Raw genomic sequence first — 403878 nt, 5'->3', positions numbered from 1 at the left:
ATTTTGGTGCTTTGGTGCTTCACAACACTTATGTGCAAATCTATAGCAAATATTCATTTAGTTTATTTATATATACATCAATATCTTAAAAGGTAAGAATTGTTATTACTTGTTGTTTTTTTTCTCATTATAAATTGACAATGAACCGCCCCTTTGGGTGGTTACCATGTCCTCCTTTTGGTTGTTTCCTTCATCATTCGCTCAACATGATCACCGTTTAGTTATTTTTTTTTAGTACACATCACTCCATAACGGTCGTTTCCCTTGACAATGTCTATCCTTTTTTTCTTTAAATATTTTATTAATAAATATTGAACCTCAGCTTCCTAACACGTCGTTTTAAGGACCTTGTTTTCAATAATCATGCTGGGAGATTTGTCTTAATTTTTTTGTTATTTCTTGCATTTTTCCTGTGCTGGACAAAGTCTTCAATGGTTTAGTACTAAAATAGAGGGGCGAATAAACGAAAAAGTTGGGTTATGTACTAATTTATATTTTGGTACTCTCAATATTATTTTAAATTTTATTTTATTGTTTTAATTTAGCAAAAGAATTAAATGATTTTTTTCTTTATACATTTTAATGTGCGACAAAGGGACGGGAAAAGTATTGCTTTTTAGGATCACTGAATTAATTTTTTTTAATAATTTTTATTTTTAAATATTTTTTTATTAATTTATCAGGGGAGAGAGAGAATAAGAGAAGGAGAGATAAATCAACAATTCATCATCACTGAGGTTCAAAGGTACTTGTGACTACTATGTAATGTGTATAAATATATATGTATGCAATATTACTTTACTCATAAATTATATAAAATAACTGTTTACTTTAACCATCTCTTTGTTATGTCACTTTCGTCTCTTTCTCACCTTCCAACCATTTTTTTCTTTCTTCTTTTTAATCAATAGCATCGTTCACATTGCTCTAACATTTTACTAAAAAGATTTGCTTCACATTTGACAGCTAAGAAAAACTTTGAATTTAGTACTAATGACGTTTCGAGTATTGGTTTAGATCTTCAGGTAAAAAACTACAATTTTTTTCAAAATTATTATAAAATTTAGTCAATCTTCTAAAGTCAGGTCTGAAAAAATCTTAACATAAAATTTTGAAAGGATTTTTTTTACATGACGTGTAATAAATTGTTACCTCAACATTTCCCGGCTGACCTAAAAAGCGTATACGATTTTATATTAAAGAAAGAATACTCTTCTTTTTTAAATCTTGGTCAGGCGTTTATGATTCTAAATCAAAGAAAAAAGTAATATATTCCGTCTTAAATTTATTGAAAAATAAGTTAATTTTAAAATAATGTAATTTTTATGTTTTTAAATTTTTAAATTTTCAACTAAACAATTGATAAAAATTGACAGAACATCGTCCAGTCGGGTAAATGTCAAGTGAAAATCGTGTAATAGTAAATAATTTATTACACGGCGTATATAAATGAGAAATCTCAATTCATTACTATTCAGTAAAAACAAGTAAAATATCTCTTATTTTGACAGAATTGTGACAGCTGTCATTAAGTGCTGTCATTTTTTAGAAGCAAATCTCTTAGTTTTAAACTATTGAAATCAACTACCCCTTCAATTCAACATTAAACACATTTTTTTATTATTTATATGCATTAATGACCCATTCAATGTTACCACCGTCTTTTCAATATTTTTCCTAATGCTTTGCGTCTGTCTTTTCATTTTTTTTTTACTTTAAAAATACAACGAAAAAAATACATTATATCACATTTGGTGTGCAGTGCATTTTATAAATGTTTTTTTTTATTATTATTTTTACTTTAATTGTTTTGTGTCCTCTTTGACAGTGACATTTGGAAACTTTTGACATGTCTTCTAGTCTCCAACTGTCAGATTCTTCCCCTTTAGTTAGGCTTTTCTTCTTATTCTTCTTTTAAAATTCCTTTTTTGAATGTTAATTGTTTTTTACAACTAGAATGTGCTTTCAGAGTGCAAGTTTCCATAATTGCAAATTACATTCATATCGATTTTTTTATTAATTTATAATATTTAATAAGGAGTGTTAAACAATATTTACTGTGTCGTGCATAACATTCATATTAACATTCATAATTATCAGTTGTGAGTTCGTTAGATTTTTTATGTTAAATTTAATTTAAATTAGGAATTTAATAAAGAAGATTTTTGCTATATAATAAAGTAGTAATCAGTAAGTCATCAGCCTGAATGTATTGCTCTTACATTAAATACTTGATATTTTATTAGAATATTTAATAAAGAAAAAATGCAGATTAAGAAGAAATAGATCTAAATTGAAGAATTAAATAAAATAAATAATAAAAATTGAAAAAATAGAAGATTTTTGTGAATTTTTGAAGTATATTTTTTTACAAACGTCGTATTAGTGCGATATTTTACTTATAAAATATTAAAAATTGTGCATTCACGTGTGCCAAATTGTGATTTTGGTGCAAGTTTAGTAATATTTTAAAATGCAGAAAATGCGTGATTTCCTTTGCAAATTATAGATAAAATATGTAATGGCCCAAAGTGGGGTTAGGTTTCTGTTAATCTGTTGGATATTCAAAAAAAATAACTAATTCTAAACTAGTTTGTGATATAATTAATAATTTATTTCTTTTAAATCTTATTCAAACGTTAACAGAATTTTATTACATAATATTTCTCTTATTGAAAATATGTCAATTGTGACAGGAGTTTGACGTTTAACGTAGTTTTGACATTTAAAAATTGACTTTTATCATTTTATTTAAAACAAAATTATACAAACTTCAAACACTTTGGGCTATTAAAATATTTTATCTAATCCAACCTATATTGAGTTTTCTTTTTGTTTCAACACCACGTAAGACTTTGCACCAACAATGTTTCTTTTTCAATTGACCTACAAACTTTTTCTTATACAAAGGAGCGTATATTTGCGGAGAAAAAGTACATTTTTTTTAAACTTTAAATGATTTTGTAGAATATTTTTATTAAGGAACATTTTAACTAGCTTGAACGAACACAAATCTATGAAAAAATCTACTAAAGTGAGGTTATGAATTTCAAGAAATAAAAGCTTTACGACGTTTCTTGAAATTTTCTTTATTTAAATTTGATTTTAAAGCAAATGACACTTACAATCTTGAAAATAAAATCTCCGGATTTAAAAATATCCGTTAACTCGAAAATTCCAAGATTTTCTTGATCGCAGAATAAGACCCAATATATCAATACTTCCTCAATATAAAATTCAAACATTTCCAGAGAATTCAAATTTATTTTATTTAAAGAAAATCAGACAAACATTCCCTTGTGTTTCCGTGCCCAAAAATGTCTCTTTGTACCTTCAATAAATCCCCTAAACTTTGCATGAGGAATTTTCATGGTTTCTTGCCCCAGAGGGATGAATTAAAATGTCAAGTATTGAGAGAGGAAAATTCCATATAGACACCAGAAGATGTCTTTCAATGAATATTTTTCATCGTGTTGAGGGGAAAATGAAGAAGATAAAAAAAGGAAAATTGATACGAAAAATTTGCAATTCTCATAAGTTCCGAGGGGAGTGAAGTAGAAGTTTTTTTTTACTTGGGGAAAGACCCTCCTCTTTTGGACGCAGGACGTGTGGTCTTGTGTCTCGTGTATGTTGAAAACTTTCACGCTAAGGGAGAAAAGTTCATTTCCAAATAGCATGCCAGACACGACCTAAGGGGTCGGTAGAATAAAGAATATTTAACTTCCATTCGGAGTTTCTTTTAATACTCCACCCAATTTATCTTCCCACGAAAGGAGATCATGCAAATTTAACGAGTGTCTTTAGCAAAAATGGCAAAAATACTAAAAAGATACTCTTAATTATTCATCCCGCCCCACCCCCTCCGGGCTCATCAATGTTGCATTGACCGTGATAAGAGGGGTCCACGCAATTTTGGGGTCACGCGCGCGCGAAAGCTCCAAGGATCTGTGTGTGCACGAAGTTTATTTTCTTGATTTTCATTGCCAAGAAAATTCCTCTTTAATTATTCAACATTTTTTGTGTGTCCTAAAAATCTTCCCATGGCCCTTTCTGGTTGTTAACTGTAAACAAAAGCACGGAGGAATTAATTATTCACTTTAATTTGCTCGGGAGGATGTTCAATAGGAGAATTTACAGCCACCACTGTGGGTGGCGATGTTTCATTGAATTTTATATCCTGCAGGCAACGAATTTGTTTATTTTGCACACAGAAATAGAGAGGAAGAGCTTTTTAGAGATCTCTTCCATAAAGAAAATATCCGTCTCTCCATGTACAGGGGAAAACGGAGTTTTTTTTTTGCATTCAAAAGTACATTCAGAAAAAATGCAACAAGAATAATTTAATAAATTTTCCTTGTTCTACATAATCCACGGGAATTTTGAGAATTTTTTATTCATTAGAGTTAATGATGAGGGAATAAATAAAGAAGAAAATGGATTTGAATAATGTAAAGGACAATTTCAATTTAATGGACAATTTATCATTTATAAGCTTTTAAAAAGTACTTTTTAATAAGGAAAAAATGAGAAAAATCTTACAAAATGCAATATATTTTAGAATTTTTCATCAATGTTTAGATTCAAATAGAATCTTCTTAACTTGATGGGTAAAAATTAGAATTTTCAGTAAAGGTAATATAGAATTTAGAATCATTAATCCAGGCGTGCTTCCGGATTTGGCCAGAATTTATCTAAATTTAAAATTATTTTAAAAATTCCAATTTTAACTGAAAATTATTAAAATTTCGTACAGGAAGTTTTAAAACTCTTCTTTAACCAGAATTTATTCGACTTTTTTATGTATTTAATGTCAAAATAAAAAGTCCCTCAAGGACATTTCCCTCGGTAATGATAGAATTTTCCTCAGTTAATCAAAATATTTATTTTTTGATAATAAAAAAAATATTTGTAACAGTTTTTTTTGGCATTTTAATGTCCTGAGGAAGATAACACCAAAAGCAAAACGTCGATGGAAAAAATTGCATTTGTACGATCTTCTTATGTTCGTACTAATTAAGTAGGTAACTTTTTATAAGTTTTTAATGTTCAGAGAATAAAACAGATTAAAAGAATATTCAGAGTATATCACGAATACTAAAAATGGGCCTAATTCAGCGACCAAGAAACCCTTGAAATCTTTGAATTTTGTACTGAAATTTCAAGATTTCAAGCGAATTTCAAGGGTTTCTTGATTGCTGAATAAGGCCCAATATTTACAAAACATTACAAAAAATTTATAATATTCAAGAAATATTTCAAAATATTCTTTTTATTTAGAAAATAATTCGAATATTCGTAATAATGTCACAGACTACTCTGAATATTCCGAATATTCTGAAAATTTAGAGAATATCCCAAATATTTCAAATATGCAGATAATTTTCCAAATATTCCGTAAATATTATCAATTTGTAAAGGACGACCGTAGGCGAAATGTATTTTTTATTAAAAGGCGGATTTTCGGTCTCACACTCGCCTAATTAATTTTTTTTCCGGCCAACGTTTCGGACTATTTAAGTCCTTCCTTGTACCAATGAGAGAAGATAAGGCGAGTTGTGTTGTGGATGTAGTGATTTTTTGTTATTTCTTGGCGTGGTTAATTTTGTCTATTACTTGCCCTGAGGAAGGACTTAAATAGTTCGAAACGTTGGCCGGAAAAAAAATTAATTAGCCGAGTGTGAGACCGAAAATCCGCCTTTTAATAAAAAAAAAAAAGTAAATATTATCGGCCTTGACTTCAATGAGTTAATTAAACTTTTTTTCCCCAAAAATTTTCACTCCTTTTATTTGTGATTGTTTTTTATTTATCGATTTGATAAAAAGTATTTGCCACAAACCCACGTGTACCCTAAAGATTCCTTTAATTCCCGTATCTTGTCGGCAATGAGAAATCAATCAATAAATTGCGATTTTTCCAATCTTCGTCAATAATACAAACTTTCCCCTTCTCCGATATACCTTTTCCCAGGGAACTATTCCTTATATAAATCCCAATATGGGGATTTATTGTTCTCTACAAACCACACAGAGATTACATTGAAAATGAATCTCTGCTGCACTTTGCTGACTGAGTGATACAATCTTGTACACAAAAGAAAATCTCTCTCTTTTTTGCCACTCTGAATAATGCAATGTGGCTTTTTTTCCTTCTTCTTCTTCTGAGAAGAAGAAAAAAAAAGAAGAAAAGCTTTTGGGATATTTTGCATTCATCTTGAATGAGATCTCCGAATGCCACCCACATGCTCACCACACCAAGTGAAATCTTTCTTCCCAGTTTGCGTCTTATTCCGTATCCTTTTGTGGGGATATATTGTATTAAAAAATTTCATTTGGTGGTATAATTTTTCTCATGCAATTTTATGTGGAAAATTTAAGATAAATCTCGACAATTTGATGTATTTTACAGAGCGTAGGACGTTAATATTTAATGGAGATTTTTTAGTTTAAAAATTTGATAAAGGAGTTTATTCGTTTCCTTTACAAAAAAAGTTTTCATTATAAAAAAAAAGAAATTTCCAAAGAAAAAATTTATTTTTTCACTGAGAATAGCTGAAAACAGTTTTCAAAAATTGGTAAAAATTGCAGACAATGACGTCACAATTGTATTTTTTTTATCCTTTTGAATGCATCGAGCATTCATGCAAATGCTTCGTTGATGATCGAGCATTTTAAAAGACGAGTTTTTACTTGATTAATTGATTTAAATTTAAAAAGTTACATTTCGAACTACATACATAAGTCCCTTTTTCAGGGCATTAAATGAATGAATTTTGAAAGCACTAATCACACCATGATTCGCCTTCTTTTGCTTTGATTGCTTACAAATTGCATACCAAAGAAAGCAAAAGAAAATGAAATAGGAATTTATTTATTAACGTGTTTTAAATTCATTCATTTTATGGCCTGAAGAAGGTACTTTTCTATTCCGAAACGTCAATTTTTCAATATAAAAACAATTCTAGATCATCAATGAAGCATTAGCACGAATGCTTCAAGCGTTTAAAATTTTGGAAGTTATCATACCTAAGCTCTAAGCACTTAATGCTTAAGATTTCACATGTGAATGAACGAGAATAACAGCATTTTTGTCTCTCTTGCACTCACATAAAGTTTAAAATGCTCAAGCACTTGGAGCTTAAGTATGATAGTCCCATAAGAAATACAATTGTGACGTCATTGTTTGCATTTTCCCAGAAAAAATTTTTTTTGGCAATTTCTTATTCTTCTCTGATTCTGATAAACTTCTTTTTTTTATAATAAAGAAAAAAATACAATTTGTGTAAAAAATGATTTGAAAACAAAAGAAAAGCGATTTATAGTTGGTAAAATACGGTAAATCAATTTCTCTCACGTCCCGCAATGTCTGCATTTTGCTATGGTTCACTGTGAGACAACCTGGGGGAGGATTTTGTGGTGAATTTTTCAGTAGATTGAGCATTTCATTGGAATTCCACGAAGCTTTCCCAATGGGAGCTTTATAGAAAGCTCTCTTCTGCACGTGGTGGTACCCAGAAGGAGCCAGACAATTAGGATATTTTTATGTTTCTTTAATATCTAAAATCTTTTTCTCCTTAATTTTATTATCTGTAAATTTTCTTTATTTAATTGTTACGTGCGAATAATCTTCTTTGTGCAAAAATACATTAATAAATAGCTTTTTTTTATTCATTTAATTATGTGTTTGACTAAAATTTGTGCTCGTTTTTTTTTTCATAGGGGAGATTTTTCAGCATGAGCTCATTTTTGTAGATTTTCTTTTCTTTTTATAAGGAAAAAAATCAAAGAAAATTTTCAAAGTTTATTGCCCTTTGAATGGGGAGAAAAAAGGAGGAACTCCACATCTCGTGGGAAGGTCCTTTTAGGTAAATCAATGGAGGGAAATTATTAGAATACATTGGAAAGAGAATATAACCCATAAAATGCTCTTCTTGTGACATAGTATCGTTGGCTCCAGATATTTTTGACGACAATCTTTCCAAGAATAATAAAATTATGAACAATTTTTCTTCAGTCCTGCAATGTTTACGTCTCCATTCTTGTGATTCATGTTCAATTTTATTATTCAGCAGCCCAGAGAATTGGGAGGAAAAATGAAAATGGGACGGGGAAAATGCTGAAAATCGTCTAAAATATCATTCGATACCATATCAGAAAATCCCACAAAATATCAATAAAATTCAATTTAAAAGAAATTCAATTAAAATTCAAATCAATTTACAAAAATGAGCACAGCCTCCGCCAAAAATATCTCCCATTTTACTAATAAATTTTTGTATTGTAGTAAATATTTAAAAGTGCATCTAATATTTTAGTTTTCTCTCTTTATTTATATGTTTTTTGCATGGAGACTATTCCCTCCATCACAAAAAAAAACTACCCTTAATATAAATTTAATTTTTTTCTCATCAAAAACTCAATTTTCCACCCTCTTTTGGCGCATCCGCCTATCCCTAGAAGGTGATAAAATATATATATTTTTAAATGCAAACACTTCCTCCTCTACACCTTTTTAACACCTACATTTCACATTGAGAATAAATGCTACATAGAGAAATTTAAATGCTCCCTCTGGGACATTCCCAGCCGAGTGATTTCTTTGTCTTTCACACGCTACCACAACAACCTACAGAAGTATTTCACCCACAAAAAGACCACCCAAAACCCCCCATTGAAGGGAAATTCTTCAAGAGAATTCCTCGAGGAATTCCACACAGGGTGGACATATGAGAGCTCAAATGGATGTAATGCGTACAGTTGGTGTCAAAAGTCTTCTATCATTATGCAAAAGTTTTGTTGAAAAATTTAAAAAAAAAATAGTAAATTTGCCACTTTGCCTAATTTCAGGGGCACACGGAGTAAAATTTTTCGTGAATTTTTGTCTTCTGAAATTTTCAGATTATCCTAAATCACAACCATTTGATTAGATTTTCAGTCCAAAATATTGCTGAATATTTAAATTAAAAAGAAATCAAGATAAATTCAAGAATCAAGGCTACTGTGTATATTTTTTTCGTCGAAATCAGTAGTATATCAGTTACATTTTAACGAAGGAAAAACATTGAAAATTTTTACTGAACTGTTTTGAAGGATTTTCTATCAAAATCTGCTCTATGTTAGCCATGTTTTAATGAAGAAAATCAATAGAAACTTTTATCTAGGCTATTTTTGATAATTTTTCGTCGAAATCAGCTGTACATCAGTGATCTTCCAATGAAAATAAAACATTTCAAATTTTACTTTAAGATGTTTTTGATTATTTTATTTTATGAATTCTCTTATTTTTCTCAAAATAAAAATGAAATTTGAATCTAAACCGTTTTTGACAATTCGTCGAAATCAGTACGATATCAGTGATCGGAATCGGAAATATTCCGATACAGAAGAGCACAGAAACAAAAAAAAATGATAAAAATTTCGTCGAAATCAACACTATATCAGTAAAAATTCGATGAAGAAAAACAAATATGAATTTTTAATCTGGACTGTTTTTAGAAAATAATGTCAAAAATATCTAAATGATATTCTGAAAAATGAAAAGCGTTAAAACGAAAAAACGGTATTACAAAATGGCAGCCATTTTGAATAATAAATATTGACTTTTAAGCAGTTTTCTACAGTTTTCACGCAGATATCTGGCACAAAATCTAAATCTGTCTAATCTGTCTTTTTCCCCACATTCTTAATTTTCCCAACTCTAATTCACCACTTTAAGTGCGCGCCAAATTCAAATATTATTTTATTTTATAAGTTTCTCGAACATTCTTATTATTATTATTTTACTTATTTTTTCGTTAAGACGTTATTTTCGACGTCCATTGAGGTCTTCATTTATTAATGTAATTTTTGTGAGTAAAAATTGCGTGAGATTTATGCACGAAATATATTCTTTTTTCTGCTTATATTTCTTAAGACATTTCGGGGATATTTACGATCTTCCTCAGGCCTCTGACACGTTGAACGTAAAAAAATATAAAATAGAGAAAAGGAAGTAATGAGGAAATAAAGTTATATTCAGTACTGATACTTCAGCAAATTCAATCAAATAGTATTGTTTAGTGCACATAAACTAATAACTATATGTCCCTAAACTCCTTTCCACCACTGTATCGGTACACATTGTTGCTGTGCGTACAGTGTCCACCTTTAATTCGCAGACATGAGACGCAATTGAAGTAAATTCATTGAATGTAATTCCCCGAGTTTTTCCCGCTAAATTGGCATCAGGCACGAGAAATAATTTCTCGTGAGCATCTCATAATGAGGTTTTATGTGTCTGAAAAAGGAAGTTTTGTAAACATATCCTCCCATTCTCACTGTATTCAATATTGATATTAATGAGAATAGATAGTACACCACCAACACACCGAGGTCAAAGTGTTTTAACCTTTTTTTCTGCGTCACGTGAAATGCGTGCCAATGATCAGTGAATGGTGGATGGCATAATATACCTCGTAGCCGTCTCTTCAGTATAATAAATTTCTATTTTGACGAGAGCAATGGGATACTCCTTGTCCTTCCCGCCCATCTTGGAGAAGGTATTGAGGAGAAATTATTGGAATTGATATCTCGCAATTTGTGACATTTTATTGCGGCGGAGGGAAAAGTATTAAAAAAAAATATTATGAAATACAACACCGCGGAGAATTTCGATATTGGATACATTTTTAATTCTATTAATGTTTTTTTTTCTTCTTTCTTTCAATGTTTAATGCCAAATCCTCATGTGTACTGTTTCATTTTTCTTTCGGCGCTTTTCCACTCAATCAACTCTCTGAAGCTTTTATGTGATATGTGGGGTGTACTCCTTGACTCACAGTTTTTATGGCATTTGCAGAGATGATTGATATTCAGGGGATTCCAATTGAGAATGTAATGGAATGTGTAAAGAATTGCGTAAGCGTAAGTTTCATTCACTTATTAATTGTTTTTTTTTTATTTATTATTCGTTTACTGCATTGAATATTCTTATATTTTTTTAACATAAAATAGATAAAGATAAAAAAATATATTTTTCAGTTTATAAGAAATGAAATTTGAGGTTATGTAATGACTTTTCATGAGAATGAACTTTTTCCGGGAGCGTAAGCTGACTTTCTGTTTCCTGTAAAGTCTAGCGACGCTCCCGAAATGTCTTTCATCTCCTGAGAGAGTCCTTACATGATTCTCTTTGGAGAATTGATTTTTGAAATTTGAGGTTAGGTCTTTAACGCAATTACGCAGTGAATTTTGGTTTACGTCCCTTTGTCATTCAATTCGGAGAAAAGTTTCTTTTAGAAGAATACTTCTTGACAATTTTTTTATAGATAAAGTTAAACAAAATAATAATGATTAATTATTTGTAACGTAAGGAATCTAACCTCACACTTAAGTAAAAGAAGAACTCTCAAAAAATTGAAACAAAAAATACCAAGAAAACAACGTCTTTCGATTTCTATCAAACATAGCACATTGCACATACTTAAAACGCAATCTATCTTACGTTTACTTCTACTTATTTTACTCAGCTTACGCTTTACTCTGTCTTTACGCAGTTTTACATTTTTGCGTGAGTCTCCATTATAATTTATTCAAAATGTTCTTTTTCAATGTTTTTCCGGTAAAAAGAAGAGCTCCATTGTATACTCAACGCAATTTATATTCGTTTGTTTGATTACAAACACTGCCCGCGTATAAAATATTGCCCCAAGTCATTTAATTTCTTCTCAATGCAAATTTTAATCAGCATTGTTCTAAATTAAACAATATATTCGCCCCACCCACATACAGTGAACTTTTGACTTGTATGTAACCCCCTTCAAAATATATTTCTCATTTATTTTCCAATTAAACTTTTAGATTTACCAGTTGATTGAAAATTTATCAACATTTTCCTGTGAGAAAAAGACGGGGGAAAGTGGGAAATTTTCTTCCTTCCTTTTTCCATATTTTCGCAAAATATAAATTCACATTGCCTCCCCCCAAACTTGTGGGGTTGCAAAAGGTCCTCGACCGGCAAGTGTCAGAGTTGGTGGAGAGAGTGAAGGAGAAGGGGCTGGAACTCCTTTTGCCCATGCGAAAGGCGCAGTAAAAATCCAACCCTTCATGTCCGTCAATAAAGTGAGAAATTTTCACTCTGTTATTCCCTCCTTTCCCGCCCCCAGCCCTCCATTCAACCCGTCTTATCAACATCCTCTACTGAATTGATCAACTTGTGTGATGCCTGACCATTTATACTCCCAACACCCACACCCATATTGCTCTATGACCAACCCCTTATGGCCCATTTTGCTTCATTCATTCGTTGTACAAATACAAGGTGCCCCCTGTGTCAGTGCAATTGACCTTTCCACCCTCAATGCCTCTGACGAGATGCTTTCTGATCGGAACCATTTATCTCTAAAGACAATTTTCATTCGCCTTCCGAGCATGGAAATTCTCCTTTCATTCAACCTTTCATATCTCCAATGAAATGGAAGGCTATTCAACAATTTTGCATTGTCTGCTGCTCTTTGGTCTTTTTTAGATAAAGAAAACTAACATTTTGATATGATTTAAAATAGATGTTAAAGTTTTATTAAAGCGAAAGTTTGTTCGAAATTCGACAGGAAACTCACATGAAAGCGTAAGAGGATACGTAAAGTAACTAAGTTTCTGTAAGCGTAAGAAATGATTTTTTTTAAAATTATAAATGTTTGTTCTTCAAATAAGATTTATACCAAGATCCCACACTATTAATTCTTTGCCGAAATCAGCTCTATGAGTAAAATTAGCTACAAAGATAAGCCTTAGTTTTTTTTTTAATCCAAGCTTATATCTTAATAAATGCTCCATCAGGTTTTTAAACTAAAATTAAATGTTCTGAACTATGGCTGAAGTTTTTTTTATTGAAGGCCTAAATTTTAATGCCAAATTAAAGTTTCTTAAACAAAGCTTAAGTTTTCTTGAACCTGGTTTTAAGTCAGATTTAAGTTTTTTTGAATAGGCTTTAGTTTATTTGATTCATGCCTATTTTTTTAGGCCAAACCTATTTTTTTGATTGTCAGAATTAAATTTTCTTAAACCATTCTTCAGTTTTTAATCTAGAATTAAGTTTTTGAGCTATGGCTGAAGCTTTTTAATGAACACTTAATGAATTTAAGTTTTTTTTTAAAATAAGGGTTAAGTTTTCTTAAACCAGGCTTCAAGTTTTAAGCCAGATTTTCGAATAGGCTTTAGTTTTAGAGTCGAGCTTAACTTTTTAAGCCAAACTTATTTTTTTGTGTCAGAATTTAGTTTTATTTAACCGTAAGTTAAAGTTTGCATTAACCAGACTTCAATTTTCTTAAACCATTCTACAGTTTTTAATCTAGAATTAAGTTTTTGTGCTATGGCTTTAGTTTCTTAAGTCATAACAAACTTTTAGACCAAATCTAATTTTCTTAAATTTGGCTTAAATTTTGATTAATCATAAGCTAATGTTTTCTTAAACCGAACTTTAGGGTTAAGCCAGATTTATGTTTTTTTTGCTTAGCTTCAGTTTCTTTTCTTAAAATTTCTTTAAACTGAACTTAAGTATGCTTTTTAAGTCCGATTGAATCATTTCAAAACCAATTCAATCTGAACTAACCTTCAAAACATGATTGAAAAAAAAAACTAAAGCTCGTCCTAAAAAATTAAAGATTTTGGTTTAAAATATTACAGTCTGGTTTAAGGAAACTTTAACCGAACTTAAAAGAGATTTTCAACATATATTTCCGGGCTTTAAAGCCATCTATAAACAAAATACAAAAGACACGCAATTAAATGTCGAATAATTCGTGGAATTTTGCATTTTCCGTTGCGAAAAGTTGATGTGAAAGAGGAATTTAGCTTGATGAAACATTTCGTCTCATTTTAATAATTCAACTTTAATTTGAAGCTACCACACTGTCACATTTTGACCATGACCCGATTGTGACCCACTTCTTGACCACCACTGTGTGAGGTCTTTGCCTTCTGCAGCTACACAATCACCCCAATGTCTGCATAAGGCTTAGCCCAATCGAATTTCCCACCAGTTTATTGATCAATTGTCTCGTGGCTTTTCAACGCAATTATCCCGTCCTAGTCTTTATTGATGGGCCTCTAATGTGGGGGTTGCATTTACGATAAGGATTGCCGTGAGAATCATCCGACAAATCTCATCTGCCGCCTCCGCAACTTCCCCACCATTTATTGGAGGTACTCACAGCGGTCATATACGGCTGGTCAGGAGACGAGGGGGGGGGGGTGGGATTGATGATTAACGTCCATTGCGGCGGATGTATTCGTGTGGTGTGATTTACTCAAATCTGAGCATCAATAAAATTTATATTTGCCAATTTTGCCTCATCCAAAGTGTCTCCATCATTCTGTTGAACCCTTTTCATGTGCACAACAACCCCGCGCTCTAAGGGACGCCCAAAAGGGTGGTTTGGGGGATCCTTCGAGCAGTAAAATCACCCCAATATGTTGCCCGAATCGTACACATAATAATGCATAAAAATGAAGGCGGGGGCTCGTTGTAAATCAATTGGAGAAAATATTTTTGGCCAGAATTGTGTGTAAATTTATGCAACAAGCCGCGGCACATTAAGCTCCAAAATAGGGACATTATGGGCCGGATGGATGGGTGGTTCATTGTCTGCAACAATCAACAATGGCACAGAGGATTCTTTTCACGATATGGTTTTTGGGTCAGCGAAATACGCTTCATGAGCATATTTGTATAAAATATAGGGGAAACTGGGGCTATTTCTTACTCACTAAAAATAAATTCAGTAAGAATGCTCGAATTGGGAAGTTAGGAAATAATTCAGCGACCAAGAAATTCTTGAAATTGATCAAATTTTTGTAGAAATTCTGACAATTTTAAGGACTCTTATGTCGCTTAATATGTAGTACAACCTAAAAGGCTTCTTTAATATCCTTTAATAGCGGACCTTCTTCAGTGGTCTTGGTTGTCGTTTCTTGGGGATTATCCTCCTTTCTCAAAAATTAGTTTTTGGTGTAATTTTACTAATTTTTTTTTTTACAAAACTTCCTATTTAAATAATTGAAAAATAAATCCTTTCTGTATTTGAAATTATTTTGACAAAAATTAAACTCTAGCTCTTTTCTAGAGCCCTCTAGCTCGCTTTTCCAAGGAAATTCTTCAATTAAACTCTGTTCATTTAGTTGTGGAATTTTCCTTAATCAACATGAAATTAGCAGCATACTAACCCAGATATATCTAAGAATCTTATTTTTTCGAAGTTTGACTTCAAAATCGTCTAGAAATGTGAATTCTAAATCAAAATTCTTGAAATTTTGCTTAAGAAGTTCTTAAACTTGTTAATCGAATGCATTTAAATTTTTCAAAAGGCAATTTTTTCTCATTTTTTTTGCTCTTAATAACACTAAAACCAAATTTTATTTTATCGTAAATTTATTATTTTTTCCCTCAAAATTACCTTCAGTTTATTGAGAAAAAAATGCGCGAAAGCTCAACTTTTTTTTTCTTATATTACTTTGCTCAATTTCCCTTTTCAATCACCCACCTTTGAAATAAAATATTTATTGAGTGGAGCATTTAAGCGGGAAAATAAAACGACAAATAAGAGCTTCCTCAAGGCAAAAAAAACTAAACCTTGTGGGTATAAAAAACCATGAATTTTCCATCAAGTTGCAAATAAAGTGTTGTACTTTAAATGGATTTGAGAACTTGGTTAGAGGGAATTTTACGATACAATAATACCATCTCCTCGTATGTTTCAACGGTTTCAACGTATATTTTTGTTAGCAAATAAACGCTCCTCGCGTCTGCATTTGATGCATTGTAAACACTGAAAGTTTATAGCAAAGTTTATATCACAAAATTGGTGCAAAGTGGTGCAAAAAAGTGCAAAAAGAACAATTTGTGATAATAAAAAAAATATTGGTCAGTGTGAGACTATTATAAATTTTAATTTGGTGCTGGTTTTTTTGGAAAAAATTGAGATTATGACATAGAGATGTCATGATGATGACAGTGACATCTGTCACATTGCGCGTTGTCAGATGAAAAGTTCTGTCACATTTGGTGACAGTTGCAAGTTCATTTTGCATAAAATAAGGCCGGGGAACTTTTCTCGTTTGCTTAAAGTTTTTTTTTTATCAACTCGATTCTATGTTTTCATTGTTATTTTCAAAGACATAACCTTCATTTTATTTAATTAAAATAAAGAAAAATAAGGAAGGTAAACATCAACAGAGTCTTATGTTTTGCCCTAGCGTAAGTCATAACAATTGATTTGTCTCTCATTGCAGTATTATTTCTGTTTTATAATTCATTATTTTAATTAATAAATAAATAAATAAAAGCACATTTAACTTTGCTTATGTCAAACAAGTGTCATGGATGGGGAGAAGTGTCAAAAGTGAAATTCTGAAGCAAATGAAAATTAATTAACATTTTTCACAATTACTTTTAGAGTGTTTTTTTTTGTTCATTCATTTCGTCTCTTTTTTTCCTCTCCCATTCATAAGGCCTATTAGAACTCTTTTTTTGTTATTTTTTTCACTTATTTAGATAAGCCATATTGTTTTCATTTTGTATATAAAAATTTATTACAAGTTATTATTTTTTTTTAGAAAAATAGGCCAAAAAAATATATTATCTATTCTATGAGAAATTGTTCGCAAGCATTTGTACCTTGTTATTTTTTCCATTTTCTTTTCTTTTTAAGGTAACAAGAAAATATATATATTAGGCCGATTTATAGTATAACAATTTATGGATTTCATAGTTAGATCTTTTAACGGTTTTTTGTCTTGTTTAATTTCATTTTTAATTTATGTCTTTATGCCATGTTTTATTGATGAATTTTCATTTGCTTCACAATCCCACCCCCACACCAAGGGAAATGGATAATTCAAAAAGAAAAACAAAATATGTAAAAATTCATTTAAATAAAAATTTATGTAAAACAAAGTAAATGTATGTTGTCAGTTTTTTCAATGAAGTGTAGTGTTTAAAACAATTTGGAAAAATTCTTAAAAATTCCTATAAAAATAGTTATTTACATTTGATGTTCAGTTTCTTCAAAATGTGACTTTTTTTTTACTCATTTTTATTGTCATTGACAATGTTTATATTTTTAATTTAATTTTGTGTTTCTTCCCTTGCCGGATATATTTGAAAAAAAAATTAAACTTTGCAAAGGAACAAAATAAGGTTTCTCTGCTATTTATTATTCTTAATTAAACTGTTTTGAAAAGAATAATATTTAGGGAATTCACGTGACGTTGTAAGTGAAGGGCGTAAGAAGTAAAACGACGGCGTAAGCGTAAGAGAATTTTTTATGGAAATTTAAACTATTGAATAATTAATCATTTGGTTAATTAATAAATTACTTACGTAATCATTGAATTTATAATTAATTAACTGATTAACCAATTAAAAAAGTCAATAAACGATTTTTGAGGTTATGTGATACAAAGTCAATTTTACTTTCATTAATTTTGTAGAACACAGATAGAAACTAAAGAAAGAAAAAAGAATACAAAGGTCTAAATAATCTCATCATAGGGATTATGTGAAATTTCAAACCTCAAACAGTTAGGTTAGGTAAAATTTATGAAAAATTTTAATTGAAAATTTGAGGTTATGTGTAAAAGTTGTAAAAGAACTCGTAAGCAGTAGAATGAAGCATGAGAAAGTTTACAAAATTTCTACCAAAATAGGTTAGAAACGAAACCAAGCCGAAGTATTTTTGTTACGTACCATAACCTCAAATTCAGTTTTAACACCAAAATTATAAGTTAGGTTAGAATTTTTCGCATTTTACGCCAACACCGTTTTCCTTCTGACGCATTTTCCCTTTATATTTTAATGAAAATTCCGTAATATTTTGTTTTATTGATAAAACTCAAAAAAAGTTATGCTCGGTTTGAGGTTTTGCAGACAATTTAATATTTGTAAATTTGTTAATTATTTACGCCAATGCCAATGTCAATTGTGAAAGGTAAATGATCGTTTTTTTCTCCTTCTCACATTTGAAAGTATGAGAAGAAATAGTCTCATGATAGAAATGATGATTTAATTTAATTCAAATGGAGATTTTTTTTTGAAATCTTTTTGCGTATTTCTAGTTTTATTTTAAATTTCAGCTTCTGTGTATTTTTTTTAAGACTTTCATTTTGTAAAATTACTTTGTATAGAAGATTTCTTTTCAATATACCACAACCAATTAAAGTCTGCATGATCAAATATCGAGAAGTCAATTTTGAGGATATATAATCATTTATTTATTGGATAGAAAAAGTTAAGATGTTTTTTTTTATAAAAGAAAAGAAATAAATTAATAAAAAAAGAGCTAAAAGTAAGAAAATTAAATTTTCTTTTCACTAAAATATTGTTTTTTTTTCTAAATATATTAATAAATAGCTTAGAGATGAATGAAATATTGAAATATGTGTTAAGAATTTCTTTTTCAATATCATTTTCCATCTCTTTTCTGTTAATTTTTTTTATCATCATCCTTTTTTATCATTATATAATTAATTTTAAAAGTTCTTTTCACATTTTTTTTGTTTTTTAATAAATCGCAAAAATTTGTTAATTTATAGATAAGTTCATACTTTTTTTTCTTGTTTTTCTCATATATAAATAGTAAAGTAATAATAATTTAATAAATTTTCTTTATACTTATCTACAGATAGCTGCCATATCCATGAGAATAGGTTTTTCTTTCATTACTGGTTATACATAACGTATTAATAAGTAATTGATAGGTGATTCTATTTTCACTATCTCGTCAGGAAGTTTTAGTGTCGGTTTAAGTTTTTTTTTTCATTTTTTTAGAGTGTCGTGTAAATGTTTTTCTTTCACATTATTTAAAAAATATAAAATAAAATTTAAAAAAAAATAGAAAATTGTGTATCGTGGAGGACAAAAACATTTTCAAGCAAGGGGAGTTGTGTTAGCTCTTTTTTTCGAATGTTTTTGAAATTTATCTTTTTTTTTTAATTTTGAATTTTTTTCTCAATCTCCTACACGAGATGGTAATCATTAAAATGATTTTTTTTGTATAAATGTGTGTGCAATTAAAACAAAAAAAACAAAAAAAACAGGGATTCTGTATGTTAGAAGGTGTGGTGTAAATTGTGAATGATTTATTGATATTTAGGTTTCATTTTTTTTTGGTTGGAAATTGTATATGTATGATTTTTTTCTGATCTAAATACACCCATTTTTTCATCTTATTTACTTCACCTTTTTTTTTAAAGTGTATTTAACCTTAATGTTGGTTTTCATTTTTAGGATTTACGTTAACATCAGAAGTCTCAGTTCCGTCCTAGCGCCCTCTTGCCCACCGTAGCAGGGCGTCCGCTAACACATCCAGGTGAGCTTTCGTCTGAAAAAAAAAGAAAATTTATTATATAGGGTAAGGTTGCCTAATATGAGATCCCTACGGAAGTTTTCCCCTTTCATTATCATATGAAGGGGTGTTTAATCTTCGGATTATTCGTTGAGATTCGGGTTATTTGTTAATATTCAAATAATTCGTTAAGATTCAGTTTATTCGTTAAGATTTAAATTATACGTCAATAAGATTCAATTTTTTTTTCAAAATTTCAACTATTCCCCAAGAAATTTCTCATTATTTGTCAAGATTCTGATTATTCGTTAAGATTCAGTTTATTCGTTAAGATTCAGATTATTCGTTAAGATTCAAATTGTTCGTTAAGATTTAGATTATACGTCAAGGAGATTCGGATTATTATCAAAATTTCAACTATTCTTCAAGAAATTTCTGATTATTCGTCAAGATTCTGATTATTCGTTAAGATTCAGATTATTCGTGAAGATTTAGATTATACGTCAAGAAGATTCAAATTATTTTCAAAATTTCAACTATTCCCCAAGAAATTTCTCATTATTTGTCAAGATTCTGATTATTCATTAAGATTCAGTTTATTCTTCGAAAAGATTCAGACTATTTGCTAAGATTCAGATTATTCATCAAGGAAATTCGGATCATTCAAAAAAATCTGACTTTTCTCTTACACTTTACCCTAAAAGGGTTAATTGACTTCAAAAATTCCATTGAATTTTAACAACTTTTGCGATGTTTTATTTAGAATTCTCTCTGAATGATCAATCAATTAGAGTTTGAAAGTTTGTTTTTGCTCTTTCCGTGGGAATCTTTCGTGTCTTGTTGCAATTGAATTTCAAATACCTCATATGCAAACTTTTATTTTAAATTGAGTTTTGAATGTCTCGAAGGAATACCTTCATTTTCATGTATATGCCAACAGGTTAAAATGCTTCCAACTCAAACACTTTATAAGTTTAAATTTTATAAGTTAATCAACCTATTTGCGCATTTATGCTTCACAATAATTTTAATCTTTTTTTTTTTTTAAACAATTTCCAGAACATTTTAAGGCGTATTTATGTGTTTATAAATAGCAGCAAAAATGCAAATTTTACCCACACCGCGCAAATGCTAAATTTTGAATTCACATGAGAGTTTAACGTTGAATTAAATCAAAAGATGCAAATTAATGTTCTGCAAAAATGCAATCACTAATTTTCTAATTAAAAACTCCCTTTCACACTCTCATTTAGGGGTGGTACAGAATATCGCACGTATACACGCCTAGATTGTTAATTTTAAATTACAATCTCCTCACCCATGGACGTCATTCCACACAAGCATTAAATGTAAATTCATATTAAAAGTTTGCTCTTTGCGAAAGAACTAATTTACAAAAAAAAAACTACAGCCTGCAATTTTCCTAAAAGGGTAATTTCAGTGCACTACTGTGTATTATGTAGGTAGGAGTTAACCCTTTTGTGACTGAAGGATTTTAGGTGAACTTAGAATTTGAATGTTTTATAAAGATTTATGTATTCTTAGGGAATTATTGAATTTATAAATTAGAAAATCATTAGTCAATGGTCCTTACGACATATATTATTGTTTAACAAACATTTTTGAGTCTCAATTAGGCATTTTTTGCGTCTCATTTAGACATTTTTTGCGTCAACTTTAGACATTTTTTGAGGGCTGTAGAGAAATTTTTGAGTCTCAATTAGTGGGTCAGGAAAGGGTTAAAAGGGTCCTTTTATTAATTCTGTAAAATAAACCCCAAGTAATTATAATGTCTTTAATCTTTTAAATTAAAATCCAGTATTCCTAAAAAGTTTTAAATATGATTTTTAATTGGGGACAAATTTAATTTTAAAAAAAAATTGCTCATAGGAAGGTCCTTGTTTGGAGTATTTGAACCTTCTCTTGCAAATATCTGTTCTAAGATAATCAGACTAAGACTTAAAAGCAAGCCTCTTTAATAAAAAAAAACTTCCATCTCTTACCATTTAGCTTTCAAGGTATAATAACGTATTGTGGCGCCCTGAATAGGGGGCGCCACAGGGCTTTGGTCAACTCCTCTAGTAACCTCAACCCTCGTAGTCCTCAAACTAAACTATAGAGCACTTTAAGCTTGCAGCCATACCCGCACAAGGCTGAGCTCCGTCTGACTCTCTCATCTAATTACTCTCTCAGTGCTCTCCTACATTCTCTTGTGGATTCTCATATTCTCTTGCCTAGTTGAGGGTTTGTAACCTAGAGGCAGAAGCCGTTGCCAAGGGTGGGCAGCCATTACAGTTACTGCCAATCTAAGGGTACTCACTCTATGAGCAGGTTAATATTCGCTGGATAGTGAGTCGGGCGCTACAGTATAAATATCTTTTTATTTCCTATAATTTCAGAATTATTTAAGTTTCTTATAGTTTTTAAGATCAGCGCACGTCTCTTTAATGAGTATTAAACTAAAGCTTTAAAAAACAAATACTAAAAAGCTCAATTTATTTCCGTTTCTATCCTTTAATAGTTAAAACTGCAATGCCTTTGATTGCAAACATGATGATGCAATACGTTCTAGAAGTGTTGAAGAAGTAAAATATTAAATGAGAAATAAAATGAAAATGAGTTTAAGGAAAGTTTGTGGGAGAATTTTATTTCATCTTCAGTGTCTCTCATAATGTAATTTTCCTACCATGATGCTGTGAGGATTGAGCAGAGAAACTTTCTAAACCACTTCCCGCAAAATTCACGCCCGTCAACAAACTTTCTTCTTTTGCCACAGGTCAAAGCCGACAGGGTGGATGTTTACACGTATAAATACCATCTTCGATGGTGTGTTGTTGTACAATTAGTGGTTGTAATAAACATTAATTTACCTTCCTGAAATGACTCCGGTGTACGACAAAATGTCAAAGGCACACAAGAAGTCAATTTCAAATGAAATTGTGTCGCTCAATCTTCATGCATTAAATAAGAGACAGAACTTGCATCCGTTTGTTTGCTAACAAAAGAGGTGTGCTGTGTGCACCTGAAACGATTTATCTGTCACAGAGAGGAAAACCTACACGGAAATTACCTGTAATATTGCGAGAGCTTTAATGCTTCCATTTAGATAATTTTTCCATTTTCTATCTGACTTATTGATAAAGGAAATTAATTTAAAAGGAAAGAGGGAAATGTGTCATTGACAAACAATATGAATTTGTAGTCGAGATAATTTATTATTTTGTAGCAGAATTACATTTTATTTTTAAACAAGAAGAATTTTGTCATTTTGATGCAAATTTTAATATTTTCAATATGATTTTAGAGCAATTTTATAATAAAAAACGAATTTTCATTTAAAGAGAAAATTAAATCAAAAATTGAAAATGAATTTTCAGAAATCAAATTACATATATTAATTGTAAAAGGAGTCTATTCATTTTATTTAATTTCAGAACACTACTAGAAAATTTTTCAAATAATAGAATAAAAGTTACCAATGCGTAGAATCAAGAAAGTTCCAATACGATTTTCAATTTCCCACTAAGTCTTCTTTAAAAATTCATATAAAATTTGTTTTAAAAAAAAATTATAAGCCCCACGCCTTTAATGAAAATCAATTGTAACTTTGAGTGATTGAAGCAAATGTTTCAATGCTTCATTGATGCTATTCTGGCTGTTATTTAATGTCAAATAAATTTCTCTCTATTACGTTTTTTAAATTACTGTTAAATGTAAAATAAAATTACATGAAGCATAAGCTTTATTAGATTAGCAAAGAGGGGATACGATATATGTAGGTTCAATTAGATGATTGGTAGATTTATATCCAAGGAGTATATTTTAAATCTGCGCATTAAGCGGAATTAATTTTTATTCTTCAGTCATGAAGCAAATGTGCCAATGCTCTGATGTTTCTCTGACTTTAGTGTAAAAAAAAAACTTTTAAATAATTTCATATTTTTTAAAATTATGTAAAAAATAAATCAAAAATTATTCCATGAAGCATAAGCTTCATAAGCAAGAAGACCTACAATTAGGTTAGCACAGCCAATACGAGATTATTACCAATTTCATTTTAGTTCATTTTTACTTTTCATGCACGAAGCAAAGGGAGCAAATGCATCAGTGCTCCATTGATAATACTCTTGTTTATTTTCATTAGCAAAAAATGTTATTGTTTTGTTTTTTTTTTAGAAGCTCTGTATTCAATTTCATAAATTTAAAATGAAAAAGTACTTATTAGTTGGTATACCACAATCGTGGCATACCAAGTATTATCAATTGAGGAATGAGCATATGCTTTACACACTGAAAAAACGAAATTAAGTAGGGGAGACCGGGGTTAAAAAAGTCACTTAAGGGTTTAGAAAAAGCTCAAAATATCATATTTCCCAAATAGATAAAGCAAAATGTATAGCTCATTTCTTTAGGAAATTTACTGCCCTACAACTCTTTCTCAGATCATTTTCTTCTATCTAGCCAGGAAATATGATATTTTAGGCTTTTTCCAAACCCTTAAGTGACTTAATTAGCCCCGCCCTCCCCTAAAGAATAAACTTTTTTAAAAAATCAGAACAATTTTTTTCCGAGCATTTAATGATTCTTTACGAAATTATTACTTGTCTGTGGAACTTTCTTATGCCTCCAATTAAAAATGAATAAACTCCTTTTCTCAAATTCCAATCAAAATTCACAAAGTTCTTTATTTAAAATGCATTTAAAAAGCTTTTTTTTTCTATTATTTCCAAATTGACCTTCCTCAATTTAAATTCTTGTGAGGTAGGGCGACTTTTAAAACTAAAAATTCTAATTATATTCCCTTCTGCAAAAAAAAAAAAAGAATTTCCACAAGTTAATTGTCTTCCATGGAACACGCCTATCGCTTTAGCTCAATTAAAGTTCATTTTAGTGGAGAAAGGTTAAATGAAGAAAATTCTTTTTTTCACTGCACCGAGCAATTGCTCTGTGACCCTGATTTCTTTTTAAAAACATTATAATGCGTTAATATTTTCTCTTTTGGCTCCCCGTTGTGGTGGGGAATATACTTCTGCACCACAAACTCTTCTTGCATGGAGATGCCATGTATCAAATAAAAAGTACCCCCCTCAGGCTTAATTTGCAGTAGCTTCGCATTGTGCTGGACATGAGGGATAAAAGGCACGAAAAGAGGAAAAATAACACATTTTAATTAGTGAAAGTGTCAAGAAAAGTGAAAGCAGCAGAAGCACAATTAAGGAATTTCTTGTGATACCGGACACGCGGATTTTGCAAAGTTTCACGCTCACCCACGTTGTTGCTGCTGCTGTTCTTTTTTTTTTCTTGTCTTCAGGCATGCGAGATGAATTAAAATATCCCCCAAAGAGGGGTGAGAGTTGTTAGAGGATAAAAAAAAACAACACAAAAAAGAATCAAGAAGAAGGTATATTTCAGAGGCAATGTGACGAGAGGAAAATGCTAAACAGTGAGGCAATATTTCATAGAAAATGGAATAAATATTGTGTGTAATACAATATTAACGCGAAAGGCTTTGCTCACCCGCCAGCAAATTAACGTTTCTCGTGCAAACGAGCGAGGAATTGGATATAATAAGATAGAAACGGATATCCTCGTCGTCCGCTCTCAATATTTCTTATAACGTCTGCCATGCTGAGGATGAGGAGAATTATGAGATGCTCCCTCATCACGGTGTATGTGTGCGTCTTTTTGCGCCACATTGAGTTTTTGGTTAACCCTTTAGAGGCCACCGTGAGTCATACACTGCTGGTGCAAATATGACGTATTTTTTGAAACGGTAATGAAACATTTCCGCGAATGTTTCATACATTTAAAGAGACACAATTGCAATTATGACGTAATTAATGGAAATCTTTCGCTTTTCTTGGGTTTATTTATTTTTTATTTTTCCAATTTTTATGAATTTAATTGTTTTCCCAAGTTGAAAATACATCAAATTCACGCAAAAGAAACCAAAAAATACATTCTGACTGAGATAAGTCATCTGAAAGCATCCAAAGAACAAATATCATGATAAAAAAGAGCGCATGTTTTAATGTTTCACGTGAACGGGAAAGGGTTAAAAGAAACCTAAAGAAGATAATATAAAATCGAAACGTCGTTTAAATGCAACAATAAATGTACAATTTGTCTTGTTAAATCTTTTTTTTAACGTCTTCAAAATTAAAAATTTAAATATCTAAATGGATTTTAGCTGCGCCCCTGATTAGTCCAGAAACCCTTCAAAGGCCTCATCAAATTAACCTGAACAGTGAACACCTTGCTGAAGCCTATCAATGAATTAGAACAAACTTATAATTCTTCTTCTTATTAATTGACCTTTCAACAAGAGTTTTGGCACCTGTAATTGGTGGAGTCTCAATGCAAAGTTGCTTTGAATAGAAAAAGTCGGAAAATAGAAAACTCACCGTTTTGTAAAACATACAGGCTTGTCGGTCTTCATCTTCACCTTCTGGACAGTCGATGAAACCATCACATAGAACATGATCGTCTATACATCGATACCGGCCTTGCCTGTCCGGCGTTGGACACGCAAACCTCTCCATCCCATCCATCGCAGGCGGGCATTCTGAAAATAATTAAAGAAAAAAAATCAAATTTAATTTAAAAAATTCTTCTTTGAAAAAGAAATAAAACTTTAAAAAAGTAAACTTTTCTTTTTAACTGCAAACCCTCTATGGCATCTCACAGTTCACACGTATACGGAGTTATCGAAAATAAATTAGGAAGTTCCCTATCTAGGAGTTATACAGGGTGCTTCCCTTACGGGGGAAATAAAGAGAAATCAATAATTAACGGAAGAGCGAAGAGAGCGAGAGAAGTTTCCAATCAAAGATCTGTGGAAAAGGTCGTTGCTATCAACAACTAAGGGTGGTGGTTGTAGCCTTGTTTTAATCTCTTCACCCGAGAAATTGCACAGAATTTCCCTTCGTACCACGTTGCGCATTGAGTTGGGAAATCGATCTGCAAATTTTCTCCCCCAAAACATGATTAAATGGCAATGTGGGGGAAAGAATTTAATTGAAATTTATGTTTTTGTGATTTACAAATGGATTTATGGTGCGGAAGTGTCTCCGGTTGACTCCGCCGTACTGTTTGGGTGTTTTAGAAGTTTCTTTTGTGGAAAAAAAAAACGACCTGAGTTAACCCCTCAAATAGTTTCTTAAAAAAATATTTTAAAAAATAAGTAATTTTCTAGCATAAAATGTGTCTTGGATAATAGATCTGTGCTATTTGTTTTTAAATTTAAAAATATAAAGAAAAAAACGCTAAAGAATAATATTAATTTTTTATTTATTTTGCAGTAAAAGTCATCTATGAAATGTCTTTCAAATAACTTTGCATTAAAATTTTGAAATAAATTCAGAACAAAGTATAAAATAACGTACAAAAGATCCGCTTTACCCCATTCTCCTCTATCCATGATTTGATGAATTTTAACAACGCCATGAGTAAAGTTATAAAATAGTATTCTATAGGTTTCACATCAGCTATTATTATTATTATTATTGAAATTCACAAAACTTTATTTTACTGTTTTATTCACATCATAACATTTTGTAAAAGCCCTCATGTATTTTGGGGTGGTATTGTTGAGAACTCAAATTCATTCGGAGACCTTATTTGGCAAATTTTTCATGGCGGCACTTTGAAAAAAGTTTATTTATACATTGTTTATGTAATTTTTTAAAATTAAAATAACAAAAATTATAATAATTTGAAGTATATTGATAATTAAAAAAAAGTAAATAAAATTATTCAAAAATGAAACTAAAAACTGCAATGAATCATTTTGCCCCACAATTTTTAACATTTTTCACCCCCGTCGCTAGGAATAAGTTTTTCAGCTTTGGTCTCTCCGTATCACATAATGTTTTCACCATTATTTTTGACTAAACTAAACCATATCTCTAGTTGGGAGGACGTGCTTTTGTTTGGGTGAATTATTCATGAGATTTCATAATGAAAATGTTGAAAAGCTTACCTCGAAAACCTCAAGAGGAAATGCCACGTTTGAATTGAAAAGCATTATGTTTGGGATACAAACTATATAGAGCAAAATGGGAAAGGGGGGTGAGGATTTTGACAGTGTTCTATACAAAAAGGCGACACATTTAAATAATTTATTCTCAATCCTTTTATCGGAAGAAAATTCAATGGAAGTGGTATTTTCAAAAACGAATTTGTGGGGAATTTTCGTGCCTCAGATGGAGCATACACGACACTATGCAAAGCATTTAATCTAATTGACGCAACATATAACCTACTGACTACACATAGCACACCAGTTGAGCTTGTGTGACCCGGTAAGTGATCAGAAATATCGATTTTGTTATAATAAATGTCGGAATTTTAAGTTTTATCGGGTAATTTTTTAGAATGTTTAATAATTTATTTAAAAATATTCATTTTCCTTTTTTTTAATATTTTTTTTAAGTTTAATATTTTAGGCAATTTTAAGGCTAAAATATTTAAAGATTCCTTTAGAATATTTAGGAATTATTTATTTATTTAAAGGTCTGAATGAAAATTAGTTTATGGTTTTTTTTTTAGAGTTTTCTCAGTCAAAACACAGTCATTTTGGTTTTTTAGGCGGATCAATATTTTCGAAAACTTCACATGAACATCTTTTGCTAAAAACCGAAAAACTCAAAACCGAAAAAAAATCCAAAAACGTATTTAGGTCCTTTAGATTTGAATTTAGTTTTTTTTGGATTTAATTTAGCTTGAATTTACTACTTTTCGGTTTGAAGTTATTCCGTTTTAGGCTTCCTTAATCTGGGTTTGTTTTGGGACTGAATACGAAATATATATCGGCTTGAATTTAGTCTTTTTTGTGTTGAATTCACTACTTTTTGGCTTGAGTTTAGAACTCTTCGGCTTGAGTTTACTACATTTCGGTTTGATTTAAATGTTTTAATGCTTTTATTTAACGTTTGCAGGCTTAGATTTATATGTGAATTTTCTTGCCTAATCATCTGAATATTATCGAATAATCCGAATAATTTCGTCCAGATAAGCACCCCTTCGTTCCATTCTTCTTGGAAAAATTATCAAATTTTTTAAATTTTATTTTATTTTAATTTATTTTAATTAATTTTTTCAAAATGATAATCTTTCGGGTTAGTGGATCACTCCAATTGTCGTAAAAGGGTTAAATGTGTGTGAAACATTTGCAGTAACTAATGTTTCTTCTAATAGAATCGTTTAAAGAAAGAGTCTTAGAACTTTTTACGCGAAATTTCTAAAATTTTGATTCAGAATTGACTTTTCTAGACCATTTTAAAGTCAAACTTCGTGAAAATTTCAAAAATTTCATTAACTAACGCTCGGAAAAATTTAAAAGGATTTACTTTAAGGCTTCCCTTATAGCTCATTCATGTGAAAACATAAAGCATATTATTCTTATGAATCTTTTTCTTTACAAATTTTTACTGTATATTAAAAAAATAAATTAAAAAAAAAACAAATTAACTGGAAAAGAATCTTAATACAAGAATGTAATTTTTTGCAAACACCTTTTTAGGAGATTGGTGAAAGACAAAAATATCTATGTTGCGGGTGGGATATACATGTATATGTATAAATTTTATAATAGATAAGAGAAAATCTAAAGTAGGATCCAAAGAGCACGAGAGAGAATAATTTTAAATAAATTTCCTATTTATCCTGACTTAAGTACTCTCTCCGAGAGTTCTTTGGGTAATTTATGCATCCCCTTCTGGATCTCTGACAAGATACATAAACATTTTTCGGAATCTATGTAAGAATCTCTTGATAATCATAATTTCTCTTGCGATGCCCCAAATTTATACATAATAATACCCCACGCTATGTATGTGTATATTACTTTGGATGTTTCGTCTCTTATTCTCGCTTTAGGAGCTTCAGGCATTGCGCCTACACATAATACACACACACACTACATACACCGATACATAAATACAACATAACATATATAATAAATAATATGAAGAAAAGCTCCTTCGTTGTTCAATATGGATGCCTTTTCAGTGTTGCTCAAGAAAATTATAATATTGAAAAGGACGTCCATGGGTTAGAGTGCGGGAGGGGAGAGGGCCACGAATACATTATCATTTCTTTCCTTCAATGATTCTCCATCCAAATACCTATACATTTTTTTTTTACTTCTTCTCTAAAAGATATTTTTATCATCTTGGCTTCTTATTCGATTTTCGTATATTTCATATCCCAAGGTGAAATAACATTGCCTAATTTTAGGCTCCTTCTTCCACAACGATGGGGGGTGAGATTAAAAAAAAATAGATGTGACATCCCCTTCCCCCCGCCAGCGAGAAAATGCCATATTGATTGATAGTTTTTTCCACATTTGGAATTTATTTATGGAGTGGACAATGCAAGAATGATTGCTGGGAAATGTAGTTGTGTGTAATTGGTATAAATTCATTCCATGACGTTTCTTCCCTGACGACATAGACTGGCTAATGCCATGATGCCTCCCCCTCCCTCACAATAGCAGCGGTGTGGTGGTATGAGGAGACGAGACTTTGGACAAATATTAAATATTCAAATTATTCGTGAACCCCGCAGCTAATGCAGAGAACCCCGCGCGATGTTATTAGACATATGAGGGGGTTTGTTGAATTTATTTAAATTTTATGCATTGAAATAAAATGCCACTGCTATTTTGATAAATATATAAGCAATATAATGATAAGCAGCAGATTAATATTTAATGTTTCAAAGGACAAAGTTCAAACGAAGGGAAAAAACAAAAATTCTTCTAGTCTGATCCAAGAAAAGAAAAACATTTTATTGAGAAAAATTTCCAAAGCGTCTCAATCATATTCTGCGATGTAGTTAGAAATGGAAAATTAATTTTAATTACTATTTTTAAAAGCCATCATTAAATATATGTCTAAATCATACTCAAATGACTACTTGAACAGAGGCGTAGCCCGGAAGAATTTTTGGGTGCTTAAACCCCCTGAAGAATTAGGAAAATACAAACCTTAAAAATAATTTTTCATCAAAAAACTCGTTAAACAATTAAGATTAAAACATTTCTAACGTTATAGAAAAGCATTTTTAAAAAATGTCAAATGTCAAACGTTAGAAATGTGAAAATTTAATATTAATATGTTAAACGTTAAAAAATACTCGAATTGCCTTCTATGAAAAAAATTTAACACTGAAAAGAAAAGTCAAATATTTAAAATAAATCGTTAAAAATTAAAAAAAATTAAACCTCAAATGTCAAACATTCGAAAAAAATGTCAAAGTTTGAAAAGAAAAATCAAAGATTAGAAAAATCATTAAACACTGTAAAATAAAGAAAGGAAACATAAAACATTTATAAAGTACGTCGCATACAGTAGAAAATTGGAGATAAAGTTAGAGATGTTTTAAGATTAGGAACTAATCATCGAACGTTAGAAAATGAAAGTCAGGAATTAGAAAAGAATTGTCGAATCTTAGAAAATAATCAACAAAAATTAGAATGGAAACATAAAACGTTAGAAAAACGTCAAAAGTTGAAAAAAATATTTAAGCTATAAAATAACATCAAACGTTAGAAGGCAAATGTCAAAGGTTTGTACAGGAATGATAAAAAGTTTTTTTCTTTTAAATGTTTAATTCAATAAAGAGACATTGAAAATTTCACATAATACTTCAGATTTCATCCATAGATTTTATGTTTCCACAACCTCTGAAACATACTTTTTGTGAATAATTAAACCTTATTTAAAAATTAAAAAAATAGGTTATGAGACATTTTAAAATTATTCAAAATGTATTTGTGCCAATTTTCATGAATCTAGTTTAAACAAATAAGCTTATTGTGCTAAGAATGCCGAATAATTGTTTTGTTTTGCATGCGTGAAACATTCACGCTGATGTTTCATCATTAAATTTTGGGAATGTATTTTTAAAAGCAAACTACAAAAAGTTTTAATCTGAATCTTAAATCTTTCAAAAAATACTTTGTTTTTAAAAATTAGTAATGATACATTCGCGTGAAAATTTCCAATGTTTCAATTAATATGGATTTTTTTTTAATATTCGGAATATTACGAGGATTTTTAGAGCGTATTCAAAAAAAAATCGTTAAAACACTAAATTTTAATCTCTTCACAATTCAACGGAAAATTCACATTTTCTCATGGTTTAAGCAGCAGAAGAAAATTCTCGGCATCATAATAACCTCTTCGACAATGCACAATCGCATGATTATCGTTTTGAAATCAATGGAAAGTTATCAATATGACATATCCATGTAAATGCTTTAATTTTAATGGTTTTTCGCGTTTAAAAATAGCACAAATTTTGCTATTTTGAACCCTCTCAAATGGGCTACGTCAACGGAATCTCCACTTATAAATGCCTTCGCAATGCGCGCGAAGAGAAAATCGATTTTCCAACCCAAACACGCCTCATGTTCAACCAAGCCGAGGCCCACATTCAATTATTATAAGTTACAATATTGCTTTTTTTTTACTTCTTTGTACTGTTGCGTGCCCGAAAGGGGTATCTTTATGGGGTGGATTTGAGGGGTGGGGGTGGGTGGTTGGTTAAAAGAGAAGTCGTCACACACACCAAAATTATTTAGTGCTGCTTGTGTCTCTATTTTGGCGTAAACACGATGAAAAGGGAACTTATCGACACGCAAGGGTCATACCTGAAAACACTCTCGTGATTCCAAAAAGAGACTTTCCGCCAAAAAAGAAAGTTCTCAATGAAAAATTCAATTGAGCCAAAAGGGGTCGAAGGGTGGGTGTTTTCGTGAATTGCCCGCGTGCATTATGCGCGTGTTTTGCCATTGAGGAGGCGTTGTCTGGCCTTTTGGGTATGAAAGAATATTCCAGAGGGGATCTTCAGAATTTTTGTTCTTTTCTTGGGGGTGGCGTAAACATGCGGGGAAGGTTCTTCACGCACCTGTTGCCTCCGCATAGGTCATCATACCCCCCGAACAAAAGCCAAGTCAATTTATGGAAACCCTTACTACTACATTTTAATACTCGCAGGTACAAACTGGGGAGATAAATTAGATTTTAACGTGAGAAAAGGGTTAGGGTTGATCCTATAAAAGCAAAAAGGGGCTGTGACTTTCACAGTATAGAAGATCTACTGAATTTTTAATTTTCACCACCCATTAATCCATGGTGGGATTAAAAAGGAATCCCTGAACTTCCTTTTCTCCCAAAAACCAACAGGGTCCATTTCCCGGTGAAAAATTCAATCCCTGACTCAATCTGAGCTCGTTTGGGAATTAAGGGATTCAGCATTATTCTAATTTTCTACAAATAAACTTTCTTTACCTCCCAAACTGATTTATTAGCTCAATAATTTTCGCTATAAAAAGAGTTAATCAAACACCTTTCTTTGGCATGGAAAAAAGAAGGAATTATTGCATTTTGGAATGAGATTTCTTCCTTCTTCCTCTCTCCATTCTCTGTCTGTATTCTATCTCTATCTATATATGTATTTTCCTTCATTCTCTTGATTATCATCAAACCACAGAAAAGTTTTTCACGACAATTCAGCAAGAAGGAAGGGAGTCTATGGTAGCTAAAGCAAACACAAACAATGAAGATGGTCTAAATCACGGCAATAATTTGAGAGAGAAAAATGAGACACTTTAAACATTGTTTAAAATCTGATATACCCCCAACTTTGATACACTTTGTGGATTCTTTTTTTGTAGCCTTCGGACTGTTTACATTCCCCCACAACCCAGACTGTGGCTCTAGAGTTCCACAACAAGAAGGCAAAATTTAGTTTTGAGAATGTTTTTGCAACACACTGTGGAGGATTTTGTATTTTATTTATCTAAATGTAATTGAGATTTTCTTTCCCACATCGTTGGCAGCTTAAGCTTTTCCTTGATATATAATAAAAGGTGAAATAAAGCTTTAATGCCTCAATGCCGCTGAACTTTGCTGACTTTCTGATTTGAATTAGGGAAATTTTAAAGAGTTTTTTTTTAGCCTATAACGTTTTAAGTTTGACGTTTCATTTTTTTTAAGTTTAATATTAATTCTAAACAGAAATAAGACAAAATGACATTTCGGCTATTTGCAATGCTTGACGTTTCGTTTTTATATAGATTTTGACATAAAGACGTTTGACGTTTAATTTTTCGTTCCTAACTCTTGAAGTTTGTTATCTAGCATTTCATATTTTTTCTTTTTGATATTTTTAACGCATGATGTTTCATTTAGTTTTAAACTTTTGTACAAAAAATACTTTAAAGACTTGATATTTTTTTACTAACGTTTTTTTTTAACTTTTGACATTTCTTATGTTTGACGTTTCATCTTAATTTTTTTAAGCTTTCTTTGATGTTTGACGTTACTTCTAAACCTTAGAATAAGAATAAGAAATAAGAATAACAAAATAATTAATTTTATCACGTAAAGTTTCTTTTTTAGGGTTGACATTTTTTTTACTAAAGCTTGACGTACATGTTTTCTAACTCTTGACATTTCTAACGGCATTTCATCTTTATTTTTTGACATTTCTATAACTTTTGAAGTTAATTTTTAACCGACAATTTTTTTAAAGCTAAACGTTTCCTTCTAACGTTGACATTAAAATGTAATAAATAGATTCCTGATTGAAGCATCATTGCAACAATATGATAGCAGAAACATCATTGAGTAATATGAGCATTTGTAGTTTCATTTCATTACACTTAAATAACACGATTATTTTTGTAATTTTAAAACGTTAAATCGAAATTTGTGTATTTACCCCTATTTGCTCTTGTACAGCGATATTGTTCGACATCGGGCTATTTATCAGGTCATTCCAAGCACCATCAGAAAGGAACAATACAATACTAATTCCAAATATCACCCATTTTCACATTAACTTGTTTTCCGAATTGATTTCGGTGTGGGTTTCTGAATTTCTCCATAGGTGAAATTGCAAAAAGAGAACAAAAGCTGATGGTTGACTGGAATGTACCATTGAGTGGGAGGTTTTGTAAAATATGTATCACACTTTCTGTACAAAGGGATGATTGCAAATCAATCTGGAGTCCTTTTGCATTTTACTATTCAACACCGAAATACCGAAAAAGCTTAAAAAGCTTGATTTTCTTAAAGAGTTTTCACGAGGAATTTTCCTTTGGAATTTTCTTTAATTTGAAAAGGTTCTATGAAACCTTTCATTTGAATTCGATTTCATCAAAATCGAACTGATAGAACCATAGTAATGGACAAATATTCAATGAAATTTTTAAATCAACCTTATTCCCGCTAAACGGCTTAGCCGATTTTTAACTTTCAGCCATTCATAAAAAGGTTAATTTCTCTGATTAAATAAATCGTTCTTCTGACTAAAATAACGAAAATAACTCGTTATCATGATCTCTAATAAAATTTTAATCAAAAGAATTTTCCCTTTTCTCATATAAGAAGATAGAATTTTCCCTAGCCTGTAAAAATTCTTCAGCACAGGAGCCCGTCTGCGGTGCCTGAAAGCTTCAGGACGCACCTCAAAGAAGGCGCGAAAAGGCAAGAAACTCCTCAAGCGTGTTATAATGTCAATTTTGATGATATTGGATTCAAGAGCATGAAATGGGGCGAAATTGAATATATTGTATGTTGTACATACATATGTATGTTCATGCTGTTCTTCCACCATATGAATGCGTGGGAAATTAAAAGGCTCACTGTTGAAGAGAAATCTCTTTGAGTTTTCTATTACATATCGCATTTTATATGTCAATGAAGAGCAATCAATTTTTTTTGGTGGCTTGGCACAGAAATGTGCTTCAATATTCAATTTTTTCTGGCAGCCTCAGCTGGAGCTTATTTCATTCCCTTTAGTATTTTTTCAGGGACATTTATACTTTAAATTTTTTCTTTTTTTAATTAATTGTTTGAAATAATTAGCATTAAAGTCAAAGAAGAATATTTTTATACAAACTATCATCATTGATTTTTAGGTTAGAAGCTAAGAATACCGCCATTTTTATACGTCACATTACGCCACCATCTTGTCCTAAATTTTCATCATATAACTTGCAATTATTTTCTGTGCACCAAAACTTACAATAAAACTTTCCTTTTGCTTCTCATTAAAAAGAAACTTTTTCTCTTCCATTTTCATGCAAACTTTAATATTTATATTTGAAAGAAAAAAAAAAGAAAGAAAAACGTCCACAATATATTCTCAGGGAGAAAATTGCAGAGAAAACGTGTATGTGTCGTTTCCTTCCAAGGTCCTTCTTCTCAATTTTTGCGAGTGCAAATGTATGTTAAGGAAACATCTTGACGATGTGCAAATTGAGCTCGTCTTTATGTGATTAGTATGAGAGCAATTGCTGTGGCTTTTCTGTTCCACTTTTATATAGTCGCACCATATACATACAGCACGTCTGGAGAGCCCCAGCTTTGACATCCTCCACCAACTAATGATGCATTTTATGAGGCCTCAGGGATTAATTTGGCACCGAATTAGTCCATCCACCACTGCTGAACGTTTTCTTTGAATGAATTTTTGCAACTTGAACTGTCTTTTGCGGAAATTTAAATGAGCTTTTTTCGATTTAAGGAATCTTGTTTGATTTTGCACTGATTTCGACGCGGAAAAGCCAATCTTAAGGTTAATTTGAAACTTAAATTCTTTTACGTTTGAAATGTCTGATTTCATGCTAATTTCGACGAGAAATGTCAATCTTTTGACATTTCTTTCCTAACGTTTGATGCTTATTTTCATTGATTAACAATTTTTTATTGACTTTGACATATCTGATAAATATACATGTATGTATTTTTGATTTTCTAATATTTGACGTTTTTTTTTAACGTTTCTTGATTTCTTTTAAATGTTCCAATTCTATTTGTTTTTAACCTCTAAAAACAGTTAAATTTTTTTAAATTATTTAGGGATAATTAGATACTCAAATACCCTACCTGGCTACGCCTGTGTTAACGGAAAGTTTCCGATGTAATAAGCCAAATAATTAACAACGGAGGACAAAACTGGCAGTCGTTGCCAATTTGGCTTTTTTAAATCTTTATAGAATAAAATCTAAATAACTTATTGTGATTAAGTCTGCGATTTTAATTACTGCAAGTTCGTAAAAGAAAACTCGGAAAAATATTTTTTTTTTGAAAGCAAATTGAGGACAAATTTTGAGGTTAAAATATTTAATCCTTTAAATATTAAGTCAAAACTTCTAGATCTTGATTTCTTAATTGAATACATTTTAAACAAAGTTTTAAGAAGTAAATTTAAAAAAAAAATAGAATAAAAACTAATATTCGTGATTGGTCTTTAAACACATATTTTTAGAAAACAAGAAAAATAATTTTAATATAAAATAAAATACATACTAAATATATCTATAAAATTGTAGGTATAAAAATATGTTGATTTACATGTGGGAGGTGATATTGGATAAACAAAATAATACATAAAATACGTATATTATGTATGATATGTTAGTATTTTTGGCAGATGTTGTATAATACATAATATGTACGTCCTAATGGGATAGGCTCACATGAATAAAATAGGATGAAATTATATGATTTACAAGGCAAAAGTCTCTTAAATTTCATTACATAAAAGGCAAAAGTCTTAACATTTGGCGGAGAATTGTAGATGTTAGAAATTATTATTTTTTGTCGCATCAAATTTAATTTATTACTCTGTTGTGTGTATGTTTCCTTCCATAATAATTTTCCTCATCTACCGCTCTCTCACTCTGACTAAAAATGAGCCAATGACTAAATTGCGAGAAATGCTTTTGGGTATTGCTCCAGCGAGCTATTGAAGGAGAGATGGTGTGTGTCTCGTGTGGGGGAGGCTATAGAAATAAATCCTCCAAGTTCAGTGATAAAAACTAGCATCCCCGAAGTTACGTTATAATAAAAATGGAGATGGACGGAAAAGAAGTCGCCCAGAAGTAATGACATGATTCAGTGAAAATGTCTTTTCTCTCCACCAAAACCAAGAAAACCACCACACCACGCCACCCACGCATTTCCTACAATAACAATATGAATTTGTCGATAAATGCATCGTGACAACATAAACCCATCTCTTTTCCACACACAAAACGGACTAACTCCTTACATATATACATACATATGTAATGGAGAAAGCTTTCCTTCTTCCTCTATCTCCCAGCTGAATCACTCTGACTACAGCACTTAGCAGAGACGTGGTGTGTGGAGGAGCTTTAGGGAGTCTTTTTGTGTGGCTGGGAAAACATTTTTTTATCTTTTCAATTTTTAAAATACTTTTGAGATGAATTTTTTATCATTTCCACATTTTTTTTCTCCAAATAAAACTTTCTGATACGTGAAAGCGGTGAAAGCTAATATGAAATTTAGACGTACATCAATAGTTCTGTCTATGTAAACAACGAAATTCACATGCACAGAGAAAAATACTTTCCTTATGAAGACTTGGAAGATGCGAAATGTGTGACGAAAAGTCTATCTTGTGCTATTTGTGGGTAGGCTCCATCTAATTGTGACACAGAAAAAGACAAATTTTGACTCAATTTCCTTATCGTGACTAAAGTTTTCCCATATTTAGACTCAGCTTTTGCCTTATGTAGACTCAATTTTTAACTTACCTGTACTACAAAATACCTAATATAGCCGCGAGTTTAAACTTAAGGCGACGTTAAAGAAAAGTAAGACAGCGAATATTTTAAAGGAACTTATTAGTGGAATATTAATCTATTAAAGAAAGTCTTTCTGTTTGTTTGAAAGAAAGTTTTTTAAAAAATCAAGAAAGTCTTTTAAAAAATTAGAAAACCAAGAATGACAAAGAATTAAAATTATTAATTCTAAAGTTTCCTCTTTGATCAGAAAGAATTTATAGCTGCCTGTAGCTGCCTAGAATTTCTAGTTGGCTAGCGGATGTTTTAACCTCAAAACATGAAAAGATTTTAAATAATGCAACAAGGAAAATTTTGATTTTTTATCCCGAATTTTGATCGACTTGCGACAATCTTTTATCACTATTTGCATATAAATCATTACAAAAATAATGAAATAGAAAGCAATAAAAATATGTTGAGTTTCTGATTCTTCTATTCTATCAAAAGCAACCTATTTTTCAGAATTTTTTGCATTTTTCTCTGATTTCCTGATGAATTTACTGAAAATTGTGAAAATAATTGCATAGTATTGATCTTCCAAATGCAAGCTAGCGCCATCTACTCGTTAGACCACCGAATTTTTCAAGAATTTGCTACATCTCAAATAATTTCTTTCTGGGCGAGCTAAAATATTTTTTCCAGTGTAATAATCTTTTTTTTTTTTTCATTTACAAAAAATTTCCGGTAAAGCAATGTTTTTTTTTCTTTAATTGAACGACGAAAAATTTATAAATTTCTTGGAATTATTTTTCTCAAATTTTCCACATAGACCGTATTAAATCAATTCCTTGAATGAAAAGAGCTTTCCCTTTAATTTTTTTCTCTGTGTAATATACCTATCTGTTTGGGAAATCATATCTCCTCTGTACAACATTATATATAAGACTTGTTCATTTTTTATTATGTACAAATGTTGTTTCATATGTAGCATGTTGTACGTGGTGTACACATATGTGTGTGTGTGTACCGAAGAATTGTTCCCATCTTGCTAAAAATAGCTCCGTGCCCAAATGCACACAACTACACAAATCGCATACATTTCTCAACACACCCTAAAAGCTTAAGAGATCATACACCCACTGAGAGAGAGAAAGCTTCGGATTTTGCCGCTTTCTCCCCGCACCCACCCCGTCATAAGAGACCAACACGACGCGGCATCCCGACGTGGGGCACGAAGGGTGGGTAAATCGGTTTGGAGGAGAAGACGACACAGTGCAATGTTGGCTTGGGAGGGAAGATTGAGAAACTGCACCGAAAGTAATGCAACTTTCCAAATAAATATCAAGAAATGAATTGTCCTTTTTCGGGCGACGTATCGTGCGATTCTCCATTTTCCATGGGGTTGGTGGTACAACGGGGGTGGTTTGAGAGAGTCAGTGCGTGGGATTTGTAAATGGGTTTTCCAAAAAGGGGAGCGGAATGGGGGATGATTAGTGGGTTTCTTTTCACAATTTTGTGCACTGCATTGAGATGAATTTCCACCCACGCGGAATTGTGTATTTGCGAATAACCTAAAAGAGGATCCTTTTGTTGTGGGCATGTCCATCAATGAGAAGGAATAGCTCGGAAAGAATGAAACAAATCCACAATATTGTGAAATTGCAAATTAAACAACGATAAAAAGAATGTGGGAAGATTGTGACTAAATCGAGGGGTTAACAACTTAAAATAGATCCAAGAAAAAAGTAATTAAAAGTCATAAAAATAGCTCAGAAAAGGTTGTTCTTGGTAAATGAGTACGCAATAGTTATCAATAGTTGGTAGAAGATTAAAATTAAAAATTATCATTATATTGCTAGAACAAATAATAGAAATTAACCATGTTGGTAAAGTTGGTAATTGGTTAAATGCAATAAAATTACCATCATATTGGTAATTAATAGGGTCAAGTTAAATAGGGATCATTTATCAATGTTTTTGTAGCATTTGTTGAAAATATAAGTATATTATTTACATAAAGCTAATCAGCTTCGTTGCCATTTAATTTACTAAAATTTTACCATAAAAATACCAACAAATTGCGAAATATTTTATCACGTCAAATACTAAGTAAATACCTACTACTCGAAAATTTTCCTTATTTCGACTAATAAGTTTTATTGGTGTTGAGACGATCTACAATAAATTATTGAATTTTGTTTTATTACTTTCATCCTTTAATTAAATAATCTTTACCAACATAATTTTATCAACTATACCAATTTGGCATAAAATATCAGAATAAATTCATTTTTAACCCTTAAGGACAACAAAGAAAATAAGTTTTTTCGTGTGTTTAAATAAGTTTTGTCCAACAATTTTTCTCAAACAGTGTTTATCTGGCGAATATTTTGGTTTTTAGGCAAATCATCTGAATATTTCCGAAGTAGTGAATATTTGACTTCACATGAACATCTTTTGCTAAAAACCGAACAACTTAAGATCGAAAAAAAATACAAAAAAGTATTTAGGTCCTTTTGATTTGAATTTAGCCTTTTTTTTGGGTTCAATTTACTCTTTTTAACATTAATTTACTACTTTTCAGTTTGAATTTAGTCCGTTTTTAAGACTAAATCATTTTTTTAAAAGTCTTGTTCGTCATTCTTTGTTGTTTTGGGTCTAGTCAGCTGAAAGCCAAATATTTATCGGCTTGAATTTAGGCTTTTTTGGGTTGAATTTACTACTTTTCGATTTGATTTAAGTCTTTTTATTCTTGAATTTAATATTGAATTTAACATGAATTTTTGGGATTATATTTTTTACGAAAAAATTTCAATTTTTCCTTTAACCGAATCTATTCGATTTTGATGAAAATTAAACCGTTCTATACCATTTTACTTGCTTCAAAGGAAGAGTCTTTTCTCGGTGCTTTTCAGGGATATAACCACACTTTTCCATGCCTTAAAATATTTCGAAATTGAACCTTTCTTAATTCAGGAGACTAAACTCTTATGGTGCATAAGATTCTTTTCTGAAGCCTTCTAAAAATAGTACTGAATTCAAAAAAAAAATATGTGAATTTATTTCTTAAATATGAAACATTGCTATAAAAATAATCTAATTCCCTTTTTTATTCCTAATGGTCCCGAAAGGGTTAAATGTTACTTTTAATAAAGAATTAACAAAAATTAGTAAAAATTGAAAAAGTATAAAAAATGGAAATGTTTCTTGATTATTATACGGTTTTAAGGTCGTGAAAGGGTTAAGTAAATAAATATTACAGATTTTCCTTAATTTTTCATACCTATTGATTTGTATCGAATATTGCTAATCTCTTTGACCTGTTAGTGGTTTACATGCGGTGCTCTTGCATTGATTAATGGACGATTGAATAATTAATGTTTGCAAATGTGTTCAACCCCGTTCAGCGTGTTTTTTCTACCATTCCCGTGGGGCAAAAATATGTACATATGTACCTACATATATCTACATAAATATAGAAAAATTTGTATATAGCGGTTTGTCGGTTGAATGTATATAGCGCGCGATGGAGTGATATTTTTGCCACCCAAAAATCAGACACACACTCCGCACTCTCTCTCACTTGTGTGGTGTTGTAGAGAAATTCCGTGATTTTGCTTTCATAGATCTCTCATCCAGGCGCCGTATCGTCCAGACATTCGGGGGTGGAAAATTCATTCGGTTGCCACACTATCTTTCCAAAACGCTATGCCATTTCCAACTGCTGATGCTATAGTTGTGACGTTGAATATGCTGTTGTTGTTCTTGGTCTAGTTTTCTCGTCATTCGCTCAACTTCCTGCCATTCCTCAATACCCCCAAAACTTTCCGTACACACACACACACCATCTCTTTGCCTCCTCACTCCATGCGGTGGAGGACTCTCCACATTTTCCGAAAATTTATCCACACTCTGCTTTTCACAGGGGGGATGAGGGGGGGAGTATTATAAAAGGAAGAAGAAAGTTCTAACGTGCGGAGAATGCTTCGGGGGCATACACAACACTCACATATGCAACCCCCATGGAAGAGACATCTTTGGGTGGTTTTTTTCAGTGGGTGGAGGAGTGCAAAACATACATAGCTGAGAAGCGATATATGTATGTACATATGTATAGCACTCTTGGGCGATGTTCATCCTCTCTTCTCCACCTCCCCTCCCCCTTAAAATATATATAGTATAGGGTGATTCACCGCCCACACACTCTTGAGCAATTCTCGGTGTGTTTTGGTGGACCCCAAAGAGAGAGAGAGAGGAGGTGAGAGGCTTGAAAAGTCCTGAATCATCCCAATGATGACGAATGCGGTGCAAAGTTTGTTAGGACAGCGTCTCAACACCCTCAACCCCAAACCACCCCCACGTAACGTCGTTTGGTTTGAGATGAATTTTGAATTTGACGAATGAATGGATATGCGCGCGCCTTCATCTGCGATTTTTCACCTTTTCCATTCGACAAATTTTCTGCCTTTTCATGCAATTTATCAATATTTTCCTGTCTCTCCCACTTATGCCACAATTCATCTTCGTTTTTTTTGTGTTACCTCCATTCACGGGGATTCTTTTTTCTTCTTCCTCCCGCCATGAAGGGATGAAGAAGAAAAAAAAGAGGAAATATAATGTCATTATTGCACGTGGAGAAACGATATAATATGTGACACATCACCCCCCTTTCAAAATTGTCTCCCTGGAGGGATTTATTCTTCTTCCATATCATGTGTGTGCTCTATAGCTATTTAATAGGAAAGAAAAGAAGAGAAAAGTATTGGCCATGAAGGGAGGATGGGGTCATGTTAGTGCTGTACACGATATATAGAGAAATATAGGGCTCTTGGCACTTGTATATGATTCTTTTCGGTGGAAGACACGAGAATTTCTGATGTAATGAAGAGGCGGACGCACAGAGGATAAAGGTCATTTGAGGATGTGTAAAGGAAAAAAAAAGGAGGAGGAAAGGTTCTCTATGTGATGTAAAAGAAAAAGGGGATTGCTCTGTAATTTTCTTCCCTGCGAGAGTGAGAGAGGAATTAACCATTTTCACCGTATTGAGTAAAGGATTTTCTATTTGTTGGAATGACTAAAGCTTTATTATTATTTACTTCTCTCCCTCCCTGTCTCATCCCGCAAACATTTGACTTTCTTTTATCCCGCGATTATCTTCATCAGTTGGGTGTTGCTCTCTTAACGAACTATTTCAGGATTCTTTTTGTTCGGGATTTTTTTTCTAGGAATAAGAATGAAAGCTCAGTTAATGTTTCTCCCTTTATTTCTAGGTAGCAACAAAATTGCACAGATATGTTGACCAAGCTTACGCGAATTATGTTTCTTTCAGTTCTAAAATTTCACAAAGTTGGTAAAAGTTATTAATTCATATCCTAAGAAATGTTTAGAAAACAATATCTCGAAAACAAATCAATCGATTTTCTTTAATTTAAAAAAAATGCGATATAAAGTGAATCATATGCCCAAAAATTAATTCTAAAGTCAGATTTAAATCCATTTCAAAACGATTTATAGCCGTAAACCTTATCCGATTTACTATATATCTGAACCATAATCGTAACGTACGTGGTTTAATTGGTTTAAAAATTTTTGTTAAATTCGGATTAGGATAAAGCCGAAATCGAACCTAAAATACTCAATAAATATAAAATACTTCATAATAAATAAATATGAATATAAAAAAAAAATTTGTCATTGAAAAACTCTAATTAACCCTTTCGTTACAATGTTATTATTGACATTTATTTAAAATTGATTTTATTAAGGCAATTTAGGGGTAACTGGGGTAAAATGGTGAATTTGAAAAAAAATAAAAATTAATAACTCAAGAAGCAGTGAGAGCTAATCTGTCTAATTTTGTCAGTAGTTGCACTTTATACCCCTGCCTAAACCTAGAAAGTTTCATAATAATTGATCCAATATTTTGGCTTTTATTTGAAAAACAAATTTTTCGAACCTCAAAGTTACTCTGACCACTCAACTACAAATTCAGTTTTGGCGAAATTCTCTGCAATATTTTTGATCCAAATGCATTTTTAGACAGAGTAACTATTGCTAAACACGAATCTAATCTGAATTTTCCGAAAAAATTTTCCGATTTTTTCCGTAAAACACTGATAGTAAAAAGTACCGCTTGGGGCAAAATGGTGAATTTGGTGTTTTTTTAAAATAACTTTTTAAATTTTTGAAAAAATAATTTCCCTTAATTACTATAACTATTATATACAATTTGGGATGTTTAATCACTTACTATTACCAATTTTGATAAACTAAAAAAATAAAAAAAGCAATTTCTTAAATTTAACGTTTTTTTAATTTTTTGTATTTTTTTTATTAAAAAAAAGTTTTAATTGGTACACAAATCTCTCATTCTCAATAGATATTATAGTGCCTTGCTAAAATAATTTTATTAAATTAAGATTAGCGAACAAAAAACGCAATTAACCGTTTTACCCCAGGATTTTTGGAACAGGCAAATTTGGAAGGGTTTGGAAAATGGCCTGAAAAAGCATTTTCCCATTGAGATAGAGAAAAATCGTCTGAGACAAAGTTGTAGCCCGGAAAATTTCCTATAAGATTGTTCTCATGGGAAATCTCAAATATTTCCATGGACCTCAGGAAAAATTATCTCCCAAAAATTCACCGAATTACCCCGTTTCCCCTATGCCTAATTTTTTTTCTATATTTTTGTTTAAATTCTTTTGTATTTAAAAATAAAATATTTGAGGGTTAATTATTCCAGGAGTGTCTTTCGGTAGTCCCTAACTACTTCTCGACCACAAAAAATATTCTCAATGTAAGACAGGATCAATAAAAAATAAAGAATCGAAAATATATAATTACTTCCCGAGGTTTCAATCGTCATTAAATATCTCTATTCATCCTTTTATTTTATTTATATTTTGTTACAAAGAGAATTATTAAAAATAAAACTTGTATTTATTGCATTTCTGTTAAAATCAATTTGTAGAATTGAATGTTTTCATTTTGCATATATTGCCAAAAAAGAGAGCATTCAACCCAAAATCTTCAAAGCTTTTTTTTTTTTCATTTTTTAATTCATCGGGGAATTATGTTTGCTTTCCCGCGCGCATTATTTGAAATGCATTGAAAAGAAAATGAGATAAAAGAGAAATTTATTTAAAAAAAAGTCAAAATATTTGCATGTGGAAATTCCCATTTCAATTTGATTTACAATAATTTATTGATGCATTGTGAAAGACTTTTGCCCTGGAAATCTCATTAAATTTTCAAATTCCCAATGGAATTTCATTTGTATATAATACGATATCCCTATCCAATGATAAAATCCTATTACAGGATACATATAAATAGCTTTATTCTCATTTAGAGGAGAATTTTATAAAGAGGGAAAGACACACATCAAAGAGAATAATAAATTCTCAGGATGAACAAGAACACGGAATTCGCTTGGATTGTGAATTGAACATGAACATCTCAATATTATCTCGGATGGTATGAATTTCTCCCAGGAGACCGAGGAATGTCAATAACCCCCGTAATCGATGAAGAAGGAAGAAAAAATATAAAATTCTGCAACTAAAACGAGGTACAAACAAAGTTAATTTCCCAGTTGAATTTATAGAATTTTCCATTTAATGTTTTTGAATTGCGTTTTATTTTATAACTTCTTTTGTATTTTTTAAACGTTATTTCTATTTAGGTTTTTCTTTGAGTTCAGCGTGCGATTTATATGCATGCAGCATATGCATCATTGCTTCAGAAAAAGGTGTCTATTCAAGCTTATTTGGGTAGGAGTCCTTTCGAGGATACAATTTTGTAACGCATTATATTTAAGAGAAGCAAAAAAAGAATAAGAGATCGCCAAAGAAACTTCCGATTTTCCACTGGAATCCCACAGAAAAATAACCAGTAAAGATAATACACGAAATATAAAAATACGTGCGGCCATATTAATGTTTCATCTATGAGTTTGTTCAAGTCTGTCATCAAGGAAAATTAACGCTGGAAACTTTTTTGGTATATTTTAAAAATGTTTCAAAAGTTAGACAAAATTCATCAATAAAACATTAGGGCGAATGTTTTATTCTTTTAAGGAGACAATAAATTCAATAATAACGTCAGTCTAGATGCTTTCAGAGGACTTTTTATACAGTCAGAGCCTCTTCTTTGGCCTTTTTTACGTGAATTTGATGCATTTATAAGTTGAAAAAAAAATTAAATTCATAATTAGGAAAAATAAAATGTTTCACGTTTGGGTCTGCGTATGACCCAAAAAAACGCTAAAGTGTTAAAATTTTATTTAAATAACTCCCGCTTGCAAAAAATGTTCCATTCGACATTTTATCAATTTTTCTCTCACAAATACTCCGCGCAAAAAGAATTCCTTCAAAATCAAATATATTACATAAATTTGTTACATATAATATTAGGAAGAAGAAGAAAAAAAAACAGAAATACCTACATATTCCCTGGAGGAAATCGAATATTGAGCAAACTACTCGTTTTGAAAAGTGATTTGAGAGCACGTGAAATGTAACTCAAAACTTTCCATTTTGAATAGAATTTCCTCGGGCGTGCTCATCGCAAATCTCCATCCTGAAAACTTCTCTCTGTGTGCACCTCAAGTGAACTCCACCTTATTTGAAAAGCTATTTTTACGTTAAGAAAAAAAACGGCACTTGCACCCCACAAAAAATAGCACTAAATCGATTTTCTGATCATGAATGTGAGGTATTTGGTCAACTCTTAATGGTGGGAGTGTTCTTGTTGAATTTTCTTTTCTTCTAGGGGGTGGGGTGGGTGAGTTAAGAGAGTAAAAATATAAGAAAATTAAGGAAAATGTTTTTTTTATGAACTCTTTAATGCCATAATAGTATGGAAAAACCAATTTAAAAATTTGTTATCGCGATTTTTTCTATCAATCAGGAAGAGCTTCAAGAAAACTTTCTAAATCAAAACGTCGCTTAAAAGAAAATGAGAAAAATGTGACAGTTTTGGTTACAAGTTATATTGACCACGGAATTTTCCTTCTACACCAAAAATATAACCCTGTGTTCATTTTATAAATAATTCCATATGGTTTGGAATTCTTTTTATAGCTTCATCATTTATTCGTTAGAGACATAGAAATGGGATTGCGGAAATAAAAAGTTGCTTAACATAGAAATCCTATTTTTGGGCTTATTTTGTATTCGCCAAGAGAACATTTTAGGAATTTTAGACACTTCAGAGGCATTTTAGAATTTCCAGGGAAGATTATTTTTTGAACAATAATTTCAATGAATAAAGAGAATTTTTCGATGCAGGTGGAGGATTCTTGGAAATTATTTACTAAAGTATTCTCTTTGCCCATTTTTCCTTGGATGATTCTTTGTCACTGCTTGAGGAAATACAAAACATTCGCTCTGATTTTATTATGCGCAAAAGAGGTTTAGCAATAATATTCTTCGAGGAAAATTATATTTTATTCTTGGATTTCTTTCCAAGAAATGGACATTATCGATATTCCGTTGTGTTCTCGCACGTTGACTTTGAATAAACACCTAACTGAATATCTCTTCTATTATATATAATCTTAATAAATTGTAGGTATTTATATTTTTGAGGAAAACTTGTGCGTAAGAGTGTAACGAATTAACCCATTTGTGTCAGCCTCAAGAGACTGTTAATTGATTTTGAATTTGAAAAAAAAATCAAAGAAAATCTTAGAGAACAAACTAGAAATTTTAAGACAATGCAAATATTAAGATATCTTGAAATTAGGTTAACCCTTTGAGGACCATCCGATCACACTCTGATACAAGGGTGAAACACATTTACTCGAAATGAAAGAAATTTAATTATTTTTCAGGTTAAAGTAAACGTTTTGACTGAAAATGCATGCCGATTAGAATAAGCTTAATTTTTTAATTTTCTTTGGGATTCAAGGAGAACTTCCACTTTTCATAAAAATCAGTTGAGTAGATTTTTTACAATAAGCGAAAATTATAATCAAGATCGCCTAAAAAAAGATGGCGTCGTTTTTTTTTTCAAAACAATTATTGATTTCAATGCTTTTTAAAGAAAATTTCAACTTAATGAAACTTGATGAACTTTTACCTGGATGGCACATAAGAAAAAGAAATTTCCAATAAGATTCAGTGTTTGCCATTTTTAGTCCATGAAATATTTACGATAATGTTTCATTGATGATATTTCAAAACATTCACTTTATAGTTCCGTAAGAAAGTCATTTTATTGCGAAAAATAAAACATTTACTTTACTGATTAGAGACTAAATAAATTATGAAAACAATTTTATTAAAATTGTTCACTTTGTGAAAACTTCTCGACGCAACTTTCGCATGTTTTACAGATTGCTAAAGGCAAGAAAGCCATTTGAAAATTCACTCAGCAAACAAAATACTTTTAGTTGTTCAAATCAAATATTTCATTCAGTTATTCTCTTTTTAAATAATACGATTGATATTTAAACTGAATACTTCCAAATATAAACTGCAGATGATAAAATTAAATGTTTGTTTTCTTTGCTAGTTTAACCTTTTCGCGTTCTTTAGGTCATTATGTATACTGAAACGTGTAACATTCTATTTTCTACAATTTGACTGTTTTTCCGAGTGATTATATTGCGTTAAGTTTACGTAAATGAGAAGATGTTTTGAATGAGAATTATTTATTTACAGAATCCACAGATTAAATATTTCATTATGTAAAAATCAACGAATGTTTCAATGTTGTTTCTACGTTTTATGCAACCAAATTACGGACTTAATTAAAACTGTTCATACTCTTTTCCTTACTATTAATAGAGATTTCTTAGAGTGTGTAAAAACTTTAAATCCATGAAACATTTACGCTAATGTTTCATCGATGAATTTTGACGAAACATCATTGAAACGTTTTTTTTTTTAGTAATAAATTTTCATTTAGACATTTAACCACCAATTTCTCGTGATATTTTCCATATTAAATATTCTTGTGGAGGAAAACTCTGCACGATGGCTTACAATGTATGTAAATCAATTTTGTACGAGATGCAAAACCACCATTACATCAACTAAAGCTCCCCCTTCTCCATTTCACTTACAAGATGCGGTGCTTCTGTGAAATTGTATATTCTACCACCTTTCAATGTAAGTTGAAGACAGAAATGAATTTACATTGAGTGATGCGGGGTGTGAGGAAATATACAAGAAGTCGACCCACCCCCATCTATTTAATTTCTGCTTTTAATGAATTTTATTTTTGGGTGTAATTTCGAGGTTCCCGCGGTGGCACACGGTGGAAAAGGCATTACAAGAGAGGCCCTACTGCTGGAGAAATCAATAATTTCTTGATAAAATATTGACGAGGTGCGCTCCAGTGGCAATATTAGTTTCTATAGAAAGAAAGGGAGCGCGTCAACGTTCTCATTTCCACCACCCTCCGCCCCATACGACGACGGGGGGTTTTCTCGCTTCTTCTCTTTTTTTTGTCCATAAATATCGCAACACAATACAACCACCACAACCGATATACATTCTTAGCGACTGCTACGGAGAGTTTATATCTAAAAATAATAGAAAGCTCAACAAGTATCGCTTTGAGAATAGAAAATGCTCCTCAACTCTACATACATATATGGTGTATATTAGTTGCCGTTTGTATGCGATAAAAATGTTCACCACCACCCCCTTGAGATAATGTGCTGAGCTTTGGGGTGGGGCTGTGCGGGGAGGGTGGCTATAAAGGCTGTGGCAGCTTGTCCCATGGGGAGGTTGGCCGGAGAGAGAGCCTCAATTCTCAGGAGGAAACGCGCCAACCTTACATAGTTTGACCAACATGAATTGGATGGTTTTATATGGCGCGGTGTAGTCCATTTAACTTTCTTTTATTCATTTTATTCCTTCTCCTTTTTTCTCTTCTTCAAGAGGAAACATCGCGATCTTGCGCGCCTCAATTCCCCACCATATGTATGTATTTTAGGGGTTGGGGCGAAAGGGGGGACTCTATCGACTTTTTTATATCCATAATGTTATATTTAAATCACGAAAAAAGCTCTCATTTTATGTGCTACACTTTCAATGAAAAAAAAAATAATTCCATCGAAACTTTGGGATTTGCCTGTGAAAATTCAGGCAATTTTCATAAGGAAATCAAGCTTAAAATTAATCCAATTTCCATGGAAGATTTCGTGGAATTATCACGTCTGATTATTCTCTGTAAATTGACGGTCAAAATTGTTTATTGCTCATGGTATTGATTATGCATTTCATAGCTGAAGTAATTATAATTAATTTCCATAATCTGCTTTAACATGCATTAACCGCATTTAAATACTTTGCACTAATTAAATTGGATTTAAATCGACGCTCCCGAAGATTATAAACCCTACTCCTGTGTTAAAAGATAGGAATATGGTTCATAATCTTCGGGCACGTCGAAATGAAAATTCAATTCTTTCTGAAGGTTTATGTCGGAATTAGTATACATCAGCCCAGTTTTGACGAGATAAATTTTAGATTTTCTTTTCAATTAAGGTTCTTTTCTTACATATTATTATCGAAATTAGTAGCCTATCATCAGCCATTTCGGTAAAGTTCTGATAATTTTCGATTTCTGACTCTTCTAAATTGATCTTTAAATACTTTTCGTCGTTATCAGCACTAAATCAGCATTGCAACAACATATGATTACTAAAATTTAAAAGTCATTTTTCTGTTAATTTTCAGATCCCATCTTTTGAACAGAAAATTATGCTTTTGGTCAGAAAATTCTGCTTTTGATCAGAAGAATATTCCGTTTTGGTTAGAAAAATATTCCAATTCTAAGAGGAATGTTCTATTTTGTAAGGAAAATCTGGAAAATTTGATCAGTAAAACATGACATTCGATCAGGATAATGAGCAATTGATCAGTAAAACAGGTTCATGATCTGAAGAATATTACTCTCTAGTCAGGAAAAAAACAAGCAAATTTATCAGAGAAGACTGGTCATGAAAGTAAAAAAAAAACATAATCATATAATTTGTCACTTTGATCAGAAAAAAATGTATATGCTATTGCGGTTCTGATAGATTCAGGGAGATCAGGAGTACATCAGTCAAGTTTCGATAAAGTAAGGGGGCAGATTCTGATATAAATCTTTACTTTCCTTTTCTAACATTTCGTCAGTTATAAGATTTTTGGTATTCTGGGAAGAATCTTATAAGATTTTGACATTTTATTTCTTTCTTTAATCGGATTTTTGAAAGAAAATTAGTTTTCCAGGGATCTTTAATGATCTTTCTGGCTATTTTCCTGAACAGCAAATTCTTTGTTTTTTTTTAGAACGACAATAGAACGATTTCAAAACATCTGTCAAAATGTAACAACAGCTTTTCAGTTCTTAGAAAAAAAAAGATTTTTTTCAGAATCTACCCCAAGGTAAATCTCTAATATTTTTAAGCATAAATTTTTTTTAAATCAAAATAATTTTATCATCATAATAATCTAAAAAACAAATAGCAAAAACGCATGTTTAGCTCTACAATATGCTAAATAATTTCGCAAATAAATACAGAATATTTATATTTAGAAATAGCTTAATTAGTTTGGTAACGTAAAATTGCAAATTCAATTCTGAATAAATTGGTTGGTATTCAATTAAACCGCGAGTGTTTGTAGAGTTGGAGAGATTTTCAGGGGAGGAAACAAAGCATTTCAGAATAAATTAAATTTTAAATATTGACACAAAATAGTCAGTGTCGCTTTCCAGATAACAAAAAAACATCCCAGGAAAATCTAAAATATTTAAATTGGAGACAAAAAGAAGGTGGAATAAATGGGATGGGAATTAAATTAAAATCAAAAACAATTATTTGGATTTATTTGAACAAACGAGGTGCAAAAACACTTTACAATTTAATTAACCTAAACTCTGACATTTTGTATATTAGAATTGCAAATTAATTTGAATGGTGTGTGTGTGCTTAAATAAAATTTGAATCTTGCAGCTTTACACCAAAGCACATTTCTCGCGGTTAACAATCCCATTTTGGGGAATTAAATAAATTTCATTAAACCACCTCCGCCATCGTACATTAATAAAACTCCTCTTTACATTCCTTTGAGGATGTGTTGAAAATTTTCCTTTTGAAAAGGCTCTTCCTGTGTGTGACCTTTCTTAAGATTTACTTTCTCTTGTTCTGAAAACCCATCAAACACCCCCAGCCAATAAATTTTGTATTTAAACACAAAACATGATTTGAGAATTATAATTTTTGGGTCAAACTCTGAGAAGGTTTTCTTTTTAATTCTTTTTTTTAGAACATTTCATCATTTCTTCACCCCCATGTTGAGTACTGGAGATTGATTATGTTGTATTTTTTTTAATGGCTTCATTAGCAATGATAACCTCGCGAAGATCTTTCAATGTATAAGGGATGGGTGAAAGAATTCAAACAAATAAAGAAGAAGGACCCTTCAAAAGCCGAATGATTGATGAGAGGAAATTTCTCTTAGAAATATTGTTGAATTTAGTTCGTTTTTTTTAAATTATATCCATTCACTTGTCCCCCATTCAGTGTGGAAATGTCTAAGTGCTTTGAGTAAAGATTCTGTATCGTTTTTCTTTTTCAAAAAAATGTTTAGCTCAACATTTCCCTTTCCCCCTCTTTTAAAAGAAAATTCAAAAGATCAAGCATATTGATTAGATTTCTCCCCAATTTTTAAAAGTTTTCCCCATTTGGAAAAATACGAAGAAAAAAATGCTGGAAAAATTGGAAATTTATGAGGTCAATTTGCAAAATTGGAATAGCAGAGAAGGATAATATGTTGGAGGATATTGACATTAGAGATGCAATGATAGTTTATTTAAAAAGGAAATGAAAATCAATATTCAAAATGTTATGTAAATTATCGAGTAAAATAATTTTTTTTTAAACCTCTCATACCTGAAATTGTTAATTTATTTAATTTAGCATGCAAATTGGATCGTGTTTTACTAATTGTAATATTTTAACCCTTTTATGCCATAGGATTTTATTCATATTTATGTTTTTTGGGAGGAGCTTTTAATAAAAATAATCTAGGCTAAACTAAATGGCGTAAAAGGGTTAAAAGTCAATTAAGTGTACCAAATTATGTATTATTTTACCCTTATTAAGCTCTTTAATTACCAATCCAAATATTTCCATTAGAAGCAATCGATTTTAAATTAATTTCCGTGTAATCGACTGTTTTAGTCGCTTTAGTGCTTATGCTATGCACCGTATTTTGAATTAATGCTAATGTAAGGGAGTCTGGGAGTGTGTGAGTCATGCTAAATTTTCGCAAAAACCTCCAAAACAACGTATTTTCCGTTGAAATAGAAAAGGATGAAAGTATAATCTCTTAGGATTCTTCCTCTTATTCCAGGAACGTTCTAGAAATTATTTTATACAGAATAGAACTCTTCAACTTAACTTTTCTCCACTCTATTCCCTAGCTAGACATATAACCGTGTATCTGAACATTTATCTGCATGTATAAAATGTAGAAAATAGGAAGAAGTTTATGAGAGGAAAAAAAAATGCAGAGTCCATAAATAGAACCTTCAATAAAATGTAAAAAATTCAATTTAGCAATTTGTCTGTCTTCTGCAGCACATTTTGCACCTCGGAAAATTTCCGTACACCATACACGTCTCTCCTGTCTGCAAAACTCCAGCCAATATACGTTGTATGTACAATTTTGATATAAAACAGAAGAGAAATGTCGATGTGAACATCAATAAAGTTTTCCTGCTGTGAGCAACCAAACACTTTGCATTCCACCTAAAAGTTTGAGCTCTAATTGATGGTTAAATTCTACATGAAACACGATATGGTTTTAATCAATCAATTTTGGTGTGTATAGAAGGAGTTTATTCATTTTAATGTTCTTATGATGTTATTAAAGCAAACTCTGATATTCCTTTTTTCAAAGGAAATAATTGAAATTCCATAAAAAATAAAGAAAAGAGATTTTTTTTTGAAAGAAAATCCGGAAAATTGTATATTTTCATTCACATTAAACTGTTTCTTTTTATTCTTTTTTTCTTCAAAATAATCTCTTCAATTTTTTAATTCACAAAAAAATTATTTTAAAAGCTTTATTGCGTTTGGATGAGGGAAAACCTTGAAAATCTTGGCAGGAAAATTGAATCTTTCCCTCATCCAAAAATATTGTACAAAGATTTGACGTATTAAAATGCAAATGAAATGTACATATAAGCAGAAAATCTCCGTAAATATTGCAAGATTGCATTTTGAATAAAAATTTTCTATCTTGCATGGAAATTTCATTTACTCCTACGGAATTTTCAGGAATTTTCCATTATGAGAATTTTCAGTTAAAGCTTTTACAGAATTGATTCCTTCCATTGAAATTTTGTCTTTTTCCCACTAAAAACACTCAACGTAGAAAGCAGAATTTTTTTCATTGAATGATTTGTCAAAAGAACCAAAATATTCGGCAATAAACAAATTCTTGCGATTAACGTTAGATTAATCAGAAAAAAATAATCCTTTTATCGCAAAAATATATTTTTTTAAAAGGTTTCTATAAAAAATGTTTTGAAATTAAGAAAATGTGATTAGCAATCTTTTAGTAAATAATTAGAACTTTCTATGCGCTGCAAAATACAGAAATGCAACTAATAAAAGCTCCTCGAAGCTCCCTGAATACAATTTCCATAATTTATGCAATTCCATCGTATTATTGTGCAAATATTTCCATACCTATAAAATCAGCCAATCTGTAGATTATGCAAATAACTAATTAGTTCATATTACGAGTTAATTATCAATCGATTTATTAAATAATAAAGCAACAGACTGAAAACTTTAATAATTTTATTTTAATTTACCATAAATTTAACATTTATTTTTGGCTTTGGGAGTTATTTAATAGCTCGGAGCTTTTTCCCTTGAAAAAGTTTTCAGTGAAAATCTCCCATGGTGCCAATGTTCATCCACCAATCATTTGCACTCTTCATCAAAGCTCTGACATTGAAAAATTCAATATTCTCCCCTCCGGTATATCAACAAATGGTACTCTTGAGAATTTTCCTCACTAACTTCCTGGGAACAGGAAGTGAAGGAAAAGGAAAAAAAAGAGAACTCCTCCACACAGAGCTTTCCATTAAGTTGAGGAGTTCTAAGCACGCAAAGCACTATCATCCTCCTGTTTTTTTTTAGTTTGGTTTATTTAGTGTGTGTGAAGAGTTGGGAAAAAACACAACTTTTAATATCCTTCACAACAGCCCATTAGATGAAGTTAATATATAGAAAATTTTTTTTTCATGGTGCTTTTTCATTGCAAAACATTTTGCAATTTATTTGCGAGCTTTTATTGAAAAAGTTGAGTGATGCGTAAATGAAATGTGGTAATCATATGAGGATTATAATGAAGATTAAATAATCAACTAGGAGACGAATACTTTGCAACGATGGCATTTTGTAATTAAATTGCATGGTACTGTGTGCACCAATAATGTCTCGAATTCACTAGAATTTTAATATGGTGCTAATTAATAGCATTGTATTAATGGAATAAATTACATGCATGGAATAAAATGGAAATGAGAATTATTTATAATATTTTAGCCGGAAATGCAATTTTAATTAATTTTTTTCATCATCTCTGACGGTTAAATTACCCTGAATTTAAAGAAAAAAAATATTCTAAATTCTTCTTAATTTTTAAGAATCAGAAAAAAAAATTAAGAGAGAAATTTCACCATTTTACTGCACTTTTATGTTGCTATTTTGACTTTTTTTTTGTTAATAATAAATTTTAATGCAATCAGGGGCGTTTTATGTAATATTAAATGTGTGAATATGCTGAGGATGCTGATGCCTAAATAATGCATTTAATGCTTTACTCTCTGGGTGCTTTTTGGTTCTCATGTTGCTGATGGTACTACATCGTTATAAAGGAAAAGTAGAGGCAGGCCCTAAAATGAGCAATTTTACGATGAAACCATCCCACCAGCAACATGTTGAATATAATGAAGAATCAAGATACGGAGGGGGGCAAAAGTAAATTTACTTGTTGTTATAGAATGAATCCCACCTTCCCCTCCCCTTGAAATTTACCCCACGAACAGAGGGGCACGATGTTATGTAAAATATATGTGGAGAAAATTAGCAAATATCGAAGAAAATGTGCAAGATTAGGCATTCTCGAGGGGTTCTCGTGGGGTCTTCACCATCGACAAGTTCATTTAACATAATGGCCGGGATGAGCGGGGAGGGGTGCTAAAGTAAACTCAATTTCACCCACGGGCAGAATTTTCGTACATCTACCTATTTTTTCCCTTCTCTATGAAAGGACAAAATTTTCCCCCGAAAAAAAAAAGAAAATTCCGACAAGCTGTAAAATTTCTATTTTATACAATTTTCAGCTTATCATACATTTTATTAGCACCACATTATGATGCCCCCTTCTATTACCATTCGGGTTTTTAATCAAGAACGTGCTTTGCATATTTCCTAAAGGAAAAGCTCCCTCTACATACATATAAAGCCCGAGATATTCATCAAACTTGTGGATAATTGAGGTATTGACAGTTACACGTGGGGGCGACAAAAATAACTCCAACATTGATTAATGTAAATCACTTCTTTTATATCATCGACAAAAGCACTTTTGTAATTTATTGTTGATTTTCATTTTGGAAAATTATGAGGGTATATTTTGGCTTAAAATAGCCATATAAAAGCTTTTTTCATTAGAAACGTCAAAGAGGGGAGCTCAAGTCTGGAATTTTGGAGGTTTATCCACCTTTTTTTTCAAAGTTTTTTCTAAATTAAATGCTTTAAAGAAATATTTAAATGGAGAAATATTAAAGGAAAGGAGATTATTCATTTTCAGGATCGTATGCTTCTCATGACTCGATTTGAATGAAAAAAGAAAAGATAAAGTCATGCTTAATTTGTACTTTTTATTTCTGTCTTATCCATAAAACTCGTGCACCAGAGCATTTTTTTGCGTAGATTAAAAACGAATGAGAATATTAATCAACGCACTAAAGCATATGCTTTATGCATTTAAGCCAAAAATAAGGTACAATGGGGGTAGAGCTTTTGCAATTTGTGTACAATTTTTTGTAGAATATTCCCCATTATCCTAATTCACAGTACGGCTCTAAGTTTTTAAAGCTAAATCTAAATTTCTTAAGCTGGACTCTAGCTTCTTAATGCTAGGCCTAACTTTATTAATAAGCTAGACTGTTGTTTTTAACTTTGGTTAAGTATTATACTAAACTAGATATCAGTATTTGAAGCTAGGCCTTAGTTTTATGTCAAGCTTAGGTTATTCTTAAATTCAGACTTTGAAGTCTATAAGACTAGACGGAATGCATTCAGCAAACCATTTAGTAACCTTAAAAACTTGAGAGTTTGATCTTAAGAAATTAGGGGTAGCTTAAGAGCCTTAGGTTTAGTTTTAAAAATTTCAGTCTGTCTTAAATTAGTTTTAAAAAGCCTTAGCCTAGTTTAAGCAACTTAAACCTATCTTCAAAAACTTAAGTCTACCTCCATAAACTTTCTTATTCATTCCTCTTAATTATGTTTAAAAGATTCTAAAAATCAAATTAAAAAAATATTTGTTTTCCTTAAATACCTCTTCTTACATAAATTTAAAACTACGCTCTTTGTATTAATGTCTTTAAATTAAGTCTTGGCAAAAATGAATAGACTCCTTCAAAAATAATAAGAACTTTTAACACACTGAAAATTCACCAAAACATCCTTTGAATCCCGAACTGGGTTATAAGAAAGAAAAAAAAATCTATTTTTAGCACAAACCATATCCTTGAGCAACATTGATTGGGTTGATTTGCCTCATATATAACATATATAAAAAAAAGTTTCCGGTCAGCACGAGGTAGTAGAAAAAGTGTCCTTGTGCAGCTGAACAGTCCCTCATCCCCTGGGGCAAAATCTCCCAAAAAATTCAACCATCTTACTGAGCCGTGAAAGTGGCTGGAAGGCACCATGAAGGGGAAAACATAGGGGGCCGCCTCTCTTAACATATTTCTATGTTACTGGCGTGTAGGTTATAATGTTCTCGGGTGGAAGAAGTGAAGCATTAGGCAAAATTAATTTGACATGTCCAATTATTTTGTTGCTATTTTGATGGTATAACATCGAAAATGCTCTGTGGTGGTGAAAAAAAAGTGAATTAACTGGAAATAGAATTGGATATGCGCGCGTGGTAAGAAAGTTTCGGTTGCTGCCTCGGTAATATGCTTCCATTTTCTCGGAAATGGACTCTCATTAATCTTGCTAATTATATAAGCATATGTATGTGTCACACCTTCTATAAACTACCATTTCCTCCCTCTCTCTCTTCACGCATTTATACTCGGGGTGATAACAAAATTCCCCGAAGACTCCCATTTTATGCATACTGTTGACGAATTTCTTCTGTTATTAATTCATTTTTATCCATCCGTAAATACATATTGACTTTCACCGGAACTATAGCTTGTTTATGCGAAAGATTTTGGATCAAATATTCTGATCAAAAAATTCTACGTTTAGTCTGAAGTCTGACATTTCTTTCAACGTTTGTCCTTTTTTTTCTAACGATTGAAATTACTTTTCTAACATTTAACTTGTTAGAACTTTTCACGTTTCTTTCATATCTTGACATTAATTTCAACGTCAGATGTTTTTAAGTAAAAAAAAAGCTTGAAAATGTCCTTCTCCGTTTTTTTTTTCAATATAATCATTAGTCTGGAAATAATTTATTGAAATCTCTGATAGAGTTTCCAGTTAAAATAGTCAAGATCTTCTTAGAATTTACAATCACAACTAATTAAGTAAATTAATTCTTCGAAAAAGATAACAAATTTACGTACCTAGGGCACGCTGCTTACATTGAACTTCTTCGGAGAATTTTCCCATTTTCTCATTGAGAAAACATAAGAAAATCATTACTAATTTGTCAACGAAAATTCCATGAAAGTATTGCACAATATTGCCTCTAACATGGTTTTCCCCTTTTGTGTGGAATCTATTACAAAGTATATGTTAAATGTTAATAAAAAAAGAGAAAAGAGAACGCCATAAATGGGGGGTGGAAGTGTGAATAAACGTTAAAAGGCAGCAAAAGGAGAGAATATTGAATGTATATCCATATTATTTACAATGTTCCACCTCATTACCACCCAATTAGGTGGTCGTGTAGAGTCGCGTTGAGTGTTGGAAATTCCTTCCAATTCTAATTTCCGGTTAACTGACTAATTAATATAAATATTGACAATGAATTTCCACGAAGTCATTCCCATTCACCATTATTGTTATTAAGTTAAATTTTTAGTCCTTTTTCCCCGAAGTCATTCACCATTTCTTGGACGAGACTGGTGGAAAACTTGAGGAAAAAGCTTCCGCAGAAGGTCTCCCTTTAATGTGGAGAAAATCCCACCGCTTGGAATGCTGTGTGTGGTTACCTTTTTGCGCCATCCACCACCCCCTTTTTCGCGATAAGGGTTAATTACAAAATTCCCCCGAAGTAGTTGACATGACCACTTTTAACATGAAAACAATTCACATAGCAATGTGGCATGATGAAAAAAAAAAAAGAAAATGTTGTTTCTCCGTTTTTTTATCAGCTCATAATGATGGGTATTTGATAGAGTTTTAACAAGAGGCAATTTTGCGTGAGATGGAAAAAAAACTTCTCACATGAAATTGCATAGAATGAATTTTTCATCCAATTATGAGGGATTTTTTTATTCTAAAAAAGGTTCTTTTATGTCGTTTTGAGATTTTGTTTAATGCTCCGAGATCGGATTTAGTTTTTTTTTGTGAAAGTTGATGGAAATGTTTCAGGAGTATTTGTGTTGGATTTGTAAAATATTCACAAAATATTCAAAGCAGAATATATGAATTTTCAGAAAATCTTTTAAGTCCTCTCAATCTGAATATTTTAAAGAGCTTCTGAATAGTTTTAAAATAGTCAGAAATAGTATTATGATTATCCTCAAATTATTTATAAAAATCACAAATTCTTCCGAATATTTTTCACAGCTTCTAACTAGAAGTTAAAAGTATTTACAAAAGCGTCTGAACATTCTCAAAAGCTTGTTTCAAAAACTTTCAAATATTTATATATCTTTCTGAAATTTTTCGAAGTTTTCTCTTTTTCCGAATATTCTCAAAATCTTTCAAATATATATAAAAAGTTTCAGAATACTTTTAAAAAATTTCGGAATATTTCAAAATTTTTCCGAATATTCTATTATATTCTATTTCTGAAACCTTAGAATATTTATAAATTATTCTAAATATTACTAAAGTCCGCCAAATATTCAAAACCAGAATCCTAAAATTTTTAAATATTTTCTGGAACTTGAAAAGCTTGAATATCTCCAAAGGTTTTTTTTCGGAATATTTATTAAGATTTCAGAATGCTCAGAACTTTTTCCTGATATTCTTGAAAACTGTCAAATATTCAAAAAAAATTCCGGAATTTGATAAATTATTCTTAAAAACAAAGAGGAATATTTACAAGTTTCCGAATACATGAAAATTGTTCAGAATATTCTTTAAAGTTTCTGAAAATTCAGATTTTCTTCCGACAATTCTAATAATTTAACAAATATTCAACAATAAATTCCGAAACTTTTTCAATTCTTCTGAAAAATAAATAGAAATAATTAAAAAGTTTCAGATTGATTGAAAATTATCCGAAACTCTTTTTAAATGTTTCCGAATATTCATATTTTTTCCGAAAATTCTAATAATTTAGAAAATATTCAAAATAATCTGAAAAACTATTTAAATCTTCAGAAATATTAATAAATAAATAAATAAGGAAAATAAAAAGAAAGTTTCGTAAAACAATTTAAATTTTCCGAATTTCGTTGCATTCGTGTGTTTTCGGTATTCTGCGAAAAGTAATCCCAAAACATTTTCATGTTTATCGCACTTTTTATTTATCGAGTGTTAATCGTTGTTATGTTTGTGACCATTATTGACCAATGAATCAATCATGCGCATAAAATGCATAAATCTTTTTGAATGTTTTTTTTTTTCACCATATACTATATGACATTTTATTGCAATTTCTCTCGTTCTCTGCTAGGCCCCAATAGGTGGGCAGAGAGTGATGATGATAGAAAAAAGAAACAAATAATTGGATAGAAATCATTGAAAATTCTCTTTGGGGTGTTCGTACTCACCTATTTGTGGTACATCGTACTGCCTCTGTCCACGTACACTACGCAACATGAGTTGATTTGCAATGCTATGCGGTACGGGCGGTAGATTGGGGATGCCGGATGTTGAGGTGGATCCGGAATTGCCTTGGCTCGGTGTACGTTTTTTCTGCACATCCTTCTGCCGCATATCCAGGGTGTCTGCATTGAAGAGCTCCTGTAGGGCCTTGGGGGGTACTTCGTGCCCATAGGTGGCGTCGACACTACCATATGTCGTATCCTCACTACTTCGCATCTCGGGCAGAAAGCCCAGTGGATGCATTAGGCGATGATCCAGCGGTAGGGTATTGTCGTGATGATCATGCTCCACCACCTGCTGTACCGTGTGCACAGGGACATCGCCCATGTGATCATCACGACGGTAGGAATCTCTGGCCATATGGAGGGAGTATGTGCCACTGAGGACACTCAAGCAGGTTAACGTCTGCAGTGTTTCGCGCAGCATAATGTTTTATGTTTTTTTTCTTCTTTACTTCTTGCTGAGGTGCCAAATAAGGTCTCTAAGGGGTGTGCCTAATGTGTGTTTATAGGAAGCGAGGGGGTGGGTTTGAAAGTTTCTTTTTTCTTCTTCTTCTTTTTGGGGGAGGTTTAACCTTCTATCAGAGTGGTTATCTATATATGTGATTAATATCTTTCTATCTTACATTTAGGAACCATAAAACACTATATATTCCACTTATATGTTTGAAGCTTTTACAAAAGAAAATTTTCTTTTTTATAAAACACTTGATCTTATCCCCTGTGTGTGACTAGTGTCCTTTATAGTCCTAACTGGGGATATTATATTTTCTATGTTGCTTTATGCAAAAAAATAAACACTGAAAACACAAACTTTATGCAAGATTTTATGCAATAGGCATTAAATGCTCATAGACACTTAATATTTTTTTCTTTTGCAATTTTCCGAAGAAAGCTTTTGCGCAAAATGTTGTTTTTTTAGCTCTTTAAATGTTTGTTTAGCTGATCTACTAAACTAATTTTGCATAGAGCTTTCTTTTTTTAATATATAAGTATATAATGGACACCAGAGCAATTATATAGGTATATAATATTACTGTGAATCAGTTCTTTTTTTATTTTCTCAAGTCAATTCCACTGAAGAATTCACTTTTGCATTAACATTTGCATGTGGGGAGAGCTTTAGTGTCTTTGGCATAGGCCAACTTCTTTTGCAACTTCCTCCTGGGACACGGAAGTTGTGTATAATGTCACACAAATACACACACACACACACAAAATTGCAGCCTAGAATGCAATTCAAGTTTAATGGAAGATGACGAAACACAGTCTCTTCATCCCTTTTATTCGACTTTTCTTTTGGGATCTGTTTTTTCTTTTCTTTTTCCTCCTTCGTGCTTTGTGTAGAGAAGGAAATAATTTTACTTCCTGCTAAGCTTTTTTTTTGTGGTGCAACACAATGTCCTTTTTTTGTCCCTTTACTCCTGAAACACTGTAATTTTGATTTATAATGCAACACAACGGGAGGGAGGGTAAGTCCTCTTAATTCTTCCCCCTTGACCAATCCTTATTTGAATTTGTGAGATTTTTTCTCTCAATCAGCACCACTTTTCACTAGAAAAAAAAAAGTCCTTGATGTGCTCTCTAGGCGGTTTCAGGGTTAGTTTTTTTGTTTTTTTGTTGTTATTCAGTCTCTGCTTTGACTAGGATGGCGTAGGCTTGACTATTCTGGGTACAGGAGTTCTAGTATACGAGGATGCGAATGCCTGTTGTAGGAGGTTCTAGACCCAAGGTTATGCTATCCAATTGTGGTAGAATATGAGTCAGAAGGGTACTGAATGCGGAGCTATCAGTATTCTGTGGATCATTATTAGCGGATCTACAAGTCGCCTTAGAAGCATTTAGCGGTGTCCTTTCTATCTACGTCGATATAAATCCTCTGATGACTCTCTATTTGCTTTGCTTCTTATAGCATGGACCACATACGCTTCAATTGACGTCACTCCCGAAGCCCAAGGTTTGGTGTTTACGCCCGTAACAAAAATGATTTGAAAGGGGGTTACGTACCTGGTGAGGGTTTGACTCTGTTCCCCACACAACGAAGTCGTTAAAGCCTCCTTTTTTTTCTTGGTTACAAACTTTTTAGCCGCCTTTTTTCCCGCCGCTTATCCTCAATTCAGAAAGTAGATGCTTTGTGCCAAGACATTCATTCACCTTTCAACTGACTTCCCCACTTTTTTTTTTCGTGTTCAGCCCCCTTTTTTTCACAAGATTGCTTCTTCTTCTCTCCCTCTTTTTCTCTCCTTATCACCCCTTCTTTCCTTCTTTTCTCAACCCTTATACAACGTCCAACAGGGATTGTTTCACTTCCAATATGAATGAAATTCAATTTTTGAATTTCATCAACTAACTCCCCTCTTCGTTCAACACTTCAACACTTTTTTTTTCTTTTTTTATTTTCTTGGTAAATTATTAAAAAAAAAATATTTTGTTCTCAAAAGCACTACTAAAATCCCCTGGGTTGATGAACACTGTACGTAAGAGGAGGAGGAAAAAAACGGGAGCACTATGGCGCGACGGTTAGGACAGGAGAGCTTAGGTAATAACGCGGCACCGGAAATCAAGTATACAGTCTATATATGGTCCAGTCGTGGTGCACAACTTCACTGTGAGAGTCCTCAGGGTGGGCACGATGGATTTGCAATTTAAAAATTTTGTGTTGAGAGGAATTTTTGCGGATTAGGTGGTATTCCTTGTGGAAATTGCCACACATTTAGCATCACTACGGATGGTATTAGTAACCACCCATTCAGGCCGTGTGGCCATGATGTGGCACCTCCACTTACAACTAATACTCTCTCTGTGCGGACCCAATTCGAACGACTGATGCACTCGAGTACAAGTCACATACTGTATAATAGTATCCCGATTCAGAACTCGGAAGTGTGGCGCTTGCGTCGTTTGTGTATGGGGCGGAAACACACTGAGAAATACGAACTCAGGCATACAGGACCACCAACTACCCCCAGAGCTTTCTTTTTCAACTTCTTTACCCCCCAAAACTCCAAGAGAGATGATTTTCCACCAAAGAGTTTACAACAAGTTTTCCCAAAGTCCCCGCGGGCTTTTGGCTAAGCTTGTCAGGGAAGTTTCTTTTTTTTTTCAACATTTTCCTGACGGCGGGTGGAAACATCCCGTGGATGGATCAAAGGGTGTCAACTTTGTCACATTTTCCTGATAATAAATTTATGAAAATCCAAGTCCCTGAGATTACAAGCAAACAGAGCTGAATTGTTCTTACTTAGACTTAAAAAATTAATCTAAACACGATAATCGGAAAATTCTACCTAATTGATTTACTTTTCATTGAGAATCTTAGGCTTGCTTTACAGCAAATTGTACGTATTTAAAATCATTGTTTTTTTTAATCCTAAATCTAATTTTTAATTTTTAAACTTAAAATTTTAATTTAAACCTGACCTTAGAAATTTGACAGACCAAACTAAGAAACTAGGGCTTGATTTGATAAAAAAAAAGAACTAAAGTCTTGACCTAGCATAAAAACTTAGGCTCAGCTTAAGAAACCGAAAGCCTTAATTTCTGATGACTCAGGTGTAACTAAGAGAGACAGACCCTTTTTTGTTGAAAATAAATAAATAATAATAATAAATAAATAATAATAACTTAAAAACTCAAAATTGATTAAAGAAAATCTGTGCCTGACAAGAAATTTAAGCAAGATTATTTGCGAATTTCACCCTTGTTGGGTTCCTGAGAATTTCAATTTAACGGAAATTTTTAATGGGTGGATTGCGGTCGGGTTATAGTTTGTACCCAAGCAACTCAAAGTAGTCGTAATGTACTACATTCGAAAATAAAGTAGTACATAATGTAATACATAAACTTATACGTAAAGTAGTCGTATAACATTACTTTGGGAATCATCAAGTAGTACATTTTTTGGTCGAAGCTGACAACTTTACGTAATACTTTACGACGTGAAAATTCCTGGATTTAGGCAAAATTTTTTTTGCAACATTTTGCATTTGTGAAACATTTTTGTACATTTTGTATGCTTTTTTGCCCTTCTCGTTCATATTTATTGCACTCACTCTCTCTCCAAATTACCTGGTGAAGCACATTTTGGGTGCACAAAAATGTTCTCCGTTTTCATGTCGTCCCTTCTCTTAGAAATATTCTCTAATTTTTTGCCACATATAGAAATAAAAAAATTCATGCGTATATATGCTAATAATTTTATGCAAGACTTGATCCTCGACAGGAAATAAGTCATTATATGGCAGAAGTATTGAGAACAAATAAAAATTTTGACTATTTATTAAAATTTTTAACTAAAAATAAAATTTTTTATATTTCATATTAATTCATATGTTAAGTATTTGCTTTGCGAATGCTTGTAATAGCGAATAATGTGAATTTTATTTATATGAACTTTATCAAATATTTTTAAAAAATAGTGAAAATAATTTGGGCGATCAAAAGCAGCCGCATTCACAAATTTAGTCAGTTACATCAGCATAATTTGTACGTTCCATGAGATTTTTACAACAGATGTAAAGAGTGGTGATAAAACCGACGATTTTTCCACCATTTTTGTGAATTGCATACCTTATTTTGCAAGAATTCACAAATATTGTCAATAAACAAATATTGCTAACAAGGAATTCTCTAAAAGCTTTCTATAATTATTAGTATAAAAAACGTGTGATCTTATAAGATTTTATAAGAGTTTTTTAAAACAAAAAGAAATTTAGAAAATAATATTTTAGATTTTTTATGACATCTTATCTGTTCTTTTACTTAGAAATGGGATAAGCTTAAAGATTATCCTGTAAACTTCATGGAAAACAGAAATAGTTATTGAGAAAAGTTTACCTGCGCATTGCAAATTTTATTGCCCTTAACACTTTTTAAGTCTGAGGGTCATAAAGGGTATATTTTTCAGGTACCCATAATTGAATTCCAAGAACTGAAGATATTTAAATATTATTCACTTGAATGCATATAATTTTTAAGAAATGTGAATATTCGTTAAAATAAAATATTAGTTAGATACACATTGTGTTAAAAAGTATAAATATTTTTTATCTTCAGTTGCATACATTTGAATCATAAAGATGAGGTAAGGGAAAAGCTTACGATGTTTGGGACTTGTGAACAATTTGCCGGAATGTTCATCCGGAATGAGGTTATGCAACACAATATTATAAAAATCTTAAAATATCGTAAAGTTCTTTGCGATATTCAATAATAAGATTCACTGATAATTCACAAAGATGATAAAATTATTAAATAATTTAAAAAGGTTCAAAAAACAATAAAATTTGGCAAAATTCATTGCAATATTTACGACTTCTTAAAGACTTCTTTTTGGTAGTCGTTCATTAAAATGTAATTTTAACATGTTTCTAAATAATACAGAAACTAAAATTACAGCTAAAGATGTGTGCTCCATTAAAACAAACCCTTTGAAGATATATTTACTTTATAAATAATCAGCAATTTCTTCAAATTACAAAAAATTTCAGCTGCGTGATACCGTATTTTACGACTTCTTAAAGACTTATTTTTGGTTGTCGTAGAAATGAGTCGGTTACAAAAAAATATTTTTTAATTTTCAGTTATTTTTTATTAAAGACGAAAATTCAAAATTGTTTATTCCAATGATAAATGTAGTAAATAAAATTATTATGTAGAATTAGTTTTTCTAATCGAATAATAACCGCGGAAATATTCAATATTTTGTTCAACGCATTATGACTTCTTTAAGACTTATTTTTGGTTGTCGTAGAAATGAGTCGGTTACAAAAAAATATTTTTTTAATTTTAAGTGTTTTTTATTAAACAAGAAAATTCAAAATTGTTTATTCCAATGATAAATGCAGCAAATAGTATTATCATGTAAAATTAGTTTCTGTAACTAAATAATAACCACAGGAATATTCAATATTTTGTCCAATGCATTATGACTTCTTTAAGACTTACTTTTCGTGGTCATTCTCATGTTTTTCTTTAATTGCGTTTTATTGTAATTTTAATCAATATTTTGCACTAAAATGTATCCAGGAATTGTTTATAAGTAAATTACAACGATTAAAGCATTTCAAAATGTGATTTATATTAAAAGATTAAGCAAAAATTGGATTTTATGTTCACGACTACTCACGACAACTTTACGGATCCTCATTACAAAATGTTGTCAGAACTACGACAACATTACGACTACTTTTCTTAAAAACTGCTAAGCATTCAGTTTGTGTATATTATTTTTATGTCAAATCGTAGAGTAAAAGGCGACGACCACTTATATTACTCAATTATAAACAGGGATGCAATAATAATTAAAATATTGAGAAAAGAGTTTTGACTAGTCGTGAAAACCCAAAAATACGACGTCTTAAAGTACTACATAAAGTTGTCAAAGCAGTCAGTAGTCGTGGCGTGTTGCTTGGGTAGTGTGGGTGGGCACCGTTTACGACCTTTAGCAGTTTCTCAATCACAATCTTGTCTGCGACGTTTCGAAAGTTTTATTCCTTACTATTGAGGCCTACAAGTGTGTTACAATTTTAGTTTTCTATTTTTTGAATTAATTACAATATTAAGTTTATAAATTGTTTGAAATTTAATTTGAATTGAAGATTTAAAATTAAATAAAATGGAAAATCAAAGAACTTACATATAATTGAATGTGAAAACTTTGTCAACAAAATTATAAAACTCAGCACAGTGTGGAGAAGCCAACGTTCTATAGGGCAGGAAATTTTTAATTGGAGAAGTTTTTTTTCACAAAATACATATCCGCTTGGTTTGTCAAGATTTAACCAGAATCAAAATTTGAAGTTTTTATCTCAGCCAAAAAAAGCAAAAGTAATTTTTAAAAAAAGATCACTATTTCTTGAAATTTTCATAGTTTTCTTGATCGCAGATTAGAATTCAATATCTGTTTGGGAGATTTTTTAGACAGACATTTAAGGAAGTAAAAAAAATACAGAGAAAAAGATATCATTGTAATACTACCAGCGATGTTTTGACAATATCTTTTCTAGCGTCTCATTGACTTCATCGCACAAAAACAATCCAAGAAGAGTCTCCCCGCATATAAAATTTTCCTTCTGCGCCCTTTTCGGTGCGCCCCCGGTACATGAGTGGCGCCAAAACGAATACAACCCTGTTCCTTATCCCTGTGGGTGCGCCAGACACCCACGCATTATCATGACGTAAGCGGTGAGCAAGCAGCCGACATCTATTGACTCTATGGCAAAATTTATATTCCATCCAGCCAGCAGCAGCCAGTCAGTCGCATCGGCAAAGGGGTGGACTTTTTTTTGTCAATTGAAAATCCACAACTGATATTTTGGTGCTATGTATTTGTCATTATTACCATTTTTCCTATATTGTATGCTCAACATACATACATATATAGCAAATCCACCCATGCTCAAATGTTCCACAAATTTCATTGATGCGCTCACTGAGGAAATTTATGGGCATCGTTTCCTCATCCCATCTTGGTGCGGGGGGGCTTCTTGGCCAGTTGTATTAAAAATGTTGTGTGTGGTGGATGTCTCAATGATGGGGAGCCCTCCATGAGTCACTAACTGGCAGAAAACGATATGAGTTATAAGAATAATTTTTTTTGGGCAAGATGCGATTTTTGGCCCACAGAAGGGCCTTGGCTTCTTGTTGGGCTGAGGTGAAGGACAAGGAATATTATTATATATATTTTTGCTATATGCATAAAAGCCACTTGGCGACGCTTGTGTGCCTTTTATTTCGTTGATTTCACAACGCACGTGGGTTGAATCTATCGTGCGGAAGTTCACGAATTCATCGTATTGGCAGCTAAAATATTATTTTTTTAAATTATTCTTCCCTTCAGTTAATGTATTATTATTTATAATTTTGAGGGTAAAAACGAGAGCCTTCTGCGAGAATGGATTTCACCTTCAATTACGCCCCTGAGGGAGCTCGCGCAGACACCAGGACGTGGGGGAAATCGGGGGAGGGATGACATAAACGAGTCACCGAAAGCTCTTCGCTTTGGCTTTTCCACTCACAGCATTGTGAATCAAGAGAAAAGCACGGGAGATGCTGCTGTTTGGGAGAAGAAGAAGAGAAAAAAAAACCTCGAACAAGCACTGAAATATTTACAATAAATATTTCATGAGGCAGGAAGTGAGATGAATATGTTTACATTTGGGAATACCTTTTCCTTTATACCTGTGTTCTCCACCCCCCAATCCACTCCTCCCTTTTCACTTCTCACCCCATAAACATCCTATTAGGGAAAAGTGGAAAATCTCCTGAAAAATCCATTTTCCCCGCGCGCGAAATATTTCCTTCATCCACCCCCCCCCCTCGCACAAGTACATCTCCTTCTAGGAGAATAACAAAAGAGAAACCTCTTGCTATATATTGATTTTTGCATAGATCCCTAACATGTGAGAAGAAGCTTTTCGCGGAGCTTTCACATCAAACCTCCCCGAATTGCACTTTTCCGCCTCTTTGTCCGCGAAAAAGGGTTCGTGTGAACACCTGCGTAGGAGAAATCATTGCCAGTATCATTCATTTTTCATTGAGCCACATATGTGGTTAAATAGGTGCGGATCTCTCGCATTACATTCTATTACACAGTGCCAACAAATGGTTTTTGTGGGCTCTTACCACAGGAATTGATACACCTGCCCGTGATTACAAATTGCATTGAAATTGAACAAAAATTGTTTTAAATTTGTTTACTAATAAAATTAAAGAGGGACCAAAATCTAAAGCTTTTAACGGAATTTTTGAAGAAAAAGGTTTAAGAAGATCGGGGTAAAAAAGATCAACGGAAAATTTTCAAATGCCAATTTCTCCCAACTTATAAATCGGAAAATCTGAAAAAATCAGGGTGAGAAGACCTACCAACCTCCAATAATTGATTGTAATTTGGAGGTTATCCGATCATTACTTTGGGAGCTAAAAAACAAACAAAATTTTGGGCCCATTCCCCAAATTTTTGCGTATTGAGAAAAACTCGTTTTCCGATGCTTTTCCTTTAGCAATTGTCCAATCTGATAATTTTTCTCACTAGCTGTGTAGCAGATCAAAAGGTGAGAAGTTTAGCTATCAACTACTATCTATCTCTCAGGTGGAAAATCCTTGGAAATGTCGGAAAATTCGACTGACTTTATTTACCCCGCTGGTGACTATATTTACCCGCTGAGTTTAAAAATAGTCAGAAGCGGAAGGGTTCAGTAAAAGCTTGAAAACTCATATTTCCCTGGAAGATAGAGAAAAGTGGTCTGAGATAAAGTTGTAGGTCAGAAAATTTCCTATGAAAAAGACCTATTGAGAAAATTTTCTTGCACTTTCAGTATTCTGTAGATCAAGATTTATGCAAATTGACTTTTTTTTACCCCGGTCTCCCCTATATAATCGGAATACTATGAATTAAATAGAAGAACGTGGCCTAATTCGGACATCCAAAGGTCTGCGGACACTGAGAAATAAAATGTATAAAATAAAAAAAACAATATTCTTAAAGGTACCATTTTAGCTCATTTAATGCTCTTTTTATTCCCATAACTTTAAACATTTAAAGTTTTATTGATTTTAAGTAACAGCGGAGTAAAAAAGGCCGTGAAAGGTCCGAAATGGACCACATTCCCCTATATGTACATATGTAAGTATTCAATTTCCCTAAAACCAATTTAGAGTCGTAATACTGCGAACCACCACTGTAAAATATAGGTACTAAATGAAACAAATTAAACGTTAAAAATCTTCACAATTAAATTGATTTATCTAAACTTCTTTTTCTCCTCTCAAATATATCTTTTTTTTCAGCTTGGTAAATGTATAAGGAGCTTATCCAATTACCGCCTTAAATACTCAAAGCATATTTCCTCTCGTGGAATTTTCAGAATTGGATACTCTCGTTGCTACCGGAGAAACAGCTACATACATTGTACGTCTATAGGGGATGGTTTTAAGAAGAATGTAATTGAAAACAAATCACTTTTGCTTCTATTTATCTCTCCACATTATATGGTACCTCACCGCATTGTGGAGCTTTTAGTGAACTTTTCGCTGTGTGTGGCTGAAGAGCACTTGCAGGGCAGGCGGGGGTGTACGAACGACCGGGGAAGATGGTAAAACACCATCAAGTGTTATTTTACTTAAGAAATATTCTCTTTTCTTTAATATTTATTATACTTCCCTTCTGGGGTTTTCTGTAACTACATAAAATCCGATTTATTTATGTGAAATACCACGCATTTCAGCGGGGAGAAGGGGTGACGGTCTCTCTAATAAAAAATAGTGCGAGGAAATTCTCCACGGTGGATTAAGCTATAATATGGAGAAAATGTTATAAATTTGCACATTTCAACACAATGTGGTTAGACAGGGAGTGAGGGAGAGAAAATAGAGGAGCTTTTCAGGAAGTACATACATACAGAGGAAAACAAAAAGAAAAAAAAACTTTTCTACGGAAGAAATGTCGTTCGATGGGACATAAATTCCACAGCTGAAGACAGTGATTGTCCTCCATGGATGATTTTCCGAAAATTCTTCCTGAGGCTAATGGAATGAGATTGTGTGTATATATTTTTGGGTGATGAACGTTCCTTCAAATTAGTTGGTGTACCACATACATGGGTACATCAACCACATATGTAATTTAAGGGAATTTACACCTAATATCCAAGCTCCTAAAAATGTTTTTTTTTTAAACTTTGTGTAGCTTTTGAATGTTTGAATTTTAAGGCATCAAACTGTCAGTTTATCCATATAAAATACAGTAAGAAAAAATGTTAAAAATATTTTTAAAAAAATCTTCAAAAAATTTACCTTAAACTTAGCAAATTATTTCAAACGTTAGAAATGAAATGTCAAACCGTTAAAAGTAATAATACTTACAATTAGACGTAAGAAAACAATCATAAATCGTTAGAGGTCAAAAGGTGAAAAGGTCTCCGTCCGGTGAGCGCCAGAAATAGAGATTTTTCAGCAAGAAAATCCCAATATAAGCCCCAAAGCTGTTGAGATTTTCTTGCTGAAAAATCTCTTTTTCTGGCGCTCGGACGGAAACTTTTTCTCCTTTTGACCTCTAAAGTTCTTGAATAAACTTCAAGAGCTACAAAGAACGTCAAACGTTAGAAAATTAATTTAAAATGTTAGAATTCTACAAAGAATTCGCCGAAATCTACTAATCTGAGCACCTATTCATAAATCCCAATATATGTCATTCATTTTAATTTATTTTAAAGATTTTGAGTTCCCTTTACATAAATAAAAAAAAAATGTCTTTCAAATCACCCCCGTAGACTTCTTAGTTACGACCCTGTCTAACACTAAGCTAGGAATTTTTAATTATAGAACTACAACTACGGCCTTTTATACCAAAACTAATTGAATTAGAAGAATTAAACTCTTTATCATCTAATAAAACTAATAATTAAAATTACAACAAACAGACAAATTGTTATTTTGTGGTATACCAACTATTATAACCGGGTGGACGTATAATAAGTCGTATATTATATGGTATACGCGCATCCCTCCACACCGTGATATTCATGCCCATCCCCCGGCCTGTGAGTTGTGTGTTGAAAATGGAGAAAAAGTAAATGTCTCGGGTATTACATAAATATTTGCTACATAGGATCCTCCTCATTTTACTAAAAAGAGACCAAAGAGAACGAGCAAGAAGCAAACATACGTTTCCACACGGCCGGGGGAAGATAGAATCGATTTTTCATTCTCCAGAGGCATAGCACCTTACCTATTTTTTTTTCCGTGGCCATTCTTCTATTCCCAGATCCCCATCATTATTGTTCTGTCCTCACACTGTGCAAAAATTTTCTTATCAACCCCCACAGTGAGAGAGAGCTCTTCTTGGTACTTAAATGGAAATCAAGTGAATATCAGATGAATTTCCATTTGGGATAAAGAAAAATGAAAGGAAAACAATTAAATTTTAATTTTGTCAAACCTCCCCATCATCAATGGAATTCAACCCATGTTGATGGAGTGGGGGTAACACAAAATTCACGATTTTGTACCATAAATAATTCATGAAATTCCGTTTCTTTTCAACCAACCACCCCCTCCTCTTCCTTCCTTTTACCCCCCACTGAGAAGGGTTGGGGATGGCATTCTATATCCATTGAAAATACAATCTCGCCTCTCAGTGACACAGCTATTTTACCTGTCTGCCGATGGACAACAGGCGAGCTATGCTGTAATGGCATAAAGCACCCAAGCATGAGTGGAATTTGGTATGCATCGTCTGCGATAGAGCACGAAATGTGCGATATGGCTCAAAACATACTCACACAATATTTTCATCGTAAAATATTTACATACATTTACGGTAAAAATGCTTGCTTGTCCATTAATGTTCAGATGAGATATGAAATAGCACCATGTTTCATATTGCAAAAATAAAATGCAGCAGATTCTTCCACAACATCCCACCATGCAGGCGGACGTTGCATATACAAGTACTTGTGTAGGTAGTTGTGCTATATACGTAGGTAGTATACTAGTAGGTAGATATTATGTATATTCCTACGATTTTTTATACAACTTTGCAAGCCTTTATTAGGCAAAAGAAACGTTAAGCCGTAGGAAAACTAGCCAAAATAGATTTAACCATTAAAATAAACGTCAAACGTTAGAAAACAAACGTCGCAGAAAAGTTTCGTTAACCATTAGATACAAAATGTCAAACTTTAGTATAAACGTCAAATACATGAAAAATAAACTTAAGTATTAGAAAAGAAACGTCTAATATAAAAAATGGAACTCAAGAAAAAAAACTTTAGCAAAATAAACATTTAACGTTAAAATAAACGTCAAGCGTTAGCAAACATAACGTCAGTCATTAGAAATGTAATTTAAACGTCAGATTTGCACTTACAAAAGCTGCTAATTCAAATGCATTAGTCGTTTATGTATTGTAGTAATATTTGTAATTTAATTAAATTATGACTCCGAAAGTCATTCCATTTAATTCATTTCAACGTCCTTCAAATTAAAAAAATATACATATATTTCTAAAATTAACCCCTAGAAGAGATTTATAGCTATATTATATCCCTCAATAGCTTGGAAATCTGTACATACCTAATTTTCTTCGCCTGGCGTGTATTTTTGATGAAATAACAGACCCTAAAATGCATAAACTCCTTTCTCCAAATTAATTAATTTTAAATACTAAACTTCATTTAATTTGCTAATTTTATAACTCGAATTATATACTTTATTACATAGAAAATGTATAGTGAGTCGTATCTTTGGAATTGAGTTGAAAATGAAGATTTGGTTAACTGAAACGGCCTAGCAAAAAAATAGAATAAATACATCCAGAATACTAAATTGAGGTAAATTAGGTAAAAGAGACGAATTCATTGAGTTTTCTATTCGGAGAAAAACTTTAGCGGCTCATCTTGAACTTCATGTGATGAATTCCGAATTGGTGGTTAACCCTTTTGCGTCTATATGAAACAAGAGGTGTTAGTCTGAATGAAAATATTTGAATCTTTGAAAACATTGAAATAATTTGTAAAAAGAAATCAAACTAATCGATAAATAAATATTAGTTTTTAGAACACGACACAGATTAAGGAAAGCCTGAAAGTATTAAATTCAAGTCAAAGAAAAAAATTATTTGGATCTTAGTTCTTAAAATGCTAAAACAGTGGAAAAAATAATTTTAAAAAAACTTTATTTTATCTTAAAAAGTACTAAATTCTAGTCTAAAAAGTACTAATTTTAAGAGGAAAAACGTTATTCAGTTTAGCAAGGGATAAAGGAAATATTCTCATAATGCGGAAAAAAATCAAAATATTTGGCAGGTAAACAAACCTTGACATGAAACATTTCTTTTTAATAAGATATTGACTCTGTCTAATTGGGACTCAAGTGATATTTAATTCAGACTCAAATACCTTATTAAGACTCAAAAATAATTTTTTTAGACACAAAATTTTCCTAATTTTGACGACGAAATGCCAAAAGTAGCCGCGAGATTTTCTTTAACCTTAATTCAAAATTAAACTTTTTTTTTTTAAATCAAGCTTACTTTGCCTTCTAAATCCGATCTGTCTTTTTTTGGCGCCAAATCGTTCCTTTTTCCCCACATTCTTTATTTTCACCACCTCGAGTTCACCACTCCGAGTGCGCGCCAAATTCAAATATTACTTTATGTCCCATTGGCCCTTAAGAACATACAAAATCTGCGTATATTCTCAGAGGACATTTCTCCAGTCAAAACGTCTTCCTTGGCATTAATTTAATTCATTAAAATTCATAAAAATTAAATTTTTCGCAATTTTGCTGATTGTATGATCCATTGAACGTGAAAGGGTTAATTTAGCACAACACGCGGTGGGCGATTTGGAGTAGGAGCAACGGAAGGGGTTTCATTGAGAATTTCCGTATCCCCCAACCCCTTTTTCTGCGCCACCAAATCAGTGGAGGTTGACCTTTTTTATTGCCACACCACCCCCCCATTTCGACTCCCATCCACACGGGGTGACCCCAATTGACGCAATTTTTGCGTATCAATACCCACCATCAGCTTTTGGGGGCGGTGATGGTGGTGGTATTGATGCGTGAGAGGGCTGTGATTCATTGAGTGAATGTTCACCCACTCTCCGCGTGATTCCACACTCATCGCGACTCTGTTGCAGGCATTTGCTTTCGCATTTTAAATATTAAAGTCAATCATAACGCGTCCAGTTATAAGAGTTGGTGTCCCACAACGTGTAGAAGTTTGTTTATGCGTTGTAGTGCGATTTGTGAGCAGAATTAGTAGGCAAAGTTGATTTTTTTTTGTGAAATTCAGCAATTTGATGGATAAGAATGGTCATATCTCTGGTTCTATAAGACCTACAGAAATTTATTGACCAGTTTTGGAAAGGTCTTGAAATAAACTATAATCTGACATATATTTCGATACATTTCAAGGTGACCTCTAGAACACAAAATGGCGGCTATTTGTTTTACTGAAACAGTTTTTGGCATTTTTTGCCCTAAAAGAATGGTTTTACAGGGTTCTAATGTTCTAGAAAGTTGTAGGGAATTGCAAAACCTTTAATTTGATACCAAGTTCAGAAAAATCGGACAAGCCGTTCAAGAGATATGGCTATTAGAACTTTTCAAATTCAAGAATTTTTCAAATGGCTATATCTTCTAAACGGCGACATAGATTTTCTTCATTTTTGGACTGGTGCAAGATTATTAGTCCTGCTACAACATATCAAAATTTAAAAGATTTGCCTAATGGGGATTCGGAGATATTGCCCCTTAAAGTTAGGCAATTTTTGTTTTTGATTTTAGCGCCTCTTGCGGATGTTTTTGGAACTTGAAATGTTCTAGACAGTTGTAGGGCTTCTTGAAACCTTTCATTTGATACCAAGATGGTCAAAATCGGTCAAGCCGTTCTCGAGTTATATCGAAAAAACACTTTTTGCTTTGGGCCGCCATATTTGCTAAACCGCTTGACCGATTTTCAAGTATGAATTATCGATAAAAATGTCTCACTGAGCTCTACAACATACTAAAATTTCAGATCTCTAGCTGTAAGGGAAGTTGTTGATGGTAGTTCAAAATGGCGGACGGCGGCCATTTTGAATTTTGAAAATGCGAAAAAATGAAATTTTACACCCACATTTCTATAGAAAACTTCAAACCGGAAGTCTCTATCTTCTACCATTCTCGAGTTATAAGACAAAGTATGGACCACCGGCAGGCCGGCAGGCCGGCAGGCCGGCCGGCAGGCCGGCCGGATCAAAAATTTTCCACCACCAGTTTTGGAATGTAGGTTGTCTGAAACGTGCTCATACCAAGTTTGAGCCCGATCTGAGGTGGTCGGAAAATCCGACGATTACAATACTTGGTGTTGGCCACGAAGTGGAACACCAACTAATAAGTCACTGGGATCACCCGAATTGTAACGTATATACAACAGGTGGATAAGCATTTTATATTCTTATTTATTTATTTATGCATATTGGATTGGGGCTGGGTGGGGGGTGGAGGTGGGTGCGCCCAGTACATTTTGGATGTGTAAGCACATTTCTCACATGGCCCAACCACCTCAGAAAACTCCATTTGGGGGGTGGTGATATAGCCCTGTCATTATGAGGGAGGTTACGGATACAGAGCGCTTATGAATGAACCAAGCTCTTTCCTCTCTACACACACGCACGCACACCCATTTCCAACTTTTCCTTCCGCACACATATATGGAATTTCCCATCCAATTCACCCCCCGTTCATCCCCCTGTGTGCGCGGGTGGTATACGCAATGCCATATAAACTGTGAGGCAAAGTGCGTAAAGGGAGAGCACGGCGTTGGGGTTTTCGCCCGGGGCCGTGCGCATGGTGTGAGACGAAGAAAGTGTTGGTGTCGACGACGTCGTTGAAATAGTGGTTGAAGGTGAGGCTAAAAATAGATTTGGCCAACTTTTCATGGTGGTGCGCATTTTCACCATTTTCAGAGGGGGTGGTGGGTCGGGGAAAAAACAACGCACCAAGAGGCGCTATCGCTACACACAATCTTCTAGGGGGGGAAGGGCGGGGGGTGGGAGGTTTCTCTTAAGCAAAAACGAAGAAGAAAATACGAAGAGAGCGGGAATTTTCTTGAGTTTTTGATTTCTTGTGCCGATCTCAACATAACCATATTTACCCCCTCAATCTCCCCAATGATTGGCAATCTCGTTCGTGCAGAAAGCTCTCTGCCAATTTGTCCTCCTCATCCTATGTATCCCATACACTCTCTCTATACATAGTATATTACCTATGCTTCTTCCCCACAGTAATATGAGAAAGTACATAGGAGTTGGAAAGGCGGTGAGGGTTATTACATAAATATTTCAAATGTGGATAGAATAGACACACGGATGTTGCAGAAGAAGAAGAAGAGGAGACTGTAGTAATGAAATTTCCCTTGGATGTCCTCCATAGAGAAGGATCATTCATGGTCCTCATAATTTTAAATTTGAAGGATATTCAAGCACGTGCGTTCCTCTGTCTCTCTAAACTCTGGTTTAAATTGCATTAAGCAGCAATGTGGTTTTACTATTGATAAGTTTTTAAGCTTTTAAGCTTCTTAGTCTATCACCTATTCAACTTTAACTTACACCAAAGCTGCGCCTTTAAATAGGTCTTAATTAACGAAGCATCGAAAGGATCAAAGAAGGAAGGATCAAACTTAAAGAATCTTAAGAAATCTTAAGTCTGTCTGTCTAGTAAATTTCACCCCAAGTCCGACTTAGTTCCTTAAGCTGGGCTACACATTTCTTGAATTATTGTTTTAAATTGTCCAGCGAGATCTAAGTTTAAGATACTAAACCTGATGTAATTTTAAAACTCTTAAAGATCTCTAAAAGTTTAAACTCGGCTTAAAAAAAATTAGGCCCTGATTGAAAAAAATTGAACCTTGCATAAAAATCTTAAGCTTGTTAGACCTAGATAATTTTTTCAATCGGAGCCTAATTCTTTTTAGCTGTGATTCTTTCGATTTTTAATTAGCCTCTAATTTCTTAAGGAAAGCTTAAAATTTTAAGCCCTAATTTAAACTTTTAGAGACTTTTAGAGTTTTAAGATTATATCAGGTTTAGTACCTTAATTGACAGTCTGACCTTAAAATCTCAAAATCTAACCTTAAAAAACTTAATAGTTAGTTGGGAAGCTTAGAAATCTAACATTTTCTGTTTAGACTTAGGCCTTAATGTTAGAAATTAAAGATTAGGGGGCTGTTTGTCAATTTTATAGCAATTAAGGGCTGATCTTTACATCTTTTTGATAGTCTAAACCCTCAAAATACTTTTCTTTTGACTTATACAATATTTGGACGCCATTTTTATCTACAAATAATAAAAGGACGCTATTGATTTTTTTCAAGATGGAAGATAAAAGTTTTAAAGGAAAATCTATCCACCCATTTCTTTAACAGTCATTGCATAACGAAACTCCTTAAGAAGACGGAAAAAGGAAAAAAAAACTTGAACAGGGTAAATAGAGGGGCTGGAAGCTAAAGAAATAATACTTACATGTATGTGAAAACTTTTCCTCACGTGTAGAAGTCAAACTAATTTACCAAAGCAATTCAGCTTCTTTCCGTCCAACAATTGTGAGTTTTCCGAGTTTTCCTGACCTAGACACAAACCAAAGAGCCACTCTTGGGGGAATTTGATGAGTACATTATTAATTTAGTGTGACAACACATTGATAGATGGCAGATCACTCCCTCTGTGCCAACTAAGCAATTTTCTGCACATTTGCCAAAGAGAGATTGAGAAGCTGCGATTGCCACAGATGGTCCACTTGGGAGGCTTCCATCCATTTCGTCCCTTGACACCATAATACTTGGAAAACTACAAGCAGCTGCGGACAAATTGTGGCGAAAAAAATGATAAATAAGTATATAAATAATGTATAATGATTGCTATTTACGAATTTACTTCCTTAGTCTCGAAGGTATTATTGACTTGTCCAATATTATTTTTGGTTTGACTCAGTTTTTTTTTAAACTCTTCGTAATCTTTGAGAAAACAGCTCTAAATGTTCAGGTTCTAGATGGTCCTAGCCGTCCTAGCCTGTAGTAAATTCTAGCTTCTTTGTTTTCTTACCCTATTTTAAGACTTTTCAAGGTACCCTACGTTCCGGTACACCCAGAAAGCCCCTTATTATTAGCGTTGATTTTGCTTTTTCTGCTACCTAAAGGAAAAAGTAGTTTTCCAAATGTCTCCAAAGCATAAGTCAGAGAAACAAAATTAAGGTTAGGTCTGCTCCTAAATGCTATAAAATTGACAAACAGCGCTCATTGTGGTGAGTTTTAAAAGCTCCGTATTTTATAGATATCTATAATAACTATAAAATGCTGAACTTTTGAGAATCTCCAGTATTTGGATTATCCCTTTAATGTAATTATTTTAATTATCTACCTAAAACTCCTCCATTGCGTATGAGTTTCACTTAAAAATTAAATGAAACCTCCATTGGGCAATTAAATGATTAAATTTTCGTAGAATCTCACGTGCTATCTGATGAAGGTGGAGGCCATCGTGGGGGTGGTGGATGCATGGCAAATGAGCACGAAAAGCACATTCATACTGTTACCCACCCCCCTCATATATAAATGGCTTCTGTGCCAGCCAGTTGACCAATCGACATAAGCCAGCTTGCACCTGCGAGAAGCTTCTCAAAAATTGCCAACGATCGCTATCACGTGGAGCAATGAATTTTATTGCTATTCGTGAACTGATTCTCAAATTTCACATTTTCTTCCATCCCTCTAAATGGGAATTTAGCGCCTTGGGGAATTTTTATTTTTTCTTCATGAAAATTCCTTCATTTTCCGCTGTAAAAAGGATAATTTGGATGTCTAATGAAAGGAGTTTATTCATTTTTGTGCTCTTGAGCATTGTTTTTCGTGATTTTTACGCAATTTTGAGCAATTTCCATCAAATTTAACCGACATTGACATTTTGTATTGTTGGTTAGTTGACTGGTTTGGAATAATATGGAAATCTCTTGTATGTTATGTTCTCCACACAGGAAGTATTTATTTTGAAATGAGTGGGTTTCGTGTTGATTTTCCAGAATACGTGATTCGGAAATGCATGAATTATACTGCCGGTAAGGAATATGAAGAGGTGAATGCCATTGATTTATGTACGTTACGTCCTAAATATTTGCAAATTATTCCTAATAGATGCTTCTACAGTAAACATATAGTTCAATTGAGATTATTTATTTAGGCATTGAGCCTCCATCCCATTGATGATTGACAATTTTTTCATATTGACAAAAGACTTGGCGGTGTTTGAGTTGAATTAATAACGAAGATTTTAGAGAAATGTTGAAAGATTTAGCCGATTCAGCAGATAGTTTGAAGAAAGGAGTCTATTCACTTTAAAGGTTCTATTTTACCTCATAATCAGTTGGAGGAAAATCTGAATGAATTTTCTAAAATAAAATACATCGAAACCACGCCTCCAATCCAACTTTAAAAAAAATCAATTTTTTCGCAAATAAATAACATTTCTGCTTCTTATTTTTTTTTCATTTTTATTTCATTCAGTACATCCTCCATAAATTATCATGCGGAATACCATTTGAACAGTTTACAAAGCAACCTCCTCGAAGGCTCAAAGCTCTTTCTGGATTTTTATTAGGTCACACCGAAATGGCAATTTTCTTTGCGCTACAGATTTTCTTATTCCGCCTCCCTCTCCCTCAAACCCACCACCCACATACATTTTTAAGGAAGAACTCTCTTTCGAAAAAAAATGATTGTGGCGTCAAATGCTTTTGCCCATTTAATTTTTAATCTCATCCTAGAAATGGAATATTCATCTCTTTGGAAGTTTTCTCTAAAAATGATGTAATCAGTCGAGCAAAATAAATTTGAAAATTTACTTTGATATTACTTTTGAGGCTGTTTTTTTATTAGTAATAATTGTATGTTATGTGGGATGTACCCAAGTAGCACAGAATTTTCATAATGGGAGTAATTTTAACAATGTGGGGATACTTTTAACGGCAAATTTGTTAAATTTAAAATAGACCCGTTGTTTTTAAAATATTCTAATGCTTGAAGGAAGGGGAAAGTGCTCTCGAAACGTTATGCGTTTGAAAATAAAACAAGAAGAAACTAAACAGGGTCTACTTCCCTATAACTTTTATCCCAAAAAAATTCGGAAGATCAAATCAAGCTTTAATTAGTCCCTAAAAAAAGGCTTAGAATAGCTATAAAATTTTCCTTTGAATAACCTTTGAATATCATAGCGTGGTACAAGTTTTTTTCCCAAGATAACCAATTTATGGAATACTCCACGACTTGTCAAATTCATTTGAATAGCATTAAAAAAAAGTTATCCATGCTAAAGCTCGTTTTTTCTTTTATCTTCGCAAAATCGTATAGGGGAGAGCGGGGTTAAAAAAGTCACTTAAGGGTTTAGAACAAGCTCAAAATATCATATTTCCCATACAGATAAAGCGAGATGTATAGCTCAATTTTTTAGGATATTTCTTGCCCTACAACTCTTTCTCAGATCATTTTGTTCTATCTAGCTAGGAAATATGATATTTTGGGCTATTTGCAAACCCTTAAGTGACTTTATTAGCCCCGCTCTCCCCTACTGAAAACTTTTTTTTTTAATTTTTTTAATGGGTCATCATATAAATTTAAAAAATTTGACTAGTCGTGACGAGGTCATAAAATATTACAAAAAGTAGTCATTTCGTGGTTCTTGTGGTTTCTGAATTTTTTTTAACGTTAGAATTGAATTATTTTTATAGAAAATATCCTTAGTTTATAATCTTATTATCTTTTTTTTAAATTGTTATGTTTACGAGAATATTAATAAAATTATTTTAACCTAATTTTTATTACAAAACCTTATTCAAAATTAAGAATTTTCAAAGAAAAATCAAAAATGTATCAAGAAAGTAAGTGTTCTATGTCTAGTTGGGTATATTTGACAAGCCATATTTTACTTTATTTATTACACGTCGCGTAAAAAAAATTTTAGGGGTATAAGAAGGGTTCTCAATCTGTTAAAGAAATCATTGCAATTTTCCGAGAATTAATAAAATCATATCACAAATTAAAAAAAAATCTTGATAAACAATGATAATTTCTACTTTACTGTCAGTTATTTCATATGCTCTGATTTATATGATGATAAATGAATTTAATTATATGTGAAATTGCATTTAAAGCTCTGACAGTTTATGTGAAAAGTTAAACAATTTCCAGGGAATTTTCACTTTTTTTTGCAATTCTGAGAATTTTTCAATGGAGCACACCTGAAGGATACGATGGTGTTGCAAAATCCATAGGTGAAGAGCAGAATTTCATAATAATTAAATGCTTTTACACAGGACTCCTCCACCACACACACACCCTTCTCGTCCAAACCATTTTCTTGTACCTGTCATCATCAATTTTAATTATCGCACCTTAGTCCGCCTTACGATGTTCATCTGTATTGGAACCATGTCCACATAAATTGTCTTCAATTCACACCACAAAGTGCGCAAAATGAGATATCCATGGGATGTAACGAGGATGGTTAATAACACCATGTTGTGTGTGCGGTGCAATAAATTGGTTAATGAATTAACATCACGCAAAAATCCAAAAAGGAAAATAATCCAACACAAGAATTTCCACGAAAGTTGTAACAACCATCGAAGGATTCTTTCATAAAAATTTAATTTTTTTTTCATTTCAAATAGAGGAAAATATTCAGTGGAAAAGCTTCGTGACACATTGATCGCGCATTATTTCCAATTAAGCTTATGCTGTGTTCAGAGAGTTTATTTTTCAAAATGTATTACATGCGGGGCATAATATAAATGTAAATTAATGGTAGACGATACGAAAATGTTTTATTGCTGTCATGAACCCTTTTTTGATTGTCCCCACACACAAATCCTCTTCCCCACCAAGCACCTACGCAGCAATGGAAATGCCAAGGAACCTAACTATGTGGGAACTATTGATATGGTAGGAAAGGAATGATTTTGATATTCAAATTCAATATCCACAACAGACATTCCTCAATGCAAATGTAGACAAAATATTTATTTTTTTGAATCAGATATGAAAATATTTCGTATTTGTGTAGACTGAATTACTTTATTACTTTATTATTATCGATCCTTAAAGGGTTAAGGGCTAAATCTTCTTAGATTCAACATTCGTACTCTTTCTACATCTAATTTTATCTCATTTTTTTTTAGTAAATTAGTGAAATTAATAAATTTAATAACTAATAATAATAAAATGTTTATTCATTACATATATACAAAATCTTTTAAGAGTTCAGAGATCTGTTTTCAGCTTACAAAATATAGAAAAAAAAGAAAAATTAATAAACAAAATTTATTACAATATATGAAGAGAAAATATTGAAAAAACTCTTAAATTAATAAATTTAGTAATCTATTGACGTGTGAAAATGAGTAATCCTATTCACCCCAAATTCTTTATTTAGTGCCATGAAATCAAAAAAGCTAAAAAAAAAGAAAAAATATTTTTTTTAAATAAAATGTTTTTACTAATCTCTTTTCTTGAATAAAAAGAGCGCTGAATTGCAGTAGAATTATATTTTTAGAACTTCCGTATATTTCAGAATAACAAAGTTTTGTGCGTCAACCAATTTAAGGTTAAATCACAGCATTTTTTAAAATTAAAAAAATGTGAGAAAATTTTTTTTGAAAAAAATTCTAATATTCTCTAACTAACTCTATGTAGTCTAATGTTCCTTTCGGTGGTATGATTTCAAAATTTAAAAACATTTTGTGGTCAAAATTTACGATCAATGATTTTCCCTAATTGCTGATTCTATTTACCTCAGTGATCCCCGTATTTGACATTTCTTTTCTAACGTTGGGCGATTATTCGCGTTTGATATTGATCAAGCTTTAAATGTTTTTTTTTACGTTTGACGTAAATTTCAAAGGTCAAAGTTGTTTCAAATGATGGATATTTTTATTCTAACTTCTGACGTTTCCTTTTTAGTGTTTAACGTAACTCTTGTAATATTTCTGACACTGTTTTCTTTACAAAGTTTGACGTTTCTATTCTAACATTTGACACAACCATTTCATAAATTTGACATTTCTCTTTTTAAAATTTCTTTTTTTTATGTTGTTATTAACCTTAAAATAATTTATTTTGATCTCCGAAGTAAATACTTGAAATGTCTAAATTTTTAGGGGGATTTAAAGACCCAAAACACCCACGCTGACTACGCCTAGAAATTCATACTGTATCCCTTAGATCCTTAAAGGGTTAGTTTATCTAAAATCGAATGCCAAATCTTTCCAGGTTTTGCAAAAAAATATTTTTTCTTCTAGTAAAACTTCTCAATTTGTTTTAATTTGAAGGGGAAAAAATAGCCCACACGTTGATATTTAAATCATGCTCATCTTATTTGTGGAATCATCATCTTTCCATCCTTTGTCTCTCACTTGTCTCGCATTCATTTCCTAGAAAGGTACACTAATTCTGTATTCACACATTACCTGAAATTGTGTTTATCAAAAGATCCGGCATGCACGATGAAATGTGTGGGTGTTTTGTATGGAGATTTTGATGATTTTGAAAGATTTTCACATGAAAATTGCTTCGTTACTGAGAGGAGCTGCTACATCAGACCCTCCCACGAAGGGACATATCCCCGTATTGATGAGAAAATTTGCAATCTTTCCGCAAAAGGTGTGTGTGTTTGTAATGTGAAAGCGCACAAGATGGTAATGAGTGGTATGCTCGGGTGCACATAATTATGCTTTTATAGGATAAGAAAAGGAGGATATTTCAAATTAAATTCTGCGTATTTTGGTATGAATATGTACAATATATAAATCCCGCAACATGATGACGTGTATGAATTGTATATATGAATGTTTCTCCTTTTCACATTCATAATCATTAAAGATATAAATAATATAAATCTCTCCGATGTGATTCTGAAATTTGGGTCATGATTGTGACACCCACACACTTTTTGCAGTTACCCCGCAAACCCCCTCCCCTCCCTCCCCTCCCTCGCAACTCTTGTGGAAAGTTTTGGGTGGGAAAGAAAGTGGAGGAGACAAAAAAAAACGCCATGAGGATTACAATTCTGCCGGATACTCGACTTTCTTCGATTTTCTCTCACTCCCCCCGTCTTCCCCTATTCACCCTATGCTACATACATACATATGTAAGTGCTAAGATATTTATACAAAAGAAGAATAAGAGGAGAAGGAAAAAACTGTCACTGAAAATTATTTATCCAAATATGAGAGATTTTCTGTCGATGAAGGACCAAAAATGCCATGAGGCCTGACGTCACGACGCACGAATGAGAATATATGTGAAAACTATTTGCACACACTCCCCTAATTTATGGAAATTAAGAAAGGGCATGGGGATGGCTTTTAGATGCTATCTTCCCATGCTTTACACAGAACACATTTTCATTTCCCTCCTCGCGCCCTTAGAAAGCACAAATTTCCCCCACAAACTACGCGCAGTACTGTCTCACAACCAAAAACTTGGTCCACTGAGAAATTATTTACATACATACACTGTCCCTGGTGGGAGTGGGGGGTGGGCAAGGGAGTAGAAAATCCTACACATGCTGTAGAAAAATCGTAATCCAAAAATGTAATATACTAAATTTAGTTAACAATTTGCATTTTAGGAGCATTAGAAGGATGTTTTATTGCCTTATAGGGTAGCAGAATAAATTTAAAGGGGACCTTGTGACTTTTGAGAAGCAAGGAAAGCTGGGACACACAATGCTGACTTTAGCAGATAAATATATATTTTTTAAGTAAATATATATCCTCTTTCAGGCAGTAATGAGGAGTTTGAGAAGCGCATACTAAAAAGCTCTCAAACTCTCTGTCTCTTATAAAGCACCCACATCATGCTGCAAAAGAAAAAGAAGAAGAAGCACCAAAAGACATCGCATATTTCCCCCGCACTTGTGGAACCATCTCTCTTTGCATTTTGTGATGCTCGTGGGCGGAACAATTGTATTTGCCATAAATTCACTCAATTGCCACATATTGTATATAGCACGAGCTATGTAAAATTTTTCACCACACATTGCGCGCGAGAAAAGAGAGAAGAGAGTACCCCTCCCTTGTGCCTGCCAACCCCCCCTTTTGATATGGTAGAGAAGACACTGACAGAAATTCTTTGGCGATTGAATTGGGCGAAAGGTCAGAGGTCATGGTGGGCATATAAATTCAAAGTCATTTCACGACACATCTCCCAAATGTCCCCAAAATCACTTCATGTGTGTCCTCAAAATCAAGTGTCGCGCTAAATTGGTAAAACCTACATACTTATCTTTTTTTTTCTTCAGTCATTCAAGGGATGATAAAAAGCTTTTGAGAAGCTTTTCTCCTTAAACCAATATTTCGGGGGAAAAAAATAAATTTGTTTTTTTTTTCAAGCGTGGCATTAATGTTATGAATTTTTAAAAGATTTTTTTTAATATTTAATTAATTTTATCCCTTTGTGTGTCATTTTAAAATTTGAATATCGGTCAAGGCGTTTAGTAAAACAAGCTGTTTGAATTTTTCATTAAAAATCTGTTAATAATCTAAGTAGTTTCTACTTATTCGATTTTGTAAAAATTGAATTGAAATAAAATCTTCCAAAAAAAAATTTTAACTTTACAGATCATGGTATGTTCAAAAAATGACCGCCAGGGGCGCTTCTTGAGGGTATTTTTGACAGTTTTTTGACATTTTTGAGCGTTTCTCTTCATTTAAACAACTTTAAATAATTTAGGTGATGATTTACTACAAACCAGATACTTTGTAAAGTCACAGGCTTAACTCCCTAAGGACCATAAAGAATCCAGCGAGTGGAATGACGTAAAAAAATTTTTTGAGAGTTTCTTTGACCACAAATTTAGCAATAAAGTCGATTTTAAATTTTTTTAAAATTTTTTATCCTTCCTGATTCTAGGAAGGACTTAGGGGTGATTTAATGGTGTCCTTTAAATTTAAAATTCTGTTTAAAGACGTTTTGCTCATCCGATTTTGGGGGAAATTAAGGTAAATTCCAAAGTGAATGGATTTAATCTCCACACTACTTTCTATCTAGAAGATGTACCACATCAATTTAGGGGGTAAAGGTGAGAGGTGACGGCGTTGGGGATGAGACAGGGCGAATAAGAGAGAATTTTCACATGCAAATATTTGCAGAGGGTCTCAAAAGGTGATGACAAAACCCCTTTTCTTAACCTTTCTGATTTTCCAATTAATATTTTCGTCTCCTACAACGTCGGACGTGTTTAGTTAGGTACACAGATTGAAGGGAGAAGATGACAAAAAAAATCCTTTTGGACAAATAGACCATATCGAAGATGCCCTACTTGAGGAATTTCTTTCTTTTCCCAATCAATGCCTGTCCACGTGACTTTCTACGGGAATTACGTTGAATTATTCATTCGACTGGAAGAGCTAAAAGGGTCATCTTGGTGGACTATATTAGATGACCTTTCAAGTCTCTCTCTTACGCAATAGTTAATGGATCATCTCTCATTGTTTCACATCACTTCTTTCATTATCCTCCATCATCCCCCTCCACAATTCCTTCCCCGCGCGAGGAAAAAACAGCTTAAATTGTATCTTAAAATATTGTGACAACAAAGAGTTAAGCGCACCCATTATCGCTCCCAAAAACCCTATTTTATTAACCAAAAATAATTACAAAACAACCGAAAGCCCATCATGAGTTCAATAATCTCACGCCCAAAAACATCTCCGCACCTTTTGGAGCTTTCATATTTAGGTGGCGGCTCTTTCATGGTGACGTCCAGAGCTCTATGCAAGAAGAGCTTGTCTTTCTGACGTAAGCACCATTTATTAAAGGTTGCGAGGGAGGGTTAGGGGGGTATGGAGGATGGTTTTAGACACAATTTAGGAATTTGATTACATTTTGGGATCGGAAGGTATACGTGGCTCATAATTGTCTTTTGACGTATCTTGTAGAGCTTTTTTTTTCTGCAAGACTCTCAAAGGCAGGGAACCACTACAAAGAAATTCAATGAAAATAGAGGAGACTAGGGAGGTATAAGTCACAGAAAGAGATTTGAAAAATCTTCAATAAACTTTTTTCAGTTAGATTTGCGTTTAAAGAAATATTGCAAAGATTTTCATGCAGGATGGGAAAAGTATTAAATTTTATTTAAAAAAATAAATTATTCACTAGACTCTCTTCACCCCAGTCTTCCCTAAAAAGCTACACATTAACGAAGATGTCATTTAACCTGTTTTCGGAGGTTTTTGCACTGTAATTAATAGTTTAAAAAAAAAGTTATATAAAAAAATATTTTTTATACCTCCATTGTGAGTTTGATTAATTAAAATTAATTGTGCAGTAAAACAATGATATAGTCATTAAAAGTTTGAATGCATATTTTTTTTTAGTGAGCAACCTTTAAAAGTTTTTTGATTATGCATTTGTAAAAAGATTGAATTTTTTAAAAGAACAAAATGGGATGTATTTGGAATAAAGAAAATTCCTATTCTTTTCTTGCAATTTGATTTAGTACAAAAAGTATTGCAAAATTTTGACAGTTCGTTTCTGTTTTTATTTTGTGTTATAAAAGAAAAAAAATACTTTTCCAGAATTACCCTAGAAATCATAACAATTTTAGGAAAATTGATTTTTTTTCTCCAAAAAATCGTAAGAGAACGATTCAAAAAACTTTTTAGTTAAAAGAAAAGGAAAGATTTTTAGTACAGATTTGGTTAGAAGTTTTTCATTTAATATTCTTGTTCTCACCTTTGAATGAGAATTGTAAAAATAATATTAATATAAATTCACTGAGCCCCCTCTGGGTCGAAGGACTCCAATTTGGCAAAGTATTTGAACAACCAAATTCACTTTTTAACTAATTAATTAACAAAAATAGCACAAATTTTCCTTCCCACAATATTTTAGTGATAGATTTTTATTTGCTTCAAAAAAGTTTCAACACTGAAAACAAGAAAAATAAGGGTTTACAAATAAATGAAACTTATGAAATTCTCAATATAAAAAAAAAATACAAAAAAAAATTTTCCTTCCCGATCTTGCAGGAACAGTCCTGACCTGAGAAAGGACTTCAATAGCCCAAAACGTTTGCTTTAAATTAAAAAAAATAACCAAGCGTTCGACCGAAAATCCATTTTTTTCAAAATATTTCCTGAAAAGATTTTTAACAGAATCGACCCCAATGTTATTCTAAATAAGAAATCTTTTGACTGTCTTTGGATATTTGTTTTGTTTAATCTTTTTGAATTTTCCACGTGCTTTGGTGTGAGTCACTCAATAATATCAATGTAAACCTCAAACTGAATAAACTCCTTTGCTCAAAAGCTCTGTAAATTAATAATAAAACATTCTTTTTAACATAGGGAAAATTATACCTAAAGTTTTTCTTAGCAATTTTCTCTCATTTTTTTTTAAGAAAATTTCCTTCCCACAGTTAAATTTCTTTTTTTTTCCATTTTTTTTCATGAAAATTGAAGAGAATTTTCTTTAAGACATGTCTTGTGATTTTCTGTCTCCACATACACTGTTGCTCCATCCACCTGCTCTTCTCATCCATGATGTGACCTCCTGCCCCCCCTCCGATGTATTGTAGTAGGTGCTCAATTGTTGCAGAACATCGGTTAAATTGGAAGAACACTTTAGGTATATACTGAATAGGTTTTCCCCATGAGCAAGCAGAGAGCTATATCTTGTGACATGGCGCATGTGGGCGAGCCCCATAATTTGTTCTAACTACATTTTCCAAGAAAAGCCAAAACCAAATGTTCCATCATTTGAACGAAAGAGTTTGTCTCGCACACACACCTACCAAGGTGCAATGGATGAGTCCCATTGATTAATCATTTGAGGGGGGTTAGATGGCGTATTTGGGTGGTTGAATTAGATTTCCCAACTACATACAATCATCCAATGCCCCGTTTGCACCTTTTACGATCACGAGAGGTACATAGTACATACATACATAGTACATGCATACATAGGTAGGTAGGTATGCCTTTTATTGGGACAATAAAAATTTTGATTATATTTGCACGGACGGCACGAAAAGTCGTGTGCGGAGGTTGGGGGTCATTTAAAACACCGAATCGCCCATTGGGTCATAAAAATGTATCGAATTTTGCGATAAATTCACATTTGGAGTACGCCCTGCCTTCGAGAAATGCCCACAAACCATCGCCCACGGCGCGATTTCAAATGACTGCCAATTCTTTTTATTGAATGCCCCCCCATCTGACCTCCACCCTCTCCCTCCACAACATACTGAAGATTACATTGAAGGGCTATTTTTGCCCTCTTACGTGAATGAGATTCTAACTCCCCAAAAATTCAGCAAAGGGGTACATAAACAAATTTACCGTGTGTGGGAGGCAATCACCGAATGCGCGGGAAAAACCCCGCATAAGACATCAAGTGGCCTCGAAGGGTGACCCATTTTGTAGCGAAAACGACGCAAATTTCTGCAAGGTTTTGCGTTAGGAGGTTAAATATGTTAAAAAGGGAACAAGAAAAGGAACAATGAAGGGCAAATTGTATCCACCAGCTAAAGAATGATGAGATTGACGGAAAATGTTATGAAATTGTTGTTTTATCTGAGATTAGAAGATGTTTAATTTAATTTAAATAAAGTAAAATCCACAGGTTGGCTCTACCAAGTACGCTCAAATTGAAATATAATTTAAATGTATCCATGAAATGGTAGGGGAGAGCGGGGCTAATAAAGTCACTTAAGGGTTTGAAAAAGGCTTAAAATATCATATTTCCTATCTAGATAGAACAAAATGATCTTAGAAAGAGTTGTAGGGCAAGAAATATCCTAAAGAATTGGACTATACATTTCGCTTTATCTGTTTGGGAAATATGATATTTTGAGCTTTTTCTAAACCCTTAAGTGACTTTTTTAACCCCGCTCTCCCCTACGGAAAATAAAAAAAGCGATACCCTTTAAAGATTTTAGTTAACACTTGGAGGATCGAGGTTTCTAACCTCAAAAGTTTGACCTTCATTTTCTCTTAAAAGAAAAAGTTTCTCCAAGTTCTCTTTCGACGATCTTGAAGTAATGGAACTTCCCTTTACACAGATGTCGAATTTATCACGAAATATTAAATAGATTTCAATTCTGTGGCAATTGAATAAAGTCGAATTGGCCACTTTAGCCAGCAAAATCCTCCAAGGGTTAATCATCATGTTTAAAAGTCTTTTAGGCTAGGTCTAAGTTTCTTTGGTTTAGTCTAAGCTTTTAAATTTGAGTTTAAGTTTTTGAAAACTAAACCTAAGTCATTAAGAATTGACCTATGTTCCTTAACAGAGGGTGAAATTCATTAGTCAGAAAGACTTAAGATTTTGTAAAAACGATTAAGTTTTATTGAGATACCTACTTTAAGTGTTCTAGAGAGTGTCTTAAGTTTTCATAGGATTTTTTTAAAGATTCTTAAGGAAAACTAAAGATTTCTTTAAAAAAAATCGATCAAAATACATATTTTTGATAATTTTTAAGAATTTCGATGCCTGAAGCCGAAGAGAAAAAAAACATAGAAAAATATGCATTTAACCTGATTTAGCTTGACAGAAGAAATCTTATAAGTTTCGCTGAAGAAAACTTAAAAAATCTTAAATTTTTCTTATGAAAGTCAAAGTTTTTGCTTAAGGAATCTTAAGAAATCTTATGAAAACTTAAATAATCTTAAGTCATTCTTAAGAAATCTTAAGTCTGTCTGATTAGTGAATTTCACCCAAAATAAGTTCCTTAAGTTAAGCTTAAGATTTCTTAGCTTGGCCTAAGTTTTTTTAACGCTAGACCCTAGAACTTTTAAACTTTACTTCAATTTTTTTTAAAGGTAGACTTTAGTTTTTTTACCTGCAAAACCTATAAAAATGAAAGTTTACTTAACAACGTTAATTCGGCTTTGAAAGAAAAAGAATTAGTTAGATTTTGTACTTACATACTGAATTTCACTAAAAGTTAACCGCTTTGCGTAAAACAGACAGCTATACCCTATGTTCCTCCCTAAAGAGAACACTTAAAGTAGGTATCTCAATAAAACTTAATCGTTTTTACAAAATCTTAAGTCTTTCTGACTAATGAATTTCACCCACTCTTGATCTTTATTTTTGCAAAAACATCTCAACAAGTTTGAACTTTTGTACCTTCCCTGATTGGGTTCTTGGGAAATCCTTGACAATCCTAACGTAGCGGGGTATTTTGAAGTGAGCAATTTTTCCATTGCAGAAGTCACGAACTTCTTCAACTGTCAATGACTCATATCCTTGATGAAGTCTGATGTAGGCACAGACTTCTTCCCCTAGACGTTCATCTGGAACGCCGATTATTTGAACTTCGGAAATTTGTGGAACTGTAGCGAGGAGATTTTCAATTTCCTGCGGATAAATGTTTTCTCCTCCTCTGATGATTAATTCCTTTAGTCTGCCCACAATTTGACCGTATCCATTGGGATGAAGAACAAAATTGTCTCCTGTCCTAAACCATCCATCTGTTCTGTGTGAACCGTCGTCTATTAGGTTATTGCCCCAGTAGCCGACCATGTTGGAGTATCCACGAATACAGAGTTCACCTGCAACACCAAACGGTACGATATTTCCACTCTTGTCAATCACTTTCACTTCAATATGATCCTGAATTCGTCCAACTCTTTCGTAAGTTTGATCATCTTCATCTTCTGGCCTTGTGTTGAAGGTTATTCCTGTCTCCGTCATACCATAGGCGATCTTTATAAAAGTAAATCAGAAGGAAAAAGATTATTAGACTCTAGATAGGTTAGAACTGTATGATACCTGCTAATGGCAAAGCAGCTAACATACTCCTGTTTGTTATAGGCGTTATATCGCCTGATTTTATCATCATGTTTACATACCTTAACTTTCTTGAAGCCTATCTCCTTCTTCATATCCTTAAGTAACTGCACAGGACATGTAGCTCCAGCAGATACAGCAATATCTGGTTTAATCTTTAACTTCATTTTCTTCTGCTTATTGATCATATCAACGTACATAGCAGGTGTACCATTAACTACGTTGCAGGCTTCATTTTGAATAGCATACAAGGACTTTTCGGAGTTGTACGCAATGGAAGGAATAACAATAGTTGCATTTGCAGATAGTACACCCACTATTACACCCAATGCTCCAGTAATATGAAAGAATGGCATTTGATTGCATACAATTGTACTTTCAAGCTCCAAAGTTGCAACGCCTATGGCATTATTGACGAAGCCGTAGTGATTTAGTAGAGCAGCCTTAGGTTTCCCCGTTGTCCCCGATGTGAACTGAATGTTGCAACCACTATCGGGACTAATTTTAGTTTGCTGATCTTCAATATTGAGCACTTCGGAGGTCGTTGGCAGAGCCAGTATATCACCCAATCGAAACGTCCCGTCGTAGTTTTTTTCAGAATCAATAAGAATTGTCGTTAAGTCTGGTAGTTTGCTGCTCTGAATTCTTCCGGACTTAGTTGAAGTGAGTTCAGGGATTATTTCTAGGAGTTTTTCATGATAGGACTTCCCACGGAAGCTATCTGCTGCAACTAGAGCCTTAACTCCAACACTTCGGAGACAGAATTCCAATTCTGTTGCCTCGTAGGCTGGATTGAGCGTAACAAGGATGAGTCCAGCTCTTGCAGCAGCATATAAGACCACGGGCCAGGCTATAATTTGCGGTGCCCATATACCAATTCTATCACCTCTTTGCAATCCCAGACGCTGAAGTCCAGCTGCTAAGTGATCAGCTTCTAGCTGAAGTTGATTAAACGTTAACCGCCTGTTCTCCTCAATGGCCACAATTGCTTCACGATCACCATTCTTGTTTGCAAGATGCGTCAATTGCTGACCAATTGTTCGGTAAACCAGAGGTTCTTTCCCAACTTTGTGAAAGTAACTTAATCCATTTTCACTGTAATTCCGTCCTTTGGTTGAACTACTAACTAATGATTTAGGAATATTTGAGAATAACTTCACTAACCGCACTGAACATTTCAGAATCTGCATTTTCACAATTAAACTTCCAAAGTTGGAGGCAATACACTTCAATTTATACCCAAAATGTTGTTGGGAAAATCGTAAAAATTTTACGAATGAGTAGTTAAATTTTCAAGGCTAATTTTTTGATAGATGAGGATGGTTTAAATTGGACTTTAAGTATTTTTCTCTACTTTACTCTTACAAAGAAAAAAAAAGTTCAAAGAAAGAATATAAAAGAAAATATTTAAAAAATTAATATAAAGGAAACTTAAAGAAATTATATTTGTTGCTGAAAAACATCAAACGGTCACATTTAGGTCATGTTCTCGTACAAAACAAAATAAAACTTTCAAATAGTTTAATTAAAAGTGTAAGTGAGCATAAGAAAAAGTTTTATTAAAGTTTGTAAAAAAAAAAGTAAATGATCGACAAAACGATACACGCGTAATGAAAATCCACATAAAAATGCTTCTTAAATTATCTTGAAAAATGCCAAAAAAACGTTTCTTTTTATTAATTATTTGTTTGTGTTTACACAATTTAAGATAAAATAATAAAAAAAAATATTTTCTTTATTGAAAAACAAACCATTCAAAGGGACAATTCAAACACTAAAACTATTACGATTTTAACACTTGGAGGACCAAACTGGTAGTTGCGTGCCAAATTGACTTTTTTAAATCCATTTAATTACTTTAAGTTTGTCGAAAGAAAATTTGGAGAAACGTTTTCTTTGTTAGAGAAAATTAAGGTCAAAGTTGAAGGTTAGATTTTTTGGTCCTAGAAGCGTTAAGCGGGAAAAAATTGTTTTTCATTGATGAAGATCAAAGGTAATTTTTTTTTGCATAAAGCTAATTTTCTCTCTGCAGGACTAAACCTGGTGTTACCCTAATAGGTCTACCCTATAATTTAAGCAAAAGACACAAAGAAATTGACAAAAATAGGCAATAAGAAAAAAGAATTGAAAAAAGTAAACATCCTTAGAGTATTTTTGCACGGATGGTGCGGGCATGATATTATGCTTTGTCTATGAAACGAATTTTTGAATTGTACATATTTTTTAAGTAGATACAAATATACTGGTGACGTCATCCGCCACATCACTCACAGACCAAACCGTCAGAACAACCGCAGCAGTGTTCTTCTCCGCACAGCAGTGGAGATCCAACAAGTCTTTTCGATTTTGTATTGTATAATTATAGAACAACCGCCCTCCCCCTTCTGCCCATCGCCCGCCCCCACTTGCGTCACATTAGAAATGGATTGTGCTGGCATGGAAGGCAAATTGATAGGAAAAGTCACTCTGAAAATTTTACTTCGTGACTTTTGCCTTTTCCTCCTCTTTTATTTCTGGATCACACTTCCGAACAGAGAATTTCCCGCGTTTTTTTTTTTTCGTTGTAATTCGCATGTGAGCTCAATGGAAGTATCTAACCATCCCCCCTGAGGGTTACTAACAATGACTCCGCACAACTTCCTCTCCCTGACACTTACATTAATTAATGCCCGTAGGATGAATACGCGGAATTGTCCGCGCGGTAGCAATTTTTGCTCTAAAACAATTTGCATATTGTTCCCAAGTTTTATTGGACATGGATGGCCGTTTTTGTACGTTATCTCCCTCCGCAAAGTACCGGACCATGAAAAAGCCATAGAGAGCAATGCGAAAGGTCATCGCGATGCACCAAAAAACGATACATGTGGGTGGAAAATCATAAATAAAAGTAAACTTTTACACATTCCAATTTTCATTTTGTGCAAAATAATCAAGTTGAAAGTTCAGCATACATTTTATAATGAAATAATGCTTCAGAGCTTTAGATAAAAAATAACATTCCAACGTATAGCAGAATCGCAATGTACAGTGGAGTCCTGCAGTGTAGCCTAATTGTGGGTGTAAAATGGTCGTAAAGTGAATTTTTCTTCATTTTTTTGAAGAATGAATTATTCGTTTCATAAGAAGAATATTCTCTCTAAAAATATTCTATTCTCTAATATTTTATTCTTTAAGAATAGAATATTTATTATTGTCAAGAGAATATTCTATTTTCAAATAAGCATGATTCTTTTTTGTTTAAAGGAGTAGAATTGTCAGTTTTTAGCAAATTTATTCATGTAAGAGAATATATTCCTTTCTCAACTGAACAAATATTTGAATCAGAAGAATATTCTGTTATATTCTGTTCGAATAAATAAAAAAAATCCCTATTCTATTAAAAATATTCTTCATAGTTTAGAAGATTATTTTATTTTAAATTGAACGTTCCATTTATTCAGAATAAATAATGTATTCTATTGTCCCAAGAATAGGAAAAATATTACAGAATATTATAGTAGAAAGGTATTTATAAACTCCTTAATATTGTGTTCAGAGAGTTATTTTTCAGGAGAATTTTCTATTATTGTGCTAATGAAGTATTCCTCGTTGTTTTGAAGAATATTGAAATTTTACCAAAAAATATTCCATTTTAAACAGATTATTTAATTTTTCTGAAGAGAATATTTCATTTTGGTTAGAAAAAAGAAGAAAAATGTATTGTTTCCATCAATTTATTACATTTAATTACCAACAATAAAAACGAATAAAGAATTTAAAGTTTTTCTTAATAATTCAATTTCCTTTTAAATGCAAAAAAGTTTCAAATGATATTATTATTATAATTTTTCATAAGACTACCCATGATTATGAGAACACTGAATCACCTTATTTTCTCCTGGACAAATCCTTCGTTATACGGAACATTTGCCCAAATCATTGAGGGCTGTACAGCGAGACCCATCTGTAGTTATAAATTGATTTTTCCGTGCGAGAAAGAGAAAAGTTTCCAATTGAAAGGACTTCACTCATTAAAAAGTTTTTGATAATAATTTATAGTGTATGAGGAATAAACTACAGCTAAGACTTCAACTGAACTTCATTCACAATAGTTCTTAGCACATGCTGTGAAAATTTCATTAACTTTTAATGAAATTGAAGCTCAATAAATTTAATTTCATTAATCGTCAAAGAAAATATGGAATGAGAAGGAATAAATTTGAGTTGAATTAAGAGGGAGTTATCTGAATGAAAATTTTCGAATTGTCCGAAAACATTGAAATTCTTGACAGATTAACATTTCTTGGTCTTGAAGAGGGATCAGATCAAGAACAAAAAATCAGAAAAGTACTAAATTCAAGTCTAAAATGTACTGAATTCAAGCCCAAAAGATTATTCAGTGTTTAGTCATAAAAATTCTCAAATAAACGTGAAAAGTACTAAATTCAAACATTATGAGTACTAAATTCTACCCCAACTGCACTAAATCCAAGCCTAAAGAGTACTAAATTCTATCCGAATTGTATTAAAATCAGACCTAAAAAGTTATTAAGTTTTTGGTCTTTAAGGGGTTCAGATTAAGAACAAAGAACTAGAAAAGTACTAAATTCAATTCTAAAATGTACAAAAATTGAGGGAATTAAGGCATAAAAAGTTATTCGATTTTTAGTCAGAAAGATGGTCAGATTAATGACCAAAAAACATAAAAAGTACCAAATTCAAGCCTAAAGAGTACTAAATTTATATTCAAACTGTACTAAATTTAAGTCTAAAAAAGTTATTCGGTTTTCAATCATAAAAAGGTTCAGATTAAGGGCTAGAAGCGTAGGAAGTACAAAATTTAAACCTAAAATTTAGTAAATGTACTAAATTCAAACCGAATACCATTTTTTTCGGTTTTTAGTAAAGGACAAGGAAAATGATGTCCCAAGCACAAAAAAATTAAATGAAAAGTAATGGAAAAAAAATTATAAAGCACTTTAGCATGGTATGCGCGTCAGAATGATGTGTTAAGGCGAATTGGAAAGCCTTTGATATATGTATTAATAGATGTACGCGGCAAGTATATTTTAATTTTAGCCAAAATCTCAACAAAATTTTCGCCTCATCCACCGAATGGGAAACTTCGCTGTGTTAGTCACCCAAGTTGGTCCCCACTGACCCAAACTATGCTTCTTCGGCTTTCTCTTTAATATTTTCTCCTTAACAGTTCGCAAAATATTTCATATTTCTGTGAAATTTTTCAGTTATTAAAATGCATAAAGTTCTTTTAGTGTTTTAAGCGTTTTAAGTGGGCACAAAGGGCAAAAGAAAAGCCAAGTAGAGTGTGAGAGGAAAGTGTTTGGTGAAAGTTGGAGAGAGGAGAATTTTTCTTGATCTCTATTGGAATTTCTAAAAATACCGCGCGCGATCTTCTGGGGAATTCACCTTGACACAGAATCAGCGCCAAAATGCCAACTTCTGGACCAATTACGGTAGGTATGAGATTATGTAAGATTGCGTGCCCATTTATCGTGCACTTTGACGGGGATTTTCTGTGAAACTTGGTGCAATGCCTTGAACTGATGCCAATACGCGTGGGTCTCTCCCCATTCTTCTCTTATTCTACGCAGAAACAAGGCTCCATTAAGCGACAGGGCTCAGCAAAACGCCGCAAATCATCCCTTGGTGGTTCACAGCAGCAAACACCGAAAGAGGTCCCGTGGGACCTCTTCGATCGGCTCCTAATACCCCTGATTAGCTGCCATGCGGTCGCCATTATCCTTTCAACAATTCTCAATGTCCTACGCATTTCGCAAGTCTCAACATTCGCTTTGTTTATTTGGTTCGCCCTCTCAACAACTGGAGCAGTTATGTTCTACCATTTACTAAAGGTCAGTACAAACAATTCCCTAAACGCCCTGAACGCAACGTATTTTAATGTAAATATTTTATTACGGCATACCCACCTACTTAAGGGAGGAACAAGCTAATTGTAGACGTTCATTCACCTCAATTTTGGTGATGGAAAATTAAATGATAAATGTTATGCTTTCTTAGATGAGACGCTTTGTCTCAAAGAATATCCCAACTAGCAAAGAATTGTTGTGAGGAGGTTATACAATTCTTGCATAATTTCGTTACGTAAAATGCAATAATGTACATAACAAAAAGATTGTTTGAGTGTCATAAATTTCCTTGAAGCTAAAGTAATTTAGATTTCACTTTAGAAGACGAAAAAAACTTAACAAATATATTTTAAAATATTGTAAGAAAGATAAATTAGAAATAAAATATCGAACGTTAGAAAAGCAATGTCAAATTTTACAAAATGAAACGTCAAATTATAGAAGAAAACCGTCAAACACTTAAGAAAGAACGTCATACATTACAAAAATTGTTTACAATTAAAAAACGAATATTAATTAAAAGAAATTAAAAGGGTTAAAAAATACATCAAACGTTAAAAACGTTAAAAAATTTTAAAGCTCCAAAAGGCACGTCAATCGTTAGAAAAAACACATCGAAGGTTAGAAAAAGAAAAATAAAACGTTAGAATAAATATTCGAAACTATAGCAAAATGTCTAACATTAGAATAAACGTCAAATACTAAAAAGCATGAAACATAAAGAGTCGGAAATAGATCATATGTAGAAGATTAAAAAAAAAAACGAAAACGTTAGAAAATATTCCTCACACCTTCAAATAAAGGTAAAAAGTAATTTAAAAAAAAAGATAAAACATTAAAATTGGAATAATCCTCAAATCCTAAAGACATGGTCTGGTCATAGAGTGCTCATTGGGCCATATACCTACCTTTTGCATTATGAACTGTACGCAACCATAACGTAGCTTGAGAAGTAATGCGATCGTTGCTAATTAAATGAAATCGTTAGCATTTAATTTTCCCGTTTAACACCCAAAAACAATAACCTCGAGACATTTCTAAGCAGAATTCAGTGCGCTTTTGCCCGCAGGCTAAAATAAACTAACGAACAATGGCTGCGGTGCGCCAGGTGAGACATAGCGGAAATCTTACACCATAAATTCCCACCTACAAGCGCCATGAGACACCTTATTAATGGCTTCCAAGAACAACGCTTTTGCCACAAAATGCAACATCACAGATTACATTTTGTTTATCCATTCTCTTCGCACCCCCATACACTAAATGATACACACTCTACAACATAATAAATGTTTAGGATTAACCTCGGCTGCGCATCTAACCACGTTAGAAGGGGTGAATTTTTGGTGGTTCTTTCTTAAATTTTCTGTCCTAAAAATCCTTCAGTAAAAAAGGGCTTTAGTAGAATATTTTAGTTATTTTTAACTGATGTTTTGAGTTAAATTGACAAAATTATTCAGAGATGATTAAAACGCCAGTTTAAATAGTCAAAAAAGCAAAAGTTTTTATTAAAAGGATACTGTAGCAGATTAACCCTTTCAGGTCCGCAATCAATTTAGTGAACTTAATTATTTTTAGCTGATTGAACTAAAAATAATTTTTGTGGGTTTCTTTGAGCTCAAATGAGACATTTTGGGAAAAAGTCCTAATTCAAAAATTTTCGATTTTTCGAATTTTAAAGACAGTATAGTCTTGTACTAATTTGGACTCAATATTCAAAATTGAGCCTTTGAGTCAGCGTATGACCCAATGGATCTGAAGGGGTTAAAACAGTCGATTTAATACAAGTCTATCAGTCACAATTGTCAAATATCCTTCACCAATTGAATTATTCAAAATGGCTCTGAACAGACGGATGTGAATTTTAGTTAATGTCTTCCCGAGGAGTATTTTTGACACTTGTTGGAGGATTATTTTTTGACACTTGGCGGAGTGTTTTTTGATACTTGACGGAGTTTACGCCCGGGGAAAATCCTTCACCCCACATAAGCTCAACGCACATTTTGTGACAAAAAAATACAGAATTGTGCAAATTTTCGCCTGAAAAATGCATTAAGAGCATAAGGGAAGCCCTCTGGAGTCACTGCAATGCATTTTCCCATATTTCTCACTTTTTTGCACAAAAAATTAGCTTTGAGGTTATGTTGGCGCGAAAAATCTTCCCCCAAGTGTCAAAAAATGCTCCACGTAAAGACGTCAATCAAAATCCGCATAAATTGATGACAGATATTTTAAAATTATGACTGTTAAAAAAACAGAAGCCTTTTTAACAGTGTTCCTGGATCGATTTTGACCAATTGGCTATCATTGGAAAGGTAATTTTTTCATCTTTCCAAATCTGCCCAATCTTTTTTTTTATTTCGAAGAATTTGAAGTAATTGAACTTCCCTACTTGGCCATTATATACAGCAAAATCCTCCAAGTGTTAATAAGATGCTCTGCACATAACCAAACTTTCTTTAACCCAGATTTCAGCATCACGCCATATCGTTATAAAGAGTAAGATTTATCCTTTACAATATATCTCTTCCTGTGAACTTCATCAAGCCTCCCTGTGGTGCAATTTGTTAGGGGAATTTATAAAAATGACATCACCATTTTCTCAACACGCACCTGCTGAAAGCCTAGAATTTGTTTAAATTTTCTTGTAGTATAAATCAGAGAGGAAAAAAAATATGGCGCGGGTGGTTACATAATACGCGGGTTATCTCGTTGAAACCAGAAAAATGAGGTCTGAAATAACTCACAATTTTCGAAATATCTGACAGAAAATATCCTTTCGCGCCATTGCACCGCTATTTGTCCCCAATATGTCCTACCCACGCCGCTGTGTGTGGCCTTTATGCTGTGTGGGGGTGCTGATTGTATAGACGAGAAATTATGGGTGTGAAATTGTTGCTTCTCATGACGGTGTTCATTGACACCAAAAGTGCAAAATTGGCAATAATATAGCTTGAATTTCACCACCAAAGTTCATCCTATATGTATTTTTTAATTGATGCACCGCACAATGTGGTGAGAATGCGATTGGATTACAACACATAGCCCCACACCCACCTGGCGCCTCCACTGCGTGTGAAAAGTTTTTCAATCAATTTTTTTGTTTGTTAATTAGTATATTGCAGCGTGAATGCTCATCTACCTACAATGACCTTCATTATAATGAAGAAATTTTCCGGGAATCTTAAACTTTTCAAAAAGAATAGCAAATGAGATTTCAATATGGAGGCGTAAAGGGCAGAGGTGAGTATCGCAGCATAAAATGTAAAAAGAAAAAATCCTAGATCAGTGGAATACGCGCAATAGATGAATCCCATTTGCGTGAGTGAGAAAATGTCCCCAGCAGACAAATCACAAACTATTTTAGTCATCACCCCCACAAATCTACCGCGGGAAGTGTGGGAAAAATATGAATGTGGAGACACCCTCCTGGGCGGGGGGTGGAGAATCAGCAGCCTGTCTCACTGATAAAGGGATGATTTGTGACATTTTTCTCCCACTTCTTGGCTACATGTAAACATGTTTACGTTGAATTTTCGAAATTATGGCAGGAACGTTGCGTCCAAACCCATCCGCATTTTGTTATGAGTACTACACCATCCATTCAGTATTGTAGTTAATGGAAATTAAGGGTTACATTCGTGAATGCAACTAAAACTATTTTATTCACGTGCAGAAGTCTCTGAATATAATCAAAATGGCCGCCATATGACCGCCATCTTGATCACAAAACTCTCTTCATACAAAATCTCGTCTTTTGCCCGTAATTCTAATGAAAAGTCAATTTGTTCTTGTTCATTTGATGCATAAATCACTCTCAATATTTAACATTTTGATTTATTAATCACTCAACTAAATAATCCGTAAATGAGCTTGAGCACCACGAAAGCCCCCTCATGCAGCTCATTGGGTTTTCCTTTGCAAAATAAACTGAATTCCTTAAGCTCTTCTCATGCTTCATTCCATTTAATTTCCTCTCGACTCTCTCGTGCCCACTCTGAAGCAACAGATTTTCTCACATCCATACATGCCGGCTCTTCACCATCAATTGTGTGATGTTCCAATTGAAATTTAAAGGTTGAATTGATGATGCATAATTAAAAGCTCAATGAAGAACTTTTACCACCAAAAACTCCTCAATTTGTTGGCAAACTCGGCTGAATTTTGAGGAAAAGTCAACATGTAAAAGCTTTTACACGTGCGAGCGAATTTCTTAAACTTCCCCACACAGCCACTAATCTTCCCAAAGATTTACTCAATTGCCACGTTAATTGCTGATGAAAGCTTAAAATGTCTTCATGGATGAATTTGTATTACTCACTCAGCACTCTGAGCCATGTTGTGGAAAATAATAAAAAGTATTAAATTGAATTTGGCGCGTATCCGGTACGGTTCATAAAGATGGTGAATTCGAATGGTGAAAAAGAGAATGTGGGGAAATTAAACATTTTGACGGAAAAAATGACAGACCGAATAATTATTATTATTTTTTCTGTAATAAAGTGGAAGTTTAAGGAAATAAATAAGACAATTTCATGAACAAGTAATAACATTTAAATGTGTAAATTTTTGAATAATTAAATTTAGATTGAAAGACGTTCAAAAAAAAAGTTAAAGTTTAAAAAAAAATTACAGAAGTTACGTTAAATGTTAAAAACAAAGTCAAATTTGCCAGACTAAATGTCAAACTCTACAAGAGAAAACTTAAACGTTTGAATAAAAGTTACGTCCGGCCCAGCAATTATAAAAAGAAGAAGAAGAAAAAGAAACATTAACGTCAATCTTTTCTTTTAAAGGAAACAGAAATGTCAAATTTCACAAACGAAACGTCAAACATGAAAATACATTAAACGTTAAAATTAACGTCAATCGTTCTTTTGAAAGGAAACAGAATAGACAAATTTCACAAAAGAAACGTTAAAATCTAGAAGAAAAAACGTAAAGCATTTATTAGAATAAACGACAATCTTTTCAGCTAGAGGAAAAGAATTTTAAGCATAAGAAAATATTCAATTTTACGACGTCTAAATAGAAGAAAATAAACGTCAAACATTAAAAAAAAGAAACGTCAAAATTTGAAAAATTAAATCAAACAAGATATTATTTGCGAATGGCTCGACCGATTTTAATCAAATTAGGCTCAAATTAAACGTTTCAAGAAGCCTCATAATCGTCTAGGATTATTTTAACCTCCAAAAGTGACCACAACAGGCGCTAAAATGCTTTAAATGCTTTCCCTCAATTTATTTTTGTAGAAAATTTTCACTGAGTTTTCTTCCTTGGAAAACTCATTAAATACTTTCCATATCCATTAGCAGATTTGGGTGAAATATAAAATGCAAAGTTGAACGATAAGAATGATTTTCTTACAAAAATATTGATTTTCTCACCATGGGACGAGGGAATTATGTATGTATTATGTAAGAAAATCATTGGACCTGCTTCATAAACTTATTTAATATGACTTTCGCGATTTTCCACTCAATCCACAAAATGCTTCGCCAACAGCGAGAAGTTCCTCCACCAAGCCACTCTCACAGCCACTAAAATCCCACTCGTGCTCAGAATTTTATCATTCGCATATCTCGGAATAAAATGTTATAGTTTGGAACTAAACTCTCCCTTCCCCGCAGAATGTGGGGAGTTATCGAGAGCTCTTCTACTCCATTCTCCCCACAGAGGAGCTACTCCTCAACAATTCTGTGTGTATGTGCGTCATGTTCTCGCCTTTGGTGGAATAATATTCAAAAAAAAGCGAAAATTTCATCCACTCTTTGCGCGCCATCCTCCATGAGCCACCAAAGGGGGTTGAGCGCGCTAAGAAGCGAGTGAAGGAGGAGCGAGGAAAAAAAGAAGAAGCGTCTATTATAGTCTTTAGGAGATAAAACATTATTGTAGAAAATTCTCGGGGAGAAAGCGACGCAGAGAAGTTTGGCTAAAAATAGAACCTCCGGCTGTGGCTGGGCCACATGAGGAGCGGAAGGAGCCATGATGCGCAAGGTGCGACCGAAGGTGAGCGGAGGGGCTTTTTGTGAATGGCAAAAGTAGAAAATGGAAAAATTGGTTCTTCCTGCGTACTTTTGGGGTCTCTCTGGGGGGTGTGGGGGCGTTGCGACGCGGGGGTCTGCACCCAGTGACGATGGTGACAATAACCTGATGGATGGATGAGCGTCTAAATTGGAGTGGCGAATGATGACATTGTGCATGGGGAGCATTTTTTCGCATTACCTTCACGTCTTTTGAACGTGACAATTTCAATTTTTCTCCTCTCTCTCTCTCTCTCTGTGCTGGAAAACTCTATGCCAATCCACCCCCACAATTCCCTCCTTCCACCCTTCCACTCCCCTCATGACCACCCTGCATGGCACATCATCAAATCAAAACTCCTCAACACAGAGTAACTTTTTTTTTACCCTCATGCACTTGACCACCCCTTGAGGGAAAGCCACAAGAGGACCATGATGTTGACGGATTTACATTTATGGAGAACAGAAAACCCACTCATAATAGCACCCAAATGTCCAAGAGGAGTCCTTTTTTTTCCTTCTCCAATATTCCCTCCTCATCATCCCCAAAGTCCCCACCCAACCCAAGAGGAAAAGTCACCAATTCCAATTCACAAACTATGTAAAATTTTTCCAGAACGAAGAAAAGTTCTTGAGCGAGAGAACAAACAAATTGCAGAAATGGAAAATCTGTTTGCCTTATCAAAGCATATGTGCTTACAGTGCAAGAAGTATATAGCAAAAGGGAGAAAAATTAGGGGCACACGTGTGCCACGTATATGGAAAAGCCTCGCGCGACGAAAACAGACGCAGTCGCGGCAAAAATAAAGAATTATTTATATTCTCAGGAAAGGAAGTAAATATTTTTGTAATCTGATATCAATAAAATGAAGATATTCCATATTCTTGATTAGTTCCGGAAGTTTCTTGATCACACATTGAAGCTATAAGGAATTCAAAAAAGTTTTCCTCTACAAAGGAGTTTAGTCACTGCTATGGGAAAATTTCACTTTCGAGTGAAAAATTGGAACACAATCAATCAATTTCTTCTGTTTCCTAAAAATACTGAACCGATTGAAATTAAACATTCAGAAATTCTTGACTAAGGACTTATTTAAGAATGGACAAGGGATTTTTAGGTTAGGATTTTTTTTGAAGATTGCTCAATAGCTCAATGAAAATTAAACCGATTCGAAGAAAATAAATTTCAGAATCTTCTTTGTTCTCCAAAACTGATTTCTACAAAATTTCATCCAAAACGGTTCAGTAGATTTTCTGCAATAAATAAAAACATGTCAAGGTCGCTTGAAAAAAAAATGGCGTCATTTTTCAAAACATAAATATTGATTTCAATGGGTGAAATTCACTAATCAGACAGTTTTAAATTTTCTTGAGAATTCTTATGAAAACTTAAGATTTCTTAAGAAAAATTAAAAAAAAAAAACTTTAAAAAAAGTTAAGAAAACTTAAGATTTCTTAAGTCAGGCTGAATTAGTTTTTGATGATTTTTAAAAATTTCGATATCTCAAGACGATCACAATTTTCTATTTCTTTACTATTTCTATTTCTTTCTAATTCTTTACCGTTTAATCAAAATTTCCGTATTTACAAAAAAGTTATATTTATAATGTATTTAAATCGAATGGTGCAGAATAAAGATGTTTCCGAATTTATCTGAGGCTTTACGCTATTTTTGTCTATTTCTCCTATACTATTTTGCTCATATGTTTAACTGAAGAAAAAAAATTACAAAAAAGTCTTGTTTGCCATTAATTTTTCATTTTTTAGCTCTAATAAAAAATTAATTTCCATAAAAGATTAAATACAGGGGTGGATCGGGTCGGGTGGATCTGATAAAAATCTTTCCTTTTCTTTTCTTACTATTCGTCAGTTAAAAGATTTTTGGTATTCCGAAAAAAAATCTTATAGGATTTTTACATTTTGTTAAAAAAAATTACTTTTCCAGGCTTCTTCAGAGATCTTTCTGACTATTCTCCTGAACAACAAATTCTTTGTTCTTCTTTTCTAGAACAACCATATAACGATTTAAAAACACTCATCTGTCAAAATCTTACAGCAACTTTTCAGTTGTTAGAAAAGAAAAGAAAATATTTAATCAGAATCTACCCCACAATATTAATCTTTTCTCTTTATTTTTTCCTAATTCATCTTCCATTTTTGTAAAAGTAAAATGGTCAAATTATGCATAAAGCCATAGACAAAAATGTTTATTAAATATTAAAAGAAAGACAAACGTGGAATATTCCTTTGAGATCCCGTCTGTCTGGAAAATTTGAATTTTAAAATTATTAAAAAAAAAGGTAGATATTCAATTTCTCTTTAATCACGACCTTCACCTTTGCCCTGTGATGATCTTTTAGGGATAATTATGTGAGAGAGCCTGTGTGAGAAAGTAAGTGTTGGAAGCTGATTTCTAAGAAAAGAATTTTCATGGAAATTTACACAAAAGAAGAAAAAAACACCGAAAAGCTAAATCAAGCCCGCGAGGATGGATAAATAAAAAGGGGGTGGATGAGGGTGGTATAGGTTTATCCATGTCAGCAAATGTACTAAAATTTTCTTCATTCAATTCGACTTTAACAAACTCCCTCGATGTTTTGAGACAATTTTAACATACAGACAATTCTATTTCTTCTGGGAATTTAGCATTTCTCTCTTCTTCTTCTTCATTGGGGGTGGTATTGATTGCAGGAGGTTGAATGTTTTTTTTGAAGGGTATGTGTGAGAAAAACGCACAGAGATGGTGAGGAGAAAATTCGGAAAATTCCTAATGCAACGATAAAGCCCCCAAATGTTCCCCATTCATACTTTGGGGCAACAAGTGGCCGGTATTGATTCACTGTTGAGGACTTTGTGAGGGAGATTGATACAAAAATTTCGCTTATTTATGGACTCGCGCACGAAAATCTCATATCTTTTGCGACAATAAACAACAATAAATATGCCGTATCGAATTATATGTTGTTTTTCAATAAAGCATCCACCCCCCACACATATCTCACAGCCCTCCAATATATGTACATTTATCTCTCATTTACGCCATTGTATTACCTACATATATAGTGTGGTGGAAAAATTGAGAAATATATTCTCACAGCCAAGGAGTTTATTCATTTTGCATTCATAGCCCGTTGTTGACAAGTTGAAGCCCTTTTTCTCCTCAACCAAGATGGATGACTTGAATATTTGAAAAAGTAATAATAAAATAGGAGTGTGGGGGAGTTGTACGTATTCAGTCGCGCGACGATAAGAAGAAATAAACAATAAAACATGAATTGATAAGTGTCGTGACGTCAATAGCGCCTTTTTTTTTCTTTCACTTTCTTCATGCCTTTCTCACTTTCCCTCCATACACAAACGACATTACCACCCAAATTCCCTTCAAGCACAGAGAAAAGAACGACTTCAAGTATGGCAAAATGCGGCCTCAATAGCTGAGCCTCTCTCTACCACCCCCTCCGCCCCTCCCCACCCGCTCTCGTTCCATTGAGCAAAAGTGGAATTTTGATTCATTCACACGCACTTGAGTAAAAGAAGAAAAAATACCTACTTGAGTGAAGGCGGATCTTATTTCCAAAATGGGGGTGAGGAAAATGAGAAAAAGGAAGAAAAAAAAGTAGCAAAGTTGGATGGAAATTGTGGACATTTTGATTTTTTTTATCTTTGTTGATAGATCAATTGAAGTATTATGTATTAAGGAATGAAAAAAGATGGAGGTAATATTCAAATTCGATTGGAATGTTATGGCGTCAATTTGCTGATTTCCAGGAATTCAAAGTATTTTAAAAATTAACGTTTTTCTAACGAATTTTAAAGTAATTTCAAATGGCAAAATTAACTGAATACTTTAACATTGTTTAACATAATTTTATTTACAGTCAGGTATTGGTTAACGTCGCATGGGATATACTCTTTCCACTCATTATTATTAATGGGTGAGAAGAGTACATCCTATGCGACGTTAACTAATACCTGACTGTAAAATTAAAATCTTTCACTATCAAAAAACGGTCAAATTATTTAGCCAAAATGGCCGCCACAATTTTTATCGAAAATTAGTCATAACTCGGAAACGGATTAACCAATTTTTATGAAATTGAACTCAAATGAAAGGTCTTTAAAAACCCTACAATTCCCTAAAAGGTTGGAAATTCCAAATGTAACAACTAGGGGGCCTTAAAACAAAAACTTTTTATTAGTTTTCAATGAATATTGGTAAATGGGACAAAAAAAATTTTGTCAGCAGTTACATTTCGCATCCCAACTAAGCCTTTAAGCCAAGTTAGGCTTTTCTTTATGGACTTTAGATGAATCTTTGACTCTTGAAGGATTTAACTGGCCACCGTGGCCATTTTGAATTTTGAAATCTTCAAAAACAAAAGCTGTTTAACTTGTCCTTAAAAATTCTATATCTATATGGTGTGAGGAAGTTTAATTACATCAAATTCGTCGCAAGAAAACTTGAAAAAGCATTTTCTTTTTGAAAGAAAATTGAAGTCAAAGTTTGAGGTTAGAAATATCGGATCCTCCAAGGATAGCTAAGGACTATTGGTATGTTAATTTTTTTGCACAGCGAACGATGAATCTCTTTTCTCACAACAAACCTCGATCCCTTAACTTTACATAAAAGACTACATCGCCGACGCCATTCCAACACCTTTATCTTCCTTTCCTGCTGGTGGAACCACAAAGAATCGCGCGCGTATTGTGGTGTGATAAAGGCGCACCGTCATGTCAGTTGATTTACTATCGGTGAATTTGATTGTGGAATTGCTCAGTTGCGACTTCATTCCAACAAGTGACTCATGAGGATTTCTTTTCCAAATTCACTCCACTGCTCCCTCCCTCCCATCACCCCCACTTTGTGACTCAATTGACTTTTTTTCCCAGGCACTTCTCGCTTTTGCTCTCTTCAACCCCCGACACATACTCCCTCACACCCCAAGGAGTTACGTACAATATCATTTTCAAGTGTTGCACCCCCGCGAAGCCGTGTTTTCCAGCACATACACCCCACTAAAGATTTAGTACAGCGCACCGCTGGAGGATGAAATAGTAACGTACTTTAGAAAGGTTCTTTAAGCTATTTTTTTCTCGCGACACAAAATGTATAATGTTGCAATAAATTTAAAGGTGAAATATTCAATGAGGAATCATTAATAATGTAACGCATAGATGGAGGGTAGAATTCACTACTCAGTCGGGCTTAAAAATTTAAGTCGTTTTTTAAGTCGGTCTTGGTTTTCAGTCAGTTGTTTAAATCGGTCTTAAAATTTGAAAGTCAGTTAACATTTTACAAATTTTGATGTTTGGAGATTGTCAGATGCACTTTTTGGAACTTAAAAAATTGAAAAGTGTAATCAGCAAGTACGCTTTCAATTTTTTAAGTTCCAACAAGTGCATCTGACAATCATTTATTGAAAAATATGCAATTTGTTAATCTGACTTAAAAATTTAAAGACCAACTTACAAATTTTTAGATCAATTTACAAATTTTAAGACCAATTTACAAATTTTAGGACTGACTTAAAATTTTAAAGTCAAACTTTAAAAAAAAACTAACTTAAACCTTAAGACCGACTTAAAAACCGACTCAAATTTTTAAGTCCACTTTTAGGACTTTCAGACGCCATTTTGAATTTTTGAAGGATCGCAGAGAAAAGTTTAAAACTTAGAGTCTAAATACTCCCAACAATATACTCAACTTTCACTGAAATCAATAATCAGGTCTGAAAGGGTTAACGTTTTTATTAGCTATTATTTTAGTAAAAGCCAAGTATTGGATCGTATTCTACGAATAAGAAATTCTTAAAATTGTTGAAATTTCAGTATAAATTATTGAAGTTTCAAAGATTTCTTGGACGCAAAATATGAACCATTATCTACTTTAGCTTTAACGGCTTTTTTTCTTTTTCTTTTCCACCTCCTTCCACTTTGTTTCTTTCTCAAATTATTTACATACGAGGTAAATTGTCGCTTCGCTCCAATTTACCTCGCCCCGCTTCGCGGGGATTTGTTGCGCTTCGCGCAAATTTTAGAGGAAAATAAATTGTGATGGTTTGATTGAGGCCACTTATAAATCCCGTAGAAAAATTTCGGAAAGAGAAGAAATCAATTTCATACAATACTTTAGGCGCCAAATTCAAAAATTTGCAAAAACTGCATGAAATCTCTATGGGGGCTACCTGAAGGGGGGCTTTGGGGGGAAAATGAATACGGCCATCTGAAACCGCCTGTTATATGGGGCCTCTGTACCAAATTTCATCGCGATCGGACAAACGGTGTGGATTTGTATAAAAAAGTCGGAACGACGATTACCAACAAACAGGCCTTTCTTTATTATATAGATATACTTTTATTACCTTCATCTCTAGCTGGAATTTTCACACACCTAATTATGGGGAAACTTTACTTATTCTAATTTTAAATATAAATTCTATATGGATTATAAACTGCATGTCTTGACCTTTTTATTTAAGATTCTCTCTTAAAAAAATTGCCACGTACGGAGGCGAAATGTGCGAAAAATTAACCATTTTAACGGCAAAGACTGAATTTTACTTTAGGAGGAAGGATAATTAAGGTCGTATTGAGGTGTAAAAGGGGAAATTTTTATCTCAAACTGACCATATTCGTCTCAAGGCGATTGTCTTGCTGAAGGAGAGAGGTTTATTTTTTTTTTTCATTTTTATAGAGCTCTAAAAAGCTTCCCACCCACACAGTGTGAGATGGCAAAAATTGCCACACGGCCAATCATCATTGCACATCTTGCGGATAATTAGGAAGACATTTTCAGGGGATATTTTTCTCAATTTTTTTCTTCTACTTTGTATTGTTTTTGAAGGTATCTGCTTCCGGAAAGGGAGTCCTGGTGACGGGATGTGAATCACCATTAGTTTGGCACCTGGCACGTCATCTGGATGAGATGGGATTTACGGTTTTTGCGGGCTTTACGCATCTTGCTGACTCGGAAGAGGCAGCAATTCTCAAGGAAGAATGTTCAGGACGAATGAAAGTTCTCCAATTGGATGTAACATCCGAGACACAGGTTGGGAGCTTTTTGTGAGCTTTCAGCGCTTTTGCGTCCTTTGAAGCTTTCATATCTTTTTTGTACTTTTCTGCCACAGATGCTGGAAGCTTCACTACATATAAGTGAGAATCTACCAGATGGAGCTAGGGGCCTCTGGGCGGTGATCCATTGTGCAGCTTGGGTGGCTCTTGGGGAATTTGAATGGATCCCATTTAACGTCCTCCGGAAGGCAATAGACATCAATCTCTTGGGTAAAGTATACACAACAGACGACGATGAGGACAAAAAGAACATTCCCACGGCAAAGGAATTCCTCTCCTTAATGGAAATTATCCTGTCTTCCTCTCTGTCGTCTGATTCCCCTCCCCTAAAACTCCTTAAAATCATAATACTTCATCCCCATATTGTGGGTATCTGTATAGGAATATTTTCTATCATCTCTCTCACTTCTATCCTCACATTAGTGGACTTTTTATGGAGCTTCTAGTGCAAGGACAAAAAGGGAAAATGTAATTAATTTGTCCATTAGTATCCTTCCTTGCAAAGTCCAAACTACACATACCGCACTAAATACCTCGGCCGCCATAAAGTTCAAACAATATGACGAAAGAGCTTTAATAGCCATTTTCCCGGAAAAGGAAGAACATCATCGTTACAAAGGCTTTTTATGGAGTTTCCATTCACACAAAAAAAAAAGCTTTCCGAAAGTTATAAAGTTGGAAATATTGAGAAGCCTTTTTTTTAGAAAAATATGTTAATCTTTGAATTAAAAAATTATTTTAAAAAAATGCTTCTAAAAGGAGTTTATTCTTTTTATTTTTCTCATCTAAATAAATAAAGTTTTTCTGCAATTTCTAAGGAAAAGCAGATATAATTTGCATATAAAGGACAGAAAGGATTTATAAAGAGGAAGAACATTGTCCATAAACAAAATTTAACGCAAAAATTGCAATTTTCTACCCCTAAAAGAATTTGAAAGCTAATTTTCGCATTATTCCTATCAATCTTAATGTTTAATTTTATTTTTCCGAGATTCTTTTAGTGATCTTTCGAATTGAAATAGTTTTTTTTTCATGCTGAAAAATATGAAAATGATATAAATGAAAATGAATAAAGCCCTTTGTTTAAGATTTATCAAGCTCCATTAATCAATTCAAAATTCCATCAAAACCTTCCCAATTCCTTGTGATTTGACATCAAATTAATAAACACGCCACATCAACCAGACAGTGTGTGGTTGAGTAAATTGACCGGATATTAATGTTTCTAATATTACAAGGAAATTCAAGAGAACTTCTCTTTAGAAATAATTTATTCTTTGATTGTCTCAAAAACATTATTCTGAATTTAATAATCTATTCTTTAATCTTAATTGCTCAAGTGAAGAAGAATTCTAAAGAATCAATAAATTAGCTAATTAATTAAGATTGGTTACTTTTATTAGTATTTTAGTACAGCAAAAGGAGTTTATATAAACCTAAGAGCTTCTCTTTAAATATTTATTTGAGCTCATTCATATTCAGAGTTAAAATAATAAAGAAATATACGAAAAATGTTTCTTTAACCCTTTCGCGTCTTTTTGGTCGTGCTGGTGACACAAACTTAAAACATTAAATTCCCCTGAATTTTAATTACAATATTTTAATTGCTTTTTCTGTCAGAGAGAACATGCATTAAATTCACATAGAAGAGACAAAAAAACACTGATGACGTCATTCTTTGTATTTTCTGCCAAAAATTTACCGGCTGAAGTCAATTTCTAAATGTTTTAATATCTAAAAAATTTCGAACAGTCTCCAATTTGTTTCATCAAATAAAACGCGTTTTCTCATTTAGAATTTATGGACCTAAGTATTCAGATTTTTTTTTCAAAAATTCGTAATTTGAAATAAATTCGTTAAAAAACCGATTTTGCAAAATCTATGCTTAGGGACTAGAGGATTGCATCTACCGCAGACTTACATTGCCAAATCATGCGAATTGTCAGGAAAGGGTTAACGTATTTACTTTTTCATATAGGAACGGCTCGTCTAACGCAGATTATGTTGCCGTTGGTGAGACGAGCCAACGGACGTCTGGTTTTCCTATCTTCTGCCCTGGCACGAATCCCATCCCCTGTGCGGGGGATTCAGAGTGCCACACAGGCTGGGATTGAGGGTCTGGCCATTTGCCTACGCGAAGAGCTCCGTCCACGTGGGGTGGATGTATCCGTTGTGGCTGCCGGGGAGTACGTAACCGGGACATCGTGGCTCAATGACAAATTGCTGATGGAACAGGTAAGTTTGGGTACATCAAAATGCATCAAATGGGGGAGGGAGAGTTAAACGAAGGATTGCGCATACAGTGGTTGTTAAAATGAAAATTAATGGGGTTTTCCTGCGCCACATCAAATTCGGACGTTGCAAATTGAGTGCCGCAGACTGGAATAAATGTCAAGGGCAGCAACACCTGACAAAAACAGGTACAATGCCATTTATATACATAGCACGGGGTGACATCATTAATCCTCTACACCACACCCCATTAACAAAAAAATAACGACGCGAACAACCCCCTAAAGAGCTGATTTGAAATGACTAACACCTTGTTGGAGGAATTTGTAACTCAATGTTGGTGATGAAATCCATTTTCATGCCGCGTGGGGGTGGCACAGGAGATTTGTCTTAATTGTAATCCTGTTACCAGTGAAAAGCTCCACGGCTTCTCCCCCTACCCAATTTGAGAGCTGTTCCACCTCCCTCCCAGCCCAAATTAAACAATGAAAGAACGGCGTGGAAAATTAAGTAAAAGCGGCAAAATGTTTTTCACAAATGGCTCTCAGTTGTGGTTAACTTCTTATTTAACTTCCGCCAAGAGTTTCTCAGGCAACAGGCTGCCATGCGGCGCAAGAGAGAGAGGAAAATTAAGATGAAAAGTCATGTTTTGCCTGTGAAAATTTTCCAGGCTTATTTTATTAATTTAAAGAAGCAATATTTGATAAGGAAAATTTATTGTTTCCATAAGGCAAGACAGAATGAAAAGATAAGACCTTGGAGGAATACTGAGAAAGAAGGGAAAATGGAGATCTCGAGAGAGATTGGTGACAAAAATATCCCAGTAAACGTTTTGCCAAAAATTGATTAATCTTTGGGCAGTATTAAGGCAATTTTTGTCCACATTGAAGGCCAATTATTGACCAATCGTTGATTAATCTGATTGATTCAATTGAAAATTGAGCATTTTTGGATTCAATCACTTCCAGAATAGAGAAAAATGGGGTAAAGTTAGAAAGATTTAATAGAATAAGCAAATAAATTGAAATAATTCGATTTTTTTAAAAGGAGTTTATTCGTTTATCTATGAGTAATTTCCCACTTATTGATTTTATATCAAATTGATCAATCAATTTTTCAACCAATTTGTTCAATTGATTGAGTCAACTGATCTAACTCAATCACTTTCTCAATTATTAACTAATCCTTATTCAATCTAATTGACTCAGTCATTATTGAGCATTTGTTGTTTCTGAACTGTAATATTACAAAAAAATAAAGCCAAAAATCCTTTCTAAAATCTATTTCCTGTTGCAAAGATTGAGAAAAAATAACAAAAGATGTGCGGCAATCGTGTTATTGACCAATAATTGAACGTAAATTGCTTCATTGATCAATAATTGAGCCTAAATTGACTAGCAGATTCATGGAAAATTTAAAGAAAAATATTTTGTCAATTATTGATTAGAAATTGATTAATCTAAAATCGACTCAAAATTAATTGAACCAATATTGAGTCAATAGACGTAGAGTCAATTTTTGATCAATTACGTTTGAATGAAGATTATTCAATTCCTTGTCCACAATTGATCAATTAAATAAGTCCAAGTAATCTGGCTTAATTTTTTTCTCAATTATAGTCGTGAATTTTGATGGCTCTATTAATTGTTTACTGAGGTGCTTTATATCAAGTTCAAATATTTTTTTATAAGTTTTTCTAACAGATGCCATTTTGAAAATAAGTCGCCATTTTGGTCTAAATATTTGTATTTATACTCAGTAAACAAAATGTTCTCAACAATGAGTCAATATTAGGTCTGCATAGATGGTCAATTATTGCTCAATGTGATTGATGGTATAAGGCTTACATAGAAGATGAGCAAAACCAAGCCTAAAATTCATACAAAAATCTTACCTAACCTAAAAAATAGGCATCATCATAACAATTAAATTCCCAGTAAATGAATCATGCTGACTAAATTCATCGCATTAAGGGAGGAGGAAAAAAAAGTGATGAGAAAACCCCATCTTATACCCCTTTTCCTCGCACTGTAATCCCCAATTTGGATTTATTGGAGCGTGGAAATGTAATTGAAAGACCATTAAAACACTCATAAATACATCGAAGTTTCTGGCACTGACACAAAGGGGGGTGGGATGTGGAGGTAGACGTTTATTTGCTATAGGACCTTTTTGCGTCATCGGCCAGTGGATGATAAATAACCACCCCCCGAAAAAAAATAGCAGAGATATTACCTGCTGCGCGTATTCCAAGCTCGCACTCTGTCTTCGTCAACACACAGCCAAAGGGGCAATTCATCATGGAGAGCAAAAGGCTTAATGAGCCGCCCTCCCCACATGGGGCATGGTGTGGGATAAAAATTAATTATGTAGCAGGAATGTCTCTTAAAATTCATACCCATAAATTGGATGTCTTACCGCAACATTCAAGGACGTGGGGAAGTTGTTGGAGGCTGGGGTGAAGCCAGGGACTCTCTCTATTGTCTAGGGAAGCATGGGGAGACTGCATATGTGTAGCATATGTGGATGTGGGGGATATGGAAAGTTTATGCATTAATAATGAACTTATTTTCTCGGGGAATGTTGCCTCGGAAAGGCGTCGCAGATGTGGGCCCGACTAAGTGATGAGCAACGGAAGGTGTACGGCAAGGAGTACTTTGAGAACGCCATCAGGTCCCTTGAGAAATACACCAAAGTGGTAAGTTCTGTTTGCGATAAAATTGAGGATAGAATGTGACATACAGTGTATAAATTTTCTCCAACCACCTCTGTCTTCTTCTCATTCCACCATCATGCCTCTGCAGACAGCAGACTTTACACCGGCAATCAGATCTCTCGTCGATGCCACCATTAGGACGTTCCCGCTGCCACGCTATACGCCAGTTACTCGTGCTGAAAAAATTCAAACACTAATTGCTCAACATCTCCCCAAATCTGTCTACGATACCATCTATCGCAAGTAGTTGTGCACAGCATTTGTATTTCTGAAATAAATATGAGTTATTTGGGGTGTAGAGTTGACTTTCATTCACTAAATATACCAATCAGGTGAAAATTTCAAGAAATCACCCGTAAAGGTTATTTCAGTTAACATGATCCTATCATACTACTGCTCTAAACCCTTAATGCTGAACTGAAAATGAAAAAAAAACTGAGCAGCAAAACCAGGTTAAAAACAAATCTAAGAAACCGAAAACTAGCTTGAAAACAAAATGGCGGTCATTGCACAGCAGAAGCCGGAACTAACAAATAAGTTAGAACGTTTTTAGATCAAAGATAAGGCCAAACGAAATCAGATAATCACCGACACGAAGCTCTAAAATTAGGACCTTAAAACAGTTTCAGTTTTGTTCCAAAATAAAATTTTTCTCAGACCTTTAATTTCTTTTGACAGAAAAAGTGGTAAGAATCATATTAAAATCGTTTTTTAAGCTTGCATTTAGTTATTTTATTTTATTTTAATAGTTCTTTACAAGTCCATCATCAAAATATCCGGGAGTTTCTTTAGGCTTTTATAGGTCGTTCACTTAAATGGCGATTCCTCCAGAAACCTGACCAGCGGCGCCAGCAGCAGCGTCAGCAGCAGCCTGTCCAGCCTGTTGAGCAGCGCCAGCAACCTGTCCAGCGGCGTCAGTAGCGACCTGTCCAGCCTGTTGAGCAGCAGCAGTAGCCTGTCCAGCGGCGTCAGTAGCAACCTGTCCAGCCTGTTGAGCAGCACCGGCGAGCTGTCCAGCAGCATCGGTAACTTGCTGAGTCACTTGACCACCAGCAGATGCAAGACCATCAACGAGAGCTTGAGCAGCACTGACGACGCCTTCGGAGAGTGAGGAAACGAGTTGGCCTCCAACAGAGATCACATTTCCAGCAGCATCAGTGACGACTTGGACAACTTCTCCAGCAGCAGTTGTAACCTGAGTGAGGGTTTCTCCAGCGAGATTTACTCCAGTTTCAATGAGATTTCCAGCAGTATCGGTGACGGTTTTGGCGACTCCCTGGAATTGTTCAACAGCTCCAGTAAGGGCGCCAGTGGCTCCATCAATAACTTGACCAGCGGCATCGGTAATTCCGGTAGTAATTCCTCCAATGGTGTTAGTAATGCCTCCAAGAGCACCAGAAATAGCTCCAAAGTTGAAACCTGGTTTTCCTGCAAAGAGAATAAAGAAGAAAGTTTAGTCAGATCAGGCCTGAGCAGAGAGTCCTGATTCAAAGGATCAGAGCTTACCAAGAGCTGGTGCGAACACCAAAGCTACGGCAAAGGTTACAAGGAAGAAGCGCATCTTTACTTGGTACTTTAGCTAGAACACTGCTAAACTGATGCTGCTGAAGACTCTTTTGGGGTCTTTTATACCCCTTCTTGGGCTCTTTGGCATCATCCCCGTCATCCACCTTGTTTGTCACTTTGCGATCATCTGTTTCAACATCAAATATTTTTGAGGCGGAAAGAAAAATATTTTTTTCGTCGCTTCTTGATTCCACTTCCGATGTCGCAACTTTAGAGCAATATTAGTTTGTTCATCTGTTATTCTATTGCTTCGTTTAATTTCTGATCAAAAGGTGTTGCGCCTAATTATTGAATTTTTGCGTCATCGATAGAGCAGAAATTTGATGGGAAATTATTTCTTACACGGAAAGATCATACGATGTTGATCTTACACGTTGCTCCAATGATGTCTCCTTCCTTATTTTTGTTTTTCCGATCATGTGATCTGCTTCACAAAGGTTATGACGTTATGTTGAGTCGTCATGTATTCCAAATAAATAATAAAATACTTTTATAGAGTTTTTTCCAGAAGCATCTCGAAAAATTGTAAAAAAAAATATATACATATATTCTTGAATAAATAAACATTTTTTTATTATGTATTTTTGATTATTTTTTATGATCTTCCTTAATTTTTTTTCGGTCATTATGATCATGTGATATTCGTCCTGAAATTTTCTTTTGCAAGAGTTTGTTTGACCGACAATTTTTTTTAAAGAATTTTCCGTATTTTGGCTTAAAAAAAACGTTTTTCCAGTAAATAAAAGGATAAGGGGACATTAGTGGAATTTTTTGATGTTTTTTGTTTGTTTCAAATAACCTGATTTATATATTTATCAGATTTTCTTTTCTTAGAAAATCCAAGGAAAATGTTTTTTTTTTCAATGTTTCTTTTTGTAGTTCATACTTAACATGAAAGGGTTAAAAAGACTAATTAAAGATTAATTCTTTTAGACTTTTTTTACATCCTTTGAGATTGTGGGAATCATCACAATTATTCTCCTTCAAAGAAACAACAAGACGTTCAAAAGGAAAAGCGGGTCGTTTTGCCGCCTTGAACAGGCCAAATATAGGACATTCTCTTAATATACAGTACAGAATCACTCGTAGATCCTTAATGTCCTATCAAAATGCAAAAGACGCGCCCATTGGGACACAAAGTCTTGAGCATTTTGTGCAATGTTTGCATGTAATTCTCTTCTCTTATGCTATGTGTGTGAACGATGATGCTTGGGGGTTTCCCAGCATCCCACTCCATCGTAAACTTCGGTATTCAACCTACTTTTTGCCGTTGCAACTGCGCAAGTCTGTCTGAAGCCTTATGTACAAAATAATATGCTTTCTCTCTCTCTTTTTGAGAAAATTGTGCTATCACTGTGAGGGATGTTCGGCATTCATCCTAAATCCCTCATATATAGGGCTTCTAATAACCCCCCGTATTAAGGATCTATAGCTGTGAGGGAGGGGTGGAGAAGGTGAAATGCTTTTCTCTATTCAAAAGATTCAAAAGAAAGGAAAAAAATATATTGAGAAATTTTCCTTTTGAAGGAAATTCTTTTTTGATTTTCCCATTGTGTCGTGGATAGTTAGCGCAAATTCCCAACGCACCCCCGCCCTTTTTATGTATTCTCTACTCACAACATATTCGGGGCATCCTCGGAACTATGTCGTCGCCGGAGTTCAATGAACTGCACGTTGCATAATCTTTGACGTCATCACAGAGTACATCAGTGCTATTTATATATAGAAAAGCTTTTCCTCCCCCCAAAACATCCACACCCAAAAAGCTTTTAAATTCGCATTAAGTGCAAAATATATGTTTTTGAGTTCTTTTCTTATGACTTTGAGGAAAGGCTCAGAAACTTTGGAAGAATTTTGACGAGAGACATTAAGTGTTCTACATTTCATTGATTTTCTCTTAACAAAAACTCCTTCATATTCAAGATTCTCCTTATTAAAGCTCAATCAAAATGCTGAAGTTTGCCAAAGTCTTTCGAGGATTCTTCAAAATTCATCATCTTATGGTTCTTCCCGTCTTGTTCTCCTTAAGTGGGAGGTTGAAGAGGAGTTGTGGCTTGATTTGATAACTCAGATCCTTTTCGTAAATTGTTGGTATTCGCCATTTAGAAAATTGCCTAAAATAAAATTAAATAGATCCCACGAGGGAGCTTTTCTTACTCCCAAAACATTCATATTCCAACATGAAGCTACTTTTAGGATGATATGAAGCCTCTTTGGGAACTTTTTTCCTTAAAATTCTTGAAATTTTTGTGCTTCTCTGCTATGAATGATAAATAAGGTTCAAGAAACATAAGATATTTTTAGAATTAAAGTTGATTTGATGAATTTAATTAATTGAATTAATCCACATTATGCCAAGGATTTTTTTGTTGTTGAAATTTTTACAAAATTGGATTTTAAAATTGCATAGAAAAGTAAATTCTCAACTAAAATTCTTGAAAAATTTGAGATTAATGAAAATAAAATCTTTTTTATGCACTCAAAGTCATAAAAGAAAATTTTCCGAGTACATATACAAAAAACATTAACATTACAACATAACATTACAAAGCAAAAATCCCTTAATAGTCACAAAATTTAATTTTGTGATTTTCTGAAAAAAAAAATTAAAATAAATAAAAAAAGATTATTTTAACTGATATGGAGTTGAAATAGTTTTTTTCGGGAACAACGATTTTAAAAGAAATGACGCAACATCGCACAATAACTGAAAAATATGTACGTATACACCGAAAGGAGATTACGCACCAAGTATAGAAAAAAATGAAGAATTAAAAATATCTTTAAACCTATTTTTGTGGGTAAATTCATAATCCTTTCAAGTCACGCAAAGTGAAACATTTTATTTAGTACTCGAATTTCTGTACTAAAATTCTTTTTTTTTTTTTAATTTAGAAATATGTTCGTTAAGATTACGTACAAGATATCAAAGAAAATGTTTCGACTTAAAAAATATTCTCTCACAACTTCCACAGAATTAATATCATGAAGATCGAGTTTTTCAATGTTTCATGCACTCGTGAAAAGTTTCCTATTATTTTGGACATTTATTAATTTGCAAGGGGTGTTTATCTGGCGAATCTTCCGATATTTTTGGCGAATAATGCAAAGATTTCAAGATTTTCACTCAGATAATCACCCAATTTTAATTTGTTTTATCTATTCTTTCTCTTGCTAATTATCCTTAATTTACAAAAAAAAATCATTTTTTAAATTAGTAAATTCCACAAACTATTAATTACATGTTCCATAGTTTGTGCATAACCTCCTTTTACGACTCCGCGTCTTCACGATCACACCCTCACACACGCATTTGTTCATCAGACATTTATTTTTTTCTCATTAAGATTCTCAAGTAAATATTAATGAAGATGTTTGCATGTAAACGTGTAGATTAGAGAGTTTATAAAAACCCTTGAACACCCATACTGTGGGCTTTTCTTTGCGGGGTAATAGTGGAGCAAAATCCTCGAAAAATTAACATTTTAGCCATTTTATTTATTTAATAGTTTTTCATTTAAAATAGAAAAAATTCTTATAAGTATATATAGAAAAAATTCTTCGATAGAATAAAAAAGAGATTGTTTAAAATTTCGAGAATTGTTCAAAAAAAAAAAGAAATGGATATGGATTGGTGGGAAAGTGTAAGAGTGTTAACCCTTTTGCGTCTATTGGGTCATATGCTGAATAAAACGTGAAACATCTTCTTTTCATACATTTGAATGCAATAAATTTATTAAATTTAAATAATGTCCTCTAAAAAATCCTTAGACTAAATGATAATTTCGAATGTTTCAATGGTTCTCCCACATTTAGCGAGTGAACATTTTCATTTCCGTAAAATACAGCGATCTTATACTGCAATCAAGAAATGAAAGTTAAAATTGCAGCTAATTTTGAATGAATTCAATCATTTTGCCGCCATCTTGAATATTTAACTCTTGAATGATTTCTCATGTGTTTTTATGAAGAAAAAAAAAAGAAAGATAGCCACGTTAATTCTTTTAGAGATATTTTAGCTCTAAAATACGTTCTTTTTTATTTCTCTAAGTGATCAATACATTTTTTTTCAGTTTCAAATATTTGTCAATTAAATAAAATGTGATATTTTTTTTGGAACAGATAATAAGAGAAGAAAAATTTAAAAATATCATATGATATTTAATAGCAAATATTTCACTTTCCAAAACTTCATGAATTCCCCATTTTGAACAATTAATTATTTTAGAAATGCGACAATACAAGAACAGAAAAGATGTGGCTAAAAATATTTATCTGGAGCGAGATAAAGAGGGTGGATGACGAAGATGGAGGCAAATCCAAAAATGTGAATAAAACATCCCGGAAAAGACTTCAACGGTTCAGTTTAGCAGTTTCTTAGCTAAAGCATTGACTAAAAATGCGCTTCTTTCTTCTAACTTTTGCCGTAGCTTTGGTGTTCGCAATAATTCTTGGTAAATTAATAATTCTGACTCAGAATTTTTCCGAGGAGTATTTTCTAACATAAAGTCGCCCTCTCTTTCTCTTTTTTTTCGAAAAGGAAAACCAGCTTTGAATATCGGTAGCCTTACTAGTGCATTGGAAAATGTTGTTGGTGATGTTGGAGATGTCGTTGTAGAAACTGTTGATGTCACTACTGGGGCTGCTGAAGACCTCATAAATGTTGTGACAGTGACACTTGGGGACACAACTAGTCTTGTCACTGATGCTATTGGAGATGCCGGTAATCTCGTGACTGTGACTCTTGGAGATCTCACAGATGTCACAAGCTAAACTCCCTGAAATGTCGTCAAGAAGCTTGCTGATGGATTAAAAATACGACTATATAACTACTATTGATATTCTTGATGCCTGATGGTGAAGGGAATCCTAACCCTCGAAACGTTGCACTAAAATAAAACAAAGAAAAATCAAAATGCTGTATTCTGAAATGAATTTTAAAACTAAATAAACCAATATATTTCTTTGTTTAAACGAATTTTTTGACCTATTTCCCCACAGTTATTCTGTTGTTCTATGTTTTTTTTTTTTCAAGTTAAAAATAAAAGAAAATAAGTTTGCTTTTTTCTCTAAAAATGTAACGTGCCATGCTTTTTTACTTCTTTTATGTTAAATTTTCCGCAATGCTTTTTTTTCAATTTGGTTCCATTTAAAAAAAATTTTGATAAAATTATGTATTTTTTAAACCAAAATACGGAAAATTCTTTTAAAAAATTGTCGGTCAAACAAACTTTTGCTAAAAAAATTTTTAGGACGAATATCACATGATCATAATGACTAAAAGAAAATAAGGAAGATCATAAAGAAAAAAATTAAAAAATATTATTAAAAATGTTTATTTATTAAAAAAAAAATTTTTACAATTATTTGAGATGTTCCTGGGAAAAACACAACTGACTTTTAGAAAAGCATTCTATTTATTTGGAATATATATCGTCTCAACATAACGTCATAACCTTTGTGAAGCAGATCACATGATCGGAAAAACAAAAATAAGGAATGGGACATCATTGAAGCAACGTGTAAAATCAACATCGTATGATTTTTCCGTGTAAGAAATAATTTCCCATCAAATTTCTGCTCTATCGATGACGCAAAAATTCAATAATTAGGCGCAACACCTTTTGATCAGTAATTAAACGAAGCAATAGAATAACAGATGAACAAACTAATATTGCTCTAAAGTTGCGACATCGGAAGTGGGATCAAGAAGCGACGAAAAAAATATTTTTCTTTCCGCCTCAAAAATATTTGATGTTGAAATAGATGATCGCAAAGTGACAAACAAGGTGGATGACGAGGATGGTGGTACAGTCCAAGAAGGGGTATAAAAGACCCCAAAAGAGTCTTCAGCAGCATCAGTTTAGCAGTGTTCTAGCTAAAGTACCAAGTAAAGATGCGCTTCTTCCTTGTAACCTTTGCCGTAGCTTTGGTGTTCGCACCAGCTCTTGGTAAGCTGATCCTTTGAATCAGGACTCTCTGCTCAGGCCTGATCTGACTAAACTTTCTTCTTTATTCTCTTTGCAGGAAAACCAGGTTTCAACTTTGGAGCTATTTCTGGTGCTCTTGGAGGCATTACTGATACTATTGGAGGAATTACTACCGGAATTACCGATACCGCTGGTCAAGTTATTGATGGAGCCACTGGCGCCCTTACTGGAGCTGTTGAACAATTCCAGGGAGTCGCCAAAACCGTCACCGATACTGCTGGAAATCTCATTGAAACTGGAGTAAATCTCGCTGGAAACACCCTCACTCAGGTTACAACTGCTGCTGGAGAAGTTGTCCAAGTCGTCACCGATGCTGCTGGAAATGTGATCTCTGTTGGAGGCCAACTCGTTTCCTCACTCTCCGAAGGCGTCGTCAGTGCTGCTCAAGCTCTCGTTGATGGTCTTGCATCTGCTGGTGGTCAGGTGACTCAGCAAGTAACCGATGCTGCTGGACAGCTCGCCGGTGCTGCTCAACAAGCTGGACAGGTTGCTACTGACGCCGCTGGACAGGTTACTAGCGCTGCTCAACAGGCTGGACAGGTTGCTACTGACGCCGCTGGACAGGCTACTGCTGCTGCTCAACAGGCTGGACAGGTCGCTACTGACGCCGCTGGACAGGTTGCTGGCGCTGCTCAACAGGCTGGACAGGCTGCTGCTGACGCTGCTGCTGGCGCCGCTGGTCAGGTTTCTGGAGGAATCGCCATTTAAGTGAACGACGTAAAAGCCATAAAGAAACTCCCGGATATTTCGATGATGGACTTGTAAAGAACTATTAAATATAAATAAATAATTAAATGCAAATATAAAATTACGTATTTATTACTAGTAGGGGAGAGCGGGGTTAAAAAAGTCACTTAAGGTTTTAGAAATAGCTCAAAATATCATATTTCCCAAACAGATAAAGCAAAATGTATAGTCCAATTCTTTAGGATATTTCTTGCCCTACAACTCTTTCTAAGATCATTTTGTTCTATCTAGATAGGAAATATGATATTTTAAGCCTTTTCCAAACCCTTAAGTGACTTATTAGCCCCGCTCTCCCCTACCTACATATTCGCTTTTAGGAAAATTTTCTAGAATAAAACTTTTAAAAAAATTCATGAAAAAGCATTCTTGTCTCCCCAAAAAACTAATACATATTCCAACATGTATGTAGCAAGGTAGCTATAGTTTATGATATATTGCTTCTTGAGGAACTTTTTGCTTAAAAATCTATCAATTTTGTTGCTTGTACAATATGATAAGATATTTTTTTTTAATTTGTTTGTTTTTTGTTTAACGACGGCTCCTTATAACAGGCGGTTTCAGATGGCCGTATTCATTTCCCCCTCAAAGCCCCCCTTCAGGTAGCCCCCATATAAATTTCATGCATCTCGTTAAGTAGATAGTTTAAGAATTTGAGTACATATGTATTTTTCTGACATTTTAGCAGCCGAAAGAAATTCTTTTTCGGAAAAACGTAGAATTTATTTGAAGACTAAGAATAAATTTTGAGGAATTTTCAATATTCAACGGTTAAAATAAACTTCAAAATTCTTGTATTGCTTCATCAGAAAATTGAATGTAGAGAAATTCATTGAATTTTTTCAATCCCATTGAGCAAATATTTACTTTTACATACTCTATAATGAAAATGGGAAAAACATTTTCACAGCGTGCTAAAGACACACACTCTGGAGAAAATTCTCTACATGATGGTACCTCCTGTGAGGAGCTTCATGGGTGTGGCATCCCTTAGAGTCATTTCACCGTCTAGACGCTTATTTTGATAGAAGAAAAATTTTCCCCAGAAGGTATTTCTTCTTGTTGCTTTTCATCAAATTTCACAGAAGAAATCGAAGAGTATGAGGCATCCATCCAGCTTTGAAAGTGAAGAATAAACAACAAAAATAAAAACATACAAAAGAAGAATCCAAGAGAGAAGATTAGAATATAAATTAGATCTCTAAAATGCTGAGCTTTTTCTCTTTTATGAGCTTATCTACTCCCCTCATTTCCACGAAAGTCGTTATTAGTACTTTAATACTTTAATTATCCCTCCATTTGCAATAAAACGAATTGAGGGTTAATCTACGGCGGGGTCTTTTTTTTACATCTTCTGTGCAAAAAGCTCTTGTTTGCAGAACGATTTGCTTCGCGCCATTTTTGTATGCTGGAAAAAGAGACGAATTTTGGGAGTTCACAGCCGGTCAAAGCTCTGATTCTTATAATCAATACTATCAGCACATAGAAGGATGCTCTACGAACGCACTGTGTGATTATATACTGTACTACAAAATGTATGTTTTCAGCACAAAAATATTTTTCTTTTGTATTTTTGAATTTTATTTGTATTTAATTAATGAAAAAAATGCGGAATGAAATATTGAGTGAGTTTCTCACATTTTAGATTTTTCATGTGAATTTGTTTTACTTTAAAATGCGGAGAAAGAATGGACAATTCATTTTTTGAGGTTATGGAATACTTTTGAACAAAATGGCGACCTTTTTCAATTCTTTTTTATCACTTTAATAAGTTTTAGAGAAAAAACTGAGCCCTATAATGCATCAGAGGTTATAGAAAATGTGAAAATATTTCAAATTAATCAAAATCGGTTAAGCTTTACATCACTCCATTCAGAAACTATTTAAAGTATTTTTTGAACAAAAACATCTATTAAAATTAAACGTTTTAAGGTTAAGAATTCTGTCTGAAAGATTTTTTATAATTCTAAAGCTTGTCGTTGTCAGATATTGCCAGCTTATATTTTCTATAATTATACTAAAACTTTGAAAATAGTTTTCCGATAAAAAGAAGCTTTTAGGAACTTTCTAAACGATTTCTGAAATAGAAAAAACTTTGCTTTCGCTTTTTGAACGACTATTTTACGATCTAATAAGTAAGAAATGTTAAAATCTTTTAAAAACTTCCAAATTTTAAATAGAATAATAGAATAAATACATATTATACAATAGATAGAATAAATTAATAGAATGCTTCAATATATCTAAAAACTATATTATGTAACTTAAAAAGCTTCTGGTTGATTTCCCTACATTTCATTACTCAGATTATAAGAGCCAACCGAGCCAACAGAAATGAGTTAAAAGTAGTAGAAATATCTACTATTTTAAATTTTTTTTTAAGTTAAATAAAAAAAATCACAAATTATTTTAAAAAAAAAGCGAGAGAGATTATAATTTAATCCTTTCTTCATATTCCAATAACAACGATAAAAAATGTAATTAGGCTGTCTCAAAAATCTCTCAAACTTATTGGGTTCTAATTGGCCTATTGTCCCCTACAGTAAGACAAGAAATTTTAATTTCTGCACAAAGTTTATGAGCAGCTATCAATGCAAGACGTAAATTCTCACCCTTTAACCATGAATTCAGCTTTTATCTTTGCTAGACTTCAATAAAAAAAAGAACTTTCTGCTCATAAATGTTGCAGCTGTAATAATGTTGCTATTAGAGGAGAAAAGGGGGTAGGTTCATTGAAAAAACCTAGGAAAAATGTGGAATTATGCTGTGTGGGGATGAATCGTAAAATTCAACGAATAGTATTTATTATGTTGGCGTTTAAGTAAAAATTAACTCCATCTGAGCTTTCTTGTGGTTTATCAGTGCAAAAGCTCCTCTGCGTCCATTTTTTCGCTCTCCCTCTATGCCAAGAAGCTTCATTCGGCAAAATGTTTGCAAAGTGTTCTCCCTTTTTGTCTGTTATGTAGGGATATAGGGTAGGTTGATATATATATTGCATACCAACATAAAGCAGCATATAATGCGAAGAAGACTCAAATACATTTTGCTGAGTGAAAGAGACCAAATCATATGGTTCCGAGAGCATGCTATCTCACTCACATTGGTTTATATACCACGATGTGAATTACATAGCCCTGCTTTTGTATGCTTCGGTTTACGTTTTCTCTACATCACTCTTCGGTCTACTTCCAGGCGCAAAAGACGTATTCTCTCCTCGTGACGTTTTACGCATTCACTTTCGGTGTCAAAACAAAGGAAAGTTGTCAATTATTTAGTTTTGGGCACGAAAACACGCGTGTTTACGTCGTGAAAAATCAAATTGGTTTTCGCGAGTGTTTTTCCCCCGCAAATTAACGAACTTTTCCACGAAATCCGGGTGTTTACACAGCTCATTCATATCCCCCAAATGGATGCGGAAACAATTCCAGCTGTGGAGACCGATAATAGGAAGCCCTACAAGGTATTATGAAGTGAATGTTGTCCTTTTTTTTTGTTCTTTGTTACTTCCATTTTTGAATTTTCATTTATTTTTTCTTTAAAGGTTTTTAAATTGAATTTTTTGGAGGGAAAAAGAAACAAAAAAAATGTGATTAGTTTAAGGAATCTAAGGAATGAATAAACAAGATAAAAAAGCTAAAATAACATTAGTTTATTCTCTTTGTTTTAACATAGTTTGTGAGTCATATTGTGCATAAGTGAAGGAAAACGAGAACAATTCAGTTAATGAAAATGAATTTTAACCCAGATTTTCCTTTGAAATTCTTTGAATTTTTTCCAAAGTCTGACTTAAAAAATTGTCTAAAAAATTCGTTTCTCAACCAAACTTCTTGAAATTTCGTGTGAAAAGTTCTAAAAGTCTTCCTAAAACTGTTTTAAAAAATCTTTTATCATAATGAAAATGTTTAGGAGAGACCGGGGCTAATTGATCAATTCATTTTAAAAAAGAAAAGTTTTCTTTCATTTCTGTCAGTCTAAAAAAAAACTTCGTGCCTTTTACCTAAGACCACTTTGCTCTATATTGGTGAAAAATATTTTTTTTATCCTGTTTTTCTGAACTATTGCACTTCTGGTTTTTAGTGAAAATTTTGAGTGTTTCAGTCCGTAGTGGGGCTAATTAAGGCAATGAAATTTTCAGTAACTCGCAATGATTTTCTACCAGAGAAAAAAATGATTATTGTTCCCTATTTAACGTGTGAACTGTTTAATCTGATAACCGTTTACAGATAATTATTAAGAATAAGTAGTTTTTTCTTTAAATTACAATTTTAAATACGTAAAAAAGCTCCTAATCTGCGGAAAACGACGAGGCCTACATTTTGTGACCTAGGATGATTCTCAGCAGATAGCCTTTCATTTAGATCTTCAAAATTCTTCAACTTCGTCAGTAGTAAAGTAGTAAAACAAATAATTCATTACTAAAACCGTTAAAGATTTTCTTAAATCATAATTTAGTTTTTTAAGCTAGACCTAAGATAATTAAGCTATTACTAACTAAGCTTGGGTATTTTTTTAAGCTAAGTTTGTATATTTTTTTAACAAAACTTTACTTTTTTAGTGTGATTTTCTAAGGTTAAGGTTTTTTTTGTAAACTTAAGATTTTTTAAGGTTCAGGTCGTTTGAGTTAAGATTTTTTTGTTAAGGGTATTTTTTAGGATAAGCTTAAGTTCCTCAAAATCTTAACTTAAAAAAAGTTAAGCCCAGTCTGAAAACTAAGGTTTGACTTCAAAAACTTAATAAACGGACGAAGCCGATTCAACAGTGATTTTCACTCAAATTGTTGACAAATCGGAGATGCATGTCTCCATCCTCAGGCTTACAGCTCTTTCTGTTAAAGTTTTTAAATTTACATTCAATCAACTTTAAAATTAAGCTACTTATAACCAAACTCACATCAATTAAAACCGTCACATAAAAAAGCTCTTAGACGCGTTTTAATATGTAATTAAAAGCTCTCTCTGGGAAGAAGATGTCAACAACAAACTCCGACTTGTCAAGAAATTTTTTAAAGAAAATATGTTGGTAAATAAAGCATTTTTAATTACTTCTCAACTTTCAAAAGGAAAAATTACATCGCATTACCATAAAAGATCAAAGCCAAGAGTATTCACTGTGTGAGTTTCCTTCTTAAACATGCAAAAGCTTTCATATAGAGTTGGTGGATTTAATATTTGAAACATTGTCGACAATTTGAATGACATTGTGGAGTTTATTGAAAGTTCCTTAAGAAAAAAATATGATGGAGGGAACATCTTGCATTCAAGCTGTGCAAATATGCATAAGATGAAGGAACAAACTTCAATATGTGGATGGTTTTAGTTAGCTCCAATCCATGTATAAAGTTTCCCGAAAAACCCCAAAGATGAAAGTTTCATTTGAAAGTTTCAAAATATTGCATTGAAAGCTATAAATAAATGTATAAATCATAGAAAATTTCATCTATTATGTATTAAAAGTAAAACAAAATAACTTTTGGCCACGAACCAACTGTCGGACGCAGAGCTTTAGTTAAAATTTTCCAACAATAAACAACCCGCAAAAGCTCATAATTCTCTCAGCTAGCAAGAGATGCTCAAATAAATTTTTCTTTTCCTTTTTTCCGGGGGGGGGGGGGGGGGGGGGTTGAAGGAACATCCGTAACATAGTAAAAGGGTCGGGGGGAGGGCTTTTCTCCCCTCTCTCTTTCTCTGGATTTTGGGGTTACCATAAAAATGAAAATCTCATGCGAGTATCTGTTGCCTGTTCTCATAAAATTATGCTTGTGAATTTTCCGAGGGATGTTTTTCTTTTTCGCCTGTGAGGGGTGGTTTGGTAGCGATGGTAACGCAGTCTCATCAGAGCGTCAACACAGAGCCCTACAGCGAAAAAAGCTCGAGAGGAGAAGCATCGAGTGCGGAAGAATTTAATTTGATTCTCCGACGAAATGTAGGGCTTTAGGTCTCTGGGTGGCATGATTATGCTTTTGTGATAACCCCCCACGTCGTACATTCAAGAGCATGATGTTGGTGGGAAATGTTGTATCACTTTGCATCTCTCAATGTGCAAATCAGAGCAATTACCGTGATACCGGATCCACATTAGAGTTTCTATACGGGTAGAAGGACCAAATGAATGTTGTGGGAGCATATTAAGCAAATGGCTGGAGTCATTTTCCTCCCTCCCCCACATCCCCTTCCCCTGAAATGATGAGAGTTTTCTTGGGGAAAATCTATCGAATTTCATCAAAAATTTGATTCCTTGTTGTCGTCATTATTCATCTCACATTTTCCATTTTCATTGCAAAAATCAGGAAGATGTTGGGGAATGTTTTGGAAAATATTTACAAAGATCACGTGAATGCCGTGAATGATATTCGAATTGAAAAAGTTCACAGAGAAAATGAGAAAATCTCTTTAAAGGTCACATAGATGTTTCAAGTAGCAGCGGCGTCGTCAAGAAGGATGTTTGGGGGTCTAAATACCCAGAAAGTTGAGGTTGTTTCAGGCTAAAAATTACATAAAATAACTTTAAAATATGATTTTAACAACGTCAAACGGAAGAAAAGGTCAAATGATAGAAAAAAAGACGTTTTCTATTATGAAAGAAAGAATACATTAAAAAAGGAACAAAATGTCAAACGTTAGAAAGTGACGTCAAAAGCTTCAAAAGGAACGTTAAATATTAGAAAAGAAACATCAAAAGCTAAGAAATGTCAAACGTTACACAAGAATATTTTTACGTTAGAAAGTAATTGACAGTTTTCTTTTTCAGATAGAAAGCAAACATTTACGTTAGAAAAGAAACAGAAACGTCATTACGAGTCAACAAATATTAAAAAATAAACATTTTACAAAATAAACGAGAAACTATAGAAAAGCTATGCCAAATGTACGAGAAGATGATGTAAAATGTTGCAAAAAATGTCAGAATATTAAAAAAAAAAAAAAAAAAACGTCAAACGTTAGAAAAAACTTAAAAGAACAATAAAGAAATGTCAAACGTGGTAAAATAGAAATGAAAAATGTAAGAAAAAACTAGAAAGGCTGCGATAGACGTCAAATGTCATAAAAAATGACAAGCTAGTGGCGGTAAAACGTCAAACGTTAGAAAGTCAAATATTTGGAAATGTCAAACGATGGAAATGATAGAAGTTGAAAAGAAAGCTCAAGTAATAGAATGAACGTCAAATACAAGAAAATAAACGTCAAGTGTTAAGAAAATACTTAAAACAAATAATAGAAAATATATGTTTAACATTAAAAAGTAAACGTAAAATGTGTAAAAAAAACCTTTACAATTAGAAGTATTGTCAAATTATATTTAAAATAAAAAAATCCAAACAATTAAAAAAAGGTTCGACAAGCGTTAAAGAACGTCAACGTTAGAAAATAAACGTAAAACGAGAGAATTGCATAGAAAAATAATTATAAGTTGATAAAATTCAATTGAAAATAATCTTTATTTTAGCTTAGTGGTAAACTTTAACTGCTAAAGCGTTCTTTTAGCTCTGATTCTTTTTTAATAAGTTCTTAGCGAATTTTTAATTTAAAAAAAAGTTTTCCTAAAATACTCTTGAGAGAAATTATCCAAAGGCAACAGATTTTTCTGGATTTTATCGTTTAAAAAAATATGAATTTCTCACTCTTTCTTAACTTTTCTCTCTCCTTCCTTCCTTAACTTATTTATCGGTCCCTTAAAAAATATTTAATTAAAGTCCTAGGTAGATTTTGCATAAGGGCCTATTGTAATGAAATTTCCTCTAAATAGGATATTATTTTCGATCGATTTTCAAATTTGAATTGAAACCCCTTCTTTATTGTCCCCCTCAATTAAAATTTAATATCCAATTTTGGCAATATTTGCGTTGAATCTTTAAAGGTTATGACCCTCCGTTCTATAACAAATGTCTAATAAATAAAAATTGCCTATAAGGTGGCCTTATATATTTCCCCTCAAAACGAATCCACATTTAATAGCTCTGTCAAGAGAGAAATTCTTTGTAAATATTTTGAAAAGATTTTCCACTTCATGTGTGACATTTTCTTTCAAGAAGGAAATTCTTCCATACACACAAACAAGTCCTGCGGCATTCATCCCTCTGATTTTTCAAGCCCACACACCCCCTCCCCAACCCTTGTTGAACTTTAATCAGATACTTTTCGAATAATATATTTCAAAGCGACGAAAAGGGTTTTCTTCTCCTGTGGACTTGACAATAGTTTCCTTCGGACAAAGCTCAACTCTTGAAATTAAATGTCAGTCACGTTCAAACTGGGGATCATATTCAACAACTTTATTATTTGAAAAAAAAAAAAAAAGTTCTTCACGATTTCCACTTGATTCAAAAACATTCTCACTCATAGATGCCAAAAGAGCTTTCGTACTGACACACATTTTCCAAATGACTTCTCATCCCGCCATTTTTTTGTATTTTTTTTTTTTCATTGAACTTCCGCACGTCCTGCGGAAATTGATACTGGGGAGCTTCCTTTCGTTCCTTTATTTCTTTTTTTTTTTCAAATTAGACCTTTTTTTTAATAACTGACCAATTGCTTTTGTATTTCATTTGGCACGCAGGTGAAGGACGTCACGAGGAATATAAAGAAAGCCGTCGTAGCGGCTACATTGGAAGAAGTTAAAGCGAAAGCAGCGGAAAAATTTGGACAACCGGCGGATACACTCCCAACGATTCATTTAGATTCAGATGGGACAGAAATTGATGATGAGGAGTACTTTCAGACACTTGAACCCAATGCCGAATTAATTGCCGTCTTCTCCGGAGAACAATGGATGGATGTAAGTACCTTATCCACTTGAAAAAAAGAAATGAGAAAGGAATTTATTCGTTTGAATACCCTCAAAGAAAATCTTATTGAAGATTATAAAAAAAATTCAAAAGGAGTCAGAAGAAATTGAATTAGGGGGAAGATGAGAAGAAAAATTAAAATATTTGGCTACAAATGCATAAAACCACGCCCATTTTGTGCTTGAAGCATATGCATCTTCGGCGTAAAATGATTTTTGAAATTTACTTCTAAGTCTAAGTCCGGTTTAAGTTTTCTTAAACCTGGTTTTTGTTTTACAAGACAATCCTTACTTTTTTAAATCAGTCTTAATTTTTGTTTAAGTCACTCTTTTAAAATTTTAAAGTTAAACCAGGTAGAACTCCGGTTAAATACACTACTGAATCCCAGCTTAAAAAAAAAACTTAATCCAAGTTAAAAAAAACTTTTAAAAGTTTGGTTCAGGAGAACTTCAGCCTGATTCAAAAAAAATTTAGCTTGCAATACAAAAGTCAGAATTTAATAACTAAAGATTATACTTTAAAAAAAACCTAATTTTTGAGTAAAAAAAATCAAAGCTCTTGTTAAAGAAAACTTTAGCCTAACTTTAAAAAAAACTTGGCTCATGTTTAAGAAAACTGAGGCCAAACTTTAAGAACTTATTAGATCTTACCTAAGAAACATAGAAGTACGTTAGCTGAAATAATTTACATTTAGCTTAAAAACTAAAACCTTTTTAAAAATGTTTAGGCTTTCTTAAGATTCTTAAAGTTTTTTTTAACCACTTTTTAATCAATTCTGTCCTCCGCGTTGTTTTCAGACTTTAAGGTGAAATTCAATAACCAGACAGTTTTAAGATTTCTTAAGAATTCTTAAGATTTCCTTACTTTTTTTTTAAAGAAAACTTAAGATTGCTTAAGTCAGGCCGAATTAGGCTAATTGTTTAACAAAACTTAGGCCTAACTTATAGAACTTAGACCTAAATTAAAGAATTTAAGGAATACCCAACAAAGTCTACAAAAAAAACTTCTCATGTTTTCCACTGGAATCAATTAAGAAAAATTATCAAATTTCTTTTAAAAAATTAAAACAATGACGTCAATATCTTATTTCATTTCTTTTAATATGATTTATTACATAAAAGTTTTTTGCGTCGTTACCCAGAGATCTTGAGCTTTAATAACGAAACGAGAGAGACTTTCCTTTCTGACAAAATTCCTTCACTTTATGTGGAAAAACGAGTCACCTTTTATGTGTCTCGAAAAATTCTTTTATGTCCCAGTAAATAAAATATAAGGCATCATTGAATATGCATTTCCCAGGGATGTGGCTTTAATTTGGAAAAGTGAAAGCCAACATTGACATTCCATACCATATGTGGTGGATCATTTGCTCTAGCTTTCCCATAAAACTCTTACAATTTTCCACACAAAGGACATTCATTGTCTGGGTAGGAAGAGAATATAAAATGAATTAAATTTTTTTATTCATTTATTTTATATCTCTTAAATTTTTTAAAAGAATTGTAGCAGCCTGACTCACTATTTTAGTGAATGTTAACCTGCTCATAGAGTGAACAATTTTCTAAACAAGGAAAGGGAAGAATTCCCAAAAATAAGTAGGAGAGAGTTTAAAATTCAATAAATTCACAATGTTTCGGTAGCAAAAAAAAAGGGGAAAACATTAAACAAATTTGCAATTCCAGCCCACGCACTACGTAACAATAACAACCCGTCGTGATTCAGCAGACAGCACCGACTGTGCCGACGTGGAGCGGGTGCATTTGAAAAAGTTGGTGGGTCAGCTAAGGAATAATTTATGCAGCGTGTCTGTGCTGAGTGAGCCAGATTTGGAATTACTCTCAAATATGGATCCCAATTCACTGGCAGACATCACGGGCAAGGACTTCATTGAGCAACTCAAAGAGGCATCAGGCAGGTTAGGGGGAGGGACCGGATGGAGTGGTTATCCTCCCCATCTTGACAGTCTCAATGTTCTTTTATTTTCTCTAATCTATTTATTACACCTTCCTCAATATTTGGCGAAAAGAAATTCCTCCCAACTCATTTTCACCAAATGCACCAGCATGAGGCTCTTTTTAGAATTGAAAATTTACCCTATTTTCTCATTTTATTTTGTAGATTTGAGATTTTTTAATAAGCATAAAGCATGAAAATTATTTGAATGTTCTCATTACAAATTTTCCATCAATTTTCCAAAATATTTTGCCGTTTTTCCTGTACAGCTGATTTAAAACACTAAAGGGTTAAAATGATCATTCAGATATTAATTAAGCTAAAACATCCCAGTGATTTTATTAGCCCCATGAATGTTCAAATTATGGAAAATGCAAAGTTTTTTGAGAAAGTCCAAAATATCACATTTGTCGTCAAGAGTCAGACAAATTGAGGAAATATACAGCTGGAAAATTTCAATAAAAAAACAATATTTAAAATCTTTATGCATGTTCCAGGAAAAAAAATAGTGAATCATTTTACCCCACCATTAAAGATACTGTTTGCGAAATTTCCTAAATTATACGCGATAAATTACACTTTATTACGGAGCAAGCACGTTTACCTTGACTTCTAAATCCTATCTGTCATTTTTACTGCCAAATCTGTTCCTTTTTCCCACAATTCCTTGTTTTCACCACTCAAATTCACCACTTCGAGTGCGCGCCAAATTCAAATATTATTTTATTTCATAAGTTATCCGAACAGATATTTTATTTTTTTAATAAAAGAAACAAAGGGAACAAAGAAAAAAATATTCCATGAATAAGGAACTATTCAAATGATTCAAACTCAATTTAAACTTTCCAGTGGTATAGTGTTTCAAAATAAATCATAAGGGTTTGAAGTTTTCCCTGTAAAATGGAATAATTAACAAGTTTTTGAGGTTGTAACCACATATTAAAGAGCCCTTTGATGGAAACGACCAATTTTCACCTCATCTTAATTAAATTTCTCCTCAATTTTACTCTCTAAAATTCATTTTCATTCTTGCGTGAAAAATTTCGTCCCATCCACGAGCTTTTTCGCGCTTTTGATGTCTCTCTGAGTACATACAGATCCCATTTTTTGGGAGAAAGTTCAATTAATAGGTATGGGGGTACCTATCTACTCAGCAAACTTCCCAAATGATTCTGTCTCATCTTCACACTTTTCTATTATGATGACGGAAATGAGAGAAGATAAATTGTTTCCAACATATAAGAAAGAGTTTCAAGAGACGTCAGCAGTGTGCAAGAGAGCGGGCGCAATAAATGAATCGGAAATTGCCAGTATTTTGGAAAAGATGCTGAGTATTATATAAAATAATAATTTATAATGTGAAGCTCATGAGGGAGTTTCATACAAAATTCGCCTATTTCACTTTTTAACTATATATACAGCAAAAAGCTCTTTTAGTTTTGCAATTCAATTCAATTTTAATGACTTTCAATTAAAAAAAAAATAACATAGAACATTGTTTTTTAGACATTATTAATGTTGCAGCAATTTAATTAGAAGTTCTGAATGAAATAATTTAAGCTTGGAAATACTATTGATGTGTTGGAATAGAAATTAATACCAATGCAGAATTTCATTTAATTTTGGAAAATAACATTAATTTCAGCATCAAATCAAATTATTTGACAGAAACATTGATTTTTTGTAGCATTTTTAGTGCCGAATTTTTATTTATTTATTTTTTCATGAATGTAATTAAATCTTGAGTTCAAAAATTTGATTTATGTATAATTCTGTCCATATAGGTAGGTACCTATGTTTTTTACTGTAACAAAGTTTATAATTTGTAAAACAAAAAATTATGGAAGACTGGAACTACACGTTCCCATAAAATTCAGAAAATTAAAAGAAAATTATTTTCGCGATAAAAAATTACATAAAAGTGGAATTTTTAAACATAATAAAACACATTTAAATTTAGAAAGAGAACGACAAACATTTTTAATTAAAGTGTCAAACGTTAAAAAAAAAACAATGTCAAACTTCAGAAATATCAAAAGGAAGTTGTCAAACGTTGGAAAATGCATTTACAAATCCATCTTCAATGAAAGAATTTAAAGCAAAAGTAAAATATAGAAAGAAACATTAAGTGTTACAAAATGAAGTTTTAACTCAGAAATACCAACATAAATTTAAAAAAATTTATTTCTTTTTATCCTGATAAAATTGAGTTTACTAAACCTCATGGAACGTTCAAATTTAACGTAATTTTTCTTCATTAGTAAAGCATATTTATCTCTAATGAAATAATACTGATGTACTGCTGATTTAGATGTAAAAATTAGTACAAAATAGCGTGGCTAACGAGGAAAAATTTCTCAATTAAATTGTTTATCGACTTCTCAGAAAAAAACTAAATCTTGGTCATAATTTCCAAAAATCTTTAAATCAATTTTAATTTTTATAATATAAAAAAACAAACTTTACAAAAACATTAATTTCCCTTAATTCCCTAAAAAATGTTCTCTATGCAACTAAAATGTTATTTTTCCTCTCAATTTGAGACCTTTCTATTCTCTAACCACCACACAGGGTGGAAGTATATTTTTAATTTAAAAATACTACCGAATTGCCCTTGTTTGTCCAACATTTCCCCTTTCAATGCCACGCTACAAAATATGCCTTTTGGGCTACCTCTGGGGCAATTCAGCAAATAAAAAAAATTGGATTTCTCTCACTCACAATGTGTTGGAAAAGTAAATCAAAAAGAGGAAATTTGGCGTTTTTTTGCGCAGAGATGGTGGAAAATGCACGAAAATTTCATGAGGGCAATTTTTAAGGTTGAAGTATCCCGTGATTAATGAAGCTGTACGAATTGCAAGCTCATGCACTTCAGTGCCATTGGATATTGTGCGGTTTTTGGGGGATAAACTGCACACATTGTTACCATTTGAACTGAACTGCATGAAGCTGCTGCTCCGGTAATTGGGATGAAATATTGCGCAAAAAGCTATTAATATCTTATTGCATTTTCCCGCGAAAACTCCTCGCTTATTTTGCAGCGACATTTAATGGGGAATTCAGATTAATTACATAAGTTAGGCAATTGAAAAGATGAGAAAACAGAGCCAAAAAAAATTATGCATGTTTAAATTGCATTTTTGCATGTAACTTTAATGCTTTGCAAAACATTCTCAAATAAAACTCATTTTACTTACATTAAACAATCAATAAAATCCACATAGAAGCGATAAAGTCTCTCAAAATTGTATTTTAACGTAAAAAAAATTTAATTTATGAGCCCTTCAACAGGTAGACTAATGGTGTTTTCTCTTTTTCTCTCTCTTTGGAATTCTTATTTCCAATTTTCTCTAGACTCCTGCATGAAAAGCGACAGGCTTTTGACGCAATTGAGCTGCTAAAGATACTGGCGAAGGAACGCGGAATAACTCTTGAGGTGCATCACGACATAACTGATGCCCTGATAGCTCGTGAAAGTGCCGAAGGGGGTGCAACGCATGTGGATGCACCCCCATCAGCAGATTCCGAGGCATCATCTGCAACATGATACTGCACATTTAATGGACATGAGACAAACTTATGCACATTTTCAGCATAATTCTCCAATCCCGCCCCCTTCACTAAAATGTTCCCAACACGTTCAGCAGCAGCATAAAAGCATAAAAAAACTACCTACAACATAGAGAAACAGCGATGTAGTTGAGAAAATAGAGATGCTGCTGTAACCCTTTTTTTGTAGAAAATTACGTAACTAAAAAGCAAAGAAATTGTTATTTGGATATTATAGTATGAACATAATATTAGTAATTAAATTATTATTAACAGACAGGAAAAACATGCATGAAAAATAATCACAACAATGAAAAAGCAAAAAAGTATGTTAAAAAAACAAACATAGAGCATGGTTACTAAAAAAAAACAAGCTGAGAATATAATCCAGTAAGGGAGTGTCCGTTGATGTTTATCCGGGAAAATATATAATGAAAAAAAGGTTAACGAGTTGTGGTATTAAAGTGTTATAGAGATGTAGGTTAAAAAAAAATTGTAACAAGACATTTTATGCGGCGAAAGCAAACCCAAGGAAGAATGACGATAGCTTATGATTATGTGGAAAACACCACGAGATTAGAGAATGTTTTCCACGAGAAATTGACACACACAAACATACAATTTTCACGGCGTAATTGATCGTATTATATAGAGAACAGTGGCTTGCAGTAGGACGTTATTAGTATAAAGAGAAAGGAGTTTATTCATTTTTATTCCTATAGACAAATTTTGTTCAATAAATCAAACAGAAACATTTCTTCCTATTCCTCAAAAAAAAAGTTTAAAAAAAAACCTTTTATTCTCAAATAGAATCTGATTTTTTTTCCAAAAACTAAAAAAAAAAAACAACACGTCGATTTTAAATTGTTTTCCCTCTAATCTTGCTTAAAAATTTATTGGTTAAAACTAATGTTGACGCAAATTTACCGTATTGTGACTCAGAAAATGACTAATTATGACTCAATTCCCTTATAGATTGCATTAGGTATGGACTACCTCTACTTTCATACCGAATTTCATTCCGTTTGGCCCGGCCATTTCAGAGGAGTTCGCTTATCACAAATATACAAAAAGACTTTCTTTGATTGACTAATATTTCACTAAAAGGATTCTGTTCATTTAAAATATTCGCTGTCTGACTTTTTTTAGCGTCGCTTTAAAATTCGCGGCTACATTAGATATTTTGCAGTACCGATAAGTTAAAAATTGAGTCACCATAAGATCAAGGCTGAGTCTATATAAGGGAAGAGTTGAGTCGCGATAAGGGAATTGAGTCACCATTAGCTTTTTTCGGAGTCACAATTAGATAGAGCCAAAATTTATTTTAAAAAAAAAATCTTTTTTGAAACTTTCAATAGGATATTTCATGAACAATAAATTGTGAGAAAATGTGTTAAAAAAGAACTAAATTTTAAAGATTTTCAAACAATTGGGTTGATTCTTTTCTTGTTTTTTTTTCTACAATTTGTCAGTTGTAAGATTTTTTGATAATCTAAGAAAAATATTATATTTTGATAATTTGTTTCCCTTTTTCTATTTGTATTTTGAAGGTCTTTTGGAATCCTTTTAAAACATAATTTGCAAGATAGTTTGTAAAAGTTTTTTTTTTAACCTTTCAAAAATTTTCTAGAATAACTTATCTCTTATTTTTGAAAATAGAGGTTTTTGAATTTTATATTAATTTTCAACTCTGTAAAAGTAATTTATTTTTTATCCTAAATGAATTTTTAAAAATAAGTTTTTAACTATAGAATTCCTATTCTGGGGCTTTTTTAGTTCATTTTAGAGTCAAATATTCCACTCAAATATGTCCAGAAGGAATTAAAAATTATTTCCATTTATTGAAAGCGCCTAAAGAAAAACCCACCACTGCACTGCCAAAGAATTTTCTCCAAAAATTCTAATTTTTCCCTCTTACTAATTCTAAATCATCTGTAATTGTGACCTAAATGTATCCTTCAATTTGGGAGCAAGCCACTGAAGACTATTTTATCGGAAATTAAAAAAAATTATTAAAGATTAATTCTTATCACAATTTTAGCACTGATTTAATCTTATGATTATGATCTATCACTTAGCATATTTATTAAACAAAAAAATTGAAACATTCAAATGCGGTTTTAGCATGAAAACGCATCAATTTTGATCTAAAATTTTTTTTAGATAATCTCACCCAAAAACCTTATGACAATTCGATTAGCGAGATTCAATTTGGGAATTTAAACTGTGTGACAAAATTTTTAACCCTTACGGGGCTATCACACTTAAGCTCCAAGTGCTTGAGCATCATAACCGCTATGTGAGTACGAGAGAGACAACAACGGTATTTTTTCTCGTTCTGTCACATGTAAAATCTTAAGCATCAAGCGCTTGGAGCTTAAGTGTGATAACTCCCTTACAATTTACTTTTCTCGACGATAAACCCTCCCAAGACTGATAGATTAACCCTCGAAGATCGTATTAAAAAATCGTATACTTATTAGTTCTCAATTTCCAATTTATAAATCGTAAGTTAACAATGGTAGTTATGGACGAAGAAAAAAATTAAAGAAGACAAAACCAAAAATAGAATCTTTTTTGTCATCAAAAAAAGTCAAAAATGAATTTTGCATTTTGAAAAAAAAATCCTCCAAAAGGAAAATTGCAAAGTGTTCGTATAGTAAAAAGAAAATTATTGAGAAAAATAAAACCATACCCAAGTGACCCCAAAAAGAAAATTTTTGGATAAATCCTATTTGTGGAAAAACAACAAAAAAAACATTGAGAAACGTTTTTCTTTTTCCTTAAGAAATTTTTTGTAAAACGAAAACGAAAAAAAAGTCACAAAACGAAGTAGGCTGATAAAACAAAATGCATGTGAGAATTGTCAACCACATTTGACAACGAATTTGCACTGTCAAATTTCTTTGATGCAACACCGAACATCCAAAATGTAGACACAAACCAGCATGTCAATAAATTCCTTGTAGAAAATGCAGAGTCTTTCATTTCTTATTTTCAGATAGGCAGGAGGGGCAGGAGTCATCTATAAAATGTCCTTATTAACCAGAAAGGAGATGATTAATGTTTCGGGCAAAAATTGCAAAATGTAAGGACTTGGAAAATGACAAGAAAATCCAATTTTCCGATCGAAATAGAGAACAATGGGCTGAATAAAAATGGACTATTACTTTTTCACATTTATTTGCGTCATGTTTCAGCTTGGACCAACTCAACCTTAAATGCTGGATGTTGATTCAGGACCTAGGAACTGGTTTGAAAATAAGTTGGAGAGTAAAAAATTTGCTTTCTTCACTTTTCTTCGTAAGTATTTGAGCCATGTTTCGGCTTGGATCTTCTAGATCTTTAATACTGTTGCAGTGGGGCTTAATGCCGCGGTAAGCACTGGTGCGGTGGATTCTGCCATGACTCCCGACTTTGGGAGGAACCAAATTAAAGATGTAGATTCGTCTCTTCGTCTCTTCGGGATTGACAAAATTCGCAGGATTTGTGCCTTTATTTTTAAAGATTTCCCAAGATGAAAGGTTTCAGTACCAAACACAAATTCTTTAATAAAAAATCTCTACCGGGCGATTCTGCGAGATGTTTTCCGGATGATGTACTTCGCCCTTTTGGTGTGGTGCTATTCCCCCAGTGGTACCACTCTGATGATGTTTACTGTGCTTTTTCCCTTCGATGGCGTTTCAACCCTGTCGTGGTTGTGCGGGGAACGCTTTCTCCAAGAATGTTCTTCAGAGGATTCTCGGGTGAATGACGCCTCTTTGCAGTGCCGTGCTGACGTGGTACTTTTTTTCCTGCTCGACCCGATACTTCACCAATCTTGCCGCGGTGGTTCGGGGAGATTTTTATGCTGCGATGTTCTCCTGAAAATTCCCTTCGCTGGTTTTCCTTATTTGTCCAGCTATTAATGGCTGTGGTATTCCTTTCGATGTTTCTTGCTTCCTCAAGTTGAATGCGGAGTGGATTTCCTCGATCAACTGATCGGTGTTGATGAAACTTTTTTCGCTTATTCTCCTGGCTCTGGAGCTCTGCTCGCTGTGGAGATCGGCGTGGATATTAGCTCCGCTCGCCGCTGTAGATCCTTTTATAGGGCCCTATGGAGGTAATTTTGCCTTTCCCCCATTCCATGAAACGTCCGTACATGTTTTCTTCTTGTAGACAAATGACGCAAATTGCGCAGGGGGTGCGCAATTTGAGAAAAATTTCCAAGGGGTAGTTCATTTGTCATTAATTCTGGAATCTTGATTCCAGAATCTCCTATATAATTCAAAAATTCATCAGAAATATATAGTATATTTTATTTATTTATTTTAATACGGATTAATTTTGGACAAGTCAATACATAATATTGTTGTCTTTATCCCTTGCACCCGGTCTTTAACTCGGAGAAACTATTGACTTCCACTATACATGTCCTACGACTCTCCATGTATTTTTAATACAACTTCAACGAATTCAACAGAGGGTTCCTTTTATCGAGGACTACCACCAAAATTTCCAGCAAAAGGATTTGATCATGACTACAGCACAAGTCTTCCTACAATTTAAATGGTATGAGGATGTCGTCTCTGACGTCATTACGCTACAATTTAATATCCCCGCCATTACGGCAAAAAAATCGAGAAACCATAAATATTTAAACAACATTTTATTTTGGGGGTAGGCCCAATTATAAATATCTAGGCCCATTTTTTAGGGGGAGGGAAATCTCAAATGTTATCAAATCAGAAGTGGGATCGACCATCCCCTGGGCGGAGGAAGGATAGCAGGATGGGTCTTTTTGTTGTAGACGGGGGTAGTTTGAAATTATATATTTTGGGAGAAAATGAGGGTGGTGGTTCTTGGGGATTTGTAGAAGGTGCAAGAACTCACCTCCTTGTTGGCATTTTGCGAGGTTTTAAGGGTTTCTTTTTTTCTGTTGTTGTGTCGTTGCCGCTTTAGGGGTGTAAGCGTGACATTTGCGCCCCCGGGGAGGACTCGGCTTCCCCTTCGACCACACACGCACACATCTTCGTGGAATTTTTGTGCTTGTATATCCCGTCGCGACGTGCCTGCTTTTAGGGGTGAGTTTTGGAGGGTTGTGTGTGTGTGTGTTCAGCTCAATACTCCGTCGCCTCACTGCCACGACGCCCGCCCGACCCCGAGTCCGCCACCCTGCTCGCCCCGACTACGCTCGCACCCCAAACACACAGCCCTCCGCCCGTCAGTCGTCAACGAGGCGCGAGAGTAGTTTGGTGTGTTCCTCCGTCCGACCCAGCAGCAGCGTTCTGGGGCCTCACTGTGCGGAGCTTCTGGACGGGAGGTGTGCAATTCTCGGCGTGAGAGAAGAGAAGGGGGCACTTGTGGGAAGGATTTTCCGCGGAGTGTGTGCGGGCCCAAACGCCCTCACACTTCCCTTTTTCTCATCACCCAATGTGAGTTTCTCTCTCTCGCTCCCTCTCTCTGTGTATTCGTGCTCCTTGTTGTATTTGTGATTCCTCCGGGTTCGTTCACTGGGGGATGCGATATATTCCATAGAATTATTCTATATGGAAAAGAAAACTCCAGGGGGTTGTTGGAAGTTTATACAGCAGTGGCAAATGTTGTGAAGTGCAAACCCCATTTTGATTTTTCTTTTATAAATCTGAATTTGCATGCATAATTTAATCTATTGAAATATTATTGATTTTTATTAATTTCTCACTTCATTTTCATTTAATTATTTTTCATTATTTTATTTTTAAAATAAATATTTGAAAACAGACATTTTAATAATTAATAATTAAATGTAATATTATGAGAGGAATTTATAATTTAAAAAAAAAAGTAATAGAGGGCATTCGTGATGTCAACAATGGTGAGGGCCAAGATTTTTGTAAACATGGGTGTATTATTCTGTTTACCAACTCGGTTATCAAGTTAGAAAAAATCTTGTATTTTAATTATGATTTAAAAAAGTTTTGTATAATGTTTCTAAGAGTGTTTATCTGCCGAATATTTCAATAATTTAGCAAAAAACAGAATAAGATCGCCATATTTCTCTTTTTAAATTAACTTTCTTCGGGTTGAATTTAGTACTTTTTAGGATCTTTCACGTCAAGTTGAACCACTTCTGAATTAATATCCTAAAAATTTCCTAGCTGGAATTTACTACACAATCGATTAAGAATTCATTAGAACGTAATTTTTGAGTACATATTTATCTCAAAGGGGTAAAAAACCAGGAGGCCATCTTGAAAAATATTGAAGTATGCATAAGAACGTTTGAAACAGATTTTCTGTGATATTTTCACTTTCTGAGCAGCTAGAGAGATCTACAAAATTTGGATATGTTGACGAGTTATCATTCCTCAAAAGATGATTTATTCATATTCACTAGCGGCCATTTTGAAAGTTTTGATTTTTCAAAATGGCCTTCTCTGTCTGAACATCCAAAAGGCTCATATTTGAATATGTTGCACAAGTTTTGGTTGAAAAACGTGTACTTTAATTCATTTATTCAAAACAGAAAGTAGTAAAGTGACAATGTTAAATTCATTTGACATTTCATTGATAAATTCATACGATGAAGGCGCCACCTGACAGGTTAAAAGAAACGCCTTGTCCGATTTTCGCTTTTCAAACAAGAGGGAACTTTTTTTTAAATTTGTTCAATAGTTTAGATAGAAGTCATTTTCAGACAATAATCTTCTTGATTTCTAACGTATTTTTATGCTTCATTGATTGAAAAATGCAAAAAAATACAACAGTGACGTCACTATTTATATTTTTGAGGAAAGTTTTTTCGACTTCTTTACCACTTATAAGATTCCTATAAGTGGTTGCAATACTTTGGGTCATGTACTGTACCCTCACTGCCTGCACGAGTCAGTGGGGTTATAGCGCAGAAGGGTGAGTTGGAATGACGACAAGAGGGTGCGGAACTTCTCTCATTGAATTTCTCTGATTCTCCTCTCCCTCTCTCGCTCACACCACTGCCGTATTGTGCCCTCTCACTCACACCCAAAATTGGTGTGAGTCATCAAAAAGCGATGGATTGAGGGGTTGGAAAAGCGGGACGAGCAACGAGCCAAATCCCCCGAGACGTTTTTATCAAAAAGGCAGCATTTTTGTCTGAAAAAAAAATCACTTCCTTCACTTCTTCGTCTTTTTTTTCTTCTTTTTTTACTCTTGTGGCAAAAATGTCCCAAAAGACAGTCAATACATGCGGAATTTCCATGCGACGACGAAAGTGAAGGTAATTTCGGGTACTACCTATACTATGTGTAAGGGTAAAGTCAACCCCCATCCACTTGAGTCCTTTTTTTTCCTCTTCCTTTCTGGTATTAAATCCATGGCGGTGAGAGATGGCTGCCACGGTGAAGGTGTGTGTGAGAGGTTCATTGCAGGATCATTCACTCTGTTTTGACACGAAGCTAAATGGTGCGTCTCGATGTGTTGGGTGGGACAGTCAATTGAGCATACCAAATGTGAGGCGAGAAATTCATTTTCAATTTGTTCTCCATCATCCCATGGCCTTTTGTAGCCATAACATCTAGTTTTAGGTGACCATTTTAAAGGGCAAGTCAGGTGCAAAGGATAAAAATATGTATTTTCCATTAATATATGTATAGGAAACTTATTATTCTTTTTGCAAATTAGGAACAGAAATCAACGATTATTGATTGAGCTCTTCCAGAAATCAAACTAAGCGTCCTTAAAGGGTTAGGAAGTCATAGAAATATCGTTGAAAAATCGTATATTTTAAATACAAGGATTTTTTATTAAAAATAATCAACGTTGTAAGTAAAAGGAGTTTATTCACTGATAAATAAAAAAAGTATTTTGTTCGAAAAGATTTGAAAAATAAGCGTTACTTTTGTGCTTCTTATACTTTTAACTAACCTGTAAGAAACCTGAAAAATAGTAAGTTTAAGTCGACGCTCCCGAAGATTATGAACCATACTCCTGGGCACGTAGAAGTCTAAAACGTTCTTAAGTCAAGACCGAAAACGACTAAATTCGAGCCTAAAAGCACTAAATTCAAACTAAAAAAATCTTTTTTTAATCGAAAAGATTCACACTGGAAACAAAAACCTAAAAAACTTAAAACCCTAATGTAAAACGTACAAAGTTAGACCCTGAAATGTATACAAAATTTTAGCCCAAAAAAGTATTAAATTGCATCCTAAACTGTACTGAATTTAAGCCAAAAAGTACTAATTTCAAGTCTAGGCTTAGAAAAAACTAATTTAAAGACATGTTTAATATTTTATTTTAATAAGGGATGTTCATCCGAATGAAAATATTCCAAACTTCTAAAATAATCAGATTTACCAAGAAATCGAAATATTTGACATAAAAACACCTTGTAGGTTTTATTTTTTTATCTTATGACAATAAGCGCATAAAATAAGAAATTTGAAAGTTAGAACATAAAGTACAGTCGTTAAAAAATATATTTAACGTTAAAAAATATGACAAACTCTACAAAAAAGTCATAGATATTAAAGCAAACGTCAATTGTTAGAAAAAAAACATCAAACGTTAAAAAGAACGTCAAATTAATGTAAAAAAAAACAAACGTAAATCACAGAGAGTAAACGTCAATCGTTAGAAAAAAATCATCAAACGTTTAAACGAACGTCAAATGTCAGAAATCTAACATGAAACATACAGAAAAAACGTTAATCTTTAGAAAAAATGTGTCAGATGTTAAGATAAACGTCAACTGTCACAAAAACCAGCCAACGTCAAAAGAGAATTGGCAAACGTCAAAAATTATTCATTAAACGTTAGAATACAAAAGTCAAGGATTTGGAAAGATCTGTCAATGAAATGTTTAATCAACGCTTCTAAATTTAAAATTTGTTCCTCAAAACACCTCCTTTGAGTAGATTCCTACCTAACACCACTGAATTTGAATGTAGTGGTATTTTTGGCAGTCCTAGGGCTTGCTTTGTCCCTTCACCCATACATTCATAATGCGCACGGTGAGTTGTGTGATGGGTTCGATTTCCGAAGGATGTCATGAGAATGGCGCCGGCGGAGTAGGAGGCAATGTCTCTCTCTCACTCACCCTCACTCTCACCCACTCACACTCTCTGGGCGAGGGGGTGCGTTTTTGGTGAAATCCCAAAAAAGCTTGGCAGTGGTGGGTAGTCGCTTAATTCCCTCCAACTTCTTCTGGTGTGGTTGCAATCATTAAAGTGGCGTAGTATGTCCTCCTTGTAAGGGGTGTTCTTCTCCGTTGTGGGGTCAATTGCGGTGCTCTATAACGCTTCATTTGTATTGATTTTTTTTCTGTGTATATTCCGACGTTTTTGGAGTGAAAACATCCGGGGGAGAGTCCGGGGGTGAGGGAAGGGAGTGAGACTATATAGTGCGCGGGGGTTAAGTGTTGGTGGAGAAGAAGCAAAAGCCACTTCAGCTGACGCATTAAAATGGATAATAAAATATAATTGATATTTTTTCAAGGAGGGGGATGAAGACACCCCCTTAATGAAGTGTTCACATTTGAGTGCAAGAAGGATTTTTTTTGTGGGAAGATAGTGCCTCAAAGTGTTGAGAATAAATATATAGATACATATATAACACAGTTGAGAGAGTATCGTGGTGTACGTGTGTGTGTATGTGTGTTGAATTTGCTGGTTGGGAAATATCAAAAGAAAAGTGAAAGTTACTCCGAAGCCAGCGAGGAGAACCCCTTTTAGCTGTGATTCTTTCGAAGAAAAGAATAGCACAGCTTCTGTGTCCACTCTAAAACTCAAGGTCGTCGGATCGGGCTCAAACTTGGTATGAGCACGAATTAGGGTCCCCACATTCCAAAAAACGTATGCGCCGAAAAACTTTTCCGGCCGTCCGTCCGGCCGTCCGGCCGTCCGGCCGTCCGTCCGTCCGTCCGGCCGTAGTTTGGAGCTCAATTACAAGAGAACGGTAATAGATAGAGACTTGCGGTCAACGGCAAAGTTCAATTATCGACTGGAAGTCGTCCAACTATGATATCAAATTCAGCCCCCCACCCCTGCATCCGCCATTTTGAATTTTTTTCAATTTTGTTTTTGCTATATCTCAGCCTCTATTATAGCTAGAGGTCTGAAATGTTAATATGTTGTAGGGGCCCTTAAGACCTTTTCAACGATACTTCATTTCCAAAAATCGGACAAGCGGTTTAGCAAATATAGAGTTCTATCGTAAGTGGGCTATAACTCCTAAACCGCTTGACCGATTTGGACCAAACCGGTTTTGAATGAAAGATCTCAAAGAGGTCTACAATTATCTATACATAGGAACTTTCAAAAGTTACCGCTAGAGGGCCTACAATCAAAAACAAAATTTTCGATGACTTTTCGACCAGTTTTCGATTAATATCTCAAAAACTGGACGATAGATTTCGATTAAATTTTAGTATGTTATAGGTGATAGGCACACCTTTTAACCAAAAAAAAATTAAAAAAATTTATGTCGTGGTTTCAGAGATATAGACCAAAACAGGTTTCCATATGTACCGATTGTTGTAATATTGCCTTATATCGGCTTAACGGTACTTGATAAAGACTTTTCGATTGAAGTTTCATCAGGTATAGTGGGCATGACCTATCAGATTTTACTAATTTCGAAATTCAAAATGGCCGCCTTCTGCCATTTTGTTACATCAACAATTACTTTCATCTGTTCACATATATTTTAAACAAACTAATTGGCGCCCCGCGAAGCGGGGCGCCTTTTTTATACATAAAAAATATAAAAATATAAAAATATATAAACCTATAAATATACATATATAAGTACAATGATGGTCCAGCAGAGTAAAGGGAATGTACTGGTAAGTTTCACTTACGGGCTGTGATTCTTCCTTCAGATGACAGTCAAAGTGTGGTGAAGTACAATGATGGTCCAGCAGAGTAAAGGGAATGTACTGGTAAGTTTCACTTACGGGCTGTGATTCTTCCTTCAGATGACAGTCCAAGTGTGGTGAAAATTGAGATGGATAAATTTTTAGGAATGGCTTTCTCACGCATCGAATCACAGCCAACGCGTGTAAATTCTGGGGAAAGGCTTACTCATGCGCGTTGGCTGTGATTCGTTGCGTGAGAAAGCCATTCCTAAAAATTTATCCATCTCAATTTTCACCACACTTGGACTGTCATCTGAAGGAAGAATCACAGCCCGTAAGTGAAACTTACCAGTACATTCCCTTTACTCTGCTGGACCATCATTGTACTTCACCACACTTTGACTGTCATCTGAAGGAAGAATCACAGCCCGTAAGTGAAACTTACCAGTACATTCCCTTTACTCTGCTGGACCATCATTGTACTTATATTTTTGAGCTCATCCACCCACTACACACCGGGTTCAGAATTCTTCGTTTGTTGGTGAATTTTCAACCCTCTCCACCCCCACGCATTTATCGTCCGACATATTCGTGGTACGTGATGGGATCTCAAGCAAAGGACTGTTCAATGAACTGACTGATGGTCACAAACCACACCACCCCCACAAATTTACCCCATACTACCCTATTTAACATACATATATAGCTTCTCAAAGAAGAGAGTACGAGAGAGGGAGAGAGAGAATTCGCTGGATTAACAAATAGAAAAAAAACAAGAAACTCTCCCCCCTTTTTCCCCCGCCGCAGCACATTCAACCCCCATCTTTGGAACAACCACAAAATGGTGGTGCGAGTCTGGTGGAGGAAATACCACGCAGACCAACGTTTTTCCATCCCCTTCTCGGGGATTTTCACTCTCACTCACTCACCCTTCGCACCCCATACACCCCATCTCACTCGCACCCCTTTGTCATTTTCTCTCCCCCAATTCGTGCCGCGCGCTCAATCCACTGCACAATTTTCAATTTCTGCTTTCAATCAGACACATTTTCCTCCCCCTCCCCACCTCCGGAATTACCTCGCTCTCTCCACAAAAACGAAACCCCTTTCCCACCCCCCCCCCCCCCCGACAATGTGTGGAAAGTTTTTGAGTTTAGAGAGAGAAAGGGAGGATTTTCCTCGAATTTTACGATGAAAATTTTTGCCCATTTTAGCATTGAATTTTCTTTTTGCGTAAAATGTCGGATTTAACGCAATATTTACGTGATTTATTGGATTTCGATTTCTTTTATTTTAGGGCAATTTAAGAGTTTGAAAAAAAATGATATTAATTAGTAAATATCAGGAATAAAGCTGATTAGTTTTCTATAGAAGAGATAGGGGTAAAAAGCGGGAAATGGGTTGTTGGTAAAGTTCGTAAAATTAAAGAGAGAAAATCTACATACAGTCGTGCTCTCGTGGTAGGACCGTCGTCAAAATGACTTCTCCGCGGTAAAACGGCTTCAGAATGAGGAATTTTGCCTTCGCAGTGGGACAATTAGTATCCTACCTTTCCAATAGTACTAATTGTCCCACTGCGAAGGCAAAATACTTCATTCTGAAGCCGTTTTACCGCGGAGAAGTCATTTTGACGACGGTCCTACCACGAGAGCACGACTGTAAATAAATTAGAACTGCAGTGACGTAGTCAGGAAGGGTAGTATTCAGATCTCTGAACACTTCAACAGTTAAGATTTTTCTTAAGATAGCTTTTGAAAAGGATTTTTCAAACATTACAAAAGAAACGCCTAATGTTAGAAATGTAACGTTAAATCCTTAAGCAAAGCATACGATAGATTTAGTAAAAAATCATCGAGTTTTAGAATAAATTTCAACGTTAGAATAAATGTTAAACATTGTAGTGGAAAGTCAAGTGTTAGATAAAAAATGTCAAACTTTAAGATAAATGTCAGAGAATAGTAAAGTTTACTTAATGTTTGAAAAGACACATCAAATTTTGATAGAACGTCAAACGTTTAAAAAATTGTTTGACATTTTAACGTATATGGAACAAACATCAAACTTCCAAAGAAATGAAGAATTTCAAAGTTCGAAATTTCAAATGATAAAATAAGCATCAAATGTTAGAAAAGTACGTAAAACGTCTGAAAAAAAACAAAAACATTGAACGTAAGAATAATCGCCAAAAATTAGAAAATATATACGTCAATCGTTAGAAACAGAATGTCAAAGTCAGAATTGGACAATCAAAAGTTGCTAATTTGAATGCAACAATCTTTAACGAAATTATTTTCAACTTATTTTTAGTGTTAAAAAAATTTATTTAGTTATTTTTATAAAAAAATAAATAAATAAGAGATGGTAATGAGTGTGTAAATGCAATGTGTTTTAGCTCAGCACAGAACATTGCAAAAGAGGATTTCGTTGTATGTAGCTGCCGTCAATTAAACTTGATCGTTTTGCCAATTAAGTACTCAAATCGGCCCTAAAAGCAGCGAGGCTGCAATGCATTGGGGAAATTGCCTGCAAATTCGCCCGAAGCTCAATTTGTTGGAGTCAACACTTTGGGGGCCGTCGACGCCAATGAGAAGGGTTTCGCGTGGTGCTATTTTTGTGCACACATTGACGCCACACAAACTGCCCCAATGCGCACCTCACCTATCCCACCCCAGAGCGACGCTACTCACCCCCCTTTGTGACGCCATTCCACCGCCATTCGCCGCAATTCCCACGTCCCACCTGCAATTGTTCCAAATGGCGTCAACGGAATGAAAAAAAAACGAGTTTAATAAATCAAATTGCGATAAAAAAAATCTCAAACTTGGCAGGAGGTTAATTGAAAATTAATCCACCACCCTGAATAATTAATACTACCTATACGGATTTTTTATTCTGTCGCGCTTCACCTTCAAATTTTGTATCAAAAGCACGTGGCGAGTTTTTTTTTCTTTTTTATTGAAATGTTTTGTTTACAATTACGTAACCAGGAAGGGTGTTTGGGTGCTTAAACACCATAAAAATCAGGCAATTTTGGTTTTTTAGGGATTAAAAAAATTACTAAAAGGCCTAGACTAGAGTGTCTTTAAAAAGAGAGAAATTTTCCAACGTCTCCGAAGAAATGTCAAAATGTTCGACTAAATGTCAAATTTTAAACAATCGTCACACATTTTAAAAGAAACTAAAAAATTAGGGAATAAACGTTAAAAATTAGAAGAGAACGTCAATGGTTTAAAACGTTCAAAATTAAATGTCAAACAGTAAAAAGAAATGTCAAAAAATAGAAGAAAAAAAACAATACTTGTTCAAAATTAAATGTCAAACGTCGAATAAAAAATAAAAAAAACAAACGTTAGAATTACAAAAAGCTGTTAACCCTTTCACGTCTGCATAAAACATAGAAACATTGAAACATGCGATCATTTTATAGCGATATTTATTCTGTAAATCCTCTCAAAGACCATTTTGGAGTCAAAACGTCTTCTTTGACCTTTTCTACGTAATCTTAATGAATTTCCAACTTAGAAAAATAAATATATTTCATTTAAACTCAAGAAAATAAAATGTTTCATGTTTGTGTCAGCGTATGACCCAATAGACGCGAAAGGATTAATGTTTATCAAACAGTCGTCTTTACATTTTATAAAAAAAAATTGCTCTATAAAACTACGTCCTTGAATAGATTTCTGACTACGCCTCTGTCTTTTTATGTGACTCTCAAAGGAGTTTATGCATTTAGAGACTCACAAGAGATTTATTTTTACTGTGAAAAATAATAATCTAACTAATAAAAAAATTCAAGAAATTGAAAATTGCTTTTCCATCATCAATTTGGAAGAAAACGCTTTGAAAATTTTTACTAAAAATCAATAATTTTTAATATTTTTTAAATTATTTATTTATTTTTTATTTATTTTTTTTACAGAATTGCAAAACTGCATCAAATTCAGCTGAATGAATTTTATTTTTTGGATTTTGTAAATCATACTTAAGGCGAAAAGTGTGGTTAGAGACGAAAGAAAAATGAATTTTTCACCATTTGGCGGCCATTTTCCCGGTACAATCCCGGGGATACATCAATTTGCCGCATCGGGTGCTCTGGTGTCCACCTCAGCTCCGGACAATGTGAATCGCTATCACTCCAGCAATGTTAACATACCCCACTTTAATCAGCCACACGCACCAATCCTAGGAAAATTCCGGCCCGATGATGTGAACAACATGAACAAGTACAACGGGCATACGAACCAATATTCAACACCCTACTCCCAGGATGGGCAGTCAGTTACGGATAAGCAGCAACGTGGTGGAACGTCGTCCAGTGTTTCCTATCCCCAAACAACCCTTTCGGGGTCTGTGGGGCAACAACCACCTGAAATACCTCAAGTAAGTGCCTAACACACCTCAAGAAAACCCACATCAAAGTTAGAGAAAGAAATTTGAATTTTTTACTGCAAGATCTAAAAAATATCAAAAAAATTCAATTTTCCCTCAATTCACATTTCCCTCTCGTGAATTCTATAAGGATTTGTGCAATGCTCTTCTTCAGCAACAAACCGATGCGAAGCGTGTCCTCCAGAATGTCAATCCCAGCTGGCAATCCCTAACACCGAGTTCCGCCGTCGCTGACTACCTGTCCCATTTGCCTGCCAGCACACTGCCGCTGAGTCTTCATCATTTCCTCAAATATTCCGCTGAAAGCATCAAGAAGGAATCACAGAATCCACTGAGTGTAAGTCCCCAATCCCCCATTACTTCCTTATTTGATAATCCAATTAGCAAAAACTTGACACAACACAGTCGCAGAATCTCAATAATCTCGGTGCTGGTCTTTTGCCGCCCAACAACACCAACCTCAATCATCAGTCGCAGCATCAGCAGCAGGCGCATCAGCAGCAAACGCAGCAGAGTCATCAGCAGACGGGCAATACAAATACCAATGATCATGCGCAACAGCAGACCAATGCACCAGCAACAACGGGTACGAAAAAGAAGAAGAAGAAGAAGGCACCGAAACCACCAAAGGTAAGTTTCCATATTGATTGAATGAAGTCTATGCCTCAAGATGGAGTATTTTGCTAACGCCGATGCAAACGTGAAACATTTTGATTTTCTATCTAATTTAATTAAGGTTTTTTGGGTCATACGCTGACCCAAACGTGAAACATTTTATTTTTTCAATTATTTATGAATGTAATTGTTTTTCCATGTTACAAATGCATCAAATTCACGCATAAGGGGTCAAAGAAGTCGTTCTGAGTGAGAAAAGTCCTCTAAAAAAATTCATAGAATAAAAATCGCGATAAAAGAGCGCATGTTTCAATGTTTTTATGTTTCACGTTGGACGTTAAAGGGTTAAATTGTTTTTACAAATAAGAAATGCATTAAATTCACACAGAAATGGCCAAAGAAGACTGATAAATGTCTTCTAAGAGCTTCCATAGAATAAATATCGTTAAATGTTTCAAATTTCTATGTTTCACGTGGACGCGAAAGGATAAAAAAAAATCTTTTTTTTAATCTTTATTTTCAGCAGAAAGAAAATAAATACAAGTTTAAGAAAAATCTTTGAAAAAAAGCATTCTATCTTATGAAACATGAAACATTTTGTTTTCCCGAATTTTAAATTATTTTAATTGATTTTTTTTGCTGAAATTTACAAAGAAGACGTGTAAACTAACAATTATTCTCTAAGATCATTTTGAAAAAAAAAAATATCGTTGCTAACCCTTTCGCGTCCACGTGAAACATAGAAACATTGAAACATGCGCATTTTTATCACTAAATTTGTCCTAGGGATGCTCTCAGAGGATAGTTCTTAGGCAATACGTCTACTTTGATCTCTTTTACGTGAATTCAATGCATTTCTAGTTCGCAAAAACAATTAAATTAATTTAAAAAAAAATGGAAAATGAAATGATCCACGTTTGGATAACCCAATGAACGTAAAAAAAATTCTATGTTTCATGTGGACAAGAAAAAGTTAAATTCGCAAAAATATAATGTTTCACGTTAAAATAGGGATTTGTTTTATGAGTTGTTTAGCTTGTTTCCATTTTCTTTCTACTGAAAATAAAAATTCTAACATTTCACGAATATTTTACTATTCAATGCAATATTTTCTGTGGCTACAAAGGCTACAATGTATCTTCAGTAATAATTTCAAGGGAAAGCATAAAAATGAATAAACTCCTTTTTGAACTTATGAAAGATTTTCTTAACTGAATTTCACATTTAAAAAATGTTCTACAGGAAAAAAAGCCTCGTCCAAAACCCGGAGAAATTCGTCTTACAACCGCCCTCGATGGGAGTACACTCTTCTGCTGTCCTGAGTGTCAGATGGCGTATCCAGAGCGTGGTTTGCTGGAGCAACATTTAGTGGGTCACAATCTTGAACGACGGTACGGTGAAACATTCCTGAAGCATTTTGTTTTTGAAAATTAACAATTTTTTTCTGCTCCTTCAGATTCATCTGTGACATTTGCAATGCAGCCCTTAAGCGCAAAGATCACCTCACGCGTCACAAGCAAAGCCACAACCCTGAGCGTCCCTTTGTCTGTACAATCTGCCTCAAAGCGTTCAAGCGCAAGGAGCAACTAACGCTGCACTTTGTCATCCATTCCGGTGAGAAGAGGCACATTTGCAATGAATGCGGCAAAGGCTTCTACCGCAAGGATCACCTGCGGAAGCATACGCGTTCGCACATTGCCAGGCGCGTCAAGGCGGAGCTGAGTCAGCAGAATCAACCAGCTGGCGGGGGTGGGGGTGGTGGTGGTGCACAGGGTGGTGTGGTGCCCAACATGCAGCAGCAACCCTACCCGCTTGCTGGCAATCAAGCACCAAGTGGGCAACAGACGCCACAGGCTGGACATCACAATGGGCAACCGCAGGGCAGCGGTGGGCATCAGCAATCACCGTGTTTGTCCTAAAATTTACTCTTCCCCAAGTTCACCCCCATTTTCAATTACTTCTAAAGCCGCCATCCCCCTTTTTGTGATCATTTCCCCCCTATGTGGGCAATTACTTACTACTAGATATACATTAATAATGCAAATGATTTATTTCTGTTTTATTTATATGATTTTTTTTTATTTCAAAGATTTTATTTTAGTTTTACTTTATTTTTTTTTAATAATTTTTACAGATGCAATCTTTCTATAAAACATAAATTATGTAGTGTCCCGGAGCAAAGGCGTAGCCTCAATGCATGGTGGATGAATATGAGGGATTTTTTTGGGCGTTTAGAAACTTTTAGTGCAATTTTACGTCGAAATCAGCCATATATTAACCCAATAAACTTTGGTTAGAAATAAGTCGAACTACAATCACTGAACCTTTCATTTTTGCTTCAAAACTTAATTATAGATTACTTTGGAAAGCAATAAAAAATTTTTAACCCTTTGGGGATCTTTAGAAGCACTAACACATTATTCTAGCAGTTTTTTTCCTTATATTTTTTTATGGATTACTTATCAGTTCGACTGCTTAAGGCGTCTAGAGGTCTTGCATCAAACTGTCAGTTCTATGTAAAATTAAATAATTAAAAACTGCTAGAATTTGGTCGTTCTTTATCTTCATAGAAGAACTATATCACTATGGAAAAGCTTTCAATTGGACTATTTAAGGCGTCTTTAGGTCTTGTGTAAAAGTGACAGGTCTACGTAAAATCTTTCAGGAAAAAACTGCTAGAATTTGTTGGTTAACTATATCTAGCAATTTTACCCTTACGGGATTTTTCATGGAAGAACTGCCGCTCAAACTGTTAAAGGCGTATAGAGACCTGTGTCAAACTGACAGTACTTCAATGTAAAATCTTGTAATAGCAGAAATGCTAGAATTTGGTTGTCCACTATATTCTAGCAGTTTTTACTTATAGGATTTAACATTAAAGAACTGTCAGTTGGACTGTTTAAGGCTTCTAGGGATCTCAGAGTTAATGCAGCAGACTGAAAGTTTTTATAAAATCTTTTGAGAAAAAAAAACTGCTAGAATTTGTCGATCCTCAATGTACTAAAGACTATGTTGACGTACAATTACGCCACGTTACCATAGTTCAACCAATTAATATTTTGGCTTGAAACCAAGAAAAGGCTATTGGCTTGAACCCTCTTACCTCAGAACTTCAAAATTCCCCTTCAAATATTTTTTTATTATTTAAAATTTCCGTTAATCCTCCATATTCCTTCATCATGCATAAAATAAATTAAGGAAAAGAAAACTGCAAAATATCCAAAGTGCAGAAAGATAAACAATAAAGAAGTATAATGTATATTGTATAATGAAGGGAGAACCTGAACATTTATGAAGAAAAAAATGATATTTAATAAGTAAACATAGTAATTTTATATGTATTGATGAAGAAAAAAGAAATAAATTGAAAAAAGAACATAGTACAAAAATTGACTCATGGTAAATTTCACATGCTAAAGAACAATTAGAAAGAAAGCAAAATCACCCAAGAGATCTACAAAGGCAACACAATAAAAAGATTTAAAGAAAAAAAGGAAAAAAATGATATATAAAATAGAAACTGCTTCAACATAATAAATGATAAGATTGATATTGAAGATGAGAAAAAAAGAAGAATATTTAAAAGCGTAAAACTAAATTATTTATATATTACTAAAGAAAAAAAAACAAATATAATTAAAAAAAAAACTTGTATGACACGTAGTGTTAAGGCAGACGCCGATGGGAGAATATTTAAACACAACACACACAAGAATAGAAAAAGAAAAGAAATATTTTATAAGGAAAAACTCTAATTTTTAAGTGAAAAAGAAATGAAGGAAGACACTGCAAATTGAATCCTCTTCCCTAAGGAAACTTTTTATTTAATTTCGGGTAAACCATCACCGAAGATGAGTAAACTAAATTTATATATTTTAGCGGACTGACTAGGCAGGCATCATGTATGAATGACGTGCGTGGGCGAACAACAACATGAATTTAATAGAAAAAATGCATTATCTGTAATCCAACAATTAAATGTGTAGAGAAAAGGTGTAAAGAAAACAAAACAATATTGAGCGCAGACATTTTAAGTATGAATAAAAATGGTACAGCAAAAAAAAACAAAATGGCGTTTGGAATTCGTTAACCCTTTCACGTTCACTTGAAACATTGAAACATGGACTCTTTTTATCACTATCCTTACATTCTCTAGAGAAGCTCTCAGCAAATACTTTTCCATTAGAACGCCTTTTTGGGCCTCATTTACGAAGGGTGTTCATTTAAATGAAATCGGATCTTCGGAAATATTCCTTTTTATTCAGCGGGTTTGCCAAAAAATCAAAAACTATTGGTTTTTAGCCTCAAAATGGCCCAAATTGAGAAGTAGAAGCCAAAAAAATATTTAATTCATAACTCAAAAAAACTAAATTTAAGCTGAATGGTAAGTTCAACAGGAAACATGTTAAATTCAAGCCTAAAAAAGACTAAATTCAAGCATAAAAATATTTGTTTCAGTTCTAGAAACGGAAAAAAGTAGTAAATTCAAGCCGAAAAATAATAAAAACAATTCGAAACGTGCTAAATTCAAGCCTTAAAGTGTTGGGCTAAAAATTATCTTTGAAATTTTTACGGAAATTTCAAAATTTCAAGCAACAAGTATTTCTTGGTCACTGAATAAGGCCCGTTATATGGTTTTAAACCCAAAAAGGCATGAGGTTCAATCTCAAAAAGCTCTAAAAAAAAATATTTAACTCTTTAACGTCCAACGTGAAACATAAAAACATTGAAACATGCGCTCTTATATCGCGATTTTTATTCTATGAATTTTTTTAGAGGACTTTTCTCACTCAGAACGTCTTCTTTGGCCCCTTATGCGTGAATTTGATGCATTTGTAACATGGAAAAACAATTACATTCATAAATAATTGGAAAAATAAAATGTTTCACGTTTTGGTCAGCGTATGACCCAAAAAACCTTAAAGGGTTAATAAAAGCCTAAGAAGTAGTAAATTCAAGCTGAAAAGGGCTAAGAAAAACTATTAAATTCATTTAAAAACTTATAAATAAAAAATTTCACGTTTGGCTCTACGTATGACCTAAAGAACGCGAAAGGGTTCAATTTACGTTTACGCTTGGTGTGTAAAAGAAAAAGTGAAGGCCCCTTTTGTCAAAAAAATCAAAAATAATTTTTCAGTTTTTAACGTTTTTTAATAGAAAAAAAATGCTCAAATGATTTTTTTAAACAATTTTATTCCTTCTTTGTCCATGAAGAAGTCTCTCCATGATCCTTAATCTCCACCCCAACGTCCCTCAATGCATCCCGCAGAGCATCAGCAGCTGCAAAATTTCTTTCCTTCCGGAAATTATTTCGAATCTGGAGAATTTTCTCTAAGACTTCCCCACTGAATGCTGATTCTTCCCCTTGAGCTCCATCCTTGGGCAGGACAATGCCGAAATTCGTGAGATTCTGCTCCACAAATTCCTGACAGAGCTTCAGGCATCCCCTTTCCGGTGCAGCTCCATCACTTTGGGGTGAATTAACAGCTTTATGTACGAATGTCATGAAATCCTGAAGGATCTGAATAGCTCTGGCTGTGTCAAAGTCATCCCGGAGATGCTCATCGACTTTCTCAGAGCTATTCAAGTATTTCTCGAAAATCTCCCCAGGATTGAAGTTCCCAACACTTCGACTTCCGCGGAGGATGCTCTCCATGTCCTGCAGGAAGCTGAGGAACTTTCCGAGAACACTTTGGGCCATCGCCATGGCTTCCGGACTGAAAATCATTGAGCTGCGATAGTTGGAGAGTAGGCAGAGCATCCGGAATTGATTTGCCGTGTACTCCGAGAGGAGCTGCTGCACTCCAATTGTATTTTTGAGGGATTTGGACATTTTCTCTGCATCCCCGGGGAGGTTGAGATGCCCCGTGTGCAGCCAATAGTTAACCCATTGCTGGCAATCGTGATGAGCACAACTCTGAGCTTCTTCATTCTCATGATGTGGGAATTTCAGATCAATACCACCAGCGTGGATGTCGAGATTTAAGCCAAAGATTTTGCTGGCCATTGCTGAGCACTCAATATGCCATCCTGGACGTCCTTGACCCCAGGGAGCTGCCCAACTGGGTTCACCCTCCTTTGCACCCTTCCACAGGGCAAAATCCACATTCTCCTCCCCAACATTGATCTTCTGTAGCTTCCCATAGGCTCCGTAATCTCTAATCTTGAAGTTCATTGACCCATCGGCTGTTCTGTAGGCCAATTTCTTCTCCTCCAGCTTTGCGATGAATTCCACAATTTCCTGAATATTCTCTGTCACACGCATTTTTATATGCGGTTCCAGGACATTTAACCCCTTTAGGTCCCTCCAGAAAGTCTCCTCATTCTCCCTGGCAACTACTTCCCACGTGCACTTCCTCTCTTGACTCCTCCGGATGATTTTATCATCAATATCCGTCACATTCATCGCCGAAAGTACCCGGATGCCAAAATGATGCTGCAGAATCCTGCGGATTGTGTCCAGTTTCACGTACGTACTGGCATGCCCGATGTGGGTATCATCGTAGACTGTGGGTCCGCATGTGTACACCGTAGCCAGGTGCTTCTGACGCAAAATCAGAGGGACTTTCTTCCCCACGATGCAGTTGTACACCTCAATTCCCGTCCTAAAACCCTCCGTAGGTTGAAGCCACTTCATTGTCATGCACTGAAATGTCCTTAAAATTCCTCCTAAAGATCCTTTTTATGATTTCCCACCCGGAATCCTGCCTGGAAAGGCTGAGAATATTGAAAAAATAAGAGAAATCACTTGGAGGGCTTTCACAGCCGGCAACTACTTAACCTCACTTTATTGTTAATATTTTTGTACTAAAAATAATTTTAGATCAAAATATTTTGTTTTTTCCTGTGCAAGGAAACTCGGAAAACTTAATTTATTAGAAGATTATCCAAGAAAAAGCCAGAAAAATGATGAAATACGAAGCTGAGGAAGAGCTGGCGGATAAATCAGCGTGTGCTGGTGTCCGGGCTGATTTGAAAATGTGTCTCCTGGAGAGTGATTGCTGTAGAAAGGTAAGATTAAATGGAAAATTGAGGAAATTATTTTAATTTTTCTTCCGGTGCAGGAGAAGAAAACCCCCCGAGAGTGTCTCAATAGAACAGATGGAAGTGTTCCAGTTGAATGTCAAGCTCTGCGGAATACATTTTTCGAGTGCAAGAGAAGCATTCTGGACAACAGGGCACGATTCCGGGGGCGGAAAGGATATTGAAATTCAGATTTTAAAATATTTTGTAGGTTAGGGACTATCCAGGGAATCTGTGGGCAATCCAGGAGATTTTCAGCATTAAATTTTGTTAAATAGATGAATTTTCTCTTTCAATCCCATTCCCAGCATTTATCCGGAGAGATTTTATTGGGAATTTCTTCAGTTTTTGCAATTTTAGTACACAAATAAAATCAGCTGATCCGGAAGATTGAGGTTAGGGTGACGTGAATTTGTTTATTTTCATTCAGGAAGTTCATTTTTTAGTGAAAATCTCGCAAAATAAAGTTTCAATGGAAAATGAGTTCAAATCGCCGATTTGCTCGGCCATCCACACGTACCCTCCCACCGCCAGTTGTGCAGAATCTCACGACAATTGGCGAGAAGACAGCCACCTATGCGGCCCTGCCTAAGCACGCTCCCTTCCCGGATGTCTCACACTTCCCTGAGTTTATCAATGAGCTCATAATGTTCATCTTCGTGACAATTGCAGCCTTCTCGCAATTCCTCCATCTCTACCGCACAGGCTGGTGGCTCGAGGAGTCCCATGTGTATGAGACAATGAACTTCTATCTCATCGATAAGTACTTGGTGATGTTTATTGTGACCATCCTGGCAAGGAGGGTCGTCTACATGGCTATTGTGGGGCTCATGACACTCACCCCGTGGCAGGAGAAGGTAATCTCCTACGCCTACTTTGGCTTCCTCTCGGCAATCCTCATGTTCTGCAGCATTCAGCTGTATCAGAAGTCCAACAGCATGTACCTCTTCTGCCTGTGCTATCCGTAAGTAGATTCCTTTGAAGTACTAAATCTTTGCTCAGGAAGCTTACTTAACCTCACTCTCTGTAGCCTCCTGGTCTACTTGATCATCTTCGGCATACGCCTGGAGCCTTTCCTGAAGACAATTCATGCCAATAATACCATCTACCTGGGTGGGCAACCAATGCATTGCTGCTCAACGAATCCCTCTGCCATTCGGGATGAAGTGGAAGTCCTCAAGGCAGACTTCAATTGTCGCTTCAAACAAATAATCTTCACGTCAGCCTGCAACGCCTACTATGCTGGCTTCATTCCGTGCTGCTTCTCTCAGGCCTTCCTCTACTACGACCTCTTCTGGGCCACGCAGCATCTCACCTTCACGTGGCTCAGTGGCTTCACGGCTGCTGCTGCCCAGTGCTTCCCCACACGCTACTGCGATGTCCTCCATCGTGCTGCCCTCCATCTCGGGCAGTGGAATCGCATTGAGAGCAAATCTCACGCCGTCCCAGCCATTGTGTGGTCAAAGAGTCTCGTGTGGCCATCGGGGACACTCATAAAGCACGCTGGGGAATTCTACCGGGCATCCGGCTCCACAACAGCCATTCCCGCCAATGCCAGTCACTATCGCTTCCACTGGGTCTTCAAGAATCCCTCCAACATCTACTTGATCCTCTTCAGTGGGCAACTTCTCCTTGTTGTCCTGCAAATCTTCCTGGTTGTGTGGACAAATCAATGGCAGAATATGCTCTCAATGGGATTCCTCATCCTCACCAATCACTTCACCCTCTACCGCCACTTCCGGAGCTACCTCATCTCCCATGATATCTACAATGCAGAATTGACGGCGTCTGATTGCATCCGGAGGCGGCTCTTCTTCAAGCTACATCACTCAGTTGCTGGGGAATAGTTAAGCTGAATAAAAATTAATGGAAATTAAGAGATTTCTTTTTCTATTTTCTTTGAGAAGACGAGCAACTTGAAGTTTGTAAACTTTTCTTCCCGGAATGGCTTGAAGTGCTTCCCGGAAAGTGCTATAAGTGGCTGGAATTTGTGCAGCCATCCTGCCCATTGCATCAGAAAGCTTCTAAGGGATCTTAGGAACTTCCTTTTCAACACCCGGCGGTGTTTTTGACCGTGGAAGGCCCTGGTGTGCCTGCGACCGTGGTATAAGATTCCTCTGACATTTTCTCATAGAACAGAATTTTTCCCTTCTCAAGAAAAGATTTAGAAGACCCAAATAACGAACTTTCTATTTCATCTGTTTTTATGAAGTTTTCTTTAACTAAATTAAACTTTTATTTCACTTCTAATTGTTAATTTGTATTTTAAAGTCTCTAATAGCGCATAAAACTGTGGTAGCTACTCGCAATGTGTTACTCCTTAGGGAGTGTCTTGGCTGCGGTCTTCGAGGGCGCTTTGGCTGAAGCACTCTGTTGTAATTCTCTCCGACAAATCTTCCGGATGGGTAAGCGACTTCTTCCTCAAAGTGGCCTTGTGGATCTCCCACAGATGAATGATGCTCTTCCTCGTGGGTTTGTCCCTTATATCCTCCCTGGGGGCGCTCGTTCTGCACTCTCCTCTCCATCACGCACTTTATGACCTCTCGCTTCGACGTCCGGAGCTTGAATAAGCGGACAAAGGATGTCACGCGTGCGCGCGCGCTCACGTGTGGTGAGTGGCGCTGTCAAATTTTTATTTGGATGTCCTCGATGTGTCGTCACTCGAGGGCATCCCATATCAAGCATTTTTGGTTTTTCGCCCGGTTTTTTTTTCACATTTTCGTCATTTATTGTTTTAATGTTTATGTACAGAAAAGGGGGCGATTTCTGGTCATGCCGTGACAATATTTACCTTTTCTTCAAATTTCTCTGATATCTGAAGGACAAAGAATTTAAGACACTGCATTTTAAAAAGTCCTGGGTTCGCCCCTGGAGCGTAATGTTTTGAAATGAATATTTTTTTTTATTAACGATTCACCAAATGCTTAATTTTTACTCAATCTCATCTCAAACAGTTTGAATACGCAGCACTGATTTTTAGTGATTGATCAGTATTTGTGTATCAATCAGAATGATCAATAATCGAGCAATTTTTTCATTCAGATTGATCAATAATTGACTGAATATAGATGAATCTCAATCTCAGGTCAAATCTTATTGACCCACTATGAGGACCAACATTGATTCAATATTGAGTCAATTTTCACTCAATCAATTTATATCGGTCAAGCCGTATTTAGCAAATATGGCCGCTTAAACAAAAGTGTTTTTTCGATAAAAATCGGGAACGGCTTGCCCGATTTTGATGAAATTGAACTCAAATGAAAGGTTTGATTTAACCCTTTCATGTCCGCGATAAATTTAGCGGGATGATTGAACTAAAAATAATTTTTATGGGTTCCTTTGAGCTAAAATAAGACAATTTTAGCAAAAAATCTTAACTCAAAAATGTTCGGTTTTTCGTCCTTCTGGATCCTGTGAATCCTTGGAGATGTCCTTTTGTGGTTAGACATAGTTTTGTAATATTTTGTATCCCTATATTCATAAAATAAGTATACGAAATGAAACATTTTTTAAATCGAGTCTTTGGGTCAGCGTATGACCCAATGAACCTTAAAGGATTAAAACAAATTCTTATTCTTTTATGAGTTTTTTTTATTCAATTATTTTACACGATTTTTTTTTGGACAGGTTTCCCACAAATTCTCTTCTCTCGTGATTTTTTTTCATCAATATATTACAGTTTTTTTGTTTTCTCTAAATCATCCCTGTTTCTCCACACTTGATTAGTTTCTCTTTATTTTCCATTTTCTTTTAATTTCTTTTTAAATAAGTAGAGAACAACTATTTTTTCCTTTTAAATTGTTACATTTTCCTTTTTTTTCTTTTAAGAATACTTGTGTTTTACATAAAAACTCTTACGATATTTTTTTTTTTTTAATTAAAGTTTTTACAAAAAAAAATCCTTTTTCCATTAAGTTTTTCTTTGAAGGCTTTGAGAGAAAAGGTTTTTTCTTCACATTTTTTTTTTCACGGGGAAAAGAGATGGTTTTTTTGTTTTTTGTTTTTTCTTTTTTCTAATACCAACATAGCGAGATAAAAATCTTAAATTATATAAAATATTTTTTTGTAAATCTTTTTTTTTCTTTTTAATTAAAAAAAATTGAATACATATAGGGTAGAAAAAAAACGATGAAGGAATATTTTTTTCTATACAAAAGAACTCGCTAAATATTGTGTGATATAAGAGATTTTTTTCTTTAATCATTGCGTCTTGCCAACTTGGCTTGTGAGCTAGAATTCCTTTTCATGCAGGACGCAAAGGGACCTCAGGAGGAGTTTGGCTCTGTGCTGTTCCCTGTGTAATGGACTCTCTAAGGCCAGACCATTCCTTTTGGAGGATTTTTTCTTTATTTCCTTTTCCTTCATTTGCAAATGTTTTGTTTTTTACCTCTTAGGCGTCTATCTGTACGTTGTCTTCCTTCCCCGTCGTGTCTTTCGCCCTTTTGGGCTCCCCTTGGGCACCCTCTTGGTCTCCTTGGTCACAGCCGATGACCTCAGACTGTAGGAATTGAAGACAAGTTGCGTATCGAGGCGATTTAGTGCAATAATTGGCTGATAGAAATTCCTCCGTCTCCCCCGGCGCTCCTCATCATCCTCCCGCGGACTCAACGGGCTTGGGCTCTCTGTCTTCCCCCCACCACCTCCGCCCTCTTCACTTGGCGTCGTCGTCCCATTCACCTCCTCGGGGTCGTCACTTATAAAGCAACTCTTTGCACTGAAGCTCAACGTATCGCTGTCCTTTGTTGCCGCCGTCTTGGCGTCCACATCATCACTCAACGCCCCACTCTGGAGGCTCTCCGTCGACGAGGAAACCGTAAAAATCTCACTATCCGGCGATACAGCCTCCACAGCCCCGCACAAGTCCTCACTCTTCACATTCACCACCCCATCGCTATTTGTGCTCTTCCTCACCCCACGTGCCTTCTTGCTACACTTTGGCCATCCCGTTCTATTGTTCTTGCGCTTCTTTGTCCCACCATTCTTCAGTGCCAACGTCGCGGCGTTGGCGCACTCTGCCGCCCCAGCGCCATCTGCCGTCGCAGTTTCCGCAGCAGATGCCACCAAATCCACAAAATCCGGCATTGCCCCACTGAGTGGAACAAATTCCGCATCAAGAACACTCAAGTCCACACTCTCGAAGCTCTCATTGGTCGGATCACTGAGGAGCTCCTCAATTTCACGATTGAGCTGCGCCACGCTCACATAGTCCCGGGATACCCTCTTTGGCGAGGCAGTCTTTTTTCTCTTCTCCTTCATCACCACCGACTCACTCCCATCGCTGCACGCCCCATTCTTGTCGCTCTCACTGGCACTCTCCTCCTTCTTCCGCTGCTGCACCAAACAACTCAGAATGGCCAGCGTTGAGGCGTGCTCACGCGGACTCTTCCGTGGGTACTCTGTGTCCAGCAAATGGCGTTTCTGTTGCAAAAAGAAGTTTATTAAAAAAAATTAGAAATTTTCAATTTTACAAATGATTGAGTCAATAAATGCTCAATTTTGATTGAGACAATGAATGCTAAATTTTTGATTGATTCAATAAATGCTCAATTAAGATTTAGTCCATAAATGCTCAATCATGATTGAGTCAATAAATGCCCAATTATGATTGATCAATTATTGATAAATTCATTTAGACAGTCGTTTGATCAATTATTGACCAAAGATTGATCAATCTCAGATCAAATCTGATTAAACAATCTAGTTTATCAATTGTGTGTGATCTACATTGACTAAATATTGAATCAACTATAATTAATCAATTTTTGATTCACGATTTTTTAAAAAATTTAAAAAAGTTTTTTTTTTCTTTTAAATTAATTGCCAAAGAATTAAAAAAAAATTATTTATAGTAGTAAAAAAATATATTTTTATAGAAACAATCCTCTAAAAAAATTTCTTTTTATACAACATCGTTTAAACAAATAATTTCCGTAAAAAAGAGAATATTTTTAAAAATAAAGTTTTTTTTAATCTCGAAGAATTAATTTGCTTTTATGAAAAAAACATCATCCAATTTAATTAAGCAAATCTTTCTTAAATCAAGCCTAATGTTACTTAAACAAGGCTTCAGTCAGGCTACAAAAAAGGCTTTAAAAAATTCTAAGGTAGGTTGTGTAACACTGCAAAAAAATTTAAATTGAATTAAAAATTTAAGCCTGACTTAACAAAGTTAGGCCGTTTATTAGGCAGGATTTAAGAGTCTTAAACCGAACCTTACTTCGTTTAGGTCAGACTTTTAAGACGCATTCACTCCAGTTCAGGCTAATCTAACTTTAATATGTACATTAAAAGCCTGACCTTAAAAAAAATTAAGACTAACCTAAAACGAATGCCTTGCATAAAAACCTTTGGAATGTCTTAAGAAAATTAGACCTAATGTAAAAAAAAGTAGTCTAGCTTAAAAAAATTCAACCTGATATAGAAAAACTTAGATCTAACTTAAGACCATTAAGTTGTCACGTGGGACGTAAAAATTATTAACTGTAACGCATACCTACTCATCAGAAGAGAAATTTTATTAAAAAGTTTTGAAGTAAAAAAAATAATCTAAAAAAAAAAAATACTGCAGAAGAAACATGCATATTTGTTTTTTTTGGAAATAATAATTATCAAAAAAGAGGTTTTTTATAAAATAAAAAAAAATGAAAAAAAAACTGACAGAAAAAGAGAAAATATTTTCCTTATAAAAGGACTCGAAGATAAGACCATTTTTTTATTTTATTGAATTTTAAAACAGTCGAGCTAATTTAACTCTTTCAGGTCTGCGATCAATCTAGTGAGCTGATTGAACTAAAAATAATTTTTATGGGTTCCTTTGAGCTCAAATAAGACATTTTTGGCAAAAAATCCCAACTCAAAAAATTTTCAATTTTTCGTTCTCACTGATCCTGTGAGTCCTTGGGGATGTCCTTTTGTGGTCATAAAATGATCAGGGATTGTAAAGTCATAATCTTGTACTAATTTAGACTAAATATTGAAAAATTAACAATATAAAATTAAATATTTTCAAAATTAAGTCTTTGGGTCAGCGTATGACCCAATGGACCTTAAAGGGTTATGCCAAATTTTCAGATTTCTTAACATTAGGTTATAGTTTCATAGAAGAGTTCAGAAAAGCTGTAAAAGCGATTAACAAGAACAATTCTTAATTTTTCTCATTATCTATTATTCTTTAAAAGCTAAAATACTGAGAATAAAAAAAAAGATATTTTAGGAATCATCAAGATCTTTCTAAATCTTCTTTTGAAATTTTTTTTTCCCATTTAAATTCAACAATTTTTGTTTTCTTACCTTCGCAGCCGAAAGAACTGCTTTGGGGTCCTCCTTCGTCTTCTTGGGCTCCTCCTTTGTCTCCGTTGACGTCTTCGTTGCCGCCGGCGTTTTACTCGAACACGCCGCAAGGGTGCAACAATTCGCGGGGAGCGGCGGCAGAGGACCCATTTCGAATGGCAATTTCCGATAAGCCGTACTCCCGTAGTACTCAAACACCCTCTCACGCCCCTCGTCCTGCCGCAGGAATGCATCGTACCACGGTTCAGTCGTTGGCACCCTCTCGAAGGCAAATCGATGCCTCACCACCTCATCCATCCCAATGATTCGCGTGAGATTTGGAATCTCCGGAATTTCCTGTTTCACCTCCACATCATGCGGCGCAGGATGCCGCTCTGTTGCCCCTTCGGCACTGGCATTGACGTGATTCCTCTTCCGTCTGCTGGGTCTGAGGCCATTGGGCGGGGCGGCGGCAACTTCTTTGCGCGTTGTTGACGCTGTTTCACCCATTTCATGGTTCAGCATCTCAATCTTTGTGTCAATGTCCTCCGTGTCGGCATCTCGTGTTGTCCGGGGAAACATAAAATTGTCCGCTTCATCACTCAACACGGACAATTCGGTTTTGCGTCTCTTCTTAATCTTCGCCACGAGATTCGAGAGGACTTTGGGTTTTGGGCGTCCGGGGAAACGATCCCTGCCCGTGTGTACGTGTTGCTTTGTGTACGACATGGATTTATCGATCACCTTGTAAAGGGGCTTCCCTTTTCGTCGCTCAATCAGGCATTCGTCATCCTTAGGTTCCGTGTAGTTAATCCTTTTGCATGTTTCTCTCTTCGAACGCAGGGATGGGCCATTCTCGTACACCACCTCCTCCCCCCTGCTGTCCACCTCTAAGCAATTCTTCTTCGCCACTTTGCCCACGAATCCCCGATTATTGCTCGATCGTGTCTCAATGAGGGATTCGTAGAATGTTTCCTTCACATAGTTTGCTGCTGCTGCCTCCTTCGGGACTCTACTGCACGCACGTGCTGGTCTCCTTTTGCGCGTCATCGCATCCACGATGAAGCCTAAACCTCGCCTGGCCAGTGACTTTCGCCTTTCCCACACGTCCAGGAGCATTGCACCAAAAATGGTGGCTTCCGCATGATTTTCCGTAAAGTTTTTAAATCCTCTAAGATTTCTTTTTTTGTTCTTTTTTCTGCTTCTTTTTAATTATTTTTTTGCTTCTGATTCAAGGAATTTTCAAGCTTCAAAAATGTGTTTTACGTCTGAAAAAATTAGAGAATTTTTATTATTTGAGTGGAAAGCTTTTCCAAAGGATATTATGCGCAATGTACGAAGAAAGCTTCAAAGAATATATAAAACTTAAAGACTACCAAAAAGCTTTTCTTCAAGAATATTAAAAAGGGAAAAATTATTGATTTTTGAATGAAATAAGTCCAAAATCAAAGAATTTTATTTGGCATACAATTGTACATAAAATCCTTCCCCATTGTGCATTGAAATTCTCAAATTCATGACGAATAAACGTTTAAATTAAACCCTGCATCGCGGTTTTACCCCGAAAGTGATCGGTAGACAATAAAAATGTAATTTGTAGATGTAATTTAAATTAATTTACTTCAGAAAGTGGAAATTCGGTGCAAGGTTGATTTGAATAGAGCATATTTGGGTTTTATTAACTTGTAATCCATTCAATTATAAACAGAAATTAATTTTTCTTGAATTCTTATCATTATAATTCTCAGAAACTATTATTTTACGCGACGTGTAAAAAAATATTATGTACCCCTGTTTACCCGGCTGGCATTGGGTAATTTTTATCTTAAATTTTAATGATTTTAGTGCTCAGAATTATTTTTTACGCGACGTGTAAAAAATAGTTATTCTTGTTTACCCGGCTGGTAAAATTGGGTAATAATTAATAATTGTCCCATTTATGACTGAAAAAAGTTCGCCAGATTGAAAATAAATTACAACGCAAAGCATAAGAGATTTTTTCCCTGGACTACAGGAAACCAAAAAATAACTTTCAGCACAACGTAAAAAGTTAAGAAAACCCACTGAAAACAAGAAAACCAAAGTAGGTATATTGTTTGTTTATAAATTAAAAAGGTAATAAAAAGTATTAGCTGTTTCTAATGATTTGTTAACATACAAATCAGTGAGTAGTTTGCTTTCGAGCCAGCCGGGTGAAGATACTTGATTGAATTGATTTTTTACGTTACGTGTAAAAAATTGTTATAAGTTTTTACCTAGCTGGAAAGATTTGGTAGTCCTCTAGATTTGAGGTTATTTCAGCGTAAAAAAAACCCTAAAACTTTTTTCTTCTGTAATATTAAAAACTAGAAATCACCAATCATTTAGCGTTTAATGTTCGAAAGTTGTAGCAAAATCCAAGATCATTTGTATTAAAATTTTTTTTACAGTGTTTTGATAACATAAAAAAATCTACAAATTAGTCTGCCTGATTTCGTGCCAGCCGGGCAAAATATTTTTGACTTAATTAATTTTCTACACGTCAAATTAAAATATTAATTTCTCAGAATTCTTCCAGCTATTTACGTACGTATCTAGTGTTGTTTTTTTTTTTTTAATTTTAGTATTGTTTTGTATATTCAAGGTGGAAGAAAAATATTAATTGAAATAGATCATTTTTGTCGATTGGGCCAGCCGGGTAAATGTCAAAAAAATCTTCCTGACAATTTTTTACAGCGTAAAAATATGTCAAGAATTGCTAATCGGCGTCTAGCACGTAAAGAAGTGCTAACCAACCAAAAAGAGTTAGGTAAGTAATTTGTACACCTGTCCCCGCAATGAATACCCCTCGGGAGTGTTTATTTTTTTCTGTCTATTACCATGAATGTTTCTTTTCTTCTTAAGCAATTTTGTAATTTCTTTACACTTCTCAGAACGCGTTAAAACTTTGCGAAATCCTCAAAGAAATTAATGCAAAAAATGCAAGAAATGTTTATTAAATTTTCTTGCTTATCGAATGAGCAAAACCTCTTTTCTAACAACAAAAATTTGGGGCATTCTCTGGAGGCTTTTTTGCCTGCTGTGAGAGAGAAAATAGTGGAAGAAATATTTTTATTTATAATTTTTACGATCCCTTCTGCCGTGGCAGTTGCGCCAAAATGAACGCGAAAATAACGCTCGGAACGCCCATTTGGTGTTGAAATAAACTTGTTGGAAATCTAAGTGAGCCGCGTCCGGCGAGAGAGCGCCCCAAAAACGCCCGAAAAGTCGCTGAAATGACCTTTTTTATTGCAACTTTCGTGTCGTCACAGAGAGCGGAGTACAAAAACAAATACTCAACAAACACACGCAAACGCCATCGTAGTATGCGTGTGACTCAGATGTACGAACAGGGCGACGCTACGTGGCGCATTGATGTGTTTGTGTTTTGAACGCTTCCCCTTGGTGCCACCAGCGCCCCCAGGAGAGCCGACGGCCATCAACTCAAACACCAATCGGACATTTTTTTTCAACTAATTTTTCTCCAATACCCATTTCCAATCAATTTTCCCAAACACCACCGTTATTTCCGGAAAAACCACCCCTACGTATGACGCTGGAAAATTTTCAATGCACAATGAAGGATTTTCACATATTTAACACAAAGTTTTCCACCCAATTTCTAAATGGCAAAATTTTTTGACGCGTCGCACCTCTAAATCAGCATTTTTCACTTTTACACCCACATTCACGGGAAATTCGCAAAGGGAATCACCTTAGAATATTTCACAGTTTATCCTTGCATATCTTTTCCTGATGATTCATGCGAATTTTCACGGGATTTTACACGAAAATGTACTTTTTGCACACACAGCCAACAAAATGACAATCGGCCATTACGCATCACCACACTGCTGGAAGCGCCCTCTCTTCGCTCAAGCAGCAAGTGAAGTTTTATCCAAATGATCATTTTATCCGTTTTATCCAGAATTTCTGATGGCTGATAAGTTTTGGCGCCACATTTAAATAGAAAGCCGCCAAAAACCGTTGGTTGGGATTAGAAGTTTTAGGGAAATTGAGATAAAGAATTTTCTCTTGCGTCAGATTAAGAATTTTTAAGAAATTAATTACTTAAATGATAGAAATTATTTTGTAATTTATGTACAATTTACTAATAAAAAAACTATAAATATATTGATGACATCGATGAGAATTAATAGAAATCATAAATAAAATGATTATAATTTCAACGTTTTTATACCTTATTAATCGCACTTAATTCCTTGGAAATCAATAAAGGATTAATAATTTTAAAAAGCACCAAGAACAGTCAGAATGACCTCAAAAAGACAAAAAAAATGAATATTAAGAAAAAGGAATATTTCAGGGCAATTTATCTTAAAATTTTTATGCATTTTCTCAAAAAATTCACCTAACCGGGGTTTGCCTTCTGTATTTATTTTAATATTTGAATAAAAAATTATTGATATCTTCAATTTTGTTTTATTTGCAACTGTTTCATACAGAGGTTGAGCTGTTTTATCAGTGATGATCAACATATCATTCACAATCAGCGTAGTTCTCCCTGTAAGCATAATCTGATAAAGAAGAAAGAAAATTATTAGAAATATTGATAATTCTATGGCTGTACGGTTAATTTAGTGTAATGCAAACCATTTTTTTTTAATTCAAAACGTTAACAAAATGTTAGGTTATGTTTTCTCAATGTATGGCCATATTGGCAATGCCAACAAACCTAATGAATTTTCTACAGATATTATAACGTTAATTACGCAATTTACCTGTATTGTGGTAGCAGTTGTAGACTCCAAGAGCGCACTGATTGCCAAAGGTCATTTTATTGCCTTGAGAATCAATGCCACAAGTATCCACGTAGTTCATTGGGCACATTCTTGCACAATCCTCAATGGCGTCATATCCTGAAAAATTGAATCAGTTATAAAATTTTATTAGCAGGTTTAAATGAGATTAAACTGTTATTTTAGGTGAGAAATCCTTTTGCTAAACTTTGCAAAATTCTGAATTTCATCTTGCAAGCAATTAGCAACGTTATCGAGTGAATAGTCTTGGAAAAATTGAGGTTTAAGTCGCGTTTATTAGTCAAGACTATGAGAAAATTTGGCTTAAATCTTTAAATCTCTTTACTACAAACTTAGATTATACTATGAGCTTCGTAACTGTTAAAGGTTTGAAATTTTTAGAAGATAATGTATTCTCTTTAAAATCTTTTTTCTCATTAAACAATAATTTTGGTTCACTTTTAAATAAAGTTTTTATTTTTTTTATTCAAATATTAGAAACGGTTTTCACTGCAAATAACTAAATTCACTCTACAAGCTAATATCAAATTAATTTTGTTTATTAAATTATGTTTTCTTACCAAAGGAAATAGCAAAGACCGAGATTAAGAAGAAAACGATAAGATACTTCATTTTTCCGAGATATTTTTTCTATGTCTTAACAAGAAGCACTCAAGAACTGAATTGAAGAAATTGTGGGAGCTTCTTCGTTATAAAGGAATTTTTTTAGGTGATTAACAAACTGCCTAAAACCGCCTGAATTAAATATCGGATAAAATATTTAAACAGATGAAATCTTATTTATTGCAAATATAATTTTCTGTAATTTAGGAACAGAGGAACTCTTCCTCTAACCATTTTGCTCTATCTCGCTGCAAAATAGGATATTTCTAAGCTTTTCCTTAACCATTTTGTGACTTCTTTTACCCTGCTCTCTCCCAATCTTCTTTATACAAACATAACAACTATAAATTTGCATTTCCACGTACATATTAAGGAAATGAGGAAAACACATTTTAGTGGAAGCTTCTTTTTTTACGGGAAATTTCCATTAATACTGCGCACTCGATTATCCCAACATGTCATTATTTATTAAATAAATATTTAATGAGATTCTTTAATATTTTCCGGGAAAAAAGTAGCGCGAAAACTTAAGGTGATTCCCATTTATTTGATTAGGTGTTGGTGGCAAAAAGTCAGAGTTTTAGCAAAACATCGGCTCGTGTAACCTTTAGTGTCTTTAGGTGAGAGAAAAATATTATATTACTCATCAAACTCTTACTCCAATTCCAAATGGATGAATTGTTTGTTGTTCTATACTTAAGAAAAATAAAAAAAAAAGAAATTGAAACTATAAACTAGCTTTGACTAGTTTTAATGGCATAGGAAATCCCCATGTGTTCATTTTTAATGTCCTACCTGCCCATTTTGCGTCCATTTTGACCTATATTTTGAGGCTTCAAAGGAGTTCATGCATTTTGAAGCAAAAAAGCCAAAAAGTTTTTTTTTAATTGTCTCCATTTTAATTTTTAATTCAGGTTGAAAAATTTTGAACCATATTTCGTAGAAAAAAACAAATGAAATGGATTTTGAACGATTTTGTACATTTTTTAAAATACCTAATAATAAAGATGGCCGATCAAACTGCTAGCAAAGACGTTGATTCTGGGTGAAATTCAAATACTACCAAATTCTGCTTAGTCTTTTTTTTTAGACTAAGCCTCCTAAGCCCTAAACGCCCTAAATTAGTTTAGGTATTACATAGTTTCTTGAGCTAGACCAAAAAGCTTAAGCCTTGCATAAAAAAAACTTAGGCCTAACTTAAAGAACTTAGTTTTTACTTAAAAACTTAGACCTAGCCTAAAAAATCTGAAGCTTGATCTGACCCGAAGTTAAATTAAAACAAATTAGGTCTAACTTTGAAAACTTAAAATGTCCATTGAAAGTTTGGTTTGATAAACTTTAGGTGGGCTTTTAAAAAAATTATTCCTGGCTTTTAAACTTATAGATCGGACAAATTAATGAATTGAATATGAAATAAGTTAAAATAAAAATAAATGGAGTGAAATATGTCAATAAAAACTAAACCTCAAAATGAAGAAACTCCTTTGTTAATACCCAAAGTTTTTTTTTAACTCTACTTAAATGATTTGTTTACGCTAAACAACTTTTTTAAATAGAATACTAAGAATGACGTAGGTTTAGAACATTGGGGATAAAACAAAACTTTTATGATTCTTAGAGCAGTATATAAAGGCTTGAAAAGCCAAGAGCTAGATGTGAGTAAATCTTGTGAATTCAACTTGTGCAAAAGTAAAGAAAATCTAAAGATCCGAAAATGAAACTGGCTGTGTTTTTCGCTGTTCTCTGCGTTTCCGTTTTGATTGGTAATTAGGAATTTTGTCCTAGAACCCCTAGCTCCAAATTAAACTTCATTCACGATTAAAAAAAAATCTTTTAACGTATTTTTAGGAGTGAACGCCTACGGACCTGAAGAAAAATGCCCAGAAGACTGTAAGAAGGATCATGAGCCAGTGTGCTGTGTGTATGCTGATGGGGAAGCAACAACTTTCCACAACTCCTGTGAGGCTGAAATGATTAACTGCAAGGCAGGAAAGAGTAAGTTTTACTGCGAAAGATCTTCAAAAAAGAATTTTTTATTTATTTTAAATTCTTCTTAATTTTCTTATTTGTTTTTTTTTTAGAATGCGTGGAAGAAGCTAAGGGAGAATGTCATCATCATGGCTATGGACACGATCCCGAACACGGACACGATCATCACTAATCAAGTATCCTCTTCAATCTTGATGTTCTCTCTTTTATCTTTATGTAATATGCAACAAAACTGAATAAAAAATGAGAGAATCGAATTAAAAAAAATCTTTATCTTTTAAGAAAATTTTCTCTCTTGAATTAGAGCGTAAGAATAGCTTAAGAAGTTTTTATTTTCACGAAACAGAAATGATTCTATTCATAAGAAAATTCTTGCGTAAAATTTCTTCATAAATTAATGAAATATTTTCAAAGCTATCACAATATGAATTAAATAAATAACCCAAATCACATTCTTACGTATCTATTCAAAGGAAAAAACCAAGAAGAGCAAAGATATTTGCGATTCTTAGAATTATTTTGCGTATTTTAATTAAATATTAGTGATGATCTGTATCCAGGGCAAAAATTTAAATAAATATTCGTTTTATCTGGAATTTTTTTTTACCTAAATACTTGCGTAAATTGCGTAAATAACTCATCAACTTCCTTCTATTACTTATATGAAGGAACAACTATATAAAATGTTAAATAGTTTGGAAATTTTTATCAGTTGTTGGTGAAGTTTTACTTGAAAAAGGTCAAAATGAAAGTGTTTTTGTGCTTTGTAACCGTATTCATTGCTGTGTCTTATGGTGAGTTTGTTAGACAGTGGAAAACATTTAGAATTTTTCAATCATTTTATTCTTTTAATTGTTATTAAGTCATTGAATTAACCCATTTCTTTCGGTTTTAAATAGTTGTCTAGGTACTGATAGGAACTGCTTTTAGATATAAAACTTCTGGTTAAAAGAACTATTTCGGAATCATCTAAGACTTTTACTAATGAAATTTCTGGGAAATCTTTAAATTAGGTTCCTTTTTTTTTAAAAATTGTTCAATAACTCAAAGAAAATTTATCCGATTCTAACAAAACCATTTTTAAAATTTTCTCTGTTCTCCAAAAATGATTGTCTCAAATTTTTTTCTAAATCGGTTCAGTAGATTTATTGCAATAAATGAAAATGTGAGTCAAAATCGCGTAAAAAAGATGGCGTCATTTTTTTCAAAACCTAAATGTTGATTACAATCCCGTTTAAAAAATTTTCTTTTGAAAGAAAATTGACGATTTTCCCCCTAAATATGGTATTTGATAGAAAAATGGAATAGTCAAGTAGAAAAACTTAAATAAAACCCAGATTATGGACCTTATTCAGTGACCAAGAAACCCTTGAAATTCGCTTGAAATCTTGAAATTTCAGTACAAAATTCAAAGATTTCAAGGATTTCTTAGTCGCTGAATAAGGCCCTATGTCCAAGAAATTTTTGAATTTTTCGCTAAGTCCAGACTTCAACTAATTTTCCTGAAATTTCGTCTCTAAAGGATTCTAAAACTGTTCGTTTAAATAAAATATTTTCTTATATCAGGACAAGCTGAAGAAGAGGCTGCAGTAGCTTGTACTGCTCAGATGTGCACAGCTCTGTATGATCCAGTTTGCTGTACCTACTCCGATGGAACTAAGAAAACGTTCTCAAATGCCTGCGCAGCTAACAATGATAGATGTCAAACTGGAAAAAGTAAAAAGAATTTTCTTTTTTTTTTTCCTTTAAAGAACCTCCTTTAAATCCTTTTTTACAGCTTGGGATAGTCAAACTAAAGGAGAATGTGAAGCTGCATGCGATAAGGCCTGTATTGAAATCTATTCCCCTGTCTGTTGTACCTATTCTGATGGAACTAAGAAAACTTATGGTAACAGTTGTGCGGCTGATGTAGAAACATGTAGGCTGAGCACCAGTAAGTTTATTAAAAATCTACAGTTACTGAAAAGATTTTTATTTCTTTTATAACCAAAAAAAAATCTTTCAAAATGGCGGACAACTTTTGTTTTTCTTCTTTCATTCTTATAATTTTGCTGTCGCATTTTCATAAAATTTATTTATTTTTCTTCAGAATGTGAAACTGTTACCGAAGGCGAATGCCAAGCTGAGCCCGCTGAGCCAGAGTGCAACTCAATCTGCACAGCAATTTATGCTCCAGTTTGTTGTACCTACGAAGATGGAACTCAGAAGACCTACAGCAGCGATTGCGCTTGCGAGGCTGATAATTGCGCCAAGAAGACAAGTAAGTATAAAGGTTGATCTCCTATTGCTATAAAATTGACCAACAACACTTTGTCATTTTCTCTTTTCTTACAGCTTGCGCTAAGAAAACTTAGCGCAAGCTTTGCCTTATCCAAAATATCCCCCACAGATCTTTGTACCAGCTGTACTACCTGCTGACGTTGCTTAAGACTGTCGTCAATTATGCCAGTTCAGCTAAATAAAGTGCGTAAAAGGACTTGAAGAATGGAATGAAACTTGAATACACTTTTGGAAAATTTGATCCTTTTTTGAAAATTTTAATTCAAAATCCATTTAGGAAATAAATGCATTAAAAAACTAAAAAATTATTTTTTAATTTCAATCGCTTACGGGTTGTAGAAGCTGAAGAAATGCGTTAGCCCTGTTAATCCTTTAGGGACCTTTAAATTGAATGTGCTAAAAATACTTTTTGAAGATTCTTTTGAAATTAAATAAGACATTTCGGGCAAAAGATCTTAACTTTGAAATCTTCGAGTTTTCGGCTTTCCTGATCCTATGAGTCCTTAAGGATGTCACTTAGTGATCCTAAAATGGAGCTATTAGGGCTGAGTTCTGCATTGATTCTTTATCAATATGTACATATTAAAAAAAAAATAACTAATCAAAATCAATCTTTTCAATAACGACCTATAGGAAGGAAACATCCCATCGGCCCTTAAAGGGTTAATGGTTATGAGAAAAAAAATTGAAAAGGCAAAATTATTTTTTTCTGTACGAAAATTTATTCCCTATATGAAATGATAAATATAATAGTCACATTTACATTTATATTAAAAAAAAAAAGATCTGTACAAACAAAAAATGCATTTTTCTTAGAAGAATCAATTCCCAAATATATAAAAATTATGTATAGCAATGAATGTTGTCACCTTTACTTTTAAATGCTTTTAATACGGCTTTTTATGTGCAAATATTTTCCAGGGCTATTAATAATCCCGGAATGAATTTTAAAAAATTTATAAACGTCGAAAAATTAATATTTGTTTTTTTTTACTTTTCGTCAATCTTTCATGCTTAATTTCAGTTAAAAATTTAAAATTTTGTAGTTTTTACCATGCAAAATGGCAAGAAAATTTGCTGTTTAAATTATATATTTTTTTCATTTTTTTAAATGTCTTTTTTAATAAAAAAAAACTTTACATATATAAATCTTCTACATCAGTCTATATACAACAATTTATGTATCAATATCTACGTCTAAAAATTCTACCAATAATGTGACTCGAATAATTTTGGATTTAGTGTTTTTCCTTTTTTGGTTTTAGAGACATTTTTGTATGTCTTTTATGTCCTAAGATGGAATATTTGTCATAATTCTTTTTACCAACAATTTTTCTTCTTAAAATTACAAAACAAAAGCTGCACCTGGTCTTGGGGTAGGTATTTATTAAAAAAAATTGTATAGAATGAATTAATGAGGAATTTTCTTATTTTTTAATTTAAAAAAATTTTTTTCTGGTTTTTATTGGTTAAATCTTTTAATCCAATACTTAAATCTCTTTGATTGCATTTAATGGTCATTTGTGAGTAAGGAGTTGATTTTTTGACAGAATCTACTCCTAAAATGGAATTTTTAGAGGAATATTAAAGTTAATTTTGTAAAAATGGAAATGAATTTACAGCATTTGTAAAAAAAATGTCATCAAATATTTCTTTAATCTCAATCAATCTTATACCTCTCATCATTGATTTTATAAAGTAATCTCATTTGCATTTACATAACACGCCCCATACAGCTCTATCCCCATCTTATCCATATAAATCTTAAGGGGGCTGCAGAAGTTTTCTCAGTTCTAGCTCAATTTGAAGTCAGTTCTACTTTGTAGTCAAATATGCTTTGCATTCCTTTTAAAGGATCCGAAGGCTCAATCTGCAGCTCTCCCAGATTTTTGTCTTTTAGAGAAACCATTTTTCTTTCTTTCAAATATTCTTACTTAATCTTCTGTACTAACATTAGCGAGGGTTTTCTTAATCCTGAGCGCCGTAAGACGTGCTGCAGGATTCTGATACCAACACTCCTTCATTACTTTCGAAGTGCTATAGAGAATGCCATTTGTATGCCATCTATTTGGCACATTTGGTCGTTGTTGATCCAAACATACCACTTTACGCATCTCTTCAATTGTTGGATCAGGTTGTACAAGATCATAGTATGGCAGTTGGTAGTCGTCGTAAATTCCATTTACACTACACCTTCGTGCAATTTCCCAGAGAATTAATCCGAATGCATACACATCGGCACGCTTAAATGCATCAAATTGGGTGGGATTGATGGTGTCCTCGAGAACTTCCGGTGCCATGTAACGCTTTGTGCCAACACGGTGTGTTGAAGGAATGTCCACTGTGTCATTCTTCACGTCATGTCTTACGGCTAAACCTAAGTCCCCAATGGCACAGCTAAGGTTTGCCTTAACAAGAATGTTTTTAGTCTTAAGATCACGATGAGCAATGGCGGGTTTTCCCTTCGTACCAACGATATCCATGTGAAGATGGGCCAAGCCCGTTGCAATGGACAGTGCCATCGTTAGCATGGTATTCGTATCCACTGTGCTAATAGTTAGGTAGTCAAAGAGAGATCCATTCCCATGGTAGTCCGTCACGAGCCATAGTTGTGTCCACGTTCCATTATCCTTATTGTCAGCTGCTATGAATCCAAGGATATTCTCATGCCGTAACATGACTGTTTGGTAGATTTCTGCTTCTCGGAACCACGAACACTCTTCGCGCGAGGAGAAGATCTTAACAGCAACATTCTCACCGCGCCACCTTCCTTGGTACACCTCACCGAATCTTCCTTTCCCAATAATTTGCACCAATTGAATTTGGCGCGCAATGGAGCGTTGAACCAAAAGCGGAAGACCCGCTGATCCCGATCCTGATGTCGTCAGCTCAATCATATCCTGAATTGTGTGCCCATGCAAGATTCTATCGCATTCGGAGTCATCAATTACGAAGGATCTAACGCCATTGCAGTGCTTTCTGCGCCAGAGAACATAATACGCCAAGAAGGCAAGACAACACAGGACAGACGTCATGACAACCAGGTAACAGACAATGTCCCAGTTAACATAGGCCTGACCCTGGTACACCTGTTCCCGCAATATTGGCAGGAGAATATCATTATTGCAGAAGTCCGTATCGCAGCATTTTACATTGTATTCCTTTAACTTCTCCCTAGACGTTAAGCACTGAATGGGTAAACGATCTTCCAGAACATTTGTCTCTGCAACACAACGGAAGGAAATAATTTCCCTTCCGCGCTTCAATTCGATCGATGTGAAACAAAGTGCTTCAGTTTCACAGATAAAATTCGTGTCTGTACAGATATCACAGTGACACTTTAGCTTAGGAATTGGCGTCGAGATGGTATCCGTAGTGTTGAGACGTGAGTCAAGTACTCGCCTGCGAGATGTCTTGACTGATTTCTCTGTTTCCTGGATCACCTCAGCGGATTCATCTGCTACTTCCACCTCACTGATGTAGTGATTTTCAGCAGATCTAAATGCAGCTGCTGCTGCTTTTGCTCCATTGAGAGTTAGGAAGGTTGTAAGGATGAAAATGATTAAGGATACCAACTGCATTCTTTAACTGCAAATTACTGGAAAGTTTTTTTTTTAAGGAATCTGGCACAATGGCGCAGTATGTTTAGTTACTAATTAGAACAACACATTTATGCTGTAGTATGAAGTTGATGAATTGTTGAACGGTTATTTACTGCAAGATGCTGTACCTGAAAATTAGATTTTTTTTAAATTTAATTTCTTACGCGATAGTAAGTCTTAACAAAATTGATGATTAAGGGAAAATATAATCGCGGCGATAGTTCCGTTTAAAATCGTTGTGCAGGCCCCATTCTAAATCTCAACTGCAGATAACTAATAATTTTAAATAAAAAAAACCTCATTTTACGTTCTATTCTTCCGGTCCCCCATAAAATAATAATAAAAATCGAGATAAGAAGAAAAACAGAATAATTTTGGCTCCAGCAAAACACCGAACAAGACGTCAAAATAATCCCCCACAGATTAAAAGAAAGACCCCTCATGTTTTTTAGACCGTTAAACGGTGCTTCTTTACTAAATTACTGAATAATTTAAAAAAAATATATTTACCAAATACTCCCAAAAGTCCTTTGGAAGGACAATTTGAACAGGTAAGAGCCTATTTATTCACTTATTTCGAGAAGTTTTGCAAGCAAGAGATAAGAAAAGTCCACCATTGCTGTAGCACGAGACAATTTCCACAAATTCCACATTACATGGTGGCTGTCAAAACAATGTCGAAATTCGCCAATCCTACACTCAACGCATCTTTAATAGGGACAGGAAGAGTAAAAAAAAAAATAAGGAAGTTTTTAAATTTTCTTTGCATTCTAAAAAAAATTGAATTTTCTTTGAGTCGTTTTATATGGATTTACAGGATTAACATTAAAGGAGTTTAGGCGGCTTTATGTATATATATATATATAACTCAAAAAACTACTTTTCATGCATTTATTTAAAATTAAGTTTCAAACATATTTGGAGAGATATGATAAATCCTTCCGATAGCGTCAATCGAGGAAATCGTGGATAAACCCAAACGCATTCTTTCAATTTTAGGGCCAACGGTTTCGACGATTTTGTGCGTGGCTGAAATTTCTATTAATTGAAGGATTTATCCTATTTCGCCAAATGTCAAATATATGTCAAATCAGCGTCCTTTTGCTCTGTTTCATTTTTTATGTTTCAGCAGTGTCATCGCACGTTCCCTTAGTTTGTTGAAGAGGTACTAGAATTTAGAAAATATCCTTTAATGACAAAATAAATCCTTTTGTTAAAATACCTAAACTAGGACTTTACGAACCTTTATTTTCCCTGCAGTTATTAACTGAAGCTTCACATGCATTAGGGTACGTCTGGCAACTTCCATCAGCATAAGTGCAGCAAACAGGATCATAAAGATCAGGACAGAATTTAATACATTCACATTGACCAGGAGTTAGATCAGTGCAATCTAAGAAATAATAAAGAATTAACATTTTCTGTGGATTAATAGTTATTTTTACACGAAAATTGGGATACTTACAAAGCTTTAATTTGCAATTTTCAGTATTTACTTCACAAGTATTTCCATATGTTTTCTTATTCCCATTGGCATAGGTGCAACAGATTGGAAGGTAGTACAGTGGGCAAACTTCGGGACATTCGCATTCTCCTTTGGTCCTTTCAATACATTCTGAGAAACAAGAAGAAAATATGTTAAAGAATAATAAAAATCTTAAAAATATATTTTTTTAAATTAATAAAGATCACGTAAAATCATTATATTTTCTTACTTTGTTTGGTGCTGCATTCATAATTATTTGCTTCGCAGTCATTTCCAAAGGTTCTTTCTAATCCATCAGCGAGTGTGCAACATACAGGATCATAAACATCAATACACATAGCCATAGGACATGGTTCTGGTACATTTTCCCCTAAAAATGAAAATTTTCTGTTAATTAGACCACAGAAATAAAAAAGAAAAATTAAAATTTTCTTCTTACCAGAAATACCACCAATAGCCAACAAACCGAAAAAGAACAGGAAAACCTTCATTTTCCTTGTTACTGAAGAAAATTCCACAACTCAACTGATGAGAATGTTCACGTTTAATGCCATTTTATTATCAGTCCATTGTTACTTGTTCCAAAATTCATGATATGAACACGACACATGTTCAATGAGTAAGACTTTAGCACCGTAAGACGTTGCAAAAAGGAACAATTACATATTAATTGTTTTTTCCACGACAACAGTACAAAAATTGTCACGATTGCACACACGTTTGCAATTCAATCTCAATTTTATTTGCTTTAATCGATATTTCGTCATCTCTTCATACAGCTATCGCCATATTTAAATATCTTTTCGATCATTCCGGACAAGATGGCGGAATAACCGTCTTTCTTTTTGCGAGGGACGCTCGCAATCCTGTCAAAAATATCTCTATTCTTTTCTTCAATTTAAGAATTGAAAGATTTTTGGTATTCAATAATAATAAAACACAATGACGTAATTTCTTTTTTAGCTTTATTCCTTGTGTAGTACCGCTGGTACTAACTGTCATGGTATAGGACAGATTGGCTTATGTGTGTGGGGTTGGCGGGAGTCTTAAGGTGACTCTCTCTCCCAACCACCGTAGTACGGTTAGCTCAGTTGCTCGTGTGCCATGGAGTCGTACGGACGGACTCACCCCATAAGTCTGAATCGTAGTACCTGGCTATGACAATTGGTATCTCATTGTCAGGTATTTTACACTTGTGGAATTCTTATTGGTAATTTCTCCATTTTTATAGAATAATTACGTGTGTTCCAATTGTTTCGCTAATCGCTCTGGTTGAAACAGCAAATATCGTATAAAGATAGGGATTTCTATACAGCAAAATGCGTAATGTAGTCGTGCCTATGTACCTATGAATTTTCAAATACCTTTCCCACAAAAACTTTGGTTTTCATAACAAAAATTATCTAAATAAATATTTCAACGAAGATAATCTGATATTTTTCGTCTAAATCAGTACAACATCAGCAATAAACCGAATAAGAAAATAAATTTAGGGGTTGTCAATTATTTTATTTTTTAATCAACTCCAAATATATTTTGCAGTTAGTTTCAATTCAGTTAGTTTTCTGCTCAGACTGTACTCCAACATTTAGAAGCTGATTCAAAGCATCAGTCACTTCCTGAGTCACCTGATCCGCAGAAGTGCTAATAGCATCAATGAGATCCTGAGCAGCACCTGTAATATCGTTAGACATAGTGGTAACAGCTTGTCCTCCAACTGAAATTACTTTTCCAGAAGCATCAGTAACAATTTGAAAGATATTCCCTGCCGCAGTTGTAACTTGGGTGAGAGTATTTCCACCAGCAGTTAGGCCAATGTCAATTAGATTCCCACTAGCATCTGTGAGAGTCTTAACAACTCCCTCAAATTGATTGAAGACTCCATCAATCAAATTAGTGGTTCTATCAAAAATTGCTCCCGTAACGTCGTTAAGAAAACCAATTGTTTGTTCTGGATTAAACCAACTTTGACCTGTATAAGAGAACAAACCTTAGAAAAATTCCGCGCTAAGTATCCTTAAAAGAGAGTTTTAGGATCAGCTTACCAAGAGCTGGTGTGAACACCAAAGCTACGGCAAAGGTTACAAGGAAGAAGCGCATCTTTACTTGGTACTTTAGCTACAACACTGCTAAACTGATGCTGCTGAAGATTTCTTTAGAGTCTTTTATGCCTCTTTTTTGGCTTTGCCACCATCTTCGTCATCCACATTGTTTGTCACGCATGAGCGTGTTCACCTGTTTCAATATCAAATATTTTTGAGACGAAAAAAACTTCGCGATACATCCTTCAAAGACGCAATTCCAAAATATAATAAATATTTACTTTCTCTGCACACATGTCGATTCAATCAGCTCAAAATATCTTTTAGTTTAGCTCTTTTCCTATTTGATATTTTCTATTATTTAATTTTATTTTCCAACATTCATCTTTTAACGAGCGTTTAATTTACATATCTTTTAGGTATAGTTTCTTATCATTTAATTTTCTTGAAGAAATTTTAACGGGGAAATCATCTTCTGGATGGAACCCGTTTTTAATTTAAAAAAATCAAGAATTTCTTTCATACACTTAGAGGTTTATCAACTTTACTTTATTAGTACCTATAACTTTTGCAGTAGTTTCGATGACTCTTCTAGAAGTTTTACAGGCCGAAGTCATTTACAATATTCACGGTTTTCTTTTCAAATTCTACTCCACTATTTATGAGCTGATCTAAGGTCTAAGTCACTTGCTGAGTCGCCTGATCTCCAGAAGCTCTGATAGCATCAATGAAACTTTGAGCAGCATTTTTGGTTTGATCTGACAAAGTAGTACCAGATTGTCCACCAACTGAAATTATTTTTCCAGATGCATCAGTAACAATTTGCACGATATTTCCTCCCGCTGTTGTAACTTGAGTGAGAGTATTTGCACCAGTAGTTAGGCCACTAGCTATTAGGTTTCCACTAAAATCTGTAAACTTCTTAACTGATCCTTGAAATTGATTGAAGACTCCTTCAAAAGTAAGAAATGTACCGGCTGCACCAGTAAGTGCACCTGTTACGCCAGAAGTAAAACCAGTACCGATTGTTTGAGCTGTTTGCAACCAATCTTTTTGTCCTGTATTAAAGATTAGAAGTTAGTTGAGATTCGTGCAGGATATCCTTAAGAGAATTTTAGGATCAGCTTACCAAGAGCTGGTGCGAACACCAAAGCTATGACAAAGGTTACAAGGAAGAAGCGCATCTTTACTTGGGCTAACTTTGAGCTAGAACACTGCTAAACTGATGCTGCTGAAGAATCTTTTGGAGTCATTTATACCCCTTCTTGGGCCTGGTCAACACCTTCGTCATCCACCTTGTTTGTCACGCCTGACCAACTGTTTCAACATCAAATATATTTTTGAGACACAAAAATTCGGCAATGCATCATCGAAAGTCGCAGATCCAAATATTTACTGTCTGTGTCGATTAAATTAGTTCATAAAATTTTTTGTTGTTTTCCTATTTGATATTTTATTTTCTTTAATTTCATTTGATATCATTCATTTTACTTTTTGATTTAAAAATTTTAAACTTTTCCTTGGAATTTATAGTAGCGCCCGTAGTCCCTCAGCAAGGTCTTGTAGACATTCCGGGAAGCTTCTGAGCAACTTCTCAGAATAAAGTGCCCACTGTTTGGATCACACATTGAGATGAGGGAGTAGCAGATGTTGTTGATGTGAGTCTTAATCTGAAAATCATTAAAAAGTTGAAAAAAATCAATTTGTTTTAACATTTTTGCGTTCATTGAGTCACATGTGCTGAAACAAATGTGAAACATTTTATTTTCTCGATTTTTAATTAATTTTTCTCGCTATAAATAACGTCAAGTTTATGTATAAGATGCCAAAGAAGACACTAAGATTATAAAATGTCATCTGAGAGCATCCATTAGGATAAAAATCGAGACAAATTGACCGAATGTTTCAATGTTTCACGTGAAAAAAACGGTTATTTTTTAAAATTCAAACTTACGCTTGGATTCAATGTCGTTGGATTCTGATTGTAGATCATTTCATTGATAACATAGACAAGCATAAATGGAGCAACTCTTCGGGCATTCTTATTCGCCGAGGCCATAAATGCGATCATACTGAAACAACAAACAAAATTTCTTTATCTTCTAAAACAGCTAAAAATGAGAAAAATCGGAAAAAATCGTCCGTACATTTCCAACTTGTGGGAAAGTCCCGTCAGAGCTTCAACTTCCTCCTGTTCAAGTTTCTCCTTCTTGCCCATGTCACTGCGATAGCCACAGATCCCGTGCACGAGATTCTTGAAGATCGACACGAATTGTGGCATTGCAAAGCGTAAGCATGATGATCTATGTTGGTTGATCACGTAGCAAAGATCAGTCATTCGCAAGTGAAGCTTCGTAAAATCTTCCAAATTAACCTTAAGACGCTTCAAATTTATCTCCACAAGGAAGGTTAAGATGTCTTGGAAAAGACTATTTGGCAATGGGATCTAAATAAAAAGAAAAAAATCAATCGAATGAAAACTTTTGAATGCCGTCAAAACTGTTAAAACAGTTAAGAGGTTCAACTAACCTTCTTGTTCTTGATGATCACGCTGTGACACTTCAGGATATTCAGCAATAGCGGCAAGGAATCCTCAACGGCTTCCCTTGGAATCAATTTAGCCGTTATTTCAAAGAGAATTTCCTCGTAAAACTTGGAGAAAACTTCACCTTTCTCCTCACTCATACTGCTTCCCAAGTTCTGAAGTGTTTTGCAAACATAGATTGGATCAACAGTCTTTACTTCTTCACGAAAGTTTTCCAGGAACTTTAAAAATTCCTCATCTGTGCAGAATTTAACAACAATACTGGCTATCTCAGTGGACTCAGCTGCCTCATTGCTCTTCTTCAACTGATTCCAAAACTCCAAAATGAGAGGCGTCAGAGAAGCCGATGTAATCTTCAAATCATCCTTGTGGTCTGTTACAATCCTCAGGAGATCAAATATTTCGGATTTTTGGGAATCCTTAAAATGATTGATGTACTTAAGAGCGATACTTCCGAGTTTCTTATCTTCATCTGGCCTTTCCTTTGAACTAAAATACGCAGTAAGTGTTGCAGTAAAGGGTCTGAGTAGATCATCAGTTACTGGAGCTTTCTTGAAGTATTTCAGTGCAAAAGTCGTCAAGGATGATCGGATTGCAATGATCTCCTTGTTCTTCGTCTTTGCAATGGCTTCCAGTGCAATCAGACAAATGTCCTGATAGTCTGCTTCAACGTTTTCTTCAAGAATTTTCTGAAGATCCTTGAAGCTTCCAATGTTGGAAGCGCTTTGATGCTTAGAGGCTCCAGCGAGGAGAACTTCATACAGTCTCCTATTGTCTGATGTACTCGGAAATAGTTCTTTGATCTTACTAATTCCGGCATACTTGAAGACATCGACTCCTGTTCCAAGTTCAACAAGGCTAGTCAGAGTGTCAAGGAGGATTGTTTGAAGATCATCAAAGTCAACAAGAGAGTGTAGCAGAACAATGAGGAAGAAGAGAAATTGGTTCTTTACATCCTTGGAGAGGAAGGCAACAGGCAGCAACTTCAGAGCTTGAAGAAGTTGGAGCAAGTTATCCGAACTTATTTTTTCCTTCAAACTAACTGTCTTTGTCTGATGTAGAATCCTTTCGGAAATTTCCTCAGTTGACTCATCTCCGGAAATAACTTTGTCAAAGTTTATTTTGCAAAATGGAGACTTCTTTGAGTTGATCTTCTTAGAGATCTGATCAAGTATCTTCAGAGCAAGTAGGCTCAGGAATTCAGCGTCTTCCAAAGTCTCCAAACGGTTAGAACAACTCAGAAGTTTAAGATTTTCAGCAAATAATCCCGCCAGGAGGGATTTCTGTTCCCTGCTGAGGAGTTTCTGAAGCCACAACCCATCTTTGTCATGAACAATCAATTTCTGAAACTCCTGAGGATCCTTCAGAATTCTCTGGAGGTTATCTGGAAGACTTTCTGGAGTCTTCTTTTCAACGTGATTCAATTTGAGGAATTTAAAATTGATGGAATTGGCTAAATTTTGGAGACTTTCGCCTTTGCAACGACTCAGGATTTGATCCCATTCGTCCTGATCGATGTAGTTGATCTTTTGGAAGCTCTCTGATGCGGAATCATTGAGGAAATCCGGACGATAGACAATGATTGTTGTCTCAAAATCCAACAAAAGTGTAAGGAGTTCAAGGAAGGCTTTCAGAGGCCTTTCCAGGATACTTTCTTCTGCTTCCTGGAGGAGTTTTAAGAAGTTCCTCAGAAGATCCTTGGTGAGGAGTCTTCGTTCATCAATCTTTGTCACAACATTGTCAGGGCGTTCCAGAAGACGACAACCACGGATGTAGGCAGAGAAGATTTTAACGAAGAAATCAATGCAAAAAAGGGAATTTTCATCAAAGTTCCGTTCTTTGGCAGTATCAAGGGCTCCCTGGACGTAGAACATGAGTGACTTCCAAACTTGTAAGCTCACATTGGGTGTTAAGTTCAGGACAATCCGGGAGAATCGTTTAGAGAAGCCGTCAGACCAGGCAAAAGAAATCTCAGACCATTCATCTTGTGCCAACTTTTCGGGATTCCCTGCAGATTTCTCCGTGAGAATTTCCACAAAATCTCCGGAATTTGTGATCTTTTGTCTCTTCTGCGGAGATTGGGATTTCTCCTTTAGCTTCCTCTTGAGTTTCTTCGGGAATTCCATGCTGGTGGCGACTGAGACAATATTCTCAAGGAGTCGATTGAGGATCTTCTCGAAGCGACTCAATTTGAAGAAAGTCTCCAAGGAGAGGGCAAAGAAATGCCCAAAAACTTCGAGGGATGCCTCATTCTTGGGCAGGAAGAGAAATTTAACAATTAATGAGGTTAGATCCTCCTCAAGGAGCAACGGATGCAGCTGTAGTGTCCGGAGGGTTAAACTGAGGCACTCCTGTGTGTTCCTTTCGGCAAATTCCTCAACAATCTCAAGAATCCGCCGGCGGAGGGAGTGAAAGGATTTATCTTCTCTCCCCAGGCGGATGCTGTAGCTCTTCAGGAGCAACATTAAGTGACTAATGCCCAAGACAATGTTGCTCAAATTTATTTTTTCCTCAACAAATAATTCCCGAAGGAGGTAATCAATGAAGCTGGAACAGAGATCCTTCTGCTGCGTTGAGTAGGCAAAGAGGAATCCCTCAATCTCCATCAGGACAACATAAAGTTCGGGATTTTGGAAGGAAATTCGATCATCTGCAAGCTTTTCTCCCTTTCCGGAAACCTCAAAGTCCATTCTGTAGCCCTTCCCCGAGTCTTCGCTGAAGAAGAGTGCCTGGTAGATGTCAAAAAGCTTCCTCTTCCAGCTAATCTTCCTACTTTGCAGATAAATAACCATTTCAATGATCTTCTGGTGAATTTCCTGCTTAAAAACCTTCGCAAATTCCACATTATTGGCTTGATACTGTGAAAACTCCTGGAGATTCCGCAGCAAATCCTCAGTTATTTGCTTCTCTTCCCCTTCCAATCCACCCTGAATGGGATTCCTCTCCAGCACTTCCCGCCAAGCTACCAAACACTTCCCCATTAGCTTCCCATACGTAGCCACATTGGCACTGAAGAAGCTGACAAAGAAGGGATTCTCCAGGGTGGATTTGAGAATGAGAAATTCCCTCAAACCTCCGGATTTTGTCACATTAACATGCTCCACAAGGCACTCAATCAGGCGTATTCTTGCTTCCACCGAAACAACCCCAACGGGATATTTTAACTCAACAAATTCCCGGATAGTTACCCACAAATCATCCACAGAACTCCCTTCCGGAAGTTCTCGTCCGGAAGAACACAATAAAGGGAGTTTTTCACAGAAATACCCAACTATTGTTTCATATTTACTCAAATTGGTGTAGTCAATGGAATTCCAGGCTTTAATGGCCAATTTGAGGGCATCTACGTGACTCAAATGCTTCCTATTGAGCCACAAAAGGAGTTCTGGAGGAAACATTGAGGTTATGATTAGCATTAATTTCATGTTTCCTGGGAGTTTTATGCATGTTTTTCCTTACCGCTTTGTTTTTTCATTTCTCGAGGTTATTTTGCAGAATTCTAATTATTTTTAATCACCTTTCACTCTTTTCTCGGATTTTCTCACTTCTTTTAAAGTTTTATTTTGTTTTCTCTAAGGGTTTGTTTACAAAACAAAGGCACGTGGTGGAACGTATTGTGGAACAATGTGGAACGTGGAAGGAAAATTCGCGTGGAATTGTTTCATTTTGAACAGTGAAACATAAAATGCATGAAATATATGAAACATTGTGATTCCCCCCGATTCGACCCTGGCTGAGCTGTCAAATTAGGGAAGAAAACATTTCTGAACGATTTTTATTCTTTCCTCAAAATATACGTAAATTAATGTAAGGAAAGTGGAGACACAATGAGTTCATCAATGGCAGGATTGAATCCCATCCAGAGCACAGCTGGAGCCATTCCTGTGCGCAATGAGAAAGGTAAGAAAGGCAAAAAAATGTTCCTTTTGGGCGTTCCCGGACTAATTGTGTGTCCTTCCGCACAGGTGAAATCTCCATGCAGAAGGTGAAGGTGCAGCGCTACATCTCCGGGAAACGTCCTGAGTATGCGACGTACGACACATCCGGAGAGGAGAGTGATGACGGAGACTTTGTGGATACGCGACAGAGGGGCGCAGAGGTGCGAACAGTTGAGAATTACGAATCCGGAAGTAAGTACTCAACGGTGGAGATTAATGATCCACGTCTGCGGAGAATTAACGCCGTGGCTGCTGAGCCGCGTGAGATGCGACGACACATCTCCATGTCTGAGAGTGATTCCGATGAACCCGAGGAGGTGGATGTGGAGGATTCGAGGGATGTGCGTGGCAAGATGAATCGCATTCAGGTGTCCGGGAGTTCAGACAGTGAATCCGATGCGGAGCTGAGTGATGCGGAGATTGAGAAGCGCCGACAGATGCTGCGGAAGAAGATGCTGCAGCAGCAGAAGGAGGAGGAGATTATGCAATTTGAGGAGGAAAAAGCCGAATCATCAGGCTCGGAGAGCTATGAGAGTGAGACGGAGAGTGAAGATATGGAGGACAATGAGCCACGGCTGAAGCCACTGTTTGTCCGGAAGCGCGACCGGACAACGATCATTGAGAAGGAGAAGGAACAGACGCAGGAGCGACAAGCAGAGTACGAAGCGAAGAAGAATCTAAAGCAGCGCCGGAGGCAGACGCTGAAACTCGTGGAGGATTGCATAAAGAGTGATCTGGCGAAGCCGAAGAGTGACAAACAGGAGCCAAGCTTGGAGGATGTTTGTACAGATGATGAGAATGATGAGATTGAGTACGAGGCGTGGAAGTTGCGTGAAATAAAGCGCATTAAGCGTGATCGTGAGGAGCGGGAGCAGATTGAGAAGGAACGCCTGGAGGTGGACAGAATGCGCAACTTGACGGATGAGGAGAGGAAGCAGGAGCTGCGTCTCAACCCGAAGATGGTCACGAACAAAATCACCAAAGGAAAGTACAAATTCCTCCAAAAGTACTACCATCGTGGTGCTTTCTACCTGGATCAGGAGGAGGATGTGCTCAAGCGAGACTTCTCCAATGCCACCCTTGAGGATCACTTTGACAAGACAATCCTCCCCAAAGTGATGCAGGTGAAGAACTTTGGGCGATGCGGACGCACCAAGTACACGCATCTCGTGGATCAGGATACAACGCAATTCGACTCACCGTGGTACAATGAATCAGCGACAAATGTTAAATTCCACACGGAGAGGGCAGCTGCCAGTAAGCAGGTGTTTGAGAAGCCCACCCTAAGTAAAAGAAAGTAAAAAAGGAAACAGCCTGAGAGGATGCGATGGAAGAAAAAGAGGAGCCTTCTTCTGCAGCAAATGGGTAAGTTTTGAATTTATTTTAACCCTTTGACGTCCTTTGAGTCATATGCTTACCTTGACGTGAAACATATTTTCGTCCGAGTGAAACATTGAAAATAAACATTGCGCTCTTTGTATCAAAATGAAGGCATTTCTCAGGCAAAATGTATTTTTTCCGCCTCTTCTACGTGAATTTAATGCATTTTACAATTGAAAAAGAAAAACAATTAAATTAATTTAAAATTGAAAATAAATTAATAAATAAATCTTAGCTAAATGAATAAATGAATTGAAATAATTTTTCTCATATTCGAGTCTACAATTTATAAAGGTATTTACATTAAATTTTCGTAGAAGAGAAGATGCGAAGGAAGACGTTCTGAAAGGACTGAATGTTTCATGTTTCATACAAATGTGGAATAGTTAACCCTTTCACGTCTACATGAAAAATTCGATCTAATTTCTATAGATTATTTTAGACAAGATATCTCAGAACGTCTTAAGGTGAAATTATTCGAAAGATTTGCCAAAGAAATCAAAATATTGATTTCTAACCTCTAAATTCTAAATTAAATGACTCAGATTGAGAAGCAGAAACCTAAAAAATATTTAATTCAAGCCTCAAACGGACTAAATTCTAACCGAATAGTAATTTCACCCCTAATCATGCTAAATTCAAGCATAAAAAGACGAAATTCAAACGAAAAATACTTTCTAGTCCTAAAATATCCGAAAAGGCAGAGATTGAAGAACAAAAACTTAAGAAATATTTTATTTATGCATATAAAGAACAAAAGGTAGTAAAATCAAGCTGAAAAATAGTAAATTCATTTCAGAAACTGCTAAATTCAAGCCCAAAAGTATATGGTTTTCAACCCATGAAAAGTAGTCTCTAATCTCAAAAAGCTTTAAAAATATTAATTATAGTCTAAAAAAAAAGATTAAAATTAAAACCTGAATAATAGTAAATTCAAGCCGAAAAGGGCTAAATTTAATTCGATTTTTTTCTATAGGGATATTTATAGTGATTTAAAATGATTCAGATCTTCGTAAATATTCGAATAATTCGCCCCTTGACCTCATTTCCGTAAATTAAATGCATTTCTAACATGAAAAAATAAATTAAATTCATTAAAATTCAGACAAATTGAATGTTTCATGTTTTGAGTTAGCATTTGACCTAATGTACGCGAAAGGGTTGACTTATTTCTGACGGTTTTTAAGTCTAGAATATCTAACCGATTTCAGTAAAACTTATAGGAATGATTATTCTTGATCGTGGACTTGTGTATCCGATAAGAATTTTTTGATTATTCTCAGTTTAACTTAACCTTGCACTGAGCCCCTCCGAATCTAAAACACAGAGAAGAGACAAGCCAATGAAACATTTTTGCTAATTTCTCTAGAAATGAACAGTCAATCGATTTTGCCTGAAAAATCTCTGAGATCATTCATAAAATAAATACCGCGATAAAAGAGCGCATGTTTCAATACGAAACATGTTTCATATTCACTTAGAACTTGAAACATGGACTTCTAACTATTTTAATAAAAAAAATCTTTTTCTTAACCCTTTCGCGTTAAGGACATTTAGGAACCAAAACGACTTTTTTGGCCTTTTTTTACGTAAACCAATTCCCCTGAAACGGCTGAACCGATCATGTTTTCTTGACATTTTATTTAATTTTAAATGTTTTGAATAAAGTGTTATAAATATTCCTATGTCTAAAATCATTGATGAAACATTAACGTGGATGTTTCAGAGACACGAAACTTAACTGTGACGTCACTTTTTTCACTTTTGTGTAAATCTTTTCTGCTTTTTTTTACCAACTGCCTCAACAGTGCAAAATTAATAATCCTTTTTGTCAATTTCCTATTCATTTTGATCCTCCACTACAAGGTTCCGATTGTTTCCTCGAGTGAAATAAGAAATGTTTCAATAAAATATTTTAATTATTTTTTTATTTTCTTTTCAGGCTCATTCGCTGCTTTCCTGCCCTTTCTTATATAACAAAGAAAAACCTCACTCCCCCATTCATTTTCATTCTCTCTGGCTATTATCGCTTGAGGATACTGATGAAGGTATCCCGAGGAATGGAGATATTTGCAATGGAGCGCATCTTCTTCTTTCCCTCAGCCTGTTGACGAAGAAGCTTCATGCGTCGCGTTACATCGCCGCCGTACTACAAAAAACAAAACAATACAAAAAAACCACAAATTGAAAGAAAATTAAATGAAAGAAATAATATTTTAAAGAATTGAGGGTTTCCCGGAAGGATTCATCAGGTAAACTATATATATATACTTATATACTAACTATATACACAATTACATATTTTTCCTCTCTCTGTGTGAGATCACGTCCAGAACACGCCGTCAGTTTTTTTTCGAATCAATTTTTCTTTTCATTTTTTTGTAAAAAAAATAGTTTTTGGGCAAATAAAATGAAGAACTCACCAATTTGGCTGTTACATCCTTCCTGAAGGGTTTTATGGTTTCTCTCGCGAGAATTTTTCCCCCAACAGCTGCTTGAATGGCAATGAGAATCATCTGCCGTGGGATGATTTCCTTGAGCTTGGCAACGAGTTGTCGGGCATACGTTGTGGCTTTACTGGCGTGCACAATTGTACTGAGTTCCTCAACATCTTGCCCATTGAGGAGGATCCGGAGCTTCACGGCATTCGTCAGGGCGTACCTGTGTTGGAATTAATTTGGTAAATTTATTCATTTATTTAACACTGGAGGACAAAATTGGTAAATATGGACAAAATTTCGCCATTTTCGAAAAATTAGAGGTTCATTTTCGAAAATTTTGTTTTTGATTTTTGGCCCCTAGCGGTCACGTATGAAACTTCGGATGTTCTAGAGAATTGTAGGGTATGTTGAGAGCTTTCATTTGAGCCCAAGTTGATCGAAATCGGTCAAGCCGTTTTCGAGTTATGGTCGATTTTCGATGAAAAATTGTGGCGGCCATATTGGCTAAACGGCTTGACCTTTTTTTTTTTGAAATGAGGTCTTGATGACACCTACAACATATCAAAATTTCAGACCTCTAGCTAGCAGACAAAAGCTGTGTCTGAAAGAAACACAGCTAATTAAACTCAAAATTTGAGGTTAGAAATTCGTGTCCTCCATGTGTTAACCTCAAAATTTGAATTGGCGCGATTTATGAGCGCGGGGAATATTCCAGTGGTGGAACAGGAAGGTTTCGAAATGACGGGAAAGTTGCCTGGAAGGCACCCTGCAAATGTCAATGGAGAAACCTGCCAATTGCAGCGAAGGAGGACAAATAACCTGCTAACTTTGTATGAGCTTAGAACCGACTTAGCCGTTTTTACAATGTAGCCCTCGAAATAAGTTCCGCAAGTTCCTTACCCGTGATCTTCGTAGTCGAAGCTGGCATAGCCCGATGTGAGGGATTTGAGGTGATCATAGAAGTCCAGAACAATCTCTGATAGTGGGAAGATGTAGGTCATCATCACACGATCACTGTCAATGTGGGTGGAAGTCTTCTGGACACCGCGACGTTCCACACAGAGCCCAATGACGGATCCAATGAATTCCGTGGGTGTGATTATTGTGGCCAAGATGAGGGGTTCGTGGAATTCGGCAATGTGCTGCGAGTCCGGAAGGAGAGCTGGATTGCTCACGTCAATCATTTCAGCACCCCCATGAGCTTTAATGACTTTAGTTCCATGGAGGCGTACTTTGTACGTCACCGATGGGGCTGTAATGATGGGCTCTGCGTCGTATTCCTGCTCTAGGCGCTGACAGAAGACTTCCATGTGGAGGAGCCCGAGGAAGCCAAGACGCCATCCCTGTCCAAGGGCGGAATTACTGTCAGGGCTCACAGTAACAGCGGAATCATTGAGAGTTAGCTTCTCAATGGCTGCCCGGAGGGAGATGTACTTTGACTGGTCCGGAGGGTAGACCCCGGCAAAGACCATGGCTTGCTGGGGACGGAACCCCGGGAGGGCTGTCACACTGGCTCCCTTGTGGTGGATGGTATCACCAATTACAGCCTCCTTGCCGCTACGCATATTGCACCCAAGGAGCCCCACGTGACCCGCTCGAAGGCACGCAACGGGAACCTCAGCAGGCGTCAGGAGAGACAAAGTCTTAACCTCGTACGTTTTCCCCGTGGCCACGGAGGTAATCTCCTGCCCAATACGGATCTCTCCGTCGCGTACATTTATCAAACTCAGCGCCCCACGGTACCGATCGAATGAGCTGTCAAACAGAAGAGCCCTAAAGTGTGCTTCCGGATGGGTATTTGGTGCAGGAAGACGTTCAATTATGCTTGGAATCACAGCTTCCATTCCCGTCCCCAATTTTGCAGAAATCTACAAAATAAATTCTTTTAGCTTCGTTTCCTTCCCAATATTGGAGGACCTCAGGAACCTTAAAAGACACACCTTAAGGACACTTTCAGGAGGGATATCAAACATCGATTGGAGCTCTTCGCACGTCCTTGTGGGATTTGCATTCCGGAGGTCAATTTTATTCAAAATTGGGAGGATTTTGAGATTCCGCGTGGCTGCCATGAAGTAGTTGGACACCGTTTGAGCCTGTATCCCATGATTGGCGTCCACGAGGAGGATTGCCCCGTCACACGGTGCCAGGGATCGATGGACTTCATTGGAGAAATCAACATGCCCCGGAGTGTCGATTAAATTGAGCAGATAATCCACATCCCCGTGCCTGTAGAATAGTGACACCGTTTGGGCTTTAACAGTGATCCCACGTTCCTTCTCCACCTGGTCAGGAAGTAGAAAAAAAAAACATTCAGGATTAGAATAATTCACCTTCCGGACAACATTAAAAGCTTAAAAACCTGCAAACTATCGAGAATTTGAGGGCGATCAATACGCAATCCAGCCTTCTCGAGTAATCTATCAGCTAGGGTACTCTTCCCATGATCCACATGGGCTATAATGCAAAAATTCCGGATTCTCTCCAGGGGGATATTCCGGAGTTTCTCCTCGATTTCAGCATTGGCGGAGGAAAATTTTCGCCAGGGAAAAGTGAGGTTATTCCGGGGAATTTGTGATGAATTCCCACACAGAGTGCTCCTCAGGTGCTTCAGGAAGCAATATGAGGACATCCGGATGTGTGTCATTGAACTCCTGACCAGGAAAACCATCTTTTTTCATCCACACTGCATTGTCACAAAACCTCAAAAGTTACACAAACCCGGCCGGACTGATGCTTTTATTGTTTCAGCAAGCATCACATATGCGATAGCCTACGCGTAGGGGAAAAATAAGCGAGGAAATGGAATAAAAATCGGTTCAATTTTTCAGCAGGATTGTTGAAAAATCTCAAGGATTACCTAAAAAATAATTCCTCAACAAGACAGAGACATCTTTTTGGCATTTTTTTTTAAATTCATTTTATTCCCACATCCTGCTCATCCTGCACTAAAATGCTTCATCACACTGCGCACGGGCCATTAGGGCAATTTTCTGAGCTTTCTGCACAACTTCCGGGCACCGACGCTTCCGGATGAGACGGCAATCCTGGAAGAAGCCCTCATTGCGCGGAAACCCGTGGCTACCGTCACTGAACGTGACCAAGCCAAGGCCCCAGATGCGTCCACCGCGAAATTCCCCCTCATACCGCATCCCATCGCTGCGCCAGAAGATACCGTGCCCATGGAACCAGCCCTGCATGAATTCCCCTTCGTACTTTGAGCCATCCGGGAAGGACATCACCCCCAGTCCGGAGCACATTCCACCGATGAAGGCACCATCGTAGCGTGTTCCATCGGGCAGTAGGAGGTGCCCCATCCCATGCTTCTGCCCGCGTGCACTCCAATCACCCACATAGCGTGTTCCATCGTCATACCGGAAGCCACCACACTTCACAACACCGCCAAGAATACCTGGAAGTCATGCCAAAGATGCATATAAGAATATCTATGTGAGAAAATATGAAGTTTTGCTGAAATAAAATTATTTTGTGCATTAAAATTTAAAATTTAACGTTTTTTTTTTTAACTTTGTGTGCCTTCCGCTGTCGTAGTCATTTAAATTAAATCTCATTACAAATATGACGGATTTTTAATTTTATTTTGCGGGAGCCAAAAAAAGCAGTTATAAGTTAGCATTTTTAAATTGGCAAATAAATAATATTTGACATTTCCTTTCTAACGTTTGACATTTTCAATACTTTAAATAACTGACACTACATTTTATTGGCGGTTCTTGTCTAACAATTTTGTTAAAGTTTGAAAAAAATTTGAAACTTCAATTATTTCTCTTTAAAGTTTGACACTCTAACATGTTAAGATTTTATCTATTATTTGACGATCATTTTCAAACGTTAAACGTTGTTTTTCTAACGTCGAAGTTCCTTTTTTTTTCTTTACAAAATTTGAATTCTGGAAAGTTTTAACATTCATGAATTGCAATGAATAAAGAATATAAAGAGATAATAGGCCAGCTGAGAAGTAAAATAACTTTTAAATAAAGTCGGCCTAGCCAAATTTTGCACCATTTGATTCAAAGAATTATAAAAAACCTTTTTATACTTACTGGAGTGCTCTAAAACTTATGCTTGTTTCAGAAAATGCGTTTAAATATTCCCATACATTTTCCCATAGAAGCCATCAAAGCCATTGAACGAACAAGTGACGTCACTGGGGGGTTCCAAGAAATTGCTCTCACAAACTACATAAAATACTTTAGTTTTTACAATTTCCACTCAACAAATTATAACGAGGATTAAAAAAAGTACTTCCTACATGAGATAATGCAGAAATAATAAGTAAACACACATTATTTCACAAAAAAAAAATCCCCACAAAAATGAAAATATTTACTCGAAAATTCTCAACTGTCAAATCATACTTTTTCGGAACACGAAGTTCAGCGACGTCGCATGTTCGTTCAATGGCTTCGATGGCTTCTATGGAAAAAATGTATGAAAAATTTTTCAAACGCATTTTCTGAAATGAGCATAAGTTTTAGAGCATGCACGTAAATATTAAAATAATTCTTATATTTTTATGAATCAAATGGTGCAAAATTTAGCTAGGCCGAATTTATTTAAAAGTTTGGAGTCATTTTCCGCTAATTCTACTGGCCTATAAAGGAAATAAAGTTAAAGCGTTCAAAGGCTTAAAAAATTGAAAAGGAAAAATTGGGGGCGTGGCTAATGCGTCTTTAACACTTGGAGGATCGAGGTTTCTAACCTCAAAAGTTTGACCTTCATTTTCTCTTAAAAGAAAATATTTTTACAAGTTTTCTTTCGACGATCTTCAAGTAATTATCCTTCCCTGCACACAGATGTAGAATTTATCACGAAATGTTTAATAGATTTTAATTCTGTGGCGATTAAAAAAAGTCGGATTGGTCACGGTGGCCAGCAAAATTCTGAAAGGGTTAAACGAAACTTCTAGCTTGAGCCTTCTGTCTGATAAATGATTCCTAAAAACTTCCTGAAATAATTCTTTTTTTACTTTTTCTAGTTCTCTAAAAGAACTTTATTTAGCTTCAATCTTATTCGAATGATGTCATGACACAAATAAAAGTGAATAGACTCCTTTTTTCATATCAATCATCAAGATTAATAATTAACTTCCACATAAAATTGCGCCCACACCGGAAAATTAAGCAAAAAAAAAAAAGAAAAATTTGCAAGTTAATTTAGCAAATAAAAAAATTAACTCATCGCATCTTGTTTTCTTGTTCAACACTGCCGATATTTTCACTTTCATCTCAAAATTTCCATTTAATTCCAATTAAATTGTGTGTAGACACCGTAGACACGCATTTTGATGCACAAACTTTGCACGAGTTTTGTAATAAAATTTCTTTTTAATTAAATAGAAAAAAATTATTTAAAATTTAAATTTTATTTTTCTTGTGAACTTGTGGAGAGGACTCACCACCATCCATGAGGAATCGCTGTCGAAGACCTTCTGGTGTGTGCATTGTCTCCTCTCTATTATTCCTTCAAGCACCACCACCCTGTGGATTATGCCTCCCTCACGCGGGAAAGGTTCTCCACATAATTTCTTCGATTTTTTTCTTTTATTATTGAATTAACTGTGCGCGAGGCACATGAAAAAGAAAAATCAATCACCACGATGGGGCTTCTTCTTCTTCAGCAGTTGAGGCTGAAAGTGAAACTGAAACTGTGAGCCACAATTCGCAGTAGCAGACGCTTGAAGAGCGCTCACAGCAGGGCTCACAGAGAGACGCGTCTGTGAAGAGAAAGCACCCGCGTGGGGCCAACGACGCGCGAGAGAAGCACGAAGCTGGAGCCACTCGAGTGCAGAGAAAAAATCTTCACTTTCTATTGCAGCACAGCTAAACATCTCAGAGTTGCTCACAAGCTAATATAGATCTTTCAATGATGATTGGTACCTTTAGTTTTTTTTTAAATTATATTTTTAATGCATTTAATGCTTTTATGGGAGAGAAAAATTTTTGAATGAAACGGTTTTTTTATTAATTAAAAGAAAAATTCGTTTGATCAGAAAATTATTCTTTTCGTCAAGTGTAAATTTAGCTTTTAATCAGCAGAATTTTTAACGGAAAAATTCAGTAAATTGACACAATAATGCTAATTCAAATCAAAGTTTAGATACCAAACAAATTTAATAACGTTTCATTAGTAAAGGAATAAGAAGAAGAATCAGTTTGATTGGCTGATAAATTCATCTTAAAAAGCGTCTTCATTAGTAAACGCTCTCATTAACGGGGTAGAGTTTGTAGTCAAAGATTAATTAGAACAGGATAAAGATATATCTAAAAAAAAGATTTTTTTAAAGAACTAATTCTAATAAAAAAAAAATACTGAAAAAATCATTTCAAGATGGCGGCAAATAATCAAAGTTTTTTTACTTTATATTAGTCATAGGACTGTTGAAAGTGAACGGATTTTATTTTCTTAGCTCTTGTAGAGATTGATTGATTTTCAATCTCAATAATACATTGATCAGAATATTTGAAGAAATATTTTTATTTTTTAGGTTATGAATAAAAATTCAAAATGGCCATCATCCACAATTTTGAAACATTCAACTGAACTTTTTAATAGTTTTAACATGAGAATTTTTAAATTTTGTTTTATTTTGATTTTAGTAGTTGATGTAAAAAAAATCAGTTAGACGTTTTCAGTAATAGCTCAAAATCGGTCAAGTTGTTTTTTAGCCAATATGGTTGCCTAAACCACAAGTTTTTATTTATTTTTTTTCAATATAACTACAAAACTGCTTGACCGATTTTGATTAAATTAGATTTAAATGAAATATTTCACGAAGCCCTACAAATGTTTCAACAAACATTGCAACTTACAAAAATCTTTACAAAAGGACACTAAATTGAGAAACAAAATTCATTTAATATCATGAGACTTAAATAATTTTCCCCCTTTTCTGTGCCTCATATTGAGCTCTTCCCTATAAAATTATTCATTTGAAACTTGACCATGAAATTGCGAAAGAAATATCGATTAGGGGATGGCGGAGACCCTCCCCCATCACTTTCCCTCCAACTGTGGGTGGTTTGGGGTTAAAAATTTCGTATTCTCCACCATCGGTAAAATGCAGTTGAATTGTGTCCTCCGTGGAATATTGCAATAAAATTCAACAAGTTCACCGCAAATAAATTCACTTTGATGTGCCTTTTCTTTGCAAGAAAAAAAATTTCCTGACAAAAGGCCCATCAGACCCCCCCTCAGTATGTTAAGGTTAAAAAAAAAGAACATTTTAAACCTCTTTTCCTGAATATTTCTCACTTAACTAATTTTTCATAATTCGTTTTCACCCCTTGAAAACAAAGAGGGAAAAACATGAGATAGATTTTCTAGGTCATCGATACATTCCACATTATTTTCACGCCGCACAACCCCTCCGAGGGAGTTAGTTTATTCAAATTGAACGTGTCTGTGATGATTATTAAGCGAATGACGAGGGGGTGGCGCCACCCACACTCTTTTTTTTTCTTTCTTTTCAACTTCCCTTACGGGGAAGGATTGCATGTTCCACGAGCTTAGCTCACAGTAGTTTGTAGTCGTTGTAGTTCCGAGAACAGTTATGTGCTGTTAATAAACTACGTGGAAAAAATCTTGAAATTTCTGTATAATTTTCAAAGATTTCAAGGGAATTTCAAAGGTTTCTTGGTTGCTGAATAAGGCTTTAAAAGGGGTGTTTATCTGTCGAATATTTCGATTTATTTTTCCGAATCATAAATCTTGCCGAATAATCCGAATCTCGATGAATAATCTGAATTTTCTTGACGAATAGTTCAAATTTTGGGATAATTTGAATTTAGAAGAATACTCTGAATTTTACCGAATAATCCGAATACAAATTCGAAACCGTATAATCTGAACCTTTACGAATAATCATAATTTTCATGACGAATAGTTGGAGTTTTGAAAATAATTTAAATCTCCTTGACGTATAATCTGAATCTTAACGAATAAATCCAAATCCCATCGAATAATCCGAATAATTTGAATGTTGACAAATATTCAAATTCTCTATGAATAGTCTGAATCATGAAGAATAATCTGAATCTTAACAAATATAATCCGTATCTTGAAGAATAATCCGAATTTCCTTGAAGATTTATCTGAATCTCAGCAAATAATCTGAATCTTCTCAAAAAATAATCTGAATCATGAAGAATAATCCGAATTTTGAAAATAATCTGAATCTTAACGAATAATCTGAATCTCTTTGACGAATAATCGAAATCTAATCTAATACTCTGAATTTACTTGACAAATAGTTCTAATTTTGAGAATAATCTAAATTTTGACGAAGAATTTAAATTTAAACGAATAATCTCAACTTTAACGAACAATTCGAATTTCCTTGACTATTTATCTGAACCTTAACAAATAATATGAATTTTCTCGAAGAATAATCCGAATCTCGACACAATAATCAGAATCTTGACGAACAATCAAATTCTCTTTAAATAATCTAAATCATAACGAATAATCCAAATCTCGACGAATAATGCAAAGATTTTTACTCAGATAAACACCCCTAATTTTCTAAATTTTAAATTTGGCGCCATTGAGATTTTTGTTCACGAGATGGCTCTGGGAGACTGTATGGCCATCTAGTGAGAGGAAAATATTACACAGCATCGTTAAAACGTTAAAAAAGGATGAATAATGAAACAGATTCTGCTAAAAACTTTAGAGAGTCCTTTTAACTTAAAAGTTTTAAGGTAACTTTTTAATTCTTCTTTTTTGAATTGATTTATATTTTGAAAAATATTCAGTCCCCGTGAAACCTATGCTTGGCCCACACTCCATCACCACCCCGTTTGTGGTTTAACTCCTGGGGAAAGTTGATGTTCTCGCGCCAAGAAAATTTCCAGTTCACTTTACGTTCCCTTCTGTGAATGTCCTTTCTCTGTACAATATAATTCCTTCTTACCTAACCATTCTACCCGCCCAATTTGTGATTTTTTTGTACGTTTATTTCCCCTTTTTTGCCTCTTTGTGGAGAAGTTTTGGTGGTGCCAAAAAAAGGGCCCTTCTAAGTTCTATATAAATCAATTTGTTCGCGACATGAAGGGAAAATAAATTAAATTGATTGAAAAAAAAAATTAGTGGTTGTGAATGAAAGACTTTTACAAATTAAGGGGCACGTGAGTTGAGGTAAAAAAGGTTCTAATTTCGCAGCGATTTCTTTATATTTTTACTGATCATTTCTTAAATTAGATTTTGTGATTTATTTTTGTCACATTTTTGAGAATTTTTTGGAGACATTGAATTGAAATTTTAATAAAATATTTGAAGAAGAACTTCGTAGTAATAGGGGAGAAACGGGCAGAGTGAGTTTATTTGAAAAAAATTGTTTTTGGAATAATTCTTTTTGTCGGTAGTTTTGGCAAAACTGAAGGTTTTATTTTACAAAAAATAAATTTGTTTACCTTTTTTCTGACTGAATTTTGGCGGTCGTTCCAATGTTGTGTCCAGTGTTATAGGAGCCTTTTCAACGACTTCATTTCTAAAAATCGGACAAGCGGTTTAGCCGGCAAACAGCTATCTTCACGTGAGGACGCCGTGAAGATACACTCCCTTATTCATCACCAACTGTCTTCAGACATATTCCGCGACATGATAAAATACGCATGGTACGCCTCAAAGCAAATCCCAGAAAAAACATCTTTCCTCAATGTAAACCAAGTTTGTTTCCCAAGAGAAGTATAGGAAAGGTAATTTAATTCCCTTTCCAACTGGTAATTTTTTTTTTAAATCGGTCAAGCAGTTCGTTCGTGGCAGCCATTTTAGTGAACCATAGTGAAAAAATACAAACATGAAACAATTTATTTTAGCATAATTTTTTTTCAATTAATTTAATTAAGTACTTTTCCAAGTTAGAAATGCATGAAATTCACGCAAAAAAGGCTGAACAAGACGTTTTAATTGAGAAATGATTTCTAAAAGCACAATATCGTGATAAAAAGTACGAATGTTTCAATGTTTTTATGTTTCACGTGAACGTTAAAAAGTTAAACGTCAACAAGTTGTCAAAATCTGCAAATTTGAATGGAGCAGCCGTTAATTTTCATAAATCTCAATATCTAATTCCTTTTTCCTCAATTCACAATTTTTATTTTATTTTTAAATATATTCTTAAGAGAATTTTTAAAAGTTTTTGTTTTAAATTAAAAAAAAACCTTTCAAATGCCGCAATTGACCTCAGTCTCCCCTAAATCTTTTCTTCAGAGCTCTTTTGTATCAAAAATCCGCGGAGGAACATTTACGTGAGCACGAGTGTGACCAAATGGCCGAATCAGATGCCAACAATGAGTCAAACCCACCAGCAGCGGTTGATGGCGAGGTGGACGCTGAGGCACGCGAACGCGAGAATTATGCCCGTAGGGAGGTAGCAGCAGAGTGGCAGGTCCCCTTGGGGGGTCGTGTGTACAACGTTGAATTCGAACATGGGACTGCGAGTGGGAAACGCGTCCTTTGGGTGGATCAACGTGAAATTCTTCGGCGTGATTGGATGTTTAAGCTCGTCGGGGAGGATTCCTTTCACCTCGATGGCGTTCGGTGTATTCTACGTGTGGATCCAGCACCTGGGTTCAAGTACACCTACACCCTCTTTGTGGGCGGACAAGCCTTTGAGCAATTCACGGAGCGTCAAGCAAGAGCCCTCAAAGCGTGGGAAATTACAGTTCGCGAGAAATTCTATCGAGTTGTTTTAGGTAAATTTCTTTACCCATTTTTACCCCAGTCTCCCCTACATTTTGACCATCACAGTGACAATCAATGAATATTTTAAGTGCTCCATGAATGAATGTCCCACCTACTCTTTACACGCACTCCCCTCCGCCCCCAACTAAACAACGCAATAAAAATGAAATAAAATTCCCTCTGTATCAACACATTGGGAATTAAATCAAAACAACTCTTCTGTGTAAAAGGCGGGAAAATCGATCGAAAGTCTTGCCGAGAATAAATTTTCTTTGCAAAAAAGAAAAAAACGGAATAAAGGAAAAGAAAATCAATGCAAGAAGACAATAAATAAATTAGAAATAAGAATATTGCAGTAAAGTGAGTGAGGGAATCAAGGAGAAAATAAATCATTTTGGAATATTTACCTATCGTGGATTTAATCACCCTTCGATCGAAATTGTTTTCTGCAAATTTATTTACCATCTTTTCGTGTTTATGATCAATTTTCGTTGTGCGGGTGGTGGCACACGGAAAGGGAACATTTTTTTCCTTGTACATTAAAGACGTTTTGCATGCTTTAGGCAACGCCAATTTATCCCTTCAAATGTAAATATAATTTAAGGAATTTTATAAGAAAGGAAAAAATATCGATAGGGGAGAACAGGGCTAATTAAGTTAATTTGCATGATTCCTTTTCACTTTAAATACTTTTTTTTTCGAAATTGAAATGTGTTGAATTTTCGTAAATAAGGTTAAAGAATACGTTCTAACTAAAAAAAAATGTCCTATAAGATCATCCAGAAAAGGAATATGGTGTTGAAAATACAGCTTGTTTTAATGTCTCAAGCAAACGCGAAAGGGTTAACTCCCTTAAGATCTCATCAAGAACGTAGACAGAAGTGTTTTGATTTATTAGGAGACATTCAAAATGGATTTAAAACGATTTGACATTTCTCTTTTAATTTTTAACTTTGGACGATTCTTTTTTTATGACATTAACCCTTTTGCGTCCATTGGTTCATACATAGACTCAAACCTGAAACATTTATTTTTTTTTTCCAAATTTTACTTAATTTAATTGTTTTTCTAAATTAGAAATGCGTTACTTCTACGTAAATTAGGCCAAAGAGTTTTGATTGAGAAATATTTTTTGAGAGCATCCATAGAATAAGTATTTTAGGTAGGTAATAAAAGAAGCGCATGTTTCAATCTTTCACGTGGACGCGAAAGGGTAAAGCACATTTGAAGTAAGTTTTCCCAGCATTTAACAAATTTTTAATATTTGACGTTCCTTACCTAACTTTTGACACTTAATTTTTTTATGTTTCATTTCCTTTTTTAGCGTTTAACATTATTCTTTTGAATATTTGTTTCAAATTCTTTTATTAACTTTTCAAAGTTGCCATGGCTTTTTTTTTATTGTTTTCTAAAAACTCAACTGCGTGGACTTTTAAAGGATATTTTATAGATCTAAGGACCGATGTTCGTTCTTTTTATCATATAATGTAATAAGATGTTTTCAGAAGACATTTCTCAGTCAAAACGATTTTTTTGACATCTTCTAACGTTTACTGAACGATATACGTCAATTAAAAAAAACTTCACTGTGTAGGGTCAACGTATGATTTAATTAATATGTACGTGAAAGGGTTAAGTTGTTTTTTTGTGTGAAAGAAGCTAACGCTTAATTAAGATTTTCGTGATTATAAAAAAGTTTTCTTTCAATAAACTAAATCAAATAGTGAAATATTTGAACGTGTGGGAACTATTTTAGGTTTTGTCGCAATTCTTAACTTTTTCCTGGGGTTTAATCCCAATTGTCGTGATTTTTTTTTAGTTTTGCAAAATCATAATTTTAAAATTGGCTAATTCGGTAATATTCGTATAATTCACCAAAGAAATCAAAATATTTGTTTTTAGTCTTAAAATTGCAAAGATTGAGGAGCACCGGCCTGAAAAAAATTTAATACAAGCCTAAAAAGGATTAAAATCAAGCCGAAAATAGTAAATTCAACCCGAAGAATGCTAAATTCAAACCTAAAAATAACTAAGTTACAGCCTAAAGGTTTTCAGCCCTAAAAAGGCAGAGTATTCAATCTCAAAAACGTTAAAATAGTTTTTAATTTATTACCAATTAATTGATTAATTGAAGCCTAAAAAGGATCAAAATTAAAGCCTGAATAGTAGTAAATTCAAGCCGAAAAGGGCTTACTTTTTTCGATTTTTAGCAATTTGCGATGTTTATCAGAATTAAAATATTTAAATTTTCGTAAATATTCAGTTGATTCGCCACAATAATCAAAATATTCGTCAGATTCCCCCTTGATAACTGAACTAAAATTCTAGAAATTTCGCATAAAAATGTTTTAAAATTCTTCCTTTAACTGGCGGATTCTGATAAAAATCTTTACTTAAAATTCTATACTTGTATGATTTTTGGTGTTCTGGGAAAAATCTTGGGAGATTTTGACAATTTATTTGAATCTTTAGTCGGGGTTTTGATGGAAAATTCCTTTTCAATGGTTCTTTAAAGATCTTTTTGACTGTTTTTCTATTATAGAACAAACAAATCATTCTCATTCTAATAGAACGGCATAAGAACAAATTTAATAAATATCAACTGTCAAAATCTTACAACTTTTAAGTTGTTCGAAAAAAAGAAAAGATTTTTATCAGAATCGGTCTCTGAATCTATTTGAATTTTGCAAAAAAGGTTTTTATTGCATTCTTAGGCACTCAAAGATAATAAAGATTTTTTTTTATCAGATAAACATTCCATGCTCTTACCTTTTATAATAATCTTCTTGTCCGCACAGAGAAAGACACCCTCAACGTGTACCTGAATGGTCGTTTGCGCGAAGAAGTTGGTGAATTCGTTGATGGTGGTGCTGATACAACATTTCAAGCCGATGGGAACACCTTCATCCTCCACAGTCGCAGTAGTGGCAACAAACGCACCGGAATCGTTCACAGCGTCACTGTAAATGGTGCCCCCGTGCCCGAAGTGGAAATCAAGTGAAGATGGAACTCCTTCCCAACACATCCGGCTCGTTGCGAAGGGTTAACCCCAACCCCTATCACACGTAGTCGAGACACACTGCTCCCAAAGCAAGCAGTGGAGACACCGTGTGCGCGCGCTTTCGAATAAAAGAAGAAAAGAAATTTTCTTTTTGATTTTTTCTCAATGTTTTTTTCATTGTTGTTTAATTCTCATGCTATTTGTTTTTGTTTTCTTCTTCATCAATATTGTATTTTATCATTTTAATATTTTTTCTCATTTTTTTTCTTGCAATACAAACCATTTGATTAATCATCGATAAATTTATATTATTTTCTATTTTTTTTTAAAAAAGGAGAAATATTTATATATTCTTTAAAAGGGAAAAAAAACTTTAATATAAATTTGATAAAATAGAAAATTGTGAATAAAGATCTCAACTTTTTATTAGGTTAATGTCTAAAATAAAAATCCTTTGATTTTCTTTTCATTAAATGTGAATTTAAAAATTGAAAAAGAGAAAAAGGATTTTCATAAATTGGGAAATATATAATATTAGTTTTTTTTCTTAGAAATTTTAGAGGAGTTTTTCTTTTGCATTTTTCAACTGTAAATAATGTTTTACTTTTTTTTTCATCTCCAAAAGGATGGAGTTTTTAATAAATTCATAACATTTTGTTTTTTCACTAATATATCTCTTCGTCTTTTTTTCTGTTTTGTTAATAAGTGGAAAGTTTTTTTTTCATCTCTTCTCATTTCAATAATATATAAGAGGCTATTTTTTATATTGTTTTTTCTTCAAAAATTTTTTCAATAGAAGAAAGAAAATACTGTGAATATTTTTCAATTTGTGGTTGTTAATTGTTTTTTTTTCTTTTCATCTCAATATTTAAAACATTATAGAAATTCACTTTTTTTCTAATATATATTTTTTATATTACATTATTTAACACCCTTTCACAATTTGCAAAATTCAAAAAATATGACGTTGAAAAGGTTAAAGAAAAAACTTTGTAAAAGAAAAACAATTCAAACACAAAAAATGGGAATACTTTTAATACTTTTTTTTTGTCTTTTTTATGTAAATATTTTTGAGATAATAAAAATATTTCTAATTGAAAAAAAACTCATTTTTTTTATTTAAAAATTAATTAATAGGAATTAAATATTTCTAGAAAAAAAACACACGGAAAGCATCAATAAAACATACGTGTTTCATGATGCAGGAATGAAACATTAAATGAAATTAGTAGTTGAAATAAATGGAAAATTAATCAAATTTCTATCAACACAGAGAAAGGAGTTTAAGAAAGAAAAAGACTAAAAATTATCTTAAGAACAAATTAAGCCGTAATGCCTAACAAAATCCATCTAATACAACTAAAATTCAAACAAAAGGAGTTTATTCATTTTAGGGTGCTCATGATGTTACTGAATGACAATGTTCTACATTAAGCTTTGGTCAAATTAGAGACTCAAATTGTTGTAAAAATTTAAAAAAATTTTAAATTTAAATTTTAAATTTAATTTTAATTTATTTTGCTGAAAAATTTCAGTCCGTGATAAAGTATTTTAACTTCTGGACAATTTGAGCATTAACGCATAAGCTTTATAAATAGAAAAAAAAAAAAACATTTACAGGGCTCCAGGAACAAGCCTGAAAATCCACAACTCGTATATTTTTATATGAAGCATATGCATCAGTGCTTAATTGCTAATCGGATTATAAACGCTAATGCTTCATGTAGAGAAAAATGCATCAGAGTTCTATTCAAGTCATCCTATAACACAATTCAAATGGCTTGAAAGATCAGAGAAAAATTTTCTACTTTATTTTAAAAGTTGTATGTTAGTTTTCTAAAATAGGGACTTGTTTCAGTCATTTTGAAACAAAATATGCTTCAATCATTCGCAAGTTTCAGATAAAAGTCTATCCAGATTTTCTTGATTATTTTCTCCATTCTCTACCATAACATTAAAATTCTCAGTAAGCACCTTAAAATGAATAAACTCCTTCATTTAGAGATCTCAACATTAAACAAAAAAAATTGGAGCAAAAACCCAAGAAATTCGTTACAATTTGAAAATTCAAAATAGACGTCAAAAATGACATTTCGGTTGATTTACAACCTTCTACAGGCTCTTGATTAAAATCATTCAAATCATTAATAAAATTATTTATTTTCAATCTTTCTTAATAAATTAAAAAGAACAAGTGATGATGAAGTTAATTAAAGAAAAAAAAATATTTTTTAATATAATGTTAAATGAAGAAAAAAAAAGGAATATTTTAACCGTTAAAACATTTAAAAAATAACTTCAAAATAATGATGAATGAAAGGAAAAAATGAGACAATTTCTTATATTCCCTAAACATTCTTTCGCATTATTTTTTTTTTATTTCAAAACTCACTTTTTCAATAATTTCTTTTCGTCTGACACTTAAAATTCTTTTCGTGTATTAAAGACAAAAAAAATAAACACACGGTTAAAATTTTTGAGCATCTTTTTCTTTTTTTAATAAAATTTCTCCTAAAATTCTTTTATTCACTTTGCTTTCAATATTTGTTTTTTCATCTATTTTCTAACTCTTTTTTTTTGTTAATTTCTTCAGTTTTTTTTAAATGCTTTTTTTTATTTTATTGAATTATTCAAAAATGTTCTGGAACTGCATTTATGTTTTGTTTTTTTTTTTAATAAGTTGTGTGTGTGCAAAAAAGTAAATATCTTTTCAAATAGTTTTTTTTTGTAATATATAATATATTAATATATTTCATTAAAGTGCCTAGAATGTTAGTTTATTTGCTATATACACCTCATCACTTGTTTTTTTTTATTCTTATTTTCAATGCAGCATTGCCATAGAAATGCTCGCTTTTTATCTCAATTTAATCTGTTTTTTCTTTTATTTACAAGACGATTTTCGTTGATTTTTCTTTATTTTTTCTTTTTCTTTTAATCCTTCCATTTGATTTTCTTTTTTTTCTATCATGTCTTGCATTATTAAGCTGTTTTTGCTTTAATTTTTTTTTGTATTTATCAGTTGATTTTTTTTGTTTATTTTATCTTTTCATTCTCCTCTCAAAATATTTTATAACTACTATTGCTAAATATTAATATTTACTAAAAAATGTTTCATTATATATGTGATTTTTAGAACTGTTTTTTTATCTTCATTTATTCCATTTTATGACAAAATAACGATGTCTTTTTTTTTGTTTTCTCACTCACTACGCAATGTTTTATCTCATTATACGTTTTTTAAATAAAATACTAAAAAATATCTTGTTTTATTACTTATTTTTCATCTTTTTTTTTAATACTTGAATTTCCTTTTTTGACGTCACGCATTTTACGGGTTTTTTTTTTAAATTAATCTGTGATCTTTTTTATCGAAAAAATCGTGATTTTTTATCTTATCTTTTAAGTAATACTTTTGCAATTTATTATTTTTATTTTTAAATATTCAGAGAAATGAATTTTGAAAAGATTTGTTTTTTTTTCAGCAATATTCGCAGAAGTGTTTTGAAGTGAATTTTTTGAAAATTTCACGAAACTTGGTAGTGAATTTTTTCAAAGAGAAAGCAATTCGTTTTTTTGCATTGAATACTAAATGGATTGATTAACATGATTAGGATTTATTTGCAATTATTTGGTGAAATAAGACCCCAAAATTACAATTAAAACAGAATCTTAATGAATTTCAAAAACTAAAATTGTTGTGATGGTGTAACGTTCGGATTTTTCATAAATATGAGGTATGGCAATGATAACGGCTAAATTTAAAAAAAAGTCTCCAATTTGGGAGGGGAAATGTCAGCCATCAGTCTGGATTGAGTTGTCATTAAGAGGAGATTTGTGTTTTTCTCTTCATTCCCCAAATTATGAAAAGTTGGAAAGTGGTTTGAATTTGGGATTCTTTTGCCGGAAGCCAAGAGGGACACCGATAGAGATTCCTTCATGATTCCACTCGGAACTGGCGCCCTAATCAAAGTGAAGGAGAGTCGGAGATTGTGACAACGGTCGTGGTGACCACGGTTGTCACAAGAAGCCCAACAAAGGTTATATCCAGAAGAAGAGGTGAGAATAAATTGAAGAGAGAGTAGCAGAGGTTGTTTCAATGGTGGGGAACTTTATATAGAGTGGCGCATAAGTTAATGCATGATTTAAGGCTGGTTTACATGCAAAATCATGCATTAACTTATGCGCCACCTAGTATATAATGGAAAGTACATGCAAAACTTCTTTTCTCTTTCAATAAACTGTAACGTTCGAAATGTGTAACGAAAATTTTTAAAATTCTCCCTCTCCAAATGCAGCGCGGGCGCCCATAAAGTAACATACACTAACTGCCCCGCGGGTGCTTTACTTTTCATTACAGGGAAAAAGACAGTATGTGCCCAGCCGCAACAACATCAACATCAGCATCACCTAACACGAGGGGCCACTGAGCCTGAAGAGTCTAAGTTTGTGAAGTCCCTCACGCGGCCCGAAGATTTGTCGATTACCGTGAAAGAAAAGTGCATGAAAATTGGATTTTAAAAGAAAAATGAAAATATAAACTATTCAGTGGCAAAGTGAAATTTATGCGTTTTATTTACGAAGCTGAAGAAGAAATAGTTACAAAACCTTTTATAATAAACATCGCAAAAATGACGAATTTAAAAAAACTTCTCTCACGCAACTTTTAGTTTGTCAGTGACGATAACTACAGGCAGTCCACGTAGATCATCTCAGTGTCCATCATTCTTAAGTACGAACTCATACCGTAAAGCTGTACCCATACATTTTGTTAGGAAACACGTTTTCGTGTTTTTTCTCACTTGGTCCTTGTTAAATTGTGCCGCGCTGTCACTGTCAAACAAGAAAAACGCTCATGAAACATAGAAATCGCGTTTCTTGTTTGACAGTGACAGCGCGATACAATATATGAAGGAGAAAGTGAGAAAAAACCACGAAAATGCGTTTCTTGCGAAAAGCTATAGTTAGGCCTTTAACATCTTTCGTAGGCTGAATCTTCGTCTGGTATTATTGTTTTCATTAATCTTTTAGCAGGAATTTAGCAAACAAATCCCAACCAAAGTAATTAATCCATTTAATTTGCAAACAACAAAAATAAAAGCTCTAATTTTTTAAAAGAAAAATTCGCATTTTTCCACATTTTCCTTTCACTTCACAATCAATTTTGTTACTATAAAAGTTCCTCATTTTTTGTCTTTTTTCTTCTTTAACTTTAATCTCCTTAACATTTTCTTTTTTTTTCATTTTTTTTTGTGTTACCGGCTTAATTCAATGGAAGGCAAAACATGTGCTGCAGTAGACTCTTGGATGGTGGTGGAGGTAATTGAAGAATGCTGAGATCATCCACAACAGAATCGTAGTCGCTGGAGTCATCTCCATATAGCTAAAATGTTCCTTCTTGTTTAGACTTCTTTCTTTTTTCTTTCATCTTTTCTTTCCTTTCACCACACAATCGCTCAACATTTTTTCTTTCATTTACATTTTTCATTTTATCTGAATTTTCTGTAACTTGTTCTGTAGTCACGGGGATGTGTGAGAATTTCGACAGTCTCGATAATTGGCTTTTGAGGGGGGTCACACGTTGAATTTTATTTGATTTTTCATTTTTGCAGAGTGTGTTGTAAATGTTTTATTTGTTTTGGGGGAAGTTTTTCATTTATTTTTAAAGTTTTTTAATGAATAAAATGTTTTAAAGTTTTATTTGTTATTTTGATGTTTTATTTTAAAGATATATTTCATTTGAGAAGTTGTGGAAGAGGTGAAAGTGTTGTTGGATTTAAGTTAAAAAAAAAGAGAAAAGAGAAAAAGAAAAAAAGATTTATATAAATTTAATATTTTCTAGTAGCGAATTATCAAGTGTCGTCTCACTTCATTCTCTCCACAGAATTTATTTATTTTTTTCAAACAGAAAACATCCAATTTTTCAAGCACTTTCTAGGATTTACACGAAAAAGAAAAACACTTTGGGATTTTTTTTTGCTTAATTTTCAATTAATAATTCAATTTTTTCGCAACAGTGTTGGTCGTTTTTTTTTTCGGAAGAGTCACATTTACTTAAAGGAAAACTTTCAAACTTCTTTATGAAAATATCAATGTGAGCTGAAATATTTCAGGATCTGAATTTAAGATTAAACGATTTGCTGAAACATTTCAAGACTAGAATAAACTTTGAGGTCCATGAAGTAAAATTACAGTTCCTCTAAAGAAAATAATCAAAATTTCAATTTATAAAAAATTTTAAAGTTTAAAGAAAAAAAAATACATTAAATACATTTTTCGACTTTATTAGATTGAATTTAATTGAGATTGAGTCTTTCTGATCAACTTGAGACTCGTGATTGACAATTGGAATTTTAAAATTTTTCGATAAGTATTAAAATTTCAAATTAGTATAACGCTGAAATTTTCGTTTTTGGATAATGAAATATTAAAAATTAAAGCTCAAAAATAACTTCTGAATTCTGAATAATCTGAAATTTTCAATTGAGACCGAGGAAGGCCGAGATCTTGAAGTTTTTCTTTCAAAAAATTGAAATTTTACATTTAGGCCCTCAGAGTCTTCGTTTCAAATATTGAAATTTAATTTTCAGATCTTTTTTAAATTGAAATCAAACATTCTAGTCTTGAATGTTTTCTTAAAGAATTGAAATTTAACATTCATACCCTGAAAGTTTCTTTAGAATTGAGATTTTTCATTCAGATCCTAAAAATTTTTCTTTCAAAAATTGAAATCTAACATTCGAAAGAATTGAAAGAAAGAAATTGAAAGTAACATTGAAAGTTTCTTTCAAAAATTAAAATTTAACATAAAGACCCTGAAAATTTCTTTAAAAATGAAATTTATCATTCAGACTTTAAAAGTTTTCTTTCAAAAATTGAAATCTAACATTCGGCCATGAAGTTTTCTTTTCAAAAAAATGAAATTTAACATATACCCAACGAGACCTACTTTCCCAAATGCTGCCCTATGTCGAAATAATTTCCAAAATATGTCGAAAGTAGCTGCCCTATTTTGGAAGGAAATCATCTTTCGAAATATATTCGGGATATTTCCCTATCAATCAGCCCAATTTCTGCCTTATTTTTAAGTAAAAAAATTGGGCAGCCCAAGTGGAAAATATTTCGAAAAAGTTTCGACCCTCTTCCCAATAGGGAATTGGGTGTCGACAGTCTGTCGAAATTTTTCCTTCCTCCATTTCCTTAAATATTGGGAAAAAATAAGGCAACTTGTCGACTAATATTCGACATGCTTTCGACAATCTTCCCAATTTTTGCCCTATTTCTTCCCAATTTCTGCCCTTCTCCAGATTTTTGATTTCATATTTTGTCAACAGATGGACTTTAAGGTTTAGAGGTTAATGAGCTCAATGGCGTACTCATTCGTGCGCGGCAAATCAAAAATTTACTTGCTAAAATTAAATTCGATTTATTAATTATCTGAGACTTTTGCATCCAAAATATGTTGACCAACATGTTTCAGGATGTGTAAAGAAATTTTAAAAATACTTTCAACAAAGTTTTGGAAAATTTCATTTTTTTATGTGCAATTAAAATATATTTAAAAATTTGAATTTGTGAAATGCAATGGCATTTTATCGCCTATGGCAAATATTCATGACGGGAAAAGGGTGTGGCATGGTTTTCCAAAGACCAAGCGTCAGGATAAGTCGCAATATAAAAATATTAATATTTATTAATATCGTGTTCCATTTTGTCTTGGCATTTTATTGTTGTCATGTAAAATAACGCCATGGAGGCCCCAATATAATCATGTGATGTGTGAAAAGAGCAGAAGAATATAAAAATATGTTGTTTGAATTGAATATCATTGGAGAGAAAGAGAAGAATAATGAGTAAATCAAGGCAATACATGTCGACATACTTTCGAAAATTTTCCCTATTTCTGCCCTATTTCGACGGTCCGTCGAAATATGGTCGGCCACGTTTCGACAAAGCTTCCCAATTAGGCAGAAATAGGGAAGATGCTTTCGACGAACTTTCGACAGAAAAATTGGGATTTTTATTCCCCATTTTTCGTCAAGGCGTCGAAATTTTGACCAATTCTCGCCGTATCCCTGCCGACGGATTTTCGAAAATTTTCCCTATTTTCAAGCGATTTCTCTCCTTGGGATTAAGCCCTCAAAGTCTCAACTAATGAAATTTAGCATTCAGTCCTTTAAAGCCTTTAAAGTTTTCTTAAAAAAAGTGAAATTTATTATTAAAATCCTGAAAGTTTCCTTTAAAAGTTGAAATGTGTTTTTTTCATGACCACCACTGTGTAACGCATCAAACGTAAAAATTGGTGAATTTTACATGAAAATTTCATTTGTGTAAATCCCAAACAATGCTCCACACTACACAACATACAAACGTGACAAATTTAGAAGGTATTTTCTTCTTACCTGCGAATGGTAGGGATGCAGCTCGCACGTTGCGTGGTGTCAGACGCAATCCTCGAGGGACATCAGCAGAGGATTCACATATTCGAACCCTTCAAACTCCGATTGATCGATCTTTGCGATTACACTCCTACGTGGGATAAAATGCAGCACATTAGGCTTATTTGTTTCGAAAAATTCAATTTTATTTCAATATTTTCTTCTTCTTCTGGCACTCAGTGTGCAAGCAAACGACCCAAAAAGTAATCATGCAGGAGGATGAACAAATATAAAAGAAATTTAACAAAAAATAAAATAATTAATTTACTTACTCATCATCTGGTGTCAAGTGAACAGGCTCATCCGTGAATTCAGGTGGGAAATTGGCCAGATCTCTATCAGAGTCTAATCTTGGCTTAAATGGAGGCGTTACTTGTTTTTGCTCAAGCTAAAGAATTTTTCATCGCCAAAGATGGGCGGAGTAGCCGAAAAAACACATAAGAAAAAAAATGTCTAAAAATCATGCAAAAATATTTTATAATAAATAAATTATTATCTGTTTTTAACGCTAACATTGCTCTTATGCTAAATCTATAAATTATTTCGCAATTTGGAAGTTTTTTTCTTTTGAAACTTTCTTCTAGATCAATTTAATGATGATTTTGCATATTTTTAAGCTCATTTAAACGAATTCTTTTTTATCAATCAAAAATTTATTAATTTAATAATTAAAAATTGATTTTAATCATTTTTTTAAATCTTTAAATCAACCAGAGCCAAAATTACTGAAAATCTTCGAAAAGAATGAATTTTTCATGCAGAATGCAAAAGAAAAAAATCTTCCATATTGAGAAAAATTTAAAAGCATTAATTCAATAAAATAAAAATTAACAAGAGAATAATTGAACGAGGGGGGGGAGGAGGGCGCAAAATGCAGACACTGAGCGAGCCATCGCGAACACGGCGACACTTACGGGTCGTCTGGGGTCAATTCGGGCGGTTCCCGCGTGAACTGCGGATCAAAATTGGCCGCAAGATCGGGCTCCTCGTGATCAGGGAAGGACGGCACGTACGGCGGAGCCACTTCTTTCTGGGCCAGCTGTACAGTACACACACAGATACAACATACAAATAATATGAAATTGAACGCATCAGATTTAGAGGAATAACACATCCCCTAATCTGGACAAATCTCTGTGTGAAGAAGAGGGGCTGGGGTGGCCTCAACAAGCAAAGAAAATTGGAAAAGTTTCATTTTGAGCAATTCCCCTTCGCAACTTCATATCGCATAAATTGACCAATTTGCGCAGTTCTTGGTTACTTTTTCGCACCCTTTGCCATGTATTTGATACTTATTCTTCCCTCTCAATTAATTCACTTTTGCAAGTTGAGTCCTTCAACATTGTCGCGCATCCCATTCTAAAGTACTTTCATTGATAATCTAGTAGGCAAAAAAAATTGAATTTGAGTCACATCTAAAGAGCTATAAAATCGCTGGTTGAATCAGAAAATATCGTATAAAGATCGTATGAAGTTTAAGAAAAAAAAATTAGAACAATTTTTCGAGAAAAGTTGATTGCAGGAAAATCTCATAAGTTTTCAATCGTTGGAAAATCGTTTAAATAAATATTTTAAGGCCTTCATATATGTAGCTTTTATATGACATAGAAAAGAAATTGTATAAAATTACTATAAAATAAGAATAAAAATTAAAGAAAGGTTTCACAAAATACTGCAAAATCTGTATATTTTCCAGTGCTTTTCCGGAAAATAGTCAAACTTTTCTTAGTCTTTGACAGTGCCCTACGATAATTTAAAAACAAAATTCGGTTACGCGCTTGAGGACTGAATCGCAGTAAAATAAATAACTATCTTTTAAGTGATTTTATGGTAGATTCTGATAAAAACCTTTCTTTTTTTTAAATTCGTTAGTTTTAAGATTTTTGGTACCTATTCCGGGTAATTTCTCTAGGATTTTGACATTTTGTTTATACCTTTAATCGTATTTTTGAAGGAAAATTACTTTTCAGACTTTTTCAGAGATCTTTCTAACCTTTTTTTCCTGAACAACAAATTCTTTGTTTTTCTTTTCTAGGGAGACAATATAGAACGAATTAAAAACACTCATCTGTCAAAATCTATTCTATTCTATCTATTCTAATCTAATCTAGGTCTATTTTCCCGCGTGATTTCCGTTCTTAGAAAATTTTAAAGTTTCTTGAAGATTCTATGTTCGATTTAAAATTAAGATTTGAAAAACGGATACTTCTCAGACTGAAGAAGATAGGTTTATAAAAGAAAAGATTTTTAAAATATAAAAAAAAGATTAAATAAATAAATAAAACTTCATCATAACCTAATCTTAATAATAATAATTTATGTCTGTCATATAAAACATTTTTTTGCAAAGTTCTTCACTCTCAATATTATTATTGAGAGAATAGTTTTATTTTTTTTTAAATAATTTCTGAACAATTTAATTTTATTTTATTGAATATTGAACCTCAAGTCTATTAGGAGGTTTTATTTGTCGTTATTTTTTTTTAAACCTTCTTTACACAAAAAAAGCATTTTAGAATGGGATGCGCAACACTTCAGCTTCAATTGCTAAAGTTCTTTTCCGCATAGGAGGAAAAATTTTAATTTTTGTTGTTTTTTTTTTTTAAGAAAAGTTAATGAAAATTGAAAAGAAAAATGGGAATTAAGAGTTAAAGACAATCAACTTTGGCACACTTACCAATTCCCAATCGATGCTTTTGAAGAAGGGATGATTGACAATGTCCATAAAGGCGGACTCCCGCTGGCAACCGAGTCGATCGGCGGGATTTTTGTGGAGGAAACCTTTGAGAACTGAGGCGGCTTTCACACTAAGTGACCGCGGTATGCGGATGGTCTTCTCGAGGATCACCTGAAAGAGGTAATCCTCGGTGTTTTGGTCCGGATTGTCAGACGCACCGGCAATGTCAAAGGGACTGCGGCCAGCGAGCATTTCATACAGGAGCACCCCGAGAGCCCACCAATCCACGGAAAATCCATAATCTTCCCCACGAAGAATTTCTGGGGCAATGTAGTTTGGAGTACCGCAGAATGTTGAAGTTGTGTCACCTGAAAAAACCCAACAAATCCCACCGAGTTAAGCTATGAGACCTCCCGGTGAAAGTAGCCTAACTCACCTGGCCTTATACCCTCTTTACACATCCCATAGTCCGTGAGCTTAATGTGCCCCTCGTGATCCAGCAAGACATTATCCAACTTCAAGTCACGATAGATGATGCCCTTTTCGTGCAAAAAGTTAAGCGCCAAACTTATTTCAGCCGCATAGAAGCGTGCATGTTCCTCCGGCAGATGACGCTGCCGCTGCATGTGGAACATCAAATCACCCCCGCGCACGAATTCAATGACGAAAAACAGCCGCGAGGGTGTCTGGAAGCACGAATGCAAACCCACGAGGAAGGGATGATTGGATGCCGTCTCAAAGACATGCTTCTCCGTTTGCACCCAATCAATGTCCTCATCATCCGTCACGAGGGCCTTCTTGATCACCTTCATGGCGTAGATGCGACGTGTTCGCTTCAGCTCCACCATCAGCACTTTCGCATAACTACCGCGTCCAATCACCCGAATGAGCTCAAAGTCATCCAGTGAGTACTGACGCTGAGCCCCCGGCTCTAGGGGCTCATCGGAACTCTGGAGTGCCTCCACGGCTACATGGTCACCACCCTCAGCTAGTTCCGGCACGAATTCCTGCGCCGGCAATAGGTGATCTTTCTGTATCTCCCCATTGATGTCCTAATTTCACAAAATAAATTTCTTATTTTAATTTTAAAGCAAAAATACGTTGGTTTTTTTTTAATTTTCCGTCTGAGTGTTTTTTTTTAAATAGGAGAAAAGGAGTTTACCCGCTTCCAATAGCAAAAATTCCAAATAATTGTTTTTTACTTCAATTTAGTACATTTTAGACTTGCTTTAGTATACTTTTGGCTAGATTTGAATACTTTTTAGACTATTTGTCCTTAATCTGAACCCTATTATAGCTAAAAACTGAATAACTTTTTCCGCTTGGATTTAGTACATTTAGAACATGACTTTAGTACACTTTAGACTAGAATTTAGTACTTGTCCATAATCAAAAGATTTTTATGACTAAAAGCTGAATAACTTTTTCTGCTTTAAATTAGTACAGTTTGAATATGAATTTAGTACAGTTTAGACTAGAATTTAGTACTTGTCCCTAATTTTAATCCCATTATGACTAAAAGCTGAATAACTTGTTCCTCTTGAATTTAGTACATTTTGGACATAACTTTCGTACACTTTAGACTAGAATTTAGTACATTTAGTACAAGAATATAATTCTGTTTAGTACTTTTTTAGGCTACTTGTCCTTAGAACCTCTTAATTATTAAAAAAAAATGAATATTTTTCTTTGATTTGAATTTAATACATTTACATAGAACATGACTTTAGTACACTTTAGGCTTGAATTTAGTACTTGTCCTTAATTTGAATCTAGCGATTAATTTCATATTCTTTCTTGATTCTCGTATATTCTGAATGTTTCCTTGTATGAAATTTTTTTTTTCATAAGAAAAGCGTGTAAACTCCTGGAAATTTGGGAAATCGTGAGGTAAGCTGATAGTGCCCCCTGAATACTCAAAAGTACATTAGAGCTCGGCTATATAAAAACAATTTTAGATGCTAAAAAGAAACAAATTAAAAAAAAAAACTAAACTCACATCTCGCTCCTTCATGATGGGCTTCTGATGTTCATTTGTGCATGGTTTCTGCACCATTTTGTGACATTTCTTGTGCACCAGTAACTTACACTGAATACACTTAAATCCTTGCCGTCCCAGGCCCCAAATTCTATCGTGGCAATACGCACAGAAGGCCCTCTGAAAGGACACACAAACCACAGGAAGACAAAGATAAAAAAAATGTGACTCAAAAATTTCTTTTTGACACTCAAATGTCTATTTGCTACCCAAAAAATATCTGGATGAAAATTCTTACTTTTTTATTCTATTTTTAAAGGGTTTTCGTTAAGTTTAGATATTTTGTCGTTCATATTCTTCCATATTAAGTTAAAAGGTAATTTCGTGTTAAATATTTTTGAGTTCAAATTAGACGTTTGAGTGCTAAATAAAGACTATTTCAGTCCTAATTTGACAACTTTATGGTTCTCCTTACCCTATTGAAGCGCTTCGCTTGAAATATGTGGCCATTGATCCTGTAAAGTTTGCGCCATCGTCGTGCACCTCGTCGATAGATGCTACCTACAGGTCAGACAAAAAGAATATTTGTACAAAATTTTCACTTGAAGCTCCCACCAACACACACTGTAAACAATTCAACAGCAAAAATTGTTCAATTGGATGCAAACAATAACAGAATAGTTGCAACAACAAAAAAGTAGTAGAATGTGGAGTCAGAAATTGAGAACGGAAGTATTTTCCACCCGCATGGGAACAATTTTCAATACAACTTTGGCATTTTTCTCATTTGCCACAAGAGAGAAAAAAATCCTTTGCCGAAAAAAACTTTTATTGTTAAATGCTTTGCAGTAGACATAAAAAAAAGTTCACCCGGCTATTTTTTTTTCTTTTGGGCATGCACCCCAAATACAATTGAAAAAAATATCCAATTATTGTTTCCGTTCAACTCCTTTTTATATATGTACCTACATATATACATTGGATATGTTAGTAGCAATCTTCACCGTGCTTTGAAAGCATGGATGGATAATATTTGAATACACATACACACATCTCTCTCCCTCTACCTCTCTAAGCTCGTTGTATCATGAATGGAATTAAGCAAGAACATGAAGTTGTTACAGATGAGAAAGTTTTGGGACGTATATGTAGTTACAAATATAAATTTTGCTTTAGTACAGATAGTTTGATTTACACCATAGAGAGGAGCAATCCTATATATGCAGAATTCATGAGACTTCCAGACTTCCTGCCCTCAAGGCTACGTTTCCTGCTGCATTTATTCATATAGGTAGTAAATTCATGGCATTGCAATATTGTTTGGGGTACAAGTTATAAATAAAATGAAGGGGAATGGTTCAAATCGAATCCTTCAAGTTCAATTTATTGACTTTAATAAAAGAAAAACATATTATTTTATTTTTCCAATTATTTATGAATTTAATTGATTTTCCAAATTACATTGATGCATCAAATTCACGTAAAAGAGAGAAAGAAGATGTTCTGACTGAGAAAAGTTCTCTGAAAGCATCTAGATAATAAATTTCGTGATGAAAAGAGCTCATGTTTCAATGTTTCACGAGGACGCAAAAAGGTAAAAAAAGGTTAGTATATTGATGTCAAAGTTATGTTCAGTCGGAAAATTCCAAAAAGAAGAAGAATCCTCTCAAAAAAGCTCTAGTTTCTTTTCTAACGTTTGACACTTGCTTTCAAAGTTTTGACGTTTCTTCTAATGTCTGACTTGTTTTTCTTTTTATATTTGACACTTAATTTCAAAAGTTTCGTGTTTTTTCTAACGTTTGATGTTGTATTTCTGATATTAGACATCTTTTCCAACACTAGATCTTTTCTATCGCTAAACATTTTCATTTTAACAAGAAACGATTATTATTTTTTCTCATTTATTGTTTGACATTTTCTTTTTAAAAATGCTTAATTTAAAAAAAAAATCTTTGACGTTTCTTTACCAACGTTTAACGTTTTTTTTTTATAATAATCTTTGAGAATCATTTTACAACGTTAAAAATTTGTTTTTCAAACGTTTCGTTATTTCTATAATGTTTAAAATTCCACCTTTCATTTATAATAAATCGGCCTTATTCAGTGATCATGAAAACCTTGAAAATTTAAGAATTTCTTCTGAAATCTCTACGATTTTAAGGATTTCATAATTGCTCAATAGAACGGAATATTTGACATTTCCTTTATGGTGATCGATGTTCATGTTGATGTTTATGTGTGATGTTCATTTTAAAACGTTTCGGTTTATGTTTCCAACGTTAACCTCTACATTTTATAACGTTTGACATTTGTTTTATTAAGTTTCACGTCTGTTTTTTACAGTTTGACTTTTCATTTCTTGCATTTGCTAATTCTTGTTAAACTTTTGACGTCTCTTTTCTAACATTTCGCGTTTCATTAAAAATGTTTCAGGTCTGTTTTACGATATTTGACGTTCACTTTCTAACGTTTGACGTCCGTTCTCTAGAGTTTGACGTTTTATTTCCAAAGTTCGATGATTCTTTCCAAACTTTTGACATTTTTTTCTGTCGTTTGACATCTTTTGTAACGCTTGATGTTTATTCTTGAATTTGAAGTTCTCTTAAAGGATTGACGTTTTTAGAATTAAATGATTTCTAGGAATTACATCACATCAAAATCGAGCTAAAATATCAATAATTCAATGTGACAATATCAAAGAGCTTTTGGGGGAATTTTCAAATATAAAATGTATGCAAAATTTCACAAAGAACCAACTCTGAAATATGCATGAGCTTAAGTACTTGAGTAATGTGTGTTGGATTGAATGAATTTAAAACAATTATCAACATGAATATGAAGAAATTTTCATAAATTCTAAAAATAAACTTTCAGCATTTTGTGCAAATTGAATTTCAACCCTGGATAACATTAATTTCTCCAACGAAAACATAATTTTTTCTTTCTTTCATTCTTTGTTCTTTAAAAAAAAATACGTAAAAAAAGAATAATTTTATTAGAAAATTTATCAGATTTTGAAAAATTTTGTCTTTAAAGATAATTCCAACGATTTTTCTTCATTGAAAACTTTCTATTTCTGCAGAAAAAAAAAACATCGGTATGAGTACAATGAAAAGGGATGTTCGTTCAATTTGTATTATCGTTAGCTTCCACTCAGGGGGGTGGACAGGGTGGGGAAGAACATGACGAAAAAAATATTGTCTTTTAATCTCTCTGCGCGTTTTTCCTTCCTATTCCTCCTTATCGTCCATCTTGTGTTGCTAATCCGCAAAACACGACATTTTCCATGAGATAATTTATCAAAAAATTTTTTAATGGCTCTTTTATCCACGCCGGTGGTCCACCCCCACACACACCCACCCCCGCCAAATGGGGGTGGTGGCACGTAAATGTCGCACAAAAAGGAAAAAGTAATAATCCTATATTTTCGGCTTTGTCGTCAAATGCTAAATACTTTTTTTTCCTCACTGAAAATTTGCATTTATTTACTCACCAATAATTCAATATTTTTGAAAGTTATGAAATTAACATTTTTTTTTTGATAAGGTTTGAGAAATTCTTTTAGATTTCAAAAGAAATTTTCAGTCGAATTTTTTTAAGAGGAGAACAGAGAAAATTTTAGTCTTATTGCAAGAATAAAATTAAGAAAATTTAAAAGGAAAATTAAGAAAATTGTGTAATATACAAAATTTTTTTTAAAATCAAATTAAAAAAATTAAGTCTTGTTTAAAAATAAAAAAAAAAACTTGGGCCTAGCCTAAGAAACTTAGGAATAGCAAAACAAACTTAAGTCTAGCTAAAAAAAACTTTCATCAAGTTTAAAAAACTTAAACCAAGCTTGAAAAGCTTAGGCCTAGGTTAGGACTAAACTTTGAACTAGATTAACACACTTAAATCTTGTTTAAAAAAAATCTTTAAACTATGTAGTTTAAAACACTTAGACCTAGCTAAAAAAAACTTCGGTCTAGCTTAAAAAAAATTGGATCTACTTTTAAAATCTTTGACTTAGCGTAAGAAACTAAAAACAAAATTTAGTTCAGCTTAAAAAAAACTTAGGCCTAGCTCAAAAATCTAAGGTCCAACTTGAAAAACTCGATCTTAATTTAAAAGCCTTAGGCTTTGCTTAAAAAATTGTAACCCCACCTAAGAAAATTAGTCCTATCTTAAGAAACTTAGAACTAGCCTAATAAACTTAAATCAAGCCTAAAAGACTTTCAACAAGTTTTTTTAAAAAACTTAGACCTCGCTTAAAAAACTTGAGCTTACTTTAATAGTCTTAGGTCTAGCTTAAAAGTTTTAAGCATATCTTAAAAGTCTTAGGCTTAGCTCAAAGACCTTAGATCCAGCTTGAAAAACTTGGTCCTTATTTTAAAGACTTAGGCCTACCTTTAAAAAGGCAAGCTTGACCTAAGAAAATTAGGCCTAACTTTAAAAAGCTAAGTCCTCGCCTAAGAAACTTTAGGTAAACTTTACTGAATTTCACCCTTTATGCATTTTCTGACTGTAAATTGAGGAAAAAACTCTCTCTCTCTCTGTATGAAATATAATAATTGAGGGAACGCGTGCAAGATGGGATTATTTCTTTTAATAACGTGGCTTAGTTAACTTATAGTTTGCTCCTCTGGAAATGCAAGTTTTTGTTGTAGAGAAAGAAAAAAAGCTCAACTGCAGGAAAGTCACTTGCAATATTCATTTTAAGAGATAGTTTCTTCTTTTTTTCTTTCATTTACCACCCCCACACACAAAAGTTTGATGGCAGAAAAATCCTCACGAAAAAAAATTTAAAAAAAAACCCACTTGCACACCAATTGCCTCAACATCCGAAAGCCATGAGAGAAAAATAAATAAATATAACTTCTCAATTTGAGAGGGAAGTTTCTGCTTGAAAATGGTAAGTTTTTTTTCCTTGTTGCTTTCTTCGAATTCTTAAGACTTCCAACACGCAAAGTTTCTTCCTGTTTTCCAAGCTTTTTATTTTTCTGCCTTAATTTTTTTTCTTTCAATTGTTTCTATGAAAAAGAAATTTAAGAAGTTGATGTGGCGAGAGGAAGAAAAAAAAAGAACTTTTCAGTACACATGCCTACATTTACTTCCAGAACAAAATGGATTGTTGTTTAATTGTGCGAAATTTGTGTCAAATCAAGCAATTTGCTTATGCATTATTGGGTGGATTTATATTGATTTACTTGTCAAGTCATGCCTCTGACCTAAATTAGGGGTACATTGCTACCATTATTCGTTGCAAATTTACCCGAAGTTTGCGCCACAAATTTAAAGGAGGAAAAATATTTTTTAAGATGAATTTTTAAAGACAAATATTTAAAACAATATATCGATTCAAATCAACATGAAAAGTAGTAAATTCAAGCCTGAAAAAGACTAAATTTAAGCTGAAAAATATTCTTTGGTTTGTAGTTCTCAAAAGGCAGAAATTGAGGAATAAAATGTTTAAAAAATATATTTAATTCAAGTCTAGAAAGAACTAAATTCAAGCCGAAAAGTAGTAAATTCAAGCCTGAAAATGACTAAATTTAAGCCGAAAAATATTCCTTTGTTTATAGTTTTAAAAAGGCAGAGATTGAGGAAGAAAAGGAACAAAATATTTAATTCATGCTTGAAAAGGACTAAAATCAACCAGAAAAAAAGTAGTAAATTAGAGCCTGAAAAGGACTAAAACCAAACTGAAAAATAGTAAATTCAAGGCGAAAAATATTCTTTGGTTTGTAGTCTTAAATAGACGGTTTAAATAAATTTTTATTTGAAGTCTAAAAAGGGTTAAATTCAACCCAAAAAGTAGTAATTTTAACCCTTAAAGAATACTTCATTTAAACACATCGATGAAACATCACAGCGAATGTTTCATGCAAGGAAAAAAGTAGGATGACGTCATTTTTATAGATTTTTTTAAGGAAATTCTTAATGATTTTCCCGACTTATTTTCCTGATAATATCCTCGAATTAGAGATTTTTCTAAAGTATTTTGAATTAAGTCCTTCTCGAGTAAAATTCCTTAAGCAATAAATCAAAAATTATGAAGTATTGTTACTAAATTAAAATTAAAATAGAAAATCCTCCAACAATATGAAGTTGAATCTCTTAGGGAATTGCGGGGAAATTGAGAATTTTCCCACGATAAGTTTCTACCTATGGGATTCATCTCGTCAAGAAAGGAGAGATGTGTGTGTGTGTACCCCTTTTCGAGAGACAACTAACCAAGAATTTCACTGAAGAGGAAAGCAAGTCACCCATGGGAGTCCCGAACCACTCACAGTTCCCCAGAATACATACAGATTTCCATGTAGACCTCGTCGGTAGCTCAATTTATCAAATTCCCATGCAAAATGATGACAAAAGGTCTTCCCCCACCCCTCCCAACCCTCCCCGAAAAGGGAGTTGGTGCTCAGTGACACGAGAAGGATGAGGAGTCACGGCGCCAAAGCGGAAGTATGTATATAAGGAAAGATGTGGGGAAAACTTTAATTCCATCCACGTCATCACCCCATAGAGGCGGCCCTGGATGGGTTTTTTCTTCTTCTTCTTTTACCGGATGAAAAAAGGGGAGGGGGGATGAGTACAGTGGTGAGAGAGCAATGAGGTGGTAGGAAGAACGGGGTTAGGGTTTTTCTCCAATTGGAAGAAGAAGAAGGAAATCCTATTAAGGAGATCTTAAGCTTCCCAAAAACCTCGGGTGTTGTGAAACAAAAAGAAACTCCAACAGTTGAGGCACTTTTGCAAAAGAAGAAATGGAAAAGTTATTCCTGTCGCGTTTGATTTCTCCATGCTATCGTGAATTTTGGTTCTCTCTCCGTGCAAACAAACACGAAGAAAAGCGAGCAATATATTTCTCCAACAACCCCCAACCCCCACCACTAAGCATCTTTCTATTTACCCAAAGAATCTCTGTTGGGCAATAAATATGGGTGAGAGTGGAACAAAAAAAAAAAAAAGAATAACAAGAATAATATTTATACTTACGATCTTCCCCGACGCAAGACATTCCCGGAGCAGACGGCACATTTGGAAATACTGCAAGGAAATTGAGAGAATAAAAACTTTCTATTAGGATAATTCATACATAATAAACAAACTAAAAAAAAGTAACGAGTTTTATTTGAATTTAATTGTTTATTTTCTTGTGTTTGTGGAGATTTGGATTTGATGCGAGAAATTTTGAAATTACTGTCGTTAGACGATAACTAACCAATGAAAACATACGATGTATCAACCAATCAGAGAGAACTTATGCTTCTTCTTCTTATTTATTTACATTTCAACCGTAGATTTTCGTTATGTTTTAATTCTTTTTCTTCTTAGCTTGATTCTGGTTCCGTTTAAGTACGGAGCTCGAATTTCTTCACTGAGAGCTCTTCATTTTTGACAATAATTTCTACAGATATAGAGATGTTAACCTCTTAACCAACCAATAACCGAAAGTACTGAGACCATCTTAGTCTGACCTTAAAGAAAAGCTTCAACCAAGGCACGCAAGCCCAGCAACCAATGCATGGCTGGTTTCCATTACGGAACTAAGATTTAGTTGAATTGAGGTTTGATTTCTTTTGGAAAAAAATGAGTAAAAGTATGATAAATTGGTTAAAATAGTAATAGTACCTATACATTGGTGAGTAAATTAATGTTAAAGAACAATTTAAAAAAAAATTTGAGGTTAGGTTTTAGTTATTGTTTAAAAGAAAATGGCGTAAAATCTAGGAAAAGAAAATCTGTTTACATTTAGACTACAAATAAGAAATTGTCTAAGGTATGACTAGATTTTGGTAAAAGAAAAAAGTTTAAAAAAAATATAAACTGAGGAAGGCGTGGTGAAAGCCGAAAGCTTTGGGAAAAGATTTAGTTTCTTTTAAACCCGCTTCCACTGTATTTAAGCCCCCGTAAGGAGAATAATACCTACTCCTACGAATTACCGTCAAGAATCTATAAATTATAAAGAAAGCGTTTTTAAGCCGAATTTTAGTAGGTACAAAATTTTCAATTTTTAGGTTAAGATCTGACCAATTCTTAGAAAAATGGCGAAAAAGTTTGAAAGAAAAATCAGTTAATGAACATTTTTAAAATCATTCTAAAATAGATTTTTTATTCTCTTAATTAATGTTTTAAACCAGAAAAACTAAATTTTCTCACAATTTAGAACAAATATTTAAAAAATCTAATGAAATGTTTTAACACATTTTCCTAATTTTATCCTTAAATAAAAGAGAAATCTATATATTTTGCTGATGCCAAAAAAAGAAGCACCTTCATTTAAGAGTTTTCACTAAAATTGTGGAAATTTTCCAAATGACCCCACCGATTTGCCATGAAATTCAAATGGAAATCTACACCACTATCTCTCTTCGGCGGGGGGTATGTCATTAAGAACGATTCCACAACCTCAACCCCCCTCCTCTGACGCTTTTTCTGTTGAGATTGGATACAGAAGAGTTAAAACATTTCCCCCCCGCTCGCTTACTATCGGAGTCAAATGTTTCAGGCTATAACTTTATTAGACAAGTCATATAAAATGGGCACATAGAGAAGGGAAAATGTTGGGAAATCCACTTAAAATCCCTCCCCCCCCCCGCATCATTGCACCCCAAAACTTCACGTTAGTGTCTCATATTGCAGTTTTTCTCCCCACCGGAAAAAGCCACAAGGGTGGAAAAGTGTCACCATGACACTCCCGCATATCTATAAGGATGACTTTTTGGCACAGTTTGAGTCACATTAAAAGTTTTATCGCTCCATGGGTGGATTTATCCATTTGGAAGGAACTCTGGGTTTTCCACCCCTCCAAATGATGAATTTTCTTTGCAATTTTCCCATAGGCTAGAAGCTTTCAATTTTAATTTAATTTATTTTAAAAACTTCCTTGCACACTGTTTTGGGTGGCTCTTAACGGCCTTTAAAACAAAAATGTCTCAACGATGAGGACGACTTTCAGTTAAATTAAAAAAGAAATAACGCCCCCGTGCACGTGGATATTTTGCATTTTGCCACCTCTCCCTGAAGAATTTCTAAAGAATATCTCACGTGAATATTAATGAGTAAAGAAGGAAGTTTTAGTTCTCTAAGAGATACGAGAGGAGAGAGAAGTTTTGAAACGAAGCGATGAATGGCGGATGTTCAAAGATGCATGCCAATAAGGTAATATTTATCCACTTCTGCGGAAAAGTAGGTGAAAATATCGATCTGGGAGGAAATTCTAATTTTCTAATGGCTTTCAGATACCGCATAAAAAAGTTAAAAAAAAAACACATAAATTCAGGTCACGGAAATATTATCGGCTAAGTCCATTTACCTTTTGGGTTTTTTTTAAGGAGTGAAGGGTAAGGTAAATTATTTCGTGAGATATATAGCATCATTGATTAAAATACGAATAGAAAATAAAATTTAAATTTAAAATAAATAAAAAAACAATTTTTCCTGTGGTTGCTTTTTCTTACAAACGAGAACAATGAGATTTTCAATTCCTAACCTAAGTATTTTGAACACTTGAAAGACCAAAATCCTAACCTCAAACTTTAATCTTAATTTTCTCACAAAAAGAAAACGTTTCTTCAAATTTTTCTTTGAGAAATCTGAAGTTATAGAATTCTCGCTAAGACGTAGAATTTATCACAATTTCAATAAATTAGATTCTGTGCCGTTTAAAAAAAATCAAATTGGCAATGAGTACCAGATTTGTCCTCCAAGTGATAAAATGAAAATTTTCGGTAGGTACTATTTGATAACAGATTGCGCTAGTCATCACAAATAAGATTGCGTTACGATAAAACAATTTATTTGTAATTAATGGGGTAGATTCTGCAAAAAATCTTTTCTTGCAATTTGAGAATTTTTGGTATTCTGTTTAAAATATTGTACGATTTTGACAGGTTATTCCTTTCTTTAGAAGTGCTTAGATCCTTCAGGAAGTTTCTTAATGATTTTTGGAAAAGGTAATAGTTTTATTAACTTAAAAACTGACAGTATATATAGTCCAGCCGGGTAAACTTTTTTTACACGTAACCCTAATTTTTTACACTTAGCGTAAAAAAAACAATATCCATGCATTATATTGGTCATTAGCGTGTTAAATAACTTCCCTTTTTAACAAATTTTATTCTCTTCCAAATATTTTAGTAAAATTCCTCCCTCTCGTGGATTCCCTGTTGGCTGTATAATTCAACCCCAAAATTATACTCGGCAAATTACCCAATTTTCATCCCACCGAGCCCTTCGTAAGCGATAAATTTTCCCGCTAATTTCTTTGCAATAAATATCTCACGGGTAATTTTCCACAAAATTTACACGTAATTTAGCCCACAGCATTTTTTCCTGCAATATATTCTCCCTTTTTTTTTTCTTTCAACAAATGGAAAATTTCCCACTTTCATGTGAAAACTCTTTTGATCAACCTTTTGTTTTCCCACACACCGTGAGGTCCTTTTGTTTTTCACAGAGAAATAAAATATTTCCGGTGTTGATGGCGTTGGTCTTTTTCTCTTTATCTTCTAATGATTCTTTCTTCATTCTAATGATGAAGAAACATTTCACCCTCAACCACTCTATTTGCATTCTTCGTGTCACCGAGAATTGGCGCGCAAAGGGAGAAGAAGGTGGAAAAAAACGGAAGTTCTCACAGAGAGTGAATAATTATTGCAAAAGACACGGTTGGAAAAAAAAAGAGAGAAAAGGTGGACAAGAAGAGGAAATATATGACTTCTAAATGTACTTTCGTCATTAATTTTCGCTCTCTTCTCCCGGTGTGTGGCTATACGGAGGAAAAGTGTCATGAAAATTTCAACACACTAAAAGCACCAACCCCCGTCCACTATACGAGGGTAGGTGTTTGAAAGAAAATTAATTTTCCTCTGCACTTGAATAACTCATTTTGGGAAGAAGAGAAGACAAGATTCCATTGGGTGGTGTATAAAATATTATGTAGCAGCAAAATGATGTAATTTTGCAGATAATTAATTTTTAAAATACTCGAATGATTTATAAATTAAGAGAAAAATTTTTTAATAGGATTCCTTTTAAAATTGTGAAAAATTGAGAATTTTTTAATTTGAATTTCCCGCTTGTTTTTTTTCCTTAAGAAAAAATTATAATATTATTTTCTGTGGATAAAAATTCCTCCTCTTTTGGGGGTGTATAATTAATTATTCAACAGTCCTTGTTTATCACTTCCTTGCCGTGCAAATCTCCCCAGTAGAGTCTGTGAGATATCGCACAAAAACACCCACACCCCCCTACCCAAAAGCACTGAACTAGATGAATTTCCCTGATAATTTCCCAAACTTTCCTCTCTCTCTCCCCACACAACACTTGGTACAAAATGCAAAAGTCCATTAATGCCGCCACTCCCATTGCCACACGCTGTGAAGGGGAGCCAGGGTAGAGAGAGAGAGAGAGAGAGAGAGAGAGAGAAAAAAAGAAAAAGCTTCATGAGCTAAATAAATGGGATGAGGAAGCTGTGATGTGGAGGGTCGAGGAAACTGAAAATTTCTCTCCTGACCATAGAAAATGGGTGGTGCGGGAGAAAGAACGTATACGAGCTTCATTAGTTTCGTTAACGCTCTATTGATCTCTTCGGCTCATACAGGCGAGTACATTTTTCCAGTGAGACACCCATGGAAGAGGGAGAGAGAGAGAGGAGCACACAAGTGCGGAAAAGGAAAATCCAGAATCCCGGAAGTAATACCCATTAAATGTTCCTGACCTTCTATGCGTGGGGTCAGTGTTCTATAGTTGTGGCTACTGCACAAAGTATAACTATTAATCTTTGACTAAACGATCAATATACGACAAAAAGGGTAGAAGAAAGGTTAAGGTGCTTAACTATATCGAGGGTTGGAAAATACACTATACTAAGTCGAGTTAGTATAGTATATTTTTAACGCATTTTTCGATTGTTTTTGATGTCCCTCATCTTCCCTCAAAAGGACAAATTCGAATATTTGTTCCCTACAAAGTTACAGCGAAAACTGTAAAAAAATTTACATAAGAAGCAATGTAAATCTCAAACTTCAAATCGCTCTCCTGAAAATCAACAAAAATGAGTTAGTATAGTATATTTTCCAACCCTCGATATAGGGAAGGACGATTTAATACAGATCCTTTAGGATTTTTCTAAAAGAAGAAAAGAACGTTTTGATGATTTGATTTCTTTGTTTTACAACAAAGTTTTTATCATTTTTTTGTCCTCAAGAAATGGCTGTAGAGCTTTCTGGTGTTCTAGAAAGTTGTAGAGCTTTACAAAATCTTTAATTTGATACAAATTTAAGCAAAATCGGTACAACAGAAAACAAGATACGGCTCTTAGAATTTTGAAAAAACAAACTAGAATTTTTCAAATACTTTCAAAATGTTCTCGTACAACGACGTAGATTTTTTTTAAATTTGTTTTTAATTGAAAGGCATTAAACCTAAAACTTATAAAAATTTCAAATAGATTAATAATGGGGATCCGGAGATATTGGGCCTTATTCAGTGACCAAGAAACCCTTGGAATTCGCTTAAAATCTTAAAATTTCAGTACAAAATTCAAAGATTTCAAGGGTTTCTTAGTCGTTGAATAAGGCCCATTACCCCATTAAGTTAGAAATAATATTTTTTTTAATATTTAAAAATATTTGATTTTTTTTCTGTTAAAAATATTTCAGCTTTTTTAATTGAAAATTTCGGTCTCGATCTTCCACCAATTTACTTTGGTCAAAAATTTGGTTATTTTGATCAATTAATTTGGTGGATACTTCTATTTGTATAGATTATTTGTTTTAGGAGACTATAATTGCTACACGGCTTGACCGATTTTAAAATATGTATCAATGAAAATGTGATACATTGAGCACTACAACATATTAGAATTTTAAACCTCCAACTCTAAGTGGTTGAGACTATTTTAAAATGACAGAGAGAAAAAATTTAATTTCCTATCCATTTTGAAAAATCCCAGGGTGCCGAAAGCTATGGAAAAAAATTATTTCTTAATTTTCACTCACTTCATAAGTATATAAATCTTTATGATGACAATCCATATTTACAACGGCATTAATAATTCAATTTATTCCACTTCAAACAAGAATATGTATTATGTACAAAATTTTTGAGGACTTGGCATAATATTTTCATGTAAATTGTACACACACAGCACACCCCGAGACTCCCCCAATTTAAATGCAAAGCTGTACTTCATATTTTGTAAATTCACTTTACAAGCTCTTCTTCTCAGCACCCCCGGATCAATTCTTCAATAAATTTTCCATCCTTGGCGCGATAGAGCCCGAAATTTCCTGCAATAACTGTTGCATATTGTTGGTGGGTGCAGACGAGTGAAAAAAAGAACGAGCAAACCCTCCAAATTGCTTCAATATTGCGCGCTGAGCATTTTCCTCTCTGTGCGAAAATTGATTTATTGAAATGAGGCAGCATATTTAAATGGAGTCATTTGGAGGTTATCTAGCACATTTTTCGCCCCGAAAAATAAGGAAAGGGAACCCGGAAGTCCCTTTCATACTGTGGCTGTGCTTCCTTCTACTACTACCACGACAAAAAAAACACGCCTTTAGTCTCTTTTTGGGGGTTGATGTTTGCGCTCCTTTATCAGCGACAATTCCAGCCACCCGGTTTTATGGGGTGCTTCCTCCTAAAATCTACCCTCCCAACAAAAAAAAAACGAAGAGAAAATGTCCTTCCTCGATCGATGGACAAATGTGACAAAAGCACTTTTCTCGTGTGACGCAACACTGCTTCCGAGGGGGTGTACTATATACATACATAGTATGCAGGTGGATATATTGGAGTGAAAAATAGAAATCTAACTGTGTGGGTGGAGAGGGTCTCACTTGATTTTGGCTGATCCATTAGCGATGGGCGCTATATATACCAGGAGATCCATCAATCAGCCTCTCTCTGACCATCTTCAACACCACCCCGGAGCTAACTGAACCGGAGGGATTCACTCCACACTCTCTGGCACACGTAAAAGCTTCCCGTTGTGATTAATTTGCGCGATTTACGGCATCAATTTGGAGGTGATACGAAAGCTCACACCGGAGAGAATTTATTTTATTAAATCGCATCAATCTTCGAAAGCTCGGAAAGCTCTGATTACTTTCAAACGCACACACACTGAATTGTATATAAAGATAAAGAGGAAACGCACGGGGATATTTAAACCAATATAGGACAGAAGATAGACCGTTTAAATTAAACTAATTGCAATGTAATCGTGGTTATTTGACATTTTAGTAAAACGAGTAAAATATATTTAGGGATAGATTACAATCATCTGACCATTCGGATTAGACTTAATTTAAAAGCCATAAATTACAACTTAATAAGGTAGTTTAAATAGCATTAAAATTTGAAATTTATGGCTATAAAAGCTCTATATCTGGAATTTTTTATAAATTTTCTTGAGGTCCAAGTTTGAAGTCCAGATTGGAACAGTTTCATAGAATGGAATAATAAACTCTGAGGAATACTTCCTTAGACTTCATTTGTCAGAACATTGATAAACTCTCTACAGACTTCTGAAGAAGTTCTATTTAAAATTTTTAATTATTGTTTCCAGATTTCTGGAGGTCCTACCCCGAAGTCTCGTTAGTAACTGTTTCAGAAAACATACAGAAACTACTCTATCTAATTAACTTTCAATTTCAATTTCCAGAACAATAATATACAAAGTACATAAAGATGTCCGAAAATACAAACTGATTTAGAATTTCTAGGTAATGTTTCCTGATTTCCGAAGGTCCTAGATAGGAACAGTTTCAGAAAACTTACAGATTCTTAAAAATTAAGTCTGCGGAAAAATGATACAAACTACATACAGACGTCTAAAATACAGATTTATGATTTAGAATTTCTAGGTAATGTTTCCATATTTCTGAAGATACTACCTCAAAGTCCCGATAGGAACAGTTTCATTAAACACATAGAAACTACTCTCTCTCATTAATCTTCTATTACTAAGTACATAATGATGTCTGACAATACAAATTTCTTATTTAGAATTTCTAGGTAATGTTCCCAGATTTCTGAAGATCCTAGATAAAATTCTAGATTGGAAACAGTTTCAGAAAATTTACAGAGACCACTCTCTGAAATATTCCTTAGATTTCAGTTCTTAGAAAAGTGATCAGTATAATTACAGACTTCATAAAAAAACCGAAATATGAAATTTCATTAAATTTTTCTAGATTTCTGAAGATCCTGACCAGAATTCTATATGCCAACATTAGATTCTTAAATAATTTTGATCGAAAGGCAGCTATTCTAAAGATGAACATCCAGATTTTGTAGACTTCATTGACTTCTGAGAGATCTCAGTTTAGTATTTTTTTTATTTAGGTTCGAATTTTTGAAAGTTTTACATTTAAATATTAGAATTGATTTCATTGGAATCGCTTGCAGCTAAATCCGACAGTTTTAGCCAAAAAACGTTAAGTTGATAACAAAGATTACGATGCAATTTATCTTAATTTTCCAGACATTTCTACACAAGACTAGCATCTTGTTTTAAATTCTCAAAATTCCATTCTAAAGCAAATAAGGACCTAACACTCTTAAGCTTGAGAAAGATGTGAAATCTGAAGGGAGAAAAAATCCACATTTACCCCTCAATTTTCCACCTTTTCCTCTATCTGAAGGATAATCCCCAATTTACCCCGATTTGACGGTTCCCTTCATGTGAATGGATTTATCGGAAAGGGTTCAATTGAGAGATCAAATCGATGAAGGGGTTGGTTTTTTCGAGAATAAATCGAGATGCGGGAAAAAGTGCGGAAAATCCTGAAGGTGTCAGGTGACTCTCGTTGGGAGGGTATCAGTACGACCCAACTTTCCATCTGAATAACCTCAAAACACCCTTCGGGTTTGGGAATTTCCTGCCAAAGGAAAAAAAAAAGAGGAAGAAGGGTGACCCGCTTTTTCTTGTTGTCTCAATTCCAACATTCAGAGCTTTTTGGGAGCTCTTTTTTTTCTAGGCCATATGCACAATGATGCAATATCTTATTCCACGTTACGGATATGGTCAAAACTTGGCAAGGAAGAAGTCAAAAAAAAAAGAGGAGCATGAAACTGCTCAATATGGATTACATTTTGACTCTCTTATGGCTCCCTAAAGGTTTTTCTTCTTTCCTCCGGAGTCAATTTAATAGAATTTTTGTGAATGAAAATCAATAGGGAGGAAATTCACACACAGATTAATTTTCTTTTCTCTTTTTGGCATCTTTTGTTGAGCCATTCTTGGAATATTTTTACCCCCAAACACTCTTCCCCCCATTTTCTTCCCAAACTGTCTTTGAAGGAAACTTTGTGAGAATCATGATTTTTGCTAATTATTCCCCATTCTCCGGGTGGGAAGGATCCCCATAAAATCCTCCCTTCTGACACAATATTGAATCCACGCAGCATTTTCTCAGCCCAGACAACTCAGCCTCACAAAGCTCCAATGTATTGAGTAATTGATATTGGGGGTGAAGAGTATCTTTGGCATTTTCTTCATGCCAAAGAATGCCGATATTTCTGCCCCAAAAACACTTGAGTGGGAATTTGTGGCGTTTGTTCGCGAAGTAATTGATATGCTTACCATCACCCACCCCCATCCCCCTCCTATTCCTATCCACCCAAAATCAAACGAAGATTGTGATATTGGGTTCCCTGGTCTTAATCAATTAATTGTTTCATAACATAAAAATCAATGGCATAAGGGAGGCCATACGTAATGAAAGACAATTTCTACATAATATTGGTCCTAACATCCCTCAGAGTGTGAAATTGAATTTAAAATTCGCACATGGGACGATCAGAGAGGAAATAAAGAAGAATATCCAGTGCGGTTGCACGCTATCAATTCCCATATCAAAAGTCCCAGAAGGGCCTAAACAACATACATACATAACATAGGTATATAACGTAGCATAAAAGGGCAGAAAACAATCGTATAGAAGCAAAGAGGAGAAAGCAACTGAATAGAATTTTCAAATCGATTTTCGTGCCATTTGTGGCTTTTCTCCCAATTGTCCTCTCTCTTTCTATATCTAAGTGACTCCAAGCAATTCAATAGTGAGCTCACTAGCATGAGGCTAACAACTAATATTTATTACGTTAGCTTCTTACTAATACTCTTACAAAAACATTCTAAATTATAAGAGTAATTTACGTTAGATGATTACCCGGCTGGCAAATAGCGATAAAAACATTATGATTACCTAAAATTGTTAAATAGATTATGGTCCAGCCGGGTAAACTTTTACAAATTCACTGACTTTTTATTAATGTCAAATAATGCTTTTCGACGTTGTATCTTCAATTAAATTTCCTTTTAAAAATCCATCTTGATTACCGCAGTGCACGTATTATATCCGTATTCCCAGCCGGGTAATTTTTTTACGACATGATGAACTTTTTTAAATCAAGTCTAATAATAAATCCCAGCGTTTATTTTCCAATTATTTTTTGTCTTAAACAATTTTTTAATTTATTACGGGAAGCACATTTTATATTATTCCGGCCGAGCATTTTTTTACATCAGTGATTTTCTTTTACGACACGTTATTCTACAACACGGTACGTGTAGAAAAAGATTAAAAAAAGGTGTTCTAATATTAGTTCTCAGCAGAATATCTCTCGTGTTCTTTTCTAAGCAGATTGATTACCGAGTGTATATGTATTACGTGTAATTAATGTATATAATATGTGTCTAGCCGACTGGGTAAGTGTAATAAATACAGATTTATTTTATACGAAAGCCACCCGATTTGTCTTGGAATAATTACTGATTTTTTATTGAAATTTCTTCAATCAGTACGCAGTCAAAGGATGAGGAAAGAAAAAACAGCATATTTATGCTTTCCAGCGACGTTTTGCCTAATTTATTGACATCTTCAGGTTCTATTACATGGAAAGAAATGATTTGGAACTTTACAAATTGCATTCGCGGGAAAAATTACAAAATTACTGATTTATTCTTAATTTCAAAATGTTAGCAAATCTGAAGTTATTCGATTTCAAAAAAAGGAGTTTATGCCTTTTGAGGCTTTTGTTTGACACCAAGACCTTTTAGCCAAACAGATTTTCCATTTTTTTTCTTCACTGTCATTAGCAACGCGATTCAAAGATTCTTTCTGTCAACTTTCTTTTGGTATTTATGCACCCTCTTTTGGCGGGTGTTACGATGCCTTTTGAATAGGGGGCGAGGTTGAAATACACCAAAATTTCCAGAAGAGGTGGAATTACAATGAGAAAATGACTCTGCGATGGAGATATTTTTGGATGTTGTGAACTTTTTTTTCCTCTTCTTCCATCTTTTGTCCTTTTCCATTGAATTTTCCATCTATGTGAGAAATTTTTTCACACAATTGTTTATTTTTTTCTTTCTTCCCCTTAACGGTTCTGCTTGTGCCTTTTTCACGCATCCCCGAGAGCTTTTCCACCCCCACAGTGTGTTGCCTGTGTGCTATGTATGTACTGCGGCAAAAAAGGAATTTTCTGTCATAATAAATTATTAATGACGTATCGCAATCTTGTCGAGTTAATTTCTATTGAAGTCACAGTCGATTTTCTGCAATATAAATCTCCATTATCTCTCATAGGGAGTCCATAAAACTCCCTTGGGGACTTTTCTCTCTCTCTCTCTTTCTTTCTCTCTTTCTGGGAGCTTTTTCTCATGGTTTTTACCTTGATAAATGTCTCGAGGGGAGGTGGGTGGGTGGGTGGATTTTTGGGGAGGAAGTCTCTTTTTGGCGGAGAGCAAACATCCGCAGTGTATCAGCATTGAACTTCCGCGAATGGGATGCATATCATGAGGGGGTGGGGGGTGGAAGGAGCTTTTGTGTAATAGCCCACCCCCCCTAAATTCCCTCTCACCCATTCACCTCTTTTTTTTTCTTCCATATTTTCCGTCATTTATCCATTCTTTTACTGGCCATTTGTCTCTTTTATAATCCTCTCTTCCTTCGCAGGAAAATGATATTTTTCTTTGCATATAACACACACACTTTTCCACCCTTTCATATCCAAACAGATAGTTATTTTTTTTATCTTTTTCCATGTACTTTTTCACTTTCAAATTTAACAGCGCTATTTTTCTTCCTCCACCTCCGTCAATTTTTTTATTCTCTCTAAATTCAAACACAGAGATAAAGCTTCACGAATGGGGAATATTTGACAAACCAAACGTGATATGGAAATTCGGAAAATTCGTTGCATTTCAATTTTTTTTAATGTCAAAATGCGGGAAATACTTGATGGGTAAAAAAAAACGTGAAGCGGTTAGGATATACAGAGAATCCCTTGTTAAGTGTTCGAATATTGCAAATTGCTTTGGAAAATATTTTGGATTCATGCGAAAGCTCTGTGTGTGGAAAATACAACAATTTGCAGAATTTTCAATTAAAAATTTAATTACAAAATTCAGTAGGTGCATTGTAATTTTTATTTTAAATTTTGCTGCGGTAAAAATCACTTTAAATGCCACCCTTTGCATTTAATTAAAATTAAATATAGTTTAGAAGCTTTTTTTTATAAAACATTTTGTAATAGAAAATATAATTTGATTAAGGCTTCTAAGTAATATCGTATGTGACAGACTAAAATTGCATAAACTCCTCTACATTTTTTATTTTAGAATTGTTCATGAAAAACTAAAAATTTTATGTAATAAAATCATATTTTTTACGTTACCTCATTCTTTTTGCTATTTCATTTTAATAACGAAGATTTTTTTTTAAAACAATTGTCATAATGGCACTAATGTCAAATTTTTGTCAACAGTGTCAATGACTTTGACATATTGCTTTAGAAGAAATTATTAGGTAATATATTTGTATTTTTTTAATTGATTACTTTTAGCTTTCAATAAATTTAAATTTCATTAAAAAAAGAGAATCTGTTTTTTTAAGTACTGCAAAGTAGAGCTCTTCTGTCAAATTTTTGACAGTAGCGTCCATGACAATTATTAATATTTTTTTTATTCTTTTTTAAATTGATCAAATATAGATGCTTAGCTTTCAATAAAGTTTTTCTTTTAAAAAGGAATTTTATTTTACAACTGCCAAATATAGCTCTTCTGTCAAATTTTTGACAGTAGCGTCTGTGACATTGACATTTTACTTTACAAAGTAATAAATTAAAGCTATAATACTAGAAAATTGCAAATTCATGTGTATTGAAATATAATCTTGAGAAAATAGAGATCTTATTTTTCAAACTGTTGTCAAATTAAATTCATGTCAGTTTTTGACATTGTTAAATTAACTATTTTGACATACCTTCATATTGCTTTCTAACCAATAATATATTTTCTTAAAAAGTTCCTTTTTTCCTTATTAAAAAATGATTCCAAAAATATTAACAAAAAAACTTAATAAAACCATCAAACGAAGAATGTCAAAAAGAATTTTTTTAAAGAATAATAATCAAACCCCATTTCTTTTACACACCCAACACATCTCTCAATCGGACAATCAATTCCATTTGAGGGATCTAACCCTCTGGGGAAATCTCTTTGTACAATTTTAGCTCTGAATGATGTGAGATGAATGAGAAAAATGCGACACATTCAGTAGAAAAAAAAATTATGGAGAGGATGAGGGATGGAAGAAACTTTCTTCCTTTTGGGGATTCTTCTCATCTATGTACTGTACAGGAAGATACTCACTCAGTTTTTTTTCCCATGGATAATATGTCTCTTCCCACATGAAAATCACGGATTGTATGGCAAAATCTTAGCGTGTGTAGGAGGGAGAAATTAATGAGACTTTGAGGGTGAAAATGATGAAAGTTATATAAAGAAGAGAATGTTGAGAAAATTATTTTTTTGTGCTAATGAGGAGATTCCATTGTTGAATTTTCTCCATCTCCCATGTGCCCTTCTCTTTATTTTTTTCCTTCTTTGATTTCTCATCACTTAGAAGGGCAAGGGCTGGAGGTTTTATTTATTTGCATTTTAGGCTTGAATTTAGTATTTTAAAAGCTTTAATTTAGTACTTTTAGATATTTTGATTCTCATTATGAGTCTTTTTTTTAGGACTAAACTCAGAAGAATTTAATTTGAAATAGAATTTAGTTCTTTTTAGGTTAGAATTTAGTACTTTTTGGGGTAAAATTTAGTACTTCTTAGGCTTGATTTAATATTTATGAGGATTAAATTTAGTACTTCTCAGGATTGAATTTAGAAATTATAATGATTCAATTTAGTACTTCTTAGGCTTGAATTTAGTCCTTTTTTATTTAAAATTTAGTACTTAATAGGCTTGATTTTAATTTTTTTTTAGACTTGAATACTTTTTAGGTTTGAATCTTGAAATTCTCAGGCTTATTAGATTTAAATTTAGTACTTTTTGATATTAAATTTAGTATAGGTACTTTTTAAGCTTTCAATCTGATATCTTTTAGGTTTGATTTTAGTACTTTTTGGGCTAGAATTTAGTATTTTTTAACCATGATTTATTAAATATTCCTTGACTTTTTTCTTCCAAAAACATTACCCCAAAGAGCTTTAAATCAATTTTTCTAGTAAAACTCGCTTCATTAGTGGAAAATTGTAATGTGTTTTCCCAGCCATTCATAAAGAAACATTAATAAATAAACATTAAGAATAATTTTCACACGACGGAACAAACCAATTTATGTTTAGTTGAGAAGAAAGTTTGTCTCAAGCGCAAAGAAAATTTCCCCATTTTGCTTTTCTCGCGCCATTTTCCACTGTTATTTTCTTAATTGACATCCATTCCCCCGCGCTGTGGGTTGCTCTACTGCTCCACTATACGTGCGGGGGTGGATAAAATGTTGTGTATGATTCCTCCCGCAGCAAAATGAGCCAATTTTGGTGTGAAGAGAAGAAAATCTTCGTGGAAAATATTTTCCCGGCGCATACACTGAAGAAAATTCTCATTCACACACACACACACCAAAATGTGACACAGTCGATGGCCTAAATGACCCATTAAAAACTTATGTACATCAATTTTCTCAATCGCTTCCCATATTTTCCCCATTTTCTCAATTTCCTTCTTGTCTTTTCCCTCTCTCTCTCTCTCACACTGTTGTTTGCACTCTTCCCCCCTCCCTACATCCACCGAGTGTAAGAGTGCCTTTTAAAAGAACCAACTTCCCACCCCCCGCCCCCCATTAAGTATTCCACCATGAAGAATATATTCACATTTAGGATTGAAATGGAGCCAGATGCTGTCATATTCATTGCTTGACAAGAGAAAAGGATGAAGACAATGGACAATTGTTGAATTAAATCATCATTGTGTCGCTTCTGTGTGAAATTTTGCCACTTTCAGGAAATTTAGTGGCATTAAACAAAATGAGAAATGTATTAGGGATTTTTTTTGCATTCTGACTAAGAAAAAAGCGGTAATAGACACCATTTATGCGGATTTACAGAATTTTTATTTTGTGCTTTGCAGACACTTAAGCAAAGGTTTTACATGATTTTTGAGTATTTGAGTTTTTTTTTATGTTTTTCTTTGTCTTTGGATACCTGAAGAAGGGGCTAATCATCTCCGAAACGTCATATGATGATTGGAAAATCAATTTTTTCATAGGAGAAATAGTCATGGATTGTAAAGTTTTTTATTCCTTTCCTTTCCAATACTTTTACTAAGACATTTCGGAAAATATTTCTTCATTCTTCAGGTACTGAAAACCATATGTAGCGCCCGACTCACTATCCAGCGAATATTAACCTAGCTCATAGAGTGAGTACCCTTAGATTGGCGGTAACTGTAACGGCTGCCCTTCCCTCGGCAACGGCTTATGCCCCCAGGTTACAAACCCTCAAATAGGTGAGAGAGAGAGTACGAGAATCCTCAAGAGAATGTAGGAGAGCACTGAGAGAGTAATTATGTGAGAGTAGAAAAGAGTGCTGATGAGAGTAGAGTTAGTCGAAGCTCAGCCATGTGCGGGTATGGCTGCGCAGTGTAAGTGCTCTGTAGATTAGTTGAGGACAAAAGAGGGTGGAGGTTACTGGGGGATTTGCCAGAGCCCCTGTGGCGCCCCCCTATTCAGGGCGCCACACATAAAAAAAAATTTATGGCACATTTGAGTGAATTTTTAGTCATATTTTTCTTTTAAATTGAATTTGAAGGGCGCTAAAACTGATTTTAGGAGTCGATGTTTTTCATGATAGATTACTAAAACCGTATTTATATTTTCCTTTTTCAACGATTGACGTTTATTTTCTAACAATTGACGCAAAAAATTCCTTTTGATGTTTTTCTCTTTTCAAGGCTTTGACGTTTATTCTAACGTTTTAAGTTTCATTTCAATTGATTAACGTTTTTCAGTGATTGTCATTTATTTCAACATTTAAAGACTTTGTTTTGACATTTCAATTGATTGACGTTTGTTTTTCAGTAATTGTCATTTATTTCAACGTTTAATGACTTTGTTTTGACATTTCTTTTCTAAATCTTGACATTTATTTTAACAACTAAGGGCCTTTTTCTAAATTACTTTTCAGTTTTATTTTAATATTTGACGTTTTCTTTTTAACGTTTAACGTTCATTTGACATTTGTTCTCATGTTTGATGTTCCTTTTTTGACGTTCAAAAATTTCATTTTAATGATTTTTATGTAATTTTTAGTCCTTAAACAATTATTTATTAAAACATTGAGCCTGACTACGCCACTAATTCGTTTTTCCCTTCAAATCCACTCTGTTTTAGACAGAATGAAGGGTTTTCTCATAGCCTAAAAGACAGAGTATTCATAAAAAAAGGAATCCAGAAATAAATTCTCCGTGGAAAATTGTAAGCAAACATTTTTCTGAAAATTCTGCTGGAAGAAAAAAGCAATCCAATTTTTTTATACCGCAAAAACCATCTTTTGATTGGTTCAAAATTAAATTTATTATCTTGGCAAGATGAGGAATTGTGCCAGGGATACACCCTTAAGAGGGGGTTGGTAGTGTGGTACGAGAAGTGGGAAAAACCACAAACTGGAGTCATGTGTTTGTTCTCATTAAGTCAATGCGAAAGTTTTCCCAGCAATGTGGGTGGGAAAAGCCCATGGCCTCCTCCCACACCCACACCACCTCCCCACCCTTCGTCTTTCCCCTTGAGTATGAATGCAAGGATGATGAGAAAATTTTCGCCCCAAGATGATGTACAAAGTGAGGAAAAAGTCTCAATCCCTAACATGAAATAATATCCAAAGTTGTAATTTGATGAAGCCTCAAGGGTGAAATTTTAGAGAAGAGCAGACCCGCGCTAGCTTTTGCGGACGGGGGCGCACAGGGAAATCCTTTTGGCCTCCCCCCGTTGTACCCCAAACCATTTAAAATGTAATTTTCAAACAATGAGTCGTGCGGAAAAGTCAGAGATCATATCAATGGACTCTCCACCGAGTATCTGGCAAAGAAGAATGATGGAGTTTCCCCTTATTTTTTTTCTTTCTCTTTTTCATTCTTGTGGTAATAAGGAAAATTTTTAGGAGTGATTTTTCATTTAAAAGATGATTTTAGGATGAAGAAAACTTCACGGAGCTTTAGAGAGAATCTTCTTGTGTCATTTGTGAGTATTTTACAAGTAGAAAGATAAATCTAAAACAAACATAAAAGTCTTATCATGCTTATGCTTCAAGAGCTAGAAAGTTATTTTTTTTTAATTTAAAAAGAACAGAAATAAATTGCAGGTTTTGTTACTCGTATTGATGGAGGGTTTGGAAATTTTGAAGCATTTGAGGCTACAGTGTGAATAACCCGTAAAAAGCATATGCATTAGCAGCATAGGCATGAGCAGTATAATGTACACATGAAGCAAAAGTATCGCTAAAAACTTCCTCTTAAAATTTCTTAAAAACCAATTTGCTATTAATATTAGTAGAAACAAGAGCATTTTGTTCAAATCGGTTAATACTTAAGATCACTGAAAAAATTGTATTTGGGTCAATGCAGCATATGTTCAGCGTAACATGAAACATTGTATTTTTATCATTTTTTTCAAATAATTTCTTTTTGGTTAATAATTAAATCAAAGTGTATGAAGAAGACCTCAAACAAAACTATTCTACACACTATTAATCTATTTTTTGCGCTCTAAAGGAAAAAGTTAGGTTATATTTGCGGGGAAAAAATGTGACAGATGTGTCAAAAAAAATGTGTCTCGCGAAGACGCCATTTTAAATGCTCCAACGTCTGTTCTGAGCATTCTGAGCATTCAAAGCCAATCTGAACGTTTTATAAAACTAAGAATCTTAAACAACATTTTTTTTCTTCGATAAAATGTATATAAATTCCCATTTATTTGCCCCTGAAAAAATTCTTCTGCATTTCATTTTTTTTTCTTCATACAATAGTGCTCCTTTTTTTGCAAAATTGAACCTCTCAGTTCATTGGATATTAACCACTGCAGTGGAAAATCTTTATACCCTGAGTTATTTGAGGAAAGAAAATGTCTCTTAAGAAGGATTTTGCAGATGAATCCCTCCCAAGGAATGGGGAGTTGGGGTGGAAAAGAGGTTATGTAGAGAGATAAGAAGAAAAAATAAAGAAAATGTGTCTTGAGGAAATTCCTTTCTCTCTTTTTTTGGCGCTTTTCCAGATTTTTCTTCTGTCTCCTAGAACCAGCTCCTACGGCGACACGGTAAGAAAAAAAATAGAAGAATAAAACAATTAAAAGGAGGTTCGAGGAAAAAGGAAGTTTCCTGCCAATGAAAGGCTACAAAAAACGAGGATCTTTGGGTAATTTTTACAAGAGAGAAAAGGAGAGAGGATAAAGAAGAAGGTGAACTGAAGAGCAAAAGGAAAGATAAGAGATTGGAGGGAATTATAAAGGAGGAGGGGTGGTCCCGGTGAAAATCTTTTGGAGAATGAATTCCGGATTAAGGCGACGGACGAGGAGTGCGGAGATTTATCTCAAGGATTAACTCTGACACATCATTGTGTCCCACAGTGTCCTTCCCCCATTGTCCTCCTTCAAAACTTCATTATTCAAGGTGGTGTGAGGCGGGTGAGGATCCAAGCCACACAACGGCAACAATATGCATGGAAATTCCCTTGACTTTTAGTACTTCCCAACGTTGTCATACAACGCACGAGAGAACTTTCTTTGTGGCCCTCTTCCCCCCCGCCCCTCTTTTTCTTTGGCGCGAATAAGTGGCGGCTCAATTTGCTTACCGGGTGGTGTAGAAGAAATGATAAGGATCCATATTATCTTGGACAAAACTTTAAATCTCCACAAGATGTGAATTTTCTTTCCAACAATCACCTCCTTTTTCTCACATTCACACCCCTCACTATTTTCCTGGGAAAGTTTCCACTTCTATACCTTTTACAAAGTGACTACACACACTCACCCCGCCCACCCACCCACACCTTAATGTCTGTCGTGTGAATAAAAGGGAAGAGATTTGGCGCTTCAAGAAAAGTTTAATTGTTTGGGTAAAGTGCATTTACCAAGGATAAGTTTCAGTTGTCACTGCAAAAGGAGGTGGAGTCTCTCTTTATTAGATTTTAGGATGAAAGATTTGGGTAAGAGATTAGACTGCAGGATTTTGGCATGAAAGCACATCCAATAATCCAATTTTAGGGTATATCAAGTTATTTGAATCTGTATAAAATTCATGAATTATTTCAACACGAAAAAAATTAGAAATATTAATTTAATTGTAATTATTTCATTTAAAAAATTACTAAACTGACGATATGTAACGAATTTTTTAAATATCTGACTAAAAATTAAAAGAGAAGTATCCATATTAGTTCTTTAAAGCATATGCATCATTCATGAAATGAAGCAAAGAGAACCATAATGAGATGATTTTGGGACTCCATATTTTATGAAAAAAAAGCCTTTTGACCCTAAAGAAAACTATCATAATTGCCTTCTTTCAATTTTGAGTCCCAAAAATCAGCTCATGTTGATTTTATTTGCTTCATTTCGTGCATGATGCATATGCTCGAGCGCTAATAATGATATTTATCTCTTAATTTTCTTTTATAAATTTAAAATTTTATTATCAATTTTTAAAGCAAATACTTAAGAAGAGATACAAAGACACTAACACAGATAACAAGCACTGACGCATATGCTTTATGTTAATATTAAAAAAAATCGTAGTCCTACAAAATGGGTCTCAAAATGTTTCTCGAAATTTTGAAAAAATTCTTTTGGAGTTCCTAAATTGTAGTTCAATGCCCCTTTTCAAACTTTCAAAAAGCATATGCGTGAATGCTTCACTGAACAATACACTGTAAATTCTCCTTTCTTCCCTTAAAATCTTGATTTTCATTTAATAAACAATAGCAAATACAAAATCAATCACTGCTGCATATGCTTCATGTGCAAAAATTGTCATTATTGCCTCAAAATGAATAAATTTCTTTTACAAACTTATTTGAAGTGCTTTTACTTGTCCAATTAATTTACCAAAAACACAATTTTGCTTCAATGTTCTGCGCCATGCAAAATTTTACCTAATTCATACCACGTTTCCCTTCATGATCCTTAATTTCAATTCACCCCCCATTACAATTAATAGGCCATATCAATTAAATTGTCGATTTGATACGAAGCGTGTACCCCAATCGCGATAACAAAATGATTTCCTTGGGTGTAATTTCTATACACATTGTAATTCACCTTTAACCCACCTCCCACCTATTCCCCCTACTCTCTACACCCAATCTCCCCCCTCCCACCACAAGTCTCGCGTGTTTTTGGCGGAAAAGTGAAATGTGAGTATGCGGGGAATCCCTCTTCTAAAAGCTCCGCGTCTCTACTGGGAAAATTTCTCTCTGTGTATAAGAAAATGTTCCTCTCTTAATCCAAAACACATCCGGCGCCAGATTTTTCCACCCCCTTCCCGACCCTCCTTCTCCCTACGCTAAATTCTCCCGGGAATGGGGTTAAATTTCCTCAACGATATGTGTGTGTGTGTCAAATTTCCCGTGATTTGTGATCAATGATTTCAATGATGTGAAAACAAGTGGAAAATTGACAAGAAATCGATCGCTATTGATTGGAAAATACCATTTTTCGCGTTAAATTTCGTTTGTAACGTCCGGGGAAGGAGTCAAGTGTGAGAAGGCAGAAAATTGCCTCCAGGAAGCCGTTTAATTATCCTGCACCGCATCGCATTAGACGTGGCTAGAAGTGATGCCATATGAACCCAAAGAGAGGGTGCATGTTGAATTTCTTGTCGCAATTTAATTAGATTTTCATTAATTCTAATGAGAATCACACGATGCACAACCACCCACCACAACTACCCACCCACCCAACCCCCCTCAAAACCATCCACTACAATGTAATTTTCCATCCACTTTAGATGAACATTTAAGTGTGGATTTTGTTGAATAAAACATTCAAATTGTAATTTGTGTTGGAAGAAGTGAGATTTTAAAAGCAATTTTCAAACCGTTTCTTTCTAATGCTTTTGCATAATTTATTTTTCGCAAAACCACAACTAGAAAATAACTAGTTTGACGTCCCGTTTCTAACGTTTTGAAATTTTTTTTCTAAGTAATTTAACCTTTGACATTTTTCGTATTGTTTAACGTTTTCTAAAGTTTGACGTTTCTTGACTAACAGTTGACGTATCTTTTTAAACTTTTGACATTTTTTGAAAGGAAAAATTAAATTTTCTTTTGTTTGACGGTTCTGAGCTTACGGTTATCGTAACTTCTTTAATGTTTGACATTTTTCAATTTTCCTATTATTTGATATTTCTTTTTTTTTTCTTACGGCTGACACCTTTATTTAACGTTCGAAATTCTTCGATAAGAAAATTCAATTTTCTATCATTTGATATATCTTATAATTTTACATTTATTTTCTAGTGACTACCGTAATTTTATTTAACGTTTAACGCTCTTTCTATCTTTTAATATTTCTTTCCATTCAGTTGACGTAAACTTTCACAGAATTTGACATTTTTTCCATCGTTTAACAGTTCTGTTCTAACGTTCGGCATTATCAGAACGTTTGAAAAATCCATGTTAAAAATTTTAAATTAAAAATAAATTAAATTTTTAGTCTAGAAATAAATTATTCCGAGACAAATTGTCAAAAAAAATTTAAAAAAAATACAAAAATAAAATAAAGTTTAGCGCTATTTAATGTTGATTAATTAATCAAAATATCCATTCGATTTTTTTTTCAGTGTAACTCTTACCGCAATTGCCAACAAATTAACTAAACTACCAAACAAAAATCAATATTTGTATGTATACAAAATTGTTCCTAATGTTTCCATAACCCAGATAATTATCTGGATCACCGATAAAAATTGCAAATTTTGGGGACAATCGAATTGTTTTATGTCCAAAATTGTCATTTTCTATTTTGTGACACATACATAATACATACATATGCACATATATACACGAAAACTCCCACCTTGTCGTCATTTTTCTTATCAATTTTTGATAGAGAAATTCTATTGAACAAAAAATGTGTTGGCAAGCTTAGAAGAGATTTCAAATGAAGGATGTTATGAGCAAAGTTATGGGGAAAAACAATCTCTCAAAGGTTTTAATTCATTCATTTTCAAAATATAAATATTTCAAAACATCACTGCGAATGTTTCAAAGGACATTTTCTTGCGAAAAGTTGAAAAATTTTAAATTATTCTAATGAAAACTCTTTTAAAGATTTTCTTTGGTATTTTTTAAAATTATATTAGGTAAGAAAACTTAAAGATTTTTCAACATTTTCCTGGAATGTGATCTGTAGGGATCTGACATGAAACATGTATGAAACATATCAGTGTCAGTGACAGCGAGGGTGACAGTTAGAATGTAAATAGAGGGTACGTTCTCGACCCCTTCATCAGGCCTTAAATAATTCAACACAAGCTTTTCTGCCTTTGTCGTAAAAACATATTAGATTTTTTTTAAATAAATTTCAACGAAAGTTTTCAAATAAACAACAATAAAATAAAAGAAATATTTACGAACGTTCACCTCCAATTGCAAATGGAAAGGATGTACTGCCGTAGATGAGTGTGGCTTCACACAAGGAATTCATAATCCTCTGCATATTGCTTACTAATCTCACTTGATCAGTCCTTGAGTCACTTTGGTCACTTGACATGGCGTTAAAATGAGTTTTGAATATTTGAAAATTCCCTCGAGAGGAATACTTGAAAGTTATGCTGCTGCTGCAAATAACTTTTCCACCTTTTTTCAATCATCTTCCGGTACAATCACAAAAAATAAATCGAAGCGCAATAAAAACGTGAAGAATTCTTGAAAATCTTGTCACTTTGAAAATATTTTAATTCCTCATAACTTATCACAAACACGAAGGTAACGTAAGAATTGATAAAAAATTGAAAATAAGACAAACTTTGAGAGTTCTTTGGAAGCAACTGAATCAAAGCAAATTTGTTTGTCAGTGCCTTTTGGAGGAGTTGGAAAACACATGTACTATACCTCCCTCCTCAATGATAAGACTTCAATTTGAGCACAACAATCCTCTGGGGCTATTGTTACACCAACACTTTTCTCCCGTCCCCTCCCCCACTCTGTGTGTCTGTGTGTATTTTAATGATAAGAAATTCCGTGCAGGTGAAAATCGATAAATTGCCTCACATTTCACTTTTGAGATTAGATTAGATAGCTGAGAATGTTCTCACAGTGCGACCACACAACACATTGATTCTTCTTCGTGATAATTCAAAAGAAATTTCTCTTCATTTAGACACTTTTAAATATTATTTTTCATTTAAATTAGTTTTGATTCTTAGAATTTTTCTATTTTTAATGAAAAATCTTTGAAGTTCTTGAGTTCTTTGTGGGCTTTAGATCAATTAATAATTTAATTTCTTTGATTTTAAATGTCATATGATGACCTTTTCATCATTTGAAGTAAGAACTTAAACAAGTTAAAATAATTCAGAAAAGGTCTGAATTAGAAGAAGATTTAACACAAAACATAAAATAAAAGCCACGCCCCCAGTTATCTTAATTCACATTGTTTTTAGAGTGCAATGCATTTCAATTCCGTTTGATTACAAAACCGAAAAAAGAGGTAATTTAGCTGAAGTGATATTGAAATAACGTTCGGACCAGAGAGCATTAAAAAAAAAGAAATAGAAAATTTTACATGAAGCATATGCTTCATTGGGCCATTAAAATAAAAATAAGAGAAACAAAAATCTTTTTTTTCTCTTAAATTCCTCATTTTATTAACGCATATATTACTTTTAAAGCTTTTAAATAAAGTTTTACATGAAGCATATGCTTCATTGGGCCATTAAAATAAAAATAAGAGAAACAAAAATCTTTTTTTTTCTTAAATTCCTCATTTTATTAACGCATATATTACTTTTAAAGCTTTTAAACAAAGTCTTACATGAAGCATATGCATCATTGGGCCCATTGGGCCATTCAAAGGAAGAAAAGAGGAATAAAAATACTTTTTTTTGCTAAATTCCTCACATTTTACGCATAAATTACTTTCGAACAAAGGAAAAAAAAACATTCAGAGCAAAACCTTATTCAATAAACATTGTAAAAGTTTGTAAAACACGTGATTCTCCTTTTCCTGACACCACCGTATGACTAGCAAATGAGTGTTGCAATCAAATAAGTTTATCTCCGTAAAGTACTTCTTATCCCACACTTTGTGTTTGAGAGGAACTCTGCAATTCACATTTGCAATCACTCAAATCGTCACTTTGCGCTCAGAGCATCATGAATGAATCCTTCTCTCCCCCACTTCAAGCACATAGAGGCAGTTTATGTGGCAGAATTATCTCACAACGAAATAAGAGATGATTCGTCATGGAATTGATTGTTGAATGTTTTAAGCAAAAGGAGATGTGGAAGTTTGTCATTTTCATCTTATAGTTTATCCCTCCCACCTCCCCTTAAAGTTTCATCTTCTGTGTATATTTGTGGCCTTCCTCTCTGTCCCCTCATTCACTGAAATTCAATGAGTAATTTTCATTTCTCCATACTTTCCTCCTTGCACCATCATCCTCAAACCTAAGAATGGGGCAGAAGAGAGTCCTCCTTCATTAAGATTCTAATCAAATTTCCAACCACGTCTTCCTCTTCTCGACGTTCTATTGCTGCACACACACACACATACACATATTAGTCTGTGAGTGAGAGATTTCCAATCCAAAAGGATATATCCCACCATCCGGAGTATCTCGATTGAATCGAATGCTAATGGATGATGAAGCAGATCACATAATTTGACTACCGGGATCCCACTCAAAGCAACACCCCACACACACCACTCCAATCAAGAAGGAGCCTCTTGTGGCAATTTCCGAAAAGACATTTCAATTAAAAAGGACAATTGTGGAGATTTTTGATTTGAATTTGAAAATTGAGCAATAATAGAGTGAAAGAGAGCGGCTTCAAATCGATTCTCAGCACCCTCTCCTCCTTATTATTGCCACCAAAATGATTTTAATTATGTTGTTCCAATGAAAATCGTCTCATTGTTCTTCCCCACATTGCTTCGGTACCCCATCTGTGTTTATTGTTCAAACTCTCAAACAAGGATTAAAGATAAAGGATGGTTGTGCAAAGGAAATTCGATAATGAAGCCTTAAGGAAATGAATTTTAGCAAGTAATTAATTTGTCTGTAATAATACCTATAATTTTGTATTATGTATTAATATAAAGGTAGAAGAAAAAGGTATATAATTATGGGGATAGGTAGATGGGGTGGTGTGGATCAACTTGTATTAAAATTATTTCTGTATTCTTCATAGAATATAAAAAAATATGGCCGCTGAAAAGAAAAATATATTTTTGGCAGGATCTACCGGTCAAGCAAAAAGATTTCAAAACGAAGATTTTAAAATGTTCTTCTTCTTCTTCTGCACTTTAAATTGTACGGCTGTTGGATTCCTTCCGGATCCATATAGCCTTTTAAAATGTTATAAATCACTTTAAGCATCTGAATAAACGTTAAAATGTTTTAATCAGTAGAAAAGAAATGTCAAACGTTAGAAAAAAACGTCAAATATTATAGAAGAAGCTGTCAAACGTTAAAAAGAACGTCAAATAGATTAGAAATAACACAACAAAAGTTAGGAAATACAGGTAACAAATACATTTTAAACGTTTCAAAAAGTATATCAAAGATATATTTCCTTAAGATTAAAGTCCCAAATATATGTATGTACATAAACTCCTTTTCAAGTTAAATTATCCTCTAATTTCCTGAAAATTTTATATTTCTCGTAACAAATTTTTGTTTCTTTTTCAAACTTCTTTTAAAATAAAATTCTGAATATTAGAAGGAATAAATCATTCAGTGTTCGATAAATTGATTTGTTTCCACATCAATACCTTTTTGTTTGTTTTAATATTTTAATTGCATTTTTCCGCATGAAATATGCATTTTTATTTTGAACTTTCAATCGGAGATTATTCTTTACCTTTTTTTTGTACACCTCACTCACAATGAATTGAGCAATTAATGTAAATTCCTTTCAAAAGTTCTCCCACAAAAGGTTGTGAATAATTTATCACTGAACTGACTCTGACTGAGAGGTTGGTGAATTAATTGCAAGTTCAATTTGATCAGTTTATCGGCGGGAAAGCAATTGTGAAGAGCTGTATGTGAGCAAAACGTTGAGAATGCGGCGAGATCTCTTCTTGTTTATTGTAACTTTTTGGTTAATTTCTTGTACACCATTGACCGCCAATGGTGCACCAGAGAACAATGTGAGGCACATGCCCATCCTTTTGGGTATCCTTGGTGAAAGTTTTGCCACAAATATCAGTACGGAATGTCGCCAAGATGCCCAAATAGCGCACAAAAGTTTAATTAAACGAGAAATTTGGGCACTTAAGAGTAAGTTTTTCGATATTTCTTTCGAATTCTATTTTCCAAATGGAATTGATTTTCTTTTAAAAACTAAATTCCTTTTAGTGTTGGACTCAAGTGGGGACATTGAGACAAATTTTATTTGGCAAAACAACTACTGGTTGGGATCTCGGGAATTTTGTGATGAAATAAACAACCCTGTGCCAGTTTACATTGAAAAACGTACAAAAGAAAGTCTCAAACTTGCTAATGATCTTCCCCCATTTCCCTTTGAGTATCGCCTCCTGTACGGCGATATAACGTCTCAGCATCAAATTCAATATGAAAGAATCATTTCAACGGTCCTCCATTTGGGTTTGTGTCTACCAAAATCCTGCTCAAATGATGATGTTCTCACTATGACGCAAAACTACTTCAATGAACACAAAGTTAGTCCATTTTTCGACATTAATGTGCAATTTAATCACGTGAAGAATTTAAAATTCAACTGGGACGTCTTCAATGATTGGATTTTTAAGGTTACTGGGTAAGAAAGTTAATGCATTTAAGTCAAGTATATTACACGGGAATTTAATTTAAATTACGCGATGTGTAAAAAATAGTTAGAAAAGTGACAGTTTCCTACAAAACGTAATAAATTGTTGTGCAATTTGACAAATTGTCTTTTCACCCGGCTGGCAAATATTGTACGGATTTCCTATGCATATTTTAAGATAAATTCGTTAGTATTTTATCAACCACTGATACAAATTCTTAAATTAATTCTAAATCGATTTTTTATTATTAAAACAAGTATTCAAACACGTAAAAAGAACGAAATAAGTACCCATGATAGGTCAGCCGGGTAAGAATTTACTACACCTGTCAGTATTTTTTACACATCGCGTAAAAAAACAATTTTTGGGTATTTTTCTCGGACACAAATGCATTAAAATATTCAGCATTACTCGCTAATTTTACAAAATGATCGTTTTCAGAGTAATTATTCTTGGACTTATTGCCCTTCATGTTCTCGGCGCAAGAAAAAATATCGGAAATTGCCCGAAAATTCTTCACTACTGTCGTCATTTCTCCATAAAGGACAACTACAGAGGACTTGTATCATCCACAGAGGATCCCAAAATAGTTTACTCCCTAAACTTCTTCCGTGTTCTCTGTAGCACGTGGGTTACACTAAACCACGTCTACCTCTTCAGTTACATTATTGTCGAGTCAATACCACTAAATGGAATGAGAACAAAAACATTCTACATAAGATCAATTTATCGTTCAGCTCTAATGCTAGATGTTTTCTTCCTAATGTCTGGATTTGTTTTGATCTACAATTTCCTAAAGAATCACGACCTTTGCGAGAAGATTCGAAGGAATTCTTTGAGGGAAAATGCAAAGTTATTCTGTAAACACATCCTCAATCGCTACTTACGCTTCATGCCCACCCTCATAGCGACACTCATTCTATCCAGGATTACGCATCTTATCTTTGACTCCATCTTCTATCGAGACATGGATCATAATTATTCGTTTAGGTGTAAATGGTAAGGAATATTGCAAAACTAAATTTTCATTTACCTAAAGATTTTCACAAAGTTACATAAAACTACATCAAACCACGCCCCTATTCGTTATTTTTACATACAATGCATGAAACATATGCTTTTATGCTTGACTCAATGATTTTTAAATGACTTCGTAAGAAAGAATTTTTTTTATTGCTTTCAAAGATTTTGAGGTAAAAAATCACCGTTTGAAGCATTAAAGCATACGCTTTTTTGCAATTTAAATGACAATCAAGCACGTATTTTTGCAAATCTTCAAGAAAAGTAATCAGTTAACCTTAATTAGTCCTTTTCTATCATATTCTTCTTTGGTAATTTGCAAAAACCGAACTTCCTTGTACATTGTTGTTATTGAAATTACACAAAACATATGCTTCAGTGTTTCGAATATAATCATTTTCTTCGTAAGTCAATCATCAACAAAATCTTCTTTATTTACTGTTTTATACTCTTTTTTGAAGGTAATATCACGCCATCTACTTGCACCTTTTAGTAATTTAAATTGCACGAAACATATGCTTCTGTGTTTCGAATAATCATTTTCTCAAGTCCGTTATCAAAAAAATCTTCATTATTTACTGCTTTATACTTCTTTTTGAAGGAAAAATCCCGCCACCCTTTCGCAACCTTTTTGTAATTTAAATTGCACGAAACATATGCTTCAGTGTTTCGAATAATCATTTTCAGACTTTAAATAAATTTAAAAAAAAAGGTGATCTCTTAAAGAAACTAAATAACATAGAATAGTCTTCAGATCATGATTTTCTTATTTCTTTTTTCCGCCACTTTACAGATCATAGATTGCAGCATTGAAGCATATGCTTAAGACCTTATTAATTAGGAAGTCTTAGTAGAAAATTGATTATTTGTTTATTTTGTTCTTGAATGCGTATTGACTTAACTTTCTCTCTACAAGATTTTCTTTGCTTTGTGCATTTTTCGCATGACATACACACCGCATGAAATGAATAAACTCCTTTAACAAACAAAACTTTATTTTAGGTGGATGTGGAATATTTTTTTCATACAGAATTTTCTGCGATTCTCCGAAATGGCTGCAGTGTAAGTTAGAACTATCTTTTATTCTCATTTTTATTCTTTTCTGTGAAGAATTTCTTAAATAATTTTTCAGGTGGACATGGTCGTTAGCTTCTGATTTACAATGCTTTATTATTTTTCAATTACTCCTCTTTGTCTTTATCAAGTAGGTACTTAATTATTTCTCATGAGGAAGAGTCGAACAAAACTAACTTTTTGTTTATTTAATATTTATTCTAGATATCCAAAACAAACAAAGTATTTATTTGTTGTTTTGGTCTCAGCTTGTACGTACATTTCCTACAAAAGTGTTTATGATACAATCTATGCTGAATATTTTGAATTTTCGTAAGTTTTTCTACATTTCTTTTATTTTAAAATGAAATTTTCTTTATCCTTCAATTTGTTCCTTATTTTAGATTTCTAGCCATGATCTATATTGTGGATGGATTCTATATGAAAGCTTATTACAGAATGCTACCGTATGCATGTGGAATTCTCACGGGATACATTTGCTATCAAACAATTGGAAAGGAAGTTGTGATATCGAGCAAAATTCGAAAACTCTTTTGGACAACAACTTTCATAGCTTTCGGAATAATTGTCTTTTACAGCGAAAGCTACATTCCCAATTTCACATTTCCATTCCTTTTCACCTTTGGACGGATGGGCTATACCCTATTGGCAGGAGTTTTAATCCTTTTTGGCCAATGGGGCTATTGCAATTGGGTTAATCAAATTGGAAAGATGCCGTTCGTTGTAAAAATATCCAAACTCTCCTTTTCGCAGTATATGCTTCATCCAATTGTTATCTACATCATTTTAGGATCACACAATGATGTTATCTTCGCTTCCTACATTTTAGTGGTGAGTTTTCTCTATTAGTTTCTTTTTCTCAAGAAAAATCTAATTTTCCTTTTTACTTTTTTTTAGATTTCCTTCTGCATCGCTACAACTATCTTTACATATTACATCTCTGTGATTTTTTATGTTTTAATTGAATCACCATTTAATCGTTTATTCGATGATATTATGCAAATGAAGGGAAAGAAAAAGAAAACAAACGATTAGTCTATTATTATCACGTTAATAGCAAAGCTTTACATGAATTGTTCAATTAATAAACGTCAATAAATGAGCTTTTTATTGAATTAATTGCATAGTTTTATGGAAATTTTCATTTAAAAGGTGTAATTCATTTTATTTTTTACAATTCTCATGACATCAATGGAAAATACAAATTAGACGAGAAATGTTTATTTAAGAATTATCTATATAATGCAGTTCATATAAGAGGAATTTTTGTATTTAAAGTCTCTTCTTGAAAAATTACGCAAAGTATAGAAGCATTAAAAAATGTCAAATACAATTGGTGGCAGCGGTGGGATCTTATACCACTTTAAAAAATTAATTAATTAAAAGAATGTTTATTTAAGAATTATTTAATATAATTCTATTCATCTGAAAGGAATTTTTGAATTTAAAGTCTCTTCTTGAAAAATTACGCAAAGTAACGAAGCTTTAAGAGAATGTTAAATACAATTGGTGGCAGCGGTGGGATCTTATACTAGGTACTTAAAAAAATAAATTGAATTAATTATAGAAAGGTTTTTTTTATGAATTATCCGTATAAGTCTGTTCGTCTAAAAGAATTTTTTGTATTTAAAGTCTTTTGTTGAAAAATTACGTAAAGTAACGAAGCTTTAAGAAAATGTCAAGTACAATTGGTGGCAGCGGTGGGATCTTATACATATTTTTTTAAGCCAGATACACCCAGAAGTTTTTTTTTGTGAAATTTAAGTTTAAAATTGCATAAAAATCAATTCTGAACGACAATTCTTTAAATTTACAGCTAAAAGAATTTAAAAACCTTCCTTAAACTGAATTTGAAAAAAAAAATTAAGAAATTTACAATAGAATTTTACTTTTGCCTTTACTTTTCTGTGTGAATTTCAAAAATGTCAATTCACCTGCAACACTTCATTGCGAAAGTGTAAATGAGTTTCCGAAGCATTCGTGTTCGACATACACAGCATAACATCAATGAAGTGTAAGAAATTGTTATATTGAGAAGACATAAATTCAATTTAAACCTTCATAAGGTATCTCACACCTTACCCCGTGAAGTTGTGCGAAATAAATTTTGCTGTTAAAATTATACATAAAGATGTTCGTTGAATAATGAAATTATATCGATATATTCTCTTTTGCTTTTCAATTCATACTATTCATAAACTTCCTCTTTAAAATAAAAAAGTAAGTATATGCCCAGAAAAATTGTGACACTGAATCTTGATATTGGGGATCTCAGGGATGAGGAGGAAATTGAGCTTCCCACAGGCTTAAGGGGAGAAGAAGAAGAAAGAAAAAGCAAAAGAAGCTGAGACGCTGATTTTTTTCTCCATCTTACCCCCAATTCTTTGAAGTGACAATCCATTGGGGTAGAAAATGTTTGAGCAGATAGATAAAAAAAAGAGGGATGAAAAAAGAATTTGAGTGAAATATCCCAGTGTTTTTGACAGGTTTCCCCTGTGCGTGTACGTCTACACAGCCTAGTCTCTCATTCCTTACGCATTTCCCATTAATATTTCAATGTAGAACGACACACAGGGAACTACACACATCTTGCTCCAAAATAATGGGAGATTAGTTGTAGGGGGGGGGGGGGTTGGCTGACATCCCACCCCCTCCCCCACCCCTTGAAGGCATCCATCAATAAAAAATGCATTAGCTACGAGTTGTCTGGTAATTGATCTTTGATGAGACTCCCGCCAAAAGACACGATAATATCATTAAAGACGAGAATCACTTGTGACTTGGCTTTTCCTCGCTCAATCACTCCCTTTAAGCACTCAACATTTCGTCCCGCTACTACTGCTTTTTTTTACCCCAACACCCCCCCCCCTCCTCCCCCACCATCCCCCTCCCAAACTATACACAACAGCATGTCCAACTCAATTTAAGTGCCACTCTCGCAGCACACGTCTTCCTTAAGGAGGATGATTTTCGAAAGAAGAAGCCAAATATCCTGGATGTGGTCACTTGAGTGGAGCAATGCTATTTAATATAAAAACATTTTTGATGCTCTTACAAAAATATTGGATGGGAGATTAATCGATTTAGTTGAGAAGCTTAAAGGAGAAGGTACCTCTACAATTGGTGGCAGCGGTGGGATCTTATGCTTTTTTTTTTATAAATAAATAACGTTTTGGAAATTACAACATTTCGACGGATATGGAATTATTAAGAGCAACAAACAAAATGTATCGATCATGATGCATCATGAAGATAAAGAAAGTACAAATATCTAAAGGAAATTGAGAGTACAATTGGTGACAGCGGTGGGATATTATGACAATTTATAAATAAACTTTCAAAACACGTTTGTAAAATTAAAACGTTTCTTTGTGTACAAAATTATTAGGAAAAATGTCATTACTGATCATTTTAGAAATATCCTTACAACTCTCTTATCATAAAGGAGGGCATGCATTTTGAGGTTAAGACAATCATTTTAATTTATCAATCAAACAATTCACGGACTTTTTAGATAATCATAAAATATTCAAAGGAAAGTATTTTTGGCGATAGAAAAACTTGAGTAAGATTTTTTGTAAATAAAAAGCATAAATTGCGTCACTTTTGAGAATTACTATATGAAGCAAATGCATTAGTGCTTCAAGAAGTTTGCACTTTAAATTGAAAGCTAAAAGAAACCGGATGTTTAACCGAATTAAAAGATCTGGATAGCTTCTAACGTTCATAAAAATTGAAAGAGATGATTAATTGAAGCATTTTAGCATATGTTCTATCTATCTAAGCATAAATTGAGTCACTTTTGAAAATTACTGCAAGAAGCAAATGCATTTATGCTTCAAGTATTTTGCACTCTTATTCATTTATTGAAAATTAAAAGAAACCGGATGTTTAACCGAATTAAAGGATCTGGATGGCTTCTAATCGCCATAAAAATTGAAAGAGATCATTGATTGAAGCATTTGAGCATATGCTCTATCTATCAAAAGTACTGGATTCAGTTCGGGAATGAAATTTAGACTGGCAGTGAATACAGCATTATTAATATTGCTCCATATAATATTCCATAGCAACAATCACATGTATGATAAGGAAATAATAAGCAATAAAATGTGAAGTTGTGGTGCTAAGGTTACTGAGGGTAGTTACCAAAGATATTTTCAACTACCATTTTCTCACTAAATAAATCTCTAAAATATCGGTTTGAAAGAATTCTAACCGCTTATTACGTTAAAGTTCATGATTTTACGGAGAAAAAGGAAAACCAAACAAGGAAATATGATTCCACTGACTTTTCCTTTTTGACTTTCCTTTCACATCGTATTTGTGAAAACTATTTTTAAACAAAAATATCCACCCACCCACATATTCCTGGCTCATGTCGTGTGAAATGACTTAATTCTCATTTCTCTGATTGTAGAAATGTGGGTATTAAGTGATATTTACCGTGTTCTTTTGCATGAATTTTGCCAATTTAATTTTTCACCTGTCTTCCACCAGCATGCTGGGTGGGGGTGGTGGCTTTTCCGCGACCATGGAATGACAACATGTTGGAGAAAACATCCTTAAAAAAAAAAGGAGAGCCAACGTCGTCGTGCAAAATGCCAAAATAAGCGGGAGAAATTGCTCTATGTGTAGGGGCTATGTCATGGAAAATCGGATAATCTGACTAGCACAGTACAAAATTACACGGTCCTGAAAATCTACCCCCCACCCCTCCGCGCGCCTGCTCCTGTTTGGCTCCTTTACGGGGGGTTTATATGCAGAAAACAGCCAGACAAGAGGATGTGTGTGGGCGATTATTCATGGAAAATTGTGAGACTTGTCCAACTTGACTTCCTCGTTTTCTCTCTCTTTTTTTGTCAAATGCACCCTTCTAATGTGAGAGGCAGGCATATATAGCTCAGCGGGGAGATGGAAAATATTGTGTGTATGTATGCATTTTGGGGCCAAATATTCACCACCATGAGCTGAACAAATTGCCTAGATTTATATGTGTCTACGATGAAATTGCCCCAAAAGTGCAATTGTCGTGTATTCTTCGCCAGATAGTTTTTCATTGGGGATGGTTCATGGGAAATATTGCTCAAACGCTTGGATTTGCATTTCCATTTTATTCCTCCCACTCTCACGAAAAACCTGTGCGACCATTTTCACACTTTTGTGCAATATTTCATGCTCTAAAATGCAATGGAATATTTGAAAATTTGCATTCTTATTCACTTTTGCAATTCCATAATTTCACCCCCTCCCCCCTCCTCTCATTTTCAATATGTTCTGTATCCTACTCATGTTCCAAAATGTGAGAGATTAAATGAAAAAGAAAAACTGTTATCTGTGCACTATTTTTTTTCGTTTGAAGTAATTTTTCCTATTCAAAGGGGGCTAATCATTTTGGGGCTCTTGGCACGTGACCACTTTTAGTTATAATTAGCTGCAAAAGATTAGAAAAAACTATTGAAAGATGTAAAGACCACGCCTACAATGAATTTTGATTCATTTCAGGCATAAAGCATATGCTCGTCTGCTTCTATGGATGATTTCTGTTAATTTTTATGTTCTTACTGAAATTACACTTTCTTAAAGGACTAAATGGGTCCCAAAATAAATCGATCGAGCGACAATGGTCTGCTGAACTTTTGACTGCCCGATGTGCTGCAAAGCTGCAATTCATCCCACTCGTTCACCAAAAACATTCAAATCCAAACACACAAAATGTCCAATCACTAACTTATAATCGGTAGAAGAGTTTTTCTATCGTGATGCTAATCCTCGTTCTACTCAATGAAGCACTTAAGCATATGTTGCATGTAAATTTACGGAAAAATAAATTTAAATGAGGGGCGTGGTTTATGAGTTTTCAAACCCAAATTAATGTCTTACAACCATCAAAATTTCTTGAAGGCCTGATGAATGTAACTTCAATCCTCGAAACGTTAAAGAATAAATTCTATTTTCATGTTAAAAAATCCACAAAGACAAATTTATTTCCCTCACCAAAGGCATAATTTTTTAAAGAAATTTCATGAATAAACTCCTATTTTATTTTTAAAAAAAAATTCCTTAATAATGTGAAATGTCAAACTTTTCATTGTCGAAGCATTATTTTCCACACAAAAAGAAGAAAATTGGAGAAAAATCACACAGCGTATGCACAAAATCAGCAAAATCTTTAAACATTTTTTATTAAATAAGAATCACCCACAAAACCCCCTTTTTCTCCTGGAAAATCATGCAACGGGTGATCTTCTCGCACCTAAACCCCCCAAAGTTAGGTTGTAGTGTCAGCAGTGAAGCGAAAGAATCCTCCGTGAGCACGAATTGGTTGAAAAACAAGCATTTTGTGTGTGTGCGGGGGTAGAGGAAAGTCAATATGTGACTCAGGGATAAATTCATCGTGCCGGTGGATTCGATGTTCATCCCACAAAGATGGAAAATCCACCAGAGCTGGGATTTCCGTATTGCTTCCCATTTATATATGTAGGTATGTATGGATGTAGGAGGAATTTGAGAAAATGTGAAAATTGGTACGGGAAATATCGAGGTTGAAGGGGGTTCAGTATCGATTTAGGGTGGGAAATTGCGGTGTGTTTGTCACCTCAATCGCATTCTGTGTGTTACGTACATATTAGGTGCAAGGTGGAGAGTTTTTTTCCCCCCTCAAAGAATAGCTTTTCACAAAGGAATTTATTCATTTTCAAAGCTCTCGTAATCCCATTATTGGAAGATTAAAACGCCCACGTATGGGAAATTCTTCAACGAAAAAAAAATCATGAAAATTTTCGTTTTATCAGAGAAAAAAGTGTAAAAATTCTGATAAAAAATACCTAAATCATGTCCACAATGCATATGTGTATTATGCATGAAGCATATGCATTATAGTTTCTCGTTGACCAAAAGAAAAACGAAATTAACTGATAAATGGAATATAATGAAATTAAGTATTTCAATTAAAGGATCAGAAACTGAAGAAATAAGTTCAATAAAAGCAAAGATGCATAAGCTTCGTGCAAAAAATTACGTCAGTATACCAGCTTTATTACGGAAAAAATTAACCTAAAATCAAGAAAGGAAAGAGAGGATTCGGCAGCACAAGAAAATTCGTTTTTCAGCGAGAAAATTAAACTAATCATTTCCCAAACTTTTCGCTTCACTCAGAGGCTTTTCCAGGGACTGAAGAAAAAATTTATTGAGAAAAATCATATCTCCCCCTTCTTGAATTCTATACGATAGTTTCTTTTTAACCTAAAATCATTCAAATTCCATATTAAAGAAGCTTTTATAGGGATAATTTTCACACAAGCTTTTGCATAATATTCTTATGCTTCTGATGCATAGAACCCATAAAGCATATGCCTTAAAGCTTCAATTGAAATAATTCAAATTGTTGAAATAGTTCGTTTGATAGTTCTATAAAATATCATTAAATAGGTAGTTGAAAAAATCAAGCTCCGAAGCATATGCTTCATGTGATAAATCTTCACAAATCTTTCACAGAAGCATCTTATTTAAGACAAGGATTTTATTAGTTTAATTTCTAATTGCTTTTGCTTGTTTCTATGCAATTTTCTCTGTTAGAATTGATTGTACCTTCAAATAATATTAAGAGAGTCTCAAAATGAATTAACTCCTTTAATTTAATTACAAAAGACTTTATTTTCTTGTACTTTTTTTTGAAAAATAGAACAATTTTATAATTTTTTTAAGTGACAATTAATCAAAAAAACTATTACGAAAAAAAACTTTGTTTTAGTTGGAAAAAGTTGTTTAAAAAATATTTTAATTAAGCTAAAAGCAATCCATTATCGTGTAAAATCCACGAAAAAAGAATTACCAAAAAAATGCAATTTATTGCCACAGAAAAATGAATATTTCGGACAATGAAAAAATACGCACGCATAACAATTTTCATTTCATGATGAAAGTAGCATTGGGTTTTGATGGGGAATTTCAAGTGAAAATCATTGGAGAGGAAGAAAAGCTCACACGGGAGCCACACAAAAGCTCCTTTGTTGCTCAATTGTTTCTCCCTCCAGCCTCTTTGCTTTCCCCGCCTGTGCCCCAACAAAAACTTTTGGCACGGAGGTGAAAATGAAAATTATCTTTCCACCAGATTTACGCGTCACTTTTCACACCACTGACTTCCGATTTTCCTCATTTTCCTATCAAACCACCACCAAACGGCACCATATTTGGGGGAGAGGGGGAAGGAGGCTAATTCCCACCAACCCACGAATTGGGCTAGCCCTTTCAAAATTACCCCAAATTGGTTGGAAAAGAAAATTTCCTTAAAGCATTTTTCACAAAAAAAAAATTAAACTATTTCCCCATTTATCACGAAATCGATTTGAACTTTCTTCTCCATTTCTTTTCCACATTGGCAGAGGATGCAAAGTGAAAAATTATGAAAAATTGCCTCTCTGCAAGTCTTTTGCGCGACCTATTACCATTCTCTCTTGCATTTCTTCTCATAGAGCATATGCAGATTGCAAAAAGAACTTTCTCACCATTTCCTGAGAAATTAAGCATGAGAACATAAATTTTCTCCACAATTTCAAGAAGAATTTTCACTTTTTCTTTCTCAAAATATTCCTACTTTAAATTCTTTATGAAAAAAATCACGTAAAAGGGAGAAATTAAGTGAAAATCCGCATCTTTCAGCACACTTTAAAAGGGGGGAAAAGTAAACAAAATGCCCACCATGAAGATCTTATATCCGAAGGGATTTTTCAACACGGCCTGAGGGAGCCCTATATTTGTAAAGGATTTTTGCTATTTGCGAAATATTTTCGAAAAGTTTTTCAATTAAAAATTCAAATATTTACCTTCGCACAATCCAAATCTCCCATGACGCGCAGGGGTTTAGGGGGAATGTTGGATCAAATATCATTGGATTTTTCGGGGCGACAACACCAAAAATGGGGTTGGTAAGCCCCAAAAACCCCCAAAAATCTGATGAGCTAGTTCAACAAAAATTACAATGATTTTCTGTGTGAAACTCACCTGAAAAGAGAAGAAAAGGAAAAGGGGTGTGGTTAGTTAAAATGCCAATTGTTAGAACAATTTTTTCTTTAATATTAAAGAAATTAAAACAGATTTTTGTACAAAAATATAAAAATTTTAATTTCTTTTTTCAGTGTAAACTGAAAATAAATGTAATCAGTGATAAATCTAAATAAATCCCTGAGGATTTTGTTCAAAACTTTCATTTTCACATTAATTTAATAAAAATCAGATTTGCAAAACATGCGATTTGACAGATCAATTATAAGCTTACAATGTCCAGCTGTAAGATTGAAATTTGACAAGAAATTGTATTGGTGATTGATTCATTCTGTTAAATTAATCAATCACTGATGTAATTGGATTTTCTGTAGTATATTTGAGTCATCCATTAAATTTTTTGTTATTTTAAATAATTCATTCAGTTAAAAATTTCAATTATTTTCAATTTCTTTTTTTTTTTCATTGATTCATTCTGTTTAATCTATGAATCACTGATTAACTTTGGTTTATTTTGTCAGATTTATTGTGCTACAATTCTTCATGATTTATATAACTTCAGTTCACTCAAACTAATTAATTCTATGATATAGAATAGAATAGAATATGATAACTGATTTATTTCGTTGAATTTATCAATCACTGATTGAGTTTTATTTTTTTTTTAACTGATTGATTCTGTTATATTTTTCATGATCTGATTAAATTTTATTCATTTGATTTAATGATTCTACTAAATTAATTAATCATTTAAAAATTTTGGTTCTTTTGACTGATTTATTCAACTTGAATTATTAAAAAATTCTCTTTTTTTGGACCTATTCTGCGACAAAGAAATCTTTAAAATTTCATAATTTTGTTCTGAAATTTTAACAATTTCAAGGATTTCTTCGACCGCAGAAGACGACCCTTTGTTTGAGAAATCTATGCAATTTTCCTCTCTATATACACTATAATTGGCCCTCCGTTGAGGAAATCAAAAGAAAATTGACACAACCACTTAGCTTTTGTCCGCTTTGTCTTCTTATTTGAACATTCGCCCCTCTTTGCTGTTAATTGGTGTCATGTGTGATGAGCTAAAGAGGGATGTCTGCCAATCTCAACAAACAATTCCCCGAACTTTGGGGGCTAGAAAGTCGTAGCCTGACCACAGCTACGTGACCAAAGAGTCTGTTCTACGTACAACGAATCCCTCCTCTCTTTTGAGGAATTTGTGTGCAACTAAAGCGACAATTGAAGGCATATTGACTCAATATGACCAATTCTGAGGCACTTTTTGGAGGAAAAAAAAGACAAATTCCCATCAGATTTACATTCAATTTCCTAGAAGGAAGAAAATTCGGAACTCAATTCCGTTTTTTTTTTTTTTTTTTTTTTCATCTAACGAATTTAATGGAGAGACGCGTTGCCATAAAATACGATCAACAACGGATACGATGGAATAAAATTTTGAATACGGTCGCATTTAATTCTAAACAATTCATAAAAGTGGACGGAATGCCGTAAAAAAAGTATCACACCATCAATAAAATTCATCATTTTGTATTCATAAATGGCGAAGATTACATTTGTGAAAGCACACGGACATACCGCGAGTCCTTTCTTTTGCCAACATTCTGTTTATTGAGGGATGGAGATAATGCTCCGCGCCTCGGAGAAAAGCAATTTCTGATGACTTTTTCAGAGCTAATTTCGGAAGTTTGAGGAAGGATATTAAATTTTCATTCAGCAAAGAAGAATCATTTTGATGAATTTTGGTTCTGAAAGATGGTGAGCTTCGGAAGTTCGTATCGTTACGGTGAAAAGTATAAAGTTATATTATCTGTGGGATTGTTTTAAATTGAAATATTTATGAGCTTGATTCTTATTTTTATTTCTTGACTTTCAAATACTATGGGCTATGAAGGAACAAACGTTAACCCTTACAAATCTGGCATTTCTTTCAAATTTGTTTTCAGTTTTAATAGCTTCTTATTCCTCAGATGTGTGATAGTCAATTTAAAACATCTGGGTGAAATTTCACCCTCAAAAAATCAAGAAAATAAAAACTAAAGTTAATTAGTGATTAAAAACTTTAGCAGAATAAATCAGTCATAAGAACAAAAGTTAATCAATGATTAAAAACTTTAGCAGAATAAATCAGTCAAAAAAAACTAAAGTTAATTAGTTATTAAAAACTTTAGCAGAATAATTCAGTCAAAAGAAGAAAAGTTAATCAATGATTAAAGAAACTAATTATCAGAATAAATCAGTCATAAGAACAAAAGTTAATCAATGATTGAATTTAGCAGAAAAATTCAGTCAAAAGAACAAAAGTTATTGAATGTTAGAGAAATATCTCAAAATAAATAAGTGAAATAGATGATTTTTTCACTTTTGTGAAATGATAACCATTTGAAGTTTATTATTCACAGAACATTTCAGTAGAATGAATCTTACAAAAAGCATTAAAGTTAAACAGTGATTCAAAAATATAATACTTGGTGTTGGCCACGAAGTGGAACACCAACTAATTTATTTAATCAGCCCGTGTTTTAAAAAAAAATCATTGGTAAAAGTAACTTAAGATAGTTTATGAAATACAAGCTACTTATTTTCTTATATTTTTCCAGAAATATTTTTATGGGTGTTAATTTTTCAATTAGGTACTTCCTCAACATATATTTTACGCAAAAGAAAATTTAATTTTTTTTACTACAAAACACGAAAGGAAAGAAAGAAAATAATAATTAAATTGAAAGAAAAATCACATTTTGGTTTTAATTTAACTTCATTCGATAATTTTTCGAACAAAAATATTCAACAAATTCACTGAAAACTTTACAATTTAACATTTCCCTCAACATCTCCCCTTTAACTTCCGCTCCATTTTCCCCTGAAAGCACCAATCTTCCTTGAAAATTCCAATGGAAATCACCCCCATACACGCCCTCGATCCCAATAATGAGATTTTCCCCATTGTATTGTTTTCCCTTCTAACACCCATATATACATATGTATAGGAGGAGCACCATAGCACATGAGACTTCCTTGTCAGTGGAGAGACACCAGCGAGCTTCAAAGTGCTTTTTATTCGTTTTATTTTTATTTTGATACCCCATAAAAATGTGAAGAACAAAAAAAGGAGTGAGGGCGGAAGGTAACGCACACGTAAAAATGTTGATGACTTTCACACGCGACGTGGAATAAATTCACTGACAGTTTACCTTCCTCCTTTTCACTTCCAGAATGTATCAGAATTTACAACAACAACAAAAAATCGAGAAAAGTAGTGAAAGGGGTGTTGAGAAAGGAAATGGTTGGTTAATCTAATTGTTTGTGAGTTGTTAGAGAAGAGGAAGTGAAAATGAGTGAAAAATAAATGTTGTAACATATGGCAGCATTTTATAATGATTTTTTCTTGAAATTGAGACATGACAGCTGTCACATTTTTCATAACATTATTTCTTGATTCATTTTAAAAGGATTTACAAAAATATAATTTAGTTATTTTTTGTTAAAAAAAAAGGATTTTTATAAATTAAATGACAGATTAGTGACAGATGTCAGATTTGACAATTCCTTGACTCCGCCATTGAAATATAAATCTTAATGTAGGCCATATAAACACTCCTATAGGCAAAAAAGAAGCAACATATTTTTTTTTTAATTTTAATTTAAATTCAATACATTTGAACTGTTTTGCTTCATAATTGAGAAGTGACAGCTGTCAAATGTCATAAATCTAACCCTCATTCTAACTTTTGGTTTTATAATTCAAAGAAATCTTTCGTGATTCTTTGCGTGAGAAAGCCCTTCCTAAAAGTCATAAAAGACATCTATCATACAACTGGCAATGTCAAAAATATGTAAAGAAAAACTAAAAACATATTTTTGACATTGACAGTTGCATGATAGATATCAAATTTCAAAATCTACAGACTTTAGTCAAAAACTGAATACTTCAAATGGCTTTTTTATCAATCAAATATCCTGAAAAACAATTTTTTTAGTTTTCTTTTTCTTTTGACATTGACAGTTGCATAATAGATGTCAAATTTCAAAATCAACAGACTCTAGTTATAAACTAACTTCTCCAAATGGCTTTTTATTCAATCAAATACGCTTAAAAACAAATCTTTGGGCTATTTTTTGATGAACTAGTTTTTTTTTTTCAATTTACCAGTCACATCTATCAATTTGACAATTATCTGACAGCTGTCAAAATTGACAAACTTATTTATTTGAATTATAACCGTCGAGCTAAAATATTCCTAATCAATTAAACTTTATCACAAATTAACCATAAACAAATCATTTCTTCTTCTTCTCCATAATTAAATCATTTCTTTTAAAACTTTTAAGTTCCTCAACGACTTTCCTTTACCTGAAAACTTTTGTCAGTTTTCATTTCTTGACACAATAAAACCACAAAATATCATTTCTTCACGAAAAGAAAAGAGAAATGTAATGAATCCTGTCAAAATCAAAGAAAAATTTCACCAACTTTTCCATCTATGCTATGATTCTATGTAGTGAAAGAGAGTATAAATTGCATTGGAATGATTTTTCATTTCCCAGAGAGTTAGAAGAGAGAGAGAAAACTCGATGAAAAGTTCCATGGAAGAGTTTGTTGGGGGAGATGAAGTTCCCGTGGGGATAACCAATGGAATGGTGTATGGCATATAAAATATTGAAAATGTATCTTATGAATATTCTCCCCGGGGCACCATGGGTGTGTACCTCCCGCGGGGAAGAAGATGTCAACATTCGGGCATGGGGACTTTTACGGGGGGGGGGGGGGGCGAGAGGGGAGAGGAGGTGGGTGGTCGTAAGGGAGGCAAAAAGCAGAATAGAATTGACATGAAAGGCAAATGGAGCGAATAGTGAAGAAAAGAGGAAAAAGGCAATGGCAAGGAAAATTGTCGCATGTGTCAATCTCTTCAATGGACCATCATTGAGCACAAGAAAAATCTTCTTCCAGGAATGAACAAAATTTTTGCTTTAGAAAATCAACTTTTCGTATTTTTGAGGCAGAAAATATTGGATCAATTGATTATGCCCAAAATGAATGAAAATCTTCAAAAGAAAATGAAAATTAAATACATTTTTTGCATTTTGACTGGGGAATTAAGGATTTTGACCAGAACATTTCCATATAAGAAAGTTTCCCAAATTCCTTTGTATATAATTTTAATAAACTTTCAATTAATTGAGTGGAAAATTGTTTGGAAAAGTTGGAAAATATTTGTGTGACATCAAATAAAAAGCACTTTAGCACTCTATCAATAGCATGGCTCATAAATTCGAAACATGCTTTTGGTTTTTACACAAATTAAAAGTTTTTCTTTTAAAAAAAAGTTGAGTTTCAAAGAAGAATTAATTCATCAAAGAAATGGAGTATTGACTGAATTGAACACTTTATAAGTAAGTTTTTATCATTCTTTTTTTTTTGCTTAAGAGATGGTTTGGTTTTTGACCGTTAAAATGCATAAACCACGCCTCAATATTGCAGCTTATTTCTGTACGTAAAGCATATGCTTCATGGATAATATTCATAATTGTTTTAATCCATATTTGAATAGAAAAGTTTTAGAATTTTATTAAGTAGGGGAATTTTAAGAGTTTCAGTTCAAAATTGCCATTACATATAAATTATCATGTAAGCACTGGAGCATATGCTTCATAGGCAAAAAAGCAAAATGAGTGAAATAAGTAAATAATTTATGCATTTATGAAGATTTTTCTAAAGTTTTCCTAACTATTCTGAAATGAAATGAAAAAAATCCTAATAGATCCTAGAAAAATATTTCCTTGAAATTCCTCCTAAAGACCCTCAAAGTGAATAAACTCCTTATTTTCAATAGAAGATATTTCAAATCCACCTAAAGCTTTTATTGGGGAAAAGAATTCTTCTTGAAAGCTGTCTTTCCTTGAAAATACATTACGGATAAGCTTTCTTCAGCAGAAAATCATATTAAAATGGATTTTAAAGTTAAATTTTATTCGAAATATGATCCTTTCAAACATAAAGACATTTTGAAAAGCTTTCCCATCCCAGCATTGATGTAAGTAATCCAAAAATAGCTTTTCATTCCCTTGAAAATGAAATATATTTTACATAAAAGAGACATTTTCATTAATAAATTCCAAACTATTAAAAATAAATTTAATTTCGCTGTAATTGACATTTATAATTTCCTTGTCAGAATAAAAATTCTGACAACATTACTGAATAAATCATTGGAAATCGTGATGAATTTAATTAATAAAAAAAATAAAAGGAGGAAAAAATCCAAATAGAATGTTGAGCCCAAAGGAAAAAGTGCAAATATTATTCATCAAACAAAACTCCGTGTCCCATAAATTAAATGCAGAACCCTTTCGTGATGGTTAATCGTAATGAAAAAAAAAGAACTCCAATCTAATTTGTTTCACACTTTTACATAAAAAAAAAGGGAACGTTTTTTTTGTTGTTTCATTCCTTCTTTGGGCCCCCCAAATGCATAAATTACCTTTGAGTCGTATAAATTATATTTAGCTATACGTTCCGTTCATATTCCGGGAAAAATACATATATAGGTATTGTCCACCTTAACCTCAAAATGCCTTTTCTTGTGTGCTGGATAATATGCATACGTTGGCATTTTCAAGGTATTTGTCATCAATCTCTCGCCATTCTTGACACCATGACCACCCTTGTGCGTGAAACACGAATAGTGGAGTGAGATGGGAACAGGGGCGTAGTTAGAAATCTACCCAAAGGGGTGATTAACTTACTAAACCATTCAACGGCTTTTTTATTCGAATTAACAGTTAATTGACAAGTTTGACAATTTATTTGAGTGATTTTAAACATTTTGTTCCGTCCTTTCTAACGTTTTTCTTGTCTTTTAAAACGTCTAAAGTTTCTTTTTTTAACGTTTAATATTTCTTTGCGAACGCTTAATGTTTTCTTTATGAAGTTTGAAATATTTTTAATAGTTTGACGTTTCTTTTTAAATTATTAATGTTACTTTTTAAAAGGCATGAACTGTACACGTTTGATTTCTTTTTAAACGTTTGACGTTTATTTTCTGATGTTTAAAGCAATTTTTTTTAAACGTTTGATGCTTCTTTTCTAATATTTATTATTTATTTCTAACGATTGAAATATTTTTTGTCATTTGACGTTTACTTCCTAAAGTTTAAATTGAACGTTTGACGTCTCTTATTGTTTTTGGCAAACTTGGAAATATTTTTTTTTCTCGTTTGACGTTTATTTTTCTAACGATTGAAGTTTATTTTATGACATTAAACGTGTCCTGTTTAACAATTAACGTTTCCACTTTTATGTTCAACGTTTGAAGTTTCTTCAGTAATTCCTGACATTTCATTACTAACAATTAATGTTTCTTCTCTTGCGTTTGACGTTTTAAAGTGCTTGACGTTTTTTATCGAACATTTGCATTTTTTCTAACATTTAAAGTTTCTTTTCTAACGATTAAATTTTCTTTACAAAATAATGAAGTTTCTTTTTTAACCGTTTGAGTTTATTTTATCGTGTTTGACGTTTCTAGTCTAACGATCAAAATTTCTTTTTACGACGATTGACGTTTTTTTTCTAACGCCAGACATTTCTATTCGAAGAAGTTTCCTCTCTAACATTTGACGTTTTAAAATTTTTAATATCTCTTTTTTTGACATTTATTTTCTGACATTTGAAGCTTTTTTTTAAAATGATGAACGATTCTTTTCTAACGTTCAATGTTTCTTTCCTAACGTTTAAAGTACCTTTTGTCGTTTGAATTTTTTTTAACGTCTTAACATTTCATTTCTTATTGAATCACTACAAACTTTTTTAACGTTTTCTATTTCTTTTCTGTTAAATGATAGTTCTTTTCTTACGCTTGACGTTTTTTAACGTTTCAAAATTCTCTTTTAAAAATATTTCAATCTATTATTTAAACTTAAAATAATTTTTCTTCACCTTTAAGTAATAACCTAGAACTTCTAGGCAAATAACATTTCTTTAATACCTTCCCTGGCTACGCCACTGAAAAGTAAAGTGGAACAACCGTTCAATTCGTGCTGGAAATGCACTTGAAGTAGTTAAGCATTTGAATAAAAAAAGAGAACTCCTCACAGGCGTGATGGACACTGTGAGAGTCTTGGAAAAATATTCCTTGGAGCATTGGAAATTTGCATTTTTAACATTCTTCAATTTTCTTCTGTGCTAACCCTCCCCTTCAATGCACATTTTTGTTGGCAGCGAATTGACAGAAGAAAAGCATTTGTCATGCAAATTTTCCCACCCTGGCTCTCTTCTCTCGCAATCATCTTGCAAAAGAGAAGTCCTCCCGACAAAGACATGACAACAATATCATTCTGTAACTCATCGTTACAACTTTAATGGGCATCCACAGTTGCGTTTTTCTTTGAATTTCTTATGGATCTTTTTGAATTTATTTTATAAATAAAGTAATAAAATGAAAACATCTCAATATATTTTACATCAGAGGAATATTGTGTCTAAACTTTTGCCAGCTGTATGGCAAATATTTGATAACGTACACATAACAATCTTGGCACTTGGCAAATATTTACAGGGAAATCCATTAAAGTGTTGACATTATTCAATGTGGTTAGTGTTTGATGTACCAAAAGAACATTGGAAATTAAACTACAGTTGTAGGAAAAAATATTAGATCACTTTCCAGGGGTACCTGAGAGCCTAATGCAGCGCCGATGCAGAAGTCACGATTTATGAAAATTGCGTATTAACCATATTAACGGCTGTTGCATTTGAATTCGTAGCTTTGACAATTCGTTTGACATTTCTTTCTCAATGTTTGACATTTAAAAAAAAAAATACATTTCTGCTCTAAAATTTGACAGTAGTTTTAAGCGTTTGACGTTTCTTTCCTAACGTTTAAAATATATATTCAAATAGTATTTTAAAAAAATGTTGTAAAATACTTCACTTCAAAAATTGACGTTTATCATTTCCGTAGCATTTGACGTTTTTCTGTAACATTTGACATTTCCTCATCAATTGACTTCCCTTTCCGAACGTTTGACAGTTATAATATTGTCATATGTTAGAAATGTCAAATGTTAGAAAAGGAACTTCAGATATTTAAGAAAAAACAAATGTTAGATAATAAATGTCAAACGTTTGAGAGAAACATCAAATTTCGGAACAAAATTGACAAATGATTCAAAAATAACGTTAAATAGGTACTAATGGCGAATTTTAGAAATGTCAAATATTGGAATTTCAAAAGATACATTAAAAATTAATGCTTAAAATATATACCGTTAGACAAAAAAAAATGTCATGCATTGAAGAAATTTCAAATATTTAAAATAAACGTTAAATTTTTACCTAAAATTTGACGTTGAGAAATTAAAGACTTACAAGTTGCTGAACTATTTCCAATCGGTTAGAAGTCATACGAAAATATGCATAACTATGCTTTTTGGCTGAAGTTTGGCCTCCGTCAAATTGACATTTATTATTTTTTTAATTTGACTTTCTAACATTTAACATTTCTTTCTCAAAATTTGACATTTGACATTTCTTTCTTTAAATTTGACTTTCTTTCATATTTTGACGTTTCTTTCTTATCGTTTGATACACTTTTTAACATTTGAAGTTCTTTTTTCTAACGTTTGACATTCCTATTTATCATTTATTTTTTTTCACAGTTTGACAAAAAAACCATTTGAAATTACCCCAAAAAATCAACAAAATTGTGTTGAAATCTTCAGATTTTTAGATCTTGAGAGGAACATCTCTCAAAGTCAGGTGTTCTTTCCTTTACCTGTAGCATAGGCTGGCTCCACTTCATCTTCCGAGAGCAAATGCGGCGGCGGCGGCGGTGGCACAATGGGGATCTGCACAGGAATTGGCAGAGGCATTCGCTCGTAGTGGAGGCACTCGAGATAATTGACACCACCGGCAATGACACTACCCGTGCCACTCATACCCGGACTCGATCCACTTCCGCTCCCACTACCATGGGCACTGCTGTGCCCGTGCACCGAAGCAGCCCCCGCGCTCCCGGGGCGCGAACTATGCAACGATGTGGACGTTGCCGTGGTCATATAGTGATGCGTATGGGGGTGCGGATGGGGCACATCGTAGTCCCCCGTGTCACGCAACGAGGCGCCCCGTGTGAGGGTATTGTTGGCGGAAGAAATTGAGGAGACCGTGGCACCTCGACACAGAATATCCGACAGTTGGTTCGCCTGCAGAAAATTCCATGACAGAGGATGCCCTCGCGTGACGGACACATGGCAATTTCCTCCCGAGACACCTGAACCCAAAGCCCCCAGGACGCCAGTCAAAGACTCCACTCTCGTGGTTAATGGCAAACCCCAAACCACCTTCTACGGGCCATGATAAATGAGTATGACTGGAGTGTTGGCATCGTTGAATGCTCGTGCTCTCATCATATTTATTTAATGTTTCATCTTCTTCTTCTTCTTTTTTTTTCTTTTATGAAAATTTATTATACAATGAAATCTAAGAAAAAAAAACGGATTCACCATCCAATTCACACAAAACTTTTCAAAGAAAAACAAAGATTCGCTCACACGAAATGATTTCCAAGAGAGGAAAAGAGACAGACTACAATGTTATGAATTTATGTGACAATGTATTACAACATATTTCATGCTAAATGAACATCCCTCTTCTCTGCCAAGGGACGAAAAGAACTACACAATGCAAGGAAAAATACGTATTTCCGCACAAAAAGATACCAATTTTCATTAATGAAATAGAAAAAAATCAAAATGGCGTCTCAACGCTAGCTTTTCTGTGAGCTTTTTTCTAGCGCACGACATAACGATATAGAGAAATGATTTTTTGCTTTGTGAGTGGAGTCTTTCGCCCTCGGGGGAGCTCGGTGTCTCAGTTTGAAACGGTACAAGTAAGGGGTGTTTATCTGGTGAATACTTGAAATATATTTAAGCGAATAGTTCTAATCTTCTTGAAAAATTATCCGAATATTTACAAAATTTTGATCTTCTGAAAGAAAAATCAGAATTTTGATAAAAAGTTTGAAACTTTTTAACGAATAATTGGAAGCTTCTAAACAAATAATTCGAATCTTAACGAATAATTCTAATCTTGACGAATAATCTGAAACTTCTTGACAAATAATTCGAATCTTCTTGACAAATCATCCGAATTTCGACGAGTAATCCTAATCTCGACGAATAATAATATCTTGACGAGTAATAAAAATCTTAACGAATTGTTCGAATATTCTTGAAAAGTAGTCCGAATATTTTTAAGGAATAATTTTAATCTTCTTAACGAATAATCCGAATTTCGACGAGTAATCCTAATCTCGACGAATAATAAAAAACTTGACGAATTTTTAATGAATAATTCGAATCTTCTTAATAAAAAATCTTAATTTCGACGAATAATCCTAATCTCGACGAAAAATAAAATCTCGACGAATAATAAAATCTCGACGAATAATAAAATCTTGACGAATAATCAAAACTTTGACGAATATTTCAAATCTTATTAACAAATAATCCGAATCTTGACGAATAATTCCAAGATTTTCATTCAGATAAACACCCCTTGGATATAAAAAGAACGCAGCAGACCTGAGGACTATCGAGTGGATCACCGGACTGTCGTCGCGTGTACTCCTCAAGGGGTATCTGATGTATTTGACCCGTACACGGTGTCTCACTCTCTGACTCACTACATACCGCCACCACGTGCTGCGTGCTCTGAGTCGGACTCTGGCAGGCACTGTGGCATGGACTACCACAGGGACTGCGACCGCACGGGCTGTAACACTGAGGTGGCGGCGGCTCCGATTGAGGCATCGTATTGACCGGTACGGCGGCACATTGCGTATTCCGTCGCGGTGAACGTCCACGATCAACGGCAGTTGCACTCCAGTAACCCCAAGCCATTGCTTTTTTTACTCTTTTTCTTCTTTTTCTTGTACGTAAAATTAATTCTCTACACACGAAATCTTTCCAGGAGAGACGTTACGACCTGCAGTTACAACGCAAAAATATATATCACACTGTTTTCACTTTTCCTTAGCTCAATATGAAGTTTTTTTTACACGATTTGTGGAAAATTCTTGTGGATTTTTTCAATATTTCATTCGAGTTTCTTTTAAGAAAGTTTCAAATGTTCAGAAATGATTCAAATTTCCATTAAATAATTTTGAGGTTAAACGGTAAGTAGGACCTTCATCAGGTACCCAAAGAAAATGAAAAAGAACAGAAATTGCCCAGAAAACCCGGAGAATTGTAAAAATTTATAATCAGAAGTAAACAAATCAATCAAATTGATAAAACAATGTTTCAATGTTTTTATGTATCACGTTGGACGTGAAATGATTAAACATAAATTTTAGCTTCCTCTTTAACTCTTTAACGTTCTCATGAAACATACAAGTATTGAAACATTCGATTTTATTTCACTTTTTTTTTCAGTGTTTTCTGTCTGGTTTTTTTTTAGCATCTTGCATGAATCTTTTAACCCTATGAGGATCATTGGGTCATATGTTGATTAAAACATGAAACATTATATTTTCTAGAATTTTAATGAATTTAATTATTTTTGCAAGTTGGAAATGCATTGAATTTAGGTAAATTAGACCAAAGAAAACGTTCTGAGTGAGAAATCTTCTTTGAAACCTTCTGGAAAATAAATATTGTAATGAAAAGATCAAATGTTTCAATGTTTCTATGTTTCACGTAAACGTCAACGAGGTAATCTTTTTGTTTCCTCGTGAAACATTGAAACATTGGGTCTTTTCATCCCAATACTTATTCTATAAATGCTCTCAGAGAAACAACTAAATTATTAAAAATTCAGCTAAATGTAATGTTTCACGTTTGAGGCGTCTGCCCCAATAGACGCGAAAGGGATAATTTACTCACTTACAATAACTTTCTTTACAATTTTAACCAACTATTTTAATAGACTCTCCGGTCGAATTTAAATTTCATTAAGCACCACTATCATGCACATTTCCCATCTCTTCTCTCATTGCTTTTTAGTGTTTAATTTTTGTGTGAAACATTTAACAGTCATTGAGTTCTTGTTTGTTTTTTTTGCAACTTTCAAACATTCATTTGAAATTCTTTCTCCCAAAAGCTCCCCAGTCAAATTCTCTTCACTCCCAACTTTAGCATTTTCAATTCACATCTTCAAAAAACCCCCCAAAGTATCACGCTCTGATTCCTCCGTGAATGCAAATGATTTTCTATTTTGCTTCAAAAAGTTGCTGTGCGTTTTTTTTTTACTTTCTTTTTTTGCCATGAGTAGAGCAAAAGTTCACACAGAATCCAGCTTTTCACCTCCCCCTGTATGCTCTCACCTTCTTAATGGAAACCCACACACACACACACCCTTGACTTTTTGCAACAAACTCTTGGAGGTTGGGGGAGAGGAGAAAAAAAGCATTGGGGATGGTAAAATCATGTTACAAGGCATGTAACATGTAAAAACTCTTGAATTTTCATTTTGTGGTTATGCAAGAAAAGTTTCGTGCCTCCTCTTGGTTTTTTTGTCCACGTAGAGACTGTTACTGATGCCATTTTAGAGAGCTTTTTCGGTATATATATAGTACAGAGTGTAGTGTTAGTGGCTGACGACGGGATGGGGTGTTGAGCTTTTTCATTCAAACCAACGACGACATATAACGATGCTTTCATAGCATAATTAAGCATTTTGTCCCACTTTCTCGTCTTTTGGGAGCCGAAAAACCGCACTCGGAACGACCGTAAAAAGGTGATGTTGGGAACAAACCCCTCGCTCCTCTCTCCCCGTAAAAAGACATGACAATGAACCCCTCTTTTGTTATGCTCAAGGGGATGGGTCAGTGCGCCACACACACACAGCGCTAGCCCCTCGAGGGAACAGAGCATATAGTAGAGCCCATTTTGGAGCATTGATCAATTCATTTCCTACCCACTAAGCACTAATTTAATTGAATTGACATTGCGTTTACGGGCAGGCACAAAATGATCCCATGTGCGAAATTGCCATACAACTGACACGTAAATTTTGTCGCATTATGCTTCATTTACCTCTCCACTCACTGTACAATCGTCGAAATGCTTTTAAATAATATACAAATGGTGCTTTTCCCCCATTTTCAATTTTATATTATTCTCACACTAACTATCTCTTTGTTATAAAACTATTTTTTTAACCCCCAATGTGTAGCACTTTAGGGGTTAAAATACATTTGAGGGTGATTTTTTTTCAAAAATAAAATTAACTCATTATTTTGCAATCAAATGTGATCGAATGTCATATTTTCCTGATCAAAATGGGAGATTTTTCTGACCAAAACGTAATATTTTTTTCTGATCGAAAGCAGAGTTTTCTGACCAAAAGCATAATTTTCTGATCAAAAGATTTGATCTAATCAAAGGTGCTTATCTAATGAATCTTTTTATCTTTTGTGGCGAATTATTCGATTCTTAACGAATAATCTGAATCTTAACGAACTTTGAACTTCGGCAAATAATCCGAATATTTTCATTAAAATTAACATCCGTTGTTTAAAATTTTTACATTTATCTTTATATAAAATAAAATTTGAATTAAATTAAAACAATTTTCAAATGTTTCAATTACGTTTCAATACATAGAAAATGTTCTAGATCATACACGGTGTGAAGAACACCTAATTACCTAATTAAAATAAACTTAATAAAAACTAATAATAGAAAACCTAGAATCAGTCTAGATTAAAAGGATACCAATATTGAAGACAAGAGGGAGAAAGAGATAGAAAAGCTGAACAAAAACTATCTACAAAACGAATAAATTATACCTTTCTTGGATATCTATCTGATGTCAGAAAATTCAAATACTTAAGGCTGATAAAAATTCTATCTCCTAGAATATTTTTTCGTCTAAAATTTCATAAACAAACTGTCCCTGGGTGAAAAGAAATTATAACTCCTACAGAAATCTGACTTCTGAAAAGTTCATGAGTATGAAAAAATTCTATTGTCTAGAATTTTTTTCTGGTCCAACTAAAACTTTGCAAAAAAAAAGAAAAAAACTGTCCAAGAGTAAAAGAAATCATATCTGTGTCAGATATCTCAAGTCAGAAAATTCCTGAAGGCAACTAGAAAAATTTATTTAGAATTTATTTCTGGTCCAGATAAATCTTGCAATAACTCACAGATCAAACAATACTTATGCTCTACGAATGCTTTTTGCGTAAAACTACCCAGGGGCCTGTAGTTGCCTAAGAAATCTGGAATCGAAAACTCCAAAATCTAAGTATCTGTCTCCTAGAATTATTTTCTGAATCAGCTAAATCTCCTAAATCTTGAAAAAGGTCCTAAATCGTTCTATCAATGTCATAGACCTATTAAATTCTTTTTTCTTTTACCTATTTTTTTAAATTACACTTAATTTCCATTTTCAAAAAGTAAGCAAATATTTATTTTGAAAAAAATCTACTGACTAGACAAAAGGTCCAATATTAGAACAACTAACCCTATAGAGATGCAATCCATGTTGTTTGCTTAAAAAAACTTCCAAAACTTTTTTTTTAGCTAAATTCTCCGCAAATTTCATTGACCTTTGACTTCTAACCGTCTGTGTTATTTCCTTTTCTTCACAAAAAAAAAATAAAATAAAAATACATTGTCATTTTTTTGCTGTTGATTCCCATAAGCATCAAACATAAATCACAGTTCGGAGGGAGTTTGAAGGAAATCGATTGATTGTCGCATGCAAATCGAATGTTTATGTGTTTCACGAGGAAGGAAATGTGTAATTCAAAAATGTGCCATATGTGATACTTTTTTCGGGGATGGTTTGGTGAGCATAAAAATTATGTGTGGGGACCATAAAGATATGATTTTTTTTGACTTTTCATTTTCGTTAGGCACCAATTTTCCAACCCATCCATTTGCCTTCGAACAAAATTTTTCCGGGATGTTGGGAAATTTTCATTGACATGCTCTGGTAGGTTTTTTCCTTCTCTCTCTATCTCTCTCTCTGTTGTGACAATTTTCCCGAGGATGGGAATGATTTTTGACATGCTTCCTCATTTTCTATCCATATATATGATAGGCCTACACTCTCGGGGTAAACTTGCCAGAAAATTGGCCTAAGGTTTGAAGAGCATGAAGAAAAAAATATTCCTTCATTTTTTTTTTCTTCCTTTTCTTCAGCTTTTTTTCTCTGGTTCCTCTAGACACTGTATCATACAATATTTGATGATTGTGTAAATATGAGGGGAGAGAAATTTAATATCTAATTTCATATCTTGTCACTCCTTCCATACACTTTTCCCTCAAATTTTCTTTCTATTTATTTTTATTGACATTTTCCCTTCATCCCAAACGAGCGGAAAGATCCTTTTTTCACTCTCTCTCTCTCTTTCTTTGGGTAATTTTTCATGCTATATACATAAAAAGAAACTTTTTGGCTTTCATAACAGACATTTTCATCTGTATGAGGTGAAAAATATCCTTTTTTGCATTTTATTTGATTGATTGGTGAGATTTTTATTGCATTCTCGGGAATTGGGGGGTGAAAATTCTTCGAAGAAATTCATTTAAATAATTCAAAGTTATTTGAGAAAGTTAACCCTTTCGCGTCAACGTACGTTTATTCAAAGTATAAAACATCTATGAAACTCACATAGAAACGTAAAATACAGGCGAATGTAGTAAAATGACGTAAGCGTAAAGATCATAACAATTGTTTTATTAACGTTTGTCATGAATAAATAGAAAAGGATAACATAGAAAAACCATTTTAGATGTAACCTATAAGCTATGTAAGCTAAGACAACCTACGGTGTATCTGTTTGATTGAAATACAATCGCTCTAATGCAAAAGAACATACTTTTAATTTTGAGGTTATGTCTACTACTAAATAAAATAAATTTAGAGAACAACAAAAACTATTTAAAAAGAAACTATTAAGGAATCGATCGAAGTTAATGAAGGTTGAACAGTTTTCGACAATTTTTTTTTAAGCAAATTACCGTTTTTTCTAATATTTGACATTTCTGACATTTAACGTTAAGTAACAATCGCTGACATTTATTCAAAAATTTGATGTTTTTTTTTCAATCTTGTAACATTTCTCTTCTAACGTTTGTCCATTTATTTGACAATATTTGATATTTCTAATATTTTACTTTTTTTCTATTTTTTTCTAACATTTGACATTTCCAGCGTTATACGTTCCTGACTCTTGACATTCTTGTCAAATGTTATTTTACTACAAGCGTTGCCACTTATTTAAAAGTTCAACGTTTTTATTCAAACTTCTGACGCTTTCTTTCTAAAGATCCAACGATTCTTTTGAAGTGTTTGGCATTTCTAACATTTTACATGTCTTTCACAACAATTTACCTTACATTTTCAAAGTTTGAGAATTCTTCTAACGTTTATTATTATTTCCTTCAATACCTATCTGCCTGACTTTTTAGAGTGTTTAGATCGTTTAGTTGTACCCAAACACTGTTAAACCTTAAATTATTGTAGCAGAAAGAACATAACCTTATTAATTTTGAGGTTATATTCTTTACGTAACACCAATTACAGCAAAGAATTCAAAATTAATTTGGTTATAATTCACCAAAACATAAAAACATGAAAGAAAATATTCCTACGCTTACGATTACTTGTCTTTTGAGGTTATACTTACTCCTACTTCAAACTTACGCATTATTTTACGTTTTTCACGTGAATCTCTCAATCTCTATAACGTAAACCTTAAGACTAGACGTAAAAATGAATTATTTTAACGGCTTTTTTTTTCACTCTTAAAATCTTTTTAAGCATAAAAATTAATTTTTTTTCTACAAATTACCCATTTCCTGTAAAATGGTTTAAATGAACAACAGCAGACACCCTTTTAAATTAAGCAAAGAGAAATTCTTTGACCTCGAAATAAGTTTTCGGGATGATTCATCTCCCTCAAACTTATCCCCAAAACTTTTGTACAAAGATCCCAAATGTTTCAAAGGTGAAATTCTACATCTTTCTCTCTCCTAGAAAGGGTTTTCCACCCCCGTGAGTAACCTCGTTGCCGTCGTCAACTCATCCAACATCAATCGGCAACTTTTCTCGCCTCTCACAAGAGAAAATAAACCACCCCCTCCTGACGCAATTAAGCTCACCAGTCGGTGGAAACACGCCCTGAAAAATGTTAAATCGTCACCCGCAAAAAAAAAATTAACCGGAAAAAATGCCCCAAAGTGAGCACAACCCCAATTAGTGAGTTATGAGGTGCACAATATTGGGGAATATTTGTTGTTGTCGTTGCTTGGTTTGAAGTGTATCTCTTTCGCAATGGGACGGTATGCTAAAACTATAAACTTTTAATGGGGTTAATGTAATAAATTCCAAAAGTATTCCACGAGTGAGTGAGGAGGGGAAGCAGCATTTATGTGTGGTTGGGTTCTCTTAAGGGTTTTTGGACACCTCCATGTGTTTTGCAGAAAAAAATTGTGGAATGAGGGGGGCGATTTATAAAGTTTTGTGGTATTATATACAACATGACAATTCCATGCTATTACAGAGCCCCACAAAAAAACTCGACCCCGTGCGCGACACGAAAAGTACACCTACCCCACCCTGAAAAGCTGCAGAATTTTGCCAAACACGCGCACAAATACATTGGCACTCCGGGCGGGGAGGGGTGAGGGTTGAAAAAACAGCCCTATTTATTGAAAAATCCTTTTGCAGAAGGAAAATTTGCACCAGAGAGCCGCCTCGGGGTTAACACCCCATTCAACCCCCTCTGAAAAATCTCTTAAAATTTCCTCACAAATTCCCTTTTTTCTTCCCTCAAATGTAGACAGAATTTTCCTTTGAATTTCCACACAAGAATTTTCCACCACATCATTGCAAAAAGCTTCTATACACACAATTTTCTTCGTTGCTTTTTTTGTTGTATTCTTCACACCAACACCAATACACACACACACACCGACCCGACAGAAGCTTTTCCAGGCAAAAATCGACAGCTCAGCCGCACCGAAAACTCGCCCCAAAAGTTTTCCTCGCGCGGAGCTTTTTTTTTCCTTCGTCAATTCGTCGCTCACACACCCGCTAAAAACAGCCGGATTAACAGCCCCCACGTAGCCCGGATGATGGTAATTCGGATTCTTTTTTCAAAGGAGGCTCCACGAAAGCCAAAAAAGGGGGGAGGTTGTTTTATTCTTTTTTTTTGTTGGTTGGAGACACACAGAGAAGATTTTTTTTTTGAGGCGACACACAACAAAATAAGAGGCGCGACACTGCAGACTTCTCAATGCGAACTACAATCCAATAATTCGGTAGTGAGTGGTAGTAGGGCCAAGTTTGGTGGATTTACAGGGGATCGGCATGTCTCGGGTTTCACACGAATTTTGCTTTATGGAATGATGTGCGCACCCCCCGTGCACATGCGCCCCACATAACCCAGGTCGACGTCATTCAGATCACCCGCCACCACCCCCACACACCCCACTGGAGAAGCGCCCTAAGCAGCGCCGGGTGAAGGAGTACCCGAAACGTGAGACAGGTGGATCACGCGAGGTATTCGTGACCCGAAAGTCGACGCAAACTTGGGTGGAAATGTTCTTTTGCTCCCCTAAGTTTGCTGCAAAGAAATAAAGAGGGATGACCTCCAGGGGAGCTCCTCTTTGCTCCTTAAGGGAGGTCTTCAAATAGAAAGGAATTTTTAAATTTTCAGAAGTTATGGGAAAAATTTTTCAAAAGTTCTAACTACATTTTCAGGACCTGATGAAAGAGCCATAAAAGTCTTCGTTATTTTTGTCAATAACATCAAAGTCTATGAATTATTATTTAGAAAAACATTGAAGAAAAATCAGTGAAAATTAAGGATTTCTCTTTTTCTTTAATAGCTTTTTTTTTGAATATTTCTAATGATAAAATTCGAATAAAATTCCTTTGAGGTTATCTTCTTCGTTTTTCATATATCCTGCATAAACTCCCTTTTTGTTGATTTCACGTTTTCTTTCGTATTTTTAATAATCAAAGGAGTAGCCAGATGTAGTATATTGGAGGAAACATTAAAAAGGAACCCAAAAGTCGAGATGTACAACGATTAAAAATCCTTATTTAACCCTTTAAGGTTTTTTGGGTCATACGCTGACCCAAACGTGAAACATTTTATTTTTTCAATTATTTATGAATGTAATTGTTTTTCCATGTTACAAATGCATCAAATTCACGCATAAGGGGTCAACGAAGACGTTGTGAGTGAGAAGTCTTCTAAAAAAATTCATAGAATAAAAATCGCGATAAAAGAGCGCATATTTTAATGTTTTTATGTTTCACGTTGGACGTTAAAGGGTTAACGTTAACATTTCTTGCGTCCATATTAGCAGTTTTCGACATTTAATTTTGTTCAATTTTAATGCTTGACGTTTCTTTCCTGACGTTTTTTGTGTGTTTCTTTTATTATTTCGAAGTTTCCTCTTTATGTTTCATTTATTTGAAACGTTTGAAGATATTTTTCATTATTGTTTGACACATATTTTCTAAGATCTAACGTTTTTTTTCCTAACGTTTGATGTTCTTTTCTAGTTTAAAGTTTTTATTGTCATTTATTTTCTACGTAAGACGTTCCTTATTCTAGTTTGAAGTTTTGTTTTCAATTTGGCATTTCTTCCCTGGCGTTTGATGATTATTTTAATACTTATTCATTATTTTCTAATGTTTGACGTTTATTTCAGTATTTGACGTTTATCTTAAAATTAAAAGATTCCTTTTTTACGTTTAACATTCATTTTACATTCATTCTAATATTTCATTTAATTAGAACATTTGAGGATATCTTTATTAACTTGTAACTGATATTTTCTGATATCTGACGTTTCTTTCTTTAGATTTGATGTTCATTTTGCTGGTTTGAAGTTTTCTTTAATTTTCTTGTCATTTATTTTCTAACGTTTGACGTTTATTTAAACATTAGACGTTCCTTTCTTTAATGTTTAGCATTGCTTTCAATTTTTCTACGTTTTTTTTTTTACAAAGTTTGACATTCTTTGACCGTTTGACGTTTTTATATTAAAAAATTCCTAATTTATTTTTTTTTTATTAATGAATAATTTTTTGACCTATAAAGGAAAACCTAAACTTATCTTTTAGCGTTTTTAGACACCCAAACACCCTTTCAGACACTGTTAATAATGCTTTCTTTAAAAAGTTTAATAATCCAACCAATATAATAAATTGTTTCATATTCTAGAGACTTTCTATCCTTTATAATTCACACTATCTAACGTACCTAACTACCTCCATTTATGTATATTGAATTTCACTCACAGTTTAAATTTCGATAAACTCCCACAATTAATTCCAGCAGCATCACATGTTCTCTCCTCTCTATATAATTGAAGGTATTTTCCACTACAATAGATCACAACAAAATTTCAAGGGAATAGAGTCGCTGAAACGGCTGAAAATTTAATAAAGTGCCGTGAAGCAAAATTAAATTCAGCTCCGAGGATCCCTGGGCAACGCAGGAATTTTATTTATTTATTTTGTAAATAGGGGAAGTGGGGCAAAGAGAGAATACTATATATGTACCTCTACACATTATATTGTTTCACATCAAGTCTCTTCCAACCTAATCACACACGTGCTGCTCCATGTGAAATTGTTGTGTTTTTTGTTTGAGATTCTCTCGGAATTTTCTCATAAATTTGATGCATTTCCCATTCAATTCACTCAACTTCATTCACTTTTCACCATTATTCAATGTTGTTTAAAATCTTGGAGAAAATTATGAAATGGAGCTCTATGTGTAGCAGTCAGAGCAAAATTACATTGAGATTTATTTATTTCACTCAACAACGCCCCCTCACCTCGCGTTTTCCAGTAGATTTGTATTCAATTGCAACGAATTTATCGTACTAACATTATTTTCATGGTTGTTTCATTTAAAATAAAAATTTAAAAATTGCATTAGTAAATTCGGAAAAAGGGGAGGATGGTCCTAATCTGACCATCTGTGGAAGATTTATCGAAAAGGAAATTTTAAAATTATTGACTAAATTTTTCAAAAAAAAACTTGAGTTCATTGTTCTATTGAATTACTACGAAGAAAATTTTTGGTTGATATAAATAAATAAATTATGATTTTACTTGTTATTTATTTATTTTTTTATTTTTCTGATGGATTTTAAACTAAATTTAGTATTTAACTCCCAGACGATGCCCCTTTAACGTTTAATTACTTAGCATCCACACTGAAACTTTTCTGTGTTAAGCACACCCAAACCCCCCATTTTTTCATAATTTGGGACTTTATGAAATTTTTCCCCAGCCCAGCCCCCCTTAACTGCTGGCCAGTCTACCAGAGAGGTTCTCTTTGATTTCTTTATTGTAATTTAATTTTGTCCCCATCCCTGGCTGCCAGTTTATGGGGCAAAATAGGGATGACGGGGTGGTTGGTCGATGGGGCGTGAGGGGGGTGGCAGCATAGGCAATTGTGGTGAAATTTGTGGAAAATTTCTGGTTCATCACTTTCCGCTCCGGGGCAAGTGGAGCAGTGCCTAGTGGTATATTAATGAGCGGCACGCAACCATCAAATTACTGACCAGTGCGCCAGATGATAGTGATGGCGAAATAATTTGTGGACAGTTGTGCGGAGGAGGGGAGAGCAAAAGGTCCATTTTTGTCGTCCATAACCCGCCCTCGGGGGCTACAAAGAAAATGAATTGATAGTTGAATTTTCCATCGAAAGGACACACCCCACACATGAAAATCTCAGCAAATACAGCAAAAAAATCCACCCTGAAGCTACAGAATCTCTCAATTTGATTTTGGACGATAGTTGAGACCTAATCCCTCAATGTCAGGGTGAAGGTGGAAGCAGTAAATCGGATTTTCTTAAGTGACAAATATTTATTTAATTAAATTCAATTGAATTATGTTGTGTGTGTGGCTTTAGCCTGTGGTGCATCCCAAAGAAAATTTAGACTGCAAATAAATGGTGAGAAACGTATTTGGCGGAGGGAAGGGGAATTCAAAAAGGACTTTCATTATACGCTCAAACTATTTACTAGCATCACCTATAGCCAAACAATTCCTTTTGCGCTTCCAGAGTTTGCTGAACACATTTAATTAAGTCCCCCCATATATACATATAGAGGAAAAGCTCAAACATACACGAGTATAGAGTAGAGAATGTCTGGCTTCAAAACCCCAAATTGACGCCAGTGTGCACAAATATTGAATTCAATGTGGTTTTTGTTAAATAAATTGAAGAAATTTCTCAACTGTTTTATATATATTTAGTTTTGTATTATATATACATTTATAGGGGAAAAATTAAAATTGTTTGCAAAGTTATTAAAATAAGTTTTCCAAGAAAATAATATTATTTAAAGTTGTGAAAATAAAATGAAGTTTAAAGAAAAGATCATTATCAATAACTTTTTTTTTTTCAATAAAAAAAATTATGAAATAATCGGAAAACTCGTAATCTTGAAGAAGAATAACCCTTCATAAACGTGAAACATAAAAAAAAAACATTGAAACATGCGCTCTTTTATCACAATATTTATTTTATGAAAGCTCTTATAGTGGACATTTTACAGGCAAAACGTCTTCTTCGACTTCTGCGTGAATTTCATGTATTTCGTACTATAGAAAAAACAATTGAATTCATGAAAAATTAGGAAATTAAATGTTTCACGTTTGAGTCTACGTATAACCAAAAAAATTCGAAAGAGTTAAAAAAACAATCTAGAATTGTCTAACAAATTTACTAATTTCTATTAGGATTAGGTGAGAAAAACTTGTAAATATTTGCCCAAAAAATACAAAAAATGACGTTACATTTGTGCTTTTTGTCTCTTTGAAAACCATAAAACATACACGCTGATGTTTCGTCAGTGTTTCAAGGCCTCAAAAATAAACAAGATGAGTTTTCGTGTCGAATATTTAGAATATTTACAAGAATATTTAGAACTTTGCAAACACTATCGGATAATTCTATAAAAAGAACTTTTACTTATTTTTTTTACAAACTGCAAGATTTTCAAGATTTTGAAAACAACCAGTCAGACAAACAGATAGATTTTCCTTAATTTCCTATAATCTTTTCTAGCTCTAAATCTTAATGTTTATGATTAGTTTCTCGAAATTCAGAACTAACTTCAACTTAATTAGTTTCTCAAGTCAGGCTTTTGTTTTTTTTAGAATGGTTCTAAGTTTTCTTTAAAATAAAATTTTAATGGTTTAGAGGTTAAGTCAGATTGAATCGGAATTGAAAGCATCATTTTGTGATTTTTTTTACATTCTTAATGCCCTAAAACGACCAAAGTATACGTCTGGTCGTTTTCGTGCTTAGAAATTCGTAAAAATTATCCAAAAACTCATTCAACCCTGACTCAACCTAACCTAGTTTTAAAGCCTTTAAAGTCTGATCTTAAGAACTTTGGCCTAACTTAAAAACTTAAAGTCCGGTTTAGAAAAAGTTAGCCTGCCTTTAAAAAAACTGAAGCCTGGCTTATTGACCTGATTCTTTTACCAGAGCAAACAGATTCTTGAATCAAAACACATGACCTTAAAAATGATCTCCTTGAACGCATCCTTAACCTCTTTAATTTTTCTTCAAATTAAATAGTTCGAAAACTTAGATCCGAGTTTTATTATTAAGTCAAAGCTTCTGGGCTTAACCAAAAGGCTTGATCTCCTTAATAAGCAAACTAACAGCTATTTTAAAATTTTATGCATTTTATGGTTTTACGGCTTTCTTCTCAGGAGTTCTAAGTCTTCTCCTTGCCTAAAGAATTACATTATCTCTCCTGAATAATTCTCACATTTTCTCTCCCATTCAACCGCCCCCCTGCTGCTCTCTCTCTCTTTTTTTAACCGACAATATTCTTCCCCCTTTTTTGGTACAATCTATCAACACTGACCCACATATTTTACGCCATAAAATCTCCCACTCTGGAGAATATTTTATTGTAGCCAAAATCCCCGGTGCAATACGCCTGTTTGCTGGGCCACAAATAAAATTGTCGGTGTTCTGTCCTAGATTTGTGGTGTGGCCATGGTTAAATAAATGCTACAGTGTGCATATAACTTGCGGATGGGGTTTAAATTGTAACAACACGTGAAATTTTTAATATTCTGCCGTATTATTTTGCATTTATTTATTACACGGAACACCCACCTTGGGGCACCACCATTGGGGGGCGCCAGCAACCACTTTCTAACACCGCAAATATCCATTCCCCAGTTGAATTCATGTGGTGACCACCACACACTACATGTACGTTAACCTACCCCCAATGGTGAGGGTTTTATTTTAACCGCCCAACAAAACCCCCAAAAACAAAATTTCAACATTATATTTTTTTATAAATAATATTTTTTCAATATATAATTCAATTTAAATGATTTTTTTCTTTGGCCGCAGCTGGCACATAATCCAGCTTGAAAAAATAAAATCTATTTGCCCACGTGAATGTATAAAAAGCTTTACACGAGAGATCTTCCTTTGGTTGTGTTTAAATATTCAATTAGGATGGGACTAATTGAAATAAATGTGAATGTTTATGCGTGATAATTAGTCAAGTTGTTGTGCGGAAAATTTACTGCGATTTTTCACAGAGTAAGAGAGTGCTGGTTGGAAACCCTCTGGTGTGGAAAACGATAAGAAATTTTGCACGAGAGAAACGCTAATTTAATGACAACTTCATGAACGAAAGAAGGGTAGGGGGAGGGGTAGATGATGGTGGGTACGCGCCTTTTACAGTTAATTGAGAAAAATGGTGGGAAATATTTTTATTTACAATCCTTAAAGTGTGAATGAAGGTACACTTGTTTACTTTTGGTTAGGAAAATTTGCATGATTTATTAGTGTAAAGTGTTCATTTGACAGAAGGATCTGTCAAAAATGTGACAGTTCTGTTTTTTGACATGTTTATTAACGTTTAAATGTTAGAGAATCTTATAACAGATATTTTCAGCGTGTAAAAAAATGTCTAAAAAAGGATAAGAGGTATGATGGTTGAAGCCAATGGCTTCATAGCACATACATAATCAAATTCATGTATAAATACGCGAAACCTGACAGAGTGGGTGAAATTTACTAGGCAGACAGTCTTAAATTTTCTAAATTTTCTCAAAGTTTTCTGAAGAATCTTTAAGAAACTTAAGAATGTCTTAAATTTTCTTAAATTTCTTTAAGAAAAAACTTAAAATTTCTCAGGAAAAATTTAAGATTCCTAAGTTTTCTTAAAACTTAAGATTTCTTAAGTCAAGCACAATGCATATTTTTCATGATTTTTACGAATTCCAATGTCCGAAGGCGATCAGAAAAAAATCATCCAAAAATATGCATTCAGTCCGATTCAGCCTGACTGAAGATATTTAAAGTTTTGCTTAAGAAAACTTAAGTATTTCTTAAGGAATCTTAAGTCTGTTTTTTTTTTAACTCCCACCCCTCCCTTAGGTCTTCGTTCTTAAGTCTGTCTGAATAGTGAATTTCACCCAGTATCCACGAAACTCTTCTCTTCTTATTCGAGTAGTTTACTAGAAAACTGCTAGAATATTCGATTTTCTACGTTAGATTTGCAAAAATACTACAGTATTTCGCAAAATATTGTTGCGGCAACGCTCAAAATCCCATAAAAAAACCCCACCAAAAAGATGAATTCTTGAAGATTTTTAATTTTTTCATTTAATTCTACTATTTTATTTTTATGGGAGTCTTCCGTGAAAATCACCTAAAACATTTTTATGGGTGATCTTTTGTCATTTGAAATCAACCGAACGTTTTTTTTTTGAATTTTTGATTCCGGAATCGGGATTCTGGAATCCCGATGGAAATGAAGTACCCCTTGGAAATTTTTTCCAAATTGAGCACCCCTTGCTGCTCAATTTGTCATTTGCCTATCAGACTCAAACATGTTCAGACGTGTCGAAGAGTGGGGAGGCAAAAGTTCCTCCAAAAAGGGCTATAAAAGGAGCTCCAGTAGCGACCATAGCTCATTCCCGTGGCAGCCTTCACAGCGAGCAGAGCTCCGCAGCAAAGGAAATAAGCGGCACAAACCACATGAACACCGATCAGCTGATCAAGGAAATTCAATCAGCCATCAAACTTGGTGAAGCGGAAAGTACAGAAAGAGATTCCCCAGCAATAGTGGGGCAGATAAAGAAAACCAGCGAGGAGAATTTTCAGGAAAACATCCCAGCAGCAAAGTCTCCCCGAACCATCGCAGCAAGATTGGTGAAGTATCGGGTCGAGCAAGAACATCAAAAGGTGCCACACCAGCGCGACATCACAGAGAACGATTCTCAGCTGGAAATCAGCTCAGCAAAGTCTCCCCGAACCACCGCAGCGAGATTGGTGAAGTATCGGGTCGAGCAAGAACATCAAAAGCATACCACCACGAAGAGGCGACATTTCCGGGCACTTTATAGAAGAACTCCAAGACTGAAATAATTCCCAACCATCTAGACACTCGTCATAGAAATTTATGAAATAAAGGCATATGGCCAATGAATTCTCTAAGTCCCCCGAAGAGACCCAATAAAGTTAAGTTTATTGAATTTTTAACTTAAAAACCTCCTCTTTTATTGGTTCCTCCCATTGCCGGGAGTCATGGCAGAAAATTCGGCACCAGAGCAATCCGCGGCTAAGAGCCCCGCCGCAACAATATAATTGAATATCAATTAATTATTCAAATAAATCACCTAAATAGTCTCATTGGAAAGCAGTTTGTTCAATTCATGCCAAAATGTCGAGAGAAATAAATACCAAAACTACTGGAAAGATCAATTTATGCATTATTTTTAACAAGCTCTTCCCATCTTTATTTCCATTCTTTTATAAATATAAATGACTTTGTAATCTTGTACTTGTAATAAAATCTCTCTCTGGCTGGAGTCTCTCTGCATTTGATTGATTTCAAAGTACAGAGCAAAGTTGTTGTATATGTATACCTTTTCCTTTTGAAGGAAAATCCCTGGTATTTCCATTTAATTTCATCAGATTCAATGCATTTTGCAGTGAATGCAGTGTTCAATTGAAAAGAAGGAAGTTGGGGGGTGAAAAAAGTGAGAGAACCTTGGCGTTCTCCTGCTCTGGAATGGGATTGTGTGCAGTGACGGTTGACGTGGAGCATTGGAGGGTGTTGAAGTCTCACTGGAAAAGTACTCACAGCAAAAAGGGATGAAGAGGGGGGTGAGAGGCCATCCCACAGGGACTGTGTCTAATCTCCAGGCTCCACGTGAAAACCACTCTTCAATCCATATATGAACCTACTCCGGACAGAGAATGTGGGCTGAATGCGGGGGGAAGAAGGGAGTGGAGGCACCCTCCGGAGAATGATGGGGTTTCAGCCCAACTGAGAGTGGTTTTGTGTGCCTGGGTAGAAATGTATTTTATGAATGCACCACACTGTGAACTATTGTTGGCGAGAAAATTCACATTGAACAGCAGGAGGAATGGGGGGCGGGAGTGCGACGAGAGAAAATAGAGATGACGCCTTTCGGTGCAGGAAATTTCACCTCAATTCCACCACTTTGTTCATTTAATACCACACATATATGTAGCTCGCTAGAGGTTAGTGTGAGAATTTAAAAAAAAAAACCGCCACCGTCTCTCTTTTAAAACCTTTCACATCACACATCAACGCAGGGATGTTTTCTCATTTGCAAAAGTGACTTTTTTTCAGTCATCCCACTGTCAATTTCATTTACAGACCACACGGGAGAACGCCAACGAGGCTATAGAGAGAGATATTGGTTTTTATTAATATACTTTTGAGGCATTTATAGTTTTTTTTTCTTTGTCATTCACCCAATTCATCAGTTTGGAATGCGAATATACGGGGAAAAACTGCTAGAATTTATAAATTAAAACGTGTGAGCTTACAATTACTCTAAAGGCTAGATCTAAATTACAGTTTTCTTGGTAAAACAATATAAAAACTGAAACTGCTAGAATTTTCCAATCACGTATTGTAAGAAACTGCTAGAATTTCATGAGTAGACCTTTAAACTTGTAGAGGTTGACAGAATCCTTCTACATCTTTAATTAACAGATTTTAAATATAAAATTCCACGTAGAAACTAAAACTACATGAATTACTTTCCATGGGATATCCTATCGAAAGAAATTGCTAGAAAATCGATGACTCAAGAATTTTAATTTTAGGTATAAATATAATCATTGAATGCTACAAGTAACGTCATTGCGAATATCTAAATTACATCTAAATGAGAGATTTAAAAGAAAAAAAGTGCTAGAATTTATTATTTTACAAACATTGAAAATTGTTAATCTTTCGATATTTTCTCTTCTTCTCTTCGATATTTCTTGCAGTTTTTTAAGGTGTTCCATGAATAAAATTATCGATTGAATTTTAGAATTTCCAAATCTGTCATTTCTATAAATTTTATAAGATAAAAATGCTAGAATTTGTCCGGTTAGTAACGTTTAAACGTTTTAATTTTATTAGGGAGACTGCTAGAATTTTCCGCTTCTCAACGTGCTGAGACTTAAGACATAAAAATTTCTTTAAAAAAATTTAATTAAAAACTTTGAGGGTTGGTAAATTGAAGTAATTTCTCTGCTAGAATTTTTGACATTGAAGAAATGTTAATTTGACATTCGAATGTGTCCAGCAGGTCCAGTAGGTTTGAAAGTGTTAACAATTATCTACTTATCACGGTCAATAAATTCTTCTTTCATTTCCCTAAATATTCTACAAAATTTTCAATATTCCCCAAAGCTCAAATTGAAGCTTTTTAATGTTATTTAGAAAAGCTTTTACTGTTTTTACCAAATAGGTCTCTACATATTTCTCGGAAAAACTATTAAGGACTTCCGGGAAAATTGCTTTAGAGATTAGGGGAAAATTCTTTATTGGTTCTCTTCACAGAGATTCACAAAGTTTTCTCTCAATTTTGCAACAAAAAAATCATAAGAATTGTCTCGAAAAAACTTTGTCTTTGCACAGAAATCAATCTGGAGAAAAAGTTTTTGGTGATCTACTTTTTTTTCCCCACGTTGTGATGCTTTGCAATGATTTTTCCATCACGTGCAATTTTTCTTCATACTGTGTGTTTGTTTGAAATTAAAAAGAAAAGAAAAAAGCTTCATATTGTTCTATAAGAAGAATATTTGGCACAGTTGGTTTGAGGATGTGAGAAAAATTTCAAATAAAACTTTTCTCTGTATTTTAGTGCTTCTATTAAGGAAATTCTTCTATTATTAAATTCTCTTTTAGCAATTGCATCGAAGATTTGAGGGTAAAAAGCGATTTGAGAAAATAAGTGATTCTTATGACGTAACTGCTACGTCACACTTTAATGCGATTTTTGCTGGAAAATCCTCAAGAAATCCCCGAAAAGCCCCCCGAAAAGAAAAACATCAGAAAAATATTCACCTTGGTTGAGGGAAAAAAAGGATTTCAAGTCAGAGTAAGGATAAAGTGATAAAAAGTGAAAGATGAGAGGATGAATCCATTTCCTCAACCAAAGTAAAAAAAAAGAGAACTTTCACCCACACGAATGAAGAAAATGGGAAAAGGTAAAATGAATTGGGAAAAGTGTAGGCTGGGCCACTCTTTGCCACTTGATGGAAAATTAAATTTTCATGAAGATTCAGTAGTTTTTGGAAGGAAAAGTCTCTATAGAAGAGAAATACATTTTGGTCCATCTTTTTTTTTTTGCACCGAAACTTCTCATGAAATTCCTCTTCTGACACCACTTTTCTACTCTATATCTCTTGAGTCGTTCCTCTTATAGTTTCGAGTGGATTTTTATGGAATTTTCTCTGCTTTTCTTTTTTTTTAAGTTGAAATTGAAACATCACACCCCGTCTGAAGAAGATTTTTTTCCCAAAAGATTTTTACGTTTTAAACAATTTTTATAATAAAAAATAAGACGAAATATGAAGTAAAAGCTTTCAGCTCTCTCCAAAATGTCAAGTTAATTTAAGAAAAAACTGCAAGAATTATCAAGGAAAACAATTGCTGACTCAGAATGAGTTCCAAAGGATTAATTATTGCGCAGTACGTCCCATTCATATTTTTTGCAATGTTTTAACAAAATAAAATGAAAATTCTAGCAGTTTTTTTTGTCTTGAATTTTATGTGGATAAACTGTGATTGGGACGTATTAAGGCATCAACTGGACCCCAAGTTTTAAATAAAATTCTATCGAATGCGAATTGATTCAGCAAATTCTAGTAGTTTTTAATGTGATTTTACTATAAAAACTATTTATACATCTTTTAAGCTTCTAGCTGTCTCTAAAATGGCAAGTTTGTATAGTTTGTATAGCCACGTCTCCATTGTGTCTTATTTTGCAATATTTGCATGAGGCAAATGTTTTTTCTAATCGAATTGATAATTTGTTTATTTTACATGAAGCAAATACCTGGTACATTTGATGATGCATTTGCTTCATACATTTCATGCTCAATGTTTTATTGATTCTCTATATTTTGTCTTCATTGCTGAACTGATGGTGCATTCTAACTCTCAAAAGAGATTATTGATTGAAGCGCACGAGCATATGCTTTGTGCATAAAATTAAGTAATTTAGAGATAAAATTGGGGCGTGGTTTACGCAATTTTTTAGGCAATTTCAACCTACATATTTGAATGAAAAATGTGTTTTTCTCTTCGTGAAAAACCTTATTTTGCGCATTCTGTGATAGCATAAAACATACATAAACTCCTTTTAAATAAATAAATGGAATAAATTCAATTCAAACAGACAAAATTACTTGAATTTTCTTTAATATTTCACTCCTTTTAGTCATCCCAGCAAACACCTTGCAACTTTAACTTTGGAAACTCTGACGCAACGTTGCAAGAGAGTTTACTTCTTAGTTGCTAAAGTTGCGAATATGGTTGCATGGAAAACGATGCAGTATACTTTATCGCGATGTTGCCAAAGTTGCAAGATTTTCTTTATTATTTCAATAACATGAAAAATTTAAGTGTTTTTGCATTCTAAAGTCTTTTCTACAACTTCTCAAAGACTAATTTACCTAAAAACACACTAAAATCTCAATTTTAAGCAAAATAATTAACTTTGAAAAAATCACTTAGAAAATAGTTGCAGGAAAGTATATATCAACGTTGCGCTAGTTGCAAAAAAATATCGAAAAAGAACAAATTTTCCTTGAAATTGAAGTTTTTTTGGACTCTAAATGAGTTTTATGCATTACTTATCCTTAAAATAATTGTTTTTTATTGATAATTTATCAAAAATTGTTAATTTTATTAAATATAATTTATTTAGTTGCCTAAACGTTGCATCAGGGTATGCCGGCGCAACCCAAGCGCATTTTGTGCCTATGTTGCGCCTTTCACCGCAAGGGGCGCGTCTATCGCGAGAAATAACCCAAAACAGACAGAGAGCGGAATAGAAAAAAATGAGTCTGTCTCTTTCATTTATGTTTACAAACAGCAAAACTAGCGCCGCCCTGGTGGGTTGCTACCGAATCATTTTACAACGTTGTTGCAAAGGTTGCTGCATCGTTGCCTCAGAGTTGCAAAAAATGTCTAACATGGCCGACGGCATAAAAAAGTTGATTTTTATTTCATTATTCCGAGCAATTGGGGGCCCAAAATGATGTGGGAAGGCTTTTTTAGGGATAGTTGGGTGCATTACTTGAGTTTAAATAATTAATTTAAAAAAAATAAATTTTTGACCCCTCAAAAAAAATAATTTTCGGTAAAAAAAATTAAGAAAATTGAGATGGGAGCATCATTTAAGTTCCTTTGAGGCGATTTCATGACGGTAGAACCGCATGGCATATTTTTTTTCATTTGGAAAAAATCTAAAAACTCTATTATTAAATAATATAAATTATCCATTAGAGTTTGTCATTTATTATGATGGGAATATGGACGCCATATGATTATTATGGGCGTGTACCATATTTCCCTCCATTTATGACAGCGGAATGTTTTGAAATATTTTTTGAAACATTTTTGTTTCAAAAAATTTTAGTTGCGAGACGGTATACGAGAAAGGATATTTCAGAGTTTTGCAACGTTGAGATTACTAGTTGCGGCAACGCAGATATCTATTGACCATCTACTTCGAGACAACGCAGATATATACCGTTAGGCATGGTTGTATTGTAGTAAATGTAACTCCGCGCAACGTTTAGGCAACTATCAATGGTTTGTTGGGATACCACTTAGCTCGTGTTATTCTTTCAAAATAAAGGAGCCCATGCGCTTGATATGAGCGAAGTACCTAATTGAAGGAAACGCAGAAAACAATTTTAACCTACCCAGTCTTGTAGGGAATCAAAAAAGAATAAAGAATCGCCAAAAATATTCATCATTTTCCACTGGGGTCACAACGAAAAAAGGCAATAAAGTTTTGTAAAAATTCAAAAAAATTGGCCGCCATTCGCCATTTTGTTCATTTCAATGCATGAAGCATATGTTTCAATGCTTCGTCAATATGAGCTTGTCGATGACAGTTTGACATTTCATTATTTTTCTTTTTGGAGAAAATAAAAAAAATTGCTTATTTTTTTAATTTAATAATCGTGGTAAATGTGTTTTACGTGTTGTTCAAGAGTGATTTTTATATTTAAATACCTGAAGGATGAATTCCCGCACAGCTTGTGACCATCTCAGCGAGCACATCATTGGTCGTGGAAAAGTTCTTGAGAAAGGTGGTGCCAAGAAACATCGTAAGGTTTTGCGTGACAACATCCAGGGAATCACAAAACCAGCAATCCATCGTCTTGTCCGTCGTGGTAGTGTGAAACGCAAAGGATTCCAGCGCAGAGGATCTCTCAATTCGTGAAAAAGCCATCTTCAAGACGATCCACGACCAATGTTTTTGGATTGCTTTGTTTTGTAACGAGAGATGTGCTCGCTGAGACGGTCACAAGCTGTGAGGGAATTCATCCCAGGTATTCAGATATAAAAATCACTCTTGAACAACACGTAAAACACATTTACCACGATAATTAAACTAAAAAAATACGCAATTTTTTTTTTATTTTCTCTCAAAAAAAAAATGAATGAAATGTCGACAAGCTCATGACGAAGCATTGAAACATCTGCTTGATGCATTGAAAGAGACAAAATGGCGAATGGCGGTCAATTTTTTTGAATTTTTACAAAACTTTCTTGCCTTTTTTCGTTGTGACCCCAGTGGAAAATGGTGAATATTTTTGGCGATTCTTTATCCTTTTTTGATTCCCTATAAGACTGGGTGGGTTAAAATTGTTTTATGCGTTTCCTTCAATTAGGTACTTCGCCCATATCAAGCGCATGGGCTCCTTTCTTCTCCATTCTTTGTAGAATATTTTTCCAACATTCTAACAGAAGAGAAAATAGTTTTATTATATAGAGTGACAATCCTTCTTGAAAAGTGCAATGGAAAATATGGTTGTGAGAATTTGTGGCATTTTTCCAAAGAGAGAGAAAGCGTACACCATGATGAAAAAAAAGAAAGAATCTTCTCATTTCCCAAATACTTTTCCACGCTTATGTAGGTACACTTACACCATCCGTTTGCTTTTGGTGCATTTTATGCTGAGAGGGTGGAGGGACAGAGAGAGAGAGTTGAATATGCGGGGGGTAAAAGAGATATTTGAGGAAGGAGTTAGTGAGTCACCCACTGGGACACACGATGTGTTTTCATCTGCAGCCATAAATTTTGAAAAGTTGCTGATACTAATTCAAAAGAAAAGCATTCCAAGTCGCCAATTTGTATTTCTCCTTTCTCTCTCACTCTCTCTCTCTGTCTCCTTGCACTATTTTCTCACAGCAGTGTGTCTACATAGAGCGAAGAAGGGTTTTCCAACCACACCAACCCTCCATCGTCCGTAAGAACTTACCCCCTGCTCAGTTTTCTGTCGCATAAACTTTCATCGACTTTCCTCTCTTGTTGTTCTTTCGTGGAATATTTTTCACTCTTCCCCCACACCCTCCCTTCTTTACCCCGTTTGTTGTATTTACAACGCGAGTGAAAATCATCCACCACCCAAATCCCCAAGCCCTGAGGGGGTTGGGCTGTGGTGTATGCTACTGGGAGATATTTTTCCCTATTCCTAAGAAAATTTCTCCCTTTACGAATTTTCCACGAAGAGAAGTCATGGAAGAAGGGGAAGGTGGATGATTTTTCAATGAGGAGAAATTTTCTCAGGGTATGTTACCAATTTTTCTTCTTCTTCAGCTCCTAACCAAAGTGATCTCTTTAATGTGAAAACTTTTCCATACAACACACCGTTGTACGGTACCAATTAGATGTGACTCTGGTTATTGTTTTAGTCAAGAATAGGGGTTTTACCTTAAGGTGAACAAGAGGTGTTTTGTTTGTTTACCCAATGAATACATTGATGGTAAAAAGTTTCTTAAGAAAAAGAAGAAAATAAATTCGTTAAAATGTTCCTTTTATCGAGGTTCAAAAGACTTTCAAAATTGCTTAAGAAGATTTATTGAATTTTTAACAAATTAAACTGCTAGAAAATTAAAATATTGACTCACAATGGGCTCGTGGATAGCACTGTCTGTATATTTTTGCAGTTTTTCCACGTGGGATTTCAAAAAATTTCTATTTAATACACTGAAGACCAATAAATTCTAGCAGTTTTTCTAGTTATAAGGTTCTAAATTGAAAAACTCATTTGAATGCTTTAGAATGTCTCTTGATCCAGCTTCCAACAAGTTTTTTTAAGTTACTGATAAGAATTTCAGATATTCTAGCAGTTCTTCGTGTAGAAGTTTTCATCAAAGATCGATCAGTGAGGCAATTTAATGATTCCGATCCAGATGTTTCTAACAGTATCTTTCTACAAAATAAAATTTAACATTATTTAATTTAGTTTATAGTTCAAAACAGAAAAATTCTAGCAGTTTTTTATTATATTATTTTAAATTGAATAATTCATTTGAATGCTTTAGAATGTCTCTTAATCCAGCTTCTCACAAATTTTGTTAAGTTACTGATAAGAAGTTTTTATTGAAGATCTAATACTGAGGATATTTAATGATTCTGGACTAAAAGTTTCTATCAGTTTCTTCATAAATAAAATTCATCATTATTTATTTTAGTTTATACGTTTAGAACAGAAAAATTCTAGCAGTTTCTGTTTAATACATAATTTCCATGTAGATCGATTTGTTGGGTTTCTTAATCATTCTCGGGTAGATACTGACGGAAATTTAATGTTTTTTGATGCTTAAGGATAAATCCTTCCGACTGCGTCAGCCAAGGGACGGTAGGTCAACCCAAACACATCCTTTCAATTTTAGGGGCCACAAAAATTGAAAGGATGTGTTTGGGTTGACCTACCATCCCTTGGCTGACGCAGTCGGAAGGATTTATCCTTAAGCATCAAAAAAAAATTTCTTAATCATTCACATTTTATCGAATGTGGTAACATTCCGGTGAGCTTTTAAGATTTTTTTTTAAATGAGATTTTACATGTACGATAGACAAATTCAAGCAGTTTCGAAAAAAAACGAAATTGTCATTTAGGCAAACGTGTGTTTGAAGGTTATAAATTACATAAAAACTGTTAAGGATTTTCATCAAGCCAACACTATGATTTCTTTATTATTCTAGCAGTTTTTTAAAGAAAAATTTTTCACTGAAAATTTATTATTTGAGCTATTTAGTCTTTTAAGCATCTGCGCTTAAGTATGTAAAAAAAAAAACAATTGTTGCGGAGTATCACAATATTCTAACTCGATAAATTCTAGTTGTTCTAGCAGTTTTATTTTAAATATTTTTTATATTGAAAAAAAATGCAGTTTGATGCCTTTTTCAACCTATTACGTAATACTGAATGCCATTAAGTGTCATTCTTATGGCTTCTTAATGAAAAACTCGCATAGAAAAAAATAACAAACTGCTAGAATTTTCACATTCACAACTAATAACGAAAAATATCTGAATGTTCAAACTTGCAAAATTCACAAATTCCTTTTGCAATTTTGCCAAAAACATCTCGATAGTCTCGTGTGTTTTGTTGTTGTTCCGTGAAGTAGTAAAAAACCAATTTGGCACCCGAAATAAAATTTAAGTAAAAAAAACCAGTTCTCTCTCCTTGGCAATGGGGTGACGATAAAAGGAAAGGTTGGTATGGTAAATTGGATGAAAATTGAGGAAATATCTCATTAGAATCGACTTTTAAGGGGGTTGGGAGGAAGGGGAAAGAAGGGAAGAACTTCAGAGGAAGACGCCGGTATGAAAGAAAATTGTCTTGAGCTCCAAAAAAAGATGAAGTAATTGAGGAACCTCCGAAAATTCCGGTGCATGTTGCAACACAATTTTGGTGCATATCGACGAAGGAGTGCGCACCTTCTATATTTTAATATCCCTAATTGGATTTTAATTAAATCATTACCTACCCAGCCCTTCCACCCCCTAAATTCCCTCAGGAAGGAAATCCTGTATTTCCACCAGGCTAAAGGATTCTCAATTATCCATTCAATTCCCATTCTCCCCGAAAGTTCTCACTGCTTTACCCGCACAACCCTTAAAGTCTGCAGAATCATCCACGAAATGCTGATTAGATTGCTCCTGTGTGGAGTATTTTCTTCGCGAGTAAAATTCCATTTGTGTAATTAGAAAGGAAGTTACATTGAGATGAATTTTCAAAGGGGGTTTGAGGGGAGGTTTTTGGATGGGAAACTATCCAAAAGTTCTTCACCTAATTGGGTGTTTTACCGTGAAATCTTGTGCATTTAGAGGAGGGCAAAATATCACTCCAACAGGAAGACTAAATCCATTTTATCATTCACAAAAAGATTTTAAAAACTTTAAAATGTATTTTTTTTCTTCATTTCTCTTGAGAAAAGAAGTGAAAAGGACGAATTTTTCAACTTGTCCTACAAAACTTTTTAAATGCACTGAAAGGCGCATTTATTTCTTAAAACTTCTTTGACCCCATAAAACACTCAAAACATCCCTCCCAAGGAGTTTTACAATATACAAGAATTTCCTTCGCTTTTCCTTTTCCTCCACACAGAGTATAATGTTCTTTTCCTTGTTCTTACTTTGATGCCAAAATAAGAGCATCGACAATACAAGGAAAAAAGCGCCATGATAAATCTTTTTGTACTTTTTTCTCCTTTTTTTTAAGGAGTAAAAGAAGGAAAAAAAAACTTAATCGCTGCAATGTTACACAATTGATATTCAAGGAGATGAAGCTCACATCTGATAAATTCTTCAGCAGGTGGAGGTGAAAGTAATAAATTTAATTTCTTTAATACTAAATCCAACGGCATCAGCACAGATGCAGGAATACGGCGTAAGGACAAAGAGAACAAAAGTCTATGAGCTTTTTAGGGGATTTCCACGCATAGGCATTGAATTGACAGTTTCCCCTTCATATGAAAATTCAATAAGAAAAACTGCTAGAATTTTTAAGTTATTTCGTTAACGCCGTTTAGGCATTGCAAGAAGCATTAAAAGGAAGTAATGAGCAATAATTATCCCTTGTTGTATCTCATTTTTAATGCTTTTTGTTACTTGCAGCAAATGCTTCATGTGTTCTAATTAGATATTCCAGGTAATTCCAAGGGTTAATTCCAAGGGAAAATGAGAAGTTTATCTTGCTTTCATTTAATGTATTTTCAGCTGTGATCCCTTTTTGCAACTTTCTGCGAGACTTTTTACGTCAAATTAATATTTTTGAATGAAAAACACAAAATGCATAAACTCCTTTAAATGGGAATATTCTTTACAATTTTGTTTCAATTGAAAAAAATATGGTGTAACTGCGTGTAAATTACAGAGAGTTGGTACTTTTAAAAGAAGTAAATGAATTAATTCAAAAGCTCTAAATGGAAAACTCTCAAGAGGAGTTCTTGATATTCTCTCACCGCATCTCTTCGCGTATTTTCATTCATCTTCAACGTATATAAGAACAGTTTGATTCTGAAGAGGATTTTGTTAAAATAAAATAACATGCGAAATGTGCAGGCATTTTGAGAAGGAAACTATTTATGTTTCTGGCGTTTTGTGTGTATGTACTAACGTACATTTTCCACTCAAAAAGTATTTACACACTAAATTATCGTTAATTAATTCATTTCAACATTTTCAACTCATTTTCTTGTCTCCCCCTGCCGTCACCGCAATTCCAGCAACATAACACAAATGTTTGGTGGAAGGGGGGGGGGGGCTAGGGGGAGGATGGGATCATACATATGCGGAGAAATGGGGTAAAGACATGAATTGGGTGTGCAAATTTTGCCATTGTCAAACAGTAAAAGGAATTGAAAGTCAAACATGCAAGTTTTCCAGGTCCTCCTTTACAGCATTTTCCTCTCCCAGGAATTTCCCTTTTGCTCTCACGCCCCCTCCCCCTTTGTCAACTCCTTTAAGAGGGTAAAAGTAAAATGTTAATTGAAGGAGTTTATTCATTTTATTTCTTTTCAAAATTTTCTCTTGATTAAATATTAATCTCCTTTAATTCATTTCTCATCATTCCATCAAAGCACAAATTTCCCATTTAAATTGCGAAGAGAATATATTTCCCCATGAGCAATATTACCCCCCCCCCTCCTCCCCCCCTAAATACTCCCATTTAATTGATCTCTCCCCACCTCCCACACACTCCTCACACAAATTGGAATTCAAAAGCTTTCTGTGTGGGTGTGGAAAATGGGGTTTTGGTGATAAGAGATTCCCTGTCAATGTCTTTTTGGATGTCGATTGTCTCGGGCGTTCTGTGCTGCTTTTCCCTCCTCATCTCATGTGCTGCTGCTGCATGAAAGGCCCAAAATGAAATGTGGGTGGGAATTCTCAGCGATAAATTACAATCAATTCAATGAATTTCAACTAATTCACACTAAGCAAATTTTCAACGTGTCTTTTCATTTTGCCTTGCAGGGATTTTCACTTTATTCCTTCAATGCCTCGAAAAGAGGATGTGTGTGTGTTTGAATGTAACGTACATGCATAAAATATTGCTGCACACTTTCGCATTGAATTTTGATTAGTTTCTACTCTATTCAGAGTCTTTTGTATATTTACAGTGAAGTTACGCAGAAGGATTTTCCCTCAAAGCTATGCAATTGCAAAGCTTAATTTTAATTTTCCATTTTCAATAGAGGAGTTTATTCATTTTTTTGGTGACATGTGGTATCATTCGAAGAAACAACTTGTGAAATACTCGCTTAGATGTTTCACCAATGAGTTTTGACAAGGATTTTTGAAACATTTTTAAAATAATCAATGAAACATCAGCGTGAATGTTTCATGCACTTAAAGAGACATACAGGCTGTGTGGATGTCGAAATGACGTCCGGACCTGAGAAATTTAAAAAGAAGAAGAAGAAAGAGACATACAAAAGCGTACTGAAGTAAGAACTTAAGCAGTAAAATTTTCTATTTTTTTAATTAATGTTTCCCAATATCTTTGGATAAAGAGAGACATTTTTTTAAGGTTATGTGCCACTGCCAAAAAAATGCATTTTTTTTACTAAAATATTGACTGTTTTAACCCAATAATATAAAATAATATATTTTCTTAAATTTAAATTATTTTAATTGTTTTCCCCCAAAAAAACGCGTCAGCGCCACAGCGGCAAAAACGCGAAACTTGATCTTCCGATCTTCTTTTCTCGTACCTCGGAAGGCGATGCAAAGGGCTGGATACAATGAAAAAAAAGTATCAAAGCCATCGAAGCAATGATGCATATGATTCAAATGTTTGATGTGTCAATTACATAAGATATGGGCGTGGTTTTGACGTTCTTTGGGAAGATCTTTCCCAATTTATTCCAATGAAAGATTCTCATTGTTTTGTCTTGGATTTATTATCCATTATCTATGAAATTTAGTTAGATTTTTTCGTAAATTTTTCAATATGGAGATACGAACAAACCTGCATAAACTCCTTTATTAACAGGAATTTCAAATCATTTACACACAGAAAAATGAGGTGCAAAAATGCGAGTGTGAGGTTAATTTTCTTACGATTAAGTAAAAATCAGTGCCTGTCCAAGGGGTGTTTATCTGGCGAATCTTTGGATATTTTAGGCGAATCTTCGCGAATCTTGACGAATCTTAGCGAATCATCCGAATCATGGCGAATAATCCGAATCTTCACGAATATTGGCGAATATTGGAAAATATTTACAAATATTTGCTAATTTTGATTAACATTCTTCATAATTAGTTAATGTCGGAATAACTGACTACCTCAGACCGCGTTCAAACTTCATATAAGTTATGTTTTAGGTGTTTTATGTGTTTTAGTCACTCCACATTACGAAAAAGTTGGAATGACATTTTTGTTCCATCCGGCGTACCGATGGTGATGGTTTAAACTTTGCTTTATAGCTCGAGAACGGTAAAAGATAGAGACTTCGGGTTTGAAGTTTTCTATGGAAATGTGGGTGTAAAATTTCATTTTTTCGCATTTTCAATATTCAAGATGGCCGCCGTCCGCCATATTGAAATATCGTTAACCACTTCCCTTATTGCTAGAGGTCTGAAATTTTAGTATGTTGTAGAGCTCAGTGAGACGTTTTCATCGATAATTTACACTTGACAATCGGTCAAGCTGTTTAGCAAATATGGCGGCCCAAAGCAAAAAGTGTTTTTTCGATATAACTCGAAAACGGCTTAACCGATTTTTACCAACTCAAGCTCAAATGAAAGGTTTCAAGAAGCCTTACAACTGTCTAGAACATTTAAAGTTCCAAAAATGGCCGCAAGAGGCGCTAAAATTAAAAACAAAAATTGCCTAACATTAAGGGGCAATATCCCCGAATCCCCATTAGGCAAATCTTTTAAATTTTGATATGTTGTAACCTGACTCAATATCTTTTATCTTTCAAACAAACACGTTTAGATACTTTAGGTACGTCTATAATACGCGAAATACTTAAAAGCTATAGTTTTTTGCTTAAAAAGTGTTATTTGTGCACCAAAAATATAGGCGAATCTACCGAATCTTAGCGAATCAACCGAATATTGGCGAATCAAGCGAATCTTGGCGAATAATCCGAATCTTGGCGAATAATCCGACCTTTCGCGAATCATCCGAATCTTTGGCGAATAATCCGAAGATCCGAAGATTTTCATTCAGATAAACACCCCTTGTGCCTGTCTCTTATTACCTATTCTAATACGTAAAAATGCGAGTCATTTCACTCGCATTTGAGAATAAAGAAACATTTTTTGGTGTGTATATATTTTTTTCAATAATTTCTCTGTAGTGAAATATACATTAAAAGGTTGTTTATCTACCGGATAATTTTAGTTTTATCTTTGGTGAATCATCTTCATGTACATAATTATATCCCTTGCTAAAAATCGAATAACTTGTTTCTGCTTGAATTTAGTATTTACAGGGTTGAATTTACTATTTCTCTTACTTGAATTTAGTACTTTATTAATAAATTTTTCTTCAACCTCAGCCCTTTTATGACTGAAATCCAAATAACTTTTTTATGCTTAAAGTTAATACTAATTAAGCTTGAATTTACTATTTTCAGACTAAAATCTACTATTTTTACGCTTGAATTTAGTACTTTTCACGCTTTTGCTCCTTAATATTATGTATCCTCTCTTGAATTCTTTTCACGAATCATTCCGAATAATTCCGATGATACGAATATTTTCATTCAGATCAATTCCCCTTGAAAAGAAATCTTTTCCCGCCTCAATTTGGTATCAGTCGCCAATCCTCTTATCAAATATCAATCAACCTTTTTTTTTATTAATAAACTCTCCCTGAACTGATTTAAGCTTTCTGAAAACTTTTCCATGATGGTGACCTACCCTATTAAGCTTCCTTCAAGTTTGTAAAGTTTTTTTTTGGGTAGAAGTTTCACATTTTAACTTCCAAATGAAGCTCTGTAATATATTTTGGTTTTATTTTGAAATCATGCTTTTGCTTCTTATGTTGGTACAATACAAATTCACATAATACACGCGCAGTATTGTCGCAATTTCTCACTTGAGTGCCAATAAGTCCCAACCAAAAATGAGCTTTTTTGATGGTTGAGTAAAAAAAGTCTTCACAAGTAGAGTTTTTTTTTCTTTCTTATTTCTCTCTCTCGTTTTTCCTTGTTGTAAAAACAAATAAACACCTCTTAATTAATCATGAAAGAGTTTTTTTGTGTCTCCACGCGGAGTATCCAATAAAAATGTTTACATTTTATTAGTTTTGAAGACAGAAAAAAAAAATGAAGAAAGACATAAAATGACGCCCAAAAGGGCATTTTGGGGGCACTTTTGGGACAAGAAAAGCTCAATTTTTTCAACTCACTTTCATCCTCCTTCTTTTCCTCAACTTTTCCCGCGCTTTTGCCCATTTTTCGGCACAAAAATCCACACTCTTGCCGATTTATTCGCACCAAAAGCATCCGAAAGCACTGAAATCCACACAATTTTTTCAACTTTTTCTTTTTCTTTTTTTTTGTAAAAGAATATTCCCGAATAGAGAGTCAGAGTGAAAGAGGCGTTAACTATGCGCCATGTCTTATCAAATGGCAAAAGCACAGAACGATCTTATCACAGTGCGATGAGCCCCAAAAGTACACACGGGAGTGACACAATTTTTCACGGCGCGGCGAGCAAAATATTAAAAGAATAATCAACTCACCGTGAATTAGAAGCTCAGAGTCGCGATTGAGTTCGTACAGACGAATGGCTTCGTTGAGTTCAAGCTGCGACGAAATCGTGCACGGATCATTCTCTTCATCAACCCATTTCATTGTAAAAACCTAAAAAGGATTTTTATTTAAAAAAAGAAATTTAATAAAATGCTAAATATTTAAATTTATCTCCTAGATTTGTAACCTAAATTCAATTTTTGATGTCAATTCAATTCAATTAATTTAAAATTGAACCTTTTGCACTCGAATGTTTTAATTTGTTCCCATTGATTGAGAATACACAGAGAAAAATTATTCCCATTTTCAGACTTTGAGAAGTTTGAAAAAATGCGACTCGTACGTAGAGGGCGCTGCGATCGCAGGACAGTTAGAAAACAATCCTCTTTGGCAATTTTTAGCATTTTTTCTTTTAAATGTTTTAAAGCTTTTAAATGTTTCGCCACAAGATTAATGTTTCAATACTTATAGCTGATGTTTCAAGGATTAAAAAAAATCATTTTGTAAGTTTTACCAATTTTGAAACTTTATTAAATACGAATTTTATTGCTTTATAAACTCAGAAATCAATGCATGTTTCATTACAGAATTTAACCATTTTGCTTTGACATGAAACATTGAAATCTTCGGTTTTTGTATCACAATTTTTTTTCTTTTTGTGGATACTTTAACCCTTTAAGGTTTTTTGGGTCATACGCTGACCCAAACGTGAAACATTTTATTTTTCAATTATTTATGAATGTAATTGTTTTTCCATGTTACAAATGCATCAAATTCACGCATAAGGGGTCAAAGTAGACGTTCTGAGTGAGAAAAGTCTTCTAAAAAAATTCATAGAATAAAATTCGCGATAAAAGAGCGCATGTTTCAATGTTTTTATGTTTCACGTTGGACGTTAAAGGGTTAAGGTGAAATCTGATTGAAAATGTTTTCTTTGGTTTTTTTTTAAATCAAATGTATTTACAAATTTTTAAAATCAATTATTTTAAAGAAAATCTAATGTTTCACGTATAGATTTAAGGGTTAAAATAAAAATTAACTCGTACATTTTCATGTTTTTTTACGATATAAATTAATCAAATAATTTGCAAAATACGTTCAAAAACAATTTGAAGGAAAAAAGTTGAAAATTACCTTCAGTTTGTTAATTGTTAATTTTGTTTATTTTAAGGGAAAAATAAGCAAGAAAGAAACATGTTTTTTTCTTGGCAGAATCATAACCAAGAAACCACTCTTTTGAAGATGTTTTACATCCTAATCTTCCTATAAAAAAACACATTTAAAATCAATGTTTCATCTTCAGTGTAGTGCAAAACACAGATGAAACAATCATTCAAGTACTTGAAGCTTTTAATTTAAATTTAATTCCGAGCAATATAATCCTAATTGGGTAAGGATAATTCAAGATTATGTAGTTAAATCCATTTTATGCTACTAAAATGCTTTCAAACTCCACAAAGTTTGTCAAAAGAATCCAAGAACTACCTCAGAATTAAAATTTTGCATTTTGATGTCACAAAAAGCATGAAACATTGAAACATGCGTAATTTTTTTTTATCATGATATTTATTTTTCAGAAGGTTAAGAATAAAGATCATTGATCAAAGCACTAAAGTTTTGTAAGTTCCATCATCACGCATTTGATGAAAAGATACTTTACTGACTTAAGCTAGTTACACACGGAGTTATCGATACAAGAAAAAAATCATTTTTTTGCGTTTTATAAGTTTTAAAAGCTTTTTTTATATTTTTGAATAATAAAAAATATATAATTTACAGGAAATAAAATAAGAAAATTCTTCATTTTATTCTAGAACTTTCAACTCTCTCTATACTTTGCCCTATAAATGATTAAATTTTTTTTCTTCATTTTTTAAAAATAGTTTTATATAAATAAATAAACCTTATTTAGAAAAACCCACAAAAATCGCAAAAATGAGACGCTTCATTTTTAAAAGCTATTTGAAGTGTGAAAACAATCTTACACACTTAATTTTTCTCTGTGTAGAATTCATCAAATCACACAAAAAAATTCTGAAAGAATTTTTACATAAAAATATACTTCCAACAATTAAAAGAGAGTCTCTCTTTGAAATTCTTGATGGGTGATCCCTTCAGGAATTAGCGGAGAGAAGCCCCAGAACTCTTGAAAACGCCCTAATTTACCTGATCCGGAGAAAATTGGCACATTCCACGAATCTCCTCGCAGAGTTCATCAAAAGTGATACTCTCACTGATGTACGTGATCATCTTCTGCCCATTGTAGGCCGTCTTCACGATGATCTCGTGACTTGACGAATTGTTGCTCTCATTGAGCACCGGAGTTGGCATTTTATCCACTTTGGCGGCTTTTTTTGTACCCAAAAAAAAATCACTGGAAATGCTTTCTTTTGCTCTCTTGAGATTCCTGGAAAGAGAAGAGAATTTTCTTTATTATTTTCTCATTTTTTTTTTGTGGGCGGGAGATTTCAGTGCATTCAGGGGAAGGTTTCCGGAGGAGAGCTGAGGAGGAAACATAACCTCAAAAACCCCCCTCTTGGGCACTTTTCTCGGCATTTTCCGCATCAATGAGTCACCGAGAGAGTTTCTTTGTTGCACACAGAAGATACCTGTGCGGGAGGGCAGGTGGGTATGTCAACACTGGACACACTCCATTGACTCTCAGTGACCCCATTTCACATCTTCCTCCTCTGCCCTCCTCCTCATTGCTTCCACATCAATGTAAACACTTCCGGGGCTTCTTTTGTTCCCTTCTCCCTGCGGGAAATCCTTTCTTGTCTCAGAGTTCTCCGTACAGCCACCAAAGGGGGGTTCTTGGGGGGTCATTCAGTGCCCACGAAGGGGGCAAAACAAATAGCCGGAAAGGCGGTTTCGGGGGGATTAACAGGTGGAAGAAAATTGCAATATAACGGGATGTGCACTGATACCATCTTTTGGGGCATTTCCCAGCCCGAATCACACTACCCACCTTGAGATTTCGCAGGGGGGCTCCTTGGGGTAACGCACTAGAGCACTTTTAGCACGAATTTCCGTACAAAAAAGGAAAAATTAAATGGAAAAACAGAAGAGAAAAATAACACAAAAGCAAAATTTCACTCTCCCAACACGGAAAACGTCGATAATCTCTGCAGAGAGAGTCTGTTCTGTAGAGAAAGACACGATATGCGAAACCCTTCACATTCATCAAAGGAATCCATTCAATTCCCATTGTTTTGATTTTCTTTGAAGCTGGGAATTTTGAGGTTGAACATTTCCGGGAATTTCGGGCAGAAAACGCAGGAAGTGCTAGGAATTTCCGGTCGGAGATGTCTTCTATGACATTCAGCCAGAAAAAATTCACACCAACACCACCTGACAAGGGGAGCTTCCCACTGGATCACGAGGGTTTGTGCAAGAAGTCCATGCTGAGGTATATGAATTGTCTGCACGAGAAGACAGATTCCAACGCAGAGTGCAGATCTTTCGCCCGGGATTACCTGGAGTGTCGGATGCAGAATAATTTGATGGCAAGAGAGGAGTGGACAAAGTTGGGATTTGACGAAGAATCAAAAGAAGCGCAGAAGGAGAACTAGGAGAGAGCGATGGAGAGATCTTCCCGGATTCTTGTGGGATGCACCGGAAGTGTGGCAACGATAAAACTCCCCCAACTTGTACAGAAACTCACAGAAGCCATCCCCGGTGTGGAGATTCAAGTAGTTGTCACGGAAGCAGCAAAGAATTTCTTTTCTCCTCAAGATCTTGGCCAGGATGTCCGTTTGCACACAGATGCCGATGAATGGGCTGCATGGAAGCAACGTGGAGACCCTGTGTTACACATAGAGCTGGCAAAATGGGCAGATCTCATCATTCTTGCGCCCCTGGATGCAAACACATTGGCAAAGATTGCTTCCGGATTGTGTGACAATCTTCTGCTTTGCATCCTCCGGGCATGGGATGCCGGAAAACCATTCCTCTTCTGTCCAGCCATGAATACAAAGATGTGGCAGCACCCTGTAACAGCGCAGCACATTGCCCAGCTCAAAGCATGGGGCTACCATGAAATTCCCTGCATTGAGAAGACTCTCATGTGTGGGGATAAAGGCCCCGGAGCAATGGCAGAAGTGGACACCATTGTCCATTGTATCCGGCAGCATTTAAACAAAGACAATTAACGGATTCCGGGAGAAGATTTTTCAGCAGAAAGGGAATTTTTTGTAGAAAATTTGAATAAAAGATTCGTTTTTTAGAGATCTTTTATGTTCTTTTATTACTTACAACAGCGATAGGCGTTTCAATACAATTTACCGGAATCTTTCAGGAGAATTTACTTTGGCAATCCGGGGAAGTTCATGACATTGAGATAAGCCTGGACTTTGTCTGCAAAGAAACAGAAAAAAAGAATTTTTTAGAAGATTTTCATGAATTTTCCTTAAAAATAAATAATTTTTCTTCGATTTTTCTCACCTTTAACGACATCACGACGATCCTGGCAGCAATTTTTAACGGCAATCTGCACAACTTCCGGTTCGGGTTCCTCGTTGAGGGAGAGAATACGATTAGCTGTCTCAACTTCCATCGCCCATTTAGTGATGCAAACGCGGAATTGCACGCGATCATGCACATAAGGACTTGGGAAGAGATCCACGATGTCCTGTTCCTCAATCAAAAGCATCTCATGGAGTAAGAAGCAGTTATCTGCAGGAAGAGAAGAGATTTTTTTTATTTCAGCCTCGTGGCCCAGGAGGGAATTCTGTGAAAAAAATTACTCACCAACGAGGATCTTAACCACAAGATCAGGACGAGAGAGATCCCAAGATTCAATAACAGCGCGAAGTTTATTAATATCATCCTGACTTGGAGGGAACATTTTTAGACGAATAAAATGGAGATTCTTTTTAAACAGAGAGAAAAACGGAAAAAGATCACAATTCAACGAAGGCTGGATCACAAATGATCACACGGAAATCCAACAAGAAGGTCCAGAGTAGCCACCAAGAGAAAACGGAAGAAGTAAAATGATGATTTACCGTTAAATTTTAAAGATTATTTCGCGCTCAACCCGAATATTCCCGAATCGTACACTAAGAAAAAAATTTATGAATTTTAAAATAAAGTTTTAATTCTTAAAAAATATAAAAAAAATAAAATAAGTTTCAAACGAAAAGGATGTTATGCGTGTTCTATGGAGAAAATCATTAAAATGGAGAATCTTTTTTCACAGAGAATTTTTCACAAATTTCCAATAAAAAGGAGTTTATTAGTTTCTGTATAGCACGTATAGAATAACTCCTTATTTTAAGAAAAAAAATGGGTAAATGGCTCTGAACAGACGGAGGTGAATTTTGTTTGACGTCTTCGCGAGGAACATTTTTTGACACTTCAGGGAGTATTTTTCGCGGCAATATAACCTCAAAGCTAATTTTTTGTGCAAAAAAAGTGAAAAATGTGGGAAAAATGCGTTGCAGTGCCCCCGGTCGATCGTATCAAAATATTTTTAAAAAAAATGTAAAAAAAAACATTTTTTATAAATAAACCATAATTTTAAAAGTTTTTTTCTGTCTTCATTTAATTAATTATAAGAAGTGTGTTTGTTAACCAAACGATTCTTCCAGATATGAAATATCACGATATTGTCTATCCTTATTTTTCCTAAATTTGTGAAATTATTAGAAAGTCAACAAGTATTTTTAGGTTAGGTATGTAATTTATTGTAGTCATTTAAAAACAAGCTCAATTTTTAATGTTTTTTTCTTTTTAATATTTTTGTTGTTGTTTTAAGCTCAATTTTTTAATATCTTCCATTTTTGTATACGAGAAAACCACGACAAAATTGATTTTTTTTTAAATTTTCTTTGTATACCTATTAAAAAGTCCGGTACTACCGTTTCAATATAGCGGCCACATGCCTTATACTTCAGAAGGTAAGTTTTTCATCGCAGCTTTAATACAATAAGGGCAATTCTGTCTGGCAGAGGAGACTGGTGGCCATTTTGAAAACGTCTAAAAGCGTCAAAAATCGATTGTTTGCAACATTTTTACTCTTGTAGCTGCTATAGAGAGCTAGAATATTCATTATTCAGCATAGGGTTGAATTTCCCATAAGATGTTCGCGTTTAGTTTAGATTAACTTGTTAAACTACAAATTTTATCTTTAGTTTTTGAGGTTAGAGCTCTTGTTTGTAGCGTCATACTAGCTGCCTCATGAGAAAATTTTCTCATTACGTGCATAAATACTCGTGTTTTTAATCAACAAACACAGATATAGATCAAATAGATTATAATAGCCTTGAGGAAAGTTCACATTTTTGCTTGATAGCATTTCCAGGAACCCTCCTTCACTATGTCACGGGCTTGCTATCGCTGGTGTGCCAAAATCACGATAAGTTGGCCAAATCTTATCAAAAACCACAAAAATTTGCACCAATTTGGGTTTTTCAGAAATCCCCCAATGGATTTGCACAGAGAGATAGTCTAACAACCTTACGAAGCACAAAAAAATAAATCCCACAAATTGGATTCGAACCCATAACTTTTTGCTTTTGAGAACAGACACTTAATCCCCTGGGCTGTGAGGTGTTTGTAACAAAAAAGAAAAGTTTGTATGATTGCAATCAAAACGAAATGTTTATTGATAACATGTGGACATGAAGAGGCTCAATTTGGGGGTGGATTATAAGTTCCGGGTACCGGAGATGATTTAGGGGCGTGATGGTGGGGCACGTGGTGGGGTCCATTCCCATTGGGACCATGAGACGCAAGCCTGTGCTGAATCCAACCAAGCAAGGCTCACTTCACCTGTGTGCTCCTCGCAGGTGACTGCATGGGCAGGTTGGTTGAGGGTGTCACACACCCAGAAACGAGTGGGATCCCAGTTGTTGCGCCAGTAACGTCTATTCACCTCCTCTTGCGTCTGGCAACCTGGCTGTCCGTTTGTGTGATCATTCTCATCTTGAGCCACAGCAAAGGCCACGAGGGCACAGAGAAGGAAGACTGTAAAGGCTGAAGAAAAGTTTCTTGTTTCAATATTTTGTTACAGATCATAATTTTAAAGGAAAATTTGCATAAAAATAGAAACTTAACGAAAGATTTTACTTTATTAGTTCTTAAAATAAAAGTAATTATTTCTATTTAAATGACTTTTCTTTCAATATTTGAAACTTATGATTAGGTATAGATTTGTTCAAATTCATTCAAATTTTACTCATTTTTAACAAAAAAAAATTTTGACGAAATATTAACGAAACTTTTTAGCTGTGATTTTTTGAAAAATAAAAACTATTCGGTTTCTTAATCCAACAATCACAAATCTATTTCAACTAAAAAGGAACGTTAAAATGTTTTCACATTTATAAAAGAAAAACTTAACGAAACTCTTTTTGTATTCTGTTGCAAAATCTAAATAAAAAAAACAACAAAAGTTCTAAGTTTATCTTGGATATTAACAACATTCGTCCATCTTCGTGGACCTTTAGAAAATTTTCGTTGAGTTTAAGCATTCTTTCGTTAATCTGTAAGTTAACGAAAGTAATTTGCTTAAAATTCTGTTTCAATTTCTAAATGAAAACAACAACATCAGTAATATTCAATCACTTCTGAGTATTTCTGTAGAAATCTAAAAATCTTCGTCAAGTTCTATGAATTTTTCGTAGAAATCTAGAATTTCCTTCATTCAATTTTCAGAACTTTACGTTGGGTTTTAAGAAAAATTTCGTCAAGTTATATCAATTTTTCGTTAAGTTTCTCCAAAATTGTTGTTTCACTCGTTATATGTCGCACAAAACACCGAAAATACTCACTTTTCATGGCTATTTTTTGGTTTTTTTTAAGCTTACTCTTGCAACTTCACCAACTGATTGATTCCTCATCGATTTTTTCGTCTTTTTATACCCACCACGAACCCCTCATTAACCTTATCGCACCTTTTTTTCGTCACAGATTATCATCTTTTTTCGCGTGAATGATTGACGCGCACTCACCAGATCTAATCCCTCGTATACCATTGAGGAATGATGTCTTGATGATGACTGAGCAGCTCAATTTAGGGATTTTCTTTGCATTTTGCGATTTGCAACAAAAAGACAGCAAAAAAAGGCAAATCGGAAGGTAATTTTTGCAATTTGTGATTTCAGCAAAAGATTGTGAGCCTTGTGAGAATCAAAGGATTATTCCCTAGAAGTTCTTATCACAATTTATCAATGAAAGACTTTTTTTCGAACACCTACGCAGTATTTTCGTTCATTATTTTGGTTTTAATTCTTTAACGAAGAAATTAGTTCATTCAACATTCTTGTAGCATTCAAGGTAGCGTCCTTGGTAAATCAAAGGATGTTGCCATCTTGGAAATTCTTAATATAGCCGCCATTTTGGAAGAAAAAAAGATGTAATTGATTGATTATTTCAATGAGAATTTCTTTGCATTAACCAGGAATTATTAAATTAAATTAATTCCTTCGCATTTATTATGGATTAATGTGATTGAAATCGCAATTTTTTAGTTCGCGAAAGTACAGAAACCTCGTTAAATTCCTCTCTTTCTAAGGAATTTTCAATCAATCAATCCATTTTCTTGATTTTCTTTTGACAAAAATCTTCAATTGACCTTCTAACCACAAAAAAAAAATCAAATGCGAATTCAAATCTAATCCGTCAACGGAAAATCCATTTCCATACCCAAAAGCATTTCCTCGCTTTGTTGAGGAATGTTAATTATTTTAAATGGAAATTAATCCCTTGTCCCACGTGAAATTTTTTTGGAGAGCTTTTAGCAAAAAGATAAGGTCTCCATCAAAGCTTCGTTGCTTCCTCATCGCCAAAAATAAAGCCAAGAAAAAGGGAAGAGCAGCAATTAAGAAGAAAGTTCCGGGAAATGAGTGACGATAGGAGCAATTTAAAAGCCCCACAAGTGCCCCCACCGGCCATAAAAGATGTCTCATTGAATTTCCTCATTCTCCAGGCTGGTGATGATCTGATTTCGCAAAAAAGGCGCGTGTCTTTATTGCACCTCATCGAGAACACGCAAGATAAGGTATGAAGCGAAAGTGAGTCAAAGGCAAAGCATTGCGGAGTGTGGGCGGGAAACGGGGGTACCTGTGGATGTGCCTACGTCAGGACGTGCACGTTTCTTGCATTTCACGGGGATGTATAAAAAGAGCAGAAAAATCTCAGAGAAGCATCAGTAATTTGCATCAGAGCTTACTAGCAACATTGGCAAGAGTAAGTGTGGGAGCAAGTTGAAGAAGAGCGCCATCTTGAAGAATTTAAAGGATTTTCAAGGCGTCCTTTGAGGAATATTTAAAAACTAACGACTTTCTTCCTTTTTAGTGTTTACTCTTCAAACCGTTTTCATTGTTGGCCTTGCTGCTGTAGCTTTGGGTGCAGTAATTAGTCCAGATCATCATTCACCCCCAACACTGCCAACAGTTCCAACGCTTCCAACACGGCCTACTCCTCCGACTCATCCAACCCCTCCGACTCATCCAACCCCTCCGACACATCCAACTCCCCCAACGTCTTCCTGTCACTACGACAATGGCTGCGGAAGACCTGCTTGTCAGACACCGGAAGAATTAGCACAAAAAGTTTGGCGAAACAACTGGGACTCAACGAGGTACTGGGTATGTGAAAAGCTCAATCAACCCGCAACGGAAAGGAAGTGCAAAGACGGTACTGCTTTTGATGGAGAAAAACGTCAATGTGTACTGTGGTGTGATTGGGAATGGTGCCCACCATGTGATCCACCAACGCAGGTTCCATGCCCACGACCACCTACTACTAAACCACCATGCCCACCCACCAATGCGACAAAACCTTGGAATCCGACTCCGGAACAAACTGAACCAAGTACTGAGCCTTCAACGAATCCTACACAACCTCCGACTGAGTCACCAACGCAGCCACCAACTGAAGCACCAACTCAACCTCCGACTGAGCCCTCAACGCAGCCTCCAACTGAAGCTCCAACGCAGCCTCCAACTGAACCTTCGACAGACCCAATAACGGACTCAACTGCAGACCCAACTTCTGATCCAACAACAGCTCCACCGGCTCCTTAGCAAATACCTACAATGTACATCCCGGACAGCATGAATCTCGATCCTCGGTAGCTCAATAAATATAAAATCAGCAATTAAAAAAACTTTCTTGTTTTTTGTTGCCTCGAAAAAGTTTCCTCGAAAGATTTTTGTGACAAAAAAAAAGAATTGTGCGAATTTTCGCCTGGAAAATGCATCAAGAGCATACGGGAAGCCCTCCGGGGGCACTGCAATGCATTTTTTCGCGTATTTCTCACTTTTTTGCACACAAAAAAAAAGTTGCTTTGCGTAAAAAAGTTACCTCCAGTAGTGTCAAAAAAGTTACCTCGCGAAGACGTCAACCAAAAGTTACCGCCGTCTGTTCAGAGCCAATATATCGGCGAAATCTCAGCAAGGAATCCACTACTCATTTTCCACCTAACCTCACTTTATCTGAGCAATCTTTTTGCTATTCATTAACGAAAATTTGACGCCATTTTTGCTTCGTTCTACACAATAAAAGTAATATTATAATTTAAGAATTCTGCATCTTGTAATTTCCATATAAGTTTCTTAAATTACGGCTTCTTTTCTCTCGATAATTTTCTTCTTTCCTACATAACTTTTTCACAAGACTCTCTCAAAACATGGCTGCCAATATATTTTTCTGTTATTTTACCTCTCAGCTAATTTCAATTTTAGTTTAGTTCTAAAGTGTCTCAAAGTCTTGTTCAAATGCAATTGATTTTAATTGATACATTTCCAAATATTTATTGGCCTTCTCGTTGTTCTATACCGATGGCCCATCTTACTTCTTTTTCAGTTAAAAACCAAAAGGAATTCTTCCCAAAAAGTCTTTTCTGTTTTTTAAGAAAACCCCCTTCAGCAACTCATATGAATAACTTATCGTAATTAAGCATTCCTTAACATTTAGATAAGATTGATAAGAAACAATTCAGTTTCATCTTTCAACACGAAAAATAGAGGGAGTTTTATGACTTCCGAGGGGAAAGCCTCATTTTGAGTATTTACAAAGTGGCTGCATTTTTTGATAAGACTGCATCGGTTTTTTTTGCATCTTATCAGATATCATTCTTTTCTTAATTTTTTTATTCCATTTATTGTTGAAAGAATTTCGCAAAGAAGAACTTCAAATTGTGATCAGAGCCGTAGTCATGAAGGGTTTTTAGGTGGCTACAATCACCCCAAAGTTTTAGAGAGTTTTCTTTAGGAACCAAACGAAATCATTTCCAATTTACAAATTTACACACAAAGTTTTATAAAAAAAGAGATTATTTTTATGTTATTAAGGAAATGTCAAACGTTAGAAAAGTTGACAAACGTTACTGATGAGATGTCAAAGAATCATTAAAATTTAAACGTAAACTAGGCATGCCTTTGCCTAATCATTAAAAAAAAAGAACGACAATTATTGAGAGAAAATGTCTGATGTTGAAAAAATGTCAAACAATAGATCAAAACGTCAAATGGTAGAAAAGATTAGAAAAATTCTAGAGTAGGCATCAAACGTTTGAAGAGGCTTATTAAACGTTAAGTCTAAAATGAACGTGAAACGCTCCTAAATGAACTTCAACATTATAAAAGAAACTGCTAAAATTTGTAAAGAAATGTCAAATTGTAGATAAACGTCAAATGCTATAAATTGTATAACGTACAATTTTTAGTATTTGACGTTAAACGTTAGAAAATAGAACATCAAATGTGAATATAAATAGAACGTCAGAATATATGTAACCATTTGTCTTTAAAAAAAATCAATAGTGAGAAAAGAATGTCAAACGTTAGAATTACATAAGCAAAAGCTTTCAATTCAGAAGCAAACCCTAATCTTCATAAACTTTAACTTTTAAGTCATTTTTTAATCAACTATTTGTGTTCCTTGATTTAAAAAAAATCACAAAACACTCCTTTTGATTTAATTTCTAACTACACCCCTGATTATGATAAGAAATTTCCCAGTAAAAGTTCTAGTTCAATGTTCTCCTTTGCCATTGAGTCTCGTGAAAATTTCAATTTATTTCCGAGTGTACTCCTGTATTGAAAAAAAATCCCCTTTTTGTAAAGAATGCAACATATTTATGACTTATGAGACTTTTTTGCTCTTCATCCGATAAGAAAATGATTTATAAATCAATTTACTGAACTTTGTTTATTTTTCTCCTCTTTCATGATAAGAGTATAAAAAATTTTCTTTACTGTAGCTACTGAAGCATATCTTCTGGCATATCTTTCAATATTATGGTCAATTAACTTATTATGTAGGCTTCTAGAAAGCTTCTCTTGGAAACAGGTAAAAGCTATAAAGGTAACGTACAAATTTTAATCCTGAAAATCTCATTAAGATTTCATTTTTTTTATCAAAAATTGATTACATAGAAAAATTGAGGAAGAACGCCTGGAAATATACAACAAAATGGCGGTTTTAATGGAAACGTCGGTTAAAACCGTTAAAACGACCATTTTGTATTTTGGTTTTAGATGTTTTACGTACTTAAGGATTAAAAATACGGCTATTTAATACTTACCTAGTTTCACCGAGATTAGAATAAAATATTCTAACTATATAAAAACTCTTCATTAATATCTTGCTAAAAAAAATAAGAATAACATTTAGCAATTTCTTTACCAATTTGACGCCATGGACGCCATGTTTAATTTTTTGTCAATACCTAACCTTAAATTTTGCAGCATAAACGATTTTTTATGTTCTTCTGAAGACATTTCAATGAAAATCAATTCCAAATAAAACAAAGAATTAAAGATTATAAAATTATTTTTAATGAAAAAAATATTTCCATTCAAAATGGCTATCATTGAGACTTTGGAGCCATTTTTCTGAAGCTAAATAAAAATTAATTAATTAAATCCAACACCGCAATATCGAGGGATGATATAAGTGGACAAATATTGTTTCAATTTCCTCAAAGTGCCCATCAACGTTTTTTCTTCGCCAGTGAAAGTGAAACTTTTTCATCCCTCATCGGGCTTCCAATGAAGGTCACAGCCCCCATGTGGAGACCAAAGCATAATTGATAAAGTAACGCGCTGTGTTATAGTTGCAGAAACACTGGCGCGGCAATTAGTGTGAATTGCGGCGAATTGGCTGTGCCTGGAAAATTGGCACTCTGGGCTGCTTTAGGGTAGTCTAGTGGTGACCGCGCGTGCAGAATGTCCTTCCTTCGTCGCAAGGAGCTTCGGCGCGAAACAAGAAATCTCCTGTCGGAGTACAGCGATAGTAGCACAATTCACGGCGTAAAGTACCTCGGGGGCCCACGAAGGCGCCTCCCGGAACGTCTATGGTGGCTCCTAGCCATTGCGGCGTCTTTCTACGCCTGTGGCGCACTCATTATTAATATCTATCGCAAATGGACTACAGATCCGGTCATTGTGAGCTTCTCCCAAACTCCAACGCCCCTGTGGAAGATTCCCTTTCCCAGTGTAACCATTTGTCCGTTGAATAAAGTGCGCCAGAGTGTTTTCAACTTTACCGATGTCCTCACACGCCTTCAGGATGAGCCAAGGACCAATTTAACAGATGAAGAGTAGGCCCTCATATACTAGAATTTCGAGAATTTCTATTGCTAATGCTGCATTTTCTTTTTTTTTTGAAGCGGTTTTTGAATTTTCGTTTCCTAACTTTTAAATAAATCTGTTTCATTCGCCATTTTGTTTCCTAAAAGCCAAATCTTTTAGCCCCGTTTGTAAAGTTTTGAGCGTCAATTTAGCCCCGAAGCAAGGTTAGAAGTTACACGCCCAGAATAAAGTTTTCTTGTCTTATTTAAGTGAAAATTTCAGTTTCTGAAAGTTAAAGAATAACGACCACAATTTGTAAAATGGCCGCCCACAGTTTAGCTTCATTTCTTTAGATTTCATCTTGAGGTCCTCCAACTGCCTTCTTGTCTTCCCGAACAATATTTCTATTCACATCCTGGTTAAAATAAATCTTACTAGCTATGTTATTTTCAATCTAACCTCACTTTACGTAGGCGATCCTTTTGCTGATCTTCAGAGGGAATTTGATGTCCTCCACTCAAAAAATACATCTCCATCCATCTTCCACATTATATATTTCTTTCTGAACTTATGGTCAATTTTTTCTCGATAATTTCCTTTTTTCCCTCACAGATTTTTTACTCAAAAATGGCTGCTAATATTTAATTTATTTACATTGAATTATGTCTTTTGAAGTTTAAATGTATCAACCATAACAATAAAAAACATTAAAAATTGGTGTAAAAAAATTTCTTGCATCAAAATTTGAGAAAATGGCGGCATTTTTCGCCTCATCCCTGCTTATAGTTACAAAAATCCAATAATTATAGTGTAAAATCCCTCTCAAGTACCTCCTCATCGATTAAATCCCCCACAGAAGTGGGTCAAAATCTCAACAGAAGTCAATCAATTAATGGCTTTTGTAGTAAACAAAGCAAAATGACCAAAAAGGTCTCGCGTGAAATTAAAAAAACATGGCGTCCAAAATAGACGCGGAAGTACTTTTGCGTGGGATGTGTGAAGCTCATATTTCAATGCGTAAACATCTCCTCCTCTTCTACTAAGAGCCATTCATCAAATTAGATCATTTAAAGATGCCTACGTTTCTCCGAATTGTGGGACAATGTGCAAAATATATATTTATTTATAGATCAGCACAATGTAGGACTTTTATCGAACGCCTTCTATAAATTTCTTCACGTGAATCTGATAAAAGTGATTGCGCTGATGAAGATGGAGCTGCTTGATTGATTTTTTTTTCGTGCAGCTTTTCTGATTTACAGCAGACTTGTTAAGAATAAAAAAAAAAGAAACTTGATAAGCTAATCCAGATGATCTTGACTTTCACAGTGTTGAGCAGTTGAGAGCACTCTCCTTGATCTGCTATAGCTACAACTTGGTTCACTTGAGGAATGTTTCGGGTTTCTGGAGCAATGCAACGGAGGAGTATTGCTACCAACTAATGGCGCAGGTTGTTTCATCTGAAGAAGCCCTGTTTGACATGTTCACCTGGAAAGGTTCCTCCAATAAGACCTACCTGAGTTCCATTGTAACGGAAGAAGGACTCTGTTTTGTCTTCAACATGATGACCAATGCGCGGATTTTTCGTGATGATGTGCTTTACTTTCAAAAACCTAACGCCAACATGGCGTCCCTCAGGGGGATTGATTGGACGCCAGAAAAGGGTTTCCCACCCAATGCTAGTTTGGACAGTTTTCCCTTTCGCTTTGTTAACGGTGGCACAGGGAATTCCCTAGAAATCGCTCTAACTACAAATCCGACTGACTATGATTTTCTTTGTGAAGGTCCTTTCCAAGGATACAACGTGAGTAACCTGCCTGTTCACTTAGCATCCTTCTTTGTTACTTTTCTCATACCGAGCTTCATTAGTTTAGGTCCTGATCAATACTCCCGTTGAAGTTCCATCAATAAATGGCGGTTACATTCGTGTACCATCCAACCAGGAGACTCTTATCATGCTAAAACCTCATCTAATTCAAACATCAGACAAACTACGATCGTATGAACCTTCGGGGAGACAGTGCTACTACGAAGCCGAACGCTACCTTCGCTTCTTTCGCGTTTATACGCAATTAAACTGCGAAATGGAATGCGTGACAAATTACACATTAACTAAATGCGGTTGTATCGCCTTCCATCTTCCACGTAAGTTGATTTTCTTGGAAATTCACTTGAAGGTGATAAGGCCTTCAACAGATCAAGATTATTCCTTTAAAAAATCATAAAAATGTTGATCTTTTGAAGGTAAAGTCTTATCAATTTTGTTTAGTAACCTTCACCTTGTTATGGTTATTGGGGTTTGTTTGTATTTTTTCCTAGAATGCAAAAGATTTTACCTGTTTAAGGTTATCTTTGTAGGTTAGGATTTAGAGATCAGTCGTTAAAGATCCTCGATTTCCTTCGTTACTAGGTCAGATTAGGAATAATTTTTCTGCAGAATCTGTACTTGTACAGAGCTTATAGACTTAGAAGGATCCTACATAATAGGCTTCTTAAAGGCTATAAAAGACGAAGAAAGAGCTCAGACTTAGGAGGATCTACATTTCTACATAATAGGCTTCCTAAAGGCTATAAAAGATGGAGAAAGAGCTGTGACTTAGGAGGATCCTACTTAAAAAGCTTCCTTGGGGCTATAAAAGACGGAGAAAGAGCTCTGACTTAGAAGGATATACATAGTAGGCTTCTTAAAGGCTGTAAAAGACAGAGAAAAAGCTCCAACTTAGGAGGATTAACGTAGTAGGCTTATAGCTATAAAAGACGAAGAAAGAGCTTAGGAGGATCCCACATAGTAGGCTTAAAGACGAAGAAACAGTTCAGAATTAAGGATGGAGAATGTGTAATAAGGCGTCATCTTTACTAGATCTTTACTTCCATGCAGGTCTACGTGGAATAGAAATCTGCGGTCCTGCTAAGATACAATGCTACCGTGACGCAGTTGAGGATCTCAACAACGTTGCAGTTGACGGAGTTAAGGGATTAGAAGCTGATGAAGAAACACCTAACTGCAACTGTCTGCCATCTTGCACATACCTAACCTATGACTCTGAAATATCCTACGGTGACGTCAGCTTCAAAGGTCACTACCGCTCTAATACTTACTTTGCAAGTGGAACCAAAGAGTAAGACTTTTCGTTGTTCCTGGAGTATAGAAGAAACAAAGAAGCGCCTTCAGAAACATCCTTACAAACTCCTTGTTTTTTTGCAGGAACGTCTCATATGCCTACATAGCGCTCTTCTTCAAGGAAGATCAATTCATCTCCCTCCGTCGTGGTGAACTTTTCGGAAAAACAGACTTTGTAGCGAACTGCGGTGGTCTTCTGGGGCTCTTCATGGGTGTTTCGCTACTTAGCATTGTTGAGATTGTCTACTTCTGCACAATTAGACTTCTCTATCGCCTCAAAGAAAATCGCGAGATTATGCCAGATCATGTTCATTGCACATGATGCCATAGGTGTAAGGCCAAGACGTGGAGTTCCTAGAAAATCATTTGTGATTAGATCACGTTATCAGCAGCACGCGCACTTAATGTTTCCTTAACTTTTACCTGATACAGACTTGACGTCACTGATAAAGCCTTTTGCAGATTATATACGAGATATTTCCGCCGGAAGAGTAATTTTGGTGGTCGTTAATTCCGCAGATTAAACTGAATTGGAAAACGTAAAGAAGGAAGTTTGGATTTGGAGAAAAATGTCGAATTTATGTTGTTGAGCTGATTGTAGGTGTTGTAGTAACAAGAAGACCAATAAAATTGAAACGGAAATCTAGCTTTATGAATTTTTATCAAAAATTCTTTCGCTATCAAAATTTTCATTTGTGCATTGGACTTAACAAGATTTAGGCTTCCTGCAGGTAAAACTCAGGGACTTAGGAGACATGATTGCATAAGACGAAACTCCTTAAACAGCTAACTATGCAGCCTGATCTAATCTGCTAAGATCAGACTTAAGTTTAGCTTTTCGTAGCGAAGAAAATTTTTATTTGTTGGGTTTTTTTAAAGCAGTTAAGTCAGCATGAACTTCTGAAGCAACTCAGTATACCTACTTGAAACATTAAGATTAAAAAAATCTTGTGGTCTGATAAAAAGATTGCAGTATAATTAGGAGTCGATAAGAGCGCATTGGCCGACGTCAAAGCTAATAAGACTTAAAAATCACGAAATCATTTCTTAAAATCTTCCAATTGCTCCTAAATTGGTCAAGAACCTACTTTATCCTTACTCCTGATCAATGACCGTCAAAAACTCTTCAGTTTCATCCCTCTTTCGACTGTTTATTGGCAACTTCCGTTGCGAAATTCCACAGAAAGCATTATTTGGTCACCCAACAAATGACTTCTTAACTCTGGAGATTTCTTTTTTATGATCTGCCCTATCTTATCAAAACATAAAGCTATTGATTGACCACAACTGGGCTATAAAAGGCACAGAAGATGATGTTTTACTTTCAGTTCTTACTCTCGAACGACCCTACGACGCGATATGCGAATTTTAGTGTTATTTGTGGCTATTCTTGGCCTTACGCAGGCTCAGAATCTGCGCTTAGTGGCTGTTCACGATGGACAACCAGGATGTTTTATTCGTTACGAATTTGAACGGTTGTGGCGTAATAATTTCGATCAGCACGCATTCTGGAGATGTGAACGATGGGGTGAAGGAGCTGTAAGGCATGAATGTCCTCCGTATACAAGCTTCCAAGATTTCTGGCAAACATGTCTACCGAATGATAACTGGCTGTGGACGCCATACAGTGAACCACCAACAAGACCAGGTGAACAGGAAATAGATCAGTGTGAACCAATTGAAAATCCTACACCGTGCCCAACTAGTCCACCAATTACAACTCCACCACCTGAGTGGAATACCACAACCACGGATGAAGGATGGAATACAACAACTCCTGATTCTGGAGATTGGAACACAACAACGCCTGATTCTAGTTGGAACACAACGACTCCTGATTCCGGAGATTGGAACACAACGACTCCTGATTCAGGAGATTGGAACACAACGACTCCTGATTCCGGAGATTGGAACACAACGACTCCTGACTCAGGAGATTGGAACACAACAACGCCTGATTCTAGTTGGAACACAACAACTCCTGATTCAGGAGATTGGAACACAACGACTCCTGATTCAGGAGATTGGAATACAACAACCCCAGATCCAAATTGGACTACAACACCAATTGATAGTGTAAGTGACCATTTTTACGGCTTAATTACCCGCCGCTTTACCACAAAGAGCGCAAAAAATCCAGGAAATTGATAAGTCTGTACTTATCAGTTGCTTCAATTGTTGGAACCGCTTACATCAGACATTTTTTTTAATGAATAATGAAGATTTTCCTCATTAAACCAAGCCTCAAACTAACCTCAGGATTTTCTTTAACAGGAAACAAACACAACGAGACCGTCTTGTCCAACTTGTCCACCTGAGCAAACGACTACAACAACCGAACTCCCGCCATGTACAACAGATGTAGGTTAAAATAGAACATTTTTAGGACGTTTTATAAAACATTTTCTTCTTTTAAATACAGGAGCCAGTAGATCCTACTGAAGAGACCGAACAGCCTAGCGAACCAACAGATGCACCAACAGAGGAAACATCACGACCTCCTTGCCCAACTTGTCCTCCAGAAGTCACTACTACCCCAGCTCCATGCCCAACGTGTCCTCCTACCGAAGGAACTTCAACACCACAAACGCCTCCACCAGGAGAATGGGATCCTACGGGCATCTGCCCAGGAGCTGAAGAGCATCAATATGCTCCTGGTGATATGGACTGTCAACCACCACCTTGCACTTGGGAACAATGGCTAGATGGTACCCTGTACCCAACTAGGAATCCTCAGCAATTCTTCCAGTGCGGCCCTGGCGAAGGAAACCTCTACGTCATGCCCTGTGGTCCTGGAACCTGCTTCAGCTTCACTGAGCAAGTATGCGTCCATGTTGTAGACTGGCGCAATTACTGCACAGTAACTGCAAAGTAGTACTCCTCCCCTCTAATTCTTAGCCCGTTTTTCCGAAATTTTTTAAGAATAAAAAACAGATCTGTGCAAGAAATGCTGTCGGATTCTCTTTCAAAAATATTTTGTAAATAAAATTTTTAATAAATATTTTTCAATTTTAAATTCCAACGAGTTTTTCAAGAAAGAAGCCTTTTCTTGCACCGATCTAGGAGAATTCTTAAGAACGTTTCTTTGAGTTTCTAAAATAAAATCGTGCATATTTGAATGTGTTTCACTTCAATTTTGAGAATTATGAAATTGAAATGCACAAAAAAGCAGCTTAAGATGAACTTTATTGACTTTTGATTATCTCTTTGACGTTTCTTTTAATAATTTTTTCTGTAATCGTGACATTGAGTGCAGCCCTGGCGATGTAATGCGTGAGCTCTTTCGAAAGCTATCTCGAGACTTTAACCACCTCGTTTGTGAAGATTAATCCACGGAAATGCTTCAAACAGCCTGAAAAGAATTTCTTATCTTTAAACACGTTGATTTTCCTTCAAATGAACGTTAAAAATCCCTTGGAAGATACCTAAAAGAAGTCTTTTTATGAGATCAATTCGGCATCTTGTTTTAAGAACGATAAACGTCAACAAAATCCTTTAAAAACTTATTAAAAACCTGAGAAATTAAAAGAACAAAAAAAACTTTCAAAAAATTTAATAATTTTTGGGAAAATCATTTAATTTATTTGCAAAGAAAATACAAATTATGGTTTTTTAGCATAAATGGTAAGATTATTGAAAGGAACTTCCTTAATCACGTTCTTCGCATCATAAAACTCCTCCACAGTATTAATGGATATCCCAAGTTTAAGTTGATCTTCCATGAGTTCATACTTCTCCGCATCAGTCATAGTGTTTGGGAAGTCCGGAAGGCACAAGAGACCTCCTAAAAAACATAGAATTTTTGCAAAAAATGAAGATTTTATAATTTAAAAAAAAACTAATTAACCTTTAAGTGCTGCTTTTGTTGGATAGAAACAAGGATATTCGTCCTTTTTGACGAAAATATCAGAGAATCCAATTGATTCTAGGAGTTCCCTAATTGTTTTCTCGGGATTCACATCCTCACGGTAGGGAAAAGCAAAAACTTCCCGATGATGCTTGAGGCGTTCTGCCCATTTTGGTGTTTCAGCAAGTTGAAAGATAGTTTCATAGAGGGCGGCCTTTGACACCAACATAAGGAAGCATTCTCCATCTTGAGCTAGAAGATTGAAAACATTCTGAAAGGCCTTACGCTGATCTGCAATGTACATGAAGCAGAAACTGGAGAAAATTTTATCAAAACTCCTATTTAGGGAGCTACAGATGTCTTTTCCAATGTCCATTTGCATGAAATGAACGTGCTCCATTCCATGAAACTCCTTTCGCGCCACATTGAGCATTTTCGTGGATAAATCCGCACAGGAGAGACTTTTGAAGTTGCGAGGTAGTACAGGGAAAAAAACATGACGCGTTACGTCACCAGGACCGCATCCAATATCAAGGACATTCTCATTTCCGCGCCATTTGAGCTTATCTCCGTAGCGGGAAAAGAATTCTCTAACATATCCACTTCTAGAATCAAAAATAACGTTCTTAATGGTCAGAATTCAGCACAATTTTTTAAATAATTAAAAAACTAACCTAAAATCAATTGTTTTAACGTAACTTTCGGTATCGTACTCATGAGGAGCCATTTCTGCACACTTTTTGCAATAAACTGAATAATTTTTTTCAATTAAACGCGTTTAAATATGAAGAAAAAGCTGCAAAAAATCATATTTCTTTGAATTAATGTCAGTGACTTGCATTTGGTGATAACAGCGCAGCATCACCCAATATGGTTGATCATGCTTTACTTTATCTAATGTTTGTGATTATAAATTAATTTATTTATCTACATTTTCTCGTTTATTGCCCCTTCTGTTTATAAAACATCTCAATCAATAACAGAAAACACACAAAAATCATTAAAATTTATTTCTTTTTTGCATAAATTGTTAAATTCTCCATGATTGGATAGGCATTGGGTTTGCTATCATCACGACATTCCCCAACAATATTGAATGAAATGCCCATTTTCACTTGATCCTCAAGCAATTCTTCCTTCTCCTCCTTAGTCATGTTGTTTGGGAAGTCAGGAAAGGCTCTAAGGCACTCTGAAAACATAAATTATGTTGTAGAAAAAAATTATTCATTTTTTTTAACCCTTTGGCATCCGCATGAAACATTGAAAAATTCGTTTTTTTTTCAAAATATTCGTTCTGTCTTTTCTAAAAATTAAAACGTTTAAAACGTCTTCCATGGTGTCTTGTAAGAAAATTTAATAAAATGACTTAAATAAGTTATTAAAATTATTTAACCCATGGAGGATTTTGCTAGGCAAATGACAAATGAGGGCGTTGTTTATTGTACGAATATACAAACGTGAAACATTTTATTTTCTAAAATTTTACTGAATTTACTTGTTTTCTGAAGTTAAAAAATGCATTAAATTGATTCAAGAGAGGCCAAAGAAGACGTTTTAGCTCAGAAATTTCCTCCAAGAGCATCCATAGAATGAATATCTTCATAAAAATAACCCATGTTTCAATGTTTCTATGTTTCACGTGGACGTGAAAATGTTAACATGCTCTTGCATACTAATCCTAACCTCTAAAGCTATCAATTGTGGGAAAATCGCAATTATAGTCATCTTTTTTAACGAAAACATCACAAAATCCAATTGATTCCAGAAGATCCCTGATTGTCATTTCTGGATTCGGATCCTCACGGTAGGGAAACACAAAAACATCACGATAGTGCTTCAAGTGGTCTTCCCATTTTGGGGTATTGATAAGTTGAAAAGCAGCTTCAAAAAAAGCTGCAGTTTGTGATAAGATAAGCAAACACTCTCCTCCCGGTGCTAAGAGGTTGTAAACATTTTCAAAAGCCTTTCTCTGATCTTTCACGAAGTTTATGCAGAAACTCGAAAAGATTTTATCAAAACTACCATTTAGGGGTTTTTCAACATCAACTCCAATGTCAATTTGCATAAAATCAACACGCTCCACTCCATGGAACTCCTTTCGGGCAAATTCAAGCATTTTTGGGGATAAATCAGTTAGAAGGAGCTTCCGGTAGTTGCGAGGAAGTAAAGGGAAAAAACATTGATGCATGACGTCACCAACGCCACAACCAATGTCAAGGACGCGCTCCCCGCCACGCCAATCAAGCCGTCCGCCATGTTGTTTAACTAAATATTCAGCACATCCACATCTGAAATTTAGTTTTTTCCTTCAATTTTAGGGATATTTTTAAAGATAATTTTGAATAAAATCTCAACCTTATTCTTTTTGTTGGAGAATAGTTTTCTGGAGCACCAAAACTATGGGGAGTTGTCATTTTCTTGTGCACTTGTTCACTCAATAACTTTTCCAGGAAGACTGAATTTGGTCTCAATGGAAAAAAGAGTCAAAGTAGATAGGAAGTTTATTAGAGAAAAGATAGAAAATCAGCTATTAGATAAGAAGCGTGTAGACTAAAGTCTATTAAACGGCATTAACAATGTGATGAATAACAAATTTCAATGTAGCAATAGAGTTTTATAAATGAACTTAAATGATCCATAAAGATGAGTTGATAAATAAGTTTCTTTTACTTAATGGAAACTAATTACAAATTCTTACAATGAATGCCGACTTGGTAATGAAAATAGAAACAATAAACTGATTAAAATCAGATTTTAAATGTTTTGAATTTAATAATTCGTTAAACAGACAAGCAGCGCCACTACTTTGACGCTTCGCATGGCGTCCATTTTATGGGGGAATTATGGCGTTAATAATCACAAAAAATATCAAATTAGAACCTTTTATTAGCTATTTTCAGGCTTTTTTGCATAAATAGTTAAATTTTCAAAAGCTTTCTGAAGAATGGGGCGATTTGGATCATGAAGCTCCTTAATTACATTAAAATGGATGCCTAGCTTCACTCTGTCTTCGAGTAGTTCTTCCTTCTCCTCTTGTGACAAGTTGCTTGATACATCTCGCATGCATTTCAGTGTTTCTTTATAAATATACAAAGGTAAAATCAAATTATTTTGCCAAGAAATTAATAAAAAAGCTTTTATCCAGAGCTCCAAAGAAAACATAACCTAAAACCACTGGACACCTTGGAGTTCTGTGGTAGTTTTAGGTTAGTTTTCTGTAGACATCTTGAAATTTACCTCGAAAATCATCAACGGTTGGGTATAAATGAAAGAATTCTTCTTTCTTCACGAAAACATCGACAAATCCAATGTTCTTGAGGAGTCTCCCAATCGTTTCCTCAGGGTTTGGATCCTCTCTGTAGGGTAAAATGAAAACTTCCCGATGATGCTTGAGGCGTTCTGCCCATTTTGGTGTTTCAGCAAGTCGAAAAATAGTCTCAAAAATTGCCGCAGTGGACATCAACACAATAAAACATTCACCACCCGGTGCAAGTAGTTTGAAGACATTTTCAAAAGATTTCACCTGATTCCCCACATGCATGAAGCATAAGCTTGATAGAATTTTATCAAAACCACCATTAAGGGAGCTTTCGAGCTCCTTCTCAATGTCCAGGAGCATAAAATCAACATGATCCACTCCTTGGAACTCCTTCTTGGCAAATTCAATCATTTTTGGAGAGAAATCAGATAAAACAAACTTTTGAAAGTTGCGCGGGAGTAAAGGGAAGAAGCATCGGCGTGTTACGTCACCAACGCCGCAGCCAATTTCAAGGACGCGTTCGTTGTCACGCCATTTTAATTTTCCACCATGACGCTTTATGAAATAATCAACATATTCGCACCTGTAGTGAAGAAAACGACTTTAAACTAGACTAGAATTAACTTGAACTGGATTTTAATGCAAAACAAACCTAATATCACCTAATTTTGCATAAAGTTCAGGTCTATAGGTACTTTGGGTAAAAGAAATCGCCATTTTTTGCAAAATTATCTGCACCGTCTACAATTGAGTACTTAACAATTGAAACTGAAGTATTTTTAACGCGAAAATACCTAGAATAAAATACTTGAGATTGATCATCTCTCAAAAAAAAAATGCAAGGGGCAAACAACTAAGGGATATGAGGGATAAGAGAACGTTATTCAAGTAAAAATTCTGACGACTTTATAGAATATTTTGAACGTTTCAAACTAAAATTACCCGAATTCGGATGAGAAGAAAAGAACACAGAACTTTGTGCTTTCTAGCGACGTTTTGGCTTTGACTTTTGTACCTAATTTAAATCAATACTGGACGAATTTGGACGGTTTTCCTCCCCTTTTTCCAAGTTTTTCTAGTTTAATAAACCCATGGAGCACCAAAAAGCAGCAAAAAAGTTTATTTTCTGTCTGTAAAGCTTTGGTTTTTGTATTAATGAAGAATATTTTGTTTATAAAGTTTATAATAAAACTTTTTAATTATTAATTAATCCATTTCGATACACTTTTATAAATAAAATTTTAGGTTCTTTTTCTTGGTATATCCGTGGCTATTCATTATTGTGAAATAAGATTATTCAGAGAAAAATGGTACTATTTTTTGCCATCTATTTTCTGGCGTCAGAAGAGTTTATTTATCCTTTTTCAGTTCTAATAATAAACGTAATAAACTAAGTAAAGTTGTTTCAATCAGGGTGAATTCTTTTCTCCCAAAAGAAATTTCATTTATTTATTCAAAAAATATTGTAAGTTTTGTCATTTTGCAGCACTCACAAAAGTTAGCCTAAGTCAGTTAGCCCATTCGCGTCAATCAGGTCATACGCAGAACTTAACGTGAAACATTACATGTTCTTGAATTCACGCATAAGTGAAACATTTTCTTGACTCATAAGTGAAACATTTTATTTTCGCGAATTTTTCTGAATTAAATTATTTTTCAAAGTTAGAATTGATCTGAATTCACGTAAATAAGGCTAAGGAAGACGTTCAGGCTGAAAAATGTTCTTTAGAAGCTTTTAGAGTTATTATCGTGATAAAAGATTACATGTTTCAATGTTTCTATGTTTCATATGGACGCGAAAGGGATAATCTTAATAATTTTACTGATTTTGCTCAATTAAAAATGTATTGAATTCTCCTAGAAGGGGCTAAACAAGACATTTCGAGTGTACATAAATGTTTTAATTTTAAGTATGCGTCCATAGTACAACTATCCATGATTAAATAGATAAAATGTTTCATGTGGAAGTAAAAGGGTTAACAAGTTTCTATGGTTTTATAGGACGTTTCATTTGCAAAAATCAAATGCGTTGACATTATAAAGTAATTAAAATTCAGGAAAATGATGGGTGAGAAAGGGTTAAAACGATCTGTTCTCTTTTCCCTCTAAATATTTTTATAAGGGCGTGTTTATGTCTATTTCTATTTTTTTTTAATTATTGTCCTCAAAGGGTTAAACTATACATATATCAAAAGAAATAAAAATGGAATATTTTCCTGATTAAATGAAGGGGTTTCCTTACTAAAATAATAATTTGTCTGACTAAAAGATTTTTTCACTTAAACTCCTCATTCATCTCGAGAATTTTTCATGTTTTTCAGTCTCTAATCACCCCTTGTTGAAAAACTTTCTTCGAAATAATAAGAAAATTGATAAGAAATTATTAAAAACAAACCTCGGAGGGGGCTCCTAATCTACTGAAATAAATACACAGCCATGACAAACATTGAGATACATTTTTATTTAGCCCCCAATTCATATTAGCTGCATGCGTGGGGGCCCTTAAAATGGGAAGCAGGTACATAATTTAATTATTCAAAGCAGCCTTCAATTTCAAATCCCACGTTGTCCTTTAAAAGAAGAATTTAAAGGAAAAAAATAAAACAAAAATACAAAAATTTAAAATAAAATAAAAAATTGTTTATTTAACGTAAAAAAAATGTCGTTGGATTGGAATCTCAGGGTTAATAAAATCAGGATTAAATTATAATAATAAAAAAAATAATAAATCAACAAAATCTCTTTTAGTGGAGAGGAAGGGATGAGAATTTGGGCGTTTAAATGCATTCATAACCATCGGCAGCTGGTTGAATCTCCTCCAAATCTCGTGATTTGCGCTTCTTCTTCTTCTCACGCTCCTTCTTGTCTTTCTTCTCCTTCTTCTTCTTCTGCGACTTCCTCCTTTCCCCCGGCTCTGCTTCCCCATCCAGTGGGACATCTTGGTGAATGCTGGCTGTTGTGGCGGAATCTTCGCCACCTTCCGGAGATCTCCGGTGCTGTACACTCGAATCCATAATCCACGAATCAAAGTCTGAATCATCCTGAGGAGCTTTCTTTGCTGGTTTTGTTGGTAATGTGTCGAGTTCGTCGCTGGATGCTGCTGAAGGGGGTTCCTGTGGAGCTCCCTCCGTGGGGGCTTTCTTCACCATCACCACGACATCCTCCTCATCGTCCTCATCGGCCAATTCATCCTCAAAACGAGCAACCTGGAAAGGAAACAAAAGAATTTCTTCGATTTCTTTGGGGAATTCAAAGGGGTGTTTAACTGGCAAATAATTTAGAATATTTTACCGAATCGTCCGAATCTTGACGAATAATCAAATTGTTGACAAATAAATCCGAATCTTGACAAAGACTTTGAATCTTTTTGTAGAAGAATCAGAATCTTGACGAATTCGAATTTTAAAAAATAATCCGAATCTTGACGAATAATACGAATCTCGACGAATAATTCCGAATCTTGACAGACTTCGGATCTTGTGAAAAAATCAGAATCTTGACGAATTCGAATTTTAACAAGTAATCCTAATCTTGACGAATAATACGAATCGACGAATAATTCGAATTTTAACAAATAATCCGAATCTTGACGAATAATTCGAAACTTAACGAATAATTCCGAATCTTGACAAAGACTTCGAATCTTGTAGAAAAATCCGAATCTTGACGAATTTGAATTTTAACAAATAATCCTAATCTTGACGAATATTTCGAATCTCGTAGAAAAATCTGAATCTTGACGAATAATTCCGAGTCTTGACAAAGACTTCGAATCTTACAGAAATATCAGAATCTTGACGAATTCGAATTTTAACAAATAATCCGAATCTTGACGAATAATTCGAAAAGACGAATAATTCCGAATCTTGACAAAGACTTCGAATTTTGTAGAAAAATATGAATTTTGACGAATTCGAACTTTAACAAATAATTCCGAATCTTGACAGACTTGGAATCTTGTTGTAGGAAAATCTGAATTTTGACGAATTCGAATTTTAACAAATAAACCGAATATTGACGAAAAAATCCAAGATTTTCGTTCAGATAAACACCCCTTGGGAGAATTATTTTTTCTCTTTGAACCTACCTGAGGATTCCCGCCTTCGTTGTCACTGTCAGACTCATTTCCACCACCGCCAATGCGGATGTTGGCTTTAGCCGTTGGCGTTACGGGGCAATCATCGAAGAAATCCTTGTCCAACCCACCACCACCTTCAGGGCAGAAATCCTCCACGCTGCTTATCTTCTCCACGTCATTCACACTCAATTGCCCCACATCCGCTACCAGCGTCGCGGCGAGATTCCGCTGTGGCTTCTTCTCCGGCGCCAACACCTGCGCACCCGGAATGACAATTGGTTGCCCCCCACCGACAATGATACTCTTTGTGGGACGAATTTCCGGTGGTTTGGAGTCTGCAATTTGCCTGCGTCGGCTGACAAGTTGATCGAGGAATTGATTGTAGTCCGAATCCCCAGATTTGAGGAATTCCGCAATTTCAAACCCACAAATATCCGCATCACGACGATTGCGCTCAAGTTGCGCCATCAGTGTGTCCCGTTGGAGTTTGAGGAAGGGCAGCCCGAGGAATTTGTGCAGGAGCCGCAAGCCGAAGCCATTGCGCATGGAACTTTCGCCGTAGAGCACTTCGCCGGGGCGTGTGGACTGGAAGCCTTCAATGAGAGCAACTGCCTGACCCGAAGACACCACACGATGGTGATTCATGTCACAGTGATTGCCCAGGACGAGAACGGGAATCTCCGGCGGGATCTTGGGCAGTTCCCGCGAAACGTACTCAAAGGTCCACGCCTTGGTGATGTCCATCATGAGGACAACCCCATGGGTGCCCTTGTAGACATCCAGGAATTCCGCATCGAGGGCTGGTGTCTCAGCCGGAAGGGCATTTGTGGCCAATTTGAGGGTTGTCTGTCGTGCTCGTGCCTTCCCACGATCCACAACATCCCACACCTCAACCTTCACCACATCCTCCGTGGCTTTGAAGCTCCACTGAATTGATGCCACCTGAATCTGCTCAGTCGGTGTGTACGTCTCCAAGAAACTCCGTCCCTGGAGGCGTTCCAGCAAACAACTTTTCCCCACATTTCGATCTCCTTTTATGATTATTTTCACTGCAAAGAAAAACATTTAAATCCCTTCCGGAAGTCTCCCAAAGAGAAGGATTTTCCTCACTGTTGTACTGAACACCCCGGGCAAATTTCTTCTGCAGCGATCCCGCCATTGTGTGTCCAGCAGTCTCAGGGAGCCCCACTGGGGCATCAGCCTTATTGGTGAGTTTCTTAAAGGCCGAAAACATCCTGGAAGATTTTTCTCTTCTTCACAATTTTCCCTGACAGATGGTTTGGTTACAATCTCTTTTTCATTTCCTCCCAAAAATTTTCCCCGCAGAAAGATTTTCTTTTCTTCAATTTCTTAAGTACTCTGGAAAACTTTTTAAGCACAAAAGTTGTTTTGGAAAGAAAATTTTCCTACTTTTCCACGGGAAAAGGAGATTTTTCACCCACACAGATTATCTATATATTGGTTTGTCCAATATTTACACGGATTTCTAAAAGATTCATAATGTTAGGTTAGAAATCCGAATAAATATTGGACAAACCAATATTTTGCAAAATGTACCAAATATCCCGGCGGGACCACCATCACTGATTGTGGAAACACTGATGTGCTGATAAAGTGCCAACGCGTTAGGTCTTTAGGGAAAGTTAAGCACTTTTAGATTTTCTACATGAAAATCATTCATAAAGCGTCCAGAATTTGATTTATAATAGATAAAAATGTTCAAAATCCTCAAAATCTCTCCGTAGGCTCCGTGGCCATTGAGGATATTACGGAAGGAGGCAAAATGTGTTTTATTCTTCAATTTCTTTTTGAAAAAGGCATTTGAAAGGTTTCATTGGCACCAAAAATTGCTTTTTCGGCCCTTTACTTTTCCAGAGAGTGAGTAATTCGCAATCTTTTAATATCTGGCGCTGTTCAATGTTAATTCCTCAAACTAAAAATACTTCAAATATAAGTATTTCGAGAGAAGTTAGTTCAGTTAATCTTGCAGTTTGGACGCTCTGACTTTCTAAGGTATTGGAAACAAGCTGGAATTTCCGAATATTAAAAGGAAGGATTACATTAAAATCCTTCAAAACTGTCCACCCGAGTTTAACGATTAAGAGTCCACTTGAAGAAAATCTGCTATAAAGTGCTTAAACTACTTAAACTTAATCTTTTAAGCTAATTTTTGCAAAAGTAATTGCAAAATGCACTTAAGAACAATTATTAAAGTTTGGCATGAGTGGCACACTTCCTGAGTTTTTTGGGTGAGTCAACCAAAGCACTTGAAAACTACTACTTATCGAACTTTTCTTTTTAATATAAAAGCCCCAGAAAATAATGCAGAAATCACCAGTTTTGTTTCTTCTTTCCCTGAGAAAGTTTATTGGAAAGTTAAGTCGCTCCTGTAGGGATGAAATTCTTCCTGTGCTCTATCTTCCTTCTTGGCTGTGCACTTGCAGCTTCTGCAGCATCTTTGACCAAAATTATTGGTGGAGAAAAGACTAAGCCTCATGAATTTCCATACATGGTGAGATTTTTTTCGAAAGATAAATTAAATTTAAATCATTAATTCTGCGTTTAGATCTCTCTGCAATGGGATAATGAATATCCTCCAATGAAGCATTTCTGCGGTGGTTCTCTCATCAATGAGTCATGGGTTCTAACTGCTGCTCATTGCATTAATGCCTTCAGTCCTGACACTGAGGTCGTTGCTGGAGCCCACAGAATTGATAATCCCGATAAGTTTGAGCAGAGAAGATACCCAAAGAGGACTTTCATTCATGAGGAGTTCAGCGGGAAGGTTGGACCCCACGATATTGCTCTTATTGAAGTCAATGAACCATTCGAGTTCAATGATCAAGTCACAAATCTTTATCTGCCAAGTGAAGAACCCTACTACCCAACTGGGTATGCCACACTCACAGGTTGGGGCTCCACATCTAGTCCGGTGTCATCATACCCCGGAGAACTTCTCAAGGCTGACCTACCAATTCTTCCCGCGGAAAAATGCTTCAATGACTACCCAACAACTCCATTGGATAAAACCAACATCTGTGCTGCGGAACCCGATGGGTCCAAGGCCATGTGCGGTGGTGATTCCGGAAGTCCTCTTGTGCAGAAGAATGCCAATGGAGACGTTCAAGTTCATGGCATTACCAGCTGGTCTTGGATGCCATGTGGAGCACCAGGAAAAACCGGTGTCTATGTCAACGTGATGTACTACCTCGAGTGGATTGAGGAAAAAATTAATTCTGAATAAGTTTTTTCTCTCCTCCTTGCATTGAAACGGCTGAAACTAATGACTTTACTTAGCAACATTTTGTTAAGAATTATCAGCTAATAATAAACTTTAAATTCAGAAGCATTTAATGTGTAATTATCGCAGATTTATTTCTCTTAAGTGGCTATAATGAGAACAGAGGTGATCGCCGCCCATGTAGTAAAGAAAAATTAATTTCTTTGCAAATTCAAGAAAGTGATTTTTTTGTGGTATCGGCTGACGGCCGTTATTTTGGGGGTGAAAAAATGAAAAATCCTTCCTAGTCCGGCCGGGATAATAAATTAGTTCTTCATGAAGTTAGCTTCAAATGTGTTCTTCAACCAACTTCACGCATATTTTGATTAACCTCACTTCTCGCAGCTGTTTGGTGAAAATTATTTTTCATTTGCTCAATTTCCTTAATTTTCTTGCATTTAACACGTGAAAACTCGTTAAAATAGTTGAAAATGAGCCTCCACACAGCTCTCCGGAGTGTGCTAACGCTGAATTTATCAAGAATTCAGCTAAATATCAAAAGTAAGAAGACCTTTCCGGGAATCTCCTGGCCATGGAACATCCACAATGATCTTTTCCGCCTTTTTTCAGGACAAATTTCCTACGCGGAAATTTCTCGACGTCGCAGTGAGTTGTTTAGTGCAGAGAAGCAGGCACAGAAGGAGAAAATTGGACGAATTGAGAGGATTGAAGTGAGATACTTGGGGCTCCCACAGGATACGACCCTCATGATGAATAGGGGCTTGTCAACCCCTTACAATTGTGCTCAGCACATCAGTGAATTCCACTGCAAACGATCCGCTTTGGCATTGATTGATGGGAACATCCCGTGGGATATGCATCGTCCCCTTCCGGATTCGTGCACACTGCAACTGCTCACGTTCACCTCCCCGGATCCCCATCATGTCAATCGAGCCTTCTGGCGTACGTGCAGTTTCCTCCTGGGTGCCGTCCTGTCGTCCACATTCAAGGATGAAGCGCACCTGCAGCTACACAGCTTCCCATCGCCCAACTACCGCTCCGGAAGCTTCATCTACGACGTCTCCCTGGCGCAGGCGGACTGGTGCCCAACTCTGCAAGAGCTGAAGACTCTCTCGGCCGAAATGGTGAAGTTGGCGGCTCGAAATCTTCCCATTGAACGCCTTGAAGTCTCGCACGAGCTTGCGCGGGAAATGTTCCGGGAGAATCCATTCAAAAGTCAACAAATCCCAAATATTGCGCAGAAAAATGACGGGCAGGTGGTGATTTATCGTGTTGGGGAGCACGTGGACATCAGTAGGGGTCCCATGGTGACGTCTACGCGACACCTGGGGCGCTGCTCGATCACCTCAGCCCATCCAGTGGGACGTTTGGATGACTCCCTGCCACTCTATCGCTTCCAGGGCGTTGCTCTTCCTCCGGATTTCATTATAAATCACATTGCCTACGGGATTCTGGAGAATAGGGCGAAGAAATTAAATCCAGCACGATTGCCCACGGAAGAGGAGCAAATTCAGGCAAAACTTGCTTAGAAATTAGAACTTTTTTTTTAAAATAAAATCTTAATATATAAAGCTGAAATGTTTGTCTGTGGCACATGAACTCCTCCTAAACGGCTGGGCCGATCTTGATGAAATTTGGTATGGGGGTAGAGGGGGTCAATACGAGTTGCAAGCGCTATATGGGATTCCGCCCCCTCCCCCCTTTATAGCGCCCCCACAGAAAAACTGATTTTTTCCCATTTTCTACCTGCTGAAGGGTCAGATAACGGGATTTTTTTATTTTAAAAATTTTTCGGGGTACCGTATTATTCATCCCCCCTATTAATATACGCCCCCTTTTATGGCTTAAAATGGAGGTTGCTCACACGTGATTGGGGGCTCGGGTTGACTAGTAAAATAATATTTAGAAATGAAAGTTTTGGTTTATTTTATCTCAAATCTTGATATTTTTTAGCAGACTTTAAGATCATTTCATCGATAGTCCATTCCTTAAAATCTATCAAGGGGTTCAGCAAATACAGCAGCCTAAAAAACTCAACGTGTTTAATTTTTAATGAAATAAAATGGCTAAGATTTGACCAAGGGGTGTTTATCTGGCGAATATTTTGGCGAATAATCCGAAGATTAGCGAATAATCACAATGTTTCCGAAGATCTGAATATTCTCATTTTCAGATAGAATTTAGTACTGCTTCAGCTTGAATTTAGTACTTTTTCGGTTATAATTTACTATATTTTTGATTAGAATTTTTGTATGTTTTCGATTAGAATTTAGCATTTTTTTAATTATTGAATTACCTTCTGAGGATTAAATTTTAAAAAGTAGGTACTAAATTCTAGCCGAAAAAGTACTAACTTCAGTAATTAAATGTTCTAAATTTAATTCAAAAAAATATTGAGTTCTAGTTGAAAAAGTATACAGAATACAATGGAAAAAGTACTAAATTTAAGCCTATAAGGAAATATATTTTATAATTCAAGTTCATTATAATTTTTATACATTAAAAGTTTAAATTATACAATGTAATTTTTTATCATGGCATTGGTTAAATACAAATTAGTGTTACAATTATGCCTAATATTTCAAATTTTTTTGTCAGTTTTTATTAAATTCGAAAAATATCCAGACTTGAAACAAAGGTCCAAGAGACTAATAAGATCTGCTTTTTCCAATGTTGTGTTCAGTCGGAGTTCATCATTAAAACCGTCTCTCCACCTCCTCACGAACTAACAACCAAAGGTACATTCGTGAAAAGAGACACCACGTCCAAACTCACTAACACATAATTCTCCGGCAACTTCATTCCCCAGAGACAAGTTTCATCACCTCCTGGGAGTTTTTTATGTTGAATGGGCTGTCACTTAGGGGCAATAGAACCCCCGCTACAAATTTTGCGAGAGCATACGTGGGACTGCCGATGTATGAGACAACCGGCCTCAAGGGAACACTATCCTTGTGTATTTTCGGGAACCCGTAGATCCTGGGTGCGATCGCCGAGTATGTAGTGATTTTCATCTTATCATACAGCCCAATTTTTCCTCCTTCAAAAAGTCTTGTGACTAATTCATTGTTTTTTTTTGTTTGCAGGCCGAAAGTTGGGTCGCGTATCTTTTTGTACGTTTGCTCATCCTCCGATTAATTTCTCAAATTATTAAGTTTTGAGTGTTGTTTGAAGACTTTGTCTTGGAAGACACTTTGGCTCGAGAATTACCATGTTTTAACAATTCATTACGGAAGAATGCGTCATTGTCTGCAGTCGTATACTGCATGTATGCAGCCTTCACCACATGAAAGAAAGCGCTTATAAGGCACTGCAGATTACAGCAGGATTCTTTTGGCGTGGAAGCGTCATTGCGGCGCATTTTCTGAATATCCATTCCTTTTGGGGGCCACCAAACGTTTCCCCCTCTTTCCCAAAGAGATGGAATAACAGCCAATTCGGTTTTTTTTCTATTGGCAGAAGTTTTTGCAATCTTATATGGCATTTTTCTTAACAAATATTGTGTATGTTACACTGAATTAACACCAAACGCACCAAACAGAACTAGACGCTCAATGACATTGCATTGCGCCGTTGACATTTTATCCCAATAAAAATGTTTAATAGAATTTTCCACGGAATTATAACGACAATCGTGACAATTTTATAGAGAAAAAAAAACTGAGAAGTCAGACATTCATGGGCACTTTGCAAAACAATCATTTAAAAATTATTAAAGAAGAAATAGTTGGGGAACGTGGCCCAACTGCGAACGGCGCTTAATTCCGACCGCCCTTTTTTTCTCGTAAATGACTAATGTTTCACTACATTATGAAGATATTAATCCTTTCGCGTTTTTTTGGGTCATACGCTGACCCAAACATGCCACATTTTATTTTTTCAATTATTTATGATTTTAATAAATTTTTACAGTTAGAAAAGCATCAAATTCACGCAAGAGGCCAAAAAATACTTTCTGACTGAGAAAAGTTCCTTGAGAGCATTCATAGAAAAAATATCGTAATAAAAGAACGCATGTTTCAATATTTTTATGTTTCACGTTGGACGCGAAAGGGTTAAAGTAAGGTAATGTTAGCGTCTAAAAAACTGAAGCATCATAACCTCAAAAAAAAACCAAAAGAAGACCTGAAAAGTCTCTGAAATTTAAGAAAATACTATTTTTTTCATAATTAAAGAAGGAACAATTTTTTGATAGTTTCTAATTTTTATTCTTACGAAACAGTCACAAATTACTCATCGAATCCTCTAAAATTCCTTAAGTTCTTACATAAAAAATCATCTTAATTCCTACCTTAAATAATTCTTTATGATAAATCAATAAAGATTCATTAATTTCCTTAATTGAAAGTAAAAAAAAAAAATACGTTCACTGAATATTGAGTTTTTTTTCACATTAAAGTTTCGTTTATATTCCTTTTTTTTTTAAACGAAGATCGCCTTAAAATCTAGAGAAAAATGCCTTAATTGTAGAAAATTACTGGATTTGTGGGCGCTGAGACATCTCGGGTGGCCTAGTGGTCCTTCTTCTTGGGCTTCTTGGGGTTCCTTGAGCGACTTTTGGCCTTGCAAAGGGGACAAATGGGGGCATTCCGGTGTATTTGCTGATGACACGACAAACAGGACTTCATCGGGGGCGGTTGTTGTCTGTTTTGTTGGATTTAAAAAAAAAGTCAGCCATTTTGAATTTACTTTTAAACAATTTATCATGTTTAAACTAAATAACAAAACATTTTAAATAAATTTAATTAAAATAAAATTAAAATAATCAAGATAAGAATAAAAAAAAACAAAAAAAAATCATTGAATGTTAATTAAAAAAAAAAAGGAAATTGAAGCTTTTGGGGGGAAATTTCGGAAATTTACTGATAACTCCAACCTATAGGTCCTAAGTTTCTTAAGATAGGTCTTATTTTCTTATTATAAATCAGCTAAATTAGTTATTATCAAACTTTAGTTGTTTCGACTAGGACTAGATAGACTAGATCTACTTTTTTAGGCAAGGCCTGATTTTTCAGATTCAAATCTTCTAAATCAGATTTTTAAGGTTAAGTCAGAGATTGGCTTAAAAAATTAAGTTATCTCTAAAAGGTTAAGTCTAGCTAATCTGACTTGAGAAACTAACTAAATCGGATTTATGGAAAAGAATTTGACTCTCTATCAAGGCCTGAAGTCCTTAAAGTAGATAAATTTCGTCTTTGAAATCTTTGATTAATTTTCAAAGTCCTAAAAGTTTTATTAATTTGTTAATATTTCTTCTGAATGAATGAATGAATGAATATTTCTTATTCTTTTTATTTGATCTTAGATTTATTTTAATTCTTTCTGATTAAGTATTTTAATTTCTTTCTTTTATTTTTTAATTTATTTTAATCTTTTCTTTTTTAATAAAGTACTGTTTTCTTTATTAGGACTTTTTTATGATTAAAAAAAAAACGAAAAGTCCGCCAAAAACGTGCAGGATTTTTAAGAAAAACCTCAGTTGGCTGCACTGTTGCACCTAACTTCAGCTAAAAGCCTTCTATATTCCCGCCATAATATTTTAATCGATTTTAATTTTTTTTTTTATTTAAATCTGTTTTTTTTTTAAATTTTTGTCTCATTTTCTTCATTAGACTTTAAAAAGAAATATTTTTTGTTAGTTTTTATCGTTTAAATAATTTTTGTAAAGATTTTTTTTTATTTTTTGATTTTTTATAATCATTTTAAAAATATTTTTCTTTAAAACTATTTTTTCTTTATTAGGACCTTTTTATCATTAAAAATACGAAAAATCAGCCAAAAAACTTATTTTTTTTTAGAAAAAAAAAACCTCAGTTGGCTGCACTGTTGCACCGGTTGCACCTAACTTCAGTGCAAAGCCTACTTCATTCCCGCCATAACCTCCATTTTTGCAAAATTCCTTTCAAATTCTGCGCCTTCTGCGATTAATTTGCTGGATTTCTCCAACTTTTCGCATTGAATTTCATTGATTTATTCTTCTACGTGACATGTGGCATCCTAAAGATGAACTCAGGCACGCTTTCACGGCGTGGGGAGTCTCAAAACCCTCACTTATTGCTTGCCGGCTTCACCGTAAGTCACAGAAAAGGACTCTTCTTTGCAAGAATTCCCATAAAAATGTTTTAAAAATAAATTTTTCTTTGATTCAGGAGAAGGAATAACTTTAGGGCACCTAATGATGCTGAGAGAGACTGATTTAGAGCGAATTTTCTGCGAACAGGGTGACACGCATCTCCTCATTGAGATGCGATTCGTCCTCCAGGGGCTCAAAGATGGGAGTTCGTTGAATGTTAAGAGTACAATCAACGAAAATAACAAATCGTGATAATTTCTTTCATTTTTTTTTTGTTGATAATTTTTGTTCTAACGAAAAGAACTCTTTGCAGGGTTTCAAAGAAAGTTAACCCATCCGGGCAGGGTAGTTTCTACGGACCTCAAGACCTCTGGGCCGGAGGTCCACCAAGCGCCGGCGGAGGTCCGTCAAGTTCCGGAGGTTGTTCCTGCACATACAACTCCTATTGCCTCTATCATCAGTAAACTAACTAACTAACCTAACCTACAAACAGCTAACCGAATGTAAAAAAAAATGTGAAGTAAAATAAAAGAAAACTCAAAAGAAAATCACCTCAAACTGACATTGAACTCAGACCTGAAGGTTGGATGTCCAATCCCAATTGTATGCGGCTGCTGGAGTCGTCCTGCTGGGAGATCGGGCTTTGCTGGTGCCCTAATGGGATTCACGGGGGTCGGTGCGAGGAATTGTGACGGTGCCGGTGGGGAAAGTGACGCAGCTCCCACATCTGGGGCCAAACTGTGCGGCAGAACGGGAGGACGTGCAAAGGAAGCCCCCGGATTCACGTGCGCCGGTGCCTTCGTGTAGAATGCCTGGAAACGATCCGGGGCAATAGTTGTTCCCTCCTCCTCGTGCAATTCCGGCAGACGCTCAAGTCCCAGGTACTCGCGGCGCATATGATCAATTTCCGATTTCAACGGAACATACTCCTCGTGCATCCGATTCGCCATACTCAGTGCCCTCGAGCGATTCTCCTCTGCCTGCTTTATCACACTCTCCATCGTGTTGATGTCCGCATGGATTTGACGCAGCTCCTCCACATGACTCATCTTCTCCTGCAGCAGTAATTCCATTTCACGTCGATACTCCCCCAAACACTTTTCCTCAGCATCGCTGTTCTCCACTTCACGGACAATCTTCATCTTCAGCTTCTCCAGATGGATTGTTTTTTGGCTAAACATTTATAAAACTTTAGTATACATATTGGCATACAAAATGTGCAATGGAACCCACCGCTGGCACCAATTGTATACACAGTTAAAACGATGAAAAAAAAGCTATTGAATTCTCCATCTTCTAGCACTTTATTTACTTCAAAAATTGAAAATGGGAACTCTCAAAAATCAAATATTAGAAAAATACTAAGAGCTGAAAAAAAAGTTAAAAGCTACAATAAACGTCAAACGTTAAAACATAAATGTCAAATATTAAAAAAAAAAACATCACTAATCAGACATTTAATGTTTCATATAAATTTTGAAGGTGTCAATTGTTAAGAAAACGTTCAACGTTAGAAAATAAACGTCAAACGTTGGGTCATCAGTGAAAAAAGATTCTTCTTCTTCTTCTTTTTTATGTTTTTCAAAAAAAAAATATTTAAAATAAACATGAAGAGAAGAAACGTAAAACGTTTGAATGTCAAATATATCAAAACATTTAAAAATGTCATTCCTCTTAAATAGAGTTTTTCGGACCATACGTCATTTTGACATTCACACTGTTATTAAAAACCTTCAACGTTAGAAAATAAATGTCAAAGGTTTGGTTTAAAAAAAAAAAGTCTTGTTAGAAAAAAAATAAACGTCAGAAAAGAACGTCAAACGCTTGATTAAACGTCGAAAGGTAAAATATGCTATCAATGTTAGAAAGTAAATGTCAAAAGTTTAAAAAATCATTAGATTAAACGTAAAATGTTCGATTAAATTGTCAAAATCAATTGTTGAAAAACGTTCAATTTTAGAAAAAATAATAAATGTCTAAAAAGAATGACAAACCCTATAATAAATTTTGAACGATCAAAATTGAGAATTTACATGAAACGTTAGGAAAGAAATGTCAAAAGTCTCAAAAGAAACATCAATAGAAGAAAAATTAAATGTTACAAATTATGTCAAATATGCCAAAGCTAAAAAGACGTTAGAAACTAAACGTCAAACATCAGAAAAAATGTTAGATATCTGTAAAGAATGTCATAGACTATAATGAACGTTAACGGTTAGAAAAGATCCAATACATTTGGAATAAAAAAACATCATTGTACTTAACGTTAGAAAAAATATCAAGTGTTGGAAAACGTCCAATAAAAGAAAATGAACGTTCAAATAAATAAAGAAAAGTCAAACGTTAATCAACAATAAAATACTTCAATTTATTTTCTTTTTCAATCACATTTTAACTTATTTTTTGAGAAAAAAAATCATATTTGTATTTTTGATGTATTTTACGTGAAAAGAAATTAAATATATTTAACACTTGGAGGACCCAACATTTGGCACAACGCGGAGGATCAAATTGGTAATAAGTACCAGTTGATAAAATATGCTCAATAATTAATTATTAATCAGTTTATTGAACAAGGATCGAAAGTTTCACTAATTCTCAATCTCCTTCAAGCATTCCTACACCGAATTACTAAATATTTAATTTAGAAAATCGTCACTGAAAAAAAATTGCGTAGAATCGATGCAAAATTGCCAATTCAAACGACTTTTTTAGCTACAATTTTACATAATTTATTATTGCGCCTAAATAATCACAAACTTTGATTCTTTAAGTAACTTTTTAATCACTTCCGGCAATAAAATTAGTCCACATTAATGTTTTTTACCGAGGAAAAGTGAACAAGAGTACTTTATTTGGGAAATGTGGGGAAACATAACCTCAAAACCATGCCAAAAATGTATGGGAATTTGACTGGTAATGATTACCAATTTGATCCTCCGCGTTGGATTCTGACTTTGACCTCAATTATCCTCCAAAGAAAAGACTTTTCTCGAGATTTTCTTTCTGCTATCTTAAAGTAATTAAAATTCCCTACACATAGATGCTAAATTCATCGAGATAAGTCCAATAGATTTTATTCTGTGACGATTTTAAGGTTTCAATTGGTACCAATTACCAGTAAAGTCCTCCGAGTGTTAAGAAAAAAATATTGACAATAACATCAAACGTTAGGAAATCAATGTCAAATTGACAACAGCGCATATCAAAATTAAAATTATTCCTTGCTATTTTAGCTCTCCAAACACAACAGAAGTAAAATAAAATGCGCTAATTTTTTACTTTAATTTATTAGAAGAAAATTAAATAAAAAATTACCTAAATAATTATAAATTAATTAAAAAATAAAATAATTTATTGCCAAAAAATCTTTCATTCAAAATGCATTGTTGCCAGCTTTCCCCAATAGTAATGAAGATTGATGAATGAAAATCCCATTTCCCTCGTTAAAATTTTCCCAAAATCACGTAAATTCTAATCTCTGGAGCTCATAAAACATAATTATGTGGAAATGAACTAACCGAATGTCTTTCATTGCCTCCAATTTAGCATAAATTGTCCTCTCTTCAGTCGATGTTGCCATTTTGCTCCTATGAGGGGTTCTTTTGTCACAACTTCTTCGGCACTTTTTTCACACAAATCACCGCGAAAATGCGGAATTTATTGCAGAAATTTTCCTTCAGGAACTCCCTTTATCAAACACTTTGACTGATTTATTTGGAAATTACAGAATTTACTGAGAAAATGCGATTTTTTTGATAAGCCGAACACAAATAAAAAGTCAATAGAAAAACGCCATCAGCGCCACTAACAATTCACGGGGGTTTCCTAATCTAAAAATAAATGAAAATGAGGAAAATAAATTCAATTTTCTGGGTTTTCTCGTTTTTCTGATAAAAATAATTAAAATTAAATTGTTTGTTTATTTTTTTTAATAAAATAGTTCTTAAAGATTGCTTTCAGTAGGAAAAAATTAAAGAAAATCAATTTTCTTGATAAAGCGTTAACCCTCTAAAAGGAACAACAGCGCCACTAACTCAACGTAGTGGCTCACCGTGAAAATACATTTGAAGACGCCCAACTGCCAACTGCTGTCAAATTTGAAATTCATTTAAAACCGCAAGGCTTCCTTTTTGTATCTGTGTGATTTGTTTTTCTACGGAAAATTCGTGAAAACTCATCGTTTGTACCCAAATTTGTGTACTAATTGACGAGATAAATCAATCAAGTGTTTAAGTGTTTAAAATCCCAACGAATAATGGATCCTTTCACGCAGGTTTGTCGCAAAAAAACAACCAAATTATCCTTCCGGATGTTTAACGCCTTTTCTTCCCACGGGGACCCCTTATAGAGAATCCTCGATCGTGCTGAACAGCGTAGTAAACATCTGGGCATTAGTAATCCCACCACAAAGGTCCCATTGGGTGAGAATAGTGCCGAAACGAGTCTCAGCAGTCTCAGCGGGAGTATCAAGTCTCCGCCCGTCCGGAAGTCCATCCCAGTGGAAAGGAAGGGCTCCGATGGGAAGAATGTGCTGACCTACAGTGCAAATACAAGTGGCGGAAGTGATGGAGATAAATTTGATAATATTTCCGTGGAAATTAACATTACAACGGACACCAATGTTGGGGTAAGAAGTTCTTTTGCTTTTCTTATGAGAGAGATGAGAGCCGAACAGGCGGCTGAGAAGTTTTTTTTATGAGTGGCATGAAAATTTGAACTAAACGAATTTTTTTTTGTGCATTTCGACAAAATTCGTGATTTCCGTGTTTTTTTCCAAATTTGTGGGCATAAAACGCATTTTTTTGGGCTCCTGGGGCACTTACGGGTGCTCCGGGAGCCTCGGGAAGCTCCTCCGTGCGGAATTTGGGGTCCGCGGAAATTTTGACGGTTGGGTTACAAATTTGAAAATTTTGACGGTTGGGGATTTTACACGACTCTCATTTCCTGGAAATGCATTTTCGCGAACTTTTCAAACCAATGATGCCATTCGACGCGGCGTCGCTTCTTGATTGCAAAAACTCACTTCCGGCCGGAAAATTCCGGGGAAAACGCGAGAAAACTGTAAATAACTGAAAGTGTGAGGGAGACGGATAGCGGTAAAATGCATCCATCTCACTTTCTCTTCAACAAAATGTACCAAAAATAGCGCCAAATTCAAAAAGTAGTCAAAAAAGCATGAAAATTATATGGGGGCGCTACGAAGGGGGGCTCTGGGGGGAAAATGAATGTCGTTGGTGAAAACCGCCTGGTATCAGTAGTCTCTGTACCAAATTTCATCACAATCGGACCAACGGTGTAGAAATGCATAGCTGTACAGACAAGAAATCCTTTAATTATTATGTAGATATAAATATTTTTGTGGATTTTTTAACCCTTTTGCGTACAGAAAGCTCAAAAAGGTCTGGAAATAAAAAAAATATTGAAGATGATTTAATTTGAAAAAATAGAATTGATAAAAAACGTGTTAAAAGGAGTTTATCCACATCTGTATGGAAAAACTCCTTATTGATGAAAACCAGAAATTGATAAAAAAAAATTACCTATAAAAAAAAACATTTTTAAATAAAAAAAGAATATTTTGACAAAAGTTTTAAATTTTTATTTGAGAAATAAACTTCAAATCTTATTCTTTTTTTTTAACTTAACGTCACTTTAGACATTTGCACAGTCCCTTAACGTTCAATCTTAATTTTCTTACCTTTATACTTTCCCGGCTGACACAGAGTCAGTGGTTTTTACGGGTCAGGAAAAAGTTTCAAGATATTAGTTGAAAAATAATCTTGAAATTACTTTTGCACATGAGAAATACCTATATCAATAAGATTTTCACACTTCGCGTCAACAAACCTAGTGGCAAATAGGCGAAGCTCAGAGTGAGCTCACACATACATTTGCACCCAAGTAAAAACCGACTCTTTTGATAACGCGAATGTGAATAGTTTTAATACTCATTGGCTACAGCGTCGGTATTAGATGAAATCATATAGATTTTTCAAAAATTAGTCTTAAAAAAATTACGAAATTAATTTCACCTACGAGCAGTCCTGATTTCTTGACGATTTTATTACATCGCGTAAATAAAAATTTAAGTTTTCTTTTTCCTAGCTAGGATCGCTGCAGTCTATGTTATTTGACATCCAGTGCTTTGTGAATCATTTTTAATCAAGGTGTTGCTGTGAGTATTGTGGAGTTTAAAAAGAAACAAGGAAAATATTTGCTGAGAAAAGAATTGGTAAGTTTTCTAAAACCCATTATTACAGAATCCTGAATATCAAAATGAAATAAAAATTTTATTTTTCTGTATTCTAGACGCCAATAGAATATCCCGAAAATCAGGCATCCCAAATTCAGGCATCTCAGAGTCGCCTACGCTAAGGAGCAGCAACGACAGAATGACCTGGTAGATGAATCATCTTCAGAGGGCGAATATGAAACTTAAATTTTTCAATAAAAGTATAATAAATATTCACAAAGTCAAATTTGTTTTATTTATATACATAATATGTATGTATATATACATACATATATATAAATTTATATATAATTTTAAAAGAAATTTTAAAATATTATGTATTAGGACCATTCAAAAAATATATTATTGTGGTCTTAAAATTAAATTTGGTTTAGTTTTACGACTATTCTACTGTCGCGTAAATGAAGGAGTCGGTAAATTTGCTACTCACACGGATGCGCTACTCAGCGCTACTCACTAATACACACACGCGAAAAAAAGTGCCATTTTCGAACAAATAGTCGGAAAACTTTATATGGGAACTACTGACGAGTACTATTGACGCGAATTGTGAAAATCTTTAAAAAATCTTAAAGTTGTGTCAGCCGGGTTAGGTGTGTCTTTAACTGTTGTTGATAAAGAAAGTGAAAAATGCTGTCAAAAAAAGACAGCACTCTTCTGACATATAGTGACGTTTCGACATTTCTTTATTGTCTTCATCAGACTTTAACAATTTACAATGATTTAAATTAATAAATTTTATCATGAAAATATAAAAAACCTATTTTTTAAATTTATCCAGAGCCTGAAGAAGACAGTAAAAACAGTGGAAACGTCGCTATTTGGCAAAAAATTCTGCTTTTGTGACAGGACAGCCTTTCCGACATTCTTTTATTATTTCTTCATTTCATTATTTTGTATTCAGCTTAAGATTGAAAGTAAATTTAAATCAAGGGAATGTTTTAACGCTTTTAAACTCAAAATATGTGAAAAATATTGGCATGAGGCGCCACTTAATGAAGGAATTGAAACACTTGAAATCATCTAAGTCTTCCATTTTCTCAGCTAGAAATAAACTTACAAAGATTTCACAAAAAATGTAACAAATGACGTCAAAATTGTGTTTTTGTCTCTTTTAGTATACATAAAACAATGAATAAATTCTTTATGAATCATCATTGAAACATCAACGCAAATGTTTCATGCATTTTTTGGCGAATTATCTCAATATTTCCGAAGATCGGAATATTTTTATTCAAATAAACATCTCTTTCTACAAAATAAATAACTTTTTCGGCTTGATTTTATTGCTTTTTACACCTCAATCTGAGATTTTGCAACATTTAAAACTGAATAGCTTTTTTTCAACTAAATTTACTATTTTTAGGCTTAAGTTTAGTACTTTTTTTGATTGAATTCAGTACTTTTCAGGCTTAATTTTAGTACTTTTGTTAAGCTTTTACTTCTTAATAATAAACTTTTCTGGATTAAAGAATAAATATATCTTTTTTCCTGCTTGAATGTAATATTATTCAGCTTAAATTTTAGTACACATTCAGGCTTAAAATAAGTACTTTTGTGGTAAAATTAATACATTAAATGTTTGATTTCATTACTCTTCGGCTTGAATTTACCACTTTTTAGTTTTGAGTTTACAACTTTTTAGCCTACAATTTACCCCTTTTTAAAACTGAATTTACTGTTTTGAGCCTTGAGTTTACTCCTTTTTAAGTTTAAATTTAATACTCTTTCATCTTGAATTAATAACCTTTTTTAGCTTGAATTAACCACTTTTTATGTTTGAATTTACATCTTTTTAAGCTTGATTTAAATACTTTTTTTTTAATTTTCTCATCAATCTGTGTTTATAACAATAAAAAAACACAAAAATGACGTCATTTTCTGCATTTTTGGGGTAAATCTTTGTTGCCTTCTTCCCAAATAATTCCTGATATTTTTTAAATTCAAGAAAAATCATTTTTCTCCTCTTCAAAAACAAAAAAATACAAAAAATAAATAAATAAATGAATAACTTAGGTAAAATGCGACGTGATGGCCGTTGACGTGGACAAGGATGGCAATATCCTCAAGAGCAATGAGCTCCTGAATGAATCCACAACTTCGGTCATTCGTGATGCCTCCAAGAGTCGCCTTCAGCGCTTGGGGGCTCTGTATTCGGACGAACAGAGTATCTCATCGCCAATTCATCGTACTGAAGGGAATTTCCACGAGAGGATGTCTTCCGTTGCTGCTGAACCAGCACGTCCGAGGAATCGTTTGGGGAAGTTGGCGGCACTTGCTGAGTCAATAAATCGTTGGGAGGATGAGAAGCAACCACCACCATCCACTGTGGGGGTGCAGAAGGAGAATGTTCCGGAAGTGATGAAGCAAACAGGAGCTGTCCCAAAGCGCCCCCAAGTGGTGGATACATTGCCCAAGGAGGGGACCACGAAGAAGACGCCGACGAAGCAATTGAAATGGGATAAATCCGTAATGGATGCCCTTGAATCGCAGGGATTCAAACGTCGGGAATCCACGAAGAATCTCATCTATGAGTACAGAGAGACGGAGAATCGTGAGCGGGAGAATGTTCTCAATGAAACAAACAAATCCTCATCGTTGAAGAAGTCTAAGGCTGCTGCTGAGGGGAATCCGAGTGGAAGCTATGTGGCAACAATTGAGGCAAATCGAAACACAGAAGTGAAGGATTCGCCGAAGAAGTTAAACGTTACACGGGGCTTAGTTACAGGAAGGGCGGCCTTTTTTGAAGCAAGTGGAGCCATTCCGCGTACGCAGAAAGTCACGACGAAGGATCCAGCGGAGATGTCACTGAAAGAGCGAATGGCGCTGTTTGAGCGCAATAAAGGAGCTGCACCAGTTCCAAAGCAACTCGGTGCAACATCTGCTGCAGCAGCAACAGCAACAGCTGCAGCACAACAAGCAAAGCCGGAAGAGAAGCAGCAGCAGCCACAGCGTCCGGGCATTGGGACGTACAATCAGGTATCGAAGGCAGAGACAAAGGCCACGGGAGGAGGGATTAAGAACACCGTGGCTGCCCTGATGTCGTCCGGAGCGACAATCTCCGAGAGTGCCATCAGTCAGGAGGTGAAGCGACAGCGACAGCAAGAGATGGAGCTGCTGCTGAATCGCTTCCATCAGCCCCAGAAGTCTGATAGTGAGAATGAAGGTGTCTCCATGACGGATAACAATCCCCCACAACCACCGCCGCCACCTCCAATGCCATCCACATCCTTTGGCAGTGGCGGGAAACGCAGAAGTGGTAAGTAAACACAGTGGTGGTCGTGAAAAGGGAGCACAAAGGAAAGCTCTTTATTTGAATGTTTTTCTTTGGGATTTCTTTTATTCTTTTATTTGTCAATTCTTTAGCACAATTAATGAATTATTTGTCCTTTGTTGTTTTCTGCAATTTCCATTGGAATTTAACCCAGAGAAGGAACTTCAGGAATTTTTTTTTTAATTTTCGCAATTAGATTTTGAAATTGCAATTTTGGAATTTGATTGTCTGAAAAAGTCAATTTTCAGCCAAAAAATTATAATATTTCTCAAAAGAAGTTTAACAATGTTTTTTACTCTCAAAGTCAACAAAGTAAAATTCCGAAGCAAACAAAGGTAAGAAAGATGATTTAGTCACTAAAAAACAACTTAGAACTTTCAATTTTATAAATTATTTTTTGGGAGAATAAGACACAGAAAAACATTAGGGGAGGGCGGGGCTAATAAAGTCACTTAAGGGTTTAGAAAAAGCCTAAAATATCATATTTCCTAGCTAGATAGAACAAAATGATCTGAGAAAGAGTTGTAGGGCAGTAAATTTCCTAAAGAAATGAGTTATACATTTCGCTTTATCTGTTTGGAAAATATGATATTTTGAGCTTCTTCTAAACCCTTAAGTGACTTTTTTAACCCCGCTCTCCCCTAGTTTCTATTTTCTTGAATTTATTTTATTAAGACGTTTCGAGGGCTCAAATTTCCTCCTTGATCAGATAAAATTGTCTGAATATTTAACGATAAAAGAGAAATGTCTGTAATTTGGTGGATTTTTAATAACATTTTCACGCCTTTTTGCCATGAAAAAAGTGTAAGAATGCATTAAATAAAGCTCAGAAATGCTTTAAAAGGGAAAAGAAGTGCAAGAAAATCGTTAAAAGTATGTATGTATTTAAAATGAAAGTCAAATAATTAATACGTTCCAATTTTAAATGCAAAAATGCGTTAAGAAGCGCAAAATGAAGAAAATAAGTATAAAGAAAAGTCAATCATAACGCGTCCAGTTATTAGAGTTGGTATACCACAACGCGGATGGGTCAGTCTATGCGTTGTAATTTAATTTGTGAGTAGTATTAGTAGGCAAAGTCGATTTTTTGTAAAATTAAGCAATTTGACAGATTAAAATGCATATATCTTAAGTTCTATTAGACCTACAGAAATTTCTTGACTAGTTATGGAAAGCTATTGAAATAAGCTATAATCTGATGTATATTGCGATACATTTCAAGGTCACCTCCAGAACACAAAATGACGGATTTTTGTTCTACCAAAACAGTTTTTTGCACTTTTCGTCCTCAAGAAATGGTTCTAGAGGTTTCTGATGTTCTACAAAGTTGTAGAGAATTTCAAAACCTTTAATTTGATACCAAGTTGAGTAAAATCGGACAAGTCGTTCAAGAGATATGACACTTAGAACTTTTCATATTCAAGAATTTTTCAAATGGCTATATCTTCTAAACGGCGACATAGATTTTCTTCATTTTTGGACTGATGAAAGATATTGAGTCAGGCTACAACATATCAAAATTTAAAGGAAATCTATAACAGATGTTCGGAGATATAGCCCCTTAAAGTTAGGCAATTTTTGTTTTTAATTTTAGCACCTCTTGCGGCCATTTTTGGAACTTGGAATGTTCTAGACAGTTGTAGGGCTTCCTGAAACCTTTCATTTGATACCAAGATGGTCAAAATCGGTCAGGCCGTTCTCGAGTTATATCGAAAAAACACTTTTTGCTTAAGGCCGCCATATTTGCTAAACCGCTTGACCGATTCTCAAGTATGAGTTATCGATGAAAACGTCACACTGAGCTCTATAACATACTAAAATTTCAGACCTCTAGCTATAAGGAAAGTGGTTGACGGTATTTCAAAATGGCGGACGGCGGCCATCTTGGATTTTGAAAATGCGAAAAAATGAAATTTTACACCCACATTTCTATAGAAAACTTCAAACCGGAAGTCTCTATCTGTTACCGTTCTCAAGCTATAAGGCAAAGTTTGGGCGACCGGCCGGCAGGCCGGCCGGATCAAAAATTTTCCACCACCATTTTCGTAATGTGGTATGTCTAAAACGTGCTCATACCAAGTTTGAGCCCGATCTGAGGTGGTCGATTTTTCCGGCGATTACAATACTTGGTATGCCACGATTGTGGTATACCAACTAATTATTCAGAAGTACAAGAAAGTATAAAAAAAGGTAAGAAACGTCATAAAATAACGCAAAATGTGCACATAAAAAACAAACATTTCAATTCTAGTGTTTCATGTTTGATTTCTTTCCTAAGGGGCCTAATTCAGCGACCAAGAAACCCTTGAAATCTTTGAATTTTGTACTGAAATTTCAAGATTTCAAGCGAATTTCAAGGGTTTCTTGGTCGCTGAGTAAGGCCCAAGGTTTGACTTTTTTTTATTTTTGACATTTATTTTTAATTTTGTTTCACGTTCCATTTCTTTCCTAAAATTTTATATTCATTATCTATGGTTTTACGTTTTTTTTTGTCATATCTCCTGTCTCTTTCTAGCACTATGGACGTTTCTTTTCTAACGTTCTGTTTCTTTTCGTTATTTAACTTTCTTTTTTCTAATACTTGAAGTTTATTTTTATGCGTTTGATGTTTCTGTTCTAAAATTTGACATTATTTTTCTAAAGTTTGATATTCATACTGTAAAGAATGATGTTCTTTTTTTCCATCTTGTGACACTTATTTTCAAACGTACGACGTTTCTTTTCCTACTTTTTGTCTTCTTTTGAAACGTTCTACTTATTATTCCTAACGTCTGACGTTTCTATTCTGACTTTTGACGTTAATTCTAGCATTGACATGTTTTTTAAATGAATTTTGCTTTAATTTCTAACGTTCAACTTTTCTCTTTTAACTTTTGACATTTTGTTTCTTTGGTATTAACATTTTACATTTCTAACGATTGACTTTTCTCATTTAAAACGTTTATTTTTTAATGAATTGGTGTTTCTTTAATAATGTTTGTAGTTTTTTTTTTCTAACGTTTAAGATCAATAGAGTGAAAAAATTAAATTTTTTAACATATTTTTTAGCCTATAAATAATTATTTTAACAGCTAAAAACTGAACTATACTATCCCTTGATTACATTCATTCTTTTAATTTTTTGCTAAAGAAAACACATTTAAAAAAATCGAATTTTGTGTACTTTTTTACGACCACAACTGTATTTATTTTATTAGAAAATCATTAAATTCATTGAAAATTTATTTAAAAAAAAATAATTAAATTAAATTAGATGGTGAAAATGATCACGATGTCACGCCAGAGGAGGCAAAGCGCCCCAAGAAGCACGGCAACCGGAAGAGTGATCGTCTCTATCCGAGCTTATCGGATTTAGATTCAACTGAATCCGAGCAGAATTGCACGACTGCTTCGGTGTCTGATGCGGCTATTTGTGAGGAAGATGACAATGCGATGGATTCCGAGGAGACGGAGGAAGATGGTTCAAGCCTCTTTGATGGGAGTATTAGTCGTGCTGTAATGAATTCCATTCGTTCGGCCGAAACATCGCGAATCTTCTCGGAAACGAAGGATGTGAGTAGTGATGACGATGAGATGGATGAATACTTGAATGCTGCTTTGGAAATCTCTTCGGGGTCAAGCCGGAGGAATACGCCGAAGAGTGGAGGAACCCCCAGGAAGGGTTCTGTGTCTTCAAATAGTTTCAGCTACAAGAAAAATTCACCAGGAAAGCATTTGAGGTTTGAAACACCGCAAACACCGAAGAAGTCTCCGAGGAAGCAGATGAATGATGATGAGGGTGTTGTGACGCTCGTGCATACGGTTAGCATCTACAGGAAGCAGCAAACAACGAAGCCGTCACCGAGCAAAGTTGTGCGGCGTGTTGAAGTGGAGGAATCGGAAACGGAAACAAGTGCCGGCGAGGGGAGTGAGTCGTCACACACGGAAAGTCAGGAGATGCACAAAGTTCAGGAGAAGATTTCACGTTTGCAGGATGAAGTGCGGAAGCAGCAGCAGATTATTGCGCAAACAAGTCAAGTTGTTAATCTTTGTGCGGCAACAATTGAATTTTCTGGGTCAACGGAAGCTGTGGAGGGGGAACGGCATCTCCTTGTGGCCACACATCGTCGTCAGGCGGCTCTGCATGAGATTCAAAGCCTTCAAGTTGAACGAACGCTTCGTCCACGTGGTTCTCCGCAGGATAAAGGCAGATTGACCGTGAATGAGATCACTCTACCCCTGACAAAGGATTACATCCGGAAGTTGGCAGCAAATACCATCTCAGGGCATCATTTGGTCTGCCTGCTTAAGTACAATGAAACCGTCTTGGCCACAAAGACCGTTCTCACCCTTCCTGGCTTGATGGCGGTTAAATTCACAGACGTTCTGCAAATGAATGATGTTTATGCGGACTTTAAGGTAACTCTGGAAATTTACGGGATGGTGGCTGAACGTGATATCCTTCCGCATGAGATTAAGTATCACATTGCAACACGAAAGCAAGGAGGGAAGATTCTCACCCCCAAAGGGCGCAAAGCAGAAAGTAGATTGGTAATGCCACCAACACAGTCACCAGCTGGGCCCTCAGCAGTCCGTAGTCCATCACTCGTTCAGCTGGGCTTTGTCATTTTCGCCCTGAAGGACACACAACGCACCGCTTGGACGCTCAATGGGACCTGCAAGGATTCCCCCCTCAATGGCACAGTGCAGATGAAGGTCTCATGCCAATTGGCCGTCTCTGTGAATCACTGGGGCTTCCTCACGATGTTTGATGATGTTTCGGGACTCGGGAATTGGTATAGACGCTGGTGTCGTCTGCACGGGCACACACTCAGTTACTGGACGTACCCAGATGATGAGAAGAAAAAGGTAAGTCACAGATTTTCCCAAATTGATGTTTTTTTTTAAAGAATTTTGAGTTGAATTTTGAGGTCTAAAAGATTATTTTTAAGATTTGAACGGAAATTCCTAAGCTAGAAAAAATTAACTTCTGGTCCTAGAAAAAAGTCTATCTAGGTCCTAATTTAATCTATCTAAGTCCTAATTTTATTTTAAAGTTTGAACGGAAATTCCTGAGCTCGAAAAATGAACTTTTGGTCCTAGAAAAAAGTCTATCCAGGTCCTAATTTAATCTATCTAAGTCATAAATTTATTTTAAAGTTTGAACGGAAATTCCTGAGCTAGAAAAATGAACTTCTGGTTCTAGAAAAAAGTCTATCCAGGTCCTAATTTAATCTATCCAAGTCCTAATTTTATTTTAAAGTTTGAACGGAAATTCCTGAGCTAGAAAAATGAATTTCTGGTTCTAGAAAAAAATCTATCTAGGTCTTAATTTAATCTATCTAAGTCCTAATTTTATTTTCAAGTTTGAACGGAAATTCCTGAGCTAGAAAAATGAACTTCTGGTTCTAGAAAAAAATCTATCTAGGTCCTACTTTTATGGTTCAGTCTGAAAAAAAAAGTCTGGGCCTGAGATTTGAATTTCAAGAACTGAAAAGATAGTTTGATGTTCGAATGAAAATTTCGAGACTATAAAAACAATAACAATTTACTGGTCCTAAAAAATTTCTAGACCTTTTGGGGCCTAATTTGATTTTTTTTAAGAAAGCATTCAGGGTCTCAATTTTAAATGTTAGAACCATTAAACAAGCTTCTGGGCCCTAATTTTACAGTCTTAAAGAATGTCTGGAACTTAATTTTAATTTATTTTATCAATAAAAAAGCTTTAATGGTTTTAGGTAAAACATGTATAGATCTGAATTTGAATTTTTAGTGACTTATGAAACACTGACCTTTCTGATTTTTTTTTAAATTTAAAAGTCTGAAAATGTTCTGGTCCTGAAAATAAAAAATTCTAGGTCTCAATTTTCAATTTCTGGATTGATGAAGTGAATTGAAAGTAGAAACTGTAAAAGCTAAAGAAATATTTCAGAGTCAGAAAACAAATCATAGAGTCTGTTATTATTGAACTTTGAAGCCTAAAAAAATTCTAGGTCCTAATTGTGAAATTTAGAGCCTGAAAAAAATGAATGAAAATAATTTTTATTTTCAATTTAACCATCATCCGTGAAGTTAATATTACAGAGTTCAAAAATAATTTTCCAGACATGCTCATTTTAAGTTAAGAAGTGTGAAAGAAAGTTATGGGCCTAGAAAAAAGTTCTAGGTCTGAATTTTTAAGATTAGGATCTAAAAAATTCCTGGAAATGAATTGAAAATCAAATTTTAACGACTGATTTTGAACTTTAATCCAAGAATTTTCTGGGCCTACTTATTCTGAATTTATAAGTCTGGTAAAAGTTCTGAGCCTAAAAAAAAGTTCTAGGTTGGAATTTTGAATTTCAATGTCTGAAAAATTAATAAAAATGATTTGAAAGTCAAAATTAGGCAACGGCCGAGTAAAGAATTTAGAGGCCAAAGTAAATATATGGGCTTGTTCATTCTGAATTTAGAAGTCTCGAAAAAAGTTCTGGGTTTGTAAAAAGAAATTCTATGTCTCAATTTTTAATTCTAGGGCCTGAAAAATACCTTTAAACGATTTTTAAGATTTAATTTTAACACGACTGAAAAAATTTTCAAGTAAAAGAAGGAATTTTTAGGTCTGTTCATTCTGAATTTAGATGTCTCGAAGAAAGTTCCGGCCCTGAAAAAAAAGTTCTAGGTCTGAATTTAGGGGTTTAGGGCCTGAAAAAAGAATGAAAAGGATTTAAATTTCAAATTTTTGCAACTGAAGAAGAGTTTTGAAGCCTAAAAATAAAATTCTGACTTAGTTATTTCAAATTAAGGCGTCTGAAATAGGTTTCTGAGCCCTCAAAAAAAAAAAAAAAAAAAAAAAAACAATTTAAAACCTTCAGAACTCTCAGAAGTCTCCCATTTAGTTTATATTCGGATGTTTTATTTGAAAGAAAAAAGGTCTTATTACAAAAAGAAATTATTTAGCAAAGCGTTAGAATTTCAGCTATTGCATTGACGTAGGGACTCTTTGTGGGCTTCTTGAAGGTAATTAAGGCATTTCCGAAGGCAATTTTGTCTCTCACCTCCCCCGAGATGGTTTGGAAGCCATTTGTTGGATTTGTCAGCTTGACGAGGTAGACTTCGTTTGTTTCCAGTAGCATTGGTTGCTCAAGGAGTACGTGAACCATGTAGAAGTTATCCTTCATGGCGATTCTGTTGATGTGTGTCCCTGCTTCGAGTTTATCGAGTTGAATGTCGCGACTGGCGAAGGTTAGAATGGCCCCATCGAGGCCGACGTCACTCTGATCAAGAAGGAGCCCAAAACCAGCAACAATTGTTGGCTTTGTCACACTAATGAGGACACTGTGGTGATCGTAGGAGATGGTACGATTGAAGCCACGTGACCACTTGGAGAAGCGATTGAGGATGACAATGCTGCGGGATGTTTCGAAGGAAATAACCGAAGTACGCGGCATGTGGGAGAACTCAATGGCACCGCTGAATTTATCCATAATCACGAGGAAGATTCGTGAGATCTCATCTGCTGTGAGGAAGCCATCAACGGTGGCACATTCGGAGAATTCCTCAGCAGTCATTGTGGGGAAACGAATGAGATGAAGAAGGTCCAAGCCAAGCCATTCTCTCCTTGGTTCCCCTGCAAAGAACAAAATAAATCAGAGCAGATTCCTTAGCAGATAGGCAGTTTCGTTTAGAAGTTTGTCAAACCGTCAATCGGAAGATCCCTAACGAGGCATTGATGCTCAATCCATGCCATTACAGCACGATAGATTTCAACTTCGCGACAATTGAGACGTGGCATTTGGAGGATTAATCCCAAAATTTCCCGAGAAGTATTGACAAATTTCTCCGTATTGAGAATTTCCCTGATTGTCCACTCAATTATCCGATAGCATCGTTCACGTAGTCCCTGACATCCCATGACAGTTGATTGCTGGAAGATATCCAACACATTGTCCGTACAGAGACTCTTCTCAATGTAGTCCACCACTTGTGTCTCCATATGTCGAAGCCCAAAGCGCAGAGATAGACGCAGAAGTTCAAAGCAGTTCTCAGATGTTGTACTAAGTTCGTCGCAGTACATGTAGCGCAAGAGGGTACGGAAGTGAACTTCTTCAACGTCTGTAACCTGAAAAAGAAAGCAGGAAGAAGGGTTTTAGGAGCAGTCAGTTTTAGTCGAAGAAGAATAATGCGTCTTGTTGGATTAAGTGTTGTTTTGTTTTTAGGAGCATTAGGATCTGTCTCCTCAGGCTTCAAGGATACTTAGTTAACAGGAAGGAGACTTCTGAATTAAGGCAAGAAAGACGAACAGATAACTGGTCAACAAAGAAAGAAGACAGGACTGTCCAAGAAGTTTTTATTTGATACTTTCTTTAGCTCAGATTATTCTGGTCTTAATCAGACGAAAACAGGACTGTCTAGAAGATTTTTAACTGATGCTTTCTTTAGCTCAGATAATTCTGATCTTCATCAGACAACAACAAGACCGTGAAGTTCAGACTTGTAAGAACTGATTAGAAAATTCTAGGTTGCTGTTCAAATGATGAAGGATGCAAAGAATTTTTCTGCTTCATGCTTCTCTCATTGCTATCTGACATATCTAACTAGTTCTGATCTGTTAGCTAGTTAGGTCATTAGTCTAACTTAGTTAGCTCTTCATGTTAACTAACAAGCTTTCCACTATTACTTCAGAGCAAGACTGTCTACTTTCATTGAGTTTCCGGTTATCATTCCCTGATACCTCAGTTGTTAGATCCCTTTTAGCAGGTAGGAGTTGCACAGTTAAAGTAGCCTACTAATTCAGAACAAACAAGAACTAACTTCCTTTGCAAATACACTTTAGGAAACATTCGAAAATTCATCTTTACTGATTAGTTAGAGCAAAGAAATCCATGGAAATATCGTAGGAAGAAAAGAAATCTCCTTCCCCTGAATACGAAGACCTTTGATTATTTCTTACATGAGGCATGAGTCAAGCAACGAGTCATCGAAGTAACAGAGATAAACAGTATTGAAATGATTGAAAACTAAATTGAAGACTCCTAAAAAATCGTTCCAAAATCACTTTTAAAGACCCGAAAAGAAGTCTCAAAACTCACCTCAATTTCCGGTGGTGGATCCTTCCGTTCGTACAGGGCTTCGTAGAAGGAAGCACTGGTACTTGCCAGAACATGCCTATGGGCGGGAATTTTCACTCTTCCCGCTCCCACAACAAACGTAACGTCCGACATGAGTTCATTGCCCACAAGATGGGCATTTCGTTCGCGGACACTACACTTTGTTGCCTGCCAGGAAACATCCTTTTCGGGGCTGGCAGTTGGGGGGATGTTAGAGTCGAACCAATTAGTCGTTGACATGCTCTCAGGGGGCTAACACGGGTGCAACTGTAATAACAGCGAAGGGTTACACAGAGAAAAAAATGCCGTCGCGATAGATAAATGTCTTTACTCACTCAGAAAAGATTAGATAAGAAAGTTTTGGGCTGTGTGAGGTGGGAAAAAATACCTCTGGCCGGCTTTCGTTGGGTTTGCTGTGATTGTTGGCATGAATGGTGACAATTTTGTTTATTTCTGTTTACGTTTGAATGTAAAAAAAAATGTTAAAGAGATAAGAATATTTTGATTGGAGTGGTTTTGGGGAAGAAAATGTTTGAAGAAGTTTGTCTGAAAGGTGACCTGATTAACCGTTCAGGTTTGCCTATCCTCAATTTTTACCACAAATCGATTTTTTGAATATAATTATTACATTATAGATTACAATTTTCATACAAAATGACGAAAAATGGTAATCAATGCACTTCTTTAGTAACATTTTGGATGTTGGTTTCTATTTGATTATGATAAACGATAAAAGAGAGGTGTTCCCTTCTATAATAATGAACAACACCCATCTTTGACCTCAATTCAACTCAAAATTCTAGGGCAATGATAGATAATATTCACTACTAAGTTCAACTTAATTTATTTAAGGTTATTTCTTTTTTAATTTAGGCCTTAATATGTTTAATTTTTAATATTAGGGGAGACCGGGGTAAAAATAGTCATTTTCGAATTTTCAAATGCCAATTTCTCCCAAAATATAAATCGGAAAAATCGGAAAAAATTCTGGTGGAAAGCCCTACCAACCTATAATTTTTGACAGTAATTTGGAGGTTATGCGATCAGTACTTTAGGAGTTAAAAATGAAAATAGATTTTTGGCCCATTTCCCAAACTTTTGCGTATTGAGAAAAACGCGTTTTCCGAAGTTTTCCTTCAGCAGTTTTCCCATCTGATAATTTTTCTCACTAGCTGGATTAGTGCAGAAAATGTTGCCAAGGTGTATTCTTCAATAACTTTTAATGATTTTTCTCTACAATTTTTTGAATCAAAACATACCCCTTGGGGTAGATCTAGTCATCCCATGTAAATCATATGGGAGATCGAAATTTTTGGCATATTTTCTATTCATTTGTTGCAAAATGGCGTGTTTGAAAATATCGCAAAATTCTCTGTTTTAGTGCGTATAAAAGTGAAATTCCTTGTCGCGGATCAAAAGGTGAGAAGTTTAGCTATCAACTACTATCAATCTCTCAGGTGGAAAATCATTGGAAATGCCGGAAAATTCGACCGACTTTATTTAGCCAACTGGTGACTATATTTACCCGCCGCGTCTAAAAAAAGTCAGAAGCGGAAGGGTTTAGGAAAAGCTCGAAAACTCATATTTCCCGTGGAGATAGAGAAAAGTGGTCTGAGACAAAGTTGTAGGCCAGGAAATTTCCTATAAGAATGACCTATCGAGGAAATTTTCTTGCCCTTGGGGAATCCTGCAGATAAGGATTTACGCAAATTGACTATATTTACCCCGGTCTCCCCTAATATTGAAAATTTTAGTCTAATTTATTACAACTTTGGTTCAGCTTAGACTTAGGTTAAACTTATAAAACTTAAGCCTGACAAAAGGAACTTAGATCGAGCATACGAAAATTAAGACTTTAGCGTAAAAAAACTAAGGTTTAGCTTAAAGAACTTAGACTTAATGGTTAATTCCGTTAAAAATCTGAATTTAAGCGTTTATTTTTTTAATCGTTTTCTTGTCACTAAAAAAAACAAAGAATCTGTACTTCTAGAGAACGGGAAGAAAGTAATTTTCCTGTGAAAACACAATTTAAAAAAACTGTCAAAGTTTGGAAGGATTTGAATTTTGTGTTGAATTATAAGTAAAGAAAAGATTTATAAAAGAATCGATTCATTAGCTAAAGAAAGTCAGATTTTAGCGATAAAAAAAGCCAAACAAAAAAAACTTAAAGGTTACTTTAAGAATTTAAACCTAGCTTAAGAAGTTTGGGTTTAACTCGTAAAAATTAAGGCTTTACCTGAATACCTTAAGTCTGATTTACAACTAAATTTTAGTCTTACAGGGGCTCATTATATTTTTTTAGGATCGGATAAAAATCATTTTTTCATGGAAGTTTCTTAAAAATCTTAAATGAATTTTTGCCAAAATGTTTAAATTACAGTTTTATTAGAAATGTTTATTTATTTATTTTTTTTTTAATAATATTTATATGTATAAAACTTGTGAAGTTCTGGTTTTAAGTTGGTAACAGATTTATCTTAATCTTTTTTTTTAAGCAACTTTCCTGAAAGGTTAAACCGGTTAAACCCTATTCGATCTGGACAAAATGTAATACTATTCCAAAAAAACGAAAACCTAGCAAATAGAAGTTAGGCTTAACGTTACAAAAAAACTTAGGCCTAATATAAAAAATTCTGAAATATTTTAAGAAATTTAAACCTAACTTCAGATTTGTAGTCTTAGCGTAAAAAAACTTAGATTTAATTTAAAAAACTTAAGCCTAGTTAAAAAAGAACTTAGGGCTAGCATAAAAAACTTAAGGCAAGCCATAAAAACTGAGCTAAAGCGAAGCCTAAAGAACTTGAAATTACCTTTAAAAATTTAGGCTTAAACACTTCTTACGTCTAACTAAAGTCTAAGAAACTTAGGCTTAACGAACAAAAAAAAAGAATAAGCCTATAGGTGAAATTCAGTAGTAAGTCGAGCTTAAAATTTTAAGTCAGTTTTTTAAGTCATTCTCCTGAAAATCTCAAAACAATCTTCTGACATCAAAATTAGCGTTTAAATCCGATTTAAATTTTAAGTTCGACCAAAAAAAACTGACTTAAAATTTCAAGACGGATTTAAAAATCGGTCTAAGTTTTTAAAATTGACTTAAAAATCGACTTAATTTTTTAAGACTAACTTCAAAATCATCCTAAATTTTAAGGATTGAATAAAAATCAACCAAAATTTTTAAGACGGTCTTAAAAATCGGGTTAAATTTTTAAGACAGGCTTTACTTAAAATTTTAAGCTCGACTTACTAGTGAATTTCGCCCTATAGCTTAAAGAACTTAAGCCGGACTTTGCAGTGAATTTCACCTAATGTTGGGAAATAAAAACTTAGGGACAATCCTTTAACAAAATCTTTTCTTTTAGGCTCCAATCGGTAGCATTGATTTGTACGCTTGCTGCTCGGAGAAAGTAGCTCCAGCCCCACGTGATGTTTGTCAGAGGATGAATACGCTTCTGCTTGAACTGAAACGTCCCAGTAGAGACTCTGACAAGGAGTCCCTTATTATTGTAAAGCGCGGGAATAATACGATTGTTCGGTAAGACTTATTTGTCCTTTTCCATTTAAGAGGCTTTTCTAAAAAAAAGTCTTTAATTTCCTTTTAGATATCTCTTGTCAACGGACACAAAGGAAGAACGTGATGATTGGTGTAATAACTTCAACAAAGCCCTTTCATTGCTGAGATCCTGGGGACCTCCGTCAACGGATTAAAATTGCTTTGCGCTGTAAACTTTTGATGTGATCAGCGTCGTGTAAAAACCGTTGAAGTTTCTGCGATAGAAAATATTTCAAAAAGAGTAAAACAAATCCAATTTCAACTAACAAAATATTTTAAAAAAAATGAAAAAATCACAATGAAGGTCTTCAGGTAAGATTGGACCATCCTTAATTAATCAGCATTATATATTAAGATTTTTTGTTTCTTTTATATCAATGATATCATAATCTATACAAAATCGTATCAAGAAATACGATTTCTTAACACAAAAGACAAACTTTTTTTTTTCATTTGAAATTGTGGCGAAAGCTTATTATCTATTATTATATTTTTTATGTGTATAATAAACGAGGAGAAATAGAAAGAATCCTTGGAGAAGATTAACAGAAAAAAAGACGGGAAGTTTTTATTGAAAAACTTTATTTATTAAAGGCAAAATTTCTAGACAGATAGCTTAAATAGGTTCAGGCAGCGTTCCATCCCTCGCTCGTATCCAGTATTCTTGTAGACGAATAAGCCACGAGCGCCAGTAGCTGCGAATTTCGCTACTTCCGAGTGAATGGACGTGCGCAGGTGTTCCATCTGTGTAGACAACCACAACAGCCCCACGGAGGACGGGTGTGGTGAGCCCATGAGCCGGAAGGGTGGCATTTAGGGCACCCAAATAGGCTGCAAGTTGCAATGGAGCATCGTATGTGGCGGAAATTGTTGCTTTGGCACGTTCAGACTTTTTCCATTCGATCACATGGAGTTCGGAGCTGCAAAAAAAGAGATTGAATTTTCACTACAAAACGAATAATTCGAAATGGAATTAAAATTAAAGAAAAATTAGCTAATTTAAGGGTTGAATTTACTATTTTTCTGCTTAATTTGGGCTTGATTTTACTACTTTTTAGGCTTTTGTTCCTCGATCTCTGCCTTTTTAAGTCTGAAAATCAAATATTTTTCAGTTTGAATTAAGAATTTCTTTAGGGGTTGAATTTACAACTTTTTGGGTTGATTCTACTACTTTTTATACTCTTTATTTACTATTAATTAAGCTTTTTGTTTCTCAATCTCTACTATTAGGTCTGAGAACCAAATAATATTTTTTTAACTTGAATTAAGTATTTTTTAAGGGTTAAATTTACAACTTTTTGACGTATGTGTCTACGGGGTTAAATTGAGGATTAAATTACAGACTTTTCTGCTTGATTTTAGTCTCATGCAAGGTTTAATTTACCACCATTTGACTTTGAGTATTTCTAAAGTTTGAATTTACAAGTTTTGTGCTTAATTTTACCACTTTTTAGGCTTTTGTTCCTCAATCTTCCTTTTTAAGTCTGAAAACCAAATCTGTATAATATTTTTCATTTTGAATTAAGTACTTTTTTAAGGGTTGAATTTACAACTCTTTGGATTGATTCTACTACTTTTTAGGCTAATAATAATTAAGCCTTTTGTTCCTCAAGGTCTCAAAAAGCTTTTTTTGGCTTTTTTAGGCCTGAAAATAAAATATTTTCCGGATTGACTTAAGAATTTTTTAAGGGTTGAATTTACTACTTCTGGTGCTAATTTCAGTTCTTTTTAAGGCTTTTTTTAAAAATATTTTTTAGGCTTTTGTTCCTCAATCTCTGTTCTTTTAGGACTACAAACAAAATAACATATTTCAGCTTGAATTAAGGAAGTTTTTAAGGCTTGACTTTACTATTTTTATGGGTTAATTTTAGTAATTTTTTAAGCTTAAATATTTTTTTAACCTTTTCTTCCTCAATTCTACTCTTTTAAGACTAAAAACCAAATAACATGATTTCGGATTAAAATTAGTCTTTCTCATGGTTGAATTTACCATTTATGACTGAAATTTAGTCTTTTTCAGGGCTAAGTTTACAATTTTTGTCGATTGAGTCTTTTCGGGGTTTGATGTCAAACTTTTCTACTTGATTGGGTTGAATTTACAACTTTTTAGGCTTTTGTTACTCAATCTCTGCCTTTTTAGGAGTGAAAATCAAACATTTTTTGGCTAAATTAAATTTACAACTTTTCGGGTTGATTTCGTCCTTTTTACGCTTGAATTAATCTCGGATTTAAATGCATTTTTTTACTCAATTACTGCCTTTTTAGGACTAAAAAATCAAAAAAAAAATTCGGCTTGAATTTAGTCCTTTTAATTGTTAAATTTACTTTGCGTTTGATTTTACTACTTTTTGGCCTTTTTGTTCTCAATCTTTGCCCTTTTAGGCCTTTTAGGTTTGAAATTAAATTTTTTTAAGGGTTAAATTTACAACTTTTTGACTTGAATTCAGTCTTTCTGAGGGTTAAAATTACAACTTTGTATTTAATTTTTTAAAGCTTCTAATCCTCATTGTTATTCTATTTTGAGACTAAAATTCAATATTTTAATTTTCTTTGACGAATCATTATAAAAGAAAATTCCAAAATAACTAAAATAATTTAAATCAGATAAGCATATCAGACTGATCAGAAAATTTTAAAGTCAATTAAAGGATCTCAGTCTATGAGCACTTCTGAACATGTTAACATTTGCTCATAAATTGCTCTAAAACAGCGGAAAATGGTTCAATATTCTTAGATTTGGCCCCAACTTACTCAACAATGGAGACACAATCAACGATTCCGTGATATTTGAGGAAGGGATGCGCTACTTTTGCTTCCACACATTTGGCCTCAATGTTTGTGAGGAAGTTTTCAACACTCCGCCAACCACCTTCAGCTCTCGCCTCTTCCGGAACTTGCCCACCCGTGCTGAGGAACTCCTCAATCCACCGATGCAGCTGAGCTCCCTGTTTGAGGTGCTGTTCATTGAGTTTCCTAAATCCCTCCTCACCCAATTCCGCAATTTTCAGCACCTTCCACCGCATTAGGGCTTCACGCGAGGCCTCGGGCATTGTGGCCTGGAGTATCCTGCCCACGGAAGGAAGTTTCTTCAAGTCAGCGGGAATCTCTGTTGTTGCATATTTGTTCTTGTTGAAGATTAAGGGGAAATCCACGAGATCCTTCAGGGTTTCCCTATCGAAGGGAATATCATTTATTGAGGAATCTCTGGGGGTGCTTTTTGGGGGTTTCTGAGATTTCCCACCGACGGGGGAGGTGGTTTTGGGTTCCGGTGGGAGATTTTGTTGCATAACAAGGAGAGTTTTAGGCAATTCCGGATGCTTCTTTGGTCGTTGCATGTTCCAGAACATTTCCGTTGACAGCTCCGTGGCTTCTGCTCCTGTCCACCCAACTGGGGGTGCTTGGGATTTCCTTGTAACACCCCCAAAGAGAGCTTTATTCTCCCAATTGAGTGCCTTTATTTTCTCTCCCTTTTTCCATTTATTCCCCGTGGATTTTCCCCGGAATGTGGTTAGAAAATGCCTAAATGGGATTTCCTGAATCATCCTACATCCCCATTGGGGGGAATTTTGTGTTAAAATCCACATTTTTGCCCGATTTTCCGGGGGAGGAATTTGCAAACAAAAATATTTACTTAACATAACCTCACAAAAAATTTTATAGCAAAAAAAAAACTCCCGGAAAAAGTTCCTCAAAAAGGGGAGATGCGAATGAAAAATGAAAACAACATTGAATTTTCTCGAAAGAAAATGCATTTTGCAACCAATATTTCTTTGTAATATATTTCTAATATCCGTAACACGTCGAATAACACCGAGAGAATTAATAGAATTTTATGAAATTCCATACATTTTCATGATTTTTCATTTCTTGTTTTCCTTCTTAAGAGAACGAAAAAAATGTGCAAGATTCCTTAATTTCTAAGTAATTTTCTTTTGTTTCTTTTCCTTTTTTTATTCTTCTTCATCTGTAACTTCTCGCATGATTTTTCCTTCACAAATGGAGGCAATTAAAAGTAAATAAATGATTGCATTTTTTTTTCTTCATGTAAAAGTGGGATGATTTTCTCATTTTGGGAAATTCCGGGATAAATTTCATTCAAATTTTCATAGAAAAAAAAACATTTTGAGGATGAAATTTTGCTTTATGTTTGAAAATGCAAAACAGGAAATGCTCTGGGGACAATGAAAAACTTCCTTTTCCTCATTTTTCCGGTAAGGTTTTCTCTTATTTTATGTAAGTTAATGTGGCTTCCGGAAGGGAAATTTAGGATTCCGCCTTCCGTGAGATTCACATGAAATTTTCATTTTTTTTTTCATTGCATTTCCTTTCAAAGCAAAAGAAAATCCCTCATCCCACTGAAAAATTCCTCACCGGATATTTTAGCTTTGTTTTTTGTTCTTCCTTTAAGGTTTCCGGGATCCATTAATCTCTAACTTCTATATATATAATTTTTCATTTGTTTTCTTTGTAATTTAGAGGAGAAAGAAAAAAAATGAGATAAATTAGGACTTATTTTTTTCAAAGAAATTTTCACGTGATTTTCGACATTTTTCCACTTTTTTTTGTTTTTGTTTTTCTGGGAAAGAAATTTGTTGGTGTTGCAAAATCCTCTAAAATTTACTTTTTTTTTATTCTTATTTTTTCAGCTTTTTTGTTCATCTCTCACGCGGTTTTCTCCCACACATCACCCCCCGTCTTTCCCCTAAAACAAAAACATCCCCAATTCTTTCATTTTCATTTTTTTTCACATTCATCAGGGCACAAAAGAAAAGGGCAAAAGAGTTTAGAAAAAAAATAAATTCATTCCATTTCATTATTTCCATCAAATATTTCAAAAAAAAATAAACCAGCATAAAGGAAAATTCCTTATTTTCCCAAAGTCTGTAGAAAAGAAAGAAAAGGAGAAAAAATTAGACAAGAAAATGAGGAAAAAATTCCCATCAATGGGGGCTCTCCTTCATTATACAAAGTCCCGCGCGTGTGTGGCAAAGGAGCTCCGCTGAGAGATTTTTTTTATCATCAATTTGTGTGTTTTTTGTGTTTTTTTTTGTGTTTGAAGCGCGCGCGCACAATTTTAATGTCCGGAATTGTAGCCATTGCCATCCGGGATGACGTACTCCTGCACAATTGTATTGGTACCCGGTGATCCAGGGGCACTCATCAATTCAAAGCCATCCGGTGACGGTGACTGCCGACGATGACGCTCGCTTTCCATGTGCGTTGGCGAGGCAGGAGCTGAGCGTGGCATCCCGAAGGGGATTCTGTAGTTCTGCTGTCCACGCTCCCGTCTTTTGCGGTAGCTTTTATTTATCAACTTCATCTCACTGTTCGGGTCAATGCGCCAGAAGCACCCCTTGCCGGGTTCATCCTGAGACCGGGGCACCTTTATGAAGCATCTGTGTTGTGGAAATTGGGAAGAAGAAACAGAAAAAATTAAGAAAAAGTTTAAAAAAGATTTAAGGAATGGTTATTATGTCCGAAATGGCCGAATTAGGACAATTGGTTAAGACGTTTAGCCAATATGGCCGTCTAAAGTATAGTGTGTAAATCTGAATGGAATGTGAATAAACAATTATTATTATTATTATTAAAATTCGAGAACGGCTTGACGGATTTATTAGATCCAAGGTCGGCAGGGCCGTAACAAGGTAGGTTGTTACCTCCCAAAATTTAGAAAGTTCAGGCTTCTTTTTTAGTGGTAAAAACGAATAATTTTTAAGTTATGTAGTAAATAAAAATTAACAGAAATTCCTTAGGAATGTTGTAAAACCACATTAAATGTACGATAAAAATTTACAAAAATTAAAAAAAAATGTTAAAAAAGCAACATCAAATATTAAAATGTCAAACGTAGGAAAAGAAACGTCAAAAGAAAAAACAAAAAGATTATCACATTAAAAATTAACATCAAACGCTAGAAGGCAAATGTCAAACGTTTCTAAAGAAATGTCAAGTGATTTTGTAAATCATTTTAAACGCTTTTAAAATAAAATAATATCTAAAATTCGCCTTATTGGATTTCTACATTTATTCCCCTATTTTTATCGAACTAAACTAAAAAAAAAATTTAAAAAAAATTACAGGAGGGGCTTTATCTCTGAATCCTTTCAAATAATACCTTTCAAATAAAAAAAAAATTAGCTCCATTTTGGAAATATTCCTGGGCCTTTTGCAGAGGCGTAGTTAAAAGTTTTTTTTTTTAATTTATTTATTCGGGATGCATCTAAAAAGTGATTTGTGCAAAAAATAAATCTATTTAAGGGTGTTTTCTTGTTATACTCAAATGAGATGTTTTTTCACAATATCAGTTTAATTCTAACGATTGACAGTTCTTCTGAAATTTTTACATTTTTGTATAATTTTGACGTATTATGTTGTTTATCTAATTTTTGATATTACAGTCAGATATTGGTACTTTTCTTTCTCATTAAAAATAATGAGTGAGAAGAGTATTATCCCCCATGCAGCGTTAACCAAATAGCAACTGTATGCATCTTTTCTAACGTTGATGTTTTTTAAGGCGTAATGTTTCTGTTTTTTGAATAATAATTAAAATTTTTATCATTTTTTAACGTTTGATAATTTTATCCGTAATTTGGCGTTAATTCTAACGTTTGACGTTTCTTTTTTTGAACGCATAACTTTTTAACTTAATTCGATCTTTTACATCGAACCTCAAAAGTAAATTACGAAAGGATAAAAATGTTTTATCTTTAAAAAAATCTATTAAGGTCTTAAAATGTTTTTTTTTGTTTTAATCACATTTTGTACTAAAACGGCTGACCTTTAGAATTTTAGAATTAGAATTTTATGAAAATTCGCATGATTTTTTTTAAATCACTGAACTAGTTTATTGCCATACGTTAGAAAAATTGAATTTTAAAAAAAAAACGACATTCAAAATTATTTAAATTCAAATAAATTAAAAAAAAAGAACCACAAAGTTAAAAAAAAATGTTAGCCCTTTCGCGTTTTTTGGGTCATCATACGTTGACCCAAACATGAAACATTTTATTTTTCCATTTTTTTTTTAAGTATCTAATTGTTTTTTCTAGTTAGAAATACATGAAATTCACGCAGAAGAATCCGAAAACGACGTTTTGCCGGTTTTGCCTGAAAAATGTCCTTTAAGTTCGTTTATAGAATAAATATCGTAATAAAAGAGCACACGTTTCAATGATTTTATGTTTCACGTTGGACGCGAAAGGGTTAATTAAATATGCCTTAATACATTTAGTGCATTTAGTAAAGCACTTTAGTAAATATCCTCCTCTTGTCTCGATGACTGTTTAACTATTCTCTTCATTACATACATTTTATTTTTATCCCGTCGATCTAATGTGGAAAATTTTCTGCGCATCTCAATGCTTTTCAGCATGGGTTGAACTAAAATAAATGAGGGGAAAATTCGACACCACAACGTCTCATATTTTGTTCAGTAAATTGACCCTAATTTTAAAGCTTTTCTCTCCCAAAAGGATATTTATGAGAAAGAAATTTTCTTCTCAATAAAATTCTTTGAGGTCATTGCTGTGCAGTTAATGAACTCTTCGATATAGAGAGAAATACTTTCGTCACCTGAGAGCTACATAAACACATAAAAGTGTCTCTCTCAGCATTTTCTGTTTACACACACTGTGGTTTGTTTTTCTTTTCAGTTTAATGTATACCTACAATATTTTCCAAGCATTAATTTCTTTTAAGGAACGTCGTAAAGGGGAACTTTTTTCCTTGTTGCGTAATAAGTTGTTTTTAGGATATTAATGTCCTAAAAACTCTCAATTTAGGGACTTTAAATGGATTTAATTAGAGGACTTTCTCTTTAGAGATAATTTAGATTTTTGTTAAATCCCTATTAAGGATCCCAATTATTTTGTCTTCTAAATCCGATTTGTCATTTTTGCCGCCAAATCATTCCTTTTTCCCCACTTTCACTATTTTCACCACTCGAATTCACCACTTTGAGTGCGCGCCAAATTCAAATATTATTTTATTTTATAAGTGTCTCAGACACGTTTAACAACACAGAAAAAAAAAGAAAAAGAAGGAAGGAAGACTCACCTGTTGAGGCTCAAATTGTGGCGAATGGAATTCTGCCATCCTTTGCTATCGATGGTCCGATAGTAGGGATAGGTTTTCGAGATGAAGGAATAAATGTCAGCCAATGTGAGCTGCTTCTCAGGCGACGACGAGATACTCTGGACAATAAGCTGGGCATAGCTGTATGGCGGCTTCTTGTCGCCGTACGTGGAAGTGGATGGCGCTGCGAAGAGGTCATTCTGGAAATTGTTATTGATGCTGTACGTGGGGTAGTCGCTGAATGTCTTGCCGCCGGGGCTTGTGGGGCAGCTATTTGTGGCACTTATCGTACCAGGTGGTGATGCCAATGCCATCTTCTTATCACCCGTTTCGGGGATTGTTATATTCAGTGGTTCATACACACCACTATCAATCTTCACGCCACCACCTTCAATTGCAACATCCGAACCACCCGCACCAATGGCTCGTGGTCCATCCACAAAACTGTCAAAGCGCATCTGGATGTTTGTGCTTGGGAATCTCAGCATGCAGCTGTTGTTGTTGTATCCAACAATCAAGAATAAAGAATATAACAAAATTCATGAAATTTTCGAAAACATAAAGAATTTTCTTGCTTTATTTTTTATAATTCAAGCCTACAAATTGTATTCGTTAAGTTTCAAATTACCATTGAAGCGTGAAACAAATGTTTCATACAATACCTCATGAAACATTTGCAACTGTCATTTTTTTTTTTTACAAAAGGGGGATTTTTTTTTGGAATTTCTGAGGAAGTAAAGAGAAAAGTTTAATTAACAAAAACTCCCAGAAACCCTTAAGTTTCACTCGGATGTAAATACAACGAATTTAGCATATTATTCTCTCAAAAGACGAAGATTTCCTGACGAATGGAAGCAAAATAGCTAAAATTACCATAAAGATCTTCCTCGAATTGCTATAAAATTGACAAACATAGTCCTCATCATTCGTGTAAAGGCTGACTGGGTTATTTTGACCCAAAGAATATAAAATTAATTGTTGAATATCTGTAAAGTCCTTACTTTCCTATAGGTAACTTATTTTGGTTCCGGGTTCTTTTTCTACCCGACGAAGAACCCGGAACCAAAATAAGTAATACATCGGTTTTTACCGAATATTAACAATGTTTTCTGGATACGAGGAATGAGAAAGACGAAGTGAGGGTATGCTTCATGCAATTTCTTTAATCGAATGTTTTTCGATTATGGGCCACGCATCGTGGATGTCATGAAGGAATTTTAATTAAACCCGACGAAGAACTGGAAGTACAATAAGTAAAGCTATCCATCGGTCTTTTCTACTCTTATTCTAGAACCTACATTTGACAGATCTAATTTCCAAGGGGTTTTCTTCCGTAATTAATGTAACAGTTTAGCGTGATGGTGAACAGGGTGGATTCACATCAGAGTACATGCTGCTTTTAAAACAGAGGTCTTAGATTTTACAGAAACAACAATTTCTGACCATTCTCGCCGGAACTGTGTATATTAGTCTCTTCTTTACTCAACTATTTAAAAGTGAGACGAGGGCTATTTGGAGGAGTTTTCTGAGAGCGTGAAACTGAAAGAGCAATTTCCTAAAAAAATTTCGTTTCAAATGTACGATTCAGTCATTCGCTGTCCAAACGTTGCCAAGTGCACATCGACAGAGCTCTCTAATAGATTTTTCTCTTTCAGCTATTTCTCTATTTTTGGAGATATTTTCTTGATTTTTTCTTTTGCAGGTATTATTATTTATTTATTAGCATTGGTCTAGACCATTTTTCTGACCATTTTCCAGACCATTTTCCGGAAAAATACATATTTTCACGGCAAAGTCTGATTTGTAATTAAAAGCTTGAAAAATATTTTTGGTCGGCGGACCGGAGAAACGCAATTGATAGTGGGGAGAGGCACTCCCGTTGGCTGAGCGTTTGTGATAACGCGGTGAAGCGGAGGGAGATGGCAAGTGTGTCACCCGGTGATAAAGCAATTGGAGGGAAAAAGAGCAGCATTGCTCTCCCTTCGGATGAGATGCAATCGGATATGAATTGCGATGAGAATGAGACGGACAATAATGCTGGCTATATGGGAAGTGGCGATATGGATACTGATGATATCAATGAGGAAGAACGTGATCCCGGTGTGTTGATCTCAAGGCAAATTGAGAAATCAAGGGATATTATTGCTAATTATAAGCGAAGTAAGGTGGATATACCGCCCCGCAAGAGATTTTATCCCGCTGATGCTAAGGGTCCGTACCGCGTCTATATACGCAAATTGGTCAACAACAGGTCGATCCCCGAAATCTCGTTGACAAAAAAATTGACCGGCAAATATAAGTCAATCACTGCAATGAGGATGATCGTGAAGGAAAAACTATGCGTGGAATTCAGCGACCTAAGGGAAGCAAATGCACTGCCAAACGATACGGATTTCAATGTAGACTATCATGTGTACATTCAGTGCACAGGTGTGGAAATTCAAGGTGTTGTACCTTTTTCACTCGGGGAATCCTTGATTGTATTGCAGAGAGAAGGTGCTGGTCGTCTCAAGACGCAAATGAGCAAAAAGATTGAAATCATTGAAGTCAAGAGATTGTACAAAGTGGTCAAGGTGGGCAATGAAAAAACCGCCACGCCGATCAATTTTGTAAGACTCACATTTGCAGGTCAGATGCTCCCTGATGTGGTTGAAATCGATAAGCTTCTTCTACCTGTGAGATATTACACTGAAAATGTTCTCCAATGCACGAAATGCTTGAGATACAACCACACAGAGAAATTTTGCTATGCAAAGAAGAGATGCGATAAGTGCGGAGAAGTACATGAGAATTCCCCTTTATGTCCGCAGGAAGCATTCAAATGCCCTAATTGTGATGGAACATTTCCAGAAAAAGCCCATGATTGTCCAGTGAGGGATGCCATCCGTGCGAAGCAATATAAAGCCGCGGAAGATAATCATAAGAAGCTATATTCAGAAATTTTGAGGCAACAGACCCCTGCAAACGGTGCTGTGAGAGCAACCCCAAGGCGATCCCAGAACACCCAACCCACGAATAGATTCGAAGCACTCTCAGAGCCAGAAGATGAAGAAGAGGAAGAAGGAGCAGTGGGTGGAGTACAGGAAGAAGAGGCAAGTAATCAGGAGAGACAACGAAGGCAGAAGAGGAATAGAGCAAAGAGATCATCAGAAGATATTGATGAATCCTTCTGGTCCAGTCTGGGTGCAGTCCCAAAGAACAGAAGCTCTGTACAGCCCCAAGTAAGCAAAGCACCACAGCAACAGCGAAAAAATATTAAGAAGAAACAAGACAAACCATCTGAAGACGATCAGGAAAGCCAGGATTGGATCGATAAAATTGTGGATAAGTTCGTTGAGTGGATCGAATCTTTTGGACTGAGTGATGGATTGGTTGAAATGATAAGAGCTGTGGTTGCCCCATTAATCAAGAATTTAATAAGTGAAATGATACCAGCGCTAATGACCCGCATGTTCTCTGGCCTATGCGGCAAGAATGAATGAATTCGATAGTACATCTGAACGAGATGATCATGGAGTGCGTTTAAATTTGGTTCCGCCTGTTGGTGGTGATGGGTTTAGAATTATACAGTGGAATGTTAATGGTATAAGATCTAGATTGCAGGATGTATGTGTTCTTATGAGATCTGTAGGGGCTGATATTTTTGCACTACAAGAAACAAAAGTCACAGAACGAACAAATGTGCGTGTACCAGGATATGATATAATAAGAAATGACCGAACAAATCATGGAGGAGGGGTTATGATTGGAGTAAAAAGTCAGTTGAGATGGACAAGATTAAATTTTGATAGCCAGAGAATTGAGTGTATAGGCGTTAGGGTTTCATGGCATGATGAATCTTTTATAGTTTGGTCGATTTATTCTACAAGGGATAATGAGTTAAGAGGAGAAGATCTAAACAGCATTATAAGTGTTTCACAGGGAAGTAAAATTTTCTTACTGGGAGATTTTAACGCTCATTCTGAACTATGGGGTTCGCTTGAATCTGATAACCGAGGGAGCGCACTTGAGGAGTGGGCACTTCAATCGGACTTTGTTATTGTGAATGATGGAAGACATACTCGAATTGCATGCCCTCCTAGGCAATCTTCAGTATTAGATCTCTCCTTTGTATCACGTCAGATAGCTCTAAGGTGTGAGTGGGATTTGGTGAATGACTCCCTGGGTAGTGATCATATACCAGTTTATTTGTTGATTCATGGACAAGCAGATAATTCGCAACCCGAAAACCCTACTGATGCTTTAATTTCTAACAACATTGATTGGAAGAAATTCAAACGAGAAGCTGCAAATGCTTTCAGTAATGCAAGAGAAAATTTTGATTGTGTTAATGACATGAATGCATTCTTCAATGAAGTGGTCATTGAGGCTGCTAGAAGATCAGAGCGACGATCTCAGGGTTCAAACAACAGACAATCTAAAGACTGGTTCGATAATGAATGTAAAAGAGCATGGACGGATAGGGCAGTCAAATGGGATGTTTTTAGATGTACAGGGTTAAGGGAATCTTTTCTGGAGTGGAAAAGAGCTGATGCAATTGCAAGAAAGCTTTTCAGAGAAAAACGCATCCAGGGGTGGAGGCAGAGATGTTCTAATTTTTCGTCAACAACCTCATTGCAGGAAATGTGGAGTATAGCCCGCAGCTTTCGAGGAGCCCGACGACAGAACAGATCAAAATTTAATCCTGAATGGATGGATGAATTCGCAAATAAATTGGCACCACCCTTTGCCCAGATGTCTCCACCTATGAACGATCAAGATCAAGACCCATCATTATTAAATTTTCAATATCTCGAACACGAAATATCCCATGTAGAAATTAAACATGCATTATCGCAAAGCAAGAATAAATCACCAGGTTTAGATAGAATAAGAACTTCGTTTCTATGCAATTTGCCGGTGTGTGGATTTGAATTTATGGCTAGTTTGTTCTCTAGGGTTTGGGTTGAAGCAAGTATCCCTGAGGTGTGGAAAGAAGCAAAGGTCGTACCAGTCCCTAAGCCAAACAAAGATTTAAATGAATTATCGGGGTATAGGCCCATCAGTTTGCTGTCGGTTGTTCGTAAAGTTTTTGAGCGAATAATTCTGAACAGGCTTGAATTATGGGTCAGCAGTAATTCCATAATCCCAGAATCTCAATATGGCTTCAAAAGAAAGCGTGGGGTCACAAACTGTGTCGCTGCCCTCTATACGAAAGTACAGATTGGGTTTGCACGCAAACAACAGACAGGATGTCTATTTCTTGATGTTGAGGGGGCGTATGACAATGTGTTGGTAGACGTTCTATGCAAAATGCTTCTTAATTTGGGCCTAAGTGGTAGGATTGTACAAATACTATGGGGTCTACTAGCTGAAAAGCACCTCAGTTTTGTTGTTAACAATACTATCCTTGCGAAAAGAATTGGTCAAAGAGGTCTTCCACAGGGGTCCGTGCTTTCCCCAGTACTATACAACATATATGTACACGAACTGGATTCTATTCTGCCGCCGGGGGGTTTCATGTTGCAGTATGCGGATGACATAATGATTGGCATCAGCTCACGGAACGAAGAGAGTATTGAATCTACATTGAACGAAGCGGGTCAGCAAATTTACATGAAATTAGGGGAGCTTGGACTTAAGTTGTCTGTGTCAAAATCCGTATCAATGATGTTTTCAAGGAAACATCAAGATCCAATACTCGAAGTGTCCATTGAGAATAGAACCCTTGAATGTGTAACTTCCTTTAGATACTTAGGTGTTATATTTGACAGAAAATGCCGTTTTGCAGCACACATTAGAGAAGTGGTAGCTAAATGCACCTTGAGGATTAATTTTCTCAGAGCCGTAGCAGGATTTGAATGGGGAGCACACCCCTTAAACATGTTGATCCTATATAAGACAACTATAAGATCAGTACTTGAATTCGGTAGCATTGCATTTGCAGGGGCAGCTGCGGGGCATATGCTTAAACTGAACAGAGTTCAATGGAAAGCTCTTAGAATGTGCATGGGAATCATGGTGTCTACTCATACACTTAGTCTTGAAGCAATAGCTGGTGTTATGCCACTTAGTTTAAGATATGAGTTTCTGAACACAAGATTTTTCGCAGGTGCGCTACAGTACCAGCCAACCCTTTGGGCTGATCTGACACTTCTTAATTCTCTTGATCCTAACAACAGACTTTGTAAAATCACTAGAGTTATTGAAAGTATGGGCTTAACAGCTGAGAACGTATGGGGAAACCCTGTTTCTGCTATCGTGAATGAGGTCAGCGTAAATATCTGTTTTGATGTGTGGGAATGCGTCAAAGATATTGAGAAGGAGCTACGAGCAAATGTGTCTCAGCACTACCTGTACGAAACTCTAAACCGAAGGGAATTTGATAATGCTCCTTTGTTTTATACAGACGGTTCACTGTTGAATGAATCTGCAGGGGCAGCAGCTTTTGAAGAACGTTCACGATGGCAAAATACGATTCGCTTGAAAACCCCATCCTCTAGTTACACTGCAGAATTAATGGCTTTTGTATTGGCTCTAGAACGTGCAGTTGAGACTGTGGTTGACGCGCCGAAGATTTGCATTATAACTGATTGTAAGTCCGCAATTGAGACTGTGAAGAACGCGTGCAAGCAATCAGGGGATCGAACATCTAAACTACTAGCTCGTATAGTAAGTTTAATAAGTTCTCTCGAAAATCGCAGCGTGAGTGTATGGTTTATATGGGTACCTGGACATTCACGTATACCGGGCAATGAAATCGCAGATACGCTCGCAAGAAATGCCACGGAATTGCCAACAGCACAAGATACGGAAGTCATGCCAGGCGATTGGCACGCTAAGTTCAGGGAGAAAGCAATTGAGAAATGGCAAACCATGTGGAGGGAAAGTGATAAGGGTAGGCATTGTTTCTCAATATTGTCTGAGGTTTCACTGAATCCTTGGTTTAAAGACAGATGGGACATGAAGCGCAATGTGATTGTAAAAATATCTAGACTTGTATCAGGCCATACTAGAACTGCCGCGCATCTGGGCAGATTTAACATTGTAGAGACCGCGCTATGTGATGTATGTGGAGTCGTAGAAGACATTGATCACGCACTGTTTGACTGTCCCAAATATTCCCTAGGTAGGCAAAGAATTGTGGTCCCGGTATCAAACGATAGTACTGCACGAAGTTCTGTTCTTCTTCGAAGATGCATAGTCGACAGGAACGAGCAAGCATTGTGGGGGTTAGTTGAGTTCTTAGAAGAGAGTGGTATGAATGTTTAGTGTGACGCTTTTATATGTTTTGTGTTAAAATTTCAGGATTCAATTGCTTGACCGCGGCCTCAAATATTCTACGAATGAGGGCCTTTTTCGCATCGGGTGGGTGGGTGGCGAAAAAAAAAAAAAAAAAAAAAAAAAAAAAAAATGTACGATTCAGTGATCTTGGAAGTTTTGATCATTGGAAAGAAGTTCTGGGAACATTATTGCAATTAATTCTTCTTTATCACCCTATATCAAAAAGGTAAACTTGTGACATAATTTCTCGCCATTAAAGACCTATATAACGAAAAAAATGGAGCAAAGTTCTTAGAGTCAGTTTGAACATCAAGTTTGGTCACTTACGAAACATCTTTCTAGGAACCTAAAAGCCTTAACAGATGGACGAAAAAGTTCGCGAACAGTGCGGTGAGTTTTTGTCTCTGATCGTCTGATCTAAAGTTTAAAAAACAATCTTGAGATGGATTTCGGATGACTTTAGATCAGACGATCAGACACAAAAACCTCGACAAGCCACATGCGAAATTTTTCGTCCATCTGTTGAGGCCTTAATGGGACCTTCTGATGGCGGATTGAGTATCAATCCAATGATTGGGGAGCAGCTTCAATTACAAGTGTTATGGAAAGTATCAACGAATCTAACAAATATCTAAATTGTCAAATCTATACTCATTGTTATTCGTTTATACTTAAGAAATTGTGGGGATCTTACATAATGCATGAAACATGATTGCAAGAAACATAAATTCTGTGATAAAGAAGATGCCAAAAACGACGAATGGACAAGGGTTGTTCGATTATACATCAATCTCCATCACCAATCATATCGACTATGAAAAATGGAACAACCACCAAAGGGGAGAGGTCACAGGTTCAGTATTAAAGATCTTTTGCGTGTAGAGGGGGACAAGAATTAACTCTAACCCAGCTAAGATGGTTTGTCAGGATGTCGGGATGAACAAGCTGGAAGTCTCTAGAAGGACTGAGACAGAAAGACTGGAGTATTGTCAGTCCTTTGATCATTATGCGAGAATCAAAGACAATTCAAAAAGCGAAATGAACTTCACCGACACACCTTATTAGATAATTGTGGAAAACAATCGAATAATAAAGGAACAGATATCAGGGAATATCTGATTCAGGGAATATCTGAAAATTACTTCAGAAGTCATCAAATCGAAGAAATAAAAAAAACGAGTTTTATGAAAAAAATCTTCCTAGGAATTATTTGCATGAAAATTTCCCATTAAAAGACTCTTAAAAGCACGTAAAATCAAGCTGTAACAATTGGCAAGATTTTAGCATCATACATCAAATTATATTTGAAACTGATTTAGATTCAAATCAAAATAGTTAAAATGAATCTTTTAATAATTAAATACTTATTAATTATTAATTTTTTAGTTGACATTCTCACTATTAAAAATTTATTTACATGAATTGTAATACAGTAATACCCCGCATAATCAAGTCTGGGTTAAACTCTTCTTACGCATTGAAATTAATGGGTGAGAAGAGTTTAACCCAGACTTGATTAAGCGGGGTATGACTGTATATAGTCCTATTATAGATCATTATGTATCTCTTGGATATAATAAACCATTATTCTATTCTAGAAGAATCAATAAATTGTATTATTAAGAATTATTCTCAACTAAAATTTTTAACTCTTCTTTTAACCGAATCTATTAATTAATTTTTTGGGGAAAATGAAATTTTTTTAAATCATTTTTATGCACTCAAAGTACACAAAAGAAATTTTTTAAGCATCCAATGAGCAAATATAGGTTAAAATTATCAATTAAAAATAAGAGAATTTCATCATTAATAATTTTTTTCTCTTAAATTAACCTTTTTCATCCAAAATAATAAATAAAAAATTAATTTCATACAAGAAAAGACTTCTAATTTGATTTTCTTTGAAAGTCAAGGGAAACCCTAAAAATTTTAAACCTCTAAAGGTCATTTATATTCTAATTGGAAAATGCTGAAAGTGATATGAAGAACAATTAAAAGCTGATTTTTGTTGCACTTCTTCATGGAAAATTTGAGCAAAATAAGCAATTTTTTGAAGAAATTTTTGCAAATGAGCTTTTTTTCTTTTCTTTTGTGGTCAATTTTGCTGTGTTTGGGTATTCACGAGGGTTGCGTATGTCGTAGAGAACAAAATGTTTCAAATTAAGGGCTCTTTGCTGTTGCAAATCAAAACATTTAGGCGCCACAAAGTAACAAAACAAAGGGAACCATTTTGATTTGTTTTTGTTTTTTTTTTTTTAATAAAAAGGACTTGTTTTACTTACGTTTTTGGTAGCTTGAGCGGTTCAAAGTAGGTCCTCTGGAATGTCTCATCCACAAAGACACCATTCTTGCTGAAACACGTGAGATAGAAATCCCCGGTGGTGGCATCATATGTAATCTGCATGTGCTTCCGGGAGACAAAGATATTCCGCCCAATTTGATAGTGGACTGTCGATTTGGAGGATTGACGCCCAATTATGGTGATGGCCTCCTTAATGTACAGGACATTGTCTTTGTTGCTGAGGCGCCCAATGCAGACACCCTGCTTGAGGTCAATGGGCTCCTCCTTGGGTGCCGCACCACCAAATGCCCCACTAACACCCGCCACCTGGAGCCCCGGTGACCCACCGAGTTCACCGGATGTCCCCTCAGCGCTATCCCCAATCAATTCCTGCTGATGCTGCTTCACACCTCCAACCATATTTCCCTTGCCAAAGATGTCGTCTTCAAATTCAGTGTGCTCTACAGAAACAAACAAACAAACAAAAAAGAAAACATTCCACCCCACACGGGGGAGCAATTAGCCACAATTCGTCCCACAACTACATCACTACGGTACCCCCATTGCGGCACTTTTGGGATGAAATTTTTCGCAAACTTTTCATCGCCCCACTCAACACGTGGTGGAGGTGAGAAAAAACGCAAAAAGTCACCCCAAAGGCCCCCGCACACCCCCAAATGGTACCCCCACGTAGCATACAACCCCCCGGTATGCATTGCACTTACTCAAGAATCAAACACAGTCGATGGGGGGCAAATATGACACTATTTTCAAATTTTCAGAAATCTCTGTGTGGTAAACACACTAAACAAAACAAACAGAGGAGAGCAAGAAGGAGAAAACACGAGAACTTAACCTCAATTTGGGAGGAAAATTTTTATAGGAAACTGTCACAATGGCGCTGTAGCCACTAAAAAGGCACATCAATGCCACCCATAATTACCCTCAAAACCCGAATTTTTCCATTACACCATCCCAAAACAACCCGCAATTTTTCTATTTTTCTCCCTATTTCTCATCCCATTTGTTATTTTTAGAGGCGCAATTCCAGCAAAAACACACAATTACATGGGAAAATGGAGAAAATCTCATGAAAACCCTCTATCCTCCGAAATTAATGTCTATTTCATTGCAAATTGAGCATTAAATGAATCAAAATAAATGTAAATCTTTGAGAAAAACAAATCCCCATCTCTCTCTTGCATTGGCCATTTGTATTTTCCCTCTCACTCTTTCTGGGATAAATAGATTTGTTTACAATTTCATTGTTTTTCAACTTTTGGTATTTTCTAGATTTATCTCTTCTAAATATGTATATGTATATAGCAAGACTTCCGGTTTAATCAAGTTTTAGTTGGAGAATAAATTAAAATAATTAAATTATAAAAATATTGACGTGCAAAATTCTCATAAAGAGGAATTTCTGACACACCTCCCCTATGAATTATTTTTATTACAGAAAAGTAGTAGGGGACTCTAGGGAAAAAACAACGTAAGGGCCCCTTTTTAGGGCTGTACCTGAAAACATTTTAATTTGATACTGTAGAAAAGGGTTGCTATTAACCGATTTCTGTCCACTATTGTTGACCGATTGACAATGAAACTTTCAAGAATGATACTTTATTGATCAAAGAAATGTTTTAGAATTAATCAAAATCTGTTAAATCATTCTGTTTCTGAGATATCGTGAAGTTTGGCTTATTCAAGATTGAAAAAATGTCTAAATTTTCCTTCTTCCCTAAAAATGGTTTTCACAAATTTTTATCAAAACCGGTCCGGTAGTTTTTTTTTTACAATAAATGAAAATGTAAGCTACTTGAAAAAAAAAGATGGCGTCGTTTTAAAACGTAATTTTCTTTTTTTTTTTTTTTTTTTTTTTTGCCACCCTCCCACCCGAATTAGAAAGTCTGTAGTCAAAGGGGACTACTAGACTGCAGTCTTAAGGCACACCGGTAGCCTCATAGGGAGATTCTGTTCCGTTTCAGGAAATCTGCGATTCCCATCAGCGGTCCCAATCTTCTTTGTTCAATGGCTAGTGCCACAATGTCCCTAGAAAAAGGACTATCACAGACTTCACTACACGCAATAACAAGCTCCTCTCTCCCACTAACATACTTAGGACAAATAAACAGCACATGACGTAATTTTCTATTGAATAAAATTAAATGAAATTCTTTTCCTCGATAGGAAAAGAGAGAAGGAATAGGTAAAAAATTTAATAAAAGAGGAAAATGTAAGAAAATAATAATCATGAATATTAAAAAAAATTACATTATTTTCATTGAAAATTTATCCTTCACCAGAGCTCTTTGTAAGGTATGTAAGTTACAAAAAATCCAAATATGTAATGGTTTTTATAATAAATATTGCAAATAGCCCAAATAGCCAATTTAAAAAATTTTTTTTAAATGTTTTATGTAGGTATCAAGCATAACGTCATTCGAGAAACAATCAAAACACAAATATAATTTTGAAGACAATAAAAAAAAAGAATAAAAAATCCCCAAATATAGGTACTATTTTCCCTTGGAATTGAAAGGGAAAATACAACAGAGAATTGCCCAAAAAATGCAAAAAAATGACGTCAAAAATGTATTTTTTGTCTCTTTATGCATAAAATAAAATTAATGAAATAAATAAACAAAAAAACTATGAATTTCGTTTTTTTTTAAATTTAAACACTGCTGGGATAAAATCCTGTTGTTCCAGCTCCTTCAGCTAAATTATGTAAAGGAAATACTCTTCCTTATGCTTTGTAACAGCTTTACCATTGCTTTAGGTACCTGATGAAGAAGAAAAAACACCCAAAGCGTCATCTCATCCAAGATAAAATTTTGCTTAAAAAAAAAGTAAATGAGAGTAAAAACTTGGCGCAATTTCCCTAATTTTTTTCAGCTTTTGGGCAATTAATGATTCTATTGTGATAATTCCCATTTTTCTTTTCAACAGAATTTCATCGTATTTTTTTTTCCAGGTGCGTCATAATTGCGCGACTTTTTCCACCTATATATCTCACCCATACTCACCTGTTATAAATGCTAATGAAGATCTCTCAATGAGTTTTTTTTTGCAGTAAATCTCATTTTGGATTTTCCTCAATAAACCACCATAAAGTCTTGGTAAGAAAAACGATCTCGCTTGTCTGAGATCTTCCTCTCCTCATGTGCTAGTAGAAGTCGTTGAAGATTCGCGTCCCCCTCTGAGCAGACATTCGGATAGTTCGGGATTGTTGTGTGGGATAAGTCGGATCAGTTGAGGTCAGCGACTGGTCGAGTACAGAGGCCACCATGCTGTCAATCGCTGTGGTGGGGCTCACCCTACTCATCGCCAGCAGTGTTTACGCGCAATTCGACATTCCGGAGCCGGAGGTGGTGTTCTACGAACCCCGTGGCTTTCGCGTGTCCATCCCAGCTGATCCCGACATCAAACTCTTCGCTTTCCACGGGCGCAAGAATGAGCAACTCCAGGGAACGGATGCTGGAACGTGGAATGTGGACGTTACTCGTGCAACGGATGGGAAATTAGTGTTTGAGGATTCAACGACAAAATTCACAAGAGGTGACTACCTCAGCTACTGGATCCACGTAGTCCTCCACAGTGGCCAAGGGTACAATAGGTTGGATCTGAGAGAAGAAGCAAAAGGTATGTAGCGTCCTTGACTTTCATCTCTTGATTTTTTTCTTTACATTCTGTCTTATGCGCTTTTCTTCATCTTTTTTTTCTTGTAGATTTCGTTCCACGCACTCAGAACTCGTTTCAATCGTGAGTATCATCAATTCTGTTTTATTTTTAAAAATGTTGAAGAAATTTATCACCAAAAGACACCAAGAAGCGAAGGATAGATTAAACAATATTATCACTTTTGCAACGAATGTTGGGAATTTTGGGATTTTGTGTTTGTTGAAATTGATCAAATATTGTTTTATTTTGCACTGTGAGTCATATAAAAGAATTGATAAAGTCTTTAGGGTACGAAAGTCCTTACCAGACATTGTAAAAAAATATGTAAAGGACGCTATTTTGCCATAAGGACGCCATTTTGTCGTTAATTTTCGGAATATACAGAGTTCTTTTTTATGGTTGTTATAACTGACCCATTTTGTTAGCTTCTTGAACTTGCAGAAAGGATCGATCGATTAAAAGAACGTTCTAAATCTGAAGGATCTAAGTAATAGATTAAATAGACTTTTTTCAATATAAAGAAAATGTTAATCAAAGTCATTTGTGAAAAAGAAATGACGCCATTTTTCTTGCTAGACCTACATCGTATTTTTCTTATATTTCCTGAATAAATATCAATAGAATTTTTTCCTAAGTTTCTGAAGTTGCGCTGACAAAAAGAATAGCCAATTAGATTTAATTAAAAACTATTTTTAAACTTTAAAAAATCTTTCTCCAAATGTATTAAAAATGCCACAAATACATCAGAAATCCGTTAATTGAAGGCCAGAATAAGATGTTAGCATTGAAGTATTTAAAAATATTCGTAAATTCACTTAAGGGAGTAAAACAAAGACTTCCGGTTGTGAAATTATCGAAAAATATTCCCAAGTTTGTTTTAAATACGTCAAAAACATAATAATTGCACACTAGATCAAATATTGACTCACAGTTGCTATAAAGCAGCGTCCTTATTTTCCATAAACACATATAATGGTGAATTTGGAAAGATCACCATTTTATAGCAATTGTACGTTGGCTTTAAAAAAACGATTTGCTTATATTTTGCACCTTCATCAGGCCCTCACCAATTGGATACGAAGTTCCCACACCGGAAGTAAAGGTGTTTTCACGTGGCTTTGAGGTTTCTATCCCCGAAGAGGAGGGTATTACGCTGTTTGCCTTCCACGGGCAGCTAAATCAACCCTTCACAGGACTCCAAGCTGGTCAGTGGGCCACGGATATAACACGACCCACAGAAGGACGTTTTCGCTTCACAGAGCGCTCAACGAGACTCAAACCTGGAGATATTCTCTACTTTTGGGTGCACGTCATTTACAATGGGCTGGGATACAATCTTGAGGGTCAGGAGTACAGGGTTGATGATACTGGATCAGGTGCACCACCTACTCCATCAACACAACCGCGTCCAACACCACGTCCTACACCTGGTCCAACACAACCAACTGCAACTCCCGTTAGTGCATCCACATGCGAAAGATCCCCAACAGTGCTCAAAGATGGCAGCCATCCGTGCGCAGGTGAACTAATCTTCGAGGATGACTTCCAAGGAAGACGTCTTGGGCATCAGTGGGAGATTGAGAAGAGATTTGGCTCTGTGGATCCTGACAATGAATTTGTCATCTATCTCAATCGCAGTGAGAATCTCCAAGTGAGTGGAGGACACCTGAAGTTTAAGCCAACATTCACAGATCGCGTCTTCTCCAATCGATTCTCGCTGGATATTGAAGAGTTGAGTAGTTTGTTCTAGAATATTGGTGATCTAGGTCTGATTTTTCCTTTTTCTTCCGGTAGCTGTACAGGTGAGACTGATTCCCCGGCTTGTAGCAGATCCAGAGAAAAATTCCCAGATATCCTTCCACCAGTAATCTCAGCTAGGATCAATACAAAGTCCCATTTCCACTTTCTCTATGGGAAAATTGAGATCAGAGCTAAACTCCCGACTGGAGATTGGATTTTTCCAGGTATGCTTCTAAGTTTGTTCATGAAAAAAACTTTTATTGGATCGTTAAGTCCTTTTTGCCGCCAAATGTTTTATTTTCCCCATATTTTCTCTTTCCTTATTCGTATTCACCATCCTACCTACGATGCGCGCCAAATTCAAACTCATATTTTTTATCAGATTTTGGAACTAATAATAAGATATTTGAGATATTTCGAATACGGTATGCCCAGAGAATATAATTAAAAAAAATTTCAATCCAAAGAACTCTTCTTGGAGTCTGCAAAGAACACCTATTCAGGAGAGAATCTCCAATCTGGACAGATGCGTGTGGCTTTTGTAGCTGGTGGTCCATGCAATACGCAAGACCTCTATCAGGGTGTTCTTTTGGATTCGAGGGAACCCTTCCGGACAAGGAATCTCTGTGTGAAGCGACACACGTCCGGTGGAAAGTGGGCTAAAGACTTTCACACCTACACCCTTATCTGGACACCTGGTGAGATGAATTACCTGGCTTTTTGTTAAAATTTTATAAGATCAGCCTAAATTAGCTATAATATGGTGAATTTAAAAAAAATTCACCACCGTTTATGGGAGGCGAGGGCGTTGTTTGACAAGTTTATAGCAATTGCGGGCTAACAATTATTTATTTTACAGAAAAAATCTCAACCTTCGTTGATGGAACATTTAACTGCGAAGTCCTCCCAATTGATGGCTTTTGGACACATAGTATTGATAATGGACAAAAGTATCCGGGTGCCAATAAATGGCAACAGCTGGGTACGTCAAAAATGGCTCCGTTCGATCAGGAATTCTTCCTGACACTGGGACTTGGGGTTGGGGGTCACAATGACTTCCAAGACACCAAATTCTGCCGACTCCCATGGAGTAATACATCACCGCGGGCAATGAATCAATTTTGGCAGAAGAGGGATGATTGGATAACTTCCTGGGAGAGCAATGATCCCGAACTACGAATAGACTACGTCCGTGTGTATGCTATCTGAGCACATCTGAAAATTTGCTTTAATAAAACACTAAAATGGAATAAAAGATTTTTAAAGGGAGTTTTTGTGGGTCCTAAAAGGGTTTTAGTCCTAGGAATTTTAAAAAATGCTTCTGTTTCGATCGTTTCGTGGACTTTTCGATAGTTTCTTCGAGTATTTTTCGAATATTAAATAGAGAATGTTTTTTTTTCGAATATTTAGTCAACAGATTCAATTGAAAATTATCCAAAAGCCTTAAAACTGAGATCTAGATCTGTCCAGAGGTTGTTTCAGCATTCAAACGTAAGGATTATTCGGCATTTTCAATAGTAAAATGACGAATAATAATAAATTTCTTCACAATCTCAAAACAAATCACGTTCCATAATTAGAAAATGGCGTCACGTAAACACATTAATTAACTTTTAATCCCTTTATCGTAAATCCCCTTTATTGACGCACATTTTATCTCTCACACAACTTTTAATTCACAATTTATAATTAGAAATGTGCTCCCTGCTCCAATTTAGCGGCTATATGGATCCTTGACGATCGGCTTGGATCTTCTTCGCCTTCTTTGCGTGCTGGTGGTTAGTTTGGCTTATTGGTTGAAGCTGGAGCAAAACCATGATGCGGATGGCAAAGGCTGCAGGGGCAGTATGGATTCATGGGGTCATGAGGATGGTATGGCGGCTGAACGGGCACCTCATGGGGTGGGTAGTGTGGTGGATAGTGTGGCGGGTGGTGTGGTGGATGGTGCGGTGGATGATGTGGCGGTAAGTAGATCGGGTCCGATGGCGGTCCATTGGGGTAATGGAAGCAGTTGGGGCAGTTATCGCAGTAACGTACAAAGTTATTCATCTCGTGACGACCACAAATGCACGGGAGTACAGAAATGACTGAAACTGCAGCTTGTGGACGGGGGCGCTTTTATGGGTGGTCGATAAAAGGCGATAAGGCGGTGATTTTGGGTGATAACACCGCGGACCGTGTGCAGAAGCGCCAGTAAAATGGACACAAAGAAACAGATAAGGAGACTTCTTGCGCATAGTTTTGCACTGATGCCAATGCAGTGATTTCGGAGTGTGGGTGAGCTGATTAACTGATAAAGGGAATCACCTTAACTGGGAAACAGATATGATTAGAAAAGTAAAGGATTACGTACAATGTCAAATTTTTTAAATATAGTCTAATCGTCGCTTGTACCAGCACTTGTAGTAAAAAGCGTTTTATTTTTATGGAGTTTTGAAACGTAATGTTTGTATCTTTACCTCAGAATTTTGAATTAGAATTTTTTTCGACTTATTCTTGATGAAAAGCTAACGTTATTCTTACGCACATTTTCTGCAGATTTGACTTTTTAACGACTTTTTGTGCAGACTGGAACGTTAATGTACTTCATTTTTATTATTTGAAATATACTATTTCTTAGAAAAATTTTTATATTAACCTGCTGGCCGCCAAGACCTTGGAGCTTCCTTAGAGCGCCAAGGTGGGGTCGTTGAACGACCCCAAGAAGGAAGTCGATTTTCTCATAAACTATAAAACCGGGAACTGTCGGGTCACTACCTTTAGACTCCTTATATAGTCCTCTTGCCCCTTGCATCACAAATTCGCCACCCGGAAACACGCAGAAGAAGATATTAGGGAAAAACATTTTTCACTCCTTTTTCACACTTTCTTCGTGAGAAATTTGCCACGAAGTTGACCGCAACTGCTATTTTTTTTCACTACTTCCCCACATTCCCCTCACTTCCAGCACCGTGATAAATGGCAATATTTCTCGAATATTCTTTATTGTTTTGCACATTTATATGCTTCTAATTATGTTTTATGTTGTTTATGTTACTTATTCGCGATAATTCTGACACTGAGAAGGTAAAGTGAGAAAGTAAACACAACCCTTCAACCCCCTTCAACCATATGATTTATGATGTGACTAACTTCATTCTCAGAAATTTTCCGCAGCATGGCCGTTACACCAATTTTTAAATTCCCTTCTTCTACATTTTCCTTAATAACTTTTCTTGTGGTGGACGGATTGAGCTGAAATTTTTACACAACCTTCTCAGATAACCAAAGAACTTATTTCCAAAAGATGGGAATGGTATCTTTTATATTTATTAAGTTATAGCACGAAATATAGGGCTGGGGTCGTTCAACGACCCCGCTTGGCGGCCTAGAGGTTAAGGCTCTTGTACTGAGCCATTGACGACCATCCTACGTTGAACTGGGCCATTGAAGACTATCCTACGTTGAACTGAGCCATTGACGTCCTTTCCACATTTTTGTTGTCTTTGATAAGCTTTAATTGCCATTTTCCAAGAACAGGTAAATATTCCAAATCCCATTAGAAAGTTTAAATTGAGGTTAGAGTAAGGATCCATTAAACAAGAAGGCTCCAATAGAATAACGTAGTAAACGCCAAACGATTTAAAATGGCGTTTACTACGCTATTCTATTGGAGCCTTATTTATACATATAATTATCCTTAAATTATTATAATGTAAAATACCTGACAATGAGATACCACTGTCATAGTCAGGTACTACGATTCAGACTTATGGGGTGAGTCCGTCCGTACGACCCCATGGCCCACGAGTAACTGAGCCAACCGTACTACGGTGGTTGGGAGAGAGAGTCACCTTAAGACGCCCGCCAACCCCACACACATAAGCCAATCTGTCCTATACCATGACAGTTAGTACCAGCGGTACTACAATAAGAAGTTACCTGTTAATGGTTTTCATGGCTTCCGGTGTTCGTTAGAGGAAATTTTCTCTGACGAACACCGGAAGCCGTGAAAACCAAATCCTTAACGTCAGAAAAGAAAACAAAATTACCTGTTAAAGTTCGAATTTCCGTGCTCGGCGGCTTTGCTATCCACCTACCAAATCGTGAGTCATTCCTCAGCAGTAATCAGCCAACATCACAGATTTCCTTCGTCCTTGATATTATTTCTCCATGAATTTATGTCTTGGTGAAAAGGTTCACCTTGTTCCTCGAATACGTCCGGTAATTGAATGTAATGCAGCTTGACGCTCAATAAGCAACCCATGTTCTTAAATACTGTGAGCATTTTTCGAACAAGAGCTTATGTAGTTTGTTCCCAATTGAGTTACCTGGCACAGACAGGTGAGACGGCTGTGCCCACTTCTTCCCGCTCTGGTCGGATTGAAATACCTGGCAAAGACAGGTGAGACAGATTATAATGTGATATAAAGCGCTCCGGTTCGAAGCGATCAAAAATTGTGCACGTGCTGCGTGAACATAGTTGTTTGATTTTCCTGAAAACCTTGAATAGTCTTGGTATCCTTCTTACTAACAATTCTATGAGTATGTCCATTGTTGAAGTTGAGATTCCTTCTTTAATGTATGTGGTCTTCTGGCCTCAGTTTCGTGAAAAATTGTTTCATTGTTCTTAGCTTTATGAAAGGAAGAAGAAATGATTTTTTCTGCAGGAACATATGACAATTGCAATTGTAGATTGTCTTTCTCTCGGTCTGTGCTCTCAGTCTCTTCAGTCTTTGTTTCAGTGGTTATTGTATAGGCGCTAGAGTTCCAGAGGCAAATGAAACAAGGATTACTGGTGTGCGAAATTTTTGATTTTTATCACTGAAAATTATCTGAAAACTATTTATAGATAAGATTTATTTGATAGTCTTGCCCTGTAGTACAATCGGTGCACAAATTGGACTACCTATGTAAAATTTGACTAATACACTAAATACAGCAAAAATGGACAACAATCATTGCCCTATCAATCAGATCTGTCAATTTTCACCACTGACATTTTGAGGTTAATTGGATGAATTTTAGACTAATTTCCCGTGGAAAATTTGGAATAATTCCAGTGATCACAACTGGAATATTCCATTCCTCGCGCCTATGAAATGTGCCAATTTATATTTTGAGGTTATAGAGATATTTGCAAATTATATTTACTTTACAACTATTTTAGTTCAAAGTTGCCTATATTAACTAATGCTAAGCCAAAATAATTGATCAATTATTGGGCAAACTTTATTCGATGCTAAATCTTTGCTTTTGCATAACGCTTCTTAATATTTTTTCTTCAATTTTTACTTGTTCAATCTTCAAGATATATAATTAATTCTTCATCTCTACCGTCTCTACCTCTACTACGTCTATTTAACGTAGGGTTTTCCATTTTACGCATTTGCTAATATTTTTTTTTTGTTTTTTTCAACACCTTTAAGACCTTGGTGTGTAAATGAAAGACTTTAATTTTATCGAATATTGTTTCAGGGGGATTTTTCTTTGCAAAACTATCTCCTTTGCAAAGACACAAAACCCGGATTTGAGTCTCATTCGTGGCTTTTGCCTGTTTGTGGGTGCTTTTCTGCTGGTAAGTAAAAATGCGCGCCAAAAGAATAATTTCGCGGGAGAGGGGGGTGGAGGCCAAACGGTGTGGCGGGACAAAATATGCTGAAGAGGTGATCGATTTGTTGTCTGTTGAAATCACTCCTCTGGGTCTCTTGTGTGGATGTTTTATGTGTCTTTTTTACTTGCCCGGGGGTTCCGTAAACGAATCGCAACGTCTTCGGCCATTGACCAACATTCACAAATACACATAATTCTCCCCGATAGAGCCATAAAGAAGTCGCGCTCTGCACAAATCTCCACGGTGCGGTTACTTCTTTCCATAAGACGGTGTTCAGTTGCCGTTGAGCTCTTCCTGAGTCTGCATCGTCTTCTTCCGTGGTGCTCGCGTGTGTTGTGGCGGTTAAATTTCTGTTTTTTTCCCTGTGTGTGCCTGCTTAAGACGTGGCCATTGCATCAAGGAAAATTGCTCAATCTTTGTGAAAAAGCCACCAGAGGACATCCAACAGAGTGAGCACGAAAAGAAGTTTTTTTTTTCTTCATCAAAACTTATTATTAATGAAAGTCTGCTAAAAACTGATTAGCGTGGAGATTTCTCAATTTTCACATCCAATGTGACCTTTATTGAGTTGCAGTGAGTGTAGATGAGAGATTTCTTACACTAACATTACCTACAATATTCAAAGAGAAGAAAAAAACAGTTCTTTGGATTCCTTCATGCAGAAAAAATCACCATTACTTCCATACGTGATGGTTTTTATTAATGAATTCATCGTCGTGAACATTTGTGCTGCATTTGCCATACAAAATAATTATATTAAAAGGCATTCTTCATCAAGAGTCACAAACTTGACCAAAAAATGCTCAAGAAAGCAAGAAACTAAAAAAAACGCAAAAAGTCGTTAAACTTTTGATGTTGGTCTCAATATTAAATAATCGTTTAATTTTGAATTATTAAAAAATTCTCAAAAAAGCCGAATTTTATCGCATCGTAAACCTGGAAAATATGAATTTAGTAATTCTGCTGAGGGGTATTTTCTTTGCAATTTGTGCTGATTTAATAGTTTTTTATCGACCTCCAAATTGAGGCACAAAGTAAAAAAAAAATTGAGAAATGTGGAGCACGTGTGATTGAGGGCTTGGCGTGCTTTCCATATTAGTAAATTCAACAAAAATAAATCATCCCGGATGACTAAAGTCCAAGAGATGTATCCAAGAAAGTACTCAAAGAAGAATAGAAGAGATAAAAATGTAAATAAATGGAAACAGTAGCATTTAAAATAATTGTCCCATTATTGATGAAAATCTTTGGAAAAGATTTTCACGTTGAAAAGTAATAAAATAAAAGATGACTATTTTTTTAACACAGCTTTGACATTTATTTTTTAACGTTTGACATTTCTTTTTTAACACTTGACCTTTTTTACGTTACGCGTTTCTTTTCTTTGACGTTTGACATATTTTATTGCTAACGTTTGATGCTCGTAAGTTTGATAAAAATGTCAATGTTTGACAGTTTATTTTCAAACCCCCATAAAGAGTGTCCATGGACAATCCAATGGATTGTCCATGGATTCGTCCCATGTGTCCCATGGAAATTTCTTGTTTTTTTCTTATATTCTGTCCTACGACAAAATAAGACATCCTCAAAGACATTTTCATGACTTCCGAGTCTTGCTTTCGTACGACAGATTTTGGACAGATCATAGGACTTGTCACTTATTTCCGGTTAGGATTTGTCCAATGTTTACAAAATTTTTTATTGGACACGTCAGGGGACAGTCCATGGACAGCCTATACAAAGAACATAGGACATATCCAGTGTTTAGAAAATTTTTAGAAGACGAGTCAGTGGACAATCCATATGAATAGCATAGGACAGATCCGTGTAGAGTAAAAATCTAGCAGACACCTCAGAGGACAATCCATGGGACAGTCTATACAAAGAGCATAAGACATATCCAGTGTGCAAAATTTTCAGTGGATACATCAATGGACAGTCCATACGAATAGCATAGGACAGGTCCGTATTTAGAAAAGTTCTAGCGGACGCGTCGTAGGACATTTCATACGAATAGCTTAGGATATGTCCAATTTTTTTCTATTTTTTTTTTTTACTAAAAAACGCTTTGAATTAATTTTTTATTTTTTTATTTAAAAATTATATATATAAATCTTACATGTATGATACTTTGTCCTTCGGCGGTTGAACTCTGACGTCCTGGGTCTTTGAGATGTTCTGCAACTCCTGTATTCCAAGACACGGGATGCTCTGCAATTTCTGTTTTCCAAGACACGGGATGCTCTCCTACTTCTGTTTTCCAAGGCACGGTCTGAAAAGACAAATAATTTTATGAATATTAAGTAAAATCTTCAAAATAAAATGAGATATAATCAATCAATGATAAGTACCTTTTCTTTTCTCCATTCCCTTCGTCATAAATGCTGATAGTTCTCTTTGGCGAGCTTTTGTAACGTGGGAGTATCCGTAAGATAGTTGTCCGGGAACGCCGGGAACATGTAGCTGTAAGAATATTACAGAATATAAGAAAAAAACAAGAAAAGTCCATGGGACACATGGGACGAATCCATTGACAATCCATTGGGTTGTCCATGGACACTCTTTTTGGGGAGCCTGGGAGAGTCCGGAGAATAGAAGTTGTCCGGGAACATGTAGCATGAAAAGACAAATCAATGAATAATAATGGAATAATAGAAAAATTTGTCAAATATTACATACATAATATTTACTACTACTACCCCGACTACTTCTACTACATACTACTGCTACTACTACTGCTATTACTACTACTACTACTACTACTATTTACAGAAGAGCGCTCTTTAATTAAAATACTTCTCTTTTTACCTGCTTTTATTCGAAAAAAATCTCTCACCTGGACTTGTCGAAACACGTAACCTGTAAAAAAGAAAATTTCTATTTTCGCGTACAATTATATAAATTGCAACTTAATTTCTTATACACATCGTTTAACTATATCCTAATTAGTGTATAATGTACTTACTTTGCTATTTTTCCGGATATTTTTCCCATTTTTCCATTTTCCAACGCTGCTACACACGCACTCTTCACAGAACAAAGACATTTGAACAAACGTAAGACATATCGATGGAAGCATATGTCGAAAGTCCAATGAAAATAGTTGGACTGGCATTAGATATA

At 34.4% G+C, this 403878-nt stretch overlaps 42 protein-coding genes and 2 long non-coding RNA genes across 68 annotated transcripts in view; 22 read left to right on the top strand and 22 right to left on the bottom strand.

Moving 5' to 3' along the window:
• Positions 1 to 5778: 5778 nt before the first annotated feature.
• LOC129794848 (uncharacterized) lies at positions 5779 to 63936 on the bottom strand. Its single transcript, XM_055835746.1, has 3 exons — positions 61024 to 63936; positions 25721 to 25881; positions 5779 to 19352 (listed from the first exon to the last, which is right to left on the bottom strand). Exons 1-3 carry the CDS (start codon positions 61502 to 61504, stop codon positions 19293 to 19295), a joined length of 702 nt encoding a protein of 233 aa, XP_055691721.1. The 5' UTR covers positions 61505 to 63936; the 3' UTR covers positions 5779 to 19292.
• Positions 63937 to 92697: 28761 nt separating this feature from the next.
• Positions 92698 to 94605, bottom strand: LOC129794832 (medium-chain acyl-CoA ligase ACSF2, mitochondrial-like). Its single transcript, XM_055835715.1, has 2 exons — positions 93466 to 94605; positions 92698 to 93319 (listed from the first exon to the last, which is right to left on the bottom strand). Exons 1-2 carry the CDS (start codon positions 94591 to 94593, stop codon positions 92699 to 92701), a joined length of 1749 nt encoding a protein of 582 aa, XP_055691690.1. The 5' UTR covers positions 94594 to 94605; the 3' UTR covers position 92698.
• A 3904-nt stretch (positions 94606 to 98509) lies between these two features.
• On the top strand, positions 98510 to 117613 carry LOC129794842 (D-beta-hydroxybutyrate dehydrogenase, mitochondrial). The gene is made up of 7 exons (XM_055835737.1): positions 98510 to 98856; positions 98995 to 99255; positions 112141 to 112344; positions 112424 to 112577; positions 114346 to 114602; positions 117196 to 117297; positions 117404 to 117613. The coding sequence occupies exons 1-7, from the start codon at positions 98833 to 98835 to the stop codon at positions 117560 to 117562; spliced, it is 1161 nt and encodes a 386-aa protein (XP_055691712.1). The 5' UTR covers positions 98510 to 98832; the 3' UTR covers positions 117563 to 117613.
• A 409-nt stretch (positions 117614 to 118022) lies between these two features.
• Positions 118023 to 118915, bottom strand: LOC129794849 (paraneoplastic antigen Ma6E-like). Its single transcript, XM_055835747.1, has 2 exons — positions 118822 to 118915; positions 118023 to 118743 (listed from the first exon to the last, which is right to left on the bottom strand). Exons 1-2 carry the CDS (start codon positions 118874 to 118876, stop codon positions 118127 to 118129), a joined length of 672 nt encoding a protein of 223 aa, XP_055691722.1. The 5' UTR covers positions 118877 to 118915; the 3' UTR covers positions 118023 to 118126.
• A 5823-nt stretch (positions 118916 to 124738) lies between these two features.
• On the top strand, positions 124739 to 125679 carry LOC129794847 (circumsporozoite protein-like). The gene is made up of 2 exons (XM_055835745.1): positions 124739 to 124832; positions 124909 to 125679. Exons 1-2 carry the CDS (start codon positions 124778 to 124780, stop codon positions 125577 to 125579), a joined length of 726 nt encoding a protein of 241 aa, XP_055691720.1. The 5' UTR covers positions 124739 to 124777; the 3' UTR covers positions 125580 to 125679.
• A 3105-nt stretch (positions 125680 to 128784) lies between these two features.
• On the top strand, positions 128785 to 140500 carry LOC129794846 (DNA fragmentation factor subunit alpha). Of its 2 annotated transcripts, XM_055835744.1 has the most exons (4): positions 128785 to 129075; positions 134169 to 134387; positions 136080 to 136312; positions 139705 to 140500. In XM_055835744.1, the coding sequence occupies exons 1-4, from the start codon at positions 129022 to 129024 to the stop codon at positions 139895 to 139897; spliced, it is 699 nt and encodes a 232-aa protein (XP_055691719.1). In that variant the 5' UTR covers positions 128785 to 129021; the 3' UTR covers positions 139898 to 140500. The 2 variants fall into 2 exon arrangements, with proteins under 2 accessions (XP_055691719.1, XP_055691718.1); XM_055835743.1 differs by lacking the exon at positions 139705 to 140500 and having other exon boundaries at positions 136080 to 138742.
• Positions 140501 to 144684: 4184 nt separating this feature from the next.
• Positions 144685 to 159771, top strand: LOC129794838 (zinc finger protein with KRAB and SCAN domains 1-like). 4 transcript variants are annotated; one of them, XM_055835733.1, is made up of 7 exons: positions 149006 to 149572; positions 151191 to 151288; positions 154617 to 155077; positions 155241 to 155423; positions 155492 to 155716; positions 156944 to 157092; positions 157158 to 159771. In XM_055835733.1, exons 3-7 carry the CDS (start codon positions 154715 to 154717, stop codon positions 157618 to 157620), a joined length of 1383 nt encoding a protein of 460 aa, XP_055691708.1. In that variant the 5' UTR covers positions 149006 to 149572; positions 151191 to 151288; positions 154617 to 154714; the 3' UTR covers positions 157621 to 159771. The 4 variants fall into 4 exon arrangements, with proteins under 4 accessions (XP_055691707.1, XP_055691709.1, XP_055691708.1 ...); XM_055835731.1 differs by having other exon boundaries at positions 149040 to 149572; positions 151191 to 151235; XM_055835732.1 differs by lacking the exons at positions 149006 to 149572; positions 151191 to 151288 and adding an exon at positions 144685 to 145313.
• Positions 159772 to 160874: 1103 nt separating this feature from the next.
• On the bottom strand, positions 160875 to 162483 carry LOC129794837 (probable cysteine--tRNA ligase, mitochondrial). The gene has a single exon (XM_055835730.1). It carries the CDS (start codon positions 162342 to 162344, stop codon positions 160893 to 160895), a length of 1452 nt encoding a protein of 483 aa, XP_055691705.1. The 5' UTR covers positions 162345 to 162483; the 3' UTR covers positions 160875 to 160892.
• A 64-nt stretch (positions 162484 to 162547) lies between these two features.
• LOC129794856 (cytochrome c oxidase assembly factor 5) lies at positions 162548 to 163007 on the top strand. The gene is made up of 2 exons (XM_055835756.1): positions 162548 to 162712; positions 162766 to 163007. The coding sequence occupies exons 1-2, from the start codon at positions 162608 to 162610 to the stop codon at positions 162907 to 162909; spliced, it is 249 nt and encodes an 82-aa protein (XP_055691731.1). The 5' UTR covers positions 162548 to 162607; the 3' UTR covers positions 162910 to 163007.
• Positions 163008 to 163093: 86 nt separating this feature from the next.
• LOC129794840 (transmembrane protein 39A) lies at positions 163094 to 164601 on the top strand. Its single transcript, XM_055835736.1, has 2 exons — positions 163094 to 163688; positions 163755 to 164601. The coding sequence occupies exons 1-2, from the start codon at positions 163204 to 163206 to the stop codon at positions 164569 to 164571; spliced, it is 1302 nt and encodes a 433-aa protein (XP_055691711.1). The 5' UTR covers positions 163094 to 163203; the 3' UTR covers positions 164572 to 164601.
• Positions 164602 to 166642: 2041 nt separating this feature from the next.
• LOC129794828 (uncharacterized) lies at positions 166643 to 173859 on the bottom strand. The gene is made up of 4 exons (XM_055835712.1): positions 173668 to 173859; positions 170018 to 171264; positions 167115 to 168145; positions 166643 to 167054 (listed from the first exon to the last, which is right to left on the bottom strand). Exons 2-3 carry the CDS (start codon positions 171113 to 171115, stop codon positions 167126 to 167128), a joined length of 2118 nt encoding a protein of 705 aa, XP_055691687.1. The 5' UTR covers positions 171116 to 171264; positions 173668 to 173859; the 3' UTR covers positions 166643 to 167054; positions 167115 to 167125.
• Positions 173860 to 178132: 4273 nt separating this feature from the next.
• On the top strand, positions 178133 to 179741 carry LOC129795241 (ovomucoid-like). Its single transcript, XM_055836327.1, has 5 exons — positions 178133 to 178181; positions 178954 to 179103; positions 179165 to 179320; positions 179477 to 179647; positions 179722 to 179741. The coding sequence occupies exons 1-5, from the start codon at positions 178133 to 178135 to the stop codon at positions 179739 to 179741; spliced, it is 546 nt and encodes a 181-aa protein (XP_055692302.1).
• Positions 179742 to 180740: 999 nt separating this feature from the next.
• Positions 180741 to 183913, bottom strand: LOC129794833 (TGF-beta receptor type-1-like). Its single transcript, XM_055835716.1, has 2 exons — positions 183780 to 183913; positions 180741 to 183397 (listed from the first exon to the last, which is right to left on the bottom strand). Exon 2 carries the CDS (start codon positions 183246 to 183248, stop codon positions 181602 to 181604), a length of 1647 nt encoding a protein of 548 aa, XP_055691691.1. The 5' UTR covers positions 183249 to 183397; positions 183780 to 183913; the 3' UTR covers positions 180741 to 181601.
• Positions 183914 to 184504: 591 nt separating this feature from the next.
• On the bottom strand, positions 184505 to 185129 carry LOC129795240 (U-Kazal-Dg21.2-like). The gene is made up of 3 exons (XM_055836326.1): positions 184985 to 185129; positions 184735 to 184884; positions 184505 to 184662 (listed from the first exon to the last, which is right to left on the bottom strand). Exons 1-3 carry the CDS (start codon positions 185097 to 185099, stop codon positions 184505 to 184507), a joined length of 423 nt encoding a protein of 140 aa, XP_055692301.1. The 5' UTR covers positions 185100 to 185129.
• A 3115-nt stretch (positions 185130 to 188244) lies between these two features.
• On the bottom strand, positions 188245 to 192953 carry LOC129794824 (uncharacterized). Its single transcript, XM_055835693.1, has 5 exons — positions 192802 to 192953; positions 189327 to 192727; positions 188945 to 189243; positions 188752 to 188869; positions 188245 to 188467 (listed from the first exon to the last, which is right to left on the bottom strand). The coding sequence occupies exons 1-5, from the start codon at positions 192815 to 192817 to the stop codon at positions 188306 to 188308; spliced, it is 3996 nt and encodes a 1331-aa protein (XP_055691668.1). The 5' UTR covers positions 192818 to 192953; the 3' UTR covers positions 188245 to 188305.
• Positions 192954 to 193050: 97 nt separating this feature from the next.
• LOC129794839 (microfibrillar-associated protein 1) lies at positions 193051 to 197086 on the top strand. Of its 2 annotated transcripts, XR_008751086.1 has the most exons (3): positions 193051 to 193242; positions 193308 to 194645; positions 196603 to 197086. XR_008751086.1 is itself a non-coding variant. In XM_055835735.1 (2 exons), exons 1-2 carry the CDS (start codon positions 193170 to 193172, stop codon positions 194579 to 194581), a joined length of 1347 nt encoding a protein of 448 aa, XP_055691710.1. In that variant the 5' UTR covers positions 193063 to 193169; the 3' UTR covers positions 194582 to 194847. The 2 variants fall into 2 exon arrangements, 1 of the variants encoding a protein (XP_055691710.1); XM_055835735.1 differs by lacking the exon at positions 196603 to 197086 and having other exon boundaries at positions 193063 to 193242; positions 193308 to 194847.
• LOC129794830 (translation factor GUF1 homolog, mitochondrial) lies at positions 196561 to 199830 on the bottom strand. Its single transcript, XM_055835714.1, has 5 exons — positions 199461 to 199830; positions 199042 to 199383; positions 198002 to 198969; positions 197084 to 197321; positions 196561 to 196809 (listed from the first exon to the last, which is right to left on the bottom strand). Exons 1-5 carry the CDS (start codon positions 199767 to 199769, stop codon positions 196684 to 196686), a joined length of 1983 nt encoding a protein of 660 aa, XP_055691689.1. The 5' UTR covers positions 199770 to 199830; the 3' UTR covers positions 196561 to 196683.
• A 162-nt stretch (positions 199831 to 199992) lies between these two features.
• Positions 199993 to 202811, bottom strand: LOC129794853 (MORN repeat-containing protein 4 homolog). The gene is made up of 2 exons (XM_055835752.1): positions 202518 to 202811; positions 199993 to 200510 (listed from the first exon to the last, which is right to left on the bottom strand). Exons 1-2 carry the CDS (start codon positions 202561 to 202563, stop codon positions 200047 to 200049), a joined length of 510 nt encoding a protein of 169 aa, XP_055691727.1. The 5' UTR covers positions 202564 to 202811; the 3' UTR covers positions 199993 to 200046.
• Positions 202812 to 202875: 64 nt separating this feature from the next.
• On the top strand, positions 202876 to 211911 carry LOC129794850 (fas apoptotic inhibitory molecule 1). Of its 3 annotated transcripts, none has more exons than XM_055835750.1 (3): positions 202876 to 202994; positions 207332 to 207816; positions 210604 to 211911. In XM_055835750.1, exons 2-3 carry the CDS (start codon positions 207390 to 207392, stop codon positions 210804 to 210806), a joined length of 630 nt encoding a protein of 209 aa, XP_055691725.1. In that variant the 5' UTR covers positions 202876 to 202994; positions 207332 to 207389; the 3' UTR covers positions 210807 to 211911. The 3 variants fall into 3 exon arrangements, with proteins under 3 accessions (XP_055691725.1, XP_055691723.1, XP_055691724.1); XM_055835748.1 differs by lacking the exon at positions 202876 to 202994 and adding an exon at positions 205973 to 206257; XM_055835749.1 differs by lacking the exon at positions 202876 to 202994 and adding an exon at positions 205973 to 206736.
• LOC129794827 (atypical protein kinase C) lies at positions 210950 to 316013 on the bottom strand. 14 transcript variants are annotated; one of them, XM_055835703.1, is made up of 11 exons: positions 315797 to 316013; positions 314995 to 315235; positions 312819 to 312939; positions 230875 to 230925; positions 224375 to 224460; positions 223921 to 224079; positions 222358 to 222973; positions 221922 to 222289; positions 219517 to 219632; positions 219209 to 219335; positions 210950 to 216189 (listed from the first exon to the last, which is right to left on the bottom strand). In XM_055835703.1, the coding sequence occupies exons 2-10, from the start codon at positions 315157 to 315159 to the stop codon at positions 219248 to 219250; spliced, it is 1770 nt and encodes a 589-aa protein (XP_055691678.1). In that variant the 5' UTR covers positions 315160 to 315235; positions 315797 to 316013; the 3' UTR covers positions 210950 to 216189; positions 219209 to 219247. The 14 variants fall into 14 exon arrangements, with proteins under 14 accessions (XP_055691678.1, XP_055691677.1, XP_055691676.1 ...); XM_055835702.1 differs by lacking the exon at positions 219517 to 219632 and adding an exon at positions 220159 to 220283 and having other exon boundaries at positions 210950 to 216367; positions 315797 to 315910; XM_055835701.1 differs by lacking the exon at positions 219517 to 219632 and adding an exon at positions 220159 to 220283 and having other exon boundaries at positions 315797 to 315910.
• Positions 257403 to 261387, top strand: LOC129794829 (nose resistant to fluoxetine protein 6-like). The gene is made up of 8 exons (XM_055835713.1): positions 257403 to 257668; positions 257747 to 258167; positions 258619 to 259176; positions 260200 to 260259; positions 260330 to 260401; positions 260476 to 260583; positions 260655 to 261102; positions 261169 to 261387. Exons 1-8 carry the CDS (start codon positions 257452 to 257454, stop codon positions 261304 to 261306), a joined length of 2022 nt encoding a protein of 673 aa, XP_055691688.1. The 5' UTR covers positions 257403 to 257451; the 3' UTR covers positions 261307 to 261387.
• A 120-nt stretch (positions 316014 to 316133) lies between the features above and the next one.
• On the top strand, positions 316134 to 317057 carry LOC129794855 (cytochrome c oxidase assembly protein COX19). Its single transcript, XM_055835755.1, has one exon. The coding sequence runs from the start codon at positions 316134 to 316136 to the stop codon at positions 316398 to 316400; it is 267 nt and encodes an 88-aa protein (XP_055691730.1). The 3' UTR covers positions 316401 to 317057.
• Positions 316410 to 317057, top strand: LOC129794852 (phosphopantothenoylcysteine decarboxylase). Its single transcript, XM_055835751.1, has one exon. It carries the CDS (start codon positions 316410 to 316412, stop codon positions 316977 to 316979), a length of 570 nt encoding a protein of 189 aa, XP_055691726.1. The 3' UTR covers positions 316980 to 317057.
• LOC129794854 (uncharacterized) lies at positions 317047 to 317804 on the bottom strand. Its single transcript, XM_055835754.1, has 3 exons — positions 317578 to 317804; positions 317272 to 317502; positions 317047 to 317184 (listed from the first exon to the last, which is right to left on the bottom strand). Exons 1-3 carry the CDS (start codon positions 317672 to 317674, stop codon positions 317132 to 317134), a joined length of 381 nt encoding a protein of 126 aa, XP_055691729.1. The 5' UTR covers positions 317675 to 317804; the 3' UTR covers positions 317047 to 317131.
• Positions 317805 to 319412: 1608 nt separating this feature from the next.
• On the bottom strand, positions 319413 to 320672 carry LOC129794823 (uncharacterized). The gene is made up of 2 exons (XM_055835692.1): positions 320604 to 320672; positions 319413 to 319806 (listed from the first exon to the last, which is right to left on the bottom strand). Exons 1-2 carry the CDS (start codon positions 320608 to 320610, stop codon positions 319505 to 319507), a joined length of 309 nt encoding a protein of 102 aa, XP_055691667.1. The 5' UTR covers positions 320611 to 320672; the 3' UTR covers positions 319413 to 319504.
• A 1230-nt stretch (positions 320673 to 321902) lies between these two features.
• On the top strand, positions 321903 to 322942 carry LOC129794821 (uncharacterized). The gene is made up of 2 exons (XM_055835691.1): positions 321903 to 322020; positions 322129 to 322942. Coding segments are annotated over exons 1-2 (732 nt in total). The 5' UTR covers positions 321903 to 322019; the 3' UTR covers positions 322860 to 322942.
• Positions 322943 to 326006: 3064 nt separating this feature from the next.
• Positions 326007 to 329794, top strand: LOC129795239 (pickpocket protein 28-like). The gene is made up of 5 exons (XM_055836325.1): positions 326007 to 326380; positions 327681 to 328155; positions 328226 to 328496; positions 329230 to 329470; positions 329557 to 329794. The coding sequence occupies exons 1-5, from the start codon at positions 326007 to 326009 to the stop codon at positions 329792 to 329794; spliced, it is 1599 nt and encodes a 532-aa protein (XP_055692300.1).
• Positions 329795 to 330802: 1008 nt separating this feature from the next.
• Positions 330803 to 332591, top strand: LOC129794818 (mucin-2-like). The gene is made up of 3 exons (XM_055835688.1): positions 330803 to 331548; positions 331747 to 331833; positions 331895 to 332591. The coding sequence occupies exons 1-3, from the start codon at positions 330832 to 330834 to the stop codon at positions 332345 to 332347; spliced, it is 1257 nt and encodes a 418-aa protein (XP_055691663.1). The 5' UTR covers positions 330803 to 330831; the 3' UTR covers positions 332348 to 332591.
• Positions 332592 to 333022: 431 nt separating this feature from the next.
• On the bottom strand, positions 333023 to 334152 carry LOC129794820 (juvenile hormone acid O-methyltransferase-like). The gene is made up of 3 exons (XM_055835690.1): positions 333994 to 334152; positions 333320 to 333924; positions 333023 to 333256 (listed from the first exon to the last, which is right to left on the bottom strand). Exons 1-3 carry the CDS (start codon positions 334044 to 334046, stop codon positions 333075 to 333077), a joined length of 840 nt encoding a protein of 279 aa, XP_055691665.1. The 5' UTR covers positions 334047 to 334152; the 3' UTR covers positions 333023 to 333074.
• Positions 334153 to 334240: 88 nt separating this feature from the next.
• Positions 334241 to 335818, bottom strand: LOC129794819 (juvenile hormone acid O-methyltransferase-like). Its single transcript, XM_055835689.1, has 3 exons — positions 335675 to 335818; positions 335003 to 335607; positions 334241 to 334508 (listed from the first exon to the last, which is right to left on the bottom strand). Exons 1-3 carry the CDS (start codon positions 335731 to 335733, stop codon positions 334327 to 334329), a joined length of 846 nt encoding a protein of 281 aa, XP_055691664.1. The 5' UTR covers positions 335734 to 335818; the 3' UTR covers positions 334241 to 334326.
• A 369-nt stretch (positions 335819 to 336187) lies between these two features.
• LOC129795238 (juvenile hormone acid O-methyltransferase-like) lies at positions 336188 to 337295 on the bottom strand. The gene is made up of 3 exons (XM_055836324.1): positions 337231 to 337295; positions 336557 to 337161; positions 336188 to 336396 (listed from the first exon to the last, which is right to left on the bottom strand). Exons 1-3 carry the CDS (start codon positions 337293 to 337295, stop codon positions 336206 to 336208), a joined length of 861 nt encoding a protein of 286 aa, XP_055692299.1. The 3' UTR covers positions 336188 to 336205.
• A 1901-nt stretch (positions 337296 to 339196) lies between these two features.
• LOC129794817 (rab-like protein 6) lies at positions 339197 to 342147 on the bottom strand. Its single transcript, XM_055835687.1, has 3 exons — positions 341767 to 342147; positions 340666 to 341705; positions 339197 to 339784 (listed from the first exon to the last, which is right to left on the bottom strand). Exons 1-3 carry the CDS (start codon positions 341888 to 341890, stop codon positions 339356 to 339358), a joined length of 1593 nt encoding a protein of 530 aa, XP_055691662.1. The 5' UTR covers positions 341891 to 342147; the 3' UTR covers positions 339197 to 339355.
• An 842-nt stretch (positions 342148 to 342989) lies between these two features.
• Positions 342990 to 344005, top strand: LOC129794816 (trypsin-like). The gene is made up of 2 exons (XM_055835686.1): positions 342990 to 343168; positions 343223 to 344005. The coding sequence occupies exons 1-2, from the start codon at positions 343052 to 343054 to the stop codon at positions 343898 to 343900; spliced, it is 795 nt and encodes a 264-aa protein (XP_055691661.1). The 5' UTR covers positions 342990 to 343051; the 3' UTR covers positions 343901 to 344005.
• Positions 344006 to 344236: 231 nt separating this feature from the next.
• On the top strand, positions 344237 to 345441 carry LOC129794815 (39S ribosomal protein L39, mitochondrial). The gene is made up of 2 exons (XM_055835685.1): positions 344237 to 344437; positions 344507 to 345441. The coding sequence occupies exons 1-2, from the start codon at positions 344368 to 344370 to the stop codon at positions 345424 to 345426; spliced, it is 990 nt and encodes a 329-aa protein (XP_055691660.1). The 5' UTR covers positions 344237 to 344367; the 3' UTR covers positions 345427 to 345441.
• A 2640-nt stretch (positions 345442 to 348081) lies between these two features.
• On the bottom strand, positions 348082 to 353797 carry LOC129794812 (zinc finger C4H2 domain-containing protein). 5 transcript variants are annotated; one of them, XM_055835678.1, is made up of 3 exons: positions 353492 to 353797; positions 350534 to 351143; positions 348082 to 348541 (listed from the first exon to the last, which is right to left on the bottom strand). In XM_055835678.1, exons 1-3 carry the CDS (start codon positions 353551 to 353553, stop codon positions 348320 to 348322), a joined length of 894 nt encoding a protein of 297 aa, XP_055691653.1. In that variant the 5' UTR covers positions 353554 to 353797; the 3' UTR covers positions 348082 to 348319. The 5 variants fall into 5 exon arrangements, with proteins under 5 accessions (XP_055691653.1, XP_055691655.1, XP_055691654.1 ...); XM_055835680.1 differs by having other exon boundaries at positions 350547 to 351143; positions 353492 to 353796; XM_055835679.1 differs by having other exon boundaries at positions 350523 to 351143; positions 353492 to 353794.
• On the top strand, positions 349753 to 350434 carry LOC129794814 (uncharacterized). The gene is made up of 3 exons (XM_055835683.1): positions 349753 to 349969; positions 350047 to 350218; positions 350284 to 350434. Exons 1-3 carry the CDS (start codon positions 349885 to 349887, stop codon positions 350432 to 350434), a joined length of 408 nt encoding a protein of 135 aa, XP_055691658.1. The 5' UTR covers positions 349753 to 349884.
• Positions 353798 to 354063: 266 nt separating the features above from the next.
• On the top strand, positions 354064 to 372660 carry LOC129794806 (anillin-like). Its single transcript, XM_055835672.1, has 6 exons — positions 354064 to 354246; positions 354322 to 354600; positions 358243 to 359485; positions 362754 to 364348; positions 371928 to 372100; positions 372168 to 372660. Exons 1-6 carry the CDS (start codon positions 354229 to 354231, stop codon positions 372271 to 372273), a joined length of 3414 nt encoding a protein of 1137 aa, XP_055691647.1. The 5' UTR covers positions 354064 to 354228; the 3' UTR covers positions 372274 to 372660.
• Positions 355735 to 356446, top strand: LOC129794811 (uncharacterized). Its single transcript, XR_008751085.1, has 2 exons — positions 355735 to 356205; positions 356283 to 356446. It is a non-coding gene; the product is annotated as an uncharacterized LOC129794811 (long non-coding RNA).
• LOC129794807 (BTB/POZ domain-containing protein 3-like) lies at positions 366353 to 368859 on the bottom strand. Its single transcript, XM_055835674.1, has 3 exons — positions 368551 to 368859; positions 367160 to 367580; positions 366353 to 367088 (listed from the first exon to the last, which is right to left on the bottom strand). The coding sequence occupies exons 1-3, from the start codon at positions 368806 to 368808 to the stop codon at positions 366415 to 366417; spliced, it is 1353 nt and encodes a 450-aa protein (XP_055691649.1). The 5' UTR covers positions 368809 to 368859; the 3' UTR covers positions 366353 to 366414.
• A 23-nt stretch (positions 372661 to 372683) lies between the features above and the next one.
• On the bottom strand, positions 372684 to 375870 carry LOC129794809 (uncharacterized). Its single transcript, XM_055835676.1, has 2 exons — positions 374870 to 375870; positions 372684 to 373038 (listed from the first exon to the last, which is right to left on the bottom strand). The coding sequence occupies exons 1-2, from the start codon at positions 375868 to 375870 to the stop codon at positions 372735 to 372737; spliced, it is 1305 nt and encodes a 434-aa protein (XP_055691651.1). The 3' UTR covers positions 372684 to 372734.
• LOC129794810 (forkhead box protein K2) lies at positions 375870 to 390932 on the bottom strand. The gene is made up of 4 exons (XM_055835677.1): positions 390467 to 390932; positions 389743 to 390202; positions 380180 to 380689; positions 375870 to 377514 (listed from the first exon to the last, which is right to left on the bottom strand). The coding sequence occupies exons 2-4, from the start codon at positions 390159 to 390161 to the stop codon at positions 377193 to 377195; spliced, it is 1251 nt and encodes a 416-aa protein (XP_055691652.1). The 5' UTR covers positions 390162 to 390202; positions 390467 to 390932; the 3' UTR covers positions 375870 to 377192.
• On the top strand, positions 381792 to 386568 carry LOC129794808 (uncharacterized). The gene is made up of 2 exons (XM_055835675.1): positions 381792 to 382770; positions 383008 to 386568. Exons 1-2 carry the CDS (start codon positions 382117 to 382119, stop codon positions 383677 to 383679), a joined length of 1326 nt encoding a protein of 441 aa, XP_055691650.1. The 5' UTR covers positions 381792 to 382116; the 3' UTR covers positions 383680 to 386568.
• Positions 390933 to 392760: 1828 nt separating the features above from the next.
• On the top strand, positions 392761 to 396417 carry LOC129794805 (beta-1,3-glucan-binding protein 1). The gene is made up of 6 exons (XM_055835671.1): positions 392761 to 393383; positions 393470 to 393503; positions 394482 to 395153; positions 395217 to 395386; positions 395630 to 395860; positions 396022 to 396417. The coding sequence occupies exons 1-6, from the start codon at positions 393029 to 393031 to the stop codon at positions 396369 to 396371; spliced, it is 1812 nt and encodes a 603-aa protein (XP_055691646.1). The 5' UTR covers positions 392761 to 393028; the 3' UTR covers positions 396372 to 396417.
• A 6411-nt stretch (positions 396418 to 402828) lies between these two features.
• Positions 402829 to 403878, bottom strand: part of LOC129794804 (uncharacterized) — a 1732-nt gene continuing 682 nt past the window's right edge. The window contains exons 1-2 of the long non-coding RNA XR_008751084.1: positions 403107 to 403878; positions 402829 to 403027 (exon numbers count right to left, since the gene is read on the bottom strand). The exon at positions 403107 to 403878 is cut by the window's right edge and continues 682 nt beyond it. This is a non-coding gene — a long non-coding RNA (uncharacterized LOC129794804). The remainder of the gene's footprint in view (positions 403028 to 403106) is intronic.

The sequence above is a fragment of the Lutzomyia longipalpis genome, chromosome 4 (assembly GCF_024334085.1).
Source record: "Lutzomyia longipalpis isolate SR_M1_2022 chromosome 4, ASM2433408v1".
Taxonomy (NCBI): Eukaryota; Metazoa; Arthropoda; class Insecta; order Diptera; family Psychodidae; genus Lutzomyia; species Lutzomyia longipalpis.
The sequence above is the reverse complement of the archived record's forward strand: the minus strand, read 5'-3'. Positions and strand labels throughout refer to the sequence as shown.

What these genes read in the sequence shown, in the direction of transcription:
- LOC129794848 (XM_055835746.1), bottom strand. Translation starts at nt 61,504, where the DNA reads ATGCTGCGCGAAACACTGCAGACGTTAACCTGCTTGAGTGTCCTCAGT. An exon ending in GTACGATGTACCACAAATAG is followed by an intron (nt 25,882 to 61,023) that starts GTGAGTACGAAC and finishes AATTATTTTCAG; the next exon opens with AATGCCCGCCTGCGATGGAT. An exon ending in CCTGTATGTTTTACAAAACG is followed by an intron (nt 19,353 to 25,720) that starts GTGAGTTTTCTA and finishes TTTTTTTTTCAG; the next exon opens with ACGAAAGCTCACCTGGATGT.
- LOC129794832 (XM_055835715.1), bottom strand. Translation starts at nt 94,593, where the DNA reads ATGCAGATTCTGAAATGTTCAGTGCGGTTAGTGAAGTTATTCTCAAAT. An exon ending in TAGGCTTCAAGAAAGTTAAG is followed by an intron (nt 93,320 to 93,465) that starts GTATGTAAACAT and finishes ACTTTTATAAAG; the next exon opens with ATCGCCTATGGTATGACGGA.
- LOC129794842 (XM_055835737.1), top strand. Translation starts at nt 98,833, where the DNA reads ATGCCAACTTCTGGACCAATTACG. An exon ending in ATGTAACATCCGAGACACAG is followed by an intron (nt 112,345 to 112,423) that starts GTTGGGAGCTTT and finishes TTTCTGCCACAG; the next exon opens with ATGCTGGAAGCTTCACTACA. An exon ending in ACAAATTGCTGATGGAACAG is followed by an intron (nt 114,603 to 117,195) that starts GTAAGTTTGGGT and finishes TGCCTCGGAAAG; the next exon opens with GCGTCGCAGATGTGGGCCCG.
- LOC129794849 (XM_055835747.1), bottom strand. Translation starts at nt 118,876, where the DNA reads ATGCGCTTCTTCCTTGTAACCTTTGCCGTAGCTTTGGTGTTCGCACCA. An exon ending in GGTGTTCGCACCAGCTCTTG is followed by an intron (nt 118,744 to 118,821) that starts GTAAGCTCTGAT and finishes TTCTCTTTGCAG; the next exon opens with GAAAACCAGGTTTCAACTTT.
- LOC129794847 (XM_055835745.1), top strand. Translation starts at nt 124,778, where the DNA reads ATGCGCTTCTTCCTTGTAACCTTTGCCGTAGCTTTGGTGTTCGCACCA. An exon ending in GGTGTTCGCACCAGCTCTTG is followed by an intron (nt 124,833 to 124,908) that starts GTAAGCTGATCC and finishes TTCTCTTTGCAG; the next exon opens with GAAAACCAGGTTTCAACTTT.
- LOC129794846 (XM_055835743.1), top strand. Translation starts at nt 129,022, where the DNA reads ATGGATGCGGAAACAATTCCAGCTGTGGAGACCGATAATAGGAAGCCC. An exon ending in ATAATAGGAAGCCCTACAAG is followed by an intron (nt 129,076 to 134,168) that starts GTATTATGAAGT and finishes TTTGGCACGCAG; the next exon opens with GTGAAGGACGTCACGAGGAA. An exon ending in CCGGAGAACAATGGATGGAT is followed by an intron (nt 134,388 to 136,079) that starts GTAAGTACCTTA and finishes TTGCAATTCCAG; the next exon opens with CCCACGCACTACGTAACAAT.
- LOC129794838 (XM_055835732.1), top strand. Translation starts at nt 154,715, where the DNA reads ATGAATTTTTCACCATTTGGCGGCCATTTTCCCGGTACAATCCCGGGG. An exon ending in AACCACCTGAAATACCTCAA is followed by an intron (nt 155,078 to 155,240) that starts GTAAGTGCCTAA and finishes GCTCTTCTTCAG; the next exon opens with CAACAAACCGATGCGAAGCG. An exon ending in AGGCACCGAAACCACCAAAG is followed by an intron (nt 155,717 to 156,943) that starts GTAAGTTTCCAT and finishes AATGTTCTACAG; the next exon opens with GAAAAAAAGCCTCGTCCAAA.
- LOC129794837 (XM_055835730.1), bottom strand. Translation starts at nt 162,344, where the DNA reads ATGACAATGAAGTGGCTTCAACCTACGGAGGGTTTTAGGACGGGAATT.
- LOC129794856 (XM_055835756.1), top strand. Translation starts at nt 162,608, where the DNA reads ATGATGAAATACGAAGCTGAGGAAGAGCTGGCGGATAAATCAGCGTGT. An exon ending in AGAGTGATTGCTGTAGAAAG is followed by an intron (nt 162,713 to 162,765) that starts GTAAGATTAAAT and finishes CTTCCGGTGCAG; the next exon opens with GAGAAGAAAACCCCCCGAGA.
- LOC129794840 (XM_055835736.1), top strand. Translation starts at nt 163,204, where the DNA reads ATGAGTTCAAATCGCCGATTTGCTCGGCCATCCACACGTACCCTCCCA. An exon ending in CTCTTCTGCCTGTGCTATCC is followed by an intron (nt 163,689 to 163,754) that starts GTAAGTAGATTC and finishes CACTCTCTGTAG; the next exon opens with CCTCCTGGTCTACTTGATCA.
- LOC129794828 (XM_055835712.1), bottom strand. Translation starts at nt 171,115, where the DNA reads ATGCTCCTGGACGTGTGGGAAAGGCGAAAGTCACTGGCCAGGCGAGGT. An exon ending in CAGTTCTTTCGGCTGCGAAG is followed by an intron (nt 168,146 to 170,017) that starts GTAAGAAAACAA and finishes TTTTTGCAACAG; the next exon opens with AAACGCCATTTGCTGGACAC.
- LOC129795241 (XM_055836327.1), top strand. Translation starts at nt 178,133, where the DNA reads ATGAAAGTGTTTTTGTGCTTTGTAACCGTATTCATTGCTGTGTCTTAT. An exon ending in ATTCATTGCTGTGTCTTATG is followed by an intron (nt 178,182 to 178,953) that starts GTGAGTTTGTTA and finishes TTCTTATATCAG; the next exon opens with GACAAGCTGAAGAAGAGGCT. An exon ending in AACATGTAGGCTGAGCACCA is followed by an intron (nt 179,321 to 179,476) that starts GTAAGTTTATTA and finishes ATTTTTCTTCAG; the next exon opens with AATGTGAAACTGTTACCGAA.
- LOC129794833 (XM_055835716.1), bottom strand. Translation starts at nt 183,248, where the DNA reads ATGCAGTTGGTATCCTTAATCATTTTCATCCTTACAACCTTCCTAACT.
- LOC129795240 (XM_055836326.1), bottom strand. Translation starts at nt 185,099, where the DNA reads ATGGCTATGTGTATTGATGTTTATGATCCTGTATGTTGCACACTCGCT. An exon ending in TGAATGCAGCACCAAACAAA is followed by an intron (nt 184,885 to 184,984) that starts GTAAGAAAATAT and finishes CTTGTTTCTCAG; the next exon opens with AATGTATTGAAAGGACCAAA. An exon ending in AAATTGCAAATTAAAGCTTT is followed by an intron (nt 184,663 to 184,734) that starts GTAAGTATCCCA and finishes ATTATTTCTTAG; the next exon opens with ATTGCACTGATCTAACTCCT.
- LOC129794824 (XM_055835693.1), bottom strand. An exon ending in TGATCATCAAGAACAAGAAG is followed by an intron (nt 189,244 to 189,326) that starts GTTAGTTGAACC and finishes CTTTTTATTTAG; the next exon opens with ATCCCATTGCCAAATAGTCT. An exon ending in CAACGACATTGAATCCAAGC is followed by an intron (nt 188,468 to 188,751) that starts GTAAGTTTGAAT and finishes AATGATTTTCAG; the next exon opens with ATTAAGACTCACATCAACAA.
- LOC129794839 (XM_055835735.1), top strand. Translation starts at nt 193,170, where the DNA reads ATGAGTTCATCAATGGCAGGATTGAATCCCATCCAGAGCACAGCTGGA. An exon ending in TCCTGTGCGCAATGAGAAAG is followed by an intron (nt 193,243 to 193,307) that starts GTAAGAAAGGCA and finishes CCTTCCGCACAG; the next exon opens with GTGAAATCTCCATGCAGAAG.
- LOC129794830 (XM_055835714.1), bottom strand. Translation starts at nt 199,769, where the DNA reads ATGGTTTTCCTGGTCAGGAGTTCAATGACACACATCCGGATGTCCTCA. An exon ending in CTCCTGAAAGTGTCCTTAAG is followed by an intron (nt 198,970 to 199,041) that starts GTGTGTCTTTTA and finishes TTTATTTTGTAG; the next exon opens with ATTTCTGCAAAATTGGGGAC. An exon ending in AGGATGTAACAGCCAAATTG is followed by an intron (nt 196,810 to 197,083) that starts GTGAGTTCTTCA and finishes TGTTTTTTGTAG; the next exon opens with TACGGCGGCGATGTAACGCG.
- LOC129794853 (XM_055835752.1), bottom strand. Translation starts at nt 202,563, where the DNA reads ATGCACACACCAGAAGGTCTTCGACAGCGATTCCTCATGGATGGTG. An exon ending in GCGATTCCTCATGGATGGTG is followed by an intron (nt 200,511 to 202,517) that starts GTGAGTCCTCTC and finishes CATGACTTCCAG; the next exon opens with GTATTCTTGGCGGTGTTGTG.
- LOC129794850 (XM_055835750.1), top strand. Translation starts at nt 207,390, where the DNA reads ATGGCCGAATCAGATGCCAACAATGAGTCAAACCCACCAGCAGCGGTT. An exon ending in ATTCTATCGAGTTGTTTTAG is followed by an intron (nt 207,817 to 210,603) that starts GTAAATTTCTTT and finishes TTGTCCGCACAG; the next exon opens with AGAAAGACACCCTCAACGTG.
- LOC129794829 (XM_055835713.1), top strand. Translation starts at nt 257,452, where the DNA reads ATGCGGCGAGATCTCTTCTTGTTTATTGTAACTTTTTGGTTAATTTCT. An exon ending in GCTGAATATTTTGAATTTTC is followed by an intron (nt 260,584 to 260,654) that starts GTAAGTTTTTCT and finishes TCCTTATTTTAG; the next exon opens with ATTTCTAGCCATGATCTATA. An exon ending in TCGCTTCCTACATTTTAGTG is followed by an intron (nt 261,103 to 261,168) that starts GTGAGTTTTCTC and finishes ACTTTTTTTTAG; the next exon opens with ATTTCCTTCTGCATCGCTAC.
- LOC129794827 (XM_055835698.1), bottom strand. Translation starts at nt 281,184, where the DNA reads ATGGCTTGGGGTTACTGGAGTGCAACTGCCGTTGATCGTGGACGTTCA. An exon ending in AAGCGAAGCGCTTCAATAGG is followed by an intron (nt 224,080 to 224,374) that starts GTAAGGAGAACC and finishes GTGTCCTTTCAG; the next exon opens with AGGGCCTTCTGTGCGTATTG. An exon ending in TAAAGAGGGTATAAGGCCAG is followed by an intron (nt 222,290 to 222,357) that starts GTGAGTTAGGCT and finishes GGGTTTTTTCAG; the next exon opens with GTGACACAACTTCAACATTC.
- LOC129794855 (XM_055835755.1), top strand. Translation starts at nt 316,134, where the DNA reads ATGTCTTCTATGACATTCAGCCAGAAAAAATTCACACCAACACCACCT.
- LOC129794852 (XM_055835751.1), top strand. Translation starts at nt 316,410, where the DNA reads ATGGAGAGATCTTCCCGGATTCTTGTGGGATGCACCGGAAGTGTGGCA.
- LOC129794854 (XM_055835754.1), bottom strand. Translation starts at nt 317,674, where the DNA reads ATGTTCCCTCCAAGTCAGGATGATATTAATAAACTTCGCGCTGTTATT. An exon ending in TGTGGTTAAGATCCTCGTTG is followed by an intron (nt 317,503 to 317,577) that starts GTGAGTAATTTT and finishes CTCTTCCTGCAG; the next exon opens with ATAACTGCTTCTTACTCCAT. An exon ending in TCGTCGTGATGTCGTTAAAG is followed by an intron (nt 317,185 to 317,271) that starts GTGAGAAAAATC and finishes GTTTCTTTGCAG; the next exon opens with ACAAAGTCCAGGCTTATCTC.
- LOC129795239 (XM_055836325.1), top strand. Translation starts at nt 326,007, where the DNA reads ATGTCCTTCCTTCGTCGCAAGGAGCTTCGGCGCGAAACAAGAAATCTC. An exon ending in ACCAATTTAACAGATGAAGA is followed by an intron (nt 326,381 to 327,680) that starts GTAGGCCCTCAT and finishes TGACTTTCACAG; the next exon opens with TGTTGAGCAGTTGAGAGCAC. An exon ending in GTCCTTTCCAAGGATACAAC is followed by an intron (nt 328,156 to 328,225) that starts GTGAGTAACCTG and finishes TCATTAGTTTAG; the next exon opens with GTCCTGATCAATACTCCCGT.
- LOC129794818 (XM_055835688.1), top strand. Translation starts at nt 330,832, where the DNA reads ATGCGAATTTTAGTGTTATTTGTGGCTATTCTTGGCCTTACGCAGGCT. An exon ending in CTACAACACCAATTGATAGT is followed by an intron (nt 331,549 to 331,746) that starts GTAAGTGACCAT and finishes TTTCTTTAACAG; the next exon opens with GAAACAAACACAACGAGACC. An exon ending in TCCCGCCATGTACAACAGAT is followed by an intron (nt 331,834 to 331,894) that starts GTAGGTTAAAAT and finishes TTTTAAATACAG; the next exon opens with GAGCCAGTAGATCCTACTGA.
- LOC129794820 (XM_055835690.1), bottom strand. Translation starts at nt 334,046, where the DNA reads ATGGCTCCTCATGAGTACGATACCGAAAGTTACGTTAAAACAATTGAT. An exon ending in GTTAAAACAATTGATTTTAG is followed by an intron (nt 333,925 to 333,993) that starts GTTAGTTTTTTA and finishes TTTTGATTCTAG; the next exon opens with AAGTGGATATGTTAGAGAAT. An exon ending in AACAAAAGCAGCACTTAAAG is followed by an intron (nt 333,257 to 333,319) that starts GTTAATTAGTTT and finishes TATGTTTTTTAG; the next exon opens with GAGGTCTCTTGTGCCTTCCG.
- LOC129794819 (XM_055835689.1), bottom strand. Translation starts at nt 335,733, where the DNA reads ATGACAACTCCCCATAGTTTTGGTGCTCCAGAAAACTATTCTCCAACA. An exon ending in TCTCCAACAAAAAGAATAAG is followed by an intron (nt 335,608 to 335,674) that starts GTTGAGATTTTA and finishes ACTAAATTTCAG; the next exon opens with ATGTGGATGTGCTGAATATT. An exon ending in CACAATTGATAGCTTTAGAG is followed by an intron (nt 334,509 to 335,002) that starts GTTAGGATTAGT and finishes TTATGTTTTCAG; the next exon opens with AGTGCCTTAGAGCCTTTCCT.
- LOC129795238 (XM_055836324.1), bottom strand. Translation starts at nt 337,295, where the DNA reads ATGGCGATTTCTTTTACCCAAAGTACCTATAGACCTGAACTTTATGCA. An exon ending in GCAAAATTAGGTGATATTAG is followed by an intron (nt 337,162 to 337,230) that starts GTTTGTTTTGCA and finishes TCTTCACTACAG; the next exon opens with GTGCGAATATGTTGATTATT. An exon ending in AACCGTTGATGATTTTCGAG is followed by an intron (nt 336,397 to 336,556) that starts GTAAATTTCAAG and finishes ATATTTATAAAG; the next exon opens with AAACACTGAAATGCATGCGA.
- LOC129794817 (XM_055835687.1), bottom strand. Translation starts at nt 341,890, where the DNA reads ATGTTTTCGGCCTTTAAGAAACTCACCAATAAGGCTGATGCCCCAGTG. An exon ending in CCGGGGTGTTCAGTACAACA is followed by an intron (nt 341,706 to 341,766) that starts GTGAGGAAAATC and finishes TTTTCTTTGCAG; the next exon opens with TGAAAATAATCATAAAAGGA. An exon ending in ACGAAGGCGGGAATCCTCAG is followed by an intron (nt 339,785 to 340,665) that starts GTAGGTTCAAAG and finishes TTTCCTTTCCAG; the next exon opens with GTTGCTCGTTTTGAGGATGA.
- LOC129794816 (XM_055835686.1), top strand. Translation starts at nt 343,052, where the DNA reads ATGAAATTCTTCCTGTGCTCTATCTTCCTTCTTGGCTGTGCACTTGCA. An exon ending in CTCATGAATTTCCATACATG is followed by an intron (nt 343,169 to 343,222) that starts GTGAGATTTTTT and finishes TTCTGCGTTTAG; the next exon opens with ATCTCTCTGCAATGGGATAA.
- LOC129794815 (XM_055835685.1), top strand. Translation starts at nt 344,368, where the DNA reads ATGAGCCTCCACACAGCTCTCCGGAGTGTGCTAACGCTGAATTTATCA. An exon ending in AATTCAGCTAAATATCAAAA is followed by an intron (nt 344,438 to 344,506) that starts GTAAGAAGACCT and finishes GCCTTTTTTCAG; the next exon opens with GACAAATTTCCTACGCGGAA.
- LOC129794814 (XM_055835683.1), top strand. Translation starts at nt 349,885, where the DNA reads ATGTGGCATCCTAAAGATGAACTCAGGCACGCTTTCACGGCGTGGGGA. An exon ending in TATTGCTTGCCGGCTTCACC is followed by an intron (nt 349,970 to 350,046) that starts GTAAGTCACAGA and finishes TCTTTGATTCAG; the next exon opens with GAGAAGGAATAACTTTAGGG. An exon ending in ATCAACGAAAATAACAAATC is followed by an intron (nt 350,219 to 350,283) that starts GTGATAATTTCT and finishes AACTCTTTGCAG; the next exon opens with GGTTTCAAAGAAAGTTAACC.
- LOC129794812 (XM_055835678.1), bottom strand. Translation starts at nt 353,553, where the DNA reads ATGGCAACATCGACTGAAGAGAGGACAATTTATGCTAAATTGGAGGCA. An exon ending in GAGGCAATGAAAGACATTCG is followed by an intron (nt 351,144 to 353,491) that starts GTTAGTTCATTT and finishes ATAAATGTTTAG; the next exon opens with CCAAAAAACAATCCATCTGG. An exon ending in CCTTCAGGTCTGAGTTCAAT is followed by an intron (nt 348,542 to 350,533) that starts GTCAGTTTGAGG and finishes CCAACAAAACAG; the next exon opens with ACAACAACCGCCCCCGATGA.
- LOC129794806 (XM_055835672.1), top strand. An exon ending in CAGATGATGAGAAGAAAAAG is followed by an intron (nt 364,349 to 371,927) that starts GTAAGTCACAGA and finishes CTTTTCTTTTAG; the next exon opens with GCTCCAATCGGTAGCATTGA. An exon ending in GGGAATAATACGATTGTTCG is followed by an intron (nt 372,101 to 372,167) that starts GTAAGACTTATT and finishes ATTTCCTTTTAG; the next exon opens with ATATCTCTTGTCAACGGACA.
- LOC129794807 (XM_055835674.1), bottom strand. Translation starts at nt 368,808, where the DNA reads ATGTCAACGACTAATTGGTTCGACTCTAACATCCCCCCAACTGCCAGC. An exon ending in ATCCACCACCGGAAATTGAG is followed by an intron (nt 367,581 to 368,550) that starts GTGAGTTTTGAG and finishes TTTCTTTTTCAG; the next exon opens with GTTACAGACGTTGAAGAAGT. An exon ending in TAGGGATCTTCCGATTGACG is followed by an intron (nt 367,089 to 367,159) that starts GTTTGACAAACT and finishes TGTTCTTTGCAG; the next exon opens with GGGAACCAAGGAGAGAATGG.
- LOC129794809 (XM_055835676.1), bottom strand. Translation starts at nt 375,870, where the DNA reads ATGCATTTTCTTTCGAGAAAATTCAATGTTGTTTTCATTTTTCATTCG. An exon ending in GATTGTGTCTCCATTGTTGA is followed by an intron (nt 373,039 to 374,869) that starts GTAAGTTGGGGC and finishes CTTTTTTTGCAG; the next exon opens with CTCCGAACTCCATGTGATCG.
- LOC129794808 (XM_055835675.1), top strand. Translation starts at nt 382,117, where the DNA reads ATGGCAAGTGTGTCACCCGGTGATAAAGCAATTGGAGGGAAAAAGAGC. An exon ending in GATTGTACAAAGTGGTCAAG is followed by an intron (nt 382,771 to 383,007) that starts GTGGGCAATGAA and finishes TTATGTCCGCAG; the next exon opens with GAAGCATTCAAATGCCCTAA.
- LOC129794810 (XM_055835677.1), bottom strand. Translation starts at nt 390,161, where the DNA reads ATGGTTGGAGGTGTGAAGCAGCATCAGCAGGAATTGATTGGGGATAGC. An exon ending in CCGCTCAAGCTACCAAAAAC is followed by an intron (nt 380,690 to 389,742) that starts GTAAGTAAAACA and finishes CAACAACAACAG; the next exon opens with CTGCATGCTGAGATTCCCAA. An exon ending in CACAATTTGAGCCTCAACAG is followed by an intron (nt 377,515 to 380,179) that starts GTGAGTCTTCCT and finishes TCCACAACACAG; the next exon opens with ATGCTTCATAAAGGTGCCCC.
- LOC129794805 (XM_055835671.1), top strand. Translation starts at nt 393,029, where the DNA reads ATGCTGTCAATCGCTGTGGTGGGGCTCACCCTACTCATCGCCAGCAGT. An exon ending in ACTCAGAACTCGTTTCAATC is followed by an intron (nt 393,504 to 394,481) that starts GTGAGTATCATC and finishes CACCTTCATCAG; the next exon opens with GCCCTCACCAATTGGATACG. An exon ending in CACCCTTATCTGGACACCTG is followed by an intron (nt 395,861 to 396,021) that starts GTGAGATGAATT and finishes TTTATTTTACAG; the next exon opens with AAAAAATCTCAACCTTCGTT.